The 467,924-nt window shown below is 50.3% G+C and overlaps 9 protein-coding genes, 2 long non-coding RNA genes and 1 other non-coding gene across 33 annotated transcripts in view; 7 read left to right on the top strand and 5 right to left on the bottom strand.

Annotated features, from left to right (window-relative positions):
- Positions 1 to 12,922, bottom strand: part of CSNK1G1 (casein kinase 1 gamma 1) — a 172,566-nt gene extending 159,644 nt beyond the window's left edge. For 5 of the 14 annotated variants that reach the window (XM_060174340.1, XM_060174344.1, XM_060174347.1 and 2 more), the window contains exon 1: positions 5,144 to 5,619. The gene's annotated coding sequence lies outside the window, so the exon portion shown is untranslated. Of the gene's footprint in view, positions 1 to 5,143; positions 5,621 to 12,788 lie in introns of those variants that run through there. The other 9 variants (XM_060174345.1, XM_060174351.1, XM_060174352.1 and 6 more) reach the window with 4 other exon arrangements.
- Positions 12,923 to 13,047: 125 nt separating this feature from the next.
- Positions 13,048 to 26,315, top strand: LOC132533403 (uncharacterized). The gene is made up of 4 exons (XR_009545259.1): positions 13,048 to 13,500; positions 13,769 to 13,789; positions 13,851 to 13,940; positions 23,844 to 26,315. It is a non-coding gene; the product is annotated as an uncharacterized LOC132533403 (long non-coding RNA).
- On the bottom strand, positions 17,302 to 30,514 carry PCLAF (PCNA clamp associated factor). Of its 3 annotated transcripts, none has more exons than XM_007532345.3 (4): positions 30,344 to 30,514; positions 29,906 to 29,986; positions 25,655 to 25,817; positions 17,302 to 19,135 (listed from the first exon to the last, which is right to left on the bottom strand). In XM_007532345.3, the coding sequence occupies exons 1-4, from the start codon at positions 30,387 to 30,389 to the stop codon at positions 19,090 to 19,092; spliced, it is 336 nt and encodes a 111-aa protein (XP_007532407.2). In that variant the 5' UTR covers positions 30,390 to 30,514; the 3' UTR covers positions 17,302 to 19,089. The 3 variants fall into 3 exon arrangements, with proteins under 3 accessions (XP_007532407.2, XP_060030348.1, XP_060030347.1); XM_060174365.1 differs by lacking the exon at positions 17,302 to 19,135 and adding an exon at positions 22,272 to 22,670; XM_060174364.1 differs by lacking the exon at positions 17,302 to 19,135 and adding an exon at positions 23,759 to 23,978.
- Positions 30,515 to 38,513: 7,999 nt separating this feature from the next.
- On the top strand, positions 38,514 to 101,291 carry TRIP4 (thyroid hormone receptor interactor 4). 2 transcript variants are annotated; one of them, XM_007532346.3, is made up of 13 exons: positions 38,514 to 38,666; positions 43,325 to 43,494; positions 46,217 to 46,350; positions 48,862 to 49,071; positions 50,689 to 50,767; positions 56,889 to 57,018; positions 59,605 to 59,820; positions 61,802 to 61,928; positions 64,767 to 64,954; positions 68,053 to 68,177; positions 73,481 to 73,572; positions 90,987 to 91,089; positions 101,012 to 101,291. In XM_007532346.3, exons 1-13 carry the CDS (start codon positions 38,566 to 38,568, stop codon positions 101,077 to 101,079), a joined length of 1,743 nt encoding a protein of 580 aa, XP_007532408.1. In that variant the 5' UTR covers positions 38,514 to 38,565; the 3' UTR covers positions 101,080 to 101,291. The 2 variants fall into 2 exon arrangements, 1 of the variants encoding a protein (XP_007532408.1); XR_009545258.1 differs by lacking the exon at positions 101,012 to 101,291 and having other exon boundaries at positions 68,106 to 68,177.
- Positions 101,292 to 106,429: 5,138 nt separating this feature from the next.
- Positions 106,430 to 281,381, top strand: ZNF609 (zinc finger protein 609). 3 transcript variants are annotated; one of them, XM_060174320.1, is made up of 12 exons: positions 106,502 to 106,539; positions 112,029 to 112,127; positions 121,400 to 121,549; positions 129,807 to 130,689; positions 238,693 to 238,918; positions 270,439 to 270,526; positions 271,706 to 274,052; positions 275,568 to 275,946; positions 276,965 to 277,140; positions 277,247 to 277,463; positions 278,623 to 278,701; positions 278,822 to 281,381. In XM_060174320.1, exons 3-11 carry the CDS (start codon positions 121,524 to 121,526, stop codon positions 278,694 to 278,696), a joined length of 4,416 nt encoding a protein of 1,471 aa, XP_060030303.1. In that variant the 5' UTR covers positions 106,502 to 106,539; positions 112,029 to 112,127; positions 121,400 to 121,523; the 3' UTR covers positions 278,697 to 278,701; positions 278,822 to 281,381. The 3 variants fall into 3 exon arrangements, with proteins under 3 accessions (XP_060030304.1, XP_060030305.1, XP_060030303.1); XM_060174322.1 differs by lacking the exon at positions 121,400 to 121,549 and having other exon boundaries at positions 106,495 to 106,539; XM_060174321.1 differs by lacking the exons at positions 112,029 to 112,127; positions 121,400 to 121,549 and having other exon boundaries at positions 106,430 to 106,539.
- On the top strand, positions 154,668 to 154,771 carry LOC132533658 (small nucleolar RNA U13). The gene has a single exon (XR_009545509.1). It is a non-coding gene; the product is annotated as a small nucleolar RNA U13 (small nucleolar RNA).
- A 1,405-nt stretch (positions 281,382 to 282,786) lies between the features above and the next one.
- Positions 282,787 to 291,357, bottom strand: OAZ2 (ornithine decarboxylase antizyme 2). The gene is given in 5 exon segments (NM_001292067.1): positions 282,787 to 283,142; positions 283,234 to 283,319; positions 283,783 to 283,958; positions 284,290 to 284,447; positions 291,144 to 291,357. Coding segments are annotated over 5 exon segments (570 nt in total). The 5' UTR covers positions 291,164 to 291,357; the 3' UTR covers positions 282,787 to 283,011.
- A 185-nt stretch (positions 291,358 to 291,542) lies between these two features.
- On the top strand, positions 291,543 to 312,794 carry LOC132533402 (uncharacterized). Its single transcript, XR_009545257.1, has 3 exons — positions 291,543 to 291,634; positions 292,786 to 292,944; positions 312,657 to 312,794. It is a non-coding gene; the product is annotated as an uncharacterized LOC132533402 (long non-coding RNA).
- On the bottom strand, positions 312,626 to 336,701 carry RBPMS2 (RNA binding protein, mRNA processing factor 2). Of its 2 annotated transcripts, XM_016192223.2 has the most exons (7): positions 336,445 to 336,701; positions 322,169 to 322,246; positions 321,996 to 322,034; positions 318,583 to 318,645; positions 318,321 to 318,471; positions 317,383 to 317,534; positions 312,626 to 313,781 (listed from the first exon to the last, which is right to left on the bottom strand). In XM_016192223.2, the coding sequence occupies exons 1-7, from the start codon at positions 336,523 to 336,525 to the stop codon at positions 313,719 to 313,721; spliced, it is 627 nt and encodes a 208-aa protein (XP_016047709.1). In that variant the 5' UTR covers positions 336,526 to 336,701; the 3' UTR covers positions 312,626 to 313,718. The 2 variants fall into 2 exon arrangements, with proteins under 2 accessions (XP_016047709.1, XP_016047710.1); XM_016192224.2 differs by lacking the exons at positions 321,996 to 322,034; positions 322,169 to 322,246.
- A 16,812-nt stretch (positions 336,702 to 353,513) lies between these two features.
- PIF1 (PIF1 5'-to-3' DNA helicase) lies at positions 353,514 to 365,619 on the bottom strand. 3 transcript variants are annotated; one of them, XM_060174318.1, is made up of 14 exons: positions 365,574 to 365,619; positions 365,341 to 365,441; positions 363,949 to 364,495; positions 362,814 to 362,946; positions 362,458 to 362,583; positions 362,197 to 362,350; positions 361,986 to 362,100; positions 361,806 to 361,912; positions 360,689 to 360,828; positions 360,391 to 360,497; positions 356,666 to 356,753; positions 356,409 to 356,554; positions 354,450 to 354,641; positions 353,514 to 354,363 (listed from the first exon to the last, which is right to left on the bottom strand). In XM_060174318.1, coding segments are annotated over exons 2-14 (1,926 nt in total). In that variant the 5' UTR covers positions 365,343 to 365,441; positions 365,574 to 365,619; the 3' UTR covers positions 353,514 to 354,294. The 3 variants fall into 3 exon arrangements, 2 of the variants coding, with proteins under 2 accessions (XP_060030301.1, XP_060030300.1); XM_060174317.1 differs by having other exon boundaries at positions 365,341 to 365,608; XR_009545256.1 differs by lacking the exon at positions 353,514 to 354,363 and adding an exon at positions 355,486 to 355,543 and having other exon boundaries at positions 354,526 to 354,641; positions 365,341 to 365,608.
- A 9,932-nt stretch (positions 365,620 to 375,551) lies between these two features.
- Positions 375,552 to 410,965, top strand: PLEKHO2 (pleckstrin homology domain containing O2). The gene is made up of 6 exons (XM_007532365.3): positions 375,552 to 375,685; positions 384,383 to 384,532; positions 396,902 to 397,018; positions 403,996 to 404,100; positions 405,915 to 406,013; positions 408,732 to 410,965. The coding sequence occupies exons 1-6, from the start codon at positions 375,674 to 375,676 to the stop codon at positions 409,704 to 409,706; spliced, it is 1,458 nt and encodes a 485-aa protein (XP_007532427.1). The 5' UTR covers positions 375,552 to 375,673; the 3' UTR covers positions 409,707 to 410,965.
- A 31,051-nt stretch (positions 410,966 to 442,016) lies between these two features.
- Positions 442,017 to 467,924, top strand: part of ANKDD1A (ankyrin repeat and death domain containing 1A) — a 29,505-nt gene continuing 3,597 nt past the window's right edge. Inside the window, 14 exon segments of the mRNA XM_016192233.2 lie at positions 442,017 to 442,153; positions 446,628 to 446,731; positions 447,019 to 447,117; positions 447,730 to 447,828; positions 450,649 to 450,753; positions 451,481 to 451,579; positions 454,035 to 454,133; positions 454,778 to 454,876; positions 457,729 to 457,827; positions 460,580 to 460,678; positions 460,908 to 461,006; positions 462,378 to 462,473; positions 464,532 to 464,618; positions 464,620 to 464,710. Coding sequence (XP_016047719.1) covers positions 442,120 to 442,153; positions 446,628 to 446,731; positions 447,019 to 447,117; positions 447,730 to 447,828; positions 450,649 to 450,753; positions 451,481 to 451,579; positions 454,035 to 454,133; positions 454,778 to 454,876; positions 457,729 to 457,827; positions 460,580 to 460,678; positions 460,908 to 461,006; positions 462,378 to 462,473; positions 464,532 to 464,618; positions 464,620 to 464,710 — 1,309 coding nt within the window. The 5' untranslated portion in view covers positions 442,017 to 442,119.

Raw genomic sequence — 467,924 nt, 5'->3', positions numbered from 1 at the left:
TAACAGATTATCTCCAGTGCAAAACCAAAATACATTAAGATTCATTTTAGCAGCCAGAGAGGAGACTCAGCCTGTAGAGTGCCGGACTGGAATCCACACAGCAACTTCCCCTCACTCCCTCAAAATAGAAACATTAGGCCAGAGTTAGATCAGTAGTGTCACAAATGTTAGATGCCCTGGGTTCCCTGGAACCACACTAAAATGTACACACACATACACACTGTGGTTCAAGTGGTGGTGTGGTGGTTTAAAATGCTGGGCCTACAAGCATTAAGTCTTGAGTTCAATTCCTGGAACTGCATGTGGCAGAATGATACTCTGGTTCATGTTTTCTTCTATGTGTATGCCATACACACACACACACACACACACACACACACACACTTCATACTCATAAATAAGTGAATAAATAATGCACATATACATACACACATTAGCTCAACATTACTGGAATTATCTAGAACTTCAAATAAGTATTTGTATACTAATATTGTTCATCTATATAAAAGGGAAAATTTACTCCCTATAAAATCATGATTTCTTCATGAACTAAAATGAGCAGTTTAGACCATTCTGTCAGAAAAAGGACTGGACCAGAGACACTAGACCTGAGTCCCAATCTGGTTAATCAGCTCTAAGATACTGAGCAAGTCACTTAGCCCCTCTGCACTCACACAGTCTCAGCTGTAAAATAAAATCTAGCTAGACGTCTCCGTGTTTTTAGTTTTAGGGTATCATCATCATGGAACTCAAGAAACATCAGCTTCAACCAGATGGCTCCTATTACGGACAAAGTGAGCGAATGTATTGATTGATCTGGAGAGTATCTCAGGGAAACCTAAGTGCTTTCACACAAACCAGTCCTCGCACCGCTGTTATGTAAGGAGGTGGAAAAGCGAACAAATGTACCAAACACTGAACAACGCCTACATCATACCCTACAGGACTGGAGGACTCAGATGTCACAATACCAGCCAGGGACTAGAATCTGCCAAGCAGGGGGTATTCAGGACAGGGCAGTTACAATGTCAAGTGAAAGAGAATTCTGGTTAGCAGCGGCTTGTCAGGCTCTGGTAAGCAGCATCTCAGATAATGTTCCATTACATTCAGCTCAGACTGAGTCACAAGCGGAAGTAACCATGCAGCAGTACACAGGCTCTCCCCCCCCACTCAACCCTTGTCAGCGCAGGCTGCTGGGCAGTCTTCAACAGGTGGCCTAGAAGAAGTAAACAATGGCTAGGGCAGCCAAGAAATCCGTGTAGGTGAAACCCTACCCACTAAAAGGCGAGGGACAAAAGACCTCAACTTTCCTGAGGTCAGGAATTCTGAATTTAGCCCTCCTATCAAGCTCCTTCACTCCCTTGCAACTGTCATGTGGCTGGGACCACCTTCCACTCACATGTTCAAGTAACTATTAAGTATCTCCAGTAAAGAACTGAAGGGGGAGGGGGAGTTGGGCGGTAGCACAATGTGTTAAGTGCACATGATGCAAAGCGCAAGGACCAGCGTAAGGATCCCAGTTCGAGGCTCCGGCTCCCCACCTAGAGGGGAGTCGCTTCACAGGTGGTGAAGCGGGTCTGCAGGTGTCTGTCTTTCTCTCCCCCTCTGACTTCCCGTCCTCTCTCCATTTCTCTCTGTCCTATCCAACGACATCAATAACAACAACTACAACAATTAAAAAAAAACACAAGGACAACAAAAGGGAAAATAAATAGACACTAAGAAAAAATACAAAGAAAAAAACAGCTGTGATGAAATCATGCGTGCATGAGCACTGGTTCATTAAAAAGAACCAGCAGCGGGGACCAAGCAGCGGCAGGCCTACCTCCCAGAGCGCACATTACTGTGTGCAAGGCCCCGCCCGGACTCGGGCCCCCAGTCGCTACCTGCACAGAGGAAGCTTCACAAGCAGTGAAGCAGGGCTGTAGGTGTCCCTCTCTCCTTCCCCTCTCAATTTCTTTCTGTTCTATAAAGTAAAAGAAAAGAAAAGAAATACGGCTGCCAGGAGCAGTGAGTTCGTACTGCAGGCGCCGAGCCCGCTCTATGAACACAATGACAAATCAATCTTTTGAAGAGAAAACTCAAGACTCTTAATGCTTTGAATTACTTCTGAAAATGTTAGGGAAGACTTTTTTTTTTTTCTCAGTTTGTAGCTCCATCGATGAGCTTCCCTCCACCCTACAAAGAGGAGACTTTTCTAAATCACCCTCACAGATAACTTTGTTCATTTCTTTAAACAGTCCGTACACGTGGTGACGCAGTGCTGCAGGTGTCTGTCTCTCTTGCCTCACAATCTCTCTCTGTCCCAAAGCAACAAAGAAAAAAAAAGGAAGAGATAACTGGCAGGGGCACTGGATCCATCAGGTGGGCGCCAGGTCCCAGCAGTAACTCTGGTGGCTGTTTAAAAACTATTAAGAATGTGTGTGTGTGAGTCTAGGGGTCCGTGATATTATAATGGTCAGTGGCATTACACCATTTTTCAGAAGGTACAATAATACAAAGGACAAAGCCTCAGTTATCTACAGATTCTGAGTAAGCAGTGTCGGTGTGAGGTCACTGAGTAAACCGACCACTCTTGTGATCGGAGGTTAATAATGAAGGAGGCTAGGCGGTTTTTTAAAAAATTAAAAAAAAAAACTTTACATAAAAAAAATGACCTTCAGGATCCCGGTTTGAGCCCCAGCTCCCCACTTGCAAGAGAATTGCTTCACAAGTGGTGAAGCAGGTCTGCAGGTATCTATCTTTCTCACCCCCTCTGTCTTCCCCTCCTCTCTCCATTTCTCTCTGTCCTTTCCAACAACATCGATAGTTACAACAATAAATAAAAAAGGCAACAAAAGGGAATAAATAAATAAATATTTATTTAAAAAATGACTTAGGCTGGGGAGACAGCATAATGGTGCCGCAAAAGACTTCCATGCCTGCGGCTCTGAGATCGCAGGTTCAATCCCCAGCACTGTAATAAGCCAGAGCTAAGCAGTGCTCTGGTGTCTCTTTCCCTCATTAAAATAAATACATAAACCATTTTAATGATTTAGAGGCCAGGGAATCAGTTTAACTGGTATAGCATCAGACTTTCAAATCTGAGGTCTCCAGCATAGTGTGCACCAGAGTGCTGCTCTGCCTTCTCTCTCTACCCCACCGACCCGCCTCTCAGGTGAAATGCTCTCATGTGATAAACAAAAACATTTTCACTGAATTACCTTTGGGGCCCTTGTCTTGTTCTGGGTTCAGTCTCTTTTTTTATTCCAGTGCCATGCTGTCTTTTGTTTGTTTGTTTGTTTGTTTTTTGTCTCCAGGGTTAACACTGGGGTTTGGTACCTGTACTAAGAATCCACTGCTCCTGGAGGCTAATTTTTCTCCCTTTGTTGCCCTTGTTTTATCATTGCTTTTATTGTCATCGTTGTCATTGCCCTCATCATTGGATAGGACAGAGGGGGAGAGAAAAACACCTCAGACCTGCTTCACCACTTGTGAGGCAACCCAGCAGATGGGGAGGCAGGGGGTCGAACAGGGATCCTTGCACTAGTCCTTGCGCTTTGCACCATGTGTGCTTAACCTGCTGCGCCACCACCTGGCTCCACTGGACTCAGTCTTTCTTTCTTTTTTTTATATATTTATTTATTTTCCGTTTTTGTTGCCCTTGTTTTTCATTGTTGTTTTAATTATTGTTGTTGCCGTTGTTAGATAGGAAATGTTAGAGAGAAACGGAGAGAGGAGGGGAAGACAAAGAAGGGGAGAGAAAGATAAACACCGGCAAACCTGCTTCACCACCTGTGAAGTGACTCTACAGCTGGGGAGCCAGGGGCTCGAACCGGGATCCTTATGCCGGTCCTTGCACTTTGCGCCACGTGCGCTTAACCTGCTGCGCTACCGCCGGACTCCCCCTGGGCTCAGTCTTATCTATAATCCAAATCACCTGCACTGGAAATCAGCCAGTGTGTGTGTGGGGGGGGTTGCTTGCCTGTCACTGATGACTGAGTCTGGAGATGCGAAATGGGACCCTAGAGGCGGCAAAGTCGCTAGAATCTCAAGCATCAGGTCTTTTCCCTTTGAAATATTTTATTTATTTTAATGGGAGAAAGAAACAGAAAAAAGATGCCTAGAGGTATGTATACTAGAATCCAGCTCAGAACTACAATTGTGTTGCTGGAGATTGAACCTGAAACTCTGGAGCCTCAAGTATGAAAGTCTTTGCAGAACCATTATGTTGTCTCCACAGTCCCTCAAGCACAGGGTCTTGAGTTCAATTCCAGGCATCACATGTGTCAGAGCAGTGTTCTGGTTCTCTCTCTCTCATGAATAAATCTAAGAGAGATGTGAGTGGGATCTGACAATTACCATGAACATTCAAGCACAAAAAAAAAGAAACCTTAAAACCATTCAATGGGGGAGTTGGGTGGTAGCTCAGCAGGTCAAGCGCAGGTAGCCAAAGTGGAAGGACCTGCATAAGGATCCTGGTTCAAGGCCCCGGCTCCCCACCTGCAGGGGAGTCGCTTCATAAGCCGTGAAGTAATCTGCAGGTGTCTCTCTTTCTCTCCCCCTCTCTGTCTTCCCCTCCTCTCTCCATTTCTCTCTGTCCTATCCAACAACGATGACATCAACAACAACAATAAAACAAGGGCAACAAAAGGGAAAAATAAATCAATCAATATAAGAAAATTAAGGGAGTCAGGAGGTAGCGCAGTGGGTTAAGCGCAAGGACCAGCATAAGGATCCTTGTTTGAGCCCTCGGCTCCCCACCTGCAGGTGAGTCACTTCACAAGCAGCGAAGCAGGTTCGCAGGTGTCTTTCTCTCCCCATCTCTCCATTTCTGTCTTACCCAACAACTACAATAACAATAATAACTGCAACAATAAAACAACAAGGGCAGCAAAAGGGAATTAAAAAAATAAAAAATAAACATTCAACAGTACCAGCAGACAACACCTATCTACAACAAACATCTCTCTACGGACATCAGGAGGGACACAAACAGGTACCAGTCAGTGGACGGCACTTCTGTTCAGCGGTCGCAAAGTCCTCAGGGCGCCTCTTCCTAGGCTACAGTTAGAATGTGTCAACTCCAGAAACCATCCTAGGCTGTGCCAGTACTCTGGCATTCTGACGGAGCTCTCAAAGCAGAGCGTGCAGACAGACTTACCCAGCCCCCAGAAGTGTTCACCCAGTTGTCTTCTGATGGCAAGTTCACTCAGCTTCTCAGGCCAAGGCAAAATCCAACAGAATATCCCTCTCCCCAGTCTGGCTGCGCCTCCATTGTGATGGGTGTGTGATTATTGAAGAACAATTCCCAGCCCTGACACCGCAGGCCTGCTCACACCAAGGACACGGGTGCAGGGCCAGTTCAGCCATCCTGCAGCAGACAAAACGACAAGGTGCGGCTCTTTGTTCCAGATGGTTCTTCCTGCAGGCCATTCCTGGGCCACGACACTAGTTCTCCTTTATAGTTTCTCAGAGGTGCCTGGGTCTTTCAGGTCCCAACTGCTGCAAATTGGACAAGTTATAGCCAAAAGCCAATCCTTGGGATTTCTTAAGATCCAAACGTAAGGTGTCTGAGATGCCGTCTGTGGTAGAACACACGGATGGGATCCTGGGCTCCATCCCAAGCACTCTCCTGACAAAAACCTCAAGCTTGAAAGTGATCAGTGTATACCCTGTGAATGGCACAGTACCACTTCGAGGAAGACCATAGCTGGCAGGCATAAAGTAAGGCAAAACGCGCTGCTGAAAGTCAGTGCATCAGCCCAGGAGGGAGCGTGGCAGGTGGAACGCTGGAGTTGCAAGCACGAGGCCCCCAGTTCAATCCCAGCATCCTGTGCGCCAGAGCGATAATCTGCTTCTCTTTCTCTCTCATTAATAGGTAATTTTTTAAAGTAAGTATAAGTGTACTATCACTACATTTAAAAAATCCCAAGCTAAGACTCTTCTTCTGGTTGTCTTAATGCAGCAAAAGAAGAAAACCCAAGTTTTTCTCCAGAATTCATTTTTAGCAGCTCCTACCTACGAGCATGCAGTGATGGTAAGCACTACTGACAACAGAGATGCATGGAGCTGCGTAAAGTTCAGATAATTTGAAATAATTACTTTCAAGTAGTGTCTGTGATCATTTTGTGACTCAATCTAAATAAAAATTCCTTCAGTCGCATTTTCCTGGCTATAGCTAAAATTATATAATCTAAGTCCACTGAGAATTGTTTTTGAAAAATAGTCTGATGAAGTCACAGCCACAAAACATGAAGGGATGCGGGATTAAAGAATCTGAGACAGATGGCTTGTCTCCCATTCCCCCCCCCCCCGAGTCCATCTTGAACACCATCCCAATAATGTCAAAATCCAATTTAGGTCTCCAAACAAGTAATCTACAAAATGTAAAATGGCAACTGCACGAAATTCTTTTTTTTTTTCCCCTCCCAGTACTTCAAGTTTCTATATGAGACCAAAACCAGTAGTAGCCAGATGTTAAAGAGGAAAACTCTACTTCACATGTTCTAAAGTTCTTTCATGGAAATCTTCTTCCACTTCACTGAAAAATCTTTATCAAGATTGGTGACGTTAATTTCTAAATAGCATCTGGGCATATGTGATGGGATACAGTGATTATCTTTATCAGAGATTACACTGAACTTCATCGAAGGAAGTATGCTTTAGACAGAAATGCATTGTAAAACACACAGTTGGTTTGAGTAAAGGAAAAGCACTGCTTGACATTAAAAAAATTTTGTTTTCCAAAATAACTCTTTCAAGTACCAGTAAAATTCACTGTATGTTTCTTACCGTGATTCTAGCACACGGTCTGTCATTCACTACGGCTCTAGTGCACTGTCTAGAAATCTTCCCAATCTCTCCTAAAACTTTGAGATCATCCAAGAGAGGGATATCAAAGGAAGGTTGGGTTGTTTTTAGATTTCCTCACAAGCAAATTCCATAACTGACAACTGCAGAGATCCTTGGAATGGCCACATACTTTGTTAGAGTGGAAAAGGTCACTGACAAAAGGCCTAAACCCACAGTCTCCCCTTCTGTTGCTGCTACAATCCAGAGGGACCTTTGCACTCTAATGCTAGTATGCTATCTCCAGCACCAAAATAAATAATGTCTTCAACTCTCATGGGAAGGCTGGGGAGGACAGTAACCCCTGACGGAAGATAACACAGCCTCAACTTTGGATTCAAATGATGGAAACTAACAATCCTGAAAGACACAGAGTAAAAAACTCATATACACAAACTCTGTATGTGGGCAAGGGAGCGGATAGCATCAGGGCTCTGCAAAAGACTTTTATTTTCATGCCTGAGGTGCTCAAGTCTCAGGTTCAACCCCCAGCACCACCATCAGCCAGAGGCAAGTTGTGCTCTGGTAACATAAATATTAAAAGAACCTTTATATGGGAGTCAGGCGGTAGCGTAATGGGTTAAGTGCAGGTGGCGCAAAGCGCAAGGACCGGCTTACGGATTCCGGTTCGAACCCCGGCTCCCCACCAGGGGAGTCACTTCACAAGCGGTGAAGCAGGTCTGCTGGTGTCTATCTTTCTCTCTCCCTCTCTGTCTTCCCCTCCTCTCTCCATCTCTCTGTCCTATCCAACAACAATGACATCAATAACAACAATAAAACAAGGGCAACAAAAGGGAATAAATATTTTTTTAAAATAACCTTTAAAAAAGAACCTTTATATGCTCAGAAAAAAAATCACTTAGAATCCAGTAAAATCATAATTACAATTCTTTAAAAATATATAGTATTCCATTAATAATTTGTTAAACATTTATTTTAGGAATGGGGAGATAGCATAATAGTTATGCAAAGGCTTTCAGGTCGGAAACATGAAAAATCCCAAGTTCATCCCCCAGCACTACCATAAGCCAGGGCAGCTCTGGGGGGGGGGGGGGGGACCTTACAAAACTATATATCATGTATATATAATATATATTATATATAACGTATAGTTTTGTAAATTATATACATATGTCATATATATCATCATTTAACATATATAAAATACAAAAATAAGTCATAATTTATTTATTACATAATTACACCATGAGAGACAGACTTGAGGGAAGGCATGGACAGCTACCACCATAAGCCAGAGCTGAGGAGTGCTCTGATATCTCTCTCATTAAAATAAAATAAATTAAATATTAAAAAAATGACTTAGTGGCAGGTATTATTTCAGGACCTCATGCCTGCAAGCTTATTGTTCTACCAATGTACCAACCCCAAGCCTCTGTTAACAACTGAAAATAGCCACAGCTATCAATCTGGCCAGTATTTATTTAATACCTGCACTGGTGAATAAAATTTAAAACAGGAAATACTTCTTTCTCAAAGAACATACAGCATAGATGAAGAATTTTAAGGTTTTTTTTTAAGGGGGTTCAATTTTTTTGAAAAGAGACATGCAAGGGCCAGCAAGATGGCTCACTGGGATGTGCATGCCTCGTGATGGCTGTGGCCCAGGTTCAAGCCTGGCCCCCACGGCACTGAAGGAAGCTCTGGGGCTGTGATCTCTCTCTGCCTCTATCTTAAAAGGGAAAACAAATAACGCATGCAAGTAGCTCAGCAGTACAATACATCCCTGGCAATGTGACAGCCTGGGTTAAGTATCTGAAAGCACATTAAAAAAAAACACACACGGGAGTTGGGCGGTAGCCCAGCAGGTTAAGCGCACGTGGAGCGAAGTGCAAGGATCAGCATAATATTCCTGTTCGAGCCCCCGGCTCCCCACCTTCAGGGGAGTCTCTTCACAGGCAGTGAAGCAGGTTTGCAGGTGTCTGTCTTTCTCTCCCCCTGTCTTTCCCTCCTCTCTGCACTTCTCTGTCCTATCCAGCAATAATAATAACCACAACAACAAAAGGGGAGGAATGGCCTCCAGGAGCAGTGGATTCTTTGGTGAAGGTACCAAGCCCCAGGGATAACCCTGGAGGCAAAAAAAAAAAGTAACTAGAAGCTGGGGAGGTGGTTCAGGAGGTAGAGTGCAGGGCTGGCGGGCATGCATTAGCCCAGGGATCTTATTCACCACATTCAAGAAAAGAAAAAAAAACGAACATCACAAATGAGAGTGGTGATCTGGTCTTTCTCTCAATTTCGGGTTTCTAAAAATTCTGTGGTCTCATCATAAACACCTTTTAGAGACAACTGTTCCACTTTCATTTACTTTACAGATTATACACAAAATTATTTTAAGTTTTGCTGATAGATTAAATCTAATAAAAAATGAGTCATGCCGGGGGGGAGTCGGATAGTAGCACAGTGGATTAAACGTACGTGGCGCGAAGCCGCAAGGACCGGCGTAAGTATCCTGGATCCCGGTTCGATCCTCGGCTCCCCACCTGCAGGGGAGTCGCTTCACAGGTGGTGAAGCAGGTCTGCAGGTGTTTTTTTTTTTTTGCAACCAGGGTTATTGCTGCACCATGAATCCACTGCTCCTGGCCTTTTTTTCCCCCCTTTTGTTGCCCTTGTTGTGGTTATTATTGTTGTTGTTGTTGATGTCGTTCGTTGTTGAATAGGACAGAGAGAAATGGAGAGAGGAGGGGAAGACAGAGAGGAGGAGAGAAAGACACCTGCAGACCTGCTTCACCACCTGTGAAGTGACTCCCCTGCAGGTGGGGAGCCGGGGGAGGGGGGGCAGGGCTCGAACCAGGATCCTGATGCTGGTCCCTGCGCTTTGCGCCACCTGCGCTTAACCAGGGGCGCTACCGCCCAACCCCCAGGTGTCTGTCTTTCTCTCCCCCTCTCTGTCTTCCTCTCCTCTATTTCTCTGCCCTAACAACGACGCCATCTACAACAAGGGCAACCAAAGGGATAATAAATTTTTTTAAAAAAAGAAAAAAATGAGTCATGCTAACAATGCAGATTTGTTTTTCTTAAATGTACTTTATTTATTACATGTGAAGGAGAGAGTGTCAAATGAGGCAGAGGGAGAGTGCGGGAGAAAGAAATCAGAGCAGCGCAGTGGTACATGCCGTGCCAGGGATGGAACGGGAACCTTGGGCACGGCCGGCCATCTGAGGCTCTTCCAGCCGAGCTAGCTCCCCAGCCACTAGCAATGCTGATTTTCACATTAAAATTATAACAGCTGATTTCTTAAAGTTTTTTTTTTTTTTTTTTTTTTTTATCTCATAAGACGGGAGAAGTCGGGCGGCAGACTTGGTTGAGTGCTCACATTACCATGTGCAAGGACCTGGATTCAGTGCCCCCAGGCCACCTGCAGGGAAAAACTTCAAGAGCAGTGAAACAGAGCTGCAGGTGTCTCTCTGTTTCCCTCTCTTACATCTCCCTCTCCCCTCTCAAATTCTCTCTCTCCTATCAAATATAAGAAAAATAAAAATAGAGAAAAGAAAGAGAGAGATATAGCATTCCTCTGGCATATGCAATGCTGAGAATGGAACTGAGGACCAGAATTCTATCATATTACTGGGCCAGATTATCTCCCAGGCCGCTCTACCTACTCATTTTTATTTTATGACCCAATTTTAATTCTCCAATACATGAGGTCAATTAAAATTAACATTTATTATATATTTTTCACACATTATACTTAACATACTTTCTTAGCAACCCATACTATGCACACATGAATCTGAAGGATTCCAAAAAAATTTTTTTGAAAATACTCTGCTTTGGGGGCCGGGCGGTGGCGCAGCGGGTTAAGCGCAGGTGGCGCAAAGCGCAAGGACTGGCGTAAGGATCCCGGTTCGAGCCCCGGCTCCCCACCTGCAGGGGAGTCGCTTCCCAGGCGGTGAAGCAGGTCTGCAGATGTCTGTCTTTCTCTCCCCCCTCTGTCTTCCCCTCCTCTCTCCATTTCTCTCTGTCCTATCCAACAATAATGACATCAGTAACAAGGGCAACAACAACAACAACAAAAAAAAAAGGGGAAAATGGCCTGCAGGAGCAGTGGATTCCACCCAGCTGCAGCGATAAGCCTGGAGGCAAAAAAAAAAAAAAAAAATACTATGCTTTATTTTCAAGGACTCTAGAAAAAAAACAAAAGTTCCCTCAAACCAATCGTTCAGTTTCACGCTACTTATCAATTTCTAGAATCCAACTCAAGTCCAGGTGTATACATTCCCTCTAAAATATCTACCAGGGGGCGGAGTAGATAGCATAGTGGTTCTTCAGGGACGCTCATGTTTGAGGCTCCAAGGTCCCAGGTTCAGTCCCCGGCACCATCATAAACCAGAGCTGAGCAGTGCTCCGGTTTAAAAAAGGTTAGAAGGGGAGGCGGGTGGTGGCACACTTCGTAGAACACACACATTACAGTGTGCAAGGACCTGGGTTCAAGCCCCGGGTCCCCACCTGTAGGGGGAAGGCTTCACCAGTGGTGAAGGGCTGCAGGTGTCTCTCTGTCTCTCTCTCTCTTCCCCTTCCCTCTCAATTTCTGGCTGTCTCTATCCAATAAATGAAGATACATCACTATCAGCCAGGCCTACTCCTGTCTCAAAGCTCATTTCACAAAAACAGAAACCCCCATATCTATTTGATTCGTGACAATAGCCCATCCTTCAAGGAGAGGACCCTTTCGAAGCTTTCCCCCACCCACCCCACCCCACCACCCTCGGTCATACTGGCAAGAATCTGGGCTGGTTTCACTTAGCAAGACACCGAAGTCACTGACATGACTTGCACAAGGTCAACAGCTATCGCCAGTGACGCCGCCCGGGTTCAACCCCAGATTTAGCGACCTGGCAGCCAATAGCTCCCCGTGGGCCACAGTTAGCTCCTGAGCAGAATAAGAGCGAGGAGGCTGGAGAGCCGGGGAGTCCCGTCCCTCTGCACATTCACTCCTCTCTCCCTCCTCATGCACCCCGGGCTGCAGCAGGAATGGTCGCGGGGTGCCTTCCAACTAGGGCAGCTTAGCCAGCGGCTGGGAAAGGCTTGTCTTGACATGTCTCCCCGAGACCTCGGCCGCCCCCACCCCCAGCCCACCCCCGGCCGACCATTCCCATTCCCATTTCCCCCTTCCCCTCTTTTAATACATAATCAACGTTTGCAACTGCCAGACCAGGCGATGCCGGACCAGCCTGCAGTTGGGTGCTTTCTCCACAATCGCACTTTTCCAAGCTCTCGTAGCCCGGATGGGATAACGAGCTGGGGGGGCTGGGAGGGGGGACCTGATCGAATTCGCCATTCCGGCACTTTGCAAACATTTCGTGTGTCGTTTAGGGGCCAGAAGCCCCGAGCCCGCCCCCCACCCCCCGGCATCCACCCGTCCGGCTTTCAGGGGTGCGGAGGTGCCTGCTCCACACTGCGGGTGCGGGGTGCGGGGTGCGGGGTGCGGGGTGCGAGCAGGAGAGGACGGAGTGGGGAGCCGCGAGGAAGAAGTGGGGAGAAGGTGGCCGGGGCGCCCACTCTGCTGCGCCCGCTGCAAGGGCGGCTCCCGGCGGTGCCCGCGGCCCCCGGAGCCGGGTGGGTGCCGCGCGGTGGGGAGCCCGGGGCAGCCCCCTGCCGGCCGCCCTGCCCTGCCCGCGCCCGGGGCGCCGGGGGCTGGGGAGATGCTCCCCCCTTTCAGAGCCAGCCCTCCGAGTGGCAAAGTCTCCCCAGCCCCGAAGGGGGGCACCTCTACCGGGCCACCCCAAACTCGGCAGGCGGGGATCCCGGAGCCTCCGGACACCCTACCCCCCACTCCGCGCCCCACCCAGGCTCCGGCGTCCCCGGCCCCGACCCGGGAAGGGGCCCCCGCCGGTCCCCCGCACTCCCGCGCGCGCGCGCGCGCGCACACACACACACACACACACACACACACCCTCGGGCGTCAGCCTCCCGGACCCCGTCAAAGGCGGAGTCGGTACCTGGCCCGGCTGTGCTCCGGGATGTGGGCGAGGCGAGCGCGATCCCCTCCCGGAGGCCCCGAGGGCTTCTGTCCCGCCCGCAGCGGCGGCTTCTCTCTTTGCCGGGAGCCGGAGGGAGGCGAGGGGTGGGAGGGGAGGGGGAGGCGAAAAGCCGTGGGGCGGCAGGGGCCGACCCGGAAGCACTCGGGATGGCCCCGCCCCCCGGCCCAGCGACCGCGCCCCCGCGTCCCCGATAGGTCCAGCGGGGCGCAGACTGCCCACGCCGGCCGCCACTACTTCCGGGTCCCCGGCGCTCCGGCCCCTCCTTAGCAACCGCGTGGGGTTGCTAAGCGGAAGTGCCTTCAAACACGTCCACCCGCGTTTCTTGGGAGACCTGCAGCGGGGAGCGGTTAGCGCGCGTGGGCTCCTCTTTGGCACCGCCCCTTGTGTTTAGCTCTTGCTTCGGGGCTTGGAAAGCGGGCACAGACCGGGCACGAGGCTCACAGGGCTTCCCCGCCCCCCCGGCCCGGGCATCCGCCGCGAGTTGGATGCAGACCCAGTGGCTCCTCCTCTGACGCTCCGGCTCCTCGTGGACGTTGTTTTCTGACGGTCTAGCGAGCATCTCCCTCTTGTGGAGTTTCAGCTGTGTTTCAGCCGGCTGTGAACCCCCTTTGACGTTATGGAAGCATTTTCAGGCACGGCGTCCTCCTGTGACAGCCCCTGACACCGGATGGTGAGAACAGTTTTGTCTTCGCATTAAAAAAAAAAAAAAAAAAATTTTTTTTTTTTTGTTTTAGTTACCTGTGTTTATTGCATAGACCCAGGCAAAAATCGAGAGGGAAGGGGGTGATAGAGACACACCTGCAGCCCAGCTTCACCACTTGCAAAGCCTTTTCCTCTGCGGGTGGGGGCCGGGGGCTTGAACCCGGGTCCTTACGCGCAAGGTAACAGGTGCGCCACCACCGGCCCCCGCATTGTATTTATTTATTTATTTTCTGAAGGCTTTTGTAAGACCTGCCCGGGTGTGGGCTGGGACACGGCACCTAACTGAATGGAAGGGGAAAGGAAGACTTCACCGCTCAGCGATGGGGTGCCCTGATCCTGAATAGCACCGAGAAGACAGCGGGAAGTCCATCCTCGCGAAGAAGGAAGACGTCCGATTCTCCCAGCAGAGTAAGCCCATGTCCACCCAGTGGACTTGGGTAAATAGCAGTAAGAGATCTCATTTATTCTTGTGCTGGGGTCATCTGGGTTTTGAAAATAGTGGGAAAACTACAGGTTAGCGGTATTTATTTAATGTCGTCACGGCAGTTAAATCGTCAGAGACAGGTAGTCGGGCAGCAAATGGGGGGGGAATCAGTAATTCCGGTAGTCGGGCGGTAGCACAGCGGGTTAAGCTTTGCACAGTGGTGCAAAGCGCAAGGACCAGAATAAGAATCCCGGTGCCGGTGTGTCGCTTCACAGGCGGTGAAGCAGGCCTGCAGGTGTCTGTCTTTCTCTCCCCCTCTCTGTCTTCCCCCCCTCTCTCCATTTCTCTCTGTCCTATCCAACAACAACGACATCAATAACAACAACAATAACTCTTAACAAAACAACAAGGGCAACAAAAGGGAATAAATATTTTTTTTAAAGAAAGAAAAGAGTTTGAGGGGGATTGGTGGACCTGCTTTTTAATTTCTTCTAGTTTTGGTTATCCAACTGTGTATGTTTGGACTGGGGAGATAGATCAGACTGGACCGGTTTGCATGCTGAGTCTCCAGAGACTGCAAGTCCAGTGACTCTTGCCTCCAGAATTATCTCTGGTGCTCAGTGCCAGCACTATGAATCCACTGCTCCTGGTGGCCATTTTTTTCTATTTTTTATTGGCTAGGACAGAGAGAAATTCAGAGGGGAGGGGAAGGTAGAAAGGGAGGGATGTGTCCCCACCCCCACCTCACCACTCCCGCACATGGGGAGCCAGGGGCTTAAGCCCAGATCCTTGGGTCCTTGCTCTTGGTACTATATGCGCTTAACCCAGTGCATCATTGCCAGGACCCCGATCACTGGTTTATATGTAGCACATAGATGTCTCAAAAATGTTTAATGGTTTTAACGTTTATGTAGAAAGAAATACTTATTAGCTAAAATTACTATTTTTAAATTTGTATCGCTTCCCGGATTGTCACTAAGACTAGGTGTAATTAGAATCCGCTGCTCCCGGCTTCCTTTTTCTTTTTTCTTTCTTTCTTTCTCGCGCTCTCCCCCCCCCCCCCCTTTGACAGGACAAGAGAAAAATTGAGAGGGGAGGCCAGGGAGGGAAAGAGAAGACACCTGCAGATGTGCTTTGCCACATGCAAAGTGTCCTCCCTGCAGGTGGGGAGCGGGGGCTCAAACCCATACCCTTGCACATGGTGCTATGTACATTTAATCCTGTGTACCTCCACCTGACCCCCCCCCCAAATATTAAACCTCATAGCTCCAGGCAACACAGAAATGCAGATTGTTATACATCACTCACTTTTCCTGTTGCTGGAGTATAAGCCTTGTAAGGCCCAGGATATAGTCCCCTGCGCCACATAAACTGTCAGAGTGGTTCTCTGATTTCTCTCTCACAATTAGAAACTTTAGAAATATGACTTCAGCGTCAAGGGAAAGCTCACCCAGTAGAGTCCTCACCATGCGTAAGACTTTGAGTTCAAGTCCAGCATCAAATGGGAACATCATGAACAGCACCGCTGTGGAACATCTCTGCACTGTCTCTTTTTCTTTTTAATATTTTAATTAGGGATATATATATATATATATATATATATAGAGAGAGAGAGAGAGAGAGAGACCAGAGCACTGCTCAGCTCTGGCTGATGGTCGTGCTGGGGAATGAACCTGGAACTTCAGAGCCTTGGGCATGGAAGTCTTTTGCATTCCACTCTCTCCCCAGCCCTTCTCTATTTAAAGAAAGAAAAAAAGGAAGGAAGGAAGAAGAAAAAAGGAGGTGGTGCAGTGGATCTAGTGTTGACTCAGTAGAGGCCCTAGTCGACCTTCAGCATCCTGTCCACGTGCCAGATCATGCTCCTCCTCCTCCCCCCTTCCTCCTAATCTTTTATTAAAATGGAAAAATTGGCCCAAGTAGGTCACCCAGTAGTGACATCGTGCATACACATGTGCACAGCTCCACAAAAGCCAAACAACTCGAGGAGGGCGTAGGAGGTGGCATGCCTGGTGGAGCACACTGCCACCCAGAGCCGAGGCACCAGGTGGGGACACCAGGCAGCGAGGGGGCTCCACGCAGGGTGGGGCAGAGCTGTGGTGCCTCTCCAGCCGGTCTCACCTGTTCTCAGTGTGTATCTGAAACAAAAATGTCAAGACTGGCCTGGCAAGAGTGAAACTTCTCACATATAATAAATACACACCAGTCAGTTAGGGTCTGCCTACAGTTCTTTTAAGAGATTTATAGGGGTATGGGTAGATAGCATAATGGTTATGCAAAGAGACTCTCATGCCTGAGGCTTCAAAGTTCCAGGTTCAATCCCCACACCACAATAAGCCAGAGCTGTGCAGTGCTCTGGTGTTTCTGTCTTTCTCTGCATCTCTCTCAAAAACAGAAAAAATAAAATACTTTTTAAAATAACATATACGGAGTCAGGCAGTAGCGCAGCGGGATAAGTGTATGTGGTGTAAAGCTCAAGGCCTGGAGTAAGGATCCCGGTTCAAGCCCCTGGCTCCCCACCTGCAGGGGAGTCGCTTCACAAGCGGTGAAGCAGGTCTGCAGGTCTCTTTCTCTCCCCCCCTCTGACTCCCCCTTCTCTATTTCTCTCTGTCCTATTCAACAACAATGACATAAGTAACAACAATAATAACTATAACAACAAAAAAATGACATATGAAAAAAAGATTTATAAAAGATTGGGGAGAAAAAGCAGACCATTACCTCGGCATATGCCACATCAACGAATATACTTGGGCCCTCATTCTTGACAGTCCAATGCCTTAGCCACAGGACCACTTCCTAGGTTACCCTACGGCTTTTTAAAAATTAATCTTCAGGGGGTCGGGCGGTAGCGCAGTGGGTTAAGCACGCATGGCGCAAAGCGTCTCTCATTAAAATAAGTAAATAAGGTATTTAAAATGAGAGAGATGAGAAAGACACCTGCAGACATGCTGGGTAATGTGTGCATTCAACTGGAACCCAGCCCCTAGATTTCCTTTCTAATTGTCAGCATTGTTCTCTTTTTGAAACTGTGGAAACAAAATATATATGGTCCTCCCAATGTTCTAGAATTGAAAACGTCCAGTTTTTTTTTTTTTTTTTTTTTATTCATGAGGAAGATAGGAGGAAAGAACCAGACATTTCTGGCACACATGCTGCTGGGGATCAAACTAGGGACCACATGGTTGAGAATCCAGTGCTTTATCCACTGTGCCTCCTCCCGGACCACTCCAGAAAGTTTTAATGACAGTTTTGTCAGGAATTTAACATTAGCATTAATGTGTGGATAAACCATCTAAAGTGGAAAAGCAGATTAATTCCTAAAGAAAGGCACAAAATTACAAGAAATTTGGTTTAATACTTTTTAATGTATACATTTTTTTAAAATTCAGTTTCCTTGGGAATAGGAAGCCTGTGCTTTTCATACATCTGAAAGCAAAGAGGCTAGGTAGTCAGTCAATCTTCATTTTTAATAACTTACAAAAAAAAGATTACATAGGTCCCCAGCCTAGTAAAAACTAGACATAATCAAATATGGTGCACTTGAGACTGTCACTAAGGTCAAACATTTAGAAACACTTACATACCTAAATTAGACTTCACTGTTTAGATTGGTCTCTTCACCAGTGAAAATAGCAAAGTCATGTTTCAGACTCATCAGAACTTGGTTTTAATAGACATAGTTTGAATTACTCTAATACGTCTAGCTATCAAATCAGCATTTAGGCTAAAAGTCTGCTAGCAAGTCAATAGCACGCTTTTAAGTGCCCATCTCAAAAGACAAAACAAAATATATTATCATCAGGACTCATTTTAGTGATTACTGATTTATGTCTAAAACAAATGAAATAGATCTAGTAGGATATAACCTTAGGAAATACACACATGGAGAAATCGATGGTGAAAGTAAGCATTGTGTTAGTAAATACAAACCAGAAAAAAAAATGCCTATTAAAACAGGATTACTTTTGACAACAGGATCACATTAGTGAGCAAACAGTGACGAGGAGGCAAGAATCAAAGCTACTCAGTAATGTGAGGAAAGAGCACTTCAACTGAAACGCAGTGGTAGCTAGAAGGACTTAGACATAGCTCTGGGTTTAGGACATGATTTGCCTTGCATGTTCTATGATTTTCAGGGTTTTGTAAAATAAACTTTATTTATTCATTTTTCCCTTTTGTTGCCCTTATTGTTTATCATCATCGTTGTGATTATTATTATTGGATAGGACAGAGAGAAATGGAGAGAGGAGGGGAAAACAGGGGGAGAGAAAGATAGACAGACACCTGCAGACCTGCTTCACCACCTGGGAAGCGACTCCCCTGCAGGTGGGGAGCGCGCGGGGGGGGGGGGGGGGCCTCGAACCAGGATCCTGATACAGATCCATGCGCTTCCCGCCATGTGCACTTAACCTGATTTTCAGTTTTTAAAGTATAGTCCCAAAGGGTAAAATTCTGATACTGAATCAAATGCATATTCTAAAAAAAAAAAACCTTTCTAATTTGTTTTCAACATTGCATCTTTGGCCCATTTCTTTCTAAAAGAGTATATATGTTCAGTTTAATTAATACTGATTTCTTAACATGCAAAAATCCAACTGCTTTTAAAAACAAATAGGAGAAATATAAGATGACACTAATCCAATAGCCAGTGTCAAGAAAAATGGCAGTTGGACAAAAAGATGTAAGCAAATCTCAAAAGCCAAAGAGGTGTCCTTTCTTTCACCAGAGCACTACTTAGCTCTGGTGTGGTGGCGTCCAGGACTGCACCTGATGTTCCAGTCTCGGACTTGAGAGTCATTATGATGCTAGCTCCCTGACCCTTCTACAGAAAATCTGTCATTAGAACATCATGCAGTGATTTTTTTTTTTTTAGTAAGAATAAAAAGTTAATAACAAGTAAGCAAAACCAAGTGACAATATTACATTGAATACTAAGCAAAGCAACCATGAATAATCTTACAAACTCTCCAATATCCTAAAGGCTTGCTTTCAAATAACTAACAGTAAGAGGCTCATGCTAGAAATTAAATGTCTATTCAACAAAATTAGAAGGAACAATTATATTTATGCAGATTTACATCCTGGAATACCATGGTGAACAGGAGATATTAGTCAAGGATGAATAAGAAAGTTCTATTCTTTTTCACCATCTGTGTGATCGGGCTGCAAAGCACCAGCTCTGTGGAAAGAAGAGAGAACTTTAGTAGTCACCCAAGCATCTACTGATTTACAAACAATACCATATAGTCAAATTTAGAAACATTAATTAATTTTTTACATTAATTAATTAAACATTAATTAGCAAGCCAGTCAGTTTGGAAAAATGACCAGAATCAAGAGGAAATTAAACTCCATTACTGACAAGCACAGACTTCAGTAGAGCAAGAAAATCCTTAACAATTGCTTCTGCCTGTTTATCTGCTTAATCATTGTCCCCTTTCGGCTGCGCTGCGATCTGCGAACACTAGGCATTTAGCTGCTGAAGCACAGGCTTCTGCCTCCTGGTTCACCTGCACAAGGAAAGCTTCACAAGCACTGGAGAGCAATGCTGCAGGTGTCTCGCCTGTCATCCTCTCCCTCTGTTCACCCTTTATCTAAAGAAAAATCAAGAAAAAAGCCGCCAGGAGCTGAAGCACCATCTAGGCACTGAGTCCACAGGGTCATTGCTCTCATTTTTTCAGGAATAGACTAGACGTATGTTCTTTAGATTCTAGAATACAGTAACTTTCTTTCTTTTTGCTTTTCCTACACCACTGCTTCCTGAATCTTCAGGAATTCAGTTCTCTTTTTCAGAATCTTTAGGAGCCAGACTGAAGAATTCTGTAGACTTTCTGTATCGGGCTTTAGGAGGTAGTGTAGTGGGTAATGATTTGGACTTTCAAGCACTGTATCCTGAGTTTAATCCCTAGCATTCTTTGTGCAGGGTCTATCTCCCTCTATCTAACAAAATCTTAAAAGAAAAAAGAAAGGGGCCAGGAGGTGGCACATCGGGTTGGACACACATATACAAAGCTCAAGGACCACTGCAAGGATCTTGGTTTGAGTCCCCAGCTCCCCACCTGCAGGGGGGTTGCTTTGTAAGCGGTGAAGCAGGTCTGCAGGTGTCTTTCTCTACCCCTCCTCTCTGTCCTGCCCGACAACAAAAACAGTAACAGCAACAACAACAATATGGAAAAAAAGATGGCCTCCAGGAGTAGTGGATTTGTAGTGCAGGCACTGAGCCCCAGCGATAACCCTGGAGGCAAAAAAGAAAACAAAGAAAGACACTTTGTCAGCGTAGTTATAAAGGTTTTGCTTTCTCGAGTCAAGTGCATTTAGGTTTTGGGTCAGTTTCTAAATATCTGAAGATATTTAAAGTTAATGGTCAGGGAGATGGCTCAGATAATAAACAGTGGACTTAAATCCCCAGCACTGAATGCACCAGAGTGATACTGTGAATTTTCCACCTTCTCAGATGTAATGCTTTTTTTTTTTTTTTTTTGTCACCAAGGTCATCATTTGGGCTTAGTATCTGCGTGGCTCCACCATCTATGGTTGTTGGTATGCTTCTAAAAACCCCTTGTTTCATTGGTTTAATCCCTCCATCTTAACACTGTATTCTATTTACATAACCACTGTTAAGGAAGCACTGCCCTGCCTGCAGGGCACTGGTTTAATGTCTTTTTGCTCCACCCCCTCTCGTAGTACACCCTGATTTGCACCAGTCACTTTTCGCTCCACCCTCTCTATGTCACATCCTGTTTCCACCCTACTTGGCCAATATATATAAGGACAGGATAGTGCTTAAATATAGTTTTAGTTCAGTTTAGCTTGGCTTAGATTGTGCTGCGTTCCGCATGAATAAAGACTGATCTGCATATCACTCAGCCATGAGTCCCTGGTCGTCTGTCTCCCGCCTGCGAAGCTAGTCCAGCATATGGTGATCATTTAAAAAATATATTTTAATATAGAGAGATAAGGAAAGAAGTAAAGAGAGACACCTGCAGCTCTGTTCCGCCAGTCTACCCCCTAGGAGAGTGGAGGCTTGAACCCATGTTCTCACATATGGTAACCACCTGGCCCCTATAATAAATCTTTTAAAAACTGATTAATATAGAAAATGCTCCAAATACAGTTATCCTGACTCAAAGTTGGGATTTTTTTTTTTAACTTTTACAAAAAGGGCAAAAGAGTTGTGAATTCAGTGCAATCAAGATTCCAATCTTTACTTCTCTAGAACTTATTAATTTTGGTTTCTTTCATATATTTACCTTTTAATTTCAAAGCTTATCAAGTACACCTTTAAAACATGTGAAAGATTTAAGTCATGGGCCAGGCAGTGGAACACTTGGTTAAATGTTTACATTATAGAGCACAAGGACCCAGGTTCAAGCCTCCAGTCCCCACCTGCAGGGGGGAAGCTTCACAAGTGGTAAAGCAGAGCTGCAGGTGTCTCTCTCTTTCCCTCTCCATCTTTCAATTTCTCTCTATCCAATGATAAATATATAAAAAATTTAAATCATAAAAGCATCCAACACATAAAAGTAGTATTTTAAGATGTGTAAAAACTGCACATCTAATATTTAAATCCAACTGAGTGGTGTAAGTTGCTAAGTGACTCTGATGCTCCCTCCTGTTGGATAGCAGTGTTTTTTTTTTTCCTTACTTGTGGGGCTTTGGTGCCTGCACCACGAATCCATTGCTCCTGGAGGTTTGTTGCCCTTGTCTTATCGTTGTTGTGGTTATTATTGTTGTCATTGATGTTACTGTTGTTGGATAGGACAGAGAAATGGAGAGAGGAGGGGAAGACAGAAGGGGGAGAGAAAGAGACACCGGCAGACCTGCTTCACTGCTTATGAAGTGCCCTCCCCCCCCCCCCCCGCAGGTGGGAAGCCGGATCCTTAAGCCAGTCCTTGCGCTTTGCAGCATGTGCGCTTAACATGCTGCACTACCATCTGACCCCTGATGGCAGCATTTGATAAACACTCATTCGACTTCTGAAGACATCTGCAAGAAATTATTCATGCTTTACACACGTCAGTCACAATGCAGTGTCAAATCCCAAATCCTGGAGGAGCAGATTAAGTTCTCAAGAAAGAAGAAAAAGCAGTGTAGAACTTGATGTTAGCATTAAGACCGTCGAAGCAGTGCACAGGATCTGCAGTTACTACCTGGTACTTCCATCACGTGCACATAGAGCAGGGGGCAGGAGAGGTCCACCCAACAGTGCACACACTTTGCTATGTGTGAGGGCCTGGGTGGGAGCCCCCAGTCACCATGTGGGAATACTGCAGAGGGAAAGCAGCAGGAATATAGATTGACAAAGAGAAACGCGGAACCTTTTGTGTCACACATTTAATGACCTTCTAAGTGAAAGCCAAACCCCATGCCACAGTTGATCCTTTTGAAGGTAGGTGAGATTATTCTTTATCTTCAAAGTGATTTCCAGTGTTTGTGCTCCTTAAAATACACTGTCGCACCATTTGCTCATTTTTCTGGTGTCTTCTGTCTTGTCCTTGGAGCTCCAGTGGATGTAACGTTGGCATTCACTATCTAGTCAAATCCTTTAGATGATCTTTAAATGTATCCCAGTTTGGGATTCAGCATTTTCTGTGCTAATAGCGGGATTCACAGACTCGATGAAGACCTGTGTTTTTTTTCCTTGCCACACTGGATCTGCAGATGCCGTACAGACCGGTGAGCCGAGCATGTTTCTTGGTCACTTATAAGCAGAGCTGGAGAAGGGCAGGCAAGACGCAAAGAACACTGGCTGTGAGTTTCAGGACACCACTGGGCTCTGCTGTTGAGATGGGCGGGAGGCCTGTGGTGCTTTCCAAAGGCACGATGGAGTGAGCTGTTGGCAGCAGCAGCAACACAAGCAGCAGTGCCACGCCAAGCCAGACCATTATCCCTTTGCCCATGTTGACGTAGGCCTCGGGTCAGGCTCGAAGTTTGGTGCGCTGGAGGATCATGGGCTCCTGGCTGGTGTAGGGCGCTGGGGGGGAGCTGGTGTGGATTAAGTAGCTGGCAGACATTTAAATCAAGGTACATCACAATGGCAGTGACATGGCACCAGAGCTCACCAACCATGCCCCACCCTGGTCAGGGTTTTTTTTGGCCCCTGGGGCCCAGTGCCTGCACTATGAATCCAGTGCTTCTGGTGGCCATTTTTTATTCCATTGTTGTTGTTTGATAGGACAGAGAGAAATTGAGAGGAGGGGAAGACTGAGAGAGGGAGAAAGATAGATACCTGCCGACCTGCTTCACCACTTGCTCCCTGTAGGTGGGGAGCCGGGCACTAAAACCCGGATCCTTGCGCTGACCCTGCATTTTGCACTATGTGCAATTAACCCTGTACTATACCTACCCCCCTTTTTTTGTTTCTACCAGGCTTATCATTGGGGCTTGGTGCCAGCACTATAAATCTGCCACACCTGGTGGCCATTTTTCACTTTTTATATTTAATGTACTAGGACAGAGAGAAGTTGAAAGGGCTGGGGGAGATAGAAAGATCAGACTAGGGGGGTCGGATGGAAGCGCACGTGGCGCAAAGCGCAAGGACCGGCATAAGAGTCCCGGTTCCAACCCCTGGCTCCCCCCCTATAGGGGAGTCGCTTCACAGGCGGTGAAGCAGGTCTGCAGGTGTCTTTCTCTCCCCCTCTCTGTCTTCCCCTCCTCTCTCCATTTCTCTCTGTCCTGTGCAATAATGAAGACATAATAACAACAACAATAATAATAACTAAGACAATAAAACAAGGGCAACAAAAGTTAAAATAAATAATAAAAAAGATCAGACTGAGTTTGATCTACCAGCTAAGCACTTTATTTGCTCAGCCACTAAATTTATTAAAGTAAGTTTTGTCTTTCTTTTTAAAGTGGTACTTATTAATTAATTCATTCTTCAAAAGATCTATGAGAAAAAAAGAGAGCGCCAAGAGCACCAGAGCACCACTCTGGCACACGTGGGACCAGGGACTGACCGCAGACTTCATGTCTTCAAGTCCAGGGCTTCATCCATCCGACCAGCTTCCAGACCACCTTTTCTACATGGGGAAGGTGAGAGGGGAAGGGGGGAACAGTGGAAGAGAAACACCTGTAGCAGCACCCCTTCACCACTCATGAAGCTCCCCCTGTAGGTGGGGACCAAAGGCTGCAATCCCAGTCTGTGCACAGGGTACTGTGTGTGCTTAACTGACAGAGCAGTATGAGGTTTACATCCAGAGATGATCACCGTTGCTTTCTGGTATGTTTTATATAGATGTATGTCATAAATATCTTTTACACAATAAAGACTACTTTTATATCTAGAGGTCTTAGTTTTTTAAAAAACTGTTTAAATATTTGTTTTATTTATTTATTTTGGCTATAAACAGAAGGAAAGGAAAAAAAAAACATTAACCCTTCAATAAAATTAAGAGACCCTCAGACACTCAAGTCCAGTGCTTTATAAGTTGAACCATTTTCACAGCCTCCGTGATTTCTTACATATCTAGCTGCTGGGCTGAGCTTCATGGGCGGGAGACAGAGATGACCAGGGACTCATGGCTGAGTGGTACGCACTTCAGTCTTTATTCATGTGGAACGCAGTGCAATCTAAGCTATCTCTAATCACAATCTTGTCCTTCTCTATCCTGAGGCAAAAGGGTCAGGTCTGAAAAAAGGATGTATGTAGGATAGGGGGTGGGGAGAAGGAAAAAGCTGAACCAGTGAGGATTAAACCAATGCCCTGGAGGCAGGGCGGTGCTTAGTTAACAGTAGTTATGTAAATAGAATACAGTGCCAGGCAAGGGGGATTAAACCAATGAAACAGAAGGGGTCTTAGAAGCAGAATTTAGAAGCATACCAACATCTAGCAAAAAGTTGTAATGCACTACAGTGTTAGTTTTCATTGCTTCTAAGTGATGGAAATTTTATACTTTCAGGTGGGGGGGGGTGTAGATAGCATAACGGTCATGCAAAGAAACTCTCATGCCTGATGCTTTCAAGTCCCAGGTTCAATCCCTTGCACCACCATAATCCAGAGCTTCTATTGGTGCTATAATTTCCATGGTCCGGGAGGTGGCACAGTGATAAAGCTTTGGACTCTCAAGCCTAAAGTCCAAAGTTCAATCCCTGGCAGCACATGTGCCAGAGTGATGTCTGGTTCGTTCTCTCTCCTTCTGTGTCTTTCATAAATAAACAAATTAAAAAAAATATTTAAAAAAATAATAATAATTTATACTTTCCAGTTTTCTACATTGGTTGTTTATTCTCTGTGCTTTCCCACCAGGATTTCTCTGGGGCTCCGCGTCTAACTAATTCTTCTCCTGGCGGCCTCTCCATCCCACCAGCAGATGGTGAGAAAAGAGAGCTTGACCACAAGCTGCGCTCCACCTTCCGTGAAACTTCCCCTTGCATGGTGCTCCGATGCAGAGCCAGAGGCATGTGGGGACTAGGGGTTTGAACCCGAGTCCTTGCATATTGTAACTTGCTTTCAACCAGGTGTGTTACCACCTGGCCCTCTTTTTATGATTTTTTAATTAATGATCAAGAGGACAAAGGGGGATGGAGACCAGGGCATCACTCCAGAATGTGTGACGGCAGCGTCTGAGCCCAAGACCCTCAGCTTGTCCTTATGCTTATTGAAACTCTACCTACTACACCACCACAGGGTCATTGCTTTGTTTTTATTTTCAAGAATATACAGACATTCTATAGAGTCTAGAATATAATAACTTACTTTCTGTTTGCTTTTCCTAAGCAGCTGCTTTCTGAATCTTCAGGAATCCAGTTCTCTTTTTCAGAATCTTTAGGAGCCAGACTGAAGAATTCTCCAATTCCTTTTTGCCACTTGGGAGTCGGACGCACGCACACTGGATTGCCGCCCGCATACTTACTTTCACCTGGAAAATATCAGCAGGTAAGAACAAAGAATACGGGAGTCGGGTGGTCCGGGAGGTGGCGCAGTGAATAAAGCATCGGACTCTCAAGCATGAGGTCCTGAGTTCAATCCCCGGCAGCACATGTACCAGAGTGATGTCTGGCTCTTTCTCTCTCCTCCTGTTTCTCATTAATAAATAAAATCTTTAAAAAAAAAAAAAAAGAATACGGGAGTCGGAGTAGCGCAGCAGGTTGAGCGCACGTGCAAAGCGCAAAGAACAGCGGAAGGACCCCTCTTCAAGCCCACCAACTCCCCACCTGCAGGGGAGTCGCTTCACAGGCAGTGAAGCAGGTCTGCAGGTGTCTATCTTTCTCTCCCCCCTCTGTCTTCCCCTCCTCTCTCCATTTCTCTCTGTCCTATCCAACAACGACGACATCAACAATAACTACAACAATAAAAAAACAAGGGCAACGAAAGGGAATAAATAATAATAAAAAAAGTTACTAAAAAAAAGAAAAAAGAATACAAACTCCATTCCTTAATGGGAAACTGACATCATCATTGTCATCATTTTCTCTCTTTTTTTTCTAAAGATTTATTTCATGAGTTCGATAGGGTAGAGTATCATTGCCCATGCTTAAAAGTCCAAGGTTCTGCCACTGCACTGCACTCCACAGGTCCTGGAAACTTAATTCTTTAACGTCAGAGGTAGCAGCGTGGGAGTGGCTAAGTGTCAAGTCTGAAGGATTTATTTATTTATTTATTTTCCTTTTTGTTGCCCTTTCTGTCTTTTTATGGTTCTCCTTATTATTGTTGTAGTTATTGCTGTCGTCATTGTTGGATAGGACAGAGAGAAATGGAGAGAGGAGGGCAAGACAGAGGGAGACAGACACCTACAGACCTGCTTCACCGCTTGTGAAGCGACTCCCCTGCAGGTGGGAAGCCGGGGGCTTTGAACCAGGATCTTTACACTGGTCCTTGTGCTTCGCGCCTCGTGCGCTTAACCTGCTGTGCTACTGCCTGACTCCCAAGTCTGAAGGATTTTAAGGGGCCAGGGGAATAGTTCAACCTGTTAGGACACAGGACTTGTCAAGTCAGAGGTCAGAGATGCAAGTTAGAAACCACAGATTTAATCTAGACAGAGCTGAGCAGTGCTCTCAAAAGAATTTTTTATGTTATTGTCAGGGCTCTGAGTCAACTTTTTAAAAAAAAAATTTGATATGACAGAAAAGTTGAGAGTGGGGGGGAAGAGTTGATTAAGAGGGTAGAGGAGAGAGAAACACATCTGTAGCACTATGTCACCACTCAGGAAGCTTCCCCCCTGAAGGTGGGGAGCAGGGTTTGAGCCTGGATCCTTGTGCATGTTAACATATGTGCTGAACCAGGTGCAAACCCTCCTTTTTTAAAAAAAAAATTTTTTATATTTATTTTCCCTTTTGTTGCCCTTGTTTTTCATTGTTATTGTAGATGTTGTTGTTATTGATGTCATCATTGTTGGATAGGACAGAGAGAAATGGAGAGAGGAGGGGAAGACAGAGAGAGGGGGAGAGAAAGACAGACACCTGCAGACCTGCTTCACCGCCTGTGAAGCGACTCCCCTGCAGCTGGGGAGCCGGGGGCTCGAACCGGGATTCTTCACCAGTCCTTGCGCTTTGCACCACATGCGCTTAACCCGCTGCGCTACCGCCCGACTCCCCTCCCTTTTTTTAAATTGCCACCAGGGTTATGGCTGACACTTGATGCCTTGCAGTCCCTCCCCCCTTTGTTAAAGAATTGGAGGTGGAGTAGAGAGAAAGGCACCACTTGTGCAGCTCCCCCTCCAGCTGAGGAACAGGGGCTTGAACTGAGGTCCTTTCATGTGGTAATGTGTGCTCCTCTGCCAGACGTGCCGTCACTCTGCCAGACGTGCCGTCACTCTGCCAGACGTGCCGTGTCCCCCCCCCCCCCCCCCCCGCTGACGTTTTCTGATAGACTGGGTAGGGCAGGGGCACACCCAGGTGAGTACACAACCTTGGTTCAAGCCACCGGTCCCCACCTGAAAGAGGGAAAGTTTCATAAGTGGTGAAGCAGAGTTGTAAGTGCCTCTTTCTCTATCTCTGCCTACCTTCTCAATTTCTGTCTTTATCCAGAAATAATATTTTTGTTTGTTTGTTTGTTTTGCCTCCAGGGTTATTGCTGGGGCTCAGTGCCTGCACCATGAATCCACCGCTCCTGGAGGCCATTTTCTCCCCTTTTGTTGCCCTTGTTGTTGTAGCCTTGTCATGGTTATTATTATTGTTGTTGATGTCGTTCATTGTTGGATAGGACAGAGAGAAATGGAGAGAGGAAGGGAAGACAGAGAGGGGGAGAGAAAGACAGACACCTACAGACCTGCTTCACCGCCTGTGAAGCGACTCCCCTGCGGGTGGGGAGCCGGGGGCAGAAACAATTTTTTTAAAGAGACAGAAAACTGGGAGAGAAAGACATCAATGCATTGACCATAGAACCTGAACCTGGGACATGTGGAAGACAAAGCAGGTGCACCTTCTAGGTGAGCTATATCTTGCCAGCCTACTCATACCAAAACTTTCAAAAAAAAAAAAGTATTGTGGGTTGGGCTGTAGCACAGCAGGTTAAGTGCACGTGGTGCAAAATTTGAGGACCGGTATAAGGATCCCAGTTCGAGCCCCCAGCTCCCCACTTGCAGAGGAGTCACTTCACAAATGGTGAAGCAGGTCTGCAGGTGTCTGTCTTTCTCTCCCCCTCCTATATTTCTCAGTCCTTTCCAACAATGACAGCAATGATAATAATAATAATAACCACAACAATGATAAAAACAAGGGCAACAAAAAGGAAAATAAATAAGATATTTTTTAAAAAGTATTAAGTGACACCACTGGTTGAGTGTATGCTTGCTTACTCAAGATCCCAGGTTTTTGCTTATGGATTGAGTGCCAGGGATTGAACCTGAGACCCTCAGGACCTGAGGCATGCCCTTCCTGTGCTGTATCACAGAGTTGTCCATATACTCTCACCTGCCTCTTAGTATACACGATTTATAAATTGGGTCAGTTCAAAGGAAAGGTCTTTGGTTCATTCCGTAGAGTCAAATTAGAAAAAAAAAAAAAAAAAAAGATGGTGCCTAGGGAGACAGTTCAACTGGCTGAGCACAGGGCTTTGATCCTGGTGCCCCAGGTCAGTGCCTGCAGTGATGCTCCGGCTTCTCTCTGTCACATGAAACTATCTCACATGGAGTAAATCAAATGAATCTCTAGCAAACTGTTTTAGATAAAGAAGCAGAAATGGGTCAGGTGTTGGCGCACCTGGTTAAGCGCACACATTACAGTGTGCAAGGACCCAGGTTCAAGCCCCCGGTCCCCACTTGCAGGGGGAAAGTTTGCAGAGTAAAGTAGTGATGGAGGTGTCTCTCTCCCTCTTTATCTCTACATTTCCCCTCTCTATTTCTCTCTGTCTCTAGCCAATGATAAATAAATAATAAAAAAATAAAGAAGTTGAAAGAGAGGGAAAGACAAACATAGCAGTAAAGTTTCCCCCAAGGTGGTAGGGGCATCGCAAAGCAGAAACACTACCCAAGGGAGCTATTTTGCCAGCCCTTTATTAAGAGAAGCCAGCAGTGGTGGGATTGGGAAGGCATAAAGCCCCAGCAAAATTCCGGTAGCATAAGTCCACTAACTGAATCAGGGAAGAAGAGAAGGGGGAAGAGGAGGGGAGAGCAGGCCTGAGCTCTCAGAGGCCAGAGGCCCCTCCTTAAGCAAGAGCGGAGCAGTGCTTGGATTCTCTCTTGCTCATTTCCTCTCTCTACTGAATAAATCTTTTTAAAAATAAATAAATTTGAAACTAAAAGGAGTTCGTCCACCTCTTAACGGGAAATTTTGAGGTTCTTTCCCATGCACCTTCACCCCAGCTGGTCAAGAGAGAGCCAGGCCTTCCTCATTCCATCAGAGCACAGGGAAGGGAAAAACAAACAAAAAACAAGTCCTGCTTCAGCATCACGGAGTAATCAGGTCCACTCTGGGCGGGGAGGGGGGTTCCACCACACCCACTTTTAGAGGATCCCCACGAGGGCTGCCGGCATGGACGTGTCCCTCTCCCATCGCCCCCTCTTCTTACCTCTTCTTGAGGAAGGAGACCCGGAGTTGGGGGCTGAGGAGGAGGCACCGAGCACCTTGCGGGGGGCTCGGGAAGTCACCACTGCGGAGAGACAACGACAAGGAGGGGAGGGCGTTGAAGGAAAGGGGACGGGAGGGTCCCTGCATACTTTCCACCAGCCCCCCGGCCCCCGCCAGAGGCTCTGGGGTCCAGCTCCAGACAATGCCCTGCCTACCCTGTGCCCCCCTAGTCCCGGCTGCAGCTCCCTGGCCAGTGGTCCAGTACAGGCCATGACCCCCCGGCCCGGCCCCATTGCAGGGCCCTGCATCCTGCTCAGTGGTCGAACAGGAGACAATGCCCCCCCACCCCGTCCTGGTCCTGGCCGCTGGGCCCCCCCAAAGCCCATGGGTGGGATGCAGGGAGATCCCCCACCCCACCACACTCAGCCCTCCTCCGGACCTTTTCTGTAGGTGGCCGGGGCGCTGTCCGCTTTAGTCCGCACCATGTCTGATGGCCGCGGGCTGAGAGAGACTCGGGGAAGGAGGACCTTGATTCCGGAGAAAGGACCCGGGCAGCGGCCTCCCGCCACCGTTTATATCCCCCGGTTTCCCGCGCGCTCCCCGCCTCAGCCGCCCGTCGCTGTCATTGGCCCAGCGCTGACCCGAGCAGCCAATCAACGGGGATCCCGCAGTGCTCGTGGGACGCTGACCGGTCCATCAACCCACGCGGGCCTGTGATTGGAGCCCGCCCGAGGTGGGCGGGGCCGGAGCTGCAGGGGTGCCCCCCCAAGGGGTGCTGGGGCCCTGGGCCTGCTACAGAGAGGAAAGCCCAGAGACAGTGCCCCCCAACGCTGCTTCAGAGGATTCCAAAATGACCACTCCTGGAACCGCAACCTGAAGTGAACTGAGCTTTCTGTGTGCTTATTGCATGCTAAAAGTGGGCTTAGCTCTGGCAGAGGTCATGCCAGGAATTAAACCTGCAGCCTTGAGACCTCAGGCGGGCAAATGCAATGCTCTAACACAGTGAATTGTACCCTAACATGGTCTCCCCCACCACTAATCAAACTTACAGGTGCAAGAGGAGTTGGTTCGTCAAGAAAGACGTTCTTTCATGCCTTAGGCATGAACTCTACAGCCTCAGTATTAAAACTGTCCTATGAAGTGGGAGAAAAGGAAGTGAATACTGCTGGAAGTGTTAATTTAGTCTCTAGTTGTTGATCTAAAAGTGAGGTGTTGGGCTAAAGAAAAAGCTGTGTTTTTAAATGTATTAAAATACTTACTTAAGGGGGTCGGGCAGTGTCGCAAAGCGCAAGGACCCGCATAAGGATCAGGGTTTGAGCCCCCGGCTTCCCACCTGCAGGGGAGTCGCTCCATAGGCAGTGAGGCAGGTCTGCAGGTGTCTGTCTTTCTCTCTCCCTCTCTGTCTTCCCCTCCTCTCTCCATTTCTCTCTGGCCTATCCAACAATGAACGACATCGACAATAACAATAATAACCACAACTAGGCTACAACAACAAGGGCAACAAAAGGGGGAAAATGGCCTCCAGGAGCAGTGGATTCATGGTGCAGGCACTGAGCCCCAGCAATAACCCTGGAGGCAAAAAAAAATTACTTAAAAAAAATAAAATATTTACTTATTGGATAAAGACAAATATTGAGATGAAAGAAGAGACAGAGAAGCAGATGGAGCAGAGGTAGACAGCATAATGGCTTTGCAAAAAGATTCTGATGCCAAAGTCACAAGTTCAATCCCCTGGACCACCATAAGAGCCAGAGCTGATCAGAACTCTGGTAAAAGAGAGGGAGAGGAGGAGGAGGAGGAGGAGGAGGAGATGATCAGGGCCACCTGGAACATGGATTCATAGTGCCAGCATTGATCTCCAATGATAACCCTGGAGGTAAATGGGGGGGGGAGGGAGGAAGAACATACCCAGAGAGGTCTTCTTCTAGCGTTTGCCATTCTTCCGTAGCCAGTCAACAGCGCCAGGTTGAGCCTGATGTAAAGTTTCGAGCCCTCCTTTGAATCTGGAGAGGTGGCAGTTGTTGACTATGTGGGTCATAGTCTGTCTGGAGCCGCAGGGGCAGTTCGGGTCGTCTCTGGCTCCCCAGCAATGGAACATAGCGGCGCACCGGCCATGGCCTGTTCGATAGCGATTGAGGAGGGCCCAATCATAACGTGCTAGGTCAAAGCCGGGTTGACGCTCGCAGGGGTCTGTGATGAGGTGTTTGTTCTTGACCTCAGCTGACTGCCAACTCTGTTTCCAAGAGTCTGGAACAGAGAAGTTCAGTGTAGGCGTAGGGGACCAGATTGGGTGACGAGACGTCAAGCGTTGGACAGGGTGGGCGAAGATATCCGCGTATATGGGCAGGTCCGGTCGAGCGTAGACGTGGGAAATGAACTCAGATGATGCCGCATCCCGACGAATATCTGGCGGGGCGACGTTGCTAAGAACTGGCAGCTAGAGAGGTGATGCTGCAGATAGAGTCCAGGACTTGCATGCATGAGGCCTGGGGCTCTATGCCAGAGTGCTTCATAGAGGGACAGGTAGCTTAAAAAATGAGAGAAAAGGGGGTTGGGCGGTAGTGCAGCGGGTTGAGCGCATGCATGTGGCACAGGGCTCAAGGAGCAGCGTGGGGATCCCAGTTCGAGCCCCCGGCTCCCCACCTGTAGGGGAGTCGCTTCACAGGCGGTGGAGTGAATCTGCAGGTGTCTGTCTCTCTCCCCCTCTGACTTCCCCTCCTCTCTCCATTTCTCTCTGTCCTATCCAACAACAAATGACAACAGTAATAGCCACAATAATGCTACAACAACAAGGGCAACAAAAGGGGGGGATGAGAGAAAGAGAAAGAGGAGGCAGAGAGCAAGAGACCAAAGCACTGCTGTGCTCTGGCATAAAGTGGTGCTGTGAACAACCAGATGGAAAGTGCAGCCTCTGGGCCACAGGCATGCAGCTTGGTGCTCTAACCCATGTGCTGTCTCTGACCCTGAGGATCTTTCTGCTGTTTTCAAATAAAAGAAAACAGAGAGGGCATTAGTACAGCAGCATATACAACAGATTTTCATCCCGAGACTCTGAAGTTTCAGGTTCAACCCATAATATCGCCATAAACTGGAGCTGACCGGGGTGCTGGTTAAACAACAACAACAACGAAGATGGGGCTGGGCGGTGGCGCCGCTGGCTGAGCACGCATTTCACAATGCCCAAGGACCAGGACTGAAGTCCCCAGGCCCTACCTACAGGAGGAAAGCTTCCCAAGTGGTGAGGCTGTGCTGCAGGTGTCTATTGCTCTTTCTCCCCTTCCCATCTCAAATTCTGTTTCTATCCAAATAAATAAATAAAATATATTTTAAAAAAGAAAGACGAAAGAAGGAAGAATCAAAACAAACAAAACAACAAATTGGGTGATTTGTACATACATACACACATAAGCAAGTTACTACATGTCTTTTCCAAGATCTATATGATCTCAGAAGCCCTGATAAGACTTGCAAATGTGCTAAAGATATGTCTCTGGCACCCAGTGAACATAACTCTAGAACGGAAACCTGGAGCTATTTTCTGTCCCTAAGTCTATCGTCTATCTTCTAATTACTCAAAATACCCAAGGGAGTGATTTTCACTCTCTGAATATCATGCATAAAACATGACCAGATAAGTTTGCCTTGGGATGTATTTTGTTAAATGCTCACTTGAAAGGGTAAGTAGGACACTGATTCTCACCAAGAAATTATGCTGCGACATTCAGAAAATAGGCTGCTCCTACTTGGTGCTTTAACCGAATCAGCACAGTGCACCACCACCACTCACCCCCAAGAGGTCTTTCCTCTTCCTCTCTCCATATCTCTCCCTCTCTCTCTCTCCTTAAAATAAAATCCTTAAACCTCATAAAAATAAACACATAGAAAGTGAGGGTGGGGGAGTCGGGCTGTAGCGCAGCAGGTTAAGCGCAGGTGGCGCAAAGCACAAGGACCGACATAAGGATCCCGGTTCGAGCCCCGGCTCCCCACCTGCAGGGGAGTCACTTCACAGGCGGTGAAGCAGGTCTGCAGGTGTCTGTCTTTCTCTCCTCCTCTCTGTCTTCCCCTCCTCTCTCCATTTCTCTCTGTCCTATCCAACAACGACGACAGCAACAAAAATAATAACTACAACAATAAAACAACAAGGGCCACAAAAGGGAATAAATAAAATAAAAAATAAATAAAAAAAAAAAAAAAAGAAAGTGAGGGTGGGGTGGAGGGTAGGCAGCATAATGGTTATGCAAACAAGCTCTCATGCCTGAGACTCCAAAGTCCCAGGTTCAATCCCCCGCACCACCATAAACCAGAGCTGAACAGGGCTCTGGTAAAAATAAATAAACAAATAAATAAATAATAATAAAAAGAAGAAGAAAGTGAGGGTGGTGGTCCGGGAGGTAGCGCAGTGGTTAAAGCGTTGGATTCTTAAGCATGAGGTCTTGAGTTCAATCCCCGGCAGCACATGTACCAGAGTGATGTCTGGTTCTTTCTCTCTCCTCCCTTCTTCTTAATAAATAAAATATTTAAAAAAGAAAGAAAGATGGGGAATGTTATGCATGTACAAACTATTGTACTTACTGTTGAATGTAAAACATTAATTCCCCAATTAAAAAAAGAAAGAAAGAAAGGAAGTGAGGGTGTTTGCAGGCCTAACGGTCAGAAGGTGCAGTTGTTTCAACAGCAAAGGCTGTGCGAGCTGGGGACAGGTTGAACAAAATAAGCAAGGCCTGCCTGGAAGAAACTCGTCCTGACGGAAAGACAGAAGCAAGGACCTACCTGGAGACTCAGCATCTGGACAAGAATGAGAGGGGTTTGAAAGACCCTCCAGGGGAGTCGGGCTGTAGTGCAGCGGGCTAAGTGCAGGTGGCGCAAAGCACAAAGACCAGCATTAGGATCCCGGTTCGAACCCCGGCTCCCCACCTGCAGGGCAGTCGCTTCACAGGCGGTGAAGCAGGTCTGCAGGTGTCTATCTTTGTCCCTCCTCTCTGTCTTCCCCTCCCTCTCTCCATTTCTCTCTGTCCTATCCAACAATGACAACAACAATAATAACTACAACAATAAAACAACAAGGGCAACAAAAGGGAATAAATAAATAAAATAAATATTAAAAAAAAATTTTAAAAAATGAAAGACCCTCCAGAGAGTCGGACAGTAGCACAGCAGGTTAAGCGCACATGGCACAAGGACCGGTGTTAAAGGATCCCAGTTCGAGCTCCTGGCTCCCCAGCTGCAGGGAGTCGCTTCATAGGTGTTGAAGCAGGTCTGCAGGTGTCTGTCTTTCTCTCCCCCTCTCTGTCTTCCCCTCCTCTCTCCATTTCTCTCTGTCCTATCCAACAACAACGACAGCTATGACAACCATAACGACTACAACAAGCATAACAAGGGCAACAAAATGGGAAAATAGCCTCCAGGAGCAGTGGATTCATAGCACACGCACTGAGCCCCAGCAATAACCCTGGAGGCAAATAATAATAATAATAAATTTTTAAAAATTAAAAAAAAAAGGCCCTCTAGGGAGTCAGGCAGTAGCACAGCAAGTTAAGCGCACATGGTGTGAAGCGTAAGGACCGGCGTAAGGATCCCAGTTTGAGCCCCCGGCTCCTCACCTGCAGGGGAGTCGCTTCACAGGCGGTGAAGCAGGTCTGCAGGTGTCTGTCTTTCTCTCCCCCTGTCTGTCTTCCCCTCCTCTCTCCATTTCTCTCTGTCCTATCCAACAATGACGACATCAATAACAACAACAATAAAAAAACGACAAGGGCAACAAAAGGGAAAATAAATAGATAAATATAAAAAAATAAAATAAAATAAAGACCCTCTCGCGGGCAGCTGGGCATTGGCGCACCAAGCTGAGCACGCACGTTATCATGAGCAAGGACCTGGGTTCAAGCCTCCGCTCCCCACCTGCAAGGAGGAAGCTTCACAAGCAGTGAAGCAGGTCTACAGGAGTTTCCCTTTCTACTTCTCTCTCTCCCTCCCTCAATTTCTCTAAAAGAGAAAAAGGACAAAAGAAAGAGAAGGAAAAAGGCCACCAGACGTGATGTGTCTGCAGCACCCAGAGCCCCAGAGATGACCCTGGTGAGAAGAACATAAAGAGTCTTCAGAAGACGGGGGGGGGGGGGGTAAATCAATATTAAATCACTAATAAAATTATTATTTAATATTTTATTTATTTATTAATGAGAATGATAGGAGAAGAGAGAGAAAGAACCAGACATCACATTGGTACATGCGCTGCCAGGGGTTGAACTCGGGACCTCATACTTGAGAGTTCAGTGCTTTATCCATTATGCCACCTCCCAGATCACTATTTATTATTATTATTATTATTAAAAGAGCACTGCTCAGCTCCGGTTTATAATGGTGTAGGGATTGAACCTGGGACTTCGGAGGCTCAGGCATGAGTCTGTTTGCATAACCATTACACTATCTACCCCCCGCCCACTAATAAAATTACTAAAAAAAAAAAAAATTCAGGGGGGACGGGGTGGTGGCAAAAAAAAAACAGAATCAGCAATTGCTTTGTTCTAGAATTAAAGGATGGAGATAGCGGGCTCACTGACATTATAATGGGAGTGAATCTATTGGAAACTACCTGCATTTAAAAATTATTTATAAAGTGGAAATATTGACAAGACCATAGGATAAAAGGGGTACAATTCCATACAATTCATACCACCGGAACTCTGTATCCAATCCCCTCCCTTGATAACTTTCTTATTCTTTATCCCAATGGAAGTATGGATCCAAGGTCATTATGGGGTGCAGAAGGTGGAAGGTCTGGCTTTTCTGTAATTGCTTCTCCTATGAACATAGGGGTTGACAGGTCGATCCATACTCCCAGCCTGTCTCTCTCTTTCCCTAGTGGGCAGGGACCTGGGGAGGCGGGGCTCTAGGAAACATTGGTGGGGTCGTCTGCCAAGGGAAGTCCAGTTGGCATCATGTTAGCATCTGGAACCTGGTGGCTGAAAAAGAGTTAAGATATAAAGCAGAACAAATTGTTGACTAATCATGAATCTAAAGGCAAGAATATTGCCTCCCCAGACAATAACCTGGGTCCTCCTACAGATTAGATGTCAGGTGCAGGCAAAAACTAGTATAGCCATGGGCCCCTTGCAATATACCTAAAATAGACCTCCTAGCTTTTTCCAAAACAGAGACCCCAATCTGCAACTGCCTGCATTTTTAGTTAAGCCCTGGAGTCTAAGGTTACAGACCGACTCAGATCAGAAAAACCCACAGGCCCTAGGGTGTGTCTTTGTCATCCATTCCCTCTTAAGTCACCTTTCTTAATTGTGCATTGTTTTCTTCCATTAAAGTAACTTCTAGAGTGGGGTAAATAGCATAATGATTATGCAAAGAGACTCTCACACCTGAGGCTGCAAAATCCCAGGTTCAATCCCCTACATCACCATAAACCAGAGTTGAGCAGTGCTCTGGTAAATAAACCTTTTCTTAAAAAAAAAAAAAAGTAACTTCTACAAAGATCTGAATTAGTTGATTTGAACTCATATTCCAGGCCCCTATAGTAATTATTGATAGGACTTCAGAGAGAACTTGTGGGTCTTTTCTCCTAGTCCACACACCAAATAAATTGCTAGACTGGATTATTAAAAAAAGTTTTTTTTTTAATTATCTTTATTTATTTGGTAGAGACTGGCAGAAATCAAGAGGGAAGGGGGTAAGAGACAGAGAGACACATGCAACACTGCTTCACCACTCGTAAAGTTTTCCCCCTGCGGGTGGGGGCCGGGGGCTTAACCCATGTTCTTGTGCACTATAACATGTGCATTCAACCAGGTGAGCCACCACCCGGACCCTGCTAGACAGGATTATTAAAGAGGACAGCAGGGGCGCCCCCTGTTGAACACACACATTACTATGTGCAAAGACCTGGGTTCTAGCCCTGGCTGCCTGGCAGGGGGGAAGTCTCACAAGTGATAATGTAGGTCTTCTTTCTTTCTGCAGCTGTCTATCCCTCCCTGTCTCCCCCATCTCAATTTCTCACTATGCTATCAAATAAAATGGGGAGGGGGAGAAATGTCCATCAGAAGTAGCAGATTTTCAGTGCCCAAGAGATAACCCTAGAGGCAAAAACAAACATACAAATAAATAAATAAGACTTAATATAATTTTGAATTTTGTAGACAGGCTATGCAAGGAGACTCATGCCAGAGGCTCCTAAGTCCCAGGTTCAGTCCCCTGCATCACCATAAACCAGAGCTGAGTAGCGTTGCTATAAATTCAGAAAACAAAAAAAACCAGAAAACCAGATCCCTGCTTAACTATGGTTTATGGTGGTGCTGAGGATTGAACCTGGGATCTCAGCGTCTCAGGCGGTAAAGTTTATTCATTTATTTGCATAACCCATTGTTCTATCCCTCCTCCCCTCCTTCCCTTCTGCCTTCCTCCCTCCCTCTCTTCTAGGATAAGAGGGGTACATTTCCGCACAATTCCCACCTGAGAAGAGGGAAGATGCCCTGGCAGTTCCCCTCTGGGCGGAGTCCCGAGACCCAGAAGCCTGAAGGGGGCGGGGCCTGATATGGGGGCGGGGCGACCGGGGCGGAGTCGGCGGGCGGAACCCGGGCAGCGAGGTCGTTGTTGCCGAGGGGAACTGGTCCGGAAACGGACACGGGGCTCTTGCGGCCCAGCTGCTTCCGGCTGGGGAAAATGGCGGCGGCCGGGGCGGCGTCGCGGGAGCTGCTGGTGGACTGGTGCACTCAGCAGTTGCGCAAAACTTTCGCCCTGGACGTCAGCGAGGAGATCATGCAGTGAGTGCGGCGAGCTTGGGGGTCGAGGCGGGAAGGGTCTCCGGGATGGGCGTTCATGGAGCGGACGAAGGGAGCGGGGAGAAGTAGAAAAAGTTGCTGAGAGTCAAGAACTGTGATTGCAAAAAAAGCCTCTTCCGGGCTGTGGGCACCGGCTTTTGCTATTTGTCTCGGTTGTTTCCCATCGGGACCCACAGCCCGCACGGGATCTTCGTCTTCTTTCTGTTCCCTCAAGGGAAACACCAACTCCTTGAAAATTCGACCTGTGGGACCGTGCCGGGAGTTAGTTTCCTTTTAAATTCTGGGGCCAAGGGGCCAAGCTCCATTGTCTCTTCCCAGAGATTCTTTACTCAGAACATTCAGTGGGGCGGACTGGATCGTGCCATTAAGTTCTAAACCGGGAGACCCGGCCTCTGTTCCCTCTCGTCATTTACCAGTCGGAACTGTGGGCAACCGAATCCCCCCCCCCCCCCCCCGTCCCCTCTATATAAAATGTCCTCATCTGTATAAAATGAATACTTGTTTTTAACCTTTTATGATTCCCACCAAGTGGAGATGATTCCAATTTCTATAACAGATATTCGTTATGCTGCTACCTGACTGGTGGTCGGGAAACATGGTTGACATGATTGAATTCTACTTAGTCAATGGGCATTTAAAAAATATTTTCTTTAAATGCCATCTTTCTTTATTTTAAAATATTTGCTTATTTCCTTTTGTTGCCCTTGTTTTATTGTCGTAGTTATTATTGTTGTCGTCGTTGTTGGATAGGTCAGAGACAAATAGAGAGAGGAGGGGAAGACAGAGGGGGAGAGAAAGACAGACACCTGCAGACCTGCTTCACCACTTGTGAAGTGACTCCCTTGTAGGTGGGGAGCCGGGGGCTCGAACCCGGATCCTTAACGTCGGTCCTTGCGCTTTGCACCACCTGCGCTTAACCCGCTGCGCTACCGCCCGACTCCCACCATTTTTATTTTTTATTTATTTACGTATTATTGGATAGAGACCATGAAATTGAGAGGAGATGGGGAGGTTGAGAGGTAGAGAGAGACACCTGCAGCCCAGCCTCACGACTCGTGAAGCTTTCCCCCTGCAGGTGGGGAACAGGGACTTGAAGCTGGGTCCTTGCGCACCGCACTGTAATGTGAGCGCATAAGCAGGTGTGCCACCACCCAGCGCCCAAGTTGGTGAGTTTTGAGGTGGGGAGAATAGCGGCATGGGCCCAGCCCACCAGCAGCACATCCTACGCTTAAGATTTGGGAAGGTGGGTGGGGAAATCGCCTAGTGGTTTCTCAGAAGACTCACGCCTGTGGAAGTCACAGGTTGTCTCTGACAACACCATAAACCAGATTATAGCAGTGCTGTGTTTAGAGAGTGAGAGAGAGAGAAGGTTTAACAGAAGGGATAATGTAAATCTGAGAAAGGATAGCTAATTTGAGGGTATAGCATTCAGTGGGAGAGAAAAGTTACAAAAATTAAACTTGATAAAGTATCTGAAAATATTTCTTGATTTCCTTCCTTGTTAATGATTTTTGGTGAAGTGGGGGATTGAACCTGGGACTTTGGAGTGTCAAGCATGAAAGTTTCTTTGCATAACCATTATGCTACCCACCCACCCCTTGTTAATGAGATTTAAACTTAAATTGCAATTCTAAGACTTTGCATGTGGTGAAGCAGTGCTGCAGATATCTCCTGGTCTATTTCCCCCCTTCTCTCAATTTCTTTCTGCCATATCAAATAAAAGAACAAAGGAAAAATGGCTGCCTGGTGTGGTGGATTCTTGGTACAGCCACTGAGCTCCAGCATTGACCTTAGTGACAATTAAACAGTGAAAGTAATAATGTGGTCCAGGAAGTGGTGCAATGAAAAGCATTGGACCCTCAAGCATGAGGTCCTAATTTCAATCCCCAGCAGCACATGTACCAATCAGAGTGATGCCTGGTGTTTTTTTTTTTCTCTCTCTCCTATCTTTCTCATTAATAAATAAACAAAATCTTAAAACAAAACAAAACATTTTTTAAAAAATAAAATAAACTAGTTCACACTCTTGAAGGGAGAAAGTTGAAGCACTTAAGTATGGCTGAAGAACTGCTAACATTTTTTCACCAAGAATATGTTAATAAATTAGAGAAGAATGGTTCAAACTTAAAATAACCACCAAGACTACCTAAATAGTATTTTAATCACTTACTAGGTTTTTGCTAGATACTGTACAAAGGTTTGTTTAAGTCTGTGGGAAGTATTTGCGGTGTAGAGTTGTTGTCATGCCTTCCCTGGGGTTTGAGAATCACCAACGTGTGCTGTTGCCGTGTTGCTGGTATGTTCTTATCACTATTTCACCTCCTAGGCCAGTGGACTTATAATTTTTTTTTTTTTTTTTTTTTGCCTCCATGGTTATTGCTAGGGCATGGGGCCTGCACCATGAATCCACTGCTTCTGGAGGTTATTTTTTTTCGCTTTTGTTGCCCTTGTTGTTTATTGTCGTCATTGTTACTATTGCTGTTATTGATGTTATTGTTGTTGGATAGGACAGAGAGAAATAGAGAGGGGAGGGGAAGACAGAGGGGGAGAGAAAGATAAGACACCTGCAGACCTGCTTCACTGCCTGTGAAGCAACCCCCCTGCAGGTGGGGAGCCGGGGGCTCCAGCGGGGATCCTTTTGCCCGTCCTTGCGCTTTGTGCCATGTGCGCTTAACCTGCTACGCTATTGTCCAGCCCCCGGACTTATAATTTTTTTAAAATATATTTTTTAAAGATTTTATTTATTTATGAGAAAGATAGGAGGAGAGAGAAAGAACCAGACATCACTCTGGCACATGTGCTGCATGAGATCGAACTTGGGACCTCATGCTTCAGAGTGCAAAGCTTAATCACTGCGCCACCTCCCGGACCAGCGGACTTATAATTTTTAAGAATGTTAAATAAATAACTGATTAGATTGTAGTTATTAGTATACAGTATAGTAGTGTAGTAGAGTATAGGGATAAAAAAACTTTAGATTTTATAATTTAGAGATTAATTAGTTCTCCCTAATACAGTGACTGTAAAATAAAAATATAGGAAGGATTCTTATTTTAAGGATAATCCCACAAGCCTAACTTGTAAACAGTGATTCAATTCTAAAATTAGAACAACGTGTGGGGGGGGGGTCGGGTGACAGTACAGACGGTTAAGCGCAGGTGGCGCAAAGCGCAAGGAACCTGTGTAAGGATCCCGGTTTGAGCCTCCGGCTCCCCACCTGCCGGGGGGTCGCTTCACAAGTGGTGAAGCCCGTCTGCAGGTGTCTATCTTTCTCTCCCCTCTCTGTCTTTACCTCCTCTCTCTATTTCTCTCTTTCCTACCCAACAACAGTAACAATAACAACAACAAGGGCTACAAAAATGGGAAAAATGGTCCCTAGGAGCAGTGGATTCACAGTGCAGGCATGGAGCCTCATCAATAACCCTGGAGGCAAAAAAGAAAAAAGAAAGGGGGTCAGGCGGTGGCGCAGTGGGTTGGGTGCGTGTGGCGCAAAGCACAAGGACCAGCTTAAGGATCCCGGTTTGAGCCCCCGGCTCCCCACCTGCAGGGGCGTCGCTTCATAGGCAGTGAAGCAGGTCTGCATGTGTCTATCTTTCTCTCCCCCTCTGTCTTCCCCTCTCTCTCCATTTCTCTCTGTCCTATCCAACAATGAACAACATCAACAGTGGCAATAATAATAACCACAGCAAGGCTACAACAACAAGGGCAACAAAAGGGGGAAAAATGGCCTCCAGGAGCGATGGATTCATGGTGCAGGCACCGAGCCCAGCAATAACCATGGAGAAAAAAAAAAGAAAAAAAAACCAAGATAACAATATGAAGGGTAGATTATGAACTGCCGTAGCTTATGGTGTAGCCCTAATCAAGTTGATAGCTCTTGCATGGGGAATAGGGCTTGGCTCTAAGTAAAACACTCTTACAGAAAAATGAATGTTGTGGTCTGGGACGTGGCGCAGTGGAGTGGATAAAGCACTGGATTCACTGGAGTCATGAGGTCCTGAGTTCAGTCCCTGGTAGCAACGTGCCAGAATGATGTCTGGCTCTTTCTCTCCTCTTTTCTCATTAATAAATAAATAAAATCCTGGTCCAGGACGTGGCGCAGTGGATAAAGCACTGGATTCTCAATCATGAAGTCCTGAGTTCAGTCCCCGGCAGCACATGTACCAGAGTGATGTCTTGTTCTTTCTCTCTCTGCCTATCTTTTTCATAAATAAATTCTTTAATACATAAGTAAATAAATAAAATCTTAAAAATAAAAATCAATGTAATAGTCTGGTAGGTGGCTCAGTGGATAGGGTGTTGGACTCTCAAGCATGAGTTCCTGATTTCAGTACCAGGCAGCATATGTACCAGCGTGATGTCTGGTTCTCTCTCTCCTCCTAGCCCTCTCATGAATAAATGAAATTAAAAATATTTTTTAAAAAAGAAAAATGAGCGGAGGGTAATAACATAATGGTTATGCAAACAGACTCTCATGCCTGAGACCCCAGTGTCCCAGGTTCAATCCCCCGTACCACATAAGCCAGAACTGAACAGTGTTCTGGTAAAAAAAAAGAATGTTTTTTAGTTCTGTATCTCTTATGATTATTGAAAACTGTCAGCTGGCCTTGTTTCAACAGCTTTTGTCTTTGCTTCCTGAGGTATGTTTTATCGATTGAAAGTGCTGAAGAGATACGGGACTATGTTACTGACCTCCTTCAGGGAAACGAGGGCAAAAAAGGCCAGTTCATAGAAGAACTTATAGCTAAGTGGCAAAAGAATGATCAGGAGTCCATTTCTGATGCCCTGCAGCAGTCGTTCAAGAAAGATGGTAAGTCCACTTTGTGTGAAAAGCAAAGGTCGGGGTATTCCTGGTAAATTGGAGAGTTCATGGGACTGATGTTTTCTGTTCACGCTGTATTTCTACACAGTTAACTTAAGCAGAATCATTATATATACATTAAAATATTGATTGATTGTAATGAGTGAGATGCAGAGAGGGAGAGAGAGAGAGAGCAGAGAGTGTTACTTGGGATTGAAGCCAGGAGCTCAGGACCTCAGGTATAAAAGTCTTTGCAGAACCATTATGCTGCCTCCTGTATACATACTTTTAAAAATTATTATTGATTTAATAATGATTGACAAGATTCTAGGGTACGAGTGATACAAGTCCCACCACCAGAGTTCCGTATCCCATCCCCTCTATTGGAAGCTTCCCTATTTTTTATCCCTCTGGGAGCATGAACCCAGGGTCATCATGAAGTGCAGAAGGTGGGAGTTCTGACTTCTCTAATTGCTTCTTCGATGGACATGGGCACTGGCAGGTGGATCCATACCCTCAGCCTGTTTCTGTCTTTCCCTAGTGGGGCAGGGATCAGGGGAGGTGGGATTCTAGGACACATTGGTGAGGTCTGCCCAGGGAAGTCAGGTTGACGTTCATGGTAGCATCTGCAGTTCGGTGTTTTTTTTTTTTTGTTTGTTTGTTTTTTTAAGATTTTATTTATTTATTAGTGAGAAAGGTAGGAGAAGAGAGAGAAAGAACTAGACATCACTCTGGTACATGTGTTGTCGGGGATTGAACTCAGGACCTTATGCTTGACAGTCCAATGCTTTATCCACTGCACCACCTTCTGGACCACAGGTTTGTTTGTTTTTATTGCCTCCAGGGTTATCACTGGGCTCAGTGCCGGCCCAGTAGATCCACCATTCCCTGTGGCCATTTTCTTTCTTCCTTTCTTCCTTTTTTTTTTTTTTTCTTTATTTGACAGGACAGAGAGGAATTGAGAGGGAGTAGACATAGGGAGAGAGAAAGATAGACACCTACAAATTTGCTTCACTACTTGTGAAGCATGCCCCCTGTAGGTGGGGAACAGAGGCTTGAACCCAGGTCCTTGCATATGGTAGTGTGTACACTTAACCAGGTGCACCCCGCCCTGTATACATACTTTTAATTCACTTCTACTGACTCTGTAATGAAAATGGTTTTAGTTCAGACTTCAACTTAGCAAACATTATACAAATACCTATCTGTATATACATATTTTGCGTCAGAATAATTTGAAAAAAACTTTATTTTTTAAAGGCTTTAATTATTAATTTACTTTAAATGTATTTATTCCCTTTTGTTGCCCTTGATGTTTTATTGTTGTAGTTATTATTGTTGTTGTCATTATTGTATTGTTGTTATTTGATAGGACAGAGAAATGAGAAAGAAGGGGAAGACAGGGGGAGAGAAAGATAGACACCTGCAGACCTGCTTCACCGCCTGTGAAGTGACTCCCCTGCAGGTGGGGAGCCGGGGGCTCAAACCAGGATTCTTACACCAGTCCTTGTGGTTTGCGCCACGTGTGCTTAACCCACTGCACTACCGCTCAACTCCCAAAAAATTTTATTTCTATATTGGGGGATTAATGGTTTATAGTTGACAATAAAATACAGTAGTTTATACTTGCATAACATTTCCCAATTTTCCACATAACAATTCAGTCCCCACTAGGTCCTCCTCTGCTATCTTGTTCCAGGACCTGAACCCTACCCCACCACCCCAGAGTCTTTTACTTTGGTAGTACACCAATAATGTGAAAATTTATTAATGGGTAAGAGAAGCATCAGTTATGTGTCGAGTGAAAATAGATCTTGACTAACTTAAATGTGAATAACATTTTGAAGTAACTTGTTAACACAAAAGATGAGCACTAAAGTAAATCTGTTATATTACAGATTAAAAATAATTTACTTATTGGCTAGGGATAGAGAGAAATTGAGAGGGGAAAGGGAGAGAGAGAAAGAGACATCTGCAGCATTGTTTCATCACTCTTGACACTTTCCCCCCTGGAAAGTTGAACCTGGGTCCTTGTACAAAATATCAGATTTTAATAGAATTTCTATTTTGGTTTAAGATCTTTTTTTTTTAATATTTATTTTATTTATTTATTCCCTTTTTTTGCCCTTGTTGTTTTATTGTTGTAGTTATTATTGTTGTTGTCGTTGTTGGATAGGACAGAGAGAAATGGAGAGAGGAGGGGAAGACAGAGGAGGAGAGAAAGATAGACACCTGCAGACCTGCTTCACCGCCTGTGAAGCGACTCCCCTGCAGGTGGGGAGCCGGGGTTCGAACCGGGATCCTTATGCCGGCCCTTGTGCTTTGCGCCACCTGTGCTTAACCCACTGCGCTACAGCCCGACTCCCTAATATCTGTTTTTATGAGGGAGGGAGGGGAGAGAGGGAGAGTGGAAAGAGAGGGAGGGAATCCAGCACAGTACTTTGCAAATGCTGTGCAGTGGATTGAACTCAGGACCTCAGGCGTGCAAGTCCTGTACTCTCCTAGTGGAGCCACTTCATAGGCCACCTCCTATAACTTTGCACTCCTAGCCAGTAGTCTTATCATTGACAGCTGTCTTGAACAGGATTATTTAAGCTTCATTCGGATTGGTTTGTGATAACAATTGAAGACCCTGGTTGACTTTATATCTGCAGTCTAAATATTAAGTATCACTTCCTGTTTAGTAGCTACTTGTGCACATGGAGTAAAGCATTTTCCCCCTCTCTTGAAGAAAGTTTAGATGGACAGAAATCAGGAGACCAGCTAAAGAAGAGTCGGAGGAAAGGGAGAAACAGACAGGAAGTTCCTGCAGTTGTTGAACCGGATATAGCTGTAGAAGTCAAAACCCCTTTTGATTTGGCCAAGGTAAGTGCCTATAGAGTGAAACTCTGTGGGGGCCAGACTCTGGCGCAGTGGGTTAAGTGCACATGGCACGAAGCGCAAGGAAATGTAAGGGATCCCAGCTTGAGCCCCTGGTTCCCCACCTTCAGGGGGTCCACTTCACAGGTGGTAAGGCAGTCCTGCAGGTGTCTTTCTCTTCCCCTCTCTGACTTCCCCTCCTCTCTCCGTTTCTTTCTGTCCTATTCAACAACAACAGCTATAACAACAAAAACTAACAACAAGGGCAATAAAAATTACGAAAAATGGCCTCCAGGAGCAGTGTATTTGTACGTAGTGCAGGCACCAAACCCCAGCGATAACCCTGGAGGCAGAAAAAGAAAGAAAAGAAAAAGAAAAAAAGGAATGAAACTGTCTGTCTATATGGAAAAAAGAGCACACGACTGTTAGATTTTAGAGAGGTGGATTTACAAATTCATATACATTTATTTATTTATTTATTTATTTATGAGAAGTCTAGGAAGAGAGAGAAAGAACTGGACATCACTCTGGTACATGTACTGCCGGGGATTGAACTCAGGTCCTCATGCTTGAGAGTCTCATGCTTTATCCACTGTACCACCTCACGGACCACTCATCTCAGTTTTTAAAAAATATTCTATTTATTGAATAGAGACAGAGAGAATTGAGAAGGGTAGAGATAGAGAGAGAAAGAGAAAGGGGTCAGGTGGTGACACACCTGGTTGAGTGCATATGTTATAATGTGCAAGGATCCAGCTTCAAGCCTCTAGACCCCACCTGTGGGGCAGTGGTGAAGCAGGTCTCTCTGTCTCTTTTCTCTGTCTGCCCAACCCCTCTTGATATCTGGCTGTCTCTTTCAAATATATAAAGATGGTAAAATAAAGTAAAATAATAAGTGAGGGAGAGAGACCTGTTGGACTATGTGAAAGCTTGGTAGAGCTTAGGGGAGCTCTCTCATCCTTGTGATGGAGGTCTGGAAAGACACCCCACTTGTTAGACTCTCCCTTCTAGGGATGGAGCTAAGAGGGTAATGCTTTCCGTGACTCAGTTTCCCCTTGTTAGTCTCTCAGAGCCTCACAAAAGCCTGCATCTTCTCACAGTTCACTCCCCTGCTAGCAGACCAAATGACGGCCTGCTTGTAAGTTCACTATATTCACCCAGAGTTCACCATCCTTTCATCCTCTGATCACACACATAAGCATACTCCATCACAAGCCTTGCCAGCACCCTGGCAGTGAGACCCCCACACCTATTTCTTGGTCTTTGATTTCTATGATTTACAACAAGCCTGTCCTTCTCTGCTTTATCTCACCCTACTGGTTTAACCACTATGTTTTTCTTAATTCCTTTAGATGATTAACATGCCTTGCATCATGGAAACTACTTGTTTTGACCTTTCTGTATCTCATCAATTCTTGTCATTCCTACCCCTCCCCACCATAGGGGTAGCTGACCTTTAAGAAACCTGTAATTTCTGACATATTTGAAAAATATCCTTTGTTCTGTTTGCTATAAAACCTGTGCTTACCCCAAATAAAGTAGAGGTTCATACCTGAACCTCTCCTGGCGCTTCTTTCTGTATCACACAGTCACTAGAACTGGTGACGAGAGGGCCAGCAGCTTATCTCGGGTTGAGAGGCCACCCACATGAGCGCCAGCAGAGATCTGCAACAGTACGTCACCACTTGTGAAGTTTTCCCCTGCAGGTGGGGACTGGAGCCTTGAACCCGGGTCCTTGCACAGTCTAATATGTACATGCAAAAAGGTGCACCACCCACCGCCTGGCTCCAGATGCCCCCTCCAAAATAATACAGTGCTAAGCTCTGGCTTCTGGTGGTACTGGGGTTTGAACCTGGAACTTTGGTGCCTCAGACATGAAGGTCTCCCTGCATAGCCACTATGCTATGTAACCAGTCTTAGAATGCCAGTTTTTCAACAGATGTGTGAATTTTGTTAAGAGAAAATGATAATGATGAATTTCCTTATTTTTTTTTCTGCAGTGGTGGGGAATTAGGCCTTCACACATATATGATGCTGCTGAGAGACTTCTTGAGCCCTGCATTCCCTTTCCTTCTTCCTTCCCTTCCTCCATCCTCTCTTCCTTCTCTCCTTCCCCAGGGTTATTTCTGGAGCCCTGTGCCTGCACAATGAATCCAGCACTAATAGCAGCCATTTACTCTCTTTCCCTCCCTTTTGCTTTCTTTATGCTTAGATGTGTTTTTTAAATAACCACTATGCTTACATTTCACCAGCTGTACTAGCCAAAGGCTTTTATAGCAAAATGAATGAATACAAAGTAATTCTGTTTTTCTAGAGCATGACTGTTCTTCAAACCCTTGACCCTCACTAATTTGCATTTATCCTGCTCTCCCCTGCCATCTCCCATGGTTCCTGAGCAATGCACACATAGTTGTTGAACAGAACTGAGGCCTCCTCACCCCCTTTAAAAAATTTTTCTCTTGACTTTTCGTTGTGATTCATGACTTCTTGCCATTTCTTGTATCTTTGTGTAACCAGGCACAGGAGAACAACAACTTAAAGAAGAAGACAAAGTTTGTGAGTTTGTACACAAAGGAAGGGCAGGACAGACTCGCGGTCCTGATCCCCGGCCGCCATCCTTGTGACTGCCTGGGCCAGAAGCACAAGCTCATCTGTAACTGCCTGGTGTGTGGCCGCATCGTCTGCGAGCAGGAGGGCTCTGGGCCCTGCTTGTTCTGTGGCTCCCTGGTAACTTGCTTCTTTTCTCTTCTTTCCTTTCCTTTTCTTTTCTTTTTTTTCTTTCTTTCTTTTTTTTTAAGCATTTTTATTTATTTTAAATGTTTTCCCTCTTTTTTGTTAATTTTTAAAAATTTATTCCTTTTTGTTGCCCTTGTTGTTTTATTGTTGTAGTTATTATTGATGTTGTCAGAGAGGAGGGGAAGACAGAGGGGGAGAGAAAGATAGACACCTGCAGACCTGCTTCACCGATTGTGAAGCAACTCCTCTGCAAGTGGGGAGCCAGGGGCTCAAACTGGGATCCTTACACCAGTCCTTGCACTTTGCGCCATATGCGCTTAACCCACTGCGCTACTCCCCGACTCCCAGGAATGTTTTTAAATCATCTTTTCTTAGCTCTCTTTTCACAGTTGTAGTGATCTGTAATAAACAACTTTTCATTTGTTTGACATTGTGATTTTAACTAGGTGGTTTTTGAAGGCAAAGAAAAAGTATGTTTAGTATAAAAATGAGACTAGATGGGGCCAGGTGGTGGTGCACCTGGTTGAGTGCACACGTAAAAAGTTCAAGGGCCCTGGGTTCAAGCTCCCAGCCCCCACCTGCAGGAGGGAAGCTTCACAAGTGGTGAAGCAGGGCTGCAGGTGTCTCTCTCCCTATCTCCCCCTTCTCAATTTCAGGCTATCTATCCGATAAATAAATAGAGAAAAAAAAAAGAGGGAGAGACTAGTTATAGGACTGAGAAGTTGCATGTTGTGTAAAGTATTGATCTCTTAAGTCTGAGCTTCCAAGTTTGATCCCTGGCATCCAGTGTGTCAAATTTATACTCTCCCTCTTTCATTAAAATTAAAAAAAACTGGGGGTTGGGCGGTGGCGCAGTGGGTTAAGTGTATGTGGCGCAAAGCGCAGCGTCCGGTTCGAGCCCCTGGCTCCCCACCTGCAGGGGAGTCGCTTCACAGGCGGTGAAGCAGGTCTGCAGGTGTCTATCTTTCTCTCCCCCTCTCTGTCTTCCCCTCCTCTCTCCATTTCTCTCTGTCCTATCTAACAACGACAACATCAATAATAACTACAACAATAAAACAACAAGGGCAACAAAAGGGAAAAAAAAAACTAGACTAGATTTTGCAAGGGAGCAGTGTAATTTTATTTATTTATTTATTGGATAGAGACATCCAGAAATCAAGAGGGAAGTAGAAAGGGAGAGAGAGACAGAGACAGAGACACCTGCAGCCCTGCTTCACCACTTGAAAAGCTTTCCTCCTGCAGGTGCAGACTGGGGGCTTGAACCTAGGTCCTTGTGCATTGTAACATGTGCTTTTGACTGGGTGTGCCACCACCAGGCCCCAAGCAATTTTCTTTTTAGACATATTTTTAATTTTTAAAAATCTTTAAGCTTTTTTTGTAAAAAGGAAACACTGACTAAAGCATAGGCTAAAAGAGGTACAGCTCCACACCATCCCCCACCACCAGAACTCCGTACCCCATCCCCTCCCCTGATAGCTTTCCTATTCTTTAACCCTCTGGAGTATGGACCCAGGGTCATTGTGGGGTGTAAATGGTGGAAGGTATGGCTTCTGTAATTGCTTTCCCGCTGAACATGGGTGTTGACAGGTCTTCCTCACTGCCTTATAGGTCTGTACGCGGGAGGAACAGGATATTTTACAGCGTGATTCAAACAAGAGCCAGAAGCTGCTGAAGAAGCTCCTGTCAGGTAGGCGGCACCGTCTGATGTGCCAGGGTGCTGGGTTCTCCAGTGCTGTAGTGTGTGGCTTACTCACTCATTCAACGGTCACGTGTTTATTTTGAAATTTATTATGAAAACTACGTAAAATTAAGCAGGAAAAAAAAGTATTTAATTTTAACCCCGATAATAAAATTTGCATTGTTGAGACCAGACCTGTGAATAATAAGAAGCTTGACTTAGGCGAGTGCTGGGCTAGTTTCTCCAGAGAGAGAGACGAGGAACTTGTGGCGGTGTGGTAATGCAATTCTTAATTAATGCGGACGCCCCAGAGTCTGTTGTGAGCATAGCGGGTTTAGGCCACATGGAGCTAGCAAAATGGCCGCCTCCCGCTATGCAGGCCAGCCCTTCTCCAGGTCTTCTCCAGGTCAGGACATGGAAGAGAAAGGAAGAGAGAGCGGAAACAGGAGTGGCTTTTATAGGAGAATTCTGGAAGTGGCAAGTCGGGATGGAATTGGCTAGGAAAGGGGGTGGAGAAAACAAGGCACTCTGGGAAGGTAGCAAGCTTCTGTAGCAATGGTCGCTATAGTTTTTTAGCTCTTGGGAATGGGCGATACCCTGGGGGTAATGTGGTGGCGGAGGAGTCATTTTTAAAACAAGGCAGAAGACTGATATGTAAATAATAATACTCGCATGGAAATATGGTGGTTTGTGGGTCCTGCCTAACTCAACCACATCTGTACATTATCCCAACAGGCAAGAGAGCAAATGGGGTTGAAGGGACAGGGCTTTCTCATTAAGTCCTAGGGTTGGGAGGAGGGTAATTCAAAATTACCACTGGTTTGGGCTGTGAACTTAACTCAGTGGTACAGCACGTGCCACATGTGTAAAGAGACTAAGAGACTCTGGGTTCAAATCTTGGCGTGAGTGCACAGATGAACACACACACACACACACACACACACACACACAGACACAAAGCAGCGAGAGACAATGTAGTAATTGCTGCAGAATACATCCACCCATAAAATCCGTGCATGGAAGGCTGAAGAATTAGGAATTTGGTGCTGGGGAGATAGCATAATGGTTCTGCAAAAGCCTCACACTGAATTGTCTGTAGTTTCAGGCTTAGTCTCCAGCACCACCTAAGCCAGAGCTGAGTTGTGCTGTGGTCTCCTCTGTATCTCTCTCATTTAAATAGGTAAAATACATTTTTTAAAAAATATTTATTTCTTCCCTTTTGTTGCCCTTGTTGTTTTATTGTTGTAGTTATTATTGTTGTTGTTGGATAGGACAGAGAGAAATGGAGAGAGGAGGGGAAGACAGAGAAGGGGAGAGAAAGACAGACACCTGCAGGCCTGCTTCACCGCCTGTGAAGTGACTCCCCTGCAGGTAGAAAGCCGGGGGCACGAACTGGGATCCTCACGCTGGTCCTTGCGCTTTGCGCCATGTGCGCTTAACCCGCTGCGCTACCGCCCGACCCCAGGTATCTTTCTTTTCCCCTTCTCTCAGTTTCTCTTTGCCCTAATTTTAAAAAAAGGAAAACTGGCCCCCAGTAGTGCTAGATTCATAGTGCAGTTGCCAGAGCTCCTGTGATAACCCCTGTTAAAAAAAAAAAGAAAGAAAGAAAGAAAGAAAGAAAGAAAGAAAGAAAGAAAGAAAGAAAAAAGCTGGGTGGCAGTGGTGGTGGTGGTGCCTCACCTGATTCAGGTTGAGCACACATGTTCACATGTTGCGCATGTGAGAACCCAGGTTCAGGCATGGTTCCCACCTGCAAGTGTGAGTTTCACAAGTGGCGAAGCGGTAATTCAGTTACCTCTCCCTCTGCCTTCCTTTACCCTCTCAATTTCCCTCTGTCCTATCAGAAAGAAAGAAAGAAAGATCCTGTATTAGTGGCCCAAGAGGTGGTACATGGTAGAGCACAAGACTTGGAAACATGGGGTCCCGGTGTAGCCCCCCCCTTTTATTTCAGCAGAGCACTGTTCAGCTCTGGCTTCTTCTTCTAGCTTTGCCCTTCTTCCGTAGCCAGTCAACAGCGTCAGGTTGAGCCTGATGTAAAGTTTCGAGCCCTCCTTTGAATCTGGAGAGGTGGCAGTCGTTGACTATGTGGGTCATAGTCTGTCTGGAGCCGCAGGGGCAGTTCGGGTTGTCTCTGGCTCCCCAGCGATGGAACATAGCGGCGCACCGGCCATGGCCTGTTCAATAGCGATTGAGGAGGGCCCAATCATAACGTGCTAGGTCAAAGCCGGGTTGACGCTCGCAGGGGTCTGTGATGAGGTGTTTGTTCTTGACCTCAGCTGACTGCCAACTCTGTTTCCAAGAGTCTGGAACAGAGAAGTTCAGTGTAGGCGTAGGGGACCAGATTGGGTGACGAGACGTCAAGCGTTGGACAGGGTGGGCGAAGATACCCGCGTATATTGGCCGGTCCGGTCGAGCGTAGATGTGGGAAATGAACTCAGATGATGCCGCATCCCGACGAATATCTGGCGGGGCGATGTTGCTAAGAACTGGCAGCCATGGAACCGGGGTGGAACGGATGGTTCCAGAAATTATCCTCATGGAGGAATATAATTTGGAATCGACCAAGTGGACATGGGGGCTACGGAACCATACTGGGGCACAGTATTCTGCAGTGGAATAGCATAATGCCAGAGAGGATGATCGTAGTGTGGAAGCGCTCGCGCCCCATGAGGAGCTGGCCAGTCTTGCAATGATGTTATTCCTCGCGCCCACCTTTGCTGCAGTTTTTATGAGCTGTTCGTGAAATGACAGGGTGTGATCGAGAGTAACGCCAAGATAGACTGGCTGGGCTTCATGCCGGATTCTCGTATCGCCAAGCTGCACATTAAGCTCACGTGAGGCCGAGGCATGGTGTAGGTGGAAAACAGATGATACCGTTTTTGCAGTGCTAGGGATTAGTCGCCATTTTTTTACAGTAATCAGATATCAGAGACATGTCTTTGGTGAGTGTTTCCTCAAGGATGTCGAACTTGGATGCCTGAGTTGCACAGCAGATGTCATCGGCGTAGATGAACTTCCTTGAAGAAGTTTCTGGAAGGTCATTGATGTAAATATCAAATAGCGTAGGAGCCAGAATAGAGCCCTGGGGGAGGCCACTTGAGACAAGTCTCCATCTGCTAGACTTGTCACCCAGATGCACCCGGAATCTTCTGTTTTGGAGAAGAAACGATATAGTGTTGGCCACCCATGGAGGCAGGCATCTTGAGATCTTGACTAGGAGACCACGATGCCAGACCGTCATAGGCTGCTGTGAGATCAACAAAGACAGTACCTGTCTTTAAATTCTTCTGGAATCCATTTTCAATGTAAGTTGAGAGGGCCAGGACTTGTTCGCAGGTAGATCTTCCTGGGCGGAAACCCGCTTGGGCGGGTGATAGGAATTTCTCTGTAAGAGGAGAAATTCGTGACAGAAGCAGCTTATGGTAGTACAAAGGATTGAACCTGGGCCTTTGGAGCCTCAGGCATGAGAGTCTCTTTGCATAACCATTATGCAGTCTACCCCCACCCTAATTCCCTCTCTCTTATTAATCCATTTTTGAAAAGATTCTGAATTAGATCCCAGAGCAGAAATAGAGTGGTATTAGAAAAAAAATTTTGAAATTCAGTAAATCTTTTATTTAGTTAATTGTCTTGTGCTATCGCTGACTTCAGTTTAAACCCTTGCATTGTAGGCCTGGGGAAATAGCTTGTTAGAAAATATATTTTTGTAAACTTTATTTTCCCTTTATGTTACCCTTTTTTTTTATTGTTGTCGTAGTTATTGTTGTTATTGATGTCATCGTTATTGGATAGCACAGAGAGAAATGGAGAGAGGAGGGGAATACGGGGAGAGAAAGACACCTGGAAGTTGGGCGGTAGCACAGTGGGTTAAGTGCAGGTGGTGCAAAGCACAAGGACCTGCATTAAGGATCCCGGTTCCAGCCCACAGCTCCCCAACTGCAGGGGAGTCGTTTCACAATCGGTGAAGCAGATCTGCAGGTGTCTGTCTTTCTCTCCTCCTCTCTGTCTTCCCCTCCTTTCTCCATTTTTCTTTGTCCTATCCAATAGCGATGGGGACATCAACAACAACAATAATTACAACAATAAAAAGTAAAAAAAAAAAAGCTACGCATCAAAAGGGTATAAATACATATTTTAAAAAATTTAAAAAGAAAAAAGAAAAAATGAGGAGTCGGGCGGTAGCACAGCGCATTAGGCACAGGTGATGCAAAGTGCAAGGATCCGGGTTCGAGTCCTGGCTCCCCACCTGCAGGGGAGTTGCTTCCCAAGTGGTGAAGCAGGTCTGCAGGTGTCTATCTTTCTCTCCCCCGTCTTTCCCTCCTCTATCCATTTCTTTCGTCTCCAACAACAACGACATCAATAATAACTACAAAAATAAAACAACCAGGGCAACAAAAGGGAATAAATAAATAAATAAATATTTGAAAAAAAAAGAAAATGAATTTTTTGAACTTTATTTTCCTCTTTTGTTGCCTCTTTTTTTAATTGTTGTTCTAGTTTTATTGATGTCGTTGTTAGATAGGACAGAGAAATGGAGAGAGGAGGGAAAGAGAGAGATGGAGAGAAAGACAGACACCTGGAAGTCTGGTGATAGTGCAGCCGGTTAATAGCAGGTGGTGCAAAGCACAAGGACTGGTATGAGGATTTTAGTTCGAGCCCCTGGCTCCTCACCTGCAGGGGAGTCACTTCAGAAGCGGTGAAGCAAGTCTGCAGGTGTCTGTCTTTCTCTGCCCTTCTCTGTCTTGCCCTCCTCTCTCCATTTCTCGCTGTCTTATCTAACAACGACAACATCAGTAACAACAACAATAATAATTACAACAATAAAAAACAACCAGGGCAACAAAAGACACCTGTAGACCTGCTTCACCGCCTGTGAAGCGACTCCTCTGCAGGTGGGGAGCCGGGGGCTCGAAATGGGATCCTTATGCCAGTCCTTGTGCTTTGTACCACAGGCACTTAACCCGCTGTGCTACCGCCCGACTACCTAGAAAATGAATGTGCATGCCTGAGGCCTTAGAGGTCGCAGTGCCAACCTATGCCACTACCTTATACCGCAGTTGAGCAGTGCTCTGGTCTTCTCTTTCACCATTTTAATACATAAATAAAAGGAGATTTTACTACGGTTATCTAATTTTTTAAAAAAAATATGTATTTATATTTACTTATTCATTTTCATTTTTGTTGCCCTTGTTGTTCTCATTGTTGTAGTTATTATTGTCATTGTTATTGACGTCGTCGTTGTTGGATAGGACAGAGAGAAATGGAGAGAGGATGAGAGCCAGAGAGGGGGAGAGAAAGACAGACACCTGCAGACCTGCTTCACCCTTGGGAAGCGACTCCCTGCAGATGGGGAGCCGGGGGCTCGAACTGGGATCCTTCCGCCGGTCCTTGTGCTTTGCGCCACCTGCGCTTAAGCATTGTGCTACCGCCCAACTCCCGGTTATCTAATTTTTAAAAAGTTCTTTAGCAGGCATTTTAAGAAAAGATCTAAGTTCTATGAGCGAGGAATAGCACCGCTCAGTTCTGGTATGTGAGTGGTCAGAATAGCCTGTATCCTCCAGGGCCTTAGACATGTCAGTCCTGTAGTCTGACGCTCAGCTACCTTTGTGGCCTAAGTGGCATTTTTTTTCTTCCCTTTCGTTGCCCTTTTTTTTTTATTATTGTTGTTGTAGTTATTGATATTGTCATTGTTAGGACAGAGAGAAATGGAGAGAGGAGGGGAAGACAGAGGGGGAGAGAAAGACAGACACCTGCAGACCTGCTCCACTGCCTGTGAAGTGACCCCCTGCAGGTGAGGAGCCGGGGCCTCGAACCGGAATCCTTAGGCCATGTGTACTTAACCCGCTGAGCTACCACCCCAGCTACCACCCAACTCCCCCCCCTTTTTTTTTTTTAACATTCATTTGTCTATTAGGAAAGGAGAGGGAACCCTGTGTTATATGCAATGCCAGGATTCAATCTTAGGATGCCATGCTTGCAAGCACAGCACTGTGCTGTGCCACCCTGGGCCACTTGCTTGTCTTCCATTGACATGAATGCCATCAGTACCCTGATAAGAGCCTGATGCTCACATCTCTGATACTAACTGCACTGAAGGATGATAGCACATGATTTCCTCATTGAATTTCAGGGGCAGAGACTTCTGCAAAGGTGGACATTCCTACCAAAGGTCTGCTTCCTTGTCAAGAACTGCGAATTAAGTCTGGTCTGGAGAAGGCTATCAAGCATAAAGACAAACTGTTAGAGTTTGACAGAACCAGGTATGATATGGTTAGTGAAACTTGCTGGCGCACCTAGTTGAGCGCACAAGGACGCAGGCTCAAGCCCCTGGTCCTGACCTGCAGTGGGGAAGCTTCATGAGTGGTGAAGCAGGGCTGCAGGGGTCTCTCTCTCTTTTCGCTTCCCCTTGTTTCTGTGCCAAAGAAAGAAAGGAAGGAAGAAAGAGAGAAAGAGAGGGACAAAGAGAAAGAAAGAAAGGAAGAAAGAAAGGAAGGAAGAAAGAGAGAAAGAGAGGGACAAAGAGAAAGAAAGAAAGGAAGAAAGAAAGAAAGGAAGGAAGAAAGAGAGAAAGAGAGGGACAAAGAGAAAGAAAGAAAGGAAGAAAGAAAGGAAGGAAGAAAGAGAGAAAGAGAGGGACAAAGAGAAAGAAAGAAAGGAAGAAAGAAAGAAAGGAAGGAAGAAAGAGAGAAAGAGAGGGACAAAGAGAAAGAAAGAAAGGAAGAAAGAAAGGAAGGAAGAAAGAGAGAAAGAGAGGGAGAAAGAGAGGGAGAAAGAGAAAGAAAGAAAGGAAGAAAGAAAGGAAGGAAGAAAGAGAGAAAGAGAGGGAGAAAGAGAGGGACAAAGAGAAAGAAAGAAAGGAAGAAAGAAAGGAAGGAAGAAAGAGAGAAAGAGAGGGAGAAAGAGAGGGAGAAAGAGAAAGAAAGAAAGGAAGAAAGAAAGGAAGGAAGAAAGAGAGAAAGAGAGGGAGAAAGAGAGGGAGAAAGAGAAAGAAAGGAAGGAAGAAAGAGAGAAAGAAAGAAAGAAAAAGTGTTTTTTTTTAATATTTATTTAATTTATTTATTCCCTTTTGTTGCCCTTGTTGTTTTATTGTTGTAGTTATTATTGTTGTCTTAGTTGTTGGATAGGACAGAGAGAAATGGAGAGAGGTGGGGAAGACAGAGGGGGAGAGAAAGACCTGCTTCACCACTTTTGAAGCGACTCCCCTGCAGGTGGGGAGCCAGCCCGACTCCCAGAAAACGTTTTAAGAAATGTTGGCGTGGGGGGGAGGGTCAGGCGGTAGCGCAGCAGGTCAAGCGCAGGTGGCGCAAAACGCAAGGACCGGCATAAGGATCCCGGTTTGAGCCCCTGGCTCCCCACCTGCAGGGGAATCACTTCACAGGCGTTGAAGCAGGTCTGCAGGTGTCTATCTTTCTCTCCCCTTCTCTGTCTTCCCCTCCTCTCTCCATTTCTCTGTTTGATCCAACAATGATGACCTCAATAACAACAATAATAACTACAACAATAAAACAAGAAGGGTAACAAAGGGGAAAATAAATAAATAAGTTTTTTTTTTTTTTTATAAGAATTTTTTTTTTAAGAAAAGTTGGCCAGGAAGATACCCTACCTGGCAAGGTACTTGCCTTGTCATGCCCATGACCTGGGGTTAAGCCTGGGAAAGCTTTAGTGATATCATGTCTCTCCCTGTTGGTCTCTAGATATCTGAAAAGAAAGGAAGGAGGATCGAGCCCCTGGTTCCCTACCTGCAGGGGAGTCACTTCACAGGCGGTGAAGCAGGTCTGCAGGTGTCTATCTTTCTCTCCCCCTCTCTGTCTTCCCCTCCTCCCTCCATTTCTATCTATCCTATCCAACAACGACAACAATAATAACTACAACAAAATGAAAAACAAGGGCAACAAGAAGGGAAAACAAATAAATATTAAATTTTTTTTTTTTAAATAGGGGGTAGGCTGGTCTGGGAACAATGCAGTTGCATAAATAACACTGCAAGTAATAATAGTAATGACAGCAGAATAACAAACGCTGAGCAGCAAGATCTTGGAGCTAGCTCACCTGGTAGAGTGCACACCTTCCTGTGCACGAGGTTCTGTGTTCAAGCCCCAGCACTCAAGGTCTTGCTCTGTTCATTGGTGACACTCCCTCCACGGAGATTCCAGCTCTGCCATTCACTTTGGCTGTCTCCTGAGGGAACTGTTCAAAACTGGCAGCATCCACGATCCCCAAGGCTGGTGCGCTCAGGTGAACTGAACCGTCCTCTACTTGACCCTTCTCACCACACGTTTTCTTCCTGCACGACTTGGTGGCAGTGGAGGCAGAAGAAGAGTCCCACTTCTTTTTTTTTTTTTAAATATTCATTTATTCCCTTTTGTTGCCCTTGTTTTATTGTTGTAGTTATTATTGTTGTTGTTATTAATGTCGTCGTTGTTGGATAGGACAGAGAGAAATGGAGAGAGACGGGGAAGACAGAGGGGGAGAGAAAGACAGACACCTGCAGACTTGCTTCAACGCCTGTGAAGCGACTCCCCTGCAGGTGAGGAACTGGGGGCTCAAACTGGGATCCTTTTGCCGGTCCTTGTGCTTTGTGCCACCTGCGCTTAACCGGCTGTGCTACTTGACTCACCCCCCCACACACACTTTTTTTTTTTATCAGAGCACTGCTCTGGTTTGGCTTATGATGGAGCTGGGAATGGAACCTGGGCCCTTTGCTACTTCAGGTGTGAAGTCTTTCTGCCTGATCATTATGTTATCCCCCAGCCCGTAACGAGTGAACATTATTGAAGCCATCTCTCAAAAGCAAAGTCCTTATTGGTTCACCTGTGACCTAATTACCATATCTTCATTGTTGTTAGCATTCGAAGGACTCAAGTTATTGATGACGAGTCAGATTACTTTGCCTGTGACTCTAACCAGTGGTTGTCCAAAATTGAACGAGAAACCTTGCAAAAGCGAGAAGAGGAGCTGAGAGAATTCCGACATGCTTCCCGGCTCTCCAGGAAGGTCACCATTGACTTCGCGGGCAGGAAGATCGTGGAAGATGAGAACCCGCTCGCCGAATATCACACCAAGTAAGTGGGCAGCAGCAGAGAGGTGTGGGAAGAAGGGGCAGTTTGCAGGGAAAGAAAGCTCCCTTCTAATTAACCTGCTCGTTGGTTGACATAAAAATGATACTCATGGGGGCCAGGTGGTAGGGCAGCGAGTAAAGCTGGGGGCCAGCTGGTAGGGCAGCCAGTAAAGCACACATGGCACCAAGTGCAAGGACGAACGTAAGGATCCCGGTTCGAGACCCAGTCTCCCCTCCTCTTCCAATTTCTCTCTGTCCTATCCAACAACAACAGCAGTGACAACAATAACAACAACTACAAGGGCAACAGCATAGGCACCAAAATGGCAAAAATGACCACCAGGAACAGTGGATTCGTAGTGCAGGCACCAAGCCCCAGCAATAACCCTGAAGGCAATATATAAACATAAAGTTCGTTGAAACAAATGGCTGGGTCTGGGCAGTGGTGCAGCAGGTTGAGCACACACAGTGCCACGCACTAGGACCCAGGCTCAAGCCCTCCATCCCTATCTGCAGGGGGAAGCCTCACAAGTGGCAAAAAACTGTGTGAGTGATTTTACTCAAATTTTTTGCTAAGACTATCTGCATTAAGTCTGATCATTCTAAAATTTACTAGTTATTTATATTATTTTACGGATTGGAAAATTCTGTGTTTCACACTGATAGCCCAGTATTGATTTACAAAAAAAATGTGGGTCAGTAGAGGGTTACTGTGGACCTTTTGGGTCTTACACAGACTGGGATATAGGTTAAAATGGAGTGTAGAGGGAGCCCCAAGTGGGCAGAGTGAAAATGGAGTGGGCTTGATAGGAACCTGCCATGCTCTACTCTTCTGTGGGTTGACCTATTTCTCAACAACTTTTCTTTTTTTTTTTTTAATATTTATTTATTTACTTATTTCCTTTTGTTGCACTTGTTTTATTGTTGTAGTTATTATTGTTATTATTGATCTTGTTGTTGGATAGGACAGAGAGAAATGGAGAGAGGAGGGGAAGACAGAGAGGGGGAGAGAAAGACAGACACCTGCAGACCTGTTTCACCGCCTGTGAAGCGACCCCTCCTGCAGGTGGGGAGCCAGGGGCTCGAACTGGGATCCTCAGGCCAGTCCTTGCGCTTTGTGCCACATGCGCTTAACCCGCTGTGCTACCACCCAACTCCCCCTTTTTTTTTTTTTTTTTTAACACCTGCAGTCCTGTTTCACCACCTGTGAAGCGACTCCCCTGCAGGGTGGGAGCCAGGGGCTCGAACTGGGATTCTTACACAGGTCCTTGCGCTTTGCGCCACGTGCGCTTAACCTGCTGTGCTACCACCCGACTCCTCTCAACGTTTCTAACCTTGGAGTTTTTAACCTTGCAGTTTTTTGTTTTTTGTTTTTAATTTTTTTTTATTTAAGAAAGGATTAATTAACAAAACCATAGGGTAGGAGGGGTACAACTCCACACAATTCCCACCACCCAATCTCTATATCCCACCCCCTCCCCCGATAGCTTTCCCATTCTCTATCCCTCTGGGAGCATGGACCCAGGGTCATTGAGGGTTGCAGAAGGTAGGTCTGGCTTCTGTACTTGCTTCCCCGCTGAAACCTTGGAGTTTTTAATGGTCTTTTTAAACAGGAGAATGATTGTGGTTTCTTGCTATTCAAGACCTTTTATTCATGTTTTATTTATTTATTTATTTATTTATTTATTTATTTTCTTTTACCAGAGCACTGACCAGCTCTGACTTATGGTGGTATGGGGGGATTGAACCTGGAATTCTGGAGCGTAAGGCCTGAGAATCTCTTTGTATAACCATCATGCTATCTTCTTTTGTCCCTGATTCATGACATGAAGAGAAGGCAGTTGTAGGGGAGCAGGACCCTCATTCATCAGCCCTTCCTTGAATTTAAGATTTTACTACTGTTGAAGGTTTCTGTGGAGGTGGTTACTAGGGATGTGAGCCTAGAACATTACCAGTTCTTGCATCTTTTCTCTTCCTTATCACAGACTAGATGAGACAATACAAGCCATTGCCAACGGAACTCTTTGCCAACCACTGACCAAACTGGATAGACCTTCAGATGAACCGCTGGGGATTCTGGTGAACCCTAACCTGTGCCAGTCCCCTCCCCAGGTGAGTGAGCCTTTCTTCTAGCTGGTAATGAGAGGCGTTTGGCCCAGACAGTGCTACTTGCAAGAGTATCTGTCCTACATTCTGTAGGCAAGTCACATGTCAGTACACTCCCCAGTCTTCTTTTCTGGACTTTTTTTTTTCCATAGCACTTGCTTTTTTAAAAAAATATTTTATTTATTTATTTATTAATGAGAGGGATAGGAGGGAGAGAAGAAAACCATACATCACTCTGTCATATGTGTTGCTGGGAGTTGAACTTGGGACCTCATGCTTGTGAGTCCAATGCTTTATCTATCCACTACACCACCTCCTGGACTACTTTGTAACACTTCTGACAAATTGACCTGTATTATCTTCTATTTCCCAAGAAGGGGTTTTCTTTATTTTTTTAAATTTAATTTAATTTATGAATTTAAATATTTTCATTTGTTTATTATTGGATAGAGACAGAAATTGAGAGGGTAGGGGAAGAGAGAGGGAGACACCACTTGTGAAGCTTTCTCCCTGCCACTACAGACCAGGGTTCTTATGTACCAAATGGGAGAACTTAACCAGGTCTACCACTGCCTGGCCCTGTTTTGTCTAATTTAATTTAATTTTATTTATAGAGACAGATCAATTGAGGGGGGAGGGCAAGATAGATACCTGCAGGGAGTCAGGCGGTAGTGCAGCGGGTTAAGCGCACGTGGCACAAAGCACAGTTACTGGCGGAAGGATCCTAGTTTGAGCCCCTGGCTCCCCACCTGCAGGCGAGTCGCTCCACAGGCGGTGAAGCAGGTCTGCAGGTGTCTGTCTTACTCTTCCCCTCTCTGTCTTCCCCTCCTCTCCATTTCTCTTTGTTCTGTCCATCAACGACAACATCAGTAACAACCACAATAATAACTACAAGAATAAAAAAAAAAAACTAATAAGGGCAACAAAAGGAAATAAATATTAATAAAAAAAATTTTTTTTTAAAAAGAAAGACACCTGCAGGGAGTTGGGCAGTAGTGCAGTGGGTTAAGCCCAGATGGTGCAAAGTGCAAGGACTGGCTTAAGGATCCCAGTTCGAGCTCCCGGCTCCCCACCTACAGGGGAGTCACTTCACAGGCGGTGAAAAAAAAGAAACGTGGAGGAAATAGGTCGACCCACGGAAGAGTAGAGCATGGCAGGTTACTATCAAGCCCACTCCATTTTTACTCTACCCTCTTGGGGCTCCGTCTCCACTACCTATATCCCAGTCTGTGCAAGACCCAAAAGGTCCACAGTCACCCTCTACTGACCCATATTTTTTTTTTTTGTAAATCAGGTGTCTACCTTTCTTTCCCTTCTCTTTCTCTCCTCTCTCCATTTCTCTCTGTCCTGTCCAACAGCAGCAACATCAATAACAACAATAATTAACAACAGTAAACAACAAGGGCAACAAAAGGAAATGAATAAATAAATATTTAAAAAGAAAGACACCTACAGCACTGCTTCACTGCTTGCAAAACTTCACTCCTGCAGGTGGGGACTGGAGGCTTGAACCAGGGTCCTTACACGTTGTGATGTGTGCTCAACCAGGTGCGCCACCTCCTGGTCCCCAAGGGATTTTTCTCAAGTATTGTGGGGTTTTAGAGAGTTATTATTATTATCATCATTATTACTTTGTGAATGTTCTTTATCTTTCGGGCTGTTTGGATGGTTCTGTAGATTAATGTTTCACACATGACTTTATTGATTTTTTTCATTCTTTCTTGTCTTTTTGCCATCAGGTGCATGGGACATGTTCCGTGTCCAAGCACAGTACTAAGTGATCAGTCAGGTGTAGCTTGTGACCTGAGAGAACTTGCATACACGGGCACAGGTCAGCTAAGCAGCTCGAGTGCTAGTGGGCGTGGATAAAGAGTGGGGCAAGTCTACCTCCAGCGGATACCACTTCTAGAGGCTTTTACAGGAAGCCAGCACTCGTTACAGTTAAATATCTAAGGAAATGGATGTTTGCCCATGGTGGGGCAAATGTTCCAGGCAAATGAAGTGTACAAAGAAGACATGGGGGTGGGTAGTAGCGCAGCGGTTAAGCATGCAAGGACCTGCGTAAGGAATCCGGTTCCAGCCCCCGGCAGGGGAGTCACTTTACAGGCGGTTCTTCTTCCGTAGCCAGTCAACAGCGTCAGGTTGAGCCTGATGTCAAGTTTCGAGACCTCCTTTGAATCTGGAGAGGTGGCAGTTTACAGGCGGTGAAGCAGGTCTGCAGGTGTCTGTCTTTCTCTCCCCCTCTCTGCCTTCCCCTCTTCTCTCGATTTCTCTTTGTCCTATATAACAACAACAACATCAGTAGCAACAACAATAACCACAACAACGGTAAAACAAGGGCAACAAAAGGGAAAAAATGGCCTCCAGGAGCAGTGGATTCATGGTATTGGAGGCCAAAAAAAAAAAAAAAGTAATTGACAGACCTCTTTTTTGATCTGCTAGTTGTGCTATTACTGGGATTGGGAAACTGTGGAGATCTCTACTTTCTAATCCTTCACGTGCAACTTTGTTAACACGCCTGTGACTGCTTCTGAATGGGTTCTTTCTCCACCTGTTTGCCTTGCTTCAGACAAAGATAGGCTCAGTCTTTCTCAGGAGAGAGATTATAACTTCTTCATTTTATTTCTTTAATTTTTTTTTTTTTTTTACTAGAGCACTGCTGAGCTCTGCCTCATGGTAGTAGGGGGATTGAACCTGAGACTTTGGAACCTTAGGCCTGAGAGTCTCTTTGCGGAACCATTATGCTGTCTACCCCACCCTATTCACTGTCAGCACTCAGCTGACCCTGTATGCCTGCCTCAGGCCCTCCGCTCCTCAGACAGCTGTTTGCACTGTTTCTCCCAGTGGGTAGACCAGATGGGCTCAGCCGCACAGAAGAAGGCTTTCCACTCGGCAGGATCGGAATTAGAGTTCCACTCCCAGCGACAACAGCTGCGGGTTCAGGACCAAGAGTTTCAGGAAGGCTTTGATGGTGGCTGGTGCCTGTCCATGCATCAGCCCTGGGCCTCGCTGCTGGTCAGAGGCATTAAAAGGTAAGCGTGGGGCAGTCGGGCGGTAGTGCAGCAGATTAAGCGCATGTGGCGCAAAGCGTAGTTACTGGCGGGAGGATCCCTGTTCGAGCCCCTGGCTCCTCACCTGCAGGGGAGTTGCTTCACAAGTGGTGAAGCAGGTCTGCAGGTGTCTTTCTCTCCCCCTCTCTGTCTTCCCCTCCTCTCTCCATTTCTCTCTGTCCTGTCCAACAACAACGACATCAGTAACAGCAATGATAATAACCACAACAGTAAAACAACAAGGGCAACAAAAGGGAATAAATAAATATATATTTTTAAAAAAGAAGTAAAGGTAAGTGTGGACATGGATTCTGGCGGTGGGTGATCTTAGAATGGCGTAAACTTGATTTAGAATTGTGGATCAGAATTTCATTCTCCCCAGCCTTGTGGTGACTTCTAATACTCTTCAGTACATAGAACCTGGGGAAAAAATTGTATTACGTATGCGAGAGAGATTCACGCATGGCAGAGAGGAGAGAGAAAAAGCCCAGTCACCACTGTGGTCCTGGGCAGTGCTGGGCGTTGAATCAGGAAGCTCATGCAATGCTTGACCAGTTGAGCTATTTCCCCAGCCAGTACATTACAACTTTAATTTTCTTATTTATTATTTAAATATTCTAATGAGAAAGAATGATCAGAACATTGCTCAGCTCTGGCTTATGGTGATGCTGGGAATTGAACCTGGGACCTCAGAGCCTCTCATAGCCATTATGTTATCTCCCCAGCCCAGAACTTTAAACAGTGTACTTGTGTGACTGACTTGGTTAATATTTTTCAAAAAACTGAATAGATGAAACTGGAATTAAAGACTGTATAGTTGGGGGGCAGCATATTATATATTATTAATTAGCTAATTAATTATATTAAAAAAACATTTTATTTGGAAGGTTCATGGTTTCCAGTACAGTTGTTGACATAGAGGAGTAATCTCTTCTCCCTGTGATGGGTGTTTGCAGAACACCCTCACCTCCAACTTAGGTCCTGTTCCACCATCCTGCACTAGGACCCCTCAGCCCTCCACCCCTTCCCCAGAGGCCTTTGCTTTGGTGCAGTAGACCAAACCCAGTCCAAGTTTCACTTTGAATGTTCACATATTGGCCATTGGAAACAGTGCTGCAGTGGACATGGGGAGGCTATACCACTTTCTTTCCCTTCTTATTTTACTAGGATTGTATATGCCCACCAGTGCCCTCACTCACAGCAGTGATAAATAATAGCCTCTGTTAGAGCAGAATATGTAGTTGGAATTCACTAGTGCTAAGAAATAGACTGGGCCATGGGGGGTAGATAGCATAATGGTTATGCAAAGAGACTCTCATGCCTGAGGCTGTGGAGTCTGAAGTTCAATTCCCCAAACCTCTATAAGCTAGAGCTGACAGTGCTCTGGTAAAAAAAGAAAAACAGAAAAAGAAAAGAAATAGACCAGGCCAGACTACTGCAGTCTTGGCTAAATGAGAACCCTCATGAAACTAGGGTTCAAGTGGCTTTTGTTTGTTTGTGGTACTGGGGCATTGCAAATGTGTCCTTTCATTGCTCGTGGGCCACTTTAATTCAGAGAGCTAGACAGACAGGGCCAGAGACACCGCAGCATCAGCCCTTCCCCCCAGTCCTGTGGCCACACACTTGGCAAGGCACATACCCAACCGGGCAACTCTGCCCGCGAAGGCTCTCACTGTGTGAGCTTCAGTCAGTTTTCCTTTTCCCTGTAGGAAAATCTCTCACTAGCACTTGATAATGTTTTGGTTCTTCTGGTAGCCTCCAGGGCAGTTCTGGGGCTTGGTGCCAACACTATGACTCCACTACCCCAAGTGTATCTCATCCCTTTTTTGTTCTATTTTAATTGATAGGACAGAGAGAAATTGGGAGGGGAGAGGGAGCCAGAAAGGAAAGACACACACACACACACACACACACACACACACCTATAGATCTGCTTCACCACCATTTGTGAAGTATCCCGCCTGTGGGTGGGGCGTGGAGTTTGAACCTGGGTCCGTGTGCACTGTAATACATGTGCTCAACTGGGTGTACTGCCACCTGGCCTCCAATAGCAGTGCTTTCTACCTCAGTTACACTGCTTGCTGTGACCTTCCTTCTGCTTTAAGCTACTTTCCCGCCCCTCCGGGATGCCAGGCTTTATGGACCTGACATCTGGTCATTCCCAGCCCCCCGTGTGTCACACTGCCAGCATCTGGGCCTGCGAATCTGTTTGCTGTGGCACAGCTGGGCCTCCGGGTGTCTGTTCTTCTCATTCAGCTCTCTGCACTTTACCTGCCGCCTTTTCCAAAGCAGAAAACTAAACAGCTCGCCATCTGCTCAGGGCCTCAGAATGTTTCCATCCCTCTCCTCCTATTTTGGATTTCTGTTATTCAGCTGCTCTCACTGACAAGAACAGCATGAGCAGTACCCAGCCCACAGCCACTAATCCCACAGAAATAAGGTGGGTGGTTCGACTGTATTTGTGGAAGCTTTGCCCCAGTCCCTTCAGGTTGTTTGACATCGAGGGAAGGAGCATGCTGCTTCATGCTTCACTGACTGTGCCCCCGGCTCTCCCAGTTCATCTGTGTGGGGAAACTAGGCTGGTTTTTTTTTTTTTTTTTTTTTTCTTAAAAAGGGAGATGTTAGATTATTGTCTTAGTGGTAGAGTGTGGGATTTGCATGTGTGGACCCCCGTGTTTGATTCCCTGGAAACACATACTGGAGTGGTACTCCAGTCTTTCTCATTTCTCTCTCATGAAATATTTAAAAAGCAGAGAAAGAGAGAAAGCGATCTGAGTCCTAGGTGTCCTAGCTCTGGTGGAAGTTCCCAGTCTGCATCACAGAGATCCAGGAAAAATAGGAGCTTAGATATGAACTGTTTTTGTTCTGATGGCAGGAGACTGGGCAAACTAGACAGTAAGGTTCGCACTCAAGTGAAGGGCATTATGGGAGATTCGATGTTTACAGAAAGCAACCCTCCGGCGAGGTATCTGTCCAGCCCTGACTCAACTGGCTACTTCATCATGTGGTTTGTGGCTTCTTGGACATCCTCCTGGAAGCTGGGCTTGAGACCCTTCCCACTAAACTTGCACTTGTTTAAGGGTGGAGGGCAGAACGTGGTACACCCCTCACCGAGGACGGCTTTGGATTGCAGCCACGGCCAAAAGACCCGCCCCTCAGGAAGTCTCCGAACTCCAGGCCACCTACCGCCATCTTCGTGGGAAAGGTAAGTGCCTCTCTGTGCCGAGCAAAGTCTCTGAGCTTCAGTGTTCACTTCCACCTGCCTGTGGCTTTTTCTTGGCCAGAGAGGACTTTAGACTCTGTGTGTGTGTGTGTGTGTGTGTCTAGCGACAAATCTCTGTCAGCTGTGCAAAGCATGAGTGCGTCAAGCTGCATCAGAACATACCAGTGGGGGCTCAGTGGGTAGAGCACAGGGTGCAGACCCGAGGCTCCTGATCTGATCTGACCCTCAGGACCACATGTGCTGTAGCAATATTCTGGTTCTCTAGTCAGAGAATCTTGAATTGTGTGTGTGTGTTTTAAGTATCCATTTCCCACACTGAAAAAATCAAGCAGTGAGTTCTCCTATTTTTTCCCACCAGGCTTTATGCCACAACACTCTTTTTTTTTTAAATAGCACAACTTTCTTTTTTTTTTTTTATAAAATGGAAACATTGACAAAACCATAGGATAAAAGGGGTACAATTCCACACAGTTTCTACCACCAGAACTCCATATCCCATCCCCTTCCCAGATAGCTTCGCTATTCTTTATCCCTCTGGGAGTACGGACCCTGGGTCATTATGGGATGCAGAAGGTGGAAGGTCTGGCTTCTGGAATTGCTTTCCTGCTGAACATGGGTGTTGGCAGGTGGATCCATACTCCCAGCCTGTCTCCCTCTTTCCCTAGTGTGGCGGGGCTCTGGGGAAACAGAGCTCCAGGACACATTGGTGGGGTTGTCTGTCCAGGGAAGTCCGGTTGGCATTATGGTAGCGTCTGGAACCTGGTGGCTGAAAGAAGAGCTAACATATAAAGCCAAACAAATTGTTGACTAATCATGAACCTAAAGCCAAGAATATTGTAGATGGAGATTTGGGGTCTCTGTTTTGGAAATAGCTAGTAGGTCTATTTTAGGTATATTCCAAGGGTCCCATGACTTTACTATTTTTTGCTTGAGCCTGACATCTGATATGCAGGTGGGCCAGGTTATTGTCTGGGGAGATGATGTCATGGCTGGAGAAAGGGCTAGAAAGCTGCGTCAGGGAAGAGAGTAGGTCCCGAATATAGGGAAAGTATATAAATATTGACTATAAATTCCATCGATTTGATCTGAGGTTCATATTCAGCACAAGAGCCTGTGTAACCTTTGCATCCCTGTAGGTCTGAGCTCGCATTCTGTGGTCATGAGTAGGAACGTTCCAAACTACCCCAATATCAGGACCCATCTTCCTCAGGTGATAGAGTGTATTATCCAAGCCCCCTTCGGAGGATGGAACATTCTCTACCATTGTTCCATATTGAGGGCAAGGTCCTATTGGGGCCCCCAAAGGGGTCCATTATGTTGTTCCTGATGGAGATGACCAGTGACAGTGGAGAGAGGGATCTCTTCGAGGTCTAGGCCCATCATGTCTGTGTGGGACTCCCCGGACTCCCTGACTAGGGCCCCAGCTGATGGGGTGGCCCGATAGTGACTAAAGAGTCATTGTTAAAGTATGTTAGTCTCTTCCCCTTATTCAACTTTGTAGTCCTTACTTTGATAAGGTTAGCTTTGGAGTGACTGAGGGAAATGTAATAGGAAATAGAAGAGGAGGGTATCTAGGTCTAAGTAGAAACTATTTCATTTTTGGTGTCTTTTTAGGTCTTTCTTCCTTTTTTTTTTTTTTAATACTTGAGATACAAATATATATTTTTAATATTTATTTATTTTCCCTTTTGTTGTCCTTGTTTTTTTTTTTAAATTTTTTGTAGTAGTTGTTGTTATTGATGTCATTGTTGTTGGATAGGACAGAGAGAAATGGAGAGAGGAGGGGAAGACAGAGAGGGGGAGAGAAAGACAGACACCTGCAGACCTGCTTCACCGTTTGTGAAGCGACTCCCCTGCAGGTGGGGAGCTGGGGGCTCAAGCCAGAATCCTCACGCCAGTCCGTGTGCTTTCCCCTTCTTTTTAGGTCTTTCTACTTGCCTGCTTCATTTGTTGATTCATTGCAAACTATTATGCCCTTTTGCTTTCTATATACTTTGCCATCGTTTATGGATACATGTGTACATAAGCCCTATCTCGTGGGAGCCACAGTAGATTATACTACAATAGATTCCCTTCTTCTTTTTCTTTTCCCCAGACAGAGGGTGAGAGGCAGAGAGAGAAAGAAAGTCACTATAGCACTTGAGAAGCTTCCCCTTTTGCAGGGTACTTTCATGTGGTAGCCAGAGCCTTGAACCTGGATTTTTTTTTTTTTTTTTTACCTCCAGGGTTATTGCTGGGGCTCAGTGCCTGCACCATGAATCCACTGCTCCTGGAGGCCATTTTCCCCTTTTGTTGCCCTTATTGTTGTCATTGTTGTTGGATAGGACAAAGAGAAATGGAGAGAGGAGGGGAAGACAGAGAGGGGGAGAGATAGACACCTACAGACCTGCTTCATCGCTTGTGAGGTGACCCCCCTGCAGGTGGGGAGCCGGGGGCTCGAACTGGGATCCTTATACCAGTTCTTGTGCTTCACGCCATGTTCACCCAACCCACTGCTCTACTGCCCGACCCCCGAACCTGGGTTCTTATATACTGTGAAGTGTGTGCTCTTAACAGCTGAATTATATCCCACGTCCCCTGCAGCTTTTTTTTTTTTTTTCTTTCTTCATTTTCTTACTGTGGTAGTGAGATGACTATTACAAACTCTGAGCTCTTTGGATTGGAAAGAGGTTTTTTGTTGTTTTTTTTTTAACTTCTTTATTGGGGGGTTAATAGTTTACAGTCAACAGTAAAATACAATAGTTTGTCCATGCATAACATTTCTCAGTTTTCCACATAACAATTCAAACCCCCCCCCCCAGTCCTCCTCTGACATCGTGTTCCAGGACCTGAACCCTGCCTCCCACCGCAGAGTCTTTCACTTTGTGCAGTACACCAACTCCAGTCCAAGTTCTGCTTTGTGCTTTCCCTTCTGATCTTGTATTTCAACTTCTGCCCATGAGTGGGATCATCCCATATTCATTCTTCTCTTTCTGGCTGATCTCATTTCCCATGATTCCTTCAAGCTCCATGCAAGATGAGGTGAATATGGTGAATTTTATTATGTACATATATCCCAACTTTCTCAGCCACTCATCTATTGTTGGACACCTGGGTTGCTTCTAGGTTTTTGCTTTTATATATTGTGCTCCTATGAACTTAGGTGTACACAGATCTTTTTGGATGGGTGTGTTTGGGGAGTTTTTGTTGTTGTTGCTCGTTTGTTTTCTCAGTGATTTTTATTGCCACCAATGCCAGCATGGGGCTCGGCCTGCATGATAAAGGTCCACTGCCCCTGGAAACGCCTTTTTTTATGTCATAGTACAAAGAGAAATTGAAAGGGGAGGGGAAAATAGAGAGAGAGAGAGAGACAGACAGAGATACCTACAGTATTTGCTTCACCACTTGTGAAGCTTCTCTGCAGGTGAGCAGCGGGGGCTCGAACCCAGATCCTTGTGCATGGTAACCTATGCACTTAACTGGGTTCACTACTTCCCAGCCTCCCCAAAAGAGACTTTTTACAAGAGTGACCCAGATTTGACACCTCCTATTGGATTTGAACAGGCCAAAGTGTTTTGACTTCAGCGGTGTATTTTGGGACTCTTCCCAAGCACCAAACTAATAAACTTCAACCCTGAAAACACTTCAAGCCCTTCAGTGTCCTATTCCCCTTCCTCTTACCCAGCTCACCCAGTTATGTTGAAGGCAAAAAGAAAGGATGGTTGCACTGCCATCTTTCAAAGTTTTTGGGAAGTGAAGTGTTAGGAATCAAAGACACGTTTCCTTAATACACACTTCTGGAACCTGACAGTAGCTCTCGGGGTAGGGCATCTGCCAGGCTGTGCGTGTGGCCCAGCTCAAGTCCCAGCACCACATGGGAGGCACTATGGCATAGGAGGAAGCTCCAGTGCTGTGGTGTTTGTCCATGGGAATTAAAAATGACCAAGAGAGGTGGAATGGAGCATGTGTGACACTACAGCTGCAAGGAAGGGAGGGAGGAAGGAAGGAAGGGAGGGACTTCAGTGATATGATTGGTTTGCTTTGTGTCCTTATAATGATTTTTACCATTTTATTTTTCATTATAAAAAATCAACATCGTTGTTTTACAAAATCATGATTCCAGGGGCATCATGCCACACACACACACACACACACACACACACACACACACACACACACACACACACACACACACACACACACACACACACACTCTGAGAGTAAGTCATCACACCCTCCACCAAAGTTGATGGTTGTGAGAATCCCATCACCACCCAAGTTCAGGCCGAGTCAGTGGAGTTTATTCCAGCTGACTTGTTTGGAATGGACTGTGATGGCTTAGTGAGTGCAGTCTTCCCAGCCTCAGGTGTGGACCATGGAGTCAGGGGAGAAAGGATAGAACCAGAACATCACTCTGTCACGTGTGAGGCCAGGGTTGGGCATTGGGACCTCACTTTGTTCGAGCTCTCGGCTCCCCACCTGCAGGGGAGTCGCTTCACAGGTGGTGAAGCAGGTCTGCAGGTGTCTGTCTTTCTCTCCCCCTCTCTGTCTTCCCCTCCTCTCTCCATTTCTCTCTGTCCTATCCAACAATAAGGACATCAACAACAACAATAGTAATAACTATAACAATTAGAAGAAAAAGAATCTAACACTTTGTACACATACCACCTCCTAGGCCATTATATTTTTTGATAAAATACAGTTATAAGGGATGTCTATGAATAGTGGAGCTAGACTTTTGTGTTTCTCCCTCCCATTCTCTCTCTCTCTTTTTTTAAATATTTATTTATTTTCCCCTTTGTTGCCCTTCTTGTTTTTCATTATTGTTGTAGTTATAGCTGTCATTGTTAGATAGGACAGAGAGAAATGGAAAGAGGAGGGCAAGACAGACACCCGCAGACCCGCTTCACTGCCTGTGAAGCGACTCCCCTGCAGGTGGGGAGCCGGGGGTTCAAACCGGGATCCTTAAGCTGGTCCTTGCACTTTGTGCCATGTGCGCTTAACCCACTGCGCTACCGCCCGGCTCCCCCTTTTCTCTTTTTTGAGATAACACAAATTGGTCTGGGCGATGGCTTAGAAGTATGCATCATGAATGGCAAGGCCCTGCGTTTATTCCCTGGCATGACACGAAATACACACATAAATAAATGCATTAAATATGTAAATGGTTGGGCCTCACAGAAAACTCATTATTGTCCTTATAAATGTAGAGAATAGGAGAGGCAATTTGTTCAGAATTGCGAACACATTGCTGAGTTCCAGAGGCAGAAGAAAGCTTACCCAGCCCCTCTGTTCTTTCACTTCAGATGTGGAATTCCCCAATGACTATCCCTCAGGTTGTCTTCTGGGCTATGTGGACCTAACCGACTGTTTGTCGCAGAAGCAATTTAAAGATCAGGTGAGTAAAGGCTGCTTGTCAGTGGCCAGGCAGTGGTGCACCTGGTTAATCGTACATGTTACCATGCATGTAGACCTGGGTTCGAGTCCCTGCTCCCCGGATCTTCATGGGGCCCTTTACAAGTGATGAAGCAGGTCTGCAGATGTCTCTCTTTCTCACCACTCCCTTCTCAATTTGTGTCTGTCCTATCCAATTAAAAAAAGAAAAAAATGGCTGCCGGCAATGGTGGATTCTTTATGTAAGCACCAAGCCCCAGCAATAACCAGGGTTACAACTAAAAAAAAAAAAAAAAAGACTTTCTCTCAGAGGGATGCTCGGTTTGTTGTTGTAACTGGCATGCATGGCTTCCAGCACACTATCCTGGAGAGTGAGGTGCTGGCAACTGAATTTAGACTCTTGAAGAGAATCTTTTAATAAGGAAATACTGGGGAGTCGGGCTGTAGTGCAGTGGAATGAGTGCACATGGCGCCAAGTGCAAGGACCGGCATAAGGATCCCAGTTCAAGCCCCCAGCTCCCTACCTGCAGGGGTGTCACTTCACAAATGGTGAAGCAGGTCTGCAGGTGTCTGTCTTTCCTCCTCTCTGTCTTCCCCCATCTCTTGATTTCTCTCTGTCCTATTTGGCAAGAACAATAGTAATGGCAACAATAATAAGAATCAGGGCAACAACAGGGGCAACAAAATGGGAAAAAATGGCTTCCAGGAGCAGTGGATTTGTGGTGCAGTCACTGAACCCCATATATAACCCTAGAGGCAAAAACAATAATAATAACAATAACAATAATAAATTAAAAATAAATATAAATAAAAAAAAGGAAATACTGTTGGAGAGAAAAAACCTGGGTAGAAGCAGGGAAAAAAAAAGTGATGCTTTGCTGTCAGGTGTATGTGAGACTGCTATGTACTAATTTCCTTGTAAAAAGCTCTTGCCACAATCCAGCTAAAAATGACGGGTTCCTCGTCACTTAATAAGATGTCACTGCTGGGGGCGGGGCTGGGTGGTGGCGCACCTGGTCAAGCTTACATATTCCCAAGTGCAAGAACCCTGGCTTGAATGCCCGTTCTCCACCTGGGATGGGCTGCTTCTCGAGCAGGTTTGCAGGTGTCTCTCTCTGTCAATTTCCCACCCTCTCTCAGTTTCTCTGTGTCCTACCCAATAAAAATAGGAAAAAAAAAAAAAGGCTACCAGGAGCAGTGGATCTGTAGTGCCGGCACCAATAGCAATAACCCAGCAATAACCCTGGAGGCAAAATAAATAAATAATAAGATTTCACTGCTTTCAGCCCAGGAGATGGTGTAGCAGATAAAATGTTGGATTCTCTGTGGTCCGGGAGGTGGCACAGTGGATAAAGCATCAACCTCTCAAGCATGAGGTCCCAAGTTCAATCCCTGGCGGCAAATGTACCAGTGATGTCTGGTTCTTTCCCCTATCTTTCTCATGAAAAAAAAAAAAAAAAAAAAAAAAAGTTGGACTCTCAAGCAAGGTTCCTCGTTTGACCCCCAGCACTGCATATGCCAGAGTGATATTCTAGTACTCTCACCTCTTCCCCTCCCCTCTCTTTATAAATAAATCTTTAAAAAATAATTTTGGGGCCAGGTGGTGGTGCACCTGGTTGAGTGCACATGTTACAACAGGGACCCAGGTTCGAGCCCCCAGTCCCCACCTGCAGGGGGAAAGCTTCACAAGTGGTGAAGCAGTGCTGCTGTCTCTCTCTCCCTCTCTCCCTCTCTCCCTCTCTATCCCTCCCTTCCCTCTCGATTTCTGACTGTCTCTATCCAATAAGTAAATAAATATTAAAAAATGTAAAAAATAAAATAATTTTGCTGTGTGGTCTGGGAGGTTGCACGTTGTATAAAGCATTGAATTCTCAAGCATGAGGTCCTGAGTTCTAGCCCTGGCAGCACATGTACCAGAGTGATGTCTGGTCTTTCTCTCTCTCTCTCTCTCTCCTAAAATAAAATTAATGAATAAATTAATAAAAAATAAAAATTAAAAAATAATCTTCCTTTTGGTAAACCTTTCATTAGCTCTTAAATCATTCAATTAGCGGCAGGGATAGTAGGATGCTACTTTTTTTTTTTTGAAATACTTGATCTGAGCCAGAGAATTGTTGGTGGGCAGGCGTCCTAGAACTCTGGTCGCCTATGCTCTGCCAGGTTTGATTGTGTGCATCTGTTTGGGTTACGTTTGTGTGTGTGTGTTTAATATTTATTTATTCCCTTTTTGTTGCCCTTGTCTTTTTATTGTTGTAGTTATTGATGTCGTCGTTGGATAGGACAGAGAGAAATGTAGAGAGGAGGGGAAGGGGAGGGAGGAAGATAGACACCTGGAGACCTGCTTCACTGCCTGTGAAGCGACTCCCCTGCAGGTGAGGAGCCCTGACTCGAACCGGGATCCTTATGGTGGTCCTTGCTCTTTGTGCCACCCGTGCTTAACCCGCTGCTTGACCTGACGCCCACCTGTGTGTTTTTATCTTGATTACCAGTGGTTGGACCGACTTGCCGCAAGTCGGTGTCTGAACAGCTGAGGGAGCTAGAGGACTTTAGCTCAATTGGCAGATTGTTGGTTCAATCTGAGGCCATTGTATATAGGTTCACTATCAGAAAGCCAAGATGGGAAGGCCCGTCCTGGAGTGGGAGGAGTTGTAGCGGAGCAGCCTGGTCTTCCTGCTCTCTGAGAAGTTATTTAGGTGCTGGGGCTTCCACCACTCTGCTCGCGAAATTGTGCTTCAGCTTAATTTTTCTCTAACCTTCTTTGCTCCCCAGTCATATCAGCCTTTCATTACTTTTGCAGTTTCTTTTAAAAGTAAGCTGTGGGTGGGGGCTGGGCGGTAGCACAGCGGGTTAAGCGCACGTGGCACAAAGCACAAGGACCGGTGTTAAGGATCCCGGTTCCAGCCCCTGACTCCCCATCTGCAGGGGGGTCGCTTCACAGGCGGTGAAGCAGGTCTGCAGGTGTCTGTCTCTCCCCCTCTCTGTCTTCCCCTCCTCTCTCCATTTCTCTCTGTCCTATCCAACAACGACAGCAGTAACAACAACAAGAGCAATGACAAGGGCAACAAAAGGGGGGAAATGGCCTCCGGGAGCAGTGGATTCATAGTGCAGGCACCGAGCCCCAGCAATAACCCTGGAGGCCAAAAAAAAAAAAAAGTAAAACCGTGTCCAGGGTTGTTGAGTGCTTTGCTGGGGACAAGGCGCTGGGTTTAATCACTTCACTGTGGGGCCTTTTATCTGTCTTTCAGCATTTTCTTTCCTCCATCTCCCACTCCCGCTCCCGCTTCTTAACGTTGCAGACTTGACAATTTTGGCCTCTCTCGTCACCAGCAGCTTAGTGGAAACTTAGCCAATCGTGCTTCATTTGGTTTTAGGCAAGGGGCCTTGCTTTATTTACTTGCTTGCCAAACAGTTGACACCTGGTACAAGGTCAAGTGGTTTCAATCACTAGATAATTAGCCTGCCTGTTTTCCCACATTTGTGTCCAGGGGCCAGGAGATAGCGCACCTGCTAGAGCTTACACACAGTATCTTGTGTGAGGACTCAGGTTCAAGCCCCCAGCACCACCTGCGAGCACCTGGCCACCACCAGAGAAAACTTTAGTTTCTTCTTACTCTCTCTGTCTCTGTGTCTGAAATTAATGGGAATGCAAAAAGTCCACTGGGGGAAGTGGATGGGATCATCTGAAGATGAGGTCCTGGTGGGCACAAATGGGGAGAGAGATAATAGTACCTAGTCTGTGGAGTGCCACAAGCATTATGGGAGTTCGGGTTAACTGAAGGAATCTTTCTGGCTTCTCAAGGATCTAGTCCTCTTCCTGAGTTCAGCTTCCGTCTTTTGTGCGGAGACAGGCAGAAGGAAGAATCCTCTCATGTTCCCAACTGCGTTATGGGTGCTGTTAAGTTGCCTTATGAATGTCCCTGATGCAAGGCCCCCAGTGCCAGAAGCCTCTAGACCTTGTTAAAGATACCTCCTGTCCCTTGTGTGTGACTCCCCCCTGCTTTCTATTCTGTGCTCGGGGACAGCACATCACTGTTCAGAAGAGCAATTGGCCCTGGTTGGAGATGCTTGTCCTGGGCGGGAATTGTAGCACTTTTAAAAGTTGAACCGGGGGTCAGGTTGTAGCGTAGCAGGTTAAGTGCACGTGGCACAAAGCGCAAGGACCAGCATAAGGATCCCGGCTCGAGCCCCCGGCTCTCCACCTGCAGGAGGGTTGCTTCACAGGCAATGAAGCAGGTCTGCAGGTGTCTGTCTTTCCTCCTTTCTGTCTTCCCCTCTATCCATTTCTCTCTGTCCTGTCTGATATCAATGACAGCGATAATAATAACTACAACAATGATAAAACAACCAGGGCAACAAAAGGGGAAAAAATGGCCTCCAGGAGCAGTGGATTCGTGATGCAGGCACCGCAGCAATAGCCCTGGAGGCAAAAAAAAAAAAAAAAGTTGAACCGGGCCAGGTGGTGGTGCACCTGGTTGAGTGCATTTTTTTTTTTTTTTTGGCCTCCAGGGATATTTCTGGGGTGCCTGCACTACGAATCCCCTGCTCCTGGAGGCTATTTTCCCCATTTTGTTACCCTTGTTGTGCTTGTTGTAGTTGTTATAGCTGTTGTTGGATAGGACAGAGAGAAATAGAGAGAGGAGGGGAAGGCAGAGACGAGGAGAGAAAGAAAGACACCTGCAGACCTGCTTCACCGCTTGTGAAGTGACCTCCTGCAGGTGGGAAACAGGGGCCTCGAACCAGGATCCTTACACTTGCAAGTGCATATGTTAACAATGCTCAAGGACCTAGGTTCAAGCCCCCGGCTCCCCACCTGCAGGGGAGTCACTTCACAGGTGGTGAAGCAGGTCTGCAGGTGTCTATCTTTCTCTCCCCCTCTCTGTCTCCCCTCCTCTCTCCATTTCTCTGTCCTATCCAACAAGGGCAACAAAAGGGAAGATAAATAAATAAATGTTGGAACACTCGTACATGGCTGCCTTTTAGAAGATGTCTCAAGCCCCCTTGGTTATCCACCTGTCTCTGTTTGAACTCGCTGCCTGTGGGGGGAAATGCAGTTGTTTAATCTCTTTTACCAGTCTGTTGTCTTCTGTGCAAGAATGAGCTGAGAGTTGAGGGTTGACGGGCCTTCTGCCAGCATTTGCCAAGCTTTCCGGTAGTGTAGGTGCTCTTCAAACACAAAACCAGGGGAGGTCACTGTCACACGTATTTTATAAGATGTGTCTAGACTGGACAGATGAATGTTTAGTGTAAAGCATTTATTTACTGCTTAATGGAAGAGAGAATCAGAGTATCACCCTGACACATGTGGAACTGGGATGAACTCGACCTCATGCATGCAAGTCTGGTGCCCTAACTACTGCATAGCCTCTTGGGCCACCACTCCCTACAACTCTTTTCTTTCATTGTTGTTTTAGTTACTATTGTAGCACTGGGGCCTTGCCTCTGTGTGATTCCACTGCTCCTGTTCAGGGTTGTTTTCATTCTTTTTATTTCAACGAGAGACAGAGAGAGGCACCACAGCACTACCCCACCATTCATGGAGCTTCCTCTAGCATTCTGGTGCTCTCGTGCGGTGCTGGGGCTTCACACATGGTAAGCTGGCTCACACATGCGAGCTATCTTTCCATTCTCAGACTTTCTGATATATTGGTGGCTATGACATAGTGTTGCCGGCATTCTTGGAAACACAGCCCCCCTCCCAGATCTACTTAAGTACTGCAGACCCGGTACCCGGCAGTTTCGGAAGTGCTAGTCGGGGTATGTCTGCTTTTTCTTTCTCCTCGCTGCTCAGCTCACTGAGGGAAAAGCAGCCAGAAGACGGTCTGGCCCCCTCTTCTGTCTGCATCTCCACACGTTTCTCGTCACTCGGCTGAACTGCATCTTCTTGGAGACCCGCTGTGGCTCTGACCCCTTGCCCTTCCATTGAAAGAGTCTCCTGGGTGCCTGGACCACTTGCTCCCTCTCTATCCTCACCCTGACTTTCGCCTTGCCATGGGCAAGTAGTAACTTACTTGCTGACCTCACATTCTTGGCCTGCCTCTGATGAGTTAGACTACACTAAGCCGTCACTGTTTGGCATGCTGTGAGCATTTAGTTCTTTAGGAGAAAAACAAAACAAAACCAGGAAAGGTTTTTACTGGAGGCTGTTTAAAATCATGTGCTGGGTTAGGGAGATAGCTCAGCTTGTCAGAGCACAAAGCGCAGGTTCAGTTCTCGCTACGGTTCCACGAGAGCTGAGCGGCACCTTGGTCCCTCTCTTCTCCCAGCTCCGCGCCCTCGCTCATGATAAATACGTGTGTCGTCTAAAAAGTACTAAAAATAAGCACAAGTGCTCTGCATTCTAAGTGGCAAGTGAGTGCTTATAATGTTGAACCTGTGAGTTAAGGACTTGTCTTCCTTTTATCTTAGAGTAGTTTTGCTGACATAGAAAAACCCCAAGAGACCCTCAGCCAGCCGTCCAGAGTGATGGTGGGGGTCAGCTTAGACGAGGGAGGGAGGGTGGGAGGGTGGGAGGGAGGGCAGACAGGCCAGACTCCGGAGAACAAGGTAGATGAGTGCTAAAACCTGCGTGTCTTCTAGAAGGAGCCACGTGGAGAAGCAGCGTTTTATCTACAGGCAGCAGATGGCAGCTTTCAGAACCAGCAGGGAGGATGTTGTCTGCAACAATGCATCAAGGCTGTGGTTTATAACCTCAATAGTAAGGCAGTTACAACTTTTTTTTTTTTTTTTTTTAAAGGCATTTTGATTGCCAAATCCATAACCATTAGCAGCTGTGGTTTGAACAGTTCTCTCGACCTCACAAGTTCGCCAACAACAAAAAAAAAGTTTGGAGTCGGTGCGGCTTTTGTTTCCACCGTCTGTGTTTGTGTGTGTGCTATTTATACCCCTGCCTTCAAGAGAAAATCTCATCTGTCGGAAATCTCCAAGGTCACTGGTGATCCATCCCCCTTCTGTTCTGAAGCCAGTTCTGCCCCTTTAGTCTGTTTGATCTGAGGGCTTTTACAGCTGCCTCGACCCTGTCTGGGAGGAATTATGCCGCAGAGCAGTTCTCCTGCGGGGGTGCCTACATAATTGACACCAGCGGCAGAACCGCAGTGCGCCAGCGTGGAGGCAGCGGCGTGCCGGGCCTTCTCCTGTGGGGGTGCAGGTACTCTGCAGAGCTCAGAGCAGGCTCAAACGTCCCTCCAAGGGCGGGGATCCCCGGCTCCTCCACGTGAGGGATTGGAAAAGGAAGGACGCAATGGCCAGCTCCAAGCAGCTGTGGTGTCGAGAAGCTCAGAGGCTCCTGCTTCTCTCTCAAGATAGCTCCCTGGGAGGGCGCCTGCGGGCCAGAGCCTGGCACTAACACACTCGCCAGGGGAAGTTTCCCTGCTGTGGTACTGCTGTGTCTTTGTCTCTTCTCTGAGAAAGTAGGGCTGGAATAGTAAAGTCCCAGCAACCACAAAAAATAAAAATTCGTAAAAATATAAACAGAAAAAACCTGTGAGGCTACATGTCCTTCTGCCGAGAAGGCCAAACTGTGACCCTCGAGGACAGTGAGACTCAATGAAGAGGGGGCCTGCTTGTTCATCACACTGGTTGTTGGCACTCACGGCTCACTTGGGAGACAGGGAAGGGCTCTTCAGAGTTCTCATAAGATGAGAACATTCACAGGAATCTCAGGGTCAGAACTGATGGTTTTGCCAGCCCTTTGTAGCCGCTTGATGGCTTCAGGAAGATGCATTACATTTGGTTGTTTTTTTTTTTTCTCCTTGAGTGGTGGTGAGGCTGGGATTGAACCTGGGTCTTCCCAGGTGACTTTTCTCCTTGGAGAACATGCACATGTGCAGCAAACACCTTAACTTTCTCCCGAGAGGAGGGGAGCACCACACTAGACCATGAAATATGGGAGGGCTTCAGTGCTCAGTTTTCTCTCTGATGAATATTTAGTTCTTAAGATTCTTGTGAGAGTTTACTCACTAATAAGTAGCTGGCTGCCAACTCTACACCAGGCACAGTTACAGACACTGTGTGCAGCAGAAAGATGAATCAGGTATGGGCCTATCCTTAGGAGTCTGAAAGGCAGCTCAGTATTGGTGCCTGAGTCTCTGAAGGCCCAGGTTCAGTCCTCTGCACCACCATCAGTCAAAATTGAGCATACTCTGTTAAAAAAACAAAACAACGGGAGTCGGGCGGTGGCGTAGTGGGTTAAGCGCATGTGGCGCAAAGCACAAGGACCGACGTAAGGATCCCGGTTCGAGCCCCCGGCTCCCCACCTGCAGGGGAGTTGCTTCACAGGCGGTGAAGCAACAAGCCTGCAGGTGTCTATCTTTCTCTCTCCCTCTGTCTTCCCCTCCTCTCTCCATTTCTGTCTGTCCTATCCAACAACAATGACATCAATTACCACAATAATGTTAAATAACAAGGGCAACAAAAGGGAAAATAAATAAATAAATATTTAAAAAAAAAAAAAAAAAAAACTTACTAGTGAGAGTAGGAGACCACAGTAACAAAACTTCCTTCATTGTTGTGGGAACTGGGCTCGAACTTTGGTTGAACACATTGCAGACAGCCTACTACCCAAGTGAGCTATTTTGCTGGCTGGTAAGACTAAACCTCTTACAAGAAAACAGTCTGAGAATTAGAAGGGAAAGGTTGCTTCCAGCTGGAGACCTCCCAGAAGGCTTTATTAAGATAGGTGGTAGTTTGTGGTGGCTGGACGGTGGCTCACCCGATAGAGTGCACGCCACGATCTACCATGTGCAAGGATCTGGGTTCACACCCCACAGTCCCACCTGTGTGTGTGTATGTGTGTGGGGGGGTTCAGAAACAGTGGAGCAGTGCTGAAGCTGTCTCTCTCACTGTCTCTCACCTCTCCCAAAAGAAGAGAAATAAAGGTAAATTGTAGAAAAAGGAGGAGAAATGACCACTAGGAATGGTGGAGCCATTGTACAGACACGAGTCCCAGTGAGAACCCCGGTGGCCAAAAAACAAAGCTGGGGGCTGAGTCATAGTTCAGGGGTGGGCGTCTAGCCTGCTGGGTGCTGAGCCATAGTTCGGGGGTGGGCATCTAGCCTGCTGAGTGCTCGGCCCAGGTGCAGATCCTGGCACCAGGTGGGAGGTGCCGTGGCAGTGGAGGAAGCTCAGGTTTTGTTGTGTCTGTCTATCTCTGTGCGTCTAGCTGAGTGAAAAAGGAAGCCACAAGCGAAGAAATTGAGCATGTGGAAAATCCCAATTCTGCAACAAAAGATGGTCATTTTGTTTTAAATTTTATTTGTTTTTATGAGAGGGACACTAGAGCCCTGCTCAGCTCTGGCTTATGGTGGTGCTGGGGATTGAACCTGGCCTAGCAGAGCCTCAGGCGTGAAGTATTTTGCCAGAACCATTATGCTATCTCCCCAGCCCAAAAGATGGGCTTTGGTATTAGCCTTAAACAACAATAATGGACTCTTGTCGCCTTTGCATTTTTTTCATCAGCTACTATGTGCCCAACCTGTTGTGTTCTTTTTCTGATCCTGACAGCAACCCTATGCGAGATTGTCACCACTCCTCTCTCAGAGACTCAGGGAGGGAGTTAAGACAGCAGCGAACTAGCAGTCAATAAATGGCAGACTTGGGATGGCTGTTCAAGTCTTCCTGTACAGAGGATAGAAATATATACGGGTCTGCGCAGGGGTAACAGCAGACGGTCCGTTGAGAGAAAAGTATGGTGAAGAGGTGTAGCCTGGGAATGTGGATTGGGGTCGAACAGTAGCTCACGTCGAGCGAGAGGCTCGGAGAAGCGAGGCCTTGGCCTGCCATCTGGGCGGCTTTGCCTCCACTCTGTGGAGGCTGATCTGCTTTGATGCCAGGCACACACTTTGAACTGGGCAGTGGCCCGTGGGAATTCAGGTTTACCACTCTGTGCCAGCTGGCATGATCTTTATCCAGCCCTGCTCAAACAGAGTAGCTGTCTGCTCAAGGCATCTTGACCAGCCTGTTCCTCTGAAGTGAGAGGAGCTCTCCTCCTGGGGGTGGGGTCCACAACGCTTGTTAGCCAGAGAGCACCTTGAATTGCTCTGAAGGACAGTGTAACTGAGAAGCGCTCATCAGAGCACGCGGTTGCTTTGAGGAGACTTCTTGGGGTCTGTCCTGTTGGTGGCCTTCCTATCAGGCTCACTTCCTTCTCTTTTTGGGCCTTATCACCTCGATCTCTTCAGAGTGGTTTTCAGCTAACTAGATCTCAGAGCCTGATTGTGGCCAAAGTTTCCCAAAGTTTATCTCGTTTCCCAAAGTTTAGACCAAGAAAACCGGTAGTGCGTGTCTGTTCTCGGTCAATAAGTTCCTTCCTGCTGTTTGCTTTAGCATAACCCTTCTGGGGACAGGTGGAAGACTGAAGGCCGCTTGGGGATTGACCATGAGGAGTGACATGTCTTAGGAGTCCCACGTTAGTACAGACTTAGGCCCTATCAGTAGTGGGTGCCAAGGAGTACTAAACCCCCCACTTATGAAAATGGCAAAAGAAATGTTTTCTAGGTGACTGGTAAACAATTTCCCTCTGGAGAGGGGAAGAAAATGCTGTTGTGTAATTACCTGAAACTTAGCAGGCAAGAAAGCAGCTTATCCCCCCTCCCCTGTCTCTCAGATGGAAACCAAGGTGAGGAGGACTCCTGGTGGAGGCAGGTACCGAGCAGCCCCCTGGGGGAGCCTGGGGCTGAGGCCAAAGGGCGGGTGGTGAGTGTCTCTCTTCTCTGTGCCAGCATCCCCTAGCCTGTCTGTTTTGCTCAGCGCCCCATCCTGTGCTCTCCCCAAACCACCACCACCACACGCAGAGCTTCCGGTCTCCCCAGTATGAACCTCCTTGCTCTCACTGTTTAGTTTCCGCTCTCTGTTAGCAGTCCTCCAGCCCCTCCTCCTCAGGCCCCCTGCCCCCTCAGCATGTAACATGTAGAGATGTTCTCTTGGTGGCATTGAGGCTCCGCCAGGCTGGCTTTCTAATGTGTTTGCCCCTGGAAATAACCCCTCCTCCCACTGCCAGGGCCTCACTTTTCTCATTCCTTGTGACTGTGCTGCTCTTCACCTCTGTCTCCTGTTATCTCCCTGAAACTCAGCGATGGACCTGACGTTTGGCAGACCACGTTTACATATAGTCTGGCCTGATTTCCATCAAGACACTTGGTTCTAATGTTTATCTTTGCTATGAGTCATGAATGGGTCTGAGGAGCCTCTTGATTCTGTTTGATTTTATTTGTCTATCATTTTTTCCAATTCTCTGTACTACTTGACTTTTCCTTACTCTGTTATGCACATCAGAGGAGTTTTCTTTTGTAATTAAACATAGGGCCTTACTGGTCATTCGCCAAGACACGAGAATTCCAGAGTAGCTGGCGGTAGGACAGCATACAGAGCCATACCCGCTTGCCCCCAGGGCTGGACCAGGCTGTTGGAAATGCCGTGGTACCTTTTCTCTGTTTGTCTCTGCAAAAACACGTCATGACTTTTCCAAGAGCCCAGTAGTTCTAGCATGTGCGTTGTCTACGTGGCTAAGGGAGCCTTAGCGCCCGTTTTGTCAGATTTGTGGTTCTTTCATTCAGCAGATATGTACAGTTTGCCTACTCTGTGCCAGGCATGATCCTAGGTGTGGAGGAGTGGATGGGACAGACAGCCCCTGCCTTGGTGAGATCTTCATCCTAGTAAGGAGACAAAATACAGGGGAAAATATGTCAGAGATCAGTAAATTATATGTTGGGGAGTGGGCTTGGGTGATGGCATAATGGTTCTGCAAAAGACTCTCCTGCCTGAGGCTCTTGAGTCCCCAGGTTCATTCCCCAGCACCACCATCAGCCAGGGCTTTGGTCTTTTCTCTTTTATCTCTCATTAACATAAAATAAATAAAATATTTTTGATTATGTATTGGGGGAAAATAGATCAGTCATTTATACATTGGGGATAAATAGATCCGTCAGTTATATATTGAGGGAAAATAAATGGATTGGGTTGTTGGAAAAGACACGGACACATTTTTGCATAGAAAAATACATCAATGACTTTCCCAACAATCCAGTAGCATCAGATGATAAGTGTTGTAGGGACAAAAATGAAGGCCGGGGGGTCGAGAGTACCACACTTGAGCTGGCAAAATAGCTCATTTGCAGAGTGTGCCGCTTTGCTACGTGCACGACCTGGCCTCAAACCTGACTTCCACCAGAGTGAAGGAAGTTTGGTGCCATGGTCTCCCTATGTCTGCCTTTCTGTCTCTATCTAAAAATGAATTAAGAGGGAGTCGGGCAGTAGTGCAGCAGGTTAAGCACACATGGCGCAAAGCGCAAGGACCAGCATAAGGATCCCAGTTTGAGCCCCCAGATCCCTACCTGCAGGGGGGAGGGGGGTCGCTTCACAGGCGGTGTCACAGGTCTGCAGGTGTCTCTTTCTCTCCCCCTCTCTGTCTTCTCCTCCTCCATTTCTCTCTGTCCCACCCAACAACAACGACACCGATAACAACAACAATAAAACAACAAGGGTAACAAGAGAATAAATTGAAAAAAATGAATAAAGACTCAGTGTTTGTGAGGAGGTTAAACTGAATGATCACGAAAGACTAATATGTAAAATCTTTAAAAAAATAAAGATAAAAATAAAAGACGTTCAATCCTGAGGACAGAGAGGTAAGGGATTCTTTCCAGCAAGAGGGTCCCGGCAAGTGTGAAGGCCCTGAGACCAGGAATAAGGACGCCAGTGAGGCTGGAGTGAAGCAGCGTGGGGGAGAGGCATAGGAGGAAGTGGGTGGGGGAGGGCGCAGACTGTGGAGGGGCTTGCAGGCTTCAGAGAGGACTCGGGACTCGGGCTTTTATTGTAGCTGAGGTGAAAAGCCCCCAGAGAGCCTTAAGCGGAGGAGTGACCTGATCCTGTGCATATAGACAGGAGCGAGGTGAAGGGCCGAAGCAGACACCAATTAGGAGGTCATTGTGGTAACCTCCAGGGAGGCGTTAAGATGGCTGCGACCAGGAGACAGCCACGGGGTCTCAAGAAGTGGTGAGATATCAGATGTCTTTTGAAGGGAGAGTTGACAGAATTTCCCAGTGGGTTAGTTATGGGCTTCTGACCCGGAAAACTGGGAAGATGGAATAGTTACTTAGTTGTGTCAAAAGGGGTATGAATAAGAGAGAAGCAGCTTTGAAAAGGAGTATCTAGGACCTTGATTTAAAAGCAAAAAAGACATTTTGTCACCGCTGGAGCTTCGAACCTCAAGGTAGACTTTTTCAAAGAGGAAGGGCCGGGGGTGGAGGGAGATAGCATAGCACTCAGACTTGCTCGGTGCTATAGCACTGCCATGGGGTGTCCCAGGGCCTTGAACTTGGGTCACACACATGGCAAAGCGGGCATCCTTCCAGGTCAGCTATCTCAGTGGCCTCCTCAACTTCTGTTATGGCAGTGACATAAAATGGACCGTTTTACTCATTGAGGAAATGATTTCTTGGTTTAGTAAACAAGAGGGGGAGGGCAGAACATCTCCGGCATGTGCAGTGGCAGGGATGGAACTTACGGCTTCACATTCTCAAGCCTGGTGCTCTAGCCAACCTCTAGTGTGAACCTCCCAGGCTGCCATTTTACCCCTTTTAAGAATATAGTTCAGTGGCCAATTGTTGTACAGCCTTACCACTATCCACCTTCTGAAACGTTCACAAGCATCACAAACAGGAATTCTCTACCCAGTAAATACTAGCTCCCTTCCTTCCCTTCAGCCTGTGGCCGTAGAGATGTCTCTGAGCACCCATATGAGTTGACTCACGGCAGTACCTGCCTGTTTGCATGTGGTTCCTGCCACTGAGTGTCCTTTTTCAGGATTCCTCTGTGTTGTAGCTCGAGTCAGAAACCTACTGTATTGTCTTATCTGTACCCCACTTTGTTGATCAGTTCCTGTATTGATGGACATTGGATTGCAGAGCCCATGGCCGTGTGAACAGCTGCTAAAAACACGGCATATGAGTGTCTGTGAGACCCTCCCACCCGGTTTTGCAGTTGGGGACCTTCTGGTAGTAATTACATGTGGTAATTCTGTGCTTAACTTTTTGTTTGTGTCAGAGTCCACAGGCAGAGCCACTACTCCAGCCTGACTGTGTTGTGCTTAACTTTCTGAAGAAGCCCCCCAAAGTGTTTTTTGTGACGACTGTATCGCTTTTATATTCACACCAGCAGAACACAAAGCTTCCAGTTTCTTTACATTCTCCCCAAACCTTGCCGTTTCCCCTGGTCTTTGGTTTTGTCCCATAACAGCCATTCTCGTGTGTTTGAAGGTGGCATCTTATGGTTCATATGTTCCTTACTGCCCCCTGCGGGTGTATATGCGCACACACACAGAAGGTCAGATACCCGGTTTTCCTCTCAGGTGGCCAGCAGAATGATTTCAAATACAATAGCAAAATGATTGCCACGGGACTTTTTATCTCGTTGCTACAAATACAAGTTCCTATTTATTAATTTTTGAAAATGAAGCAGATCTTCAGGATCATAGGTAGAGAGAAGCCTGAGGTCTGGCCCCTAAAGCATCACAACATTTAAAAATGAGGGGAGCTGGGAGTCAGGCAGTAGCTCAGTGGGTTAAGCGCAGGTGGTGCAAAGTGCAAGGACCGGCATAAGGATCCTGGTTCGAGCCCCCTGCTCCCCACCTGCAGGGGAGTCGCTTCATAGGCGGTGAAGCAGGTCTGCAGGTGTCTGTCTTTCTCTCCCTCTCTCTGTCTTCCCCTCCTCTCTCCATTTCTCTCTGTCCTATCCAACAATGACAACAACAATAACAACAACAATAAAACAACAAGGGCAACAAAAGGGAATAAAATAAATAGTAAAAAAAAAATGAGGGGAGGTGAGGAAGAGTTAGTAAAGTGACAGAACAAGAGAACAATATTCTAGCAGTCAGGCGAGGAATATGTTCAGGAGCAGGGAGGCCCGGACAGAGGTCAGCAGGTAGAAGTATGGGACTTGCATGCTGGAGGCTCTTGGTTTAATCCCTGGTGCCACATGTGCCAGAATGTTGCCATTGTCACTCTGTCTTTTGTCTTATGTGACTTCAGTAATAAGGTAAATCTTTTTTTTTATTTTCCCTTTTGTTGCCCTTGTTTTTTTTGTTGTTGTAGTTATTGTTGTTATTGATGTCATCATTGTTAGATAGGACAGAGAGAAATGGAGAGAGGAGGAGAAGACAGAGGGGGAGAGAAAGACAGACACCTGCAGACCTGCTTCACCACCTGTGAAGCCACCCCCCTGCAGGTGAGAAGATTAATCTTTTTTAAAAGACTTTAAAAAGCTGAGAGAAAATTTCTACCAAGGTCCACAAACGGGTCATTAAGGGAACAGAGAATCGACCATCTGATTTAGCAACACACAAGTGAACAATGACCTTTGCAAGGAGAGCTTTGGTGGAGTGGAAGCCTGTTTATAGTAAATTCAATAAATAATAAAAGGAGAAGAAGCTGAGGCTGAGAGTACAAATAATCTTTTAATGAAATTTGCTCTAAAAAAAAAGGAGGGGGAGCCAGCGAAGTGGGCAGAATGTGGGGTCTGGAGGGGAGTTTTTGCTTTATGGCGAACATTACAGAATGTGTTTGTTAATGGGATTATCCAGCAGAGAGAGAGGACATTTATTGATGCGGAAAAAAGCGGAGAGAAGAAAGAGGCTGAAATGGCTTGTGGTTTTGGAAAGGCAGAGCTGTGAAGTCCTGGCAGTCTGGCCTCTGCCCCCACCCTGGCTAACACAGAGGAGAGAGAGCAGGAAATTGAAGAGATGGTAATTGTGACTGCTGCTGCGTGGGCCTCTGTGGAATTAGCTTTAAGATCTTGATGACAGCCTCTGGTTTTATCCATGCCAGGGTGCCACAACTGGGCCCTGCTTCCCTTTGAGTCCGAACGATCAGGGGATAAAGCTTGAAGAGGGGTCACCCTCTTATCTTTCATTTTTATTTGTGAGCACGGGCATCTTGACCCTGCCTGTGGAATATAATTGTGCCTTCTATTAAGCCATGTCTTTTCAGAGTGCATGCCATGGCTGTTGAGAATGCTGCTAGAAATCCCTGCTGTTTTCACTCTGGCTTTATTTACCACCTAGGAGAGAGTGGTCAGAGAAGACATTTAACTGTGGGCAATAAGTAGGCCGCTAATCTTGGACACCTGAGGTCCTGAGTTTGATCCCCAGTACGGCATATGTCAGTGTTGCTCCACCCCCCTTGAGTTAATAAATAAAAATAGTTTTTCCTTTATTGGGGTTTTATTAACGGTTTACAGTCAACAGTAAAATAGAGTAGTTGTGGCATGTATGTAATATTTCTCAGTTGTTCGCATAACACACTAACCCCCCACCTAGGTCCTCCGCCGTCAGGTTCCAGGACCTGAACTCTTCTCCCAGCACCTCCCAGAGTCTTTGACTTTGGTGCAATACACCAAACAATTTTCTTCAAAGAAGCTTAACTGTTTATGCTTGCACTAGGTGTAGAGAAATTTGTATTTTCTTGGTTTAACGAAACTCTCCATTGCCACTTTGGAGCCTTAGATCTTTGAAGGGCCTGTCTTAGCAGGTAGGTAAGAACAGAAATAACTTCATGTTTTTGATGGTACTGGCTGGGAAAATAGATCTCCTGGCAACAAAATCTGATATGAGTCATACTGTAGACCCTGTGAAAGACAAACCATCCCAAGATAGGAAATAATGAAACCCCAAATCAATCGGGCATTGCAAGAGAACACTTTCTGCCAACCCAGAGCTGTTGCTTGGATTGTGAATGTGTGGCCAATGCCCTCTAGGTTCTGTGCTTTTCCTTTGCAGGGGAAATAAAAGCCTTAAGCATTCACTCAGCTTTTCTTTGTGGTAAGATCCAAGGGAGGCTTCTAAATAATTTTCCGAATTGCTTGACCAATTACCTCTTCACCCTAGTAAAGCTGGAAGGCGTCCAGCAAAACAGCTTTTACATGTTCATACCTTTCAGAATGAATCATCTTCCGCCCCTTGGGTGAGAGAAGGGCTCTGTTGACTGTTTCTGGCAGAATTTCTGCAGACGTTCGATTTCCCTTCAGTCTCCCCCACTGGAGCCCAGTCTGAGGGGTACCGAAGTCCCTCCTTCACAGTCTCTTCTCTGAGGGGGAACAGTCAGTCCTGGTTCTTCTGGGAAAGTGTCAGGTAGCTTTTCCTTAAAGATGCTGTTCTCATTGTAAGAAGTAAAATAAAAAAAAGAAAGAAAGAAAAAGAAAAAAGTAGCAGGCAGGAGACTGCCTAAGACTTCTGTGCAAAGGCCTGGGAGAGGTGGAGGGTTTGTTCTTACCCCTCGAGCATAATCCTCTTCTCAGTCCCTGACTGAGAAAGAGTGAGGCCTGTCATTTGAATGCTGAGGTGAAATCTGGGGCACCCCTTGATCTTGAAATTCAACATTTGCTCCAACTTGTCTGAACTGGTTTTTTTTTATTATTACTATTCCACAGTATCCAGACATGAGTCCAGAATCTGATTCTCCATTTGTCTTCATCTGCACCAACCCTCAGGAAATGGCTGTGAAGTTTCCTATTAAAGGAAATCCCAAAATCTGTAAGTCTCAAGCTTTGGGTGGTCTTGTTCTCTCTTCTTCCTCTTCTTCTTCAATGTTTTTTTTTTTTTTTTAACTTTTTAAAAAAAATCTTTATTTAGGGGGTCGGGCGGTGGCGAAGTGGGTTAAGCGCAGGTGGCGCAAAGCGCAGGGACAGGCGTTAAGGATCCCGGTTCGAGCCCCCGGCTCCCCACCTGCAGGGGAGTCGCTTCCCAGGCGGTGAAGCAGGTCTGCAGGTGTCTGTCTTTCTCTCCCCATCTCTGTCTTCCCCTCCTCTCTCCATTTCTCTCTGTCCTATCCAACAACGAATTGTGTCAACAAGGGCAATAATAATAACCACAACGAAGCTACAAGGGCAACAAAAGGGGGGAAAAAATGGCCTCCAGGAGCGGTGGATTCATGGTGCAGGCACCGAGCCCAGCAATAACCCTGGAGGAGGGGAGAAAAGAACAAACTTTATTTATTGGATAGAGACAGCCAGAAATAGAGAGGGAAGGTAGGTGATAGAGAAGGAGAGAGATGGAGAGACACCTGTAGCTCTGCTTCACCACTCGCAAAGCTTTCCCCTTGCAGGTGGGGACCGGGGGCTCAAACCCGGGTCCGTGAGCATGACAGCATGTGCGCTTAACCAGGTGCGCCACTGTCCGGCCACATTGTTTCTTTTTCTTTGTCGTCTTCCATCTCGCTCACTCATTTAACTTTGTCCCAAGTCTTCCCTTTCTTCCCCTGCCCGATGGCATTTCAAGTATTAGAGCATGAATATATTTGCCATTGACTCTAATGCTTGGCTAGCTATGATATGGCCTTTTCCAGGTGTGCCTCAATCCATAATTTCTTTGTCCTAGTGAACCATTCCAAACTTCCCTGCTGGATCCCAGTACCTTCAACCAGCAGCTAAAAGAGGAAGCTTTGTTTGCTCCTCAGTAGAGGAGGTAGGAAGCCAGTGCCCAGGACATTGGTATCCCTTACTTCATTGTCGACCAGCATTCAGCCCAGTCTATGACTTCGTGTTGAAGTGTCCACCTGTTCTCAGCCCCCGCCATATTGCCTTGACCCCTGCTTCCTAGTGTTCACCCTCACCCTGTTTCTCTCCATTCTCTCTTGGAAACCTTGTCATCTTCCTTTTGTGCTCTAACTCATGCTTTGATGTGTTTTATGGATTTTGGGAATTCTGCTTGTCCACCTCTTAGGAAGTACTTGATCTCACAACTTCCCTCCCGCTGGTCTCAGGCCACTTGTGTGTCAGAGCCATCTGTAGACTTATGCTGGGCCGTCCCACTCGCTCCTGTTGCTCAGGCCTGCTTGAGGCCTCTGCCTCATTGCTTTCCTCTTGTGCACATTCCTTCATCTGCACTCAGCTGTTCCTCACCTGTACAGAGGGGACAAGGACCAAGTAGCCATTCTCTGTCTCTTTACTGGAGAAGTAACACCTCACATGTAACATAAATAAGAGTCACCTGGAGGGTCTGGGCAGTGGCGCACCCCGTTGAGTGCACACCATACCATGTGCAAGAATCCAGGTTCAAGCCCCCGGTCCCCACCTGTAAGGGGGGGGAACCTTCACAAGCAGTGCTGCGTGTGTGTTTGTGTCTCTCTCCCTCTCTCGCTCCCCTCTCCTCAATTTCTATCTGTCCTATCAATTAAAAGAAAAAAAGTGGGGGGGGAGTGTCTGCTGAGAGTAGCAGATTACAGGCTTTGAGACCCATCGATAACTCTGGGGGCAAAACAAAAACAAAATAAAAATCATCTGGATATCTTAAAATGCAGGTTCTAGGGCCCACTCCCCAGCCATACTCAGAGTACCAGTTAGTTGACCAAGCTCTGAGTGATACTGTTTTTCATTATGAAATGAAATACTTGGGATAGGGATTTACACGAATGTATCTCCCAACAGGAAATTGAGACAACAGCCACTCTAAGTATTAAGTATTTTTTTTAAAGATTTTTATTTATTTATTGCCTTTTGCTGCCCTTGTTCTTTTATTGTTGTAGTTGTTGTTACTGATGTTGTCATTGTTGGATAGGACAGAGAGAAAATGGAGAGAGGAGGATAGAAAGACAGACACCTGTCGGTTGGGGCCAGGTGTCGGGCTGTGCTGCGGAGAAGAGAGTGAGAGGAAGTCTGGAGGAAGTGAGGTGCACAAATCTTTATTATTGGAAGGGGGGGGTGGCTCAGGCCACGTGGAGTCAGCCTTCAATGGCCGTCCCCACTACCTCACCACCGGGCGAGAGAGAGAGAGAGAGAGAGAGAGAGAGAGAGAGAGGGAGGGAGAGAGCTAGAGAGAGAGAGAGCGCCGAGAGAGCCCAGGGGGGGGGGAGTGAGAGAGCTTTTATTGGTTAACAACCAGGGGTGACGTGTGGGAGCAGGATTGGTTGAAGGGGGCACTGCTAGGATTTCGCGGGGCGTGGTAAAACCTGGGGGCAGAGACTGCATCAGAATAATTCCTCCACATCAGACACCCTGCAGACCTGCTTCACCGCCTGTGAAGTGACTCCCCTGCAGGTGGGGAGCCGGGGGCTTGAACCCGGATCCTTATGCCGGTCCTTGCATTTTGCACCACGTGCACTTAACCTGCTGCACTACCACCCGACTCCCTATATTAAATATTTTATCTTAAAATATATTTAATTTGTTTTATTTTAATGAAGAGAGATAAAAAAAGAGAGAGACCAAGACCAGAGTATTGCTCAGCTCTGGCTTGTGGTGATGCAGGGAATTGAACCTGTGATTTGGGAGCCTCAGGCATGAAAGTCTTTTTGCATAACCATTATGCTATGCCCCTTGCCCTAATTACTGGGTTGTCAGAAAAATCATGATATGTTTTTCTACGCATGACTTTGTAGACAACCCAATATGGATTTTAGTGAGGGGAGGGGAAGGAGAGGAGAGGAGAGGAGAGGGACAAGGCCCTGCCCAATTCTTGCTAATGGTGGTGGTAGCCATTGAACCTGGAACCTCACAGCCTCAGCCACAAAAGCCTGGTGAACCACCATTGAGCTATCTCCCTGACCCAGCTTAATATTTTTCTAATATGCCTTTGCCCCCTTTGTTGCCAGGCTTCTCCAGTCGGTTTCTGTCACTTAGAGAGGCGCTGACGCATCTCACTGGGGGGAGCGGATTTGGCGTGCGTGGTCCTGGGTTTCATCTCCAGCGTAAACTTTTGTTTTAAAGATTTATTTATTTCAAAAAAATTTACATATTTAAGGGGGGAGGGTCACCACAGCACTGTCCCACAACTCATGAAACCTCTTCTTTGCATTGTCCTCCCTTGTGGTACCTGAGGACTTGAACCCAGGTCCTTATGTATGACAAGGTGTACACTCTAGTGGTTGAGCCATCTCCCAACCCCGACATGTCCCCCCACCCCCATTTATTTATTCTTGCTGATACATAACTCAGTTTTGGTTTATAGTGTTGTTGGGTATTGAACCCTGGACCTTCAGAACTCTGGCACAAAAATCTTTTTTTGCATAACCATTATGCTATCTCTGGCCCCAAAATAACAACAGCAACAAGATGTGGAGCCTGGAGATGACTCAGCAGGTAGAGCGTGCGCCTCACCATGCTGGAGGACCCTGTGTTGTTCAAACCCTGGCACCACATGCCCCCAGCACCTGTTGCATTAAGGGTATATGGGCAGCAGTTAGTACACTCTCAGTAGTCCTCACCTGCAGGGGAAAAGCTTCACAGGTTCACAGGTGGTGAAGCAGGGCTGCAGGTGTCTCTCTGTCTCCTCTATCTCCCCTTCTCTCAATTTCTGGCCATCTCTATCAAACAAATAGACTTAAAAAATTAAAAAAAAAATAAAGTAATTGTTTAGGGCTGTAGTATCAAACATCCATGAAGCCTTGGTGCCACATGAGAGAAAGAGAAGGAAGGAAGGAGGGAGGGAGGGAAGGAAGGAAGGAAAGAGAGAGGGAGGGAAGGAAGGAAGGAAAGAAAGGCTAACCAGAATGGGTTGTGTCCTTGTTTCAAGGCTGGAGAGACATTTTGAGACCATAGTTTCTGCCATAATAGACCATTCATGATGACACAGTGCTGGTCAGAAACAGCGGGGAGTGAAAAATGTTTTTAATTAAAAAACAAAACAGGGAGTCGGGTGGTAGCGCAGCGGGTTAAGTGCACGTGGCGCAAAGCACAAGGACCGGCGTAAGGATCCCGGTTCGAGCCCCCGGCTCCCCACCTGCAGCGGAGTCGCTTCACAGGCGGTGAAGCAGGTCTGCAGGTATCTATCTTTCTCTCCCCCTCTCTGTCTTCCCCTCCTCTCTCCATTTCTCTCTGTCCTATCCAGCAACGATGACAACAATAAAAAAATTTAAAAAAAAATAAAACCTATCCACTTTTTATCGATTTGGCCTATGATAAATATAATCTGACTCCCAAACCTGACTGCAGATGTACGTGCTGTTTCTTGTCGGTGTATATATACCTCAAAGTAAATGTTTATATGTTTTCACATATGTCAACTTGAGCTTGTCTAACCTGGGGATAATTGTGTTTCTTGAAATAATTCAGGAAAGAGCAGTGTGCAGTATGACACCACTTTGCTGTGTGCGCCTGCTCAGATCAGGAAAATGCAGAAGGGCCAAGTGAGAAGCAGAAGGCATACGTTGAATGCTTGAGGAGATAAAGGACACCTTTTTGCTGAAGTGAGCTGCATGCTCTGTAAACTCACACAAATGCTGCCCTGTACCCTGTGCAGAGCATATTAACAGCCCTGTGAGTTACAGCAGTCCATGTCAGACACTCCTTTCTCTTTTGGCTTCTCAGCCATCTGTTGCGCATGCGTTTGATCTTCCTTGCTGCACCATGAATAAGGATGTGGTTTAAGATGGAAATACAGTAGGCGCTCAGTGTGGAAACACCAGGCCAGTATAGGGACCCAGCATTACCACTCTGCCTGTCCTGAGCAGGCACTGAGCCTTGTAGTGAAATGTCCAGATGCGAGCCCCGAGAGCCCAGACTGCACTATAACTTGGGGCCTAGTTCAGAGTCCCCATGGCCATGACTGCCCCTCCTTCAGAAAGGCGCGGCTCCTGTCTGCATTTCTTCACACTGCCCAGCCACTGCCATGTGCCGGGCTAGCGTGGGGGTGCCTCTTCTCGGGTGCGTACTCTCTGGGTCGGAGAGAACTTGACCGGAGCCAGCCCGGGCTGCTACTTACTCAGCGTCGTGAGAGAGATGACTCAGGAACAGAGCTGGTGGTGGCCAGGCGATTCGATTCTTTATTGATCAGAGAGCCAAGGCTTTTAAGAGTCAGACCTGGATGTGGCAAGTTGGAAACGGAAATGGCTTGACAGGATTTGGAAAGGGGCGAAGAAAGGCAGAAGGGGCTGGGAAAGGTAGGAACTTCCTTAGCAACTGTTGCGAGGGTTTAACTGGTAGGATAAATCAAGGTAAAACTGAGACCATAACTAAGAAATGCAGCTCCAGGCCTCTGCATCCACGCTGTGACTGCCCGTACTTTGCCAGAGGACTTGGAGGTCATGGAGCATTCTGACCTATCTTTCTTCAGGAGACCAGGAGCTAGCTCCCCAGTAGATTCCACCCTTACTGTGGATAGGGCCCTGGGTTAGGGCTCCAGCATCATAGCACGTGAGGGAGCTTCACAGCTAGTGGACCTGCGTTGTACTTCTCTCCCGCCTCCTCCCCATTTGGATACATACACACACATATGTACTTGTGTATATAGAAAGTGTGTGTGATATATGTGATAAATGTGTGTGATGCATTTTTCATATATACGATGTGGCCCAGGAGCAGTGAGATCACACGCCGGAGACCCTGGCAGAACAACACAACACTATATCTTCTTTCAGCTAGTTATTTGATTAAATCACCTGGCATATGCATAGTACTCAGCACAGGGCTTGGTGTATAAAAAGCACTTAACTGGGGGTTGGGCGGTATACCGTGCAGTGAGTTAAGCGCATATGGTGCAAAGTGCAGGAACCAGCATGAGAATCCCGGTTCAAGCCCCTGGCTCCCCACCTGCAGGGGAGTTGCTTCACAAGCACTGAAGTAGGTCTGCAGGTGTGTCTATCTTTCTCTCCCCCTCTCTGTCTTCCCCTCCTCTCTCCATTTCTCTCTGTCCTATCCAAGAACGACCGACATCAATAACAACAACAATAATAATAATGGTAAACAAGTGCAACAGAAGGGGAAAGGATGACCTCCAGGAGCAGTGGGTTCATGGTGCAGGCGCTGAGCCCCAGCAATAACCTTGGAGGCAAAAAAGTTAAATAAAAGTATAAATAAATAAATAAAAATTTAAAAAGCGCTTAACTGTAATTCTCTCTTTAAAATTTTTCTTTGATTTTTAAATATTTATTCCTTTTTGTTGCCCTTTATTTTTTATCTTTTTATTTGTAGTTATTATTGTTGTCATCATTGTTGGATAGGACAGAGAAAAATGGAGAGAGGAGGGGAAAACGGGGAGAGAAAGACAGACACCTGCAGACCTGCTTCACTGCCTGTGAAACAACTCCCCTGCAGGTGGGGAGCCGGGGGCTCGAACCGGGATCCTTACACCAGTCCTTGTGCTTTGTGCTAATTCTCTCTCTCTCTCTCTCTCTCTCTCTCTCTGTCTTTTGAACTTTTTTAATATATTTTTTATTGCCAATAGGGTTATCACAGGGGCTTGGTGCCAGCACTAGGAGTCCACCACTGCCGATGGCCATTTTTTTCTGTTTGTTTCTTTCTTTCATTTTAGTTGATAGGACAGAAAAATTGAGAGAGGGGAGAGAGAAGGATAGACATAGACCTGCTTCACCACTCTTGAAGGTGGGCAGTGGGGGCTCAAATTAGGGTCCTTGTGAATAGTGAATATAATTTATTGATTTTTCCCCCCTCCTTTCAGCTCACAGTTGTTAAACAAGTTTACAGAAGTTGCATTTTGCTCAAGTATGTTTGCCTCTAGGTCTTCTGCTTTTGTCATTTTGTCAGATCCCAGTTTATGTTCAGGGTGTGTTGCCATGAAGCTAGAAGGGGCCTCTGAGCAGTGAAGAAGGCGAGCAGAGTGATGAGGCTAAGAGCTAGGAGAACTGAACTCTAGACTGGAAGCGGGCCCCGGCTCCTCTAACTTAGTCAGTGCAGCGATCTAGACGCCCGCAGTTCTCTATGGAACTAGAAATTCTGTCCTGTCTTGTCCAGAGCTCCAGTCAGGGTGTTCTAAGCAGTGCTCAAATCCGTGACACCACCATCTTTACAAAGGTTAGTTACGCTTGGGTGTGCTGAGGTCTTCTACTGTGAGCTTCGGAGTAGGCCCTGGAAAGAAAGCAAATACCTTGCAATGTGTAGCATTACCTTCTCTGCTTCAGCCTTTTAGTGAAAGCACGTCTGCTTTCTGCTTGCCTATCTTTTTTTTTTGAAGGGGAATTTTAAAGGAAATTTTGATTTGTTATTAATAGTATGTTACAAGATTGTGTTACACAATTGCGACACAGAGTTCCACACCACACCCACCGCCAGTGTTCTGTGTCCCCATGTTTTTCTTTACTGAAGCTGTTGACACACAAGTACAGTTTCTCCACTCCCTGTGCTAGGTGTCTCCATCTTAGGTCCTTTCCCCTGGGACCTGGTGCCCCCACCCTGTCCTTCTCCCGGATCCCCAGGCTGGGCTGCAGTACCCCGAGCCTGCCCTAGCTTCCTCTTGAGCACCCTGGCTGACCTGCTCACTGGGCACGGAGCTCTTTCCCTGACTTCTCAGCCAGTGGCCCAGGCGTGAATAGACCCCCTAAGCCCCTGGGAGTAGTTGGGACTCCAGAGCACAAGTGTTTTAAAATCAGAGCTTTGTGACTGTCTGAGCGGTATTCAGGGTACCACCCAGTGAGGGGTTCTGAGAAAGCCCAGAAAAGGAAGTGTTACTCCAGAAGCAGGTGTTGTTCTTGAGAGATGATGAGAGAGAAGCCCGAGATAAGGAGACAAGGAAACTCGGCACTTGGAGGCTGTTGTTCTCCTTGTCTGCTTGTGCAAAGGCAGGATATGCGCCACTCCCCTTTAAAAAAAAAAAATTGCGAGAGAGAGTGAGCGAGAGAAACCAGAGCATTATTTTAGCATAAGCAGTGCCTGGGATTGAACTCAGGCCTCATGCTTCCGTGTCCTATACTCTTCCATGGAGTCACCTTCCTAGGCTGCAGAATATGTCCTCTTAAAATACTGAGGGGGCCAGGCAATGGTACAGCTGGCTGAGCACACATGTCACCATGCACAAGGACCCAGGTTCCCTTCCCTCACCTGCAGGGGGGAAGCTTCATGAGCGGTTAAGCTGTGCTGCAGGTATCTTTCTTAGAGTCTCTATCTCCTCCTTCCCTCTCAATTTTTCTGTCTCTATCTAAAATAAAAAGATTTGAGTTTTTGGGTTTTTTTTTTTTTTTTTTTTTTTTGCCTCCAGGGTTATTGCTGGGGCTCAGTGCCTGCACCATGAATCCACTGCTCCTGGAGGCCATTTTCCCCCCTTTTGTTGCCCTTGTTGTTGTAGCCTTGTTGTGGCTATTGTTGTTGTTGATACTGTTTGTTGTTGAATAGAACAGAGAAATGGAGAGAGGAGGGGAAGACAGGGGGGAGAGAAAGACAGACACCTGCAGACCTGCTTCACCGCCTGTGAAGTGACTCCCCTGCAGGTGGGGAGCCGGGGGCTTGAACCGGAATCCTTAGACCGCTGGTCCTTGTGCTTTGCGCCACGTGCGCTTAACCTGCTGCACTACCGCCCGACCCCCAAAAGATTGAGTTTTTAAATTTTTAATTTTTGTGTGTGCGAGTGAGGGAGTGTGTGTTCCATATGAGGGAAGCCAGATGGACTGGGAAGTGGTGCGGTGGGTAGTGTTGAACTTGCAAGCATGAGAGAAGCCAGAGCGCCGCTCCAGATCAGACCAGGAACCTCAGGACACGAGTCCTGAGCTCTGGCTGCTGAGCACTTCTGTGAGCAGCCCGAGTGCCTTGCCCAGGTCCTAGAGCTCATTTATAGTAGACCGAGGTGGGCGAGCCGGAGGCTCCTGACTCCTAGTCCAGTGCTCTCCCTGCACAGGGACTGCTGCCCAGATGCAGGTGCTCAGGGAGGCCCCGTGACTGACACAGGGTTGGGGAGGCTCCTTGTTACACTGGCCGCTGAGGCTGAATGTTCCTCCTTCCATCAGCAGCAGTGCTGTTGGCTGCAGGGAGACATTTTATGGGAGAAAGCCACCCTCGAGCTGGGTCCTACAGCCAGCAGGAACCCTCCTAAGCTGATGGCTCCTGAGGCTGCCCCCACCACCACCACCACAGACCCCACTCTGTCCGGGTCAGAGGTCAGAGACCACATGGGGAAAGGCCCTCACTAGGGTCACCTGGGACAGGAAGGTTGCTTGTTTCCTAACTTGAACACTCGGTAGAGCCTTCCAGCCTGTGACCTCTGCCCTTCTTAGCTGGTGATAGGGGCCCTTTGTGAGCACAGCATTCATGTGGATTCCACTCCACTGTTTGAGGTCACTCGCTCGATTAAGTCCCAGCCTTTCTCACTGCCAGGGCCTCCCGCATTATGCTCCTCCGGTTAACAGGTCAAAGGAGTGGATCTCCCATTGTGTGGAAGGCATGCCTTTGTCAAGTGTGTGTAACCTTTAAAAACTTGCCTTCACATGGGACACCTTACAAAAACATGGTTAATCAGAAATATTAACTTCTTAAGTTCCTCAGGCAAGTGCTCTGTGTGTGTGTGTGTGTGTGTGTGTGTGCACGCACACACACAGAGGCAGGCATTTGTGTCCTGGTAGCGTTCCTACTGCTTCCTCATTCTTCCAGAATGAGCCGCTGAAGTTTGAAATGGTCTGAGGCCTGAAGCAAGATAATTGAATGTGACAGGAACACAGTAAGGAGCAGACCTGGGAGGCCAGGAGAGATTTGCATTGCAAATAAAAAATAATAATGAGACTTCTCTTTCTCTCTTGTAGGGAAACTGGATTCCAAGATCCATCAAGGAGCAAAGAAGGGGTTAATGAAGCAGAAGAAAGCTGTCTGACCCCTGGAGAAAGGGAGCCACCAGGCAGAGTGGGGCTCTGTCCAGAAACCACCCTGCAGCAGGAATCAGAGGCTGGGCGTCAGGCTTGAAGCCCTCAGAATTTCAACTCTTACCAAATGTGTATATTTTTTCTTAAAGAGTGGGGTTCCTACTTTATGTAATGGGCTCAAATCTTTGAATACTTTTATTTATAAAAACCTATTTTAAACACCCGAGGTCTTTGGCATCTTTCTTAGAAAGACACCAGGCAAGGAAGGAACAGGCTTGGGTCTGCAGCCAGGAAAGTTCTCCCTGCCCACTGGTGTTTTGAGGCACTACTTGAATTTTGAAAGTGTTTTTATTTGTTTGTTTTCTTAAGTGACAGCCTGGTAGGAGATCAGGGTGTTTGAAATAGCCTAGACTTAAGACTTAGGGTGGGCCAAAGAGGCTAGTAATGCATCTTCTGCCCCAGTCCAACACCTTAGGAGAACTGTTACTTCAGAGCTGAGTAATCTTCCCTGCTTTTTTTGTTTTTTTTTTTAAAGTAATGACCTGGAGAGGTGCTGGAGGTCCAGCCATTTTGTTCTTGGGTTTGAGGCCACAGGACACTTAGAGCGTAAGCCTGGAAAGAGGAGGGAGGCCACCTGCTCACAGCAGGGACACTGCCCTGTTTATTTTGCTGAGATTGCAAAAGTATCATTTAGATGGAGCAATTAGAAATTGAAAAAAAGAAAACCCTTCAGTAAGTGTATCCAAATTCTGCCCCTTTCTCCCCACCCCAGAAAGGAAGCCCTTTGAACCTCCACACCCCAGGAACCTGTGAGCTTGGGCAAAATTAGAGGCTGATTTGAAACAAGATTTCTACTAGTCAGCCTGGCCTTTCCCTCCCAAGGCTGATCAGAAGAGCTGTTAGAATCTCAGTTGCTGGCCTCATCAGGAAATTTGTGGTCTGAAATGCTGTGTGTTCTGCTTTTTATAAAGCACCACCACCACGTGGGGGGAAGTTGGAGCTCCTCCAACAGTTGTGTGCCTGACTTAGAGACCCTGAGGGGGAAGGAAAAAGTACTGTTAGGAAAAAGATGAATTTTCCCTTTGTTTAATCGCCCATATTCAACATTTCTTTGCACTGAAATGCCTCCGCCGCCGCCGCTCATTCTGCATTGATACACGCAGCGGTCGCACAGCTCAAGGAATTCCCAGGGAAAACCCACACACGTCTTGTTCAGCCGCTGCTGGCCTGTAGCCTCCTCTCGCCCTGTTGGCCTTATCCCGGCAAGGTGGAGAGGACAGCTGATGCTACCTCTAGCAGGAAAAAAAGTCACTTTGGGGCCTCCTGCACCCCAAGTCCTATCAACGGAGGCACACGGAGCTCGCTCTGCGGTTAGTTGGTTATGGAACAGTAGTGATGTGGATTCTGAGTTGGGACTTTTCTGGTCTTCTCGAGACCAAAACGAAAAGTGAAAGGCAAGAGGTGACAAACCTAGAGGTGTGTGTGTGTGTAGAGGGAGAAGTTTATCTGCTCTGTCTACTTGAAAGACAGCCTGAGCAAGTGGAGTCGGCATTGATTTTTCCACCTGGACAGCTGATGCGTGCACGAGGAGCTGCCAGAGTGCAGGTTATGCAAGTGTTTGTGTGCGCCGCGATAAGAGCGTTTACAAGAACTTGACAAGTTTACGGGAACCCGCCTCAGCATCCAGAATATGCCACAGGAACCAAATGGCGGAGGGACTTGAAGACTTCTCCTTTTCACCGTTGGTCCACGACAAACCTGCCTTTTAGTTCACGCCGTGTGGGTAGAAGGCCTCTCTCTCATTTGTGGAGACACTAGGAGAGGAAGTGGGAGAGACATTGGGGGAGATGGCCCTCAGTTGCTCCAGGATGATTAAATAGTGTCATTGAAAGCCCAGGGGGGAAATTCTCAGCAGCCCGAGTCCAAACTTGCTTTAGGACACTCTGCACTGACTGGAACTCTGGGCAGCGTGGCCTGGGGGAAGCCTCACAGATCTGAGCAGACTCTTACTGGCCTAGTCTCTTACATTCCCATTTGGGTGGTTGGATTCCAACGCTTCTCAACTTGCCCAGCACCTGAAGGATTTAGTGTGTTGGGGTTTGTTTTCCCTTTCCTAGACAGGACCCACTCTTAATTATATAAACTCAGAGTGGGATCTGTATCAAACTGGAGACTTTCCCGGTCAGGATTTTAAAGGCTTTGCTTTATAGCCAGATGTCTGGAATGGAGTGAGCTGGTTTTCACTTGCTGTAGTTAATCTGGGGACAGGACTATATGTTCCTACCCTCTTTCCTTTTTCAAGTTTTGGGGTTACAGAAGCCCATTTCTCCCTGTGGAGCAGGTGTGAGAAACTTGAGACTTTAGAGATTATTTTTACAAATCATCCCAAGGTTAGGGCTTTTATGAGTTATAACCCCTGGTCCCTCTCCATTCTGACTCCAGTGTCTCTGATAGCCCATGTACGTGGAATTCTTTCATTTGGGCGCGTATTTCTGATGCCCTTGCTGGAGCTGCTGGCCAAGATGGAGACAGGATGGGAGTTGTTCTTTTGCCTAGCTAGAAAAGACCAGTTGAAAAAGAATGAAAGAAAGAAAGAAAGAAAAGAAGGGGGGAGCCATCTAATTACACTAGAGAAATAATCAGCTCACTTGGGCTTATTGGGCCTGAGGGGAGGAAAGAAAGACTTGTGTTGAAGGAGGTTTTTTCTCCCCCTTGCAATTCAAATAGCAAGTCCACATCTGCTGTTCTCAGCTTCTGTGAATGTGTTTGTTGGGCGGTGATCCATCTCACAGGCTAGAGGCCTGGCATGTGAAGACTTCCCGCCTCCCCTTGTGCAGGGAAGAAAAGACACAGCCACAGTGCTGTCCCCCCTGCACAAAGACACTGACTGGTGTCACCACTGCCTGCCCAGTTGTGCGTGCATGAACAGAGCTGATCATTTCTGTGGGGTGAGCCTGGGTGAACTGTTACAATTCCACACGCCCACTGTGAACGTGGAGAGGCCAGGCAGAAACCCCAGTGTGTGCTGGTGTACTCTCAGCTTGGAGTCAGGTAAATAGGGCCAGAGGAGGGGCTGGGGGGAGGCCTGAGAATCCACAGGCAAATAAATATGTCCCAGGGAGGAAGGGAGATGTTGAAATCGGGGTAAATAAGGTCATTGCAGAAGATCTGAGGAGAGTCCATGATTGGAAATCCCCTAGTGTGTAACCACACGTGGTTATTTAAAATAAATGAAAGTAAAAAATGTTATTGGGGCCAGGAGACAGGTCACACTCGTTACCATGTGTGTAAACCTGGATTTGAGCCTCTGCCCCCACGTGGGAGCACCTGCATGGTGAGGCTTCTATCTCTTAGCCTCCATCTAAAACAAAAAGTGCTGTAAGTAAAGAATCGTGCAGGTACAGAGGCCGAGCAATAACCCTGGCTGGGAAAAAAAATTCTCCAGTCTCATTAGCTTTTTTCAAATGCTCTGCCATATGTGGCAGACTTCTGAATGTGACAATGCAAATATCCGTTTCTGTCCTTATGAAAAGTTCTGTTAGGCATTGCCCATCTGTAAACTTCTGTAAAGGACCAGATGTTTCAGACTCCACAGGTTCCACAGTCTCTGTTCTATTGATTCTACTCTGCTGTTGTAAATAAATCCATAGATAGTATGTAAATGAATGGGTGTGGCTAGGAGCCAATCAGACTTTATTCATAGACACTGAAATTCCAATTTCAGATAAGCTTCATGGCACAAATTACTCCTCAGCTCCTTTGTAAAAACTGTTTTTGGGGCCAGGCGGTGGTGCACCTGGTTGAGCGCACATGTTACAATGCACAAGGACCCAGGTTCGAGTCCCCGGTCCCCACCTGCAGGGGGAAAGCTTCATGAGTGGTGAAGCAGTGCTAGAGGTGTCTCTCTGTCTCTCTCCCTCTCTCCCTCCCCTCCTTCCCTCTTGATTTCTGGTGGTCTCTATCCAGTAAATAATAATAATAATAATAATTTCTTAGCTCACAAAACAAGCTTGGTTTGGACCAGGCAGTGAGTCTGGCTTGTCCCATGGATTTGCAATGCCCAGCCTCTGGCCTGGGAGGAAACAGCAGGTCCAAAGTAAAGGTTCTCTTCTATGCTAGGCATCTCTCCTACTCTCTTTGTGCTTCTAGGCTTTTTTTTTTTTTTTTTTTTAATGTTGACTGCAAACGCTTTACTGTTGTTATTAATGGGAAAGAAAGGTGGCGAGAGAGAAAGAACCAGACATCACTCTGGTACATGTGCTGCTGAGGATGGAACTCATGGCCTCATGCTTGAAAGTCCAGTGCTTTACCCACTGCGCCATCTCTCAGACCACTCCTCTGGCTTTTTACATGCCACGGAAAGCTTGCTGTCACCTGAGTACCGAGTACCCATAGCTCTGTCCCTTGTACTGTCCTAGGACAACTCAAGTATCAGTGGGCCAGACAGGCTTAATGCTCACATGAGCTTGAGTCCCCCTGTGTGTGTAGGAGTGGAGCAGACAGTTAAGAGATCTGACAGTGGTTATCTCGCACTACTAAAGGATTCCTCACGATGAAAGGGAAAGATAAAGACCGCGGGTTTACAGAGATGGCCAAGGACGCAGGAAGGACATCCAGAAGGGGGTGAGGCGTTGGAGAGCCTTGAGAAAGAAGATAAACTTCTGTTTGCCCTGGAAGGAGGTGAAGTCCTAGGTAGGAGGTCACGCAGAGTTGACTTGTTTCGCAAGGGAGAGGAGGGCTGCCTTGAGCAAACAGGGGCTGAATGAATGCCTGCAGTGTGCCTGGCAGCGGGAGAGGCATGGCAGGGCCCTGGCAGAGCCCAGTGGCAGCGGTGCTGAGCACGGTGGGTGGGGTGGGCAGCCCAAGACTCCTTAGACAACCGCAGCCCCCGGGCCAGAGGGCATCCGGGTGGGCAGGGTCACTTGGGAGCCCGGCGTGAGGGGCAGCCCGGCAAGAAGAGAACAAAGGAGAAACCTTAGGGGGGGGGGGGCTGACAGTCGCTGAGCCACGGGAGCAAAACGGCGGCGGTGCCGGGCCCCGGTGGCCACGGCCGTGCAGGCCCCTCGGGGTCCCGGGTGGCGGCGGGCAGCGCCCCAAGCAGGCCGGGCGGCGGGGAGCCTCGTGCCGCCGCCGCCGCCGCCGCCGCCACCGCTGGGCCGCCCCGCTCCGTGCCCGCTGCCGGGTTTTCGCGCCCGCCGGCCCGGCCCCCCGCGCTCCGATCCGCTCCGCTTCGCGGGCTCCGCGCCGGGTTTTGCGGGCGGCCGCCTGGGCCCGGAGCGCGGCGGTGGCGGCGATCGGGGCACCGCGGCCCGGGCTCGGCGGCGGCGGCGGCGGCGGCGGCGGGCGCGGCGGCGGCGGCGGGCGGACGGGCGGGCATGGCGGCGGCGGCACCGGCAGGGGCCCCGTAGCGGCGGCGGCGGCGGGGGCGGCGGGGCCGGGCTGCGGGGCGGCGGCTCCGGGACGGCCGCGCGGTGAGTGGGAGCTTTGTGTGCGGTGGGGCGGGGGCGGGGGCGGGGGCGGGCCGGGGCGGGGCGGGGCGCGGCGGGCGGCGCGGGGGGCGGCGGGGGCGAAGTTCGGGGCGCGGGGTCTGCGGCGGGGCAGCAGGCCGGGAGGCCCGGGGGCGCCCCTTGGTGTGCGCGTGTGTGGGAGGCGCCCTGTGCGTGCAGGGCTGCGGGCTGGGAGTTGGGGGTCCCGGGTGCCGCGGTGGGTGGGGGGCGCCCCGGGGTCCTCGCCCTCAAGATGGAGGGCTCCCCGGGCCTGGCCCCAAGTGTCGTCCCCGCACCCCCGGCGGGGGGCGCAGTCCCGCTGCAGGCCGGGGCGCCCCCTTGCTCCCGCCGGCGTGACCCCGGGTGTCGGGACCCTGCCCCGGTCGCCCCCAGCCGGGGTGCGGGAGGACACGCCTCGGGCCGGTCGCCCCGCGGCTTCTAGGAATCGGGGAGCCCCCAAATTGGTGGGGGACGCCTGCCCAACAAACCAGAGTCGGGGCGCTGGGGGGCAGCCCAGGGGGTCCCCGGCCAGGCCAGGTGCCCAGCACCCCCAGTGTCCCCGCAATGGGGCATCCGGAGTGACTGCCTCCCCCCGCCGCTTTGTCTGGGGGGCTGCGGGGAGGAGGTGACGGCCGCGGCCACACACAATAGTCAGTGTCATTCTCCCCGGAGTTGCCCGGCGCGCCGAGAGGGAGCCCCCCCCCCCAACAGCCGCCTATTGTGTACAAGGCGAAGGTCAGGGGTTCAAATCCCGGCGGAGCCCCGGACTGGGCTCCCGCTCCCAGGCTCCCCGTCCCATTCTTTTTCTTTTTTCTTTTTCCCTTCTTTCCTTCTTTTTTTTTTTTTTTTCTTTTTCCCTTTCTCGCCTCCCAAATTGGACTTTGCCATTGCAGGAGACCAGACAGAAAGCCTTTTTTTTTTTTTTTTTTTGAGGGAGGAACAATGCAGGGCTCACTGGTACACACATTTTTTTCTTTTCCAGCTAGCGGAGGGGGTGCCAGCCATGCGGGGCCTGCCCCTTGTGTTGGCCGGCTGCTGCTAAGTTGTGTGTGTCTGTGCGCGGGCGCGCGGGTGGGGGCGCGGGTATTGTGTCTGAACTCAGCCCCCAAGTCTGGGTGTCTGGGTCAGACCTTCCAGGGAGAGAGGATTCCCTTGGGAGGTTGCCAGTTCCTGCTCGGACCATCTGATTTCATTCTTTTTATAGAGGTGGGAGGCAGACACTTTTTTTTTTTGTCTGTTTATTTCTTTAGGAATCCCTCTGAAAACCAGTTCAGAGAGAGGCAGGCGGGGGCCGGGTCCCTTTTGAAGAGTGGCTTCCTGGCCAGTCACACTTGCACTACAATAACAGAAAGGCTGCAGAATTTGCCTCTGTGGGCGAGAGCCCTGGGAACAGCACAACTTTTCTTCACCTGTAACTGGGATGAGGAAAGGTGACTTGTTCACGGAATGGGAAGTCCAGACCCACTTCTGTGATGGAGAAATGTGCTAAAAAGATGAGCCTCAAGGAAAAAAAAAAAAGTGCACAGAATTCACTTCAGGGGCCAGAGAGAGGGCTTATGGGTTTGTCCCAGGTTTGAGCCCCAGCACCACCTGGATTGGGGGGGGCGGGGGCTCTTCGGCTATGGTGCCAGCCTCCTTTCTAGGTCAATCTGAATGAAAAATTCCAAAAGGGAAAAATTGCATACACACATATCCTGGGCTTTGCAAAGCAAAACAAAGCCCTTATTTCAGGTTTTGGAGTCCCTAAGGAAAGGAATAGGGCTGGGGAGATAGCATAATGGTTATGCAAAAAGACTCAGGCGTGAAGCTCCGAGGTCCCAGGTTCAATCCCCAGTACCACCCTGTCTGTCTTTGTATCTCTCTCATTAAATTTTTGAAAAGACAGGAATAACACCTATAGATGTCACAAAAGGGCTCATGTAGTAGATATCATTGGTTGGGGAAACAACTTGGAGGGGGGCTCTAGAAATGAGGTTTCTACCTGGGACGTTAAAAACATCTTGCATCCAGGGAGGTGGCTTGGTGGTGGAGCGCTGGACTTGCAAAGATGAGGACCACAGTCTGATGATCCCTGTCACCTCACAGGCCAGTGATGCTCTGGTTCTTCCTCACGCCCACCCCTGGGGAAAGCGGTGGAGACAGACTGGCTCATTGTGAGCGCACAGTTGTCCTGCTGAGCCGGCCCTTTGGCCGCTGGTTTTGGTCAGGGTGTCTGTCCCTCTATTTGAGTCTGTCCAAACGCAGGTGTGGGACTTCTGTCAGCAGGTGTGCCCCTGGCTGGCAGCACGTCCTCAGGCCTTACTGGGGGCGGTGGCTGTCTCCAGCATCTTCCCAGCCAGGCCCAGAACTTTCCACTCCTGGGTGAGGCGTGCCTTTCTGAGCCCTGTCAGGTGACAGGAGGGAGCCCTGGGTTCAGCTCTCGGTGATTCAGCATTATGCTTTCTGAGTTGGGCTGATGCCTGGAGGAGTCTTCGGACTGTGGGAGCATTTGGGGGTGTCCCCCTCCCTCACCCCCACCTCCACGCCAGCGTCTCTTGGTAAAGAATGCTTCCCGGGGGAGAGGCTGAGGTGCTGAGCAGGTGCTAGCACTCACCTGGGTGAGACTGGGGTCAGGGCTGTCATGTTGCAGTTCGCAGGCATTGGTAGTACCTGAGCTGATGCACCTGCCCTGGGAGGTGGTGCTGTCCTTATGATCTGGTTCCACTTCACTCTGCTCCCTTGTGCCCACCGGCTCTCATGGCACCTTCCCCTGGCACAGTCCCCTGTCCCCTTGTGATGAGACAGACAGGGCCAAAGAGCTGAAACAATGTCCTGGGGCAGGTTTCTCTTCAGCAACTGGAATCTCACTTCTGTTTGATGTCCCCTTCTTCCTCCACCTCCACCTTACATTTTCTTTCTTTCTTTTTCTTTTTCTTAGTGGTGCTGGGGCCTTGTATATGATTGAATGAGGCTACTACTCTAGGTCGACTCTTTCATTTTTATTATTTCAGATAGAGAAAGACAGGTCTGGGGAGTCAGCAGCATGGTCCTGCAAAACACTCCTGCCTGAGGCTCCAAGGTTCACCAACAACACTGTAAGCCAGAGCGGAACAGCGCCTTGGTCTTTCTCTTTGTATCTCTCTCATTAAAATAAATTAGATATATAGTTTTAAAAACACAGAGCCGAGCGGTGTCTGGGGAAAACAGACAGACAGACACACCCCTCCATCATCTGTGGGGCTACCTTCAGTGCTCCCACCTGGTTCCCGGTGAGGTGTGTGTGTGTGGTCTATTGGGAGAGGGGTCTCCCAGCCTGACTTCTTTTTTAATGTTCCAGGGACTAAGCCCAAAGGTGAAATACCACTGAGTGCACACATCCCCCAGCCCCCGCCCGATTGTTTCTTTATTTGGAGAGACAGAGACAGAGACACAAGCCAAAGCGTCGCTCCACCACCTGTGCTGTTCCCATGGTGATGCTCAGGGTCAAATCCAGTTAGTTCCTCACTGCATGGTACACGGGCATGTGCTTTCCCCTCTGAGGCATCTCCCTTGATATACGTGTGTGTGTGTGTGTGTGTGTGTGTGTGTGTGTGTGTCTATGTAATTTTTAATGAGAAGGGAAGAGAGAGAAAGAACCAATCATTACTCTGGTACATGTGGTGCTGGGGATTGAACTTGTCAGTCCAACACTTTATCCACTATGCTACCTCCTGGACCACACCATTTCCCTTGATTTTAAATATACATTTTAAAGGATATTTTAAAATTACACTTATTTTTATTATTATTTTTTTAAGATTTTTACTTATTTATGAGAAAGATAGGAGGAGAGAGAAAGAACCAGACATCACTCTGGCACTGATGCTGCCGGGGATCGAACTTGGGACCTTATGCTTGAGAGTCCAAAGCTTTATTCCTGCGCCACCTCCCGGACCACAGAAAACAAACAAAAAATCCTTTATTTTATTTGACAAAGACAGAAATTGAGAAGGAAAGGGGAGATAGGGAAGGAGAGAGAAAGGTGCTCTCCCACTGATGAGGCTTCCTTCCTGCAGGGGTTTGAACCCGGGTCTTTGTGCACTGTAGTGTGTGTGCTCAACAAGGTGCGCCACCACCCAGCCCCTGTGTGTGTGTATTTATCAAACAGAACAACAACAAAATCACATGATGTACTAATGTTCCTTCATGAGGGGTCTCGTCTCAGTTGGCTGTGACAGTCTGAAGATCAGCCAGTTGATAGGCAGGTTCGGGTGTGTGGGGGGGCCCTGAGTGTCAGTCAGGAGGGCTCTCTTCTCTGGGGACCAGGGAATTCAGTGGAGCACCTGCCCAGCTGGAGCCGGCAGCAGCTGGCAGCTGGAGAGGGATCACGAAGCAGGTGTCTGCAGCGTCACAGCCCCAGAGCCCTGCGAACGCGGCTCTTCTTCTTGCCGAGATGGGCGCCGGAGCGGCCAAGTGCTCTTTGTCTGGCACTTCTCAGGGCCGGGAGGTTAGCCAGTGAGATGCTAATGGAAGAGAGAGGTCCTGCTCTCCCTCTGTCTCTTGGAGGAGCAGGGCCTCCCCTCGGTCCTCTGTGGCCCCATTGTGCTTCTGCATCCTGGCTTTATGCCCTGTGAATGGCCATTCAGTGCTCTAGAAGGAAAAGGGAGCTGCGCTTTGCTTTGCTTTGCTTTGCTTTGCTTTGCTTTGCTTTGCTTTGCTTTGCTTTGCTTTGCTTTGCTTTGCTTTGCTTTGCTTTGCTTTGCTTTGCTGCGCTGCGCTGCGCTGCGCTGCGCTTTGCTTTGCTTTGCTTTGCTTGTGGTGAAAGAGGTGCCCCCCCCCACAGCCTGGCACCCAGCAGGTGGCACACAGCTGGGTGATTGGCTGATTGCCGTCCTGGCGACCTGGCTGCCTCACCTGTCTTTGCTCTAGGAGTGTAGCTTGCCACGTGGAGTTTGTGGCCCTCAACTGGGCCTGCTTTTATTTATCCCACGTGTAGTTTCTCCCAGCACCTTGATAACTTTTCTCCAGCGTTGAGATCACCATCACCTGCTAGAACGAAGCAATTTCCAGAGGTCTGAATCATGTCAAGGAAATAGCTGTATCCACTAGACATTTCTCTTAAAACCAAGGGTAGCAGCTGGGGAAGGAGGTGGTTCAGCGGGTAGAGCACAGGACTGGAATGTGGGAGGCCCCTGGTTTGATTCCCAGCACCTCAGATGCCAGAGTGGTGTTTACACACACACTCTCTCTTCTCTTTTACTCTCATAAGGTTAAAATCAAATTCCCTACACTGGAGGAGAACATCATGTTTTGAGCTGCTCTGTCAGTTGCCTGTTTCTTCTTAGAGGGTGTCATCAGCATTTTTGTCCCCCCCAGAGCCCTGTTCAGCTCCGGCTGATGGTGGTGCTGGTGATTGAACCTGGGACTTCAGAGCTACAGGCATAAAAGCCACTGTCTGCCCTGCCCCCATCAGCACCTTCTGATAATACAATTTTCTTTTCTTTCTCATGTTCAAGGCACTCTAGCAGTCAGCCTTCTGGAGCCCAGAGGACCTGCCATTGTGCCCTCCCCTAGGCGAGGCCCAGGTGGTTAAACTGCCCAGCTTGCCAGCCACTGTGAGCCACTTCCCACTCCCCTGACACCCCCTCAGTCACTTGCTGCCCCCGCCCTTGTCTCCCATCCCAGTGCTCTACTCCCAAGGCTTCTGTAACAGCTTGGAAACACTCTAATTACTGCAGCTATTATAGTCACAACCCAGATCTTCCACCTCTGCACGCACTTGCCCCGAGCAGAGCAGAGCTGAGCAGAGCAGAGCCCAGCCGAGCCGCGGGGGCTGAGCCACAGTCAGATCTGTGAATGAGCCCTCTCTCTGGTCACGTGGTGTTCCAGACCCAGCAAGGCCAATTCTTCACGGTGCCCTCACTGTTTGTTCTTGGATCAGAGCCCTCGAAATAGGAGCTGGCAGCCACCACCCAGGTCACTTCTAGTCCATCACTTGGGCTGGCTGGCTGTACTTCCCTGCCTCACTCCCTCTCTCCCTCTCTGCTCTCTGAAAGGATTTCTTCCCCTCCTGGCTTTTGCAGGTGAGCACTAAGAAAGTGCCTTCTTTGCCCTGTGCCAGGTTGCCCTCGGCCGGTCTTCCCAAGGGTGCCCTTTCTCCTCCAGTGTCAGCCCTGCTTCCCCACCATCCGTCATCCCCACCAGGAGTCGTCACTCTTCCTACCTTGCCCACACGGGTCGCCATGGCATCCTCCTCCCGAGTGTTTGATGGAAGCCTGAGGACTCCCCCTGCCCCCAGCAGGTGGCTGGTACTAAAGTGTGACCCAGTCGTCCCTGCTCGAGCCTCTGTGCCTTTGACGGGGTCCTTTATGGTGAGCTTGGTTTTTGCCCAGCTCTTGCAAGTCAGGTTTTGTCTGCCGGCGCAGAGCTCGACGTTTCTATGCTAGTGTCGCTCCTCACATGGGGATGAAAGCATGGCATTGGAGTCAGGAAAGCCAGTTTATTTCTTTGTTTTTTTATTTATTTATTTACTTATTTTCCTTTTTGTTGCACTTGTTGTTTTGTTGTTGTTGTAGTTATTGTTGTTGTCCTCATTGTTGGATAGGACAGAGAGAAATGGAGAGAGGAGGGGAAGATAGAGGGGGAGAGAAAGAGAGACACCTGCAGACCTGCTTCACCGCCTGTGAAGCGACCCCCCTGCAGGTAGAGAGCCGGGGGCTCGAACCAGGATTCTTATGCCGGTCCTTGCGCTTTGCACCATGTGCGCTTAACCCGCTGCGCTACTGCCCAACTCCCTATTTCTTTATTTTTTAAAGACATTTCTTTTTCAGACAGAGGCAGAGAGCAGGAGGGGGCAAGGATAGCACCCAAGCTTCCTTCAGTGCAGTAGAGGCCAGGCTTGAACCCAGGCTGCACACACGGCAAAGCAACGCTCTATCCACGTGAGCCATTTCACCTCCCCGTTGTATTCAGCTCATAGGAGATGGAGTTTCACTGGGGGAGAGGGACAGAAGGCCACTCCACATCTATGGTGGGCTGGGTTCTAACCTTGACCCTAGGTCATGCAAGCCCAGCAATCTACTAGCTGAGCCATCTCCCCCACGGTGGAAAAGTCAGGTTAGGGTTACCAGGGTTGCCTGTCACTAGCGGTGTGACCTCGTGCTGGCCCCTTCACTGTCCTCTCATCTTCCAAGTCTGCACAGTGACGCTCAGTCAAGGTCGCCTCTGCGGCCCCACTGAACCACTGGGCCTCCTGGGCCCTGGAGGTGACGCAGTGGTCAGAGCACAGTATTTGGTTTTGTTTTTTTTTTTTTTTTTTTCCTCCTCCAGGGTTATTGCTGGGCTCGGTGCCTGCACCATGAATCCACCGCTCCTGGAGGCCATTTTTTCCCCCCTTTTGTTGCCCTTGTTGTAGCTTCGTTGTGGTTATTATTACTGCCCTTGTTGACGCAATTCGTTGTTGGATAGGACAGAGAGAAATGGAGAGAGGAGGTGAAGACAGAGAAGGGGAGAGAAAGATAGACACCTGCAGACCTGCTTCACCGCCTGTGAAGCGACTCCTCTGCAGTTGGGGAGCCGGGGGCTCGAACTGGGATCCTTACGCCGGTCCCTGCGCTTTGCGCCACATGCGCTTAACCCACTGCGCCACCGCCCGACCCCCTTTGGTTTTGTTTTTTTCCCTCCAGGTTTATTGCTGGAGCTTGGTGCCTGCAAATCCACTGCTCCCTGAGGCCAATTCCCCCCCCCCCCTTTTTGTTGCCCTTGTTGTTTTATTGTTGATGTGGTTATTATTATTGTTGCTATTGATGTCATTGTTGGATAAGACAGAGAGAAATGGAGAGGGGAGGGGAAGACAGAGAGGGAGAGAGAGACACCTGCAGACCTGCTTCATCGCTTGTGAAGCTACCCTTCTGCAGGTGGGGAGCCGGGGGTTTGAAGCAGGATCCTTATGCCAGTCCTTGTGCTTTGTGCCATGTGCACTTAACCCACTGCGCTACCACTCGACCCCCCTGGAGCACAGTATTTGTAAGCAGGAAGCTCTCAGTTTGCTCCCTGTTTGTGCTACAGAGATTTCTTCCCTCCAATAAAATAAATATATTTCAAAAGAGGAAGTGATAGAAGAATGGGACAGAATGGTTGATACCAGTAAACAGGTTTTTTGTTCTCATTCCATTTTGTCTCCTTGTCCCCGGGACCTCACCTCCCTGTACTGACTTTTTCAGCTGGAAAGAGACTGGCAGTTGGGTCAGGGGGACGGGAATGCCACAGCACTGAAGCTGCTTGCCATGCCACAGGACTCTCTGCTTCCCAAGCTTCACCCCTGCAGGTAGGGACCAGGGGCTTGAACCCTGACTGCCACCATACCCTCATGTGGCTGTTTCAACAGGGGCTCAAATTTGGGTCACACATGTAGCAAAGCAGGTGCCCTCATAGGTGAGCTGGCTGGCCGGCTCCCAATGATCCTTTTTTTTTTTTCCTCCAGGGTTATTGCTGGGCTCGGTGCCTGCGCTATGAATCCACCGCTCCTGGAGGCCATTTTCCCCCTTTTGTTGCCCTTGTTGTAGCCTTGTTGTGGCTATTATTATTATTGTTGGTGTCGTTTGTTGGACAGGACAGAGAGAAATGGAGAGAGGAGGGAAGACAGAGATGGGGGGAGAAAGACCGACACCTGCAGACCTGCTTCACTGCTTGTGAAGTGATTCCCCTGCAGGTGGGGGAGCCCGGGGCTCGAACCGGGATCCCTACGCCGGTCCTTGCTCTTGGTGCCATGTGCGCTTAACCCGCTGCGCTACCGCCTCACCCCCCCTTTTCTTTTTATTGCTGTCAGAAACGGTCTTCAGTGTTCAGAAGGGCTAATGAGTGTGGCCTGGGTCCCCTGGGGCTGCCTGCTCCTCTCTGATGAGTTCGCTGAGCTGATGCTGTTTGTTCTCTCTCCCTCTCTCTCCCCCTCCCTCTGTCTCTTGCTCTCTCTCTTACTCTCTCTCCTCCCCCACAGAGAGCCATGTCCCTTTATCCCGTGGGTCCACCCGCTTTCCCGTGGGTCCAAACCTGCTTTCTGTAGTGTGCTCTAGCCAAGGGAGTGAGAATCAGAAAGCGGCAGAAAAAGAAGCTCAGCTTGTCAGAAAGAAGCCCTGCCTGCAAGGGCTGGTCAGAGATCAGTAAGAGGTAATTGTGCACCTTCTTAGATGCCTGACATCTTTTAAGTGTCCACTTTCATCTGAGATCTTTGAGTCCATTGGCCTGGTTGTGGAGTTCCTTTCTTTCTTTCTTTCTTTCTTTCTTTCTTTCTTTCTTTCTTCCTTCCTTCCTTCCTTCCTTCCTTCCTCTCTTTCTTTCTTTCTTTCTTTCTTTCTTTCTTTCTTTCTTTCTTCAGCTAGTGGAAACCCTCCCTGCTTTGGGTGAACTTCTGGGAGGTGGGAGGGTGGGGGGGGAGTGAACCTGGGTTACCCACTCTGTTTTGTTTAGCAAATAAAATTGATGGCCTGGAAAGTAGCATAGTGGATAAAGCATTGGACCCTCAAGGATGAGGTCTTGAGTTAGATCCCCAGCATCACATGTGCCAGAATGAGGCTCTGGTTCTCTCTCTCTCTGTCACTAATAAGGAATTATGTCTTTGAAAGAAGTCAGAGGGGGAGGCGACTCAAGGCTAGAGTTGCCAGACTAGCTTTCAAGCAGTTTAAAGGAGTAGCATCGCATAACTGACTTGTTAATTCCCCAAGTTAGGATTTTTTTTTTTACCATCATTTCCCAGTTAATTCTTGGATTCAGAGCATCTGATGGCAGCTGTTTATTGAACGCTAAGAGGATGATGGTCTCTTAGCTTTTTCTTTTTTTGTGGTTGATAGAGCAGAATCATATGTTTAGTCTAACCTTTAACACTGGAAGAAGCTGGCACTGTTTTAAAATCTATACTTAAAACATCACCAGTCTGTAATCAAAAACACTTGGAGGGCAGAGTGATTGTTTTGAGCGCCCAAAGATTCCTGGGAATGCTTTGCTTTGTTCCTAGTCAGCCGCCCCCCTGTTACCTATTTCCAGGTGACCTGAAGGCTCTTTGGGGCACTCCCTCTCTCTGCCCTCTTCTTGATTATGAGACTTCAGGGGAGATCATCGAAAATGGAAGTATTTTCAGGTGCCACATCTGGTGTTGAGTTGGAAACTGGCCAGCCTAGGTGCCTGGCAAGTCCCAGACACCCTGCCTGAGGCCCTGGCAGTTGGGCCACATTGCATGCTGGTCCCTGTAGTCCCCCCGTTGTAGTCCAGTGTGTATAGAAGGCGGTCGTGTCTGCTCTGTTCTAAGCATCAGTTATAGCCAGTAGCCTTTTGGAACGTTACCAGCAACCTTCCCGGGTGGGGCGCTTTGGATCTGGCCAGGATTAACTCTCATTCATCTGAACAGAACTGGACATTAAGGGTCTACTGTGTACATTTCTGTGACAAATTCCCAGGTTTGTGTGAGATTTTACTTCTCTCTCTCTCTCTTTACTTTTATTGGATAGAGACAGAAATTAAGAGGGAAGGGGGAGAGAGAGAGAGACAGACATATAGACAGATACCAGCAGCACTGTTTCACCACTCCTACAGGTGGGGACCAGGGGCTTGAACCCAGGTCCTTGGACATGTAGCATGTGCACTTAACCAAGTGTGCTCCCGCCCAGTCCCTTAGCATTTTCCTTGGTTCTGAGATGGATACTTCTAGGGAAGCATCAAAAAAAGAAAAAAAGAAAAAAAAACAAAGTTTATTTTACAGAGTGAGAAGGTGGTCTTGAGTGTCACCCTGGCATGAGCCGCACCGGGAGCTGAAGTGGCGGCGAGTAGCACTGAGCTCTCTCCCCAGCTGGAAACCAGTCTTTCTGTGCGTGGCCAGCAGGGCCCACTGGGGCTTCTTGCCTGCCGTTCCATTTTCCTCTCATTTCATTTTAGTTTTTCCTCAGATAAGAGGGTGAAAAGCCATCCCTCTGCACAGCCTCATTCTGTAGTCCACACAGCTGACAGTAGTCATCTGATTATAGTTCTTACTATAAAAAATTGTGGCGTCTTTTCCCAGTGATACGGGGGAATGAACAAAGATACTGCCAAGAAATCTTTCTGGCCCAATTAATTTTATTTATTGATTTATTTATTTTAATCCTGTGCCCTTAGAAAGGACAGAGAAGGAAGTCGGGCAGTAGCGCAGCAGGTTAAGTGCACATGGTGTAAAGCACAAGGACCGGCGTAAGGATCCCGGTTCAAGCCCCCGGCTCCCCACCTGCAGGGGAGTCGCTTCACAGGTGGTGAAGCAGGTCTTCAGGTGTCTGTCTTTCTCTCCCCCTCTCTGTCTTCCCCTCCTCTCTCCATTTCTCTCTGTCCTATCCAACAACGATGACATCAATACCAATAATAACTACAACAATAAAACAACAAGAGCAACAAAAGGGAATAAATAAATAAATATTTAAAAAGGAAAAAAAGAAAGGACAGAGAGAGGCCACAGTACCTTCTTCACTGGAGCTGCCCTCTCCAGTACTGGCCATGGTGTCCCACATGGGACTGTAGGGGACCCAGCCCAGGGCCTCGTGCATGGCAAGGCGTGTCCTGCACCCACTGAGCTATCTCCCAGCACCCATTTAGCTAATGCATCTTTCTTTCTTTTTAAAAAGAATTTATTTATTCATGAGAAAGATAGGATAGAGAAAGAACCAGACATCACTCTGGTACATGTACTGTTGGGGATTGAACTCAGGACCTCATGCTTGAGAGTCTAGTGCTTTATCTACTGCGCCACCTCCAGGACCACAGCTAATGATTCTTGAGCAGCTGTGTCCTGGGCCCCCATAGGGTCATTGTCCTTTTGGGACTCACGGCCAGGTGGGGGAGAGGGACAGTCAGGTAGTTAGTGGGTGTGCTACTGTGGACGGAGGTGTTGTGAAGGAGAGACTTGGGTCGTCGGCTCTGGTTGGCTCCTTGGGGCTGGCAAAGGTCATCTGTCAGAAGCCTTGGGGACCTGTTGGAGCCTGTTCTCCCTCAGCCTGACCTACCTAAGTCTGACTGTCTTTTTTTTTTTTTTTTTCTTCCCAGGGTTATTGCTGGGGCTAGGTGCCAGTACTACAAATCCACTACTCCTGGAGGCCATTTTTCCCATTTTATTGGATAAGACAGAGAGAAATTGAGAGGGGAGGGGAGATAGGGAGAAAGACAGAGACACCTGCAGACCTGCTTGTGAAGTGTCCCCCCCTGTAGCCAGGGAATGGGGGCTCAAACTGGAATCCTTGTGTTTTATACTGTGTGCTCTTAACCTGGTGCACCACCACCCGGACCCCCTCAGTCTTTCTCACTCAGAGTGGAGCAGCTCTCCCTCCCACTCAGCCTGCCCTTTCCACCCGGCATCTAGGCTTTCTGCTGTGCTGTTGGGGTCCCCACCCTGCCAGAAACTTCTCATCTCCCTGACGGCTTCCTTAATTCTTCTCTCCCTACCCAGGCTTCTCCAGAGCTGATTTTTTTTAAAGTTTATTTATTCTCTTTTGTTGCCCTTGTTGTTTTATTGTTGTTGTCGTCATTGGTGGATAGGCTAGGACAGAGAGAAATGGAGAGAGGAGAGGAAGACAGAGGGGGAGAGAAAGACAGACACCTGCAGACCTGCTTCACCACCTGTGAAGCGACTTCCCTGCAGGTGGGGAGCTGGGGGCTTGACAGAGTTTTTTATCTTCCTCTGTAGTGTGTGTGTGTGTGTGTGTGTGTGTGTGTGTACACAGACTCTTTGCTGGAATCAGCTATTATAATATTTTAGCACCTGTCTTCCTTTCAGTCTTTGCTGCGTGCATTTTGCCCTCCCTCCATTGTCAACTTTCTGAGATGTCTGTCTGCCCTGCTCTCTGTGGTCTCTACATAAACAGTTGTGTGTGTGTGTTTCCTTTGTGGGGGAGAATCGAGGTCTCACTGAACGTGTGGGATCTCACCGCTTCTAGACTGACAGAGATAGACAGCACAGCACTGAAGCTTCCCTCAGTTCTGTGACACTCTCATGTCGTTCCAGGGCTGGAACCTGAGCCTCACGAGTGCCCCATGCCCTCCCTACCCAGGGAGCTATCCCTCCGGGCTTCTAGTCCGCCTAGTCTAATCTCACTCCGCACCTGAGCTAGGCTCACTAGCTCCAGTTGGATTTTTGAAGTTATGTATATATATATATATATATATATGGAGAGAGAGACACCTGTGGCTTTTTTGTTTCTTTTTTGTTTCTTTTTCTTCTTTCCTCTCTACTCCTTTTACGTGAAGGTAACTCCTCTTCAGCACAGTGGGTCACAAACCAAATAAACTGGGGACAAGCCCCACTGTCACAGAAGCCTGGAAGAACCCCCCCCCCCCCGACTTCAGGAGAGCCTGGCCTTGCGTTCCAGGCTGCCTGGGTGGGGAATGGGAGGTCTTGGGGGGGTACTTTGGGAGCTCTCTTGGGCTTTTCTTCTTTATTGCACCCCAAGAATCCTCACTGCCTCCCCATTGCACGGGTCCCGTCCCCCTCGTTCCTGACCCACAGTGAGAAAGGCCAAGCAGGGTAGCCCAGTCTCCCAGAACCCTGAACGGGAGCTGGAAGGAGCCTGTGGGATTTGTTTCAAGCACAGAGCAGGCTGTGAGCAACATTGGGACGGGATTCGGACCATAGAGGAGGCATGGGCGGTGGTGAGGGCAGTACCTCAACTTTATTCTTCCTTACTTGTTGTTATTATTATTATTTTATATTTATTTATTTTCCCTTTTATTGCCCTTGTAGTTTTTTATTGTTATCGTAGCTATTGTTGCTGATGTCATTGTTGTTGGATAGGACAGAGAGAAATGGAGAGAGGAGGGGAAGACAGAGAGGGGGAGAGAAAGACACCTGCTGACCTGCTTCACCGCCTGTGAAGTGACTCCCCTGCAGGTGGGGAGCTGGGGGCTCGAACTGGGATCCTTACACCTGTCCTTGACCTTAGCACCATGTGCGCTTAACCCGCTGAGCTACCGCCCAACTCCCTTGTTATTATTTTATTTGCAGTGGTGGGGCCTTATGCACATGTGATTTCACCACTCCTAGGCTGACTTTTTCCATTCTTTTTATTTCAGAATGAGAGAAAGAGAGAGAGAGAGAGAGAGAGGGGAAGGCAGACACACCACAGCATTGGAGCTTTGGCCTTCTGGGGTAGTGCTGGGGCTCAGACTCTAGCCACACACTGACCTGGTGAAATGCCTTTCAACCACTATCCACCTATCTGTCTATCTTTCTGTCTGTCTGTCTGTCTGTCTAGCTAGCTAGTTATCTGTTTGATGGTTATTGATGGGGCTGGGTGCCTGCACAGCTCCACTGTTCATGGTGGCCCCCCTTTTTTTTTCTGTAGATGCAGAACGAGAAGGGGCCAGGTGGTGCCCTTACGCACATATTACCGTGCCCAAGGACCTGGGTTTGAGCCCCCACTCCTCACCTGCAGGGGGGGCACTTCACAAAAGGTGCAGCAGGTCTGCAGGTGTCTCTCTGTCTCTCTCCCTCTCTATCTACCACTCCTTTCTTAATTTCTCTGTCCTATCAAGTGTAATAGAAAGATTAAAAAAAAAAAGGGAAAGATGGCCACTGGCAGTGGTAGATTCATAGTGCTGACACTGAGCCCCATTAATAACCCTGTTGGCAATTTAAAAGAAAGAAAAAAGAACGGGAGACATAGGGAGAAAAAGACGTAGAAGGAGGGACAGCACAGCTTTGCTCTCCTGCTGAAGCCCCCACCCCACCCCACCCCACCCCTCCCCCACCCCTCCCCCACCCCTCCCCCACCCCACACTCCCGCGTGGTGGTGGTTGGCTTGAACCTGGGCTCCGGGGCATGGTAAAGCATGCTGTCTGCTGGGCTGGACTATCTCTTGGCCTCTTGTTTCTTTTTGACCAGTGCACCACTCAGCTCTGGCTGTTGGCGGTGCCAGGGATCAAACCCTGGGCCCGCTCACCTGCAAGTCCTGAATGCCCTCCCCTGGCCTACAGTTTGAAGCCGGCTGGCTGGCGCAGGCCTGTTAATGGACATGAGGCTGGTGTGTTCCAGGTATTGTCCCCAACTCCCCCCCCCCCCCCATGGGAGAGAGAGAGAGGCCACGTCTGCAGGTGTCTCCATGGTGTCTGTGCTCGTGGCCACCATTCCTGGTTCCGGGAGGTCCCCGATCTGTCCATCCACCTCGTGCAGTGTCACTACCAGGTCACCAATATTGTGGCCTTCTCAGAGGGTGTCCCCTGACACAGCTTGGCAGAGGGGGACAGGGCAGGGCCTGGCACTGATCTTTCCCTGATAATCAGATTGAGCAAGGTGACACTGGGGGAGGTGGCACAGTAAGGTGACATTTCTTCCCACCCACCGGCAGGTCTCTTGTATGTCTTACCCGAATATGTGACCTGAGGCATCAGATTCACCTGAGCCCAGCGACAGTGACATAAACATGACGAGAGCCATCCTGCCACCCTTACTTCTTTCTCCCCCTCCCCCCCCCCCCCCCCCCGACAAGCACAATCACGGCATGATGATTTCTTGCCCAGTGGCTGACGTGTGGGCCCGCTTAGCTCTGCACTTGTGGGACTAGCGGAGACAGCAGGGGGCTACCTTTTCAGGAGGACTGAAATCCTTGCTTGACTCAAAATGTCCCTGCCCTAGTGAAAATAGTGTGACGGGGTGGAAGACACAGAGGGGACTCTGGGGAGACAAGGCCCAGCGCGTTCACTCATCTGCACGGTGACCCCAGCGGCAAACATGAAGCAGTAGAACTGAGCATTCGGACTCTCCCTCTCTGGGTTCTTCCCGCGTTGGGCCGGTCCCTTGAGACGTCAGCTCCTGGAATCATCCAGATGACAGACTCTCCTGGCTGTGAGGACTTGGGCGGTGGCAGTTACTTGGCATTTTGATGAATGCTTTGTGTGAGCGACACATGCAGGCTCTCCTGCCTCTGTGAGCCCTTGGGGCAGTCGGGTTCTCAGGCTGTCTGTCTGATCTCGAAAAGCAGAAGCAGGCAAGCAGTATTTTAGAGGGAGGCAGGGAGGCTGGAGCACGTCCTCAGCCACTGTCACCACAGAGGAGGCTGGGGACCTCGGTCAGCTGTTCCTAGAAAAAATAGCTCCGGGCACTGCCAGGGGATGGCTGGGCATCGCTCTGCAGAGGCTCAGAACGAAAGATAAAAATAGCCAGGCCTCCCCTGCGTGACGCCTCGCACTGTGTTGATCTCCAGGAAACAGGTGAGAGCTGGAGCCAAGGGGAGGGTAGCTTGAATGATGACAGGTGAAGAAACCTCCTTTATTGTTGTCATTATTATTATTATTGTGGTGGGAGTGCTAAGGCCTCACTTATACATGATATCAGTGCTCCTGGCTGCTGCCTATTTCACTCTCTTTATTTATTTATTTATTTTTATTTTTTTGCCTCCAGGGTTATCACTGGGGCTCAATGCCAGCACTACGAATCCACTGCTCCTGGAGGGCATTCTCCCCCCCCCCATTTTATTGGGTAGGACAGAGGGAAATTGAGAGAGGAGGGGGAAGATAGAGAGGGAGAGAGACAGACACCTGCAGTCCTGCTTCACCATTTGTGAAGCAACCTTCCTGCAGGTAGGAAACCGGGAACTTGAACCAGGATCCTTGCACAGGTCCTTGTGCTTCGTACTATGTGTGCTTAACCCGGTGCGCCACTCTGTGGCCCCCTTTAATTTTTTTTAATCTTTATTTATTTATTGGATAGAGACAGCCAGAAATCAAGAGGGTAGGGGGAGGGAGAGAGACAGAGAGATACCTGCAGCCCTGTTTCACCACTCACAAAGCTTTTCCCTGCATACGGGGGCCGGGGGCTTCGACCCAGTCTCTGCACATTATAATGTGTGCACTCGACCAGGTATGCCACCGCCCGGCCCCCCTTTTTCATGCTCTTCAGATTACAGCAGCACTCTGCCCCTTGGCGGAGCCCGTGTACTCTTATGTGGGGCCAAGGCTCCAGCCCCGCATGTAGAGAGGTGGGACACTCCACCTGCTGAGCTACCTCCCAGTCCCTCTTCAGCTTTTATTTTTTAAATGTATTTTATTTACTTTTTGAGAGAGAGAAAGGTAGAGGCAGATAGGGAAGCCCAGAGCACTCACTCACTGCTCAATTCTAGCTTATGGTGGTGTGGGGAACTGAACCCGGGATTTGGACCCTTAGGTTTGAAATTGGTTTCGTATCCCCATTATGCTCTCTCGCCTGGCCCCTCTTCAGCGTCTAACGACAGAAATTTGTGGAGCCCTGTCAGGTTAAATGTGAATTTAACTTACTGGGTTATCCTCATTGACCAAGTGGTCAGGGCTGGGCGGTGGCTCAGAGTTAGAGCAGCACTGCCCTGGGCAGCACCAAGGGGGCGCCATGGGTGATGGGCGCTGCTTCAGTATTTCTCCCTCCTTCCCTGTCTCCCTTATCTCCATAAAAAAATAGAGACGGGGGGCCGGTGACAGCTCACTTGGGCAGTGCACTGCTTTGCCCTGTACACAGCCCAGTTTCGCGCCTGGCCCCCACCACATTGAAGGCAGCTTCAGTGCTGTGGTGCCTGCTCCTCTTTCACACTCTCTCTTTCTCTCTCTGTCTCTATCTCTGTCTCTCTGTTCCTATCTAAAATCATAAAAAATAGGGACCGGTGAAATAGCTGTCTTGGATAATGCACTGCTTTGCTGTGTGTACGGCCCAGGTTTGAGCCCTGCCCCACCTGACTGAAGGAAAGTTTGATGCTGTAGTGTGTCTCCCTTTCTCTCTCCCTCTTCCTGCCTATTTTTTTTTTGCCTCCAGGGTTATCACTGGGGCTCCCTCAGTGCCTGCACTATGAATTCACTGCTCCCGGAGGCCATTCCCCGCCCCCATTTTATTGGATAGGAGAGAGAGAAAAAAAATGAGAGAGGAGGGGGAGATAGAGAGGAAGAGAGACAGAGAGATACCTGCAGCTCTACTTCGCTTGTGAAGCAAACCCCCCTCCCCCACAGGTAGGGAACTGGCTGCTCGAACCAGGATCCTCGCACAGGTCCTTACACTTGATACTGTGTGTGCTTAACTCGGTGCACTACCTCCTGGCCCCCCTTTCTCTCTCTCTCTCTCTGCCTTCTCAGTCTCTAGGTAAACATAAATAAATACATACATTCCTAAAACAAATAGAGATTTGGACGGAGTTGGTTGGGGGAGTTAGAGTATCTGTCATGCGTGCACGAGGCCCTGGGTTCCTTTGCTGGCACCACTCCCCCTCTGCCCCCCCAGCTGAGAGGCATTGCCCTTCTTTCCCTCTGTCCTGAGGTGACACAGTTCAGTGAGCCCTGCTGAACTGGACCCACCACCTCAGATGGGTGCCGTGTGTCTTTTCTTCATCTGAGCCTCCCAAGCCAAGGCCGAGAGCCAGCGGGAATTCCCTGGTGGGAATTCTGGGGCAGGCGGGAGGATGGCAGACACCTGCTATCATAGGGGTGGGGATGGGGGTGGGCGTCAACAGAGTCGTGGGGGACAGTGGACATGAGGTCTGGACGGCAGGGCTGCTGGCGTCACCTGCCCCTGTTCTGTCAGCACTGGGGTATCCGTTGGTTTGTACTCCACCCTGTGACCTCTCCCGGCTGGTCCTGCCACAGGCTCTTTCTTGGCGAAAGATACAGTCCAGCTGCTCAGACCAGGAGCCAGGACCAGCCCCGCGGCCCCAAGGGAGCCAGTGTGTCAGGCACCATAATGGAGGGTTTTCTGAGCCACATCTGAAGATGGCCGGGAGATGAGAGCCCTGGCATTTTCTTTTTTTAACCGAAGCCCTGCTCAGCTCTTTCTTGGGGTGGAGCCAGGCATTGAACCTCTGGCATTTTTCTTTTTAAAAGCACTTCCCGCCCCATCCTCTCTCAGTTTCTGTTAGAAGGAGACAGAGATGGGGAACAAGAGCTGAAGAGAGAGAGAAACACCAGAACATCGCTGCAGCGTCCTCTGGTGCCGTGTAGGGCTCGGACCCGGACCCTTGAGTGTGGCCAAGCGTGCACTCTGCTGGCTGAGCTCTCTCCCGACCTAGGCGTTCTCTTTTGTAGAAGGTAAATGGCTGTTAGAACCAGCTAGAAATTAATTTGTAGAAAGAAATGAACAGGGAGTCGGGCGGTAGCACAGTGGGTTAAGCACACATGGCGCAAAGTACAAGGACCCGGCATAAGGGTCCTGGTACGAGCCCCTGGCTTCCCACGTGCAGGGGAGTCACAGGTGGTGAAGCAGGTCTGCAGGTTTCTGCCTTTCTCTCCCCCTCTCTGTCTTCCCCATCTCTCTCCATTTCTCTCTGTCCTATCCAACAATGACGACATCAACAACAACAATAATAACTACAACAATAAAACAACAAGGGCAACAAAAGGGAATAAATAAATATTTAAAAATATTTTTAAAAAAACAATATATATTCATTTCTTTCTTTCTTTCTTTCTTTTTTGCCTCCAGGGTTATTGCTGAGGCTTGGTGCCTGCACCACGAATCCACTGCTCCTGGAGGCCATTATTTCTCTTTTGTTGCCCTTGTTGTTTTATCGTTGTTGTGGTTATTATTGTTGTTGTTGTTGGATAGGACAGAGAGAAATTGCATACCTGCTTCACTGCCTCTTGTTTTAAATGTCTATTTAAATGTTGTTTTAAATATTTATTTATTATTAGAGAGAGATTGGGATTGAGAACCAGAGCATCACTCTGGCTCTTAGCATTTGGAGTGTTCAGCTGGGGGCCTCATGCTTGAAAGTCCAAGGCTTGATCTACTGTTGCCTCCTGGACCCTGTATTTTAAAAGTGCTACCCCCCCCCCCCGACTAGCCTTTTCTTACAGAACGACAGAATGGACAGAGCACGCCAGCACGAGAGCTTCCCCTGCTGCCATGGCATGCCTTGCTTGACACCGGGGCTCAAACCGGGGCCTTGCACACAGCTAGGCACACACCCTGCCTGCTGAGCTCTCTCTCCAGCCCGCCATTTTCTGTTTTGGGTCAGGTTACAGTGTTCAGATTTCTATGCTCCTCACCTGTTCAGAACCACCTCTGCCTCTGTTTGGTAATGAACGGGACAACTTGACTAGCAGCCTGGTGAGGGACGGGGGGTGGGGTGGGGGGGGATCGGAGACCAGACAGCCTGCCCTGGAGTCTAAGCATTGCGCACCACACTTCCTAGAGCTGAGCAGGACTTTTTTTTTGGCCTGTCCATGTCACTTCTGGAAGGTCAGAGCTAGCCAGACCTTACTGTCTGGATGGGGTGACTCCCGGCACCTTGTCCACGAGGCGGGACTCTCAGCCGCTGGAGGTTCCAGGCGGAGGGAGGACAGACATCCCAGAGTGTGACAGTGGGCACCGGCCACTGAGGCCGGGTGACTTGGGGGTGTCTGCAGGGAAAGAGACCGACACACCCTTGGGTGTGTTCAGAACTCTCTCCAGGCAGGGAGAGATGTTCTGTACTTGCTGTGTCTGGGCCTGAGTAGCTGAAGTTGCTGATTGAGTTCTTTCCACGGGGATGGAGAACTCACACCGGTCTCTCATCTTTTTATTTTTCAATTTTTTTTTTAAGTTGCCACAGGGTTATTGCTAGGACTTGGTGCCGGCACTACTAATCCACTCATTGCACCTGGCAGCTGTCTTCTTCTATTTTTTCTTTCTTTTTTTATTAGAGAGGACAGAAAGAAATTGAGAGGGGAGGAGGAGGTAGAGAGGAAGAAGAAGGGCGAGAGAGGGAGAGAGAGAGAGAGATCTGCAGTACTGCTTCACCATTTGTGAAGTTTCCCCCTGCAGGTGGGGAGTGGGGGGCTTGAACCTTCATCCTTGTGCATGGTAGTACATGCACTCAACTAGATGCGCCACCATCCAACCCCCCAACTGTCTCACTCTTAGCATTTTTGAAGGGAGGTCTTAAGCATCCTTTCTTATTTATAGCACCTAGGATGGACTTAGGGCCTTAGACTTGGGCAATATCGCTAATTTTTTTGATAGCACAAAAATTGGGAGGGAGGAGGGAGAGGAGAGAGACACCTACAGCCCTGCTTCACCACTCGTGAAGCTTCTCCCCTGCAGGTGGGGAGTGGGGGATTGAACTTAGGTCCTTGAGAATGGTAATGGGTACACAACCTGGTGCACCTGTGTCTAGCCCCGTGATTTTCTTCGCTCTTTATTTAGAGGGAGACAGAGACACCACTGCGTCATCCACGGAGCTTCCCTGGGGCCCCTAATGGATGTTTTCTCCCAGCCCTGTTCATTATTATATATTTTTTTCTTTTAAAGATTTGAATAGTTACTTATGAGCAAGGAAGAGTACCTCTCTGGCACTTTTGATGCCAGGAATCAAGCTTGCGTGAGTCTAGCGCTTTATCCACGGCACCACCTCCCGGCCCGCCACCCCATTCACGCTCGAGCTGGGGGAGTCATGGGATGTGCTCTAGAGAGAGAGATTAATGAGCCTGAAATGTGTGACTGCACACCCATCTGCTGAGAGACAGAGTGTGTTCCACGCAGGACACAGCTTCTGCCGTCGACCACATCCAGGTTGCGACCTTGGCCTCTCCCGCAGAGGTGCTCCTGACCATGGTGAGACCAGAGGCTGAGGACTGGGGCCTGACCAGGGCCACGCGTACAGGGGGAAGGGGATGAGGGACGCTGGCCTTGTGCTGTCTAAGCCCAGGGCTGTCTGGATTCTGCACTTTTCCTCCCGTGGAAGCATGAAGTCAGTGCTTTTCCTGTCCAGCCAGCGAGGCAGTGACTCCCTGTCCAGGCTTCACATCAGAGCCTGCCTGGAGCCAAGTAGCTGCCTGGATCCAAGGGAGGCTAGAGGGGAAAGATGGGGAGTGATCTGGCCACCGCAGCCAGGCTGATCAGAGGATCCCTGGCCGTCTGACAGGGCAGCTTTGGAAATGCACCACCAGTGTTGGCAGGAAGCCTGCAAGTCTGGAAAGCTGGGGTCCTGAAAAGGCACCTGGGCACAAAGCAGTACTGCCAGGAACTGGTGCCCTCCCCAGCAGGAGGACCAGGGCTCCTGCAGACCACCAGGGTCCACGAAGAGAGCTGCCTCCTTCTTCACTTCCTGGTCGTTCAGAAATCCTGAGTGGTTTTCCTTCCTTTTTTTTTTTTTTTTTTGCAGATTTTATTTATTTATTAATGAGAAAGATAGAAGGAGAGAGAAAGAACCAGACATCACTCTGGCACATGTGCTGCTGGGGATCGAACTCAGGACCTCGTGCTTGAGAGTCCAAAGCCTTATCGCTGCGCCACCTCCCGGACCACCCTGGGGTTTTTTTAATAGGAAAAGCAATTTAAAAACTTTCCCCTGCTCCACACCACATGGCCTTGGGTAGGAATGGGAAGCCTCGCCTGTGTTCTGGCCTTGGGTGTTGTATTAGCTCCAGGCCACATGGATAGGGACCGATGTGAGTTTTCTTCTTTTTCTGTGTCTCCAGACATATTTTAGTGGGAACTGGGAACAGCCACACTGACTTTTGCTCTGGGGGAGGAATTGGCGACTCAGAGTCCAGCGACGCTGATTTCACTTCTCTGAACTTGAGCGGGACAGGCTGGGCCCTCTCTCTGGGGACTCTCTTTCCATTGATGTCCCTACCCCATGTGGGTGCCTGCCTCTTCCATGGTCCTGCTTGTCACTGTCCTTCACTCTGACCCATCATTAAGCCCCTCCACCCAGTAGTAGGGAGGACAAGGGCTCAGTCCCTTGTTAGTTGAGGGCTTTCAGTATTTTCTGGACCCTGCTCCAAGCTGCTGACCGCTGAGCAGGGAGCAGCTGGGGCTGGGTGGTCACATTGGCACTTGGCCCTGGAGAGCCGTGGTCTGAGCTGGCAGCAGTAGAGAAGTCAATCTCTGGGGGCTGGGCAGTGACACACCCAGTAAAGCACACATATTACCAAGCACAAGGACCAGGGTTCTAGTCCCCACTCCCCACCTACACGGGGTCCGCTTCATGAGTGGTGAAGTAGGTCTGCAGGTGTCTCTCTTTCTCTGTCTCTCTCTTTCATTCTGTCCTCTCTTCGTTTCTCTCTATCCTATCTGCTGGGAGTGGTGGACTCAGTGCTGGCATCGTGCTGCGGAGATAACCCCGGTGGCAATAAACTAAAAATTATAAAACAGAGAAGTCAGTCTCTGGGGATGGGGAACTGATGACAGTCTCCTGCTAAGGGCCCAGCACAGCCTCTCTGGGTAGCTGGAAATGCCAGGTCCCCCCAACCCGAGAGAGAATTGCATCGATCCAGGGTCCAGCGGAACCTGGGTAGTAGTAATGGTGACGGTGGGGAGGGGACGGTGCCTTGACCAGCTCTTTCCCATCTCTCTCCAGCGACAATGCGGTCCTCTGGGCAGGTGCTGAGCCACGCAGCGGGGCCCAGGACGTAGCTTCGGCTGGAGAGGAAAGTCGGGGGCGAGGACGAGCCTTGAACTTGCGGTGGGACGCTGACTCTAAGATGTCCTTGAGCAGCAGCGGAGCCTCCGGAGGGAAAGGAGTGGACGCGAACCCGGTGGAGACCTACGACAGCGGGGACGAATGGGACATTGGCGTGGGAAACCTCATCATTGACCTGGACGCCGACCTGGAGAAGGACCAGCAGAAGCTGGAGATGTCGGGTTCGAAGGAGGTGGGCCTCCCGGCCCCCAACGCTGTGGCCACGCTGCCTGACAACATCAAGTTCGTGACACCGGTGCCAGGCCCCCAGGGAAAGGAGGGCAAGTCCAAATCCAAGAGGAGCAAGAGCGGCAAGGATGCCGGCAAACCCCCGCCGGGGGCGTCCCTGTTCACCCCAGGGGGCGAGGGGGCCCAGGGCAAGAAAGAGGCACAGGGCCGCTCGGGGGACGGGCCTGGTGCCGGGGGCCTGGTGGCCGCCATGGCTCCCAAGGCCTCGGAGAAGGTGGCCAAGGCCTCCCGTGGCGTGGCAGGAGCCAAGAAGGAGAAGGAAGGCGGCCCGGCCAAGGGCAAGAAGGAGAGGAGCGAGGGGCCAGGCGCCTGCGCCACCACCGAGAAGGAGCCAGGGGTGCTGCAGCCCGTGGCCCTGGGTGGCCGGGGAGGCCCCTATGATGGGGGCACTGGGGTGGACGTGGGCCCTACCGAGCCACTCGGGAGTATAGCCATCGAACCAGGGACAGCACTCAACCCCCTGGGAGCTAAGCCGGAGCCTGAGGAAGGGGCAGGCGAGTGTCGTCCGATCAAGAAGGTCAAGTCTGAGAAGGTAAGTGGTGGCCTGCCACCGGTGACTGATGGAGGCCTGGGACCCTCGGGTCGGGGCCTGCTGTGGGCCGGTGAGGACCCTCTGGCTGGCCCCCAGCGTGGCTGGCACTTGTATCCAGAGCCACTCACAGAGCCCCCAAGCTGCCAGGCTCCCGTGGGCGCAGGGTTCCCTGCTGCCCTTGGGGTGAGTGTATCCTCACGGGGCAGGTGGTTCTGCTGTGTCTGGATGTGTGTGGTGGAATCTTGTGGGGACCCCCTGGGGAAATACACACACCCCAGGCCCCACCTTAAGGCTGTGTGAAAGGGTCCAGCTGCCATCTCAGTGGTCAGATCTGCCTGGTTGATGGAGGTGGGGGTGAGGGTGCCGCTGGCCTAAGGGCCACTTTGGTGGGGTTCCTGCTAATGGCACAGGGGCCGTGTTGGTGCCACCAGTGGTGCTAAGGAAGGAGCCTGCCAAGTGTTGTCTGTTGGCTGGCTTGACCCAGAGCTCCTTCTCTAACCCCGGAGAGCCAGTTGCATGCTCATGCAGTCTTGTTGGCAGGGATCCTTTGAGCAGGAGAGCTGACCTTGGCCCGGGGCTCCCTAGCTGCTGACTGTGAGCCAGGTGTGATGAGGCTGCCCCTCAACCCCAGTACACATACACATACAGTTGATGTGGGTACTCCTCCAGGAAGTCCATGGGGCTTGAGTCTGGGGTTTAGTGCAGCCTGCCTTCCCTCCAGCTGACAGTTCCCTCTTGGTGACGGTGCCGTGTCCTGGACTCTCCATCATGACACCAGCTGCACCCAGCAGCACCTGTTTACAGGCACTGGTGTCTGGATGGGGTCGCCCTCGCTCCGGCTGGAGCCAGCTCCAGTGGCTATTCTGGTCTCTGCCGCACCTGTGTCTCTTAGCAACACCTAGGCTCTCCGGCTCCAGGACCTTTGTCCCCCAGGCTGGCAATGGGTGACACCATTCTCACGAGACCTGGGAGGGCCGGGAGTCCTGTTCAGGTCAATTCAAGCCTTCGCCACATCTGACACCAGGGAAGGCCGGGTCCATGTCCAGAGTGCCCATTCCTCTCTGTGCTGCAGGAGGAATGCTCCCTCCCCTTTCTGGTCAGAACTCGACTCTGGGCTGCCTTCTCATTGGCCTAGAAGCAGCTAGCTCTGTGTTGGATTGAAGTCCAGAGACCCTTGGTGCGACACCAGAGGTCAGCACAGGACACCCACATTCTCTCCCAGGTGAGCGCCCCACGGATGACACCTGACTAACTGGGTGGAAAGGTCCAGCATGTCCAGCCAGGACCACACGCTGGTGCCGGGGAGATCAGGCCGCTGGTACTCTGGCTGTGGCGTGGGCCTGGTCTCCCAGAGACTGAGAGACGGGGCAGTGGAGTGAGAGAGAAGGCACTTTCACTTTTGGGTTCGAGAGACCAACAGGCTGGAGGGTCCTCTCAGAAGCAGGGATGTTGCTGCCTGGTTTGATGGCACCCGTTGGACATTGCCAGGAGATGAGGGCACCGCAGGTGTGGGAAGAAGGGTGTTTGGGGTCAGGAGGCCTGTGGTGGGGCGGCTTTTGAGCAGCCAGCAGCCCATCTTGGGCCGCCAGAGGAGCCCACTCAGTGTCTGATGACAGAAGAGATGGAGCTCCTGAGTGGAGCCTTTGAAAAGACGCATTCTTCAGACTGCCCGGCTCAGACGCCTTCTGGCCTGTGCTCTTGCTGGCTGGGAATGTCCCTTTCTGCATGGGGCAGCCAACAGGGCCAAACCAGTTAACAGATACTGTGATCTGACCTGAGTATCACCCTTGCTGAACCGGAAGCATCATAAAGAGGCCAAACTCTCAACATGTGGCAAGTGACCCCTCCTCCCTCCCTCCAACAAGCCCAGAGATAAGAGAAGACACGTGGTCTTTGCAGGGATGGATCTGCCTGCTCTGAGCTAATGAGGGAGATTGGAGTAGGATATTCCAGGGTAGGGTTATTACACAGAGCAGATGCATACAGTACACTTCAGTATATGATGTTACCTCTTCCTGTATGTGATACTTGTGTTTCAGTATATTGTGTATTATGAAATGCTGTGGCATTAAATTATCTATTATATCACCTATCGCAGGACCTTACTCAAGATAAATATCTGGAATTACAGCTGAGGGAGTTTTTTTTGTTTTTGTTTTTTTAACCGCTAGCTAAGCTAGCACCGTGACCAGTCATCCAGGGGATTCCACTATGCTCTCTACTCCCTGATGGAGCTTCCTCTCTCTCTCGCTCTCTCTGTTTTATTAGTGATCTAATACTGATTTACAAGACTGTAAGATAACAAGAGTATAATTCCCAACAGTTCCCACCGCCAGAGTTCCGTGTCCCATCCCCTCCACTGGAAACTTCTCTATTGTTTATCCCTCTGGGAGTATAGATAAGAGGGGTACAACTCCACACAATCCCCCCCACCAGAACTCCGTATCCCATCCCCTCCCCTGATAGCTTTCCTATTCTTTATCCCTCTGGGAGTATGGATCCAGGGTCATTATGGAGTGCAGAAGGTGGAAGGTCCGGCTTCTGTAATTGCTTCCCTGCTGAACATGCGCGTTGACAGGTGGATCCATACTCCCAGCCTGCCTCTCTCTTTCCCTTGTGGGGTGGGGCTCTGGGGAATTGTAGCTCCAGGACACTTGGTGGGGTTGTCTGTCCAGGGACCAGAATTCTTTATGAGTTGCAGAAGATGGGAGTTCTGGCTTGTGTAATTGCTTCACTGCTGCACATGAGCATTGGCAGGTCAGTCCATACCTCCAGCCTGTCTATGGGGTAGTGGGGTAGGGCTTTGGGGTGGGGGTGAAGTTCCAGGTGACGTGGGTGAGGTCATCTGGCCAGGGGAGTCATGAAGGCATCATAGTAGCATCAGCAACTTGGTGGCTGAACTGCAGTAGGATATGAAGCAGGACAAAATGTTGAATAAATAGGATTCATAAAATAGGAATAGAGAAGATGAAAGAAGAGGCCTTAGGATAAGAGGAAGCTGGAAGTCTATTTTAGCAATGTTCCTTAGAGCCTGTGTCTTAATCCTTGCTGGAGCTTGATTTCTAACATGGGGGTGGACTAGGAAGATTGCTTAGGAAGATGGTGTCAAGAGTTGGGAGTAGAACTAGGAAGCAGGACTAGGACAGAGAGTTGCTTACAGACTTGAAGAGGATCTATAAATGCAATTAGATGTTTACCACAACAGTCTAACCCAGGGCCCATATCCATCTGTATCTAGAATAGGAGCCTGCCTGTACGACCTCTGAGTTCCTGTCGGACTCAGGTCACACACACAGTTCATGGTCACAGCTTGGAGCTAAAGCTCCCCCTCCCCCCCCCCCCCCTTTTCCCAGAGGTCCAGGCTTCTTAGCATCAGTTGCCACCCAGAATCCTTTCTCCCATGGGCCCCTGCCTCCTGCCAGCTGAGAAGCTGGGGGTGTTGGTGGTGAGGGATGAACAGCACCCAGCCTCCCACCTCTCCCACTCTCTAGCCTCCAGTCTGATTGGCGGGTTGTGAAGTCAGGGATTGGAAGAGAGGGGGCCTGTCTGCATTCAAGTGCCTTGCCCACACTGACATGCAAGGAGAAAGAGAACTTTTGAACCCCGGACCCCAGAGATCTCTCAGCGCGCTGCTGCTGGAAACTGGAGTTGAAGATGAGGCTTCCCCCACCCCCCTTAAAGAATCAGAGAAACAGGCAACCACCCAGTGGGCTCCTGTCCTCAGCTGCTGCTTTTGATCTTGCAAGGTGGGGCCTCCCCGCCCGTCTGTGCCTCCCCTTCTGCTGCTTCCAGAACATGCATTAGCTCAGGACACAAAGACAGTGATCAAGTGTGCTGGCGGCTCACGGCTCTCACCTCCCCGTCGCCCTGGCCTTTGTTTGCCTGCCCCCGTTTTTGCCTTCCAGCTCAGTCCTCCGTGTTGCAATCCCTCATTGCCCAACCAAGGTCAAGTCTCTTTTTATCCCCACTGATCCAAGGCTTCCTCTCCCTCTCTCTCTCCCTCTTTCCCTCTCTCTCTCTCTCTCTCTCTCTCTCCCCCTCTCTCTCTCTCCCCCTCTCTCCCTCCCCCATGCCTCCCTCCTCCTCAGGCTGTGCTTTCTCAGCTCTTGATGGTGGAGCAGTAAGCCCCTGCGTTTTCCTTCTGAGCAGATGCCCTTTTCCTTCATGCAAGAAAATAAATAAATAAATTAGGAACTGTTATGTATTGGGGGGCGGGGATGCCTTCTCTGGCTTCCATGGAGCAGAGCCTGAACTTAATTTCCGTACTCCCCCACCCCCACCCCGTGGCAGCTCTGTTTTCCATCTGGGTGTTGTAATTCAAGGAGGATCCAGAGAAAGGTTATCTTGTCCAATCTCCTCATTTTATAGAAGGGGAAACCAAGTCCAGGGAGGAGGTCATGTGACTTGCCCAGGGGCCAACAGCAAGTCAGGGGCAAAGCCGAGGTAGAGACCGGGTTTCAGGATCCAAGATTCTTACAGCGAATTGCGACTCTGATATGCTTCTTTCTTTCTTTATTTTAAAGCTGTATTTATTTATATGTTATTGGATAGAGACAGAAATTGAGATGGGAGGTGGAGATAGAGGGAGAGAGACAGAGAGACCCCTGCAGCCCTGCTTCACCACTTGTGAAGTTTTACCCCTACGGGTGGGGACTAGAGATTTGAACCCTGGTCCTTGTGCACTAGGATGTGTACACATAACCGGGTGTGCCATTGCCTGGTCCCACTATGCTGGGATTCTTCTTACAACTCGAGCTGTTCTGAGTGATTCTCTGTGTTTTCAATTTAAAGACCACCTTCGAAACATGGGGTTCCAGCCCCACAGACAGCACTGGGCGGAGCCCCAGGGATGGCAGAGCGGTGCTGTGGTCTCTCCTTCTCCCTCTCTGTCTTTCTCTTTCCCTCTCTGTCATCTGAATAAAGAATGAAAAAAAATTGGCTCAGGGAAGGCTGTTCAGTGGTGGTGGTGTACATGACCAGGGCTCTGAATATATTCCCTGGTGCTGTGAAAAATAAAGAGGGCGGGTGAGAAACACTAGCTGGATGTAAATGCTTTTAGACTGTCTTCATTGGTTTTCCAGATGGATTTTTAGCATCACAGAGACTTCATTAGACAAAGGATCTTTTGAGTTTAGGTCTCTTTGGTAAGGTGGAAACCTGTAGAGGATGCCATTTGCAGTGGGTGCTGAAGCTTGGCACTTACTCAGAAAGAGGGAAAATCACTTGTGAGCAGCTACTTGGAACTTGTTTTCCTGATACGCGTGCGTGCGTGCGTGCGTGCGTGCGTGCGTGCGTGTGAGAACCACTGTACTCAGGCAGATGGTTATAGTGCGGGCCGTAGCCATACCAGTTTCTCCTTTATTTGGCAGTCACAGGTAATGGGGGGGGGGGAGTTTGCTGTCAACTCTTGATACCACTGTTAACACTTCCTCCTCGGTTCGTTACCTGAAGTGCATTTTAGACAAGACACAGATCACTGTGTTTGGTGCTGATGCAGAGCGGCTGATTCCGGCTCTTTGCAAAGCTTCCAGTTCAGCTGCTAGAGCTGGCTCCCTGAGAACCAGGTGCATCCTGTCACCCAAGTCAGAAACACAGGCCCTTGGCACCTTCTGCCAGAGCTCAGGTCTGGGAGAGGAGACCTGAAGTCTGTCGTCCTAGAAACAAACACTCGCCAAATAGTTGCTTTGCTGATTGAGCTTGAGAACTGGCGCGCCTTTTCTTGATAAGGTAACTGACAGCACCTGCAGCTGGCCTTCTGACCTTGCGATTTCCTGGACGGCGGTGTTCACTGGGGAGCCAGACTCCCTGGGTTTGGGTCCCAGTTCTGTGCGTTATGAACCTAGGTGCGGTCTGGAGTGGGTTCTCTCATGGCTGCCCCTGAGCTTTCTCACCTGCAAAGATGAGGAACCCTGGCCCCTGGGTGGCCCCTGGGTGGCACAGGTTGTGATGATGAAACTGAGTTAGTGAGTCCGTGGGAAATACCAGAAGCAGTAAGTGGCGCACGGGAAGGAGGGGACTGACTTCAGCTGTGGCATGTCTCCATTCCCCCTGGGCACCCAGGGCCAAACTCTTATTTTTGAAGTGATATCTCATCTCACTGTTGTCTTTATTTGTATTTCTCTGACAGTCAGTGCCTTGGAGCATTTTTTCATATATCTGTGGGCCTTTTGGATCTCTTCTTTGGTGAACACTTTGTTCCTATCCCTTCTGCAGTTTTGTTTTTTAACTAGTGATTTACAAAGTTACAAAATAACAGGGGAACAATTCCACACCATTTCCATCAGCAGAGTTCTGTGTCCCCATTCTCTCCATTGGAAACTGCAGTAGTTCTTCCAAGGTCACAGATAGGGGCTGGCTATTATTTCTAGAACTACCTGTCTATCTCTATTTATTTTTGTCCATTATTTTCTATAGCTCCACCTTCTTTTCTATTTTAAGTCACACCTACCACCAATTCCACTTCCAAATGTCCTTCTGTCCTTCTGTCCTTCCTATTTTGCCTCTTGTCTTCCTTTTTTTTTTTTTTTTTTTTTTTTTGCTTCCAGGGTTATAGCTGGGGCTGGGTGCTTACACTACAAATACACTGCTCTTGGTGGCCATTTTTCTCCCTTTTTTTCTTTCTTTTTTTTTTTTTTTTGAACGGGACAGAGGAAATTGCAAGGGCAAGGGAAATAGGGACAGACAGACACCTGCAGACCTGTTCCACCGCTTGTGAAGCTACCCCCCTGCAGGAGGGGAGCCGGGGCTCAAACTGGGATCCTTGTGCAGGTCCTTGCGCTTCATAATACTACATGCGCTTAGCCTGGTGCACCACCCCTGGACTCCCCCCCTCTCTGGGTCACCTTCATCTAACATTTCTCCTCAGGGAGTATGGATCAAAATTCTTTATGGAGGACCAAACTCTTATCCTTGTTTTTTTTTTTTTTATTGTTGCTGTAGTTACTATTGTTGTTATTGATGTCGTTGTTGTTAGAGAGGACAGAGAGAAATGGAGAGAGGAGGGGAGACAGGGGGGAGAAAGACAGACACCTGCAGACCTGCTTCACTGCCTGTGAAGCGACTCCCCTGCAGGTGGGGAGCCGGGGGCTCGAACTGGGATCCTTACCCCGGGAGGACCAAACTCTTAACCCTGCCCCCCTCACCCCGCAGTGCTGACGTTTAGTGTGAACAGACGTGCTCTCTGGCTGAGACGTTCAGCAGCGTGTTCACAGGATGTTCCAGTCCCGGCTTGGAGGACTCACATGCTGCTATGTGTGTTCAAGCCCCCGCCTGTTGTCACTGTGAGGGTGGGGGGGTGGCGGGAGGGTGCTGGAGCCCAGGCATTAGCTTCAGAGGCTGTTGACGCAGCGAGTTGAGTCTCCCCTCTGGCCAGACGCCCCATGTGCTGTGTTAGGGACACCGACTGGGTGTTTTTGTCTCCCTGCACACAAGTGCATGGGAAAGCCAGGCCCTTGCCCGCCCGTCGTCGCCCCCCTCCCGGTGGGAGCCTAGGGAGGCGGCAGGCCCGGGGCTGGCCCGCACTCAGTTGAGCCGCTGCCACCGCTGGCTGGCGGGCCTCTGCCCTGCGGTTTCCACTCATCAAGCCACACTCGAGTAACCCGCCTCCAGAGCTGCTGACAGGGCTGCGTGCAGAGGCCTTGGAAATTACACTGTTCATTTCCTTATCGCCCTGACCTGCAGCGCGGGGCCTTCTGGTGCAGACGAGGCGGGAGCACAGCCCCCAGCCGGCTTGTGTCAAGGGCTGCGGAGAAGGAAATTGGACTGGCTCACTCGAAAGCCACGGGGTTGGGCTTTGATGTGGGGTTCCTGCGGAGTGTTATTTGTGCACTGTGTGTGTGTGTGTGTGTGTGTGTGTGTGCGCGTGCATGTTCTATCTCCGTGTGAGCAGACAGAATGAGCCCAGGCATGGCAGAGGAGAGAGGAGGTGTTTCTAGAAGCCAGGATGGGGCAAAGGGAAGATGGTTCTTACAGCCAGCGTCCCCTGTGCCACTGGGAAGGGCCCCTGGGGACTTGGCAGAGGGAGGATGCCAGGCCACACTGATACTCTCACATGCTTTCCTCTGGATAGAGTTCACGTGCTTTGAGAGCCTCCACCTGAAGAAGAGGTTGCTGAGGCTGAGGAGACATTTCTAGCAAATCCCACTCCTTCCAAGTCGAGCCCAGAGCTCTGAGTGGCGCTGATGTGATCAGTGTTTAAGCTGATCCAAGGAAGCCCAGGCTCGAGTGAGCCTGCGGTGAGTCTGAGGGCAGCGTGGCGGAGGAGGGCCAGACAGCAGGGATCTCACAGCATCTTAGGATTCCGTGTTTCTGTTTCAGGGCTGCAGCTCTCCAGAGCCTATTCTCTCTCCTTCTTAACATGCAAAACCGGCTGCTTGTTTCTTCTCTCTCTTGTCCTGAGCGAGCCATAGGGAGTACTCTTGAGACTGAAGGTATAAAAGGGGATTGGGGGAGGTCCTGCCCAATACCACTTGGTCCTTGCTTTTCCTTTTCTCATTTGCCTGCTGGTCCTTGGTGACTCTGGAGCCTTTGTGAAGGGGGTGGGAGACCTCACTCAGCTTCCTGGGGATGTGCTTAAACCCTGAGTGTGCTCTTGTTGGTGCTTTGCGGTGAAGAGCTTTCTGCAGTGCTTTCCCTGTGGGGGGAGAGGCCTGGGGAGGGGGAGGGTCTCAGCTTCTCTCCAAGCTGCCTGTCTCCTGTTCTAGCAGCTGCAGCATCTGGGAACTTGTTAGAAATGTGAGTTAAAAAAAAAAAAAAAAAAAGAAATGTGAATACAGGGCTTCATCATCCCAGGACCCCAAATTCGAAATGCTAGCTAGGATTTTGGCCCAGGGATGTTTTTTTGTTTGTTTGTTTGTTTTTTTGTCTTTTGAAAGATACATTTGGGGAGAGAGAGCCAGAGCCTCACTCAGGCACATGCAATAGCAGAGTTTGAACTTGGGACTTCAAGACCATTTATCCTCTGCACCACCTCCTGGGCTGAGAGATTTGTGTTTTAATATCTCTCTCTCACTGATGCTGCTTCATTTACTTCTTTATGAATGAGAGGCAGGTCTGCGGCCATACCACCCTGAGCACGCCCAAACTCATCTGAATGAGAGGCAGGGTGGGGAGGGGAGCCAGAGAGATCTGGCCTGGGAGGTGGAACAATGGGAAAGGTGTTGGACTCTCAAGCATGAGGCCATGAGGTCGCTCCCAGGCATCCCGGGTGCTAGACACATGATTTGGTTCTCTTTCTCCATTTTTGTCTTCCTCTTTCTCACTAGTAGATAAATGAATACGTCTTTATTTTTTAATTCTTACGTAGAGGTGGGGGCCGGGGGTGAAAACAGCACTGAAGCTTCCTTCAGTGTAGTGAGGACCAGATTCAGTCTCCTGGGTCTTGTGCACAGCAAGGCAGCACACTAGCCAAGAGAGCTATTTCACCAGCCCAATAAATAGATCTTTACAAAGTATCTCTGAACAGCTGCTCTTTTTTCTTTTTTCCTGCAGTGACATTTAATATGATTTTTATTTTCTTTGTGGATGGACAGATAAGAAGGAACCAAAAGGAATACTTAAGGGTTTGGAACTTGAGAGCAGAAGAGAAACCCGTATAACTAAGCCTGGCTTTGCTCAGCATTCCTGTGGACATAATGGTGCTGCTCCCCCTCTCCCCCGGGTGAGGGTGAAGCAGTTAGCATCCCCAGCAGGCATTCAGTGCGGGTCAGCTATCCCTGGGACTGTTATTAGCTTTGAAGGGCAAGGTCACTGTGACACTTGGGAGAAAGATCTTTAAGTCTCTGAAGAGTAAGCCCCTGGGAGGCTCTGGAAAGGAATGAATGTCTGCTCCTTAGTATTCTGGGAGGGCTGGAGAAGGGGTGGATTCTGAGTGCTTGAAGCACTGAGGTGAGGCCTGAGGTCTTACCTTAGGAGGGTAGTTTGGACGGCTGGTGTTAGGTTGAAGAGGCATGGCTTCTGGGAAACATGACCACTTCCCGTTAGAGTCAGCTCAAGCGAATGATTTCTCTGTTTTATGTGAGAAAGAATGAGAGAGGAGGGTTTGGGGGGGTGGACCAGAGCCCTGCTTAGCTCTGCCAGGGATTGTGCTCAAACAGGCTGAGCCATCCCTCCAGTCTCCTTTCTGGGGTGGATACAGACTTTTCTAAATATTGGAATGAATGTAACATGATGATTTTTAAAATTTTATTATTACTTTTTACTTTAGGGAGTACTTCCCCTTTAGGGGAAATCTTTGAAGAATGTAGGCTCTTGGCCATTTGAAAGGATTAGAACTTGAGGTAGCTCGCCTGGTAGAGCACATGCCTTTCCTTGCATGAGAAGCCATGTTCGAACCCCAGCCTTACATGTGAGTACCATGGACAGCAGCGGGGAGGCTTCACAGGCGGTAGAAGGGTGTTGCACTGCTCTCCTCCCTCAGCCTCTCTCTTACCTGCTGTCTCTGTCTGGAACAAAACAGCCATGAAAGGCTTGGCCAGCAGCAGTGGAATTGTGCATGTGCAAATAAAATCGATAAATCAATAAGTGAAATTCCTACAGGGTTCAACAGCCAGGAGATGAACATGGATTGAGGTACTTCTTTTGAAGTGGCTTCATAGAAGGAAAAAGGCAATCCTTAGCTTTTTTTTTTTTGGAGGCAGCCAATTTTCAATTTGAAATGTCATCAGCGAGGACAGTTTGACAGTGAGTCTGTAAGTAAGTTACTGTCACTGCTCCTCAAACCTGAGACCACTGGATTTCAGCCTCATGGCCAGGACACAGAAGACTGTGCTTAAACAAGCTAGGCCTGGTCCCCGAGGTTCCTTCTTGGCCCCCATTTTGGTTTAGTAAGAAAATGGGCTCTCATGGTCTGGGAGGTGGCGCAGTGGATAAAGCGCTTGATTCTCAAGTGTGAGGTCCTGAGTTCAAGCCCCGGCAGCACATGTACCAGAGTGATGTCTGGTTCTTTCTCTCTCTTCCTATCTTTCTCACCAATAAATAAATAAAATCTAAAAAAAAAAAAAAAAAGAAAATGGGCTTTCTTGCTGCAAAATGTGTTTTCTTTCCTTCTCTTCTCTTCTCTCCTCTCCTCTCCTCTCCTCTCCTCTCCTCTCCTCTTCTTTTGTTCTTTCTCTTTTTTTTTTTTTGCCTCGAGGGTTATTGCTGGAGCTTGGTGCTTGCACTATAAATCCACTGCTCCTGGAAGCTATTTTTTTCTCTTTTGTTGCTTATTGTTATTGCTATTGTTCCTGTCGTTGTTGGATAGGACTGAGAGAAATCGAGATGTGAGGGGAAGACAGAGGGGGAGAGATGCAGCCATGTTAACCAGAAATAGGAGATGTCCCCTACATTCTTTGATTTTTTTTTTTTAATAAATACATACTGTTTCTTTGAAGTTAGGAAGAGAATTAAATGTTTTTGAGTACAAAGTCTTTCCCTGCTGGGACTTTAAGTCTCATACCTTGGGAAGAGTAGTTATAATGCTAATTACTACCAAAAAGGAACGTATTTGACGGGATATGCTGCAAACTCATACTAACATTATGGACTGTCATATTTTTTAAAATTTATTTGTAAAATGGAAATATTGACAAGAGCATAGGATAAGAGGGGTACAATTCCACACAGTTCCCATCACCAGAGTGAATATTGCAGGTGAGATTTGGAGTCTCCATTTTGGAAAAAGCTGGTAGGTCTGTTTTAGGTCTATTCCAAGGGGCCCTGACTTCAGTAATTTTTGCCTGAGCCTGACAGCTAACATGCAGGTGGGCTAAAGGTCTTGTCTGGGGAGATGGTGTCAGAGTTGGAAAAAGGACTAGAAAGCTGGAGTAGCTCCCAAATATGGGAAAAGTGTATAAATGTTGTTAACTGTAAACCCCATCGATGTGATCTGGGGCCCATATTCATCTCAGGAGGCCTGTGTGACCTCTGCACCCTGTAGGTCTGAGCTCCTATTCTGTGGTCCCGGCTAGGGACATGGACTGTCATATTTTGGCCAAAGTTGTGATTATAGAACCTTTATTGCTCACTTAATGAGATTTTCAAAGTTTTTTTTTTTTTTTCCCCTAGTACCTGCATTCACTCTGTTCTCAGAATTTAATCTCTAGATGGATCATTTTTGGTTTGGGAGTATATCAGACACACACACCACTGAATAGAAGGAGAAATTAAAAAGACTGGCATAGGAGGGAAGGAAGTCATTTTACAAAATGACGATCCACTTATATACACCATATTAGGCTGGCTCTTAACTCCATCAGCATGCAGATTCCTAAACATCTGGTCGAGTGTCTGTTTCAGATAAAGCCAGCCAGAAGGCATATTTCATTTTGCTTTTACATATGTGCTTGGAGTGAGAATGTGGGGGCCTGAAGCCAAACAACCTGATTGCGTGTTATGAGCTCAGAAAGAGACTGAGGAGTTCTCTTTTATTCGACTGGCCTCCGGCATCTCCTGTCCTTTCCCATTTCTTACAAGATTCAAGTTCTAAAGTCAGGGGACAAGGCTCTGGGTCAGCAGTTGCCCATGAGGCTGAGGGTGTAGCTCAGCCACAAAGCACATGCTTCACACAGACAAGGCCCTGGGCTCAGTCAGTCCTCAGGCGCCAGAAAAGAGGAAGGGTAACCTTGAAAACTACTTAGGGTGGTGCCAGGCTGGGTATGTTTTATCCACAGTGGATAAAGCTTTGGACTTTCAAAGAGCAAAGTCTCCAGTTTGATCCCCAGCATTGTTTGTACCAGAGTGATGCTCTTTTTCACTCTCACTAAAGAATAAATCTTTTAAAAGGAAGTGTTGGGGGGGGGGCTACCTGGGGCCTTCCCCTACTCCCTCCCCTGGGGGTCTTGAAAGAATTGCAAGATAACACCCGTGATTGGTATGCAGATTCTAATCTTCTTTTATTAGGAGATAGAAAATAGTGCAGCAGTGAACTTAGAGAAAGCTGGGGGCGGGGGCAGTAGTGCACGGGGTTAAGTGCACAAAGTAGGAAGCACAGGGTCCTGGTTTGAGTCCCCAGCTCCCCACTGCATGGGGGGTGTCTACCTCACAAGTGGTGAAACAGGTCTGCAGGTGTCTATCTTCCCATCCCCTCTCAATTTTTCTCTCTCCTATCAAAAAAAAAAAAGAAAGAAAAGAAAAAAAAAGAAAAGGAAAGAGAAGGAGAAAGATAGAAAGTTCCGGAGGCCAGGTGATGGCACACCTAGTTAAACATTCACATTACAATACACAAGGACCCAGGTTCAAGCCCCTGGTCCCAACTTGCGGAGAAGTGAAGCAGGAATGCAGATGTCTCTCTCTCCCTCTCCATCTCCTCCTCCCCTCTCAGTTTCTCTGTGTCTTTATCCAGTCATGATAAATAAGAATGTAAAGAGAGAGAGAGAGAGAGAAAGCTCAGGGAAATAGGAAGTATGGCAATGACAAGGTATCATTGCCATATGTCCTGCCAGGGACATTCGTTAGAGTCTGGGCATTGGCATCAGCTTATCAAGAGCCCACTACTGTGGATGGTGAGGCTTTGCCCCTGGTTTGAAGCGAGGTGTGCAGAGACTGCCTTCTTCAAAGGCCTGGGGCCATGGCTGAGCTTTGAGCACAGCAGCTCTGCGTGTGTGAGGGTGGGTGAGAGCCTCTCTAGACAGGCCAGCCCCTCAGTTGCCCCCTGGCTGCAAAGACATGGGCTTTGCTGGTGAAGAGTTCAGTAAACAAGATCCTGGGTGTGGCCCCAGGCAGCACCATGGGGGGCGGGGGAGGGGAGGAAGGCTCACTGATGCCCCCCTGAAGCCAGGGGAAAGGGAGTTCTGGGATGGTTGATTTTCCCAAGCCTTGCTCTGCAGCCTTTGTGTAGTGGAGCTTTTCCTCTAAGCAGGACAGGATGGAATAAACCAGGGTGACAGCAGTGACCCTTCCGGGCCCTCTGATCAGCCCCTTAGAGCCGGGCAGATAGGTGCCCCCAGATAAATAGCACCACACAGGGAGAAAAATCTGGGGACAGCTGGGCATTCGGACCTCAGCGACAGTTTCCCATCTGACTAAACGGGTCAGGTTGTTGGTTTGTCTATATTCACTGTTTCCCCTTTGAGATCTCATGAGCAAAAGCAGGAGGGAAGGGGCCAGGCAGCTGCTGGGGGCTGGTGGAGATGCCCTGGGATTCTCAGCCACCCCCAGTGGAGCACCTCAGAGCGAGCACCCAGCCCGCGCCTGAATGCAGACTCAGACCATTTATTTTGACAGCAAATAGACCTTAGTACTGTCCCTACCACCTGCTTAGTTGCTGTTGGCAAGATTGCTGGCAAATGGCTTGGCACCACTTGCCCAGGATATTTTTATCTGCTCGGGATAGTTCTGAATAGGAATTTGAAACTAGGATAGTCGGGGAATTAACAGCACGAGACGAGGTGTATGATCTCAGTAATACCCCCGAAGAAACAAACTGTAGTTCTTAAAGGAAAACTTAAATTTTTAGAGTGGCTGCTTACTTAGTGGAAACAAATCATCTTGTATTGCTCTGATCTTTGGAATGGTTCCATGAGCCGCATTTACTCTGCATATATATATATATTTTTTTCTTTCTTTCTTTTACTTTTTCTGGGTCTTTCAGAATCACTTACAGAGTTCGTCCTTCAGGCTAGTGGATAATAAGTTCAGTGTCAGCTTATCAGCTTCCAGGAAAATTCTGAACAAAATAATCTTAGAGAGACCCAGTAATGAAGTCCTCATGCTCCACTCTTCTTCTTCTAGCGTTTGCCCTTCTTCCGTAGCCAGTCAACAGCGTCAGGTTGAGCCTGATGTAAAGTTTCGAGACCTCCTTTGAATCTGGAGAGGTGGCAGTCGTTGACTATGTGGGTCATAGTCTGTCTGGAGCTACAGGGGCAGTTCGGGTCGTCTCTGGCTCCCCAGCGATGGAACATAGCGGCGCACCGGCCATGGCCTGTTCGATAGCGATTGAGGAGGGCCCGATCATAACGTGCTAGGTCAAAGCCGGGTTGACGCTCGCAGGGGTCTGTGATGAGGTGTTTGTTCTTGACCTCAGCTGACTGCCAACTCTGTTTCCAAGAGTCTGGAACAGAGAAGTTCAGTGTAGGCGTAGGGGACCAGATTGGGTGACGAGACGTCAAGCGTTGGACAGGGTGGGCGAAGATCTCCGCGTATATTGGCAGGTTCAGTCGAGCGTAGACGTGGGAAATGAACTTAGATGATGCCGCATCCCGACGAATATCTGGCGGGGCGATGTTGCTAAGAACTGCTCCACTCTGAGATCTTGCCTCACCTCGACTCTGTTCTGGAAGTTTCTTCCTTGATGATGTTCTGATTTTCCCCTTTTCAGCCTCCTTTAAGTGGGGACATTAAGTGTCTTGCTTTACTGATGACAGTGCCTGATTAGAAAATGGCCTCTGAGAGGGCCAGTGGCACACCGGTGCTCAAAGACCCAGCTTCAAGCCCCAGCCTCCACCTGCAGGGGGGGCTCAAGAGCATTGAAGCAGGGCTGCAGGTGTCCCTGTTTCTCTCCCTCTCTGTCTCCCCTCCCCTCTCAATTTCTCTGTCCTAGCAAATAGAATAATATATAAGTTGCTTTTTAAATATATAGGTATTTTTTAAAGATTATTTTTATTAATGAGAAAGATAGAAGGAGAGAAAGAATCAGACATCACTCTGGTACATGTGCTGCCAGGGATTGAACTCAGGACCTCATGCTTGAAGGTCCAATGCTTTATCCACTGCACCACCTCCTTGACGACTATGAGTACTTTTTTCAAAAAGAACAGTTAGGTTAAAAAAGAAGAAGATTGTTGAAACTAAAACTTAAAAGGGGCTTTGGCTGCGGCACGTAAAGGATTCACTGCGGGACGCTGGGAACAGGTTTAAACAATTCAAGGCTTTACGCAGGGGTAAAGGGCAAATATCTAGGAGCTGCAAAATAATCGGCTCCATTTAAAGTTAAGCAAAAGACAGGTTTATCCATAAAAATCACTGTGAATGAGAAGGGAGACGTCTAGCTAGGAAAATAGGCAAAAGTCCAGAGTCTGAAACTAAGTTATCCAAGGTCACCACGTGAAAAGGTGAGGACCAGCCTGGAGCCGCACCAAATGGCGAGCACCATGAAGAAGGTGATCCAGGTCCCCGCTCACATACATTCCCTTGTGTGTCCCGGCCTCAGCCTGCCGCTCACATACATTCCCTTGTGTGTCCCGGCCTCAGCCTGCCGTCATTTGTATGCTAATTGTCCCAAATTCCTGTTGGGGGTCACAACAGAAGATGTCCTCTGATTCATCAGTCCCTACTTGGGATGTTTTGCAGTGAGATCATAGTTTTTCTAGATGTGCTAGTGGGAGGACTGTTCTAACCAAGCTCCTCTATTTTGTGGACGCTCCTCTGGTTGATCCAGCAAATGCTTACTGGGTGCCCCCATGTGCCAGGCACGGTGCTGGCAGCTTAAGATAAAGAGCTGAGCAAGACTGGCATGGCCCTGGCTCCTGCAGGCCTTTCAGTCGTATGGTGGGGATGGGCAGGTGAACAGTGGGCTCTTGGTACCCCGTCTGGTGAGTTGTGAGTTCTATAGTGTGGGACAAGGGAAGATGGCCACGAAAGGGTGATGGCTAACAGAGGGCCACGGGGAAGAGGAGACACTACCCAGTGAAGGGACAGAGGCAGGAGCCTAGTGCCAGGGAGAGCTGATAGCACAGCCCCAGGCTGCAGTCAGACTCGGCCTCAGCCATGAGAGAAACCGAGAGATGGTCACTGTGAACTGGAAGGTGAGGAATCCGAGCAGAAGAGACAGGCCAGGATGCCAAGCCCAGAGAGTAGGGATCGAGAGTACAGAGCCTTAAACATTTTCTTTAGGAGTCTGGAATTCACCCCAATGACTGTGGAAAGCTGTTGTTAGGCTGTTTAGCAGATTAAAAAAAGAGATGTATTTATATGTCGGTGATAGAACCAGAGCACCAGTCTGACACACACGATTCTGGGGAGCAAGTCATGGTTCTTAGTTTTTTTTCCCTTTCAGATTTATTTTAGGGGAGTTCCAGTGGTGCAATTGGTTAGCGCCCAGTACTTATACAGATTTATTTTAGGGGCTGGGTGGTGGTACAGCTGGTAATGTGCACAAGTTACCAAGTACATAGACCTGGGTTCGAGCCCCTGGTTCCCACCTGCAGGGGGGAAGCTTCAGGAGTGGTGGAGCAGGCTGCAGTTGTATCTCTCTCTCTCTCTCCCTCTCCCTCTCTCTCGCTCTCTCTCCCTTTCTCTCCCCCCATTTCTCTGTCTGTCATAATAAAAACTTTAAAAAATTGTTTTGGAGGCCGGGGAGATACCATACTGGTAGAGACTAGCAGGCAGGATATGCTGAGTTCAATCCCCAGTAGCCCATAGGCTCTGTCTTGTCTCACTCTTTATCTTTCTCTGCCTCTCGAAATTAAAAAACAATAAGAATAAAGCCTTAAAAAGATTTTGTTTCATATGAGGTAGGGAGGGATGGTTTAAAAATTATTTATCAGGGAGTTGGGCAGTAGCACAGTGGGTTAAGCACACATGGTACAAAGCGCAAGGACCGGCGTAAGGATCCAGCTCCCCATTTGCAGGGGAGTCACTTTACAGGCTGTGAAGCAGGTCTGCAGGTGTCTGTCTTTCTCCTCCCCCTCTCTGTCTTCCCCTCCTCTATTTCTCTCTGTCCTATCCAACAACAATGACATCAGTAACAACAACAATAATAACTACAACAATAAAACAAGGACAACAAAAAGGAATAAATAAATATTAAAAATATTTATTAGTTATTATTTATTAGAAACATATCAAGAGGGAAGGGGGAAGATAGAGAGGGTCACACACACAGAGAGAGAGAGAGAGAGAGAGAGAGAGAGAGAGAGAGAGAGAGCTGCAGCCCTGCTTCACTGCTCATGAAACTTCCCCTGTGGGTGGGACCGGGGGCTTGAACCCGAGTCCTTGTGCACTGTAACCAGGTGCTACCACTGCCCAGCTCCTGAGAGAGATTTTCAGTGTGTGTGTGTGTGTGAGAGAGAGAGAGAGAGAGAGAGAAGCAGAGCACCACCTGGTCCTGAGGCTGACCAGGAGCTTGCCGCACTCAGGTCTTGCACTTGACCAGCTGAGCCACCTCCCCCAGCTGCTGCTGTTCTGACTTTTTTTTTTTGTTGCCTCTAGGGTTATTGCTCAGGCTTGGTGCCTGCACCATGAATCCACTGCTCCTGGAGGCCCCCCCTTTTGTTGCCCTTGTTGTTTTATCACTGATGTGGTTATTATTGTTGATTGATGTCGTTGTTGTTAGATAGGACAGAGAGAAATCGAGAGAGGAGGGGAAGACAGAGAGGGGGAGAGAAAGACAGATGCCTATAGACCTGCTTCATCACTTGTGAGGCAACTCCCCTGCAGGTGGGGAGCCAGGGGCTCGAACCAGGATCCTTAACACCGGTCTTTACGCTTCATACCATGTGCACTTAACCCACTACGCTAACCGCCTGACCGCCTGTTCTGACTTTTAAAAATATTTTATTATCTTTATTTTTTATTGGATAGACACAGTCAGAAGTGAAGAAGGAAGGGGGAAATAGAGAGGGAGAGAGACAGAGAAATGTCTGCAGCCCTGCTTCACCACTCACAAAGCTTTCCCCTGTAGGAGGGGACCAGGGGCTTGAACCTGGGTCCTTGAGCACTGTAACATATGCGCTCAACCAGGTGCACCATCACCCAGCCCTGTTCTGACTTTTTTTTTTTTTTTTGTCTCCAGGGTTATTGCTGGGGCTCAGTGCCTGCACCATGAATCTACTGTACCTGGAGGCCATTTTTTCCCTTTTGTTGCCCTTGTTGTTGTAGCCTTGTTGTGGTTATTATTGTTATTGTTGATGTCGTTCATTGTTGGATAGGACAGAGAGAAATGGAGAGAGGAGGGGAAGACAGACACCTGCAGACCTGCTTTACTGCCTGTGAAGCCACCCCCCCACACACACACACACACGCACAGGTGGGGAGCCAGGGGCTCTAACCAGGATCCTTATGACAGTCCTTGCGCTCTGCGCCACTTGCACTTAACCCGCTACGCTACTGCCCAACTCCCCTGTTCTGACTTTTTATAGAGCAGCTCTTGATGCCTTCTGAGAGCAGGTTGAAGAGCAAGACTGGAGGGAATTAGGAGGCAGTTGAACTGATGAACTGAACCAGGGTAGCATCAGCTGCCAAGCAAGACGCATCCTGGTAGTTGACCTGCTGGAACGAGCCAGAAGGAGCAAGAAGTCATTAGCCTTGCCCAGTTCCGGGGCTTGAGCCAAGAAGCCAGTAGAGCCATTTACTGGAAGAGGGCCCGTAAGAGGGACTCAGGTGTGCATGGAAGGGTGATGACTGTGCAGGCTGGGCCCGTGGTGGGCAACAAAACACATACTTGGCCAATGCGCCCTTGACATCTAGGCTAGAGGGAGAGACAGATGGAGTCCAGGAACCACAAACACAGGTGTCAGTCATTAAGTGTTTAAAACCCAAAGAAGGAAAGAGGGCCTCTAATTGGGGGGTGGGCTCTTTTTTTTTTATTAATTTTTTCACTTTTGTTGCCCTTGTTGTTTTATTGTTGTTGTTTTTGATGTCGTCGTTGTTGGATAGGACAGAGAAAAATGGAGAGAGGAGGGGAAGACAGAGGGGGAGAGAAAGACACCTGAAGACCTGCTTCACCACCATGAAGTGACTCCCCTGCAGGTGGGGAGCCAGGGGCTCCAACATTGATCCTTATGCTGGTCCTTGCGCTTAGCACCATGTGCGCTTAGCCCACTACGCTACTGCCCGACTCCCTAGTGATTTAATAATGATTGACAAGACTGTGGGATAAGGGGGGTACTGTTCCCAACACCAGAGTTCCGTATCCCGTCCCTTCCATTGGAAACTTCCCTAGTCTTTATCCCTCTGGGAGCATGGACCCAGAATCATTATGGGGAGCAGAAGGCGGGAAGCCTGGTTTCTGTAACTGCTTCTCCGCTGGACATGGATATTAGCAGGTAGATCCACACCCCAGTCTGTTTCTTCAGTCTTTCCCTAATGGGGCAGGGCTCTGGAGAGGGGAGGTTCCAGGAAGCATTGGTGAGGTCGTCTGCCCAGGGAAGTCAAGACGGCATCATAGTAGTTAGTGTCTGCAACTTGGTGGCTGAAAGGCAGTAAGATAGAAAGCAGGACAAAATGCCACAGAAACTCTTAAAACCCTTTTCACCAAGATTGGTAGTGAACCGGGCTCTAAACCAGGACTGAGTTCAGCCTGCCTTGCTTTTCAGTTTTCTCCGTCTGTCCCAGAAAGCTGAGGTGTAATTTCAAGGAGGAAAAGAGGGTGGAAGGGCAGCAGCGACTAGCCCCCAAGTCTGACTCTCAGGTGGCCCTTTTTGGCTCCCAGCTAGTAAGTAGGGTGTGAATCTAATCCAAAAAAATCTCTCACAGGATTCCAGAAATATGCTCTGTGTGCAGGAGAGTTGAGCCCCCCCCTTCTCTGTGAGGGTGCCTGCTCCCCCCTAGGACTCCCAAGGAGAGATCCCTGTGAAGAGAGAGCAGGCCCGGGGCCAGGCAGCCTCTGAGGTGGTAGCCAGCCCAGGAACAAGAGCCAGCGTGTGACAGCAGGGCCCTCCGCCCGGGCCCAGACTGACCTCCAAGTGGGGGCTGCTCTGGGCGCTGGACAGGGAGCAGCCCTGGAGTTCTGAGGTGCTTTTTTTTCCCCCTTGTTTTGCTTATCCGCCTCCCCTCCTTTGGCCCCTTGACTTTAACATTTCAAGGTACTGGAAATGGTTGGAGATTGCGATTGAGACTCAAAGACTGGCTGTTAACCTCCTGGTCAACAAGAAAGAGGGGGTTGAACCAGGTGGAGTCAAGGTCCCCAACTTTCATGAAAGTGTTTGGAAGGACCTTAGTTTCCTCACATCTCAGCATTGCGGCTATAGCTTTAGTTTTCATACACATTATCTTATTCAGTGAAAGAGAGGCCATAGCACTGCTCAGCTCTGATTTATAGTGGTGCTGGGGATTGAACCTGAGGTGTTGGAGTATTTTGCGGAACCATTATGCTGTCTCCCCAGCCTGCTTATTGCTGACCGGCTCCGTGCTAGCACAATGAATTCACTGTCCCCGGTGGCCATTTTTTTTTTCCTTTTCCACTTTATATGATAGGTCAGAGAGAAATTGAGAGGGGAGAGAGAGGTAGAGTGAGAGAGACCTGCAGCCCTGCTTCACTGCTTGTGATGCTCCCCCCTGCAGGAGGAGAGCGGGGTCTCGAACCCCAGCCCTTGAGCATGGTAAGGTGTATACTCAAGGGAGTGCTCCGCCCCCATGTCTCTCTAAAGGGGGGTAAGCAGACAGCCTTGGTAGCTAATAAATCCGTGAGCCCCCTGGAGAACCCTACGGCAGTGACCTGGGAATGTGTGAGCTGCTCCTGAGGGCCTCCACTCCATTCCTCTGGAGGGCCCCACAGCTGCCAACCCTTGTTCTGTAGAGTCCGGGGCTGCTGGAGAGGACTCACTCTCAGCTGTGTTATCTCGGCTCTGAGCCTCAGGCTCTTGGCAGAAGAGCTCACCCAGGCATCTGGTGATGCGAGACAAAACCCTATTTATCAAGAGGGAAGATTAGGGTAGAGGACTCCACCGCCCCCTGCCCCCAAACTGTCTACTTGGCTGGTGGGAATGGGCTGACCTGGTGGATTAAAGCAGCCTCTCCTCCCTTCCTCCTGCTTCTCTCTGACAATCTACCAGCATTCCAGCCTTGAAATCCCGCTAGTGGTGCTTTTTAAAAAGCCTTCCGTGTCATGAGAGAAAGAAACATGATTTCCTTTTTATGTGTTATATTAGGTTTAATTAGAAAGAATTTGGAGAGGGCTGGAAGGTAAAGGAACAGAAAAAAAAGTCTATTTTCTTTGGCTGTATTTATTTTCTCACTAGAAGAGTCTCTTCAGGGTTGTGGATCTGGGGTTGTTGGCTCCGGACTGGCTTGAGCATGAGCTGCACCTTGTGAATCTCAACCCTGTCCCCCATAAGCCTCTCTGGTTGTCCCATCCAGCACCGACCTGGGCTGGCCTGCTCGGCTGGGTTTTATTACACTGATGAGTTTTAAACTTTTAAACTCTGTCTGATACATTTGTTTTTTTCTTTTTTTGCCTCCAGGGTTATTGTCAGGGCTCGGTGCCTGCACCTCCACTGCTCCTGGAGGCTGTTTTTTTTCTTTTATTACCCTGGTTGTTTTGCCATTGTTGTGGTTATTATTATCATTGTTATTGATGTCATCGTTGTTGGATAGGACAGAGAGAAATGGAGAGAGGAGGGGAAGACTGAGAGGGGGAGAGAAAGACAGACACCTGCAGACCTGCTTCACCGCCTGTGAAGTGACTCCCCTGCAGGTGGGGAGTCAGGGGCTCGAACCGGAATCCCTATGCCAGTCCTTGCACTTTGCGCCACATGTGCTTAACCCACTGCGCTACCGCCAGGCCCCCTGATACATTTGTTTTTAATGACTTGTCTGCAGCCAACCTTTTTCTTCATAGGTAAACTATCTTTAGAAGCCTGGCCCTTTATTGTTGAACTTGTGGAGATAAATGAATCTAGGGGTGGGGTGGGGTGGTGTGGTGTGGTGTGTTTTTAAAAAGCCACATGTTAACCTGCTTTCCCCTTTGCTGGCTTGAGGTATGTAGTGCCAGTTGATTTAATTTGTTTTGATTGCTGATGGTCATCAAGAAAGGTCTTAAGAGGTTTCTGGTATAAAAGGAAGGGCCGAGGTGCACCCAGTTAGGCACAGGATCATGGCTTGAGCCCCCACTCCCCACCTCCAGGGAGAAGCTTCATGAGTAGTGAGGCAGGTCTGCAGGGGTCTGTCTCTTCTCTCTGTCTGCACTTCCTCTTTCAATTTATCTGTCCTATCCAATAAAATGGAAAAAAAATGGCTGCCAGGAGCAGTGGACTTGTAGTTTCAGCCTGAGCCCCAGTGATAGACCTGGAGGCAAAAAAGCTGGGGGAGCTGTCTTATGGGAACTTCAGACAAACTCTGCCTGCTTGTTTTTGAGGGACTTCCTCTTCCCCTAGAGTAGCTGTTGCTATTTACAAGTCACTGCATAGCGCGTGTGGGCACGCACACACACACACACACTAAAATCTAGAATTGCACTAAGTAATTGGGAGCTCGTTAGACATTTACATAGATGTTTAGAGTGTTAATTCTTTTTTAAATATTTATTTTTGGACAGACAGAAATTGAGAGGGAAGGAAAATGAGAAAGGGAGAGAGACACTTGTGGGACTGGGCGGTGGTGGCGCACCTGTTAAGTGTACACATTACAGTGCATAAGGACCTGGGTTCAAGCCCTTGGTTCTCACCTGCAGGGGGAATGCTTCACAAGCCATGAAACAGTGTTGCAGGTGTCTCTCTCTGTCTTTATCTCCCATCCCACTAAATTTTTCTCCTATCAAATAAAATAAAGTTAAAGGGGGGGTTGGACACAGACACTTGGAGCACTGTTTCACTGCTTGTGAAGCTTCCCTCTTGCTGGTGGAGATCAGGAGTTTGAACCAAAGTCCTTGTGCACTGTAATGTGTGCGTCCTACCAGGCACACCACTGCCAACCCCCTAGAGTTTTCATTCTTACAGGCTTGTTGCAGGGAAAAGGGAGACCTTGGGAGTGGTAGGGAATTGACTTACCCACTGCTTTGGCTTGCGACCAGGACCCCATGGGAGAAGTGGTATGGATGACGGGACAGTGCGGTGATGACTCTCCATCTCTCTCTCACCCTCCCCCCATCTGAAATTTAAAAAAGAATTTGAAAGTTGACCTGGGCGCAGTGGATTCATGCACGCACAGGGCCTTGGCACCACAGAAAAAGAAAAAGAAGAGAAAAATGGAAATCCCATGGCCTGGCAGGACAGTGGATGAAATAGCAAGTCTCGAGCAAGAGGCTCTGAGTTGGATCCCTGGCAGTGCATGTACCAAAGTGATGCTTTGTTTTTCTCCCCGACTCCTATGCTAGTAGTAAATCTTTTTTAAAAAAGAAAGTGGAGATCCTTTTGTAGTTCATAAGCGTGATGATTGGGTTACCACGCGACTGCGTGAGGTGTGCCCCCCACAAACCTTGTTACGACATCGGCACATTACCCGTCTGACATGAAGAAAAAAAAAAAGAAAAGAAAGTGGAAACCCTGACCAATAGAGAAAGTATATTTTGGACTTGTTTGGTCTTTTTTTAATTTATTTTTTGTTCTTTTTTTAATGCTGACGTGGGGCAGTGAAGTCAGAATACCAGTGTCTACAAGTCCTCGTTGACGTTTGCAATACCAGGCACACGTGTGTGTCCGTCAGTATGTCCTGTGATCTTTTGACAGGACAGAAATGGGGCGCGGTGTGGATCCTTCCTGCTTTGAGTCTGAGAGTGTGCATCCCAGATCTTCTGACAGAACAGAAATGGGGGGCTCTGAATCCATCCTGCTTTGAGTCTGAGAACATGCCTCCCATCCCACTGGCTTACCGGGTAGATCCCGTCCCACTTCTGGTGGCATCTCTGCATGTAGTCAGGGGAACCCACTTCCTGCTGAAGTGAACACTCTCACAGCTGATCTTTACAACAGTCTTCACTTAGTCAGCTCTTTAGTGTACAGAAGTCAAATTAGAATCGACGTTCTCACTGTAGACTTTGACCAAGAGCTTGACTATGTAGTGAAGCAAGTCCGGGACCCTCCGCCAGTCTTCCGTGTGCTTAACTCAGATTTCACGTGAGCGGCACGTTGAGGCATGATACCTGGTGACCCACGCTGTGTCCACTTGGTGCTTATTGATCAGATGGCGTCAGTGCCCCAGCTCCCTTTGCTTACTGTCAGCAAGTGGGAAAGAGTATTTCCAGGGAGCTGGGCGGTAGTGCAGCAGGTTAAGCCCATGTGGCGCGAAGCGCGAGGACGGGTGTAAGGATCCAGGTTCGAGCCCCCGGCTCCATTGCAGGGGGAGTCGCTTCACAGGTAGTGAAGCAGGTCTGCAGGTGTCTGTCTTTCTCTCCCCCTCTCTGTCTTCCCCTCGTCTTACCATTTCTCTCTGTCCTATCCAACAAGGATGACATCAATAACAACAATAATAACTACAACAATAAAAAAATAATAAAATAAAATAAAATTCTTTAGAAATAAAAAGAGTGTTTCCCGAGCTCCTGAATAACAGTAGGTGTTTTGGGGAGTTGCTTTTCTGAGACATGAACTATGCAGGTCATAGTGGGCATTTAAATTTTCCTTACGTAAGTTTTCAAAAGCTGAGACGTAATTATACCCCCCCTTTTTTTGCCACCAGGATCATTGCTGGGCCTCAGTGCCTGCATTGCCCTACACTGTGGCATTTTGGTGTCTGTTCCCTTCGTGGTACTTAGCGTTAGTACTAGCTCTATTGCTAGTAGGTTCTGCTACTGTTCATCCTAAGGGTGAACTTATGTTTGGGTGTGTCTTATGTTTGGGTCAGCTTTGCAGGTCCGCAGGGCAGAATTCCCCCACTATATGGAAGTGGAGTTTCCCTACTGAGTAGGATTCATTAGCTTATATTTTTGGGTCTCCGTATACTATCATCACTAACTTGTAAAAGTGCACTAGTTACTCATTAGCTTTTGCATCTCCAGGGCTGTGCACTGCTATTTCGCTCACTACTGCAAGCTGATCAGAAAGGGAGACATGGGAGTCGGGCGGTAGCACAGTGGGTTAAGCGTAGGTGGCACAAAGCGCAAGGACCGGTGTAAGGATTCCGGTTCGAGCCCCCGGCTCCCCACCTGCAGGGGGTTCCCTTCACAGGCAGTGAAGCAGGTTTGCAGGTATCTATCTTCCTCTCCCCCTCTCTGTCTTCCCCTCCTCTCTCCATTTCTCTCTGTCCTATCCAACAACAACAACATCAAAACAATAACATCAATAACAACAACAATAATAACTACAACAATAAGGCAACAAGGGCAACAAAAGGGACTAAATAAAAAAAAAAAAAGGGAGACACACCACAGGGCAAGAGCTTCCTCTGGGGCCATGGCACTCCCCATGTGGTGCCAGGGTTCAAACCTGGACTGAGCACATGGCTAGGTAGATACCCTCCCCAGTGAGCTGGACTCTGCCCATTTAAGTTTTGAATTCAGAACTGCATGCCTGCAAGTCTTCCTACACCTGTTGTGCTCTCTTCTGGATCACCACTCACCTATATGGAATAAATTATGAACACCCCCCCCCCCAATAACCCAGAAAATGATACCAGAAAGAAACATTCTGCCTCCAGACAGGGGCACCTGTGAGTCATTCTTGACCGCTAGTTTCCTTGTTGTGATTTGACAAACTGCCAGGAAGTCGCCTTTTCTAAAACCTTCCGCACCAGCCTGACTGCTTCCTCCTGAGTTCAGGTACCCTGGGGTCCGTGCAGGCTGAGGCTGGGTGGGAAAGGGAGGCAGTGTGAGGGGGTAACTGGGGGCTGATAAAATCCACTCTGTCCTGTTGGCCTCAGAGTCCTGACCCCTTTTCCTGGTTTGTAAAGAACAACAGGCCTCCAGGGACAGACAGACCACACACAGCCTTGTGATCTCACATCACATCACAAGATGCAGTCAGTTCCATTCCTGGAAGGTCTGGACCAGGTTGTTTGGCCCTTGGGGATGTTAGACCAGCTACAAATTCACGGCTCATAACGTCACACTGCTGAGCCTTGGGGGGCAGTGGGGAGTTGGGGAAGCTCTAGCCCAGTCCCCTGGCCTCACCCAGTTAGCTGCCTTGTAAGTGGGCAGCAGCTCTTAGCTCTGGGCCAAGGGCTGCTCAGCAGGTTGTGGGGTACAGAGGGAGGCTCTGGACCAGCAGCTCACACTGCATGGCTGCCTCCAGACTTCACAAATGTGAAAGACTTCTCCCCTTTCTGGGCATCTCCTTACCTCTTAGTCCTTCCCCTTCCTTGTCCCCTTCCCTGTCCTTCTTTCTTCCTCTCTTCCTCTGTCTTCTCTTTTTTAAATCTTTATTTATTGGATAGAGACAGCCAGCAATAGAGAGGGAAGGGGGGTGATAGAGAAGGAGAGAGACAGAGAGACACCTGCAGCTCTACTTCACCACTCGAGAAGCTTTCCCCCTGCAGATGGGGACTGGGGGCTTGAACCCAAGTCCTTGCGCATTCATTACATCACGGGCCTCTAACCAGGTGTGCCACCACCTGGCCCCTCTTCCTCTCTTTCTTTCTCATTTTTTAAATAAGTGAATCTTTTTAATTTTAAAAAATACTTGATTTAGGGTGGGGGTAGATAGCATAATGGTTATGCAAAGAAACTGTCATGCCCGAGACTCCGAAGTCCCAGGTTTAATCCCCCCACACCACCATAAGCCAGAGCTGTGTAGTGCTCTGGTATTTGCCTCTGTGTCTTTCTCTCTCTCAAAAATAAAGTAAATAAAATACAAAAAAAAATTAAATATTTGATTTATTGGAGAGTGATTGAAAGGGAAGGAGAGATAGGGAGAGAGAAAAAGAGACCCCTGTAGTACTGCTTCACCATTTGTGAAGCCTCCATCCTGCAGGTGGGGAGTGGGGGGCTTGAACCTGTAACATGTGCACTCACCTGGGTGTGGCACCGCCTGGGCCACGACTTCCATCTTGAGGGGTCTGTATTGGCTTGCCGGAGTCCACAGGAAAGCCTCTTCTGTTGTGGAAAGTGGACCCTAGCCACTAGCTGCGTGCGTGCGAGTGTGTGTCTGCACGTGTGCGTGTCTGCCCCAGGCAGAGGAGGACGAGTCTGCGGCCTGGGCCTTGTGCACTCAGTGTGCTGGGTCTGCGCTTCTCATGCCTCCCCAGGCCCAGGGCACCCTAGCCAGAGGGCAGGAGTAAACGCCAGCCTCTCTGCAGTGAGAGGGTGTTTGACTAAGAAAATGAGTTGGGGCTATGACTTTCCCACCTCCTTTCCCCTTCCTCCCTCCATTTTTTCCCTTCTTTGTCTCAGGGGCTGATGTGTTTTAAGAGGCCACCAAATTCTTTTTTTTGTATATTATTTATTCATTTTCCCTTTTTGTTGCCCTCGTTTTATTATTGTAGTTATCGTTGTTGTTATTGATGTCATTGTTGGATAGGACAGAGAAAACGGAGAGAGGAGGGACTGGGGGCGGTGGGGGAAGAGAAAGAGACACACCTGCAGACCTGCTTCACCGCCTGTGAAGCGACTCCCCTGCGGGTGGGGATCCTTAACGCCTGTCCTTGCGCTTTGCGCCACCCACTTCCTTTCCAGAGCCACCTGCGCCATTTTCCATTCTCACGAGCAAAGTGCAGGAGACCCCTTCTTTCCTTCCTCCTCCTCCCTCTTCTTTCTTTCTCCCTTCCTCTCTTTTTTTCTTTCTTAGTTTCTACTGCCTTTAGTGATATCACAGTTTTTTTTTTGATATCACCGTTTTTTATTGAGCCACACTGATAAATGTGTCTGAGACTTCACTGCTCCAGGCCAGCTTTTCTTAGCTAGAGAGACAGAAAGAAAGACCACAGCACCAAGACTACCTTCAGTGCAGTGGGGGCCAGCCTTGAACCTGGGTCTCACTCCTGACGGCAGATGCCCTACCCAAGTGAGCATCTCACTGGCCCAGAGGAGGCTGTTTCTTCAGGGCTCCACCTTAGTCCTTTTAACTCACCAGTCCCCCCAGCCTGGCTGGCCTGGCACTCCCAGTCCCTTCGCTGGGGGAGTGGAGGGATGGCTTGGTGGTGGCATGGCTCTGCTTTTCCTGTGGCAGGCTTGACCCCCAGCTTGCTTGTGTGGCCTTAGAGAGTTACTATTTTCACTGGCTTTCTCTAAGACAATGCTTCATGTGGGATTTAAGTTTTTGTTTTTTTTTTTTTAAAGAAGATCCTTGTTGTTTCTGTGTGGTTCTGTGTGGTTTTGTCTACCAGATTTATCACATTACCACTGCAGTTTTCTTGTCTGTTGTTTGTCTTTTGCGTGTCTTTAATTGACATTTTAAAAAGATCAATTTTTTAATACTTTATTTTTTTTTTTAAATTTTTTAAAAAATTTTTATTTATTTTTTTTTAAATATTTATTTTGTTTATTCCCTTTTGCTGCCCTTGTTGTTTTATTGTTGTAGTTATTATTGTTGTTGTCGTTGTTGGATAGGACAGAGAGAAATGGAGAGAGGAGGGGAAGACAGGGAGGGGGAGAGAAAGATAGACACCTGCAGACCTGCTTCACCGCCTGTGAAGCGACTCCCCTGCAGGTGGGGCGCCGGGGTTCGAACCGGGATCCTTATGCCGGTCCTTGTGCTTTGCGCCACCTGCGCTTAACCCGTTAAGCTACAGCCCGACTCCCCTAATACTTTATTTTTATTTTATATTTATTTAAGAAAGGAGACATTAACAAAATCATAGGATGGGGGGAGTACAACTCCACACAATTCCCGCCACCCAATCTCCATATCCCATCCCCTCCCCAATAGCTTTCCCATTCTCTATCCCTCTGGGAGCATGGACCCAGGGTCGTTGTGGGTTGTAGAAGGTGGAAGGTCTGGCTTCTGTAATTGCTTCCCCACTGAACGTGGGCATTGACTGCTCGATCCATACTCCCAGTCTGTCTTTCTCTTTCCCTAGTAGGGTGGGTCTCTGGGGAAGCTGAGCTCCAGGACGCATTGGTGGGGTCGTCAGTCCAGGGAAGCCTGGCCGGCATCCTGATGGCAACTGGAACCTGGTGGCTGAAAAGAGAGTTAACATACAAAGCCAAACAAATTGTTGAAGAAAAAAAAGATCAATTTTATTTAATCCAAGTGAGAACCAGAGTGTCACTCTAGCACGTGTGGTGCCAGGGATCAAACTTAGGACCGCACACATTCAAGTTCTGAGTTTCATTTCTACAGAGCCTCTCTGTCTAATGAGTTGACATTTGAAAGTTGAAAGAAAATTAAAGCTTTTAAAAAACTGTATTTATTTAAGAATGGGAGGAATGGGGAGAAAGGACCAGAGCATCAGTCTATCACCCATGATGCCGAGGTCTGAGCTTGGAACCTTGTACTTGAGGGTCCAACACCTCCTCCACTGCACCTGCCTCCAGGCCGCTGGACATCAGATTTGTTGAGTCAGAGGCAATGTGAAGACTGCTGGTAAAGCTTTACCTGGTGTCCTGCAGTCGTGGTCTCACAAGCAGACTGTGAATGCTGGTATGTGCGGTCCGTCCCTCTTCTTCAGATTTGCCTGTCAGATTTGTGTCCTGGGGGTGTGCGTGTTCAGTGCTGGACAGTCTCACCTGTATGCCTGTCTGTCCACCATCGCTGTCATGCCCCACGTCCGCCTGTGAATCTCCCCACTGCCACCTGTTAGACACACACACACACACACACACACACACACACACGATAGAGACAGAAAGAAATCAAGAGGGGAGCGGGAAGGAGAGAGGGAGAGGACACCTGCAGCACTGCTTCCCTTGTGTAGCTTTCCCTCCACAGGTGGGAGCTGGGGGATTGAACCCAGGTCCTTATGCACTGTCTGTCACCTGTACACTCTGACCAGTCACCTCTGCCAGGCCCCCAGTTCTCCTTCTAGACTCTCATGTGAGAGCTGCTACTGCGGGGGAATCATACACCATACTCTGTAACCTTCACCTTCGGGGATTGGCTTCTTTTCAGCCGGCAGTGCTCTCTGGAGAGTCACACGGTGCTGTGTGTATCAGCAGTTCCTGCCTTTTATTGCTGAGTCTCTGTGGTGCGGGGTGTATGTGCCAAAGTTTGTTTAACTGATCAACTGGGGATATTTTGGGCTGTTTCCAGCATGGTGCTATTGTGGGAAAGGCTGCTCTGAGCATTCCTGTGCAGGTTTTTGCACAGACGTGAGGCTCTCACACCCTCTGAAAAGTACCCGACTGCAGCTCTGGATTAAGTGGTGGGGATGTAGCGTGTTTTAAGAGGCCACCAAATTCTTTTCTCTGGAAGCATAGCATTCTATATATACAATTTTATTTATTGGCTAAAGGCAGCCAGAAATCCAGAGGGAACGGGGAGATAGAGAGGGAGAGAGACAGAGAGACACCTGCAGCCCTGCTTCACCACTTGTGAAGCTTCCTCCCAGCAGGTGGGGACCAGGAGAGACAGAGAGACACCTGCAGCCCTGCTTCACCACTTGTGAAGCTTCCTCCCAGCAGGTGGGGACCAGGGGCTTGAACCTGGGTCCTTGCACACTGTGACGTGTGCGCTCAATCTGGTGTAATAGCACCCGGCCTCATCTGTACTACTTTCTGTTCTCACCAACAACATTCGAGAGATCCTTTTTATTTTTGCACTTTTCTTTGTTTTTGTTTGTTTGTTTTGCTTTTGTCAATACTATATTTGGTGTTAGCACTATTTTGTTGTTGTTGTTGATTTTTTGCCTCCAGGGTTATTGCTGGGGCTCTGTGCCTACACTATGAATACACTGCTCCCGGAGGCCATTTTTTCCTTTTTGTTACCTTTGTTATTATTATTGTTGTGATTGGATAGGACAGAGAGAAATGGAGAGAGGAGGGGAAGACAGAGACCTGCTTCACCGCCTGTGAAGTGACTCCCCTGCAGGTGGGGAGCCGGGGCTCGAACCGGGATCCTTGCACTTCGTGCTATGTGCACTTAACCTGCTGCGCTGTGGCCCGGCCTCCATGTTAGCACTGTTTTCATTTGAGCCTCCTGGGTAAACGTGTAGGAGCAGCTCCCCGTGCCTTGCATTTGCATTTCTCAGGTGATGAGCACGTTGTGGTTCTGTTTGTGTTCTCATTTGTCATTCCGTAACGGGAAATGCCTTTGAATGCATTTTGGCCCATTTGCTAAGATGTTTGTGTATTGTTCTCCTAGAGTAGTATTACTTTATTCTAGATCAAGTCTTTGATGGGACATAAGGTTAACAGATGTCTCCTCTCAGGCTGTAGCGTCTTTCCACCCTCCTGCGGATGGTGATTTTTATGTAAGCTCCTGGAGGCCATTTTTTTCCATTTTTGTTGCCCTTGTTGCTGTTATTGTTACTGTCATTAATGCTGTTGTTGGATAGGACAGAGAAATTGAGAGAGAAGGGGAAGACAGAGAGGGGGAGAGAAAGACACCTGCAGACCTGCTTCACTACTTGTGAAACGACTCCCCTGCGGTTGGGGAGCCGGGGGCTCGAACCAGGATCCTTATGCCGGTCCTTGCACTTTGTGCCATGTGTGCTTAACCCACTGCACTACTGCCTGGCTCCCTTAAGCTTAGTTTTATATATATATATATATACTTACTTATTTATTCCCTTTTGTTGCCCTTTTTTATTGTTGTAGTTATTATTGTTGTTATTGATGTCGTTGTTGGATAGGACAGAGAGAAATGGAGAGAAGAGGGGAAGACAGAGGGGGAGAGAAAGACACCTGCAGACCTCCTTCACTGCTTCTGAAGCGACACCCCTGCAGGTGGGGAAGCTTAGTTTTTAAAACCACTTGGTATTTGTTTCGGTGTAATGTAGGAATCAGATATCTCCCTTGTTTAAAAATATACATATATATTCCCTTTCGTTGCCCTTGTTTTATTATTTTAGTTATTATTGTTGTCATCCTTGTTGGATAGGACAGAGAGAAATGGAGAGAGGAGGGAAAGACAGGGCGGGGAGAGAAAGATAGACACCTGCAGACCCGCTTCACTGCCTGTGAAGCGACTCCCCTGTAGATAGAGAGCTGGGGGCTTGAACCAGGATCCTTATGCCCGTCCTTGTGCTTCGTGCCACGTGCCTTAACCTGTTGCACTACTGCCTGACTCCCTGTTTTTTTTTTAACACTTTTAAAAATATTTTATTTATTTATATATTTATTATTGGATAGCGACAGAGAAATTAAGAAGGGAGAAATAGGGAGAGAAACAGAGAGACACCTGCAGCCCTGCTTCAACAGTTGCGAAGCTTTCCCCCTACAGGTGGGGACCAGGGGCTTGAACCTGGATCCTTGTGTACTGTAATATGTGCATTTAACCAGGTGTGCCACCGCCTGGCTCCTGATAACCTTCTTGTTAATCTGCCTGGAGAGTCAGCTTTCCCCCCTCATTATTTACTGAGTAGTGTTTCTACCTTTTTGTAGATTTGAGATACTCTTTATTGCACCCTCCTTCCCCGCAAGCTAGTTATCACTGGGGCTCAGTGCCTGCAAGATTCACCATTCCCAGTGTCCACCTTCCCTCCCCTCCCCGCCCCTCCCTACAGGAGGAGTGCTGTGTTGTCTGTGTCTCTCTGTCTTTCCAGCTGTTTCTCTTGAAGAAGGAAATAGATTGGGGGTAGCTGTTCCAGTGGTGATATCACACACTCATTTCCGAGAGAGAGGGTGAGGGCGAGGGCGAGGGCGAGGGCGAGGGCCAGGGAGAGGGAGAGGGAGAGGGAGAGGGAGAGGGAGAGGGAGAGGGAGAGGGAGAGGATGGACTACACGCCTACAGCATAGTGAGTCCTAGTCAAGCAGTAGAGCCTCAATAGCCCCTGGAAACTTCTCCTGCGGTACCTCCTCTTCCGTCCTTAACTGCCCGGCCAGCCTGCCGCCTCTTGCCGCTGTCCTGTAGCTCCTCCTCCTTTCATTCATGTGTGGGCGGAAGCCGTGCGTGATTCTTGAAGCTGTGCGTGTGGATATGCATCTGCATGTCGCTGTGGTCTGTCCACTCTCTCCTCTCTGCTAGTCTAAGTTTATTGGTGAATACTTATTGAAAAACCACACTGGAGCCCTCTGGGTGCTAGGCAACAGAGTTTTCTTTCTTTCTTTCTTTTTTTGAATTTTTTCTATTACTGGATAGAGACAGAGAGAAATTGAGAGGGGAGGGAAGGTAGAGAGAGAGAGAGACAGAGAGACACCTGCAGTCCTGCTTCACCACTTGTGAAGCTTCCCCCCTGCAGTTGTGGACAAGGGGCTTGAACCTAGGTCCTTGCACACTGTGACATGCGTACTTAACCAGGTGCGCCACCGTCTGGCCCCAGGCCAGAACTTTTTACCTATTTATTTTTTATTTGTGATGAATAGTGAGCTACAAGGTTATGAGATTACAGTGTATAGTCAGTCCCACACCTCTTCCACCACCAGAGTTGTGACAGGTCGGAACTTGTTTAGTCCCTCTGCTGTTGGTAGATAGTTGAGCATTTCTGGTTCCCAGAGCACCTCTCAGTGTCTTTTCTTTAATATTTCAGGGACTGTGCCATTTTCTAAGATGTACGGGAGAGGTAATCTGAAACGTCTTCATCAGCTCTCTACCTTAGACATCCTGTAATAATGGGACTGGGAAATAGCAAACTTGTCAGAGCTCCTGCCTTGCTGTGTGTGAGGCCCTGGGTTTGAGCCCTTGGTCAGCACTTCCTTATTTAATTTTTGATTCTAAAGCTTTATTGATTCATTGCGGGTGAGGGAGAGAGAACCAGAGCATCAGTCTGGCACATGAAATGCCGGGGTGGAACTTGAGACCTTGTGCTTAAGGGTCTAGTGCTTTATCCATCCCTGCCTCAAACATTTTCTCTTAATGACACAAAACAGCCACTATTTGCTTATTTAGTGTGTAACATGTGCACTCAACCAGGTGCACCACAGCCTGGCCCCTGCTTATTTAGTTTATTTATTTTGATTCCTAGAGTTATCAGTTTGGGCTGGGTTCTACTCCATGGTCCTGGCAGTCTGGGCCAGACTTGCCTTCACTTGGCTGGGCTAACAGCCCTGTCACCATTGCTCTCTCCTCTAGCAGACGGTACTAGAAGGGTTCTTCACAGGGCAGGCTCCCTCCCCAGACCTGACTGTAGAATCCACCTGGGCCTCTTGAAGTTCAGGCAGAGAGCTGACACTAGTGGGCAGCTTCCTCTTGGCATGCAAGAGAGAGAACAGAGGAGGAGGAGGGAGGGAGGGAGGGAGAGAGAGGGGTGCTGGGGGAGGGAGATCAGAGCACTGCTTAGCTCTGACATAGGCGGTGCCCAGGACCGAACCCTGGGGCCTCATGCATGTGATCTGATGCCCTAACAGGCTGAACTAGCTCTCCAGTGCTGAACTCTGTCCTGGATCAGGGGGCTGTGTGTATGTATCCTAGTGTGACACGCCAAGCTTTTAAGATGTGGCTGGAAATGTGAGGGGACTGCTAGAGGTTTTTGGCTCGTTCACCAAATCTGTCTTCTCCACTTTAATACGGAAACTTGATCCTTGAGTTTCTGCTGTGCTGCCCTGATCACGGAAGGCAGTGAGAAAGGTGGAATGCCACCAGCCATGTACGTGAGCAAATGCTGTGACTCCCTCTGCACCACTCCTGTTATTGCTTGTTTATTTTTATGTGGTGCTAAGGGATGTTCCCAGGGCCTTGGGGTCCGTGTCATGCTGGGGAGGGGGAGAGGACGGCTCTGACTGGTGCTGTCCACGGCGCTCCTGTGTGGTGCCAGGGATCGAACTCAGCATCTCATGAATGCGAGCCAACACCTTACCCTTAGAGTGCTCTCCCACGTCTGCTTGTAGTATTTCAAGTAGATTTTTTAAAACTTGTTTCCTTATTTTCTTATTGTTTTCTCCCAAGACACAGTGCTTTTATGTAGTGGATGATATTTGAGAACAGCAAGCTAGATCACCTGGGGGCATGCCTGTTTCTGCCATGTGCAACCCAGACTCTGGTCCTGACCCCACAGTGTTGGGTGAAGCTTTGGTGCTGTGGTATCTCTCCCCTCTCTGTCTCCACTTGTGTGAGAAACTCGGCTTGGAGCAGTAAAGCCCTGTCAGAACACTCCCCTTCCAACAAAACAGAACAACAGAACACAGTATCTTCCATGGACAGGCCTGTGACACTGACACTGAGGGAAGGAATATTTGGGTACATGCAGTGAACACTTGCTGTCTTTTGCCTTTGCCATTAGCTACCCAAACTCCTCCCCTCTGGGAGAATTCTTGGCAAGTCCAGTGACCTACAGAAAATACCTCATACTGGGGCAGGAGGTGGCTCACCTCTGGAGCCTGTCTTTCCAGGTGCGAGGCTCTGAGTTTGAGCCTCGGCACCACATGGAAACACCCCAGCACTAGGGAGAGCCCTATGAATGGTTGAGTGATGTGATTCTCTCTCTCATGAAAAGTTGGCCCAGGAATGGTGGTATCATGCATGTTCAAGGCCCTGGCACTGATATTAAAACGAAACAAACCAAAATAAAACATCACCAGAGGCTTGCTTTCCCATCTTGTTAGAAACTAGTGTTTTTTTCTTTTTATTTATTTATTTCCCTTGTTTTTTTTATTGTTGTTGTAGTTATTATTGTTGTAGTTATTGTTGTCATCGTTGTTAGGACAGAGAGAAATGGCAAGAGGAGGGGAAGACAGAGAGGGGGAGAGAAAGACAGACACCTGCACACCTGCTTCACCTTCTCCTCCCCTGCAGGTGGGGAGCCGGGGGTTTGAACCAGGATCCTTAAGCTGGTCCTTGTGCTTTGCGCCACGTGTGCATAACCTGCTGCGCTATCGCCCGACTCCCGAAACTAGTGTTTGAGACCTTTGAGGCCAAGTTCCACCGAACATATTTAGAGAATTATCCTGGTATTTTCAACCAGTCCTTGCGGCTGAGGGGCTGGGAATCTGTTTACAGTGGCAGTTGGGGACAGCACTGTCTGTCGCCAGTGGTGGCCGTGGCTCAGCGTTGGATGCAGAGACATGGCGCGGTTTGCTAAGTGTTTCTAGAGGTCCAGCCTCCGCCTGAGCCTGTTCATTTCCTGAGCCCTCTTCCCCAGACTCCCCTGGAGTTCTGAGTCACCGCCTAACCACTCACCTTTTGCTGAGACCCACCAGCATCCTTTCTGCAGCTGGCAGTGAACCGTAAACCACAGAGAAAGTGTTTGACTGTTGAGTGTAGAGATCACAGTGCATGTTGAAGAGCATACCTGACCGCTGAGACAGACCTCATGAAACACCATTATCTCTGTTGCACAGAAATTCGGTCACCTGCAGAGCATGGATTGTAAGTAACGTAAAGACAGGGAAAATCTGTGGTTAGTGTGGAGACAGATTTCTGGAGCAAGGGAAGCTCAAATAGTGGGCAGGGTTTGGACAGAAATGTTCAGAAGGTACCAGTCAGTCAGGAAGATAGGGGGCAGAGCCCCCAAGTCCAGGGCCTTAGCCCCGGGTCCTGGTTTCTGCAGATAAAATTGTGCCAGGTACTCTTGGTAAACACGACTTGCCTGGGACTCACTGTTCTAAATGGCTTTTGTGTGATCTTCCTTTGCCTGGACTCTCTTTGAAAGTAATCCCAGTAAGCCTCTGGGAAATGCTGAGAGCTCTGTCTATGAATCTGGATTTCTATTTTAAAAAAAGGTATCTGGGACTCATAGGATTTCTTTGAGTCCCTCCACAGAGGGGATGTCGACTCACCAACAGCAAATAACTGTTAGGCCCACACTTAGGCGCCAGAGGTGAAGATCCACTTGAATGAAGAAGAGAAGGGGCTATCTTTTCTTGGAACATTTCTTTCTTTCTTTCTTTTTTATACTTGTTTATTCCCTTTTATTGCCTTATTATTTTATTGTTGTAATTATTGTTGTTGTTATTGATGTCGTCATTGTTAGATAGGACAGAGAGAAATGGAGATGGGAGGGGAAGACAGAGAAGGGGAGAGAAAGACAGACACCTGCAGACCTGCTTCACCGCCTATGAAGCGACTCCCCTGCAGGTGGGGAGCCGGGGGCTCGAACCGGGATACTTACGCTGGTTGTTGTGCTTTGCGCCACGTGCGCTTAACCCGTGTGGTACCTCCCGACTTCTGTCTCTGAACATTTCTATCTGGTAGATGAGTCACTAAGTCTTTCACTTGTAGGGGCCAGTCGGTGGCTCCCCGCTAGGCCGGGAGCATACTTATCCATGCTTGAGGACTTGGGTTCAAGCTCCCCGCCCACCACATGGAGCAGTGCTACAGCTACCAAACGACCCAAAATCAATTCACGTGTTACCTTCTGCCAGTTTAGATCAGACTGTGGCCCCCAAATCAGCAGCAGCAGCAGCAGCAGCAGAGAGAAGCCCGTGAGAGAGATAGCCTTCCGTCTCTCCTCGCCCCTTCCAGCCCAGGGGCCCCCGGGGTGAGCAGTGTTTGGATGGTTCTGGCACAGTGGTCCGACACTGAGTTGTGGTTTGCATTTTTTAAATGGTTGGGACATTTCAGGAGGAGAAGGCTCTGCTTTGTGCCGGGAAATCCACATCTCATCACCTGCAGGCCTGGTGTCCTCACAGCACAGCTACACCCCTGCAGGCCCCCGGGGCAAGGGTGAATGGTGGTACTTGACTTCACCATCTTCAGCTGAGTGCCCCAGCCTTTCTTCTTGATTGCCTCCTGAGAAGCCTTCCTTGTCCTAACTGTCTTCTCCCACATGGGGGTTTTAATGCCTGAGATACACGATGCCTCTTCGGTCTTCCAGTGAACCACAGAAACTCCCGCTCACGTGTAGGGTGGGCTCACGTGGAGCTCTGGGTTCAGGCCCCTGCACTGAAAATGCTGGAGCAGAGCGGTGTTCTGGTGCGCCCCCCCCCCCCATAAATGTTAAAAACAAGAGAATGAGGGCTGTTGAAATAGCTCTCTTCCATAGCACACTGCTTGGTTATACACACAACCCAGGTTCAAGTCCCCCCAGTTTGAAGGAAGCTTCAGTGAGTGCTATGGTGTCTCTCTGCCTTTTTACCTCTGTCTCTATTTTAAAAAACAAAACAAACAAACAAAAACGAACAAGAGAATGTATTCTCTAGTGTTCCAGTTACGTTTGTCCTCCTTCATTGCCATAGGAGGTGGGAATAATTGCTCAGAGACCCCTCACGTGTCAAGATATTGAGACAGTAAATTGGAGTCTGCTGTTGAGTCTCTCAGATGGTTGCTGAGAAATGAGACCATAAGCATGTCACACACAGAAGCTGTTACCGTCTTGGCATTTTAAAATTATGGGAAGTGAAAAAGGACTCTTTCCATCAAAAGAAACCTGTCAGGACTTTAGTTAGTAGAGGTGAGGTTAGTAGACTGAAGAATACATTGATGAGGTTGTCTGCCTGGGGAGTTCAGGAGGGAACTGGAGCAGCACCCACAACTTGATGGCCGAAGTGCAGCGAGACAGAAAGCAGGACAAGGTGTGTAATGAACAGGAGCTGTAAAGTAGGGACAGAACAGATGGGAGTAGGGATGCTAGGGGGGTTAGAGGCTAGGAAGTCTATTTTAGGTATGTTTCTAGGAGCCCAGGTGGACTGAAAATATTGTCTGTGAAGATGGTGTCAAGAGTTGAGAATAGTGGTCCAGAGGTGGCGCAGTGAATAGAGCCCTGACTCTCAAGCATGAGGTTCTGAGTTCAATCCCCTAGCAGCACATGTACCAGAGTGATGTCTGGTTCTTTCTCTCTTCCTGTCTTTCTCATGAATAAATAAAATACTTAAAAAAAAAGAAAATATATTTAAAAAGAAAAAGAAATAGTTGAGAAGAGGACTAGAAAACTGGATTAGGGCAGTGAGTAGCTCCCAAACTTGAAGAAAAGACATAAATACAACCGTTTACCATGTCAGTCTGATCCGGGGCCCATATCTATTCATATTTAGCACAGGAGCCTGTGTGACCTCCGGGTCTCTGTGTTCATAGTCCAGGGTCACAGCCGGGAACATTCTAGGCCACATTGATTTCAGGTGCTCACCATGTTTTTATTTATTTATTTATTTATTCTTTTGTTGCCTTTTTTTAAATTGTTGTTGTTATTGTTGATGTCGTCGTTTTTTGGATAGGACAGAGAAATGGAGAGAGTAGGGGAAGAGAGAGAGGGGGAGAAAAAGACAGACACCTGCAGACCTGCTTCACCGCCTGTGAAGCGACTCCTCTGCAGGTGGGGAGTCAGGGGCTCAAACCAGGTTCCTTCTGCCGGTCTTTGTGCTTTGCGCTTTGCGCCACCTGCGCTACCGCCCGATTCCCCTCGCCATGTTTTTTGATCAGCGTGTCTGAATTTGCTTTTGTCTGGCCACCTAAGCCCCGCTGCCTGCCTGTCTACAGCTGAATGGTGTCTTGCGTGCCATCCACACAGTTGCTGGAAGGGGAGTGTTCCCTCCCCTAACATTCTCCTTCCACTTGTCCAAAATCCCCAAGTTCTCTGCTCAGTCAGTTCCTCTTCAAGCCCTCTCTCCTCTCCAGTCCACTTCTCCTACCCTCGCTGGGTCATATTACTTGGTCTACATGTCGCAGTTAACTTCCCCGTCGGTTTCCCTGCTTCTGGTCTCACCTCTCTCCAGTTCATTCTCAACTGCCAGCTTCTTTTTCTTTTTTTTTATATTTATTTTATTTATTTATTCCCTTTTGTTGCCCTTGTTGTTTTATTGTTGTAGTTATTATTGTTGTTGTCGTTGTTGGATAGGACAGAGAGAAATGGAGAGAGGAGGGGAAGACAGAGAGGAGGAGAGAAAGATAGACACCTGCAGACATGCTTCACCGCCTGTGAAGCGACCCCCCTGCAGGTGGGGAGCCGGGGATCGAACCGGGATCCTTATGCCAGTCCTTGTGCTTTGTGCCACCTGCGCTTAACCCACTGCACTACAGCCCGACTCCCAGCTTATTTTTCTAAACCGACACCATGACATCACACTCCTTAAAATATTTTTATTTTGGGGAGTCGGGCAGTAGAGCAATGGGTTAAGCGCAGGTGGTGGAAAGTGCAAGGACCAGCGTAAGGATACTGGTTCGAGCTCTCGGCTCCCCACCTGCAGGGGAGTAGCTTCACAGGCAGTGAAGCAGGTCTGCAGGTATCTGTCTTTCTCTCCCCCTCTCTGTCTGCCCCTCCTCTCTCCATTTCTCTCTGTCCTATCCAACAACGACATCAATAACAACAATAATATCTACAACAATAAAACAACAAGGGCAACAAAAGGGAATAAATAAATATTTTAAAAAAATCTTAAAAGAACACATTTTGGGGTGGGGGAGATAGCATAATGGTTATGCAAACAGATTCTCATGTCTGAGGCTCCAAAGTCCCAGGTTCAATCTCCCACACCACCATAAGCCTGAGCTGAGCAGAGCTCTGGTATTTCTCTCTGTCCCTCTCTCCCTCTGCATCTGTCTCAAAAATAAAATAAATAAAATATTTAAAAAATAGATGACCAAAAAAACATTTTATTTGGGGGGGGGGGCAGGCGGTAGCGCAGCAGGTTAAGCGCACACAGTGCGAAGCACAAGGACCAGTGTAAGGATCCCAGTTCGAGCCCCCCCCCCAAAACCCCCTGGGGGATCACTTCACAAGTAGTGAAGCAAGTCTGCAGGTATCTGTCTTTCCCCCCTCTGTCTTCCCCATCTCTCTCAATTTCTCTCTGTCCTATCCAAACAATAATGACAACAACAAAAATAATAACAGCAACGATACACAACAAGGGCAACAAAAGGAAAAAAATGGCCTCCAGGAGCAATGGAGTTGTAGTGCAGACACCAAACCCCAACAATAACCCTGGAGGCAAAAAAAAAAAAACCTTTTTATAATTAAACATTTTTTTATTATCTTCATTTATCTGATAGAACCAGAAATCAAGAGGAAGGGAAATATATAGATATAGAGCAGGAAAGAGACAGAGAGACACTTCAACATTACTTCATTTGTGAAGCTTACCCCCTGCAGCTGGGGACTAGGGGCTTGAACCTGGGTCCTTGTGCATTGTGACATGTGTGTGACATGTGTGCTCAGCCAGGTGCACCACCACTTGCCCCCCCCTTTTAATGCGGCACTAGGAAATGAAACCAAGATCTAAGGTGTGCTGAATACAACTAGTGCCTTCCCAGACTGTTTTCTTTTTCTCCTCTCTCTCTCTCTCTCTCTCTCTCTCTCTCTCTCTCTCTCTCCCCCCTCCTCCTCCTCTTTTTGTTTTTCTTGGAAAGGGAGGAGAGACACCGCAGCTCTGCTCCACCACACACTGGCAGTCTCCCAGATAGTGCCAGGGTTCGAACCCAGAGAACCACACATGGGTGAGCTGTTTATTGCCTTCTGAAATCCTTTATTGATAACATTCTGGATTAATGTTTGAGTTTAGTGCTTAATTAAGTTTATGGTTTAATGTTTAATGAACAGGAGTTATGTGGGTCTTGCATTTTAACGCGTATCTTCTTTGGATCCCATTTCAGTCTTTTTTCCAACTTCACTCACACCCAGGTGTGTGACACCAAGGGCATCACACCAGATGTTGTTCCGCACTGCTGTACCTTTCTGTGTGTCTTTTTTTCTGCTAGTCCCCCCCCCCCCCATCAAATATCTTCCAACAGTCTGGGGGGGGGGATTTTGTTGGTTTACTTGCTTGTTTGCTCTGGGGAATCCTTGTCTCAAGGCCTCGTGTATATTTGTGTCTTGGTCTTTATCAAACCGTGGGACCCAAGTCTTCCCTTTTCTCCTAGAGTATACAATCTTTTTTTTTTTTTTTTTTTTTTTTGAGGGCAAGTGTTAGGTCGTCTTACTCCAAGCTCCATGTTATTTAATTCAGGTCATAGTTCCTTAACTCATTCATGGTATCATGAATCACTTTCTTGTTAAAAAGAAGTGGGGGGGAGGAGGCTGAAAGTTTTCACCTGGGACTCTGGAACATCTTTCTCCATGTGATTTTCATTGGCACCAGAGCCCAGCAAATCAGGTCATTCAAAAGGCTTTGGGCCTGCAGAACTATAATTTGATGCGCTCTATACATTTCTATAACCGGATTCATGCTGAGTGTTTGAGGTAGTTTTTGTCAACCAGACAAACGGTGCCAAGGTCGGAAGTTGTCTCTCCTCCCTGCTTTCCCTGCTGCGCGTTAGAACAAGCAAGCATTCCTTTTTGCTTATGCTGAAGCTCTGGCTTTTTTTTTTTTTTTTTTTGTTGCCTCATCTCAAACCCCTTTCCCAAGGCCATGGATCACTGTCAGACTTGACCTGGAGTTTTCTCCACAGCAAAGCCAGGACTAATCCCTCCTCCTAAATCCTCTAAACTGCCAGCAAACAAGCCCTTCTCACCAGTTTAGCATGAAGGCCCTGAGCTCAGGATCTAGGGCAGGCGCATTGGCAGTTAAAGGGCATCTGGCGCTTACACTCCCGGCTTTGTTCTCTGCTGTTAGCACAGCGGGTCGCGTGTAGGTGGCTTGCAAGGCGGCCTCTCCACGGGGACAAATGGCTAGATGCTGTGTGTCCCCAGTTCTGAGAGGCGGACCAACGTACCTGTGGTTTCTGCCGCTCTGATTAGCAGGTGAACGAGATTAAGACAGGCCGCTTAGCAGGATTAAGTAAAACTAGAAACCCACTTTGTTCCTGAAGCCTTTGTTTCTCCTGACTGTACTCTCAGCCCTTCCTGTTGCAACTAGATTTGCTAGATAAAAGGCAGCCAGGAGAAAGGGTTAGAATGGTAAGGAGAGAAGACAGATAATCAGGGTCTCTTAAAAAAAAAAATCACATTCATTACAGGATAATATCCATGCCATGAAGATCACACATTTTAATTGTACAAACTGATGGTGCATTCCTTTGCCCAAATTCTATTTAATCACCACTCAAAACTCAAGGTGTAGAATATTTTAATTCCTCCAGAATCTTCTGCTGGTCCATTTTGCAGCCAGACTCATACTTCATCCCCTTCCCCACCCACCACTAGTCTGATCCCCAGCACGATTGATCAGTCATGACTTTTCTAGGCCTGTGACCAGAATGAATCGTACAGTCTTTTTCCTGCTGTGTCCAGCTCCATCTCACTGTGACTTCTTTGAAAACTGTCCGCTGTATTCACAGTTCTAGTTCATTGCATGCCACAGTTTATCAATTGAAGGAAATATATATGGGGGGAGAGACTGTTTCTAGTTTGGGCGTTTACTCTTAAGCTGTGACTATCCATATATACAATACTTGTTGTGAACATGAGATTTTATTTTTCTCGAGTAAACACCTAAGAGTGGGATCATTCGGGGGTCGGGTGGTAGTGCAGCAGGTTAAGCACACGTGGTACAAAGTGCAAGGATCTGCGTAGGGATCCCGTTCGAGCCCCCGGCTCCCCCACCTGCAGGGTCGTTACTTCACAGGCGCTGAAGCAGGTCTGCGGGTGTCTGTCTTCCCCCTCCTCTCCCCCATTTCTCTCTGTCCTATCCAGCAACGAATGACATCAACAATAATGACATCAACAATAATAACCACAACAAGGGCAACAAAAAGAGGGGGAAAAATGGCCTCCAGGAGCAGTGGATTCATGGTGCAGGCACTGAGCCCAGCAGTAACCCTGGAGGCAAAACAAACAAACAAACAGACAAAAAAGAGTGGGATCATTCATCTGGGATCCAGAGGTTAAATGTACCTATAAGAAACCGACGCTTGGGGGTCGGGCATAGTGCAGCAGGTTAAGCGCACATGGCACGGAGCACAAGGACCAGTGTAAGGATCCCGGTTCGACCTGCAGGGGGGTCGCTTCACAAGTGGTGAAGCAGGTCTGCAAGTGTCTGTCTTTGTCTCCCCCTCTCTGTCTTCCCGTCCTGTCTCCATTTCTCTCTGCTCTAGCCAACAACAGTCACATCAATAACAACAACGATAAGAAAAAGAAACCAGTGCTACCACTCAGCCCCCTGGAGGTGTGCATGTGTGTGTGGTATCAAAGTTGCCTAGTGCTTATTCCCAGCAGTTGTTTTGTCAGGATTTTCTATGGAAAAGGTCTTGGTGATCGCGCTCGGCTTTAGGCAGCAAGGCCAGGACCCACATAATCCGGACTGCTGTTCGTTTTCCTGGTGTTCAAGAGCCTTGTCTTGATAGGCCTCTGCATGTCAGGATGGCAGGATTGAGCCTTGAAACATGTGACATGTATGAATACAGTTGCTGCAATAATCACGTGTCCAATTGTCATGGCAGATGGTAAACAAGGCTGTTTTGCCCCCACACACACACACCCTGCCCCAAAGCTTCTGACAAGTAGAAAGTGGGCCCTTTCTAAGTCAAGTGGAACCTCTGCTCTAAAGAGCAGTATAGCTTGGTCCAAAAGAAGCACTATAAATAAAACCAGCTGGCAGCAGGAGGGCAGTGGCACAGTTCCGGCCTTTTGTTAACCCATTTCCCAAGACGCTTATCCATCGCACAGATACTCAGTGAGTGGGAGTCCACCCGGCAGCAGGCACTGTGTGCTGCCTGTGAGCCTCCAGGCACCCAGACTGCCAGCAATCCTGGTTCTGATTGTATCTTAGTAGGGAAATAGAGAATAAACATAAGCATGGACGTCTGTCCACCTGTATGTCTGCCTGTTTAGACTGGAATGAAGTTTAGGAGAATAAGGCAGAAAAAGAGACAGTGGTATACAGGATGTATTTTTAAAATATTTATTTATTTATTTATGCCTCCAGAGTTATTGCTGGGGCTTGGTGCCAGCACCATGGATCCACTGCTCCTGAGGCCCTTTTTTCTATTTTGTTGGATAGGACAGAGAATTGAGAGGGGAAGGGAAGAGAGAGAGGGAGAGAGAGAGAGGGCAGAGGGTAGATAGCATGATGGTTATGCAAACAAACTCTTATGCCTGAGGCTCCAAAGTCCCAGGTTCAATCCTCTGCAGCACCATAAGCCAGAGCTGAACGGTGCTCTGGTAAAAATAAATAAATAAATAAAATTTAAAAGAGAGGGAGAGGAAGAGAGATACCTGCAGACCTGCTTCACTGCTTGTAAAGCGACTTCCTGCGGGTGGGGGGCTGGGGGCTTGAACCAGGATCCTTGTGCTTCATACTATGTGTGCTTAACACAGTGCACCACTGCCTGTCCCCCCTATTTTTTTTCCTTCCTTTTTTTTTTTAATTAACACTCTAAATTTTAGAGTCAGCTTGCTTAAAGCTGAAAGTCATCAGATTTACTCCACAAACCAAGTAGTGAGTGTGTGTGTGTCGGGGGCGGGGGTTTAATTTACAGGGAAACATGTTGTCAGTGATAATCTCTGATGTGTGCTCCCCAGTGAGCACTCCCACTCATCTTATGTGCAAGCAGTTTCTGTAGAAAACTCCAAGCACACTGCACCCATCCGTCACCACAAAGGGTACCAACTTCATGGGGCAGGGGAGGGGAGGGAGGGGACAGTAAGATCTTTCTGTATCTAAAACACAAAATGGGGAGAGAGAGTGAGTATGTATATGGGGGTCATACCCTCACACAAGTGCAAAAAATGTCCACTTTATCCTCTTAGAAATAGTATTATGGGGCAGGGGTAGATAGCATAATGGTTATGCAAAGAGACTTTCATGCCTGAGGCTTCAAAGTCCCAGGTTCAATTCCCTGCACCACCATAAGCCAGAGCTGAGCAGTGCTCTGGTAAAGAAAGGAAGGAAGGAAGGAAGGAAGGAAGGAAGGAAGGAAGGAAGGAAGGAAGGAAGGAAGGAAGGAAAATAATATTATTATGAGGGCTGGACGGTGGCGCAACTGGTTAAGTGCACGTTACAATGCGCAAAGACCTAGGTTCGAGCCCCTGGTCCCCACCTACAGAGGGAAGGCTTTGCTAGTGGCGAAGCAGGGCTGCAGGTGTCTCTTTGTCTCTCTCCCTCCCTATCTTCCCACTTCCCTCTTGATTTCTGGCTGTCTCTATCCAATAAATAAAGATAACAAAAAATTAAAAAAGAAATAGTATTATGTCTGAGCTCAGTAATGCAAATAAAATATTAATAGAAAAGTCACCGCTTTCAGCAGTTCTACTTGTGAGTATTTTTAACCAAAAACCAGGTATGTCACATTAGCAACACTGCACTGGCTGGCTGTTAAATCAGCGGCTTTTAATCAGAGACCTTGGGCTCAGCAGGCTTGAGTCAGTGTGTCCCGTTGATAGCAGTCATTAGAATCCCCAAAGAGGAATTTTCAGAGCACTGTCGGACCACATACCTACTAAAGCAAGCTGCTTTCAAGATCATAGACTGAAAAAGGAAAGATCGAAAAGATCAAAGACCGGAAAAAAAAAAGTCACGGTGGAGAGCTTCTGTTTCTGTAAGTGATGGCGCTGCTTTGCATCAGGAGTTTGTCAGAAAGCCCTGGCTTGAGCATCTAAGTTGTCTTACTCGGTTTCTGCATAGGAGAGTCTCACTATTGCCTTTCCGAATGGCATATTAATTACATTTTCAAAACTGTAAGTCTAACAGTAGCAGATACTTAAAACTAGTCCTCATGGGGCTGAGTGGTGGCGCACTTGGTTGAACCCACTTGTTACCATGCACATGGACCTGGGTTCAAGCCCCTAGGTCCCCACCTGCAGGGGGAAGCTTCATGAGTCACGGTGAGACAGTACTGCAGGTGTCTCTGTCTGTCTGTCTCTCTCTCCCTCAGTTTCTCTCTGTGTCTTTGCAATGAATTAAGAAATAAATCAAATGTTTAAAAATTTTAAAAAGAAACAAAAGCTAGTTACACTGGGTGGGAGAACGGTTGTAAGGAGTCGCCCTGTATTTACTGATTCCATCACCACAAATTGTAACGTACGCGCTATTAGTGTTCCCCGCCCCAGCTCGTGGAACTATGGACTGAGTACTTGATAATTTGTCACATACCTGGGAAGAGGCAGAGCTAAGTGATCTGGTTCTAGAGTCTCTATCCCCTTAGAACATGTGGGTGTTTTTTTTTCTCTTCATTTTTTTTTTTTTTTTTTACCAGAGCGCTGCTCAGCTCTGGCTTATGGTATTGCAGGGGATTGAACCTGGGACTTTGGAGCCTCAGGCATTATGCTGTCTACCCCTGCCCGGTGATTTCTAACTGTCATAAAACATCTGTAACTAACCTTGTCCTTTTTTTTGCCTCCAGGCTTGCAGTGGGCTCAGTGCCTGCACTACTCCAGGAATCCACTGCTCCTGGAGACCATTTTTTCCATTTCTGTTGCCCTTGTTATCGGTGTTATTGCTGTTATTGTTGGATAGGACAGAGAGAAATTGAGAGAGGAAGGGAAGACAGTGGGGGGAGGGGGGTTGGATAGACACCTGCAGACCTGCTTCACCATTTGTGAAGTGACCCGTCAGCAGGTGTGGAACTGGGGGTTTGAACTGGGGATCCTTGCGATTCACACCATGTGCGCTTAACCTGGTGCGCCACCACCTGATTTTTTTTTTTTTTTGCCTCCAACATTATTGCTGGGGCTCAGTGCCTGCACTACCGATCCACTGCTCCTGGTGGCTGTCTTTTCCATTTTTGTTGCCCTTGTTGTTATTACCGTCATTGTTGTTGGATAGGACAGAGAGAAATGGAGAGAGGAGGGGAAGACAGAGAGGGGGAGAGAAAGATAGGTACCTGCAGACCTGCTTCACCACCTGTGAAATGACTTCCCTGCAGGTGGGGAGCCGGGGGCTCGAACCAGGATCCTTACTCTGGTCCTTGCGCCACGTGTGCTTAACCTGCTGTACTTACTGCCCGACTCCCTAGAATCATTGCCTTTAAGGGATTATACTGTGGTGGACACTGACAGGCAGGCAGTGATGAGGGCTGGGATGGGAGTGGAGAATCGTGACGTCCCACGAGTTCCTTGAGTTTCTCCTGACTCCAGGGAGCCAGTAAGCGTGCTGAGGTGGGAAGATGACGCTCATCTGGGAACTGTGGCCAAGTCACTCAGAGCTGAGTACTCTGGGGAGGGAGTCAGCAGTAGGAGGTAAAGGCCAGGAAGCAAGTAGGGGTAGAGGGTGAGTCCAGGGGCTTGGACTTCCTCTCTGAGATAGAAACCAGTGCAGTTAAAACCTTTTTTTTTTAAAACCAGAGCACTGCTCATCTCTGGCTTATGGTGGTATAGAGGATTGAACCTGGGACTTTGGAGCCCCAAGTATGAGAGTCTGTTTGCATAACCATTATGCTATCTACCCCTGCCCAAAAACTTTAAAAAGATTTAAATCAATACTCGGATAACTCACCATAGAGTTCACACTCAGCTGACTACAGACACTCGGTGGTTACGGCCATGTGTCCTAACCTGCACTCCCTTGGGCGGGACTGCCCACAACAAGATAAGGAACATTCCAGCGCCCGCGCACGCACACACACGCACACACACACACCTTTACACCTCCACACCTCCCTGGGTCCCTTTGTCGCCTCTGCCTCCCACAGCTCTTTGCAGACGGAGACAACCGTTTGCAGGAGAAGGGACTAGAACCCATGACCTCAACCGTGCAAGCCCTGTGCTTTAACTTGCAGAGCAATCTCCACGGCCCATCTGCATTCTGTTAAAGTCTTGTATACGGACTGTGTTTTGGCTTGTCAGAAAAGTCTTGGCATTGCCAACAGCCAGTGTATCTCAGGGGTTGGGGAGAATAGAGCAGTGGTCTGCCATTCTGTGTGGTGTCAGGGTTCAGATCTAGGGTCTCCTGCGTACAGGGCGCACACGTTCTTTGCCGCCGCCGAGCCCCTTGCCCAGCCCCTCTCTTCCTTTTTATCTCCTAGTTCACTGTGTGAACCGCCTGCTACAGTTTGCTTATCTGGTCTGTCAGTAGGTATTTGTGTTGTTTCCAGTTTTTCGCCAGTGGAACAGTTGTGAGCATTGAGTGTGTGTCTTTGGGGGAGTGCCTGCCTCTGTGTTGGGGAAGTGGCTATGGTTGAGAGACTACTTTGCAGAGTGGCTGTGCCTTGGTCTGGTCTTAAGAGTTGTGCGTGAGGGTTCCTCTTGTCCATAGCCAACCCTGGGTATGGTCTCATTGTGTTTTGAAGGCATTTTGATCATGTATAGCTTATTTCTTTGTGAGGATTATTATTATTATTATTATTTTGGTCTTCACCAGAGTCCTGCTTGGCTCTGGTTTGTGGTGGTTCTGGGGATGGGACCTGGGAGCTCAGAGCCTCAGGCTTGAAAGTTGTTTGCATAACCATTATGCTATTTCCTCAGCCCTTTCTTGGTAGTTTTGAAGTATCTTCTCCCCTTAACTAATACTGCACTTTCAGTAACTTAGTAAAGTGTTTTTTTTTTGCCTTCAGGGTTACTTCTCATCGTCTGCACTGCAAAACCACTGCTCCAGGAAGCCCTTTCTTTTTCATTGTTGTCTGTGTGTTTTCTTTGGTGAAATGTCAAAATGTAAAAAAACTTTTGGTTACCTCTAAATTGGGTTCTTTGGGGAGTCGGACGGTAGCGCAGCGGGTTAAGCGCACGTGGCGCAAAGCGCAAGGACCGGAGTAAGGATCCCGGTTCAAGCCCCCGGCTCCCCACCTGCAGGGGAGTCGCTTCACAGGCGGTGAAGCAGGTCTGCAGGTGTCTGTCTTTCTCTCCCCCTCTCTGTCTTCCCCATCTGTCTCCATTTCTCTCTGTCGTGTCCATCAACAACATCAGTAACAACAACAATACTAACTACAACAATAAAACAAGGGCAACAAAAGGGAAAATATTAAAAACTTAAAAAAAATAAACTGGGTTCTTTGTTTTGTTACTGAATTTATTTTTTTTATTTTTTTGTTTTTATTCTTTAAAGAATTAACAAGAGAGAGCAAAGGGGAGAGAGAGAATGAGAGAACCAGAGCATCACTCTGCCACATCTGATGCTGGGGATTGAACCCAAGGCCTTATGCTTGAGAGTCCAACACTTCACTCACTGTGCCCCCTCCCAGGCCACTGTACAAAGTCTCTTCTTTGTCTCTGCATACCCACTCAAATTGTGAGTCCGTGCAAATGATAAATGTCTTGTTTGCAGGCTGTCTGGTATAAAACTGGATAACTTATTCCAAATGTTTGTTAGCAACGACTTTTTTGTTTTAAAAGTTGGGTATCTGACTGTCTGGGGTTGGGGAGAGGAAGACTGAGGAGAGGTGGGTGCCATTCAAAGGCTTGACACTTGGGGACAAATCCTCTGTGGAAAGCTACCAGACGGTGGCATTACAGGGGTCCCATGAAAATGGTGCTTTGGGTAATGAAGCTTCCATAGAAGATTGTCTGAAAGACGTCCTGGGAGGTGGGCAGCATGCTGAGCTTGGGAGCATGAAGCCCTGAGTTCGAACTCCAGCATCGCATACACCAGAGTGATGCTCTGGCTCTTTCTCCTTCTTCCATATCAGTCCATCAATCAACTTTAATTTTTTTCCTTTTTTTTTTTTCCTTCAGAGTTATTGCTGGGTCTCAGTGCCTTCACTACAAATCCACTGCTGGAAGCCATTTCTTTTCCATTGTTGTTGTTGGACAGGACAGAGTGAAATTGAGAGAGGAGAGGGAGATAGGGAGAGAAAAGTAGACACCTGCAAACCTGCTTCACTGCTTGTGAAGTAACCCCCCTGCAGGTGGGGCGTGGGGGTAGGGTCTTGAACCAGGACCCTCATGCTGGTCCTTGGCTTCATACTATGTGTGTTTAACCTGGTGCACCAAAGTCTGAGGAGCTGCAGCTTAGTCAGGTTTCTTTTAAATTGTCATTCTTGGCCTCCCCACTGTTGCATTTAGTCTGCAGGTCTTTGCCACTGTTGCTCAGCTCAGGTTTCTGGTGGTGCTGGGGCTTGAACCTGGGAGCCCAGAGCCTTAGGCATGAACATTGTTTTGCATATTGCATAGCTATTGTGCTGTCTCTCTCCTGCCCAAAGACTGGTTGGCTGCTTTGATGGTTGATTGATAAGACAGGGGTCTAACTCGGGACCTCATGCTTGAGAATCCAATACAAATTCCATCTACTCTGCCACCTCCCGGGCCTCTCCAAGTTTTTATTTCTTTCTTTTGTGTGTGTGTGTGTGGCTTGCTGCCGATTAACAAGACTGTAAGACAACAGGGTAACAGTTCCATAGTCCCTACCACGGAGTTCAGTGCCCCACCTTCTCCATTGGAAGCTTCCCTATTCTTTGTCCCTCTGGGAGCATGGACCAAAATTCTTTCTTGCCTCCAGGGGTTATCGCTGGGGCTCAGTGCTAGTACTATGAATCCACTGCTCCTGGAGGCCATTTTTTTTTTAAATAGGATAGGACAGAGAAATTTTGATTGGAGGAGGAGGGGAGAGAGGGGAAGAGAAAGATAGACACCTGCAGACCTGCTTCACCATTTGTAATGTGACCCCCAGCAGGTGGGGAGCCGGGGGCTCGAACTGGGATCCTTGAGTGGGTCCTTGCATTGCCCACTAAACCAAAATTCTTAAATTTTATTTTTTTCCCTTTTGTTGCCCTTGTTATTATTGTTGTTGTTCTTGCTGCCATTGTTGTTGGATAGGACAGAAAGAAATGGAGAGAGGAGGGGAAGAAAGGGGGAGAGAAAGACAGACACCTGCAGACCTGCTTTACCACTTGTGAATTGACCCCCCTGAAGGTGGGGAGTCGGGGGCTCGGACTGGGATTTTTATGCCAGTCCTTGGGCTTCGTGCCATGCGCGTTTAACCTGCTGCACCACCGCCCGGCTCCCTGGACCAAAATTCTTTATGTCATTTCATCTGCTCTGTTCCTACCTTTGGGTTCCTGTCACCATATGTGTTTATTAAACAGTTTGTCCTGCTTTATGTCTTAGCACCTTTCAGACACCAAGTTGCAGACACTACTATAATGCCATCCTGACTTCCCTGGGCAGACGACTTCACCAAAGCATCCAAAAGTCTCCAAGCTTTCAAAGTGCCATTTTTTCTGCCTGTGGCATTTCTGTTTCCCCTTTCTTCCCATCTCTGTCTCACACTGCCCTGTGGCTTCCCTCCCCCCAACCTTGATCTGAAGACTGATCTAGAGAGGGACCTCTGGAAGGCTCCTCCTTAACCTCATGGCCTTGCCAGTAATCTCAAAAACCCTCAACTTCCTCGCCTGTGCCAGGTGGAGAATCACGGAGTCCCTGCCTCGTAAGGTGGTCAGAAGAGTCGGCGGGGGGGCGGGGGGGGGGTCAGTGCAGTGCATGGGATCCTTCAAAAATGGGCTGTGATAGACACTCTGAGAGCACTCCTTACCAGCAGGGTTGCCGCTTGGCCTCTTGGCTCATTCGATCTCGGTGGAGACTCCACCCTGTCAAGCTTTTTGAGCGCCCGGCCAAGCCAGGTGAGGTGAGGCGAGGTGAGGCCAGGTGCGCCTCCTCTCCTGACTCCTGGGGCTACGTGACCATGGCCTTCCCGTCTGCCGTCTCTCCCTCTGCCTCCATCACCTCACCGAGTCCTCCCACAAACTGCCCAGGAAATTCTCGTTGTCTGGTTCACATGTACCGTTCAGCCAGAGACTGAACACAGGCTATGGAGATGGGCCTGTCTCATAGTTTGATTTTAATATACATTTGTTTATGTATTATTGGATAGAGACAGAGAATAATTGAGAGGGGAGGGGGAGGTAGAGAGAGAGAGACACCTGCAGCCCGGCTTCAGCACTTGTGAAGCTTCCCCCCTGCAGGTGGGGACCGGGGGGCTTTGAACCTGCGTCCTTGTGTAGTGTGTGCGCTCAACCAGGTGCGCCACCACCTGGTTCCCCACAGCTTGATTTTATAGATTGACCTTTGAAACTTGGAAACATTTGATGTTTTGTTTCCTTTGATTTTATAGATTGACCTTTGAAACTTGGAAACATTTGGTGTTTTGTTTCGTTTTCCCTCAATCTTGTTATCTTTCCTTTTGGTCGGGGTCTTGGCCCAGGAAGTTAGGGTTTTCTTGACTTCACCCCATTACCAGCCCCCGCCCCCGTTTGCAGTCAAGCAGTTACACAGCTTCAGGGATCCTTGTAGTTGAGAGTCTGAGGAGCGCCAGGCACTGCATTTGATTCTTCTCTGTAATCAGTAACCGGATATGAGGAAGCGGCCCCTAGAGACCAGCCCAAGGCTGCGCCCTCACCTGTGAGCCATTTTAGTGCAAAGCCTCAAAAGCACAGGTTTTGTTGTTGTTGTTGTTGTTTTGTTTTTCATTTTGGACCAAAGTAATTGCTTATGATTCTACCTTAACTGCAAAATCTGTTTGGAGAGAAAAGGCAGCCCAGGCTTTAACATGGCGTCTCAAGGCGTCGTGACTCAGAGACTCGGAATTGTGCTCACCAGTGGAGTCACACACATGCAAAGTACTGAGTTCATCCCCTGCACCTCACTAAAGGAGAAATTAGAATAAGTGGGCAAATAAATAAATGGCTAAGTGTGAGCGAGCAAGGCACAGAAGGTTGGGGGTGGGGGGGGCACCGGTTTCTAACAGAGCTGGGGGGCGGGTAGTAGCACACTGGGTTAAGCATAGGTGGCGTGAAGCACAAGCACCCATTAAGGATCCCCGCTCCAGCCCCCAGCTCCTGCACCCACCTGCAGGGGGATGTCTGTCGCTTCACAAGCAGTGAAGCAGGTCTTCGGGTGTCTTTTTCTCTGTCCTGTCCAACAACAACAGCAACAGCAATAGCAATGACAATAACAACAAGGACGACAAAATGGAAAAAATGGCCTCCAGGAGCAGTAGATTCATAGTGCAGGCACCAAGCCCTAATGATAACCCTGGAGGCAAAAAAAAAAAAAAAGGAACTTAGAAGGCAGGGGCAGGCAGTGACATACCCAGTTGAGCACATGTGTTACCATGCACAAGGATCCTGGTTCGAACCCTCACTCCCCACCTTAGGAGGGAAGTAAGTGTGGTGAGGCAGATCTACAGGGGTCTCTCTCGCTCCCTCTCTGTGTCTCCCTCCTCTCTCGATTTCTCTGTTCTATCCAGTAAAATGGAAAGGAAGGAAGGGAAGAAGGAGGAAGGGAAGCTTAGAAGGGACCCCAAGACCGAGCACTAGAAAGGCCTTTGTGTGAGTCGCGATTTATTTTCTCCTGCTGTGTACTAGGTACTGTGCTCTTTGTTGGGGAGATAAAAAGATTATACAAGCTGCTTATATGATTTCTCATAAGAGATGGCCATATGCCAAACAACTATATCAAAGACTGCTAGTGCGTGCGCGGCACACACACACACACACACACACACACACCCGCACAGCCTCTAAAGGTGTACTTGTCGTGGGAACCTTGTGTGTCTGGCTCAGAGAACTTCTTCAGCTAATATTGACCGAGTACACACATCTGTTGAACCTACTCCCCGGATTTCTCGTTTAGTGTCCTGCTTCTCCCTCCCGCCACCCCCCCACCCCCCCCAGTACGTAAGCGTGGTGTGGAGTAGTATCTGCAGGAAAGATCGTGGAAGACTGAATCAGTTCAGTTGCACAGAATTCCAGCTGTGAGGCCGAGGAAGAGAACAGTCAGTTCTGGTCTGCCTGCCTGTGGATGCATTCTTCTCCTCCTCCTCCTCCTCCTTTCTCCTCCTCCTCCCTCCTCCTTCTCCTTTTTAATATTTATTCTTTTGTTGCCCATATTGTTTTATTGTTGTTGTTATTGATGTTGGATAGGACAGAGAGAAATGGAGAGAGGAGGGGATGGCAGAGGAGAGAGAGATATAGACACCTGCAGACCTGCTTCACCGCCTGTGAAGCGACTCCCCCCTGCAGGTGGGGAGCCGGGGGCTCCAACCGGGATCCTTACGCCGGTCCTTGTGCTTTGCGCCACCTGCGCTTAACTCGCTGCGCCACCGCCCGACTCTTCTAACCAGGCTTTTGGGAAGGTTTCCACAGAGAGTAGAGGGGGACAGGAGTGCATGCAGCCTCTTCTGTCAGAAGAGCCACCATAGCTCTGTCCTTGATCTGGAAAAGCCACGTACTCTGGCCTTGTGTCCCTGGCCTCCAAGCTTGTGTTTTGCTTTGTTGTTGCAGAGGCTTCTCTGGCTTTGTGCAGCCCAGCAGACGCCACTGCACTTCTGGTGTGAGCGTCCCGCTCCTCACCTAGACCCGGCGCAACAAGGCAGGGGCACTGCACTTCCGGTGTGAGCGTCCCGCCCTTCACCTAGACCCCAGCGCAACAAGGCAGATGCCACTGCACTTCCGGTGTGAGCGTCCCGCTCCTCACCTAGACCCCGGCAACAAGGCAGGGGCACTGCACTTCCGGTGTGAGCGTCCCGCTCCTCATCTAGACCCCGGCGGCGCAACAAGGCAGGGGCACTGCACTTCCGGTGTGAGCGTCCCGCTCCTCACCTAGACCCCGGCAACAAGGCAGGGGCACTGCACTTCCGGTGTGAGCGTCCCGCTCCTCATCTAGACCCCGGCAACAAGGCAGGGGCACTGCACTTCCGGTGTGAGCGTCCCGCTCCTCACCTAGACCCCGGCAACAAGGCAGGGGCACTGCACTTCCGGTGTGAGCGTCCCGCTCCTCATCTAGACCCCGGCGCAACAAGGCAGGGGCACTGCACTTCTGGTGTGAGCGTCCCGCTCCTCATCTAGACCCCGGCAACAAGGCAGGGGCACTGCACTTCCGGTGTGAGCATCCCGCTCCTCACCTAGACCCCGGCAACAAGGCAGGGGCACTGCACTTCCGGTGTGAGCGTCCCGCTCCTCACCTAGACCCGGCGCAACAAGGCAGGGGCACTGCACTTCCGGTGTGAGCGTCCCGCCGTCCGGCTCCTCACCTAGACCCCGGCAACAAGGCAGGGGCACTGCACTTCCGGTGTGAGCATCCCGCTCCTCACCTAGACCCCAGCAACAAGGCAGGGGCACTGCACTTCCGGTGTGAGCATCCCGCTCCTCACCTAGACCCGGCGCAACAAGGCAGGGGCACTGCACTTCCGGTGTGAGCGTCCCGCTCCTCACCTAGACCCGGCGCAACAAGGCAGGCGTTTCTTTTCCCACAAGGCAGTTTCTCAAGTGCTCTGCCCGTGTCTGTGCGTGTGCGTCGGAGAAGGGAAGGGTAAGACCGGGGTGGAAAGATTGTGACGCAAGAAGCTCTGTAGAAACAATGGTCACAGAGGACACGCGGTTCACGGGCCATGTGTCTTCATTTAGCTGTTCAGCTTGACCCCTGGCCATGAGCTTTGAAAGATTTGCTTCCCCACCCCCTTAAGATTTTATATGAGCGGAGGGTTGACAGCATAATGGTTATGCAATCTGATTCTCATGCCTGAGGCTCCGAAGTCCCAGGTTCAATCCCCTGCACCATCATAAGCCAGAACTGAACAGTGAACTGTCAAAAAATAAAATTAATAAAATAAATATTAGTGTATTAAGATTTCATGTATTTATTCATGAAGAATAATAGGCAGAGAGAGAAATACCTAGATATCACTCTAATACATATGCTGCTGGGGATTGAACTCCGGACCTCACAATTGAGAGCCCAACTCTGTATCCACTGTACCACCTCCCGGACCACACTTTGAAAGATTTGTTCTCTCTGTAATAACCTGGGAACTTTAGCAAGAAAGTGGAGTCTTTAGATTTTGAGGATAGTCTCCAGGTCACTAATTTCTCTATTTACAAACCCTCACTGCAGGCCTGGAGAAACAGTGTCATATTAGCCTGTCACAGGACGTGTAGGCTGATACTTGAGAGGCTGTGGGTTTGATCCCTGACCCCAGCAGTAGCCGAACCTGAGTAGTACTCAAACAGCAGCCAATAAGCTTATACCTTTGTACACGGCTACTGAAAAATATTACAAATAAAAATTTTAAAATAATGCTATATAACAGGGCTTCATTGCCTAAGACCTAAGGTCTATGGAGCAGGGGAGATAGCAAAATTGTTCTGCAAAAAAGGCTCTCTTTCCTGAGGCTCCAAAGTCCCTGGTTCAGTCCCCAGCACCATCATCAGCCGGAGCTGAGCAGGGCTCTGGGAAGCAAAAGAAGTCTAAGATCTCTGTGTCCTGGTTTTTCTTTTTCTCTTTTTCCACTTTATTGGGGGAGCTGGATGTTATGGTTTACTGTACAGCTGTTGGCACATAGGTCCAACCTCTCACCTCCCCATGATAGGTGTCTAGGTGTTTGCAAGACACTCCCCCCAACCTAGGTCCTTTCCCCCATCACACACCAGGACACCAACATCCCTCCTTCCCACCTTTATCCTTCCTTCCCCCAGAGCCCTTTTCTTTTGCTGCAATATATTCTGACTTCATAATGCCAAATGATCTCTGTGATAGGAAGGATCTCTAGAGAAACACTTGCACTCAAAACCTGGCCCAGACCACATGTCAAGTGTCATAACGTTATCTCCTCTCCGCTAAGGACCAGAAACTAAGCACTGCTGTGTTTGAATACTGTGACCACGTTCCTTTCTATCTTTCCTTCTTCCTCTTCCTCTCCCTCTTCCTCTCTCTGTACATTTCTCTTTTTAAGATGTGTGTATACATATGTATGAGTGTTGTTTTGGATAGAGACAGAGAAATTGAGAGTGAATGGGAAGAGGGTTGGGTGGTAGTGCAAAGCGCAAAGACTGGCATAAGGATCCTGGCTCGAACCCCAAGCGGTGAAACAGGTCTGCGTGTGTCTATCTTTCTCTCTTTTTCTGTCCTATTCAACAACAACAAAGGCAACAACAACAGTGCAAAAAAGATGGCCTCCAGGAGCAGTGGATTCTCAGTGCAGGCACTGAGCCCCAGCGATAATCCTGGAGGCAAAAAAAAAAAAAAAAGAGTGAACGGGAAGATAGAGTGGGAGAGACAGCAGAACACCTGCAGCCCCGCTTCACTGCTCACAAAGCTTCCCCCTGCCAGTGGGGACTTGAACCCAGGCCCTTGTGCATTATTCTACACGTGCTCAACAGGGTGTGCCACCGCCCGGCCACTTTCTGTTATGAGAGAGGGGAGAGATACTCTGACACACGGGTCCTAGGGAGCAAATCCAGGGTTTCATACTTGACAGTCCAGCACTTTATCCCCTGCGCCACCCCCACTAGCTACTTCAGCTAGTTCCAAGACAGACAGACAGACATGTCCCATTTTCTTAAGCTGCCTTAGAGACTGGAGTTTGAGAGACGGTTCCACAGCTGAGCTCATGCCTGCCTGAAGTGCTGGAGGCCCATGTTCACCCCCCTGACACCACCGTATTGCAGAGCCGAGCAGTGCTCTGGCCTCTCGCTCCCTCTAGTCATAAAAAAGAGCTGGAGTTTGTCCACGTTTCAGTGGAGTAAGGCTGTCCTCCTGCCTTCTCCTGTGTCAGTGTTGGTATCATGTCTGCTAGTGTACTCTGTGGCAACCGGGTCATTCTCCCGAGTTTTACAGAATCTCCAAACTTCTTACAAAGTACTGCAGATTCATCCCAGATATTAGATCGAATGTAATAATGGGAGTTCAGTCTCCTCAGCCTCTGAGGTCCACTTTTCATTCCCTGTAATACAAGGCCTGCTTCAGTCTGGCACAGCCCCAAAGGTGCTGGGGAACGCCGGCTGCCAGTTACACAGAAGACTTCTGTTTGTGAAAGTCACTGTAACTAGCAGTCACAGCCATCATTCGTTTTGAGCACCTTCAAAGTCAGACGTGCTCGGTGACATTCAACTTGGTGACCTCGCCTCTGTGGCCAGGAGGTGGCCACTTAGCCTCCTTTTCCGTTTGAGGGAACCTTGGGGTAGAGACATTTCATTGCCCGAGATCACACAGAACTGGAGAGGCGTGGGGGTTGGCCCCTCACCTGGGCGGGAGTCTGGCTTCAGAGCTGGCGATCTTAGCACAGAGCCTGGCTGCCTGGATCATTGTACTGTGACGGGGCATTGAAGCAACACCCACACTAGACTTGGCTGTCACTCAGCTAACCCCTCCGTATCCCAGCCACATACATTCCCGGAATTCCTGCCAGAGAGATCGCTACCTCGTTCTATGCAGTTTCTATGAATGAAAGGTGCCTGACAACTTGGAAGGGGGCCGACAGACTCCATGTGTTTGTAGTAAACTCATGATTCTTGCAAGTAAAACGGTAACCTGAGTCTAAAGTCTAGAACTAGAAGTCAGCAAAATTTCCCTTTAGTATTACTCTCTGCTGGTGTGTGTGCGCACGGCTGGAAGGAGAAGGGGAGCACTTCATGCAAAGTGCACAGAGAGCTCACCCCTGAATGCCAAGCAGGTGTCGGCCTGTGCTTAGAAAGAGGGAGAAGGGAGGTGGCATGTAGTGCAGCAGGTTAAGCGCACATGGCGCAAAGCATAAGGATCCCGGTTCGAGCCCCCGGCTCCCCACCTGCAGGGGAGTCACTTCAAAAGTGGTGAAGCAGGTCTGCAGGTGTCTGTCTTTCTCTCCCCCTCTGTCTTCCCGTCCCCTCTGTCATTTCTCTCTGTCCTATCCAACAACATCAATAATGACTACAACAATAAAACAAGGGCAACAAAGGGGAGTAAAGAGTTTTTTTTAAATCTTGGAAAAAAGAAAAGGAAAAGGGAGAAGATGGCCGACTCCAGCACACAGCTCAGGCGCTGATGAGAGAGACGGACTGTGACTTCCCATGCGGCTCAGAGCAGAGAGAGTGGCGGGGCCCAGGAACCAGCTCCTGCTTGGGAAATCCACGAGGGCCCGCCCGGGGTGACCCCCCGAGAGCGGCTGTGAGTACCCCGAGAGCCGTCCACTCCTCTCTGGCCTATTACAGGACATGGGGGTGTGGGGAGAAGGAATAGGTTGACCATCAGAGGTGAAGGCCAGACAGGCAGTTCATTTTCACTTTTTACAGAGATTCAAGTTAAAAAGCGAAGCCTAGGTGGTGTTCACATTTTTTTAAATAAACCTGTATTTCTTCTCTTTTTCTTTTTTTTTTTTTTTGCCTCCAGGGTTGTCGCTGGGGCTTAGTGCCTATAACACAAATCCACTGCTCCTGGAGGCCATTTTTCCCCCATTTTGTTGTCCTTGTTCTTGCCCTTGTTGTTGTCATTATTGCTATTGTTGCCATTGATGTCGTTGTTGTTGGATAGGACAGAGAGAAATGGAGAGAGGCCGGGAAGACAGAAGGAGGAGAGAAAGACTGACACCTGCAGACCTGCTTCACTGCCTGTGAAGCGACTCCTCTGCAGGTGGGGAGCCCAGGGCTCGAACCGGGATCCTTACGCCGGCCCTTGTGCTTTGCATCATGTGTGCTTAACCTGCTGCACTACCACCTGACCCTTGTATTTCTTGCTTTCTAAAATATTTTTATTTATTTACTGGATAGAGAGAGCCAGAAATTGAGAGGGAAGGGAAGGGGGTGATAGAGACAGAGAGACACCTGCAACCCTGCTTTACCACTCATGAAGCTTTCCCCCTGCAGGTGGGGACCAGGGGCTTGCACCTTGTCCTTGTGCACTGTAACAGGTGCTCTCAACCAGGTGCGCCACTATCCGGCCCCTAAAAGGTGGGTTTTTTTCCATAAAATATTTATTTATTTCCTTTTGTTGCCCTTGTTGTTTTATTATTGTAGTTATTGATGTTATTATTGATGTCATTATTGTTGTTGGATAGGACAGAGAGAAATGGAGAGAGGACGGGAAGACAGAGAGAGGGAGAAAAGACAGACACCTACAGACCCCCTTCACCTCCTGTGAAGCGACCCCGCTGCAGGTGGGGAGCTGGGGGGCTCGAACTGGGATCCTTATGCCGGTCCTTGCACTTTGAACCACCTGTGCTTAACCTGCTGCGCTACCGCCGGACTCCCAAAAGGCGTTATTGTTAATGTTTATTACTAGGAAAGAGAAACAGATCATCAGTCTGGCACATCCGGTGCCAGGGGTTGAACTAAGGACCTGGAGAATTTGCTAGTCTGGCATTCTAGCCACTGCTCAACCTCCTGGTCCTTGAGTTCTTGTTGTTTGTTTATTTGGAGGTGTAACCTCTACTGCTTAGCTCAGGTTGATTCTACATGGTGGCTTGTCATCATCACGTGGGAGACGGGGGCCGTGTGTGTCTGTGGCAGAGCAAGACAGGAGGAGGAGAGCCGTGTCACTTCAGTGTGGCTTCAACCTGTGAGCTGGGCTTCCTTCAACCGACTGCCACACTTAGCCACTTCCTGTCACTCGTAGGAGATGACAGCGACTGCCAGGCTTGCAGCGGAGTGGTCGTGGGCCATTTTGCTCGCTGAGCGGAGCCTCTCAGGTTTCCTGTCAGTTGTCTTCGAGTGCTCATGGCTTGATTAAGACAGAGCCAGCTCTCTGTGGATCATTCACTTTTAGTGGCTGCTCAGCTTGCTAAGGATACTCATCAAGGCAGAGAAGCATTTTAGTAAGAGGATCTTTGGTTTTTGAAGCCCTGGATGCAGGATGGAAAGCCAGCAGAACTGGGACTGCCAAAGGCAGTTGGAGTCATTGCCATGGTGATTCTAGCCTTGACAGAACCAGAATGGGAGATGGGCAGGGTCTGAGGACAAATATGGCTCATGCTGATTTAAGTGAAAAAAAAAAATTTTTTTTCTCTGTCTCTGTCAAAGTTCCCTGTGACTTTGAGCTAAAATAGAGAAGGCAGGCAGACCCACTTAGCACCCACCTGTGCGTTTATCAGGAACCTTACCACTCATGAATTTTTACATTATTTTTTAATTTGATTAAAAAATTTTTTTTAAGATGTACTATGTGAGAGGATAAGAAGGGAGAAAACCAGAAACCTGCCATATGGCAGTGCTGGGGATTGGACCTGCAGCCGATTTTTTTTTTTTAATTTAGATAACATTGGTTTTGGGGGCTGGGTGGCGGCACACCTGGTTGAGCGCACAAAGTGTATAAGGTACACAAGGACCCAGGTTCAAGCCCTCACGCCCCCCTGTATTGAAGCAAGTCTTCAGGTGTCTCTCCGTCTCTCTCTCTCTCTTTCGTCTGCCCCTCTCAATTTCTCTCTGTCTTACCAAACAAAATAGCAAGGGAGAAAAAATGGCTGCTGAGAGCCATGCATTTGTGGTGTCAGCACTGAGCCCCAGCGATAACCCCAGTGGCAACGAAAAGTAATAACAACACTGATTGACAGAATTGTATTTTGTTTTTAATTCTTTGTTTTTATGTTATTTGGAGATAGAGAAATTGAGAGGGAAGGTGGAGATAGGGAGACACCCCTGCAGCTTCTTGTATGTGTTGATGTGTGTGCTGTTTTGCCTGGCTTCCCAAACTGTATCTTACAGAGGTGCCATTTCATACCTCTTCATGATGCCTGGGGAGGGGTCCCCCCCCGCCCCCAGAGTACCTCTCAGTCATGTGCCTTGCTTGTTTAAGGTTTGCTTGTGTGTTAACAAGGGGTGGGAGAGGGGAGGAGAGCCAGGGCCTCCCTCTGGTACACTCAGGGAACACTCTGCCTGCAAGTCCCCAAGCCCTGGCTCTGTCTTATCACCTCCCCAGCCACTGTGGATGGATCGAGGCCCAGTGAGTCCCTGGAGCACGAGCAGTGGGCTGGTCTTAGAGGAACCTGGGCGGGTCACTGTAGCTGCTTACATGCGTACACAAGGCGCCAAGTTAGGTGGCCGTGGCACAGTTTGAGGAGGCCGCTGCTTCTGGAAAGCCACTTAGCTAAACATAGCTAATTAGCATTCATGTATTCAGTTGACTCACAGCCTCACATTAAATGTGTGTGAAGGAAGCAGGTTCAGAACTGTGGAGGAGGGCGTGGGAGGGAGTGTTACCGCTTCCCAGGGTTACCTCAGGTGACAACAATTACCATCCTCGGATTCCAGCTGCTGAGAGGGCATGTGGGTGAGAGTGTCACAGCCCCATGTCTGTCTGTCTGTCCGTCCATCAGTCCTGCCCTAGGTTGAGGTCAGTCATGGTGAGCTCACCCGCTCTCTCTCAGCCACTCCCAGGTGAGGACCATCCCATGGGCACCTGCATGGAGGTCTGGGGTTGCCAGAGAGAGTGACACCTCGCAAACTCTGCAAGTGTGTCTTGCTGTACAGTGAACTCAGTGCTTTACCCACAGGGCCACTTCTGGGGCTGCCCCTTTTTGTTTCTCTAAGTGCAGCTCTGGGTAGTGATGTGAGACCTCTGTGTCACACTGTCATGAGCTCAGTTGAAAATTTTTTCTGTATGTTTTCTAGATATGGTGTGGGAGGACACCCAAGCATCACTCCCTCTACCACCAGAGGTCCCTTTGGTGCCCTCTGTGGTGCCTCCCGGGTGGCGCAGGGATTGAACTCAGGGCCTGAGGCGTGGTGACTGTGTGCTTTCTCTGCTGAGCTCTCTCCTGGTCCCTACCTGTTGTTAAAATTCGGAGGCTCCAGCGTGTTGGCATCGGGCTCCAGCGTGTTGGCATCGGGCTCCTGTGTGCTGGCGTCGGGCTCCTGTGTGCTGGCGTTGGCCTCCTGCGGGCTGCGGGGCTGCGGGGCTGCGGGCTCGGTGTGCGGGGTTGTCTGGGCGCAGCCGGCTGGCTGGCTGTTTAGCCAGGTGGAAACAGCGCCCGCTGGCTATTCTTGCTGGCTGTTCTGAGTTTGCCCGAGCGAGTGGAAACCACAGAGTGGTCCAGAGATAAGTGTTCCAGAAACAGCAAAACAGTCTCATGAAGAAAGGGCAAAGGCCTCTGGAGATCTCTTCACAAGCAGAAGAGAAGGCCATAGTACATAGGTAGCCAAATTGTCTTCACTTATCTGAGAGATGCGCAGGTCAGCCCCACGTTGGGCGCCATTTGTTGTTAAAATTCGGGTGCTCTAGCTGGCCGGGCTAGCTTCACGGGCGGGTAACAGAGACGACCAGAGACATACGGCTGGGCAGGGAAGCTGTATTTCTTTATTCAGGAACAACGATTCATAAACTAAGACAAACTAATCACCAAACAGAACTCTGTTGCCTCTTTCCCCCGCGATGGCGTCCAGCACTCTCGAACTCTGCAACTCTGGAACTCTGGAACCCTCTCCAGGTTTCCTTGGGGCAGGGCCAAGCGGGCCCGCGAAACTAGCAGGACTGATCCAATTTTCTTGGCAGGGGGAGAGCTAGAACAACCCAGTGTAAAGCATACAACACCTACCCCAACCTCAGTCTGTCTGTCTATTTTTGTAGTGCCAGGGCCTTACACGTATGTGATCCCACTGCTTCTGAGCTGGCTTTTAAAAATGTATTCTTTATGTCCAATTTAGAGGGAGAGACCACTTCACTGCTTCACCAGCCTTGGTTACCCATTCCATGTTCCCACGCCATGCTGGGGCTTGAACTAGGGTCTTTATGTGTGGTAGAAGGCACATGAACGACCCCCACCAATCTATTTTTAAATTTTCTATTAGTGATTTAATAATGATTAGTAAGATTGTACGATAACAGAGGTATAATTTCATACAGTTCCCACCACCAGAGTTCCCTGTCCCAGCCCCTCCACTGGCAGCTTCCTATTCTTTATCCCTCTGGGAGTGTGGGCCAGCATTCTTCCTTTTCTTTTTTTTTTCCTCCAGGTTTATCACTGGGGCTCAGTGCCAGCACTGTGAATCCATTGGACTATGTGGCCATTTTTCTGTTGTTGAATAGGACAGAGAGAAATTGAGGTGGGGGGAGAGAAAGACACCTGCAGACCTGCTTCACTGCTTGTGAAGCACCCCCCCCCCAGCAAGTGGGGAGCCTGGGGCTCAAACCCGGATCCTTACGCCAATCTTGCACTTCTCACTATGTGCACTTAACCTACTGAGTTATGGCCTGGCCCCCAGGACCAACATTTTTTCTAGGGTACCCACGAATATATTTTTTTTAATGTTTATTTTCTTAGTCCCTTTAGTTGCCCTTATTTTATTGTTGTAGTTATTATTGATGTCATTGATGTTGAATAGGACAGAGAGACATGGAGAGAGGAGGGGAAGACAGAGGGGGAGAGAAAGACAGACACCTGCAGACCTGCTTCACCACCTATGAAGCGACTCCCCTGCAGGTGGGGAGCCGGGGCCTCGAACCGGGATCCTTAGGCCGGTCCTTGCGCTTTGCAAACCACCTGAGCTTAACGTGCTGCACTGCCACCCAACTCCCCCCGCCAATCTATTTTTATGAACAGTTTTAAACGTATAGAAAAGTTAAGAGGTCGCCCGCCACCTAGTCTCGATAGTTGCTGACGCCTTGCAGTATCTGCCTGATACGTGTGTATTTCACTCCCTCGTTTTGCTGAACAATGTGGAAGCTTGAGACACACCTGCAGTACTTGCCTCACCACTTGTGAAGCCCCCTTCTTCCCCCCCCCCCCCGCCGCCGCCAACTGAGGAGTGGGGTTCGAACCCAGGTCTTTGTGCATGGTAACATGTGCATTTACTTAACCAGATGCCCCACCGCCCCGCGTCCTTGGAAGTTTGAAACAGGATGTTTCTCTCCCATATCTTTTACCATCGTCTCCAAAAAAAAACCAGGACATTTACTTCCGTAACCAAAACACCACAGTCGGGCTCAGCGGCGATTCCCGTGTCATCTTTTGTCCGTGTGCAGCAAGGTTCTTCCTGCCACCACTTCTCCAAGTCGCATTTTCTGTGCTGGCCCTCCAGCCAGGCCTGTTTCTCCTCATCTGTTTGCCATGAGCCCCGTACTGGCAAACTGGCAGCAGTTTGTGATCTTGTCTTTATTTGTTTCTTCCCGTTCTTGGGACTTCACAGCTCCAAGCCATCAGATAAAAAAGATAAAAAAGAGACAGAGACCACAGCATAGAAGTGCTATGGGGTCCAGACTCGAACCCGGGTCTCACATGGCAAAGCAGGTGCGCTAGCCCACTGGCATTGTGAAGTCATCTGCCAGCCAGTATGGTATTAAATCGGAGGACTTGTGGAGCACTAGTCCTCACCCCATGCTGCTTTTTAGACCCCTAGACCTTCTCACCCCATATCACCTAAATCAGAATTTCGGGGGACCCAGGCAGCAAAGCTTTGCAGTTTCTCAGGGAATTCCTGTATGTGGCCAAAACTGAGAATCGCAGGTCTTGAACCTGGGAGCTGGGCTGCCAGCCCTGAGGTCCCGTCCTGGTCTGCAGTGACCGCACAGGGGAGTGTTGGGCGGGCAGTAGAGTTTCCCTGGGATAGAGAATGTTCTGTGAAGCCTCCCTCCCCTCTTCTCTACACAAGTCTGGACTAAACAGCAGCACTGCTTAGAGCGCAGAGCCAGGTTCCACTACCACGAAGGTCTGCTCCCCATGGCGTTCGGGGAGGGCCCCAGGGCTCAGCATTTGTTAGCTTCACGTCTTGCTCCACCAGGGACACGCTGTGTGGCATCAGCTGAGTTCTGAGCCACTCTGGGGATGTAATCAGACCCAGCTGTGCTCTCTGCCACTCCCCCATCTCTGCATGTTCCTGCCGCACAGGCTCACCACCCCACTCCAGCCCCTGTTGTTTGTTTAGATAGAGGGAGAGAGTGAAAGATATCACAGCACTGAAGCTTCCTTTATTATGGTGGGAGCTGGGCTTGAACCTGGGTCATGCACATGGCAGAGATACACTATCCAAGTGAGCTATTTCACGCCCCCTCCCTTGTTATTCTGCAGTGCTGGGGCCTCACACAGACGTGACTTCACTGCTTCTGTGGCTGACCCTGCCACTCTTTTTATTTCAGACAGAGACACAGACAGAGAAGGAAAGACACCACAGCCCTGCTCCACTATCCGTGGAGCCGCCCCAGTGTGGTCCACGGGGCTCCCGTAGGGTGCTGGGGCTCAAATGTGAGTCTTCCTGGGGGCGCGATACTGGTTGAACTGTCTTCTGTCTCCACCTTGGACTTTGTGACCCGCTTTTCATCTCCCATCAATCCCCAGCTGGAGGGACCCTGCTGAGGTTTCCATGGAAATGGCTCCGGGGAGGTCCCCCTCTGCAGTCAAAATTCACCTGGGCTATCACAGGGACTCAGTGCCTGCACACTGCCACCATTCCAGTAGCCTTTTGTTAGAAAGTGAGAGAGGCACACCTGCAGCACTGCTCTACTGCTCAGAAGCTTCTCCCCTGCAGGTGAGAACCAGAGGCTTGAACCCAGGTCTTCCTGCTCAGCAATATGTATGTCAAATTCTTTTTTTTTTTTTTGCCTCCAGGGTTATCGCTGGGGCTCAGTGCCTGTAGTACGAATCCAGTTTCTGGCGGCCATTTTTTCCACTTTATTTTTTTCTGGATAAGACAGAGAGAAATTGAGAGAGGAGGGGGAGATAGGAAGAGAAAGACACCTTGCAGACTTGCTTCGCCCTTAACCCTGCAGATGGGGAGCCAGGAGCTCAATCTGGGATCCTTGCATGGGTCCTTACACTATGGACTATGTGTGCTTAACCCAGGGCACCACCGCCCTGCCCCTTGTATGATGAATTCTTTAGCTCTGGACTCAACCCCATTGCTTTCCCAGCTTAGATCTAACGTGACAAGCCAAGGCTTTTCCCCAGTCGGAAATTTTGGGCTGTTTTGACCCTCCTCCTTGGCCTCATCCCTGTTGTTGATATAATACCAGTGTTGAGGTAGAGGGGGAGGAAACCTTGAAGACAGACAAGTGGGCACTTTCCAAAAGATTGGTTCTGTGGAGAAGAACCACTTCTGAGAAGGTGAGATGAAGTGTGTGTTGGGGGGAGCCGAGTTCCAGGCCTGTGGTGAATCAGCTCTACGAGTGTGGGCAAGTCACCTCTGAACCTGATGCCATTCTGTGCACAACACGTTAATGTGTCTTTAGCACAGAGTCCTGACGCCATAGTGTCAACTGCCCTGCACCCCGATGCCTCCTTACCCCCAACCCTGGGAAAGCAGAGCCTTGGGGACCTCAGCCCTGCAGCAGCACGGAGAGAGGGTTCAGGCCCATCCCAGGAACAGCTCGTAACGCCGATGCCGCTGATGATGGTGATAATGAACACGACAGCAGACATTTATTTTCAGGGCCCTAGTATAGCGCCGAGCACTTCCTGTGCTGGAATGCAGTGGATTAAACAGACAGCAGCGTCCGCTGCGTCCCGTATGGCAGAGGCTGGCTGTCACCGTCATTACTGTTAAGTGACCTCGGCAGTGGTGGTGGTGGTTGTGATGAATCTGCCAGCCACCCTGGAAGAAGCAGGTACCGTGAGCCCTTGTAGAAGCTCCATGCTAGGGGTTAATAAGCCAGGAAAGGGGACGATTCCTGACTCACGGAGTGGAGTCTTCACTTGCTGGGACTCGGAGAGCTCCTTGATTTAGAGTAGCAAGGGAAGGCCCCTTTGAGGAGGTGACATTTAAATCTCAGATTTTCATCTGAGGTCAAAAGATAAAAAGGAAAAAAAAAAAAAGCCAGAGCAGAGGGATGTGGGGTGGGTGGGGTGGGGAGGAGGACTTACACAAAGGCCTCAGGGAGAATGAAGTTGAGGCTGCACAGACGCACCACTTTATTTTTCCCTCACCATCTCACACTCATGTGGTTTCCGCTGTCTCCCCCCATACCCCCAGTGAGAGACCAGCTCCAGGCAGATGGGGGGCTTCTGTCGGGCTTGTTCCTCCCTGCACCACAGGCCCCCTCTGAGGCCATGGGGCTTAGCCCAGGCACTCAGGACACTGATGTCCTGAGACTGGGACCCGAGCTCAGCTGGCCAAGCAGCTGCGGGCTCTAACCTTCTGCCCCTCAGCCAAGAGCCCGGACACAGGACCTAGTCCAGTAGTTCTAGATGTGTCCTCAACGCCTCCAACAGTGCTTGCATGAAGCAGGAGAAATATTTGCAGAATGACACTATCGTTGGCGTGGAGACGGCTAGGCAGAAGCAGGATCAAGTCGGGACACCTAAGGAGGGGCTATTTATTTATTTATTTATTTATTTATTTTAATAGCACTCAGCTGGGAAGTCCTGGAACACTTAAGAGTCTGCACTTTTCATAAGTGGCGCAGTCATCCTGCAGCAGAGCAAGGCAGAGGCCCAATGCGGCCAGGTCCCATTTCAGGATGTGGGCCTTGGTGCTGGGGACCCGGCTCCCACCCAGCGCCCCCGACCCTCTTGTCCTGAGTGGGTCTATATGAAACGGCCTAAACACGGCAGGGTGGGGCTTTTAAATCAGGATCATCACCACCTCTCCTCCTGATTGGTGGGGGGGCTTCTTTTTTTAAATTTCTTTATTGGGGAATTAATGCTTTACATTTGACAGTAAATATAATAGTTTGTACATGCATAACATTTCCCAGGTTGGGGGGTCTTCTTGAGGTACCAGGACTTCCTCCTGTTTGGGAACTTTTCTGTATGTTTTTTTTTTCTGGACTTAATTTTAATTAAAAATATTTTTTTAAACAGCAGTATTAAGCTCTGGTTTACAGTCTGGTGCTGGGGATTAAACCTGGGACTTTTGGTGACTTGGGCATAAGAGTCTCTCCCCCCCACCCCCATCACCACTATGCTGTCTCCTCTGGCCCAACCTCTCATTTTTTTTCATCTCCTCCCACCCTCACCCCCAGAAAAAGAACCCTGGCCTTCATATCTGTGGTTTAGGGTGCTGGCCGGTATCTTCAGTATCTTGGCATGAAATGACCTTGTAGGTTTTTCTTTCTCTTTCACACTGAGGCATTCTAGCCACCTTTGAGGTTTTCATTGGTGGTTTTGTCTTCTTCCCTTTCTCTACTGTGGCTTGAGAAAGAAGGCAGGTGGTGGGCTGGGGCAGGGGGTGGGGCGTGTACTTACCCAGGGAGCTTGCCCTCCCCCCAGCCCTGTGCCTGGGCCTGGGCCTGGGCTGGGACCTCACTGCTGGACTGGGCATGGTGTGCACCCTGCAGACCTAGAGGTGACATCGCCTGCAGATGCTTTGTCCCTCCCACTGCCACCCCTGGCTACAGGGAGGGAGGAAGGAACGATAAACCCAGAAGCAGGAGGAAGTCGCCGCCCCACCACTCTCTGGCTCTGTGGCTGCCAGAGGGTTGGGAGCACAGCTGCTGTAAATAACCCGCCCTGGTGGGCGAGGACGGGACATTTCCACATGGCTGTTGGGGCTCCCCCCTCGCCCTGACGCCCTCTCCCGGCCCCTCTCTCATTAATTGCTGAGCAGTGGCTGACACAATTAAACGAGCTGTGCAGGCAGGCTCTCTCTCTCTCTTCCTCTCCCTCTCCCTCTCTCTCCCTTTTTCTCCCTCTCTCTCTTTTCTTCCCTCTCTCTCGGAAGGTCTTCATCTGGCTGCCAGCATGAGCAGGCGGGCAGGCATCTGATTCAGAAGCAGGAGGAGGAGAGAGGGTCCCTGGCTGCAGGGGGAGGGAGGGAGAGAGGGAGGGAGGGAGAGAGAGAGAGAGAGAGAGAGAGAGAGGGAGAGGCCTTGTTCTGGAAGCCTCAGCTCGCAGATCAGGGTGAGGCCTCCTGACACTCAGCCAACTCCGCCAGGTCTGGGCGGTCATGGGGGCTGGTGCCCAGCAGCACAGAGCCAAGACCTGGTGGCTTGTTTTTGTCGTGACCTGAGGCCACTTTTCATCTTTAACTAGGCGAGAACAAGGAGGTAGCAGTAGCCTCCAACACCCCATCCAGGGAGTAGGTGGCACCCAGGTGGTGGCCTCGGGGTGGCCTGGGCACGGCATGAAGGCCCCACTGTGCCCACTTTTTTTCCCCCCACTTTCTTTTTCTTTTTTTTCTTTCCCAGGGTTCTCACTGGGGCTTAGTGCTTGCACTACGAATCCACTGCTCCTGGAGGCTTATTTTTCCCCCTTTGTTGCCCCTGTTGGTTATTGTTGTTGTTACTAGAATTGTTGTCATTGTTGGAAAAGACAGAGAGACTAAGAGAGGAGGGGAAGACAGAGGGGAGGAGAAAAAGAGACACCTGCAGACCTCCTTCACCGCTTGTGAGGTGACCCCCTGCAGGTGGGGAGCCGGGGGCTCAAACCGGGATCCTTATGCCGGTCCTTGTGCTTTGCTCTGTGTGCGCTTAACCCACTGCGCTACCGCCCGGCCCCCTCTGTGCCCACTTTCAACACCTCCCACCCCCCGGCGGCGTCTAGCCTGGACCCAACTGAGCCTCATCTTCAGAATTGCCGTGAAAAGCTCCCAGGGTCTCCCTGTGGCACGTCTACCCTGCTGCTGCTGGGGGTGGGGCACACTTACCTGGACCCCCAGCCCTGTGTGTGTCTGCCATGCCCACGGTGGGGTCACAGCCCCCACAGCGCTGCTCCGACTCCAATGCCCATCAACCACAGCTCTCTGCCCTCCCCGCCCCACTCGGGCACAGTTGAGTGGCATTTTTGGTCACTGTCAGAGCACTCCTTATTGAAGCACCTCTCTGTACTTTCACTCAGCTGGGCCTCCCAAGCACCGCTAGGGGTGTCACCTCTGGTGTCATGAGGGCGGTGGCTCACAGAGTGAGTAGTCCAGTCCCTGGGGCCTCTCAAGTGGTTCCAGAGAGTCCTCTAGCCACAGCTCGGGCCTCGTTAGTCATCAGTTTGTGTTGATGGTCTCATCAAGCAGGCCACTTCTGGGTGGGGAGACAGCATCATGGTTCTGTCTGGGTCCACCACTCTTGGTGGATTCTTCAGAGACAGAAAAAGACAAACAGGAGGAGAGACACCACAGCACCACGCCGGCACGTGTGAGGCTCCCCCTGCTGTATGGGCTCCCACGTGGTGCTGAAGACTCTCACCTGGCAAAGTGTGCTCGCTGGGGGAGCCAGCGCCCAGCCCTCAAAGTGATTCTTTTTTTTTTAATGTTTATTTTCCCTTTTGTTCCCCTTGTTTTTATTGTTGTTGTTATTGATGTTGTCATTGTTGGATAAGAAAGAGAGATGGAGAGAGGAGCAGAAGACAGAGAAGGGGAGGGAAAGATAGACACTTGCAGACTTGCTTCACTGCCTGTGAACCCCCCCCACCCCCACCCCCACCCCCCGCTGGTGGGGAGCACAGTGCTCGAACCGGGATTCTTACACTGGTCCTTGTGCTTTGCACCACCTGTGCTTAACGTGCTGTGCTACCACCCGACTCCCAAAGTGATTCTTTTTAACTGAGTACGATCAGTTTGCTTACTTTAAATGTAGGTCCATGGCTTCACAAAGTTCAGGAGGTTCTGTCATTACATTCAGCTTGCTAAGAACTCAGAGCCTGCGGTGGACCCAGCCCTCCTGCAGGGCCGACCCTGCACAGGCTGTCAGTCACTCTTGTGAGCAGTACACGTTGCCTTCTCCTTTTCTTTGTTCCAGCTGGCTCCAGAGCCCCAGGTTCAAGAAACTACTTTGGTCTCTCTCCCCAGAGGTAATACATTGGACTGATCAGGAACAGACTCCTCGAGACGCACCGCAGGCCCCGGGTTGAATTCTCAGGTTCAGTCGCTCCTTCACTTACCCTGGAGCTTGCAGGCAGAACTAGGGGATCTCTTATTAAATGGTGATGCTTGTTGATTCAGTACAGGCTCTCTCGCTGCCAATTTCAGGAGGGTTTTTACAAACCTTAACATGGGCTCGAGGCTACTAGCTTCAGTGTGTCACACATTCGGTGATAGACTTCTACAGTGTCGTGTGCTTGTCGGTTCTGTGCAGTTCAGAACTCCTCGCCAAACTTCTGCTCTCAAGACCGAACAGATGGGCTGGGGAGGTGGTGCCTCAGTGGAGCTCGTGCCGTGCAAGCGTAAGGCCCTGGGTTCCATCCCTGGCACGGCACGCACTGATGCTGTACCTAGCATATCTGTCATGGCTAGCTCTACCTAGTGTGTCCCTCCCCACAGAAATAGCCAGGTCTTACGGTCGGGGAGGTAGGTAGCATGGTGGCCAGAGCGCTGGACTTACAAGTATGAGGCTCCAAGTTCAGTCCCCAGCATCTCATGTGCCAGAATGATGTGCTGGTTGTCACTCATTCGCTTACCTTCAACCCCCCCCATTTTATTTTTTATTTTTTCCCCCTCTATTAGGGGATTGATGTTTTACATCTGACAGTGAATACAATAGTTTGTACATGCATAACATTTCTCAGTCTTCCACATAACAATACAACCCCCACTAGGTTCTCTGTCATCCTTTTCCAGGACCCCCCATTTTTAATATTTGTTGGCTAGAGACAGAGATAAATTGGGAGGGAAAGAGGAAATAGAGAAATATACCTGAGGGCCAGCTAGTGGCGCACCTGGTTAAGCACATACACTACAGTGTGCAAGGACGCAGGTTCAAGCCCCTGGTCCCCACTTGTAGTGGGAAGATTCACAAGTGAAGTAGGACTGCAGGTGTCTCTGTGTGTCTCTCTCTATCCCCCTCCCCTTTCAGTTTCTCTGTCATTATCCAATAATAAGCAAATAAATAATTAGAGAGAGAGAAATACACCTGCACCTCTGCTTCATTGCTCCCCCACAACCGGGGACCTGGACCCGGACCTGGGTCCTTGCACAGCACATCATGACATGTGCACTCAACTGGACACACCACTAACCAATCCCGGGGTCCTCTGTCATAAATTTGAGTCTTTTTTTTTAAATCTATGTCTTAATCCCTGGAACCTGTGAAAACGGTTGCTGATTTACTTAGCAAACGTGATTGATTCTTCTGTTGATGTGGTTGAAGAGGTTAGCCTGGTTTAATCAGGTGGATCAGTGGATTCACAAGCAAGGGTCTTTCTAAAACAAGGAAGGAGGCAGGGGAGGAAGGGAACGTGTGTGCGGGCTGTGGCTGGGCTATACTCATGGCCTTTGTTTCCTGGGGGGGGGGGGGTGTTGTGCCTTGTCAGTACCTTTGCCTTTCGGCCTGAGGGACCCCCTCCTCTGCTCATTGTTGATGGTAGGACAGCTCTCTGTTTACCTGGGGGCATCTTAATTCCTCCTGGGTTGTGAAGGATGGCTTGGCGGAGTCCAGCTGGGTGGTTCCAGCCCACGCCCTGCTCCCCTCCCCTTGCAGGCAGAGGCCAGAGCTTAGAGCCGCCTCAGAGGGAAGTGTCCTGGATGTGTGCTCGGCCCTGATGTACATACATGTGCATGTGTGGCCAAGCGTGTGTGCAGCCTTCTGGTTCTCAGGATTGTGTCGGTCCCCTTCTCTGTTTTGATTTTATTAATAAAGGGAGAGGGAGAGAGAACATAGCTCTGACACTTGAATTGCAGGGACCTTAGGCTTTTAAGTCTGAAGCTATAGCCACTAAACCACCTTCCCTGGCTTTCCTCCTCACCCACCCCACCTACTGAAAATAAAATAAATAAAAATCAGACTTTTTTTCTGAGTGATTTGATAATGGTTGACAAGAGTAACGATGGCAGGTGTATGGCTCCACACTGCAGCCACCACTGTATCTATGACACCCCCTCCCCAGTTAACCGCCATAGTTTTCCTAAAGTCTTAGAGATAGTTGACTACTCTTTTTTTTTTCTTTCTTTCTTCAAGTTCATGTGTTTTAGCTCTTTTTATTCCACACATGAGCCAAACCGCTAGGAGTTGTCTCTCACGTGTTTGTGTGTGTGTGTGTGTTTGTGTGTGTGTGTGTGTGTGTGTGTGTGTGTGAGAGAGAGAGAGAGAGAGTGTGTGTGAGATAGCTACCCATTTCCCCTGGTTAGCCACACAAAGTTAGAAAGGGGTGTGTGTGTGTGTGTGTGTGTGTAAGAGAGAGAGAGAGAGAGAGAGAGAGAGAGTGTGTGTGTGAGATAGCTACCCATTTCCCCTGGTTAGCCACACAAAGTTAGAAAGGGGTGTGTGTGTGTTAAGAGAGAGAAAGAACAACCTCACCAAGCAGGATACCTGCCTTGTTATGTGTGCTTAGCAGGCCCAAGGAAGCTCTGGTGTCTTTGTCTCTTTGTCTGGATGACAAAGCGGGTCAGAACAGTGGAATTAAATATGTGTGAAGCCCTGGTTCCGAGGGTCGGGCGGTAGCGCAGTGGGTTAACGCACATGGCAGTTCGAGCCCCTGGCTCCCCACCTGCAGAGGGGTCACTTCACAAGTGGTGGAGCAGGTCTGCTGGTGTCTATCTTTCCCTTCCCCTCTCTGTCTCCCCTCCTCTCTTGATCTCTCTGTCCCATCCAAGAACAACAACATCAGTAATAACAATAACAACAAGGGCAACAAAATGGGAAAAAGCGGCCTCCATGAGCAGTAGATTCGTAGTGCAGGCACCGAGCCCCAGCAATAACCCTGGAGGCAAAAATAATAAATAAATAAATAAAAATAACGTGTGAAGCCTTGGTTCCATAAAAACTAAAAGATTTTTTTGGTGACCAAGGAGGTGACTTTTAGTGGGTGGAACATAAGACCTGCATTTGAAAGGCCCCACTTCACCCCTAACTCCATATGTACTAGAACGTGCTTCTCTCTCCCTCTCCCCCTCTCCCATTCCCTCTTCCTCTTACCTCTTCACCCTCTCTCTCCCTCTCTCATCACTGGACATCCTTGCTGCAGGCTGACTTTTTCAGATAAAGACACAGAGAAAAAGAGAGACCACAGCCCTGAAGCTTCCTCCAGTGCTGCCCAGGGTCAGGTGAGCTATTTGCTCCCCTCCCCCCAAGATAAACAAGTTTTTTTTTTTTTTTTACTAAGAATTCTTGACACCTGCTCCCAGCCCCTCTTGGGGAAAGGCTTTGTCCTTGGAGAATGTACAGGCCTTGCAAGTCTATCTGCCTGGGTCTCCCTCGATGTGGGGCCTCCAGGAAGCTTCCAGAAAGGTCAGGCATGAGGCTTCTTTGGGAAGGAAGCTTTGGCCTCCGCAGCAGCCCCCAGGCTATGCAGGTGGCCGTTGCTGTGACTGCAGGGTGGGTTCAGAGCCACAGCACTCGCATTGAGTGTTGAGTGGGGTTTGTTGTTGTTTGTCTGTTTGTTTGCAGTGGCTTCCCAGATTGCTGCAAGCCTGTGGCTACTTTCTGGGGCTCATAATAGTTTGGGGCACATTCTTACTGCTAATGTCCGTCCCCCTCTTCCTCGACGTTCAAAGGTTTTGGTTCCCGCCTCGCTGTTACCTCTTCCAGCATAATTCCTGACTCGATTCTTGTGAATTCAAGTATTAGTGGTCTTCCTAGCACCTTAGTTGCCTGCTTTTACTTATTTATTTCTTTTACTTCTATTTTATTTATTTTTTAAATATTTATTTATTCCCCTTTTGTTGCCCTTGTTGTTTTATTGTTGTAGTTATTATTGTTGTTATTGTTGTCTTCGTTGTTGGATAGGACAGAGAGAAATCGAGAGAGGAGGGGAAGACAGAGGGGGAGAGAAAGACAGACACCTGCAGACCTGCTTCACTGCCTGTGAAGTGACTCCCTTGCAGGTGGGGAGCCAGGGGCTCGAACCAGGATCCTTATGCTGGTCCTTGCACTTCATGCCATGTGCACTTAACCCACGGCACTACCACCCGACTCCCTATTTTAATTATTTTTATTGCCACCAAGGTTATTACTGAGGCTTAGTGCTGGCACTATGATTCCACAGCTCCTGGCAGACACTTTTTCCCATTTTTTAAAATATTTATTTATTCCCCTTTTGTTGCCCCTTTTGTTTTATTGTTGTTGTTATTGTTGAATAGGACAGAGAGAAATGGAGAGAGGAGGGGAAGACAGAGAGGGAGAGAGAAAGATATAGACACTTGCAGACCTGCTTCATCGCCTGTAAAGCGACTCCTCTGCAGGTGGGGAGCCAGGGCTCGAACCAGGATCCTCATGCCAGTCCTTGCACTTTGTGCCACTTGCGGTTAACCTGCTATACTATCGCCCGACTCTCTCCTTTATTTTTTTTTTGCCTCCAGGGTTATTGCTGGGACTGGATGTCTGCACCGTGAATCCACTGCTCCTGGAGGCTATGTTTTTCCCCATTTTGTTGTCGTTATTGTTATTGTTGCTATTGTTGTTGGATAGGATAGAGAGAAATCGAGAGGGGTGGTCTGGGAGGTGGTGCAGTGGATAAAACACTGGATTCTCAACCATCAGGTCCCGAGTTCAATCCCCGGCAGTACATGTACCAGAGTGATGTCTGGTTCTTTCTCTGCCTATCTTTCTCATGAATAAATAAATTATGTAAAAAAAAAAAGAAAGAAATCAAGAGAGGAGAGGAAAACAGAGAGGGAGAGAGAAAGACACCTGCAGACACGCTCTACCACTTGTGAAGCGACCTCCCCACCCCCGCAGGCGGGGAGCAGGGGCTAGACCCTGGGTCCCCGTGCTTGGTAACGTGTGTTCAGCCAGGTAGTTGCCTGCTTTTAGCTGAGTTGCTTGCCGTCTCGTTGCTGGGCTGCGGAAGTCTCTGTGTGCACTCTGCAGGCAGCTCTGTAGCAGACACGAAGCCTGTAGATGCGTCCTCCGCCTCGCCTCTCCCGTGGGCTGTCTTTTCCCTGTCATGCTTCCCCCAATTCTCTGTCTTTGTCTCACTTTACCTTTCAGCAGCTTTGAGCTTTCTCTCCTTCAAGTCTCTCCTCACTCAAGTTCCTGAATACCACACCCTCCTGCCTTTTTTCTCACTTTACTAGATGTCTTTTTTTTAAATTTTTAATTACTTTATTTATTTATTAATGAGAAAGATAGAAGGAGAGACAGAAAGAACCAGACATCATCACTCTGGTACATGTGCTGCCAGGGATTGAACTCAGGACCTCATGCTTGAGAGTCCAGTGCTTTATCTACTGCGCCACCTCCTGGACCACTTTACTAGATGTCTTAACTGGGTCTCCTTTGGTGCTTTTAAAAGATGAAATGACTGCTCTTATGAGAGGGGCCAACGCACTACTGAGCTCCAGAAGCTGCGGTCCCGGGGACTGAACCCAGGGCAGTGGGAAGATGTGTGGCTGAGTCACCTCCCCACCCTGGGAAGAAGCCTCTCGGGCCCAGTTTTTATTCTATATATTTAGAAGAAGGGACAGGCACCAAGGTGCTGCTTCCGCCGTGCCCAGAGCACCCTGGCTGCCGGGCCTCAAACCCAGGGCCCCAGCGTACTTCGCCTCTGAGCCATCCCCCAGCCCCATTTAGTATTTACTTATTTATTTATCTTCCCTTTTGTTGTCTTGTTTTTTATTGTTATAGTTATTATTGTTGGATAGGACACAGAGAAATGGAGAGAGGAGGGGAAGACAGAGAAGGGGAGAGAAAGACAGACACCTGTAGACCACCTGTGAAGTGACCCCCCTACAGGTGGGGAGCCAGGGGCTGGAACCGGGATCCTTAACGCTGGCCCTTGTGCTTCGCACCACATGCGCTTAACCCGCTGCGCTACCGCCCGACTCCCTTATTACTTACTTCTAATCTTGCCAACTTTAAACCTTGTGTGGCCTCGGACTGCTTTGTCATGCCAGGCTCTCTGCTCTGGGTTCAGTGCTGATGGCTCAGATCAGTTGCCTTCACACCTCCAACTGCACATGTCTGTCTGTCTGGCAGGCATTTCACACCCAGAGGGAGAGGGAGGGTATCCCCGTATCTGGATTCCTTCCTCCAGAACCTGATCCTTCCTGTCTGGGCAAACAGCTGTGTGTGTGTGCGTGTTCGTGTTCACACACACACACATCAAGCCCAGGACCTCATGCATGTGGGCAAGGCATGTGCTCTCTATCACTGAGCTACACCTCCAGCCTACAAATCCCGTTTTGTTTGCTTGGACCGAGGGGTCATTCCTGATTTCTTGCTCTGCCTCCCCACACAGAGCCCTCAACTCCTCCTGCGGACTCAACCTCTGATATTTTTATTCTCACCAGCTCCACTCCCACCAGCCTGGCTCAAACCACTGCTTAATACCTTCTGGATCAGCAGCCCTTCTCTCCCCCAGCCCCTCTTTCTTCTCCTCCCTGCCTACCTGCCTACTTAAAGCACTGCTCAGCTCTGGCTTATAGTGGTACTGGGGATTGAACCTGGGACCTCAGAGCCTCAGGCCTGACTGCTGTGCCATTTCCCTGGTACCTCTTTTTGGTTTGGCACCTACACTATGAATTCACGGCTCCCAGCAGCCATTTTTTCCTTTTTTTTTTTTCCTGTTTTTATTTGATGGAGAGAAATTGAGTGGAGGGAGGTAGAGAGAAAAAGAGACATCTGCAGTCCTGGCTTCACCACCCGCAAACCTTACCCCCTGCAGGTGTGGGGAGAGGGGGCTTGAACCCGTGTCCTGTGCATGGTAATGTGTATATTCAGATGGGTGCGCCCCCACCCCCACTGCTAGTCTGATTCTTATAATAGCTCTTAGTCTCTGCCTTTACAGCCTTTCACACGGGCTCTCTCCACAGCAGTCAGAGTGACCCTTTGGAAGAGTGTGTCAGTATTTCATGTACCTTCTTTAGACTGTATGAAGGTGTCCCATACCTTTCAGAAAAATGCAACGGCCTCAGCCGCTTCACCTTGTAGCCTGGCTTCCATTCGACCCCAGCTCTTCTGCCAGGTGCGGCACTTAAGGATGCCTGGGAACCAGAGCAGCCCAGTCTCATCACGGGATGCAAGTTAGATAAATGCCAGTGTGGTATCTGTGTACAGCGTGGCGTTGGGCCATCAAAACCCACATTCTCAGCGGCAGAGGGAAATGTTTGTGAGAGTGAAAAAAACGGTTTAATAACAAATATATTGGGGGTGGAGGAGATTATGCAGTGGTAGCACACAGCCCTCAGGTGAGAAGTTCCAGGTTCAGTGCCCGACACTACCGGTTAGCAGGCTTTGCTTAGTTAACTAGTTAATTAAATTGGCATGCCCAGGTTTTATTTCTTTTAAAGATAGGTATAAATTATTCACAGTGACTTTTTTTTTTTAGCTGTGTACCTTCCTGTAAAAAATAATCAAAAAAGGTCTTGTCACAAGTAGTATTTATTATGCTAATGTAACCTTGAATAAAATTTAAGGAGAAGACATGGTTTGCAGGAATCTCTGAGGCACCTGTGGGAAGGACATTCTGCAGCTCAGTGAAGCTGCCCAGGAAGTTTGGGGAGCAGTGACTGATTTTTTAAATTTGTTTAAAGAATATCTTATCAAGGACATTGCATACCTATAAATATGGGAATTTGCCCTTCAAATGTAAAATTCTTCCTAATTCAAAACTTATTGTTGATTTTTATGTGGAACTACTTCCCAAGAAAAGATGCAACTAAGGTATCAATTTTGTATCCTCTGTTGCTGTTTAGTTTCTGGTGTGTGTGTGTGTGTGTGTTAGTGGTGGGGATGTTGTTTCTGGGGGGTGTGTGTGTGTGTTGGTAGTGGTGGGGATGTTGTTTCTGGTGTGTATGTGTGTGGGGTGTGTGTGTGGGGGGTAGTGGTGGGGATGTTGTTTCTGGTGTGTATGTGTGGGGGGTGTGTGTGTAGGGGGTAGTGGTGGGGATGTTATCTCCAGAGCATCACCACTCCAGGTGAATTTTTTTCAGATAAAAAGAGATACAGACAAGGGGCCAGGTGGTGGCGCACCTGGTTGAGCTGCTTGTTACAGTGCGCAAGGACCCAGGTTCAAGCTCCTGGTCCCCACCTGCAGAGAGAAAGCTTTTCAAGTGGTGAAGCAGTGCTACAGGTGTCTCTCTCTTTCCTCTACCTCCAATTACCCTCTCAATTTATGACTGTTTCCATCCCATAAATAAAGATAATAAAAATCATTTTTAAAAAGAAAGAAGGGGAGATACAGATAGTGGGGCTGGATGGTGGTGCCCCTGGTTGAGCGCACACATTGTCATACCCCATTGTCATACCTCATAACCCACCTTTTTTTTTTTTTAACTAGAGCACTGTTCAGTTCTGGTTGATGGTACAGGGGATTGAACTTGCCTTTTTTTCTCTCTATTTTATTGGATAGGACAGAAAAATTGAGAGGGGAGAGATAGAGAAGGAGAGAGACAAGGTGGAGGTAGATAGCATAATGGTTATGCAAAGAAAATCTCATGCGTAAGGCTCCAAAGTCCCAAGTTCAATCCCCCGTACCACCATAAACCAGAGATGAACGATGCTCTGGTAAAAAACATAAATAAAAAAATTAAAAATTTTTGGGAGTTGGGCGGTAGCGCCGCGGGTCAAGTGCACATGGCACAAAGCACAAGGACAGGCGTAAGGATCCCGGTTCGAGCCCCCAGCTCCCCACCTTCAGGGGAGTCACTTCACAGGTGGTGAAGCAGGTCTGCAGGTGTCTGTCTTTCTCTCCCCCTCTCTGTCTTCCCCTCCTCTCTCCATTTCTCTCTGTCCTATCCAACAACGACGGCATCAACAACAACAACAATAATAACTACAACAATAAAATAACGGGCAACAAAAGGGAATAAATAAATATTAAAAAATAAAAAAATTTAACAAAAAGAGAGAGCGAGAGAAGAAGAGAGACACCTACAGACTGGGTGTTTGTGAAGCATGCCCCCTGAATAATGACACTGTGTTTGCCTGCGGTCAGGCACCATGCCAGACTCCAGGGAAGAGTGTGGGAGAAAAGCAGACCCTTCCTCCTGGACCCCCAGCTTATTGGGGGGTGGGGATAGGGCACTGCAAAAATGGCCACTCTGACTACCTGGGAGGTGACATGCAGTCTTGGGCCCTCAAGCACGAGGTCTCAAGGGGCCTGAGTTCAGTTCCTGGCATTACAGGTGCCAGAGTGATGGTTAGGTTCTCTCACCCTCCTTCTCCTCATTGGTAAATAAAGTTTTTTTTCTTTTTAAAAAAATTTTTTTTTTACTATTGGGGAATTAATGTTTTATACTCAACAGTAAGTACAATAGTTTGTACATGCGTAACATTCCCCAGTTTCCCATATAACAATACAACCCCCACTAGGTCCTCTGAATCCTTCTTGGACCTGTATTCTCCCCACCCACCCACCCCAGAGTCTTTTACTTTGGTGTTGGTGCGATACGCCAATTCCATTTCAGGTTCTACTTCTGTATTCTTTTCTGATCTTGTTTTTCAACTTCTGCCTGAGAGTGAGATCATTCCATATTCATCCTTCTAAGTAAGTAAAGTTTTTTTAAGAAAAAAAAGTAGAAGGAGTCGTCGCTTCCTCACAACCAAACCAAACAAAACAAAACAAAAAAAAAACCTGCTGAGGAAAGCCATGCCTCCCAGAGAGAGTGCACCCCCTCCCCCAGTTAAGTTTTACTGGAAACTAATGCGGTTCAGTGGAATCTCTTTACCGCCTAAAGAGGCTCTTATGGTCTGGCGGTATTTCCTCTTTCCTTGTTGTCTCAATATGTGGGCACTAGATAATAAAGAATCGTTTGCTGCTTGGGGTTTAACGCTGTGAGAACCGCCAGAGGAGCCGCCCACTGGCACCACCTGAAGGGAAGGCTGGAGCCTCTTCCCTGCTCTGCCCCCACCCGGTGCCTCCTGCTGTCTGGCGTCTTGTATTAATTATTCACTTGCTTTTCTTTCTGCTTTTTTCCATTTCCATTGTCAAGGAGGCTTTTTTCTTTTCTTCCTGCCTGCCTGATTTTTTTCTTAATTGGAAGGGAAGCGCAGTCCTGTGTGTAGGTGGGTCCTGTGTGTGGGCGCTTATTCCTCTTCCCTGTTGATATGTGCAATGTAATTAATCTGAAGCTGTGTCTTGGCTTCTTTCCAGTGCTTTTACTCTTCCAAACACTGTTGCTATAAACATCATTCTATCTCCTGGTCCCCTCCTCTCCCTGGGGTTCCTCCAGGGTCCGGACCTAGGAGTGGGGTTGCTAGGAGCTAGTGTCCTATGTCCTCCTGGTGTGTTGATTGGGGAAGGCCACTTACGGAGAAAGTGGTTGGACCAGTTTGTGCTTCTGTCTGCTTGCCTGATCAGTACTTGCTGTCAACATGGAAGTGTTTGCCAGTCTGCTGAGGGCTTGATACTCAGAAAATGGCCACTAAGTGATTAAGACAATGTGAGTGTCTGTCAGTAGGCTGTGTGCTCTTTAAAAGAAGTATTCTCCTAGTCAGACATCAGAAAGGACAGTAACAACAAATGCTGGAGTAGTTGTGGGGGCAAATGAACCCTCCTGCACTGCTGGTGGGAATGTCAATTGGTCCAACCCCTGTGGAGAGCAGTCTGGAGAACTCTGAGAAGGCTAGAAGTGGACCTACCCTATGACCCTATAATTCCTTTGCTGGGGATCTATCCTAAGGAACCCAACAGACCCATCCTAAGAGATTTGTGTACACCTATGTTCACAGCAGCACAATTTGTAATAGCCAAAACCTGGAAGCCACCCAGGTACCTAACCACAGACAATGGCTGAGAAAGCTGTGGTCTGTATACACGGTGGGATACTACTCAGCGTGAAGAACGGTGAATTCACTTTCCTTACCTCATCTTGGACGGAGCTTGAATATGGAATGATCTCACTCATGGACAGAAGCTGAGAAATAAGAACAGAAGGAGAAACACAAAGCAGAACTCAGACTGACTTTGGTGTATTGACCAAAGCAAAGGACTCGGGGGTGGTGGAGAAGGACCTGGGCTGAGGGTGAGAATGTTTTACAGAAAACTGAGCAATGTTACACGTGTACTGACAACTGTACTTACTGTAAACCATTAGTCCTTCCAATTAAAAAAAGAAGTACCCCCACTCCTGAGGAAGGAAACACTTGATTTGGCTCTGTTCATGGTAGCAATGGGTGCTGTCATTTTAATCTACTTTATTTTGGGTCATCACTGGGACTTCACCACTCCAGGATGACTTTTTCAGAGAGAGAGACACACACACAGAGAGAAAGACATCACAGCCTCCGTGTGTTGGGGGGCTATGCTCGCACCTGGGTGGTGCTGTGACCCACCACCAAGAGAGGGCCAGCTTTGACAGGGAGCTGTCACTACAGGTTTGTCCCTGGACTGGTGGTGATTGTGGGCACCCAGTCAACAGTGGAGTCAGAGTTGAAGTGTATCTTTTATTTTTGCCGCCAGGATTGTCTCTGGGGCTCAGTGCCTGCACTACAAATCCACGGTTCCTATGGCCATTTAAAAATTTTTTTAATAGGACAGAGAAATCAAGAGAGGAGGGGAAGATGGGGGGGGGGAGAAAGACACCTGTAGACCTGCCTCACTGCTTGTGAAGTGTCCTCCCTGCAGGTGGGGAGTCAGGGGCTCAAATCCGGATCCTGGTGTTGGTCCTTGTGCTTCGTACTGTGTACACTTGACCCAGTGCACCATAGCTCGTCCCCCGAAGGGCATCTTTTCCTGCCATGCTTGTTTGTTAGAATCACAGAAGCAGTCTCACTCCTGTGTGCTGGGAGGTGTGACTGGCTCAGTGAGTTTCTTGCAGCTCTTTGCATGTACTTACTTGCTCCCTGTGATCTTTTGCAAAAGCAGATCAGCCCAGCTTTGGGGCGAGAAATGTATAGAATCTCTTTCAGAAACCTGAACAGAACTGATGAGAGAGAGAGAGAGAGAGAGAGAGAGAGAGAGGGAGAGAGATAGAGAGAGAGAGAGAGAGAAAGAACACGACTCTGGAACACAGGAGATGTGGAAGTCCTGCCCAAACAGACCATTTCAATATTTCATATACCGTGAGATCTCTCCCTGCCTGAGGACTAAAAATACCTGGATGGCGTCACAATTTAACAAATGCACGTAGGTCAGCACTCAAAGCCTGTGCCTACCCCCCGCCCATACCTGGCAGACATGTCCAGCTCGGCCCCGAGCCCCATGCTGGCCAGAGCTTCTGCTCTCACTTCCTTCATTCCTTTTGGGGGGTTTTCTTGTTGGTAGCCATTTCTCTTTTCTATTCTCCCCACTACCACCACCACCAGGGTTATTGCTGGGGCTTTATTTCCTGCGTGATGAAACCATAGCTCCCGACAGCCACTTTTTCCTTTTTCACTTGATAGGACAGATGTGTGTGTGTGTGTGTGTGTGTGTGTGTGTGTGTGTGTGTGTGTGTGTGTGTGTGTGTGTAGAGAGAGAGAGAGAGAGAGAGAGAGAGAGAGAAGGAGAGAAGGAGAGACCTGCAGCTCTGCATCATCACGCATGAAGCTTTCTCCTGCAGGTGGAGACAGGGAGCTTGAATCCGGGTCCCTGCACACAGTAACATATGTGCTCAACCAGGTGCACCACCACCTGTCCCAGTTTTTTCTCACTGTACTGAATGCTGGGCTCCTTGATGGGCTGCATACCTTTGCCCCGAATCCCAGGCCAGGTGCAGGGCCAGTCAGGACCGCAGTGCCTCAGCTTCTTTGCTGGTTCAGATGGAGACCCAGTCCACATACGGAAGGGAGCTTTTCTGGAATCTCAGAGGGAATCAGAGACCAGAGAGCTGAAGCCATCATAGCTGGAGGCTCGGAGAGCCCACACGACATAGGACAGTGGCAGCCTGCACAGTACCCTCCACCGACCAAAGGCCCACTTGTTCCAGAGGACAGTCCTGGAGACGGGGAGCAAGAGGAGACCCTTGATCTGAGACAGCTGCAGGCTGGCCCCTTGTTACAGACTGAGCCACCACGTTGGTTTCCCACACGCATCTTCTCAGTTCCAGTGGTGGGCCAGGCAGCTCTAGGAGTGGGGGCGGTGATCTCCCCTCCAATCACTGTCACCTGCCATCCAGACACTGAGTACTGGTGGCCATACAGGTTAGCGCACACGAACGAGGAGGCTGTGGGGACCCCTGGAGGCTGGGGAGCCTCATTCTCAGCCCTAGTAGCTCAGCACCAACTGTCTCCATCCCCCAGGTGGGACAGGATGGCTTCACTACACACGAAAGCATGTGGAGAGAGGGGACTCCCCTCAAGTGGGCGCTGTCATCTCACAGGAGGGTGGACCTGGGGAGACACACAGCAGGGATCCCACCTGGTTTCTAGCACTGACGCCCTGCCCTCAGCCCCCCTGAGGAGCTGCCAGGCTCTGACTTTGGAGCCTTTAACTTCTTCTGATTTTTTGTTTGTTTGTTTTTGTTTTTGTTTTTGTTTTTCCTCCTCCAGGGTTATTGCTGGGCTCGGTGCCTGCACCATGAAACCACCGCTCCTGGAGGCCATTTTTCCCCCCTTTTGTTGCCCTTGTTGTAGCTTCGTTGTGGTTATTATTATTGCCCTTGTTGACGCAATTCGTTGTTGGATAGGACAGAGAGAAATGGAGAGAGGAGGGGAAGACAGAGAAGGGGAGAGAAAGATAGACACCTGCAGACCTGCTTCACCACCTGTGAAGCGATTCCCCTGCAGGTGGGGAGCCGGGGGCTCGAACCGGGATCCTTACGCTGGTCCCTGCGCTTTGCGCCACATGCGCTTAACCCACTGCGCCACCGCCCGACCCCCTTTTTTTTTTTTAACCAGAACACTATTCAGTTCTGACTTATGGTTGTGTGGGGGATTGAACTTAGGACGTTGGAGTCTCAGGCATGAGAGTCTGTTTGCATAACCATTATGCTATCTACCCTCTGCTTAACTTTTATTTATTTATTTATTTATTCCCTTTTGTTGCCCTTGTTGTTTTATTGTTGTAGTTTAACTTCTTTTTTAAAAAACTTATTTAATTTGATAGGCCAGAGAGAAATTAAGGGGGTAGTGGGAATAGAGAGGGAGAGACAGACGCCTGCAACCTTGCTTCACTGCTCATGAAGCTTTTTCCCTGCAAGTGGGGGTCTGAGGGCTTGAACCCCAGGTCCTTGTGTATGGTAACATGCACATAACCAGATGTGCTACTGCCCAGCCCCTTGGAGCCTTTAATCTCTGTTCCGAGATCCCTTGCCATGGTTCTGGAGGGTCCTGGAGGCTTCCCGGGGCTTGCTCAGTTATTCACAGAGCTGCAGCCGGTGCTGTCTGAGAGGTGCCCTGATGCTGACAGAGCTCTGTGCATGATGCTCCATCTCTTTCTCCCAGATGGTTGCCTATCACTCCCAGGGAGTCCTAGGTTTGTGAGCCTGGGCGCTATCCTCAGATTCCTGTGCTCTCAGTCCTTTCCTGCCCTCACCTGACATCTGTTTGCAGCAGGATTGTAGCCCCTGGCAGCTGTGAAGTGGGTGTGAGAGATGAAGCTACTCAGCTCCTGCCACCACCCTCATTAATGGGACAGAGAATTGGGACAGGCCCAAATAACACCCCCCCCCCATACACACACACACATTCAGAAGGGACCAGGCACATAAGCAGTGGTTTATTCCAAATAATTCTTTCCTGGGCCAAGAATCAGCTCACATGGTAGAGTGCACACTTGACCAATCCTGAGGCCCTGGGTTCAAGACCCAGCCCGACATGGGAGCACCATGGCTGGTGGGGTGGTGTTGAGGTGTCCTGTTTCTTTCCTTTGTGTCTCCGTGTGTGTTTGTCTCTCTAAACAATAAGTATATAAAAACAAAAATCAGGCAATAAGACTGCTCAGTAGCCTTGTGCACACAGGAGGCCCCAGGTTCACCCCCCAGCACCTTAGTTAAGATTTCTTGGGGCTGGGTGGTGGCTCACCTGGTTGAGTGCATGGTTACAATGCTCAGGGACCCTGGTCGAGCCCCTGGTCCCCACCTGCAGGGGGAAAGTTCCACAGGTGATGAAGTAGAGCTGCAGGTGTCTCTGTCTCTTTCACTTTCTGATCTCACCCTTCCCTCTCAGTTTCTGTTTGCATCTATCCAGTAAGTAAATATAACAAGAAAAATTTTTTTAAATTTCTTTCTGGACCAAGGGGTGGCTCGACTGCTAGAGTACACACCTTTCTTTGCCTGACTCTTTCAGGTTTGATACTCAGCACCACACAAGAGCACTGGACAGGAGCCTGAGAGGGGGTGCAGTAGATAATGTGTTGGACTGTCAAACAGGTGGTCCCAAGTTTGATTCCCGACATCACATGTGCCAGAGTGATGCTCTGATTCTCTCTCTTCCTTTCCCTCTCTCTTTTAAATAAATTTCTAAACAAAACAAAAACAAACTAATGATACTACAAAGAAACTTGTTCAGTCCTCAAGCACATTTTTTTTGGTGTTTCTCACTTTCTCATGAAAATATAAAATAAAAATTTGGGCTGAAGCAGGGAAATAATATAATGGTTATGCAAATGACTTTCATGCCTGAGGCTCCAAGGTCCCAGGTTATAACCCTGGCATCATCATAAACCAGAGCTTAGCAGTGCTGTAGTTTAAAACGACAAACTGGACTGAGAAGAAGGCCCCATACTTGTTCCTTGACACCGTACTTTAAAAAGAAAAAAGTTATCTTCAAACATTTAGTAATGAACAACAAAGTTTTGTGGTGTGGTGAAATTCTGAGTCAGACCATATGCAGTCAGAAAATTCCACTTGCTCTTGAAGAGAGTCTTCCTGTTTCAGGATGATCCGGAATGTTCTGAGGCCCCAGCTGCCATTCATTGGAGCAGAGTGTAGTCCTTAGGATCCTTGTTGATACCTTTGTGGCGGAACTCCTGGACATTGTGGTATTTTGTTTGTTTATTCATTTATTGGATAGAGACAGAGAAACTGAGAGGGAGAGAAAGAGACAGAGAGGGAGAAAGAGAGAGACACCTGCTTCACCATTCTTGACGCTTCACCACTGCAGGTGGCGACTGGGGGCTTGAACCTGGGTCCTTGTGAGCATAACCAACATTTAAGTATTTTGCTTGAGAGGGATGCAAACTTTATACTTTCAAGAGAAGGAGAGGCTGCAAAGTGTATGTCATGAATTAACGTGGTTCTTCCTCCTAAAAACAAAACATCTGGAATAAATAGAAGTTCATTTTAGAACGGTAAAGGAATATTCCTCCCCCACCCCAAGCAGACACTGGGAGAAAGGGAGGGCAGGAGGGGAGCTGGGTGGACAGAGACTGCCTTGGCACTAGGATCTCGAACTAAAACCTAGAACAGCAAAAGCTCAAAAGACTCTGAAGATATTTTAATGGATGTTGATCCTTAAACTTCAGAAGTTGCTCTAATTGGAATGAATTTCAGAACGTACGTGTATGTGTGTGTGTGTGTGTGTGTGTGTGTGTATGTATATAATAATTCATATGGATCTTGGGTTGAGTCTGTCAGGTTGGAGCTGTTCAAGCTACTTTTCAGCCCAGTAAAGAGCAGCTTTGAAAGCTGGACCAGAGAAAGCAGCACCGAGAAATAGGGTAAAGCTACCCTGCTGGGCAGTGGCGTACCCAGTTGAGCACACACATTGCCATGTACCAATGACCCAGGTTTGAACCCCCCACTCCCCACTTGCAGGGGGCCAGGGAAGCTTTGTGAGTGGTGAAACAGGCCTGCAGGTGTTTCTCCTTCTCTCTTCCCCTCTCAGTTGCTATTCTATCAAACAGAAAAAGAAAAGAGCAAAATGGCTGCTGGGAATGGTAGATTAATAGTGCTGGCACTGAACCCCAGCGATAACCCTGGTGGCAAAAAATAAATAGGAAAGAAACTGCCCCCTATTCCCCAGGCATTCGAACCCCTCCCCTCGATCAGGCCTGACTAGGCTCTTCTTAACTGTGGGAGCCCCTCAATCTGCTTTTGCTTCAGCCTGGTGACTGAAAGCACCCTCACACACTCCTCCATGGGTCCTGAAACCCAGCCCCTGCATTTCACAAGATCACAGTTCAGGTACATGAAGCCACTGGTCCAGTGGAACCAGCTCAGCGGCAGGGACTAGAATGAGATCAAGCCCACTGCCTTCTCCATAAGGTCCCGGCTCCAATATAAATCAGCCTCCATCAGCTTGAAGAGAGGCGTCACTCGAGGGGGCTCACAGGACCCAGGCTGAGGCTGCTGTGGCCAGAAGCCAAGCCCAGGCCTACACTGGGTAGCACCGTCCACTGGCCCAGCCCGTGTCCTAAGCTTTGCCCAGCTATTCGAGAATGTTCCTTCCCCCGAGTCTCCATCAGCGGCAGACTCAGCCAGTTACCCACGGGGAGTGTGGGGAAAGCCCTGGTGGTTCGCAGAGGCTGCCCCCCCCCCCCCCACACACACACACTGCTTGTCCCTGTGCTCGGCCAGGATTCAGTTTAAACTCACCCTCGCAGGGATGCCACCCCTGACTACCCTCCATGGCTCACGAGCTTCTGCTTGATAGCTACACCAGCCTCCCTTCCTCACCCCTCTGCCCTTGGTGTCTAGTCCGGCACCCACACGGGGTTGGGGGGGCGCTTGGTTATTACATGTGTAAATGCACTCCAGGGATGGGGCAGGCCACACTGCGGCCTCCCACACCCACTTTTCCACCCTTGGCCTCTGTCTTGTCTTGTCTTTTCTTTTCTTTCTTTCTCCCTTCTTTCCTCTCTTTCTTTCTTCCTTCCTTCCTTCCTTCCTTCCTTCCTTCCTCTCTTTCTCTCTTTCTTCCTTTCTTAATAAATTTTAATGAGAGAGAAACCAGAGCACTGGTCAGCTCTGGATGATGGAGTTGGGGACTGAGCCTATGACCTTAGAAACTGAGGCAGGAGAGTCTTTTGCAGAACCACGATGCTTTCCCCCTCCCTTTTTTGTTTTCATTTTTTTATTAGTGATTTAATAATGACTTACAAGATTGTAAGACAAGAGGCGCATCGTTCCACACAGTTCCCACCACCAGAGTTCCGTGTCCCATCCCCTCCATTGGAAGCTTCCTATTGTTTACCCCTGTGGTTATGGGCCAGTGTTCTTTTGGGGTGCAGCATGTGGGAGTTCTGGCTTCTGTAACTGCTTCTCCACTGGACATGGGCGCTGGCAGGTGGATCCACACCCCCAGCCTGTTTCTATCTTTCCCTAGTGGGGCAAAAGTGGGGTTCCCGGAAGCACTGGTGAGGTCGTCTGCCTGGGGAAGTAAGGATGATACTCTGGACCTAATTTTTCATTTAGTTTTTTTTCCATTTAGTTTTGTTGTTGTTGTTTGTTTGTCTGCTTGTTTTTAGAGAGAAGGAGAGACTGCCAGGGAGAGGCGGGATAAGAGAGACACCACAGCACCACTCCAACATCCGTCATCTTCCCTCAGTGCTGCGTGTGGTTCTCCCGTGTGGGGCTGGGGCTAAAACACAGGGCCCTCCGCCTGACAACGCATGTACTCTGCCAGGTGAGCTGCCTCCCATGGGGAGTGCGGCACATCCTCGTGGTGAATGGCTGGACCCGGGCACTCAGGCCTGACAGTCCTCCCCAGAACCTCAGCTGCCTACCCCCTTGTCCCCCCACTCCATCTCTGGACCTGGGCGGGGCCAACCTCCGTGGGGCCTGTGCCACCCCTTGTCCTCCTCGCACTTGACCCACAGTCCTGCCCAGAAGGGTGATCTCTGACACCCAGCCTCTCAGCAAGCCCAGGGAGGGAGGTTGCTAGGGTAACGGGCAGGCAGTCGAAGCTGGTCTAATCTGGGCATTGTGTGGCTGACCCACAGCCTGGGGTGGCAGCCCTAATCCCCACCCCCACCCAGGTCCAGCCACTTGGCTGCTTTGCATTTTAATTCTCCAAGTCTGCAGCCCTCCAAGTTTCTCCTGGCCTTGGTCCAGGTGGTGGAGAGGGCTGAGGCAGGGTTAGGGGGTGTCTTTCTCCATCAGGACCCTCCTGTGTCTGTGCACAGGCTTGGGAGGTGCCCTAGGAAGAAGGGGAGTCGCACAGGTCACGCACATCCGCCCCCTGCCTCAGGAGGCCAGAGAGCCGTCCGGCTCTTAAGTAGTGGCTTGAGGTCCAAGGTTCACCCTCAGCCTTTAGCCTGCCTTCACCTGTCGTGTCTGTTTGCTCTTCAACCTGGGCAGGTGGCTCGGCTGGCAGAGCAGGACTTGTACACCTGAGGCCGCAGGCTCAGTCCCTGGCACCACCACAAGCCAGAGCTGAGTTGTGCTGTCGTTTCTCACGCTTTCTCAATTTCTGTCCCTATCTAAAATCAAATAGATAGAACATCTTAGTTCTCATACTTTTGCAAGATTGGAATTTTCATATTTCTTCTCTCCCTCTCTTCCTCTCTCCCTCTCTCCCTCTCTCCCTCTCTCCCTTCCTCCCTGCCTTCCTTCTGTTCTCGTTCTCCTGCCAGAACTTCACTGGGGCTTTCTGCCTGCATGATTTCACCACTCCCAGCAGACTATTTTCTCAGATAGAAGAGAGACGAGCGCACATGTTAGAACACACAAGGACCCGGGTTCAAGCCTCCCGGCCCCCACCTGCAGGGAGAAAGCTTTGCAAGTGGTGAGGCAGGGCTGCAGGTGTCTCTCTGTCTCTCTCCCTCTCTGTCTACCCATTCCTCTCCATTTCCGGCTGTGTCTATCCAACAAATAAACTAAAAAGAAGAAGAAGAAGGAGAGAAAAAGAAGAGAGCGAGTGAAGGAAGAGACACACAGCCCTGCTCCACCACTCCCCTTTGCCTGGTGCTCCCCTGTGGTGAACAGGGGCTCGCTCGCTCGCTCGCTCATCTTGGGTCCTGGCATGTGGTGAAGTGTGCCCTCTACCGGGTGAGCCGTCTGTGGGCCCCAACCCCTTCATCTTCCTCCAGCCTCTCTCCAGAGGGGTGACAGACCTGATCCCTTTCCCTTCCTGTGTGCTGTTTTAGCAAAGCCAAAGCCGGGCTGGAGGGCTGGGGGAGGGGGCTGATGAAGAGTGAGTTTCCCAAGGCCCAGTGGGGCCAGGACCAGCCCCATCTCCCCATGTCAGAGGGCGTTTGTGCTGGAAGCCTGTTAGGACACCACTGCTTTAGCAAAAATCAGTATCTGAGGCTGAAGAAATGCCTGGTGCAGGCGTGCAGATCTGGGGCTAAAAGCACTGAAAACAAACAAAAACCCCTCTCAACCTGCATTTTTACAAAGAACGAACTAGCTGTACCAGATGGACACAGAATACCCAGGCCCCTCTGCCCCACTTGCAGAGCAGATGTCTGAATCCAAACCAACCACAGAGGAACCTCTGTTCAAGATCTGTCATCTATTTACCAGGTAATAAGAGGGAGAGAGATCAGAGAACCCTTCAGCACATGTGATGTCAGGGATCGAACCCAAGACCTCATGTTTGAGAGCCCAAGACCATCACACAGGCGTGAGGGACAGGTCTGCTCTCCTTGGGAGGCTGTTTGCATCCTTTTCACCACAGCTGGCCGTTGCTTCCTACAGAGGCATGAGATTGCAGAGCAGAGAGACTTGTGGCGTACAGCAGGCCCACAGCAGGCAGGGTGACCTCCCTGTCCCCTCCCCTGCCTTTTCCTCCCCTTGCCAACCTCGCCAGCACCACCAGCTGCTCCTCGAGGCTTCTTTCCCCCTTGACACATAGTGACACCACTGGGTTTTGGCTCTCGCTTTGTTGCAGCTCTGGCGTGCACGTACTGGAGGAAGGTGTAACCTGGGTGCTCATCTTCCAAGGGAACACAATGTCAGTGCTGGAGAGGCTGTTTTATTTATTTATTTATTTATTTATTTATCTATTTATTTATTTTCTATTTTATTTAATAGGATGGAGAGAAGTTAGAGGGGCAAGAGGGGAGTCAGGCAGTAGCGCAGCGGGTTAAGCACATGTGGCGCGAAGCACAAGGACCGGCGTAAAGGTCCCTGTTCGAGCCCCCAGCTCCCCACCTGCAGGGGAGTCGCTTCACAGGCGGTGAAGCAGGTCTGCAGGTGTCTTTCTCCCCGCCCCCGTCTTCCCCTCCTTTCTCTATCTCTCTCTGTCCTATCCAACAACGATGACATCAATAATAACAACAGTAACTACAACAATAAAAAAAAACAAGGGCAACAAAAGGAAAAATAAATAAATATTAAAAAAAATTTTTTTTTAAAAAAGTGAGGAAGAGACAGAGAGGCACCTGCAGACCTGCTTCGCCACTCGTGAAGCGTCCCCGCTGCAGCTGTGAGCTGAAGCAGCCCGTTCATTTCATAGAGTGCCAGCTGGCACGGCCGCCTTGTTTGGACGTGAGGATGAATGAAGTGAGCCTACTCTCACAAGAAAAACAGCCATCCATATTGGTTGGCACTGATAGGTTGGAGCTTTCAGACAGACATTATAATTCGTGAAACTTTGTATCTGTCTCCCTGAGTTTGACAGTTTACCAGCACTTGAATGACTCCCTGCACTGGGAGACCGCCCACCCAGTAGGGCACACACCTTACCAGCACAAGGCCCTGGGAGCACCGGGGTTGGCACCAAGGGAACAGTAATGGTGGAGCAGTGCTGGGCTGTTTCTCCTCTCTCTGTCTCTTCCTCCTCAAATTAAAAAGAATGAGATAATTAAGTGATATGGGTCCTGCATTCATTCCCCTGCTCTGAATTAAAAATAAGGGGCAGGGGGCCAGGGGAGTCACAGCAGAATAGCTCACTGGGAGAGTGCACCCGTTTTCCCATCCGTGCGATCAAGGCTTGGAGGAAGCTTCTGGGCTGTGGCTTCTGTGTCTGATTCTGTCTCTCTGGATGAAAAATCCAGCGCAGTGAAATCTCAGCAACAATTAAAAAGGAAAGAAGGAAGGAAGGGAGGAAGAAAAGTGTGTTCAAGAGTGGTAGTTGTAGCTAAGAATGAATATTTCTGGGAGTCAGGTGGTAACGCAGTGGGTTAAGCTCACGTGGCGCGAAGCGCAAGGACTGGTGTAAGGGTCCCAGTTCGAGCCCCTGGCTCCCCTCCTGCAGGGGAGTCGCTTCACAGGCGGTGAAGCAGGTCTGCAGGTGTCTATCTTTCTCTCCCCCTCTCTGTCTCCCCTCCTCTCTCGATTTCTCTTGTCCTATCCAACGACAGCAGCAACAACAACAATAATAATAACCACAACAATGATAAAACAACAAGGGCAACAAAAGGAGAAAAAATGGTCTCCAGGAGCAGTGGATTCACGTGCAGGCACCAAGCCCCGGCAATAACCCTGGAGGCAAAAAAAAAAAAAAAGAATTAATTCTTCTTAATTAAAACATATATATATATTTTCAAGCGTGAGAGAGAGAGAGAGAGACTAACCAGACTGCTGCTTATTTCTGGCTTATGGTGGTGCCAGGGATTAAACCTGCTGCCTCTGGGGACCTCAGGTTTAAAAAAAAATGAAAGCCTAGTTTGCTACCTCTGCCCTATCTCCCCAGCTCCCATATTCTTTTTTTAATGTTCTTTTTTTTTACTTTCTTTTTAATTTTAATTTCTATTTATTTATTCCCTTTTGTTGCCCTTGTTGTTTTATTGTTGTAGTTATTATTGATGTCGTTGTTGTTGGATAGGACAGAGAGAAATGGAGAGAGAAGGGGAAGACAGAGGGGAAGAGAAGCGACTCCCCTGCAGGTGGGGAGCTGGGGGCTTGAAGTGGGATGCTTACGCCAGTCCTTGTGCTTTGCACCATGTGCACTTAACCCGCTGTGCTACCGCCCAACTCCCTAATTTCTATTTATTTTATTTAGACAGAGATACAGAGAGACCAGAGCACTGCTCAGCTCTGGCTTATGATGGTGCTAGGGATTGAACCTGGGACTTCAGAGCCTCAGGCTCGAGGGTCTTTTGCAGAACCATTATGTTGTCTTCCCAGCCCCGGCCTCCAGATTCTTTATTCTTGAAAAATCAGCACTGATGTTTCGCTTGGGAGAGGACAGGGAAGGGTCGTCAACCCTCCTTGAGAAAAACGTAGCTGCAGAGGTAGGACTTACATGCCATCACTCATCACCTGAGGGCCTGCTGGCTCTGCCAAAGGAAAAACTGTGTGAATTTCAAGCAGGCAGATTTGTCGGGGCAGAAGCCTCCATTCAGCAGCATCCTCACCAAGAATGTGGCCCCAGGGTGACTTGGGGAGACCTCACTGCGCCTTGCTGGTTCTCCAGGAATAGCTGGTCATCTGCTGCCTTCTCCGCTCTGTTAGCGTCTGAGCTGAGAACGCGTAGAAATCTCCGCAGAGAACTTCCATGGCTGTCCATGGCCCGTGGCCGGGAGCTTGTAAGTTCACCGCACCTGCACTGGAACAGCTGTTTCGGCTGACCTTGACTGAGTGCTCAAGGGCTGAACTCGAGCGCTGACATAAGTCACCTGCAAGCCACTGAGCGTGGAGCTTCTGAGAGCATCGGCGTCTGGGTATGGTGCCAACTGCCGTGTTCTCCGAATTCCCTTTCAGTTCCTCCTTGACTTCTGTTGCCAGATATCTTGGACATGAACCAGACCTCCAGTCCAGCTCTGGTTGCAGCTCTGGTGAGTGGGAAGTGGGCGCCTGGCAGACCAGCGCTTCCCTCTCGCCTCCTGGTGGGGAAGCAAGGTTGCGGCTCACCGCGTGGGGAGGAGCTGACTTCCTCTTTCCTTGGCTGTTAAGCCGCATGTCCTTTGGGGATGTACTCAGAACTGGCTATTACCTTCTGACAGGAACTTTGTGGAAAGAAGCAATTCTGGTTTCTCCCTCCAAGAAGGAATCACTTGGTCTTTCGGAATAACACAAGATCACCCTCAATTATTTTTTTTTTTTTTAAAAAAGCAAGTGGTTTGAAGGGAGTCGGGCGGTGGCTCAGCAGGTTAAGTGCACATGGCACTAAGCACAAAGACCAGCGTAAGGATCCCGGTTCGTGTCCCTGGCTCCCCACCTGCGAGAGGGTCACTTCACTATGGAGGATAGATAGCATAATGGTTATGCAAACAGATTCTCATGCCTGAGGTTCCAGAATCCTAGGTTCAATTCCCCGCACCACCATAAGCCAGAGCTGAGTAGTGCTCTGGTAAAAAAAAAAAAAAAAAAAAAGTCATTTCACAAGCGCACAAGCGGTGAAACAGGTCTTTCTCTCCCCCTGTCTGCCTTCCCCTCCTCTGTCCTATCTAAAATCTAAAAAAAAAGAAGAAAGAAAGAAAAGGAAAAAAAAAATAGCAGGTGGTTTTCCTCAAAGTACTCACTCTTTTTCGCAACCCACAGTGAAAACTGTGCAGGCTGATCCCGCCTCATCAGCAGCAGGTGGGGACCAACTAGGTGATGCACTCAGTAAGCACTCGCGCACGGCCGTGTGTGAGGACCCAGGTCCAAGTCCTAGGCCACCACGTGGGAGCACCTGCAGGGGGAAACTTGAGATGTGTGTGTGTGTGTGTGTGTGTGTGTGTGTGTGTGTGTGTACACCTTTCTGTATCTCATAAAAATATATAAATGGAAGCGTCCCAGCCCCTCCACTTGGTGCCTGCCTCACTGTGAGGATGCTGATGCTGAGCCATTGGGGCTCCTGCAGGGCCCCTGGGGTGGTCTCAGAGCATGCTTGCACCTTGTTAACCTGATTCCCGGCATAAGCGTAGCTGAGCACTTGCAGAAGAAAACCTGGCTGTTCCCGTGGGTGGTGTCTTTCACTCTCGACTGGGAGGGGGGAGACATCGGGTTTACTATCCTTCAGGGAATTCTGGAAATCATGTCGCAACCTTGAAACTCCCCCTCCCAATGCCCTCCCCCCCCCCCATGTGTAATTGCAGCTGGCAGGGAAATGAATGGCCCTGGCTGTCCTGTCCCCCTCCCCCATCCCCAGTCAATGCCATGAGCACGGCGTCTGTCTCGGCTTGAGAGGAAGGGTCACGAGCTGGTGAAGGGCATAAGCTGGCAGGACAGCCCCTGTGAGTCTGTGTCCAGGCTCTGATTTGACCTTCCTGGCCCCTTCTGTCCTGGGCACCACAGTGGCACATGTGAGTGTCCAGTGACTGAGTGTTTATCACAGCTCACACGGCTGCTAAGTCCTTTAATGACCTTTTCTGGGCCTGCAGGGTCAGCGGGTCAGGGACTGAATCCAGGTCACCGGCAGTTTGCTCCCTGATCTCCCAAAAGCAGGGTTCTTGATGAGAGCATGTCTGTCTCAGTCTGTTTCTCTCTCTCTCTCTTTCTCTCTCCTTCTCCCCCTCTGTCTCTTTTTTCCCCTCGGGACTTAGCTCCCCCTCAGCCATGGCATGGCCCAGGAAGAAAAGCAGACAGCTCTGGGGTGGCCATAGGAGGTTTGGGCAGATCTTGGTGCAGCAAAGAGGCCTTGAGGGGATTGCTCTGGTGAGTGGGAGAGAGGAGGACGCTGAGCAAGGGGAAGTGGACACACTGGCGGGACCTGACCTCTGTTCTCAGAGGTGATGCTGGCAGCAACCCACAGCCTCTGTCTCGAATGTCCCCTCTCTAGGAGCCCTGAAGGACGAAAACCCAGAGAGGGCTTAACAACTTAGCACTAGACTCCAGCACCTCCCACGAGCTGTGGACTAGAGTCCAGTTCATATTCTCTCTTCTGTTGTTTTTTTTTTTTTTAATTTTTTTATCTTTATTTAGTTGCTGGATAGAGACAGTCAGAAATTGAGAGGGAAGGGGGTGATAGAGAGGGAGAGAGACAGAGACAGAGAGACACCTGCAGCCCTGCTTCACCATTTGTGAAGCTTTCCCCCTGCAGGTGAGGGCCAGGGGCTCGAAACTGGGTCCCCGCACACTGTAACGTGCACTCAACCAGGTGCGCCACCACCTGGCCCCCTCTCTTCTGTTTTTATCTTCAAAGCTTTGCATAGAAAATTTAAAGGAGGGGAGTCGGGCTGTAGCGCAGCGGGTTAAGTGCAGGTGGTGCAAAGCACAAGGACCAGCATAAGGATCCCGGTTCGAACCCCGGCTCCCCACCTGCAGGGGAGTCGCTTCCCAGGCGGTGAAGCAGGTCTGCAGGCGTCTGTCTTTCTCTCCTCCTCCCTGTCTTCCCCTCCTCTCTCCATTTCTCTCTGTCCTATCCAACAATGACAACAACAATAATAACTACAACAATAAAACAACAAGGGCAACAAAAGGGAATAAATAAAATAAAAATAAATATTTAAAAAAAAAGAAAATTTAAAGGAGGGAGTTGGGCAGTAGCACAGTATGTGTTAAGCGCAGGTGGCACAAAGTGCAAGGACAGGTGTAAGGATCCTGGTTCAAACCCCCGGCTCCCCACCTGCAGGGGAGTCGCTTCACAGGCGGTGAAGCAGGTCTGCAGGTGTCTGTCTTTCTCTCCTGCCCTCTGTCTTCCCCTCCTCTCTCCATCTCTCTCTGTCCCATCCAATAGCAGTGACATCAATAACAACAACAATAATAACTACAACAATAAAACTACAAGGGCAACAAAAGGGAATAAATAAATACATATTTTTTAAAAAAAAGAAAGAAAATTTAAAGGAACTCTCGGGAACTCTCCCAAATCAGTCGCCAAATCAAATTATAAAAATGCCCGATTTTAGCGGCTGGGGAGACAGCATCGACTCTCCTAAGACCCTGAGGTCCTAGGTGCAGCCCTAGCACTACCATCAGCCAGAGCTGAGCAAGGCTCTAGGCTTCTCTCACTCTGTATCTTTTTTTGTTGTTGTTGTTGCCTCCAGGGTTATTGCTGGGGCTCAGTGCCTGCACCATGAATCCACTGCTCCTGGAGGCTATTTTTCCTCCTTTTGTTGCCCTGGTGGTTTTATTGTTGTTGTTGTTATTGTTGTTTTTATTGCTGTCGTTGTTGTTGGATAGGACAGAGAGAAATGGAGAGAGGAGGGGAAGACAGAGAGGGGGAGAGAAAGACAGACACCTGCAGACCTGCTTCACCGCCTGTGAAGCGACTCCCCTGCAGGTGGGGAGCTGGGGGTTCGAACCAGAATCCTTGTGCCAGTCCTTGTGCTTTGTGCCACGTGTGCTACCGCCCGACACCCACACTCTGTATCTTTTTCTCTCATTAAAATAAAAACAAAATCTGTTTTTAGAAAATACCTGATTTTCTTTTTTGTATTTATTTTTTATTATTTTTAGTTATAAAATAAAAAATACTGACAAGACCATAGGATAAGAGGGGTACAGTTCCACACAATTCCCACCACTAGAGTTCTATATCCCATCCTCTCAATGGGAAGGGTTCCTGATGTCTTGGAGTTTAAGAAGACAACAGATAGATATTGTTATAACCAAGTTATGTGGAAATTTGGTTGACTTTGAAAATCTCATTGTTAGGATTTGCTGTATACAAGACCCCACCATAATTTATGTCATTTAATGTTGCATCTTATATAGTGACATAATCAGTCGCTTCTGGCCTAAGATTATAGGTGATTAGGCATTTCAAAGAAAAATTCATTATTAGAAATTTATTAACAATTTAAACCCACTGTTAAAATTCAATCAGGTTACCAATTTTTTTTTAATAATTTATTTCTTTATTGGGGAATTAATGTTTTACATTCAACAGTAAATACAATAGTTTGTACATGCATAACATACCCCAGATTCCCATTTAACAATACAACCCCCACTATGTCATTCATCAACTTTCATGGACCTGTATTCTCCCCACCCACCCACCCACCCCAGAGTTTTTTACTTTGGTGCAATACTCCAATTCCATTTCAGGTTCGACTTGTGTTTTCTTTTCTAATCTTGTTTTTCAACTTCGGCCTGAGAGTGAGATCATCCCATATTCATCCTTCTGTTTCTGACTTATTTCACTCAACATGATTTTTTCAAGGTCCATCCAAGATCGGCTGAAAACGGTGAAGTCACCATTTTTTACAGCTGAATAGTATTCCATTGTGTATATAGACCACAACTTGCTCAGCCACTCATCTGTTGTTGGACACCTGGGTTGCTTCCAGGTTTTGGCTATTACAAATTGTGCCGCCAAGAACATATGTGTACACAGATCTTTTTGGATGGATGTGTTGGGTTCTTTAGGATATATCCCCAGGAGGGGAATTGCAGGGTCATAGGGTATGTCCATTTCTAGCCTTCTGAGAGCTCTCCAGACTGTTCTCCACAGAGGTTGGACCCATTGACATTCCCACCAGCAGTGCAGGAGGGTTCCTTTGACCCCACACCCTCTCCAGCATTTGCTGCTGTTACCTTTTCTGATGTATGACATTCTCACAGGAGTGAAGTGATATCTCATTGTTGTCTTGATTTGCATTTCTCTGACAATCAGAGACTTGGAGCATTTTTTCATGTGTTTCTCGGCCTTTTGGATCTCTTCTGTGGTGAATATTCTGTCCAAGTCCTCCCCCCATTTTTGGATGGAGTTATTTGTTGTCTTGTTGTTGAGTCTGGCAAGCTCTTTATATATGTTGGTTATTAAACTCTTATCTGATGTATGTCATGTAAAGATCTTCTCCCATTCTATGAGGGGTCTCTTGGTTTGGATAGTGGTTTCTTTTGCTGTGAAGAAGCTTTTTAATTTGATGTAGTCCCATAGGTTTATACTTGCCTTAGTCTTCCTTGTAATTGGATTCGTTTCATTGAAAATGTCTTTAAAACTTATGTAGAAAAAAGTTCTGCCAATATTTTTCTCTAAGTATCTGATAGTTTCTGGTCTAACATCCAAATCCTTGATCCACTTGGAATTTACTTTTGTATTTGGTGAAATACAGTGGTTCAGTTAGATTCTTCTGCATGTTTCAACCCATTGTTTCCAACACCATTTGTTGAAGAGACTCTGCTTTCCCCATGTAATAGTCTGGGCCCCTTTGTCAAAGATTAGATGTCCATAGGTGTGGGGCCTCATTTCTGGGCTCTCAATTCTATTCCACTGGTCAGTGTGTCTGTTCATGTTCCAGTACCAAGCAGTTTTGATGACAATGGCCCTATAATACAGTTTGAGATCTGGGAGTGTGATGCCTCTGGTTCTGTTCTTTTTTCTCAAGATTGTTTTGGCAATTCTAGGTCTTTTCTGGTTCTAGATAAACATTTGTAGCATTTTTTCTATTCTCCAAAAAAATGTGCTTGGGATCTTGATGGGGATAGCATTAAATTTGTAGATGGCTCTGGGTAATATATTCACTTTGATGATGTTAATTCTTCCAACCCATGAACATGGAATATCTTTCCACTTCTTTGTGTCTTTTTCAATTTCTTTGAGTAGTGACTCATAATTTTCAGTATACAAGTCTTTCACTTCTTTGGTTAGGTTTACTCCTAGATATTTTATTGTTTTTGTTACTATAGAAAAAGGAACTGATTTCTGGATTTCAATTTCTTCTAACTTAGTGTTTGCATAGAGGAATGCCACTGACTTTTGAATGTTAATTTTATAGCCTGACACATTACTGTATTGCCTGATGATTTCCAAAAGCTTCTTGCTGGATTCCTTAGGTTTTTCCATGTATACTATCATGTCATCTGCAAATAAGGAGAGTTTGACTTCTTCTCTTCCAATCTGTATGCCTTCAATTCCTTGCTCCTGCCTGATTGCTATGGCAAGAACTTCCAACACTATGTTGAATAGTAATGGTGATAGTGGGCAGCCCTGTCTAGTACCTGATCTGAGGGGAAATGCTTCCAGTTTTTCACCATTGAGTATGATGTTGGCTGCAGATTTGCTATATATAGACTCCACTATCTTCAGGAATTTTCCATCTATTCCCATTTTTTATAGTGTTTTGATCATAAGGGATGTTGTATTTTGTCAAAGGCTTTCTCTGCATCTATTGATATGACCATGTGGTTTTTGGTCTTGCTTTTGTTGATGTGGTGGATCACATTGATTGATTTACGTATATTAAACCAACCTTGCATGCCTGGGATAAACCCCACTTGGTCACGATGAACAATCTTTTTGATATACTGCTGTATCCGGTTGGCTAGAATTTTGTTCAATATTTTTGCATCTACGTTCATCAGAGATAATTGGTCTGTAGTTTTCTTTTTTGGTTGTGTCCCTGTCTGCTTTTGGTATCAGGGTGATGTTGGCTTCATAGAAGCTGGCAGGGAGTATTCCAGTGTCTTCAATCTTCTGGAAGACTTTTAAAAGTAGAGGTATTAGTTCTTCTTTGAAAGTTTTGTAGAATTCATTTGTAAAACCATCTGGTCCAGGACTTTTATTTTTGGGAAGATTTTTGATAACTGTTTCAATTTCATTAGCTGTGATGGGCCTGGTCATGTTATCCACTTCCTCTTTACTTAGTTTTGGAAGTTGGTAGGTATCTAGGAAATCATTCATTTCTTCCAGGTTCTCTAGCTTGGTGGCATATAGTTGTTCATAGAAGCCTCGCATGATATGTTGAATTTCTGCAGTGTCTGTTGTGATATCTCCTCTTTCATTTACTATCCGATTTATTTGGGTCTTCTCCCTTTTTTGTTTTGTGAGTCTGGCTAAAGGTTTGTCGATTTTGTTTACTCTTTCGAAGAACCAACATTTACTTTCATTGATCTTTTGTATGGTTTTCCTATTCTCAATGTTATTTATTTCTGCCCTAACTTTAGTGATTTCTGTCCTTCTGGTTGCTTTAGGATTCCTTTGTTGTTCTTCTTCTAGGTCTTTAAGATGTGCAATCAGGCTGCTTATTTGTGCCTTTTCTTGTTTCCTAATGTGTGCTTGTATAGCTATGAACTTCCCTCTTAGGACTGCTTTAGCTGTGTCCCAAATATTTTGATAGCTTGTGTCTTCATTTTCATTGAACTCTCGAAACATTTTGATTTCTTCCTTGATTTCCTCTTTGACCCAGAAGTTGTTAAGAAGTGTACTGTTGAGCTTCCACATTTTGGGACTGTTACTAATCTTTTGTTGATTGTTAAGTGTTAGTTTAATTCCACTGTGGTCTGAGAAGATGCTTGGGATGATTTCAGTGCTCTTGAATTGGCTGATGCTGTCTTTGTGGCCTAACATATGGTCTATCCTTGAGAATGATCCATGTGGATTTGAGTAAAATGTGTATTCCAGTTTCTTGGGATGAATGACTCTGAAAATGTCCAATAGTTCTAGTTTATCTATCTCTTCATTTAGCTCCCTTATGTCTTTACTGATTTTCTTCTTAGATGATCTGTCAAGTTGAGATAGTGGGGTGTTGAAGTCCCCTACTATGATTGTGTTACTGTTAATATATTGCTGTAGCTCTTTCAGTAGAAGTTTGATGTATTTAGATGGCTTCTCATTGGGTGCATAGATATTAATAATTGTTAAGTCCTCTTGATTGACTGATCCTCTGAGCATTAAGTAGTGTTCATTCCTATCTTTTTTAATCTTATCTATTTTAAAGTCTATCGTGTCAGATATGAGAATAGCTGTTCCTGCCCTTTTTTGTGGGCCATTGGCTTGTATGATAGTTTTCCATCCTTTCACTTTAAGTTTGTGTTTGTCTTGTTGAGTTAGGTGAGTTTCCTGTAGACAACATATTGTTGGGTTGTGTTTTCTGATCCATCTTCCTACTCTGTGTCTTTTAATAGGTGAATTCAGGTCATTGACATTTATTGATATCAAAGATTGAAGATATTTTAACGCCATTCTTGTAGAGTTTTAGAGTGTTTTGATATATGTCCTATTTGTGGTGGTCTGGTTGTTTATAGGAGACCTTTCAGAACTTCTTTCAGGGCAGGCTTGGTGATGGTTGCTTCCTTCAACTGTTGCTTGTCTGAGAAGGTTTTGATGCTTCCATCTAGTCTGAATGACAGTCTAGCAGGATATAGTATTCTTGGCTGAAAGTCTTTCTCATTGAGCACTCGATAGATATCTTGCATTCTCTTCTGGCCTGTAGTGTTTGTATGGAGAAGTCTGCTGCTAATCTTATGGGTTTTCCTCTGTAGGTGACTCTTTGTTTTTCTCTTGCAGCCTTGAGGAGCCTTCCTTTATCCTTATTCCTTTCCATTCTAAGTATGACATGTCTTGGTGTCTTTAGGTCTGGGTTAATTCTGTTTGGGACCCTCTGGGCTTCTTGAATCTTTATGTCTTTGGTGTTGTCTAGACTAGAGAAATTTTCAGCTATTATAGCCTGGAGAATGCTTTCTTCCTCTCCTTCTCTTTCTTCCTCTGGTAAGCCAATAATGCGTATATTGTTTCTTTTGAAGTTATCCCATAGGACTCTGTTGTTGTTTTCAGCATCTCTTAATCTCTTTTCGAGATCTCTTACTTCTTTTTTAGTTGTCTCTAATTCATCCTCAATCTTGCTAATTCTGTCTTCAGCCTCATAGATTCTATTCTCTCTGCCCTCTACTGCTTTCTGGAGTTCATCTATTTTGTTGCCCTGCTCTGATACTGTTTTAGCTTGTTCAGCTAGTTGCCTTCTTAGCTCAGCGATTTCAGCTTTCAGCTCTCTAATAACCATGAGATATATTAGAATTTTCTTCCATATTCTCATTTGTTGTTCCTGCATTTCTGATTACAATTTTTTCAAATTCTTTACTCACTCCTGTTATTATTTCCTTAGCTAATGTTTGGATGTTGAACTCGTTGTTTTGTGCTTCACCCTCTGGAGGACTTTTAGCTGGACTCTTGTCCTGGTTCGAGTGTCCAATATTTTTTCTTGTTGTTTTAACCATTTTATATATTATGTTATGAGTTCCCTTTATCAGTACTTTTCAAATTATTGATCACTATTGCCTGGATTGACTTGTGTCTAAGTAATTTAATTAAAGGGTTTACCATGGTGGAAGTTAACAGTTTTTTCAATCCCTGAGTTGGAGCTCAGTGGTGTAAAAGCCTCTTTTTTTTTTCTTCCCTGTAGACTATGGGAGCCTGAGGGCTTTTAAACTATCAATAGGCTTCTTAGCTTAATCACTGACTCCTGACCAAGAGATAAAGCAGGGTGTGGCAGAGATAATCCAGTGGTTATGCAAAGAGACTTTCACAGCCCCTCAGCTATGCCACCGAGGTATACGTCTTCTCCTGAGTTTCCCGGTTAGATCTCTGTCCCCTGGTGTCCCTCCCTGTTGCTGCTCCAGATTCTGAGGGTAGTAGCAATGGAAACTCAGAGTTGCACTTGGTGAGTCTCTGGGGAGTCCTTTCCTCCCTTCAGCTGTCCCCTTGTTGTGGAGCAGACTGGAGGTGGTGTCTCCCTGATATACTGTTGAACTGTTAGCAGTCACTTAATCTCTCCTTAGGCCCCTCTCTCCTCTCTGTCACCAGCCACGCGTGTTTGTACTCACGGTGATTTACTGGGTTCCTGTGGTCATTCTAGTCCTGTCTTGTTTCGGTCCGGGTGGTCTCCTTTGGTATTCCTAGTTGATCCGGGAGAGGAGAAGAGAGGAGAGGAGAGGAGAGAAAGCGATCTGCTGCTCGTAGCTCCGCCTCTGGAAGTCGAATCCAGGTTACCAATTTGAAAACCTTAAGTGCTTAGATTGAAGGAATATATACTCAGAACTGGGGTCTATGCATCAAAAAGTTTGAGGCATTCAATCTCTTTTTCCCCCTTTCACATTGATTAAATAGTGATTTATAAGACTATAGGTTAATAAGAGTGGATATTAGTACCATTCCCACCACCAAAGGTCTGTGTCCCTATCCTCACCCCCATACAGTGAAGCTGAAAAGCTACCCCCCCTCCTCCCAGATTTTTTTCTTTATTTTTTTATTTCATTTAATTTATTTTACCTGCAGTGTTATTGCTGGGACTCAGTGCCTGTACTACAAATCCACTGCTCCTAGAGGCTATTTTTTCCCTTTTGTTGCCCTTGTTTGTTTATTGTTGTTGTTACTGCTGTCGTTGTTGGATAGGACAGAGAAAATGGAGAGAGGAGGGGAAGGCAGAGGGGGAGAGAAAGACAGACACCTGCAGACCTGCTGCTGCGCTATAGCCTGCGCCCCCCGAGTTTTTTACTTTGATGCAATACTCCAAACTCAGTTACATTCTACTTTGTATTTCCCTTTCTGTTATTCTTTCTCAACTTCTGTTTATGAGTAGGATTGTCCCATACTTGCCAGAAAATACTTGATTTTCCAGGATGCAAAGACATCTTTTGGGCGTTGGCTGTGTTGCCAAAGATTGATTTTACAGGCTTTTGTTTTCATTAACCTTTGTGGAGAAGAGCAGGGCTGGCTGGTCTGGGACAGTGTGGCCCCAGAGGGAGGTGGGCTGCAGGTGGGGATCTTTTCAGGCAGTGGACCATTCCAAAACCAGACTTCTTGGGCAGAGCTGCCTCCTGTCCTGATGGTGTGAGACTGCAGTGAGGGTCCACTCAGCCTTGACTCTTTTTTTTTCTTTTTTGTCATTCATAGTTCATTACAAGAGTGTAAGTTTACAATGTATAGTTCCACGCCATACCCACCACCAAAGTTATCCCCACCCTTTCACCCCACAAAGGACCCCCAGAGTCCTCATAAGCCTAACAGTTTGCTTGCTTCTATTTTGTATGGATTTTTTTCTTTTCTTTCTTTTTTTTTTTTTTTGGCAAGTTCATGTGAATCAGATCTCTACATTCCACCCCTTTATTTACTTCACTAAGCATCATCCCCTCCAGTTCCATCCATTTTGTATTTTTATCCCAAAGAACACAATGTCATCTTTTTTTTTTCATTGCAGAATAGTGTTCCATGGAACATCTATCCCATAACTTCTTTAGTCAGTCATCTGTTGATGGGCATTTAGGCTGCGCCCACTCTTGCCTGTTGTGAATAATGCAGCTGTGAACACGGGTGCATGTGTTCCTCCCTTCTAGTTAGTGTTTGAGCACTTGGCATCCTGGGAGCCCCACAGATGGAGGAGCTGTCCCTCTCTCTCTCTCTCTCTCTCTCTCTCTCTCTCTCTCTCTCTCTCTCTCTCTCCTGCTCTCTCCCTCTCTCTATCTGTTTGAAGCTTTACAAGTGGAAGTGAAAAAAAGAGAGGGGCTGGCGCCCCTGGCTGAGCACACATGTTACAGTGCACAGGACCCAGGTTCAAGCCCCCAGTTCCCACCTGTAGGGAGAAAGCTTTACAAGTAGTGAAGCAGGGCTGCAGGTGTCTCTCTCCCTCTCTGTCTCCACCTTCCTCTCGATTTCTGGCTGTCTCTATCAAATAAAGATAATAAAAACAAAACAAAAAAAAAGTTGACTTTGGGGTGATGGAACTGTGCCTGCATAAGGCTTTGGGTCTTCAGTGCCAAAAGGGAAAAAAAAAAAGATTTTCCAATGAGACACATTTGCATATACTTCAGCCACACTTGGTGAAAGAGGAAGAAGACTGGTGAGAACTGAAACTTCTGCTAACCCGGGGAGCACCCAGCCAGAGCACTCGGCTGGTTTATTTTCCTGGGGAGCACTCAGTAAGAGCATTTGGATGGCATGCTTACCCAGGGAGCACTCAAGCTTGACCTCGAAAGGCAGGTGCCTTGTGCGTCTAGGGCCTGCCGTCACCTGGGAGGAGTGTGGATGGAACAGGAGGAGGGGACGGGAGCCAGCAGAGCAGGGGTTCCTCAGTGTGCCCTCTCGCCTTACCTGCCCCCTCTCTCCCCTCAGATGGAGTCTCCTGTGGCCGCACCGGCCGTGCTCCCGCTACACCTGCTGGTGCCTGTGGTCAGCGCTGACATCGCGTCCCCCTGTGAGCAGATCATGGTCCGCACCCGCTCGGTTGGGGTCAACACGTGTGACGTGGCCCTGGCCACCGAGCCGGAGTGCCTGGGCCCCTGTGAACCTGGGACCAGTGTCAACCTCGAGGGCATCGTGTGGCAGGAAACGGAAGATGGTAAGTGGCGCGCCTCCACCAGGAAGCCCCCCCGCCCCATGGGCTGTCAGGGTGCCGAGCACAGGACAAGCTGCATTGGAACTTCTGGTCTCCAGAGCCCCATTTTTAATTCCTTCTCTGAGTTGTGGGGGGGGGGGGAGAGGGAGAGACAGACATACTGGAGAGATGTCCTGGCATCATCCCTGGAGCCTTGTGCCCAGTAAGGCTCATCCTCTCCAGGGTGGACTATTTCCTGGGCCCCAGCCAGTTTTTACTCTGAATCTTTAAGAGACAGAGAGTTGAGAGGAAGACACATCAAAGTGTCATGTCACGGTGGTGCCTGGGGCCTCTCTTGCAGGATATGCGCCCCATCCCTGAGCCACCTCTCAGGGGAATTCAGATATCAAGGGAGTTTGGTGTCGGGCTGGACGACAAAAATAGGAAAGGAGGGGCCAGGCAGTGGTGCACCTGGTTGAGTGCACACATTACCATGCACAAAGACCCGGGTTCAAGCCCCCCCATGCCCACCTGTAGGAGGAAGCTTCACTAGCGAAGCAGGTTTGCAGGTGTCTCTGCCACTCTATCTCCCCCTCCGGTATCAATTTCTCTCTGTCTCCATCTAGTAAATAAAGGGGAGGAAGGAAGGAAGCCACTGTGAGCCCCTAGGAAATGGGGAGGAGGGGAGCAGGCATCAGATACTCCCTGACAGTCCGCGCCCATCTTTGTGATCACCACTGGCCTGCTCCCTTGCCAGTGAGAACAGAATCTCTTCTGTTTGGGAAGATAGTAAACCTTTAAATTAAAAAAAAAAAAAAAAAAAAGCGCGTCAAGGCACTTAAGCCAGTATTCCGGGCCCCTCAGCCCCCTCTGCTACACTCTGGTTTCAGCACACGTGGCCTTTGCTGCCAAGCTCCAGTCTCTGTGGTGCTGAGAGAGGCCTCCCACCCACTCCTGGGAGCCAGCAGCCAGACTCGGCCTCACCCCACCCCCAGGGAGCCGAGACCCCAGGCTGGGCGCAGGCCCACCTGTCAGTCCACCTGCTTCGGGTCCTGCTCCTCAGAGTATTCAGGTCTGCCGCGCCCTCAGCACTAATGTGCTGCAGGGTAAAAATTCTGCCTTCTGGGATGGAGACGGAGAGAGGGCTCACCAGGCCCGGGGCCTGCCTTGCCATGATTGCGGCCTGGGTTCGAGGTCGGCACCACGTGGGCCGTGCTGATCCACCTAAGGGAGTGTCATTGCCTTGGCGTCTCTCCAGTGAGCTAAAGTGACCCCGGCTGGAGACGCCTCCCCATTACCTGATGACTGTTTGTCAGTGTTGGAGACCCCCTGGGTCATAACACCTGTTACTGACACAGCTTCTGCTCTGCTGTAAGACAAAGGAAAAGGAAGGCTGCCTATCTGCAGCCACGCTGTTCCCCTCTGGCTACGGTTTCTGTCCTCTGAAGGGCATCAGGTGGATGACATAAGCAGTTGGGCCACCAGCCCTCCCCCCCAAGGCAAAGGCCCCAAGCTGCACAGTGACAAACACCGTCGCCCACTCACAGACTACGGGATGCCTGGTGTGGACAGAATGTGTTCCCACTGCGAGAGGGCCACGCGAGTGTGCTCTGGGGTCCCGCATTAACTGTCACAACGCGTGTGCGCCCTGCAGACATGCTTTTGGTGTCTCTCCTTCCACACTCTGACGTAGTGCAGACTTTTGTTCTTACCTAGCGAGAGATGTCTGTTCAGGGTCACACCCAGCCACCATGGTGGTGTGTCCACTCATTCTCCTGGCAGCTTTCACGCCTGCTGACAAGCGTCAGAGTTAGTCTTTCTCAGTGCTGGGACATGTTGGAACCCAGGACCCCAGCAGCAGCCACGTGTGCCCACCGTAGACCCTAAGAGTGAAACCCTGCAGTCCCGCATGACTCTGGAGCCTTAGGCATGGCAATCTCTTGGCATAACCATTATGCTACCTCACCCACTAGTTCTTATTTATTTACGAACCAGAGCATCACTCTGCCACACTCAGTGCTGGGGATCAGACCTGGGACCTCATGCTTGAAAGTTCAATGCCCATTTAAACCCTGAATTCCCTAAGGAGGAGGGGACACAGTTACTGACTTTTCCAGAGCTATTTTTCTTCTTTTTTTTTATTATGTTGTATTTGAATGAGCGACTCAGACGGACCCCCCCCCCCCCAACCCCCAGCTTTCTCTGTTAGGGACTGGAGGGAGAGGCAGGCTGGGCAGGTAGCTGATCCGGATTTCATTCAGGTGCCTGTGTTTGAGTGAGATTAGCGGCAGGCGGACCGCACACTTAAGTGCTTCCCCAGGAGTAGGGGATGGGCACACAGTAAGCCAGTCGCCTGGAGTTCCTGCTCCTGGCCAGTTGTGAGGGGGAGTTTGTGTTTGATCCGTGGTCCTGCGCTCGCTCTCGTCGCCAGACCCTGTATTTCCTCAGGCGCTGCTGCCTTGGCCTTCTCCACAGTAACGAGCTGGTGTGGAAGCAAGTTGTTCTCCCCTCCTGCAAGCTGCTTAGGGTGTCTTTTAAGAACGGGGGTGGGGAGTGGGCGGTGGCATATCCGCTTCAGCACACGTTTTAACAAGTGAAAGGACCTGGGTTCGAGTCCCTGCTTGCCAGCTGCAGGGAGTTCACTTCAGGAGCGGTGAAGTAGGTCTACAGGTATCTGTCTTTTTCTCTTATCTCCCTGTTCTCTCTTAATTTCTCTGTCCTATCTAATAAAAAAATAATAAGGAAAAAAAAAAAGGAAAAAATGGCTGCCAGGAGCAGTGGATTCGTAGTGCCAGTACCGAGCCCCAGCGATAACCCTGAAGGTGGCAAAAAAAAAAAAAAAAAGATGAAAGGTGGGGAGACAGCATAATGGTTCTGCAGAAGACTTTCCTGCTTGAGGCTGTGATGTCCCAGGTTCAATCCCCAGCACCACCATCAGCCAGAACTAAGTGCTCTGGGAAAATAAATGAGTAAATAAATAAATCTGGGGGGAGGCTGGGTGGTGACACACCTGGTTGAGGGCACATATTACAATGTACAGGAACCCAGGTTCGAACCCCCAGTCCCCACCTGCAGAGGAAAAGCTTTACAAGTGGTGAAGCAGAGCTGCAGGTGTCTCTTTCTCCCTCTCTGTCTCCCCTTCCCTTTCGATTTCTGGTTGTCTCTATCCAGTAAAGATTAAAAGAGGGAGCTGGGCAGTAGCACAGTGGGTTAATCACAGGTGGAGCAAAGCGCAAGGACCAGCACAAGAATCCTGGTTCGAGCTCCCGGCTCCCCACCTGCAGAGGAGTCGCTTCACAAGCGGTGAAGCAGATCTGCAGGTGTCTGTCTTTCTCTCCCCCTCTCTGTCTTCCCCTCCTCTTTCCATTTCTCTCTGTCCTATCCAGCAACAATGAGATCAGTAACTACAACATTAATAACTACAATAAAACAACAAGGCAACAAAAGGGAATAAATAAATAAAATACTTGAAAATGTTTATTAAAAAGATTAAAAGAAATAATGGATAAAAATAAATTTTTAAATGATGTGACATAGAAGACTGCTACCAAGTAATTTTCTACCCCCCTGCTGAACTCACAACCAAATGAAATATTTTAATTTTTTAATTTTGGACTGGGGAGATAGCATCACAGTTCTGCAAAAGCCTTTCAAGCCTGAGGCTCTGAGGTCCTAGGTTCAGTCCCCGGCACCACCATAAGCCAGAACTGAGCAGGGTTCTGGTATTTCTCTCTCTCTCTCTCTCTCTCTCTGTATCTACTCTTTCTAATTAAAATAAAATAAAATATTTTTGAAAAAAATTTAAAATTTTTATTAGAGTGTGCACCAAAGCATCACTTTGACACACGCAAGGCCAGGGCTCAAACTCCGGACCTCATCCTTGCAAGCCCAGCATGATAGATACTGGCATCACCTCCAGGGCGGCCCAGATGAGACTTCAGATTTTATTTATTTAATTAATTAACTTATTTTTACAGAGCTCTGCTAAACTCGAATCTGGGGTGCTGGGGATTGAATCTGGGGTGCTGGGGATTGAACCTGGGCCCTTTGGTGCCTCAGGCAGGAGACTCTTTCTGTAGAGCCACTGTGCTGTGTCCCCGCCCCCACCTCACCCCCACGTGAGAAGTGTGACCCTGAGTCTGTTACTGAACAGGCCTTCTCTGCCTGTTGCTTGTTGGAGCCCCATCACCCGGACCTTTCGGCTGTTAGCCTGCTCCTTAAAACGACTCCCAGAATCAAGCACCCACGTGAAAGCAGCCCCCACTGCTGCCGCATTAGCTGCTAGATTGGGCCTCAGCTCTGGAGGCGGGGCGGCCGGCCGGGCACCAGCCCAGGTGCGTTCATCGTGCGTCTCTACCAGTTTGAGGCCTTTTGGACAATAAGAGACGTGTGTGCGGGCCTTTCCTCTCCACAAGGGGACACACTTGCCATGTGGAGAAATGCCGTGTTCTGGAACCTTCTTCCTTCCCCACCCCACCCCACCCCACCCCCAGCTAAGCCCTACAAAGGTCCTCAGTTTGTACTGCTGACGGTGGAATCCGTGTCAGCCTGCCAGTAACTGTGCACCAGGACCATCACAGTCTGTTCTTTTTTTTTTTTTTTTTTTGTCTGGCCGGCAAGCATTTTGCCAGGGTCTGTGCCCTTTGCAGTCACGTGGAGAGAGGGAATTGTGCACGGGGGGCACTTTGTTTATCCAGGCCACAGTGCAGCATTCCAGTGTTGGGTGAGCAGAGGACCGTTTTCTCAGGTATTAACTGGCTGTGGAGGGGTCGATGTGTATGACGCAGTGCTGTCCTCCTGCTTCTGTGTCCTGGCAGGCTCACCCACAGGTGAGGGCACCCAGCTGCTTGTACCAGGAGTCTTCTCTGAGACCTCCCCCACCACACCACACCCCTCCAGGCCACAGACAGCTGTGCCCCCAGTCTCCCTTTCTGCCCCCTCTGCCTCCATCCGGGACTCAGTGCTGGTGGGGGACTGAGGTGCCCATATGTTCCTGCAGATGCTCCCTGCACCCTCCCCACTCACACCAGTGCACAGACAGCCAGTCCTCCTCCTCTGGAAAGAAATCCAAGCCAGACAGAGCCCACTCGCTATGTGCTGGCGGCTAGAACGGCCGTGGGCAGACGCGTGAGGTTTGGGAAGACAGAGAGGCCAGAGGAGGAAGTGGCCCAAGGAGCCTCTGGCTTCCAGAGATGGAGGCAGTTTGAACAAGATTGTGGCACCAGTGTTGGGGGCAGTGTGCTTGGTCTCCCCCCCCCCCCCCACACACACACACACTGGCAGCTCCTCTAACCAAGCGGAGGAAATGCCACCTCCAGGGCATCTTTGATAGTAGTGCATTTGTTAATTTCGTGTGGAGAGAGAGAGAGAAAGCAGACTCCCAGTCACATCTGGAGCCTCAAGCATGCTTTCCCCACTGACCCACCGCCACAGGCACCAAGGGCATCTTTTTGGAAGGTGGAAAGCTTTTTAAAGATTCATTCATATGATCCAGCCTTTTTAAAAACACAAACTTCTGTGAAACAAGTAGAGTAGCAGGACTCGTGTATGAGGCCAGGCTTTAAATCCCAGCCCTGCATATGCCAGAGGGGTGCTCTGGTCTGTCTCTCATATGGGGAATACATCTTTAAAAAAATATTTCATTTATTTATTAATATGAGGGATAGGAGGAGAGAGAGAGAGAAAGAACCAGACATCGCTCTGGTACATGTGCTGCCGGGGAACAAACTTAGGACCACAGGCTTGAGAGCCCAGTGCTTTATCCACTGTGCCCTCCCGGGCCACAGGAATAGATCTTTTTACCAGACTTTTGCCTCTAGTTGAGGGTCTTAGGAGCCAATGTGAGTAGTATCAAATGCCTTCGATGGCTGTTGCTAATTCTGCAATATTTTGAGTTTTAAAGTGGACACCATGCCAGTGATCTGGCATGCCATCTGCAGATGGTGGACAGAAGTTTGTGCTTTAAAAAAGGCTGGATTATTTGAGAGTGGGAAAGAAAGAGCAAGAGCGTCCGTCTGGCACGTGAGGTGCTGGGCATCAGGCTCAGGACCTCGTGTTTGAAGGTCCAGGACTTTGACCACAGCGCCACCTCCTGGAGTGCAAGTGGACAAAATTTTGGTAAACTAGCCAGCAGTGGTGCACCAGGCTAAGCAAACGTGGTGCTGCAAGACACAGGGACCGGCGCAAGGAGCCTGGTTCAAGCCCCCGACCGGCGCAAGGAGCCTGGTTCAAGCCCCCGACCGGCGCAAGGAGCCTGGTTCAAGCCCCCGGCTCCCCACCTGCAAAGAGGTCGCTTAGCAAATGGTGAAGCAGGTCGCAGGTCTGCAGGTGTCTGTCTTTCTCTCCCCTCTCTGTCTTCCCCTCCTCTCTCCATTTCTCTCAGTCCTGTCCAACAATAACAATGGAAAAACTGGCTGCCAGGAGCAGTGGATTCGTAGTGGAGGCACCGAGCCCCAGAGATAACCCTGGAGAGAGAAAAAAAAAATTGATACACTCTAGATCAAGCAGAGAGCTGCTTGGATTTTTTTGTTTTTTCCTTTTTTAAGTGATTTAATGTTGATCTACTAAATTGTAAGATAACGGGTATAATTCCACGCCTGCCCACCACCAGAGTCCTGTGTCCCCATTCCCTTCATTGGAAACTGCAGTGGTTTTCCCAAGGTCACAGACATTATTTCTTTCCCTTTTTTTTTTTTTTTTTTTTTTTTTTTTTTTACCTCCAGGGTTCTTGCTGGGCCTCGGTGCCTGCACCATGAATCCACTGCTCCTGGAGGCTATTTTGTTTCCCCTTTTGTTGCTATCGTTGTCATTGATGTCGTTGCTGTTGGATAGGGCATAGAGAGATGGAGAGAGGAGGGGAAGACAGAGAGGGGGAAAGACAGACACCTGCAGACCTGCTTCACCTCCTGTGAAGCGACTCCCCTGCAGGTGGGGAGTCGGGCTCAAACCAGGATCCTTATGCCGGTCCTTGGATTTATAACTCTATCTCTGCCGGTCCTTGCATCTCTCTCTCTCTCTCTCTCTCTCTCTCTGCCGATCCTTGCATTTATCTCTCTCTCTCTTTTCCCCATTTTTTCTATGGCCCTCCCTTCTCTTCCTAAGTCATACCAACTCCTTCTGAGTGTCCTGCCTTTTTTCCTCCTCTCTCTGGGTCCTGATGGAGTTCAGAATGGAGCTGAGAGCCCTCTGGTCATCTTCCCGTAACATTTCTCCCTCTCTGGGAGTGTGGACCCCAATTCTTTATGGGGTGCAGAAAGTGGGAGTTCTGACTTTTGTAATTACTTCTCTGCTGGCCATGGGCTTTGTTAGGTGGATCCATCCCCCAGCCTGTTTCTGTCTTTCCCTAGTGGCATGGTGTTTATTATACAAGTTACCCAATGGAGGTATGAAATAGGGATGTGTGTACATGTGTTTAGGGCAAGGGGCTTCTGTTGTGTCATTCCAGTAGAGGAGGAACGCAGATATGTAAACCTCTCTCTGAGTTAACCTGAGTTATGCTGAGCTTTGAACCAGCGGGAGAGTAATCTCTCTCTCCTAATTCTCACTCCACCAGTGGCAACTGTTTCTCCTCCTGGTGTTTTTCAGAATTACACATTTAAACTGCAATGCCTGTGTTGGATATAACACCATGAGCACAGGCAACAGACTAAATAAATAAACAAATTGAAGTCCATCTAAATTAAAGACTCATGTTCGTCAAAAGGCCCCTCTAGGGATGAAAAAGACTGAACAGGAGAATATATTTGCATACCATTGCTCTGATAAAAGATTAATGTTTTAAATATACAAAGACCCTGTAACTCAACAACAGAAGAAAGCAGACAGCCCAATTCAGACATGAGCAAAGGACTTGAACAAACATTCTGCCAAAGAAAATATACAAATGGGACTCTGGAGACAGCATTGTAGTTCTGCAAAAGACTTTCATGACTGAGGCTCTAGGGCCCCAGGTTCAATTCCCAGCACCACCAGAAACCAGAGCTGAGCAGTGTTCCCCCTCCCTTCCCTTCCATACTTCCCCTTCCCTCCCCCCTCTTTTTACTTTTCCTCATTAAATAAATATTAAGATATATATATATTCCCACACACACAAATGGCTGCTTAGACAAGACACTCAGTGCCATTAATCATATCAGAAGTGCACATCAAAACCACAGACACCATTTCACACCTACTAAGGTGGCTATTATTTAAAAAATGGAAAAACAACAAGTGTTAGAGAGGAAGTGGAGAAATTGGAGCCTTTGTGGTTCGGCAGGTGGTGGCATAAAATGTTGTAGAAAACACTTCGGTAATTCATTAAAAAGTTCAACATAGAATTAGTACATTATCTAACAATTTCACTTCTAGGTATATACCTCCCCCAGAAAAAAATTAAAAATAGCTGTTCCAACAAAACCTGTACATGGGTGTTTGTGGAAGTTTTATTCCCAGGAATGAAAAGATAAGCACAACTCTTTGGGGGAGTCGGGCTGTAGCACAGCAGGTTAAGCGCAGGTGGCGCAAAGCACAAGGACCGGCATAAGGATCCCGGTTAGAACCCCGGCTCCCCACCTGCAGGGGAGTCGCTTCACAGGCGGTGAAGCAGGTCTGCAGGTATCTGTCTTTCTCTCCTCCTCTCTGTCTTCCCCTCCTCTCTCCATTTCTCTCTGTCCTATCCAACAACGACAACAACAATAATAACTACAACAATAAAACAACAAGGGCAACAAAAGGGAATAAATAAAATAGATATTAAAAAAAAAAAAGAAAAGAAAAAAGAAAAAAACTTTAAAAAAAAAAAGAACAACTCTTTGGGGGGTCGGGCAGTAGCACAATGGGTTAAGCGCACGTGGCGCAAAGTGCAAGGACTGGTCTAAGGATCCTGGTTCGAACCCCCGGCTCCCCACTTGCAGGGGAGTCGCTTCACAGGCGGTGAAGCAGGTCTGCAGGTGTCTATCTTTCTTTCCCCCTCTCTGTCTTCCCCTCCTCTCTCCAACAATGTCCTATCCAACAATGAATGACATCAACAACAATAATAATAACCACAACAAGACTACAACAAGGGCAACAAGGTGGGGAGGCCTTCAGGAGCAGTGGATTCATGGTGCAGGCACTGAGCCCCGGCAATAACTCTGGAGGCAAAAAGAAAAAAAGGAACAACTCTTTGTTCAACAGTGGATAACTGGAAATGGAAAATCTACCCTGTGGTTTATAATGGAGTATTACATGGCAGTGTAAAAGGATGGGGTCTGAGACATTCTGTAATGTGCTCCACCTTAAAAACATGCTAAGTGAAGACATAAAAGAACAAATATTATGGGGTCTAGGTAGTGGTGCACCCGGTAGAGTGCATGCTTTGTCATGGATCAAGACCAAGGAATAAGCCCCAGGCCTCTACCTGCAAGGAAGAAGCCTTATAAGAAGTGGAGCAGTGCTGCAGGTGTCTCCCCTCTCTGCCTGTTTTTCTCTGTCTCAGGAAAAAGGGATAATGAAAAGAGCAAATAAGTGATTCCACTTCTAGGAGAACAAACTTACTAGAGGCAGAATAGAGTTGGGGGGAGCAGAGGACAGAGGGAGTTATTGTTAACTGCAACAGACAGATACAGAATTTCCGAACAGAGGTTCACAGCTGCTTGGAAACAGTAGTGGGCGGTTCAAAAAGTAAGGGCTTTATTGTTGAAAATCTGAGCAGCAACAGAAGTCAAGGACCGGTGAAGAGCAAGGACCAGTAAGGATCCCAGTTCAAGCCCCCGGCTCCCCACCTGCAGGGGAGTCTCTTCTTAGGTGGTGAAGCAGGTCTGCAGGTGTTTTATCTTTCTCTCCCCCTCTCTGTCTTCCCCTCCTCTGTCCATTTCTCTCTGTCGTATCCAACAATGACATCAATAACTACAACAATAAAACAACAAGGGCAACAAAAGGGAAAATAAATAACTATTTAAAAAAAGAATAAAAATACTTGAAGTTGACTTAAAGACCCAAGTTATCTATATTTATACAAGAATATACACAGATTGGGGCTGGGCAGTGGCACACGCATTATTACCACGTGCAAAGACCCGGATTCAAGCCCCCAGTCCCCTCCTGCAGTGGAGGAAGCTTCATAAGCTGTGAAGCAGGGCTGCAGGTGTCTCTCCCTCTCTCTCTCTCTCTCTTTCTCTCTCTCTCTCCCTTCCCCTCTCAGTTTCCTCCTATTCTATCAAATAAGTAAATAAATAATAAACAGGCTACAGGAGGCAGCAGACTCACCACTGGTGATGACTGTGCTGTCAGGGCAGTAAAGTGAAGGCACTGAATGATCACACTCCAGACAGCTTACACTTGTCGGTCAGACCCAAACTGAAGGGCAGTCTGAGAAGAGTAGTCCTCTAACGCTGTGAGCTTGTGTTCAGGGGTGTCGACATAAAGGCTGGAGTATCTTTAAGTGGATGCAGATTGTTAGAGCCCAGGCCACACATGAGGCTGATTCAGATTGTGCCCACTGTCCAGGACCAGAGATCTCTCCCAGCCCCCTGGCAGCACCCTGGCCCTGCCAACCTTTCCTGCCGGCCCGGCCCAGCCCAGCCCAGAGTGAGGCAGCTGGGGCGCCAGGGCAGCTCCCATGTGCACTTGATAAGACCTTTTTTTTGCCTCTAGGGTTGTTTCTGGGGCTCGGTGCCTGCACTATGAATCCGCTGCTCCTGAAGGCTGCTTTTTCCATTTTGTTGCCGTTGCTGTTGTTGGATAGGACAGAGAGAAATGGAGAGAGGAGGGGAAGACAGAGAGGGAGAGAAAGACACCTGCAGACCTGCTTCACCGCCTGTGATGCAGCCCCCCCACTGCAGGTGGGGAGCCTCGAACCGCGACCCTTGGCACTGGTCCTCGCACTTCGCGCCATTTGTATGTGCCTAACACCGTGTGCCACCACCCGACCTCCCAGAACTTTTTAAAGAGAAGGGAAAACCTCAACCCAGAAAGCCTCAGCGCTCTGCCACCAGGTGACCTGAGAGACACAGGCCCCGTCGAGAGGCCCCGTGACCATCCTCAGCGGGGGCCTCCAGGTCTCCAGGTCAGAGCTGCTGTGAGGCAGCTCCCCGGACAGTGCACCTGCTGCTTGTCACAGGCACAACCCAGGTTCAAGCCCAGCCCCCACCATATTGGCGGAGATTTGGTGCTGTGGTGTCTTGTCTTCTCTTCCTCTGTCCTTCTGTCTCTGGTCTCTCTCTCTCTCTAAGTAATATTTATTTATTGGATAGAGACAACCAGAAATCTAGAAGGAAAGGGGTGATAGAGAGAGAGAGGGAGATAGAGAGAGAGGCACCTGTAGCACTGATTTCACCACTCACAAAGGTTTCCCCCTTACAGGTGTCCCTTTACAGGTGGGGACCGGGGGCTCAAACCTGGGTCCTTGCACATCATAACATGTGCGCTCAACTAGATGCACCACCACCCGGCCCCACTGGTGTCTTTTCTATCTGGGGGAAAAAAAAGTTGACTTGTGTGTGAGGACCCAGGCTCAACACCCTCCACCCCCGCTCCCCACCTATAAGGGGACACACTTAACGAGCAGTGAGACAGGTGTCTATCTTTCTCCCTCTTTGTCTCCCTCTCCCCTCCCAATTTCTTCTCTTTCCTATCAAGTAAAGTAGAAAGAAAACAGAAAAAGGAAAAGATGGCTGCTGGGAATGGTAGTTTTTGTTGTGCTAGCACCAAGCCCTAGCTAACACTGGTGACAATAAATAAATAAGTTAAAACAAGTGAATTGGAACAGTAAGGCCCTGGCAGTGACAACAGACAAGGTACAGTAGTGTGAATTATTATTGTTGTCGTTGCCACAGGGTTATTGCTGGGGCTCAGTGCCTGCAGAACAAACCCATCATTCCTGGTGGATATTTTTCCATTTTATTTATTTATTTATTATTGGACAGAAACAGAGAAATTGAGAGGAGAGAGGGAGATAAAAAGGGAAAGAGATGGAGAAACACCCACAACCTGCTTCACCACTCCTGAAGCTTTCCCCCTGCAGGAGGGGACCACGGGGCTTGAACCTGGTTCTTTGCGCAGTGTAATGTGTGCACTCAACCAGCCACGCCACTGCCTGGCCCTGTTTGTTTTGTTTTAATTTGATAGGACAGAGAGACATGGCGGTGGGGGGGGGATTGGGAGGGAGGGAGGCAGAAGAGAGCCCTGCAGACCTGCAGGTGGGGGCTGGGAGCTTGAACCCAGTTCCTTGTTTGTGCAAGGTAACTCGCGCTCTACCAGGTGCGCCACCACCCAGCCCTCTGATGTTCTGTAAAAAACGTTGAAAAGCCCCTGTCTCCTCCAGAGTGGCAATGCTGCCTGGTAAATGTCCATGACCTCCTGGATTGTGGCAAGAAGCATCCTTTTGGGCTGGGAGACAGCATCATGGCAAGTCTGAGTTCCCAAGTTCAGTCCCCAACAACACCATAAACCAGAGATGACCAGGGCTTTGTTAAAAACAAATAAAATAATAATAATAAATTAGAAGAAGAGGCAGCAGCATCCTTGGGGAGATATCTTCGGCTTAGAATAGTCTTCCAGGGGCCAGGTGATGACACACCTGGTTAAGTGCTCACATTACAGTGCGCAAGGCCCCTGGTTCAAGACCCTGGTCCCCAGGGTCTCCTCCCTGCAGGAGGAAAGCTTCACAGGTGGTGACGCAGAGCTGCAAATGTCTGTCTCTTTCCCTCTTTCTCTCCCTCCTCCCTTCTCAATTTCTTTGTCTCTAGCCAATAATAAATAAAATAAATATATTTAATTTATATATTATAATATTATAATTAATAGTTAAATATATTCTTATTCTGGAAGCAGAGGTGGGAATTCACTGGGCCCCTCCCTTCCCCTGCACACACACAGGGCCCTCTGGGTCTGAGGAGTCCCTGCGACCTGGGCTGGCTTTCCCCAGCCTGGGAGCCAAGGGCAGTGACGGGCAGAGCCGAGCGGGCTGCTCCAGCGCCATCTAGAGGAGAGTCTGAGAATGGCTGCGATGTCTTGCTTACCCAGAGGCTGGGTGCCTGCAGGTTAGACTTTTGACAGCTACATGGTGGTTCTCTGAAACACAGTGCCAAGGGCTGGTGAAAAAGCTCACCCGTGGGGCTGGGCGGTGGTGCACCTGGCTGAGTGCACACATGACAGTGTGCGAGGACTGGGGAAGCTTCATCAGTGCTCAAGCAGGGCTGCAGGTCTCTCTCTTAGCCCCTCTCTTTCATCTCCCCCATCCCTCTCAGTTTTTCTCTCTGTCACTAACCAAAATAATTTTTAAAATATAGCTCACTTGGATAGTGCACTGCTTTGCCATGCATGCAACCCGGGTTTTCGCCCAGCACCCACTGCACTGAAGGAGTTCCATGTTTGTTCTCTCCCATTCACTCTCTCGACTGTATCTGAAAAATAAAACAGGTTGTTTTTTGGGGGGTGCTGGAGAACTAATGTGTTCTCTATGATATAATACCAGGTACATAAATTAAAATTCAGAGGCCAGGCGGTGGCACCCCTGGTTAATCACACAGACATTACAGTGCACAAGGACCCAGGTTCAAGCCCCTGGTCCCCACCTGCAGGGGAAAAGCTTCTCAAGTGGTGAAGCAGGGCTGCAGGTGTCTCTCCCTCTCTCTCCCTCTCTATTTCCTCTCCCCCTCTCAATTTCTGTCTCTATCCAATAATAAATAAATAAAAATTTTAAAAAATAAATTAAAATTCATAGGGGTCAAGCAGTGGTGTATGAAGTAAAGTGCACGTTGTGTGCAAGGACACAAATTCAAGCCCCCGGTTCCCACCTGCAGGGGAGAAGCTTCACAAGCAGTGGCGCAGCGCTTCAGGTATCTGTCCCTGTCTTTCAGTCTCTGTTAAAAGAAGGGGGCTGCTGGGAGCATCTCCACAACGCGGACTCTCCGTCAGTATCTGCTCCCCAGCCCAGGAAGGGATGTTGGTCTGGTTTGAGTTGGGTGTTTTGTGACTTGATATCCGGCACAATGCCTGGCCAGCAGTGGAGGCTCAGTCAGTATTTGCTCCTGGAAGGAATAAATAAGTGAGCTGACTTCTGTTCACATGGGGAGGACTCAGGACCAGGTTACTGTATTTATTTATTTTCCCTTTTGTTGCCCTTGTTTTTTTGTTGTTGTTATTGATGTCATTGTTGGATAGGACAGATAGAAATGGAGAGAGGAGGGGAAGACAGAGAGGGGAGAGAAAGATAGACACCTGTAAAGCTGTTTCACCACCTGTGAAGCGACTCCCCTGCAGGTAGGGAGCTGGGAGCTTGAACCGGGATCCTTGTGCCGGTCCTTGTGCTTTGCACCATGTGCGCTTAACCTGCTGTGCTACCACCCGACTCCCAGGTTTTTGTAGTTATACATCCAGTTGCCCCTGAGCAGAACAACTGGAGACAGTCAACAGGTATAGCGCACAGAGTTTTGGGAGTCCTGGGGTGGCTTCTGGGAACCTGCCTCACAAGGTCAGACAGGGCCACACCACCAAAGGCCAGAGCTGATCAGGGCTCTGGGCTCACTCTCTCTCATATATATGTTTTAAATATTTTATTGATTGATGAGAAAGATAGGAGAGAAAGAACCAGACATCACTCTGGCACATGTGCTGCCAGGGGCTGAACTCAGGTCCTCATGTTTGAGAGCCCAACACTTTATCCACTGCACCACCTCCCAGACCACTAACTTATTTTTAACTTCATTTTATCTGACAGAGCAGAGAGAAATTGGGGAGGGGAGATACAGAAGGAGAGAAAGGGGAGTCGGTGGTAGTGCAGTGGATTAAGCATACGTGGCGCAGCGTGCAAAGACCAGCTTGAGGAACCTGGTTCAAGCCCCCGGCTCCTCACCTGCAGGGGAGTCACTTCACAGATGGTAAAGCATATCTGCAGGTGTCTGTCTTTCTCTTCCCCTCTCTGTCTTCCCCTCTTCTCTCCATTTCTCTCTGTCCTATCCAACATTGACATCAACAATAATAAGTACAACAACAATAAAAAACAAGGGCAATAAAAAGGAAATAAATAAATACATATTTAAAAAGGAGAGAAAGACAGACACCTGCAGCAGTGCTTCACCACTCGTGAAGTTCCCCCCTACAGGTGGGAGCTGGGGGACTTGGGTCTCTGTGCATGGTAATGCATGCACTTAACCAGGTGTGCCACCACCTGGCCCCTAAATTTTTTTTTTATCATCTTTATTTATCTATTGGAGACAGCCAGAAATTGAGAGGGAAGGGGGGATGGGGTGTGGGCAGTGGCACACCTGGTTAAACACTCACATTACAGTGCACAAGGACCCCGGTTCAAGCCCCTGGACCCTGCCTGCAGGGGGAAAGCTTTGTGAGTGGTGAAGCAGGGATGCAGGTGTCTTGTCTGTCTCCATCTCTTTCTCTCCTCTCAATTTCTCTCTGCTTCCATCCAATAATAAATAAAATAAATTTAAAAAGAGAAACAGACAGACAGATACCTGCAGACCTGCTTCACCACTCCTGAAGCTTTCCCCCTGCAGGTGGGGGGACCAGGGTCCAGACCTGGATCCTTGTGCACTGTGATGTGTGTTCAGTCAGGTGCACCAACACCCAGCCCCTCTGTCTGTCTGTCTGTCTGTCTCTCTCTTTCTGTGTATCTTTTTCTCTCATTACAATAAAATATTTTTTAAAAGCAAGAAAAAAGAGTGAGCTTCAAGAACGGTGGGAGTAGGTTAGAGTGGAGAAGCGAGTGCAGAGACTCTGGGGGGGGGGATTTGGGGGCTGCCGGCAGAGCTCCAGGGACAAAGACCCCAAGACCAAAGCAGAATAGTGGGAGGTGGCCCTGGGAAGGCCGGAAAGGCGACCCAGGCCAAGATGCAATATGTATTTACCGCCTCCAGCGAGGGAGACGCAGAATATCATCGCTCTGGCACATTCGATGCTGGGCCTCGAACTCAGGTCCTCATGCTTGAAGAGCCCAGCCCTTTATGCACTGCCCCCACCCCATGACTTAGGTCTTGACAGATCTCACTGGAGCTTGTTTGTGGAGGAGCGAGGGTGGGAGTGAGCACAGAGGCAGGTGTAGTGGTCGAGGAGGAGTCACCAGGTGAGTCCAGAGCTCAGACCTGTTTGGAAGGTTGGGTCCGGGGGGGGGGGTCGCCATCAGTGGGGGTGGAGGGGACAACAGAATAAGCCAGGGCAGGGACAGCTGGGGAGGCCGGGGGTGAGAGTTCAGTCTGGCCGACGTGAAGTTGGAGGTCTCTCATCGGACAGCAAATGAAAACACCCAAATGGCAGTTAGATCTGTGAGTCGGGACAAGGTGAGGTCTGGAGCTCCAAGTTTAAATGTCAGTGATTGGGAGGAGCAGCAGAGGGAAGCTGAGCTGGGAGAGAGCCAGTCGGTCACGCCAAAGACTTCCACACCCGGGCCTCTGAGGCCCAGGTTCAGTCCCGTGGGCCAGAGCTCAGCAGTACTCTGGCTTAAAGAATCATCATCATTATCATCATTATTATAAAATGAAGAGCAATGGGAGTTGGGTGGTAGCGCAGCGGGTTAAGTGCTGGTGGCGCAAAGCGCAAGGAATGGCATAAGGATCCCGGTTCGAGCCCCGGCTCCCCACCTGTAGGGTAGTCGGTTTACAGGCGGTGAAGCAGGTCTGCAGGTGTCTTTCTCCCCTCCTCTCTGTCTTCCCCTCCTCTCTCCATTTCTCTCTGTCCTATCCAACAATGACGACATCAATAACAACAACAATAATAACTACAACAACAATAAAAAGACAAGGGCAACAAAAGGGAAAATAAAAATTTTTAAAAATAATAATAAAGAGCACTGAGCAAGAGCGAGTGGAAGCACTGGGGGGCCACCAGTGGAAGCCAGTGGCGGAGTGTTTCCGGAGGCGTCTGCTGAGCTGGACTGAGCCAGACGCCCCACCCCCGCCCCCACTCCCACCCCCGAAGAAAGGGATCAGGCGACAGTGAGGGCCCAGGGCTCAAGGCTCCTTCCCACTGAGACCAAGTGACATCCGCTCTGAGGCCTAGCACCGGGCCTGGGCCTGTCTCCTCATTGCTCTCCTCTGAGACTGGGGACCTGGGGCAAACTCAGACCCTCTCGCTGCCTCTGCCTCTGCCTCTGCCTCTGCCTCTGCCTCTGCCTCTGCCTCTGCCTCTGCCTCTGCCTCTGCTGTGATGGCCATCTTTGTTTATTTACTTAAAACACTGCACTGATTCCTTTTCTTTCTTTTTTTAAATATTTTTATTTTATGTATTATTGGATAGAGACACAGAGAAATTGAGGTGAGGAAGATAGAAAGAGGGAAAGAGCCAGAGAGAGACCTGCAGCCCCGCTTCCCCACTTGTGAAGCTTCCCCCCTGCAGATGGGGACTGGGAGCTTGAACCCAGGTATTTGCACATGGTAATGTGTATGCTCAACCAGGTGTGCCACTCCCCAACCCATGATTTATTCTCATAGGGAGAGAGACAAGAGACCCTTGCTTTGTCCCAGCATATGGTGATGTGGGGACTGAACCAGAGGCCTCGGGCACACGAGCCTGGTGCACCACTGCTGTACACCTCCCCTGCCCCTGACCGTGCGTAAGAAAAGAGTGTCACGAGAGTTGGGCAGTAGCGCAGCACATTAAGCGCAGGTGGTGCAAAGCACAAGGACTGGCATAAGGATGCCGGTTCCAGCCCCCGGCTCCCCACCTGCAGGGGAGTCGCTTCACAGATGGTGAAGCAGGTCTGCAGGTGTCTGTCTTTCTCTCCCCCTCTCTGTCTTCCCCTCCTCTCTACATTTCTCTCTGTCCTAGCTAACAACTATGACATCAATAACTACAACAATAATAACTACAACAGTGAAAAACAAGGGTAACAAAAGGGAAAATAACTATTAAAAAGTATTTATAAAATTAAAAAGGTAAAAAAGAAAGATTAGGATATAGTAGTTCTACAAATGACCTTTATGCCTGAGACTCTGATTTCCCAGGTTCAATCCCTGGCACCACCATAAGCCAGAGTTAAGCAATGCTCTGGTCTTTCTTCCTGTGTATCTCTTTCATTAAAATATCTAAAAAAGGGGAGTTGGGTGGTAGCGCAGCAGGTTAAGTGCACGTGGCACAAAGCATAAGAACCGGCATAATGATCCTGGTTCGAGCCCCCGGCTCCCCACCTGCAGGGGGTCACCTCACAGGCGGTGAAGCAGGTCTGCAGGTGTCTTTCTCTCCCCTTCTCTGTCTTTCCCTCCTCTCTCCATTTCTCTCTGTCCTATCCAACAATGACAACATCAATAACAACAACAATTAAAAAAAAACAAGGACAACAAAGGGAATAAATAAATACTTTTAAAAAGTTTTAAAAATACCTAAAAAAGAAAGAAAGAAACAAACATTGGATTGCTGGGAAAGTCATGACATATTTTTCTCTGTTTTATCTTTCTCTCCCCCTCTCTGTCTTCCCCTCCTTTCTCCATTTCTCTCCTATACAACAGTGACATCAACAACAACAACAATAATAATAACCACAACAATGATAAAACAACAAACAAGGGCAACAAAAGGGGGAAAAGTAGTCTCTAGGAGCAGTGGATTCATGGTGCAAGCATCAAGCCCCAGCAATCACCCTGGAGACAAAAAAAATTAAAGAAGAAGAAAAGAAAACTAAAGAAAGAAAATGGCCATGGGGGCAGGGGACTAATAATGTCGGTGCTGAGCCTCAGCAATCACCCTGGTGACAATTAAAAAAAATTAAACTAATAAAATTAAAATGGAAGTAAGTTTCAGGAATATAAGTGCATATGTTTGAGCACCAGGTTTGCATCCCTTGCGCCTGAGAGGTCCCAGGTTCAATCCCCGGTACACACATAAGCCAGAACTGAGCAGTATTCTAGTGTTAAAAAAAAAAAACACTGTCATACCAGACACTGGCAAGGAAGCCGTGAAACCGGATCTCTGTGCATTCCCAGGAGAAATGTAAGAGGGAAAGTCATTCTGGAAGACAGTCTGGCCGTCTCCTAGAAAAAAGTAACACAGCTACATCAGGCCCCAGTGACGGCACTCCTGGATGTTTGTCTCACAGAAATGGAGACCTGTTTTCACAGAAAGACTCAAACGTGCATGCTTATAGCAGCTTTATCCACGAGAGCCCCAAGCTAGGACACCCCCTGAGTGTCCCCCGGCAGGGAGGGCAGAGATAGACTGGGGAGCCACCAAGGCCCACCACCAGGCCTGAGGTGTCTGTGTGAGTAGCCACCAGCCTCCAGAGGACTTGGTGTGGACTGAGGAACATCGGCCTCAAAAGTAGGAAATGCTGGAAAGACAGCATAGTAGTTATGCAAACAGTCTTTCATGCCTGAGGTTCCGAGGTCCCAGGTTCAATCTCCTGCACCACCATAAGCCAGAGCTGAGCAGGGCTCTGGGGAAAATAAATATTTTTCAAAAGGAGAGTTGAGAGAGGAGGGAAGTGAGTGCAGCAGTGAGAGGACTGCGTGAGGGGCCCTGGCTTGGTTATAAATAGCCGGTGAAGCAGGTCTGCAGGTGTCTGTCTTTCTCTCCCCTTCTCTGTCTCCCCTCCTCTCTCGATTTCTCTGTGTCCTATCCAACAACAATGATAATAACAACAACAACAACAAGGGCAACAAAAGGGAATAAATATATTTTTTAATTAAATAAATATCCTCAGAACTCTTAAAGAGAAACAGAGTACTAACTCAAATAGTTCTATAAACCAAACAAATTCAATGAGACATCAATGGGAAAATTAACCAGCTAAAAAAATTAATGAGGGAGGGGGGTTGGGCGGTAGCGCAGCAGGTTAAGCGCACATGACAGAAAGCACAAGGACCGGCATAAGGATCCCGGTTCAAGCCCCCAGCTCCCCACCTGCAGGGGAGTCGCTTCACAGGCGGTGAAGCAGGTCTGCAGGTGTCTGTCTTTCTCTCCCCTCTCTGTCTTCCCCTCCTCTCTCCATTTCTCGCTGTCCTATCCAACAAGGGCAACAAAAGGGAAAAAATGGCTGTCAGAAGCAGTGGCTTGGTAGTCGATAACCCTGGAGGCAAAAATACATAAAGAAAGCTTTAAAAAAAATTTAAAGAGAAGAAGAAGAAGGAAGGGAAGAAGGAAGGACGCAGGAGAGATGACTGACACCACAAACCAACTTGACCCACCTGCCAGTTGCAGAGGACACGGCATGTCTTGTCACCAAGGTTATTGCCGGGGCTCAGCCCTGCCATTGTTTCCTTTTTGATAGAGGATGAGAGAGAAGAGGAGACACCAGCAGCCCTGCCTCACCGCTCATGAAGTTTCCCCCTGCAGGTGGGGACCGGGGGCTTGAACCTGGGATCCTGCACATGGTAATGTGCACGCTCAGCCAGGTGCAGCACTAGCCAACTCTAGCCCCTCAGACTGACTCTTATCATAGAGAGAGACAGACAGAAAGGCAGAAGGAGAGAGGGAAAGGCGGGCACAGCACCGAAGACAGAGAAGCCAGGCCACACGTGGTGCCTCACACTCGCCTGCCCTGTGCTGTGACAGCAGCTTTCTCCCCATCACACAATAAACACTGAAAAACACACTTTCCAGGGGGCCCACACTTTCCCACACGCAGGGACCCCGGGACACCATGTGGAGGCACAAAGGGGAAACTTAAGGAGGGTCTAGCGGTAGCGCACCTGGTTAACCTCACATAGTACTAAGCGCAAGGACCCATGCAAGGATCTGGGTTTGAGCCCCGCTTCCCATCTACTGAGGGTACACTTCACGAGCGGTGAAGCAGGTCTGCAAGTGTCTTTCTCTCTCCCTGTCTCCTCCTCCTCTCAATTTCTCTCTACCCTATCCAATAAAATGGAAAAAAAAAAAAAATAGCTGCCAGGAGCAGTGGATTCGTAGTGTCAGCACTGAGCCCCAGCGATAACCCTGGAGGCAAAAAAAAAAAAAAGAAAAAGAAAGAAAAGAAAGCTGAGGAGTGGTGGAGCCGTGCTGCAGTGTCTGTCTCTTTGTTTCTATCCGTCTCTCACCTCTGTCTGGAAAAAAAAGGAGGGAGCGAGGGAGGGAGGGATGGAGAAAGAAAAAGGAGTCTACGAGGAGTGGTGGACTCACAGATGGGAAACCCTGGTGACAAAAATAAATAAATAAAATGAAATCATACACTAGAAAACCACCACTTGTCAGTGACAACCTGAACTGGAATCGGTGTATTACACCAAAGTCAGACTCTGGGGTGGGTGGGTGAGGAGAATTACAGATTCAAGAAGGATGACAGAGGACCTAGTGGGGGTTGTATGGAAAACGGAGAAATGTTACGTATGCACAAACTACTGTATTTACTGTCGAATATAACACATTAATTCCCTAATAAAGAAATTGAAAAAAGAAAGGGAAAAAAAAAGTCCAAAAATGAGGCTGGCAGGCTTTTTCTGTGGCTAGTTGAGACTCTGGCATATGCTTTGCATCCAAATGTGTTTTGAGGCAGAGAGGATGGGCCTCTCCCTGTAACGCTCTGTGAGCGGAACATGCATTTCAGAGAATTTGAGTACAGTGTCCCCCTTGGGGCGCACCTGATTGAACACACACATTACCATGCCCAAGGACCCGGGTTCAAGCCCCTGCTCCCCTGTCAAGCTTCACGAAGAGTGAAGCAGTGCTGCAGGTGTCTCTCCCCCTCTTTTTTTTTTTTCCTCCAGGGTTATTGCTGGGCTCGGTGCCTGCACCATGAATCCACTGCTCCTGGAGGCCATTTTTCCCCCTTTTGTTGCCCTTGTTGTTGTAGCCTCATTGTGGTTATTATTGTTGCCATTGTTGATGTTGTTCGTTGTTGGATAGGACAGAGAGAAATGGAAAGAGGAGGGGAAGACAGAGGGGGGAGAGAAAGACAGACACCTGCAGACCTGCTTCACCGCCTGGGAAGCGACTCCCCTGCAGGTGGGGAGCCGGGGGCTCGAACCGGGATCCTTATGCCAGTCCTTGCGCTTTGCGCCACATGTGCTTAACCCACTGTGCCACTGCCTGACCCCCTCCCCCTCTTTTTTTAATTAAAATTTTTTTAAATTATCTGTTTATTGGATAGAGACACCTAGAAACTGAGGGAAGGAGGAGAGAGACAGAGAGACACCTGCAACCCTGCTTCACCACTCGCAAAGCTTTCCCCCTGTAGGTGGGGACTAGGGGCTTGAACCCTGGTCCCTGCACACTGTAACATGTGCACTCAATCAGGTGCGCTACTACTGGACCCCTCTCCCTCTCTGTCTCACTCTTCCACCTCAGTTCTCTGTCTCTATCCAATAATTAAAGAAGACATTGATAAAAAAAAAAATTTAAAGATGTCCTCTTTTGATTTGTTTTTACTATTAAAAGCCACTCTTAGTGTTGCTGAAGGTCCCAGAGGGTAACTCACCATGGACGTGTCCGACTTGCTTAATCAGCACCAAGCTTTCGCCAGCTGACCAGCCGGTGCGACCCTGTGAACACGACCCCGACACGGAAAGCACAAAACAGACCAGCAGAGCTTAATCTGTTTGACCTCCTTAAAAAAATATGACACGACAGTCTTAAGTTTGCAGCTTATCAGAAATCCCTGAGATGAGCAGCCTCGAAACTTCAAAAGGTCTCCCACATTTTCGACCAGGTCAAAGACCGAATGCATCAAAGATTTAAATATTAAACTCAGACGCTGGGGCAGCGGATCGTGTCAGAACACGCACACCTTACACACAGGCCTCAGGGTCGGCCCGCCCTGCCAGAGAGCTCAGTAAACAAAAGAAACAGAGCCCCCCGGTGGCTGCGTGACAGTTTGCTACCTGGTGGTCCCTCTGCCAACCAAACATGGCTCTCATAGAAACAGGGCCAGCGGCTGAGTTACCATGCACAAGGACCCGGGTTTAAGCCTCTCCCCCCCCACAGTGAGGTGGGAAGGCTTCACAAACGATGAAGTAGGGCGGGCTCTGAGTGCCTGGTTTCTTGTTTTCTGTTTTTGCCTACAGGGTTATCGCTGGGGCTCGGTGCCAGCACCATGAATCCACCGCACCTGGAGGCTGTTTTCCCTTTTGTTGTTGTTGTTGTTGCCCTTGTTGTAGTTGTTATTGTTGTTGTAGCTGTTGTTGGATAGGACAGAGAGAAATGGAGAACGGAAAGGAAGACAGAGGAGGAGAGAAAGACAGACACCTGCAGACCTGCTTCACCGCCTGTGAAGTGACTCCCCTGCAGGTGGGGAGCCGGGGGCTCGAACCAGGATCCTTATGCCGGTCCTTGCGCTTTGCGCCACCTGCGCTTAACCTGCTGCGCTACTGCCCAGCCCTGAGTGTCTGTTTTTCTCTCTCCTTCCCTCCTCTATCTCCCCTCTCAATTTCTCCTGGTCCTATCAAATAAAGAGAGTAATATATATATATATATATATATATATATATATATATATATATATATATATATATATGAAAAGAAAAAATATAAACTCACCAAGGATGAGTAAGAACAAGGGACTTGGACATGTGAGGCCCTTGGCTTCCTCTCTTCTTCTTCTTCTAGCGTTTGCCCTTCTTCCGTAGCCAGTCAACAGCGTCAGGTTGAGCCTGATGTAAAGTTTTGAGACCTTTGAATCTGGAGAGGTGGCAGTCGTTGACTATGTGTGTCACAGTCTGTCTGGAGCCGCAGGGGCAGTTCGGGTCGTCTCTGGCTCCCCAGCGATGGAACATAGCGGCGCACCGGCCATGGCCTGTTCGATAGCGATTGAGGAGGGCCCAGTCATAACGTGCTAGGTCAAAGCCGGGTTGACACTCGCAGGGGTCTGTGATGAGGTGTTTGTTCTTTACCTCAGCTGACTGCCAACTCTGTTTCCAAGAGACTGGAACAGAGAAGTTCAGTGTAGGCGTAGGGGACCAGATTGGGTGACGAGACGTCAAGCGTTGGACAGGGTGGGCGAAGATCTCCGCGTATATTGGCAGGTCCGGTCGAGCGTAGACGTGGGAAATGAACTTAGATGATGCCGCATCCCGACGAATATCTGGCGGGGCGATGTTGCTAAGAACTGGCAGCCATGGAACCGGGGTGGAACGGATGGTTCCAGAAATGATCCTCATGGAGGAGTATAATTTGGAGTCGACCAAGTGGACATGGGGGCTACGGAACCATCCTGGGGCACAGTATTCTGCAGTGGAATAGCATAATGCCAGAGATGATGATCATAGTGTGGAAGCGCTCGTGCCCCATGAGGAGCTGGCCAGTCTTGCAATGATGTGATTCCTCGCGCCCACCTTTGCTGCAGTTTTTATGAGATGTTCGTGAAATGACAGGGTGCGATCGAGAGTAACACCAGGATAGACTGGCTGGGCTTCATGCCGGATTCTCCTACCGCCAAGCTGCACATTAAGCTCACGCGAGGCCGAGGCATGGTGTAGATGGAAAACAGATGATACCGTTTTTGCAGTGCTAGGGATTAGTCGCCATTTTTTACAGTCATCAGATATCAGAGATATGTCTTTCGTGAGCGTTTCCTCGAGGATGTCGAACTTGGATGCCTGAGTTGCACAGCAGATGTCATCGGCGTAGATGAACTTCCTCTCTGAACCTACAGAAAGGATGAAGCAGTGCTCTGGTCTCCCTCTCTCTCCCACTTGTTTTATTCTCTCATACAAGTAAATCGCGAAGAATCTACAATCAAGAATGCCAGATCATAAAGACTTGAGGGAGGGGCCAGGCAGGGGCGCACCTGGTTAAGCGCTCACACTACAGTGCTCGAGGACATGGGTTCAAGCCACCTGCAGGGGGGAAGCTTCACAAGTGGTGAAGCAAGGCTGCAGGTGTCTCTCTGCCTCTCTCCCTCTCTATCTCCCCCTCCTCTCTCAATTCCTCTCTGTCTCTAGCCAAGAATAAATTAATAAATGTAAAAATAAAAAGTACTAGAGGAAGCTGTAAGGAAAGGTGTAATAAAGTGAAAGAATGAGGGAAGTTGAAATATGACAACTCTGAAGCCATAAAAGATTGAAAAATTAGGGTTTGGACGGTGGTGCACCAGGTCAGGCACACACATCACCATTCGTCAGGACTGGGGTTCAAGCCCCCACTCCCCACCTGAAGGGAAGCTCAGCAAGCAATGAAGCAGATCTGCACCAGATCTCTCTCTCTCTCTCTCTCCCCCTCTCTCCCTCTCCCTCTCTCCCTCCTTCCCTCTCTCTCTCCCTCCCTTTGTATTTTGCCCTCCCTTCTTAATTTTTTATCTTTATTAATTAATTTATTTACTTACTTATTTTATTGATGAGAGGGATACGAGGAGAGAGAAAGAACCAGACATCACTCTGATACATGTGCTGCCAGGGATTGAACTCAGGACCTCATGCTTGACAGTCCAAAGCTTTATCCATTGCCGCACCTCCCTGACCACTTGCTTTTACTTTTTTATTTATTTATAAAATGGAAATACTGACAAGACTATAGGATAAGAGAGGTACAACTCCACACAGTTCCTACCACCAGAACTCTGTATCTCATCCCCTCCCCCTGATAGCTCTCCTATTCTTTATCCCTCTGGGAGTATGGACCCAGGATCATTATGGGATGCAGAAGGTGTAACTGCTTCCCCGCTGAGCTGAACATAAGCGTTGGCAGCTCGATCCATACTCCCAGCCTGTCTCTCTCTTTCCCTAGTGGAGCGGGAACCTGGGGAGGTGGGGCTCCAGGACACATGGTGGGGTAGTCTTCCCAGGGAAGTCTGTTTGGCATCATGGTAGCATCTGGAACCTGGTGGCTAAAAAAGAGTTAAGATACAAAGCAAAACAAATTGTTGACAAATCATGAACCTAAAGGCAAGAATATTACAGATGAATTTTTATGGTCTCCATTTTGGGAAAAGCTGGTAGGTCTATTTTAGGTATATTCCAAGGGGCCCATGACTTTACCAGATTTTGCCTGATCCTGACAGCTAGTATGCAGGTGGACCCAAGTTACTGTCTGTGGAGATGGTGTATAGTTGGAACCCTTCTCATTTCTTTCCTCTCTTTCTCTCTCTCTCTTTTTAAGCTCTCCTAGATGGTTTTTATTTTTTACAGCCCTCTTAATTTCTTTTTTCTTAAATATTTATGTATTTATTCCCTTTTGTTGCCCTTGTTTTATTGTTGTAGTTATTATTGTTGTTTTTATTGATGTCGTCATTATTGGACAGAGAGAAATGGAGAGAGGAGGGGAAGACAGAGGAGGGGAGAGAAAAACAGACACCTGCAGACCTGCTTCACCTCCTGTAGAGCAACTCCCCTGCAGGTGGGGAGCCGGGGGCTCGAACTGGGCTCCTTATGCTGGTCCCTGTGCTTTGCTGCCACCTGTGCTTACCCTGCTGTGCTACCGCCCGACTCCCACCCCTTTTAATTTCTGTCTGTTCTATCAAAGAGAGAGAGAAAGAAAGGGAAAAATGGCCTCCAGGCACAGTGGATTCCTCATGCAGGTACCAAGTCCTAGCCATAACCCTAGTGGTAATAAAAAAGATTGAAGGGGGTCGAGCAGTAGTGCAGCAGGTTAAGTGCAGGTGGCACAAAGCGCAAGGACGGGCGTAAGGATCTCGGTTCGAGCCCCTGGCTCCCCACCTGCAGAGGAGTCACTTCACAGTATCTTTCCTCCTCTCTGTTTTCCCCTCCTCTCTTGACTTCTCTCTGTCCTCTCCAACAACAATGGCATCATTAAGAACAATAATAATAACAATAACGATAAAACAACAAGGACAACAAAAGGAAAAAAGTAGCCTCCAGGAGCAGTGGATTTGTAGTGCAGGCACTGAGTCCAGCAATAACCCGAGAGGCAAAAAAAAAAAAAAAAAAAAATGAAAGGGCATAAAAGTAAATAAGGGCTTGGGAGATACCTGTGGTGGTTCTGCTAAAAGACTCTCATGCCTGAGGCTTGACGACCTGAGACCCTAGAGGTGGCCCAGTGGAACAAAAGCCTTGAAGTCTGTGGCATGAGCTCCCAAATTTGATCCTCAGCATTGCATGTGCCAGAGTGATGCTCTCATTCTCTCCCCTGTCCACTTCTTCTCTCTCCTTTAGAAAATAAAATCTTAAAGCAGAAGAAAAAATTACTGTAGTATACTGAGTCACAAATGTGGTCGGGAGGTGGTGCAGTGGATAAAGCACTGGACTCTCAAGCATGAGGTCCCGAGGTCAATACCCAATAGCACATGTACCAGAGTGATGTCTGGTTCTTTCTCTCTCTCCTCCTATCTTTCTCATTAATAAATAAAATCTTTATTTAAAACAAAAGTCACAAATAAGGGCTGGGGAGAGAGGATAATGGTTCTGCAAAAGACTCTCCAACCTAAGGCCCCAGGTTCAACCCTCAGCACCACCATTAACCAGAGCTGAGTAGGGCTCTGGTGGAAAAAAAAAAAAGAATCATAAATAAGCAACTAATTATTCTTCAGGGAAAAAGAGGAAAGGGTGTGAGAAGACAAGTCGCTGCAGAGAAAATAAATTTTCTGGGGGCTGGGAGGTGGTGTACCCGGTTAAGCATAGGTAGTACTAAGCACAAGGACCTGGGCTAGGATCTGGACTTGAGCCCCCGCTCCCCACCTGCAGGAGTAGGGGTGGGGGTTGCTTCCCAAGCAGCAAAGCAGGTGTGCAGGTGTCCTTTTTTCTCCCTCTCTATCTCTGCTCCCCTCTCAATTTCTCTCTGACCTATCCAGTAAAAAGGGGGGAAGAAATTAAAAGTAAAATGGCCGCCAGGACCCTGGAGGCAAAAGAAAGAGAGAGAAAGAGAGCATGAAAGAAATTTGTATCCTAATGTCTTGTAATAAAATATGTACAAACTTATAATAAGGAGCATTAAAGTGGGCCGGAAGCTAGCTCACCCAGTGGGGCACCCCGCCTGGGTCAGTCCTGCCTGACTTCACAAGGGGGTGCGTGGCAGGCATGAGGAGCTCAGGAGCTGTGCTGTCCCTCCCTCTCTGTCCCTTTCTTGAAATAAAAAGAATGCAAAGCCCAAGCCCAGTGGAATTACACAGCTACGAGGCCTGGCTACCACCACAAGAAAGGCTACCCCAAAAGCCCTCAAATCAAAAGTACATCAAACACCATTTCCTCCTGTCAGACTGGCAAAGATAAAACACAATGCTTTGTCACCACAGGGAAGGGATAGTGGGCGCCTTCAGGTCCTGCCGACAGGCTGTATACGGGCACGTCATCTCTCAGAGCCAGTTCACAAAACTGTCAAGTCAACCCCACGTGTACAGCTGGCCGTTTCACTTGCAGAGACTTCTCTTTTTATCTTTTTATTTTCTTTTCATCATCATAACTATCATCATTGTTATTTTGGTAGGTCAGAGTGAAATGAGAAGGAAGAGGGGAGACAGAAGAAAGAGACAGAGCCAGGCAGGGGTGCCCCTTCTGAATGAACACGTTACTCTGCACAAGGATCCAGGTTCAAACGCTCTCTCCACACCGGCAGGGGGAGTGTCATGAGTGGTTGAAGCAAGCCTACAGGTGTCTTCTGTATCTCTCTCTCTCTCTATCTTCCTCTCCCCCTCTCAGTTTCTCCCTGTCCCATCCAATAAAACAGAAAAGGAGGGAGTTGGATGGTAGCGCAGTGGGTTAAGCACAGGTGGCACAAAGCACAAGGACCAGCATAAGGATCCTGGTTCGAGCCCCCGGCTCCCCACCTGCAGGAGAGTCGCTTCCCAAGCAGTGAAGCAGGTCTGCAGGTATCTGTCTTTCTCTCCCTGTCTCTGTCTTCCCCTCCTCTCTCCACTTCTCTCTGTCCTATCCAACAACAATGATATCATTAATAACTACAAAAGGGCAACAAAAGGGAATAAATATTTTTAAAATTTATAAAAAAAAAAAAAGGAAGAAATGCCTACCAGGGCCCGGGGGCTTAACCACACATCCTTGCACACGGTAACATGTGCACTCACCCAGTGCACCACCTGGCCCCCAGGGATTTCTCTTACAGTCACAGTCATATAAGTAAAATAAAATCTCTGTAATGGCCTGGCAGGTGACACAGCAGTGGGGCCCAGGCCATGCAGGCAGGTGGTCCTGAGTTCTGAGACTGGGCAGTGGAGCACCAGGTTGAGTGACTCATTACCATGTGCAAGGACAAGGGTTCAAGCCCCCAGTCCCCACCTACAGTTGGGTAAGTTTCACAAGCAGTGAAAGCAGAGGTGCAGGTGTCTCTGTTTCTTTCTTCCTCCCTCCCCTCCTCTCTCCTCAATTTCTCTCTGTCCTATCAAGTAGAAAATAATTTAAAAACAAAAACCAAAACAACAAGGGAGTCCTGAATTCAGTCCCTGAGCCACATGTGCCGGAGTGGTGCTCTGGCTCTTTCTCTGAGTAAACAGATACATCTTTTAAAAATGTCAATCAGACAAGCACGTCAGTAACACTTATTCTCATGGCTTCTGAGAGTGGAAGTCTCTGTCAAGAAGAGAAGCCCCGGCCACGTCCCCCAGGGGTGAGCTGGAGCACAGGTAGCAGGGCTTCAGTGTGGCCACAGGCCGGCATCAGGCCTGCGGTGTCACCACAGGACAGCCCGTCCCTGTGGCCCATGGGCAGAGGGCCGACGGTGCTTTCCAGCCAGGAAAGAAATCAGGTGCAAGTTTGCTGCAAAATCTGACAGGCCCGTCGGGCTGAGTGGTAAGGATGCAGACAGGCCTCACTTGGTGATCTTTGTGCTTTTGCAAGTACGTTTGAAATAGTGAATTTAATATGTATATGTATATGTATATGTTAGTGATTTAATACTGATTTACAGAACTATAAGGTATCAGGTACAATTCCACACCTTTCCCACCACCAGAATTCTGGGGCCCCGTTCCCTCCACTGGAAACTGCAGTAGTTCTGCCAAGATCGTAGATATGTGTTGACTACTATTTCTATCACTATATTGATATATTTGCCTCTTTTTACCTATGGCCCTGCCTTCTCTTCCTTTTTAAAAAAAGTTTTTATTTATTTATTGGATAGAGACAGTCATAAATTGAGAGGGAAGGGGGTGGTAGAGAGGGAGAGAGACCCCTGCAGCCCTACATCACCACTCACAAAGCTTTCCCCCTGCAGGTGGGGACCGGGGGCTCGAACCTGGGTCCTTGTGCATTGTAACAGGTGCTCTCAACCAGGTGCACCACCTCCTGGCCCCCTTCTCTTCCTTTAAAAAAAATTTTTTTTTGTATTTATATTTGTTTTTCCCTTTTTGTTGCCCTTGTTTTTATTGTTGTTGTAGTTATTGTAGTTGATGCCGTTGTTGTTGGATAGGACAGAGAGAAATGGAGAGAGGAGGGGAAGACAGAGAGGGGGAGAGAAAGACAGACACCTGCAGACCTGCTTCACCGCCTGTGAAGTGACTCCCCTGCAGGTGGGGAGCCGGGGGCTTGAACCGGGACCCTTCCGCCGGTCCCTGCGCTTTGCGCCACGTGCGCCTAACCCGCTGCCGACTCCCCTTCCCTTCCTTTTTAAGGTCCTTTTTCTTCCTTCCTTTTCTCCCCTTTCTCTTCCTTTTCACCTACTTCTGAGTGTTCTGCCTTCCCTGCCCCTCCACCTCCCATGGACTTGGAGTTGAGAGCCCTCTGGTCATCTTCCCCTAACATTTTTCCCCCTCTGGGAGTATGGACCAAAACTCTATGGCGTGCAGAAAGTGGGGGGTCTGGCTTCTGTAATTGCTTCTCCGCTGGACATGGATATTGGCAGGGGGATCCATACCCCAAGGCTGTTTCTGTCTTTCCCTGGTGGGGCAGGGTTCTAGGGAGGTGAGATTCCAGGACACACTGGGGAGGTCATCTGGCCTGGGATGTCAGGATGAAGTCATAGCAGCATCTGCAACTTGCTGGCTGAAAGGCGATAAGATATAAAGAGGGACAAAATGGGGAGTTGGGCGGTGGATTAAGCACACGTGGCGCAAAGCGGGAGGACCGGCGTAAGGATCCCCATTTGAGCCCCCAGCTTCTCACCTGCAGGGGCGTCGCTTCACAAGCCGTGAAGTAGGTCTGCAGGTGTCTGTCTTTCTCTCCCCCTCTGTGTCTTCCCCTCTTGTCTCCATTTCTCTCTGTCCTATCCAATAATGATGACAATAAGAATAATTACAACAATAAAGCAACAAAGGCAACAAAAGGGAATTAATTAATTAGTTAATTTTAAAAAAAGAGGGACAAAATATCTGAAACAGGAACCCAAAGGTAGGAATAGAGCAGATGGGAATAGGGGTCTTAGGGTGGATGGAAGCTAAGAAGTCTATTTTAAGTATGTCCCTAGGGGCCATGACTGTTAATTTTGCGGGCGCCTGATAAGTTATGAGACAGTGAATTTTTTTTTACTTTATATTTAATTTATGTATTCATTTATTTTTTATCAGGGCACTGCTCAGCTCTGGTTGGTGACGTTGCTGGGGATTGAACCTGGGACCACAGAGCCTCAGGCAGGAGAGTCTGTTTGCAAAACCATGATGCTCTCTTGCCTGCCCATGTTTTGTTTTGTTTTTTTTTTTTTGATTGTCAATTCTGCCACTCACCACTCACCCAGCCCAGGTCTAATCTCCTGGCCCGCCACATGGGGGTCCCGCCACACGGGGGTCCCGCCACACGAGGGTCCCGCCACACGGGGTTGCAAGGGCCCCGGGTGGCTGGTGGGGAGCTCTCAGGCTCAACCCTCCTGTCCCACAGGGATGCTGGTGGTGAACGTCACATGGAGGAACAAGACCTACGTGGGCACGCTGCTGGACTGCACGAGACACGCCTGGGCGCCCCCCAGGTAAGCAAAGGGACCCCTAACCTGCATCTGCTGGGGGTGGAAGGATATTAAGCGACACCCAGGAAAGGCCTGGCCCTATGGAGCAGCTGGTGTACCTGGAGGCCAAGCTGAACAGTGTGGCTGACATTTAAGCTTGAGGCACAAGGACCCAGGTTCGAGCCCCTGTCCCCACCTGCAGGAGGGAAGCTTCATAAGTGGTGAAGCAGGGCTGCTGGTCTCTCCATCTATCTGTCCTTCCCCCCTTAATTTCTTTCTACCCTATCAAATAAAATGGGGGGGTGGTTGGGAAGAAGGAATGGCTTCTGGAAGCAGTGGATTCATAGGGTCAGGACTGAGCCCCAGCAGGAACCCAGGTGGCAGTGAAGAAATAAATGTTTTAATTTTTTTTTTGAAGGGGCCAAGCAGTGGCACACCCAGTTGAGTGCACACATTGCAGTGCACAAGGATCTGGGTTCGAGCCCCTGCTCCCCACCTGCAGGGTGGAAGCTCCACAAGTGGTGAATCAGGGCTGCAGGTCTGTCTCTGTCCCTCCCCTCTCTACCTTTCTCTCCATCTCTGTCTCCCCCTCCCCTCTCATCATCTTGTCTCTATCCAAAATAAATAAATAAAATAAATTTAAACGTTGTTTAATAGGACAGATAGAAATTGAAGTTGGGGGAGTAGGGTGGCAGCGCAGCGGGTTAAGTGCACGTGGCGCAAAGCACAAGGACCAGCGTAAGGATCCTGGTTGGAGCCCCGGGCTCCCCACCTGCAGGGGAGTCGCTTCACTGGCGGTGAAGCAGGCCTGCAGGTGTCTGTCTTTCTCTCCCCCTCTCTGACTTCCCCTCCTCTCTCCATTTCTCTCTGTTCTACCCAACAATGATGACAACAATAATAACTACAACAATAAAACAACAAGGGCAACAAAAGGGAATGAATAAATAAATACATAAATATTAGAAAGAAATTGAAGTGTGGGAGGGGAGCCCGCCTGGGTCAGCGAGGACCTCGTCCCCTTGCCATCTGGCCCTGAGGCTCTCGGGTGAGGGTATGGGGTGGGGCTGGGGCTAGGGGGGGGGAGTTGCAGAATGCAGTACCCCAGGGTGGACCCCCTCAGCTGGTGACCTTCTGGAAAGTTCTTCCGGAGGCCACAGGGTGCCCTCGCTTCTTCATAGTCTGTGTGTCTGTCTGTCCCCCCAGGTTCTGCGACTCCCCAACCAGTGACCTGGAGATGCGCAATGGCCGTGGACGGGGCAAGCGGGTCAGGCCGGGCAGCAACACCCCGGTCAGCGAGGCCACGGTGGTGGCCCCGGAGGGCAAAGGCGGAGGCGGCAGCGGTTCGGGGGGCGGTGGTGGGGGCAGCAAGACGCGGGCGGGTGGCAGCAGCAAGGGCCGGCGGGGCAGCCAGACGTCGGCCGAGCAGCGACCGGGGGCAGCGGGGGGCGAGGATGCCAAGGCCAGCCCGTCGGCGGCCGGCAAGCGCAAGAGCAAGCCGCTGTCGGACCTGGAGCTCACGTCCAGCTCCGAGGACTCCAAGGGCGGCAAGCGTGTGCGCACCAGCTCCCTGGGCTCGGCAGGAGGGCTCGGGGGCGCCGGGGGCGCCAAGGCCGAGCCCCCCCAGCCCGACAGGAGCTGCGCCTCGCCCGTCCTCATCGACTGCCCGCACCCCAACTGCAACAAGAAGTACAAACACATCAATGGGCTCAAGTACCACCAGGCCCACGCACACACGGACGAGGACGGCAAAGCCGAGGCCGACGGGGACAGCGAGGTCGGTGAGGAGCCGGGCCTCCCCATGGCGGCCGAGCCCCCCAAGGGCCCGCTGTCCCCCGCCCGCTCCGCCACCCCCAAGGCGCGGCTGGCCGAGCCCCACAGCCCCTCCCCGTCGGGCAAGTTCGGCGCCAAGGGCCTCTGCAAGAAGAAGCCTGGCACCGCAGCCGACGGGGAGCCCGACCCCGGAGCCCTGTCCAACGACGGCTCGGATGATGGACCCCTGGCAGCCGACGAGACCAGCCAGGACGCCTTCGACGTGGCCGCCGCCGCCTCCGGGGACAGGGACAGGTGCAGGAAGGCCGGCGGCCCCAAGCCCGACAAGGCAGCCGCTGCCAAGGGCCTGAAGCCAGCCCGGCCCATCGCACCCGCGCTGCCCCCGCAGCAGCCCGTCTACACCCTCCAGGCTGCCGCCTTTGCGGGGGCCGCCCCCCCGGGGAGCCTGGGTGCCACCGCCATGGTGCAGGCCGTGCCCAGCAGCCCTCAGCTCAAGCCCATCCAGCCCAAGCCCACCGTCCTGGGGGAGCCCTTCTCCGTGAACCCTGCCCTGACGCCCGCCAAGGACAAGAAGAAGAAGGACAAAAAGAAGAAGGAGCCCCCCAGGGAGCCTGAGGGGGGCCCGCTGACCCCCGGGAAGGCCGGTGGGCGGCCAGAGGAGGGCAGGAGCCCCTTCCGTGAGGCCCCCGGTGGCGGTGGGGATGGGCCTAAGGGCGACGGGCTGCTCAACGGGGCGGCTGACCCGCACCAGAGCCGGCTGGCCAGCATCAAGGCCGAGGCGGACAAGGTGTACAGTTTCAGCGACAATGCGCCCAGCCCGTCCATCGGGGGCGCCGCCATCCGCCTGGACGGCGCTCAGCCCACCGCCCCTCCACTGGCACCCCTGCACGTGGTCACCCAGAACGGGGCAGAGGCCAGTGGCACCGCCAAGACCAGCAGCCCGGCCTACTCGGACATCTCGGACGCCGGGGAGGACGGGGAGGCCCGGGTGGATGGCGGCGCCAAGGCCCGAGAGCCCGACGGGGCAGCCAAGGAGGGTGCCAAGAAGGCGTTGTTCCCGCCTCAGCCTCCTGGCAAGGAGGCGCCCTACTACCCGGGCTTCGAGAGCTACTACCCACCCGGCAGCTATGCCCAGGTCAGCCCGGGCGCTCTCAACCCTGCCGCCGCCGCCGCCACCGCCGAGGGCCCGGCCCTCAAGGCCAAGAAGGACGAGGAGCCTGAGGGCCCCGGCGGCGGCTGCGAGGCCAAGACCAAGGGTGAGGGCTGTGAGGACAAGAGGACGGAGCTGGGCGGCCCCAGCCCGCAGCCGTCCGTGATCCAGCAGCGCCCGGGCGTGTACATGCAGTCGCTGTACTACAACCAGTATGCCTACGTGCCGCCCTACAGCTACAGCGAGCAGGCCTACCACGCACACCTGCTGCCCCGCCCGCCCTACGACGACCCCCAGAAGCGGCCGGGACCCGACCGGAAGGATGAGTGGAAGCCCCGGCCCGCCGGGCCCCCCACCCTCACCAAGGCACCCAGCCTCACGGACCTGGTGGCCAAGGCCGCCCCCGGCAAGCCCAGGGAGCCTGGCGCCACCGCCGCCGAGCCCACCAAGTCCGTCATCATCCCCAAGCTAGACGAGGCAGCCGCCAAACTGCCTGGCCAGGCGCCCGACGGACCCAAGGGCAACAAGCTGGGCGATGCCGGGCACCTGGGCAAAGAGGTCCCCGAACCCAAGACGGGTGCCGAGTGCAGCCGGCAGGCTGAGGTGGACCCCATCCTGTGGTACCGGCAGGTAAAACCCCGTCGTGCCCCACCCCAGCCTCTCTCCCTTCTCCTTGGACGCCCACCTGTCAGCTCCTGATCATCCCTTTCCTCCTTTCTCTTTCTGCCTTTCTTTCCTTCTTTCCTTCCTTTTTTATTCTGTGTACTTTTAAGATATATTATTTATTTACTTACTATGAGATAAAGGCAGAAATCGAGGGGAGTGGGGAACACTGCTTCACCACTCGTGAAGCTCTCCCCCTCGCCCCCCGTAGGCGGAGACCCAGGTCTTGAACCCGTGACCTCGTGCATGGTAATGTGCACTGCCACCCCACCCACCCACCCCAAAAAAAAGAGGTTTCTTTAAGAAGATGGACTTTTTTCTATTTTTTTAATATTTATTTATCTCTTGTTGCCCTTTTTTATTGTTGTCATTATTGTTGTCATTGATGTTGTTGTTGGATAGGACAGAGAGAAATGGAGAGAGGAGGGGAAGACAGAGGGGGGAGAGAAAGACAGACACCTGCAGACCTGCTTCACCAACTGTGAAGCGACTCTCCTGCAGGTGGGGAGCCGGGGGCTCGAACCGGGATCCTTACACTGGTCCTTGTGCTTTGCACCACGTGTGCTTAACCCGCTGCGCTACCGCCTGACTCCCCTATTTTTTTTTTATTATTATTATTGGATAGATACAGAAATTGAGAGGAGAAGGAAAGATAGGGAGGGAATGAGACAGACACCTGCATTCCTACTTCACTGCTAGTGAAGCTTCCCCCCTGCACGTGGGGACTGGGGCTCAAACCTGGGTCCTTACACACAGTAATGTGTGTGCTTAGCCAGGCCCCGATGGATCTTATTTATTTCCTAAGAGCTAGAAGGCTGAGAGAGGGAGGGAGGTAGGGAAGGAAGGAGAGAGAAGGAGAGAGTGAGAGAGAGAGGGGAGCCAGAGCAACGCTCTAGAACTTGGTGCAGGGGATCAAACTGCAGTCTCAGGGAGGCAAGCTCTGTGCTCCACCAGCTGAGCCATTTCCCAGGTCAAGATGCACACGGCATGTTCACCAATGATGCAAGACACACAAAACAGGAAAACCTTTTTTTCTTTTTTTTTTTTTTTTTTATTGCCACCAAGGTTATCGCTGGGGCTCAGTGCTAGCACTGCAGAGCCACCACTCCTGATGGCCATTTTCCCCTTTCCTTCCTTCCCGTTTAGTATTTATTAGATAAGGCAGAGAAATTGAGAATAGAGAGATACCTGCTCGTGAATCATACCCCATAGGGAAGGGGGACAAACTGACAAGGCCCCTTGATGGGTGGGGAGGCCTGAGAGTCCTGTCACACCCCCTCCTGAGAGCTGGGCAGCCCTCAGTCCTGAGCCATGAACCCCAGCCACCATGCTGCTCCTGGAATAGGCCCCCCACCCCGGCTTCCCTTCTGCCTGGCCCCTTTGGGGGTGACCTTTCCTTTGGGGGTGGGGGGACAGAGCAGATGGAGTCGGGGGTCAGTGACCATCTGCTCTGGGCTCCCACCACCCCTGTGGTGGCTACAGGAAGCAGAGCCCCGGATGTGGACCTACGTGTACCCCGCCAAGTATGCGGACGTGAAGGCGGAGGACGAGCGCTGGAAGGAGGAGCAGCGGGAGCGGAAGCTGAAGGAGGAGCGGGCACGGGCCGGCAAGGACCCTGTGGGCCCCAAGGAGGATGGCGGCAAGGACAGTGGCGACGGCAAGCTGCCCGGGGCAGCTGGTGAGGAGGCCCGGCTGGGCGCCAAGGAGCCTCGGCCTGGCACCCACGTGCCCGTGTCGTCGCCCCTCGGCCAGCACCAGGCCTATCTGCCCTACGTGCACGGCTACTCCTACAGCCAGGCCTACGACCCCAGCCACCCCAGCTACCGCGGCGTGCCCGCCGTCATGATGCAGAACTACCCAGGTACGGAGTCGGGGGCTTGCGGGGTCAGGGTGGGGTGCCAGCTCCGGAGTCCCACTGGTGATGCCACCCTCTGGGATGCAACCACTCCAGCCCCAAGCTCCCTGAGGAACCCACCCCCACCTGTTGCCTGCGATGGGGCTTCTCCATCGCTAGCTTGTGGTGTGCCCCTCCTCCCCCCCCAGGTTCCCTGGGTGCAACCTCCCAGAGAGAGAGAGAAAGAGAGAGAAAGAGCCCTGCTCCACCATCCATCCATAGAGCTCCCTTGTGGTGCCAGGACTCAAACCCAGGGCCTGACATGTGGAGGCTCTGGCTGGCAGTTTCCAAGTGGATTCTCTGCACTTTGCAACATGTCCCCAGCAACTGGGACTGGGGGTGCTGGAGGAGAGAGAAGGCCAGCTTCCTCCCCTGGAGAAAGGAGCTTGTCCCTTCCAGGAGGCCTGATGAGATGGAGTAGGAAGTGGGGGCTCGAACCCAGGTCCTTGTGCATGGTGATGTGTGCACCGAGTGCACTGCCACCCAGCCCCTGAAGGTATTTATTTTGCATTTTTTTATTTGTGATCCGTAGTAGGATATAAAAATTGTAAGATGCCAGAGTCTAGCTCCACACCCACCGCTGTGTCCCCAACCTCCCACCGCCCAGAGACAACCACCAGAGTTCTCACAAGTCTTAGAAACCAAGTTACTTGCTGCTGCTTTTTCTTTTTCTTTTTTTTCACTCTGTGGGTTTTTGTTGTTTTCAAGTTGATGTGTGTCAGATCTCTATAGAGTCCACATGAGTGACACCATCCGGTCATTGTCTTTCACCTCTTTACTCACTTTGCTAAGCATCACCACCTCCAGTTCCATCTACCTTGTCACAAAGGACACGATATCAAGATGCTTTCATTCGCCACGAGCGGGAGAAAGACAGGAGCCCCCTTCAGCTTAGACGCTGGGGACTGAACCTGAGGCCTCGGGCAGCCGAGTCCCGGGCCCTGCTGCCAGGGCCTCATCACCTGCCCTCCCTCTCCTCCCGCAGGCTCCTACCTGCCTTCCAGCTACTCCTTCTCCCCCTACGGCAGCAAGGTCTCGGGGAGCGAGGACCCCGACAAGGCACGGGTCAGCCCCAGTGTCAGCTGCAAGTCAGGCTCCGAGTCCAAGGCCCTGGACATTCTGCAGCAGCACGCCAGCCACTACAAGAGCAAGTCCCCCACGGTGAGGGCGCCGCGGCCGGGGACCCTTAGTCCCCGGGGGAAGAGGAGCGGCCACGGCTGAACCCCCACACACAGCTCAACTCATGTCTCCCTTTCCCCCTTTGCAGATAAGCGACAAGACGCCTCAGGAGAGAGACCGGGCCGGTTGTGGGGGAACTGGGAGCGGGGGCGGCTGCAGCAGCGTGGCAGCCGCGGGTGGGGCTGACCGCAGCGGGGACCGGCCCCGCACCTCCCCGTCCCAGCGCCTGATGTCCACGCACCACCACCACCACCACCTGGGCTACTCGCTGCTCCCAGCACAGTACAACTTGCCCTATGCAGCAGGTGAGCTGCCTCTGGTGCCGGAGCACCTGCCACCTGGTACCCGGGACAGAGCCCAGGCTGCATGTGTGGCGAAGCTCGTGCCCAAGCCTGATTGTTGGGGGGAGAGGTGCACCTGGTTGAGCGCACATGTTACGATGCACAAGGACCTGAGTTCAAGCCCCCAGTCCCCATCTGCAGGGGGAAAGCTTTGCAAATGGTAAAGCAGGGCTGCAGGTCTCTCTCTCTCTCTCCCTCTCTCCATCCAAGTACTAACCAGGCCCAACCCTGCTTAGCTTACGAGATCGGGCGTGTTCAGGATTGTATGGCCCCAGACTCTTCCTTTACCCCTCTCTATTTCTAGCTATCTCTAGCCAATAAACAAAGATAATATAATTGAGAGAGAGAGAGAGACCTATCCCATCCTGGAGCTCCTCCCTGGTCCTCCATAGACAACCAGGATTGAAACCCAAGGCCTTGGGCTTGGTAAGGGGTCCCTGCCCTCACCAAGTTCATTTTTCTTCTTATAAAATTTATTTCCAATAGAGACAGAAATCAAGAGAGTAGGAGGAGATAGGGAGAGACAGAGAGACACCTACAGCTCTGCTTCGCCACTTGCAAAGCTCTTCCCCTCTGCATGTGGGGACCGGGGGCTCGAACCCAGATCCCTGTGCATGACCCCGGTCCCCCCTTTTTTAAAAAGATATATTAGTCTCTGCCTAGGTGAGCCTGCCATCATGTGAATAAGGGTTCTCAGGGTCTCTCTCTCTCAGCCCACATGTATTCCCAATATGGGGCTGTTCTCAATTTTCCTAAATAAAGCTTAAAATTCCTGAAAGGAAAAAAGAAAGATGTATTAATAGAAGAGAGAGAAAGAGAGAAGGGGAGGGAAGACCTGGTGCTGGCACATGTGATAACGGGCTGAACTCAGGGCCTCGTGCTTGGGAGTCCAGTGCTCTAGCCGCTGTGCCACCTCCCAGGCTGCCTGATTTCATTTATCTTGAGTGGCCAATCTGTCCAGAACCCTCACCTCCTGAAGCCAGTTTTTTTGGGGGTCATGTAACAGCACCCCACCCCCCCGGCTGGCTTTGTTCATCAGGGGAATCAGGGCCGGAGCCCCGTCCCCATGCAGCCCCCACAGCTGCCAGGTGTGTGTCCGCCCCCTCACGTTCTCCTCCCGCAGGGCTCTCCTCCACGGCCATTGTGGCCAGCCAGCAGGGCTCAGCCCCCTCGCTCTACCCACCGCCCCGGAGGTGAGAATGGTGAGTGACTGGCCCTGGGGACCCCAGCAGGGATCCTGGGGAGCTGAGGTGCCTGGTCTGGAGGGGTGCCACCCACCTCTCCCTTGGCTGCTGTGCTCACTGCCCGCTTTCCCCCAACAGAGCCCCCCCTGGACCGAAGGCAGAGCCCCCCCGGCTGAGCCCGAGAGCTGGTCCCTGGCGGGGGAGTTCATTCCAGGGGCCCTGGCCCCGAGGAGCACCGCTGTGCCCACCTCAAGGCACCCCCAAGTTCCGGGGAGGCCTGAAGACCGCACACAGCCACCCTCACCACCACCATGGGGACCTTCCCCCCCTCCAGCCTGTGCCCCAGAGCCCTGCATGGAGGAAGTAGAATCTCAGGAAAGAAACGGGGCTGTTTCCTCTGTCCCTGTGGACACGAGGCCTTGCCCCCCCGCCACGAGCACAGGGTGCTCAGAGCCCAGCCCGACAGGAAGATGCCCTTGGGCGGGGGGGCTCCGGGAATCTGTGAAACTAATGGTCCTGCTGCTCCTCAGACCCCCTAGCCCTGCGGTGCCTTTCCCAGGGGCCACCAAGGTGTCTCCCAGCCTGGCAGCTGGCAGGGAGGTACAGCCCGTCCCCGTGACCTGTGCCATATCTTCCGGGGGGGGGGGGGGGGGGGCGCTGAGTCGCAGGGCCTCTCTATGCTCCCTGTAGAGCTGTTCTGAAGCCCCCCCAGGGGGTGGATTCCCACTGGGGGGAACACAGCTCTGACTGCTCTTAAGGTGACACCCTGACACTCCCGTCCTCTTTCCTTGACCCGTCTGCATGGAAAACGAGGCCGGCAGGTGCAGCCCAGTCAGAGAGGGCAGCCAGGCAAGTGGGTCCTTGTTTCTAAGTTGGGTTCTGAGCACAACCCCCACCACCCCCATCTCCGGCCCCCCAGTTTGGGCCCTCTCAGCAGGCACCCCAGCATTCCTTCTGCCCCTGTACTTTGTTCAGCCCAACGGTCCCCAGGCCCTCCCCATCACTGTCTGTCTTCACTCTGGTGTGTCCCTTGCCTGGCACTCTGTACATAGTGTGAGGACCTGTGGACAGTCACCCTTTTCCCCTGGGGCCAGGCATGGTGGCCTCTACTCCACACGGGAGGACTTCTGAGCAGGCCAGCCTGGGGGCTCTACGGAAGGGAATCACTTATTCTTAGTTTGGTTTTTTTTTTTTTTTTTGTTATTGTTGTTGTTTCTCCCTTGAAAACTTTTGGTTTCTTCTACCTTTGTGTCCCCCCCCCCCATTCCCCTGGTTCCCTCCCTCCTCTGCAGCTGGGGGATCCTAGGGTCAGGGGGAATAGCTGCAAGGCCTCCCAACCCCACCCCCTTTGCACGGCAGCTGCCAGGGCTCGGACACCCCCAGAGCCAGGCGCGGAGGGCCACCCCACCCCACCACAGACAGGGCTCATTTTCCTGGGGCTCCCCCATGAAAATCCCCCAAAGTCAGAGAGCTGGTCCTCCTGCACTTACCTCATCCCTCCTGTCCCAGGGTAGGGCGACAGGCAGCAGAGGTGAATCAGGCACCCTGTGAGATGAAGTGTGTGTATGGGGGGTGAAGGGGGTGCTTCTGGAACCTTCTTTTCCAATTTCCAAGCGGGGAGGGGAAGGGGGAGAGAGGACCTGACTGAAGAGGGAGGTTCTGCTTGCTGAAGGGCTAAGCATTCCCGTGTGAGGTCCCTAACAGCCTGAGCTCCAGCAGGCACTTCCTCTGATGCCCCCCAAGATTCAACTGGGCAGCTAGCTGGGCCCAGCACCCTGGGCCCATGTCTTTTGTTCTCCCCTCTCCAGCCCCAGTCCTCCCCCCCCCCCCCCCCCCCCGCTTGCCTTGGTGCTCAGCCCCCCACCTGGGGAGCAGGTTGGGGCAAGCGGGAGGCCCTGGGCCAGAAGCCGCTGTTGCTGTTGGTAGCTTTTGTCCCATTGGCGTTGCTGTTGGGTTCCAGTTTAGTCTTGCTGATTCTTCCCTTCTGTAAAGTGTACAATACTAAGTTCCTTGTTCTTTATATATATATATATATATAAATACATATATATATATACACACACACACACACACACATATATATACATATATATACAAGCTGTGCTCTCTTTGCCTGTGTACATTCAGGCAAGAAGAGAAAATAAATCTTTTTAAGAGACAATCACAAATCTGTGAGGGCTGCTGGTTATTTCTCCCGGAATGTGCCGCCCACCCACCCCCCAACCTGCCCCCCCCCCAGCCAGCCCGAACCGAGTCCAGTGTCCACCAGCTTCCAGGAGCTGCCACCCCCTCCCCCAGGCCTCTCCCTCAGAACCTACCCCTCTTCACAGGAAGTCAAGCTATGCAGTGGGGGTCACTCTAAGGCTTTGCACTACTGAAACCCGCCTGGGAGTTAGGAGCCCCCAGAAACCCGAGCCCACTGTCCCCACCCCCACCCCACACCAAGGACCGGCCCCAGGTAGCCCCAGGGTGACGACCCCCACCACACACACAAGGGCTATTGGCTCCAACACACTGGACAAGGGCATTGGGGGGGTGGTCCCAAAACAGCCTAGCCAGACCTCTGTATTTCCTCTTCCTGTCCCCCTTCTCCACTTTCTACTCCTTCTTCTTGATCAACTTTGGAATTGAAGTCTATTTTTAAATTATTGGTTGTATTTATTGAATAAAGTTTGTAATGTCCCTGTTTTTAAACTCAGACTTAGTTTGCCTTTCACACACCGCCTTGCCAGCCTGCCCCACACCCCAACCTCCCAAGTGACTTCTGGGCGCTCCTTCCCTTTCTCAGGCTGGGTCCACTCTTCCCGCCAGGGTCTCTAAGTCCGCTGCAGTGAAGAGAAGCTGCCGGTAGGGGGCAGCAGATGCCAGCTGAGTAAAGTGGCCCTGTGGCTTGGTCCCTTTCTCCCTCTTGGGCTGGGGTTAAGTCCCAGGCCCTCTGCTGTCAACACCTGCCTCCAGGGGCATCTGCCCAGGTGGCCAACTCCAAGCCCCCTCGGCTGAGTCTGGGCACAAAAGCAGAGAGCCAGATGCCAGTGAGCCCTTGAGACACGTACTTATAATATGAACATACATGTTGTGTTAGGGAGAAACACCTGCAGCCCTGCTTCACTGCTTGCTCAGAACTTCTCCTCTGGGGTCCAGGGGCTTGAACCCAGGTCCTTGTACACTTTAGCATGTGTACTCAAGCCCCCATCTCGAGAAAGCTGAACCCTCACACACACACACACACCTCACCCCACCCCCATCTGGCTAGGGAAGTGGGTGCTGTCCCTTTGCCCTCATGCCTCACACAGGCTTCCGGAGCCCAGGGATTGTGAGGGGACCCAGGTGTGGCTCCTGGAGGAAGCAGACCTTGGTCCAAGGGTCTGCCCTAGTTGCTAACAGGCACTGGCACTGCCCTACAGACCCCGACTCGAGTCGGCCAAGTGGTCCCAGGACAGGAACAAAGGACAGCCGGCCACGACTTCCAATCAGTTTATTGACACAGTAACACAACACACTTCCTCCCTGACACCCCACCCCTTGCCCAGCCTCACTCGCTGCTCTGTCCTCCCACTTAAGACTGAGCCGGCAAAGAGTAGGCCAGCGCACCCCCCCACTCGGAGCCCCCCCCAGGCCGCAGGGCCCATACCAAGCACTACAGCCCCCCCCCCCCCCCAGCTGCCAGGCCTGAGCCGCCTGTGCTCTTAAAGAGGGTCGGGGCCTACAGCAGCTGAAAGCAATAACCCCTGGCAGTCACTTGTGGGCAGGAGCTAGGCCACTGCTGCTCGAAGGCCAGGCGCCCCTGAAGTAGCCCTGGTGGTGGGGTGAGCTTCAGTGTCCTGACTGCAAACGAGCGAGCAGGGGACGTGGGTCAGGCGGACCCTAGGGGTGGGGACTTTCTCCAGGGGACACAGATGCACACAGGAGCCCACAGGGAATGAGGACACTGCCCGGGGCCAGGGGGCCTGTGGGGTGACAGGAAGCAAGGAAAGAAAATGCACAAGGAGTCTGAAGAACTGAAAAAGGAAGCCCAGTGGGCAGGGGCAGGGGCCAGGGCAGGCCTGCCCTGGGCTACAGCACATCACACAGCGCGCGGCTGAAGAAGCTTCTAGTGCCAGTTGATAAACATCTTCGTTTACTATGGTGATTACATGTGAATAATATGTTTATACTGCTCTTTATGGAAAACAAAGTCGAGTCAGCTCCGAGAACACAACAGGCAGCCCTTGCCCTGTGCCCCGCCACCTTTCCAGCGGCGAAGGCCGAGCCCTCTCCTCCTCCGGCTGTGGGCTGCCCAACTCCCCGTGCCCCCCACTGTGGCTCTGGGACAGAGCATCGTCTGGCCGCTAGTCCTCGTCTGACAAGCTCTGGTCCAGGGGGTAAACCATGAACATCACATCTGGCCGCGAGGGGACGCAGGGGTGGCCTGGACGCACGATCTCAAAGCCCAGGAAGCTGAAGGTCTTCAGGAGCGGGGCTGCAGAGAGGAGAGGTGAGGTTATGAGGGGCGCCCACCAGACAGAGGCCCGGCCCACCGCCCCTGGAGCCCTGGCTGCCCCCTCCCTCACCTCTGTCTTCCCGGCCCTTCCTGAAGCAGATGAAGACATAGTTCACTTTCATCTTCTCCTCAGCGAACTCCAGCAGTGCTAACAATCTGTAAGACGCCAGAAGGAAGCTCAGGCCCAGGACCCCCCCACCCCACCCCACAAAGGCGCCACCTCTGAGGCTCCATCAGCATCCTACATGGGAAGCTTCTCCACCAAGAGGGCCCCTATTTCAAAATCTCTTAAGAACAACGGTCTCAGGCCCTCTCTCCTGGGAACAGGGCTGTTGTTCACCAGGAACTGACAGCAGGAAACTTGGCCCCCAGACAGCCCAGCTTTGGGGGGACCCCCCAGGGCTGCCTCCTCAGGTTCCTCCACACCTGGCTGCCCTGGGGGTCCCACCCTGCTGAGCCACTCTGCAAAGGCTCTGGCATGCGGTCTGGACCGGGCTAACGTGGCCTGCTGTGATCTCCTGAGCAGGCCCTCTGGCTAGCTGGAGACGAACTGTCACCAACCAGGCTAGGGGACAAATCCGCCCTCCTTCCCGAACTTTCTGTGGCACCTGCTGCTCACCCTTCTTTGCTCCCATCAGCTAATAATCCATCCGGGATCTCTACGAACAGGCTCTGGCTGGACAGGACGGCGTCCCAGGAAGAGACCTTCACCTCGGTAACCTCATACTGGAAGTGGACGACGTGGGGCCTCCCCTCGTTCCCAGGGAGGTCCTGGGTCACAGTGAGCTTCTCGTCCTGCGGGGCCGGGGTCAGAGGGCCTGGTCACACCCATGTCCCCCGCCTCGCACTCCCCGGGCCATCTTGGGGTGACAGACGGGCCCTAGCTCGGGGCACCAGACCCTCTGCTCTCTACCAGGAGGGGCACTGGCACAGGAAGGCCAAGTCCTGGACAGGGGCTTTCCTGGGTCTCCGTTCCCATACCAGCACCCAGAAGAACTGAGCCACCCAGCCCACAGCACCCCGGGGCGAGTCCCAGGGCACTTTGCAGTGCTCCCCCTCCTCACAGCACCCAGAATTCCTCAGGAGACACTGAGGAGCCACGAGTTGCACCCCCCAGCCCCGTTACCTTGTGTATTAGAGCTGAGAGAGAAGGATCCCTGCCGCCCCCTCGCCCACCGGGGATCTTCGACAGTGGGTGGGGGGCATCAGGAGCACCACAGAGGCCCTGGAACGGTGTGCCTGCAGCACTGGAGCTGGGGACGGTTACTCAAAGGCAAAATGCTACTGCAAGAGACAGAGGGCAGAGGAGGCGTCAGCAGGCCCCCGGAGCTGGGAGTCTGCTGCTGCTCAGAGCCTGGGGGCTGGGGGAGGCGCCCCACACCCTGTCCCTGGTAAACACAGGCAAGAGGGTGCTCCAGGGGCAAGACCACACCCAGGACTGGCCCCCAGAGTTCCAGGTGACAGGGCTGGTCACCAGCCCCAGGAGTCAGGTGCCAGTCCAGGTTGCCCCCTCCATGAGCACCCTGGCTAGTCCCCCTGGGGGGGGGGGCGGCTGGATGCCACGACTCAGTGACCCAGGCCAGTGCCAGCAGAGTCACCCCAGGTCCTCGAAAGCTCACTTGAGTGGACAGGAGGGACGCAGCTTGCTCTTCTGGGAATGCCCTGTCCCTCTGGGTGGGCGCATGGAGCCTGCACGGCGCCCACCTGCAGACAAGCTCCTTCAGCGAGCGGCCTGCTGAGGGACAGCAGAGCCTGGCCTGCTCTCCACCTCACTTAAGGGCGGAGGGCCACCATCCCGGAGTTGCTCTTGTCTCATCTTTTTTGCTCTCTGTGCTGACAAAGACTGAGCCCCAGCCCCAGGTGAGCAAGGCAAGGGCTCTGCGCTGCCCAAGCCTCCTCCCCACAGAGACAAAGTGGCTAACCCGCTGACCAAGACCAGTGTTGTTGTGCCTTCGTTTGTCTGCTTTTAAATTGTAGCCAGCGCAGCGGTGTCAGGGACTGAACCTGGCAATGTTTCTTCTTCGACCCAGAGTTCCCAGAATCCCCTCATTTTCCTAGAGATTATCACCAGGAGGCAAGAACAGAAACAATGCCCACGGCTGACATACGAGCTCATGAAGTGTGTCTGGTACCCAGACCTTGTTCCTCTGCATGGGAAGCACCCCCTGCACCCTCCTTCCATCCAAGGAGCCTGGGAAGCCCAGTGTGTGTGAGTGGGGTGGGGCAGGGCGGGGTGGGGTCCCCAACCTGGGACCCAGGCCCAGTTCTCAGAGAGAAGCAGCTGGGGTCCAGGATAAGCCTGGCTGCAGATGACAATTGGTGAGCACTGTTGCCTGTCAGAAAGGGCCTGTTTTTAGCCGCATGCAAGGAATGGCAAATTGTCTTTCAAAAATAGTAACAATAATAATAAAGCTCGACTGTCAGTTCTGGCGTAGGGGAGATGGCACAGGTGGTGGGTCATGAAATCGGGGGTGTGGCCTCGCCCGCAACAGCCTCTCCCTCCTGGCTTTGCTGAGAGCCTGGGCCCCCACCTCTGTAGGAGCCAGGGTGCGGGAGTGCGAGCTTCCTGTCACCAGACGCTGACCAGGTTGGTGCCACTGAGCGGGTTCGCCCGGGGCACCCTGACCCCCCCAGAGGCCGGTTAAGCAGCTCAGCCTGAGGCCTGGGAAGATGAGGCAGATTAGTGAGAATCCAGCGTGAGTCCACACATCCAGCCAGGCTGCCTCGGACAGAGAAGAGGTGCCCAGACGGGAGGTGGGGGGAGATGAGGGGCACCGGGGTCCTGCCAGCGCTGCTCCCCACCCTGCACCATGGCTGAAGCACCGCACTGTCCTGAGTGGGGTCATAGGTCCTGGCCCTGAACCGCTGACTCAGCCACCCTCCCTCCCCGTGGAAGCGGCCTGCAATCGACTTCTGTCCTGGATCTTTCCACTGTGCCCACTCACGCCCGGGGTCTCCCGTCCAGCCACCCACCACTGTCCCCTCCAGACTGTGGGTCCCGTCTTCCTTAGCGCTACTGTCTGCCTGCTCAAGGCTGCACCCACTTGGGGCCACCCCCCACACCTGTCAGAGGAGGGTCAGGTGGCCTTGGCACTGCCTGCCGGCGGCAGCAAATGAGAAGACACAGACACCCACTTCCAGCTCGGGGTCCCCTCACGTTCTCTCACGCTCAGCCTCACAGAACACTTATTTTTTTCTAAAGCACTGCTCAGCTCTGGCTTATGGTGGTGCGGGGAATTGAACCTGGGGCCTCAGAGCCTCAGGCGAGGCAGTGCTTTGCACAAGCACCATGCCATCTCCCTGGCCCATAGGACACTCTTGAGGGCGCCCGACTTCACTCTGAGGCTGGGGACATCGCTGGTGACTGACTGCTGCACTGAGGGATGCACGCACCCCAACTCCCACTACATTCAGCTGAAGAGGGAGACGTTGGGTGCCACGGCCGGCCACCTCTCGTCCCAGGTGACCCCGAAGGGTGGCTTCCCACCTGAGTAAGGTCACTTCCCGCCATCTGTGTGCCAAAGGGAGTCGGCCTGTGGTGCAGGGTTCTAGAGAAAATGTCGTCACCACTGTGAACGGGGACAGAGCCACGCAAGGAGTGGCTGAGGCTGTGCCTCCCCAGCACAGACATGGACGCCACCAGAGGCAGCTGGCGAGCTCAGGTAACATGCGAGCAAATGAAGCCCTGGGAAGGCCCTGGAGGAGTGCGGGGATGGAGCCTGGGCCTCTCAAAGCAGGACACCTGAGTCTGATCCCTGGCGTGACACGTGCCAAAGCAACTGGCACACTCTAATATATATATATATATATATATATATATATATATATATATATATATACATACATACATACATACATATATATATATCCTTCAAGAAACAGGGTGGGGCCAGGCAGTGGCACACCTGGTTAAGCGCACAGAGTACCATACACAAGGACCGACGTAAGGATCGTGGGTTCAAGCCCCTGCTCCCCATCTGCAGAGGTGAAGCAGGTCTGCAGGTGTCTCTCTCTCTCCCTCTCCTCTCTCAATTTTTCTGTCCTATCAAATGAAAAGGGGGAAATGGCCTCCAGAAGCAGCAGACTTCTAGAACTGAGCCTCGCCGTAACCCTGAAGGCCAAAATAGAAAATAAATAAAGGAGGTGAACTGGGTGGTGGTGCAAGGTTACCATGAGCAAGGATCTGGGTTCAAGCCCCCAACCCCCACCTGCATGGGCAAGTAAGCTTCCTGAGCAGTGAAGCAGGGCTACAGCTGTCTCTCTCTATCTCCCCATCCCTCTTAATTTTTCCCTGCCCTAGCAAAACTAATACATTTATATCAAATATAATAAAACCTTAGAGCCACCTCAGAGGTATTTGTTAAGAGCACAGAGCTTGCATGCCTGAGGTCCAAGAGGCCTCGGGTTCAATCCTTGACACCCCTGTAAGCCAGAGCTCAGCAGTGTTGTCTCTCTGTCCACATGCAGGCATGTTTGTATGCACACTCTCACACTCTCACACACTCAGAATAGATCAAACACCCACCACAGATAAATAATCCAGGAGGTGGCACAATGGGCAGAACACCCCACTTTTACACAGGAGGTGATGACTTTGACTCCTGGTATCACATATGCCAGAGTGAAGCTCTGCTTCTGGGTCTCAAGACCAAATCTTTAACATTCCTTACAAAGCTGAATCAAGGGCTGGGAAGACAACACAATGGCTCTGCAAAAGGTTTTCAGGCCCGAGGCAGGTTTGATCCTGGCACCACCACAGACCAGAGCTGAACAGTGCTCTGAGGGGCTCAGGGAAGGAGCACATCCCTCTGAGGGCACATGTTACCATGTGCAAGGATCTGGGTTCAAGCCTCCAGCCCCCACCTGCAGGGGGGAAGCAGGGCTACTGCTGTCTGGCTCTCTCCCCTCTGACTATGCCCCCCCCCATTTCTGTTTCTATCAAAAAGGAGAAAGAAAAAAAAAGAAGGCAGCTAGGAGCAATGTGTTTATCACAGGGCATCAAGCCCCACCAGTAAACCCATGGCAATAACAATAACAAATAGTAATAATGATGATAAAAATAATAAGGAGCCAGGTGGTGGCACACCTGGTACAGTGCTCACATTACAGTGAGCAAGGACCCGGGTTCAAGTCCGTGGTCCTCACCTGCAGGAGGAAGGGTTCACAAGTTATGAAGCAGAGCTGCAGGTGTCTCTGTCTCCCCCCTTCTCAATTTCTGTCTCTACCCAAAATAAAATAAATTTCAAAAAGAAAAAAAGAACAATGCCAGTGGCCTGGGATTGCTGCAGTGGATAAAGCACTGGACCATGCTCTGCTTCTCTCTCTCTCTCACACACACAGTAAATCTGGGGCGACCAGTGAAATGCCTCCTCAGGGTTCCAGGGAGCCCTGCCCGCCTGGCTGTGCACACAGGAAGGCCAGGCTCTTCTCCTGTGGGGAGGGGAGGGGGTCACGGGAAGCCACCTGTTGGGGCAGTAATCACTCCTGCTCATCCCCCAGCCCGCTCGGGGAGGCTCCCAGGTCCACAGCACACACACAGACACACAGACACACACAGACAGACACGCGCACAGTTTCAGAAAGGGATGAATCACTCTTTTTCTTTCTAGAGATGCATATAAGTACCATCACTCTACCCCACTCCTCAACCCCCCTCTCCATTTTTTTTTTAAATTTCTGAGCAGTTCTGAGGCTAAATTTGGATTTCTTGGCAGAGAAGAATGACTATTATTAGGCAACACTTGCCTTCCACGCGCAGGTCCAACCTGGGTGCCTGGGCCGCGGGAGACGGGCTCCCGTGACCTTGAAGGCACAGGAAGCAAACCTGCTCTGCCACCCCCCAGCCCAGGCGGCCAGGGTGCCAGTCAGTGCACCCCCATCCTCGGGGGGAGGGGAGAAGATGCAGACGCTGCAGTGCAAGGGTGTGACCCCTCTAGCCACCTGTAGCGGCCGCCTCTTGCCAAGCCCCCCCCAGGGGCTGACTCTAGCAGGACCCGTGGCCCACCACCCGGATTCGGAGGCTGTCTTCCCGCGCCCACTCCAGGCCACCAAGCTTGGTCTCCCTGTCCCGGAGCCCACCCCCACCCCCAGGAACCCTGACTTATAGGAGGCACCGAGCGAAACCAGTGAGGAAGGGCCTTGTTTACAAAGCCGCCGGCCTGCTTCCTCCAGGAAGCCCGCGCCTCCCGCAGCCCAGCCGCTGGGCTCCAGCTCCAGGGCACCCCCTCCCCCAGCACCAGGCCCTGCCCCCCAGCCCCCCCACCAACCAGGCCCCTCCCCCTACCAGCCCAGGCCCTAGAACCCAGGGCCGTCTGGTGCTCAGCCAGGGCTCGGCCAAGGCCACCACGGAGACAAACACTCCGGGCAGAGACAAAGCCGCGGTCTGTCCTCTGCTCAGTCTGTCCCCTGCTCGGGTGGGCCTGGGCCCCAGAGGTGAGGGGGGGGCTGCAGGAGGGCGGCCGGGGCGCAAGCAGGAAGTGCGCGCCGCCAGCTGGGCACAGGCACAGGCCCAGGCCCGGGTGCGAGCCCAGCCCCGCCCGCACTGGGGGCGGCTCTGGTGCTGTGGTGTCCCCCTGTCTGTTTCCCACAGAGAAGTTCAAAGAGAGAAAAGGGGGCCGAGCAGCAGGCGGCTGCAGCCCCCCAGGTGGGTTGGCAGGACCAGCCCAGGGGAATTCTGGGAAAACCCCAGCGCCAGGCCCCAACTGGGTCGGGCAGGTGTGAGCACGGTGGCAGGTGTGAGCACGGTCAGCAAAAATCGGGGGGGGGGGGGTGCGGGGGGGGGGAGCAGCACCAGGTAGAGCGCACACATGCCGCGAGGGCCAGGGTTCAAGTCAGGAGCGGGGGCTCTCTCCCCTCTCCACCTGTCTCTGTCTCCTCTGTCTCTCTCTCTTCTTCTCTCACCCTCTACCGTGTGCGGGGAGCAGAGGGGCGGTGCGGGCGCAGATCCCCAGTGAGAACCCTGGTGGTCGGGGAAAAAATGGTGGGGAATCTCAAACTATTAACAACAGTCTTCCTACCACTTGATCCAGCAGTTCCTCTCCTGGGCAGGGGGCCAAGCAAAGACGCTGAGGCAGAGAGATCTCAGGGGGCCTGGGCGGTGGCACACCTGGCTGAGCCCAAATGTCACAGCGCGCAAGGACCCGGGTTCGAGGCCCCCCGTGCCCCACCTGCAGAGGGAAAGCTGTCTCTATCTCCCCTTCCCTCCCGATGTCTGGCTGTCTCTCTCCAATGACTACATAAATAAAAATAGAGAGAGAAAGTGAGACCTGCAGCCTGAGCTGGGCAGGCAGGGAAGCTGTGGGCGGCACACCCGGTGGAGTACGACGCAGCCCTGAGAAAGGACGAGCCCCTCTCCATCGCTCTCGCTCGCTCTCTCCGGGTGGGGGCTTGAGGTCTGGGGAACCTGAGGCTGCACCCTTGTGACAAGTCGTGCAAATCATCGCTCGATTGAAAAATTTTTTAAAAATTAAAAAAAAAAAATCCTGGTGGTGTGGGGGGACCGTTCGTGCCTTCCCAACAAAGAGTCTGGGGCGTACCGAGTGCGGGGAGGACACCCACGCCGGCACCCAGGGCCTTGCTCTGCAGGCCGGGGAGGGCCTCGCTGGGGGGGGCCGCACCCCGGAAGGTCTGGGGGGGCTGCGCTCTGTGACATCACGACGTGGGGTTCAGGGGGATCGAGGGCGGAGGCGGAGGTCGGGGTCCGCGGGGGAAGGGTGCGGGAGAGCCGAGGGGCCGGGCGGGGCGCCCCCTAGCGCCGTCGGGGTGCGGGCGCCCCCGGGGGACGTGGGGGAGGGGGCGCGCCCCGAAGCGGGGAAGCGGCCCAGCGCCCACTCGTTTGGGGGGGCGGCGGTGCAAGGCGGAGCTGGGGTCTGGAGGCCAGCGGGGAGGGGCTCGGGCGGTTTGGGGGCCCGCAGGCCGGGGGTGGGGGGGTGGGGGATGGGCGGAGCCGGGGCTCGGGCGGGGGCGGCCGCGGGCCGTTACCTGTCCTGGGTGTTTATCATCCTCGGCGGCTCTGCTCAGGGTGGCAGGAGGCGGCGCAGGGGTGGGTGGGTGACGAGCGGGTGGGTGCGGGTCGCGCGCGGGCGAAGTCCTGTCAGGCCGCGGGCCAGAGCCCTCCTCCTGCCTCGGCGAGCGCCTGCCTCCAACTGACCCTCCCCGGCCGCCGCCGCCGACTACGACGCAGACGCCCCGCCCCCGGGCGCCTCATCTGCATAGACCCGCCCCACGAGCCGCGCGGTGTCCTGGGAAACTGGGGCCCACAACAAAGGGCCAAGCACCGCCCCGCCTCTGCGCGTGCGCGCTGTGGGCGGGGGCGGGGCCCGGATGAGGAACTGAGCTGGGGAGGGAGGGGGCGGCGCTTTGGCCTAGGATGGGGGTGGGGGGAGCCCAGATGAGCTGTTTGCAGCATCTCTGCTCCATGTTTTGAGTAGGTAGGGCCGAGCAAGGCAGTGTCATTTCGAGGCCCCAGGCAGGTATTTTATTTTTAATTAAATTTAATTAAAAAAATATTTCATTTATTAAAGAGAAAGATAAGAGAGAAAGAAACAGACATCACTCTGGTACACGTGCTGCCAGGGATTGAACTCGGGACCTCTTGCGTCCAATGTTTTTTTTTTTAATTTTATTATCTTTATTTACTGGATAGATACTGTCATAAATCGAGAGAGAAGCGGGGGATAGAAAGGAAGAGAGAGAGAGAGACACCTGCAGCCCTGCTTCACCACTTGTGAAGCTTTCCCCCTGCAGGTGGGGACCGGGGACTCAAACCTGGGTCCTTGAGCACTGTAACATGTATGCTCAACCAGATGCGCCACTGCCCGGCCCCTGCTTCCAATGTTTTATCCATTGAACCACCTCCCGGACCACACATTTAATTTCTTTACTGTTATTTATTTTGGATAGAAAGAAATTGAGAAGAAAGATTGAGATACAGAATATAGAATTAAAATAAAATACAGGGAGGAAGAAAGACACCTGGAGCCTTGTTTCACCGCTCATGAAGCTTCCCCCCGTAGGTGAAGCCCAGAGACTTGGTCCCAGATCCCTGCACGTCGGTCATGTGTGCATTGAATCAGGTGTGCCACCACCCTGTGTCTAAATTTTTAAAAATATATATTAACACTAGACAGGGCCATAGCATCACATGTGAGGTGCTGGGGATTGAACTCGGGACCTCGTGCTTCAAAGTTCAGTGCTTCATTCACTTTTATTCTTTTGGATAGAAATGGAACAGGAAGGAAGATGGATTTTTAAAATTTTTCTAAAAAATATTTATTTGGAGGCTGGGCAGTAGTGCACCCGGTTGAGCACACACATTACCATACACACAGGGACCCTGGTTCAAGCCCCCAGGTCCCTACTTGCAAAGGGGAAATTTCAAGAGCAGTGAGGCAGTGCTGCAGATCCCCCCTCCACCTCCCTCCCTCCCCTTTCAATTCCTCTCTGTCCTATCAAATGGAAAAAAAAAAAAGCTAAAAACTAAAACCCAAGAACAAAACTAGAAACCTAGTTGCCGTGGGGGAGGGAGTCCAACAGGTAGAGTACCTGCTCTGCAAACCTGCTGCCTCCGGTTCAGTCCCTGGCCCGAGAGCTGTCTAAAGTACAAATATTTCTTGAACGACAGAAGCCTCCAAGGATACCACACATACCTACTCCAGCCCCAGATGGAGCCACAGGGTTGGGTCTCCAGCTCCCAGCAGCTGTCAGCTACCATCAGCTGTACCCAGGAAACCTGCATGACGCCTGACTCAGGCTGGTGCCACCCGGAGCCCAATTGAGGCAGGTGAGTCACCTGTTGCCCGGCCAGCCCCAGGACCCCACACTGCTCCTGCTCAGCCTGCCCAGGGTCCTGGCCACGGGACCACTCTGCGTCACAGCCTGAGGCTCAGTCACTGGCCTGACTGCAGGCCACAAACACCCAGCTCACAGCTTTTTTTTTTGGTCATTTCTGAAGTTTCACCGATCTGGGCTGACTTTTTCAGCTAGAGAGACACATACACACACAGAGAGAGAGACTGAGATCACAGCACCAAAGCTTCCTCCACAGTGGTAGGGACCAGGTTTGAACCTGAGTATTGAGCTTGGCAAAGTGGGTCCACTCTCCCCAAGTGAGCTATCTTGCCAGCTCCCTTTTCTTTTCCTTCTCTTTCTTTCTTTTTTTCTTTGTTTCCTTCTTTTTTTGTTTCTCTTGGATAGAATCAGAGAAATTGAGAGGGAACAGAAGGAGATAGGGAGAGAGAGGAAAAGGGGGAGAGTCCTGCAGCCGTGCTTCACTACTTGTGAAGCTTCCCCCTGCAGATGGGATGCGGGTCTTGAACACCTGTGCGCTTAACCCACTGTGCTACTGCCTGGCTCCCTCCAGCTTCATTTACTCATTTATTTATTTATTTATTTGTTTGTTTTTATGGAGTCTAGTGACTGGCTCCTGTCTTTAACTTTTCTTTTTTTTAAATTTTTTTATTTCTAAAAAGGAAACATTGACTAAGCCATAGGATAAGAGAGGTACAACTCCACACAGTTCCCACCACCAGATCTCTATATCCCCTCCCCTCCCCTGATAGCTTTCCTATTCTTTATCCCTCTGGGAGTATGGACCCAGGGTCATTGTGGGATGCAGAAGGTGGAAGGTCTGGCTCTGTAATTGCTTCCCCACTGAATATGGGTGTTGGCAGGTGGATCCATACTCCCAGCCTGTCTCTCTCTTTCCCTAGTAGGGTGGGGCTCTGGGGAAGCGGAGCTCCAGGACACATTAGTGGGGTCATCTGTCCAGGGAAGTCTGGTCGGCATTATGCTGGCATCTGGAACCTGGTTGTTGAAAAGAGAGTTAACATACAAAGCCAAACAAATTGTTGACCAATCATGGACCTAAAGGCTGGAGTAGTTCAGATGAAGAGTTGGGGGGGGGGTTCCTCCATTTTGTAGATATCTAGTAGGCATATTTTAGTTATATTCCAAAGGGCCTGTGGCTATACTATTTTTTTTTCCCCCCTGAGCCTGAAATCTGGTATGCAGGTGGATCCAAGTTATTGTCTGGGGAGATGATGTCATGGCTGGAAAAAGGACCAGAAAGCTGAATCAGGGAAGAGAGCAGCTCCCAAATATGGGAAAGGGGTATAAATATTGTTGACTGTAAACCCCATCGATTTGATGTGATCTGGGGCCCAGATTCAGCTTAGGAGCCTGTGTGACCTCTGCATCCCTGTAGATCTGACTTCGCATTCTGTGGTCATGAGTAGGAACATTCCATGCTGCCCCAATATCAGGACCCATCTTCCTCAGGTGTAGCATAGAGTATGTTGTCCAGCCTCCCTTTGAAGGATGGAACATTCTCTATCATTGTCGATCCATGTAGAGGGCAAGGTCCTGTGGGAGCCCACGAAGGGGTCTATTGTGTTGTTCCTGATAGAAATGACCAATAACAATGGAGAGAGGGATTTATTCGAGGTCTAGGCCCATCATGTCTGTTTGGGACTCTCAGGACTCCCCGATTAGGGCCCCAGCTGATGGGGTGTCCTGATAAGTGACTAAAGCATCATTGCTAAAGCATGCCAATCTCGGGAGTCGGGCAGTAGCACCGCGGGTTAAGCAAAGTACAGCTGGACTGGCTCAAGGATCCTGGTTCGAGCTCCCAGCTCCCCACCTGCAGGGGAGTTGCTTCACAACAGTGAAGCAGGTCTGCAGGTGTCTGTCTTTCTCTCCCCCTCTCTGTCTTCCCCTCCTCTCTCCATTTCTCTCTGTCCTATCCAACAATGATGACATCAACGACAAAAACAATAATAATTACAACAATAAAACAACAAAGGCAGCAAAAGGGAATAAATAAATAAATATTTTAAAAAACTAAAAAAAAAAAAGTATATCAGTCTCTTGCCCTTATTCAGCTTTTGCAGTCCTTGCTGTCTTTAACTTTCTTTTTCTTCCTCTCTTAGTCTCCCTCCGCCTTCTCCTTCTTTTGCCTTCAGGGAGATTGCTGGGACCCTGAGTCTGCTGGAGTCCACCACTCCCAAGAGACCTTTTTTTTTTTTACCTTCCTAGATTGAGAGTGAGAGGCAAGGGATGAGAGGGAGAGATACCAAGGTACTGCTTCACCACTCATGAAGCTTCCCACCCACAGGTGTTCCCATGTGGTGACCTGGAGCTTGAATCTGGGTCTTTGCATGTGATAAAGTGACCACTGGCGGGGGTAGATAGCATAATGGTTATGCAAAGGAAACCTCCCATGCCTGAGGCTCCAAAATCCCAGGTTCAGTCCCCCTTCTTCTTCTAGCGTTTGCCATTCTTCCGTAGCCAGTCAACAGCGTCAGGTTGAACCTGATGTAAAGTTTCGAGACCTCCTTTGAATCTGGAGAGGTGGCAGTTGTTGACTATGTGGGTCATAGTCTGTCTGTAGCCGCAGGGGCAGTTCGGGTCGTCTCTGGCTCCCCAGTGATGGAACATAGCGGCGCACCGGCCATGACCTGTTCGATAGCGATTGAGGAGGGCCCAATCATAACATGCTAGGTCAAAGCCAGGTGGACGCTCGCAGGGGTCTGTGATGAGGTGTTTGTTCTTAAAGTGACCATATTATGGGCTAAGCCATCTCCCTGAGCCGTTCATCTTAGCTTTTGCCTAAGGCACGTATGTGAGGACTGGTGTGTGTACACACACACACACACACACACACACACACACACACACCCTGTGTGACTGCAAAGCATCCAGGGCTTCGCAGAGAGACTGTATGGGACAAGCTGCCCTCGATGCCTGTTTCCGGTTCCCACCACTTTCCAAGTTCCAATTAGTCCTGCTGCTCTGCCTGGAAACTGCAGCTGGAGCGGAGGTTTCCAGAAGCATCCTTACAAACCCAGGGAAGTCAGCCGGCAGCCAGCAGAGCTGCACTAGAAGCTGAGGCTCCTCCAGGGAGCCCTCCAGGCCTAGGCCTCCCTAAAATATTTGGAGACAGTAAGGGGGGGCACCGTAGCTGAGGGCCCAGAGGTAAGGCACTCCAGTGACAGTTTCTCAGAGGACTTAGTCCTCGGACTGAGTCAGGCAGGCAGGCACCAGTGAAAACATGCGCTCTCTCTGTGTTCTAGCCTTCCAGGCCATTCCCACGCGGCCCTGGGGCACCGGAAGGGCAGCTAGCCGTGGGAATGTCCCCTGGTCCCCTCCCCGGGGGAGGCCCCCACCCCCTCGCGCCTTCCAGGGAAGGAAGCTGCTGAACAATGCGGCATATCACAGAGCAGAGAGCGGGCACCTCGCCCGGGGCACAGGGCAGGCCTGCCCCAGGTCCCCGTGCACCCTCAGGTGGGCCTGCCCACACCTTCTCCATCCCCGTCTCCCCCACCAGCAGATGCGGGGTGACCCTCTCTTTGGGTGTGTCTCTTCTCCACTGACACCCAGTTTCCACATGGGTCTGATTCCCAGGAGGGACTGAGTTGCCCTTTTTTTAATGCAAAACTTTAAGAATATATTTTACTCATCTATTTTGATGTCTTACTTTATTTTATTTATTTTGGACAGAGACAAATTGGGGGGAGACAGGGAGAGAGGAAGAGACAACTGCAGCTCTGCTCCACCCTTGTGAAGCTTTCCCTCTGCAGGTGGGGAGCGGGGATTTGAAGTCATATCCTTGAGCACTGTAATGTGTGCCCTCAACCAGCCCCCATCTATTTTTAATGAGAGAGGCAGAGAGACCAGAGCACGACTCAGCTTTAGCTGATGGCGGTGCTGGGGATTGAACCTGGGACCTCAGAGTCTCAGGCATGAAGGTCTTTTACAGAACCACTATGCTGTCTCCTCACATCAAATTCAGGTTGATTTATTTATTAATGAAAGAGAGAAAGAAAGAGAAAAGGAGGAGGATGAAGAAGCAAGAGGAAAAAGAAAGCGAAAGTGTCACTCTAGCATATGTGATGCTGGGGATGGAACTCAGGACCTCATGCCTGAGAGTCCAGCTCCTCACCCACTGCGCCTCCTCCCAGCCCCAGAAGACACTGACACAAGATGTGGCCAGTGGGGAGTTGGGGAGAGAGGAAGAAAGGCTTATTTAACTTTTTATTTATTTATTGTGGCCCTGGAGGCGACACAGAGAATAAAACATTGGACTCTCAAGCACGGGGTCCTGAGTTCAAGTCCTGGCATCACATAAACTAGAGTGAGGCGGGAGTCGGGCGGTGGCGCAGCGTGTTAAGCACACGTGGCGCGAAGCGCAAGGACCAGGTAAGGATCCTGGTTCGAGCCCCCGGCTCCCCACCTGCAGGGGAGTCACTTCATAGGGAGTCAAGCAGGTCTGCAGGTGTCTGTCTTTCTCTCCCCCTCTCTGTCTTCCCCTCCTCTCTCCATTTCTCTCTGTCCTATCCAACAGCGATGACAGCAATAACAACCATAAAACAAGGGCAACAAAAGGGAATAAATAAATATTTTTAAAAATCTAGAGTGATGCTCTGGGGTCTCTCTCCAGCCAACCAGCCAACCAGCTAACCAAATATGAGTGGGTCAGTTAATATCAAGACGTTTTCTAAACATGTTAATTGGGGCCAGGCAGTAACACACCTGGTAGGGCATACATGCTACATTGTTCAAGGACATGAGTTCAAGCCCCAATGGGATGCATTGGATCGACCTTCTCGTGGTGCATCCCGTGAGTACCCATTCACTGGGGAAACTGACGATCCTTCCTAGCCGACTGAATCCACATGGATCCCAGTCACTTTCAAAGCCAGCAACAAGCAGCTCCTGACAGCTTTCAACCTGACGCTGTTTACTGGCTACGGAAGAAGGGCAAACGCTAGAAGAAGAAGTTCAAGCCCCCAGACCTGACCAGGAAGGAAGCTTCACAAGTGGTGAAGCAGGGCTACAGGTGTCTCTGTCTCTCTCCCTCTCTATCTCTCCTTTCTCTTTCAATTTCTGTAATAACAAATAATAAAATATAAAAGAGTATTAAGGGCAGAGAGAATGAGAGAGACCCAGAGCCTCATTCAGGTGTGTGTGAGGCCAAGGACTAGACACATACCACCTCCCAGACCAAGGCATATATATATATATATATATATATATACTCCCTTTTGTTGCCCTTGTTGCAGTTATTATTGTTGTTGTTACTGATGTTGTCATTGTTGGATAGGACAGAGAGAAATGGAGAGAGGAGGGGAAGACAGAGGGGGAAAGATTAACACCTACAGACCTGCTTCACCACTTGTGAAGTGACCCCCCTGCAGGTGGGGAGCCGGGGGCTCGAACCGGGATCCTTGAGCCGGTCCTAGCGCTTTGCACCACCTGTGCTTAACCCGCTGCGCTACCGCCCAACTCCCCAGGGCTCAATTTTTACAATAATGGTTTCTGTACCAGAGTAAAATACTCCACTGGGCTTAAGTTGTTTAAGTATTTCTACAAAATAATGGCTTCATCTTTGAGACCTTTCCCGGAGTTTAGTTTTCTCAGCTCTTCAAATAGGCTGCCATGCCTTGCCCCCCAGCCAAGCACCAACACCCCCCCCAGGCCCAGGGCCCCCCAGCCTGAGTCCTCCCCCTGCAGCCCCCTGGGTAGACAAGATGCTGGAACGGGACACCTGCTCAGCACCTGTGGGCTGCCCAACCCCTGGTCCCACAGTGGGCGCCTTCGCTGGCACAGAAAGGACTCGTGGTCACTTCCAGTCTCTGGGGCCAGGCTGGGTGGGAAGCTGTGCTTCTGTTCTTCCTGTTGGTCTGAAAGAACGTTTTCCCCGTGGTCCGGAACCCTGGGCCCCAGGCTCCCTCAGCCACCTCGCCTTCCGCCAGCCGCTTCCTGCCTGGCTGCCTGGCTGGCTCCCACACCACAGGCCCCCCTGAGCCCTCCTCCCTCTGCCCTCCTCTTCTGGCCAAGGGTGCCTGCAGGGGGTGTGTGAGACTTCCACTTCTTCCGTCATACTGCGGGCTCCCTGCCCCTCTCCACACATGCAGCCTGTATTGTTTTGCTGGGAACCCGAGCTTCTCACAGTTGAGATTTCACTCCTCTGGACCATTTTTGATTCAGAGAAAGAGAGAGACAGAGACAGAGAGGGAGGGAGGGAGGGAGGGATACCACAATACCAGAGCTTCCTCTGTTGCTTGAGCATCACTCAGGTGGTGCCAGGACTGGAATCTGGGTTGCACTTGTGCTAATGTAGGCACTCTACCTTGTGAGCTACCTCTCTGGCCCTCCACATACGTTTGTTTGCTTGTTTTATTGATAGAAAGATCAAGACAGAGATGCAGAGAGAGAGAAAAAAAACCACAACACTGAAGCTTCCTCCTTCAGTGCTAGGCAGGCTGGGCTTGAACCTGGTTGGCACAAGGCAAAGCAGCACATCACCCAAGATTTTCTGCCAGTTTCTCACATACATGCTTTTTTTTTTTTTTTTTTGGTATAGAGGAAGAGAAAGAGAGAAAGGGAGGGGAGGAGAGACACCTCCAGCAAGCTCAACTTCATTACTCCTGTAAGTGGGGACCAGGGCCTCGAACCTGGGTCCCTGCACATGGTAACATATGTGATCAACCAGTTGCATCACTCCCTGGCCCCTGTATGTGTTTAAAGAAAGTTAAAACCAGGGGGTCTGGCAGTAGCACAGAGGGTTAAGAGCTCATGGCACAAAGTGCAAGGACCGGCATAAGGATCCCGGTTTGAGCCCCCAGCTCCCACCTGCAGGGGAGTCGCTTCACAAGCGGTGAAGCAGGTCTGCAGGTGTCTGTCTTTCTCTCCCCCTCTCTATCTTCTCCTCCTCTCTCCATTTCTCTCTGTCCTGTCCAACAACGACGACATCAGTAACCACAACAATGTTAACAAGGGCAACAAAAGGGAAAATAAATAAATATAAAAAAACTTAAAAAAAAGAAATGGAGAGAGGAGGGGAAAACAGAAAGGGGGAGAGAAAGACAGACACCTGCAGACCTGTTTCACCACCTGTGCAGTGACTCCCCTGCAGGTGGGGAGCCGGGTTTTCGAACCGGGATCCTTACACCGGTCCTAGTGCTTTGCCCCACCTGTGCTTAAACCGCTGCGCTACCACCCAGCTCCCTAGTTTTAACTTTCTTTTTTTTAATACGTAAATTTTAAAAAATATTTATTTATTTCCTTTTGTTGCCCTTGTTCTTTTATTATTGTAGTTATTGTTGTTGTTGATGTCATTGTTGGATAGGACAGAGAGAAATGGAGAGAGGAGGAGAAGACAGAGAGGGGAAGAGAAAGACAGACACCTGCAGACCTGCTTCACCACCTGTGAAATGACTCTCTTACAGGTGGGGAGCCGGGGGCTCGAACCAGGATCCTTGAGCCGGTCCTTGTGCTTTGCGCCACGTGCGCTTAACCTGCTGTGCTACTACCCGACTCCTTCCTCTCTCCATTTCTCTCTGTCCTATCCAACAACAATGACATCAATAACAACAACAATAATAACTACAACAACAGTTTTAAAAAAAGGGCAACAAAAGGGTAAACTAGTGGTCCGGGAGGTGGCGAAGTGATAAAGCTTTGGACTCTTTAAGTATGAAGTCCCGAGTTCGATCCCCAGCAGCACATGTGCCAGAGTGATGTCTGGTTCTTTCTCTCTCCTCCTATCTTTCTCATAAATAAATAAAATCTTTAAAAAAAAGAAAAAAAAGTTAAAACTAAGAGCAGCCAAGGAAGACAGCACAGTGGTTCTGCAAGAGACCCTACTGCCTAAGCCTCTGAAGTCCCAGGTTCAATTCCCAGCACCACCATCAGCCAGAGCTCAGCAGGGCTCTGGTATCTTTCTCTCTCTCTTTCATTAAAATAGATAACTAGGGACTAGGTAGTGGCCCACATGATTGCGCTCACATATTACAATGTGCAAGGACCCATGTTCCAGCCCCTGCAGGGGAAAAGCTTCGTAAGTAGTGAAGCAGGGCTGCAGGTGTCTCTCTCCCTCTCTGTCTCTCCTTTCTCCTCAAATTCTGGCAGTCTCTGTCCAATAAATAAACAAAGATGATGACCAAAAAATTGGAGGGTGGAAGTAGATAGCGTAATGGTTATGCAAAGAGATTCTCATGTCTGAGACTCCAAAGCCCCAGGTTCAGTCCCCCCGCACCACCATAAGCCAGAGCTGAACAGTATTCCAGTAATAATAATAATAACAATATAATTAAATATTTTATTTTATTATTTTTTGAATAAGAGATACAGAGAGAAAGACATTCAGAGAAAGACCAGAGCCCTGCTCAGCTCTGACTGATGGTAGTGCGGGGTAAAATAAAATAATTATATAATTAAATAAATACTTTATTTTATTACTTTTTGAATGAGAGAAACAGAGAGAAAGACATTCAGAGAAAGACCAGAGCCCTGCTCAGCTCTGGCTGATGGTGTTACGGGGGCTTGAACCTGGGACCTCAGAGCCTCAGGCAGGAGAGTCTTTAGTAGAACCATTATGCTGTCTCCCCAGTAAAGTAAAATATTAAAAAAAATAAAATAAAAGTAAGGGCACGGGAGTCAGGCGGTAGCGCAGCAGTTAAGCACAGGTGATACAAAGCCCAAGAACTGGCGCAAGGATCCCGGTTCGAGCCCCCGGCTCCCCACCTGCAGGAGAGTCGCTTCCCAGGCGGTGAAGCAGGTCTGCAGGTGTCTGTCTTTCTATCCCCCTCTCTGTCTTCCCCTCCTCTCTCCATTTCCCTCTGTCCTATCCAACAACGATGACATCAATAATAACTACAACAATAAAACAACAAGGGCAACAGAAGGGAATAAATAAATATTTAGAAAAAAAACTAAGGGCACCAGGAGATGATTCACCCTGCACAGATCACCCACTTCATCATGTGTACAGATCTGGGTTCAAGCTCCTGCGCACCACATGGGAGCACCTCGATCATTCAGATAGTGACAAAGATGCCATTACCCTGGAGCTTCACTCAGTGCTATATGCCTCCCACTTGGGTGCCAGGGTCTGAATGCGACCGTGAGCACAGCGGGCCGCGAGGCCTACACGGTGTGCTTTCTCTCCTGCCGTCACAGGGCTTGTAGCTCAGCCAGCAGGTCAAGAGGTTCAGGACGGGCCAGGGCTCAGCCCTCAGGAGAGATGTCCTCAGAGCAGGGACCTCAGACCCACCAGGCCCACTGGACAAATGACCAGAGATTCTTCACAGAGATCCCGTTATCTCTGATGTCTTGAAAATCAAAAGATATACAGCCACCATTAAGGGACTTGTATGTGGGAGGACCCAGGTCCAGCCCCCTGGTACCATCAGTAGCCAGAGCTGAGCAGTGGTTATTGATACAGGAAAAAGAGGGTGGCCAGTGGTACACATGTTACAATGCACAAAGACCCAGGTTCAAGCCCCCGTCCCCACCTGCAGGGGGGAAGGATTCATGAGTGGTGAGTCAGTGCTGCAGGTGTCTCTCTCTCACCCCATCTTCCCTATCAATTTCTTGCTCTCTATTCAATAAATTATTAGATATTAAAATTAAAAAAGAAGAAAACCTCCATTTTTTTTTTGATAGGACAGAGAGAAATGGATAGAGGAGGAGAAGACAGACACCTGCAGACCTGCTTCACTGCCCATTAAGTGACCCCCCTGCAGGTGGGCATCCTTATGCCAGTCCTTGTGCTTCATGCCATGTGCACTTAACCCGCTGCACTACTACCCGACTCCTGTAAAAAAATCTGAATTTCACTCAAGGAGTTTGAATCGTGCATAATGGGAAATAACTAAGAAGCGAGAAAGACTTAGCCTAGCACCACTAGTCTCACTCCCTCCCGTTACCTTCCCAACTTCCCAACCTGTCACAAATCGACCCCCCCCAAAGGCTGGGGCACTCAGTTTCCCCAGCACCCTCTTCTACCAAGCCATGTCTTTAGAAAGAGGCTGAGAGAGGAGAGAGATCACTGCAAGGCTGCACCATACAGGGAGCTTCCCCTGTGCCCTACGTGGTGCTCCCATGTGGTACTGGGACTCAGCCCTCTGGGTTCACAGGGATTAATGTCTGGACTGTCCACTTGGGGAAAGTTCTTGAAAAGTCTGAGTGGGAGGTGTGGTCAGGGCAGGCTGCTGTCCTCTTGCAGGGGGGTAGGGGACAGGGCAGAGGGCAGGAAGTCCAGATAAAGTTACCAGGGAAGCAGGGGTGAGGATGGGCATGGGGAGCCACATGAACCCCAGGAGAACGACCTGCCCTACTTGCAGGAACCTGGGAAAACATTCCATTCTGAGAGCCATGCTTCCAGGACCCATCAGCCCAAAGCCACTTCTGCCAGCGCTCGACTCTGCCCTCTGGTGGTCATTGAAGGTATTGCTTATTGCTAGCATGTCACATGTCAAATAGGTTTCTACAAGTAGTGTGTGTGTGTGTGTGTGTGTGTGTGTGTGTGTGTGTGTGTGTGTTGCACCTGGTGTAGGTCTGGCCTCACTTGTGCAGGGGTTTTAGATGTTTGGTTACTGAGATCCCAAATCAGGTTTTTTTTTTTCCAGTTAAAGTCAGAATTCCCAAAGGCCTGTGCTGTCTCTCCCTAAGAAGCAAAACTGGCAGCACAGGAGCTGGCACAGTGGATTAGCAACTGGACTTTCACACCTGAGGTCCTGAGTTGGATCCCTGGCATCACATATACCAGAGTGATGCTCTGGTTCTCTCTTTTTAAAAAAAAATATATTTATTTCTTTTAAATATTTATTTATTCCCTTTTGTTGCCCTTGTTGTTTTATTGTTGTTATTGATGTCATTGTTGTTGGATAGGACAGAGAGAAATGGAGAGAGGAGGGGAAGACAGAGAGGGGGAGAGGAAGATAGACACCTGCAGACCTGCTTCACCGCCTGGGAAGCGACTCCCCTGCAGGTGGGCAGCCGGGGGCTCGAACCGCGATCCTTACACGGGTCCTTGTGCTTTGCGCCACGTGCGTTTAACCTGCTGCGATACCGCCCAACTCCCTGGTTTTCTCTTTCTTTGTTCACTAATGATAAATAAGAGAAGACAGCAAGCAAGGAAGAAAAAAAAGGAGGCAAGGAATGATATAAAAGAAAGGAAGAAAAAAGAAAGAGAGAAAGAAAGAAAAGAAAGGGAGGGACGGAGGCAGGGAGGTCACTCGTGGTGATATCCTACGTGTACCGGACCCTGGGCTTCAGTCCCGTGTGGCAGGCAAGAATTCTACCACTGAACCACCAATGCTTCCTGCTTCAGTCCTTTGCCTGGAATAAAAGCAGTGAAAACAATGGTCATGAGGTTCCTGGTCCAGCCCCTGGCACTGCAATTGCAGAGTGAGGCTGTGGTGCCATCTCTTTTTCTCTCTCATCAAGAAATAAATCAATAAATCGACAACTAAATTAAGGGCTGGGGTAGACAGCATAATGGCTACATGCAAGCAGACTCTCACGGCACACCGGGTAAGCACATGTAGTAAGATGTGCAAAGAACAAGGATTCCGGTTGCAGGCCCCGGATCTCCTTGCAGGAACAGACACTTCGCATGTGGTGAAGCAACTCTGCAGGTGTCTCCTTTTCTCTCTCCCTCTCTCAATTTCTCTGTCCTAGCCTATAAAATGGAAAAATTGGCCACCGGGAGCAGTGGATTTGTAGTGCCAGCACTGAGTCCCAGCAATAACCCTGGAGGGAAAAAAAACAGACTCTCATGCCTGAGGCTCCAAAGTCCCAGGTTCAATCCCCTGCACCACCATAGGCCAGAGCTGAGCAGTGCTCTGATGACAAAAAAAAATTATTAGGTCCAGAGAGAGTTTACTTAGACTCCACTTTGCTAACTCAAACCCTGGCGCCATCTGGAAGGTGTTGGGGCACTGAGGGAAGCTCTAGTGTCTTTGGCTCTATTCTTCTCCCTCCGTCCCTGTCTCTTACCTAAATGACAAAGCAACCATGAGCTTGGTATGCACACAGGTGCCCAGGCACCAAAGAAGAAGGAGAAAACGAAAAATGTTCTATTTATTTATTTATCTCCAGGGTTATCGCTGGGGCTCGGTGCCTGCACTACGAATCCACTGCTCCTGGAGGCCATTTTTCCCCTTTTGTTGCCCTTGTTGTTTATCATTGTGGTTATTATTGTTGTTGTTGTTACTGGACAGGACAGAGAAATGGAGAGAGGAGGGGAAGACGGGGGGGAGAGAAAGACAGACACCTGCAGACCTGCTTCACCACTTGTGAAATGACCCCCCCCCCCCGCAGGTGGGGAGCTGGTGGGGAGCTGCAGGCCGGTCATTGTGCTTTGCGCCAAGTGCGCTTACTCTGCTGCGCTACCGCCCAGCCCCCTCACTTTATTTATCTCTCATGAGAGAAAGAGAAGCCAGATAACAGGGGATAATAGGGGATGGAGCCAAGAGCCCTGTGCTCTACCAGCTGAGCTGTCTCCCTGGCCACAAAATAAATACAATAAATAATTCTGGGGTTAGGGCTCCAGGTGTCTCTCTGTCTTTCTCCCTCTCTCTCTCTCTCTCTTTTTAAATTTTTATATTTTGCTTCCAGGGTTATCGCTGGGGCTCGGTGCCTGCACTATGCATCCACTGCTCCTGGAGGCCATTTTATCCCTTTTGTTGACCTTGTTGTTGTTGTTGGATAGGACAGAGAGAAATGGAGAGAGGAGTGGAAGACAGTGAGGGGGAGAGAAAGACAGACACCTGCAGACCTGCTTCACTCCTTGTGAAGCGACCCCCCTGCAGGTGGGAAGCCGGGTGCTTGAACCCAGATCCTTGCCCTTTGTGCCATATGCGCTTTACCCGCTGCACTACTGCTTGCTCCCCATCTCCCCCTTCCCTCTTGATTTCTGGCTGTCTCTATCCAATAAATAATTTTTAAAATTTAAAAAAATACGGGTGTCGGGCGCTAGCACAGCAAGGACTGGCGTAAGGATCCCAGTTTGAGCCCCCGGCTCCCCACCTGCAGGGGAGTCGCTTCACAGGCTGTGAAGCAGGTCTGCAGGTGTCTGTCTTTCTCTCCCCCTCTCTGTCTTCCCCTCCTCTCTCCATTTATCTCTGTCCTATCCAACAACGACGACATCAATAACAACAACAATAACTACAACAATAAAACAAGGGAATAAGTAAATAATAAATAAAAATTTAAAAAATACAAAAAAAGTGGTCCGGGAGGTGGTCCAGTGTATAAAGCATCCAACTCTCAAGCATGAGGTCCTGAGTTCAATCCCCAGCAGCACATGTACCAGAGTGATGTCTGGTTCTTTCTCTCCTCCTATCTTTCTTATGGACAAATAAATAAATAAATAAATTCTTTTTAAAAAGGGGGGAGCCTCCAGGAGATTCGTGGTGCAGGCAAAATGTCCCAGCAATAACTCTAGAGGCAAAAAAAAAAAATACAAGAAAATACAAATTATGACTAAAAATAAATTCATAAGGGGCTGGGCAGTGGAGCAGCGGGTTAAGTACACATGGCGCCAACCACAAGGACATACGCAAGAATCCCGGTTCGAACCCCCGGCTCCCCACCTGCAGGGGAGTCATTTCATAAGCGGTGAAGCAGGTCTGCAGGTTTCTGTCTCTCTCTCCCCCTCTTTATCTTCCCCTCCTCTCTCCATTTCTCTCTGTCCTATTCAACAACAATAGCAATAACAACAACAAGGATAAACAACAGGGCAACAAAAGGGGAAAAATTACCTCCAGGAGCAGTGGATTCGTAGTGCAGGCACCAGTCCCAGCGATAACCCTGGAGGCAAAAATAAATAAATAATTCTGAGGGCTGGCTGGTGGCGCACCTGGCTGAGTGCACGTTACTATCTATACAAGGAACTGTGCTCAAGCCTCCAGTCCCCACCGGCAGGGGGAAGCAGCTCTTGGAGAAGTGATGCAGGCCTGCCGGTGTCTCCTTTCCTCTCAACTTCTCTCTGCCTTATTAGATAAAAAAATTAAAATAATAGGACTGGGGAGACAGCATAATGGTTACACAAAGAGACTTTCATGCCTGAGGCTCCAAGGTCCCAAGTTCAATCCCCAGCACCCAAGCTGAGCAGAGTGCTCTTGTCTCTCTCCCCTCTCCTGTATCTCTCATCGAAATAAATAATATATTAAAAAATCAAGATAATTATTTTTATGTTAAAGTAGGGTCTGGAGAGACGGCTCACTAGGCAGAGAAAATACTCTGTCACGTATACAGCTTGGGGTGTAGCTCTGGCATCACGTGAGGCGGCACGGCGCGGGGGGGGGGAGCTGTGATGCTGAGGCCTCTCTCCTTTCACTCTGTCTCTCTCCCTGAAGGACAAAGTCAACCCTGAGCAGAGGTCGCATGTGAGACGTCTCAGCCGGGTGCAGACATGAAGCCCCTGGTTAGCATCTGTGTATCGGTAGTACCGGGCCTCCATGGGGCTGGGGAGCGGTGCTAGCCTGGGCCCGACAGCAGCCCCAGGACGGCAGTGATGTGTTCTTCTAAATTCCCAGGGAGCCTCCCAGATAAGGCAAGGGAGGCAGCTCAACCTTTCAGAGCACCAGACTTGAAGGCATGAGGCTCCGAGGTCCTCAGCACCACCATGATCCAGAGATGAGTAGGCCAGAGAAAGAGAGAGAGGGGGAGGGCAGGAGGGAGGGACAAAGGTAGGTAGGTAGGTAGAAAAAGAGGAAGAGTGTGGTCGTGGAGGTGGCGCAGTGGATATAGCACTGGACTCTCAGGCATGAGGTCTGGAGTTCAATCCCCAGCAGCACATGTATCAGAGTGATGTCTGGTTCTTTCTCTCTTCCTATCTTTCTCATGAATAAATAAATGAAATCTTAAAAAAAAAAAGAGGGAGAAAGAAAGAGAGGAAGAGGGGCTGGGTGGTGGCGTACCTTGTTGAGCACACATGCTATAATGCACAAGGACCCAGGCTCAAGCCCCCGGTCCCCACCTGCAGGGGGAAAAGCTTCACAAGTGGTGAAGCAGGGCTGCAGGTGTCTCTCTGTCTCTCTCCCTCTCTGTCACCCCTTCCCTCTTGATTTCTAGCTGTCTCTATCCAATAAATAAGTAAAAAAAAAGAAAGAAGAAAAGAAGGAAGAAGGGGGGCCAGGCTGGTTAAGCACACACACTACAGTGCGCAAGGACCCGGGTTCAAACCCCCGGTCCCCACCTGCAGGGGGGAAGCTTCACAAGCGGTGAAACAGGGCTGCAGATGTCTCTCTGTCTCTCCCTCTCTACCTCCCCCTCCCCTCTCAATTTCCTTCTGTATCCAATAATAAATTAATAAAACTTAAAAAGGCTTATTTTAAAAAGGGAAGAGGGGGGTGGAGGGGGTAGATAGCATAATGGTTATCCAAAGAGACTCTCATGCCTGAGTCTTAGAAATCCCAGGTTCAGTCCACTGCACCACCATAAACAAGAGCTGAGCAGTGTTCTGGTTAAAAAAAGAAGGAAGGAAGGAAGGAAAAAGGAAAGAGAGAAAGGGAGAAAGAAGAAAGGAAGAAAGAGGAGGGGGGAGTCGGGTGGTAGCACAGCGGGTTAAGCGCATGTGGAGCAAAGCGCAAGGACCAGCGAAAGGATCCCGGTTCGAGCCCCCGGCTCCCCACCTGCAGGGGAGTCGCTTCACAGGCGGTGAAGCAGGTCTGCAGGTGTCTGTCTTTCTCTCCCCCTCTGTCTTCCCCTCCTCTCTCCATTTCTCTCTGTCCTATCCAACAACAATGACATTGATAATAACTACAACAATAAAATAAGGGAAACAAAAGGGAATAAATAAATAAATATAAAAAAATTAAAAAAAAAAAAGAAAGAGGAGGGGAGGGGAGGGGAGGAAAATTCTGAGGGAGCAAGACTAGTGCCCGGCTGGGAGCAGTGCCGCCACCAGAGGGCGCTCCAACCTCACGGCCCCTGTCAGCATCCCCGCCCCAGGCAGGAGAGTCTTTTGTTTGTTTACCAGAGCACTGCTCAGCTCTGGCTTGGTGGTGGTGCGGAGGATTGAACCTGGAACTTTGGAGCTTCAGATATGAGTCTCTTTGCAGAGCCATTATGCTACCTACCCCCACCCATCTTCTACAGAACCATTACACTGTACCCCAAGCCCTCCCTGACCCAATGAAAGAAAAAAAAAAAAAGATACAAGGATGTATTAATATGAGGGGGTGGTTACCTAAACATCCCTCTGGTCCATTCTGTGCTGGGGACAGAACTCAGGATCTCATGTTGTTCAGACACTGCACCACCCCCGTCCCCCTGTCCCAACATATACACAGGTAGGGGACGACAATGAGGACAGCACCACAGCACAGCACCCCCACCTTGTGACTCCCCTGTGCTGTGCCCTGTGCTCTCACGCAGGGCCAGGGCAGCCCCTGTGGTAAGGTTGCGCCCCACCTGCTGGGCAGTCTCCTGGGTCCCAGGCATCCAGCAGCAGTGTGTTCAGCTCTGGGTAGCAACTATGGAGGGGAGGGTGTAGGGAGGGGCGCAGAGACCACCATGCTGAGTGGAGGCTGAGTCCTGTCAGCAAGGAACCTGAATCAGCATCAGATGTAGGACCGACCTGGGTGGAAAGTGAGAACTTTCTGCAAAGAGTGGGGAGGGGGTTTGGGCGGTAGCGCAGCGGGTTAAGCGCACATGGCGCAAAGCACAAGGACCAGCAGAAGGATCCCGGTTCAAGCCCCAGCTCCCCACTTGCAGGGGGGTCACTTCACAGGTGGTGAAGCAGGTCTGCAGGTGTCTATCTTTCTCTCCTCCTCTCTCCATTTCTCTCTGTCCTATCCAACAACAACAACATCAATAACAACGATAATAACCACAACAATGATAAAACAACAAGGGCAACAAAAGGGGAAACAATAGCCTTCAGGAGAAGTGGATTCACAGTGCAGGCACTGAGCCCCAGCAATAACCCTGGGGGCAAAAAAAAAAGAGTGGGGAGTGGTCCCGAGTGCTGTGGGGTGGGTGTCTAACAGTTGGGGGCATCCCCCCAAGTTCAGTCCAAATAATTGTCCAGGGCACTTTTCTGTGCAGAAGACCCATCCAGCTGGAGATCCCCCCCCATGGAACGCCTGGGGCACCCCCTTCCCCAGTCCCATCCAACTGGCCTGCTCACAGAGCGTGAAGAGGGTCCCCCCAGGGAAGGCAGAGGAACAGGGGCGTTAAATCCTGGAGCAGCTCCTCAGTCCCTGGCAGACGGTCCCCACCCAACTAAATAATTCACCACCTCTGAGAAGTAGGTCAGGCATCCGGCGGGTGTTGGGGGCGGCACAGAGCAGCCTCTTCCTGCATGGGGTGGGGGGTCTCAATGCCCGGCTGTTGCCACAGGGCTGGGGGTGGGGGGTGGGTCAGGCAGCAGCCACCTCTCCTGGCAAACAGCCAATCACTCCCTCCACCCTACCTCTGGGGTCCCCCCAGCTTCTTCTAGGACCTGTGGCTGACCAGACTCCACATCTGTCCATCCATCCATCCGTCCATCATCCATCCATCCATCCACCCATCCATCCTCTTTGGCTCTAGGGAATGAACCCAGCACACTACAACCATATATCTGAGTAACCTGGCCAATTTTCCATTAAAAAATATATTTATTTATTTACTCATTTTCTTACTTTTTGTAGAGCCAGGGCCTCACAGATGTGTGATTTCACTAATCCTGGGCCACTTTTTTTTTTCTTGTTCAGGTAGAGAAACAAACATTTCCCCAGGTGCCATGGCATCTACCATTGGGTACCAGGGTTGATTTTGTTTTGAGATTTGTGTAAGAGAGGAGACATGGCACATGTGATGCCAGGGGTCAAACTTGGGACCTCATGCATGAGAGTCCCCTGTGCCACCTCCCTGATCACCAGGCATTTTTTTTTTTTTTTGCCTGCAGGGTTATTGCTGGGGCTCGGAGCCTGCACTATGAATCCACTGCTCTTGGAGGCTGTTTTTTCCCTTTTGTTGCCATTGTTGTTATTGTTATTGCTGTCATTGTTGTTGCATAGGACAGAGAGAAATGGAGAGAGGAGGGGAAGACAGAGAGGGGGAGACAAGCGACACCTGCAGACCTGCTTCACCGCCTGTGAAGCAACTCCCCTGCTGCCCTATCCAACAACAATAACTACAACAATAAAACAAGAGCAACAAAAGGGGAAAAAAACAAACCTGCAGCCCTGCTTCACCACTTGCAAAGCTTTCCCCCTGCAGGTGGGGATGGGGACTTGAACCTCGGTCATTATGCACTGCAACATATGCGCTCAGTCAGGTGCACCACCTGGCCCTCTCTTAGCTTTTAATGGCTGATAAGCTCATCTACCAAGACACACCAGAGCCAAGCCCCCAAAGCCAGGGCAGGACTGGGATTCATTGATTAATTTTCCAGGCTGGGTGGTGGCAGACCTTTCAGAGCGCACATAGCAGTAAGCACAAGGACCAGGTTTGAGCCCGATTCCCCATCTGCAGGGGCGTCGCTTGTTAAGCGGTGAAGCAGGTCTGTAGGTATGTCTTTCTCTCCTCCTCTCTATCCCCCCTCCTCTCAATTTCTCTCTGTCCTGTCCAATAAAATGAAAAAAAAAAAAAAAGGGCCGTCAGGAGCAATGGATTTGTAGTGCAGGCACCGAGCCGAAACAATAACCCTGGAGGCAAAAAAAAAAAAAAAAATTCCCAAGGAGGGGGGATGGGAGTGGATGGGAAGACCTCCAGCAAAGCCAGTAGCTAAGTGTGCCCGCCTTCAAGTCTCAGGCAAGATCCCAGAGCACCAAGTACATGCAGGGAAACAGACCTGCGCAGGCCAGGAGTTAGGATGCCCCGGGATCCTGGGCCTCCATAGGCTGGGATGGCCAGCAGCACAACCTCCTAGGGGCACCAGCGTTGCCTTTGGGTTCTGTAGGAGTTGGGGGCCCTCCCTGGGCCCCATCCTTTACCAAGGAGTTTTCATCGTATGTCACGGGGTGACTGGTTCAATCCCCGGCACCACCTTAGGCCAGAGCCGGGCTGCTCTCTGGTTTCTCATTCTCTTTTATAATAAACAAACCTTTAAAAACAGTAATAGGGGCCCGGCGGTTATGCGTCCATTGAGCACATGTTATCACGCACAGAAGCCAGGGCTCAAGCCCCTTGGTCCACACCTGAGGGGAGGTAGTGGGTAAGAGCCACCAGTGTCTCTCTTCTTCATCTCCTCACTTCTCTCAGTTTCTCTGTTCTATCAATTTAAAAGGAGAAAAGAAGAAAAAAGAAGAATAAAGTGGCCACTGGATGTGGTAGGGTCTCAGTGTGGACACCAAGCCCCAGCAAGAATCCTGGTGGCAATAACATAAACAAGGGCCCTCAGGTGATGTGGTGCACCTGGTTGAATGCACACGGACCTGGGTTCAAGTCCCCAGTCCTGACCTGTAGGGGGGAAGCAGGTGTGCAGTTCTCTCCCTGTCTCTCTCTCTCTCTCCATTCCCTTTCAACATGTGTCTATTCAAAATAAAATATATGAAATAATGGGCAACAGGGAGACAGTATGATGGTTCTGCAAATGACTCTCATGCCTGAGGTTCTGAGACCCCAGGTTCAATCCCCAGCACCACCATCAGCCAGAGATGAGCAGGGATCTGGGGGGGGGGGGAAATCACATCCCCCTCCCCCCACCATCATCATGGAAGCAAAGGTCAGAGAGTTGGTCCTCAGATGATCTTTTTATTTTGCATTTCATAGATTCTGCAGTTTCACATCCTAGGATTCTACCCCAACATTGTGCAGCGGGTCTCTCCCCGCCTGTCGGCAGGCCGGCCTCGCTGGGAACACCCACAAATCAAAACGGAACAAAATAAAATAAAACGGCACGAGGTTCTCTCTGCTCTTCACCCAACCGGGAGGGGCTGCCGGCTGGAGAATGAGTGGGACCTCTTTCCTCTTCGTGCCTCCAACACAACGCTAACCTCATCTGACAGGGCTGCCCGGGCTCTTGAATAATTAATCGCACACACGAAAAATCCTTTATGATGCATAAATATTTGGTTACACAGGCTACAAAAATACTTTCACTTTCTGGTTGGCTCGGCCAGTTAGAACAGAATGAGGGCTTGTGGGGCAGGGGTGGTGGGTGGGGAGAGTGATGGGGGTGGCTGTGGTGGCGGCGATGGTGACACAGAAGTGAGCCGTGGGCGGAGAAGGGGCTAGGCCGGCTTAGACGTGGAAGAAAGAAAAAGAAAACATTCTCTCTCATTGGAGGTGGTCCCAGTGGGGTCTGGCCTGAAGTGGGGGGGTGTGGTGGGGGGAGCAGGTGGAGGTCCTTGCTGAAGTAGCGTGGGTGCAGGGCAGGGGCGTGGAGGGGACCAGGGCTGGTGATGCCTCAGTGGCCGGGGGGCCTTGTTGCTATGGTGACACGTATTGGGGACAAACTGTACACTCACATATACACAGTTTAAGTGTCTTCGCTCGTGCCAGAGAACGTGCAAGAACGGACCACCTCTTTCAAGGGAGTGAGGGGGGCTCCAGCACACGGTTTGACCAGAGGTCAGGCCCTGCTGGGTCGGGGGGGCCTCCAGGCTGGGCTTGGGCGCCCCAACCCACAGGCCCGAGGACACGCAGTCAGCTGGTGAATTCACAGTCTGGAGGGAGGCACCCTCCACAGCAGCCCGGGGTTGCTGGAAGCTGGGGGGAGGTTTTGTCTCTAACTGTCCCCAGTCCAGGCCCAGGCCACCTGGAGGGAGAGGAGAGAGGCCTAGCACCGTGGAGCTCTCGAACCCAGGCCCCAGGAGGGGACTTACGGGAGCACTAGCAGAACTGCCGGTACTTCCACCCCTGCTGGGTAGAGTCGGAGGACGGGTACCAGCGCACCTGCAAGAGAAGCCGCCGTCAGCCAAAGGGGCACCGGCCTCACCCCTCAAAGGGACCCGGGGCACGAGGGCACCCAGGGGTGGCTGGGAAGGTGCCTGAGTTGCCTGCGTTCCATCCCCAGCACCGCATGTGTCAGACTCTGCTTTCCTCAGAAACCCACACTCTTCAGTGAATAGAAACATCTGTTGGGAAGTGGCTCAGTGGGTTAGGGTTTGTGCTTTGCAAACCTGAGGCTCTGGGTTCAAATCCTGGTACTACACTTAGCCAGAGCAATGCTCCTATGTATGTGTGTGTCATTACTACTTTGGGTGAGGGGTGGAGGGATGCAGAAAAAGAACAGGGTAGATAGCATAATGGTTATGCAAAGAGATTCTCATGTCCCATTCCAAAGTCCCAGGTTCAATCCCCTGTACCACCATGAGCCAGAACTGAGCAGTACTCTGGTTAAAAGGGGGGGGGGGGAGACCGGGTGGTGGTGCACCTGGTTGAGAACATATGTTACAGCGCACAAGGACCCAGGTTCAAGCCCCCAGTCCCCACCTGCAGGGGGAGCTTCATGAGTGGTGAAGCAGGGCTGCAGGTGTCTATCTCTCTATCTTCCTCTTCTCTCTTGATTTCTGTCTCTATTCAGTAATAAAAAAGATTTAAAAAATCTAAAAAAGAGAGAGAGAGGAAACCAGAGTGTCATTCTGTCATTTGCGATGCTGAGGATCACACTTGGGATCCTATACTTGTGCCACCTCCTGGATCACCAACAAAACAAAACAAAACAAAAAAAACCAACTCTTAAAAAATAATAATAGTTCTGCAAAAGACTGTGAGGAATGAGGAATCAAAGATCCCAGGTTCAATCCCCAGCACCACCATAAGTCAGACCTGAGCAGGTCTCTGGTTTTAAAAATTAATTTAAAAAAAAAAGTGTCCAGGTGGCCCAGGAGGTGGCGCCTGAAACCTCAGGTTGGCACATACCAGAATGATGCTTTAGTTATTTCTTTAGCCCTCTCATTAATACATACATAAAAATAAGTCTTTAAAAAATGGGAGGCAGGGAGTCGGGTGGTAGTGCAGCGGGTTAAGCGCACATGGCGCCAAGCGCAAGGACCGGCGCAAGGATCCCGGTTCGAGCCCTCAGCTCCCCACCTGAAGGGGAGACGCTTGTGAAGCGGTGAAGCAGGTCTGCAGGTGTCTTATCTTTCTCTCCCCCTCTGTCTTCCCCTCCTTTCTCCATTTCTCTCTGTCCTATCCAACAACGATGATATCAATAACAATAATAATAGCAACAATAAAAAAACAACATGGGCAACAAAAGGGAAAATAAATATTTTTAAAAAAAGGGGGACAGGGCAGGGGTAGATAGCATAATGGTTGTGCAAAGAGACTCTCATGCCTGAGGCTCCAAAGTCCCAGGTCCAACCCCCTGTGCCACCACCAGCCGGAGCTGAGCAGTGCTCTGGTTAAATAAAAACAAACAAATAAATAAATAATGGGGGACCGGGTAGTGGCACAGCTGGTTAAACGCACATATTACCGAGCGCAAGGACCCCGGTTCAAACCATCTGTAGGGGGGAGTCGCTTCACAAGCAGTGAAGCAGGGCTGCAGGTGTCTATCTTTCTCCCTCTCTAGCTCCCCCTCCTCATCTCATGTTTCTCTCTGTCCTATCCAATAAAATAGAAAGGGAAAAAATAGGGGGAAAACTGGGAGCAGTGGATTCATGTGGCAGCCAGCCCCAGCAATAATAATCCTGGTGGCGGAAAAGAGAGAGAAGGAGGGAGAGGGAGGGAGAGGAGAGTGCTATGGTGCTGGGTGGTGGTGCATTCAGTTAAGCACATACATTACCATGCTCAAGGTCCTGGGTTCAAACCCCTGGTCCCCACAACTGCAGGGGGGAAGCTTCACGAGCGGTAAAGCAGGGCTGCAGGTGTCTCTCTCTCTCTCAACACCCCCTCCCCTCTCAATTTCCGTCTCTATCCAATAAATGAAAAATACACAAATATTTAAAAGAGAAAGAGAATGTAAGAGCAAGGCCAGACCCCTGGGAGCTGGTGGAAGCTTCTGGAAGACAAACCTCAGTGCCCCTTCGCTGCAGGACTCTGCACAGTGCAGGCCTGACACCACGCACCCAGCAGAATGCCAACAGCTGGTCCTTAGGAGATGCTAGTGTGCATGGCACATGGCAGGCCCTACTAGCTGCCAGGGCACCTAAGTGACAACAGGTCCCCACAGGGCTCTGAGGATGTGGCACAGCTGCCACCAGGCTGCTAGAGCCCTCAAGGAAGCCACCTGCACACAGAGGGCCCAGAGGGCAGAGAGGGACAGGAAGGGCCTGGCTGGGCCAGACAAAGGCACCACCAGAGCAGAGGGGCAAGACTGAGGTCACCCTTCCTTCTCCCGGGGAGGCCAGGGAACGCTCAGCCAGCAGAGCAGGAGGCCAGGGAGATCTTTGTGGATGGGGGCAACAAGCTGTGGCATGGGGAAGGGAGAGGGACCCCAGGGCTGTGGATCTTGTCCCCATCTGCCTGAACAGAAAAGCAGGCTGGAGGAGTCTGAAGCCACACAGGCATGAGGGTCTGGCTCCACAAAGAAATAAGAGAATCGAGAGCTGGGCGGTAGCGCAGCGGGTTAAGCACACATGGTGCAAAACATAAGGACTGGCATAAGGATCCCGGTTCGAGCCCCCGGCTCCCCGCCTGCAGGGGAGTCGCTTCACAGGCGGTGAAGCAGGTCTGCAGGTGTCTGTCTTTCTCTTCCCGTCTTCCCCTCCTCTCTCCATCTTTCTCTGGCCTATGTAACAATGACAACATCAATAACAATAACTACAACAACAATTAAAAAAAAAAAAAAAACAAGGGCAGGGAGTCGGGCGGTGGCGCAGCGGGTAAAGCGCATGTGGTGCGAAGCACAAGGACCGGCTCAAGGATCCTGGTTCGAGCCCCTGGCTCCCCACCTGCAGGGGAGTCGCTTCACAGGCAGTGAAGCAGGTCTGCAGGTGTCTGTCTTTCTCTCCCCTTCTGTCTTCCCCTCCTCTCTCCATTTCTCTCTGCCCTATCCAGCAACAATGACATCAAGAACAACAATAAAACAAGGGAAAAAGGAAAAATAAATAAATATTAAAAAAACAAAAAACAAGGGCAACAAAAGGGAAAATACATGTCAAAAAATAAATAAATAAATAAATAAATAAAAAGAGAATCAAGAGGCCAGGCAGTGGTGCACCTGGTTGAGCACACACATTACAGTGCACGAGGACATGGATTCAAGACCCTGGTCCTCACCTGCAGGGGGGAAGCTTCATGAATGGTGAAGCAGGTCTGCAGATGTCTCTTTATTTCCCCCCCCCTCAATTTCTCTCTATCTATCCAATAAGTAAGTCAATTGAAAACAAAAAAAGAATTAAGACACAGAGCTGGGATGTCAACATACATGGCATGCCACATATGGGGTCCTGGGTTTGAGCCCCATGGACAGCTCCAAGCAGAGAGCTGTGGCGGTTGAGGGGTGCCTTGTGCCCATCCCCAACTCTGACAGAACAGAAAGATGGGTCTAGAAGGGCCGCTGGGGATGGTAGCTCTGTCTCCCCACCCCCACGTCCCCAGGGCTCACCTGGGCATGCAGGGCGGCCGTGGTAGCCGCGGGGCCAGCAGGGTAGGCGTAGGCGGCGTGGGAGATGGCAGGGGCCAGCTCGGTGGTATAGAGCGGGTAGGGGCTCCAGGCCTCAGGGGTCGTGGGGATCAGGGCTGCTCCAATCAGGTCATCTGAGAGGGAGACAAGTCCCCACCTGAGGGTCAAACAGCCGCTGCCCACTCCGCCCCCAAAGAGAGCCCACAGCAACCCCAAGATCAGGGAAGAAGCCATGCTGATCCCACCAGGGAGCAGCTTTCTGTTTCAGGGAACTCGAGCAGCTGTAGAGACAGCTCACAGGTAGAGCACAGGACTCCAGTGCCTGAGTCACCCAGTACCATTGTGGGGGCCACGTGTACCAGAGAGGTTCTCTGGTGTCTCTCTCTCTCTTTCATTATCTTTATTTATTGGATAGACAGCTAGAAATTGAAAGGGCAGAAGGGGGTGATAGAAAGGGAGAGAGACAGAGACATTTGCAGCACTGCTTCACCACTCACAAAGCTTTCCCCCTGCAGGTGGGGGAGGGGGCTCAAACCTGGGTCCTAGGAACCCTCTCTGTATCTCACATGAAATAAATCTTAGGGCTTGGGAGGTAGCATAATGGTTCTGCAAAAGACTCTTCTGCTTGAGGCTCTGAGATCTCAGGTTCAATCCCCAGCAGCACCAACAGCCAGAGCTGAGCAGAGCTCTGGAAAAGAAAAGAGGAGAGGGAGAAGGAGGAAATAAAAACTGCGACAGAAGATGCTCCTAGATAGAGAGAGCCTTGAGAAATGAGAGGGGGCTTGGGACGGCAGGTCTACCCCCATGACAGGCCCCAGGGCAGGAAGGAAGGAAGTGCCAGTGCGGATACTGGGAGCCCGAGGACGTTTCCAGATGCTTCCCTTCCCGTAGCAGGCCGGGCATGACAGCAGGGCACTCACAGGGGTCGCGGGCGATGAAGTGTGCCCCGAGCGCGGGGTGGGCACTGCTGGGGTTCGGCGTGGCCAGCAGCTTGCTCTTGGCCATCTTGGTGTTGGCTTTGGCAAACTCGAGCCTCAGAGTCTGTGGGTTCTCGGGGTCGAAGCGTACACCCTGGTAGGAAGGACGGGGTTGGGGAGGGCAGTGGCCCGAAGTTGGCGGGTGGGGGTCCCCCCAGTTGCCCAGGGGTGGGGGCTGTGTTCAGAGAGAAGTCCGTCTACTCACGTTCAAAGCATTCTTGGCGGCTTCTGCCCGTGCCCGACTGTCAAAGATCACAAAGCCAACAGGCTAGAGGGGTGGGTAGTAGAGAGAAAGAGAGCCTTCACATGTCTCCCGGGCTCCCATCTCTTCACCCACAAGTCTTTGACCCCAGGCCCATGGGCAGAGGATTTATCCCAGGCTGTGGGGACTTCATTCTTCCAGTAAGATACTTTCATTTTTATGTTTTATTTCTTTTAACCAGTGTACTGCTCAGCTCTGGCTTATGGTGGTGCAGGGAATCAAACCTGGGACCTCGGATCCCCAGGAAAAGATTATTTGCTTGTCATTATGCTGTCTTCCTGGCCCAAGACAAAGGGAGAGAGGGAAAGAGAGAGAGAACACTAATGTATTACTCTGGCCCATATGATGTCAGGAAACTGAACCAAGGATCTCATCCTTCAAAGTCCAACATTTTATCCACTGCACCACCTCTCAGGCCTCAATAGAGAACTAAAAAAAACCAAACTTGCAGGTAAACAAGGCAACATGGGGGGGGGGATGGCCTCCAGGAGCAGTGGATTCATAGCACAGGCAGTAAGCCCCAGCGATAACCCTGGAGGCAAAAAAACAAACAAAAAATCTTACAGGGGCTGGGCAGTGGTGCACATGGTTGAGCACACACATTACCATGCATAAGGACCCAGGTTCAAGCCCCCAGTCTCCACCTGCAGGGGGAAGATTCATGAAAGGTGAAGCAGGGCTGCAGGTCTCTCTCCTTTTCCCTCTCAATTTCTGTCTTTACCCAATAAATAAGACATTTTAAAAAAGGGCCAGAGAATAGAGTGGCAATGCATAAAAACTGGCTCCTGGGGAGTCGGGCGGTAGCGCAGCGGGTTAAGCGCACGTGGCACAAAGCACAAGGACCAGCATAAGGATCCCGGTTCAAGCCCCCAGCTCCCCACTTGCAGGGGAGTCACAGGTGTCTATCTTTCTCTCCCCGTCTTCCCCTCCTCTCTCCATTTCTCTGTCCTATCCAACAACAATGACATCAATAGCAACAACAGCAATAATATCTACAACAATAAAACAACAAGGGCAACAATAGGAAATATATATTTAAAAAAAAAAACTGGCTCCTGGGGGTTGGGTGGTAGTGTAGCAGGTTAAGCGCATGTGGCACGAAGCACAAGGACCACCATAACAATCCTGTTCCAGCCCCCAGCTCCCCACCTGCAGGGGACTTGCTTCACAGGCAGTAAAGCAGGTCTGCAGGTGTCTGTCTTTCTCTCCCCCTCTCTTCCCCATTTCTCTCTGTCCTATCCAACAATGATGACATCACTGATAACAATAACAACTACAACAATAAAAAACAAGGGCAACAAAAGGGAAATAAATTAATTTTAAAAAAAACTGGCTCCTTCTCTCTCCCCTTCCTTTAGGCCCCAGGTTCAATCCCTGGCATCACCAGAAACCAGAGTTGAATAGAGTGCTGCTTAATGGTGTCCTGCACCAGAGGACCTAGTGAGGGTTGTACTGTTATGTGGAAAACTGAGAAATGTACAAGCTACTGTATTTACTGTTCATTATAAAACATTAATCCCCCAATAAAGAAATTAAAGGGGGTGGGTGGTGGCACACCTAGTTGAGCATGCATATTACAATACGCAAAGACCAGGGTTCAAGCCTCTGGTTCCCACCTGCAGAGGGAAAGCTTTGCAATTGGTGAAGCAGGGCTGCAGGTGTCTCTGTCTCTCTCCCTCTCTATCTCTCTTTCCCTCTTGATTTCTGGCTGTCCCTATCCAATAAATAAATATAATTGAAAAAAAATTTTAAAAGAGTGCTGCTTAAAAGAAATAATTTGTTGTTGATGATGATAATGATGTAAGGCAGAGGAGACAGCAGAATGTTTATGCAAAAGCCTTCCCTGCCTGAGGCTCTGAAGTCCCAAGTTTAATCCCCAGCACTACCAACAGCCAGAGCTGGACAGGCTGTGGCTTCTTCAAAGCCAGAGGGAGAGAGGGGGAGAGGGGGAGAGGGGGAGGGGCTGGGCAGTGACACACCTGGTAAAGTGCAAACACTACAATGAGCAAGGACCTGGGTTCAAGCCCACCAGTCCTCACCACAAGGAGGAAGCTTCATGAGCAGTGAAGCAGTACTACAGGTGTCTCTTTCCCTCTCCCTCTTGATTTCTCTGTCTCTATCCAAAATAAATAAATAAATGCCAGGGAGAGGCCTGGAGCTGACGGGGCAGGCAGGGGAAGGGGTCTATGGAGCTGGGGGAGGGGAGGAGGAGCCTGGAGCCAACACAGCTCAGCTGATATATATTTTTAAAATATTTTATTTGTTTTCTTTTCCAGAGACATACAGAGAAAAAGATATATAGAGAGAGGCCAGAGCACTGCTCAGCTCTGGCTTATGGTGGTGTGGGGGGACTGAACCTGGGGCCTCTGAGTCTCAGGCATGAAAGTCTTTTTTTAAAATTTTTATTTATTCATTTTCCCCTTTTTGTTGCCCTTGTTTTTTTATTGTTGTAATTATTGTTGTTATTGATCGTTGTTGGGTATGACAGAGAGAAATGGAGGGGGGAAGACAGAGAGGGGGAGAGAAAGATAGACACCTGCAGACCTGCTTCACCGCTTGTGAAGCTACTCCCCTGTAGGTGGGGAACCGGGGACTTGAACCGGGATCCTTACGCCGGTCCTTGAGCTTTGCGCCACTTGCGCTTAACCCGCTGCACTACCGCCCGACTCCCATGAAAGTCTTATTGTAGAATCATGATGCTGTCTCCCCTGCCCTTCTTTGTGTGTGTGTTTTTTAAGATTCTATTTATTTATTCATGAGAAAGATAGGAGAGAAATAATAAGGCATCAGTCTGGTACATGTGCTGCTGGGGATTGAACATGGGACCTCATGCTTCAGAGTCCAAGGCTTTATCCACTGTGCCACCTCCCAGACCACTTTTTTTTTTTTATCTTTATTTATTAGATAGGGACAGCCAGAAATCAAGAGGGGAGGGGGTGACAGAGAGGGAGAGAGAGAGACACCTGCAGCACTGCTTCACCACTCGCAAAGCTTTCCCCCTGCAGGCGGGACTGAGGGCTCAAACCCGGGTCCTTGCACACTGTACATAAGCTCAACCAGGTGCGCCACCCAACATCTTAATGTAACCGAGGTTCCTGAGTCTGAGCCCTGGTGCCACATGGGAGCTCTGTGGATGGTGGCGTGGATGGTGGCCCTGTGCTCTGGCTGCTCTCTCTCTCCTCTCTCAGTACATAGAAATGGAAATGGAAACATCTCTCCAGAAGGCTGCTCAGAGACACTGCAGGCAGAGCAGCATGAGGACAGACAAGGCCCGGGGTGGGGCGGTGGGGCAGTGGAGCGCCCTTCCCACTGTGGGGCTGAGATGGTCTGGGCCAGGAGGGAGGAGAGTGAGTTACCTGTCGGGAGGTGAGCTTGATGAGGGAGCCTTCATAGCCCTGCAGAGCGAGGCCAAGTGTTACTCTCTGTGCCTTCCGGGTCCCCACCGACTCCCCCAGCCTGTCCCCGCCCCATGCTAGCCCCTTCCTCACCCCCCAGCCTCCCTGCCCCGAGCATCCAGCCCCAGACTGACCTTGAAGGGCCTGAAAAGCAAGTAGAGCTCCCGGGGCTTAATGTCCACTGGGAGGCCACTGACAAACAGCGTGCGGACCTGGGGACAGAGCGCGGGTCAGGCCGAATGCAGGACGGACAGTGGGGCCTCCACAGCGGGAGGAGCCGGACTTCCTGGGAGGGAGGTTCCAGCACTGGGACATGGAGAAGGGCTTTTTTTCTTTTAAACTAGAGCACCTCTCAGCTTTAGTTTATGGTGGTGTGGAGGATTGAACCTGGGACTTGGGAACCTGAGGCATGGGAGTCTCTTTGCATAACCATTATGCTAGGAGAAAGGATGTTTCCAGGCCTGGAAAAGGAAGACTCAGAGCTGCACAGCACTTAACTCTTCCTCTCTCTCTGTCTTTTTTATATAGTATATATATTTAAAATATGTGTATTTTAAGTATATATTGTAAAATAAATATTATTATTATGTTTATTTTTATTTTTTTGTTTCCAGGGTTGTTGTTGGGGCTCGGTGCCTGCACTACAAATCCACTGCTCCTGGAGGTTATTTTTTCCCTTTTGTTGCCCTTGTTGTTTATCTTACTGTTGTTGGATAAGACAGAGAGAAGTCAAGAGAGGACTGGAAGACAGAGAGGGGGAGAGAAAGACAGACACCTGCAGACCTGCTTCACCAACTGTGAAGCGATTCCCCTGCAGGTGGGGAGCCAGGGGCTCGTACCGGGATCCTTATGCCGGTTCTTCTGCTTTGTGCCATGTGCTCTTAACATCATCCAGCGCCCCCATTATTATTTTTTTATTAGATAGTCACAACCAAAAATGGAGAGGAAAGGGGGTGATAGAGAGGGCAGGGTAGATAACATAATGGTTATGCAAAGAGACTCTCATGCCTGAGGCTCCAAAGTCGCAGGTTCAATCCCTGGCACCACCGTAAGCCAGAGCTAAGCAGTGCTCTGGAAGGGAAAAAAAAAAAAAAAAAAAAACAAGAGGGAGGCACCTGCAGCACTGCTTCACCACTCGAGAGGCTTTCCCCCTGCAGGTGGGGCGCCTTGGGGAGTGGAGAAAGGGGGAGAGATATTGGAGCACTATTTAGTTCCTCTCACTTTTTAAACTTTTTTTAGAAAAAGTAATGGAATTTATTTAAGTTGTTTATTATTTATTTATTTATTTTACCAGAGCACTGTTCAACTCTGCCTTATGGTGGTGCTAGGAATTGAATCTGGGGCCGTGGTGCCTCAAGAATAAGAGTCATTTGCAGGGGGCTGGGTGGTAGCACAACGGGTTAAGCGCACGTGGTGCAAAACGCAAGGACTGGCAAAAGGATCCGGGTTCAAGCCCCCAGCTCCCCACCTGCAGGGGGGTCGCTTCACAGGCGGTGAAGCAGGTCAGCAGGTGTTTATCTTTCCTCCTGTCTTCCCATCCTCTCTTGACTTCTGTCCTGTGCAACAACGATAAACAAAGGCAACAAAAGGGGAAAAATAGCCTCCAGGAGCAGTGGATTCATGCAGGCACTGAGCCCCAGCAGTAACCCTGGAGAACAAGAAGGAAAAAAATAATAATAAAAGAGTCATTTGCAAAACCATTATGCTATCTCCCCATCCGTTTACTATTTATTTATTAGAGACAGACAGAAACTGAGGAAATGGGGAAACAGAGAGGGAGGGAGACCGGCAGACCTTCCCCATGCAGGTGGGGAGTGGGGGCTTGAACACAGGTCCTTGAGCATAGTCACATGTGCCTACTACTCCTCTCAAAACAATTTGTTAATGAGGTGGGGGCTGGTGGTAGCACAGCAAAGCTGAAGGACTGGTGTAAAGATCCCAGATCGAGCCTCCGGCTCCCCACCTGCAGAGGGGGTTGCTTCACCGGTGGTTAAATGAAGCAGGACTGCAGGTGTCTATCTTTCTCTCCCCCTCTGTCTTCCCGTCCTCTCAATTTCTCTCTGTCCTATCCGGCAACAATAACAATAGCAGCGTGGGCAATAAAAATGGAACAAATGGCCTCTAAGAGCAGTGGATTTGTGCAGGCACTGAGTCCCAGTGATAATCCTGGAGGCAATAAATAAATAAGAGGTGGGGAGAGGGGGAGAGTGTTAGTTCTGGCTTATAGCTGTGCTGGGGATTGAACCTGGGACCTCTGGGACCTGAGGCATGTGAATCATTCCCGAGTCATGAGATGCTGTCCAGGACCACCCAAGCTCATCCTCCCTGCTGCAGAGCGTGTGTGCTGGAGTCAGGAAACACCGTTTGGACCTAGCAGGTCGATGTCGCACGTGAGGTTTCACTACTCCAGCATCATGGCACCACCCCGTGTGGTACCTGGGCTCAGACCTAGGCATGCCTGTACCAGCCACACACCCTTCCCAGAGAAAGAACTAGCCACAAACTTTTTAACATATTCATAATTCCGTCCTGGCTTCCCTGGGCAGATGACCTCACCAATGTGTCCCAGAACCTGCCTCTCCAGACCCCTACCCCATTAGGGGATGACAGACAGCCTGGGGAGAGCAGGCGGTGGCGCGCCTGGTTGAGTGCGCGCGTTAGTGTGCAAGGGCCGGTTTCGAGCCCCAGAACCCCACCTGCAGGGGAAAAGTTTTGCAAGTGGTGAGGCAGGCCTGGGTGTCTCTCTGTCTCCTCCTCTATCTCTCCCTCTCTCTCTCGATTTCTGATGCTCTCTATCCAGTAAGTAAAGAGAATAAAAAAATGTTTAAAAATATGAATATACTTGGAATTTCCTTTAAAAAATGCATCAAGACCTGGGTTTAGCAGCGGGTTAAGCACACACGACGGAAAGTGCAAGGGCCGGTATAAGGATCCCGGTTCGAGCCTCCCGGCTCCCCACCTGCAGGGGAGTCGCTTCACAGGCGGTGAAGCAGGTCTGCAGGTGTCTGTCTTTCTCTCCCCCTCTCTGTCTTCCCCTCCTCTCCATTTCTCTCTGTCTTATCCAATAATGATATCAATAACAACAGTAATAACCACAACGATAAAACACGGGCAACAAAAGGTGAAAAATAGCCTCCAGGAGCAGTGGATTTGTGGTGCAGGCACTGAGCCCCAGCAATAACCCAGGAGGCAAAGAAAAAAAAATAATGATAAATAAATACAAAATAAAGACACACCGGCACTTAATTGCCTCCTATAGACAAGGCCTGGTGAGCTGGAGGGCGGGGAAGACACTGGCTTTTATCAGAATCTGAGGCTTTAAGTTAGGGATCCCCCACCCCCTCCTGACACACACACAGAGCCAGGAATAGCAGAGGAAGCCAGGATGGGCAGTCACCAGAGTGACTGTCACCAGGCCCCCAAGGAAAGAAGGGGCTTACTCCTGGCTGGCTCTCTTCCAGTCCTGGGTCTTGGGGAGACTGGACCCCAGGTCCCAGACACCTCAATCCTTTGATGGAAGGACCTTCCACTTACAAGTAAGGCCCTGAGCTGTCACAGGGGAAGCCTCCAGAACTTGTCCTTGATCTGGAACTCACAACAGCTCACAAAGCCTTTGGGGTGCCCCACCCTCCCACTGGTTTGAGCTCTGAGGGCAGGAACCTCCTGGGGTCACATCTGCCCCATTCCTTCCTCCCCCCACATCGGGCTAATTTTAAACCCTTCCTCCAAAGGCTCCCTTCTGGCCAGATGTCCCCAGAGATCCTGGAAATAGCCAGTTCTCAGCACAGTTTCCTGCTTGGGGCCCATCCCTCTTTCCCAGCTCGGGACCCCATGACTCACCGCGACTACGGGCCCCAGGACCCCTCTCCTCTGACTCTGCAGTCAAGTGGCTACAGTCTAGCCCCTCCTGTCTCTGGTCACATAGCAGGTGACAGCTGGGGACCCCGAGTGTCTGCTCATTCTTTGCTAGGAGCAGAGACCCAGTGGCTGAGTCCCCATAAATACACATACACACTCACTCTCTCTGCTGTGGGCCAGTTTCAGTCAGAGACAGAAAAAAGGGGTTCCACGGCATGAGGGCTCTACCCTCTCACCTTCACAAAAGACAAGGCATGCTCCCTGCCCAGTGTAGTCTCTTGTCCCCCCCAACTCCCCTTGTGCAGAAAGGGGAAACTGAGGCCAGGAGATGGCATATCAGTCAGCTCACTCAGGCCTGTCACCAGCAACCCATGGGGCTGTGAGGACAGGGAGAGTGGCCCAGGGTGGCCTCACTCTTCCCAGGCTAGCTATTTTTTTTGTCATCTCCAAGTCTCACCACTCTGAACTGTCTTTTTTCAGATAGAGACAGTGAGGCAGAGAGAAAGACAGAGAGAAACCAGAGTTTCCTTCAATGCAGTGGGGGGTGGTGTCTAGGCTTGAACCTAGGGACAGGGGCTTCTAGGGCCTCAGCTGTCTCCACACTACATTTCAGAGGAGGAACCGGACTCAGAACAGGAAGGGGATAAAGGCAGCTGGTGGTAGCCCTTCTCCAAGGCCTGGGCCCCAAAGTCATTGGAGACATTGGAGGCAGACAAGAGGCCAGGCACCACCAGTGGAGCCAGCCAGCTTGGCCCACAAGTCTGAACTGTCTGGCCACAGGTTCAGTCCTCAGCACTGGCTTATGCCAGAGCTGGCAGACCTGCCTCTCAGGAGGGCCCAGCCTGTGCCAAGTTGGTCTCGGGGATCCATGGACCTTTGGCACAAGTGCGTCCGCCCCCATCCATCACTGCTCTGTGGGTTTCTGTGGTTCTTCTTTCTGGAGTTGTGGGGACAGAGGGGTGGGGGCCCCATCCTGCTGAGCCCAGACCACAGGTTATCACTGAGGGCAGACTTCCTGGGCTGGTGGATTCCCCAGTGCCTCTGGCCCCCAAGACCCTTTTATGAGAGGGACATGGGACAAACTCAGAGCCTCCTGAGTGAGCCTCCTCCCCAGCCCAGTTTGCCATTCTTGTGCCATTCTGCCATTCAGAGCAGCACCCCAGCACCACCACACCGCCCCGCCCACCTGTGCTGTCTATGGTGTTCTCATGAGGTGCTAGGGGCTCGAACCCAGAGCCTCATGAACAGTAAGATTTGTGCTCTACTAGGTCCGACCACTCCACCTTCTTAAAAAATGAAACCAGGGCCTGGGAAATGGTTCACATCTCACCCCACCCTACATAATGCCTGGAGTTCAAGCCCCAAGCACCATATATGATACTCTGGCCTCTCCTTGCTTCATTGCTCTCATGAAACAAAGTGAACAAACCTTTGCTTAAAAATAATAATAATAATGGGCCGGGGGAGATAACATAATGGTTATGCAGAGAGACTCTCATGCCTGAGGCTCCAAAGCCCCAGGTTTAATCCCCCGCACCACCATAAACCAGAGTTGAGCAGTGCTCTGGTAATAAAAATAAAAGTAAGTTAAGTGCACATGGCATAAGGCGTAAGGATCCCGGTTCAAGCCCCCGGCCCCCCACCTGCAGGGAGGTCGCTTCACAGCTGGTGAAGCAGGTCTGCAGGTGTCTGTCTTTCTCTTCTTCTATCTTCCTGTCCTCTCTCCATTTCTCTCTGTCCTATCCAACAACAACATCAATAACAACAACAATAATAACCACAATAACAATTGGGAAAAAAAAAAACAAAACAAGGGCAACAAAAAAGGAAAAAAATACCCTCCAAAACAGTGGATTCATGGTGTAGGCACCGAGCCCCAGCGATAACTCTGGAGGCAAAAAAAAATTATATATATATATATATATATATATATATATATATATATATGGGTGTGTACATATATTATAATAGTGTGGTCTGGGAGATGGCACAGTGGATAAAGCATTGGACTCTCAAGCATGAGATCCCAAGTTTGATCCCCAGCAGCACATGTACCAGAATGACGTCTGGTTCTGGTTCTTTCTCTCTTCTCCTATCTTTCTCATTAATAAATTAAAAAACAATATTCCAGTCTCAGGTTCAATCCCCAATACCACTATAAGCCACATCTGAGCAGTGCTCTGGTAAAAAAAAAAAATAGGGGCTAGACAGTAGCGCAGCGGGTTAAGTGCACATGGCGCAAAGCACAAGGACAGGCATAAAGATCCTGGTCCGAGCCCCCAGCTCCCCACCTGCTGGGGGGGGGGGGTCAGTCACTTCACAGCCAGTGAAGCAGGTCTGCAGGTGTCTGTCTTTCTCTCCCTTTCTCTGTCTTCCCCTCCTCTATTTCTCTCTGTCCTATCCAACAACAACGGCATCAATAATAGTTACAATAAAACAAAAGGGCAACAAAAGGAATAAATAAATATTTTTTAAAAAATCTTGGGAGTTGGGCGGTAGTGCAGCGGGTTAAGCGCAGGTGGCGCAAAGCGTTAAGGACTAGCGTAAGGATCCTGGTTCGAGCCCTCGGCTCCCCACCTGCAGGGGAGTCGCTTCACAAGTGGTGAAGCAGGTCTGCAGGTGTCTGTCTTTCTCTCCCCCTCTGTCTTCCCCTCCTCTCTCCATTTCTCTCTGTCCTATCTAAATAACAATGACAACAACAACAACAAAATGTTAACTACACTTTTAAAAAATTGGGAGTCAAGCAGTGGCACACCAGGTTAAGTGCACATAGAACAAAGTACAAGGATCCTGGTTCGAGCCCCCGGCTCCCCAACTGCAGGGAGTCGCTTCACAAGTAGTGAAGCAGGTCTGCAGGTGTCTGTCTGTCTCTCTCTCTCCCCTTCTCTGCTTCACAAGTAGTGAAGCAGGTCTGCAGGTGTCTATCTCTCTCTCTCTCTCTCTCTCTCTCTCTCTCTCCCCTTCTCTGCTTCACAAGTAGTGAAGCAGGTCTGCAGGTGTCTATCTCTCTCTCTCTCTCTCTCTCTCTCTCTCCCCTTCTCTGCTTCTTAAGTAGTGAAGCAGGTCTGCAGGTGTCTATCTCTCTCTCTCTCCCCTTCTCTGCTTCACAAGTAGTGAAGCAGGTCTGCAGGTGTCTATCTCTCTCTCTCTCTCTCTCCCCTTCTCTGCTTCACAAGTAGTGAAGCAGGTCTGTAGGTGTCTCTCTCTCTCTCTCTCTCTCTCCCCTTCTCTGCTTCACAAGTAGTGAAGCAGGTCTGCAGGTGTCTATCTCTCTCTCTCTCTCTCCCCTTCTCTGCTTCACAAGTAGTAAAGCAGGTCTGCAGGTGTCTATCTCTCTCTCTCTCTCTCTCTCTCTCTCCACTTCTCTGTCCTATCCAACAACAACAGCAGCAACGACAAAAAATGGCCTCCAGGAGCAGTGGATTTGTAGTGCAGCGCTGAGCCCCAGAGATAACCCTGGAGGCAAAAAACAAACAATAACAACAATAAAAAACTACTTTATTTGATAGAACAGAGAAATCAAGGGGAGACAACAGAGAAGCTAGACAGAGACACCTGCAGCCCTGCTTCACCACCTGTGAAGCTTTCTCTCCTCAGGTGAGGACCGGGTGTGGACAAGCCCTTCAGCATGGTAATACACGCTCTTAACCAGGTGTGCTACCACCTGGCCCCTCCTCCCCTCTCAATTTCTTCTTTTTTTTTATTTTTAAAGATTTTGTTTTTATTCATGAGAAAGATAGGAGGAGAGGGAAAGAACCAGACATCACCCTGATCCATGTGCTGCTGGGGCTTGAACTCAGGACCTCATGCTTGAGAGTTCAGTGCTTTATCCACTGAGTCTCCCAGACCACTTTCTTCTTCTTCTTCTTCTTCTTCTTCTTCTTTTTTTTTTCTTTTTGGTGCCTCCACTACGAATCCACTGCTCCTGGAGGCCATCTTACCCATTTTTGCTGTTGTTGTTGTTGGATAGGACAGAGAGAAATCCCAAGAGGAGGGGAAGACAGAGGTGGGGAGAAAGATAAGACACCTGCTAACCTGCTTCTTCACCGACTGTGAAGTGAACCCCCTGCAGGTGGGGTTGCTGGGGGCTCAAACCAGGATCCTTATGCCAGTCCTTTCTCTTGGCACCATGTGCACTGAACCCGCTGTGCTACTGCCCAGCCCCTGGAAGGAAGAAAGTCCTGGAGGTGGCGCAGTGCGTAAAGCATTGAACTTACAAGCAGGAGGTCCTGAGTTCAATCGCTGGCAGCACATGGACCAGAGTGATGTCTGGTTCTTTCTCTCTCGCCACCTACTTTTCTCATAAATGAATAAATAATAAATACTTTTTAAAATTGCTTAAGTATGATTTATTTATTTAATTCATTCCCTTTTGTTGCCCTTGTTTTATTGTTGTGGTTATTATTGTAATTGATGTCGTCATTATTGGATAGGACAGAGAGAAATGGAGAGAGGAGGGGAAGGCAGAGAGGGAGAGAGAAAGACTCCCCTGCAGGTAGAGGAGCCGGGGGCTTGAACTGGGATCCTCATGCCGGTCCTTGCACTTTGTGCCACATACGTGTAACCCACTGCGCTACCACCCGACTCCCAATAAATACTTCTTTAAAGGAAGGAAGGAAGGGAGGGAGGGAGGGAAGGAAGGGAGGGAGGGAGGGAAGGAAGGAAGGAAGGTGCTAGCAGCAGGGAAGTAGTTCGAGTAGAAGAGTGTCCAGTATGCAAGCCCGAAGTTCCTGGTTCAATCCCCTGTGCCTAGAACTGAGTGACATTCCGCCCCAACCCCACTCTCCAGTCTCATGTGCAATGAATTCATGTGAACGTGAATTCTCATAAAATGAATCTAAAAGCAAGCAAACAGGCCACTGAGGTCTGTCTACTCCTCTTCTCTGAAAGCCCAGCTTCCACAAGCCCCCCCCCAGCCCCAGCAAAGCCACCTGCACAGCCTTCTCTCCACAGAAGGTGCCCCCAGTCCTATTCCCTCTGCCCCTCCCCGTCCCCCACCACACACACACAAGAAATCCCAACAGGAGCACTCACATTCCTGAAGGTGGCCCTGTCCTCGCCTGAGCCCTGGTGTCACAGCCCCGAGTAAGGCTCAAGGCCACTGGGGAGCACACACCCTCTATAACTGTCCACTTGGTCAGAACGTCCCCAAGTCCCTAATCCCCTTGCTGCTCCCCTCTTGGGAAGGGGAGGGTCCTAAAAGGAGAGAGCAGCCTCTGGGGAGCCCCTCCCGGCCCCCTGCCTTCCACTGAGAGCCAGAGCATCTGAGCTGGAAGGAAGCTGGTGCCAGAGAAGCCCAGGGGCCCAGCCCCTTGCTCTGGCTCTAGGTCACCTCACATGCTGGAAGCAGCAGCCCGGTGCCTCCAGGTCCCCAGGTCCCCAGCTTTGAGTCACAGCTTTCCCGTAGATCTTGGTCTCTCACAGACAAACCACTGGGCCCCCAGCCCCCACCCCAGGGTGCCAGGGGTGAGCAGCTCTGGAGCTGAGGCCAAAGCACTGACTGGGAGGAGGGAGTAGAGGGGTCACCCCATAGCTGGTTGCCGTGACAATGTGTCACAAGATGTCACCCCAGGGCTGACTCCCAGCCTGGGAAAGGACGGCAGGCTTGGGCACCCCAGGGAGCCCCAGCTCCAACCTAGCCTTTCCACACAAATAACAAAGGTACAGTGGCCGCCCTGTGCTGGATATGACCAAGGGCACATGGCCAGGACTCAGCCAATCACCTTGAGGTTGGGCTCAAACCAGTCCCTGGGGTGGGGGTTCCCTCCTGCCCACTGGGATCCCCCTCTGATATTCTGGAAGACACCAGGGAGGTGGCAGGGGGTAGGGCATTAGGATAAGGCTGGGGGGGGTGCTCAGAGTGGCTGGCAGTCTGAGGTCCCTCTGAGCCGGGCCACTTGAGGAGAGGTGGCTGGAATGTGGTGACACGGCCGGCAGACCTGGGACTTATAAGGGCTGAGCAGGGACACTGGGAGCTGCCCGGGCGAGGGGTGTGCACACACACAGGGTGTGTGTGGGTTCTCCCAGGACCTCAGAGATGCCCCCCCCCAAGACATCTGTGGGGTCTTGTTGGGGAATTTCCACTTTTTTCACACCTGCCACCAGCACTGGAGCCTGCCGGTCCCCAGATGTGACAGGGGACGGGCTCCCTCTGACAGATGGGGGGGGCTGAGCTGAGGGCCAAGGCCAAGTTGTTTGGGGAAGGGAGAAGGGAGGGAAGGCTCTTCCCTTGCAGAGAGCGAAAAAAAGAGAGAGAGAGAAAGAGAGGAGGCGGGGAGGGAGAGGGAGAGGAGCAGGGGGTGGGGGGTAGCAATGAGAGCCATGGATAGCAGAGCAGTGCTGGGGTGTCTCTCCTCTCCCCCCACCCAAAATGGTGTTGTCATGAATAAGGCGTTGGGTTCTCAAGTGAGGGGTGCGAGTTGGATTCTGTGCTGTACGCCTGCAGCTCTGGGCTCTCTGGAGTCAGGGTCAGGCATGGGGAGAGTCTGGCACTGAAGCAGCACCCTTGGACCTCTCGTCCCATGCCGCTATGCTGAGGGGACACGCCTGGTGGAGCCTGTCACCGGCCTTCACCTTCAGGGAGGCAGAGCCAGCAGGGAGGAGAGGAGGCAGGCAGCAGAGCACAGGCCGTGCAGGAATGAAGCCCTGGCCAGCTCCCCAGCCCCACAGTCTCCTCCTCCCCCCCCCCCCCCGCTTTCATAATGCCAATCAAACTGGAAGCCATGGTCGGGGAAACTGGGATGTCTCTCCCTAACTGTCTCTATCTCTCTCTGAATAAGAAAGCTGGCTCAGGAGTGACCCTGGACAGCAAAATACATTAGAAATCTCATCTGCCCCCAAATAACAACAAGACAGCCCCTAATAACAACCAGGGCACGGCATGGAGGAGGCCAGCCCCCCAGGAGAGGCTGGGCACCACACTCCTGTATGCCCCCAGGCCCTGTCCTTTCTCCCTGGGGTCACAGACCACTCAGCACCCTTGATGGCGGAGAGCCCAGGGCCTCTGCGGGAAGGGGACTGGTGGGCCCGGGTACTTGTCTGGCCAGCCCTTGGCCCCAGTCTCTGTGATGTGGCGTTGAAGGCCTGAACTCTGGGTGTGCCAGGGGCCCACTCAGACGCCCCAGGCTGGCTCAGGTGCCCTTTGGGCTGGTGTACCCCAAAACCGAGCACCCCACACAGGGATGGACACGGGGGAGCAGCAGGATGTCAGGCCTACCTAGGCAGTGAGGGAGGCTCTGGTTCTCTGCAGCTGGAACCCCACCTCCCAAGGTGGGCTACACCCCACTGTCCCCCAGTTCTGCCAAGCCACAAGGACCACCCCCTCCCCCAGAAGGCAGCCACTCTTCAGGGGTGACAGAGGAACCAGGTAATGAGGTTCCTGGGGGCAGAGAGCAAAGCAGCACACCGCAGTTTGCTATACACACTCTCCCTCTGAAGATGGGGGGGGGCCTGACAGGCGGCTCCTACAGGGTCAGACTAGCCAGTGGCACTTAGGGGAGAAGAGGTGAGGAGACCTAGGGACAGGGTGACAGCCCTCACTGCAGGGCAGATGCCATTTCTCTAGCTGAGATGCCCGGGGCAGTGGCTGGGAGGGGCACAGTGGCTGGGCACAGGACTTGCAGGCTCCAGTGTTCCATTCTAGCACCGTGTGCTGGAGGGCTACTCGGTGCTGGAGGGCTATTTGGACTCTCTCATATGAAGAGAGAAAGGGAATGCTCCCTCCTCCTGCCCAGCCCCTAGTCTTAGGGTGGCCCCCACAAACTCCCCTAACCTAGAGGCAGTGCCGGGGTGCCGGGGTTCTACCTGGTGCCCTGGGCCTCTCAGAGCTCAAGCCTTAGAAGCTCTAATTACAGGAACCCCCCCCCCCACTCAAACTCCCAACGTAATACAGAACAGGGGGCAGGTGGTTGCTTCCTTAGTAGACTGCATGTTATGTGCAAGGACGCAGGTTCAGTCCAAAGTGTTCAGTCTTAGAACTCTCACCCTGGGCTCCCTTGAATGAACCAGAAGTCCCCTGCACGTGCTCCAGTTTTAGGGCTCTCTCTGAGTCTTTATGCCCCCCAAACATTCACACCTTCCCTTCTGCAGGGGGGAAGCTTCACAAGCAGTGAATCAGGGCTGCAGGTGCTTCTCTCTCTCCCCCTTCCCTCTCAATTTCTGTGTCTACCCATAAGTAAAATATTTTAAAAAGTACTTAAAGGGTGGGGAAATAGTCTAACAGTTATGCAAACAGATTCTCATGCCTGAGGCTCCAAGGACCCAGATTTAAACCCCTGCACTACCACAAGCCAGAGCCGAGCAGAGCTCTGGTAAAAAAATAAATAATCTACTTCTTCTTCTAGCGTTTGCCCTTCTTCCATAGCCAGTCAACAGCATCAGGTTGAGCCTGATGGAAAGTTTCGAGACCTCCTTTGAATCTGGAGAGGTGGCAGTCGTTGACTATGTGGGTCATAGTCTGTCTGTAGCCACAGGGGCAGTTCGGGTCGTCTCTGGCTCCCCGGCGATGGAACATAGCGGCGCACCGGCCATGGCCTGTTCGATAGCGATGGAGGAGGGCCCAATCATAACGTGCTAGGTCAAAGCCGGGTTATAATCTACTTAAATAATAAGTCAGAACAGGTGAATAAGAGGAAGGCTCTGGGTTCGAATCCCAACTTAACCTGTTACAAGAAAATTCCTTAACCTCTCTGATAAGCAAGTACTCAGTACTGCTGTGAAAGTTCTGAGACAAAATGTTCAGTCTTGGCGCCTGCAGGCACCAACAGCAAGACTAGGTTTACTGACAAGAGCGACACATCCACAGTGACCCCTGACCAGGTCCTGGGCTCCCCTGGCCCAGCCACATGGGAGGCAGTGGACAAGAAAAAATGCACTGTGGTTCTGCAAAAGACTCTCTTCCTTGAGGCTCCGAGGTCTCAGGTTCAATCCCCAGCACCACCATCAGACAGTGAGTGAGTGGTGGTGACTGGTGACATGCCCTGGCATTATAGAAGCCAAGTGTCCATTTCCCGAAGAGAAGAAACCTTTCAGCACTGCCTCAGCAGCACCCCACGTTCCCCACTGCCCTCCTTAGCTTCTAGGGCCTCCTTTCCCAGAGGCAGAAACACATCTGTGTCTGCCCCAAACCCACAGGCTTCATAATGCCCCATCATCCCAAGTGTCGCTACCATGGAACAGACTCTGGTAGCCACCCCACCTCAGCCTGAACACAGTGACTTTCTGTGGTGTGCCTGCCACTACCCAGTCTTTCATGGGGACCTCAGGTTGGGGGTGGGGGGGCAGGGAATAAGCCAAGGCTGTGAATGAGCCTAGGGCTGGGGGGCGGTGGGGTAGACAGCAGACAGCCAGGGATCCCCCAAAGGAGTTGAAGGAGAGAAGCCCCCCAGTCCACACCCAGAACCAGGAAACATACCCCAGCAACTACACAGCTCTAGACTGACTTTGGGTAACCTCTGGGCAGAGGGGGCCCCCACTCACTGCCATCTGGGGGGGGACTGGCTGAGGAGGGGCGTCTGCAGGAGACTGTCCTGGAGGTGGGAGTGAGAAATCAAGGTCAGCCCCCACCTCCAGGGCAGGTGGAGCCCCAGGCAGGAGAGTTCCGGAAGGCTGGGGGATCTCTGAACATTTCCTAAGCACAACGGGGGGTGGGGAGGGGGGTCGGGGGCCTTGACGCCCCCCCATCCCAAGAGGGATGGGATGGTTCCACTCCTCCAAGATTCTGCCTTTCCAAGGAGGGACCAAAACCCCCCAAAACTTGCTTCCACACTGAACCCCGACTCTGGGGCAGAGAGGCAGAGGGGAGACCCTCGAGCAGAAGTGAGAGATTCTGGGTGGGTCTTCAACTTCCCTCGGTCTGCCCCCAGCAGCCCCCCCACAGACACCCGCTCTCAGTCGAGATTCCCAACAAGGATGGGGATTGTTTCCCCCAAAAGCTCCACCATGCCGGGTCCAAGGCCCACAGAGCTGACCCACCCTGGCACCCAGCACCCACTGGCACCCACCCCTCACGGGTTCCCACGCAGAGCCCTCTACACCGCACCCCACCCCGAGAAAGCAAGCGGGAGCCGGGTTTTCAGGGTGCGGGGCGTCGAGGCACCCCAAGGCCTCCCAACTGGGGGCACAGAGTCAAGCCCACCCCTCTGGGCTTCAATGCGAGCCCCCCACCCCCGTGGGGCTCCCCGCGTTGGCGGCCGGCAGGATGAGCAGCTCCGCTTCTCGGGCAGGGCGCGCAGGGAAGGGTCACACTGGGTGGCACGGCGGGGCCCCTGGAGGGAGGGGGCCCTGGCGTACCCCCAACTCTGGCTCCTGGGCTCCGCTGGCCCGGCACCTCGAGGCATCCACACCCGATTTTCACAGCCCCTGTCCGCGCCCTGGGGCACCGCCTCCCCGAGCCCTGGCGCTGCCCGGCCCAACCGCGGGGCGGCGGGGGAAGCCCGTCCAGGTGACCGAGGTGACGGGCGGGCGGCCGGGCCCCAAGGTCGCCGGGACGGGTCAGGGTGGACAGTGCGGGCGGGAGCGGGGTGGGGGCCGGACACGCGGGGCGCAGACCCACCTCCTCCTCCGGGGAGTCGCCGGGGCCCGCGCTGGGGTCGGCCACGCCGCCGAGCTCGCCGTCCGGCTTGAGGGCGCTCATGGTGGGCGGGGTACCAGGGGGCGCCCCGAGATCCGCGCCGCCGGCCGGGGAACTGGAGGCGGGAGGCGGGGACGCGGGGAGGAGGGAGCGCGGAGCCCGTGCTGCCGTCGCCGCCTTTTTACTCGCGGCCGGTGCGCCCCGGAGGGCTGGCGGCTCCGGGGGCGGCACGGAGGGGGCGGCACAGGGGGCGGGCCCCGGAACCAGCGGCAGCTGGGCTCGCCCGCCACGCCCCGTCCGGGCTCAGCCAATCACCGCCGCCCCCGCGTCCCGGGGCTCCGGGTCTGCAGACCCGGGTCCCCTCTAACTTTCTTAAAGGCGCCGCGCGGGAACACGTGGGGCGTGGGTCCCGATGGATGGTGGGTAGGTGGGTGCTAGGTGGGTCACCTCCTGGAAGCCTTGGGCCTATCCTCCAGGGGGCCCCGGGGTCTTGGGCTTCCTGGAGGCCCCGCACCCCTGATCTGGGGGTGCCCGGGATGGTCTAGGCACCCCGAGACCCAGCTGCGCGCCCACGAGCTCCCCCTTCTCCCCGGGGCGCAGGGCTGTAGGCGGCAGGGGTCCCTATCCCCCACCCGGACACCTGGCCCGGGACGCAGCTGGGCTGAGTGACCTTGAGGAAGTCACTTTCCCTCTCTGGCTGCGGGGGTGGGGCTGCGCGCCCTGCCCGCCTCCAGGCTCTGCGGGGGTTGGGGACTCTGTCCGGGACTCAGACGCCTTTCTCGGGCTCCTTCGAATGAACCAGAAAGTCCCCTGCACCCCCTCCAGTTGGGGGGGGGTTCTCTCTGTGTCTTTAAATACACCCCCCCAGGGAGTTGGGCGGTAGCGTAGCGGGTTAAGCGCACGTGGCGCAAAGCGCAAGGACCGGCTTAAGGATCCAGGTTCGAGTCCCCGGCTCCCCACCTGCAGGAGAGTCGCTTCACAGGTAGTGAAGCAGGTCTGCAGGTGTCTATCTTTCTCTCCCCCTCTCTGTCTTCCCTTCTTTCTATTTCTCTCTGTCCTATCTAACAACGACAACAATAATAATTACAACAACAATGAAAAACAAGGGCAACAAAAGGGAAAATAAATAATAAAACTTTTTTTTATTTTAAAATTATTTATTTATTCATGAGAAAGATAGGCAGAGAGAGAAAGAACCAGATATCACACTGGTACATGTGCTGCTGGGGATTGAACTCAGGACTTCATCCTGAGATGAAGAATCCAGTGCTTTATCCGCTGTACCACCTCCCAGACCACATAATAAAACATTTTTTTTAAATAATAAAAATAAATACACCCCCCCCAAACACTCAGACCTTCCCTTCTATCCTGAACTCGAGGGCAGGGAGGGGTAGGGACCAAGAGGACCCCCACCCCCAGGTATGGGGCAAGAGCACATGCTGACATTTCTGGGGAGTTTTGAAGCCACGCACCCCAGGCCCAGGACCCGCCCGCGCCCACCTGGGCCTGGGGGTGCCCTTCCAGCCACCCCGCACTCCAAAACGGGAACTGCCACCGAGCAGGGGTGGGGAGCCCCGGGGAACCCCAGGCTGAGTCCGACATGTGACCTGCCCCGCCCAGGTGCTCGGATTCTCCCATCAGCCCAGCTCGCGGCACCTGGGCGCTGAGTGGCAGCAGCTGGGCTCTCCAGGTGCAGCTACATTCGCAGCCCCTGGGCAGGTGTCAGGCGCCGCCCCCGGGGAAATGTGGAAGCAGGCGAGGTGCCTGTGCCCCACACCAACCCCACCCCAAACCAGATCTCCCTCCCCTGCTCTGTAACCTGAGGAAAGAGCCCAGACACGCTCCCTTTCCAGTCCTCCGCCACTCGGTCCTTCACACACCAGGATAGGACTGATGAGCGCCTACTGTGTGCTGGTGGCCAGGCCAGGGCACCCACCTGCAGGGGGAAAGCTTCACAAGTGGTGAAGCAGGGCTGCAGGTGTCTCTCTGCCTCTCTATCACCCCCTTCCCTTTCAATTTCTGTCTCTATACAGCAAATAAAGATTAAAAAATTAAAATATATATTTATTTATTTATCTACCTATCTTATTTGATAGGACAGAGAGAAGTTGAGAGGGAAGGGGAGAGTGAGAGGGAGAGAGATCTCCATCTGCAGGGAGAAAACTTCACCAGTAGGGAAGCAGTGCTACAGGTTGTCTGTCTCTCTCTCCCCCTTCCCTCTCAATTTCTCTGTCTCTATTCAATAAATAAATAAATAAATAAATAAATAAAATATTTAAAAAATTCTCACAGACAGTAAATAGCATAATGGTTATGCAAACAAACTCTCATGTCTGAGGCTCCAAAATTCAATCCCCCACACCACCATAAGCCAGAACAGAACAGTGCTCTGGTAACAGCAACAGAAAAAAGCAAGTAAAAATTCTCTCTCTCTTTTTTTTTCTTTTGCAGAGAGAACCAGAGCATCACCCCAGCATATGTATTACTGGCAACTGAACTTTGAAGCTCATGGAGTTCATTCTTCTTCTTCTTCTTCTTTAAGTTGGATAGAAACAGAGAATAAGAGAATTGGGGGAAGATAGCAGGGGGAGAGACACCTGTAGCATTGCTCCACCTCTCACGAAGCTCCCCCCCCCATACCCTGCAGGTGGGGACCAGGGGCTTGAACCCTGGCCCTTGCACATGGTAACATGTGTGCTCAGCTGGATGTACCACTTCCTGGCCCTGAGACCCCAGCCCTCTATTCACACTGTCACCTCCCAGGCTACCAAACAGCATTTCTAACTTAGTTGTGCCAGAAAGCCTGGTTAGAGTCCAGGGGATGGTGGTGGACAGCCCACTGAATCTCTGCAAGGCTTCTTTTTCTTCTGGTGAAATGAGAGAGGGGGTGGGGGCAGGTGACTGTCAGGTGGCTCATCTGGTGAAGAGCATACCTTCCCATGCTTGGGGACCTGGGTTTGAGTCCCCAGGCCACCACAGGCAAAGGGAAAGTTTCATGAGCAACGGAGTAGAGTTTCTTCTTCTGTCTCTCTTTCTCTCTCTCTCTCTCTCTCTCTCTCTCTCTCCTTATTTTAAAAACTATTTAGCATAGAGACAGAGAAAAACGGAGAGGAAAGGGGGAAGAAAGAGATACACCTGCAGCACTGTTTCACTACGCAGGGAGCTTCCTCTCTGCAGGTGCAGGACTTGGAGGGGGCTTGAACGTGGGCCCTTGCTTGTTTGTTTACTGGATAGAGAGACACAAATGGAAAAGGAAGAGGGAGATTAGAAAGGGAGAGACACCACTCATGAAGCTTCCTCCCTGCAGGTGGGGACTGGGGGCTTGAACCTAGATCCTTGTGCATAGCAGCACATATGCTTTACCAGATGCGCCACCACCCAACCCCTCATCTTTCCCTCTCCCACTGTCTCTCACTTTCTAGAGGAAAAGAAAAAGAAGGGAGCCAGGCAGTGGCACACCTGGTTAAGTGCTCACATTACAGTGCACAAGGACCCGGGTTTAAGCCCCTGGTCTCCACCTGCAGAGGGAAAGATTCATAAGTGGTGAAGCAGGGCTACAAGCATCTCTCTCTTTTTAAAAAACTTTTTAAAAATATTTATTTATTCATTCCCTTTTTGTTGCCTTTGTTTTATTGTTGCAGTTACTATTGTTGTTATTGATGTTGTTGGATAGGACAGCCAGAATGGAGAGAGGAGGGGATGACAGAGAGAGGGAGAGAAAGATAGACACCTGCAGATCTGCTTCGCCACCTGTGAAGCAAACCCTGTGCAGGTGGGGAGCCAGGGGCTCGAACCTAGATCCTTATGCTGGTCCTTGCACTCGGCGCCATATGCGCTTAATCTGCTGTGCTACCGCCGGACTCCCAGCATGTCTCTCTTTCCCTCTACCTCCTCCTCCCGTCTCAATTGCTCTGTCTCTACCCAATAATAAATGAGTAAAAATGTAACTAGAAAAATAGTGGGGAGTTGGGTGGTAGCACAGTGGGTTAAGCACATGTGGTGCAAAGTGCAAGGATCGGTGTGGTGTAAGGATCCCGGTTCCAGCCCCCGGCTCCCCACCTGCAGGGGAGTCACTTCACAGGCGGTGAAGCAGGTCTGCAGGTGTCTGTCTTTCTCTCCCCCCTCTGTCTTCCCCTCCTCTCTCCATTTCTCTCTGTCCTATCCAACAATGACAATAATAATAACTACAACAATAAAAACAACAAGGGCAGCAAAAGGGAAAGTAAATAAAAAAAAGAAAAAAAAAAGAAAAATAGTGGTTGTGGGAGGGGGTAGATAGCATAATGGTTATACAAACAGACTCTCATCATGCCTGAGGCTCCAAAGTCCCAGGTTCAGTCCCCCACACCACCATAAGCCAGGGCAGAGCAGTGTGCTGGTAAAAAAAAAAAAAAGGAATGAATGAATGAATAAAAAAAGAAAGAAGTGGTTGGTGGGAACGGTATGGTAGTGCATGCACTGAACCAGATCAATAGCTCTGGTAGCAGACAAATCAGTCACCAAACACTGTCAGAACGGGACTCAGGCTTCGCAGAGCAAGTGCATGCCTGACTCTGAAATCTCTTGACAGTTTCCAAGCTCTAGGGAAAAAGGAAAAGTGATTAGAAAATCAACAAGATGCAGAACCAGGAACTTTCCTACAGACTCTGTCTTCCCTGGAGACAGCTTCTCCTTTGCCTGCCAAACAGAAAAAAAGTTATAAAAGTGACTTTTCCGCATCCCCAAGGGCAGGAATGCTGTCTTGTTTCATCACCGAAGGGACTCATTGATGGAAGCTGAGTGGATGAAAGACATGAGTTGCCAAGGGGAAAGTCTGTAAGAGGGGTCAAGGTTATAGGTCAGTGGGTAGAGCACAGATTTTAAGATGCAGACTGCCCTGGGTTCAAGTTCCATAATCACATTGGGAGCAGACAAAGCAACAGCAGAACTCTGTGGGCGGTGGAGCCATCCATGCACTGGTGTTTCTCCCTCTTCATGTCGCCCCCTCAGCCCTCCCCACTCCTTCAAGAGACAGAATAGTGAAACTGGGCCAGGGAGGCCACTCAGCAGTCTCAGGTAGGCAAGAAATCCTTAGTTATTCTTTGCCGCCCTCCCCCCAGAAATAGAAGACTCCTGCCAGGGAGACAGCTCAGCGTTTGAGCACAGGACTTGCCTGAGGCCCTAGAGGTCCCAGGTCCTAGTCCTGCCCTGTTATATGCCAGAGCTGAGTGGTGCTCTGCCTATCTCTGTGTGTGTCTCTCTCAAATACTAATACATACATTTTGGCTACCAGAGTGAGGAAGATAGCATAGTGGTTCTGCAAAGGGACTCTCATGCCTGAGGCTTTAAGGTCTTAGGTTCAGCCCCTTGCACCATCATGAACCAGAGCTGAGCAGTCGTTTGGTAAAATAAAAATTAATGAATTAAAACCTTTTTATGGGAAACTGGGGAATGTTATGCATGTACAAACTATTGTATTTACTGTTGAATGTAAAACATTAATTCCCCAATAAAAAAAATTTTTAAAAATTAAAAATTAAAAAAAAAAAACCCTTTTTGGCCACCAAGGAATAGCTCAGCTGGTAGGTTGCAAGACTTATACACCTGGGACCCTAGTTTGATTCCCAGTGCCCCACGTATCTGACTGGTACCCTGACTTTTCTCTCTCTCTCTACTATGATACTCTGCTTCTTAGGAAGTAAACAAAATAAGCATAAACATACAGGGCCGGCTGGCAGTGCACCTGGTTGAGGACACATGCTACAGTGAGCAGGGCCCCGGTTCAAGCCCCCTGTCCCCACCTGCAGGAGGGAAACTTCAGGAATGGTGAAGTAGAGCTGCAGGTATCTCTCTCTATCTCCCCCTCTGATCTCAATTTCTCTGTCTCTATTAAATAAATAAAACACTATATATATATATATATATATATATATAGAGAGAGAGAGAGAGAGAGAGAGAGAGAGAAATATAGACATAGATATGTTGAAGAATCCCCAAGAGATAGCATAAGGGTTATGCAAACAGATTCTAATGCCTGATGTTTCAAGGTCCCAGGTTCAATTCCCAGCACCACCATAAGCCAGAGCTAGGCAGGGCTCTGAAAAAAACTATCAAACAAAAATCCCTAAGAGACAAGGAAATAACACAGAGGCTTGGCACCAGATTTTTCTGTGGAGGATGCCAGAGTCTCCCAGGTTTGATCCTCAGCATCACCACAAGCCGGTGCTTGGCAGTGTTCTGGTCTTTTCTCTCATGCTATCTGTCTCATTAAAATATACATTTTGGGAGTGGGGCGATAGCGCAGTGGATTAAACACACATGGCGCAAAGTGCAAGGACCAGCACAAGGATCCTGGTTCGAGCCCCCAGCTCCCCCCAGGATCCTTATGCCTATCCTTGTTTCCAGCCATATGCGCTTAACCTGCTGCGCTACCGCCTGGCCCCCAAGAAAGTTTTTTTAAAAAAGACTTATTTACTAACATGAGAGAAAAAGAACCGAACATCGCTCTGACAGATGTGATGCCAGGGATTGAAATCAGGGCCTCGTGCTCGATACTCACTGCACCCCGTGAGTGACATGAATATCTGTGAAATCCTTACAGGAAATGTTTTCTTTTTTCTTTTCTTTCTTTCTTTCTTTCTTTTTTTTGTTGCGTCCAGGGTTGTCTCTGGGCCTCGGTGCCCGCACTATGAATCCACTGCTCCTGGAGGCCATTTTTCCCCTTTTGTTGCCCTTGTTGTTGATCATTGCTGTTATTGTTGTTATTGCTGCCATTGTTGTTGGATAGGACAGAGAGAAATGGAGAGAGGAGAGGAAGACAGAGAGGGGGAGAGAAAGACAGACACCTGCAGACCTGCTTCACCGCTTGTGAAGCGACCCCCCTGCAGGTAGGGAGCCGGGGGCTGGAAATGGAATCTCAAACCAGGGATCCTTATGCTGGGCCTTGTACTTTGCGCCACGTGCGCTTAACCGGCTGCGCTCCCGCCCCGCCCCCACGGGAAGGATTTTTATACCCACGTGCCACTTATCAGTGACTGCTGCCCCCCCCCCCCGCCCCCAAGATGGGAGACTGAGGAGTACCAGGAGGGAAAGGGAAGCAGAGTATTCAAAACAATCAACACACTCCCCAAAATAATAAAGCCGGCAAACCCCCCCCCAAAAAAAAAAAAACCCGCCTGTGAACTGGCTCCACTGCGCAGTGTGCTGCTTTGCCATGTGGGACGGAAGCTTGAGCCCAGCTCCACCATATTGAAGGAAGGAAGCTTTGGTTCTGTGGCCTCTCTCTCTCTCTGCTCCTATTTTTATTTTCTTTAGTTTTAGATAGAGTTTTAGCTGAGGAGACAACATAATGGTTTTGCCAAAGACTTGCATGACTGAGGATCCAAAATCCTGGGTTCAATCTCCAGCATCACCATCAGTCAGAACTGAGCAGGGCTCTGCCAGTTCTCTGTGTGTATCTTTCTCTCTATCGTGAAAAATAAAAATATTAAAAGAGAGAGAAGTATCCAGGGTGGAGGTAGATAGCATAATCGTTGTGCTTAGAGACTCTCATGCTTGAAGTCCCAGGTTCAATCCTCCGCACCACTATAAGCCAGAACTGAGCAGTGTTCCAGAAAAGTGAGACAGACAGACACACACACATACAGAGAGAGAGAGAGAGAGAGAGTGAGACAGAGATGGAGAGAGAAAGTATCCACAGCACTGAAGCTTTCTCCAATACAGTGGGGGCTGGGTTTGAACCTGGGTTGTGATTTTCTATCCAACCCCCAATGCAAGTGGCTGGGGAATTTCCTTGCTAAGGAAAACCAGCCCAAACTGAAGGCCTTTTCCTGTGGATCTTTCATTCCCTTGAAAGTCTGTGTGTTTAAGAGCCCATTCAGTCCTGGAAGCAGGGAGATGGCATTTGCTAAACTTTTACTTGTTTTGAGACCTTCCCAGGGAGCCAAAGGTCACTGAGTTGCCTCCCTGGCTAGTTGCCCTGCCGGCCTCCCGGAGCCAGGGAGCAATCCCCTGGGCCGGATGGGATCTGGGAAGCTGGGCCCAGACTTCCAGAAAAGACCAGCAGTCCTTTGGGAACTGGGGCTCTGTGGGCAGGGGTGGGGTGGGCAGGGCAGGGAGCAGCTACCCCCCTCAGCTTGGGGTGCAGGTGATTGTGGAGGTCAGGGCTGGGGGTAGCAGGGTGGTTTCTGCCTCATCTGTTTTCCACCTTTTTTTTTTCTTTTAAAATAAGACAGAGAAATTGAGAGAAGGAGGGGCAGAGACATCTGTAGACCTGATTCACCTCACCTGAAACTTCTTCCTCACTGCAGGTGGGGAGCAGGGGCTCGAACCAGGTCCTGGTGCCCTGTAGCACTGGCTGTGTGACCCTGGGCGGCCTCTGAACCTCTCTGTGTGTGGTCTTCACAGGGGACAGGCTGGTATCTCGGCCCCCTTCCCCGCCCCTCGCGGATCCCCAGGCTTGAGCTTCCACCCTCCACCCCACCCCCCCCAGTCTTCAGAACTCTCAGGAGTTTGAGCTCATATAGGCCTGCAAAGTCAGCAGCTGGGTGCAGGAGCCCCCGTCTGAGGCTTCCCCCCACCCAGGGAGGGGGCAGTGGGGCTCTGCTCCCCTTTGCCTAAACTTGGGTCCTGCCGGGCCCTTGGCCTCCTGGAGGGAGAGATTTGCCTTAAAAAGGCAAGAAGCACTGCTTGCGGGAGGGAGGGGTGGAGTGCTGGGGGGGGGGAGGCGGGGTGCAGAGAGCACCCTGGGGGAGGTGCGTGGGCACCACCCAGTCAGCTCCTCAGCTGCAGGCCTAGGGACCAGCTGTTCACCTGCTGCTCCTCACAGAGACAGCCCTAGAAACTGACATCTCGCTGCCACAGCTCCCCGTGTGGAGGGAGGACAGGAGCCCAGAGAACGGGGGTGGGGTGAGGGGCACGGGGTTGGGGTGTTTCACCTACACCCTTAATCCATAGGCCTTTGAGCTGGGTGTCCCGGGTGCCTCCTCAGTGCACACCTGCCCAGGTGAGTTGGGGCTCCACTCACTGGACTCCACATCAGCGCAGAGGACACGGGGGCTCCCCTTGGGCAGGCCTGCACTGGGATGTGAAGGTTAGCTGGGGGCTGGGGGGAAGCAGTCCCCAACCTCTCTGTGGGGTGTGTCTGACACCACCACACTGAGGGTTCGAGCCCCATTCAGGGTCTTTCCTGAGCTCCTCCCGACATTCAGGTTACAGCAGGGGTGCTTGTGGGGGTCATGGGAGTGGAGGGGCATGTGTGTGACTTGTGTGCCTGGGTTGCATCCCTGGCACCACAGAGGCTGGAGTGTGCTCTGGTCTCTCTGTCTTTTAAAGTGTCTTATTTATTTATTTGTTTGTTTGTTTATGAGAAAGATAGGAGGAGAGAAAGAATCAGACATCACTCTGGTACATGTGCTGCCAGAGATTGAACTTGGGACCTCATGCTTGAGAGTCCACTTCCTGGATCACTGTCCTCTCTCTCTTTTCATAAATAAACGAGTAAGTTTGGCAGCCAAGAGGGTAGAATAGTGGACAAAGCACTGGACTTTCAAGCACTGAGATCCAGAGTTTAATCCCCAACAGAACATGTGCCAGAGTGGCGCTCTGCTTCTCTCTCTCCCTCTCTCTCTAATAGTAATCATAATAAAAAAAAATCTAAGAGTGGGGTCAGGCAGTGGGGCCCCCATTTAGTGCACATGTGACCTGATCCCCACCTGTGGGGGTGGGGAGGGAGCCTCTGGAGGTTGATGACCTGAATCTGAGTTTATTAGCACTGCTGTAGTCTCTCTGCCTCCCAAAAGTGACAGTGAGGGGGCTGGACAGTGGCGCCTCTGTTTGACTGAACACATGATGTGCAAGGACCTGGGTTCAAGCCCCCAGCCCTGACCTGCAGAAGGGACGCTTAACGAGTGGGAAACAATGCTGCAGATCTCTCTCTCTCTCTCTCTCTCTCTCTCTCTCTCTCTAGCACTGCTCGGCTCTGGCTGGTGGTGGTGCAAGGAATTGAACCTGGGACTTCAAAGCCTCAGGCGTGAGAGTCCTTCTCGCATAAGCGCGTAACCGTTATGCGATTTTCCTCACCTCGTCATTCCGTCTCTATTTCTCCCTTCTTGATTTTTGTCTCTATCCAATAAAGAAATAAATTAAAAAGAAGAGTGCAGACAATGAGCATAGTCCTAACGTTTTTTTTTTTTTTAAAGAGAAATATTTAATTAAAAAAATAGGTGCGGGTGGTGGCGCACCTGGTTGAGCGCACATGTTACAGTGAGTCAGAGAACCCCGGCCCCCACCTGCAGGGGAAGCTTTGTGTGTGGTGAAGCATTATTGCAGGTGTCTCTGTCACTTGCCTTCTCCATCACCCCCTTCCCTCTCGATTTCTGGCTGTCTCTATCCAATAAATTAATGAAGATTTAAAAAATGATAATACAGGGCGGAGGGTAGATAGCATAATGGTTATGCAAACAGACTCTCATGCCTGAGGCTCCAAAGTCCCCCGCACCACCATAAGCCAGAACTGAACAGTGCTCTGGTTAAAAAATAAAAAAAATAAAAATAAAATAATTAATAATACGGGGGCTGAGGAGATAGCATAGTGGTTATGCAAAAAGATTCACGTCTGAAACACCAACTGTCCCAGGTTCAGTCCTCAGCACCAGAGTTGAGCAGTAATCTAGGTGGAAAAAAAAATTCATAATAGAAGGGAGATGGCATACTGGTTATGCCAATGACTTTCAAGCTCCAAGTTCCCAGTTTCAATCCCCAGCACCACTATAAACGAGAGCTGAAGTCTCGCTAAAAAAAAAGAAAAAAGGAATAATAGAGGACAGGGAAAGGGAGCCCCACACTTTGTCAGGCCAGGTGTGTGGAGGAGGAAGGGTGCACTCCTTGAGACTCACATGCAGAGGGCACCAGGTTCAGTCCCCAGCACCACCCATTGAGCTGTGCTCCTGGGTAACAAAGCAAAAGGACATCATCCCCTGCTCCAGAGGGTGGGCCCAGCTTGGGTCCCTGGGGGAAGGCAGAGAAAGACATTCTGTTCTGCTGATTCTCTTTGTTATTCCTAGAACCACTAGGGAGGTGGGGAAGGGTGGTGGGAGCAGGGCCCTAAGGCCAGGTCCTGCCCCACCCCAGCCCTGTCCCTGTAGGAATTCCAGTCACTGTTTTGCTAATGAGGAAACCGGCTGAGGAAGGAGAAGTCCAAGGTCTTATACCGCCGATGAGTGGTGGAGCCGGGCTCTGGCTTCCGGAACTCTGCTGACTTTGCAAAGACTACAGAAAGCATGTCACCCTCCAAGAGGACTGGGGTTCAAGCCCCCACTCCCCACCTGCAGGGGGAAGATTCTGGAGCAGGGCTGCAGGCGTCTCTTCTCTCTGACCCTCTAGCAAAAAGAAAGTGAATGAAGGGGGCAGGCGGTAGTGCACATAGTGCCAGCCCCAAGGACCGATTTAAAGATCCTGGTTCGAGTCCCCGGCTCCCCACCTGCAAGGGGGTCGATTCACAGGTGGTGAAACAGGTCTTCAGGTGTCTGTCTTTCTCTCCCCCTCTGTCTTTCTCTCTTCTCTTGATTTCTCTCTGTCGTATCCAACAATAACAATAACAGCAACAACAAGGGTAACAAAATGGGCAAAATGGCCTCCGGGAGCAGTGGGTTTGTGGTGCAGGCACTGAGCCCCAGTGATAACCCTGGAGGGGAAAAAAAAAAGGGATGAAAATAAAATAATAGCCATCAGGAACGGTGGCATCATGTAGGCACTGAGCCTCAGTGACCATCCTGGTGGCAAAAATAAATAAACACAATTAAATCAAAAGGGGGGAGTAAACAGCATAATGATTACACAGAGAGACTCTCCTGCCTGAGGCTCCAAACTCCCAGGTTCAGTCCCCCGCACCACCACAAGTCAGAGCTGATTCGTGCTCTGGCAAAACATAAAATAGAACGAGTGTAGCCTGGGATGGGTTCGGCACATACAGCACATTCTTTGTAAGCCTGAGGCCCCAAGTTTTCACCCCAGCACCATGTGTGGCCGGCATTGTGCTCTGGTCTGGATCTAAGGGCTCTAGCACCACGAGAGTGGAGGGTCGGCTCCTAGAGCCTGGATTCTAGCCACTGTAGTCACCCAGCCCTATTCAAAGTCAGTTTGGGGCCAAGGAGACACACACAGTGCCAGAGCACAGGATTTGCATGCCTGAGGCTGAGAGGGCCCAGGTTCAAGCCCTAACATATGTCAGAGCTGGGCTGTGCTCTGGTCTCTTTCTTTCTGTTTGATCTCTGCATTAATAAACTTCTTCCTCTTCTTCTCTTTCTCCTCCTCCGATCCTTTTTTTTCTAATTTTTTAAATATTTGTTTATTTTCCCTTTTGTTGCCCTTGTTGCTTTTTATTGTTGTTGCAGTTATTATTTTTGTTGTTATTGATGTTGTTGGCTAGGACAGAGAGAAATGGAGAGAGGAGGGGAAGACAGAGAGGGGGAGAGAAAGACAGACACCTGCAGACCTGCTGCACCGCCTGTGAAGTGACCCCCCTGCAGGAGGGGAGCAGGGGGCTCGAGATCCTTATGCCGGTCCTTGCGCTTTAAGCCACGTGCACTTAACCCACTGTGCTACCGCCGGACTCCCTCCTTCTTTTATAGGACAGAAATTGAGAGGGGGGGAATGGAGTGGGAGAGAAAAAGACGCCTGGGGGCCAGGCGGTGGCGCACCTGGTTAAACACACACGTTACAGCTCGTGAGGACCCAGGCTGAAGCCCCTGGTTCCCACCTGCAGGGGGAAAGCTTCACTAGTGGTGAAGCAGGGCTGCAGGTGTCTCTGTCTCTTTCCCTCTCTGTCTCTCTGTCCCTTCACAAATTCTGTCTCTATCCAGTAAGAAAAAAGAAAACAAGAGGTCTAATGAAACCAAACCAAGAAGCACTCAAGGGCATCCCCAGCCTGGAATGGCTAGAGCAGAGGCCTTGTATGTGGGTCCTGGGTTCAGTCCTCTACCCTGCATATTCCAGGGCTGGCATTATGACCTGCCCTCTCTGTGTAAATAAACAATACATTAACACACACACACATTCCTGATTCCTTGTGCATGTTTCTCAACAACTGGACTCCCTGCCCCTATACTCCTCGGCACCCTGAGAAGTGTCCCTCAGTCCCACCCAGGCTCAGAGACCAAGGGATAAAGGGACCCATGATCTAGCCAGCTCTGGCATGGGATGAGTACCCGCTGGCGCCATCTCGTGGCCATTGGCATGTAGTGCTTGGGGAGCTGGAGGCCTGGCTACTCTGAGATGGGGGATGAGTGCCCACTGGCGCCATCTCGTGGCCATTGGCGTGTAGTGCTTGGGGAGCTGGAGGCCTGGCTACTCTGAGATAGGGAATGAGTGCCCGCTGGCGCCATCTCGTGGCCATTGGTGTGTAGTGCTTGGGGAGCTGGAGGCCTGGCTACTCTGAGATAGGGAATGAGTGCCCGCTGGCGCCATCTCGTGGCCATTGGTGTGTAGTGCTTGGGGAGCTGGAGGCCTGGCTACTCTGAGATAGGGAATGAGTGCCCGCTGGCGCCATCTCGTGGCCATTGGTGTGTAGTGCTTGGGGAGCTGGAGGCCTGGCTACTCTGAGATTGGGGATGAGTGCCCGCTGGCGCCATCTCGTGGCCATTGGTGTGTAGTGCTTGGGGAGCTGGAGGCCTGGCTACTCTGAGATTGGGGATGAGTGCCCGCTGATGCCATCTCGTGGCCATTGGCGTGTAGTGCTTGGGGAGCTGGAGGCCTGGCTACTCTGAGATCGGGGATGAGTGCCCGCTGGCGCCATCTCGTGGCAATTGGCGTGTAGTGCTTGGGGAGCTGGAGGCCTGGCTACTCTGAGATAGGGAATGAATGCCCGCTGGCGCCATCTCGTGGCAATTGGCGTGTAATGCTTGGGGAGCTGGAGGCCTGGCTACTCTGAGATAGGGAATGAGTGCCCGCTGGCGCCATCTCGTGGCAATTGGTGTGTAGTGCTTGGGGAGCTGGAGGCCTGGCTACTCTGAGATTGGGGATGAGTGCCCACTGGTGCCATCTCGTGTCCATTAGTGTGTAGTGCACGGGGAGCTGGAGGATTGGAGGGAGGGGTGTCTTTGTGACACCATGGGGTCTTACAGGGGCTGGTAAATTATGCCACAACCTACCCTAGCTACCCACTGCATGTTCAGGTGGTCTTTAAGATTCTTTTTTTATAGGGGTTTGGGCAGTAGCGCAGAGGGTTAAATGCATGCGGCTCGAAGAACAAGGACTGGCTGAAGGATCCCGGTTTGAGCCCCAGGCTCCCCACCTGCTGGGGAGGGTCACTTCACAAGTGGTGGAGCAGGTCTGCAGGTGTCTTTCTTTTCCCCTCTGTCTTTCTCGCCTCTCTCCATTTCTCTCTGTCCTATGCAACAACGACATCAATAACAACAATAATAACCACAATGATAAAACAACAAGGGCAACAAAAAGGGGAAAAAATAGCATCCAGTGGATTCATGGTGCAGGCACCGAGCCCCAGCAACAACCCTGGAGGCAAAAAAAAAGAAAAGAAAAGAAAAGAAAAAGAAAAAGAAAGAAAAGAAAAAAAGAAAAGAGAAACTTTAAAAAGAAAAAAATCCTTTTTTTAAAATTTATTTTAACCGGAGAATTGCTCTCAATTACAGTGGTACCAGGAATTGAACCTGGGACCTCAGCTCCTCAGGCATGAAAGCCTTTTCACATTACTATTTTGCTGGTTCTGCTGGTCCTTAATATTTATTTTTTATTACTTGATTGATTAGATAGAGACAGAAACTGAGAAAGGAGGTGGAGATAGAGAGGGAAAGAGACAGAGAGACACCTGCAGCCCTGCTTCACCACTCATGAAGCTTTCCCCCTGCAGGTGGGGGCCACACACTATAACACCTTTCTACCACCTGTGCTCCTCTCAGGGTTCAAACTCAGGACCCCGCACACAGGTAAGTGTGTACTCTGCCTGCAGAGCTATCTCCAGCCCCTCCCTCATATTTCCTGGTCAGCAGAATCTGGTTTGTGGATGCCATCTCACTGCTTAGAAATTTACCTTGTTGCTCAACAATTTGTTTGGCTTCATATGTTAACTCTCTTTTCAGTCACCAGGTTCCAGATGCCATCAGGATGCCAGCCAGGCTTCCCTGGATTGAAGACCCCACCAATGTGTCCTGGAGCTCAGCAGACTGGGAGTATGGACCGGCCAGTCAACGCCCATGTTCAGCGGAGAAGCAATTACAGAAGCCAGACCTTCCACCTTCTGCAACCCACAATGACCCTGGGTCCATGCTCCCAGAGGGATAGAGAATGGGAAAGCTATCAGGGGAGGGGGTGGGATATGGAGATTGGGTGCTGGGAATTGTGTGGAGTTGTACCCCTCCTACCCTATGGTTTTGTTAATTAATCCTTTCTTAAATAAAAAATAAAAATAAAATAAAAATAAAAAAATTAAAAATAATAATAAATTTATCTTGTGGGGGCCGGGCGGTATCGCAGCGGTTAAGCACATGTGGTGCACAACACAAGGACCGGCATCAGGATCCTGGTTCGAGCCCCTGGCTTCCCACCTGCAGGGGAGTTGCTTCATAGGTGGTGAAGCAGGTCTGCAGGTGTCTGTCTCCCCTCCCCCCATCTCCCCTTCTCTCGATTTCTCTCTGTCCTATCCAATGACAACAATAATACTAACAACAAGGGTAACAAGGGCAACAAAGTGGGAAAAAATGGTCTCCAGGAGCAGTGAAATCCACCTAGCCCCAGCAATAACCCTATCCAACAATGACAACATCAATAACAACAATAGTAACTACAACAATAAAAACAAGGGCAACAAAAAGGAACTGTTTTTAAAAATACATACATATTTTGATATTATTTTCTATTATCTTTATTTACTTTTTGGAAAGAGACAGCCATAAATTGAGAGGGGTGGGGGAAGATAGAGATACCTGCAGCCCTGTGAAGTTTCCCCACTGCAGGTGGGGACCAGGGGCTTGAACCTAGGTCCTTGCATACTGTAATGTGAGCATTTAACCAGGTGTGTCACCACCTGGCCCCTCATTATTACTATTGCCCCAGGGTTATTGGTGGCGAAAAATCTGAGAAAGAACCAAAGTATCACTTCGGCACATGAAATTCTGACAATTACACTTGGGACTCATGCCTGAGAGTCCAGCACTTTACCCACACTGCAGGGCACAGTAAATTTATTTATTTATGTAATCTTGGCTAGAGACAGAGAAATCAAAAGGGAAGGGGGAGACAGAGAGACACGTGTAATACTGTTTAACCATTTGTGAAGCTCGCCCCCCTTACAGGTGGGGACCAGGGACTTGAACCTGGATCCTTGTTTATGTACATTATTTTCATTTTTAAAAATCATCATTTTTTAAAAAAATCATTATTTAATTTTTTTTTAAGCAAGCCAGAAGATAGTATATTGGGTACAGCACCAGGTTGAGGTAGGAGGTTGAGTTCAGCACCGCGTATGCCGAAGCAGATGTGACTTTCGTGACAGAACCCTGATTCTCTCATGAATAGAGAAATCTTTGCAGCCTGGGAGGGGGTGCAGTGAGCAATGCACAGGACTGGTAGGCGTGAGGTCCTGAGTCTGACAGTGTGTGTACCACAGTGATGCTCTGGCTCTCTCACTAATAAAAACAAACAAACCGTGGTCCGGGAGGTGGCACAGTGGATAAAGCACTGAACTCTCAACCATGAGGTCCCAAGTTCAATCCCCGGCAGCACACATACCAGAGTGATGTCTGGTTCTTTCTCTTATCTCTCTCATGAATAAAAAAACAAAGGAGTCGGGCGGTAGCGCAGCGGGTTAAGCGCAGGTGGCGCAAAGCACAAGGACCGGCATAAGGATCCCGGTTCGAACCCCAGCTCCCCACCTGCAGGGGAGTCGCTTCACAGGTGGTGAAGCAGGTCTGCAGGTGTCTGTCTTTCTCTCCCCCTCTCTGTCTTCCCCTCCTCTCTCCATTTCTCTCTGTCCTATCCAACAATGACAACAATAATAACTACAACAATAAAAACAACAAGGGCAACAAAAAGGGAATAAATAAATAAAATAAATAAAAAAAGCAAATGAGGGAAAGCTTCATAACACTGGATTTCACAAAGATTTCCTTCTATGCCTGAAAAAAGCACAGGCAACAAAGAAAAATCAGCTAAACTAAACCTCATCAAAATTAAAACTGTATCAAAGAATAGTAATCACTGAAAACATGTACAAGTCATATATTTTTTAAGAACTTAATAAACACACTGTGTTAGTACAATGACAACAACAACAATAATATAATTACAACAACAATAAAACAAGGGCAACAAAAGGGAATAAATAAATAAATATAAAAAAGAAGTATTTTAAAAAAATAAGTTATTAAAAAAAAAACAAACACAAAAACCTCTAGCACCGATGATCCTGACTGGTTCCAGGGCTCAAGTTTGGGCTACACACGTAGCAAGAAGCTACCCAGAGAGCCCCAGCTCAAGCCTCCTCCAGGCACTGACTGCTCTGTTCCCTCCCCAGACTGTTCCTGCTCCTGGGCTGTCCCACCTCCCAGGACCCAGGGGTGGCACTCAGAACACTATGTATAGCCAGCCCTGGCGGAGAGAGTGGGGCCACCTCAGGCCCACGCCCAACCGGCATGGAAGGCATTTCTCCTTTCCCTGCGGCCAGGGGAGAAACTGAGGCATGGCTGGCCAGCAGGTGGGACACCTTCTCCCTTGAGCTCTGCCAAGGAGGCTGGTCCTGAGTTGTCCCCAGGTACTCAGCCCACAGTGGGGAGGGAGGAGCCACCGCAGGCTGGGAGACCTCATCTGTCTGTGTGTCTGTCCGTCTGTCTGTGCAACTCAGAGGTTCGGGTCCACATTCTCCTGGTCTGACGCTGTCTCCTCTTCCTCCTCATTGCTGGGGGCATCCTAGATCCAAGAAAGAAGTGCCCTGTCACTCCCTGTGTGTGTGTGGGGTCTCCCCTCAGGCCCCCGTCCCCTCTGCACCCCCTTACCCCACAGAGGCCCCTGGCACGCCGCAGACGGGCGTAGAACAGCAGCACACGGGGGTCACATCGGACCACCGCAGGGTCGAAGTCCAGCACGCGGAGGCCCTGCAGGCTGCGGGCCCGGGATAGTGCCACGTAGGCCTGGCCGCTGGCAAACACACGGCCCAGAGAGATCTCCACACAGTCCAGAGACATGCCCTGTGTGTGGGGGGGGGCGTCAGAGCTGGAGACGGTCCACAAGCCCTGCCACCCTCAAAACCCAGGGTCAAGGGTGTGACAGACAGACAGACACCTGAGGAGATTTGGCAGGAGACACCCACACAGAGATCTGGAGCAGAGGGTGGGCACCGGGGGCTGGAGCTCACACGTGAGGGCATGAGGCCCCAGGTTCAGTGCTGTGCTGGCTCTCGCGCTCACTGATAAATGTTTAAAAAGAACCGGGGGTGGGGGGGGACCAGGCATCTGACTGAGTGCATGTTACTACACTCAAGGGCCCATGTTCAAACCCCTGGTCCCCACCTGCAGGGGAGAATCTTCACAAGTGGTGAAGCAGGTCTGCAGGTGTCTGTCTGTCATTCACTTTCCCTAACTCTACCCTGCCCTCTCAATGTTTTCAATTTTTCTTTGTCTTATCAGACATAAGGGGAAAAAGCAGAGTTGTGGCTGGGAGGTAGGGCAGTGGCTAATCGTTGGACCCAAGAGCACGAGGTCCAGACCTCTGTCCCCAGCACCCAGTGACTCTAGAAGGATGCTCTTTTTTTTTATATATAATTTTTTATTATCTTAATTTTGATAGAAACAGCCAGAAGTCAAGAGAGAACGAGGCGATAGAGAGGAAGAGAGGCAGAGAGACACCTGCAGCCCTGCTTTACCACTTGCAAAGCTTTCCCCTTGCAGGTGGGGACCAGGGACTTGAACCCAGGTCCTTGCACACTGCAATGGGTGCACTCAACCAGGTGTGCCACCACCTGGCCCCTCCCCTTTTGTTTAAGGGAGCAGAGGGATAGAGATAGAAGGGAAGTAGGGTAAGGCGATGGCACACCTGTTTGAGTGCACATACTATAGTACACAAGGACCCAGGTTCGAGTCCTGGGTCAGACCTGCAGGGGGAAAGCTTCATCAGTAGAGCAAGTTTTAAGCGTCTCTCTTTCTCAACCTTTCTATTTTTATTTATTAAATATTTATTTAATTTATCCCCTTTTGTTGCCCTTGTTGTTTTTTAAAAATATTTATTTTATTTATTCCCTTTTGTTGCCCTTGTTGTTTTATTGTTGTAGTTATTATTGTTGTCATTGTTGTTGGATAGGACAGAGAGAAATGGAGAGAGGAGGGGAAGACAGAGACGGGGAGAGAAAGACAGACACCTGCAGACCTGCTTCACCGCCTGTGAAGCGACTCCCCTGCAGGTGGGGAGCCGGGGGCTCGAACCGGGATCCTTTATGCCGGTCCTTGTGCTTTGCGCCACATGTGCTTAACCCGCTGCGCTACCGCCGACTCCCTCTCTTTCCCTTTCTATCTCCCCCTTCCCCCTTAATTTCTCTCTGCGTCTACCCAATAAATACAAAAAGAAAGAGAGGCGAAAGAAAGACAGAAAGGAGGACAGGGAGCACTGGGGCGTGAAAGTAAATCCTGGTTCTGCTTCTCGCCTGCTGTGTGACCTTGGATGAATTACTCAGCCTCTCTGAGCCTAGGTTTCTTCTGTCAAGCAGCAATGATGACTGCATCTATTCCTTCTCACTGAGGTTTCATTACTCTGGGCCAACTTTCATATATATGGAAAGAGAGAGAGACAGAGAGAGGCACCATAGCATCGGAGCTTCCCTTGGTGCCATAGTCCTCCCATGTGGTGCCAGGGTTCAAGCTGGGAACACACAGGGCCAAGCAGGTGCTCTCCCAGGTGAGCCATCTCACTAGCCTCTGCCCCGCCCCGCCCAGGGCTGAGCCAGCCCCGGGGCCACCGCTCACCTGGCTCTTGTGGATGGACATGGCCCAGGCCAGCTGGAGGGGCAGTTGCTGGCGGCTGAGGAGCTGCCCCCCTGAAGTCTGCACTGTCCAGCGGTCGGCTCGGATGACCTCCGTGATCCCACACAGGAAGCGCACCTGGGGCAGCCCTGGGCAAGCGGGGAGAGGTCCGGCCTAGCAGCCCTGCATTGGAGCCCAGAGACCCCCTCCATACCACTACCCAGCCTTCCCTTCTCCTGCTCCCGGCAGCCCCTACTCACCTCGGCCCTGGGTCTCAAAGCCGACCACCACCCCGCGGGCCCCGTTGACCAGGCCCCGGGTCACGGCTAAGTTCTTCACCAGCATGACCTGCAAGAGAGAGCCAGGGTCCCCTCCAGCACCCTCAGCCTGTTTCCCTGGTGCCACAAGGGAGTGCCACTCGCTCGGTTTGCACGAGAGGTCAAGAGCAGGCTGGGGAAACAGCACGGTGGGCGCAGAAAAGACTCTCCTGCCTGAGCTCAGTCCTCAGCAGCATCAGTAGCTGATCAGGGCTCTGGTCTGTCTCTCTCTGTTTCCCTCTTCTCATTCCTTTCTCACATGGAGGGAGGGAGAGTGAGAGGGAGAGAGAGAGAAGTTGTGAAGTGACCCCCTCCTGCAGGTGGGGAGCCGGGGGCTCAAACCAGGATCCTCACAGTGGTCCTTGTGATTTGTACTATGTTTGTTTAACCAGCGGCACCACTGCCTGGCCCTCTGAAAATATTTTATTTGTTTATTTATTTATTGTGGATAGAGAAAGAGAGAACTGAGGGGGAGGGGGAGAGAGACACAGAGACCTGCAGTCCTGCTTTAAAATTTTCCCCCTGCAGGTGGAGTCTGGGGGCTTGAACTCAGATCTTTGTGCACTGTAATGTGCACGCCCTACTAGGTATAGCACTACCCAGTCCCAGATTTATATATATATATATATATATATATATATATATATGTATGTATTTATTCCCTTTTGTTGCCCTTGTTGTTTTATTGTTGTAGTTACTGATGTCATCATTGTTGGATAGGACATAGAGAAATGGAGAGAGGAGGGGAAGACAGAGAGGGGGAGAGAAAGATAGACACCTGCAGACCTGCTTCACCACCTGTGAAGTGACTCCCCTGCAGGTGGGGAGCCGGGGGCTCGAACCGGGATCCTTATGCCGGTCCTTGTGCTTTGCACCACCTGCGCTTAACCCACTGAGCTATAGCCCGACTCCCAATTTTTTTTTTTGATAGAACAGAGAAAACTTGGGAGGTAGGAGATAGACAAAGACAAACACCTGCAGCCCTGCTCCACCACTGGTGAAGCTTCCTCCCTGCGGGTGGGGACCGGGGACTGGAACCTGGCTCCTTGGGCATGGCAATACATGCACTTAACCAGATATGCCACCACCCAGCCACTGCCCCAGATCTATTTTATTTTAAACATTTATTTACGACAGGAGAGAATCAGAGCATCACTCTAGCACATGTGATGCTAGGATTCGAACTCAGGACCTCATGCCTACGGATGCACAGCTTTTTTTTTTTTTTTTTTGTCCAGGGTTATTGCTGGGGCTCGGTGCCTGCACTACGAATCCGCTGCTCCTGGAGGCCATTTTTACCCTTTTGTTGCCCTTTTTTTAATTGTTGTAGTTATTATTGTTGTTATTGATATAGTTGTTATTGGATAGGACAGAGAGAAATGGAGAGAGGAGGGGAAGACAGAGAGGGGGAGAGAAAGACAGACACCTGCAGACCCGCTTCACCGCCTGTGAAGCGACTCCCCTGCAGGTGGGGAGCCGGGCGCTCGAACTGGGATCCTTGTGCTGGTCCTTGCGCTTTGTGCCACCTGCGCTTAACCTGCTGCGCTACCAACCGGCCCCCAGATGCATAGCTTTATCCACCGCACTACCTCTAATGAAGCTCTATTTGTTTATTTTAATGAGAGGGAGAGAGGGAGAGAAGGAGAGACGAGAGCACTGCTCAGCTCTAGCATATAGTGTTGCCAGGGGTTGACTCTGCATTTCTGGCATCTCAGGCTTTCTTTTTCTCTATTTTATTTGACAGGATAGAGAGAATCTGAGAGGAGAGGAGAGGTGGAGAGAGACAGAGAGAGGGAGAGAGGGAGAGGGAGAAGCCCTCTGTAGACTTGCTTCACCACTCATGAAGAGTCACCCTGCAGGGAGGGAGCTGGGGGCTGACCTGGGCTCTTTCCCACGGTGATAAGTGAACCTGGCCAGGTATGCCAGTGTCCGCCAACCCCCATGGTGATAAGTGAACCTGGCCAGGTATGCCAGTGTCCGCCAACCCCCATGGTGATAAGTGAACCTGGCCAGGTATGCCAGTGTCCGCCAACCCCCATGGTGATAAGTGAACCTGGCCAGGTATGCCAGTGTCCGCCAACCCCCATGGTGATAAGTGAACCTGGCCAGGTATGCCAGTGTCCGCCAACCCCCTCCTACCTCCCCCTTCCCTCTTGATTTCTCCCAGTCTCTATTCAGTGTATAATAAATAAATTGTCTTTAAAAAAGGCAATAGAAAAACAAAAACCCATGGTGCTAGGGATCGGATAGCTAGACAGGTGCCCGACCAGATGAGCTACCTTCCTGTCCCAATAAAGAATCTGAGGGGAGGAGGAGTCGGGCGGTAGCGCAGTGGGTGAAGCGCACATGGCGTGAAGCTCAAGGACCCGCATAAGGACCCCGGTATGAGCTCCCGGCTCCCCACCTGGGGAGGGAGTTGCTTCACAGGCAGTGAAGCAGTCTGCAGGTGTCTATCTTTCTCCCCCCCTCTCTGTCTTCCCCTCCTCTCTCCATTTCTCTCTGTCCTATCCAACAACAACGACAGCAATAACAACAACAGTAATAACTACAACAACAATAAAAAAAAAGGACAACAAAAGTGAAAATAAATAAATATATATAAAAAAAAGAATCTGAGGAATGGGATCCGGGTGGTGGTGCAGCAGCAGGTTAAGCACACATGGTGAAAAGTGCACTGACTGGCATCAAGATACTGGTTTGAGCCCCCAGCTCTCCACCGGCAGTGGGGGGCACTTCACTGGCGGTAAAGCAGGTCTGCAGGTGTCTATCTTTCTCTCCCCCTCTGTGTCTTCCCCTCCTCTCTCCATTTCTCTCTGTCCTATCCAACAACAATAACAACAACGATGATAAACAACAAGGGCAAAGGGAAAAAAAAAATTTAAAAAAGGGAGTCGGGCAGTAGTGCAGCAGGTTAAGTGCACATGGTATAAGGATCCGGTTCGAGCCCCGGCTCCCCACCTGCAGGGGAGTCGCTTCACAGGCAGTGAAGCAGGTCTGCAGGTATCTCTTTCTCTCCCCCTCTCTGTCTTCCCCTCCTCTCTCCATTTCTCTCTACCCAACAACAACGACATCAATAACAATAATAACTACAACAATATAAAAAAAAGAATCTGGGGAAGCAAAGTGTGAGGAGGTGACTCCCCCTGGGGGGTATATTCGGGGACTAAAACCTTGGGGGGGTGGCAGGCGCTGGTGCACCTGGTTGAGCACACACATTACAGTGCACAAGGACCTGGGTTCAAGCTCCCAGTCCCCACCTGCAGGGGGAAAGCTTCTCAAGTGGTGAAGCAGGGTTGCAGGTGTCTCTCTGTCTCTCTCCCTCCTCTCTCAATTTCTCTCTGTCTCTATCCAATAATAAATTAAATAAAATATTTAAATGCTTATTTATTTATTTTACCAGAGCACTACTCAGCTCTGATGGTGTGGGGGATTGAACCTGGGACTATGGAGCCTCAGGTATCAGAGTCTTTTTGCATAACCATTATGCTATCTACCCTCAATAAAATGTTCAAAAAAAAACCTTGGAGGGACAGCTAGTCACTCCTGTCACACCGCACCCACCTGGGGGTGTCCTCTGGAAACAGGCAGTGACAGCAGGAGGAGGCTGGGTGGGCCTATGGCTATGGGGCACCCCGAGTCCCAGGTGTGAGGTCCCGCTTCTTACACACCTGGGCCCCCAACTTGAGCTGCAGGAGCTGGCTGACGGGACACTGGGCGTCCAGGGTCCGGGCTTGCTCAGGGTCACTGTCCATGGCCTCAAAGCTGTGCACCTCCCCTAGGAGAAGAGAAGAGTCACTGAGCTGTGACTCAGTTTCTCACAACGTCGACTAGCCAGGGCAGTGGGAGAGGGAGAGGGAAAGAGACATTCAACACCACTCCACCATCTGTGGCACTACCCCGGCGCTGTGGTGTTCCCATGGGTGCCAGAGCCGAAAGCCAGGGCCACTTCCCCTCAGGCCTGCTCACCCGGCAGCTCCTGCAGACACCTCTCATTTGTGAGGGCCACGTCGTCCTGATGGGTGCAAAGCCTGGTGGCCACGATGCCATCTCGCCCCACCTTGTGGGCAGCCGTGGCACGGAGCTGGCGGGTCACCTCCTCTGAGCACCTGTGGGGCAGGGATGTCAGGATGGGGCTCACAGCACCCCCGGGCAGTGGTGAGGTGTGGTCTCAGAAGTCCCCCACTCTCAATTCTCAGAGCTGTACAGAGTTTTGGGGGACCCACACAGAGTTGATGCTTCACCCATACAGCATCTGACTGCCATCAGGTCCCTTGCCTGCTGGGTGTTTTTGTTTGTTTTTGGGGGAGTCTAGCTTGTTTTTTAAATTTTTTATTGGGGCACTGCTCAGCTGTGGCTTACAGTGATCCTGGGGATTGAACCTGGGGCCTTGGAGACTAAAGCACAAGGGTATTTTGCATTTGGGATCGGGCAGTGGTGCAATTGGTTAAGTGTACACTTTACTATGTGTAAGGGCCTGTGTTCAAGTTCCCAGTCCCTATCTGCAGAGGGGAAGCTTCATAAGGGGTGGATCAGATTGCACGTGTCTCTCTTTCCCTCTCTCACCCTGCTTCTGTTTCTTTCATGATTACATGCATATATTTTTTTTACCTAAGCACTGCTCAGCACTGGTGCTGGGGACTGAACCTGGGACCTCAGAGTCTCAGGCATAAAATATGGTGTCTCCCCGGCCTAAAATAAATAATTTTTAAATTTTATTTAAAAAGAATCTTAGGCTGGGGAGACAGCATAATGGTTCTTCAAAAGATTGTCAGCATCCTTGCCCTGAATTTCTACAAGCCGCTGCACCTCTCTGGGGGACATCTGTGAATTCCTCTTGCATATCTGTCTGTCTGTCCTTACCTGTCACCTACTCTGTCTCTGTGCTGGGGGACCGGGGGTCCCAGCAGCCACAGAGTGAATGGGGGTGGAGTCACCATGTTCCTGAACTGGGTAGGTCTGTCCTGATACCCCCACCAGGTGTCCAGGTGTGGCCAAGCACATCTCTTTCCCTTCTTCAGTCTCTCCCAGCTGCCTTGGGCCTCTTCCTGGGACCCCCATCCCACCCTGTGCTCCGGGGGCCCACCTGCCCAGCCGCACAGCCTGCAGCAGGGAGATGAAAGTCTGGTCCGCCTGCCGCCACACCTCGGTCAACTCTAGGATCACGGGAACACACCGTCTCCAGCTCTTGGCCTGGTGGACGCAGGTTGGGGTCAGGGGGACAGAGTGGACCCCCGGGGTGGGGGCGAGGTCACGGGGGAGCTACCTGGAAGCAGAAGCGCGGGGGCTGGAGGCCCTTGGTGACAGGTGGCAGCTGCAGGAAATCCCCGCAGATGATGAGCTGGATGCCCCCGAAGGGCTTGTCCTGCTGCCGCACGGCTCTGGTGGGCACAGAGGGGGCGACTTAGGGTCTGGGGTGGGGGTGGCTCCACGTGAAGGCCCCGCCCCCGGACAGGTCAGCCCCGGCGCCGACCCACCTGGCCACAGCCTCCAGCTTGTCGAAGAACTCAGCCTCCACCATGGAGATCTCGTCGATGACGAGCCGCTGGCAGCTGAGCCAGCCCTGCCGCACGCCGGGCCTCCGGGCCAGGGCCACGCACTGCTCCAGGGGTGCCCTGCCTGTGCCAATGCCTGCGGGGACTGATATAAGCACCGCCCCAACCACGCCCACCCGCCCACGCTCCAATCACAGAGGACGCCAGGCCACGCCCACTCCCGCCTGCCCGGGGTCCTGGTACCTGCGAAGGCATGGAGGGTAGTGCCCCCGATGTGGCAAGCCGCCACCCCTGTGCTGGCAGTGGCCACGGTGCCCGTGGGGGGCAGGGAGCCCAGGATCCGCTTCAGCAGATAGGACTTGCCTGTGCCTGGACAGAGGGCCACGTCAGGGACCCCCATCTGCCCTGCCAGCGTCCCCCACGCTTCTCCAAGGTCCACTGCCCTCCATCTGCCCTGCCAGCACCCCCTCCACTTCCCCAAGGTCCATTGCCCCCATCCGCCCTGCCAGCCCCCCAGTCTCCCTTGCCCCCTACCTGCACTCCCTGATCGCCCCCACAACCTCTCCAACATCCCCCACTCCCATGCCTCGTGCCCCCACCTGCGCTCCCAGTGAAGAAGACGCTCCGGCCCTTGAGCACCAGCCTCAGCACAGCCGCCTGCTCCTCAGAAAGCTGCGGTTTGCCTGGAGGTAAGTTCAGCCTCTTGACTGGCAGGGGCCATCGCTGGGCTTCCTGGAGGGAGGAGGGTAAACTTGACTAGAGGTACTTCCTTATCCCCTAAGGCCTTTGTGCACACTTGACCTCTGCACTCCAGGTTAATCCTCTCCTTTTCATTTCAGTTAGAGACAGACGGAGAGGCACCACAACCCTGAGCTTCCCTCAGTGCCGTGACACTTCCATGTGGTGCCAGGGTTTCAGCCTGGACTGTGAGACAATACATCCCAGGAGACTGAGCACGTGGAGTACCATAAGTCACCTTCCTGTCCCAAACTTCATTCTCTATGTCTTTTTTTTTTTTTGGGGGGGGAAGACAACACAGCCTTGCTCCCATATGATGTTGGGGATCGAACCCAGGGCCCCTCACTGGGTAAGGCCTGAGCCATCTCCCTTGCTGGTCGGGAGGAAGCTGGGGGCTCAGTGCCTCCACTGTCCTCACCCACTGATGTCCAGGCAGCCTCGGTTCACCTGGAGATGGTGTGCCAGTAATAACTGCGGGCGGCTCTCCACAGACCCCCGCGCCCTGAAAGCCCCAGTGTTGCCTCCAGTGCCCCCAGACGACCCCCAGGGCCTTGGGCCCGGTGACATGGGCACACCACTACGTGTCCCTTATATATGCATATTTAGCCAGAGCCTGGACCATCACTCTGGTGCCAGGGTCTGAACTGGGACCTACTGAATGCAAGTCTGCCGCCTCCCTGGCTGCTCCGCGCTGGCTTTGGGATGTGAGGACAGACACAGAAATGAAAGATACCCAGTACCACTCCACCATCTTTGGACAACCCCCTTTTTTTTTTTTAAATCTGTGCCCTGCTCAACTCTGGTTTACGGTGGTACAGGGGATTGAATCTGAGACCTGGGAGCCTCAGGCATGAGAGTCTGTTTGCAGAACCATTATGCTGTCTCTCCCAGCCCGGGAGCTCCCCTTGTGCCCGTCCCTGGGCTCGAATCCCGCAAGCACGGCCTGTGAGCTACCTGCATCCTCGCCGCCCGCAGCCCACCCCGCCTCGTGCTCACCGTGCGGGGCCGGGCTTCCTCCCGGGGCTCAGGGGCGGACGGCGCGGGCACGGACTCGGGGGCCCGGGGGCCCAGGGCGCGACGCAGCTCGGCCGGCTGCACGGGGCTGACGGTCACGAAGTCGCGGGGCCGCGGTTCGAGCAGGCGGGCGCGGGCCGAGGCGGGCGCGGGCCCGGGCGCGGCGGCCAGCTTGAGGCGCAGGGTGCGCAGGAAGCGGCGCAGGCGCTCGGGCGGGCAGTCGGAGAGCAGCAGCTGCACCGCGCCGGGCCGGGGCGCGCCGTCGGTGGGGAGGCGCAGGGTGCTGCGGCCGGCGGCAGCGAAGCGCGTGAAGAGGCGGGCGGCGCGCAGCGGGAAGCAGCGGGGGGGCGCCCCGGGCTCGGAGCCCCGCAGCCGCAGCAGCAGCTCCCGCCGCTCGTTGCGCCCCAGGCTCAGCTCGGCCGAGCGCAGGGCCTGGCGCCTCCGCGGCTGCCCCCCGGGACTCAGTTCTTCCACCGCCACGCGGCAGCGCAGCTCGGCGTCCTCGCTCTCCGCCTGCATCGCCTCGGGCCTGGGGGGACGCGGGCGCCGGGTCATGGGGGGTGGGGTGATCAGGACCCCCTCCCCAGGGGACTGAGAGCAAGGGGGTCCCGGGACACCGAGGGGGAAGTTATCGGGACCCCAACCCGGGCCTAACAGCACTGGGGCGCCGGGACATCAGAGGGGCGGGGCGACCCGGACCCCACCTGGGGCCTGTACCCACAGGCGGCACAGGGGCATCAGAGGCGGGGCCATCGGGACCTCCTCCCCCGACTACTGAGAACAAGGGGGTCCTGGGACATCTGGGGAGCGGGGCGATCGGGAAGCCACCTGGGGCCGGCACCCACAGGGGGCGCAGGGGGCATCGGGGGCGGGGCCATCGGGACCCCTACCCGGGGATTGGGAGCACAGGGGCCCTGGGACGCAGGGGCGGGGCTACAGAGACCCCACCTGGAAGGGGAAGCAGGGCGATCGGGACTCTTCCCGGGATTACAAGCACAGGGGGTGCTGGAACTCCGAACCCCAAACCCGGGGCTTGAGCGCACGAGGGTGCCGGCACATAAGGGGGCAGGGTCGTAGGGTTCCACCCTCCACCCCCGGCCTGAGAGCTCTGAGGCGCAGGGACATGAGAGAACGGAGCGATTGGGACCCCACCTGGGACCTGCACCACAGGGGGCGCAGGGTCATCGGGGCCCCTTCCCGGGGATTGGGGATAGCAGGTCCCCCCACCCCGGGCCTGAAAGCACGGGGGCGCCGGGACATCAGGGGGCAGAACGATTGGGACCTTCTTCTGCCCCTGAATGGTTGGGTGACACATGCCTCCAAGGGACCCAGAGGTTGTCGCCCCCCCCCCCACGGGACACAGGGGAATCTCACATGGGGAGGCGGCCAGGGGCTCCGCTGCCTTCGGGGAGTTTCCGACTTCACGACTCCCGCAGGTGCGCAGTTGGGGGGCGCGGCAGGTAGGAGTCAGGCTCCTGGGGTCCGAGGTGGAGAGGGAGTCAGAGACTACAGGTGGGGGCCCCGGGGACCGGGGAGCGTGCTCCCTTTAGAACTCCTAGAAAAAGCAGGCTGGTTGCCTCCCACATCGGGACTCGAGGAACACTCACTCGCGTCGCTGCTCCGGGGACTTGGTGTTGGGGACCCACAGCCGGCAAGATTCGGGGACCTGCAACTTTCAAATGCGGCAACTCGAGAACCAGCCAATCATCGGTCGGACCTTTAAATTCATCAGCCAATCAGAACAAGGGGCGCGGCCTCATCCTAGACCTGGACTGGGCGGTGCTGGATGGAACCAATAGCTGCTCCGGGGAGGAGGGGCCAAAGGGATGGTCGCCCGTCCGGAGATTGGCGGAGCACCGGGCTAGGACCGCTGGGCGTGGTGACAAAGCCGGGATGGGGCGGGGCTCCGACTGGGGTCCGGGCCCCGCAGATGCCTTTCTATAGAATGACCCCTCCATCCTCCCCCACCCACCCCCGCATCCTCTCCGCGCCCCTCACTGGCAGGAGGTGACCCTTCCCTCTCTTTAGCTCTGGCTGGACCATCGTCCGCCTCCTGAGCAGACTTCCCGGTGGCCCGCCACCTCCGCCCTTCCTCCCTTCCCTCCCCTGCTTGAGTTTGCGCTTTTCTTCCCAACCTGCTGAGGGTACCTGGTGCTTACAGAGTACATGTTTGGGGTGTCTTTAGGGGTTCTTATTCTTGTTGACCAGGGAATCCATCCATCCATCCATTCATCCTTTTATCTATAATATTTTAAAATTTAATTTAATTTATTTATTCCTTTTTGTTACCCTTGTTTTATTGTTGTAATTATTGTTGTGATTGATGCCATCATTGTTAGATAGGACAGAGAGAAACGGAGAGAGATGGGGAAGACAGAGGGGGGGAGAAAGACAGACACCTGCAGACCTGTTTCACCGCCTGTGAAGCAACTCCCCTGCAGGTGGGGAGCCGGGGGCTCGAACCAGGATCCTTACGCCTGTCCTTGAGCTTCGCGCCATGTGCACTTAACCCGCTGTGCCTACTGCCCGACTCCCATCTATAATTTTTAAATTTATTATTTTATTTGATAGGACAGTGAGAACTTGAGAGGGAAGGGGGAGATAGCGAGGGAAAGAGACAGAGAGATAACTGCGGGGGGGTGGGTGGTAGATAGCATAATGTTTATGCAGAGACTCTCATGCTTGCGCCTCCGAAGTCCTAGATTCAATCCCCGCAACACCATAAGCCAGAGCTGAGCAATGCTCTGGTAAAAAAAGAGAGAGAGAGAGAAGAGAGACTTGCAGACCTGCTTCACCACTCATGAAGCTTCCCCCCTGCAAGTGGGAATCGGGGGCTTGAACCTGGGTTCTTGGGCATGGTAACGCATGCACTCAACCAGGTGCACTACCACCCAGTCCCTCTCATCTACAATCTATCTCATCATCTAGCCTTTGTCAGTTATAATTTTGAGTGTAAACCTGACATTGCATCTTTGAGTTTCCCATTTTCCCTCAAAGATTCTTCTGGTTTCTGTGAGGGAGCCTGGGCAAAGCTAATGTTGGGGGAGGGTGGTGGTTCTGTGCACGCTTATTTTTAAGTACACCTTGGGCCACCAGGGGACAGCACCGATCCTGCATTTGGAGCCCTCAGAACTGTGATGCGACATTAAAAATTACATGTTTCATTTATTTATTAATAAGAGGAAGGCTAGAATGTCACTTTGGCATGTGCAGCCCCAGGGATCGAACCTGCAGCCTCATGTTTCCAAGCTGGGCAACTGCACCACCTCCCAGGCTGCTGTACTAAGGACTTTCCACTCCACTCTGTTGGTTTGTAATGGTCTTCTTATCTGTTTGTTTAATGAGAGTGAGAGAGAACCGGAGCATCACTCTGGCGTATATAGTGCTGGGGCTCAGACTTGGAACCTCACACAAGTCCTGCTCTCTACTTGCTGAATTCTCTCCATAGCTGCTGTATCTTTGCTGGTTTTGTATTTGTCTGTTTTTTTTTCCCTGAGTTGGGGCCCTCACACATGTGTGATTCCACGGCTCCTGGAGAATTTGCTTCGGGGAGAATGCATGGGGTCATAGCAGCAGAGCCTCCCCAGTGTGTGGCGTCTCTCGTGTGGGGCTGGAGTTTGAATGGAGGCTTGTGCTGGGCAAGGCACTCACCCTGCCCCATGAGTCCTTTCTGCAGGCTCTCAGGCCTGCAAAGAGCGCTCAGGGAAGCTATGTGTAGTTTTCATTCCTTCTGACATTGAAGCTAGGAATCACATGATGGAAAGGCTTTTATTTATTTATTTATTTATTTATTTATTTATTTATTTTAATTGCCTTTACTTATTGGATAGAGACAGCCAGAAATCAAGAGAGAAGGGGTGATAGAGAGAGGGGGAAAGGCAGAGAGACATCTGCAGCACCGCCTCACCACTTGCAAAGCTTTCCCTCTGCAGGTGGGGACCAAGGGCTCAAACCTGAGACCATGTGCATTATAGCATGTGCACTCAACCAGGTGTGCCACCACTTGGCCTCTGGAATGGCTTTTTTTTTTTTACTTCTAGGGTTATTGCTGGGCTTGGTGCCTTACGAATCTCCACTGCTCCTGGAGGCCATTTTTTCCTTTTGTTGCACTTGTTGTTTATCATTGTTGTTATTTATTTATTTATTTATTTGCTTCCAGGGTTATTTCTGGGGCTCGGTGCCTGCACTACAAATTCACTGCTACTGGAAGTCATTTTTTCCCTTTTGTTGCCCTTGTTGTCTATCGTTGTTAATATTATTGTTGTCATTGTTATTGGATAGGACAGAGAAAAATTGAGAGAGGAGGGGAAGCCAGAGAGGGGGAGAGAAAGACACCTAAAACTGCTTCACTGCCTATGAAGCAACTCTCCTGCAGGTGGGGAGCCAGGGGCTCGAACCAGGATCCTTATGCCGGTCCTTGTGCTTTGCGCCACGTGTGCTTAACCTGCTGTGCTACCGCCCGGCCCCCATCATTGTTATTATTGTTGTCACTGTTGTTGGATAGGACAGAGACAAATGGAGAGAGGAGGGGAAGACAGAGAAGGGGAGAAAAAGATTGATACCTGCAGACCTTCTTCACCGCTTGTGAAGCGACTCCCCCCCAGGTGGGGAGCCGGGGGCTCGAACCCGGACCCTTATGGCGGTCCTTGCTTTGCACGGTGTGTGCTTAACCTGCTGCACTACTGCCCGGCCCCCTGGAAAGACTTTTATAGGCAGGCCCTGCCCCCTCATTTCCCAAATTGTCCTCATTTTTCAGGAACAAGACTCCCAGAAGGTGATGCTGAGAACTGAACCTGTGACCTTTGAGTCTCAGGCATGAGTAACCGATGTGCTATTTCCCAGGCTCCGTTCCAATAGGTTTTACCCAAAGTCACATGGCTTGTGGATAGTAAAACAAAGCTTTTTTTCCCCAAATGTTTTATTTATTTATTGAGTAGAGACAGAGAAGAATCAAGAGGGGAGAGGGAGAGAGATAAAGAGACAGAGACATCTTCAGTACTAATTCACTGCTCAAGAAGCTTCCCCTGTAGGTGCTCGAACCCATGTCCTTGTGCACTGTAACATGAGTGGCAGAGTAAAGCTTTGACCCTTGCATGACCTGGTGTAAGTGCTCCATGAACTAGGACACACACTGCCCGGGTGACCGGTCCAGGTCGGGACTGTAGGGGCTTCTGCTCCCGAGAGTGTGCCATGTCCCAGCCTGCTGGCTGTCGTGTCCCCACAGCAAGTTTACTTCATGTCTCGAGGTCATTTTGCTCATTAGTAAAAATGTGATGATTACATGACACGGTGACAATGCCATAAGCATTTGGATTGTTGGCTATGCATGTGTACGCTGGGGCAGGAGAGATGGCTTAGCTGAGAGGGCGCTTGCCTTGACCCTTGCCACCACATGGGACTGCTGCAGCACCATGGGAAGCTCTGGTTACTATGGTCTTTTTCTCCTTCTGAATGAAAACATCCAGGAGTAGTGATCAAAAAAAAAAAAAAAAAAAAAAAGGAATATGTCTAAGGGAGAGAGCCTATTGGTTATGCAAAGGGACTCTCATGCCTGAGGCTCCAACGTCTCAAGTTCAATCCCCTGAACCACCATCAGCCAGAGCTGAGTTGGGCTCTAATAGAAAATAGAAAAAAAAATGTGTAGACTGAATGGCTTGAGAGTGGGAGAGATAACATAATGGTTATACAAACACACTCTCATGCGTGAGGCCCCAAAGTCCCAGGTTCAATCCCCTGCACCACCATAAGCCAGAGCTGAGCAGTGCTCTGGTGTTTCTCTCTCTGTGTGTCTCTCTGTATCTCTTTCAAAAATAAAATAAATAAAATATTAAAAAAATAAGCCTGCTTACCTTAAATTTATAAAAAGAAAAAGAAATTATTTCTTTAAAAAAATATTTATTCCCTTTTGTTGCCCTTGTTGTTTTATTGTTGTAGTTATTATTGTTGTTGTTGTTGCTGTTGGATAGGACAGAGAGAAATCAAGAGAGGAGGGGAAGACAGACAGTGGGAGAGAAAGATAGACATGTGCAGACCTGCTTCACCACTTGTGAATCAACTCCCCTGCAGGTGGGGAGCTGGGGGCTCGAACCGGGATCCTTACACTGGTCATTGTGCTTTGCACCATGTGTGCTGCGCCATGTGTGCCTAACCTGTATGACTCCCAAGAAATTATTTCTTGATAAAACTATTTGGGACAAATCACGAGACTATTTATTTTCTGTCCAGTGTTTTTTTCTTCCATTTAAATTTATTTATTTATTTGGTGCTGAGCAGGAAGAGTGAGAGTGAACCAGAACATCACTCTGGCATGTGGTTGTGGGGGTGGGGAGTGGGGGGTGGAGGGGTGGGATCCAGCCCGGGAATTCAGTCCTTCATCTGTGCAGCCCCCTCCTGGGTCTCTCTCCAGTGTTTTTTTTTAATATATAAACTTTTTTTTTTCTTTAACCACAGCACTGTCCAGCTCTGGCTTATGATGGTGCGGGGGATTGAACCTGGGACTTTGGAGTCTCAGGCATGAGAGTCTGTTTGCATAACCATTATGTTATCTATCCTCTGCCCTGTGTTTTTTTATTGTTTTATTATCTTTACTTATTTATTGGATAGAGACAGCCAGAAATCAAAAGGGAAGGGGGAGATAGAGAAGGAGAGAGACAGAGAGACACCTGCAGCCCTGCTTCAGCATTTGCAATGCTTTCCTCCTGTAAGTGGGAACCCGGGACTTGAACCCGGGTAACGTGCTCGCAACCAGGTGCGCCACCACCCAGCCCCTCCAGCATTTTCTTGATGCGAAACACCAGTGGCCTGGGTCCTTAAGTCAGAGGAAAGTTCCAAAGTCACTGTGGGAGGCAGTCATGCCCCCTCCTCCTTGTCATCGCAGAACTGAGCCTGTTACCCGAGCCAGTTCCCCGGCTGTTGTAATTTCTTTCGAGTAGCGCGTAGGTGAGTCTTGACGGGGCCATAGTTCAGGTGTGTAGTTAGTCTTAGGTGAATGCGCCAGAGCTTTTCCCACGGTGCCTGTGGGTCCACTCGGGCTTTTCCCAGGGCGGCAGACAGCAGGTGCATGCCAGGTCCAACTTCCCTTGTCCGCGCCCCCACCCACCTCCCGCCACCCCCACCCCGATTGGCTGCTGGTGGAAATGGGCGTGGCCACAGGGCCCGGCCCATTTCCTCTAGGCTGCTGGCGGCTCCGCGCCCACCCCAGGGCTGTTCGCCCTGCAGGGCGCTCCGCGTGATGAACTGAACTGAACTGAACTGAAATGCTGTGCCCCTGCATTCCAGGCCCAGCTCCCTGATAACCGCAGAGACTGTCGTGCAGGGTTACATTGGTCCACCAGGTGGCGCAGGGGACTCTCCAGGGCCAAGGCCCGAGTTCAGTCCTCTGTCCTGGATTTGGCATAGTATGTGCCAGAGTGGTGGTCTGGTGTTTTCTCTTTCCCTCTCCCTCTCTCTCATTAATAATTCTTTAAGGGATATTGTTTTACAAAAGGCAGTCTTTTCATTTAGTCTTTGCTACAGAATCCCTCCCTTAGGGTTTCTGTAGCTTCTTGCAGCTTCCAGAGCCAATCTTCCAGGCTATATCAGATTTCTCCAGAAACAGCCGCCCACTCCCTTCCTGTTCCACTTAAATCCCACGATGATATACTCCCCTGCTTTCTTCCTGCACACTGCCTGTCCTTTTGTTCCTCAGACCTTATAGAATTTTTATTTGTTTAGGGCAGAGGTAGATAACCTAATGGTTATGCAAAGACACTCTCATGCCTGAGGCTCCAAAGTCACAGGTTCAATTCTCTGCACCATCATAAGTTAGAGCTGAGCTCAGCAGTGCTCTGGTAATAAGTAAATTCCTACCTGCGTGGGGGAAGCTTTACAAATAGTGAAGCAGTGCTGCTGGTGTCTCTCTCTCTCTCTCCCTCTCCTTTCCCTCTTGATTTCTCTCTGTCTCTAGCCAATAAATAATAATAATAAGCAGAAGTTTATTTGTCATTTTTCTTTTTTTCCTTTTTTAAATATTTATTTATTCCCTTTTGTTGCCCTGGTTGTTTTATTTTTGTAGTTACTATTGTTGTTGTTATTGATGTTGTCATTGTTGGATAGGACAGAGAGAAATGGAGAGAGTAGGGGAAGACAGTGAAGGGGAGAGAAAGACAGACACCTGCAGACCTGCTTCACCACTTGTGAAGCAGCTCCCCTGCAGGTGGGGAGCCGGGGCTGGAACCGGGAACCTTATGCCAGTCCTTGTGCTTTATGCCATGTGCGCTTAACCATTGCACTACCTCCCAACTCCCTATTTATTTATTAGTGAGAGAGAATGAGAGAGCATGGAAACCGAGTGTCACTGTGGCACATGTAATGCCAAGGATTGAACTCAGGACCTCATGATTTTATGGCCAATGCTCTAACCACTGCACCACCTCCTGAGCTACACCACATTGTATTTCTACTTCCTTTTCCACTTGTCTCATCTAACCCACCATCAAAACCTCCAAAACGTATTATAAACCCACTTGCTTCCTTTCCTCCCCAAGAGGTTGGAGAGAATGCCTTCTGCCACCTCGTCATTTCACTGACTTCCTGTCTCTCACTTTGTCCTCTGCGCCTCCAACCCCTTCTCTCTTTCTCTAGACAGCAGCAGCCAGAAGTCTTTCAAGCGAATGAGTCAGATCTTGCTGCTGCTCTAGCTGGGAACCTTCTCACCCCTCTGGGCTGCCCCGAATGGATGAAATCCAGACCCTCACCACAGCCTGAGGCAGCCCCTCGCCCCACCCTCCCTGGTGACCTCAAGTCTGCTGAATTCTCCCTGGCTCACTGCACTTCTCTCATTGTGGCCTCTGGTGTCTCCTGCACACTCCTCAGGGGTGTCTGCACTTGCTTGGTCTCCCCTGCTCCAGCCCAGTTCTGCGAGGGTCTGCCTGTCACCTCAGGTCCCAGCTGAAGCCCTGCTCTGCAGTGACAGTGAGGCTGGCCCTGCCACACAATGTTGCTAAAATGGGCTTCTTTGGTTCTGTTGTTTTCGTGGTTTTGTGCCCTGGGTGGACCACAGTGGCTGGGACATGGCAGGCTCTCAGCAGAGAATCACTGTGTGCAAACATTGAGGAATAAGGAAGCCATTCTCTGACCCCTGCCTCTCTCTCTCCTTACTGTCTCTCTAACCCATCCCTATAGATTCCAGGTCACAGACCTGACTCTGAATTCATGGCCTCCCATCTGGATTTCTCTCTCTCTCACTCTTATTAAATTTTTAATTAAAAATTTATTATCTTTATTTACTGGGTAGAGACAGCCAGAAATCTATGGGGAAGGTGGTTATAGAGAGGGAGAGAGACAGAGACACCTGCAGACCTGCTTCACCACTTGTGAAGTTTTCCCCTTGTAGGTGGGGACCAGGGGCTTGAATCCAGGTCCTTGCACACTCAATCAGGTGCACCACTGCCTGATCCTTCTACCTGGGCTTCTTAGAAGAGCAGTTTCAGCCCCACCCCAGTCATTGCTCAGGACCTTCTGGGTGGCATTTTTCTGGGATCCCCATACTGCCACCACATACACACATGATCACCCCAATTTGTCTCCAGTTCCTCCCGCTCACGAGTCAGAAGTTTCTCCTAGTTCTCCCTTTTGGCAGTGCTTCCTGTTTCTGGACTCCTGCTGGCTTCCCCACCACTGGCCCAGCAGTTGACACCCTGACACTGCAAACTGCTCCAGCTCCCTGCTCCAGGGACCAGCTGTCCCCACATACTGAACCCTTTCTTTAACATCCTGGACATGTCTACACCCCACCCCACCCCGACCTCCACCACAGGGCCTCAAGCAGACACCAGAGATCCAGGGAGCTTCCCTCCTCCACCAGCTTCCTGTCAGTCAAGACAGGCCTCACAGACCCCTACAGTGCTCCTTGTACACCTATTCTTGGTTTTGGTGCATTTACCAGGACCTGGGGGTGAGGGGTTGGGGGGCTGTTAACATATGGGATTCTCCTGTTTATTGGTCTTGCTTGAGGACAAGGGCCTCAGCCGCTGAGCTCCTATAGTCTGGCAAAACCATCAAGGCAAAATAAGTAAAGAAAAATATGTTGAATGAATGTATGTGGTGTGGAGGTAACCTCCATGCATAGGCGGGGGTTGGGGGGGCTGTTCTGAGGCCGGTGTGGTTATCAGAGCAAACAGTGCAAGCTGAGCTGACCGTACCCCCATCACCCCCCCCCCCCACACACACACACACATATACACACAAACACACACACTGCGGTGGGAGGCTTCAGTGCAGCAAAGACCTTCTCTAGGGGCTTCGGCTCCCTCCCGTGGAAGTTGACTTTCAAGATGCAGGGTACTCAGAGCATTCCCGGCCGCATCTCTTTTCTCAGACCCCAGACTGGGGCTTCTCTGGATGGGAGAAGCGCCCCAGATAGCCTGGGGGCCTAGACTGGAAGTGGCTTTGGGAGCCAGAGTCAAAGCAGGTCATCATCGATCCCACAAGCACTTAATTCTTCTTGGAGGCCCTGCCAGGGCTGGCGGGCTGGGGTGGAGGGTCAGGAGGAGTTTTTTGGGGGGGGGCGCTGGAGGCTGGAACGCAGTCACTTTCTTTGTGCCCTATTTCCCAGAGTGAAGAGAGGGTGTGGGGAATAACTGGCGCCCTTCTTGCAGCCCCTGCACCCCATTCCCCAGCAAACTTTCGAGGCTGCAAACTCACCAGTTGGATAGGGGGCCTCATGGGGTTTCTCAAATATTGGAACCAGCGCGGGGCACAGCTCTGAACAAAGTCCAGAGAGGGAGGAACGGTGCATCTGGGGGCCCCCCTAGACCCCCAAAGTCCAGCTGTTGTTAGATGACTCTCCGGATGGTGGCCCAGGCCCAGCCCTGCCAGCGGGCTCCGGGGACAGGAGGGCGTTGGAGAGGAGGACAGCCTCTTGGGGTCACCCCTCTCTGGGCCGCGCAGGGTGGCCTGGCTTGACCGGGTAGGTACCAACCATGAGCTCCTGGGCGCTGGCTCGGTCCCGCCCCCGCCCCGCCCGCATCCTAGTCTGGGACTCCGCCCGCCCGCCCGCAAGCCGGTCTCCGCCAGGGCCACCCCTCCCTCCGCAGGCCGGGGAAGCCGGTCTCCCCCCGCGCCACGCCCTCTTCCTTTGGCCACCCCTCCGGCCCCACCCCACGCCGACAAGGCCCCGCCCCCGGAAGGCCCTTCGGTCACAAGCCCCGCCCTCATCTCGGGCCCGCCCCTCGCTCGTCCTCCGTTATCCCTACATCCAGTCCGCTGGCCACCTAGGCCACGCCCCCGTGAGATCGACCAATCATAATATGCTCCGCCGATAGAGGCTCCGCCCACGAAAACACCGCTCCCTGAAACCCCGCCCCCGGCTCGCCCTCGGTCTTCCCTCTCTGCAGTCCCGGTAGGCCCCGCCCTCTTCTCAGTCCAACCAATCCCGATCTACCACGCCCACCACCCCGATCACGCCCACAACCCCACCCGATCCCAGAAAGCCCCGCCCCAAGACAGGTCCCGCCCCCGAGGGTGCCAGCTAGTCCCCGCCCGGCCCCGCCCCGGCCCCCGGAAGCCCCTCCCCTCACGGCCCCGCCCCCCCGAAGTTTCTTGGGGCCCCAGCGGCCGGCGGGCCAGAACGCAGAGAGCCGCCGCCCGGCCGGCTGTGGATGGAGGCGGCGGGCCCTGAGCTGCTCCGGGGCTGAGGGGCAGATAGCAGGACCTCGACTGGCTCGCCATGGAGGAGGAGGTGAGGGCTGGTCACGCCCGGGGGGCCCTGGCCCGGGGTCTCTTGGGTCTCATGGCGGCTGAGACCGGGGTCTCAGGCCCTTGTTCCCTCCCCCCCCCTCTCCCGCGGATCTCGGGGACCCCCCATCTCGAGCCCCCAGAAGGAGCTGCAGATGAGGTGGGGGGGTGGTCAGGGGCTGGACCTCGCACCCCGCAGAACCTCCTCCTTTCTTCTGGGCATCGGGGGCGGGGACCGATCCCCTGGACCGACGGGGAAACTGAGGCACTGGCCAGTTAGTTGGATGACTTGCTGGAAGTAGCCTGGGTTCAAGGTCTTGAACCCGGGTCACCTCTGACTCCCTGCACTGGACAGGCTGCCTCCGAGGGTGTGTGTGTGTGTGTCGGGGTCCTGAGGCCTCGGCCGCCTCTGCTGTCTCCAGAGAAGTTGCCTTGTCCTCCTGGAACCCGTCCCCACCCGCGTGGGTCTCCTTTCCCCTACTCTCTCCCCCCACCGGAGTGTCAGGCGAGCCCTGGCCCCACCTCGCCCACATCCTGGGCTGTGGGACCAGCAGGGGCCCTGGGTCCGCCCTCTGGGTCCCGGGTGGGGCCTGTGACTCCCTGCAGCCTCAGTGTCCCAGCAGCTCTGTGGGCCTCTTGGGCGAAGCAGGAGAGGACTTTGCTCCTTGCCCCCGACAGTTTTGGGGTGCTGTGGGGTGGGGGTGGTCTCCCCTTCTGCCTTTCCAGGCCCCGCAGAAGGAGATGCATGAGATTCATCCTTGGGGCCTCACTGGGCAGTTGGGGAGCCCCGGGTGGACCTGCACCTCCAGTGCTCTGGCTTCCTCTGGCTGCAGCCCAGGTCCCCCGGGCCACCCTGCTGCAGGACGGTAGATAAGTCACTTCCCCTCTGCCTGGTTTCCTCTTCCACTGAGAGGAGGCCTGGCCTGCCTCCCGTCCTCTCGCCCACTCCTGGCCCTTCCCAGTGACTGGGTGGGTGGAAGCAGGGGGCAAAGCCAGGCCACTTGGATTTGCTGTGGTTTCTGGGAGGTAGGGTGGGACGTTCCCTCCACCCCCCCAAAAAAAAAAAACCAGCACCCCAGGCTCTGGCTGTAGAGCTGGGCTCTCTGTCGGCCCCACCCCTTCTCCCCGAGGATGTGGACAGGATTACTCCATCTCCTGATCAGTCTTGGCCCCCGATTAAGGGAAGTTCTCTTGGGGCCTCCTGGGCCCCGCTCTGCTCTCTGTCTGGTCCGCAGTCTCTGACTGTGTTCCTTGCTGACATACCTGTGAAGCTGGGGTGCTTGCCTGCCGTCTGCCTATAGCCCCTTTGACTCCTGCCCCCCTTCCTACTAGTTCTTCCGGTGGTGGTTCATGACCCCGCTCCCTCCCAGACCCTCCCTCCCCTCCAGCTGCCACCACCATGTGACCCAGCCACCCTGGTGCCAAACCCCCTCAGTATGTCCTCCCCCGCCAGGTGGGGTTTGGTGAAGACCTGCTGTTCCTGGGCATCGTGTCCTGCGGGCCTCAGCTTCCCCTTCTGTGAAATGAGGTGGCTGACACAGGAACACCATACTCTTTGCACCCCGGCTTTGAGGCTGAGCAGCATTGTGGGGTGTTGCTGCAGTGAGGCTGGGGACCCTGGGTCCGGGTGTCTCTGTCCTGCCTCAGGGTCCTTCCTCCTTGGCTCCTTCCCTCCAGGTGGAGCCCTCCCCCAACTCTGCCACTGGCTCCATGCCTTCCAGCCCCAGGACCCCAACACTCAGCATCTGTGTCTGCCCCAGACAGACCCTCACTTCCTCTCTGGCTGCCCCATCACTGACCTCTGACCTGGTGACTTTCTGGTGGCACCGGATGGAGCATCACTGGGTTGAGTTTGAGGGCAAAGGCCAAGTGGTGCGAGGTGGCCACAGGACCCGCCTGCTGCTCTCTGTCTCTGGCTCTTTCTGCTCGTGCCCTCTGTGCCCAGGGTCCAGGTGGCCTGGCTTTTGTGTTTATTTTCAGAGAGAGAGTGAAAGAGAGGGAGAGAGGTGCACACAGAGACTGCAGCACTGTTCCTCTGCTCATGAGACTCCCTCCCCACACGCCAGTCCCATACTGAGTGAGCCACCTGCCCCCCCCACTTTTCTTTCATTCTTGTTATTTTTTTAATTCCTTTTTTATAATTATCTATTTTCCCTTTTGTTACCCTTGTTGTTTTATTGTTGTAGTTATTATTGTTACCGATGCCATCGTTGTTGGACAGGACAGAGAGAAATGGAGAGAGGAGGGGAAGACAGAGAGGAGGAGAGAAAGACAGACACCTGCAGACCTGCCTCACCGCCTGTGAAGTGACCCCCCTGCATGTGGGGAGCCGGGGGCTTGAACAGGGATCTTTAACACCAGTCCTTGCACTTTGCACCGCCTGCGCTTAACCTGCTGTGCTACCGCCTGACTCCATTTTTATTTATTTATTTATTATTTATTTTTTCCCTTTTGTTGCCCTTGTTGTTTATCATTGTCGTTGTTATTATTGTTGTTGTTATTGCTGTCGTCATTGTTAGATAGGACAGAGAGAAATGGAGAGAGGAGAGGAAGACAGAGAGGGGGAGAGAAAGATAAACACCTGCAGACCTGCTATACTGCTTGTGAAGGGACTCCCCTACAGGTGGGGAACGGGAACTCGAACTGGGATCCTTACGCGGTTGTGTGCTTTGCACCACATGCTCTTAACCCACTGCGCCACCGCCCAGCTCCTTTTTCTTTTCTTTTAATATGAATGAATGTGTGACTGGGGAGGTGATGCAGTGAATAAGGTGTTCCACTCCAAACCATGAAGGCCCCAGTTCAATCTCTGGCATCTCATGTGCCAGAGTAATACTCCCATTAATAAACAAACATATATATATATATATATATATATATATATATATATATATATATATATATTTTAAGCTAAGTATTAATGAGTGAACAGAGACCTCCAGTTCGAGCAGTGGGGGCCAGGATGCACTGAGGGGCTTGGGGGGTGGGCAGGGCAGGCCCAAGAGCTGGCGGATGGGAGGGGAGAGGGCGAGACAGGAAGAGATGGTCAGCGGTCAGCGGAGGAGAGGAGGCTGGGAACAGGGCTGAGCAAGGACAAAACCTTCCCTGTGAATCCTGCCAAGGGGCAGGGCTGCTTATTAAAACTTACTGGGGCCCAGCCAAGCCCTTGTGGTGGGGGTGGGGGGCTCCAAGGGGCTGGGCCCTAGCTCTGGTCAGCCTCCCTATGGAGTGTCACCCCCTCCCCGGCCCCATCTGGGGCTGTGTCGGTCTCACCCTGCTCCCACCCACTCCCCGAGGCCCCGGGCTGGCCTCTCTGAGTCCTGAGTGCTAACCACTGCACTACAGAGCCAGGGCGACTGGCTCCCCTAGTTTTTTCTTTTCTTTGAATTTCCTTTTTCTTTCTTTCTTTGTTTCTTTTTTCCTCCCTCCCTCCCTCCCTCCCTCCCTCCCTCCCTCCCTCCCTCCCTTACCACAGCACTAAAGCTTCCTGCAGTGCAGTGGGGGCCGGGTTTGAACCTGGGTCATGCACGTGGAGAAGCAACGCACTATCCAAGTGAGCTATTGCTCTGGCTCCCTTCCAGATATATTTTCTCTTTTTCCCTTTCTAGTTTTGTAAATTGTATTTGATAGAGACTGAGAGAAATTTATAGGAAAGAGGGATAGAGGGGCAGAGAGACACCTGCAGCCCTGCTTCACCACTTAGGAAGCTCTGCCCCCCACAGGTGGGGACTGAGGGCTTGAACCCGGATCCTTGCATATAGTAGTGCATGCAGTTAACCAGGTGTGCCACTGCCCAACTATTTTTCTATTCCCTTTCTTTCTTCCTTCCATCCTCTATTCCTCTTTCTTTCTCTCTTTCTTTCTTTCTTTCTTTCTTTCTTTCTTTCTTTCTTTCTTTCTTACTAGAGTGCCACTCAGCTCTGGCGTGCCAATCTTGTGCCCTCCCCCTGGCCCTGGACTTGTTTCTTTAAGTGACCTGGCCCTGTGGTCACCCGGAGGCCCCCCTCGGAGGTCAGCATCCAGGCCCGGGGGCACTGCAGCCTTGCCTCAACACTTCTGGCTGGCAGGAAGTCAGGCCATCACCAGCAGCGAGCAGGCAGGGGAAGTCACAAGTGCAGGGACTTCAGTAACTGGGGTGTGATCCTTGGCATGGTGGGTGGGATGCCCCAAAAGGCAGGAGGCAGGAGGCAAGTAGGATGGGGCGGGAGTGGGCAGCAGCTTCACACCCCAGGGCCCCCGGCCATGTCATAGGGAGACCTGTGTCCGAGGTGGCTGTGAGCAGCTGCAGTGTACAGAAGGGTGTGATGTGTGGATGTGGGGTTTCCCATTTCCCACGACATCACCCCTTGGCCCAGCCTAGAGCCAGCCTGCAGGGCTCTGGAGGGACGAGGGCCCCAGGGCACAGAGCCCTTGAGGGCTGCACACAGGGCTGGGGAGGGGGAGGAGTGGATGATGTGGTACAGTTCCGTCCCCCCCCCCAAGCCTGAAGTCCCCTCTGCCCACATGCCAGCCTCCACTTCCTCCCTCTTCCATCTGGGAAGACCGCCCAGGGCTGTCCCACTTCCTCATTTCTCCCGCTCTCTACAAGTCAGGGTGTGACCCTGTGTGTGTGTGTGTGTGGGGGGGGTCCCTCACATTCCTGGGGCCTTTGGGGGTGCAGAGGCCCAGCACCTAAGCCCTTGTTGAAAATTCTGAGCAAAGTCGGAGAGATGGTTCCCCTAGAGCCACTGGGTGGCAGTGACAGCCACAGTGACTCTTCTGCCATTCAATCAACCCAGGGGTGTGTTCTTATGTGTTTGCTTAGTTACTTATTAATGAAAGGGAAAAGCAGAGCATCACTTTGGCTCATGTGATACTGGGGATTGAACTCGGGACCTCATGGTCAGGAGTCCAGTGCCATATGCACTGTGCCACCTTCCAGGGCTGCTCTGTGCATCAATTAAAAAATTAATTAGACTTATTTATTTGTTGGATAGAGGCAGCCAGAAATCGAGGGGGAAAGGGGTGATAGAAAGGGAGACAGAGAGACACCTGCGACACTGCTTTGCCACTCACAAAGCTTCCCCCTGCAGGTGGGGACCAGGGCCTCAAACCTAGGTCCTTGGGCATTGCAACGTGTGCTCAACTAGGTGTGCCACCACCTGGCCCCTGTGTGTGAAATTAAAAAAACAAAGTTAAAGATTGAATCTGCTATCTTAACAGAATGCGGGAGGTCAAATATTTATTTAAAGATGTATTGCAAATGACGTTGAGTGAGTGCTTCACAGACAGTGAGAGAGAGAAAGAGAGAGAGAGAGAGAAAGAGAGAGGACTCTGGTATAAGCAGTGCAGGAATTGAACTAGGAGCTCTAGGCTTGCAAGTTCCATGCTCCACCAGCTGAGCTCTTTCCCTGGGCTGCTGTAAGAATATATTTCTTTTTCTTTTTTTTAAATTTATTTTTAAATATTTATTTATTCCCTTTTGTTGCCGTTGTTGTTTTATTGTTGTAGTTATTATTGTTGTTGATTTCATCCTTGTTGGATAGGACAGAGAGAAATGGAGAGAGGAGGGGAAGACAGAGAGGGGGAGAGAAAGACAGACACCTGCAGACCTGCCTCACTGCCTGTGAAGCGACTCCCCTGCAGGTGGGGAGCCGGGGGCTCGAACCAGTATCCTTAAGCCAGCCCTTGCGCTTTGCGCCACCTGCGCTTAACCTGCAGCGCTACCGCCCGACTCCCTTATTTTTCTTTTTATCAGTTCCCTGCTTAGCTCTGGTTTAACGTGGTGTTGGAGATTGAACCTAAGACCTCAGAGCTTCAGGCTTGAAAGTTTTTCTTCATAGACACTGTGCTGTCTCTCAGGCTATGCAAGAACATTAAAGTAATAATAATAATAATAAATGACCAAGTTCAGGGCATCCCAGGCATGGCTTTGGATGTCATGTCTTTATCCCAGGCACCAACATGCAGGAACAGTAATCTCAGATGCAGGGAGATCAGTTGGCAGTGTAACCCCTGCCCTTACTCTCCATTGCCCATTTCACAGGTGGGGAAACTGAGGCTCAGGTGGAATGGCTTTTTGTGGCCTGCATGCCTGGAGCCTTAGAGAGCAGCAGGGCGGTTCCTCACCCCGCCCCACACAACCCGCCCCACCCAACGCCGCAGCTCCCCAGCCTTGCCTGGGCTCACCCTTGCCTGGGCAGCTGTGCCCCAGGGTGCCCCTGGGGAGAGGCTGGAGCCTGCTAACCCTCTTGCTGCTTTATGCAAATGCTCGTGTCAGATTAGTACTCATTTCCTGCTAGGTGTCCTCTCTGGGTGCTACCTTCCCCCCACTGTGGGGACAAGTCCCAGGAGCCAAGTGGTTAGCAAGTTGGGTGTATTTTTATTTTCATTTCACAGGTCTTGCTTGAGCGGTACCCACAACATGTAAAAGAGCAGTGTTGGCTACTGGGGACCAGGCTGAGTTTACCCCAGCTGGGAGCCTGGAGTTCATCTCCAGCTGGGGCTGGAAGGCGGGGACCAGGGCGGGGACCAGGGCACCTTCACTGGGCTCTTTGCAGGAAACAGGGCTTCTGGGACCTGCTTTCCATTCTGCCTACCTCCTCCGATGCCAACCCTGCTTGACATCCTTTCCTCCAGGAATCCTTCCAGGGGCACCCGTCCCGAGTCAGTTCCCACCCGGCCCCTCTTCACAGGCTTGCCATGTCCTCAGTGTCACCTCTGGGTGCTCAGCTCCTCCTGCTGCCCTGTCAGCTCTGTGTAAGATATCACCTTAAGGTGGCTGCTCTTGTTACCTCTGAAATCTCGTGGCCAGGGCGGTGGCTCATCGGTGAGAGTGTAGGACTTGAATGCAGAAGGCCCTGAGTTGAAGCCTCAGCAGCATTTATGCCAGAAGGGTGCTCTGTTTCTCTCTCTCTTAAACAAGTTTTATTATTATTATTTTTATTATCTTTATTTGCTTACTGGATAGAAACAGCCAGAAATTGAGAGGAGGGAGGAGATAAAGGGGAGGAGACAGTGACACCTGCAGCCCTGCTTCACCACTTGTGAAGCTTCCTCCCGAAGGTGGGGACCGGGGGCTCGAACCTGGGTCCTTGTGCACTGTACCATGTGCACTGAACCAGGTGCTCCACCACCCAGTCTCTCTCTCTCTCCCTTCCCCTCCCTCCCTCTCCCTCTCCCTCCCTCCTCTCTCTCTCTCTCTCTCTCTCTCTCTCTCTGTGTAATGTGCAAATAAACCTCAAAAAATAAAAGGGTGTCCCGAGGGAGTGGTTAAAGCATTGGACTCTTAACATGAGGTCCTGAATCCCATCCCTGGCAACGCATGTGCCAGAATGGTTTTCTGGTTTTTTCTCTTTTCTATCTCTGTCATTGATGAACAGAATATTAATAAATAAATGGTGCCCAGGGTGTGGGAGGCTGGGAGATAGCTCACCCGGCAGAGTGCATACTTTATCGTGCTGAGGACCCAGGTTCAAGCCCCCCAGCCACCACACAGGAGTGCTGCACAAAGGGGAAGCTTTATGAGTGGTGGGGTCAGGCGGCGCTGCCTCCCTCCTTTCTCTGTCTGTCTCTCTTCTTGCCTTTCATCCTCTAGCTGAAAATAAAAAGTGGGGGGGGCAGGCAGTGGTATACCTGATTAAATGTACACAGTACCATATGTAAGGACCTGGATTCAAGCCCCCTGCTTCCCACCTGTGGGGGGAGAGCCTTCATGAGCAGCGCAGCAGGTCTGCAGGTTTCTTTCTCTCCCTCCTGGTCTCTCTCTTCCCTCTTAATCTCTTCGTGTCCTATCAAATAAAAGAAAGAAAAAAAAGTTAAAAAAAAAACTGAGAGACTCACATACCAGACTTGCAGACTTGCAGAAATCACAGACCCAATTTCTTGCTCTCCCCTAGAGGAGAGCTGAGCAGCGCTACATAAGAAACATCTTGCTAGAAACAATAAATTAATGGGAGTTGGACGGTAGCACAGTAGGTTAAGTGCGGGTGACACAAAGCACAAGGACCAGCGTAAGGATCCTGGTTCAAGCCCCAAGCTCTCCACCTGCAGGGGAGTCGCTTCACAGGTGGTGAAGCAGGTCTGCAAGTGTCTCTCTTTCTCTCCCCTTCTCTGTCTTCCCCTCTTCTCTCCATTTTTCTCTGTCCTACCCAACAACAATGACACCAATAACTACAATAATAAACAAGGGTAACAAGAGGAAATAAATAAATGAATATATATATATTTTAAAAAGAAACAATGAATTAATGATGTGTAAACCATATCTCAATAAAAGGCCAAGGAGGGGCCAGGTGGTGACACGCCTGGTGGAGAGCACTTGTTAGAAGGCTAAGGGACCTGGGCTCAAACCGTCCCTACCTCCCCACCTGCGGTTTCGGGGGAGCTTCTCAAGTGGTGAAGCAGTGCTTCAGCTTTCTTTCTTTTTCTTCTCCACTTTCACCCTTTTCTCTCTCAATTTTTCTTTGTCTCTATCCAAAATGATTTGCTTAAAAAAAAAAAAAACAGAGCCAGGGAAGCTGCTCATCTGGTGGGGCCTAGGACTTGCACACCAGAGGCTCCTAGTCTGTCCGCTGAGCTGCATGTCCTAGAGTGATGCTCCAGCACCTTTCCCTCTCTCTTTCTGTCTCATCCTCCCTCCCTGTGTGGGTGCAGGTGGGTCCCCGGCCCAGCGTCACATCCTGGGGTGCTCCAGCCATGTCCCGGTGCTTTCTCTCTCCAGGGCGTGAAGGAGGGTGGCGAGAAGCCCCAGGCGGCTCGGATGGCGGACAAGGAGGGCTGGCTGAAGAAGAGTGGTGGCGGGCTCCTGGGGCTCTGGAAAGACCGCTACCTGCTGCTGTGCCAGGCCCAGCTGCTGGTGTGCGAGAGTGAGGTGAGGCCGGAGGGGGCAGGGGGCACAACCCTCTGCAGGGGCCTGTGGACACCAGGGGCTCCTGGGAGTGGACGGACATGTAGGGGGACTTGCCTGAATCTCCTCAGCCTGGCGTGGACACCACCACTCCCTGTCCCCCAGCTAGGGAGAGAATGCTCCAGAAACCTGGAGCTGGCATCTTGGCAATGAGAATAGCGATCCCGGGCCACCCCCCAGGCTCGTCAGGGCTCTGCAGTGCCAGCCTCATGCGCCCTGTGGTGCTGGGACAGCGAGTACCGCGTCACATTCTACAGAGGCCCTGATGAGGCTGGTCTGGTGACAGGTGGCAGCTGGCTGTTCGTCATCTCAGTGACTGGGCCCTGGGGCCAAACCAAACCACAGGACCTTAGTAAGCAAACCCCCAGTCAATGGCTATTTAGTGGAAATGTCTAAAGTATGTTTGCCAGCCTCTGACACACACACACACACACACACACACACACACACACACACACACTGCCTCTAGGGTTATCACTGGGGTTTGGTGCCTGCACTAGGAATTTGCTGCTCCTGGCTGGTGTTTTTTTTTCCCCCTCCACTTTATTGGACAGGACAGAGAGAAATTGAGAGAGGAGGGGAAGATAGGGAGATAGAAAGAGGGACACCTATGGATTCATTGTGTAGGCACCAAGTCCCAGGGATAACCCTGGAGGCAAAAAAAAAAAAAGAGAGAGAGAGAGAGAGATACTGAGACCAGAGAGCACTGTTCAGCTCTGATTTACCATGGTGCTGGGGGATGAACCTGGGACCTTGAAGCCTCTGCCTTCTTCAACATGGGTTCTGGCCTGGCCTGAGTCTCGGTGTCATCAGACCCCTTACTTTCCAGCCTTTCTTCTTTAACCCAGGCTGCCCGCTGCTGCTGCTGCTGTCTCCGTGTCCCTTCTGGAGCTTTAGAACTTGGGCTGGTACGGGAGTGAACAGTGGGCAGTAAAGCCACCGGGAGGCAGTGCAGTGGAGGCTTTTCATCCTCCAGCTTGAAGTCCGGAGTTTGATGCCAAGACTGAATGCTCTGGTTTTCCCCCCACCCACTATTTATTTTTCTTTTTTAAACCAGAGCACAGTGCATCTCTGGCTGATGGTGGTATAGGGGATTGAACCTGGGACTTTGGAGCCTCAGGCATAAGAGTCTCTGCATAACCATTTTGCTATCTACCCACTGCCCAGTTCTCTCTCTCTCTCTTTCCCTCTCCCTCTCTCATTTCTTCTCTCATTAATACATAAGTACATTTTTATTTTTTTAAAGTTCATATTTTATTTTTCTAATTTTTTTTTATTATCTTTATTTAATGGAGTCAGCCAGAAACTAAATGCGTAGGGAGAGAGAGAGAGGGAGAGGGACACCTGCAGCACTGCTTCACCACTCACAAAACTTCCCCCCCCTGCAGTTGGGGACTGGGGGCTTGAACCTGGGTCCTTGAACACTATCATATGTGCACTCAACCAGGTGCGCCACCACCCAGCCCCCATAAGTACTTTATTAAAATATTTTGTTTATTTATGAGAAAGATAGGAGGAAAGAGAAAGAACCAGACATCACTCTGGCACATGTGCTTCTGGGGATCGAACTCGGGACCTCATTGCTTGAGAGTCCAAAGCTTTACCACTGCGCCACCTCCCAGACTACCATAAGAACTTTTTTAAAAAGCAAAATAATATTGGGCATTAAAGAAGAGGCCCTGAGAGACTCTGGGGAAGAAAGGGGCTTTTACTGTGGGTGCTGCTTGGGTTCTGGAGGGCAGGGTGTTGGGGGCCTGGTGCACAGAGAAGGGGCATTTCTTGTCTGCTTTGACAAGTGAGATTGGTGGGGGGAGTGCAAACTGGCCTTTCCCCCATCAGCCTCTCAGGGCCTCAAATATTAGAGTCCCACCAAGAAAGATGGATAACCAGATCTGTGTGTTTGGGGGTGATGCCTCTGGGGAGCAGTTATCTGGCTCTCCCAGGTCTCCAGACTTTTGGAATTGGGGTGTCAGAGAAGCTGGAGGAGGAGGAGGTGAGGGAGGATTAAGGAGTGGGGGTGGCAGACAGCAGCTCGCCCCCACCCCCAGATGTTTAGTGTTGCTGTCAACTCCAAACTGGGCCAGCTGGCTATGGAGACAGCAGGGCAGGGGATCTTTTTATATGGGGGAGGGGATGTCCCAGCTGCCGCAATGTGGAGTGACAGCAACCCCCAGCTGTCAATGCTGCCAGACCAGTCCAGGGCTGCCTTTCCACATCTGGGCACAGCTGGGGAGCAGGAAGGATCCCACATCCTCCAGACACGAAAAGTCCAAATCACGCTGTTAAAGAGAAAGAAAGAAAGAAAGGAAGGAAGGAAGAAATCAAATCATGCTTTCAAGAGTTCCACCCTGGGTGGGGGGTGATGTTTGATGTCCCCCAACCCACCCCCAACCCGTGAAGAATTGAGAAATGCTTATCCACACAATTCCTCTTTCTTCTTCTTTTTTAAAAAATATTTATTTATTCCATTTTGTTGCCCTTGGTTTGTTTTTTTTTTATTGTTGTAGTTATTGTTGTTGATGTCATTGTTGTTGGATGGGACAGAGAGAAATGGAGAGAGGAGGGGAAGACAGAGGGGGGAGAGAAAGACAGACACCTACAGACCTGCTTCACCGCCTGGGAAGCGACTCCCCTGCAGGTGGGGAACCAGGGGCTCGAACCGGGATCCTTACGCTGGTCCTTGCGCTTTGGCCACCTGCTCTTAACCGCTGTGCTACTGTCCGACTCCCATAATTCCTCTTTCTGACGTAAAGTGTTAAGCCAGTGAGGCTGACATTCTCAGAATGCAGCCCCCACCCAGGCCCAGGCCAGCTACTCTGTCAGTTTGTCTAAGCTGGAGAAGAGCCCAGATGATTCATCGCTGGGGAGTGAGGTGGAGGGGGAGGCGGGACACACTGTCCTGGGGAACTGGGTGTGGAAATGGACTGACTTTTAAAAAAAGAATTATTTCTTTATTATAATTATTATTTTTTAAAATTTCTTTATTGAGGAATTAATGTTTTACATTCAACAGTAAATACAATAGTTTGTACATGCATAACATTTTCCAGTTTTCCATATAACAATACAACCCCCACTAGGTCCTCTGTCATCCTTCTTGGATCTGTATTCTCCCCACCCACCCACCCCAGAATCTTTTACTTTGGTGCAATACGCCAATTCCAGTTCAGGTTCTACTTGTGTTTTCTTTTCTGATTTTGTTTTTCAACTTCTACCTGAGAGTGAGATCATCCCATATTCATCCTTCTGTTTCTGACTTATTTCACTTAACATGAATTTTTCAAGGTCCATCCAAGTTCGGCTGAAATGGTGAAGCCATCATTTATTATAGCTGAGTCGTATTCCATTGTGTATATATACCACAACGTGCTCAGCCACTCATCTGTTGTTGGACACCTGGGTTGCTTCCAGGTTTTGACTATTACAAATTGTGCTGCCAAGAACATATGTGTACACAGATCTTTTTGGATGGGTGTGTTGGATTCCTTAGGCTATATCCCCAGGAGAGGAATTGCAGGATCATAGGGTAGGTCCATTTCTAGCCTTCTGAGAGTTCTCCAGACTGTTCTCCACTGAGGCTGGACCAATTTACATTTCCACCAGCAGTGCAGGAGGGTTCCTTTGACCCCACACCCTCTCCAGCATTTGCTGCTGCTGTCTTTTCTGATGTATGACATTCTCACAGGAGTGAAGTGATATCTCATTGTTGTCTTGATTTGCATTTCTCTGACAATCAGAGACTTGGAGCATTTTTTCATGTGTTTCTCGGCCTTTTGGATCTCTTCTGTGGTGAATATTCTGCCCATGTCCTCCCCCCATTTTTGGATGGGGTTATTTGCTGTCTTGTTGTTGAGATTTGCAAGTTCTTTATATATTCTGGTTATTAGCCTCTTGTCTGATGTATGGCATGTAAAGATCTTCTCCCATTCTGTGAGGGATCTTTTGGTTTGGGTAGTGGTTTCTTTTGCTGTGCAGAAGCTTTTTAATTTTATGTAGTTCCATAAGTTTATGCTTGTCTTAGTCTTCTTTGTAATTGGATTTGTTTCATTGAAGATGTCTTTAAAATTTATGCAGAAAAGAGTTTTGCCAATATTTTCCTCTAAGTATCTGATAGTTTGTGGTCTAACATCCAAGTCCTTGATCCACTTGGAATTTACTTTTGTATTTGGTGAAATACAGTGTTTCAGTTTCATTCTTCTGCATGTTTCAACCCATTTTTTCCCAACATCATTTGTTGAGGAAACTCTGCTTTCCCCATGTAATAGTCTTGGCACCTTTGTCAAAGATTAGATGTCCATAGTTATGGAGGCTTACTTCTGAGCTCTCAATTCTATTCCATTGGTCAGTATGTCTATTCATGTTCCAGTACCAAGCAGTTTTGATGACAATGGCCCTATAATACAATTTGAGATCTGGGAGTGTGATGCCTCCGGTTCTGTTCTTTTTCCTCAAAATTGTTTTGGCAATTGTAGGTCTTTTCTGGTTCCAGATAAACATTTGTAGCATTTGTTCTATTCTCCTAAAAATGTGGTTGGGATCTTGATGGGGATAGCCTTAAATTTGTAGATGGCTCTGGGTAGTATATTCATTTTGATGATCTTAATTCTCCCAATCCATGAACATGGAATATCTTTCCACTTCTTTGTGTCTTTTTCAATTTCCTTGATTAGTGACTCATAATTTTCAGTATACAAGTCTTTCACTTCCTTGGTTAGGTTTACTCCAAGATATTTTATTGTTTTTGTTGCTATAGTAAAAGAAATTGATTTCTGGATCTCAATTTCTTCTAGCTTAGTGTTTGCATAGAGGAATGCCACTGACTTTTGAATGTTAATTTTGTAGCCTGACACCTTATTGTATAGCCTGATGATATCCAAAAGCTTCTTGCTGGATTCCTTAGGTTTTTCTGTGTATACTATCATGTCATCTGCAAATAGGCAGAGTTTGACTTCTTCTCTTCCAATCTGTATCCCTTTAATTCCTTGCTCCTGCCTGATTGCTATGGCAAGAACTTCCAACACTATGTTGAATAGTAATGGTGATAGTGGGCAGCCCTGTCTAGTACCTGATCTGAGGGGAAATGCTTCCAGTTTTTCACCATTGAGTATGATGTTGGCTGTAGATTTGCTATATATAGACTCCACTATCTTCAGGAATTTTCCATCTATTCCCATTTTTTGTAGTGTTTTGATCATAAAGGGATGTTGTATTTTGTCAAAGGCTTTCTCTTCATCTATTGATATGACTATGTGGTTTTTGATCTTGCTTTTGTTGATGTGGTGGATCACATTGATTGATTTACGTATATTAAACCAACCTTGCATCATGCCTGGGATAAACCCCACTTGGTCATGATGAACAATCTCTTTAATATACTGCTGTATTTGGTTGGCTAGAATTTTGTTCAATATTTTCGCATCTATGTTCATCAGAGATATTGGTCTGTAGTTTTCTTTTTTGGTTGTGTCCCTGTCTGCTTTTGGTATGAGAGTAATATTGGCTTCATAGAAGCTGGAAGGGAGTATTCCAGTGTCTTCAATCTTCTGGAAGACTTTTAAAAGTAGAGGTATTAGTTCTTCTTTGAAGGTTTTGTAGAATTCATTTGTAAAACCGTCTGGTCCAGGACTTTTATTTTTGGGGAGGTTTTTGATAACTGTTTCAATTTCATTAGCTGTGATGAGCCTGTTCATGTTATCTACTTCCTATTTACTTAGTTTTGGAAATTGGTAGGTATCTAGGAAATCGTCCATTTCTTCCAGGTTCTCTAGTTTGGTGGCATATAGTTGTTCATAGAAGTCTCACATGATATGTTGAATTTCTGTGGTGTCTGTTGTGATATCTCCTCTTTCATTTAGTATCTGATTTATTTGGGTCTTCTCCATTTTTTGTTTTGTGAGTCTGGCTAAAGGTTTGTCAATTTTGTTCACTCTTTCGAAGAACCAACATTTACTTTCGTTGATCTTTTGTATGGTTTTCTTATTTTCAATGTTATTGATTTCTGCCCTAACTTTACTGATTTCTGTCCTTCTGGTTGCTTTAGGGTTCCTTTGTTCTTCTTCTAGGTCTTTAAGATGTGCAATCAGGCTGTTTACTTGTGTTTCTTCTTGTTTCCTAATGTGTGCTTGTATGACTATGAACTTCCCTCTCAGTACTGCCTTAGCTGTGTCCCAAATATTTTGATAGCTTGTGTCTTCATTTTCATTGAACTCTCGAAACATTTTGATTTCTTCCTTGATTTCCTCTTTGACCCAGAAGTTGTTAAGAAGTGTACTGTTGAGCTTCCACATTTTGGGACTACTACTAATCTTTTGTTGATTGTTAAGTGTTAGTTTAATTCCACATGGTCTGAGAAGATGCTTGGGATGATTTCAATGCTCTTGAAATGGCTGATGCTGTCTTTGTGGCCTAACATATGGTCTATCCTTGTGGAGTTGAGTAGAATGTGTATTCCCGTTTCTTGGGATGAATGACTATGAAAATGTCCAATAGTTTTAGTTTATCTATCTCTTCCTTTAGCTCCCTTATGTATTTATTGATTTTCTGCCTGGATGATCTGTCAAGTTGAGAGAGTGGAGTGTTGACATCCCCTACTGTGACTGTGTTGCTGTTAGTATACTATTGTAGCTCTTTCAGTAGATGTTTGATGTATTTAGATGGCTTCTCATTGGGTGCATAGATGTTAATAATTGTTAAGTTCTCTTGATTGACTGATCCTCTGAGCATTAAGTAGTGTCCATTCCTATCTTTTTTTAATCTTATCTATTTTAAAGTCTATCGTGTCAGATATGAGAATTGCTGTTTCTGCTCTTTTTTGTGGGCCATTGGCTTGTATGGTAGTTTTCTATCCTTTCACTTTAAGTTGTGTTTGTCTTGTTGAGTTAGGTGGGTTTCCTGTAGACAGCATATTGTTGGGTTGTGTTTTCTGATCCATCTTCCTACTCTGTGTCTTTTAATAGGTGAATTCAGGCCATTGACATTTATTGATATCAAAGATTGAAGATATTTTTTTTTTTTTTAGACAGTCCTAGGAAATTTATTTCAAGTTAAATGCCCATTATTATTCCTAAATTGTTTGCTAATAGTTCTCAAAGGATACTGGCAATAAACACAATTTTTTTTTTGTGTGTGTTTTAAGAAGTTCTAGACATATCACCAGTTTTCACCTCTCATATTAATTAAATAGTGGTTTATATGTTTACACTTTATTTTATTTTTTTTTAAATATTTTTATTTATTTTATTTAATTTAATTAATTAATTAATTTATTTTCCCACCGCCCAATCTCCATATCCCACCCCTTCCCCCGACAGCTTTCCCATTCTCTATCCCTCTGGGAGCATGGACCCAGGGTCATTGAGGGTTGCAGAAGGTAGAAGGTCTGGCTTCTGTAATTGCTTCCTCGCTGAACATGGGTGTTGACTGGTCGGTCCATACTCCCAGTCTGCCTCTCTCTTTCCCTAGTAGGATGGGTCTCTGGGGAAGCTGAGCTCCAGGACACATTGGTGTTGTCTTCAATCCAGGGAAGTCTGGCCGGCATCCTGATGACACCTGGAACCTGGTGACTGAAAAGAGAGTTAACATACAAAGCCAAACAAATTGTTGAGCAATCATGGACCCAAAGCTTGGAAAAGTGGAAAGGTAGTATTAGGGAGGTACTCACTGCAAACTCTAGTATACTTCTGCTTTCTTACTTTGGTGCCATACTCCAAACTCAGTCAATTTCTGCTTTGCGTTTCTACTTCTTTTTTTTTTTTTTACATGCATAACATTTCCCAGATTCCCATTTAGCAATACAACCCCCACTATTTCATTCATCATTTTTCATGGACCTGTATTCTCCCCACCCACCCACCCACCCCAGAGTCTTTTACTTTGGTGTAATACTCCAATTCCATTGATTGAAGATATTTTAACGCCATTCTTGTAGAGTTTTAGGAAGTTCTGATATATGGCTTATTTATGGTGGTCTGACTGTTTATAGGAGACCTTCCAGAACTTCTTTTAGGGCAGGCTTGGTGATAGATTTCTTCAGCTGTTGCTTGTCTGAGAAGGTTTTTATGCCTCCATCTAGTCTGAATGACAGTCTAGTAGGATACAGTATTCTTGGTTGAAAGCCTTTCTCATTGAGCACTCAATAGATATCTTGCCATTCTCTTCTGGGCTGTAGTGTTTGTGTGGAGAAGTCTGCTGCTAATCTTATGGGTTTTCCTCTGTAAGTGACTTTGTTTTTCTCTTGCAGCCTTCAGGATCCTTTCTTTGTCCTTATTCCTTTCCATTCTAAATATGATGTGTCTTGGTGTCTTTAAGTCTGGGTTAATTCTGTTTGGGGCCCTCTGGGCTTCCTGAACCTTTATGTCTTTGATGTTGTCTAGACTAGAGAAGTTTTCAGCTATTATGGCTTGAAGAATGCTTTCTTCCTTTCCCTCTCTTTCTTCCTCTGGCCAGCCAATAATGCGTATATTGTTTTTTTTGAAGTCATCCCATAGGACTCTGTTGTTGTTTTCAGCATCTCTTAATCTCTTTTTGAGATCTCTTACTTCTTTTTTAGTTATCTCTAATTCATCCTTGATCTTGCTAATTCTGTCTTCAGCCTCATTGATTCTATTCTCTCTCCCCTCTACTGTTTTCTGGAGTTCATCTATTTTGTTACCCTGTTCTGATACTGTTTTAGCTTGTTCAGCTAGTTATATTCTTAGCTCAGCTATTTCAGCTTTCAGCTCTCTAATAACCTTGAGATGATTAGTGTTTTCTTCCATGGTCTCATTTGTTGTTCCTGTCTTTCTGATTACAATTCTTTCCAACTCTGTACTCACTCCTGTGATTATTTCCTTAGCTTGTGTTTGGATGTTGACTTCATTATTTTGTGCTTCACCCTTTGGGGGGCTTTTAGCTGGACTCTTGTCCTGGTTCATTTCTCCAATATTTCTTCTGGTTGGTTTAACCATTTTATATATTATGTTATGAGTTCCCTCTCTCAGTACTTTTCAAATTACTGATCACTCTTGCCTGGATTGACTTGTGTCTAAGTAAGGTAATTAAAGGGTTCACAGTGGTGGAAGTTAACAGTTGTTTCAATAGTATTTTCTATTATAATTATTTTGTATTGTCTTTATTTACTGGGTAGAAAAGTCAGAAATTGAGAGGGAGTGGGTTAATAGGGAGAGAGACAGAGAGACACCTGCAGCCCTGCTTCACTACTTCCAAAGCTTTCTCCCTGCAGGGGGGGCTGGGGGCTCGAACCTGGGTCCTTGGACATTGTAATGTGTGCTTAACCAGGTGCACCACTACCTGGCCCCTTTTAGATTTGCTTAGAACTTTACTTATTAGTCAATGAAATAGAACGCAGAAGAGAGAGAAAGAGAGGGAACTCTAGAATCACTCTGGCCCATGCGATACCAGGGATCAAACTCAGGGCCGCATGTTTAAGAATCCTTCAGCAGGCGCTTTGTGGCTGGGGACTCTGGAGGCAGAGGGCATCATCAAGGGGTGGAGAAGTGGATTTGGATGGTCTCTGTCAGGACAGGAGGTAGGTGTCTGGAAGGGACTGGGAGCAAGGGGTTAGAAGGACGGCGAAGGGGGGCCAGGTAGTAGTGCAGCAGGTTAAGTGCACATGGTGCGAAGTGCAAGAACCCACTAAGGATCCCGGTTTGAGCCTCGGGCTTCCCACCTGCGGGGGGTGGGGGGGGTGTCGCTTCACTAGCTGTGAAGCAGGTCTGCAGGTGTCTATCTTTCCCTCCCCCTCTCTGTCTTTCCCTCCTTTCTCCATTTCTTTCTGTCCTATCAAATAACAACAATAGCAATGACAACAATAACAAGAACAACAAAATGGAGAAAATGGTCTCCAGGAGCAGTGGATTCATAGTGTAGGCACCAAGCCCCAGAGATAACCCTGGAGGCAGAAAGAAGGGGAGGAAGCCCAGATAAGCCTGGCCCTGGCCCCCTGCCCCCCACCATCTCCACAATAACCTGCTTCTTCTTCCTTTCTTTTTCTTCTTTTTAAAAAATATTTATTTCTTTATTTTCCCTTTTGTTGCCCTGGTTGTTTTTATTGTTGTAGTTATTATTGTTGTTATTATTGATGTCATCGTTGTTGGATAGGACAGAGAAAAATGGAGAGAGGAGGGGAAGACAGAGAGGGGGAGAGAAAGACAGACACTTGCAGACTCTCTTTCTTTTTAACCAGCACACTGCTCAGCTCTGGCTTATGGTAGTGTGAGAGATTGAACCTGGACTTCAGAGCTTCAGGCAGGAGAGTCTCTTTGCAGAACCATTATGCTATCTACCCCCCTGCTTCTAAGCTGATTGGGGTCTGGAGGTGCTGATGGGATCAGTCTGGGTTGTCCCCTGGTTTTGGGGGCTCCTTCCTGGTCTGGAACCCTTGCTATATGAACAGAGCTTCTCAGGAGTTGGGCGGTAGCACAGCGGGTTAAGTGCACGTGGTACAAAGCCCAAGGACAGGCGTAAGGATCCTGGTTCAAGCAAGCCCCCAGCTCCCCACCTGCAGGGGAGTCTCTTCCCAGGCAGTGAAGCAGGTCTGCAGGTGTCTATCTTTCTCTCCCCCTCTCTGTCTTCCCCTCCTCTCTCCATTTCTCTCTGTCCTATCCAACAACAATGACAGCAATAACAACAACAATAATAACTACAACAATAAAACAAGGGCAACAAAAGGGAGTAAATAAATAAATATTTTTAAAAGAAGAACAGAGTACATTCCCGTGCAATCTGGAAGGCTGCCACTTTGTTTGTCTTATTTATTTTTGAGGTTGCTTAGGCTTTACATATAGAGGTTTCTACTTCTTCTAGATGACTGTTTATTCTTTTTAAATATATTTTGGAGAGACAGGAATTGAGAGAGGAGGAGGAGATAGAGAGGGAGAGAGACAAACACCTGCAGACCTGCCTTTTGGCTTATGAATATGCCCCCTGCCCGGGAACCCAGGTGTGTGGTAAAATGTGTGCCCAGCCAGGGGAGCCACCCCCTGGCCCCATTTTATCTTGTATTATTTTATTGCCACCAAGATTGTCACTGGGGCTCAGTACCAGCACTATGAATCCACTGCTCCAGGCAGCCACTTTTTCCCTTTTTTTTTTTTTTCTTTTTCCTTTTTCTTTCTATTTTATTTTGGCAGAGAGGACAGCAATACCATCACCACACATGCACACAAGGCCCTGAAGAATGGGGACTGGGAGATAGCTGGTGAAGACATTACCTGGGGGGAGGCCAGTGGGGGCTGGGCTGGGTCCTCAATCTGGTGCCTGTCACCTTGCTTGCAGGCCTCAGTTTCCCTATCTGCTTCAGGAACCAAGTCCCTGTGCTCTAGGCTTCTAAAGGGGTGCCAACTGAGGGGGGCCGAGTCTGGGGGTCTGGTGGGGCTGTTTCCTCTGGGGACAGTTAACCCCCAAAGGACTGGGCTGTTGGCTGAGTCTCTCCTGGACTTGGTGGCCAGCACACTGTCCTTGGCCTGGTGCTCCTGGTGACCAGACCTCGGGGTGGCAGGTAGGGGCACCGACAGCCCCTAGCCCATTGGCTGTGACACTGGGCAGGGGCAGGGCACACTGGAGGCAGGGCCTCTTGCCTAGTAGAAGTGCTGGGTGGAAGACCGGGCTTGCGGGTACTGGGTCCAGAGTAGGGGAGCTCAGCAGGGGAGGGGTGTTGTTGTTGATTAATTTCCACAAGATAGTTTACAGGGCACTTTTGGGGGCCCTCCAAAGGTGTCCTGTATATAAAATTTATATATTTTAGTTTTGGGAATGTATAGTCACATTAAACATTTAGACTTTCACCTTAAATAGTTAGTTACCTTAGCAAATTAAGTTTTACCTTGTCTGGTAATAATGTAGCTGTAGGGTTACACTTTTGACCATTAAGTTACTGTTACCAAACTTGAGACATACCCATAAACATTTAGTTATAACACACTGGAGGAAAAAGAACCTTTGTTATAAAAACATATCATTTTAAAAACAATTTTATATCTGTCATTAGTCACACAGTTTAAGACTAAACACTTACATGTATACCAAAACTATATATAAAAATCAAAAGAGGGAGAAAAACAAAAATTTTGGAATGTTTCTGGACGTCTCCAGAAACTTTGGCTGCATCCAGCATTTTTATATAAAGCCAATTACCTTTTAGAGTACTCCGAGCAGATGGGTCATGCAAAAAAAATTTTTTGTCATTCAACACACTCACTCACAAAACACAACTGGCCAGTTATAACATAAGACATTCAGGGAAAGGGTAGGAGAGAGGTCTCTGTGAGCCAGCACGGGGGGGGGGTGGTGGTAGTGGCAGCCTGGCTCTCACGTCCCCTCCTTCTGTGTCCCCAGGATGAGCAGAAGTGCGTGGAGACGGTGGAGCTGGGCAGCTACGAGAAGTGCCAGGACCTGCGCGCCCTGCTCAAGCGGAGACACCGCTTCATCCTCCTGCGCTCACCTGGGAACAAGGTAGGGTGGCCCGGGCCTCTGTCCGCCCTGGGGAGTCTGTCTGCACTGGGGAGACCCCTCACTGAACCCAGCATGGGGCGGGCAGGGGGTGATGCACCATTAAAAGCAAAAAAAAAAAGCGTATCACTGCTGCCTTTCTCCACTGCTCCTCCCCTGTGGCCTCTGGGTCCGCAGGCCTACAAGCCCAGTGCTCCCAAGTATTGAACTGCTGGGGCCAGCAGGTCCCTCGGGTGGGCATCTGCCTCCCCACACAGGGTATCTCTCCCCTCTCTCTGTCTCTGTTTTTCTTCCTCTGTCTCTGTCTGACTTAGAAAGAATGAATAAGTCGGGCTGGAGAGGCAGCACAGTGGTAATGACAAATGAGTTTCAGTCACGACATCGTCATGACCCAGAGCTGAGCAGTGTTCTGGTAAATAAACAAACAACAAACAAACAAATAAAATAAATGGGAGTCGGGCGGTAGCGCAGCGGGTTAAGCGCAGGTGGTGCAAAGCCCAAGGACTGGTGTAAGGATGCCAGTTCAAGCCCCCGGCCCCCCACCTGCAGAGGAGTCCGCTTCACAAGCGGTGAAGCAGGTCTGCAGGTGTCTATCTCTCTCTCCCCCTCTCTGTCTTCCCCTTCTCTCTCCATTTCTCTCTGTCCTATACATCAACAAGGACATCAATAGCTACAACAATTAAAAAAAAGGGCAACAAAAGGGAATAAATAAATAAATAAATATTTTTAAAATCTTAAAAAAAGTTTATAAAAAAATAACTGGAAAAAAAACTGGCCTGGGAGGTGGTGCAGTGACTAGATCATGGCTAGACTATCAACGATGAGACTGCAGTTCAAGTCCTGTATCAGAAGTGTCATGTACACTGATTCCCTCCTCTCTCCTCTCTTAGCATAAAGACATAAATAGATCTAGAAAAGAAAAAAAATCATCCTGGAACAGGTGAAACTGTATATGTGAGTGGTGGTGCAAAAAGAAGAAAAGAAAAAAGAGATAGAACCCGACCCCACACTACGCCTTTGTTTGTTTTTTTGTTTGTTTAGACTGAGAATCTGAGCATCACTGTTACACTTGGTGTCAGGATCAAACTCAGAACCTAAGGCTGTTAAGACCAATGCTCAAGCCACTGTGCCACCTTTCAAGTTGCTACTTGATTTTTAGGAGAGACAGAAGGAGAGAGAGACTAGAGCCCTGCTCAGCTCTGGCATGAGGTGGTGCTGGGGATTGAACCTGGGGCCCTGGGTATATCTGGTGCTCTGATGCTGAGCTCTCCCCCTCCCTTCCCCCTTTTACTCATTTTTCTTGGGATGTGCCCACCCCTGGGGGATGGGAAAAGGCTCTACTGAGAGTTCTGTCTCCCCTTAACCTCCACCAGGCCCAGCCTCTCCCTGGATGCCCTGACCCCATCTCTGGGAGGTGGAACCCTGGGCTGGCTCCCTGACATACCCAAACACTGGAGATCTTTGAGGAAGAACTGATATATATATATTAAACACTGTATATATAGTGTTTAGTTCCATTGCTTCCAAGATTATGAGAGAGAATCAGAGCATTCTTCTGGCACATGTGGTGTTGGGGCTCGAACTCACCAACTCATGCTGGAGGACCCAATGCTTTACCCACTGTGCCACCTCCCAGGCTGCTCAGTGGGCTTCCCTTCCCCACCCCCCATGTAAACTCAGGTAGAAGGAAATCCAGACAGGCAAGGTGCTCCCATGTGGCACTGGGGGCTCAAACCCAGGTCCTCACTCATGGTAAAGGCTGCAGTCTAGTGGGTGAGCTGTCATCCACTGGCCCTGCTTCCTTTTTAAAGATGTATTTATTTCTGGGAGGGGAAGAGGGCAGAACCCCACTTGCTGAACTCTGCACATGGAGGTGCTGAGACTTGAACCTGGGGTTTCCGAAGCTTGTGAGTCCAGAGCTCTAATGTGTTTGACCATCTCCTCAGGTCCATGGTGCCCCATGTTTGCTAGTGCTCGAACCCAGGGCTTCCTGCATGACAAGGCGTGCATTCTATCCGCTGAACTGTCTCCCAGGCCCTGGGCCACCTCTTCGTGCCACCTCTGAGAATCAGTCAGGGGGCGGGGCAGGTTGGGTGGGTGGACCAGGAGTCAGCAGGCGATGGGGTAGGAGGGTCTGACCTCAGCCCGCCTTGGGCCAGGTGGGCCGGGCTGCGGAGGGTGGGACCCCACCTCAGGGAGGACTGTTTTTGCAGCTGCCCTGCTCAGCTACTGTGGCCAAGGTCCTCCCTTCACTCCCCCCCACTCAATCCTGCCAAGAGCTTGGCCGGGGGTGGGGGGATTGGGGGGGTTTCTCTGGGAATGGATAATGGGGATGGGTGGAGTGGTGCAGGCTGCAGGGGTGGGGGCACCCCCCTCTCCAGCTCACCCACCCTGGAGCTCACCCAGAGGGTGGTTGGGAGGTGAGTCCCATACCGCTTCCCTCCTCCTTATCCTCCCTGAGGGGTGGGGGGGGTCACATGACCCTGACGTCTGGTCCCAGGCAGCCTCCTTTCCCCCTCTAATCAAATAAACAAAGACGCCAGTGTCTGCATGCCACCACCCCCTCCATGAAGTCACAGGGCCTCTGCCAGGAAGCAAAGTAGCCTCTGCCGGCCTCTCGCTCGCCTCTGTCTCTCAGGGCTGCTCTGGGGCTGGCTGGCCTCCTGGGCTCTTAGGAAGGCATGTGCTTCTTGGGGAGCCCAGGGCCCCCACACGCACTCAGCACTGGGGGTGGGCGGTAAGCGTCTGGTCCCAGCCGCGTGGGGTGTCTGTGCCCCCCCAAGCTGCCATTGTTACATGTTGGCTTCTCCCACCCCTGATGCCCCCCTGCTCGGGGGGGGGGGGGGGGGGCTTTCTCAGAGGTGGAGCTCACTTGACCATGTGCAGGGACCTGGGTTCAAGCCCAGGAGGCTCCACAGGCAGCACGTGTGCGGGGGGGTGGGGGGGGGGTAGCGTCAGTATCAGTGGAGTGGGTGCTGTGGTCTGTCTCTCTGTGTGTCTCTCAGCCTCTATCTTAAAAACAAGTGTCAGGAGTCCTGTGGTAGCACAGCGGGTTAAGTACACGTGGCACAAAGCGCAAGGACCGGTATAAGGATCCGATTTGAGCCCCTGGGGGTCACTTCACAAGCGGTGAAGCAGGTCTGCAGGTGTCTGTCTTTCTCTCCCCCTCTCTGTCTTCCCCTCCTCTCTCCATTTCTCTGTCCTAACAACAATGACATCAGTAGCAATAACAATAATAATAACTACCACAACAATAAAAAACAAGGACAACAAAAGGGAAAGTAAATAAAAAAAACAAAAACAAGTGTCAGGTTAAGCACACATGGTGCAAAGCGCAAGGACCAGTGTAAAGATCCCAGTTCGGCCCCCAGCTCCCCACCTGCAGGGTAGTTGCTTCACAAGCGGTGAAGCAGGTCTGCAGGTGTCTATCTTTCTCTCCTCATCTCTGTCTTCCTCTCCTCTCTCTATTTCTCTCTGTCCTATCCAACAGTGGCATCATCAATAACAACAATAATAACTGCAGCAATAAAACAACAAGGGCAACAAAAGGGAATAAATATTAAAACAAAACAAAACAAAAACAAGTGTCTTCCTGTAGTGGTGGAGTTGTGCAAGTGTGAAGCCCCAGCATTAACCCTAGTGATAAGAAAGAAAAGGAAAGAAAAAAAAAAGAATGAAAAAAGAGGAGGAAGAGTGTCAGAGAGAGGGAGAGAGTGAAAGAGACCACAGCCCTCAAGCTTTCTCCAGCATGGTGGGGGCTGGGCTCGAACCTGGGCTGCGCACCATCCCAGAGACCGACTCCACCCTGGACCTCACACGTGGGAGCCGCACACTGAGCCGCACACTCTGCTGCATCGGTTTTTATTTTCGTTTTTCATGAGAGAGGGAGACCAGAACATCACCCCCACCACCCATGGAGTTCCCCTGGCATGTGAACTCTCTTCCAGCCTCCCTTTTAAATATTTATTTATTATCTGACAGGGCATAGAGAAACTGAGAAGGCAGGGGAAAGAGAGAAGGAGAGGGAGAGGGAGAGGGAGAGAGAGAGACCCCTGTAGCCCTGCCTCATAGCACGGGAAGCTTGTCCTCTGCAGGTGGGGACAGGAGGCTTGAACCCAGGTCCTTGCACATGGTAATTTGTGCATTCAACCGGAGGCATCACTGCCCAGGCCCTGGATTTTTTTTTTAAAGTTCAGTATTTTTCCAGAGCCCTGTTCAGCTCAGGCTTCTGCTGGTGCTGGGTATGGAACCTAGACCTTGGAGCTTCAGGCATGAGAGCCTTTTTGCACAATCCTTATCTGCTTCCCCAGCCCCCCATTTTTATTTTTTCATGAGCAGGGGAGAGACCTAAGTATACACCACCATGCATGGACCCCCACTAGTTCTGTCTTTGTTGCCATATGGTGCCTGGAGTCAAACCCAGGGCCACGAGCACGCAAAGTCCAGGCTGTCCAGCTGAGCTGGCCTCAGGCTCCCTGTCCTGTGTCCCCTCTGACCTCATATCTCCTCCTGGGAGAGTCCTCTGGGTCTCCCCTGAGGCCCTTGCCCTCATGGGAACAGAGAGCAGAGGTCACTGGCCGCTGTGAGGACCGTGGCAGAGGGAGGGCTGCAGTGCGGGTGGACCCTGGGCTGTCTCCCATCCCCTGACGTCCTTGGTGCTTTTGTGGGCACCCGAGCCCCTCTCTGCCCTGCTCCTCTGCCAGCTGTCACTGTGTCTCTGCATCTCCAGCAGCCTGTGATGACAGGGGCTGCCAGCCTGGCACTCAGAGGGGCTGCCCCACGGCCTGCTGGCTCTGTCTCCTGTCCCCAGGGACAACTTGGGGACGCTGAGCCCTGGGCTGCTCTGATGCTGGACACATGGGGCTCTGCCTGGCTGCAGCCTCCCCTGGCCATCCGTGCAGATGAGCAGTGCGGGGAGTTGGGACGGGGCACAGGAGGAGGAAGTGATACAGTGAGGGCCGGTGCCCGGTTACATTATGGGAGGCGGGCAGGCGATAGCTAACACCAGGGTGGGGCGGGCATGGGCACTGGACAAAGGACAAAGGACAAAGGACTGGGGCGTCTAGGGTCCCAGAGGGGCAGTGGGGAAGGCACAGGGCTGATCCATTCATTCATTCATTCATTCATTCATGCTTTCTCTTTTTTTCTTTCTTTCTTCTGTTCATCCATTTATCCATTCTTCCATTCATTCTTTCTTTCTTTCTTTCATTTATTCATTCTTTCTTAAGAATTTATTTGGGAGTTGGGCAGTAGCGCAGCGGGTTAAGTGCAGATGGTGCAAAGCACAATGACCAGTGGAAGGATCCCAGTTCAAGCCCCCGGCTCCACCTGCAGGGGAGTCGCTTCCCAGGCGGTGAAGCAGGTCTGCAGGTGTCTGTCTTTCTCTCCCCCTCTCTGTCTGCCCCTCCTCTCTCCATTTCTCTCTGTCCTATCCAACAATGACGACATCAATAACAACATCAATAAAAACTACAACAATAAAAAACAAGGGCAACAAAAGGGAAAATAAATAAATAATTTATTTATTTATTCATGAGAAAGATAGGAGGAAAGAGAGAGAGAACGAACCAGACATCACTCTGGTACATGTGCTGCCGGGAGTTGAACTTGGGACCTCATGCTTGAGAGTTCAGTGCTTTAACCACTGTGCCACCTCCCAGACATGCTTACCCCCCCCCTTTCTTTCTGCCTCCAGAGTTATTGCCGGGGCTTGGTGGGTGCCTGCACTACTAATCCACTGCTCCTGGAGGATATTTTTTCCCCATTTTGTTGTCCTTATTGTTGTTATTGTTGCCATTACTGCTGTTGTTGACTAGGACAGAGAGAAATCAAGAGAAGAGGGGAAGACTGCTTGTGAAGCGACCCCCCTGCAGGTGGGGCGCCAGGGGCTCAAAACGGGATACCTAGGCCAGTCCGTGTGCTTGGCGCCGTGTGTGCTTAACCCGCTGTACCACCGCTAGACCTCCCCCTTTCTATCTTCCTTCCTTCCTCTCTTTCTTCCATTCATCCATTCATTCAGGGTTTACTGAACACCTACTGTGCTTTAGCCCTGAAGTCCCTGCACCTGCCGGCCATGCCCTGCCCCTCTTCTGTCTGAGGAAGTTGGCACTGTTTTGGCCTGAGGGAAGGCATTACTGACCATCCCCACTGCCCAGCTCCAGACTCGGTGTGTCAGTGCCCATCAGCTTGGCGGGGGGCAGGCGAGGGGTCCTCTCTCTGCAGAGGGAACCCCATTTGAGGACCCCTGAGCCTCAGTTTCCTGACTCCAGGCCAGAAAGGGGCTGCAGTGCTCTGCTTCTCTCTGTGTGCAGCCAGCTTGGAGACCAGGCCCTGCTGTGCTGGAGGAAGCTCCATGCTGTGGTCTCTCCCCCGCCCCTGCTCCCAGAAAAAAGAAAAAACACAAAACCAGAAAACCAGTGGAGGCCAGAGGGGTGACACTGGGACCTTTTCACTTGGAGCCCAGCCTGGGAGTAGACGTGGAGGTCCCTTGGGGGTCACTTCTGTTGTTGGTGTGGAGGTCAGCTGGGGCTACTTCCACTTTCCGGAGCAAACAGAGGGGCTGGGGGATAGCTCACCTGGCAGAGCACCTGCCGTACCATGTGGGAGGTCCTGGGTTCAAGCCCTGACACCATGTAGTAGAGCCGCAGCACTGGGGGACACTCAGTGCCACGGGTTCTCTCCTTCACCGCCTGCTTCTGTCTCTCTGACATAAGAGTTGACCCAGAGGTCAGGGATGTGGCTCAGCAGGTTCCCAACCCCACAGCCAAGCAGGAACCTCCAGCTCATAAAAGAATACAAAGACACCTGGGGGCAAATAAACCAAGGCCCACAGGCAGACAGACAGCCTGGGGGACCAGCCCGGAGGAGGGCCTGGCCTGAACTCTGGGCATCGGCTGGGCGGAGCGCGGCGTGGGGGTGGGGAGGACACAAGGCTCCCAGATATTGCCCGGCTCTGACTGCCACCTACTGCGCCCCGCCAGGTCAGTGACATCAAATTCCAGGCACCCAGCGGCGAGGAGAAGGAGTCCTGGATCAGAGCCCTCAACGAGGGTATCAACCGGGGCAAGAACAAGGCTTTTGATGAGGTGCGTGCCCGGGGCTGCTTCTCCACAGAGACCACCCCCCTTTCCTCTCAGCTCCTCTGTGCTACCAGGACATCTGCTGAAGCCCTTGGCAGTGTCCCCATTTCATGGTTCAGGAGACTGAGGTATAAGGAGATGAAGTGATTTTATTATTTATTTTAATTAATTTTATTGGAGCTCTGCTCAGCTCTGGCTTATGTTGGTGCTTGGGATTGATTCTGGGATTTTTTTTTTTAAATATATTTTCTTTTTTAAAAAAATATTTTATTTATTCATAAGAAAGATAGGAAGAGAGAAAGAACCAGACATCACTCTGGTACATATGCTGCCAGGGATTGAACTCAGGACCTTATGCTTGAGAGTCAGTGCTTTATCCACTGCTCTGGACCATGATTCTGGGATCTTTGGTGCCTTAGGCATGAAAACCTTTTGCTTTCGTGTTTTATCTATTTACTTTCCTTTTTTTCCCTAAAAATATTTTATTTATTTTGATGACAGGGATACAGAGAGAAAGACACACACAGAGAAAGACCAGAACCCTACTCAGCTCTGGCTGATGGTGATACTGGGGACTGAACCTGGGATCTCAGAGTAAGGCATGAGAGCCTTTGCAGAACCACTGTGCTGTCTCCTCAGCCTTATCTATTTGTTTTCACCAATAGCCCCATGGCTACTGGTAGTGACAGGGATCAAACCCTGGACCTCTCACACACAGGTTTATTTTATTTTATTTTATTTTATTTTATTTTATTTTATTTTATTTTATTTTATTTTTACCAGATCCCTGCTCAGTTCTGGCTTATGGTGGTGTGAGGGATCTAACCTCGGACTTCAGAGCCTCAGGCACGAGAGTTTCTTTGCAGAACCATTATGCTAGCTACCTCTGCCCTTATTTATTTATTTATTTATTTATTTATTTTATTTGCCCACCTGGGCCTCCCACATGCAATTCCATTGCTCCTACTGGATTTTGTTTGTTTTGGTTTTTGCCATTTAATGTCAGAGCAGACTGGAGGGAGGGAGTGGGAGAAAGAGAGAGAGAGAGAGATCAAGCAAAGACGACTTTTCACCATTGATGGAGCTTCCTCTGGTGCTGTGCCTGGTGCTCCCGTGGTGTGTGTTGGGGTGGGGGGGGCTCAAGCCTGGGTCCTTGCCCACGGCAAAGCGTGCGCTGTACCAGGTGAGCTGTCTCCCCAGCATGAAACTGCTTGATTTGAATGGGCTGCAGGGGCCCCAGCTGGCCAAGTGGGTGGGCACTTCCAGCTCAGGGCCCAGAAGCCCACTGTCCAGTTTAGTCTAGGCCGAGTGGTTCCTGGCAGTTCAGTGTGGTTCTGGATGGTTCTGAGCTGCTCTCCTTGCCCAACTTTGGTGACCCTGTCCCGACATGGTGACATGGTGACAGCTGAGCTTGGGCCAGGCATTGTCACAGGGCCCCAGATGACAGCAGACAGACATCCCGGGAAGCAGCTCTCCCCCAGTGAGGCTCACATACACACTACCTCACACCCAACACCCCAGGCTCACAGCCTTGAACCCTGGTCACAGTTCTGAGATACTATATCACAATTACCCCTTCTTAGGCTGGGACTAGTGTCCCCAGTCCACAGGAGAAGGTGTGGACCGGTGACAAGAGTGGACAGGGGCCTCGGCCTGACCCCAGGGCGGTGCTCTGAGCCCCTCCTCTCTGTGGGGGTACACAGGCCCTAGGGAGAAGAGTCGGCCATCACCCAGGGAGCTGCTCATAGAGGAAGGAGCAAAGGCTTGGGAGGCTGGGGATAGCCAGGACTGACCGGTGGCTCCCCTCCCTCCCTCCCCAGGTCAAAGTGGACAAGACCTGTGCCCTGGAGCACGTGACCCGGGACCGTGTGCGGGGGGGCCAGCGGCGCCGGCCACCCACCAGAGTCCACCTGAAGGAGGTAAGGCCTTGACACCCCCTCCCCCTTGGCTGAGGAACCCCAGTAAGTTGGGATGGCAACCAGGCACGAGCCCCCTTCCCCTAACTGCCCCCCCTGTTTTCCGGTGGATTCCAGGGGGCTCCTGAGCCAGCTGGGGGTGCCTTGTTGAGCCCACACACTGACTTTGGCGGAGTTGGTGGCAGCAGGAAAACTGAAGCGTGGAGTTATGCCCTGCACCCCCAGAGCTCAGCTTTCAGCTGGAGGGACGCCCAGACCCTAGGCTGCTTCAGGCAGAACCCAGCCCAGTTTTTGCATGGTGAACAGGTGTGGGGAGGGGGCCGGTGAGGGACCCCAGGGTCCACGGGGCCTGAAGCTGTCTCCTGGAGGATGGAAGAGGAACAAATGGTGAACTGGATATGGGGACTGGGAAAGTGGGGTTCGGGGTTGGGTATAGGTCATGAGTGCAGGCACTGGGAGTGGGATGGATGGGAGGGTGTGAGGTGGGGTCACTTTGGGGTCCTCTTCTTCCTCTTCTTCCTCCTCCTCCTCTTCTTTCACCAGAGCCCTGCTCAGCTCTGGCTTATGGTGGTGCAGGGGACTGAACCTGGGACTTCGGAGCCTCAGGCATGGCAGTCTCTGCATAACCAGTATGCTGTCTATCCTGCCCTCAACATTTCCTTTTTTCCTCCCTTCCTCCTTCTTTTCCTCTTCCTTTTTCATCCTCTTCCTTCTTCTCTTCCTCCTTTTCCTACTCTTCAATAAGATAGAGGGAAATAGAGAAAGAGACCAGAGCCCTTCTCAGCTCTGGCTGATGGTGGTACCAGGGCTTGAACCTGGGACCTTAGTGCCTCAGGCAGGAGAGTCATTCTGCATCACCACTATGCTGTCTTCGCTAGCTCCCAGCATCCTCCCAGAGAGAAGGGGTCTGCTTGGGGCCCTGTGGGGCACTGTGCAAGGAATAGGATGCAAGAGGGAAGGGTGTGGGGGAGAGGGGTCAGGGTCACTGGGGAGGCTGCTGGGGGCTTTATTTTATTTTTCAAAATTTATTTATAAAATAAAAAGTAAAAAATATCGACAAGACCGTAGGATAAGAGGGGCACAACTCCACACAGTTCCCACCACCAGAACTCCGTATCCCATCCCCTCCCCTGACAGCTTTCCTATTCTTCATCCTATTCTCTGGCAGCATGGACCCAGGGTCATTATGGGGTGCAGAAGGTGGAAGGTCTGGCTTCTGTAATTGCTTCTTAAGTGGTATTTATTTATTTATTTATTTATTTATTTATTTATTTTTACCAGACTGCTCAGCTCTGGTTTATGCTGGTGTGGGGGACTGAATCTGGGACTTGGAGCCTCAGCCATGAGAGTCTCTATGCATAACCATTATGCTGTCTACCCCACTAAAGTGGTATTTATTTATTTAGATTTAAATCTTATTTTCCTTATTTCATATGAGGTGGAGGAGCCAGAGCACCACTCTGGTAGATGCAGTGCCAGGGACTGAACCTGGGAACCTCAGGCCTTTGAGCCCTGTGCTCTACTGGCTAAGACATTTCCCCTTGGCTGCTCGAGCAATTTAATCAGAGACAAAGACAGAGAGGCCAGAGCACCATTCAGTTCTGGCATACAGAGGTGTTAGGGATTGAACCTGGGGCCTTAGGCATCCTCCTACCCTCACCCCCCAGAGGGTTTGTTTTTGAGGTGAGTTGTCAGCTGAGGGGAGAGTCAGAGACTGAATCAGGCAGAGATGAGGGGGGAGCCTGCCCTGTGGGTCTGGGACGAGTGGGGCCCAGCCCCCAAGGGATCCCCCGACCCCTGGAATGGTCTGGGTAGGGGGGACTTTTTCTCTGTGATTCAGTCCATGAGACAGGTCTCCTGTGGGGGGGGGAATGGGGGGGTTCCAGCCTGGACCCCACCCTCTTTGTAAGGGGCCCTGGGGCTCCCCAGGAAGGCTCCCTCAAGTGGCTGGTATCCTCCTGACCCCCAGGCCTGGTGGGAGCACGGGGGCAGGGACTCGGCTTGGCACAGCTGCTGGCCTCAGGCAGTCAGCTGTGGTCCGCGGCTGCCCATGTCTGGGACCACTTCTGACAGCCTGAGGAGAGCGGGCTTGGACCCTGGATCTGCTGGGCATAGCAGGGTAAGAGGGACTGAAGGGACACAGGGACACACTGAGGGAAGAGGGCTCATGATGCCTGTCCTGGTGCTGTGGCCTCCTTCCTGGCTGTGGGGCCCTGGACAGCGGGTGACACAGAGGACCCTGCCCAAGCCACACAGCCAGGGATGAGCCAGGCACCACGCAGGGCTGTGTCCCCTGAGGCCCAGGTCTCTGTCACCCTGCCCTGTGATGGGGAGACAGAGACTTCTAACAGGCACAACATCTTGGGTTCAAGCCCCAACACCACAGGGGAGCACCATGGATGGTGGAGAAGTACTGAAGTGTCTCTCCTCTCTCTGAAAACATTCAGAAAGAAAGGAGAGAGGGAGAGAGAGAGTTGGGCCTGGGAGACCATTCAGCTGTATCATGGTGTGTGAGGTCCTGAGTTCAACCCCCCACACACACATGGCATAAAGAAAGTGGGGGGTCCCGTTTGCTGATGGAGAGGGAGGGCTCATCAGAGGAGCATCAAGACCAGTCACCACTGGTTCTGAGATCCAGGTGGAGGTTGCAGTCAGGTAGGGAGTCCCTAGCCTGGGTCCCCAGCCCAGCCTCCGAAGTGACCTCCAATTCTGCCCCCTCAGGTGGCCAATGCGGCCTCAGATGGGCTGTCTCGCCTGGACTTGGACGTCCCCAACAGCCGGCCATCCGCCTTTGTCCCCAATCAAGAGGATGATGCTGTGGCCCCTCCCCGGGAGAAGCCTCAGCCCCTCATGCCACCCACCAAGCTGTCCCCAGCACCCCAGAAGGCCAGCCTGGGAGACCTGACTGAGCCTTCTGCAGGGGAGAGGGCACCCAGCCCAGAGGCCCTGCCCAACAACCTTGGGGATGAGGGGGCAGCACCAGAGGACCCCAGCATTGAGCCCCGCAGCGGGGTCTTGCCTGACAAACTGAAGGTGAGCTGGGAGAACCCCAGCCCTGAGAAGCCCCCCACCCTGGACAGCGCCAATGGTGCTGAGCTGCTCCCTGGGTCCAGCCCTGAGCAGCCCGAAGCCGCCCCCAAGGAGGCGGGGAAGTCCCCCCCAGTCCCCCCACCCAAGATCCTGTCAAAGAAACTGAAGGCATCCATAAGAGGGATAGAAGCTTCTGGGACCTCTGAGACCTCGGCGCCGGAACCGGTCCCGGTGAATGGTGTGTCCGACGAACCCCTTGAACCCTGTTCAGCCCCCAAGGACCCAGGGACATCCCCCCCAGATGCAGTGACCCCTCCAGATGCAGCAGCCCCCCCAGTGAAGCCCCCCATGGACCCTGAAGTCCCCTGCCAGCCCCGCTGCTCCTCCATGGGGGACCTGCTGAAGGAGGTGCCCCGGGACCCCCGGCAGCGGCTGTTCCGGGCCCAGCTGGGGGTGCAGGCAGCCTCGGAGCAGACAGAGAAGCTGCTGGACTCAGTGCTGAGCGGGGGGCCGGCCCCCCCAAGCACCAAGACGCTGCTTAGCCAGGCCGTGGAGCAGCTGAGACAGGCCTCACAGGCCCTGCAGGAGATGGGGGCGCTGGACGGGCTGCACCCCGAGACCCAGCGCAAGGAGTTGGTGACCCTGTACCGCAGGAGTGCACCCTAGGACGGTCGGGCACCCTGGGGGCCTCCCACTAGGCCTGGTACCACCCAGAACCACCATCTGCCACGGGGTTCTTCTTCTGGACTGTTCCTGCCCGCCTGGGGGCGTGGGCACTGCCCTCGGGGTTTGGGGGTTGCATCAAGTCCGATTCCCACCCCCCCATTTCCACGTTTACATTTCCAACTGCTGAACAGAGCACAGCTGAGCCCCCCAGCCCCTTCCCCAGGTCACCCCAGCGAGAGGATGGCTGCTGTCTGTGTGAGGGAAGCCCTGGGCCCCAGCCTTCAGCCACCCCACTGGGCCTGCCTCCCTGGGATGTCAGCCCCCCAGGAGGAACTAGAAGCTTCTCCTAGTCCAGCCCTGGCTCCCAGGACCAGCATCTTCCCAGAGGGGTGACACCCCTGCCCCCCCAATAGTCTCAGAAAACTCTGGATGCAATAGGTTACACTTCAGAGTTTTAAAGCCGCCCACCTAGGTTTTGGGGGGGGGCAATTTTGACCCACCAGTTCCTCCTCCACCCAGCAGGTCAAATATCACAGTCTTGCTGATGGGGATGGTCGGATCAGAGCCTGAGACCCCCTTCCCCTCCCCTGGCCTGACTCTGGCCCCAGTGACCTGTCCCCCTCAACTTCCAGTCCGCAGCTGGGGCTGAGAGGATACTCAGGGTCCAGAGGCTTTGGACTAGGCTGCCCACCCCCACCAGTCCTGCCAAGGTCTTTCTGCATGTGCACCTTTGTTTACCGAGAGAAATGGGGTCTCGCTCCCCAGAACTGCAATACACACCACCAGCTGAGCCCACCAAGGCCTGCCCACCCAGGGCCCCCTTCACTCTGCTTTTGCTGTGTCCCTGAGGGCAGTGGCCTGGGACGGGGGGGGGGGGGGGGGGGCAGTGTGGCCTGTGCCAGGCAGGGGGTGGGCCGCTGTGGCCCCTAGAAACTTCCCCCCCCACCTGCCGCAGCCTGCTTCTCCCTCTTCCGTCCCCACCCGCGGCGAGGACCAGAATGTCACCGGCATCCACTGTCACAAGGTCCCCGCATCTGCCCCGGAGCCTGAGCTTACTCCTGTCACGTGACCAGCACAGCAGCCGCCCTGGTGGCCAAATGCTGAAGCCGCCTAGGTCCCCTTGCCCTGGTGCCTGGCACCTGGCTCCCGGGGGAGAGTGGGGGCCAGAGCCTTGCCACCTCCTCCAGGGAGGTACCCTGCCTTGTCTTCTGCTTCTGAAGCGCCTTCTCAAGGGTTGCAATAAAGCTCTTTTTATGGAACGTGTGGCAAGCTGGTCTATTGGCTCAGGGACTGGCTCCGGGCCTGCCGGGGGGAGGCAGAGGGGTGGTGGTGGGGGACCAGTGGCATCTGGAGGGGGGTCAGTTGCTCTTTGGATCTCACCCCCACGGCCTCTGAGGCTATGCGGAGGGACAACACTCATTTATTTATTTACTTATTTATTTCCAGTGTTATCTATCGCTGGAGCTTGGTGCCTACACTATGAATCCACTGCTCCTGGAGGCCATTTTCCCTTTTTGTTGCCCTTATTATTTATCATTGTTGTTGTTATTATTATTGTTTTATTGTTGTCGTTGTTGGATAGGACTAGGAGGGGAAGACAGAGAGGAGGAGATAAAGATGGACACCTGCAGACCTGCCTCACCACTTGTGAATCGACCCCCTGCAGGTGGGGAGCCAGGAGGGTTCAAAGTGGGATTCTTATACCGGTCCTTGTGCTTTGCGCCATGTGCACTTAAACTGCTGTGCCCGACACCCCCCGCAGTTATTTATTTTTATGTTACCTGGGGCCTGTGTGATTTCACTAGGTGACTGATGTTTTAATAGAGAGAGAGACAGACAGAGAAGCCAGATGCCATTCCTGTACACCAGGAATTAAACCAGTAGCCTCAGATACACACGTTCTGTTCTCTCCCCACTTCTGCCCTGGTCCAGATCTCTATCCTTTTGTTGTTTAAATTTCTTTTAAAAACATTTTATTTATTTATTTACTTTGGATAGGGAAAAAGAGAAATTTAGAGGAGAGGGGGAGAGAGAGATACCTGCAGCCCTGCTTCACTCCTCATGAAGTTTTCCCCCTGCAAGTGGGAACCAGAGGCTTGAACCCACATCCTTGTGTGTGGTAACACATGCACTCAACTGAGGGCACCACTACCACTGCCCAATCCCTGAAGTCCCTTCCCTCCCTCCCTTCCTCCCTTTCCCTCTTTCTTTCTCTTTCTTTCTTTCCTTCCTTTCTCTCTCTCTCTCTCTCTCTCTTTCTCTCTTCCTTTCAGGGTTATCACTGGGGCTTACTGTTGGCACTACAAATCCATGGCTTCCATTGGCCTTTCCCCACCCCTTTATTTTATTTGGTAGAACAGAGAGGAATTGAGAGGGGAGGGGGAGGTAGAGAAGGGGGGCACCTGCAGCCCTGCTTCACTGTTAGTGAAGCTTCCCCCGCTGCAGACGGGGAGTGGGGCTCCAGCCCAGGCCCATGAACATGGTGACATGTGCGCCCAGCTGGGTGTGCCACTGCTTGACCCCAAATCTTTATTCGTTGTCTTTCCCAACACTAACATTTTGGAAGACTACAAACCTCCTCATCCCCCCCCTTTTTCTGACTTGATGCTGGAGCCTATGTGTGTGATCTTAATGTTTCTGGGCTAATGTTTTAAAAAAGAAATTCAGATAAAGAGAGACAGAGAGGGAGAAGAAAAAAACACCACAGAAATTGTTTACCTCCCTTGAGCCTCCCCAGGCAATTTGGTGCTTGTCATGTGGTGCCAGGGCTTGTCATGTGAACCACCCTCTGAAAGCCCCTGGGTCCGGCCAGCACTCTGCTGGTGAGACGACCAAAGTCCTCCTACCCCCAGAACTGAGTGTCTCCATCCCGCAGGCCTCCTTCCTCAGTCCTGAAAAGGGGTTGCAACCCCCCTTCCCCGGCCATGTGAAAACATCACCAGCTCCCCAAACCCTGCTGGACAGCCCCTGTGGCCAACACAACAGGAAGCACCTGACCTGTGGGCTGTGGCCATGAACCTCATGTCCCTTCCGAAGTCCCTGACCCGGCCTGTGACAGCCACGCCCAGGGACGGGCCTGCCCAGGGAGCTGGGGGACCACAAGAGTTTCCTGACTAGGGAGAAAGGGGGCGGTAAGGTGAGAGAGAGAAAGAGAGGGACAGATGGATAGAGAGTGGGAGGGGGAGGAAGGAGGGAGAGGGCCAAAGGGGGAGGGAGAGAGAGAGGAGAGGGAGAGTGGTGGGGGGAGGGAAAGAGAGGGAAGGAAAGGGGGAGAGGGAGACACCACTAAGGTGAGAGAAGGACCCTTTGCGGATGGGGTGTTCCCCCACCGGGAAGCAAGGTCCCCCATGGAGAAGCTGTGAGGAGGGCTTGCTGACCAGCAGTGGGGCTGAGGACAGATGTGGTGAGGAGGGTCCAGAAGGAGCCCCTACAGAGGATCGAGCCTTCTTTTCACCGCAGGTGCCCTGGCCAGCGGCCTCACCTTCTGTAGGGAGATTCTTCTTTTTGCCTCCAGGGTTATCACCTGGGCTCAGTGCCCATACTACCAATCCACCGCTCCTGTGGCCATTTCCTCACTCCCATTTCATTGGATAGGGCAGAGAGAAACTAAGAGAGGAGGGAGGGGGACAAACAGAGAGACACCTGCAGACCTGCTTCACTGCCTGTGAAGCAACTCCCCTGCAGGTGGGGAGCCAGGGCCTCCAGCCAGGATACTTGCGTGGGTCCTTTTGCTTTGTACTATGTGCGGTTAACTTGGCGCATTACCTACCACCTGGACCCCCTGTGGGTAGTTTCTTCTGTGCTCAGAGTACCATGAAATGGCCACCTCCTCACAGGGCTTAGCTGGAGGGGTGAGGTTACATATTGTTAGAGAGAGACAACGCTTGGGATTGAACTCAGGACTTCATGCTTGAGAGCCCAGCATCTTATCCACTGGGCCACCTACTGGGCTGTGTCCAAGATGTGTTGTTATGAGACAGGAGAAGGACACTCAGAAAAGGCCACATGCTTCACTCCAGTGGTGCTTTCTGTCATATTATAATATGGGGGGGCTCTGTGAGGGTATGTGTGGAGGGGGGCTAAAGCCCCTCCCTGGTGGCAGATATATATATTTAATTTATTATTATTTTTGCCTCCAGGGCTATCGCTGGGGCTCAGTGTCTGCACTATGAATCCACTGCTCCTGTGGCCACTTTTTCGATTTTTTGGATAGGAGAGAGAAATTGAGAGGGGAAGGGGAGATAGAGAGGGAGGGAGAAAGACAGATATTTGCAGACCTGCTTCACCACTTATGAAGCAACCCTCTTGCAGGTTCAGAGCCAGGGGCTCGAACTGGGATCCTTGAGCTAAATACTATGCGCACTTAACCAGGTGTGCCACCACCTGGCCCCCCCTTTTTTAAATTATCTTTTAAAATATATTTTGACAGTTAGGCAGAGAGAGAGACAGACAGGCAGACAGACAGTGCAGTGGAGGCCAGACTTTAACCTGAGTCGCCCACGTAGCAAAGCAGCACACTGATCCAGATCTCATCAGCTCAGCCCCATGGATACAATGAGACTGAGACCAGATTGCTTCTCAGCTCAGAGATAGGCTTTGCGGGGATTGAACCTGGGGCCTCACGCCCTGTGCTCTACCCACTGAGCCACCCTGTGTCCGTTATGCATTTATTTCTTTGCTGACATGAGAACTAGACAATGAGACAAGGAGAGACAGGACAGGGGGGAGGCAGAGCACGGCTCGAGCGTAGTTGATGGGGATGGAACTTGGGAACTCACATAAGTCTGGCACTCAGCCCACTGCACAGCCTTCCAGGCTGACATATCTACACAAACATATGTAGACTTTTTATTAACCGGACCCTTGCTCAACTCTGGCTCATGGTGGTGCTGGAGATTGAACCTGCGGCCTGAAAGTCTGTCGCCCTTGCAATGGTGCTATCTCCCTGGCCCTGCTCATTGATTTTTAGTGCTTTATTACATTATGATGAGGGAGGGAGGGAGGGAGGGAGGGAGGGAGGGAGGGAGGGAGGGATGGAGAGAGACAGAGAGAGAGAGAGAGGCTCTGCCGTCAATGGTGCTGAGAACTGAAACTACAGCTCTTGGGGCCAGGCATGTGAGGGGTCTGTCCCCCTTCTGCTCTGGAGACTGTGAAGGACCTTTCTGCTGACTGGGGCGCCCAAGGTGGCCCCTAGGGGTGCTACTGGGGAGGCCCTTCCTTATAAGGAGGCCTCAGGCCCAGCTGTGAGGAAACAGCCTTCAGCTGGGTGGGTGGAGGGCGGGGAGGGAAATGACTAGCTACAACGGCCACAGCTAAGCAGGCCCACACCCCCACTCTAGGAACTCGCCCACAGTGGGCCACCACCACCACCCCCCCCCCCCCCCGCCAACCCTTCCTGTGTGAGTGGGGCTTTCCAGGGGTCCCGGCCAAGCGGGAAGCAGGCTCTGAACTTCAGCTCTCGGCCTCCAGAGAGCCAGGAGCTCGGGGCACAGTGTGTGTATATAGGGGGTCTACCGTCTCCCCTTGGGTCCCGAAGGTCAAGTCCCAGAGGGCGTGGGGTCTAGGCTGTCCTCTGCCTTGACTGTGTCTCTAGTGTCTGGCCCTTCAGACCAAAGCCACCAGCCCCATTGGGCTGACAAAGTGAGCAGGGACCTAGGACAGCTGGCTGATTAGGATCTGGTGACCTTCTGGGGGAGGAAGCGACAGCTCAGAGCCCAGGAACTTAGGGCTGTTTTGCTAAAATAAATAAGTAAAACACACACACACTGAGGAGGGCTGTGCTCTTCCTTGGTTTCCTCTTAAGAATTCCTTTTTAGGAGATCCCAACATGACAGGCGTCAAGGGAGGACCAGCTCAGCTCTCAGCTGGCAGAGTGCAGGCCTGAGGTTCTTGCTTCAGTCCCCTGTGCTGAGCAGGACTCTAGTGAATGTCTCTCCAGCACTCACATTAAAGTTCTTGTTTTTTTTTAACCAGAGCACTGCTCAACTCTGGCTGATGGTGGTGCTGTTGGGGATTGAAACTGGGACTTTGAAACTTCAGGCATGAGAATCTCTTTGCATGTGAAAAGCACACATACATGAGGACCTGAGTTCAAAGCCCCTAATCCCAACCTGCCAGAGGGGGGACTTCACCAGAGGTGGAGCAGAGCTAGAGGTATCTCCCCTTTCTCCCTCTCTCTCTCTCTCTCTCTCTTTCTCCTCTCCCTCCCTCTCTCCCTCTCTCTCTCTCTCTCTCTCTCTCTCTCTCTATATATATATATATATATATATATATATATATATATATCATCCCTTATAAAACAAAATGGTCACTCACACAGGTACCGAGTCCCATTGAGAAGCCTGGTGACAAAAAAATTAAAAATAAAATAAGACAAAGACTCTTCAGACTACAGAACAGCTCACCTGTACAGAGAGAGCTGCTCCACCAGGGCCAAGCTTGGCCCTGCCGCGCTGCACCGGTCACTGGCACAGTGTATGTTTGCTTTTGTTTTTGCATACGTGGAGTCCTGGGTTTGATCTCCAGCCCAACCTGGGTTGATCTAGACTCTGATCACTCCCCATGTCATAAAATGAATAAGTAGATCCTGAAAAAAGTAAATGAACAAAGCAATGTACAGACTAGGAGGCAGTGCAGTGGTGGAACTCTGGTCTTAGAAGCAGGCAGAGGGGGACAGGTGGTGGCACGACGGGTTAAACACACATGTTACCAAGTATGAGGACCTGAGTTTGAGTCCCTACTCCCTACCTGCAGGGGAGACTTTCCATGAGTGGTAAAGCAGGTCTGTAGGTATGTCTCTTTCTTGCTGTCTCTATCTCTACTTCCCCTCTCAATTTCTCTGTCCTACCCAATAAAAATAGTTAGTATAGATAGTATGAAGGTCCCAGGTTCAGTCCCTTGAACCACCATAAAACAGAGCTGAGCAGTGATCTGGTTAAATAAATATAATTAAACTAAATTAAAATAATTCTAAACGCTTTGCTGATTCCTGCAACCGCTGCCACAGCTGTAATCCAGGAAGCCCAGCCTATGAGTGTGTCCCCGCCAACACTTCCTGTCATTGCATTTCCTGATTTGCGCTGAGCTGAGCTGGACAGTGGGAAAATGGGGCGGGCTTCTGGCACTCTGCCCAGCAGCGGGGGGGGGGGGGGGGGGGGGGGTTGCAGGGATTCAGGCTGCTTGCAGACATGCCACCTGATCCTGTGACCCTGAACTGGTCGTTTCTCAGTTCTCTTCATCTCTGAAAGGCAGTTGGCGGAGGTCACACCCACCCTAGACCCTCAGCATTAAGACTCAGAGTGGTGGGGCCAGTGGACAGCTCAGCGGGCAGAGTGCACACCTCACCACACTTGAGGCCTGGGGTTCAATGCCCCGTACCACACGGAAACTCTGTGGATGGCAGCAAATGGAACTCCGTGGGTGGTGGGGTTGCTGCATGGTCTGCCTTTCTCTTTCTCGTTCTCTTTTATTTACTTACTTTTAAAAAAAATAAAATATTTTTTATATTTATTTATTCCCTTTAGTTGCCCTTGTTGTATTATTGTTGTTGTTATTGATGTTGTCGTTGTTGGATAGGACAGAGAGAAATGGAGAGAGGAGGGGGAGACAGAGAGGGGGAGAGAAAGACACCTGCAGACAGACCTGCTTCACCGCCTGTGAAGCGACTCCCCTGCAGGTGGGGAGCCGGGGGCTGGAACTGGGATCCTTACGCCGGTCCTTGTGCTTTGCGCCACCTGCGCTTAACCCGCTGAGCTATATAGCCTGACTCCCTATTTATTTACTTTAAAAAATATCTTTATTTATCGGATAGAAACAGCCAGAAATTGAGAGAAAGGGGGAGATAGAGAGGGAGAGAGACAGAGAGATACCTGCAGCCTGGCTTCACCACCAGTGAAGCTTTCCCCCTCAGGTGGGGACTAGGGGCTAGAACCTGGGTCCTTGCACATTGTAACATATGCACTCAACTGGGTGTGTCACCGCACCACCATTCAGCCCCTCTCGAACTCTAAGTATATAGAATTAAAAAATCTGGGCTTGGAGCCCCTCCACCCCCCCCCACCCCCCAGTGATGTCATGCGTTTGTGAGACCTTTGGTTCATTCCCTGGTGCGATGTTGAAAAGTGAAAAGAAAAGAAAAATGGAGAGGGAGGCGGAAGGATGAGTATTAGAGAGAGAGGGGAAGAAGGAGGGGGGAAGAAAGAGGAAGAGAGAGAGGTGGCTCTGGGAGACTCACCCATAAAGGGTGGGCAGACAGGCTGGGGATGTGACTCAGAGTGAGAACCCTTGTTCTTTCACATCTACAAGGCTCTGGGTTCAAACCCAGAGAAGTGAGGCATTTGTCAGAGGTCAGAGGGCCAGAAACTAAGTGCCACCAGGTCAGCCCTAGTCCTGCTGTAAGAGCTTGAAGATGATAGAAATGTACCTCAAAGCCAGTGCCTCCTTCCTGTGCTCCCAAGCTGCTTTTTTATCCAGAGAGAGAGACCACAGTGCCAGAGCTTACCCTGACACTATAGCAACTCTCCTGTGGTGCCAGGGTTCGAATCAGGGCTGCAAGGCAAGAGCTCTACGCAGTGAGGTCTCTCTCCTACCCAAACCTGCATTTTTGAAAAGTTCCAGCTGCCTTCCAGGCCTCCAGTCGCGGCCTGTGAATCGGGGAAAGTGTCTCAACCAGGGACCCCCAGTGCTTCAGAAGAAAGGCAGAGCTGGACACACGTGCTTCGGGACCTCTGGGGACTGGAGGCCTCAGCCTGGCCTGCCTCAGGCGGCTTAGACACACTTCCCTCAGACCCAATGTCGTGGGCGGGTCGGGCCGGGAACTCTAGCTGTCCTGGCAGGCTGCCCGGAGGAGGAGGAAGGAAGCTGCAGAGGTCCAGCCCAGCCTGTGGGCAGGCCACAGACTTGGGGACACTGGGGCCTCACCTGGGGCACTCAGCCTTGTGGCCTGGAGGCCAGGGAAGGTCCTAAGTGACCACACCACAGGTGGTCAGGATAGTTTGCCTGGAGCGTGTGCCAGTTGAATTGACCATGTGTGAGACCCAGGTTCAAGGCCTGCCCACTGCACAAGAGGGAGGGGGGGGAGGCCTCAGTGCTGTGCGGTATTTCCCTCTGTCTCCAGCTTTCTTCCTCTTCTCCTCAAAAAAATTTTTTTTTAATTTTATTTATTTTCTCTCTTGTTGCCCTTGTTTTACTGACATTGTCGTTGTTGGATAGGACAGAGAGAAATGGAGAGAGGAGGGGAAGACAGAGAGGGGGAGAGAAAGACAGACACCTGCAGACCTGCTTCACCGGGGTTTGAACTGGGATCCTTATACCAGTCCTTGAGCTTTGAGCCACATGCACTTCACCTGCTGGACTCCCCCCAAAAGTTTTTTTTTAATTATTTTTATTTACTCGACTGAGACAGCCAGAAATTGAGAGGGAAGGCCGAGAGAGACAGAGACACCTGCCACCCTGTTTCACTTCAAAGCTTTCCCCCGGGGACTGGGGGCTTGAACCTGGGTCCTTTCGCATGATCACATGTGCATTCAACCAGGTGCGCCACCATCCAGCCCTTCTATCTTTGTATCTAAAGAAATTAGCCTGGGGCAGTGAAATCCCAGTAATTATAATAACAGTAATAGCAATTATTATTATGAATGAGAGGGGTCAGAGCACTGTTGGCATTGGTAGGAGAAACCAAATGTAGGGTGAGGAGGAGAGATGGGATGGGGCAGAGAGAAGTTTCCAGCACAGAGTAACCAGCTTTGCTCTAGAGTTGAAAAGTAACTGAAAAGCCACCCCCCCCCCCCCCAGTGAAACCAGGACCTGCAATTTAAGGCTCCAGGTGTGGTCTGGGAGGTGGCACAGTGGATAAGGTGCTGGACTCTCAAGCATGAGGTCCTGAGTTCAATCCCCAGCAGCACATGTGCCAGAGTGATATCTGGTTCTTTCTCTCTCTCTTCCTATCACTCTCATTAATAAATTAATTTTTAAAAAAAGGCTAAGGCTCCAGTTTCCATCCCTGGCACTGTAGATGCCAGAGAATCTCAAAACAAACAACAAAGCAAAACAATTTTTTAAAAAATATTTATTTATTTATTTTCCCTTTTGTTGCTCTTGTTGTCTTTTTATTGTTGTTGTAGTTATTATTGTTGTTAATGATGTCATTGTTGGATAGGACAGAGAAAAATGGAGAGAGATGGGGAAGGCAGAGAGAAGAAGAGAAAGACAGACACCTGCAGACCTGCTTCACTGCCTGTGAAGTGACTCTCTTGCAGGTGGGGAGCCGGGGGCTCAAATCAGGATCCTTATGCCAGTCCTTGTGCTTTGTGCCATGTGCGCTTAACCTACTGTGCTACCGCCTAGCTCCCAACAAAACAAAATTTAAAGTGTGTAAGTATGTTTAACCAGAGCCCTGCTCAGCTCTGATTGATGGTGGTGCCTGGGATTGAACCTGGGACCTGGGAGTCTCAGGCATAAAGTGTGTCACACCCCCTCCATGATGTCTCCCCGGCCTGGAAGTGTATCTGATTCTTATGGCAGCTCTGGATGGCAGGGCAGCAATGGAAACAGATCCATATTTCTAAGTCTGATCCCTGAAAGTGCCAGAGCTGAGCTGTGCTCCTTGTCCCTCTCCCTGCCAAGTAAAAAGACCCCCCCCCACCTTTTATATATACATTTAAAAATATTTATTTATTTTCCCTTTTGTTCCTCTTGTTGTTTCTCATTGTTGTATTGTTGTTGTTATTGATGTCGTCATTGTGAGGACAGAGAGAAATGGAGAGAGGGGGTGAAGACAGAGAGGGGGAGAGAAAATGACTCCCCTGCAGGTGGGGAGCTGGGGGCTTGAACTGGGATCCTTCCGCGGGTCCTTGTGCTTTGCGCCACGTGCGCTTAACCCGCTGCGCTACTGCCTGACTCCCCATGTGCTTAGATTTTAAAAAGAAATTATATATATATATATATGAAAGCCCATGTAAAAAGTAAGGACATTGAACAAGCCTCCAAGGGAGCCAACACTTTAAAAAAATTTTTTATTGCCACCAGGGTTGTCGCTGGGACTCGGTACTGGTGCTATGAACCCACTGCTCCCTGGGGGAATTTTCTTTCTTCACTTTTTTTTTCTTTTTATCTTTTTCTTTCTACTTTATTTGCTAGGACAGAGGGGGAGGAGGCGGTAGAGAGGAAGAGAGATAGAGAGAAACCTGCAGACCTGCTTCGCTGTCTGTGAAGCTTCCTCTCCTGCAGGTGGGGGCGGGGGCTTGAAAACAGGTCTTGTGTATGGTAACGTGTGCTCAGCCAGGTACTCCATCACCTGGTCCCAAGAGCCAATATTATGTTTCTTTCTCCTTCTCCTTCTCCTTCTCCTTGTCCTTCTCTCTCTCTCTCTCTCTCTCTCTCTCTCTCTCTCTCTCTCTCTTAAACAGAGTACTGCTTAGTTCTGATTAATGGTGGTGCTAGGGATTGAACCTGAGACCTCAAAGTTTTAGGCAGGAAAGTCTTTTGCAGAACCACTATGGTCTTTCCCCAACCCTGATACATTTCTCTCTGCTCTGAGCTCCCCAGACCTCCGGTAACTCAGAGAGCAGAGGTTGATGGGACACTGAACCTGGTTTTGATGGAAGAAGGTTCTGGAGCAGTAGGGGCTGACACAAGTTGGGTGGCTTGCAGGGGGTAGGCAGCACCCAGGAGGAGTAGGGTGGGTGTCAGAGGGGCCTGAATGCTCTCTTACCAGAGGTCCCCAGCTCTGCTGTCCTGGCCCTGGCTCCTGGCTCCTGGCTCCTGGCTCCTGGATCCTGGCTCCTGGCTCCTGGCTCCTGGCCAGGCCTCCTGGTGGAGAGCCTGTCACATGGCTCATAAGTGAACAGGGATGAGTCAGGAGGGGAGGACGCAGGGCTGAGGCCTTGCTGTGGATTCCCAGAATCTAGGCAGCTGAGGCCAGGCTGAGAGGATGCTGGAGGCAGGACACCCCAAGGCCTCCCTCCTCCAACTGGGTGTCTAGCTCAGTTCCTCTGCAGGAGGGGTGTGTATTAGGGCCTCAGGGTGTGTGTGTCTAAGCCCAGCTTAGTGCTCAGGAGTCTGTGGTTCTGAGGACACAGGACTCCATAGGACCCTGGAACCCCACCCCAGGAAAGCAAACAGAGAAGAGGAGAAACCGCATCAGGAACCCCAGAGACATCCTCCCTCGCCCCCAACCCCATTTACTGAGATCCCCCAGCAGGTCAGGTGAAAATTTGATCAAGTGTTTTATTTTATTTATTCATTTCTTGGATAGAGAGAGGGCAAAACTGAGATGGAAAGGGGAGCTAGAGAGGGAGGGAGAGAGGGAAGGAGGGAAATGGAGAGAGAGGAAGGGAGAGAGAGAGAGAGAGAGAGAGAGAGAGAGAGAGCTTCATCTGTGGAGCTTCTCCTGGTGCCATGGTGCTCCCATGTGGTGCCAGGTTTTGAAGTAGGAAGTTCATACATGGGAAGAGTGTGTGCCCCACTGAATTAGACAACACTTGGCCTTGATCATTTAAATAATTAATTTTGATTAAAAAGTGTGAGGGGTCTGGGATAGTTTCCTGCCTGAGGTTCTGGAATCCAGCGTTCATTGCCTTGTGCCACCATGAGCCAGAGCTGAGCAGAGCTGTGCTGAACAATAAAAACCAAGCAACTGTCAAATGTAAAACATTAATCCCCCAATAAAGAAATAAAAAACAAACAAACAAGCAAACAGTTCCGAGTTAGATCCCCAGCATTACCTGTGCTAGGATGATGCTCCGGCCCCCCACTCCCCACTAGTAAAAACATTAATTTAAAAACGTGCTAGTGAAACAGCTCCTGTGGATAGATCTGAGCTGCCTTCCACCCAGTGCTGTGGGGTCTCTGTCTCTGTCTCTCTGTCTCTTTCTGGCAGAAAATGCTGAGCCAAAGCGAGGAAGCCCCAGTGACAACACAACGGAACTCAGGAGAGAGAGAGAGAGAGAGAGAGAGGTGTGCGTGGGGGGGGGGGAGTGGGAGCTGAATGTCAGCCTGGCAGAGGTGGGGGGATTTAAACTTGGGCCTTTGGACATTCAAGTCCAGCACCCCATCACCGCACCTTCTCCTGGAATCCAGCTTATCTCAAGTCAGGGAAGCACAGGCTCAGCTCCTCTTGTGTGGATTCAGTACAGTCCATGTGAAAACCTCTTGACCAGAACTTCCAGGTAGAAAAATTCTAAACACTGCTGAATCTAATCACAAGAGTTTAGGGTTCAAATCCTGAATGAATGAATGAATGAATGAATGAATGAATTGGAATAAAGGGGCAGGCTTGGCAGACCTCAGGGCTGGAAGAAGGAAGCACTCTTCTTTTCTGACCATCAGGCTTTACAGTCAGGCCCCGAAGGCAGCAGCCGCTACCCCTCCCCCCATCCTTCTGCTTTTGACCCTAGCCTGCTTTGGGGTCAGTGGGCCAAGGCCCCATGTCGTCCCTCAGTCCCCTGGGTTTGGACACCGGCCGGCTGCCAGGCCTGCTGCTTGGGGCGTGACCTGGCATCCCAGGGGCCGCTTCCTCCTCCAGGGAGGCCTCCCCCAGACAGTGAGCAAGGCTGAAACTGAGAGGGACCCAGAAGAATGGGAACTGGGATCCAAAATGTGAAGCCAAAACTAAGAGAGGAAAGAGCATGGCTCTCCTCAGAGCTGTCCCAAGTGCATAGCCCCCCCAACTCACAGTCCTGAACCCCCAAAAGGCCTGCACTTCCTGTGCTCCCACCCCACCCCCCGTAGTCAGCAGCCAAGTGCTCTTCCTCCATCTTTCTGGGGCTTCTGGGGCACACACACCACAGAGTTAGGGCTGTCCAGATATGTGGTCTGGAGGTGGCACAGTGGATAAAGTGGACTCTCAACCATGAGGTCCTGAGTTCAATCCCGGCAGCACATGTACCAGAGTGATGTCTAGTTCTTTCTCGCTCTCCTCCTATCTTTCTCATGAATAAATAAATTCTTTAAAAAATTTTTAAGGGAGTCGGGCTGTAGCGCAGCGGGTTAAGCGCAGGTGGCGCAAAGCACAAGGACCGGCATAAGGACCCCGGTTCGAACCCCGGCTCCCCACCTGCAGGGGAGTCGCTTCACAGGTGGTGAAGCAGGTCTGCAGGTGTCTATCTTTCTCTCCTCCTCTCTGTCTTCCCCTCCTCTCTCCATTTCTCTCTGTCCTATCCAACAACGACAACAACAATAATAACTACAACAATAAAACAACAAGGGCAACAAAAGGGAATAAATAAATAAAATTTAAAAAAATTTTTTAAAAGAGGGAGTCGGGCGGTTGTGCAGTGGGTTAAGTGCACATGGCACAAAGTGCAACGACTGGCGCAAGGAACTCAGTTTGAGCCCCAGCTCCCCACCTGCAGGGGAGTCGCTTCACAAGCAGTGAATCAGGTCTGCAGGTGTCTATCTTTCTCTCCCCCTCTCTGTCTTCCCCTCCTCTCTCCATTTCTCTGTCCTATCCAACAACGACAACAACAATAACTACAACAATAAAACAACAAGGGCAACAAAAGGGAATAAATAAATATTAAAAAAAAATTTTAAAAGAGAAATCTAGGAATGACTATGACTGAGGGGCCACATTCAGAAGTTCCCCCATGTTTCCAGCAACAGGGAGAAGGGTTCGGAGGACAGGGTTCACTGCCTGTGTCCTGGGGCTTCATGTTTCGTCCAGATTTCTGCCACTCAAACCACTGTCTAGTCCACATTTCCTCCTCCTCCTAATATTTCATTTATTTTAATGAGAGAGAGAGAGAGGGAGTGACAGAGATACAGAGAAAAAGATACACACACAAAGACTGAGACCAGAAACCTGCTCAGCTCTAGCTGACGGCGGTGCTGGGGATTGAACCTGCCACCATGGAGCCTCAGGCAGGAGAGTCTTCTTGCAGAACCACTATGCTGTCTCCCAGTCCTCCATATTTTCTCCTAACCCTGTTCTTCTCAGGGGCCAGCAGATAGCTCACCTGGGAGGGCACATGACTTCATATGCATGAGGCCCTGGGTTGGAGAACCAGCACTATGGATGGTGGGATAGTGCTTGCTGTCTCTCCTTCAAAAATAAACAATAATAAGAAAAGAAGAAAAAAAAAAAGAAAACGGCTACTGGGTCAGAGAAGCTGCTCGGTGGTCTTGCTCATGAAGAGGACCCCAAGTTTGTTTCCAGCACTGCATAAAAAACAAACAACAACAACAAAACTTTTCTCAACATTTAGCCTAGTCCTAAACAGTAATATCTGAGAGAACACAAGAGGAAAAGACTGCTTTCCCCCCAATTTACATACATTTAAATCAGTATATCAGACTGCCGTTTTGGGGTGTCCCAAATGAGAGTGAATTAATATTTTGCTTAAAAAAGAAAACACTGCATGTCATCTAAACATAGCCTTATAGACTTTTTTTTTTTTTTTTTTAGATTGGTCTTGCGGTCACAGTTTTGGGAAACTCTTCAGCAGAAAGTGACAGAGATTTGGGGGTCACACCACACAGGTTCTGCTATTTTCTGACCGTGTGACTTTGAGAAAGCTAGCCGGCCTTTTAGTTTCCTCATCTACCCTGGGCTTGGGTACGAGTGTTGAGCCTGGGGCCCAAGGAGGTTGGCTTCCTCCTCTGGGGTACTGCCCATCCCCCTGCTCCCCCCACCCCAGCCCACACCTCAGCAGGACAACAGGCAGGAAAGGTGGTCTCCAGCCCTCTCCCCAGAAGTGGGCATTCCGGTGGGTGGGTGGGGGACTGGGTTAACTAACAGAGGAAGGAGGTCAGCTTGAGAGCACAGGACTTGCATGTGGGAGGCCTCAAGTTCTAGTCCCTGTCCCCCATGTTCCAGATAGTGATCTGCTTCTCCATCTCTTGTCGGTAAACACATACACCTTTGAAATGGCAACAGAGGCAGGCCTGAGGGAGAGCTGATTCCAGCCACCCTCCAGTTCCTGTCCAAGCTGGGTCAATCCTGCCAACTCACTGGGTGCCAGGCTTGATTTCCTCATGTGTGAACTGAGGGTCTCCTCTCACCCGCTTCGGCTGGGAGAGTGGAAGGGCAGGACTCTTGACAAGTCCCACTGAGGAACTAATTTGTTTCTCTTCTGGTTGAGGTGTGGGAAGTGGGGGGGGGGGGGGCTCAGGCCGGGGTGGGGAGATGGAGAGGAAGTTGCCAGTGGGCCCATCTCCACTGGGGCTCCTCCCGCTTCCTCCCCCAGACACCCCAAGAGTCTAGGCCTTTACCAAGCTAGTCAGGAGGGTTAGATGGGGTGGGGTAGGGTGGGGGCCATGCCTGGTGTGGTGTCCAGTCAGAATGTGCTGTCTCCCTCTGCAGGGTTCACTTCCTTTTGTTTATTTTTATTTGTTTGTTTATTTGCCTCCAGGGTCATCAGGCTGGGTGCTGGCACTACAAATTCACTGTTCCTGGAGGCCTTTTATTTTTAATTAAAGAAATTTGTTTTTATTGAAAGAGGAGGGGGAGGTAGAAAGGTAGACTTCACCACTTTGGAAGCATCCCTCTCTGCAGGGGAGAGGAGGGGCTTGAACCCAAGTCTCTGCACTTGATAATATGTGTGCTTAACTGGGTGCACCACTTCCTGGCCTCTATTTTTTAAAATTTTTATTTATTTATTTATTCCATTTTGTTGCCCTTGTTTTATTGTTGTAGTTATTATTGTTGTTGTTGATGTCATTGTTGTTGGATAGGAAAGAGAGCAGTGGAGAGAGGAGGGGAAGACAACTGCAGACCTGCTTCACCGCCTGTGAAGCGACTCCCCTGCAGGTGGGGAGCTGGGGCTTGAACCGGGTTCCTTGAGCCGGTCACTGCACTTTGCACCATGTGTGCTTAAACTGTTGTGCTACCGCCCGACTCCTTTGTATTTTTTTTTAAAGATTTATCAGTTTATGAGGACTAGTCCATAGCACAATGGGTTAAGAGCACATGGCACAAAGTGCCAAGACTGGCATAAGGATCTGGGTTCAAGCCCCAGCTTCCTACCTCAGGGGTGTCGCTTGACAAGCAGTGAAACAGGTCTGCAGATGTCTTTCTCTCCGCCCCCTCTCTTTTCCCCTCCTCTCTCCATTTCTCTCTGTCCTATCCAACAACAATGACAGCAATGACAACAATAATAATAATTACAACAAGGGCAACAAATTGGAAAAATAGGCCCTAGGAACCGTAGATTCATAATGCAGGCACCAAGCCCCAGCAATAACCCTGGAGGCAAAAAAAAAAAAAAAAGGATTCATCAGTTTACTAATGAGTAAGAGAACCAGAGCAGAATTCTGGCACATACAGTGCCAGGGATGGAACTCAGAACCCCACATTCACAAGACCTGTGCTTTGCCTCTGAGCTGCCTCCCCAGCTGTTAGAGGGTGGGCTTTGAAGGCTCATTTGGGATTCCCAAAATGAACGGAATTCTTTTTAAAAAATTTTATTATCTTTATTTATTTATTGGATAGAAACAGCCAGAAATTGAGAAGGAAGGGGGGAATAGAGAGAGAGAGAGAGAGAGAGACCTGCAGCCCCGCCTCACCACTCGTGAAGCTTTCCCCCTGCAGGTGGGTTTAGGGACTTGAACCTGGGTCCTTACGCATTGTAATATGTGTGCTCAACCAGGTGTGCCACCACCTGGCCTCTTAACAGAATTCTTTTAAAAAATAATTTTAGTTGACATATTTGTTGGCTAGAGACAAACAAATCAAGAGAGAAGGGGAGGTAAGGAGAGATAGATAGATAGACAGACAGACAGACAGACAGACAGAGACCAGCAGCACTGCTTTGCTGCTGATGAAGAAGCTTCCCCCCTGCAGGTGGGGACTGGGGGCTTCAACCAAACTGGGGGCTTCCTTGCAAATGGGAACAGGGGCCCTCTACTGGGGCGCCACTGCCCGGCCCCTCTGCTGACCGGCTTTTACAGGAAAGGAAACGGAAGCCCAGAGGCTGTGATGACTTGCTTGGGGTCAGGCAGCAGGGCGAGATTCCAGGGGTCTCTGGGTGTAGCTCAGGGGCAGAGCTCATAATTAAAAGGTAAGAAGCTCTGGGTTCGATTCCTAGCACCCTAAAAAAAAAGGGCAACAAAATGGGAAAAATGGCCTCCAGGAGCAGTGGATTCACAGTCTGGGCACCGAGCCCAGAGATAACCCTGGAGGCAAAGAAGAAGAAGAAGAAAAGAAAATACGACTATGTAGCCAGAGCGTGAACCCAGACGCGGCCCCTCCTCCCCACATTCCTCCTCCACCCTCTCTTGCTCTCCCTCCTCCCTTCCCCACTCACCCACCCAGCCCCTGCTCCCACGTCCCTCCTCCCCTCCCTGCTTCCCCTCCCACTCTCCCTCTCCTCCCTCTCTCCTCCTCCTCAGCCCCCTGATGACATTTTAGAAAAATGCTTTAATTGAGACTTAACAGGAAATGTGGGTTCGCCTCTGAGCTGGCGGCCACAGAAGCTACACACACAGCCCCCCCACCCCGAGTTTGCACACGGCACATGCTCGGGGCAGCTCACTGGCCTTCCTGTACTGACGTGGAGCCCCTCTGTCCCAGCCACCTTGCACATGTGTGGTCCCTCTGCTCCCTGAGACTTTGCTTATTTTTTGCCTTTTCGTTTCATTAATTAATTAATTAATTTTTAATTTTTTATATTTATTTATTTTTCCCTTTTGTTGCCCTTGTTGTTGTTTTTTATTGTTGTTGTTATTGATGTCATCATTGTTGGATAGAACAGAGAAATAGAGAGAGGGGGAGAAGACAGAGAGGGGGAGAGACCGAGAGACACCTGCAGACCTGCTTCACCACCTTTGAAGGGATTCCCCTGCAGGTGGGCTTGAACCAGGATCCTTAAGCTGGTCCTTGCGCTTAATCCGCTGCACTACCGCCTGACTCCCTGCCTTTTCATTTTAGACAGAAACAGAACAAAAGGGAGAGACAGAGAGAGACAGAGAGAGGAGAGACTCCCCAGCTCTGGCTCCACCTTTTATGAATCTGCCCCTGGTACTGAACATGGTGCTCCCATGGGGTGCTGTGGGCTCAAACCAGGCTTCATGGATGGGACAGTGTGTGCTCTTCCAGGAGAACTAGCTCTCAGTCCTCCCCAACCCTGTTTGTTTGTTTATTGCATTTGTTTAATGATTTATTTATTTATTTATTTATTATGGGGTAGACATAGAAATTGAGAAGGGAAGGGGGAGATAGAGAGGGAGAGAGACAGAGAGACACCTGCCACCCTGCTTCCCCACTTGTGAAACTTTCTTCCTGCAGGTGGGGACCGACCAGGGGCTTGAACCTGGTTCCTTGTACATGGTAACGTGAGTGCTAACCAGGTGCGCCACCACCTGCCAACCCCCCCCCACCGCTGCTGCCCCTGCTGGCCCAATTAAAAAATTCCTATATATGGGGGTGGGTTTGAAGGAGCGATAAACAGACAGAGACAGGTGAGCGGGAGAGGCCACAGCACCACTCCACCCCCCGTGGAGCCCCCTTGGTGCCATCCCTGGGGCTCAAACCCAGGGCCTGACGCTTGGAAAGCAGGTGCTCCATGCACTGAGCTCCTCCCAGCGAGTGAGCCTCTGTGCTTCCCTCCAGCCTAGTGACACAGCAGCACGGGGAGAGGCCTGACGGGCTGGTGGCATCAAAGTCCCACTTCCAGAGCCTGGTTCCTCCTCAGTCGCTTTCCTCTGCTTTTTCCTCTTGGCCTTGGCTGGAAGTTTCCAGAAAGAAGCCTGGCCCCAGCCGCACACCCCCATCCCTGGACCATCCAGGACAGTCATCTCCTCAGCCTGGGCTTGTGCACCTGCAGGAGGGGCCCAGGATCTTAGCCCTCAGGCTGGGGGATGAATAGAATGTTCAGGAGCTGATTGCAAAGCCGCAGAGCTGGGGATGGGGGTGGGGGAACCACACATGGAGACAGACCTGTGAGGACCCCACCTCACCCTAGGGGCTCCACCTTCAGAGAAGGGATGGGGAACAGCAGGTCTGTGGTTGAAGCTATTTTCACACAGCAACATGGCTGTGAGCTGACAGGGTGGCTTCCTGAAGTGGGGATGCTGAGGAGGAGGCCTGAGTCATCAGCCGCAGGGAGGGGGACCCCTGCTGTGCAAGGTGGCCTGTGGGCACAAGACAAGCTCCTCTGAAAGTCTGGGGGAGGGGCTGGGTGGTGGCACACCTGGTTGAGCGCACACGGTACAGTGTACAAAGACCTGGGTTCAAACCCCTGGTCCCCACCTGCAGGGGGAAAGCTTTGCAAGCAGTGAAGCAGGGCTGCATGCGTCTCTCTGTTCCTCTCCCTCTCTATCATCCCCTTCTCTCTCTATTCAATAAATAAACAAAGATAATAATTGTTTTTTTTAAAAAAAGACTTAAGAAAAAAAAAGTCTGGGGGAGTCCCTGCCCTCCAGGCCCTGTGCAAGCAGTGAAGGCACAGTAGTGAGGGACCCTTCAGGGTTCTGGGGCCCCGGCTGAGGGAACCAGCCAGAAGGGAAACAGTGCTCTGGAAGGAAGGAGAGGGACAGGCTTCACAGAGGTGACATTCGAGCTGGGCCCTGGACAAAGACAGGATTTAGCAGGGGGGCGGGGGTAGGGGGTATGTGACAGGAAGGCCAGGGACAGAGGGGTGATTGTGGGGGAGGGGTGTCAGGTAACTAAGGCAGCTGGGGGCAGAGAGGGGGGGCTTTGCATGCCAGGCAAAGGGGTGTGAGGGGTTTGAGGATTCCCTCAGGGCTCCGAAGTGCAAGTGTGGTGGGTCCTGTTGAGGAGGAGGGAGTTCCAAGGGCAAGGTTTTTTTTTCCCCCACCAGGTGCCCTGGAAAGCAGGTAAACTTCCTGCTGGAGGTGGGAGGTATCTAGCTGTGTGAAGAGGGTTTGCACAGCTGCAGGACTCCTGCCTGGGGCTCCAGGGGTTCAGGATCTGGGTCCCCCAACTCCCACAGCATCCCACCCCCTGTGAGGGCTGCCTGTGGGCACCCCGCCCTCCCCCTCTGTCCAGGGCAACAATGATGCCTTAATCCTCCTGGCCACCTGCTGCCACAGCCCCTTGTAGGCAAGGCTGGCAGAGGGTCCCATGCCCTTGGGATGAGGGACCTCCACCGCTACCCATCAATAAGGGAGACCCCCCCCCCAAAGTACTGCCTTCAGTTAGAGTAAGAGTGATGTTGGAAAGGGAACCCTGAAACCAGCTCCTACCGTGACCCATTTATCTGGGTCACAGGGCCTTAACACTGGCTCTGAAAGATGGCTTCCCTCATGCCCAGATGGGGAAACTGAGACTGGCAGGGAAGAGACTTGCTGGGGGCTTCCACAAGGGTGCTACAGGTGGTCAGTAGTCTCTTCCAGTTATTATGATTATTTTTGCCTCCGGGGTTACTGCTGGGGCTCAGTGCCAGCACCATGACTCCACTGCTCCTCCAGCTATTTTTTTCCATTTGATTGGATAGGACAGAGAGAAATTTAGAGAGGAGAGGGAAATAGAGAGGGGTGAGAAAGAGAGATGCATGCAGACCTGCTTCACTGCTTGTGGGGTGAGCCCCTGCAGGTGGGGAGCCGGGGGCTAGAACTGGGATCTTTGTGGGGGTCCTTGCACTTTGTACTATGTGCACGTAAACTGGTGCACCGCTGCCCAGCCCTCTTCTAATATTTTTTTACCGATTTTATCTAGGGGGCAGTGATGGTGCCCCTGGCTAAGCACACATATTACACACATGTGCAAAGACCTGGGTTCGAGTCCTGACTCCCTACCCACAGGGAGCAAGTTTCACAAGTGGTGAAGCAGGTCTGCAGTTGTCTCTCTGATTCTCATCCTATCTCCCCCTCCCCTCTCAATTTCTCTGTCTTATCAAATAAAAAAATAGAGACAATATATTTTTAATTATTTATTAATGAGAGAAAGAGAGAGAACCAGAGCCTCACTCAGGCACAGGAGATGTTGGGGATCAAACTTGGGACCCCCGTGCTGGAGAGTTCGATGCCTTATCCACTGCACCCCCACCTAGACCACTGTTACTTTTTTCTTTTGCTTTAAAAAATTTATTTTTATATTTTATTTATTTATTGTATATAGACAGAGAGGGGGAATGGGAAGATAGATGATAGATAGATAGATAGATAGATAGGGACACTTGCTGCCCTACTTCATCACTCATGAAGTTTCCCCCATGCAGGTGGACCAGGGGCTTGAACCCGGGTCTTTGTGTGTGGTGATGTGTGAGCTCAACGAGAGGTGCCACTGTCTGGCCTGTGAGAGAGGCCAGTGGCCTCCCAGCCCTGAATACTGGGTGAGGTCTCTGGCAGCCCTGCCTCCTTCTCTGCCCCGCACTTCTCCCTGTCTCTGATTCCCCCAGAGCCAGCTCTGGGTTTGGGGAGGGGCTTTGGGGAGATGATTCCCATGAGAGAGGGAGAGGAAGGGAAGGAGGGAGAAGGTGGAGAAGGAAGAGTGTGGGGGCAGTGTAGATGGGGGGAGCCCCTTCCTGAGCTCAGAAACTGAAAGTCCCCTCTGGAATCGCTGCGAAAGGTGGGGCAGCAGGACCCCAAGGTGCAGAGGCCTGGAGAGGGTGGGGGTGGGAGCAGAGACAAGGATGTGACCTTGCTGTCACCTGGACCAGAGTCTGTGCCACAGGAAGCGTGTGAGGTGGGCTCAGCTTTCTGCATATAGATTCTTTAATTCTCATGAGACAGTCATACACACACACACACACACACACACACACACACACACACACACCACACTTCCATAAGAGAGGGCATCACAGGGAGTCAGGCGGTAGCACAGCTAGTTAAGTACAGGTGGCACAACGCGCAAGGACCGGCGTAAGGATCCCGGTTCGAGCCCCTGGCTCCGCACTTGCAGGGAAGTCTCTTCACAAGCGGTGAAGCAGGTCTGCAGGAGTCTATCTCTCCTCCTCTCTGTCTTCCCCTCCTCTCTCCATTTCTCTCTCCTATCCAACAACGACAACAATAATAACTGCAACAATAAAACAATAAGGGCAACAAAAGAGAATAAATAAATATTAAAAAGAGGGAAAGAGCATCACTCCTTATAGGGGGCTCACAAGGACTCGAACCCAGAGTCTGGGGCTCACAGGCCCTGGCTGCACCTGCTGAGCCACCTCCCTACCTGCAAGGCCTTCTCCCTCTGGAGACTCTGAGTCCCGTCCCCCCAGGCCTTGGGGGCACAGGAGCAGGACTCTCCCAGTTGCCTTGTGATCCCAGAGTGGGTGACCTGGGACCCCGTGGCCCTTTGCGCCCACGTGGATGGAGCTGGGGCAGCTCCCATGTGTCTGCCATGACTGGGACCTTGGCACTTGGGGGTTTGGGTCACTTTGGTCACTTTTTAAATATTTATTTATTTATTCCCTTTTGTTGCCCTTGTTGCTTTTATATATTTACTTACTTTTTTATAGTGAAAAGTTGTATTTAAAATCAGGCAGCTTCACTCAGCTTAGATGACCCCAACTTTGTCAGCAACGTCCCAGGCATCATAGTCAGGAGCCAATGGGACACGGGCCTTCTTCTGGCCATCAGGTCTGGTCAGGGTGTTGACCTTGGCCACATCAGTGTCACAGAGTTTCTTCCCAGCCTGCTCTCTCTGGAGAGTATTGGCCTTGGCATCCACAATGCAAACAGTGTGTCACTGTCTCCCATCTTCCTCACGGCTGAGTCCGTGGTCAAGCGTTCTTCCCAGGATACTTGGGCTGTCTTCGGAGCTGCAGTGTCTCGGGCCAAGGAAAGGTAGGTGGTGTGTGGATCTTCTTCTTCTTATGACAATGGACACCTTTCAGCACTGCTTTCTTTCTTTTTATTTTATTTTATTTTATTTTTTATATATTTTATTTATTTTCCCTTTTGTTGCCCTTGTTGTTTTTTATTGTAGTTGTAGTTATTGTTGTTGATGTTGTTGTTGGATGGGACAGAGAGAGATGCAGAGAGGAGGGGAAGACAGAGGGGGGAGAGAAAGACAGACACCTGCAGACCTGCTTCACCGCCTGTGAAACGATTCCCCTGCAGGTGGGGATCCCGGGGCTCGAACCAGGATCCTTAAGCCGGTCCTTGTGCTTTGTGCCACTAACCTGCTGCGCTACTGCTGTGTTTGAGCTGGAATGTCCTCAAGAGACTGAGGGGTGTGGCCACCATTCCTGGTGACCTGAATGACCCGGGCCAGGGGGCACCTCACCGAGGTCTCTCAGATGCTCTTGGGGGGAGGGGGTTGCTATGCTGGGGCATGTGGGGTCCTGCTCCACAGGGCCTGGGCTGCTTGGAGTCTGTGGACCGCAGGGCTGGGCTCCCGGGCTCCTGGGCTCCCTCCGGCCAGCATCTAGGTGGCTCCCTGAGGTCACACTGCCCCCTCCACCACCACCCATAGGCCTCACTGCTCTATACAAGACTCAAAATCAGGTGATATCGACCTTATAAAGCTGTGCTTTTTTTTCTTTTTTTAACATGGTATTTCCTTTAGAATTCCACAAGGATGTGTTTCTAAAAGCATGCTTTTTCTTCACAGAAGGGGGCTATTCACAAAAAGCTGTTTCTACCCAAATGCCAACAGGGGCCTGGTGAGGGAGACTCAGAAACTGAGATGAAGTTTCCTCTGGAAAAATAAACATTTGAAATCAGCAGTGAAAACTCTGAAAAAAAAACAGAGGAAGCACACAGCCCATGGAGCTCGGGAGTTTAAAGTCGACGAACTTGTAGAAATTTTAAACACACAGGAAGAGAGAAAAAAAATCATAAAGTAAAAGCAAAAAATCTAAGTAAGGGCTAGAGAGATAACTGAGCATCAGAGCAAAGGACTTTCATGCTTGAGACCCCAGAGGTCCCAGGTTCAGTCCCGGGCATCTCTTTACCCCAGAGCTGAGCAGTGCTCTGGAGTCTCTCTCTCTCTCTCTCTCTCATACAAATAACTCATTTTTAAATATCAGAAATCCACACACATTTGTAATAGAACGTCAGATAAAGAGCCAGTCTCTGGGGGGCTGGGTGGTGGCGCACCTGGTTGAGCGCACATGTTACAGGGCACAAGAACCCAGGTTCAAGCCTCTGGCCTCCACCTGCAAGGGGAAAACTTCACAAGTGGTGAAGCAGAGCTGCAGGTGTCCCTCTGTCTCTCACCCTCTCTGTGACTCCCCTTCCCTCTCAATTTCTGGCTGTCTCTGTCCAATAAATAAATAAAGATAATAATAAAAATTAAATAAAGAGCCAATCTCTGTAACATGGACATTTTAGAAATTGATATAAAAGGAGAGGGGACAGAGTATAATGGTTCTGCAAAGAGAATATTATGCCTGAGGCTGCAAAGTCCCAGGTTCAATCCCCTATACCACCATAAGCCAGAACTGAGCAGGGCTCTGGTAAAAAAAAAAAAAAAATGATGTAAACAAGAACAACTAATCTCAACAGTGGGAAATGTGAGCAGACAAGTCACAGGAAAGAAACGTTTTACAAGAAAAGAAAACATGAGAAAATGTTCAGGTGACTCAGGAGGTAGCGCAGAGGAGAGAGCATGGAACTTTCAAGTGGGAGGACCTGAGTTCAATACCCAGCACTGAATGTGCCAGAGTGATGCTCTGGATCTCTCTCTTAAATACACACACACACACACACACACATATATACACGTATAAATGAATAAATGCGTTATATTTAAATTTTTATATTTATTTATTTTCCTTTTTGTTGCCCTTGTTTTTTAAAATAAATAAATATTTATTTATTTATTCCCTTTTGTTGCCCTTGTTGTTTTATTGTTGTAGTTATTACTGTTGTTGTTATTGATGTCATCGCTGCTGGATAGGACAGAGAGAAATGGAGAGAGGAGGGGAAGACAGAGAGGGGGAGAGAAAGATAGACACCTGCAGACCTGCTTCACCGCCTGTGAAGCGACTCCCCTGCAGGTGGGGAGCCAGGGGCTTGAACCAGGATCCTTGCACTTGGGGCCACCTGCGCTTAACCTGCTGCGCTACTGCCTAACTCCCCCTTGTTTTTTTATTTTTATTGTTATTGTAGTTATTGTTATTGATGTTGTCATTGTTAGATAGGACAGAGAGAAATGGAGAGAAGAAGGGGAAACAGAGGGGGAGAGAGACACTTGCAGACCTGCTTCACCGCCTGTGAAGCGACTCCCCTGCAGGTGGGGAGCCTGAGGCTCTAACCAGGATCCTTACGCCGGTTCTTGCACTTTGCACCACATGCCCTTAACCCACTGGGCTACTGCCCAGCTCCCAATAAATGCGTTTTTTAAACTTTTTATTTTTATAGGACAGCTATTCAGTACCACCCATAACTACAGAAGCATGTAACACAATAATAATAATAATAATAATAATATTTCATTTTCAATTGTCAAACTTGAGCCAAACATTTCATGCAGCCAGAGGAGACTCGCTGGCAGAGTGTTGGACTTGTGTGCGTGGGAGTCGGGCAGTAGCGCAGCGGGTTAAGTGCAGATAGTGCGAAGCACATGGACCAGCGTAAGGATCCTGGTTCAAGCCCCCAGCTCCCCACCTGCAGGGGAGTCGCTTCACAAGCGGTGAAGCAGGTCTGCAGGTGTCTATCTTTCTCTCCCCCTCTCTGTCTTCCCCTTCTCTCTCGATTTCTCTCTGTCCTATCCAACAACAACAGCAAGAACAATAACTACAACAATAAAACAACAAATGGACTTGTGTGCGTGAGGCCCTGGGTCTGATCTCCCTGGGGCCACATGTGCAGGAATGGTGCCCTGTCCATTTTGTTTTTCAATCATGAAGTAAATAAATCATTAAGAACAAAAAAAGCTTGATCATATGTAGTGTTGGTGAGAGCACAGAGAGCGGTGCCTCCTAATTGTTGGTGGAAAGATAAACTGGGGTCTGGCCATGTGAGGAAGCCTGGAGGACCTGAAGCCGGTAGACAGGGGGTGGGAGAGAGAGGAGAAAAGAGAAGCACAGGGCCCAGTCACGTGACCGTGACACCGTATTGAAAGAGAATCTGGCAAGGATGGCCCAGCTGGCCCTGCCTGAATTCCCCACCCACAACATAAAGATAAAATCAAAAGTCTGGGGAGTTGGACGGTAGCGCAGCAGGTTGAGCGGAGGTGGCGCAAAGCGCAAGGACCAGCAGAAGGATCCTGGTTAGAGCCCCCGGCTCCCCACCTGCAGGGGAGTCGCTTCACAGGTGGTGAAGCAGGCCTGCAGGTGTCTGTCTTTCTCTCCCCCCTCTGCCTTCCCCTTCTCTCTCCATTTCTCTCTGTCCTACCCAACAATGATGACATCAATAACAATAATAACTACAACAATAAAAAAAATAGCAAGGGCAACAAAAGTGAATAAATAAATAAATATTTTTAAAAATCAATAGTCTGGGGACCAGGAGACAGCTCACCCATTAGAGTACATGCCTTAGCATGCATGAGGACCTGGGCTCGAACTCAGGCCCCACACTGGAGCCCCACAATTCTGGGGAAAGCTCTGTGTGGAGTAAGTAGTGCTATAGGGTCTCTCTCTTTTTTAAAAAATTATTTATTTTTGGATAGAGACAAAGACAATTTGAGAGGTAGAGGTAGAGAAGGAAAGAGACAGACACACACCCGCATCCCTGCTTCACCACCCATGAAGCTTTCCCCCTGCAGGTGGGGAACAGGGGCTTGAACCTGGGTCCTTGCGCACTGTGATGTGTGTGCTTAACCAGGTGCACCACTGCTTGGCCCCCTGTGGAGTCTCTCCATCCATTTCTGCTGCTGCTTGTCTTTCTGAAATACCAGAAATAAAACATTTGGCCTGGGAGTGGTGATACTGAGCATGTGTGAGTCCTCAATATTGTATTTAAATAAATAAATAGAAACAAATAAATAAAAATAAAGCAATCTGGGGGTCGGGCGGTAGCGCAGCGGGTTAAGCGCAGGTGGCGCAAAGCGCAAGGACCGGCTTAAGGATCCCGGTTCGAGCCCCCGGCTCCCCACCTGCAGGGGAGTCGCTTCACAGGCGGTGAAGCAGGTCTGCAAGTGTCTGTCTTTCTCTCCCCCTCTGTCTTCCCCTCTTCTCTTTCTCTCTGTCTTATCCAACAACAACAACAACAACAACATCAATAACAACAATAGTAACCACAACAATGATAAAAAACAAAGGCAACAAAAAGGAAAAAAAATAGCCTCCAGGAATAGTGGATTCACCGAGCCCCAGCAATAACCCTGGAGGCAAAAAGAAAAAAAAAAGAAAAGAAGTCATGAAGTATTTTTGTTTCGCTATGCAAAAAATGTGTCACACAAAAAGTGTCACAAAAAATGTGTCACAAATGACAACCCAATCATATCCTATCTCCCTCTCACCTACCCTCCAAGTTAGAAAAAAATAATAATCTACTAATTAATGAAGACAGAGAGAGAGAACCAGAGCATCACTCTGGTATATATGACACTGGGATCTAACTGGGGACCTCAGGCTCACAGATCAGAAGCTCACAGGCCACGGCGCCACCTCTCTCAGGCTCCACATTCAGGCTCTCTAGAACCCACTGAAAGGTTGGCACGAAAACACCGCAACAGAGAGGTCCACCCCAGCAGCTCTGGGACTGCTCCAGAGAGAAGACACCGAGGCCACCCCAGGGGCCGGTGACTCTGGCATCTTGTCACCTCACATGCCAGGTCTCACCTGAGCTCTCACGAACGAGCCAGGAGGGACTTTCAGAGCCCAGAGTCTACAGGGCGCAAATCCCAAGAAGCCACAGAGACAGGCCGGGCAGGGCTCTGACACAGAGTTAAACTGACGGACGTCAGTTTGGTCACGGCAAAGGTTTCAATATGCTTTTAATATCCTGAAGGGCCAGCAAAGCAGTGGGCACTCCAGGCCACCGTCCTGGGACAGGGGGTGGTGAGACGGCAAATAAAGGCTTGAAGGCCGGGGCAGGAGAATGTTCTGGAAGAAGTGAGCTCCTTCTGTACTTCCTGTTCTGCTTCTTAAAGTCTCTTAGACAACACCACACTTTCAGATACACTGTTGCCTGCCCCCTTGCTCTTTCTCCCTCTCCCTCCCTCTTTCTCTCTCTTCTCATTATCTCCTCCTCTGTTGCTCTTTCTTCCTCTCTCTTCTTCCTTCCTTTCCCCAGAGCCCTGCTCAACTCTGGCTTACGGTGGTGCAGGGGATTGAACCTGGGACTCTGAAGCCTCAGGCACGAGAATCTCTTTACATAACCATTATGCTATCGACCCCGCCCCCTTTTTTTCTTTATTTCTTCCTCTCCCTCTCTGTCCTGCTTTCTTTCCCCTCCTTCTCCTCTCTTTCTCTCTCCCCTCTTCCTCTCCCTTTCTGTCCCTCTCTGCCCTTTCTCTCTCTTTCTCTCCCTCTCTTTCTTTCACTCTGTGTCCGTCTTTCTCTCCCCCTTTCTCTCTGGCAGGGCTGCTCCCAGCACTGTCTGCAGTTGCAAACCACAGCTACCACACATCCTCATCCTTGCCAACTTATCTTTGCCCCATCACTGCCAGGCTCTCTGCCGATTCCTAGAAGTGGCGTCGCCGAGCGCCAGGCGTGTGCGGCTTGAAGAGCTCCGACCAGAAGGCTTCGGTCTCCAGCCTCATCGCCTCCCCCTGCACTGGGTGACGTGACCCTGCTGCCGGTACCTGCTGCTTCTTTTTCAGCAGAGCTCCAGTTATAGCTCTGAGAGTCTTATCAGCCCCTTGTTCTCAGGAGCTCAGGGATGAGTCAGCTGCAGGCTGCTTTGAGTTCACAGTCTGGTGGTGGTGGAGGATAAGGGTTGGGGGCATGTGCTGAGGGGAGGCCGGGAGGGGCTGCAGTGTAGTGAAGGGGGATTCGTGATAAAATAAACAATCACCCTCATGCCAAAGAAACCAGGGGTGCCAAAGGCTCAGCTATGTTACAGTGGCATTTGGGGCTTGGGGCAGTCAGGGAGGCCACCCTGGAGGAGGTTTCCTGTCTGGCTTTTGCACTGATTACAGAAGTTTCTAGAAGACTCACCCCTGGGATTCTTACAACAGACCTTGGTATTGAGTTGTAATATTATCACTACCTTCCAGATGAGGAAGCAAAGGAGAAAAAGAAAGTCAGACCCAGCCCTCACCCCCAAGCTCTTAATGCTCCTTTCCCCTCTTTCCAGAATGTTCCCTTCATTCTCTCTCTACTCCCCCCACCCCCAGGGCTGGGCTGCCTCCTGACAGAATTCTGGGAGCCTGAACTCCCCCCAGCCAGGTGGACTGGGCTGTCCCTGTGACGGGACCCACACCCTGTCCTGCATCCAGGCTAATCCCTCTCTGCATCCACTCTCAGACTCAGTCCTTCAAAGTCCACGGGGATGGGGGCGGGGGCGGGGGGATGGTAACACACCCGGTGGAGCATACGTTTCCATGTATAAGGACCTCAGTTCAAGCCCCAGCCCCTGCTGTGAAGATGGGGGTAGGCTTCATGAGTGGTGGAGCAGTGCTGCAGGTGTCTCTCCTTTTCTCTCTCTCTCTCTCTCTTCCCCCTCTATCTCTCTCTGTCTTTCATCCTCCTTCCAAAAAGAAAAACAAAATCCTGCCGGGAACAGTGGGGTCCTGCAGGTACTGAGCCCCAGCAGTAACCCCTGTGGCAAGGAAAGGAATCATTCCCCTGAGTTAAGTGGTGTCTCCTTCCTGTTTTCCTGTGCCCACGGGCTGGAAGGTTCTGCAAAAAGCCTTTCATGCCTGAGGCACCAAAGGTCCCAGGATTTGATCCCCCACACCACCAGCAGCCAGAGCCGAATAGTGCTCTGCTTAAATAAATAAATAATTATTGTCCATGACTATTAACTGCTAGTAATTCCTAAACTCAGTTCAAAGAACACTACCCCCCACCCCCTGCACCCCCACCCCAGGGTTTAGAAAGGCCTGAGGCTCCCTGAGGTCCTTAGTAAAAGGGAAATGGGAATGAAACAGGCACTGGGGGGGGGGGAGGACACAGTGCTCCCGGTTGAGCATCCAAGTTACCCTGCTCAAGGACCTGGGTTCAAGCCCCCCACACACACCTGCAAAGGGAAAACTTCACTCACAGTGGAGCGGGTCTACAGGTGTCTCTCTTTCTCTCCCTATCTCCCCTTCTTTCAATTTCTCTCTTTTCTGTCAAATAAATAAATAAATAAATAAAAATAAAATAAAGCAACAGGTGGTTTAAGCTACCTAGGGTGGTCCAGGAGGTGGTGCAGTGGATAAGGTATTGGACTCTCAAGCGTGAGGTCCCGAGTTCAAACCCTGGCAGCACATGTCCCAGAGTGATGTCTGGCTCTTTCTCTCTCCTCCTATCTTTCTCATTAATAAATAAATAAAATCTTTTTTTAAAAAAAGCTACCTAGGAGGTGGTTCAGTGGGCAGAGTTGAGTTTGCACGTCTGAGGACGTAAGTTCAATCCCCCTCAGGTGCATGTACTCTGGTTCGAGCGCCTTGCCTCTCTCTTGAGTAAATATGACTTTAAAGTAAATAAATCAGCCCACCCTTAAGCTCCCAATGCTCCACCACCCTCCCCCATCCTTGCCTAGTTGTGTGTTCAGGTACCTCAGCGATTCAGGGTCCAGTCCCAGCCAGGAACAGCAGGGAGCCACATGGAGGGTCGCGGAGGCACGCATTCCTCGGAAGACCCCTTCCCCCCAGCCTTCAGCCTTTGTCCCCCAGCTCTCCCACCCCCCTGCGCCCCCAGCCCCGGTCCCTGATAAATTACAGCTGCACACACTTAGGGAGATTACGGTCCTGCCCGCTGCGGCTTTTCGCGCCTCTGGCTCCCCCGCGTGTTGACAGGCGGAACTGCACCCGGGCAGAGGCGGCCTCGCCCAGTCTCCGCGGAGTTTGGGGGCGACCAAGCATCCAGAAGTGGGCGCCCACCCCACCCAGGCCTCGCGCTTCCAGTTCCTGCGCGAGCCAGTCCCTGCTTGAGTGTTTACTGAGGTTTTCCCTCGAGAGTGTCGAGCAGCCGGGGTATCCCAGCGGACAGAGACCCCAGGAATTTGGGGGGGTCCTGTGGGCGGGGTCCGAATGGAGCCCTGAGCTCGACTTACGGGGCACCGCACCTGGATGTCACCCTCAGCGCCCCCTGCGAGTCGCCGGCCGCTCTGGGCCTCAGTGGCTGCTTCCATTCTCCCGAACTTGCCTCCCAGGGTTGGGGGGGCGGGGGGGGGGGAGGGGGGCTTGTAGAGAGGGGAAGGTCATCTCCAAAGGGGGAGGGTCCTCGCTGGGGCCAGGACTGTGCTGGGTGTTTTGAAACGACCCCATGAAAAAGCTAAAGCAGCTGAGGCCCAGATGTGTGTATCTCCAGGGTCACAGCTGCAGGCCGAGCCGGGCAGTGCCCCCCCCCCGCGCGCGCCTCCTACGCCCGGCCCTGCCCAGCGCCCCCGCCCCTTGGCTCCCCTCCCCTGCCCCCTCGCCTCCCTGCACCCCTCACCTCCCTGCACCCCGTCTCTCCCCCTGCACCCCTGCACCCCGCCCCTCCCCGCCCTCGCCTCCCTGCTCGCACCCGGGATCAGGCGCGGGGCCGCGATGGAGGAGGAGCTGGCGTGGGAGGCGGATGGCCGTGAGTCCCCCGGTCGCCGTGAGTCCCCCGGCCTGGGGTCGCGGTGCGGGTGGGGGTCCCCAGACTGCTGGCTGCACCGCTCCTCAACCCTCCGCTCAGGCTCCCTTGTGGGAGGGGAGGGGGCTTGTCAGGGACCTGAGGCGGGGAACCTCGGCTGGACGCGGCGGGGGACCCCGAGGGCGAGCAGGACCCCGGTGGCCCCGCGCCGGCGCCATGTTGCAGAAGAGAAAGCTGAGGGCCGGAGTGGTCAGGCGAATTCCCGAGGCCACACAGCACAGCAGGAAGGGGGGCGCAGGCCCGGCTCCCCCAATGCTGGGGGTCGCTGGGCTGGGGAGGGAAGCACGAGGAGGCACAGGAGAGTGCAGTGGGTGCAGTGGGCCTTGGTGAGTGGGCACAGATGGGCTGGAGGGGAGAGGTGAATTTAGTGGGCCCAGGTGAGTGCATGTGGGCATAGGTAAGTGCAGTGGGCACAGGTGAGTGCAGGTGGGCACAGGTGAGTGCAGTGGGCACAGGTGAGTGCAGTGGGCACAGGTGAGTGCATGTGGGCACAGGTGAGTGCATGTGGGCACAGGTGAGTGCATGTGGGCACAGGTGAGTGCAGTGGGCACAGTGAGTGTAGTGGGCACAGGTGAGTGCAGTGGGCACAGGTGAGTTCAGTGGGCACAGTGAGTGCAGTGGGCACAGGTGAGTGCAGTGGGCACAGGTGAGTGCAGTGGGCACAGTGAGTGCAGTGGGCACAGGCGAGTGCAGGTGGGCAGAGGTGAGTGCAGTGGGCACAGTGAGTGCAGTGGGTACAGGTGAGTGCAGGTGAGCACAGGTGAGTGCAGTGGGCACAGTGAGTGCAGTGGGCACAGGTGAGTGTAGTGGGCACAGTGAGTGCAGTGGGCACAGGTGAGTGCAGTGGGCACAGTGAGTGCAGTGTACACAGGTAAGTGCAGTGGGCACAGGTGAGTGCAGTGGGCACAGTGAGTGCAGTGGGCACAGGCGAGTGCAGTGGGCACAGTGAGTGCAGTGGGCACAGGTGAGTGCAGTGGGCACAGGTGAGTGCAGTGGGCACAGTGAGTGCAGTGGGCACAGTGAGTGCAGTGTACACAGGTGAGTGCAGTGTACACAGGTGAGTGCAGTGGGCACAGGTGAGTGCAGTGTACACAGGTGAGTGCAGTGGGCACAGTGAGTGCAATGGGCACAGGTGAGTGCAGGTGGGCACAGGTGAGTTCAGTGGGCACAGGTGAGTGCAGTGGGCACAGGTGAGTTCAGTGGGCACAGGTGAGTGCAGTGGGCACAGTGAGTGCAGTGGGCACAGTGAGTGCAGTGGGCACAGGTGAGTGCAGTGGGCACAGGTGAGTGCAGTGGGCACAGTGAGTGCAGTGTACACAGGTGAGTGCAGTGGGCACAGGTGAGTTCAGTGGGCACAGTGAGTGCAGTGGGCACAGGTGAGCGCAGTGGGCACAGTGAGTGCAGTGGGTGCAGATGGGCACAAGTGGGCGCCTCCAGGACTGCATGGTGCCGGGGTCTGTGGCAAGTACTTTGGTTGCACTGCCCAGAGCAGGAACGAAGTCCTGCTCTCTACCAGCTGAGCTGTGCCCACCTTCAGGGCAGCGTCCTAGGAACACAGGGTCTGCACAGACGTGGCCATTCGTGGCTCATCAGGTGGTGCAGTGGTTGGAGAGGAGACTTTGCAGGCAGTTCCACCCCCAGCCCTGTGTGAACCAGAATGGGGCTCTGCTTCTCTCTCTGGAAAAAACTCTATCTTTCTTAACAATAAATGAATGTATATTTTCCTTTTCTTTTCTTTTTTAAAAATATTTATTTGTTCATTCCATTTTGTTGCCCTGTTGTTTTATTGTTGTAGTTATTATTGTGGTTGATGTCCTCATTGTTGGATAGGACAGAATGAAATGGAGAGAGGAGGGGAAAACAGAGAGGGGGAGAGAAAGACAGACATCTGCAGACCTGCTTCACCACCTGTGAAGTGACTCCCCTGCAGGTGGGGAGCCAGGGGCTCGAACTGGGATCCTTACGCCTGTCCTTACACTTTATGCCACCTGCACTTAACCCCTGCACTACTGCCCGACTCCCAAATGTATATTTTTCTTTTCTTTTTAGTTTTTAAAAATTTTACTGTGGAATAAATGGTAAACTTTCTTAATTTTCTGCAAAACACTTTCACCCCCAGCCTAGGTCCTTTTTAAAATTAAGAAAAAACCTTGTTGGTTTGATTTGATGGTACAGAGAAAAATTAAGAGGGGGAGGGAAAGATAGATATATAGAGAGACAGATGGTCCGGGAGGTGGCACAGTAGATAAAGCCTTGGACTTTCAAGCATGATGTCCTGAGTTCAATCCTCAGCAGCACATGTACCCAGAGTGATGTCTGATTCTTTCTCTCCCCTCTTATCTTTTTCATTAATTAATAAATAAAAATCTTTTTTAAAAAAATAGGTAGATAGATAGGGACACCTGCAGCCCTGCTTCACTATTTGTGAAGCTTTCCTCTTGCAGGTGGGGATCTTGAACCCGGGTCCTTGAACACTGTAACTTGTGTGCTTAGCAATGTGCACCACCGGCCACCTCCTCTTTTTTTGGATTTATTTGATTATTAGAAGGAGGAGAGGGAGATCATCACTCTGGCACATGCAATGGTGGGGCTCAAACTAGGGACCTCATACTTGACAGTCCAGTGCGTTATCCATTGTGCCACCATCTCCTGGACCTCACCTTGGCTCCTCTCATTTCTGGTCAACACAGTAGCCCCTCAGAGCAGCTCAGCCCCCCATTTTACAGATGGGGAAACTGAGGCTCAGATGTGGCCCAGCTGGACTTGAACCCAGGGCTGCGTGATGGCTCTGTGTCCGCAGCTCTGAGACCTCTGGATTGTACCTGGCAAGTGCCAGAAAGTCCCCAGCCTGCCTCCACATCTCTTTAAAAACAAATTTTAGGGAGTCAGGCTGTAGCGCAGTGGGTTAAGCGCACGTGGAGCAAAGCGCAAGGACCTATGTAAGGATCCCAGTTCAAGCCCTCGGCTCCCCACCGGCAGGGGAGTCGCTTCACAGGCGATAAAGCAGGTCTGCAGGTGTCTTTCTCTCCCCTTCTCTGTCTTCCCCTCCTCTCTTGGTTTCTCTCTGTCCTATCCAATGACAACAACAGCAATGACAACAATAACAATAATAAACAACAATAGACAACAAGGGCAACAAAAGGGAAAAATAGCCTCCCAAAATAGCAGTGGATTCATGGTGCAGGCACCGAGCCCCAGCAATAAACCTGGAGGCAAATAATAATAATAATAATAAATAAATTTTATTTATTTGTTGGATAGAGACAGAGAGAAATTGAGAGGGAAGGGGAGACAGAGAGAGAGACAGACAGAGAGACACCGGCAGACCTGCTCCACCACTCATGAAGCTTCCCACCTGCAGGTGGGGATGAGAGCTTGAACCTGGCTCCTTGTACACTGTAAAGTGAGTACTTAACCAGGTGCACCACCGCCTGCCCCCCCCCCCCAGCCCCCAGGCCCCCACATCTTGACAGCTGTGGAGATGATCTGGAAAAAACAAAGTGATGGTGACCAGGGAGGTGGCTCCAGGGTGAGAGCAGGGCTTGCGAGTGTGAGGGTCTGAGTTCTAATTCCAGCACTGAGTGCTAGGAGTATGCTCTGCCTCTCAGAAATAAATGCATATTGGGCAGGAGAGATAGCACGGTGCTTCTGCAAACAGACTCTCCTGCTCAAGGCTCTGAGATCCCAGGATCAATCCTCAGCACCACCATCAGCCAGAGCTGGACAGGGCTCTGGTAAAATAGTAATAATAATAATAATAATGATAATAAATATTAGAAAGAGGGACTGGGTGGTGGCACACTTGGTTACAACACACAAGGATCTGGGTTTAAACTCCAAGTCGGTTCCCATCTGCAAGGGAGAAGCAGGGTTACAGGTGTATCTCTCTTTCCCCTTTCCTATAGATTTCTCTTGGTCTCTGTCCAAACACATCAAAAAGAAAGAAAAAAATAAGAAAAGAGAAAAGAAAAGAGAAAGTAAGGGTGGCAGGGTAGATAGCACAATGGTTATGTAAAGAGACTGTCCTGCCTGAGGCTCCCAAATCCCAGGTTCAATCCCCTGCATCACCATGAGCCAGAGCTGAGCAGTGCTCTGGTAAGAAAAAAATTTTTTAAAAAGAAAAAGAAAGTAAGAAAGACAGATTCATGGCAGACCTGTCATCTCCAGGTGGGTTAGAATTTAGGGACAAGGACAGAGCTGGAGGTCCGGGACACTGGCTCAATCACCCACACTTCATAATTTATTCATTCATTCATCATTCATTCATGAGCAGAGCACTGCGGGCTCTGGCTGTCCTGAGTGGTGTGGGGGAAGGGAGCCTGGGACCTCTCGTGAGTAGGTGCTGGCGGTGCTCTCCCGCTCCTAAGGGTCCTGTTTCTGGTGTGGGGCCTCTGGGGTGGCCCCCTCTCTCCCACAGTGCTCCCTGCAGAGAGACAGCTGCACGAGGCCGCCCGCAGGAACCACGTGGAGCGAATGGCGGAGCTGCTGGTGCAAGGCATCAACATCAGGGCCAGGAACCACGTGCGTGGCGGGGCCCAGGTGGGGGGGTGGGCGCCCGAGTTAGGGGTTTACACTCAGAGAAAAGGGCACCTCCAGACATGTGTGAACTTGGAGTCCCAGGAGGCCAGCCAGACCAGACCCCTGGAGCTTACCCTGTGACACGCCCCCCACCCCAGCACACCCGAGAGGCTGCAGACACCTGCAGAAGGCCAGGGTTCTGGCCTTTGTGAGAGGCAGCAGTGGGGGTCCTGGTGACCTGGGCTGGTGGCCAGTGGATGGATCCTCAAGCTGCACTCCACCCCTCACAGGTGGGCCGTGTGCCCCTGCACTGGGCAGCGGCTGGGGGCCACACACAGGCTGTGCGGCTGCTTCTGGAGCACCAGGCCTCAGTGGACGAGCAGGACGCGGTAGGGCATCTGTCTGTGCATGTCTGTCTGTCTGGGAGGGTGCTGTGAGTCAGCTGTGTCTGGGCAGCCTGGTCACCACACTGGACCCCTCTCCCCTTCCATGGTCTCCTCATTTTCAGAGGGGGCCCTGAATGATTTTGAGGGAATCGGGTGGTAGCGCAGAGGGTTAAGTTCAGGTGGCGTAAAGTCCAAGGACCAGCCTAAAGATCCCGGTTGGAGCTCCCGGTTCCCCACTGTAGGGGGGTCGCTTCACAGGCGGTGAAGCAGGTCTGCAGGTGTCTGTCTTTCTCTCCCCCTCTCTGTCTTCCCCTCCTCTCTCCATTTCTCTCTGTCCTGTCCAACAACGATGACATCGGTAACAATAATAATAACTACAACAACAACAACAACAAAAAACCAAGGGCAACAAAAGGGAAAATAAATACAAAAAAATAAAGAAAAATAAGAAAAGGTTTAAAAAAAATGTCTGGACTTGCAATTCCTAGAGCTCCAAGCTCTTTCCCTGGCTGGCTGGCTGCCCTCTGACTCCTCCCGTTTGGAAGCTTTGCTATGTGGGCACCCAGCCACGCCCCCTCACACCTGCTCCCCACTCTGCCCCCACCCCTACCCCAGTTTGGGATGAACGGGCTTCTCCTGTCGGCCTGGTTCGGCCACTTACATGTCCTCCAGATGCTGGTCACCGCGGGAGCCAGGGTGCACTGCGAGAACAAGGTAAGAACATCCCCCCACCCTCCTGTCTGCGCTCTCTCCCCACACCCAGCTGTCAGGTGCAGGAGGGTGGGGAGCTGGGCTGGGGGGGGGGGGCGGGGAGGGCCCCAAGACTCTCGGTCCTTCACTCCCGCAGGCTCCTCAGACTTCTTCCTAGAGGAGGCCCACTCTCACTCTTTCAAAAATGCGGGTCCCCAAGCTGTCCTGTGTCTTCTGGGTTCCACTTTTAATGTGTTCTTTCTTCCTTTTTTGGGGGGGGAGACAGAGAAATTGAGAGGGTCGGGCAGATGCAGGGGCAGATGCAGGGGTGGTGCACCTGGTTAAGCACGCACATTATCATGCTTGAGGACCTGGGTTCAAGTCCTCACTCTCCACCTGCAAGGGAAGCTTCATGAGTTATGGAGCAGGTCTGCAGGTGTCTCTCTCCTTCTCTGTCTTCCCTTCCCTCAATTTCTCTCTGTCCTATCAAATAAGTGAATAAAATTAAAAAGACAAAGAAGGAAAAAGCTCCACTGGGAATGGATTCACTGTGCAGGCATCAAACCTCAGTGATAACTCTGGCGGCAATAAAATGAATTTTTTTAAAAAGGTGTGTGTGGGAGAGACGTGCAGCCAAGCATCGCCACTTGTTAAGCTTCACCCCTGCAGGTGGGGATGGGGGGAAGTGAAGGGGTGGCTTGAACCCGGGTCTCTGTGCACTGTTCCGTGTGCACTCAAGCAAATGGGCCTCCGTAATCACACCTGCAAACAGGCCTTTAACAAGCCCCACATGGCGCCCCAGCCCCACCCCCAGCTCCAGTCTCACCAGAAGGCAAGTCCTTGTGGGGGGGGCCCAGTTCTGTGTGTTTTTTTTTTGTCTACTCCACCCAGCACTTGCCTCAGCATGGACACCTCGGAGAGTCCCCCCTTGGGCCCCAGGGCTCACTGCAGAGGTCAGCTGGAGGCCAGGCAGTGGCCCTGGTCTGTCCAGAGGGTCTTGGGGACTGAATCTGCTTGAGGGACTCAGAACACTGACAGAAGGAGTCCACTCTACAGTGGGGGCTGAGATGGTGGGTAAGAAGCAGAGGAAGCCAGAGAAACCAGGGTGATGTCCTGGGGGTTCTGCCCCAGACCTGGGGCTCACACACCAGTGTCTCCTGCTTCCCTGCCCAGAAGCTCTTCAAACTCCTTTCAGGACTTGCCAGTCGATTGATCGAGGAGGCCCTTGACCTTTGTGATCCATCTGGCCCCTCACCACTCCCCAGAGGCCAGAGGGTGGCATAGAATATTCCAGCCCTCCCTCCAGGCTGCTTGGTTGCCCCAGCAACCACCTCCTCCTCACAGTATCTGGGGGCATCTGTTCTGAGTAACAGTGTCACCACCCCCAGGCTACTCCCCTTGGCACTTTGATGAGAGAGAGAGAGATACCAGAACACTGCCCAGCTCAGGCAGGTGGCAGAGAAAGCTGGGCTCAGAGCTGGGTTTGGGGACTACTCAGGAGGGAGTGAAGACCCCCATCTTCTCACCTCTAGGACTGAGGCTCCTCCTGGAACAAAGCCCTGAGTGGGTGTCAGTCACCTTGGCCACAAGGAAGGGGGTGGGGTCTGATGATGATGAAACAGAGATTATTCTAGACAGAGGACCAACCATCCAACTTTGTAGAGAACCTATCACAGATGAGTCTTCCTGCAAAGGGGGCTTTTCTGCCACATTCAGACAAGTCACTTGACTATATGTGGTTCCCATACCTCTCTGTGACTCAGTTTCTTACTTTGAAAAAATAGAAGAAATCAAGGCAGGCGGTGGCACACCACAGATCACCACACGCAAGGACCAATCACACGCCCCCTCCCCACCTGCAAGGGTCACGTCACAAACTGTGAAACAGGTCTGCAAGTCTCTCTCTGTGTGTCTCTGTCTCTGTCTCTGTCTCTCCCTCTCCCCCCCCCATCTTCCTCCTCTCTATTTCTGTCGTCAAATAAAATAGAAGGAAAAAAAAAGGAAAAAATGACAACCAGGAGAGGGAATTCATAGTGTCGGTACCAAGCCCCACGATAACCCTGGAGATACACACACAAAAGGGGGGTGGGGGTGAGAAATCCTAGCACCAGACAGGATTGCTGTTGGAACTAGATCATATGGGGAGTCGGAGGGCCACACAACAGGTTAAGCGCACATGGCGCAATGTACAAGGACCGGTGTAAGGATCCCAATTCGAGCCCCCGGCTCCCCACCTGCAGGGGAGTTGCCTCACAAGTGGTGAAGCAGGTCTGCAGATGTCTGTCTTTCTCTCCCCCTCTCTGTCGTCCCCTCCTCTCTCCATTTCTCTCTGTCCTATCCAACAACAATGACAACAATAACTATAACAATACAACAACAAGGGCAACAAAAGATAATAAATAAATAAATATTTTTTAAAAAGAACCAGATCATATGATTGTATAAAAAAAGGACTTAGCACAGTACCTGGCACAGCATGATTAACTGATCAATGAGAGAGGGAAGGAAGGAGACATAGAGAGAGAATGAACCAGAGCATCACTCTGGCATGTATGATGCCGGGAATCTGACTCCGGGCTTGGTGGCCAAGAGTCCAATGCTTTACTCACTGCACCACCCCTGGGCTTCTGTTATAGGCTTTGAGTTCCCCAACCCCATCTGTGAGTGAGTGGAGGGAGGGGGGGCTCCCACAGCCGGATTTGAACCTAACAACCCAGTGTGTGTGAGGGGGACCAGCATGGCTCCGGCAGTGTGGTTTCCATGGCAACCTCCCGGTGTGTGTATGGGGGATGAAAGAGGCAGTTCCCTGCCCAGCCTGCTGATGGCGCCCTGCTCTGTCTCCAGGACGGCCTGACCCTCCTGCACTGCGCTGCCCAGAAGGGCCACGTGCCAGTGCTGGGCTTTGTCATGGAGGACCTGGAGGACGTGACCCTGGATCGCAGGGACAAGGTGAGATGGCCTCCCCATCACCAAGGAGAGGCTTCTCGGCGTGGTGGGTGGACAGGGCAGGGGGCATGGTGAGCAGCACAGGGGTGGACAGGCTGCTGAGGATGAACTGGCCAAAGCAGGGAGCATTGCTTCTCGTTTCCTGGAGGAGGTGGTGTTTGGTGGATGCCAGAGTTTGGGCATTAAGACTGGAATGTGAGGGAGCCATGTGTGTTATGGGGGGCTTCCACCCACCCAAGGGAGACTCATGCATGCAAACAGTGCCACTACTCCAGGGCCACCTCTTTCTTGTCATTCACTCAGAGAAAGAGAGATAGAAAGAGAGAGCTTCCTCCGGTGCTATGATGCCTGTCATGTGGTGCTGGGGTGTATATGGCAAGCCCTATGCCCCACCCAGTGAGCTGTCTGTCTCTCCAGTCCAGGAGTCGGTGACCTTTCAGGAAGGCAGAGTCACAGGAGTTCAGCAATGACCCGGGAGGCAGCACAGTTCTCAAGAGCGTTGAACTCTCAAGCTTGAGGGCCCGGGTTGGATCCCTGGCGTTGCATGTGCCAGAGTGACACTTTGCTTCTCTCCTCCTTTCTGTCTTTTTCATCAACAACCAAGAGAAGGACAGCAGTGGGGGAAGGCCCCACCCGAGGCTCTGTGGGGAGGCTGGGGTTGGGCTTCCCTGGGTGGGGGTGCAGGGGAGGCCTCCAGGGGCTGGGGGTATCACTCCCCTGTCCCCCACAGCTGGGGAGGACGGCTTTCCACCTGGCTGCAGAGCACGGGCAGCTAGATGCCCTGGATTTCCTCGTGGGCTCGGGCTGTGACCACGGAGCCAAGGACAAGGTGCTGTGCTTGGTGGGGGGGTGAGAGGTCTGGGTGTTAGGAACAGGACAGTGTCGGTGCCCTGGGGCGATGACCCAGAGACCAGTGGGCCACACAGCTACCTGCAAGCTTTCTTCTTCCCTTTAAGCTTTTCTTTACTTTATGAGACACAGAGATAGAGAGACATAGAAACAAAGAGAGAGGGAGCCAGGCGGCAGCGCAGCGGGTTAAGCGCAGGTGGCGCAAAGCACAAGGACCGACATAAGGATCCCGGTTCGAGCCCCCGGCTCCCCACCTGCAGGGGGTCACTTCACAGGCGGTGAAGCAGGTCTGCAGGTGTCTGTCTTTCTCTCCCCCTCTCTGTCTTCCCCTCCTCTCTCCATTTCTCTCTGTCCTATCCAACAACAACAACATCAATAACAACAGTAATAACTACAACAACAATAAAAACAACAAGGACAACAAAAGGGAAAATAAATAAATAAGTAAATAAAAAGAAACAGAGAGAGATAGAGAGAGAAAAGGGCAGAGTACCACTCCGTGGACAGAACCAGAAGCCTCTGGTAGTACAAAGAGACCTGTATTCTGCCGGTGGAGCCACTTCCCTGACCACCTGCAGACTCTCGCTAAGCACATGGTCTGGCGTGTGCGGTGCCAGGGATCAAACCTAGGACCCCGTGCATGAAAGGCCTAGACTCTACCACCAAGCATTCCCTTGACCCAGACTGATTTTATTTATTTAGAACATCTTTTAATTTTTTAATTTTTTTTATTTTACTTTTTAAAAATATTTATTATTTATTTTCCCTTTTGTTGCCCTTGTTGTTTAACATTGTTGTGGTTATTGATGCCACAGTTGTTGGATAGGACAGAGAGAAATAGAGGAGGGGAAGACAGAGACAGGGAGAGAAAGACAGACACCTGCAGACCTGCTTTACTGCCTATGAAGCAACTCCCCTGCAGGTGGGGAGCCGGGGGTTTGAACCGGGATCCTTACGCCATTCCTTGTGCTTTGTGCCACATGCGCTTAACCCGCTGTGCCACTGCCCGACTCCCTGTATTTTACTTTTAATGAAAGAGATACAGAGAAAAAGACCAGAGCCCTGCTCAGCTCTGGCTGATGGTGGTGCTGGGAATTGAACCTTGGACCTCAGAGCCTCAGGCATGAAAGTCTTTTGCAAAACCATGATGCTATCTTCCCAGACCCCAAGACTGATATTATTATTACTATACTTATATTTTACTTAATTTATTTTATTATCTGAAGGACCTTTCTTACACTTGCTCAATTCCACAGCTCCTGGTTGAATTTTTTTTTAATATTTATTTTATTTATTTATTCCCTTTTGTTGCCCTTGTTGTTTTATTGTTGTAGTCATTGTTGGATAGGACAGAGAGAAATGGAGAGAGGAGGGGAAGACAGAGAGGAGGAGAGAAAGATAGACACCTGCAGACCTGCTTCACCGCCTGTGAAGCAACTCCCCTGCAGGTGGGGAGCCGGGGTTCGAACCGGGATCCTTATGCCGGTCCTTGTGCTTTGCGCCACCTGCACTTAACCCGCTGCGTTACAGCCCGACTCCCTCCCGGTTGAATTTTTTAAAGATTTATTTTAGGGGGCTGGGCTGTAGTGCAATGGGTTAAGTGCACATGGCACAAAGCGCACTGACTGGCATAAGGATCCCAGTTCAAGCCCCTGGCTCCCCACCTGCAGGGGGTAGCTTCACAGGCGGTGAAGCAGGTCTGTAGGTGTCTGTCTTTCTCTCCTCCTCTGTCTTCTCCAGCCCTCGATTTCTCTCTATTCTATCAAACAATGACAGTAATAACAACAATAATAAATATAACAACGATAAACAACAAGGGCAACAAAAGGGGGGAGAAAAGCTTCCAGGAGGGAGTTGGGTGGTAGTGCAGTGGGTTAAGCACAAGTGGCACAAAGCGCAAGGACCAGTGTAAGGATCCCCGTTCGAGCCCCCAGCTCCCCACCTGCAGGGGAGTTGCTTCATAGGCAGTGAAGCAGGTCTGCAGGTGTCTGTCTTTCTCTCCCCTTCTCTGTCTTCCCCTCCTCTCTCCATTTCTCTCTGTCCTAACAACGAGGACATCAACAATAACAACAACAATAATAATTACAACAACAATGAAAACAAGGACAACAAAAAGGGGAAATAAATATTAAAAAAAAATTTTAAAAAGCTTCCAGGAACAGTGAATTCATAGTGCTGGCACCGAGCCCCAGAAATAACTCTGGAGGCAAATAATAACAATAACAATAACAACAACAACACCTGAAGACTATTCCTGGAGTTTCCTCTGGGACTGTGCATGGAGCTTCCACTTGGCATCTGGGGGCTTGAACCGGGACATACCCCTTGCCCTCTGGAGCTCTGTATCTAGGTCCCTAGCATGAGAAGCAGCTCTGTGGGTCTCTGGGGTCCCCGGCCTAGCCAACCCCGACGCCCTGAGGCCCCACTTCCCGCAGGATGGGAACACAGCCCTGCACCTGGCAGCTGCCCAGGGCCACCTGGCCGTCCTGCGGAGACTGGTGGACATCGGGCTGGAGCTGGAGGAACAGAACGTGGTGAGTCGTCCTGGGGTGCAGGGGTGCTCCCTGGCCCTCTCTCAGACTTCATGCAGGAAGAACTCAAAAGAACTGGTTCGTCCCCAACAAGGCTTGTCAGGGACTGGGGGCCCAGGTCATGGTGGAGGGGTGGGGAGGTCAGGGAAGGTCCCCCAGCCCACAGCCAGGCAGTGCCATGAATGCATAGATGCCCCGTCCGTGTGTAAACTGAGCCTGCAGACAGCTGGGACTCAAGGTGGGCCTGGACTAGTCACTTGCACAGGCGTGCTCCAGGTTGGGGGGCTGGACCCATGACTGTTCTCTGTGATGGTGGGTGGGGGTGTGCAGGGGTCCCCAGGGTTGTGGACTAACTTCTCAAGGGAAGCCCTGAGTTGAGCTTGAAGAGTGGGCAGCTAGGAGGGAAGGGATTCAGCCTGTTATCTCAGGGAGGGCTTCCTGGAGGTGGAGGGAATGGTGTGCACAGGGAACAGGAAGGTGGCTTTGGGAAGTGAAGTGGACACAGTGGAGGAGGGGTGCCGGAGAATGTAACCAACCAACGTTGGGCTGGGGGACCCCATCTGCAGCAGCAGGCAAATAGCTGGGCTCGAGGAGGGGGTCTCCCTGCCTCAGTTTCCCCACATCCTCATTCCCTGCCCGTGTTCCAGGAAGGCCTGACGGGCCTGCATGCGGCCACAGCAGGGAACCATGCTGACTGTGTGAAGTTCCTTCTCCAGGCAGGAAGCAGTGCCAACGCCATCACCCAGGTAACCTCCCCCTGCCCCCCCCCCCCCCGCACCTGTCTGTTCTTGACTTTGACCTTGACCCCTCTGCCAGGTTAGCAGGAAGCAGCCTCAGTGCCTCCAAAGTGTGTGAACCCAGCAGGGGAGGCAGCAGGCCTGGGGTGCAGGCTTGGCCTCTCCCCCCCACACACCCCCAATTTCACTGTGGGACTTCAGGCAAGTCACTCAACTTCTCTGAGCTTCGTCTCTCAGCTGTGAAGTGGGGGTGACGTGTGTCTACTTTTCCAAGTTCAATGCCCCCACAGGGCCCAGGACACTCTGCTATTTATGTCTTCTTTTGCTACAGCCGATATGCGGGCAGAGACACTTAGCCAGATGCCAGGATCCTGAGGTCTGAGGCCTCTCAGGGTTGAGAGAAAATAACTTGACTCAACAGACATTTGATGTGAAGAAGTCCGGAGGGACTCATGCAGACACCCCAAGATGGGAGAGTGTCAGGTGGAGCAGTGATCAGAACTCTAGACTGTGTGTTTATTGGTAAAAGCATGCCGGGCTAGCTTCGCAGGCAGGAGGAGAGATGATCCAGGAACCAAGCTCGTGGTGGTAGCAATACAAATCTTTATTCATGCGGGAGCCCCAGGGTTGGGCGTGAGTGCAGCGGTTAAGCTACGTGGAGCCAGCTGCAATGGCCAGTGTCCGCCTCCCGGTCTGCACGCCTGACCTCCTCTAGGTCTGGACGCTGAAGAGAAGAGAGAGAAACCAGAAACAGAAGTGGCTTTTATAGGATAAAACTGCAAGTGGCTAGTCTGAAACAGAAATGGCTAAGAACAGGGGTGGAGAAAGGAAAAAGGCACGCTGGGAACTTCCTTAGCCACTGTTGCGATGGTTTTAGATGGTTTTAACGGGTGGATTAATGTTACCCTGCAGGTAGGGCGGGTCTTGAGGTAGAAAGAAGATCGATCAATGGTGGGGTGGGGTGGGGTGGGGGCTGGCTTAATGCCTGACAAAAGCAGGCTTCATGTTACAAGGAAAAAGGAAGATCAGAGATGCTTTTAGGTAAAAACATAATTCAGGAGCAATTGTCAAAGCACAAATTCAGGTGGGGGAGGCATCCAGAATGTGTCAAACCTAGATGACAGTAGTCTTTGTCAGGTCCAGTTCTCCAAGGCCTAGAACTAGGCAAGTCACTCTGCTGTGCTCAAACCCGACCAGTCAGGGAAGGGGACAAACGTCAGAGTTGCAGATGAACGCATTTCTGCATTATCTTTGGCCTGTGGGCTGGCAGTTAGCTCTGTGGACACTGTAGTTCCTCTGCCTTACATGGGAGGGAGCGGGGCAAAGGACACACAGCCTGGAGCCTTGCTTGGTGGGCAGCCTCAAGACTTTTTAGATAAAGGAATGTACCTGATAACAGGTGTGACCTGATAACCAAGTGGGTCTGTAAACATGGAGGCTCAGGTCACATCAACAGCACGAGATCTGGGATCAGGAAACTTCTTCAACATTTTCTTTTCATAAAGAGAGGGAGTGAACCCAGAACCACAGATGAGAAAGCTTCCCTGGCCGTCCTTTCTTCACTCTTTGCTTCCTTTTTAAGAGGAGAGAGAGCACGGCTGAAGCACTAGAAGTCCCAGGTTCAATCCCAGGCACCATCATAAGACAGAGCTGAGCAGGGCTCCAGATCAGAGAGAGAGACAGAGGCAGAGAGAGAGAGGCAGAGAGAGAGAGAGAGGCACCACAGCGTCATGTGCTCCCATGTGGTGCCAGGGCTGGATGCCAACATCTCGTGCTTGGCCAGCTGGCGCCCAGCCATGCTTTTTCTTGCAGACCAGTAACGAATCCACCGCCGTGCTAGACAGAGGACTTCAGGTTCTGGTAGACTTTGTTCTAAATTCTGAGCATATAGCAATATACGCAGTGCGTGTACACACACGGTGGAGACTGTCACTCGTTTAGCAGAGAAATTGGAGAATGTTCTTAAAGACACTGATTGAGGCTGGATGGTGGTATGCCTGGTTGAGCACACACGTTACCATGTGCTAGGACCCAGGTTCAAGACCCCAGTCTCACCTGCAAGGGGGGAGCTTCATGAGTGGTGAAGCAGGTCTGCAGGTGTCTCTCTTTCTCCCTCTCTATCTCCCCCTTCTCTCCATATTTCTCTGTCTCTATCCAATAAATAAATAAAAATATTTTTTAAAATAAAGATTTATTTCTTCACAGATTAACAAGATTTAAATAAATAAAAAGATTTTTAAATAAAGATCTTTAATAAAAAATAAATAAATAAGATTTTTTAAAAATAAAGATTTATGGGAGTCGGGTGGTAGCGCAGCGGGTTAAGCTCACACGGCACGGAGCACAAGGACTGGCTAAGGATCCCGGTTCAAGCCCCCCGTTCCTTACCTGCAGGGGAGTTGCTTCATAAGCAGTGAAGCAGGTCTGCAGGTGTCTATTCTTTCTCTCCCCCTCCTCTCTCCATTTCTTTCTGTCCTATCCAACAATGATGACATCAATAACTACAACAATAATAACTACAACAATAAAAACAAGAGCAAAAAAGGGAAAAACAAATAAATAAATATTTTAAAAACTTTAAAAAATTTTTTAAAAATAAAGATTTATTTCTTCACAGATGTAACAAGAGAGTAGCATCCCCCCCACCCAAGTCAGGTCACTGGCGGTGCTGAGGCTCGAACCTAGGGCCTCAGACTGGCCAGCATTCATCCTTCCTGCTGAGCAACTGCCCGGCCACTGCCCAGTCGCTCAGATCTGTGCTGTGGGGGGTGGGGTGAGGGCAGCTGGCAGAGTGGGCTCCACAGCCCCGTGTGTCCCAGGCCACTGCTCCTGGGGACAGCCCTTCTCGCCTGTCTCTCCAGAGAAAGCAGAGCTGCCTGCACACTGCGGCCCTGGGGGGCTCTGAGGATGTGGCCCGGGCCCTCCTCCTCGCGGGGGCCTGCGCCAACTCGGCCGACCAGGTAAGTGTGTCCCTCCCGTCGGGCGGTGCCATGTCCCCGGTGTTAAACATTGTCTCTGGAGTGAGGCAGCCTGGCCTTGGAGAGGCCGCTCCATACCTCTGAGTACAGTTGAGGGGTGTGTGTGTGTGTGTGTGTGTGTGTGTATGTGTGTGTGTGTATGTGTGTGTGTATGTGTGTGTGTATGTGTGTGTATGTGTGTGTATGTGTGTATGTGTGTATGTGTGTATGTGTGTGTATGTGTGTATGTGTGTATGTGTGTGTATGTGTGTGTATGTGTGTGTATGTGTGTATGTGTGTGTGTATGTGTGTGTATGTGTGTGTATGTGTGTGTATGTGTGTGTGTGTGTGTGTGTGTGTGTGTTGTACACACACACATGTAGGTGTCTGTTCTGACCAGAACTCAGCCCTGGCTACTGATGGTGTGGGGGGACTAGAACCCGAGACCTCCATCCCAAGTGCTGTGCCTTCCCAGCCCTTCTTCTTCTTCTTCTTCTAGCGTTTGCCCTTCTTCCGTAGCCAGTCAACAGCGTCAGGTTGAGCCTGATGTAAAGTTTCGAGACCTCCCTTGAATCTGGAGAGGTGGCAGTCGTTGACTATGTGGGTCATAGTCTGTCTGGAGCCGCAGGGGCAGTTCGGGTCGTCTCCGGCTCCCCAGCGATGGAACATAGCGGCGCACCGGCCATGGCCTGTTCGATAGCGATTGAGGAGGGCCCAATCATAACGTGCTAGGTCAAAGCCGGGTTGACGCTTGCAGGGGTCTGTGATGAGGTGTTTGTTCTTTACCTCAGCTGACTGCCAGCTCTGTTTCCAAGAGTCTGGAACAGAGAAGTTCAGTGTAGGCGTAGGGGACCAGATTGGGTGACAAGACGGCAAGCGTTGGACAGGGTGGGCGAAGATCTCCGCGTATATTGGCAGGTCCGGTCGAGCGTAGACGTGGGAAATGAACTTAGATGATGCCGCATCCCGATGAATATCTGGCGGGGCGATGTTGCTAAGAACTGGCAGCCATGGAACCGGGGTGGAACGGATGGTTCCAGAAATTATCCTCATGGAGGAATATAATTTGGAATATAAAGTGGACATGGGGGCTACGGAACCTTACTGGGGCACAGTATTTTGCAGTGGAATAGCATAATGCCAGAGAGGATGATCGTAGTGTGGAAGCGCTCGCGCCCCATGAGGAGCTGGCCAGTCTTGCAATGATGTGATTCCTCGCGCCCACCTTTGCTGCAGTTTTTATGAGATGTTCGTGAAATGACAGAGTGCGATCGAGAGTAACGCCAGGATAGACTGGCTGGGCTTCATGCCGGATTCTCGTATCGCCAAGCTGCACATTAAGCTCACGCGAGGCCGAGGCATGGTGTAGATGGAAAACAGATGATTCCCAGCCCTCATAGCTGACGATGAGCAGGAAGACTGTGATGCAGTTCACTTCAATGTGCAGGGCAAACGCGTCCTGTCTTGCAGTTTAGGGTCACGGGGACCATAGGGGGTACATTTGGGGGGGCACGCCAGTCTTGAACCTCAGTGCTTCTGTCTGGGGGAGGGAACAGGGCCAGGTGGTGGCATACCCATTAAATGCACACATTATCATGCGCTAGGACCCAGGTTTGAGTCCCTGGTCCCCGCCAGCAAGGGGAGAGTTTCACCAGTAGTGAAGCAAGTCTGCAGGTGTCTCTCTCTGTTCTATCTCCCCCACCCCTCTCAGTTTCTCTCTGTCCCATCAAGTAAAATAGAAAGGAAAAAATGGCCGCCAGGAGAGGTGGATTTACAGTGCTGGCATCGAGCCCCAGCAATTACCCTGGTGACAGTAATAATAGTCATGATATTAATGGGTCCAGGTGGTGGTGCACCTGGTTGACTGCACCTGTTACAATGCACAAGGGTTAAGGACAGGGGTAGGTCGCATAATGGTTTTGCAAAGAGACTCTCATGCCTGAGGCTCCACAGTCCCAGGTTCAATCCCCTGCACCACCATAAGCCAGAGCTGAGCAGTGTTCTGGTAAACAAACAAACAAATAATCAAAAAACAATGCATAAGGGTTTGAGCCCCTGGTTCCCACCTGCAGGGGGGAAGCTTTGTGAGTGGTGAAGCTGCAGGTGTCTATGTCTTTCCCTCTGTTATCCTGACCCTCTTGATTTCTGGCTGTCTCTATCCAGTAAATAAATAAAGATGAAAAACTTTTAAGTAGGGACCAAGCAGTGGCGCACCTGGTTAAGGACTCACATTACAATGTGCAAAAGACCTGGGTTCTAGCCCCTGGTCCCCACCTGCAAGGGGGTAAGCTTCATGACTGGTGAAGCAGGGCAGCAGATATCTCTCTGTCTCTTCCCCCTCTGTCTCTCCTTCCTCTCTCAAATTTTCTCTGTCTCTATCCAATAATATAAATAAAATATTAAAAAATTTTAATTAAAAGAATAATAAAAAGCACAGGCCCAGGAATGCCGTCCCTGCCCCCTTCCTGGGCTCAGGCGAGAATCAGGCATAAGAGAGCATTCAGGCTGACTGTCACCAGTGTGATAGAGAAAGGGGAAGCCTCCCCCGAGTCGCACGGAAAGAGAGAGACAGAGAGACAGGGAAAGAGAGAGCCAGAGAGATGCAGGCCCAGGAAGGCATTGCACATGGATCCTTAATCACCCAGCCCCTGGGGTTCAGGCCTTAGTGCTGTAAGCTGTTGAAGCCTCTGCACCCAGCACCCAGCACCCAGCCCGAGCTCAGGGGCCCTGAGCTGACTCACATGTCCCCTCCCAGCAGGGCGCCACTCCCCTGCACGTGGCAGTGAGGCACAACTTCCCCGCCCTGGTGCGACTCCTGGTGGATTCGGGCTGTGACCTGGACGCCACTGACAACGTGAGTGACCTTAGACAATTTGGTCCCCTCGGGGTCTCTGGGCGCCCACCCCAGGCTGGCAGGGCACGGGCCAGGGTTTGAGAAGGACCCGGAGATGCAGAGGCCCTGGCCAAACTGTCAAAAGGCCACACTCCACCATCATGGATTGAACCCAGGGCAGCCCGCGCACAGTGGGGCATGGGCTGCACTGGCTGAGCCTTCCCGCCCCACATCCTTGGCTTCCCTCCAGAGGCAGCAGACACCCCTGCACCTGGCAGCAGAACAGGCCTGGCAGGACACAGTGGAGCTGCTCCTCAGAGCTGGCGCAGACCTGAGCCTGCGAGACAAGGTACCTTCATTCAGAACTCGTGGCCCTGAGCTGCTTTGGCCTCTGCTTGCCAGAGGGAGACTCCACGCCTAATGTCTTACGCTCTCACAGTGCCCACAGACTCCTATTCTGTATACAGCAGCTCAAATGCCGCCTCCTCCAGGAAGCCGTCCTGCTCCTCCACTTCCTCCCTGCTGCCTTCTTGGTTCCCAGTCACTTTGCGGGAAGCCCCCCTGACCGTCCCCTCTCCTGCTTTGGACTTGCTGTACATTTGTTTTCTGTCCACTCCTACCCCCCCCCCAGCACCCATCACCCATCACTGCTTCTTTCTACCTGCAGCCTTGGGGTGGGAGGGCGTGGTGGCATACCTGGTTGAGCTCACGTGTTACTATGTGCAAAGAGCTGGGTTCAAGCCCTTGGTTCCCACCTGCAGGGGGCAACTTCACAAGCAATGAAGCAGGGCTGTAGGTCTGTCTATCTCTCTGTCTGTCTCCCTCCCTCCCTCTCTACCTCTCCCTCCTGTCTAGACTTCTGTCTCTAGTAAATAAATAAATACTTTATCTATTTATTTATTGTCTCCAGGGTTATCACTGGGGCTCAGTGCCAGCACTACAAATCCACTGCTCCTGGAGACCATTTTTCCCATTTTGTTGCCCTTGTTGCGGTTGTGATTGTTGTAATAGCTGTTGTTGCTGCTGGATAGGACAGAGAGAAATTGAGAGAGGAGAGGAAGACAGAGAGGGGGAGAGAAAGACAGACATCTGCAGATCTGCTTCACCACCTGTGTAGCGACTCCCCTGCAGGTGGGGAGCTGGGGGCTCCAACTGGAATCCTTCCTCCCGTCCTTTCGTTTTGTGCTATGTGCGCTTAACCCGCTGCGTTACTGCCCGACTCCCTGAGTACATAATTTTTTAAGTGAAGATGGGGCCATGCAGTAGTGGACTTGGTTGAACACTCACATAACAGTGTGCAAGGGCCCAGGTTCATGACCATGGTCCCTATCTGCAGGGGGCGGATAGAAGCCGCTTCACAACTGGCAAAGCAGTACTGCAGGTCTCTCTCTTTCTCCCTCTTCCCTCTTGATTTCTCTCTTGTCTCGATCCATAAATAAATAAATTAAATGACTGGGGCTTAGGAAGTCAGGGAGAGCTGGAGGGCCAGGAAGTCTTCCTGGAGGAGGCTGCATTTGAAGTCTGGACACAAGACAAGCGCTGGCCTTAGACTGTCTGTGACTTTTCCCTGTCCTTCCTTCTAGCCCCTCCCAGGCTTCTCTGCTGGTGGGTTGCAGGGACCTGGGTTCCTTGGGTGCCAAACACCTTGGTCAGTGCTAGGGGTCCCCCAGCCTTGTCCCTCCTGCAGGACCCTGCTTCCCTTCTCGCCCTCTCCCTGCAGCAGGGGAAGACGGCACTGGCTGTGGCTGCCCGCGCCAACCACGTCAGCCTGGTGGACATGCTCATCAAGGCTGACCACTTCCACACGCGGCAGAAGGTACTCGGACCCCGAACTCAGTCTCTCGATGCCGGGGAGGAACAGCCTGTCTGGCTGGGGGCCCTGTGAGCTTTGAGGTGAGGGATCTCCCAAAAGTTACAGGCACCAGGGCTTCCTCGGGATTCTGCTGTCACTCCTCAGGAATGGGGGGAGGGATGATTTTACTAATTTTTGCCTGATCCCGACAGCTAACGTGCAGATAGGCCAAAGGTATTGTCTGGGGAGATGGTGTCAGAGTTGGAAAAAGGACTAGAAAGCTGCATCTGGGCAGAGAGTAGCTACAAAATATGGGAAAAGTATATAAATACTGTTCACCATAAACCCCATCTGCAAAAAAAAAAAAAAAAAGGAATGGGGGGAGGGTGCTGACAAGTGGGTGCCCATTACTGCCCTCTGTGGGTGATTGTTACTGCTTCTGGGGGGGGGGGTGCATGAGAAAGTGTGCTGGGATTGTTTGGTGATGCCTGCTGTTGGTCTGGGGGAAGGGGAGAGGGGGCATGAGAATGGGGGGGGGGGGGCGGGTTAGTGCCTGAGGGTTGTGGAGAATCACTAAACACCAGGCAGCCCAGGAGGTGGGGCGGTGCTCAAAATCACAGCAAAGGCAGTGTCAGAACCAGAACTGGAATTCACATTCCTAATCCTCAAGTCATCTCCTCTTTTTAAAAAAATCTTTATTATCTTTACTTATTTATTGGATAGAGATTGTCAGAAAGAGAGAGAGAGAGAAAATGACCTGCATTCCTGCTTCACCACTTATGAAACTTTCCCCTTGTTGATGGGGACCGGGGGCTTGAACCAGGGTCCTTGGGCACTGTAACATGTGCGCTCAACCAGGTGCACCAACACCCGACCCCTCAACTCTTTCCTTCTACACAAGCTTTTCCTTTATAGTTCCTGTCGCAGCAGTACAAGAAAGCACCAGGAGATCTCAAATGCTCTAATACATGAAACCTCACACTGTCAGGGAGGTTGCAGTGGGTCTTGCAAGCATGAGGTCCCAAGCACAAGGTCCTGAGTTCAATCCCCGGCATTCACTAATAAACTATAGAAGTGTCTCAGATATTTGAGACTCATTTTAGCTGAAGCTCTCTGAATTGCCAGAGAAATCCTCCTGACCCACACACAGAGCCAAAAGTATCTTCATGGTTTTCATTTATTATTATGATTGTCATTATTATTTGGAACCAGGGTTTTTGCTGGGGCACTATAAATTCATGGCTCCTGGTGGACATTTTTTCCTTATTTATTTTTTATCTTGCCATTTTATTAACAGGACAGAGAGAAATTGAGCTGGGAGGGAGAGTTAGAGAGGGAGAGAGACAAAGAGACACCCGCAAATCTACTTCACTGCTTGTGAAGCTTCCCCTCCCTGTAGGTGGGGACCGGTGTCTCAAACCCAGGTCCTTGTGTACTGTAATGTGTGCGCTTTACCAGGTGTGCCACTGCCCAGTCTGTTACTGTGGTGTGTGTATGTGTGCTTTTAAAAAAGATTGTCTCTTGTGTGGTCCAGGAAGTGGCACAGTGGATAAAGCACTGGACTCTCAAGCGTGAGGTCCTGTGTTTGATCCCTGGCAGCATATGTACCAGAGTGATGTCTGGTTCTTTCTCTCTCCTCCTATCTTTCTCATGAATAAATAAATAAAATATAAAAAAAATAAAAATAAAATAAAAAGATTATCTATTAGCACAAAAGAGAGAACCAGAGCATCACTGGTATGTGCTATGCCAGAATTCAAACTTGGAGCCTCAAGCTTGCAATCCCAGTGCTGTAGCCACTGTGCCACCTTGAGCTGTGACACAGTTTAATTTAAGCTGTGACAAGATTCTCCTGTTTCACACAGGAAACATTCTGTTTTCCCCGCACTGCACCCCGCCCCCTACTGTTTTCTGGACAATGAGCTGCCCACAGAGAAAAGGGAGGAAGGAGGGCTTCCTGGAGGAGGAGGAGGCAATGTGAGCATCTCAGGTGCCATGAGCCTAGGAGACTCAAAGGGGCGGTGGGAGCCTGGCAGGGCACCCCCCTCCCAGGCAGTCTCTGTACTTTGGGGTCTTCCCCAGGACGCCCCCACATCGAGCGTGAGCTTCAGGCAGGACCACCGGCCGGAGACACAGCTGCTCCGTCAGGCCCTGTGGCACTTGGCCTCCCCGCGACCTGCGGCCCCACGAGTGGAAGCGGCTGGCCGGCATCTGGGGCTTCACTGAGGCCCATGTGCAGGCCATCGAGCAGCAGTGGACAGGTACCCCCCGCCTCAGCCAGCTGGCACCCCCATCCTGGGGCCAGGAGGTGTGTGTGAAGCTGACCCAGGGCCCCACTCGAACCCGCAGTCGGGGCTCCTGCCTCCCCCAGAGCGTCAGTCGGTACAGCGAGGATGGGAGATGGGAGACGATTGGGGGGAGGCATCAGGGAGGGTTCCCAGATCCCCCCTCCAGGCCCAGGGCCCCTCAGACTCCCTCCCCGGCCTCACTCTGTTCCGCCCGTCTGGCCCCGGAGTCGGGCTTAGCCCGTGAACTGTCCGTCTGTGATGGAGTCTCCCCTTGGGGTGAGGAAGTTTCCTCTGCTTCTGGCAGAAGCAGCGCATGTACCCCCAGCCCGCACACCACACACCATTCCCAGGACACTGCCGGACTCTGCCTCCCCCTCCTGACCTCTGAACCTCACTCTTTTCTTCTTATTTATCTATTTATTTATTTTGGCTAGAAACAGAGAAATTGAGCTGGGAGGGGGAGGTAGAGAGGTAGACAGGAAGGGAGGGAGGGGAAGAGAGAGAGAAAAAGAGCTGCAGCCCTGCTTCACCGCTTGTGAAACTCCCCCCCTGCAGGTGGGGACCAGGGGCTTGAACCTGCGTCCTTGCAGACTGTAATGTGAGCACTTAAGTGCCTGGCCCCTTGCTTATTTATCTTCTATTTATATGCAATTAAGATATATATATGTATATATACATATATATTTTTTTAAGATCTTTAAAATTTATTCATGAGAAAGGGGAAAGAGAGAGAAATAACCAGACATCACTCGGTACATGTGCTGTCTCTGTCTCTCTCATAAACAAATCTTTACTAATAAAGATCAAACTCAGGACCTCATGCTTGAGAGTCCAACGTTCTATCCACTGTGCCACCTCCCAGACCACTAATGAAGATATATTTGATAGCGATATAGTACAGTATATTCAAATTTTATTTACTTTTATGGAATAATTCATATTCCATAATAATAAATCATGACATACAAGTAAAATACAGTTTATAGATTGCTCCCACGTCAGTGTATAAGTATTATTAAGCTAAACAAGTACTGTGGTCCGGGAGGTGGCACAGTGGATAAAGCACTGGACTCTCAAGCATGAGGTCCTGAGTTTGATCCCCGGCAACACATGTACCAGAATGATGTCTGGTTCTTTCTCTCTCTCCTCCTACCTTCCTAGTAAATAAATAAATAAATAAATAATCTTTTAAAAATAAACAAGTACTGTGGTCCGGGAGGTGGCACAGTGGATAAAGCATCGGACTCTCAAGCATGAGGTCCTGAGTTCAATCCCCGGCAGCAGGTGTACCAGAGTGATGTCTGGTTCTTTCTCTCTTTCCTCCTATGTTTCTCATTAATAAATAAATAAAATCTTTAAAAATAAATAAATAAAATTAATAAACAAGTACCTTTTACTTATATGTATTTACTGTGCATTTAAAATATTTAATTTTGGAAAACTGAGAAATGTTATGCATGTACAAACTATTGTATTTACTGTTGAATGTAAAACATTAATTTCCCAATAAAAAATAAATAAATAAGGGAGTCAGGTGGTAGCGCAGCGGGGTTAAGTGCACGTGGTGCAAAGCGCAAGGACCCTATGGATCCCGGTTTGAGCCCCCGGCTCCTCACATGCAGGGGAGTTGCTTCACAAGCGGTGAAGCAGGGTCTACAGGCATCTCTCTGTCTCTCTTCCTCTCTATCTCCACCTTCTCTCTTAATTTCTCTCTGTCTCTACCAATAACAAAAATAAACAAAGTAAAAAAATTTTAAAAATAAGATATTTAATTTATTTATTGGATAGTGACAGAGAGAAATTGAGAGGAGAGAGGGAAATAAAAGAGAGACACACCTGCATCTCTGCTTCATTGCCTGCAAAGCTTTCCCCCAGCAGATGGGGGCCAGGAGCTTGAACCCGGGTCCTTGAGCCACTGAGAACCTGGGTCCTACCTGCCACTGCCCAGCCCCTCTGAACCTCACTTTCACCCTGAGCCTGACCCTGCTAGCATTCGGCTACAGGCAGCCTCCCAGGAGAGGCAGCAGCAGGCTGGACATCCCGGGAACTCCTGGCCCTGGCAGTCAGGCTAAGGACAATGGGAGCGAGGGGCGGGGAGGGGGCGGGGAAGGTGGCGAAGTGGTGGGGCAGATCGATCTGCACACTGAGGTCCCAGGTTCTTTTTTTTTTTTTTTTTTTTTTTATTTAAATTTTTAATTTAAGAAAGGATTAGTGAACAAAGGCATAAGGTAGGAGGGGTACAACTCCACACAATTCCCACCACCCAATCCCCATAACCCACCCTCTCCCATGATAGCCTTCCCATTCTCTAGCCCTCTGGGAGCATGGACCCAGGGGTCGTTGAGGGTTGCAGAAGGTAGAAGGTCTGGCTTCTGTAATTGCTTCCCTGCTGAACATGGGTGTTGACTGGTCGGGTCCATACTCCCCAGTCTGCCTCTCTCTTTCCCTAGTCAGGTGTGTCTCTGGGGAAGCTGAGCTCCAGGACACATTGGTGGGGTCCTCAATCCAGGGAAGCCTAGCCAGCATCCTGGTGGCATCTGGAACCTGGTGATTGAAAAGAGAGTTAACATACAAAGCCAATCAATTTGTTGAGCAATTTTTTTTTTTTTAACCAGAGCACTGATCAGCTCTGGTTTATGGTGGTGCAGGGGATTGAAACTCTGGAGCCTCAGGCATGAGACTCTGTTTGCGTAACCATTATGCTATCTACCCCTGCCTGAGGTCCCAGGTTCTATCCCCAGCACTGCTTCTGCCTGAGCTGAGCAGTGCTCTGGTTTGGGGTGTCTCTCTCTGTCTGTCTGTCTGTCTGTCTGTCTGTCTGTCTCTGTCTCTCTCTCTCTCTCTGTCTCTCTCTCATAAGCACATCTTTACTAATAAAAAACGAAAAAGGGCCGGGAAGTGGTGCAGCTGGTTGAGCAGACGCATCACCATGCTCAGTGACCCGGGTTCAAGCTTCACAAGTGGTGAAGATCACAAGTGGCAGATCTCACAAGTGGTGAAGCAGGGCTGCAGCTATCTCTCTCTCTCTCCCTCTCTCTTTTCCCATGTCCCCTCATGATTTCTCTCTATGTCTATTCAAAATAAAGTAAGTAAATAAGGGTGCCAGGTGGTGGTGCACCTGGTTGAGCACACACATTACAGTATGTAAAGACACAGGTTCAAGCCTCTGGCCCCCACCTGCAGGGGG

This window comes from Erinaceus europaeus, chromosome 16, assembly GCF_950295315.1.
Source record: "Erinaceus europaeus chromosome 16, mEriEur2.1, whole genome shotgun sequence".
NCBI classification, from domain to species: domain Eukaryota; kingdom Metazoa; phylum Chordata; class Mammalia; order Eulipotyphla; family Erinaceidae; genus Erinaceus; species Erinaceus europaeus.
The sequence above is the reverse complement of the archived record's forward strand: the minus strand, read 5'-3'. Positions and strand labels throughout refer to the sequence as shown.

Excerpts from the sequence above, each read along its gene's own strand:
- PCLAF (XM_060174364.1), bottom strand. The coding sequence starts at position 30,389 with ATGGTGCGGACTAAAGCGGACAGCGCCCCGGCCACCTACAGAAAAG. Across the intron at positions 29,987-30,343 it reads CCCGGCCACCTACAGAAAAG|TGGTGACTTCCCGAGCCCCC; the intron begins GTCCGGAGGAGG and ends GTCTCTCCGCAG. Across the intron at positions 23,979-25,654 it reads TTAGGAAAAGCAAACAGAAA|AAAAGGTGGTCTGGAAGCTG; the intron begins GTAAGTTATTAT and ends TTCCCCATGTAG.
- TRIP4 (XM_007532346.3), top strand. The coding sequence starts at position 38,566 with ATGGCGGCGGCCGGGGCGGCGTCGCGGGAGCTGCTGGTGGACTGGTGC. Across the intron at positions 46,351-48,861 it reads CCCCTTTTGATTTGGCCAAG|GCACAGGAGAACAACAACTT; the intron begins GTAAGTGCCTAT and ends TTGTGTAACCAG. Across the intron at positions 68,178-73,480 it reads CCGCCATCTTCGTGGGAAAG|ATGTGGAATTCCCCAATGAC; the intron begins GTAAGTGCCTCT and ends CTTTCACTTCAG.
- ZNF609 (XM_060174320.1), top strand. The coding sequence starts at position 121,524 with ATGGACATGAGGCTGGTGTGTTCCAG. Across the intron at positions 121,550-129,806 it reads ATGAGGCTGGTGTGTTCCAG|CGACAATGCGGTCCTCTGGG; the intron begins GTATTGTCCCCA and ends ATCTCTCTCCAG. Across the intron at positions 238,919-270,438 it reads GTGGCAGGAAACGGAAGATG|GGATGCTGGTGGTGAACGTC; the intron begins GTAAGTGGCGCG and ends CCTGTCCCACAG.
- RBPMS2 (XM_016192223.2), bottom strand. The coding sequence starts at position 336,525 with ATGAGCGCCCTCAAGCCGGACGGCGAGCTCGGCGGCGTGGCCGACCCC. Across the intron at positions 318,472-318,582 it reads CCGCCAAGAATGCTTTGAAC|GGTGTACGCTTCGACCCCGA; the intron begins GTGAGTAGACGG and ends CCTTCCTACCAG. Across the intron at positions 317,535-318,320 it reads CTTCATCGCCCGCGACCCCT|ATGACCTGATTGGAGCAGCC; the intron begins GTGAGTGCCCTG and ends TCTCCCTCTCAG.
- PIF1 (XM_060174318.1), bottom strand. Across the intron at positions 361,913-361,985 it reads CCCCGCGCTTCTGCTTCCAG|GCCAAGAGCTGGAGACGGTG; the intron begins GTAGCTCCCCCG and ends TGCGTCCACCAG. Across the intron at positions 360,498-360,688 it reads GTGTCTGCAGGAGCTGCCGG|GGGAGGTGCACAGCTTTGAG; the intron begins GTGAGCAGGCCT and ends CTCTTCTCCTAG.
- PLEKHO2 (XM_007532365.3), top strand. Across the intron at positions 397,019-403,995 it reads TGCGCTCACCTGGGAACAAG|GTCAGTGACATCAAATTCCA; the intron begins GTAGGGTGGCCC and ends GCGCCCCGCCAG. Across the intron at positions 404,101-405,914 it reads AGAACAAGGCTTTTGATGAG|GTCAAAGTGGACAAGACCTG; the intron begins GTGCGTGCCCGG and ends CTCCCTCCCCAG.